The following is a 576,716-nucleotide window of genomic DNA, read 5'->3' on the forward strand; positions in this document are numbered from 1 at the left end:
GGAGCATAACTTAGTAACAGAATTAATCCCAACAATACATTACCAGCTTCTTCCTTTATATCTGTGTGATCAGAGTCATCTTCCAAAACAAGAAGGGCATAAAATAAAAACGAAGCATTTTACACTTACCCTTAAGGGTAGGATGAAATTTCCAATACAAAAATGTAGCACCACGCTACAGAACCCAGCGAGTTGCGCGTGATTTAAATATCAATTGTTGCTGTCACATTATCTTTATTAAAAACATGAGTATCAACAATGCTTCCAAATTGCCAGCCACACCTGTGCACCATTTTTGTTAAAAAAAAAAAGTACAGGTTTCATAATACTATAACGTATTCAACCACTTTACGATACATGGAGTAGCAATTAGTTCTAAACAGAAATAGAATGAGGGAATACAATTTGAGAACTAAAAGATCTCTATGTGCCCTTCTTTAAAAGTTTATTACAAGCAAATATTATTAAGATTCGTCCTGGAACATATAAATTGACAACCTCAGCATTGTAGGAGAGTACAATTCACAGATGAATCCAGATTCTCCCTGACTTCATGTAATAGACCAGACGTCTCAATAGGGTCTCCTCAGGGCACTTCCTCCTCTCTCTATTTTTTTATGTAAGAGTGAAACAAGATGCGGGAGCAATTCGTGTATCTCCGGATGACGTCATTGATCGCATCGTTTGAATAGACATCTGCAACCGCTATGATGTTGTTTCCATCTCCGAGGAAAGAATGTCCTTATTACCGCATATGTATGAAGAAATAAAAGCTTTCAGAGGGGAAAGTGGGAATCGCAAGTTTCAGTGGGCAACTGTTACCACTTCATTAATCTAAAATTGTTACCTAATTTGAATCAAGACCAGTATAACAAATATAATGAAGTACTGAAGGACTTGAGAAAAGAATTTGAGACCAGATTTAAGATTTGAATAATTCTAATTTAAAATAATTGTGAATTTCTAAGATGTTTTGGTTGTTGTTAATTATTAAAAACATTACGAAACATATTATTTAACTACTATTGTAATTAATATATTAATATCGACATATCGTAAGAATACGTACCTTAACAACAAACAAGTTTAATTGTAATTTTATTATTATTATTTAATTGAATTTTATTTTATTAAATATAGTATAAACTTAAAACAAAGAGAGATACCAAAACCCATTTACTAGACATGAATCAGCGATTGGTTATCTTCAGCTGACTACGCTATCTACATTTGCTCTCTGTAACAACTTTTTATGCATTGGCCTTGAGATGCCTGTAATAGACGATTACGTGTTTTCAGATGTCCTGGAGATTTACAGTTTGGTTGGGGACTCAATTATGATCTGGGAAGGCATCAGCTTCAAAACTGAAACTATTGTTACAGGTGGCTAAATGCAATTGACTATGTTGAAAACATATTGGAACAACATGTCATGCCTGATCCTTACTTTTTATTGATGCATGACAACACAAGATGCTATGTTGCTGCCATCTCCATTAATTTGGATTGAACTCCCATTGAACACTATGGGGTATGCTTCAAAGAGGCATCCATTGGGGTTCACGAGGTCCACAAGACCTCCAAGAGCTTGCAGTAACACTAAATGAAGAATGGAGAATTATACCACAGTGAACATTTGGAACGTCTGCGAAGCATGTCTCATAGATGCCAAACTGTAATTCGTGATGACCAATGTTGACCACAATTTGTCTGTAAATTAAATGACCATGGAAAGTAATTTGTTATTAAATATAGAATGAATTTAGAACCTTGTTCCGCCAATTTTTTGAGAAGTACAATATATTTTGTACGGTAATTTATATACAGCCATTTTCAGTTGGTTCTCTTTGTTTACTGTAACAATTTAGTTGTTAGTAAATAAACAGTAATTCATTCATGTCAATAACAAAATCTATTTACCAATACATACATATATACATAGTGTTCTGCTAAATGACAAGTCTCACTGCAAACCCAGCATTCTCTAATCTTTCTACCTTCATCATAATCTCTGCATACGATTCATATATCTTAATATCGTCTATCATCTGGTATCTTATGCACCGAACTCTTTTCCCATTCACCATTCCTTCCAATGCATCCTTCAGTAGGCAGTTTCTTCTCACCCAGTCATTCAACCAATTCCTTTTTCTCTTACTGATCAGTTTCAGCATCATTCTTTCTTCACCCACTCTTTCCAACACAGCTTCATTTCTTATTCTGTCTGTCCATTTCACACAGCTCCATTCTTCTCCATATTCATATTTCAAATGCTTCTAGTCGTTTCTCTTCACTTCGTCGTAATGTCCATGTTTCTGTTTCATAAAGTGCCACACAAAGCACTTCACTAGTCTCTTTCTTAGTTCTTTTTCAGAGGTCTGCAGAAGATGCTTCTTTATTTACCAAAAGCATCGTCAAAATAAATATTATCAAGTACTTTAAGATAATCTAAAAACAATGAGTTTCTAAATTAAACTCCCTTCTCTGTTGCTCGTTTCTGAATTTGCCTCAATTTAGCATAAATTTTGCTGCATATTCCCAATACAATAATGCATTTATCATTGTCTGGTTTTTTTTTAAGGTACCAGTAATCCTTTTTAAATGTAAGTATTATACTGCTTACTCTAGGCCCCTCTCCCTCTCTCCAGCAAATGTGTGCTTTGCCAGCACATAGTTATGAAATACAAGTCTTCATGTTAACTTCTAAGGTCTTTTATTATAACCTGCCGGTGTATGTGTTGGGTCTATGAGACCCATACACGAATGATTAATTCACATTTCAGACAGATGGCAGGAGTTCATCACTTAATCATACTATACTGTCTTACATGTTTACAACTACAGTAAAACTTGCCTAAAGCAAACCTGAACAAACGAGAACCTGCCTTAAACGTAATTTTTTCTCTGGTCCCTGAAGTTATAAAGTATTTTATATAGTTTAAAATGTAAACCTATTTAACAAGGAAATGGAAAAATATTGCCATCCTGCGGAAAAAAGTCAACAAATAAAATGGAATTTCTACCAATGTAATGGAATGAAATTAAAACACAATTCTGTAGAAATGGCAGACAAAAAATTGTACTGCTCACAAGATTTCTGAACAGGCTGTTGTATGTGATGTGCAAGTAACATACTGATAACCATGAGTCGCAGACCTAACCCATTACAACTTCAGCCCATTAGTATGGTTATGCTCTGAGTGTTATTCAGATTGCAGTGACAATGATAGGGGAGAAACATAAAGCATTTACCATAGATTAAAAAGAATTAAGCTTATAGAAGCAAGTAAAATTCAGAAGCAATCTATTCTGCAATTGGAGGAATCTGCATTAACTGCAAATAATTAAGAACTATATTATGTCTTTCATCAGCAAAAAGTATAATTGAGAAGCCATTAGTATGCGGAAAGGTTATGAAGCAAAAAATATTGCAAAACTTTTGAAAATAAAATAACACTGGACAGTTTTATAACACTGAAGTGTGTCACTTTTCAATAAATAGCTATTTTCATACTGCAATATGTTTACACTGTAATTACTGGTATATTTTCCATTTAAAATTTAAATTTTCAATGCGTGTTCTGAAATAGTAGCACAGAGGTTTAAAAAAAACCTTTCATAAAACAGAAATTGAGGGGCGTTTTCACAAAACTCGTTATCTACATTTTTTTCGATTTTGAGGTTTTAGCGTATCCTTATGTTTGTGGGTCAGGAGAATCCAATGGTTCTATCAGAATTAGCTAAAGCTGGTAAGTATATCAGTAAATCGATCTTGAAATAAAAGAGATTTTTCAAAACTCGGTATCTACAGTTGTGTATTTTAGAAAAAAGTTGTCTTGGAAAAAAGATTTTGTAGATAACGAGTTTTGTGAAAACGCCCTTCAATTATTTCTGGTTCCAAGCACTTCTAGTTTACACAGGTTTGACTATATCAGGATATTAATGTTATGGGATTAGAATTATGAAATATTAAATTTCGCTGCCAATTTTTTATGTACAATGTAATAATCTTCGTTTTCATGCAAACAATATATCCAATTTTTGGGAAACAAAAATGTCCATATTTTTGTATCTAGAATTATGTCTGAGAGACACCACCTATGTAGTCATGCAAGTTCCTGTTGAAACATGTTCAGTAGTCAGACACACATGTAACAAAGAAGATAATTCATGTATTGCGAATTTTTTCTAAATCCACTTCATGCAGAAAGGATGTTTATTTTGCATCTAATTTACTCCTTGCATACAGAGTGAGTCGTAATTGTGTAGTATAAATGATTAGTTATTAAAAAATGAGTAACTGTAGATTTAAATCAAGTGATGCGCAATGCAAAATCCAATCTAAAAGAAATAACTATTCGAAACAATGAATTAATCAGACAAATTCCAAAACTAGAATCATTTTTTAAGAAATCAGATTTGAAAAGCTCGGCCCAACAACCTAGTACTTTTGTGTCCACTACTTCTGACTTAAGTGATAATACTGTTGAATCAAATCATAGCGATACAGTAAATGGCACAGACAACAATTCTTGACCAGTAAATGATAGTGACATTTTATTTCCTCCCATAAGTACAACATAGTAAAAGGTACTTTAAATTAATTTATCAAAAATATTATTTTTAAATTATTTTTATAATCATTTAAATATTTTGAGAAACATTTTTAAGTTCTGCTGAAAGACTGTCATTTTTCCATCAATTCTTCCAAGAGCAGAACCCTTCTGTTTGAAACAGAGTACACATGATTTATGACTGCTAGATTTTTCGAAGTAATGACCCTGTTCACTGTTAGCATTGCAATGAATCGATTTTTTAAATTTTATTTTAGTTGGTTATTTAACGACGATGTATCAACTACTAGGTTATTTAGCATCGATGAGATTGGTGATAGCGAGATGATATTTGGCGAGATGAGGCCGAGAATTCGCCATAGATTACCTTGCATTCACATGATGGTTGGGGAAAACCTCGGAAAAAACCCAACCAGGTAATCAGCCCAAACGGGGATCAAACCCGTGCCCGAACGCAACTTCAGACCGGCAGGCAAGCGCCTTAACCGACTGAGCCACGCTGGTGGCCATGAATCGATTCAAGAATGGGGCGGCAAAATATAAACTGCCCCAGGCAGCAGAATGTCTAAATATGGCCTTGGTTACAATGATAATAGCTACTGCTTTGTACATTTTGGCTTTAAAGATCTAATCACTGATGGTTCCAATAGGTTCGACTTTAAGTTAGTCCTTGCACTTGCAAGCTTTTCATCCCAACAATTGCAATTAAATCAGATTGCTGGAATTTGATTTTTGTGGAGAAACTACGAAATCTTGTCACAATGTGTTATCAAAACTTTGTAAAATAATATGATAGACAAAATTGTTTCATACTGTGCACAAAATAAATTTATCAACCCAAATTTCGATGTTTGAAAAGAAAGACAAATGAAATGTGCTAACGAAACTGCAAGAACTAGAAAAGAAACTGCTAGGCATAGGTTGTGGTGTACACATTGCACACAATTGTGTGCAGAGCTCGATCAACTACCCATCAATGTTGAAAATGTTATCAAAATATATAAATTCTTCTACATCTACACCATGAATAAAAGTTCTTTCTCATAGCGGTACCAGATTTCTCAGCTGTCTATAGAATTATGTTATTTTTTCCTGTCCCAGTGCAGCAATTCTTGTCCAAAGAAATAAGGGACTTCTTCAAAATCTTGTTGTGAGGTAGCCTACACATGTAGTTCATTTATTCTTCTTCGCAATTATTCAATGAAATAAAATTGTGCTTGAGATGGAAAACCAGAGAAAGCTTCAAATTATCTAGAATTAAAAGGTTGCTATTACAATTCGAATAAAGACGACAAAAACTGCTGTGAAAATTATAAATACTGGTAAATAACCTGTTAAAACACAGGTTACGAATTATAATTATATGCAAATAATTTGGCATCAAACTCAGAAGATTTATTATTTTCTTACTGAAGAACAAAATATTTTTTGACAGAAAGATAGTCTATTGATTCAAAATTTCACTCAAAATCCTTACAGAAAAGAATCAACAATACAATGTTCAAACATATCACTCAAAAATTATTTAAAAAAAGCAGCCTACAAATTAACAAGAAACAAATTATTTCAAATAAACAAATGAAAAAACTAAATCAAATTTTTCTGGTACTCACAAATTACACTGAAAGTATACAAATAGGTAAAGCTCCCTGTGAAGCAGACTTGAATAATTTCAAGGAAAAAATTGTTCCAGGAGTGAGTATCGATGCTGGGACTTTTGGCTGAACACACCAACGCACTTACCAACTGAGTTACCCAGGAACTTCACCCAACACTGTCTCAACTTTTCCTTTCATATCCACATAACTCGAGTGGGCTGACAAACCCACACCGAGTGCACACAAACCCTGTGCAACTTGAAATTGTGGTTTTCTGTTAACATACCTACAATAACGTATATATTATACAAATCTAGCTTTCAGGTAAAGCTCCCTGTGAAGCAGACTTGAATAATTTCAAAGAAAAAATTGTTCCGAGGCTGGGTATCCATCCCAGGACCTTTGGCTGAACATACCAACACTCTTACCAACTAAGCTACCCCAACTTCACCCAACACCACCTCAACTTTTCCTTTTATATCCACATAACTCGAGCGGGCTGACAAGATGCCAGAAACCCACATCGAGTGCACACAAACTCTGTATGACTTGAAATTGTGGTTTTCTGTTAATGTACCTACAGTAACGTATACATTATACAATCTAGCTTTCAGGTAAAGCTCCCTGGGTAGCACAGTTGGTAAGAGTGTCAGTGCGTTCAGCCAAAGGTCCTGAGATCGATACCCGGCCCTAGAAGAATTTTTCCCTTGAAATTAATCACACCGAAAGTAATTTATAAACAAAATCCAACAATAATATAACGAAATGGAAACTAATTACTGGACATGTTCGTCAATGTTGTCTGTCTGTTCTGGTTTCTTCAGGTCAGCTCTGTTTTCTTTTGGCAGAAGAAAAATAAGGCCAACATTTCTTGTTCCAACTATAATGTACTTCAATATTTTCCTGAATAGCCTTGGTTAATGTTTCACAATCGTGAACATGCGGTTAATCCAGTCTATCCTGCCTATTGTTTAATGTATATAAACTTCTTTTATATGTTTCACACTTTTATTTCTGAGATCCAGGCAAAATTCCTATACTTTCCACGTTAATTCATTCGAATATACGTTTTTTTTTTTTTTACACTTATATGATCGTGTTTTAAACCCTGCAAGATATGAAATACCATTTATATGTTCTAAATAAAGTTTGCCGTGAAAATGTAAGAATGCCAGTAATAGTAATAAAAATCACATTATTTGTTAACAGTCTTTACAATCACTTACATGTCAGCGTGTGGTTTACAAGATGCATGCTCCAGTCCATGTGATTTATTTCTCATTGTTATACCGAGTGACTATAAAGACTCGATCCATTTTATAGAAATAATGGACATGCAGACATGAAATTAATATGGAGTTATCAGGATGGTAGGTACATAAGAAATTCATCGTAATTCAAAATGTCCGCCATCCATTTTATAGCACTGTCCCCCATCTTTCACTTGAAGCTCTGAAGACAATCGTCTGTAATTGCTACACATGCTTCCCAAATACGATTCCTCAGGTTCTTTAGATCTTGTACTTTCGTTTTGCACACTTTTAACACTGTCAACAATGCCATCCTGCTCTAGCTGTGGTTCCAGAAAATCTGTCAGCATGTCTAGGTAAGTGTTGCTTGTAATGGTACCTTCTGCGAACATGAAAGGACCGTAAACAGTGACTTTTGTAAGCCCAAGCCACACATTTACTTTTGGGGTGTCCCTTTGCCATTCACAGATGATGTGTGGTGGTTCATTATCCCATATGTGACAGTTGTCTTTATTCAGTTTACCACAAATGTGGACTGTGGCCTCGTCACTAAACAGGATATGTTGGAATAGTTTTTGTTGTTCACATCCTCCATTAAGTCATAACACATTGCCCTACGAGCTGCATATCTTCCACATCTAGTTTGTGTAACACCTGAATGTGATAAGCATGCTTCTTCAATGTAAACCTCAAAATCTTCAACACAGTTGCTCTGGACACATCTATCTCGTTACTTAAACGAAGAGTCGATGCTTGAGGACTTCTTTCGATGGCTTCTTGGATCTATGCTACAGTCTCCTCGGGCTCGGCAGGTCGACCGGATCGTGGAGCATCGGCGACATTACCTGTCCTCTGAAATTTATTGACCAGGAGTCTGATATTTGCTCGTGTTGGCGCTGTTTTGTGAAATTTTCGTCTAAACTCTTCTTGCACCTGTGCATAAGTTAAACGGCGCAATCGAGCACCAACAACAGCCACCCATTCTTCAATAGTCAACATACTAGTATATCAGCCTGAAATGAAAACCAAATTCCAACTTTAACTCGAAAATGGATCAAGACTTTATAATCACTCTGTATTTTGGAGACCTATGAATTAGGCCTACAAACCCTCCCCACGGACACCCCATACATTCTAGTTTACTCAAGGACATTCTTAGTTTTTAGTGCATATAGATCCAGTGTCTAATAATATAATTCGTTTGTACATATACCTATTATCAAGATTGTCACATTTACATGCATGATGGGTTCATCCATTTTAGAGGTTTAGTTCACTTTATTAATGCATAAAAGGATTGTACTCTTTTTTTTTTTTCATACTCCCCTTACCTAGGTGGACACGTCCAATAATTATTATAGATAGTGTGATATCAGATGTTGAAAGTCGAACTCATGAAATTCTGAACAATTTAGGTTCAGTTTGCTAGCTTGCATAGATGTAACATTTTTAAGACAGAACGAAATTTCACACCAGAAAGACCATGCAGAAGTACAACATCATTTACAGCAAAATGTTCATAGCAAATTTCTTCGAGGAGTTTAAAAAATAAACATGAAATATTTGTGAGAAAAGTGAAAACTAGAAATAATGTGTCAAAATCTGTATGACTCTCCTTAATCATCATTATACAAGTAAAAGTAAAATAATCCTGTAGATGAAAGGAACAATAAATGAATAAAAAAACCTATATTATGTTTTGTGATTAAATGCATGGTTAATTAGAAAATTAAGTTCGAAATTTCAGCAGTCTGCCAATATTGCTGCTAATCTCTCTCTCTTCTCGTAATACAGATGTCAACGAATTCAGGTCTGTCTCCCTACGTGAACTACCGCCCACTTCTCTCTCTGGCTACAATGTTGCAATCTGCTCGCATCATTCAATCGTTTGAAATTAGTCGTTTTAAAATTAAATTTGCACAAAAACCGTCCATGCTATTGTAATATGCCAGGTGGATAAATGATTCTTAATTAGATTCTCTACTAATATGGACGAAAATCATGATTCTACTCGCAATAGTCACCGAATAACAAGGTGTTAAACATTTGGGGGGGGGGGGGGACTTTTTTCTGAGAAAACTAGAACTTTCCAACAATATGGTATTACACGTTTTTGTTACATGCAACATGAGCTATTCACTCTTTCCCGTGCACAATTGTGCGTACATGTTTGTTGGTATCTAATGTTGAGCAGTTGACAATGATGTCATTTGCTCTCTTGCATTTTGGTATTTAGGAAGAAAGCTGGAAAATGAGTGAAAGTTGGACAGCAAAAAAGATGTTCAGCAATAACCTTCATTAAGGTTACAGAAAGAGCATGTATCATCACGAGCTGATGAAATGGCATGCAATGTATGAGGGGCAGAAAGTGTTACTGTTATCTTATCTGCTAAGGACGAACAGCTGTGACTTCTGCCACATACGTCTGTATCAACCCATGCACAATGATGCATTTTCATTCAGTAACGTGCTAATATTGTGAATGCGTAATAGCAATGTTATCTGAATAGGTTATCTGCCCTCACTGCCCACGCACCTCAACCTACAGGTCACTGATAAATGGAATTCCTGACACTGGCCATCTTCTCAGCTCGTAGCAGTAGGACATTCTGCAGTACCAATTCTAGGTAAATGTTTGCTGAGGCTATTATAATCTGTAAGTAATCTGAATATTGCCATCAGTCTTCTTCAGGCCGGTGGAGAGGAAGGACGTATTTTTCGCAGCGGAGAAAAGGTTTGAGGAATGGGCTGTGAGTTGGAGCTGTACCGGGCAAGGATAGGCGGCTGGGCGGCCAGGTCAAGGATGCAGCGGAGCGTGAAAGGGACAGCTTTGGCAGGTCTGGCTGAGTGTCTCTTCTTTCACATAGTGATCGCGATACTACTAATTATTGGTGGTATCGAACTGAATCCAGGACCTGCAAGCGACAACGGAGTGATCAGTGTCAAGTGTGGCAGCTGTAGAAAGAACCTACGAGTAGGCGTACTGTGCAACCAGTGCGAGAAGTGGTTCCATCTGACTTGTCAGAAGATCAAGAGGGAACAGATAGTAGAAGAAACGTGGTTGTGCAAGGACTGCGGGAACGAGGCAGGCAGCAGGGAGCTCATCGGTCTTCGGAACGAGGTGAAGAAGCTACGGGAGAATCTAGAGACGGCGGAGCAACGGATCAAGTTTCTGGAGGACGAAAATAAGTTGTTGCGACGGGAAAAGGAAAATGGCGAAGAGAGGGAGGAGAAGAAGAAGCATGGTGCGGCAAGTGTTATCATCGGAGACTCCATCATTCGACACGTAGGGAATCTACAATCGGAGCTGGCGACAGAGTGTTACCCTGGGATTAGAGTGAATGAAATGAAAAGCGTGATCGAAAATCAGGAACGAGGGGACCCGAAAAACATCGTCCTTCACGTAGGAACAAACGATTTGCGAAGAGGTGTTGATTATATCATGGCAGATGTATATGACTTGGTGATGGAAACGAAGAAGAAATATCCGGCAGCTGGGATTGTCATCAGTGGAATCGTCAGACGGAGGGATGTGAACTGGAGAAAAGTGGGTCGTGTGAATAAAGCTTTCGAGTGGGTAGCGGAGTGTCTTGGTGCGCGTTTCGTCGATCCAAATTCCTGGATAGACGACAGATGCTTCGGAAGAGACGGAATCCACCTAAATCGGAGGGGGGCTGCAGACATGGGATCCCTCTTTGCGCGGGTAGTTACTACAACATGGCGCGGCGGGATCGAGGATCCATCAGCTGGCAGCGGCACCGAAGGACCATCAGCCGACGGCGGGGGCGTGGGACTACCGGCGGTCAGCGGGGGTGTGAGTCTACCAGCGGGTGGAGGGGTCGAGAGACTACCAGCAGGCGGTGCGGTCGAAGACCTATCCGCGGGCAGCGTAGACCTGCAGTGACGGCGAGGTGCCACGGGGATTCAGAATGTTCAAGTAAGGACAGGCCTACTAAGACTACTGCAGGTTAATTGCCGAAGTATTAGAAATAAACTTATTCCGTTTTGGAACTTGGTCGATGTTTATAATCCAGATGTAATAATTGGGACGGAATCATGGCTTAGGGAAGACATAAATGACTCGGAAATTTTTAGGTCGGATTATAGAGTCTTCAGAAAGGATAGAAGTGAAAAGGGAGGGGGAGTTTTCGTTTGTACTAAGATAGAAATAAGTAGCAATCTTCTGTGGATACATGAGGAAGCTGAAATATTGAATGTTCAGATAAGAAATGGGCGGGAAACCTTAGATGTAATAGCATGTTACAGACCACCCAGTGAATTAAACAATTTAACTTTGCACAAACTAAATGAATATCTTAATACAGTATCAGAAGACCGAAACGTAGTAATTGCTGGGGATCTAAACCTCCCGAAAATTAACTGGAACGGGATTTCAGGTACAAATTCAGATGCACAGACCCTTGTTAATGAATTGATCTGGAGTAAAGATTTCAAGCAGGTAGTAAATGGTCCGACGCGTGACAATGCCCTCTTAGATGTTTACCTACTAAGACCTGTCTCTCTCTTTGTCAACTCTGAAAGTCTTCATAAAATAAGTGATCACAATAGCGTCTTATTAGAAATCTTCTGGAAAAACACAGTAAATCCGAGGTCAAGTCCACTGTCTGTCTGGAATTTTAACAAAACCGATGTCCATGAATTACAAACGTTTCTACGACAAAAGCATGATGACTTTCTAAGGACTGAAGGAAATATGGAAAATGTGTGGCATAAATTTAAGTGTATAATTTTCGAGGCATTAGTAAAATGTGTACCTTCTAAAATAATTAAGAAAAATCCGGACCCAGAATATTACACTAATTATATTCGCTACTTAAAGAAAAAGACAAGACGCGCATTTAGCAAACGTAAACGGAGCCATGAGCATTGGGAAAAATATATCGAATTAATTAAGAAACTTGAGTGTGAAAAAAGGTTAGCTCAGGAAAATTTTCTAAAAACTATTTTAAAAGAAGATGAAAGTAACAATTGGAGACAGTTTTATAATTATGTACGCAGGAGAAAAGGGAAAAATGAAGGAGTAGTGCTTTTACGAAATCAGAACGGAGAAAGTATAACTGATGACAAAGAAAAGGCCGACTTATTAAATTCCTATTTCATTTCGGTTTTCAATAATAATAATAATAATAATAATAATAATAATAATAATAATAATAATAATAATAATAACCCCGCTGATAGGAGTGGTTGTGTCACAGACCGTGAATGTGAACCAAATTCGACTTTCAAAATAACTTCCAAAGGGGTTAGAGAGAGAATAACGAAATTAAAAAATCGGAAGTCTCGAGGACCAGATAGTATTGCTACAGAGATTCTTAAATTAGGTTCCGAGGCCATAATTCCATACTTAATGCGTATATTTCATGTTTCCATAAACAATGCAGCTATTCCATGTGACTGGAAATCAGCTATAGTGGTACCCATACATAAAGGTGGAAATAAATTAGATGTCGGAAACTACAGACCGATTAGCCTTACATCTGTCGTATGTAAAGTCATGGAGCATTTGATATCGGATTATATTCGTCATGTTCTAAATGCGAAAGACTGGTTTTACAACCGCCAGCATGGTTTTAGGGAAGGCTTCTCATGTGATAGTCAAATTACGTCGCTGGTTCAGGATCTAGCTGAAGAGGTAGACAGAGGCGGAAGAATCGATGCAGTTGTGATTGACTTTTCGAAAGCATTTGATTTGGTGCCACATGACATATTACTAGATAAGTTAAGTAGGCTAGGAATAGATAAAAGAGTGGTGCTATGGATCCAAGAATTCTTAAAAGGTAGAACCCAGAGAGTTAGAGTAGGTCATGAAATATCGGAAATTGGAAATATAAGTTCAGGGGTGCCACAGGGCAGCGTTCTGGGTCCATTACTCTTTATAATATACGTAAATGACCTATGCCAGAATATTACATCAAATGTGAGGCTATTTGCAGATGACTGCATTATCTATAGAAAGATTAGAAATAATTCAGATGTAGAGTCTATTCAAACAGACTTGAATAACATTTACAACTGGGCGTTAAAGCATAGGATGAAAATAAATGGTTCTAAAAGTAAATCTATAACATTTTGTAAAACCCGAGAGGAGACTAGTCTTAATTACGAATTCAGTGGTGTTGTAATTCCGCAAGAACAATGTTGTAAATACCTAGGAGTGTATTTAAACTCCAAACTTTCTTGGGGAGAGCATGTTGATAATGTTACAGGCAAAGCATGGAGGGCACTTCACTTTATTATGAGAATCTTGAGAAAGGCTAGCCCCAAATCGAGGGAAATAGCATATCTAACATTAGTGCGACCGTTAATGGAATACGGAACTACGTGTTGGGATCCCTATAGAATATATCAGATAAATTCCTTAGAAAGAATCCAGTATAGGGCAGCTAAATTTGTTAAAGGTAAAAGAGAAGATGGGAACGATACGATAAAAGAACTTAAATGGGAAACTTTGGAAAACAGACGTAGGAAAACTAGAATAACATCATTGTATAGAGCACATCTAGGTCAGAAAGCATGGGTAGACATAACGGCTCGGTTAGAAAAGCCAACGTACTATGGTAGGAACGATCATGATTTTAAAATCAAATGTAGGAAACAGAAAACGGATGTAGGTAAATTCTCATTTTTAAATAGAACTATAAATGATTGGAATGACCTACCTGCAGCGGTCTTTGAGGGCTGTCCTTCCTTAAGGAGATTCAAGAATAATTTAAAGAGTTGTGTATAAAGTGAAAATTAAAATTAAGGCGACATTCAACATTTAATTTTTTAAGGTGACATGTATTTATCTAGCCTGACGAGTTTACTTCCTTGGTTTGAATTGTAAATTATTTAAAAATAGCGTGTAAGAGGGCCTTAGACTAGAAATATTTAGTTTAAATGTAGTTCTGTTTATAAGTATGCATAAGAATGCAATTATTTGACTTATTTGAACTGTTGTATCAGTGAAGCGAGGTGAGTCAGTGAAGTTATGGTTTTACAGTGCAGTGAACAGTTCCGATCAGTGATAATTTATAGCGTCAATGAAATGTATTCTATAGTGTCAGTGAAATGTGTTACAGAGTGTCAGTGAAATGTGTGCTAAAGTGTCAGTGAAATGCGTCATAGTGCCACTACAGGGAATGAGATGAGAGTAAAGTGAAAGACTATTGAAACTTATGTAGGACCTATACATAATTATGTAGGTTGTGTTGTAAAATTAGGTGTTTTATTTTATGTTTTATTATTATTGTGTTAAATTGTATTGTGTATTCTTATTGTATTGTGTATAAAATTGTATATGTGTTGTAAATTGTATTATGTATTGTAAATTTTATTGTGTATAGCTTATCATTTTAACTGTGTATTGTTAATATTGTATATACCACTGCCACCAGGTGCTTGCCCACTTGCAGTGTAAATAAATACACACACACACAGATTTTCGTGTAAGTTATTAAATTAGATGTACTACATACATCGTGTTCCATGAAGATTTGAGGGCTTACAAAACTTTAATGTAAATAAACTATTGAACTTATGTTAATGAAACCAGTTCAGAATGAACGAAAAAATTTAAACAGTTTTTTTTAGAAACCTACAACATGTTCAATGTATGTACCACAGATGACATGACACACATCCACACAATAGACTAGTTCATGACACACTCAAATCAACATGGACCTGGCAATATTGTCAACCACTGCGATGATACACTCCATTAAGTGTGCGATATTACGCGGCATTGATGTAACTCCACGAAAAGAAGTAAGATGGTATGAGGTCCGGTGATCTAGGGGCCGCAGAATTAAGTGCTAGTCATTTTCAGATGCACGTCTTATCCAACGCCTTGGCAACACTGTGTGAGTTCTCTTTGGATTTGCTACGAAATGCACATTGGACAGAATCACTGACATATTAATGTGAAATTCCAAAATACAGAACAATTTCTTCACAAGCGCATCAGCCTTTGCACAACAATAAGGAATACGATCAGCAGCTGAACATTACAATGTGAGTGATGGCCTAGAGGCAGCGGTAGTAGAGTACGAGCTTCATCTGCAGCTGAACAAAACAAAACAGCCTAGTGGCAGGAATGTAAACTCTCGGCTTAACAAAACATATGGGCACAAACTGATCGAGTTCCTGGTTCGTTCTGGACTGGTTTCATTAACTTAATTTCAATAGTTTACTTGCATCAAACTTTTGTAATCTCTCAAATCTTTATGAAACACAGTGTATAATATCCGTTTTTTATATGCTTAGAAGCATTATAATATTTTTTTTATTAAGTTGTTATAATCTGATCCTGTTATTCTGTTAACAGAATATTAAGACACAGATTTAGGTGGCTTCAGAGTAATTTTTCTAATTTTCTTAGCCAAGAAATCAGTAGCCTCATTACTTCCCACTCTGTAATATGCAAGGATCCAATGGAGTACCAATTGTTTATTTAATTAGAATAGTTGCCTTAAAATTGTACGACGTTCTGGAGTACTGAGTGCTATTACATCTCATACTATGGCAAAGATAGCTGCTTTTGAAAGTATCACAGCCTTCACAAATTTATCAATTCCATACAAGAGATTTTGTAAGCTTGAGAGAATAGTTAAATTTCACCATCAGAATTTGAATCTAATCGTATGCAAAAGGAAGAAACGGAACATACTGCACCAGCATCAGTACCTCCACGATTTGGTAACAGGATTCATCTGTAAAAATATGTAGCTACTCACTGATGGGATAATTTAATATCAGTGTACATGTATTTACAAGAAATTATATTTACACTTTGAGTTTCAAAACTGACAAAGTTATTAATTTTTTTAATTTTATCCCAATAATAAAATTGTTTCCAATCTTTAAAACATGTGATGTAAGTATGCTAATAGATTCAGGCTAAAAGTATTAATAGAGTAAATTGGATGCATCATGTTAACCACATGAGCTAAAATTCAAATCCTTACAAAAGATTTATGCCAACAAGATGAAGAGGTGCAGGCACCAACCAATGGGTCTAAAGACATAATTGTTGAAAAGAAGAAGCAGGATACCTATAACTTCTGATGTTTTCTCTTAACTTCAGCGACTTTTAGAATGCCTCTGCAGGTTCCATACTTTCACATACTAACAAGTGACCATCACAATCAGAATTAGCAAATTCATCTTTGAGACTGTAACAGGCCATGTGGCTCTAATACTTGTTCTGGAAGATGGTGATGGTGAACTAAAGATTTAAATTAAACATAAATAAAAAGGTAAAGGATCCCTTTCATATGCCATGGGGTAAAGACATGAGTTAGAGCTCCATGCTTTTGTAACCTTGGCACTAGAATGAGGCAATGTGGTTGGCACCACGCTACTCCGACTCTCTTTTACCCTTGAGAGAGATGTGGTACTTAATTTGACAAAAAGCTGTGTGGACCCTAGGGCCATTCTGGAAGCTTTGAAACAAGAAAAGTCCTACCACCACTTGGGATTGAACCCAGGACATTACAGTCCGTAGCCAATTGCGATAACATAACTTACTAACACAATACATATCACATCATGAAGTGTTTTGAACTGCATTTTCTCCACTTTTCTGTCTGTTCTGTTCATCTCATCACAAAGGTTCATTTTTATTTTTTATTTAAATTTGATTATATACGCAAAAGAGGATTCATACACACTACTTTACAGTTTATAGCAAGAAAATAAATATATGTAAATATACAGAATTGCACAATTTATGCACATAATTGTTCATCTATCTGTATTATAGATACTATACCTTAGAATATATACTGTATATATTATATACACAATAATAATTGCTTTTTCATATTCATACTATACAAGCTGTATATACAGTGTGAATAAGAGGCACATAAAATCAAAATATTAAAAATTGAATCTTAATTTACAATGTAAAGTACTGCTTTATACTCAAATAACCCACAAATAGGAATTGCAACCAAAGAAAAATATTATTAGAAAATATATTATGGACTTTACAATACTCTTCATAGGGGTGACTAATTCATTGCAGTTCAGTCAATTACATAGCATTCATCTTACATTCCGAGTTGCAAACGTTTTCTCTTATCACTTACCCCACTTTGAAAACAGACTTCTGAGGCGCCAGTCACAAAAATAACAGCTATAAAATATTATTTACAAAGAGAATTTAAAAAGTAAGGGCAACATACAAGTGAAATGTTACATAACAAGTGCTTTTTAACATGACGTCTCTCTTGCTGTTCAATCCGAGATCTACTCCAGTCTGTTAGTATATCATGCTTAATCTAATATACCTCCTCTGATTAAAGATGCCTCTGCAGCCTCCAAATACTGACCTGTAGAAACAGGTCTGCAAAACTTACACCATACAGTAATGACATGTTACAGAGTATGTACTAACAAACTATTTCTGTTTGTGGACAAAGGTTGGTTTCCAGTGCATCCAGATATAATTAAGATCTTTGTAGAGCTATGCTAGTCTGGTGGAGCCAAATTTCATTTTTAAGGTGAGAATACCTATTTTGAGGGAACTCAAATTATGGAGTGACAGGCGAGTAGCAGGAGAATCTTCACATTGTTCCTACTTTTAAATACTACAGGGCACCATTGTGAACAAAAATGATGCAAAACTTCTACAATTTACAATTACTATAAAGACAATAAGAAAAAAAGTGGCACAAAGGAAGGCTACTTTATATCAAAACAGATCTACGTAATAAAACATAAAGTTGTTCAGGTTGTCATAGAAATTTTAGATATAGATATGCTAGTTCTCCAGCATATACATTATATTTTCTCATGGAATCATTTTTTTGGCTTCTCATATAATCCAGCAACGTCCTTGTTCTTTTACTTATCATGTAAATTTTACAGATCATAAAATATAACAAACCATTCCTCAGAAATTGTATCAGAAGTTTATTTTTTATTGTACTTAAGCAGATAAACTAAGATAAACATTAAAACTCAGTTTTTCTGTTTCCTGCATAGAATTATAAATTGCCCTTATATTTTTTTATTTCCCTTTCATAAGAGGAAGACTGTCAAAGTCCTATTAATGGTTACTTCTGAATGCAAAATTATTTTCCTGAAGAACTCTATATATATATATATATATATATATATATATATATATATATATATATATATATATAGACACACACACACACACACACACACACACACACACACACACACACACACACACACACACACACACACACACACACACACACACACAGGGTGATTCAAGAAGATCGTGCAATACTCTAGGATGTGATTTCTGACATCATTCTAATGAAAAAAGTTCATATATACATGTGTCCGATTTTGAATAGTTTCGAATAAAATCATGTTTCTTTCTTCTGTAACACACATTCTTGTGAACTTTCTCTGTCTGGATGTCTGGAGCTGTACAGTATGTGTTACAGTACAGCTGATAGCAGCGACAGAAAATCTCGTGACATCAGGGTCATGGTTAGAGATAACTTAACACCTGTACAACGTATCTACCTAGCATCTGAACAATGGAAGTTAGGAAATGCAGCATGCGCAGTTCACACTTGGGCGGCTACATGTATTGCTGCAGAATATGGGGGTCTTTGAAAACCGGCTTTAATACAGATTTTTCAGGTGAGTAATAACGTGAATGTTCTCTAATGAATTTATAATACACCCAGTATCATTGTTGTAAATAGTTTAAATGCTTAAACCTTCATAATATCTATGATTACGTTTAACATTCAGGAGGGCGTAACTCACTCAATTGAAAAAATATGACATATGTTTATATGAACTTTTTCCATCAGAATGATGCCAGAAATCACATCCTAGAGTACTGCACAATCTTCGTGAATCACCATATATATATGTTAAAACCACAATTTCTATTAGAAAACAATACCAAGCCAAATATTGAATGATCACATATGTATTGAATATCTCTACGAGTATCCTCTCACCTTCATTTTTTGATTTGTAATGATACTCAGCTGTTATTCTCTAACATGTACAAATTCTAATAAATCGCAATTTAAAAAATGGAAGGAAAATACTGAAACAACCAAAGCAACACACCAATAATATTTGTTTCAAATGATATCACCTTGTCTTAAAACAGACTTTATCTAATAAATCTCTCCAAACTGCTGTAATTAGCAAGCTGTGCACTAAGAGGACAGGCAGTCAACACAAGTTGAGGTATTTTATGAATCCATTTGAGAGGTCAAAGAGAAAAATGTCAAGTTAATCTCAGCAATGGAGGTGGAAGGATGATTGCATCTGCCTGGAAGTGGTGATCAAGCAACATGTGAAATCACATTTACCTACGCCCTGATGAAACTCCACTGGTGAATAATTTACTGTATTTGTGTCTAAGAGAGCCTTTTGTTTCATTTGTTTATTCTTCTCTTATTTAATTGTTTTTATAAGAAATAAACACACTAAAAAACAATATAAAACTTACTTGAACTTTCAGAACACATAAACATTTTAAATTTATTTACCATAAGCTTGTTCAATACAAATAAAGTCTCTATGGTACTACAATTTCAAACTAACAAAATATCTTTTAGAAACAAGCATATACGGTTTTTATATACTAATTACAAAGTGTGATAGGACAGAAAAAAAAACATCTCGAAATTTTGATAAGTCGAAATATTTGTAGGCTTCCTGGCATTTCAGGACATCAAGGTTCGACGTTTATGCTCAGTGTAGTTTTCAGACATTACAGCCATATGCTGGCATATAGTCCTCGGTGTTTCCGAATTGCTTACTGGTTTCATTTTCAGAAACATGACATCTGCCACCTTGAAAGTTTTGCTATTTCATTACTTGCACCTACATTGCAACAATTATTTTACATAAATTACTAAATTAGGATACTGGGTCTAAACCTCTAGGATCATGAATGAATTTGGAAATGATTTGTCCCTGCCATTATCATCATCATCATCATCATCCCTTGCCACTTCCTCTTCTTTCTAGTAGTAACAACAAAATATCTACAAACAAATGTCCCAATAAAATATTTTTATTGTATGAACATTAGTAATTTAGGCTATTATTTACAATATTATGAAATGCATCAATTAAAAAATTTATCCTTATTATCACTTTGCATATATTGAGGTCAAAATTTTATACGACTCGGACTGTATCTACTTTTTCATTAGCTTCCCCTGTATTTTTTGTTATTTGCTTGCTTCATGGTACACATTTTCATTTTCAAGCACTGTAAGGATTTTATAATGTAGAGAAAGTGATGACGCTGGCAGTGAAAGACATCTACCTGAAAATAAAGCCATTAAGTAATTTTGAAAAACTAAAGAATTTAGATTTTCACGCATGGTTGAAACACTCAGAAACTACATCAAAATCCGAGCATAGTAAATTCCTCAAATTTAATATACGGTATATTAAAGTTTTCGGAATTTTATACATATTCAAGACATGTCACTAGTTTATTATAAATAACTTCAAGAAATAAAACATTTATTTCAACAACTTCTGAAAACAGTGGAAAAAAAAAAGTTATAATATTTACCTATTATTTACAGAAACAAGTTTATGGTGAACTAATTTAAAAACGAATTTAAATGTAATATGACTTGTTGACAAACATATACATATAATTCTTGAACACAATTTTTTATAAATACTACAAAATCCAGCATGATCTGGAACTGGAATTTACAGAGATTGTTTATAGATATAAGTGAGGAACAGAAGATCTCTATTCCAACACTAAACTTCAGTATAGCAAGCACTTCACATGGTGAAGGCACATTTCAAAATTGTTACAATTTTAGATTTATTAAGATATAAATTCAAGAAGCCTCCCCTGCCCTGAAGCTCGTGTTGGAATTGATGGAAAATTCTTTACAGCTCCGAACTAATACTGAACAATTCCATAAATATTAATATTGACGTGGTTACATTTATTCAATTTTAATTGCTTAAAGGAAAAAAAAAATGCTACATCAGAATTCATTCTCTGTACTCCTGCAAAACAATGTAATACAATACAAATTCTGAATGCCAACTCAATATCGACTTAAAAAAACACTAGTACCATTGCAAATATGGGCCCATAAATGGAGATATCCAATTCTTCTGTTGGACTGGATGACAGTAATAAACTGTACATCTCCTTACCTTCACCATACCGAGACTAGAAGAGTTTCATTAATATCTGTTTAGAAGTGAGTGTGTACCAAATACTGGTTGTGACTGTATTTGGGCTTGGGGTTGTAACAGTGTGAGGCTATACTGGACGATGCCCTCTGTTCCGAGCATGGTGCAGTGCAGTCTCCAGATCAGTTGGACAGGCAGGTGGGTGGTGAGCGCACAAGTGACCTAACAACGAATGACCATACCAGTCTGTGACTAGCGAATTGCGTGCTGTCATTCTCCTGTGTCTGCCCACTTGCTCTCCTCCAGTATCCTCTCAAAGCAGTCTGACATGAAGATGTACTGCAACCACAAATAATAACATCATTAGAATCTACATTCCCATTACAACGAGAGATCAAATGAAACTTGTTTGTTACACCTCGTACATAAACAGTAGTAGAAACTTGGTTTGAAGTAGCAGCTGTAAATTTCGTTAAGCATAAGCCATCTTGTTACTATCAGAATAACCCCAGGCGGCCAATAGGAAAGCCTGCTTGGGCGAAAGAGACTAGGAAAGCCATTATGTTGTTATATGGTAGCATGATTTCCGATATTGCACGAGATATATAGCTCTAGTAGCAAATTCACTTGGTAGGGTTACTAGTTCGATTAATTAAAATGTGTCTTAGTGAAACTTACAGCAGAGTCGATATAGGCTAGTTTCTATCTGATGCTTTTCAAATTCACTGTGGGCTAAAGCAAGGAGATGCACAATCACTTTTACTTTTTAACTACGCTCTAGAATATGCCATTAAGAACAATCAGGATAACACAGAGGGTTTGGAATTGAATGGGTTACATCAGCTTCTTGTCTATGCAGATGACTAGAATATGTTAGGAGAAAATCCACAAACTATTAAGGAAAACACGGGAATTTTACTTGAAGCAAATAAAGCGATAGGTTTGGAAGTAAATCCCGAACAGACAAAGTATATGATTATGTCTCATAACCAGAATACTGTACGAAATCGAAATATTATTATTTTTTTTTATCCAATGCCACCAGGTTGTCTTTTCGACATTTCTGGTCTTCTCTCCTGGCCGTGGGTTAATTGTAACCAATGGCGGGCTTATGTGAGGGTAGCAATGAACCTCGGGGTTCCTTAACCTTTGAGAGCTCGCGCACGGTCTTTTTGACCAGGTGTGATAAACATTTAGCTTCTGCTTCAAGGTCACTTGAGTTCTGCTGCTCACCCCTTCAGTACCTTTCATTCGACTCTTCCAGAATAAGATGTGATTGTTGTCATGCACTTTGCTATTGGTTAACTTGATTTGAAACTGTTGTTATACAGACCTGGTCGTTTCAACCGTGTGCGAGTCATTACGCAACTTCGTATTGTTTCACTTGGTGTGTAAGTATAATGTAGTTTTTTCTTGTATTTATAACTTTTCACATATACGTACGTTTTTGTCAGTGTAATACTTTATTTTCACTACTGATCCCCCTACATTGCGTGTAAAAATATGGATGAAGAGGGAGAAAGGATAAGGAACCTTACTGATAGTGTAGAAAAGGAAATGGCCCGGGAAGAAGAAACAAGAAGGGAAGCTGGTGCAGTCAGAAGACAATTGTTCCGTGAAGAAGAAATTATCAGACCAATTGATAGCATTGAATCGGATGTTGAAGAAGAAGAAGATACGGTTGAAGAAATCGATCATAACACAGATTCTGCTCAATCAGCAGATGAGGAAGTAGACTTTGTTCCAGGTCCAATTTATACAGGGAAAGATGGAGTAACAACATGGGAAATGCACTGTCCACTACGTAACAGACGTGTTGGCGAACGTAATATGGTAAGGTTTATACCTGGTGTAAAACAGGTAGCAAGGAGTGCATCGACTCCATTCCAGTGTTGGAAGTTATTTTTTACTGACACTATCATTGATGAAATTGTTAGACATACAAATGAAAAAATTGAAAAAGTGCGTCCAAATTACAGCCACCCAAGAGATGCACACAATACAACGAAAACTGAAATGGAAGCTTTTATAGGACTTCTTTATATGGCTGGAGTTTTGAGAGCATCTCATCTGAACCTGTTCGACCTTTGGTCTGCTGATGGGACAGGTGTTCCTTATTTCAGAACTTGTATGAACCGGATACGATTCAAGTTCCTGGTGACAGTTTTAAGATTTGATGATCCAAATACTCGACAAGAGCGCAGAAGTGTTGATAAGCTTGCTCCTATTCGATCTCTCTTTGAGCAAATTGTTCAAAAATGCTCCGAGAATTTTACTGTTAGCGAATACGTCACTATCGACGAGATGTTGGAATCTTTTAGGGGAAGGTGCAATTTCAAACAATTCATAAAAACAAAACTGGCAAGATATGGAATAAAGGTATTCTCTCTGGCATGTGCAAAAACCTTTTATACACTGAATATGGAAGTCTACGCTGGTAAGCAGCCTGAAGGGCCCTACCAAGTTGATAACTCTGCTAAATGTGTTGTGAACAGGATGGTGCAGCCAATCAGTGGATCCAGGAGAAACGTCACCACTGACAACTGGTTCACTTCAGTGCCGCTTGCTGATGAACTTCTAACAACTCACAAGTTAACATTAGTTGGAACGCTGAGAAAAATTAAGAGGGAGGTGCTCCCTTTATTTTTGCAAAGTCGTTCAATGGAAAATAGCAGTGTTTTCGGGTTCACCAAGGACAAGACCCTTCTGTCCTACTGTCCGAAAAAGAAGAAGGTGGTGTTGCTGTTATCCACCATGCATCATACCGATGAAATTGATCCAGACTCTGAAGAATCTAGAAAACATTACATGTTGACGTTTTATAATTCAACGAAAGGAGGGGTGGACATGGTGGACGAGTACAAGGCTAGGTATTCAGTTGCAAGAACCAGTAACCGCTGGCCTCTAACTCTGTTCTTTACACTACTGAACATAGCAGGCATTAATAGTTTCATTATACTGAAACACAATATTCGCCAATTTGACATGTTTCGAAGAAAATTCCTACAAACACTCAGCAAGGAGTTGTCTAGAAATTATCTACTTGAAAGACTGCAACTAGAAAATCTGCCACGTCAATTGAAGAGAAACATCAGAGAAATTGCTGGAACTGCCGAAGAAAGAAATCCACCTCCATCTGGAGAAGATGAGGGTCCAGGAAGGTGCCATCTCTGCGATTGGAAGAAAAATCGTAAGTCTAAGACGAGGTGTAATGTATGCCACCACTTCATCTGCAAAGAACATACACAGTCAACTTGCACTTTTTGTGCTAATCCTGAAGAAAGTGCCGATGGTGATAGTGATGAAGATATGTAATACGTGTGAGGTCATGTGACTAAGCGAGTTCATCTTCTAATATTATTTTCTTCCGTGTTTGTTGAATTTAGGCCTATTTCACACCGATAATGACTATAATGAATAGGACAAGTGGAAATACCGTCATATTTTTGTGTTACTCCTATACCAGGCCATGACGTTGATGAAAATATTTAACATATAATGTGATTTATATATTTTTCACAGTATAAAGAACACTCAAGGTTACTTGGATAGTGGCATGTTCATCTTCTTTTTAATACATAACAACAGAGATGTTAATGAATAAAATACAGTTAAATAATGTTTTTGTAATAATAATATTGATGTTAATGAATAAACTGCAGTTAAATAATGTTTTTGTAACTTTTGTGCTAACAGATATTAGCAAAAAATATAGATTCCGCTTCATTTCCACGCACGGTCGAATCGACCGTGCTCGAGCCATGACGTAAAGTTTACAGGCGCGAGCTCTCAAGGGTTAAAAGCCATTTGTAAGTAAGTAAACGGGATGCAAAAAGTCCCTCCTTTAGAAAATTAACATCACTTGTATAATTTTATCATTACCTAGTAACTATTTTCCAGGGCTAAATAATTATATTAAATTTAAAATACGTTTCTTAACAATGTAGGTTTGCATATAGGAAAAAAAAAACGTATATTTTGGCAAGTGCAAGGTTTGTGACAGCGAATTCAGTGGTGAAGATTATATTTATAAATATTTAAAAAGAGACGTTAATCAGAAATGCATTACACAGAGAATGGAAAAATCTTGTTGAAAATTCTAAAGTTCAGTGATAAATATGTATATAAGCTCTGAAAATGTATACTGTACGTTAAATGATGGGTTTGGAGCAGTAATAGTATGCTAAGTCACTAATATGACTTTAGGTATCAATAAGTTTGTGATTGTAATCAATTAATAAACACTGAAATTTAGTCTAAACATTTTGTGATGCCATCTTTTGGAATATGTACTTCACAATTAATAACAGACAGCTGAGTAAATCTGTGACAGTACTACAGTCATTGAGTTAATAATTTGGCATAATATATTTTTGCCACAAGCCCTTCAGAAAGACGCCAGAGAAACGTGATGTAGGCCTAAATTACACCCAGATAAATATTGTTTTGTACTTGGAAATCTGTAACTACAATATGTTCTTTTATTAAAATTGCAATTTTGAAATTCATTGTCTATTAGTTTTTTCAACTGCATGTAAAGGGATATATATTTTTTTGTATAGTCATGAAAATGTCAACTCTGCCCATAATCATATCACTCTTCCTTTAAGACAAAACGTAAGTACTGTAGGCTATGTGATGGAAAATGGATGTCCCTCCTTGGTAGATCTAAAATCTGGTAACCCTGGCCGGATTTAGGCCTAGGCAGATGCCTAGGGCAGCAATTTCCAGGGGAGCGGCATTTTCTCTCTTATTTGATCTTCCTTTTCTTTTTTTTTTTTTTTTTAACAGTGAAATTTGTTTTTAAACACTTGTTGATATAACTTTTCTGAAGTTTGTTCTTGAACACCTTGTGGAAGTTGGATATTGTTTTGTTATCACTTGTTATCACATTGTCGTGGTCGTGGCGAGAGTAAAAGGAAAGTGTGCAGCTGTATAGTTATTGCAATGCCGTTATCACGTTATTACGAGGGGGGACCTAAAAATAACTGGAATGTTTTTTTTTTTTTTATTGAATTCTACATTCACAGTACTTTAGTCCCCTTCAAAGTATTGTTCATGTGCATTAATGCACTTGTTCCAATGCTTTTGCCACTGCTAGAACTCTTGAGGCAGGATACTGTTCAAAGCCGTTAGTGTGTTTTCTTTGACGTCATCCACATCACTGAATCACTTTCCTTTCAGACATTTCTTCATCAATGGAAACAAAAAGAATTCCGACGGAGCCAGATTGGGTGAGTAGAATGGATGAGGCACAAGCACCATGTTGCTGTTTGTCAAAAACTGTCGGACCATCAGAGCTGTGTGGGCTGGAGCATTGTCGTGATGAAGCAACCAGTTCCCATTTCTCCACATTTCGGGCTCTCTCGTAATCTTTGTAACATATCCAAATAGAAATTTTAGTTCACTGTTTGTCCTGGCGGAACGAACTCTTTGTGGACAATGCCATTCACATCAGAAAAACAAATCAACATTGTTTTCACATTGGTTCGCACTGGACGTGCTTTCTTGGGTCGTAATGAATTTGGAGTTTTCCACTGGCTCGATGCTTGCTTTGATTCTGAATCATACCCATAGCACCAAGACTCATCCCTAGTCACAGTTCTTTTAAGAAAATTTGGATCGTTCTGCACTTCACTCTTCAAGTCGCAGCAAACAGTTTTCTCTTTGGTCATCTGTGAGCAAGCGAGGAACAAATTTTGCAGACACCCGTCTCATGTGCAAATCTTCGGTTAAAATTCGCTGGACCTTGCTCCGTGAAAGGTTCGTTTGCTCAGAAACTTCGTCAATGGTCTTTCGACCATCTTCATCAATTGCACATTTGATTTTGGCAATGTTTTCGTCATTTCTTCCTGTCAAAGGACGGCCGGTGTGTGGCATGTCTTCAGTTGACATGTTGCCAGATTAGAAACAGGAAAACCACTCGTAGAACTGTGATTTCCCCAAAGCATCATCATTAAAGGCTTGCCGAAGCATCCCAATGGTCTCGGCTGCAGTTTTCCCTAACAGAAAACAAAAAATTTCACACACACTCTTTGTTCCTTGTGGTCGGCCATCTCACTAATCGCCAAACGGCTGAAACAGGAACGCAAACAACACAGCACCACAAACAAACCACTTAACTCAGACTGATGCCAGCTCACTAACGGTCGCGGGAGACCCCAAACTAACACTACCTAACAGCACAACTCGTAACTAGAAAGCATGTGCGCGCAACAGTTTGGTTCTGGTTACTTTTGGGTCCACCCTCATATACTATGAAACTGCTTAAATTTAACTGCTTGTATAAACAAAAATGCATTATTGAAAATCAAATTGGATATGTGTTTATTATATTACCACTATGAATAGTAACCAGAATTCTCAGTTACATTTCCAACATGATATATCGTCAACAATACGATTTAATCACTTTCCAGCATGTGCACTATATAATTCGTTATGAGAGGTTTATTCCGCAAAGAGTTGGAGTTCATTTTTCAATTTACTTTAACTTCCTATCGAAGTACGAAATACTTGTAATAATTATACCACCAACAAAACCAATGCTTAAAAATAAACCACAGCTTGCCTTTCACAAATCAATTTTGTTTCAACATTGAATAAGTTTGAATATATTTCTTTGCATCGAGTCTGATGTGCTTTGTAAGATCGACTTTGATGACATCATCAGTGCATCTCTGTGAAGAAAATGCGAAGGAAATCTTTATAATTCAAAGTAAAGTGCATGTATTTTGATTCCAGTAATTTATTGTTTTCTGAATTGTAACATTTCATTTAAAACTAATTTAAACTAAACATGACCTGTATAGAGCAATTCCACTTGTAACTGACTGACATTTACAGTACACTTTGACAGCAAAATGTCTGCTTAAATTGTGTAATGGGTTGAAATTAGAATATGTCATCGCAGAATTTGATAGATGAAAGTGTACACTTAAGATGCATATAAAAATAAACGTTTTAATAGAAAAAGTATACTATTTATTTACGTCCAAAGTGTGTGTAACTGACTGACATAAATGTCAACTCTCTCTTCGGGTGAACATGGTTCTCCACAGATTTCTCTGAATTGTCATTCCTGATACAATTTTGAAAATATATAGTTCGGAAAGGAAATTGTAATCTTCAGTTTAAGTTGAAAACGACCTCCAAACCATGATTAGCAGGGAACGGATTTATATGGACTAAAAATATATGAAATATGTAAATATATATGTAGTTATTTTTACCAAAATATGGAATTAAATATGGATTTTTACCAAAATATGGAATTAAATATGGACTTAAAATTATAAAAAAATGACTATGTACGTTAAATATTGGTACATTTTAATCAAACTAAACAAAAAATATAATGGACGTACCTTATCTTCCAATGTAGTTTCAACAAAACACAATTTTTATTGTCTGTTACCATAACAATAGGTTACAAACATTTCTTTCAAGTGCTGAAAAGTGAATCTTCTTCTATTGTCTCTGAGGATAGATTTATACTGACTAAAAGAGCGTTCGACGTCACAAGAAGTAACTGGTACATAATTCAATTTCACAATGTCTGCTGGGGATAAGTCCAAGTTAATCTTCACTGTTGATTCACCACTCATCACAGCAACAACCTTTTGTAGTTCTTCATATCCAGGGTTTTTTGAAAGTACAGTGTCCACCTTAGCTCTTACTGCATCTGCAACTTTACCTCTACCACGATTCAGTTGTTCCACAGTACTATTTATAATTTCAAAACTTTCAAATAGTGAAAGATGCCTATTTTGGAGACTTTTGAGCGTTTTTATGATGCATGAAAATGTATGCTGAATGTGAGCTAAGTCATTCTTCACACTTATGTCACAGGTAACTGTTTTCGCAGTATCAATTGAGACTGCATCTTCAGAGTCCAATGCAAGGAGAACATTGTTAATAGAGTCTATATGTTCGGCATAATATTCAACTGCTTCTAGCCATGTACCCCATCTAGTTAAAATTGGCTTTGGTGGCAATGGAATTTCAGGGTACATTTCTTTCAACACGTTAACTCTACTGGGAGCTTTGAGAAATACTTTTTTCACTGATGAAATCAACAAATCTACTTTAGGGAAATTGTCTCTGACCACTTCTGCCACACGATGAAATGCATGCGCCACACAAGTAAAATGAGTCAATTTAGGATATACAACAGATAATGCTTGTCCAGCTTTGACCATATAAGGGGCAGCATCGCTAATAAAGAATAACACATTATCGTACATAATACCCTTTGGCCACAGGATACCCATAGCTTCGTTGAACAGTTTAACTATAGTTTTGTTATTGCACTTTTCTAGAACATCACAATGTAAAAGAATTCGTTCAGAATATTGTTCACTTAACAAACCGATAACTACATTACCAACAAGTCTACCTTCTTTGTCGGGAGTCTCATCAATGGAAACCCAAATTGAACTATCTTTAATTTCATTTCTTATCTTCTGTATTGTCTCATCGTAGATGGATGGAGCATACGTCTTCCTAAGTGTTGACTCATCCGGGATTGTATGTTGAGTATATTTTTCAAGGAATTCCCTGAAGACCTTATTCTTTAGTTTGTAGAGAGGAATATCAGCAGAGATGAGAGAACGGCACAGGTCGATGTTAAACTCAGATCTTACATTCGATGTTGTTGGTTGTGTTAAAAACAATTGTCTCTGCTTGGAATTTAGTTGTTTGTTGGCCTGATGTTTACTAGTTGTAATGTGTTGTTGCACCAGGAACTTTTGTGTAGATGATACTGCACACTGACACAAATTACAAAATAATATTTTATTGTCAGTTGATAAACCATCTTCTTTAAATTCTGAAATGTAACTTGTTAGTTTTGATTTTAAATTGACTGAATGACGTACTTTTGGCATATTTACCGTCTTTATAGTATGATTTACAAAACTGAACCTATGTGTACTCTGACTGGCATTTAACTGTTGAGCTGCACAACTGAAGTCTGTTAAAAATTTTAAATTAAATTAATACAGTTTTGTAACTTACTTTCCCATTGTTGATAGGACTGCTAATTTTCAAATAACTCTGATGTTAAAGGGATTACTGAACATGTGTTTAAATCTCTATTGTTGAAATGTATTTTTAAAAGTTAATGGAATTTTGTTTTGTTTTATTGTTAAACCTAATATAATATGGACTGTTTTATATGAAATATGGAAAATATATGGAAATTAACGAAAATATGTACTAAACTCTAAAATATGGAAAAATATGGAAAATAAAAGTAGGATTTTTCAACCCTACACATTGTGAAACATAAAGATAATGCAAAATATAAATTATATTAGCTTTATAAGTAAATATGTATTTACATATAAATCCTTTCCCTGATGATTAGTAATGGAGTTATGGCCGAAAAAGTGATGTGTAACTGACTGACCTCATTTTGTAACTGACTGACATCTCTGAATTTTAAAATAAAGTTGCATTTAAGGAACCGTAAATAGTACAAAATAATATGAAACTTGATAAGTAGTAAATTAACATAACGATTAATTTAAATGAATAATATGTTTTCCAGAATAAAAAATTAGTTTGTTTAACCATGCATCTTAAATAACACAAATTAATGCAGATACAAGTATTACATAGGCCTACTTAATAACATATATAGTTATTTCTCTGTGATTAAATACTGTATATACAAGCCATATACATTGGTGTTTAATTTTAGGACTATAAGAGTGTCACAGCAACCTTGACAGCGCTTATCACTCTATATGGCATCAACTCCCCAGCGTAAGACAGTATTTTACATTATTCAAGCGCGTTCCTAATAAACTGGCACTGACCTCCTTATCGATTACAATAAGGTGACGCAGATCACAGTTTATATTTCCCATCCCTATGGCTGTTATATATTATGTTCTTAATAAGAGATTAAAATGTTGAGTTCTACTTTTAGATTGAATTTGAACCATTGGAATTAAACACATAGAAGCATTCCATGGCACTCGTTGACTCACTTATTTAGTCTAACAAGTATGTACTGCAGGAACACTGTCAATATGTCACTTGTTACCTGAACAAACTTTAGTTTCTTTTCACACACAGAACATGTGGATCTTTCGCACTGATTGTTCACAAGACAGTTGTGCATATTCTATGACATAGGGATCTAACACTTTCACGTAATGAACTCCAAGAGTTACCGGAATATGTGCAATATGCTCAAATCGTTTTTCGAGATACTTCTTTCCTTCGTCTATCTCAATCTGTGCTACCTCCTGAACAACAATTTGGATGTTTTTATAGCTCACAATGTTACGAAATTCTGTAGTGCTTTGTATCTTCTTCCCCGATTTCGCAGCCATCCATGCCATCCTTTTTACTTGGCCTCCAATCATATCCACGGCCCTTTGCCATGATATGACTGAAAGACGTTCCATTCTATGTTAAATCCAAATATGCGAGCAAACAATGTCACACTGCTCAATGTATACTTCTATTTAAAATGACTCGCTGCTCCATCTGAAAATATTTTTACCACCTCACTGTTCGGAATAATCGCCAAAATTTCAGAAAACACTTTTCGTAGACAAACATCTACTGCATATTTGTCATGTGCTACATAATCTGACACTAATGCAGAGGATTTCTTCTGACCTTCCCTGTCACCTTCCTGTTTAAACCAGGCAACAGCAGTAAATATCGAGACCTGCTTATTGCTCCAATGAGCTGCCTGAATCTCATTTTGCTCTTTTCAGGTGTAATTACTGCACACTTAACATCAGTTCACGTGTAACTTCACAGAGGCCTTCCAAGTAACTAAGTACGCTGTGAGAATGAACAGTATAACAGCTGAGAGAGCGAAATGTCAGTCACTCACAATGCCTCACTTAATAATTAATTCTTTTTCATTCTTATTTTTATCATTTAGTACTGTAAATTTGTCACTTTAACTTTTACTATATAATAACTTTATTTATTAATTAATTATTTTTCTTCTTCATATTCTTTATCATTTAGTACTGTAATTTTAAGTTATTATTGCTAGAAAATAATTTAAAAATTTGAATTGCATATAAGTTGGTATCATTGAGAACAAAAAGCAGCATGTTCACCCGACAGTCTCTGAGGTCAGTGGACAGAGACCGGTTCTCTCTATTAACACGAACAATAGCAACCCTACCTGCCCACTGCCCTGTACCACAGACATACTCAAGGCTGCGCTTTCTTCCTCTCCTTTGTCACTTAATGTTGTTCATGTGAATGCTCAAAGTCTGTTGTGTCATTTTGACGAATTTTCTTCTATCTTCTCACCTTTAGACATTCACGTTATTCTTATCTCTGAATCTTGGTTACATCCTAATCTTCCTTCCACTCTCGTAAACCTTCCTGGCTATACGCTTTGCCGTAATGATAGAGAGGGCAAGAGAGGCGGAGGGGTGGCTGGTTATATTAGATCCGATTTGCGACCTAAAATTATTCATTCTCCAAGCCAGTACTCTGCCAAACCCGAATATATGTTCATTGAAATTTGTACCTTATTTACAAAATGTCTAGTGTGTGTCGTATATAAACCCCCACATATATATGACGTAGATGATTTCGAAACCTCCTTACTAAACGTAACGCCGCAATATGAGAACATTATAATAATGGGTGACTTCAATTCAAACTTACTTGACTTACATTCTAGTACGACTAAAAGACTTCAATCATTCTTTCAGTGCCTTGATATGGTAATCTTACCCCTAGCTCCCACACATCACACGGAAGGTACAGACACATTACTGGACTTGATAATTACTAACAATGCCGACAAAATACTGACGCATGGGCAGTTGCCTGCACCAGGAATATCAGGGCATGATATCATTTATCTATCGTTTAATCTGCAGTGTCCTAAATCGACTCCTAGAGTAATTACTTACAGGGATATTAAAAGAATAGATGATATTGCACTGAAAGAAGACGCTGCACAACTTCCATGGCACATGATCTGGACATTACGAACTGTAGACGAGAAAGTAGACTTATTCAATACGTTAATACTTCAACTTTATGATAAACACGCACCATTAAAGACCAAACGTACCAGAAAGACCCCAGCCCCTTGGATGACGACTGAAATACGTAGCCTTATGTCCGAACGCGACTTAGCCTATAGGAAATACACCCGCAATAAAAACAACGAATATTTTAACTTATATAAACACCTAAGAAACAGAACAACTCAACTAATAAGAAACGCTAAACTCAAATACTCCTACAAACTTATAGAGCCCAACACAACCCCTTCCGAGTTATGGAAAAATCTGAAGGTTATTGGACTTGGAAGGGCTAGTGAACAAGCAGACATACCCATCCCACTTGACCGATTGAACGAACACTTTGTAAAGGACCCGACCTTAAACAACACGACGAAACAAGACACAGTTTTGCCTGACTCAGCTCCCCCAACTCGAGACAAATTCTATTTTACTGACGTCACTCCTATTGATGTAATGAAACCCATCTGACGCATCAAGACGAAAGCTCAAGGGCTAGACAACATTAGCATATTACTCATACAGAAAATACAAGACATAGTAATACCTACAATTGCACACATATTCAATAGTTCCTTAATCACTTCAACTTTCCCTAAAATATGGAAGCAAGCTTTCGTTCTTCCTCTTCCAAAAGTCAAAGTTCCCACCGACCCGAACGACTATAGACCAATCAGTATCCTGCCAGCCATATCAAAAGCACTGGGAAGAATCGTACACAGACAAATTACTAACTACATGAACGAACACAAACTATTCGACAAGTATCAGTCAGGTTTCAGAGCTGGACACAACACAAGCACTGCTCTACTTAAAGTGACAGAAGACATTTGTGAAGCAATCGACTCCAATAAAGTAACAATACTAACACTTCTTGACCTTACCAAAGCTTTCAACTCTGTAAATTTTGACATGCTCACCCATAAATTGAGAAATCTGCATTTGTCAGAGACTGCTGTGAGTTGGTTCGAATCCTACTTACGGGAAAGCCAACAATGTGTTGTATCCGGGAATCGAAGCTCCTCCTGGCTTAACATAACATCAGGTATACCACAGGGTTTGGTACTCGGACCATTGTTGTTCACAATATATGTCAATGATATTACATCTCATGTAAGGCATTGTAACTATCACTTGTATGCTGACGACCTTCAATGCTACATCTCTTCCCGCTTAGATCGAATAAATGACGCTATAGATAAAGTGAACGAAGACACTGACTCGATTGTGACATGGACAAAGAAATTCCATCTTAATATCAATCCTGGAAAGACACAAGCAATAATATTAGGACACAAACGGCAAACCGACGCTGTAAAGCACCTCGACATTTCCCCCGTTAAAGTAAGTACAGTGCATATCCCTTTCAGTTCTTCGGTAAAAAATCTTGGCATTCACATGGATAATAATCTCAAATGGGACATGCAAATCACAGAAACCTGCAGAAAAGTATATTCTATTATCCATGTGCTAAAAAGGATAAATGTTCATCTTCCCTCTTGCTTAAAAAAGTCCCTTGTGCAGACCCTTGTATTTCCCTATTTTGACTACGCTGACATTTTACTGACTGACCTTTCCAGCGACAACAAAACGAAACTTCAACGTGCTCATAATTTGTGTGTACGTTTTGTAAGCAATGTTCGTAAATATGATCACATTACCCCATCCCTGGAAGCAATAGGTTGGCTTAAACTAGATAAGAAAAGAAATTTACATTCACTTCTCTTTCTCTTCGAAATCTTGAACTCTTCTATTCCTTCGTACCTGACTTCTCGCTTCACTTACCTTTCTTCCCACCACAATCTGAACACACGCTCTCACCATGAAACAATACTAACAATACCATCCCATCGCACCTCCTCATACTCATCCTCTTTCACAATAGCCCTGCCAAGACTCTGGAATTCATTACCTGCTAGCATCTGGGACTGTCAAAATAAAATTCAATTCAAACGCAAACTTACTAGGCACTTGATCAGTAATTGAGACTCGTTCAGACATGGTTTCTTGTAAATAGTTCTCTTAATCTATCACAAAATATTTCAATATCCGGTAATTTCATCACTATAGAATTTTGTTATTGTAGGTTTAATTTCTAATTTAGTAAATACAAAAATATTCTTTGTTCTTAACTTCTATGATAAAATGTCTAGCTTTCATTAATCAGGTATTCTTGTCGTACTTTAATTTTTATTGTAATTGTAATAGTAAATTTAATATTAATTGTAATCTTATTGTTCATGGTATAGTTTTAATCCCCTGGTAGAGGGGCAGAGAAGGCCTGATGGCCTTATCTCTACCAGGTTAAATAAATAAATACTACTAAATACTACTAATGCCGTAGCAGAAAACGAAATCACTTTAGAAGAAAATGTTCTAATACTTTTTTATTGGTCATGTAGTAATAACACAGAATACCAAAGGAAATTTTAATCTGTCAATTATTGTGTTGTGTGGAAGAGTTTTTGTATGTTTATTGTGATGGACTGACCGTAACTTACAGTACATATAATTATAATGATTTTAAGTTATTTAAGATCTTAGGATCCTTCAACTAATTTCATATTTACTTCAAGGAAAGACCAAAATATAGTATACTAAAAAGACGGCTCGAAATGAAAGAAATTTACATGTCCAAATTGTGACAAGAAACATAAGTATCTATACGTGTTTTTTAAGTGTTTGGAATATGACAAGATCTGCAGCAAGTTATAGACTAAAAGAAAGAGAATTTTAAACATTATCTTGCGAAATAAGGCAATTTAAAGTATAAAGAAACATATTTCTTCAACAAAAATAGTCCTACATCAATTTCTAGAAATTCACCTCGGTATGACATTTTCGTGGAATTGCTCTATAATAGCTACTTATAAATTGTTTGTAAGAGTTGGGGGGGGGGGGGGAGGTGATTGGCAAATTTTAGCACTGCCTAGGGGTGGCATTATATCTAAATCTGGCCAGCTGTTTATCAAGTATTTCAAGCATTCCAGTCTCTCTCTCAAAAATGCAAAAAAATAAAGTCTACTCTGTAGATGACACTTAAATAGGCCAAATTCGGAATTGTCACTTTAAAGAAATGCAATTTTGTTACAGACAACAAAGAGGATACGGTGAAGTGATACAGCTTAAAGAAATGCAATTTTGTTACAGACAACAAAGAGAATACGGTGAAGTGATACAGCTAACTGTCAAAGAATGACTTTGTGTACAACTAGTTAATAATAAACCTGGGCATGACAACTCATGGAGGGCCAAGATTGGCCTCACATCCACATGCCTAAGCAGAGGTGAATGATTATCATGTGGATAACATGATAATTCCTTCAGCCATTATAGCTGGTTCGCTGAACAGAATTTTGCTGTCTTTCGTGGCTTCCCAAATTCATTACAATGCTGGGTGGGCACCAGTCTCATACATTCGCCGATATCTCATGAGAAAATTACTTTCTCTAATTTAAACAAAGAAATTAAACTTACATAAGGTGTAAAAATCTTGACCCATCTAGGATTCTTCTCAGGACGCTGATATTGGAAGCAGAACGCCATTGCCTCATCATCCACTTCCCATTCTTTAACGCTTGTCCATGAAAATTCTACGACTTGAGACTGTAAAAAATGACACCATTGCTATTTATGAGAATCACATGAGGTACAACTATTCAATAACTATTATACATCTCAAGAAATACTTGTTACATTAAGTAAAATATAGGGCAGTTAAAAAAAGTATTTATTCATTCATTCATTCATTCATTCATTTTTTGCAAATGATAAAGATGTTTAGATTTCTACGGAAAGTCATTGCAAGATTTAATTAATTCCAATAATAAATAAAAATTACAATAACACAACATGTAACACATTCCTGAAGATATATACAATATGACATGACATTCATTCATTCACAGTGTTCTGTTCAAGGGCAGGTCTTTCACTGAAAATCCAGCATTCCTCAATCTTTCCTATTTTCCACCTGCCTCTTAGTCTTTGCCTTTTACCGTGGAAAGACTCATCATGCCATGTTTTCCTGGAGAATAATGAAATGTTTGAAATGGACAGAGTAAGAAACGAAATTGTGCTAGAAAGAGTGGGTGAAGAAAGAATGATACAGAATTATATAGGTCACTGAAAGAAAGAAATTTGAAAGTAGGAAAATTTATATATATAGTGAAAAAGAAATGGGAAGATAAAGTCAAGTCATAAGCATAAAATAAAATAACAAGCATATAACAAGAGTAAAATCAAATCTTAAAACATCAATAAAAATGTGACTAATTACAGTAGAATCCCTTTTTAACCAATCTCTGGAAGGTTACTTTTTCTTTCCTTAAATAGGGGTTTTTCTTAAAAGGGGGTTTACATAAAATGGAAAGGAAAGGCTAAAATACGTAGTAGTAACATGTGTGTTATATAATAAACTTTATTATAACCATTTAATCCTCGACACTCACAGAATTCTTAAAATTTACATACATTATCTCTACCTCTAGTATGAAGTAGGCCATGCCTGATGTTGGATCTTAATCGTGTTGTTCTGACATATTTATTGATTTTTGTATAGTATTATTGCAATGTCAGATACTTATATTTTGTTTTAATGTGTATTGGTGACTGATACATCTTTAGAAATGTTAGTAAGGCAAGATTATATATGCGACTTGCATAATCTTAATCTGAATAATTTTGTTCTGATCTGAAGAAGAGTTTGTTTACTTCACTGCATAGTTGCTAAGAGGAATAAAAGGGATTTCTTTTCCTGGGTAATGACTGATTCTGCTGATTCTCAGGTACTTCAAGACACGTCAAAACATCAGTGTACATTATGTGGTAAATATTACAAATCTGTTAATATTCACATAAGTATAGGGTAACCAGACATACTCTTTTGTCCGGACATGTCCTCCTTTTTAGATCTTTGTCCAGAATCCAGGCAGTTTTTTTTTTTTTTTAATCAAGAAATGTCCTCTTTTTCGTAAATTGTATGCCTGATGTTTTGAAATTATCTGATTTGACGAATTTTTCAAGTAACTTGCCTGTAGGCGGCAGCAGGATCGACGGAATATACTCTTTGCCAATGATCGGACTCCCATACATATGTAGCTAACTGTAAAATTATTATTTTTATCATAATTATTTTGTAATAAAATAGATATTAACATACTTTTAAGTATAAGTATAAATCTGTACTGTATATAATCTGTAATAAAACAGATACTGAGGTAATTTAAAGTATAATAGGCTATAGGCTTAAGCCTAAATCTAAGTACATACATATTTTCTGTCCTCTTTTTTTCGAACAGTGTTCTCCTTTTTTAAGCTTTGTGTCCTCTTTTTTATCACTGTGAATCTGATCACCCTACATAAGTAAGGCACACCCTTCTGAACACAGACAATCTGTAACTGCCAAATATTCAGATTCTAGTATTACTAATTTATTTTCTATTAGTATTCTAAATCCAGATGCGTGTTCTTCCAACAAGAATCACAATCAATCTACCACAACTACTAATAATAATAATATTACGCCTACAAACCCATTATCCTTATCTCCTTTGCAAGAATGGGAAGATAAATTACAGCACATTATAACTAATCTCGCAAGATCTTGATCGAGTTACTTCTGAAGCTTTCCAATTTATTGTTGAATCAGTTTCTTCCGTTCCTTGACCTCAACACCCAGCTGTCAAATATTTTAATCTTTGTTGTAATGGGAAACTTAACAAACGCTACACCTATACTGAAACTTCCAACCCACAAAAGTGAACTAAAAGATAAAAACAGAGAAAGATACTATTTTGATTTTGCGCAATATAATTTCTACAAGAACCGAAAGAAGGAAGTACGACTTAATAATGAAGACTGAAAAACAACGGTTTTGTTCCCTTTCTAAAGATATAGTTGAAAATCATTTTACTCATATATTTGGGTCATTCTAATAATGACTTCGATTAACTTTCTCCCTTCTTGTGATACATCCAAAGATTCTGATTCTATAATAATTACTGAAAAAGAAATGAATATCGCACTCACCAAAATGAAGATTGATACAGCTCCAGGATCTAATCGAATTACTGTCAGAGTTCTTAAACATCTCAAGTCAGCAAAATTTCTGTCACTGCTAGGATCAGCCATGCTTCACTTCGGAGTTGTACCTGCTCCCCTTCGGAAGGCAAGAACTATTCTGATCTACAAAGGAGGTGACCTAGTGATTTGAAAAACTGGCGACCTATTACAATCTTCTTGGTAGTGCGACACCTTATTGAGAAAGTGCTAGATTTTAAATTAAAACATATTTTCACTTTCATTCACCAAAGGGGTTTCGTTTCTACACCAGGGACTCATGTTAACATCTCATTAATTAGTGGTTGTCTAAAAGACGCGAAAAATAATAAGTCTGATTGTTTTGTTGCTTTTCTTGATGTAAACAAAGTGTTTGATTGCATAGGACATGAGCATGTTAAGAGATCAGTAGCTATGAATTCTATGCCCTATAATTTACGAAATTTAATAAATGAACCAGATTCAAATTGAAATTGCTAATGGAAAACTAAGTCCAGTGAGGTAAAAAGGGAGTTCCTCAGGGCAGTCTGCTTTCTCCTACTCTATTCAACTTAGCAATCAACGGTATCATTAAAGATCTTACTAATAATGAAGTATCGCACGCCATGGTTTTTCATTTGATCCTACTCTAGACAATCTTTCTGCCATTACTTTTGCTGATGACATTGCTTCAATTTCAAGTAGTGAAAATGGCATTACATCTCTGATTAGTCTAGCAGAAAATAACCTTTCTGCCCTTGGTTTGGCTATTATCCCTAGCAAATGCAATTTAATATCGATTGAAAGTGGTATTCTATCCCAGTTTAATGTCACTTCCGCTAATGGCTCGCTCAATCAATCCATGACTGCATTAATACCTTGATACCGGTATTAATTTTAATGATGCAATCTTTTTTGATAAATATGCAGTTTTTACCACATTCAGTAAAAATATTTCTAAACTCGATCTTTTCCCTTTATTAAAACCTGATCAAAGGGTAACGATTATGAATCAATATCTCTTGCCAACTCTTAATGATTTAGATAAAGTTACTAGAGGAGCATGCAAAGAGCTTAGAGGACTGTCCTGACAGAATGCTCTATGCCTCTAAAAAATACATGGTCTTTCGTTAATGAAATCATCTTGGGAAGCTTACGTCCAACACACAAATATTTGTAATTCTCTTCTTCGTGTTGATGACTGCCATCTCCATACTGTTAGGAATCTTGCAAGTGAAAAAGTTTCTGCTCTGTGAAAACTGAATATCACCACTATTGATGCTATCAACTGGTCAGGTCGTAAAATTCGTAAACAGTTAAGAAATGAAGCATTCCAAACTTGGACAAATCATATCTTGCGTGGTAAAGGGGTCATTGTTTATAGAGATCTCCCCAAGCAGGGGCGTATTTTGCGGGCTACCGGGGCTACCGGCGGTAGCCCAAGGAAATTACAAAAGAAAAAGTTTATAATATAACATAATGTAATAATTTTGTATTATTAGTTTTACCATAGTAATTAAAATTAAAGTAATTGTTAGATATATTTTGTGTAATAATAGGGTCAGCGGTAGCCCAAACCCTTTAACCAGTATACGCCACTGTCCCCAAGGCTAACTCATGGGTAAGCAATCGAAAGGGCCTATCTTCCTCAGAATGGACCAATGCTTTAAAAATGTCAAGCAATATTTCAGCGGTTCGAGCAATACCGGGCAGAACTCTAAGCACAACCTGCTGCCATCATCCAGACTGTAGTGAGCTTGAAACACTTGGACACGTGCTTGGACAATGCCCTAAAGGCGAGCTATTAATCAATGCTAGACATCATCGTGTACGACATTCTTTGGCGACATCATTAATAACTTTAAATTGAGTGATTCATCAGGAAGTACATTGTGTATCATCAGATGGTTCTTTTAGACGGGCAGACATTATTGCTATTAACGGATGCTTAAAATGGGCTCTTGTTCTTGACCCTACTATCCATTTTGAAAGGAACCTAAATCAGACCACCACTGAGAAGAAATCTATATATGAACCTTGTCTACCTTATCTTTCTCAAAAGTACAACATCCCTCTTAAACAATGGTCTGTCATTGGTTTGCTGTTTGGCAGTAGAGGTTCTATTATAAAATTCACATGGAATTATCTTAAGGAATTTCACATTCCTTTTGATTATGTAATGTCTGTTCTTATAAATATTATCAAGGTTTCTCTTCAAATATTACATCATCTTTATTTCAATTAGTTCACTTATATTTGCCTTCAACAATTAACTTTTTTTTTTCTTTAATGTTTCAAATATCACATTATATTGTACACGTTTATTGTATTCAGAACCCTTGTGGTCACTCAAATTCTTTGAGCTGTTGTCTTTAATGAATAAAAAAAATATATGTAGCCTTGAAAGAAATTTAGCCCAAGCAGATTCTGAGAATGGATAACTACGGGTTTACAAAAGTACTTTTAAGAAGGAACAAACATGTGATATTGAGAGAACAAAGACAAATGAAGAGGAGTTTCAAGTTGGAAGATATAGAAACAAATGAAAATGGGCAAGAATGTAGAAGGAAATGAAGGAGAAAGATAAAAAGGTATGGGGATAGAGATGGAAATGAGGTGTAATGAGATGGAAAAGATAAAGATGGAGATGAAGATAAAAAAGAAAGAGGCAATAGAAGAAAAAGAAGTAGAAGAAGAAAAAGAGGCGAATAAAATCAGGAAATGGAGAAAGGTAAGGGTAATGGCCAGTAAGAAAGTGAAGATGTGGAGGGAAGAGGAGATGGAAAAAGGAGAAGATGGAAAAACAGAGAGAAAGAAGAGGAGGCAGAGAAAAAAAGAGTAGATGAAGATGAAGTGTAAGAGATAGGATAAGTAGAAGACTGAGGAAAAGGATTATGAAGGAGTAGGAGGTGTGCGTGTGCCCACACACACATCCACATGCACATGCATACGCACAAATAATTACGAATAATAATTATACACTTATTCCCTCACTCTATCTCTATTACATCAGTGTTGGTGTCGGTGTTAGTGTGTGTCTATGATACTCGTATATGCCTATATTAAGGGAAAAATGAGAAAGTTTTCCTACCTCAAGAGCTCCATCCTCCCGACATGCTTGTAATTTAAAGCTTGCAGCTCCCACGGAAGCAATTACATGTCCTTCTTTACGGGAATCACAAGAGCAATGTGGAAAAACAACCTCTCCATACCCTGTGAGTTCACGAGCCAGCCTTAAATACTGTAATCAACATCAATTCCAACATATATCGCTCTGTAATTCAGTACTGTATTTCACAAACACTTTCATCAAATAAACACCTCAATTCTAACTGCTTTGGAAGACCTCCTTAATTAAAATCTAATTCCATGATAAACTGTTACAGAAAATTCGCAGTTCAGAGCAGACAGTTATTTTCTTGGGTGATATTTGGGTCTACACACTAAGTCAGTGAGAATAGCATCGAAAAAAAAGAAAGAAATTAACAAGAATAGACTACTTTGCTAAAAAAAAAAGCATATTTACCTCATTTTTCCTTGAAGCGTCTTGAAGAGCTTTCAACTGATATAACCTATCATCTGCTCTAATATGTCCCCGATTTACATCATCCACAGCCTGCCAAAAGATGAACGTAGTCGCTTGGTCATCTGAAGCCAAACTCAACTCACGTGACAGAGAGAACAGCCATTTCCGTACAGCCAAACATGTTGATGTCGCTGTGCTGTAGTTCTGAATGTATAGATTATGCGGATATTCTGTTGCTTGAAGTTTTCTCTCTGAAAACAACATCGAATGAATAATTTTAGCACTTTCATAGTAAAACACAAGCACAACAAAATAATAATTTCACAAACACTGAAGCACTTTTAACTAAATGAGTTATTCAGTTTTGAGACCTAGGTTCCAAGTCAGTATTACATTTCAGGCTTATAAATGCAGATACTTTTGTCAGGCCAACAATCCACTTACACCCTGATGAAACAAATGATGAAATAAGTAGAACGAATGATGATTTGAACTCTATCTTATGTCGGCTCATAAGTTTGGATTAAGGTTAAACCCAGATAGTCCAAAAGCCAATAGGCTATCAGATCAAAACTTTGAACAGAGACTGATTAATGAGCGAATTTGAACTATGAAAAAATGTTAGTTCCATATTTTGAAGTTTATTTGTAACTAGCTGAATGCATCCGGCATTGCCTGGGTTTTCCTTTTGCTTCTATTTTTAATTAAACTGGTAGTTAGACTTTTCGGAAATCTCGGAAACTCAACTATAGACAACCAAAACGAATTGTTGTTACTAAGCTTTCCTCGTCCATAAAGATAACTCTTTACATAGCATCACTTACATGAATTAATGAACTTAGCCTAATGTCCACCAGGGTTAACTCAATTTAAAATAGCTGTAGATCAGGTATTGAGAAGAAACATTTCATCATGTGCCTTACGTTCAACTGTTTTTTAACTTAATTATATATATATATATATATATATATATTAATTTTGTTTATTTATTTAATCTGGTGTAGTTAAGGCTATCAGGCCAATCCTCCACACCACTAGAAATACAAATAAAATAATAGAAAAAAATCAAACTATAAACAAAGTAAAACCAAACGAAAATGTATACAGGCTACAGTCACACAAATTTTAAATGAGTTAGCATTGTCTTGAAGTTCAGCAAAACAAAATCACACCCCTCAGTCCCTATACACCCATTTAGCACTGACTCAATGTTCTACAGATCATAGATAATAAATTGTACACATCAAAATCATAGTTCTGACCTGCTTATGTAAAACTTTGCGTGGTTTACTGGTACATAGTAGGCTTGGTAAATGGCTTTATGAAGCTGAACCTTTCAACAACTCGGAACATGTATTCACTGATACTTTCTACCATACTGATGTGAATTATGATTGAGAACTGAGAAATGTAGTTTCATCTGTTATATTTTGACAAAACGAGAGTCGCTGTGTTTATATGTACTAGCTTCAAGATTAGTGCTTATCTCACCAACTGTTAATCATACAGACATGGAGTTTGGACAGTCATCTTCAATAAAAATAACTCTATCTCATGGCATTATCAAAAGAGTCCTATATGTAATAAATTTTGTAAGTGTAAAGAAATAAATAAAAAGGCTTTGCCACAGCGAGCTAAAATGCAGTCATTAAGTAGGAAATGTTGCAGCAATCTGAGTGGCTACTGCAGAATAGCAGCCGTGTCTAGTCCCACCCCATGTTTATAATTTTGTGTTCACTTTACATACTTTTACAGTTCAGCTGCTTCCAGTGAGATATAGGTAAAATGACCTGCTCCAATGAAGTAATGCTTTATCTCTTAAACAAGTTTCAACGTGTTTTTGAATCTAGAGAAAACTGGAATGTGATGAAGTGATTATGGAGAGTAACAGGTGCAAGTCAAATGCCTGAGTGCACACAGATCATGAGAATGAGTCCCACACTGAACCTCATTACTACAAAATACAGTAATAAGTGCCTGCAATGAGGTTAAATAATAAATGTAGTTGCACCTTTAAAGCTAGTTTTGATTGTCTTATTTCCAAATGAATTTCAACTTCGTACAGTAAGTTCACAATTCACTGTGAAAGAATGATCAGTCTTATGAAAGTAACGTAACTGCAAATATTGTGAAATACTTTGTGCTTCTTTGGTTACTCTACACAATTCAGCAAATGAAGAAAGAGCTACACCTGACACATCATCAAGTCTTACCAAAGAAAGTGTTCGTGTTAAACATGAGTTTAAATACCCAACAAAGATGGGTGGGAGTATAAGACATAATTGGCTATACTTTGAACACAAATGATGCTGAGCTTTCTGCAAATTCTGTGAAATGCATTAAAAAAATTATACTGAAGCTATACAAAAAAAAAAAAAAAAAAAAAAAAACAAGTGGAGTACTCATATCTGTGTCTTTCACTAGTTTAAAATATTAAGATGTCACAAAAATAATTACCAAAATTGTACTCCACAATCTCAAAGAGATAGAAGTATTTTGCAGTGTTCTTGTTCATTCGAATTTTATCAATAACAGCTGCATACACCTCTTCAGTAGTAGAGCTCTTGCGGACGGTAACAGTGACAACTTCTCTATCAGGTAGCAGAATTTTCAGATCCACTGGCGATACATTACCCTGCAACAAATCATTCTTTTTTAATAAATCATCTCACATGTACAATGCTTGTAAAATTTCTTGACTGCTGAAAGGAGCCTAGTTATATAAAACCACTACATCACTGTAACATCCAGAACACGAAATTCAGCAAATTAAGTCAAACTTCGTACATGTAATCATGACTTCAATTTTATTCGAATGATTTTGTTTGTCTCTTAATAAACAGAATAAACAGTCATTGTCGTCCTTAATGTCATCAAAAACACTTTAGTTTGACCAGACCTGTTCTGCCTTTACATGGTCGACACATCCCATATTTGCCTGGTTTATGTCTGCTCTTATGTTGAGAGTATATAACATAAATCTGTTTCAGATTTTCTTGGCATTCTATTCATATGTTTTATTTAGTTTTCTGATCTGTTAGGCTTAGACACCCCCATCTATATAAGTTACCATCAAAACCTAAAATCTGTCAACATCCGAACTTACCAGACATAGCCACTTCCAACCAAGTCCCCTTCTTACTACTAGTTCACACCAGTGAAATCTAGAAATGACTGGGCATTGTACGGCAAATCTAGTAAGTACCGAGTAAAGCTTTGTTTCAGAAGAATTTTATAGCTTTTACGAGGCTAAACTAGTTCTTACAAAAAATGAGTGAGTTCCATATGTTTAGGGCATGACCTGTGCATCTCTTTACTGAACAGTACAGTATTACGTTCAACTGCTAGTGTTCATGTCAGAAATTTGTGTTCATTCACTTCTCAGATTACTGTATATTTAAATTGGTAGTGGATACTGTATGTAATGCATTTATTCAATATGACTGATGAAGTACAACATGAAGAAGGATCGAGAAGTGGAAAGAATGTTTCATGGAGAAATAACTTACAGTATAAAAATACAGAGAGAGCCACTATAATGTGGATTTCTATAAAGAACGGTACCAACTAGATGATATAGAAATCAGAGACTTCTCGTCGAAGCTCTGGGCACGATAACAAAACTGACAGCCCAGATTTTAAAAGATTTTGGCTTTGGCAATACATTGCTATAAGATATAAGCTTAAAAGGTTCTATAGCAATTTTTAAACATCATTTGTATATAGGATTGCCAACCCTCCCATATTTCCCAGGATATCCTGTATTTAGCCCTAACTGTTAATATTCCTTCCGACTTCCATATTTCCTCTCTCTTCGAGCCTTTTTCTCCCTTATTTTTGCATAATGTAAAAATTTATTTGAAACATTTAACTTTTACGTGATTGAAGTAATTTATATGATGGATTCTGTTGTTCCAGATATGCTTTGAAATGTGCAGTCTCTGTAGAAGATAATATTTACCAGAAATATTTTCAGCGTTCACTAATTTAAAATCAAACAATTTTAGAGAACTACAAATTAAAAAAAAGTGAGATGTGTTGTAAGCATACCAGGCAGCAAAGTTCATGCAAAGAGTGTTTTCTTTTATGAACAGTAAGTGAACAGATGTTCGAAACAGGAGCATGACACATCTAATCAAATCAGAACTGCAAATGACAGTCAATTTCAACTACTCATGTAGGGAATATTTACAATTTGTTTAGAACTATTACGCAAGGCAAAATGTCTCAAAATACTCTTAATTTAAGCCTAACTGCCAAAATGTAGAATAAAGTTGTTTTTAGTACCGCTAACTGAATTGAATGACTTGTCAATTTCCTATGTGAAATATTGCAAACCACTTATTCTCCCATATTTTCTTCAAAATAGTTGGCAACCCTATTTGTATAGTCAGGTAATGTTTTATTTCACTGGCTTTTAAATTTTTGTTATAGACTTCTGCATTATGCTTTATTGTTTCTTAAGTGTTAATTTTTTTCTTGCTCCTTTGCAATATTGAAGACTTAACACTTTTAAGCCCGGGGGTATTTAAATATCCAGCATTTACCTTAGTTCAGTGGTTCTCAAACTTATTACCACTGCGGACTCCCTTTCCACAGGTCAGTATTTTCCCTAATCCCTTCAAAATCGTCAGTAGATTATAGTTAGGTTAGATTTTGGGGTTAATATTAAGTAAATATAAGCAGTGACATTTTTCTTATATTTTCCAAAATTGAATCAATAATAAGTATATATCTGAATTAAACAAAACGTAAATAATGTGAAACTGTCCTGAACAAGTAGATGGCCTCCATTAATATGTCACATCAGAGTTAATATTTTAAAATAGTAAACCAAAAAAATACTATAGTTTCAGTACATTCTTCTGTAACATTCTTGTACTGAAAAGAAATCAAATATATATTTACAAGTTTCCCTATTTCTATGGAAATTATGGAACCGTTTGTGCTTAAAATGTCTTCATATTTAGGTTTAATGTTAGATATTTTTTACCTCCAGTCTGTCGCCACATTTACTCGATTTCTGTTACTGTTTACAGTTTTAATAATATTTGAATCAAATTAAGAAAGAGCTCAATGACAAAAAAGTAAAATTTTCAGTAGAGTGAAAAAACATTTTTGCTCTTACAATGTATTACTTTTAATTTATTATCTTAGTCTAAATTATTGTACTAGAAGGGTTTGATATTTTCGATGTGTGACCTTTTGTTGTCGTTAATAAAATACCGGTACTTTTAAGATGAAAGTCATGGAGTTAAGTCCTTTCAAAACTGACTGCACTGAAATTTAACACGATGGAAATGGTTAAGTTTATTATATAATTTCTTTTGTAGCAATTACAATGTTATTAAATAAAAAGACATCAAAATTGGTTCAAAACATTAAATAAAATAATTTGTATCACTGAATTAACTTCAGTCTCACACTTCCGAAGTAGACACACTTCAATGAGTTCACTCATAACATCAGCACTGCATGCAGGCCAAGCTAAAATTTCTTCATAGAAGCCTTTGTGCTCTTGTGGGATATAACACGTAAGTCTCTTCAAATCTGCAATCTTTTTAAAAATTGTATAGGCACGTTGCTGTCATAAGTTTTATGGGTTGGAAGTTGAACCATTTTTGATGGAGCCAAAGTCCCTGTTGCAAGCATTAAATGAGTGTCCTCTAAGAGGGAAGAAATGAGTTATTTTGTTAAACTTTTGAATTTCAACTAATGCAGCATACATTCTAACCATAGCATGGTTCTTATTTTGTCCAACACATCCATCCGAGTACAAATTAAGATCAGTAACACTTCTAGGCATGTGATTTTTAATATAGTCCAAAATAAATTAATACACACCATTTCCTCCTTCCTTCACTAATCCTTCGTGATAAACATACATGACACAGTGGCCATTTGCAATATTGTGAATGTTGAATACATTAACCCAAATTTACCTAAGGTAAAATACATCGTGCAGAGGGATGCGTGGAAGAGCCAAATTTTGCATGAAATCAAAGCACAGTGATAAGACACTGTTAACTTCCAGGCACCTTTCTTTTCTCCATTTCATGCATGTAAAGAACTTGTGGGCTCTACGTTTATGAATCATGAGTCTGCTGCTGCCACCTTTCTAGCACAATCATTTAAAGTATGGCTTCTAATTTTAACGAGAAGTTAAGTTATGCAGGTATCAATTTGTGGCCTGTTAAAATTGTCATGAAAATAATTTAGATAGTACTTGTATTTAACAATAGTATCGAGATATTTCTCTTTAAACATCTCATACATTTTCCTGGCACTGAGTCAAGGTTCGTTTTTTGCCTGAAGAAACACACTTCTGTAACTGTCTCCATGTTTCACTGCATTGCTTCAACATAATCTCTGTTTATTATATCCACTACTGTCAGATAAAATAAGTTCCTAAATGCTGACACAAAATGTCAGGTGAGTTTAGTTTAGAAAGGTCACCACTCCAGGAATTGAACCATTTCTAAAATGAAAGATATACGGGACAGCTTGATTCTCGAATACTATATTGCTGAATTGAGCCCATTTCATACTGAATAGATGGGTCTACCGTCTAGGAATGTATAGACATAGAAAACTCAACTGTGGAAAAAAGTGGAATTGAGCCCTTTCTTAAATGACTGATTCATTTATGGGATTTTTTTTCTTCTTTGGTCATTTTATATAATGATTATTATATGAAGAGGATTTAAATATTAATCGCTTTATTTCGTTATTATTAGAAAAAAGCAGAAAATGCATGCTCACACAAGTAAGTCATCAGAAACGGCATTATTACATATTCTTTATGTTCCACATGAACTTTCAGCCAACATTAAAAAATCTGACATTGACTGTAAACGTTTTTCCAATTAGTGTCACACAATAACTCAACAAACCGATCTTCCTCCTTTTCTGTGTGGTTGTGAGTCTCCATGCTGAGAAAGGGATTTTGAATACACATATTGTTAGAATTAAGAACTGGAAAATAATCCCTGAATGCCGCTGACAGTCCTTTCAAGTGGTACGCAAGTATGTCTTCCTTTGTCAAGAATATCTTGTTCAGAGGAGCATCAGTAACAAAGCATAGGACTTTTTCTCCATTCAGTTTGCCCACAACTGCATTTTATTTATAGAAGGTTCAATTCTGCTCTGCTCTCAGAAACCATCAACACTTCTACGTTGTATGTCCAAATTATGTCCATTAAGATAAGAGAAAATATCTGCCAAATATGCTACTTTGCACAATAAAAAAAAATCGTAGAGCTGTTCACTCATTTTGAGTTCCTCGTTTTTCTTGTCCAAATCCAAGAGAAAAGGGTTTATAAGTTGTCCCAACAATGGCCAATGCGCTTCTGGCATTATTGCTACATTAAAAAAAAAATAAAAGTCCTTCTGAAGGAAGAAAAATTTCTCTATACAGAATATTTGCAGGTCCCCAGAATGAGCTTTAGGAAGACCCGGGGGGTCTGTGGACTCCACATTGAGAACCACTGCCTTAGTTCACATCAGAGACACAGGACGAAATTTCGATATCAGAGGTTTTCATAACGGCACTCCCATTTTCTCCATTCCGAGAGCCAGTGGAGAAAACTAAAGAATTCAATAAACCAATATTTATTTAACAAGAGTCTTCCCTTTTTACATTGTCATATCATCCTCACTCCATTCCCAAAGTTTCGGCCCTCTTATCCATTCTCCATTCTCTCCATCTTGATGGTAGGGGGATGCACTGGAGACTGGTGCACGACAAATGATTCTGCAGGAGCTAATCCTTTCAAAGAACTGGCATATTTCGCAATGAACATTCATTCTCTTCCATCCAAATTCAAATGCCAAAGTAGAAAGGCTCTTCAGTCAACAAAGCTACTTCATGATAGGAATGCTGTGAAGATATGAGGTAAGAATTGTTTGTTATTCATGTACACTGCCTGAAAAGTATTGCATAACAAATTTGCAGCGGCGGATTTTCAGGGAAGGCAAGGGAGGCCGTGCCTCCCCTAATATTTTACCAGAACACAATATGGCAGTAATAATTCCATCTGAATTAAGATCACAGACAAGTTATAGCAAATGACGAACATTTTTCCTTTTATGTTAATTTACTATTCACGACTAAGATGTACAGTAAGTTACGTAAAGTCGACCACATCCAGTTGGTGATGCCCGCTCGCTATACTTGCCCGATAGTACAAATAATTCGTACTGAAAAATAACAGATAGCGCTGTAACCTGTACAGTCGACATCTAGCAGCCTGCAGTGTCTATGCGAGAGCGGGAGAGAGGAGACGGCTAAATGACGCTACTCCCCGGTAAGTATGACAACAGCAGTTCAACCAATAATACAGCTGGTTAAGAGAGTGTTTAAACTTGATAGAACGCGTGAGGGGAGCCGATTTGGAGACGTCCTACCCACCACTGACAGCTGTACCGCTTATAGTCACGGCTGGTTTCGGCTGTATTGGGAAGCTCTCTCTTTTTCTCTCTTCTTGGTTTTAGAAAATTGAGTTACGTGTTGTTAGTTTTCTCTCCCTGCGTAAAAGTTTTCATTTATGTTGTTAGATTTTCTCTTGTTTGCGGGTGTTCTTGTTACTTTATTCTTTTGTGTTACGAGATGTATTTACTTATACAGTATTTTAAATATATCGAGAGTTTAGAAACGAATGCAGATTTGTCTCCAGCTTCTTCTAGTAGCAGTTATTCAGTATGTTGTGATATATTTGATCGCTTTGCGAAGAAAGAGGTACATCGAGTTAATATGCTATAAAATTAGACTATGTAATAGTAATGAGCAAGCCCCGGATTCTTAGGTTCAAATCAATTTTGTTGCTATCTACTTACTCTCGAAATATTGCTTTTCTTATTTGTTTTATGTAGCAAAGCGTAACATTCTTAAATTCAATATGATCTAAAAAGACCTAATTCGTAAGTTAGGACTTGGAGTGTCCTAAAGAGAGGCAATCTTTACCAAGCCGTTGTAATATATTAATAGTATGTTGCTTATTTTTATTTTTTTCCCCAAAAATCATATAAATTCCTAAACATAAGATTTAAAATCCTAAAACATATATTGGAAAACCTGATTTTAATTTCTTAAAACCTATAACTTCTGTGCTTGGTAATGAGGTACATCACAGGCCTTATATTTTTATATTCTCATCATTCATGTCTTGGCCTCCCCAACTTTCAAACCCACCGTCTGTTACTGCAAATTTGAAGAACAATCAATTCACCACAGATATATCTCAGGCTTCAAGTCTTTGCACAATGGAAGTTTGAGGATGAAGGAGACGAGGAACTCTTCTTTTGTGGAATAGGTATGTTAATTTGAATCTCCTCTTTTGAATAAGTTAAGAAGTATAGTTTAAGTATCGCATGTGTCATTTTCATTGTAATAACGTGGTACAGATAAATTTGAACTAGTGACTTTGTAGCGACTTTAGACTTCAACTTTGGTGACTTAGGTAGCAGTAGTTGGCAACAGTGATGGCAAAGTGACTGACACAAGCTCCTAGAGAAAGTAAACAGAATGATTTTGGTTCAAGGTTATACATGTTAACAATATTTTATATCCTCCTATTTGTTCATTCAAAACAGCCGTGAGGGGCAGAGTTATAATGCCACTACAATAGCTAAATAAATTAGAATAAACTTCCACTACCACCTCAACCCTAATATCCACAAAAGATTTGACAGGACAACTGACAGAGCTGAAGAACCTTGTCTATTAACTAGCAAATAAACTTCTTCAGTAGCTCAGTCTAGAAGAATGTGGCCTAACATTCCATCAATTCAGGTTTGAACTTTAGCACTTAATTGGAAGAGTTACTTGTGGTGACTGACTCCAGAGAAGGAAGGTTTTCCTCAAGCACACAGATTTAATTTCACTGATATTCTGCACTTCATCTTACCTTTCCTTTCATTTCATAAAAAAAATTACTGTGGCATATTATCTTTCGCGGTAGCTAAAGAGAGATTGGCTAGTCAGACATATAGTGTTTACAACCCATAGAAGTTACTAAAGTTATCAAGACATTTCCATTGCATATTTTCCTTTTCAGTCAGGAAATGTACAAGGTCAACAAAACAACTTTCGAATTCTTGGATAACCTGTTGATCTATTATTCTAACCAGATTGAAAATTTCCTGGAGGGCAAGTCCGAATCTCCAAAGGAAAGAAATTCCACTGTCTCATGAAATTTCTATCAATGTTGTTTGTTGTTTTCTAATGCCAGGCGTTTGACAATAAAGTCATTTGACCTCTTGCACTCCAATGTACATAGCCGGCACCCACCCAGCATTGTGATTGTATTGTACTGTATTTATTTACATTCCGTGCTATTCGTACATCACTTCACAGCCAAAATGTGTGGAACATGTCAAAAAATCTTAATAGTACTACAAAGTCTTTTTAGTCACAGTCTGGTTAAAATATATACAGAAGAGTTTTATAATATACTAGTACAACACAAGGGGTTAGTATCAATACTTAATACAAGACAGAAATATTCATGCAGCATTGCTGAATGACATAAATTTACCTACAGAATAGAAGGACTGGGAAATTAGGTACTTCTTTAATTTGCCCCTAAATAATCTATTGCTACGAGTTTGACTGTTTATATCCATAGGGAGGCTATTAAAAACCTTTACTGCTATAATAGAACACACTTCTTTTTGATAGCAAGAGACTTGCCGACGGAGTATGAAAGTAATTTTTTACGAGTATTTATGCTATGAGCTGTTGGATTAGTTACAACATTTTCACGATTACATACGAGGAAGTTTAGTAATGAAAAAATATACTGACAAAACCATGGACATTATTGAATTTGTAGTTTTTTGAAAATGGTCCTACATGATTCCCTAGATTTGGCACTTACTATTATTTTAATTACTACTAATTACTCTTTTTTTGTAGTAGAAATATACTGTCACTCTCTGTAGAATTTCTCCAGAATATTATTCCAAAACTCATTACGAAGTGGAAATATGCAAAGTTATCGTTTTTAAGACAGTGATATTTACTATTTCTTGCTTAGAACTAATAGCAAAACATGCTGAATTTAGTTTGGGGGTAATTTCTTTAACATGACTTTTCCAATTTAACATATTACCGATTTGTAAGCCAAGAAATTTGGTTGTTATTGTTTCTATTAGGGACTTGTTAATTATTGCACTTGAAATTTGTGATGTTGAATTTGGGCAGAATTTAAATTGGATTATGTTAGTTTTGTTACAATTTAACACTAATTTATTGGTTGACAACCAATCACATATTTTGAAGATTGGAATGTAGTGGAGTTACTGGCTGTAATTACCATACTTGTATCATTTGCAAATAATATGGGATGATCTACATCTTTTATTGGGGGGGGGGGGGGCAAGATCACTTATGAACACTACAAAAAGTAGGGGGGCCTAATATTGATCATTGTGGAATTCCATTATTAATCTCCCATGAAGGTTGGATGATTGTTCATCTCTGTTAAGGCATGTTGACGTGAGGTCAGTAGCCAGCTAATCAGTCTTGAGCCTTCATGGGTTGTCATGTGCCATGGAATAATATTCCATAAAGCTGAAAAATTCAGTCTCATCTGCAATGGCTAAATTCTTTGAAGACTTTTGAATTGACTTGAATTTACTGCTAATATTAATGGCATTACTATTCATAATGTTCGAAGTAGGCTAATATGCAACATCAGCACTATATGTAAACTGCAAGTGACACAACATTACTAGAAATTATGTTTGTTTTGATCTAGTATGGTAGTATAATGTTATTAGAAGTAATTTGCTAGACTGCAAGAGAAATGAAGATGTTCTTCAAGAGCTTGAAATATCTTCTATTTTGGATTACATTTATAGTTACAGAACTAATTGGCAGCAACATGTTCACCAAATGGAAAGGACTCGCATTCCTCGTCATATTTCTACCTACTCTCCAAGAGGGAAGAGAATACTAGGAAGACCTTTAAAGAGATGGCTTGAGACTGTAATAGGCTATTAGGCCCAATACATCTTAGGATGATGATGATGATGATGATGATGATGATGATGATGATGATGATGATAAGTAATTTGCTTTTCTTCTTGAAAATGTCCGAGAAAACTTTGAAAACATTTTAAGAACATAAGTATGTTATTCCACGATTTAGTCTGAACTTTATACCTATAGATATGCAATTCTTTTTAATAATTCATAAAGATGTCAAACACTAAAATTTTTGTCCACGTTATGAACTGAATGCATTCTTCTGTAGATATTTTTTCTCCAAATATATTTCTTGCTTGTATTCGTAATGGTTAGAATATGTTTATTAATTGTGTAAAATTATTTGTCTATATTTTAAGTTCTAAAATTCCTTCTGGAGAAGTTTTGATTGCAAACATAATTACATAAATCTTCAGTTTCTCTGATAAAAATGTTTGTGCAAACATAGTGTCTACAGTATTTCAATTATCGTAAGAGCTTACATAACAAAAAAATGTTGTTTTCTAATGCCAGACGTTTGACAATAAAGTCATTTGACCTCTTGCATTCCAATATTTTTCAAAGATACTGTCATAGTCAGTCACTGAAGCACAGATTTTAAGGTGTTCCGAATTCATTTCTTGATTTGAATTCCACAATGGTCAGTTAGGGGACTGATATATTCCAATTTATACAGGTACTTGGCCAAACAGTCATGGCCTGTTGCCAATCTAAATGCAGCTGCAGACGATTTGCGTGGTAAATCGGGAATTAACTGTGGGTTATGATGCAGAGAGTTCCATTTTTCCCTTGAGATTGTGTTATCAAATTTTGTTTGTTGAAGTCTAAGTATGTAGATTTAACAAATCTATTCACAGAGTAATACGTAGATTTAATAACAGGTCTGTAAGTAGCAGTGCTGTCCTTCTTTGCTAAAGCATCCACATTCTCGTTTCCCAGGATTCCACAATGGGATGGTATCCATTGGAATACAATTCTTTTATTGAGTGTTATTAATTGAATCGGTCGGAGCTAAAAGGAACTAAGTCAAAATATGCAGTTTTGGGTTATGCAACAATTTGAACAACGGATGTCATGCGCATCGAACGGTGGAAGTAGGAACTAAGACTTTTAAATATTCTTTTGTCTTCTATAACATAAAAATATAATATTTGTGTTATTAGTGGAATGTTTTTTGCTTCTCCTGAAAGGTTGTGAAAAGTGACTTAGTCCCTTTTAGCTCCGACTGATTCAATTGAGAGAGCATTTTAGTTATTTCTGCTGTTTGAGATGAAGGTGTGTGTCTAGAGACTACTGATAGAATAGCTGCTTTGGAGTTTGACAATATAACTGCATTTTTAAATTTATTGATGTGGCATAGAAGATTCCTGAGACTTTCACTTATTGCAATGATTTCTCCATCAAAAAAATAATGGAGAGAATCGCATCAATCTATTTTTATTAAAGTACCATTTCACATTACTTTTATAATAATGACCCACACATTTTTACTTAAAAATACTTAAATTGTATCTTCTATATTCAACTAGAGTCGACAGAAATTCGGAAGGCGGTAGTCTGCTAGCATTTGTGTCGAGAGAGACAGATAGAGAGGGGCAAGGCAGCGTACAACATTGCCACATCGTACTTCACGCGCACGTGCAATGCAAATAGCGCAGGAGAGAATTTAAATTATCAAAAGACAATAATAACCTTAGACGTTGATTACTGCAAGCATGACACCAAACAAACCCTGTTTCCGTCACTAACAATATTCTTTGCACGGTTCTCAATCCCACACCACATGCTTCTGCAGTTGTTTCTTGCACATTGGCAACGTTGCAGCCAGCATCAAGATGGCCGGCAGTGTTGTGCTCGTCAACATTTTAAAAATAATTATACACCTTAAACAATATTTTCCGCACCTGCCTGTGCAATACTTGTTTTTTTATAGTCTCTTCCTCCATTTATTTATCTCACACACACATAGTAAATGTCAGTTTTATTTATTCAATGTACCGAAACACTCACACGTGAACAAACGAATTTGGGAAGTACTTGTTACAGACTGATTCCAATTGGTTCTGCTGTACAAGCTTGTGACGTCACATGCCAGAAATGCTTCGGCGCATATATCAGCCGACCACCTTCTGAACTGCCATCTAGTCTAGCTTGTAGATGAAGAATTTGAACAAAATCCGTCCAATTGTTCTATAAAGACAAACAACGTGCTGTGAACTACTTTTCTGGTATCATAAGGAAAGCTGAAAACTTGTATTTACGTGAAAAATTCGAGACCAGTTTTTCTGCTGCGTCACAATACAATTTGCTTTACATTTCACATAATTTGAAAGTAAACCTGATATGAAGGTGCTGTGAGGAAAATAGTTATTTTTGTCACTTCTTACTCTATCTCGCAAAATTGATTTCACATTAACCATTTTGTGCAAATAATAAATATATTTTTAGGAGCCGTGAAGATGGAATCAATAAATGGTTCTGGAGCATTGAGATATGCATATTTCAACACATTAGTTGAATTAAAAAAAATAAATAAATAAAAAAAAAACACTATACCACAGCTAGTGCCAGTATTCTATACTATACTAAAATAACTCAACTTCCTTTAGCTAATGATGGAAGATAAGCATTACCTGCTCATCATCAGCATCTGTGAGGAACTCTTGCATAACATCACTCTCAGCAATCACACGTACTGCACACACTTTTTCCAGGTACTGTTCTAAACCTCGCCGTCTTGCATCCAGCTGTTGTTCACTCAACCTGTAAACACAAACATACCAAGTACAATGACTGTGATCTTTCACAAAGAACCACGATTTCTAGTCTCATATTTTCTTACTGTGAGTGAGTAACTAATAATAACTCTACCAAATTACGGATCAATTGACTCACTTAGTAAGTGGCTCATCAACTTATTAAATAAATAAATCAACCACTGACTGATTGATTAGCTGACCATGTGATTAATTGATTTATTCATCAAAGAGACTGACATCTCCCAAGTAACGAAATGATCTCCCAGCTAACATACCCCTTGAGCAATTGACTGACAACCTTCCCAAGCAACCATTGACAGACCAACACTGTGACTGGTTCACAGACCAACTGAACAACTGCCTCCCAGGTCTCACGGACCAACTGACCAATTGACTAATAGACCAAATGATCACCTGACTGACAGACCAATTGAGTGACTGCCTGAGAGACCAACTGAGCAACTGGCTGATAGACGAATTGAGTGACTGGCTGACAGACCAATTAAGTGACCGGCTGATAGACGAATTGAGTGACTGCAAATCAAGCTTTCAGGTATAACTCCCTGTAAAGTTGATTTGAATAATTTCCAGGGAAAAACTGTTCCGGGGCCGGGCATCGAACCCGTGACCTTTGGTTTAACGTACCAACGCTCTAGCAACTGAGCTACCGGTACCCGGGAACTCTACTAGACACCGATCCAATTTTTCCCTCTATATCCACAGACCTCAAAGTGGGCTGACAACTGTAAGCAACCAACATTGAGTGCACACTAACTCAGTGTGACTTAAATTGTGGTTTTCTGTTAACGAACAGTGACGTGTCCCGGGTCCCAGGTTCGATGCCCGGCCCCGGAACAATTTTTCCCTCGAAATTATTCAAATCAACTTTACAGGGAGTTATACCTGGAAGCTTGATTTGCATAATACATGTCACTGTTCGTTAACAGAAAACCACAATTTAAGTCACACAGAGTTAGTGTGCACTCAATGTTGGTTGCTTGACGGTTGTCAGCCCACTTTGAGGTCTGTGGATATAGAGGTAAAAATTGGATCGGTGTCTGGTAGAGTTCCCAGGTAGCTCAGTTGGTAGAGCGTTGGTACGTTTAACCAAAGGTCCCGGGTTCGATGCCCGGCCCCGGAACAATTTTTCCCTCGAAATTTTTCGAATTGAGTGACTGGCTGATAGACTAATTGAGAAAATGGTCAATTGAGTGATTGGCTGACAGACCAATTGAGCAACTGGCTAATAGATCAATTGAGCAACTGATTAATAGATTAATTGAGTGACTGCTGATAGATCGATTGAGCAACTGATTAATAGATCAATTGAGCGACTGGCTGATAGACCAATTGAGTGCCTAATACATCAATTGAGCAACTGGTTGATAGACCAATTGAGCAATTGGCTAATAAATCAATTGAGCAACTGATTAGTAGATCAAGTGAGCAATTGGTTGATAGACCAATTGAATGATGGCTAATAAATCAATTGAGCAACTGGCTGACAGACCAATTGAGCGATGGCTAATAGATCAATTGAGAAACTGATTAATAGATAAATTGAGCGACTGGCTGATAGATCAATTGAGCAACTGATTAATAGATCAATTGAGCAACTGGCTGATAGACCAATTGAGCGATGGCTAATAGATCAATTGAACAACTGATTAATGGACCAATTGAACGATGGCTAATAGATCAATTGAGCGACTGGCTGATATATCAATTGAGCAACTGACTACTAGATCAATTGAGCAATTGATTAATATATCAATTGAGCGACTGTCAGATCAATTAAGCAACGGCTGATATACCAATTGAGCAACTAACTACCAGATCAATTGAGCAACTGATTAATAGATCAAATGAGCAACTGACTGATAGACCAATTGAGCAATGGCTAATAGATCAATTGAGCGACTGGCTGATAGATCAATTGAGCAACTGATTAATAGATCAATTGAGCGACTGGCTGATAGATCAATTGAGCGACTGACTGATAGACCAACTGAGCAACTGGCTAATAGATCAATTGAACGACTGGCTGATAGACCAATCAAGTGACTGCCTGATAGACCGATTGAGCAACTAGTTGACAGGCTAATTAAGCAATTGGCTGACAGACCAAATTAGCTACTTGCTGATAGACTAACTAACCGAGCAGCTGGCTGATAAACCAACCAAGCAGCTGGCTGATAACTTAGAAAGCATGATGGAAATATTCAGATTGTCAATTAATATAGATAAACACAATATAATATTTGTTACTCAGTCAAATGACAAATCAATGTAAAATAATGACTTATATGGTCATTTAAGTTTTATATACATGAGCTACAAAAACGTTTCCGCCCATTCAGGCATCTTCAGGCACAATTATACAATATCTCAATATCAAACTATGTAGCTATTACATTGGTAGTAGATAAACTGTTTAAGATTAATGGTGTACAAAACATCTCCATAATTAAAATGTAATATTACAAGTCATAAATTAAAATAATGTTAAAAACCACGTAATGTAATTAAACTTAATAATATTCTGTGGAACTCTTGTTCAGTAGAGTCCAATAAGTGATGAATTATGTCTGAAATATATAAATAAATACGAAATAGAAATAGGAAATTATCAAATGTAAAAGTGTAATCGGAAATGGATTGGATGAGTAAAAGTACTCACGTCGTTTGAACGTGGCAAATGTGTAGCTCACTATAAAACAATATGTTAAAAACCACGTAGTGTTGTAATTAAACTTCATAATATTCTGTGGAACTCTTGTTCAGTAGAGTCCAATGATTAATAGATTAACACAATTTCCACTAAGCAAAAACAATTATAAGAAAGAATATAATAAAATAATACAAATAGCCAACGAAAATGGTTACAGTACTAATTTGATGAAGAAATTAATAAATAAGAACAAAAGGAAAAAAGAACTAAGCAATATATCTACGTTAACAAAACAAAACAATACCAACAAAAAACATTTCAGTTTAACATATAATAAATATATATCTAGCAAATTAGCTAACTTTTTTAAAAAAGAAAATATTTACATAGCACATAAACCAACTAATAAACTTAATAACAATTTAAACAATAAACTTCAAAAAGTTAATAAACTCCACAATAATGGTATTTACAGATTGGAATGTTTTACATGTAAGGAAAAATATATGGGACAAACCAAAAGAAATTTCAAAATTAGATACAATGAGCACATTTCTGATTTCAAACATAACCGTAAGAAATCCACATACGCATCCCATCTAATAAATACTGGACATGAATTAGGTCCAACACATAAAACTTTGAAAATGTTAAAATCAGGAATAGATACTAAATTGATAAATTCTGCAGAGGAATATTATATTGCAAAACAGATTCAAATAGAGAACAGCATTCTTAATAAAAATTTGACTCAAATCCGGAATCCCCTGTACAACCTCAAACCCCATCACTACGCAATATCCTTCTGCGTTAGTTGCTCACACGAATACACACTTCCCCCGTGCCATACTAGCTACAGTTCCAACAGCAGCAGGTCGTCTCACGTCTACGTAAGTATGTCCATAATTTGTGTCTTCCAATTAATTTTTCAAATTCTTCAAAATTTTGATTTATTTATTATTTTATTACAGATAACAACTTCAAACATAGGATGTTTTATAGTGATCTATACAATTGCCATGTTCAAATGACGTGAGTACTTTTAATTATCCAATCCGATTACACTTTCACATTTGATAATTTCCTATTTCTATTTCGTATTTATTTATATATTTCAGACATAATTCATCACTCATTGGACTCTACTGAACAAGAGTTCCACAGAATATTATGAAGTTTAATTACAACACTACGTGGTTTTTAACATATTGTTTTATAGTGAGCTATACAGTTGCCACGTTCAAATGACGTGAGTACTTTTACTTATCCAATCCAATTCCGATTACACTTTTACATTTGATAATTTCCCATTTCTATTTCGTATTTATTATATATTTCAGACATAATTCATCACTTATTGGACTCTACTGAACAAGAGTTCCACAGAATATTATGAAGTTTAATTACAACACTACGTGGTTTTTAACATTATTTTAATTTATGACTTGCAATATTACATTTTAATTATGGAGATGTTTTGTACACCATTAATCTTAAACAGTTTATCTACTACCAATGTAATAGCTACATAGTTTGATATTGAGATATTGTATAATTGTGGCTGAAGATGCCTGAATGGGCGAAAACGTTTTTGTAGCTCATGTATATAAAACTTAATGACCATATAATATAAGTCATTATTTTACATTGATTTGTCATTTGACTGAGTAACAAATATTATATTGTGTTTATCTAGCTGGCTGATAGACTAACTCACTGCACAACTAGACAGACCAGCTAAATGACTCACTAACAAACAAGTGACTAAGAGATGAATGTGTTAATTGACTGAGAGATTAACTAAGTGACTGACCAATTGACAGAGCAACTGACAGACTGACCGACCAACCATTCACCCAACCATTCTGTCGACTCACTTCACTAGCATAACATTCCAATCAAAACCAACACAAATATAATCAAACCAAACCAACAAACTTAATTCAGATCCCAACCAACTAAATGATAAAACGTCGAACTAGTCTGACTATATGACACTGCGATTTTCTATTTTTTGTAGGAAATTTACATTTTTTTTTGTTGAACCCTATGTATCATTGCTACTTTCCTACAAGTGCTTAACTGGATTTTCTAAGCTGGAAAATTTAATCCAAAATCTTACAATGCAAGTTCCACAGATCCATCAAGATAATCCTGTCATCTCTGTTTTGTATTGGTAATGGCCATTTCTCTATTAAAGACAGATATTGCCTTTTATTCACGAAACATACTCTAGTGCAATTTCATTATTTAAGTATAGGATTTCTTTTGTAATACAGGGTCCGGCAGAGGAATGGGTGATTATAAATAGTTGGTTATTGACTCAAGAATTTATTTTTTTAAAAGTGACATACATGAGATCATAGAATACATAGTCTGTCTTTTATTTCTTGAAAAGGAAGTCCTTTAAGTGACTACCGATGAAATGAAAATGTGCTTTGTCAGACATCTAAAAGGTGTCAATAAAGTCTTCGTCTTCATCCATATGATTTAAAATCTCACAAAATGCCCCTCGTTCAGAATATCGTGTTGTTTTAATTGATGTATAGGCCATTCAGTATCTCGTGAAACCTACCTGTACGTGAGGGGAAAAAAAAGGTGGACTGGGAAGCTTCTCTCCCTCGCTACACTCCCACTTGCAGCTAGCTAGCTCACTTACCCTCATCATAAGGTTCTTACTACAAGTTAAGACGTATACATGCATTTGGTTTCACGAGATAACGAATTACCTACACCATCTGAATTTTGTATGGATGAAAATTTAAGTCCCAAGAGCAGATGGGAGGGATCATGGCACTGTAAATTAAAAGGACAAAATCAATGGCTACTAGCCTCAAAACTGTTGTTGCTCTTATAACAGCTTTGAATTGCAAAAGCACGTTGTGCACCACTCCACCTTTCCTTGATGACTAAATGGCAGTGTATTGGCAACAAAATGTGTGCGCAGTTCCTCTGCTGGACCTTGTATTAAGTTATTTTTTGGCTCATCACTCAATAGCTGTGGAATGAAGAATATCTGTCCACCTTACCATGAGAACCAATTTCATATATAAACTTCATATACATCGGAAAATTCTTTAATTCTCCTTCAGGTTGATTTTTAGTCACAGTCATTTTCATAGCCGTCATAGTATGGCAGAATCTAGTTAAACAGAAGACAATTATAATTAACTTCAAATTACAAGTCCATTCAATTGGCTGAATAATAAGTATACTTACGTAAAGGGCCATTTTCCAGGTAGTTTAGGGAAATTAAAACCAATAAATTCTTTCTTCAAATTGAGATGTAAATTTGAGAATTCCCTATACCGCCGTGAACAGAGATGGCGTCCAGCCATGTAAATATTGAAGACCTAAAAATAGAAGAGAGTTTGTCCGTAACTTCATGAAATATTAACTCAATTATTAAATATTTGTTCTTCATTAAGACAGGCTTTCAATCCAATGGATGTCAACAAAGCAACAATTATTAAAGTATATCATAAGACCAGCACAAATCAACATTTTTTAAAAATAATGCATAAAGATATCTACACTTTCCTACGCCATATACAATTAACTGTTTCATTCTTTTGCTATTAGTGACAGTTGTTTGTTTCTAATGACATGTTACTCCTTGGACAATAATGTGAACATTTTCTTTTTGCTGAACCACGCAGGTCTTTGGTTGCTCCAGACAGTCATAATAGTTACTATTGTACCTGTGTCCATCACATTCGTGTTTCGAGTCAAAACGACAGAATGTGTTGGGCAAAAAATAATTTGAATATAATATTCTCAAAAACTCAGTTACAAACAAGTGAAGAAAATAAACAGAACTTCAGTAATGAAGCTATGGGTGCCACGCAGATTAAATAGTGTTATAGACATTTCAATGATAGACAAACGACAGTTGAGAGTGACGGGAGTTCTTACAGGTCCTGAACCAGCAGAAATCTTTAAACAATTGAGAAAGTGCCACGATTAGTGAGCAAGATGATTGAATAACAATTAGAGAGGTTGAGAGTGAAGTAGGAATTTGGTTTGGTTCATGAGCAATACTGACAATTTTTTCGAACGAAATATAAAATAATTGACGATAGGGGGTCCGGCTCTATTAACTGCCCAGGGGTCCTGGGTAATACAAAGTATTCACGTCTGGTGCTGGCAAAACTAGGGCACCAATAATAATTTCAAATAAATCTATAAATGTAATCATCCTAAACCAGTTACCTCATGAAGACACAACAGTTCTAGAAATCAATTGAGGCATCCTAAGTCTTCTCGTGGCAAGCATGATATTAGATATTAAGAAAGACATCGAACTATTTACATAAAATAAATAAGATAATGGATCATGCAAAAGGAAAGATGTCCTAATAACTATGGACAGCAATTATTCGAGAGCACGACTCTGGCATGATGTTCTTCTAACCAACAAAAGATAATAAAATACTGGAAGAATTCGTATAGAGAATCAATTATATGTTATAAGCCAACACCAACATTTCAGTCCAGCAGAGAATCAGCAAAGTCGATCTAATATTAACCACACAGCATCTTGTAAAAGAAGTAAGGAAGTGGAGCTGTTTAAACGAGTGCTGCTCAGATCACAAGATTATAACCTTCACCATAGAAAAACAACAATATAACGGCGATTTCAACAACCACCAAGACATATGGTACAGAGTAAAGTAAGACGACTTTTTCAGAGCAAGGACTGACACTGTTGTGGCATGGTTAAAATTCCCTTGTTGTAGGATGCAGTTAAGAGTTTGTGGTGGCCAGTATTTTATTTACACAAGCTCTAGGTAAATAAGAAACTACATGCTAAATTATGTCTCGAAAGATTTATAAAAATAGTGGACTAAAGTTAATTGTAAGAAAATGGAGCTGGTTTACTGTTTAACACATACAATATGCATAAAGAGGTTTACCATTACGAAGAAAGTGTTTACTTAGGTTTACCATCACGAAGAAAGTGTTTTATTTAGGAGGTACAATTCAACTTATGACTGAGCCATTTAACAATCTATCTTCTGCATATGTTTAATTAAAACAGCGAGATAGCTAGGACAGTTCTTGTCTAATGAGAAGTGATTTGTATTTATTGGATTGTCTTTGTTACATTAAATATAACACAGTTTATGCAATTGTTTGTATGTATGTATGTATGTATGTATGTATGTATGTATGTATGTATGTATGTATGTATGTATGTATGTATGCGCATTGTGTGTATGACGTATGTACCTATAACCTCTCTGTAATGAACCTACAATAAATGGAAATCCAACCATTAGGCATATCTTATTCCTTGATCCCGTGAATTTAATGCTATAAAGTTACATAAAACTACCTATATATTATCAGAGCTTAAGGTCAAACCTATACTTGACAAAATACTTCAATATATGAAAAACTGGAGATTACATGTGAGAAGAATGAAGAGGGATAGACTACCAAATTTAATTTAAAAATATCAACCAACAGGAAAATAAACCCAAGGTCATCTGCTTAGAAGAATTCTAGATGACCGGCCATTGGGTCTAAATCCTTGATTTGTTTGATGATGATGATGATCAAAACTACCTTATTTATGAAAAACAGACTACAATGTGAAATCAATGTTGTATTTACTGGTATTACTTTCATGACTGTATCGGGCAGCATTCAACAGAAAAGAGTAAGGTTTTAAAAGGAATACAAATACATAGTTTTTACAGTCTATCAACTGACTTCCCCTTCCTAACACCCCAACCACAGCCAGGTACGTCCTAAACAACATCCATTCTCTAAACTGGGAAGACCCTCAATACCTTTTGAAACCAACAAAGGTTAGAAAGATAAAGGTCGAAGATTTTTGTTTCAGTGAAGGATAATTTGGTTTATGTACCTGTATCAACAGAAAAAACATTCTAACGTTTTGGTATGCCATTTACAACTTCCCTATTTTCTGCGACAAAATTGTATTGCCCCTGTACTATGTACTGTATCTGTTAATGGAGTTGTAGTGTAAGTGTCTAGTAAAGCTGAAACAATCTATCAACACAAGTGTAGTTCAATATCAAGGTATTAAAAACGAGGGCACAGCTGTCTTGGAGTCGAACACCTGAAAATAAAGTCACTGAAACTAGAGAAAAGGATAAATTAATGGTAAACTGTAACAAGGTTTGAGGCTAGAAAAATTCAAGTTTAAGAAATCCCTAAAATGAAAAGTTAGAAAAACTGACAATGAAGACATACATGAAATTGTTCGAGAATGGTTGGGAATGGTTTCTGAAGATAAAGTATGAGTGGCACACTGGAGTGAAAGTCCAGAAGATCACAGATACAAAGACATCGTAAATGGTGAGACAGGACTGCTTTTCGTGCAATATTCTTCACTTAAAAGATGAAAGGTTTATGAGCTGAAAATATTCCAAGCAGAGATTGACTTTTTTTCTTTTGTAGCTTTATGACTGGAGACATTGAAAAGCCATTAGTTATAAGCAAGACCATCAAATAGTGATATTTAAATAAGACTCATGAGCAGAACCTGTTTTGTGGAAATCAAAATAAGAAGGTGTGGAAGACATTGTACGTAACTACATTAGGGTAGAGTTGTTGACAGCATTCAATGCCAAAAAGAAGCAACAAAACAGAAACGATCTTTTGTTTTTAGACAACGCAATACACCATCCTGACTTAGAATTGGTCCACTTGGTTCACTAATTACAACACCAAGGTATCTTTTTCTTTTTTACTATGCCAGGTACTTGTCATTCACCTTATGAAGCCAGTTGTGTAGACCAATTTACCAACAGAGTCATTGTCTAGATGAGATGAAGTGTGAAGTGAGGTGAGATATGAGATGATGATGGAGATTTGTTGGGATGCCACAGGGGAACCAGAGCTCCCACAAAAAAACCTCGCGTTACCTGGACCAAGGGCTTATCCAATACAAGTAATAAATTAGGAGTACACCTGTATGTAACCTGATAACCAACTATCATCTGAAAGTGAATAATTGAAGATCAAAGGAAGGAGCAATACTGCTATGGAGAAGATAGTGAAAACTTTTGGACGTTGCAATATGTAAGTGCTCTTCATTTTCAACTTGCAGTTGCAACATAATCAGCAAAATTCATAACACAGAGAATTCTTAAGTGGCCAGAGAATTACCAGGAAAATGGCGATAGGCAGCAATGATAAGATTACCAACCGTAAAATCCAAGCAAGAGAAGAAAGGAAAAGTAAAAGACGTCATTTCAGTTGAAGAGAAAACCATACACGAGTAAGACAAAATCTTCGAACACAGTAGAAAGCAATATGAGTTCTTCTGAAACTTCTAGGACAGACACTGGCAATAACAGTGACACTGATTTCAAATTGGACTTCAGAACCAGAGGCTAAGAAATCAAGAACTCAAAGACAAATGAGAATTTCAATGCCACATCTTTCAAAAATGGAAGACAAGACGGATGTTTCAATACGCAAAATTGCTGCTGTCTCCAGAAGAACTTAATATGATGTCGGAAGAAAATCCTACTAAGGTTGTAGATAAGCAAAGAGTAGAAAGAAGTGTTAAAAAATGCATAGGAGTTTGTGAAGAAGTGTAAAAATGGTGTTAGAATAAAAGTGGATTTGTCTTTTGCATTTTGTAAAGTTGTCTTCGTGCCTTTACTGAGACCCCAGATCACATATAGATGCTTATTCCTATGTTAAAATCGGTTGCACTTTGAAGAGAACAACCACCAGGATCGCCACCCATCCACCGTAAACGAACACGAGATGGCAGTACAGTCACTAATGCAATTCAAATGGGAGTTATGACATGACTCCTTATGTAACAATTAGATGGCAGCATACTAAACCTGACAAAAGTTGTTACTGTCAAAACCTATAATGCTGAGCAATCTGGGTATATATGATCTAGGCTGAGACACATAGATGGTTGCACTACAGGCCTGTCATAAGATTCGATGGAATATATTTAGAACTGCCTGATTTAACTGTTAAAGATCTTAGCTCTGACTAAATATATCTATTGGAAATTATTCGAATGATAATTAGTGGAAAATGTGAATCAGATGTACAAAACAAGGAACCAGAATAGCTGACTTATGCGCACTGGCTTACAAAAGCATCAAGACTACTTTGTATATTTTAACAGAAAATTTACCTGAAGGTCTTAAAGCTTTGATAGAATTCGCTGTGAAAATTTATGTTTCACTGTGGAATAACATCAAGAGCAAGCCCCTTTGTAAGAATGTTTCCAGAAATCTCTTCTTAACTACTTACATTTCTAAGATTTTGAAGATATCAAGAAATGCCATTTATAGTCACTCTGAAAATATATTGTTGGCAGTGTTGGTGACAGAGAGGATGTGAGATTGTTATGAGTCAGAAGAAAATAGACTAGAACTCTCAAAATAATTGGAAATAATTCTATAGAAATTCGTACCTTCAGAAACTCGAAACTAAATTTCCCAGCGCAATACCACAGACATGACTGATTGGGAGTGGATTATTACAGAACCTCTACAGTAGCTGTAAGTCACATTAAAACATTTCAATTGCAAGAATTTATAAAGAAAGAGTATGTTACAGACATAGAAAATCCCTCGTTCCCATGGAAATTGAGACACTGCCTACAAAATATGAGAAGAAAGGTGAATACTTTGGTTTGAGAAAGAGAAAGTAATCAGAGAGTTGGTGATTCAACAAATAAATAAATTAAGTTTAATGGAGAGTGGGTAGGATGGAACTCAATAGCAGCCACCTCCTCATGGTGACTTCTAGCTTTATGTACCCTCTAACACAGCAGCCATCAAAACACTGCACGCTCAGGCTAGCATCTCTTACCCATAGACAAGACCTGCCCTAGCATGCAATCGTCGCTGCTGGTGGGTATGCTGTCTCTCTATCCCTTGTGCATAATGGAGCAGAGTTCCTTACCCTCCATGCACTCTACCCATTTCAGCTAGTGCTGACGACCACTGCTCTAACACATGTTGTCCACACCTGTGGAGTAATGGTCAGCGCATCTGGCTGCAAAACCAGGTGGCCCGGGTTCGATTCCCGGTCGGGGCAAGTTACCTGGTTGAGGTTTTTTCCGGGGTTTTCCCTCAACCCAACACGAGCAAATGCTGGGTAACTTTCGGTGCTGGACCCCGGACTCATTTCACCGGCATTATCACCTTCATATCCTTCATATCATTCAGACGCTAAATAACCTAGATGTTGATACAGCGTCGTAAAATAACCCAATTAAAAAAAAACACATGTTCTGCCAACTAATGTCAGTTAAATTATACAGATTAAACCCACAGAACAATTCAGAGTTACAGTCTGCAACATGCAAAGAGCTGCAAAATAATGGACATAAATACTCAAATTGTTAAAATTTCATGTGACTGAGCTTTGGTCAAACTTTCGTTTAGGACTTCCAAATTTGATATGTACAGTAACTAGGTCCTAATGCAACATTTTAACCCTATTACTGATTTGAATTTCAAAAAAAAAAAAAAAAAAAAAAAAATTAATGCTCCCATTTTCGATACAGCCTAATACCCAATCTACCATCTACAATAGTACCAGAGATCACTGGAGGAGAGCTTTACTCATAGCATCTGATTCCTCTGCCAGTGGTAGTTGCTTCATTGAGCAGAACTGCTCTAATCAATAGGAAAGTGGTACATCTTGTCTCTTGTTCTACACAGTCACAAGTAAGATATTTTTTTTCCAACAGGATATTGTTTTCATCCCTGCATTGTAGAGACATTAAAAATATTGTCTCTCACTTGTTTTTTATAGTTCAACCTTTCTTTGTACTTGATGTTTGTTGGTGAAAAGTATTACTGAAGTGAATATGTTATTGAGTAAATCATTCACAAGTGCAGAAGCTACTAAATAGCAAGGAGAAAACGTGTTCTGGCACTCATTTGCGAAAATAATATTTCTTGCATAAACCTTAAAAAAGTGTTTAAGTTAAGAACCACCAGAGTGCTCAAGGCCCCTGTGTTGAGGATAGGTTACGAGACAAAGTGTGAATCAGATGATACTCAAGCCTCCTTTATCACTCTGAAAATATATTATATGTGAATAGAAACAATGGTAGTAAATTTTTCAGAGCAAGGACTGACAGTGTTGTGGCATGGTTAAAATTCCCCTTGTTGTAGGATGAAGTGGAGTTTGTGGTGGCCAATATTTTATTTACACAAGTTCTCAGTATATAAGAAGTTATATGCTAAATTATGTCTCGAAAGATTTATACAAATAGTGGACTAAAGTTAATTGTAAGAAAATGGAGCTAGTTTACTGTTTAACACGGTTAAAAATAACTGATATCTAAAATAATAGGGTATCTAATCCTACTTTAAAACAAAAGATTTTATAGCCTCAAACACAATAAAGTCATAATAAATATTAAGATTTCATTCAAAAACAATAAAATAACCTCAACAAAACTTTTAATTACTTTAACCAAAAAGATTCACTTATATTCATTGTATAACTGCGGATGCTGGCACAAATTTTACCAATAATAAATCAAAATTACCAAATCAAACTCTCATAAATTTACAAAACTTATTACTGCGAATGAGTAACAAATTAAATAATCATTAAGACAAAAATAACTAAACCACGCAAAAACTTACATATAAAATAATTTAAAAGCAACCAAATAAGCAAGAATAAAACCCATAGAATAAATTACAAAACAAAAATTGGACTTAAATAAAAAACTATAGATAATATACAATAAAAAAAAAGTAAAAGCCGAATTTCTCCATACATTTTAACCAACTCACAACGTATTTTCAACACAACACTATATTTATCAACTCATCTCTTAAAATAAACATTTAAAATCACGGAGCAAAAAAAAAATAAATAAATAAATAAAAACTGAAGCATTGGCTACCAGTGTATAATAAAAATATCTTTTCCCCTTTTTGTTTATTTGAATTGATTAGGATGCCGATATTTAAAATCCAAGATTTGGATGGCTATCATTTCGATGATATTCTCTCAGTATAACTACAGATCTCATTTAAAAAAAAAAAAAAAAAAAAAAAAAAAAAAAAAAAAAAAAAAACTGAATGTGCATAAAGAGGTTTCCCATCACGAAGAAAGTGTGTATTTAGGAGGTACAATTTAACTTATGATTTTCAAGCTGCAAAGACAACAGTCTGTTTACATACGAGGGCACTTTTACAAAAATTCTTGAACAGTATTGTTATACAGAAGAAAGCAGTATAAAAGTCATGGATGTCACTCAAAAACTGTAAATAGAAACACACTTCAGAAAACAAGATAATTCAGGAACAAAGATAAATTCAACAGGTGTGATGAGCAATATGACAAGGAGGTCTTGGTCATTTTACTGGAATAAATACATGCAGGTATGTTTTCAGTTATTGTTATTGTTATATGCAGGGCCTTTGTAGTTAAAAAGGTGAAGGAAAGTGACAGTAATCGATCTAAAAAAAAATGTGTTTTCAGTGAGATGGCGGCTAGTGGATCGACTAGCTTGGGGTGTTTAGCGCTTCTGCACTGACTTGAGGCTCTAGACACTGGATATGACGTGCTTTACAGAACAATGTCAACCTGGAGCATCCAAAGTTATTATTGAGGCTATTTCGAATATCTAACAATGTATAATACGCAATAAAAAAGCAAAGAAGAACTTCTCGATAACTTTATTGCTTTATCACTTGGCAAAATGATTGACTCAGTAAATAGAAAACATATGTTTTACATGTCTAGAAGATTCTTTAGTTTGTTTCCATAAAAATATTCCATACTGCGTACAAGACATATTTTACAAGAATTATGAAGGCTGCTTGTACTGGTTTTTCTTGAACTTGGCCCCTTTTCTACAGACGCAAGTGTGCAATTTTCTCAATCTAGCTGGACAAAATTCATTTTTCGATTTGTTGATTTCACTATACATTTTTATGAATATATATCCCTGAATGTACTGTACAAGGCATCTTATGAAGACACTGCGCGATATTTCTCGCGGATATTTATTTGTTTTAGAGTAGCGTAAACATTGGTATCTGCAGAATGTTGAATAACACTCCTCAGTCGCAATAAAGAGCACTTTGTTGGAAGTCGCATTAAGAGCTAGTAAATTATGTTTTCTTTTCTTCTTTCACATGGAATTTGTAAATCCAGGTATGTGCTACATCATAATGTGTAATTTAGCTAAATTACTAAATTAGAGCCTCCAATACGTTTTTTATTTGATATGAAGGACATTTATATATTTTTTCCCAAAATCTCTGACTTGAACTTGAGTTATAAAATACGAACTGCTGTGTGCTGTCAAAGAATTTTATATTTATATTCCGACATCATTACCTGTATGAAATATTGTTTGCTTGGTTGTGTATATCTGCGAACCTAACCGATATTAATTATTTTCAGTCATGTGATGGTTATAGGCCGCTGGCAGCTTTTTGGAGTTTGGTGCCACAGTAGTGCTGAATCACGGAATTATGAACTTTTAAATAATATTATAGTACCATAAGGACTAAAAGATATTCCCAGTGATATTAAAAATAGAATTACGACAGTTATCAGAGATTTTTCATCGAAAATTCTGTCCCTCTGGTAAAATATAATGCCAACTGCCTAACTGATTCCTTCAATTTTCAGGAAGAAATACTATGCAATTTTTATGCTTCTGTGCCTGGGGATGTGATACCTCGATCGAGTAGGGTTCATCCAAGAAAACTGTTCAGTGAAACAGCAATTGCTACGAGGTTTTGCATATAGCCATTAAAATTCTCTTACAGAAAGAAACATAACAATTAATCAGAGAAGTGACAGATAAAGCTCAACAGCAAATTAATGTTCTGGAACCTACCAAGATGCTTACCCTAACAGAAAATAAAATGTTTAAGAAATATTATATTTGGGGTACACTGCCCAAAGATTTCAATAAGGACCCAGCAGCAAAGGACACAAACATTGCAAAGGAAACTTACAATTTCAGTCTATCCACACTTCACGCCTGGATTCGTTGTTTAAAATATTTTCTACATATCACCTACAGATTAGAGATTAAAAACTGTCAGATCAGGGGTGAAACCGACAAATCCAAGTGTGAATCCAGGAAGAAAATATTTAGAGAAAAATTCCAAAGTGAAATGAGTCTTCTGGTTCATAGAATGAAACTAAGATGTGAGACCACTAATTACAGCAATATGGCAAGAAGATTTTTTTTTTTAAATGCCAGCCAAAGCGCTAACATAACAGGAATAAATGGAGACCTTATCCAGCGATTCTGTGTGATTCTGCAAACATTATCGTGTATATGTGACATAAATGTGAAGATATTTCAACAATTCGCAATATATACAATGAATTCAACAGGATAAAGTACATATTTTATATAAAATTTTTAATACTTTCAATTCTATTCATAGTTACTAATTTTGCCTAATTGCACCCCTATAAAGAGGTAGTTTTTCTTATATAAACGTACTCAGAGTGTTTGTACACAAATCGAACATGCTAACTCTAAGTTCTGCATTAAGTTTCATAAAAATATTTTAGATAGAAATGTTATTAATTTTGCTTAAATTCACCTCCTATAAAGGGGTAGTTCCCCTTATACAAACGTAATCAAAGTTTGTACACAAATCAAATATGGTACCTTAAAGTTCTGCATAAAGTTTCATGAAAATATATTAGACAGAAAAGAAGTTATTAATTTTGTGTAAATTCATCCCCTATAAAAGGGTAGTTCCCTTTACACAAACGTAGCCAGAGTTTGTACTGAAATCAAATACGTTACTCTGAAGTTCTGCATAAAGTTTCATGAAAATCTGTTGAGTAGGAGACAAGTTGTTAATTTTGTCCACCTAGATTAAGAAAATTGCACACTGTGAGACAGCTGGAAATCTCTGGGTTCAGATTTTGGCGAACAAGTTAAATTTGTGATAGCCAAGAACAATGTTGGGGTGGGGGGGAGTTCCCCTTCCCTTTGTCGTTATGTTATTTTTCCATTCTCTCATTTGATCGGCAGTAGACACGACAATTACCCCTCCATAAGATAATCCGTGGATTTGGTCTAATGAATCTAGTGTTAAGACACACACAGATCCGTGACTTTAGATGCGAACTTATATGTTTTAAATATTATTAAAATATATTTCTCCTCAATTTGTTTGAAATATCATCAATTTATTTAATATCCATTTCCAATTACAAACAATAGTTATAGATGATGAGCTCAGGAAATAATGGCCATGGAACAACAGAAATAAGAATGGATCAATAACCAAAGTATGAGGAAAATAACCTAAAACCGTCATGTCCATCACAAATATTTCAATATCCACACAACAGTAGTCCAGTTTCCTTTCTCTGTTCCCTTTTAATTTTCATTTTTTAAGGAATGTTCATTACTCAGTCGCAGGTACAGTGCAGTCAATTGCCCAATGATGCTTTTCCAATATTTACTTTGTTCCCTTGTTTGTCCATTAAAGGTTTTTGTAGTCCCATGGAATGTTGTCCTGCAGGAACAGCTGCTGTTTCATTGCAGACATTGACTAGTGTTTGCGGAGGAGAATACTGGTGAGCAACAAATGTTGAATGTATTTTGTCCTAGGACAGAGTTCTTTTAAATGTTGTAAATCTACAGTGCACTTCTTGTGGTTATCACAAGTAGTGGCTCGTGACAAGCGGTAGTATAAAAGCTAAGACTATTCCATGTGCTCGCACATAGAAAAAACCTCCGACTATACAATGTGCATGCACAAAACGAAGGAACAGCTGTTATTAATGAATGAAATTTAAAAACGTTTATTTGACTTACCACATTACAGCAGATGCTTGAAAAGTTAATCAGAAAACAACACTAACTGAGAGTTTAAGACACTAGTTAAGTGCTCTTCAAAAACTACTAATATTGGGACCGATTTTATTCATAATTTATGTAAACGACATACCCTACATAACTGATGGCAAATACATAAAGTCATATTTATATGCGGATGATTTTGCTATAACAATTATACTGCATACGATAGATTAAAAATTATTAATGATCTTGAAGCAATCAACCGAAAAATGGAAGATTGGTGTTCAGCTAATTTGCTTAAATAATGAGAAGATACAGAACTTAAAGTTTTCCTTAAACAATAGAATCAATTACAAAGAATCTGTCAAATTTTTAGAGTACATATACAATCTACACTTAAATGGGACTGTCATATTGACATACTATCTAAGAAACTCAACAAAGGCATTTTTATGTTAAGTAAATTAAAAACAAGTGTTAGTGTTGAAGTGCTAAAATCCATATACTATGCTTACATTCATAGCCATCTGACATATGGTATAATAATTTTAGGTAATGATCCTAAAATAATAAAGTTATTAAAACTACAAAAGAGGGCAGTAAGAATAATTTGTAATGTTGATAATTGTACTCAATGCAAACCTTTATTTCGGAGACTTGAAATTTTAACTGTACCATCTTTGTACATTTTAAATTGTTTAATGTATATACAAACAAATATTAATAATCTTTTTACAAATAGCTCAGTGCATAACTATTGAACTAGGCATAAAAATTATTTAAGAAAAGGACAATGTAACTACACTACTATTAATAGAAGCTTTGTAGAGGATTGTAAAAAATTATATAATGTTTTACCAGATAACATTTAAGCTTGAGACTTTTTAAGAAAGAAATTAAAAATAAATTAATAGACTTGTCATTATATAAAATTGGAGAGTATTTTAACTCTATGTAGCTGTGTACCTTTTAAGGAGAATTGTCTATATAATATTATAAAATGTGATTATTTCCTTGCATGGAACTTATGAATCTTATGTAGCTTATTGCCTACTTGTAAATCTGTATTTTTAACACTAGTATTTAAATGTTTTTTTAACATGACATTTTCCTATGCTACAATGTACAGTCTTTGGAATTAAATAAATAATAATAAACATTACGCAGTGCATTACTTGAATTTCGTGCTTTAGTGACTCAAATCCTAGTGGATGTGGTTTTGGGTGTAACTCTCCCCCTGAATGTCTCATGTGCTAACAGCAGGCGACTGGTGGTTTATTATGAGCGAGTATTTATTATTTTGACATTTTAGCAGGATCAGTCTTCTCAAATCAAGCAGTCCCTGACTTTCATCTACATTAGTTTTTTGTAACACATACGTATATTCATGGTTTTTCGTCTAATTTCTCAACAGCATATTTTCGTGTGTTGCATGTTCATAAAGTACGAATCTGAAGAAAGAATTAGAAGATAGTACCATGAATAATTTCCAAGAGTGCGAGTTCCAATGCATTTCGGGATTCATGAACTAGTGGATAAATTCAAAGCAATAGCTTCAGTGCTGAAGAAAAATGAAAAAAAAAAAAATAAAAAATTCTATAGTGCTATAGCGTGAAATGTTTCAGGACATTTGTGAACATCTCTGGCAATCTCCTAGAAAATCCTTAAGAAAACTGCACAGGAAGCTGATATTTCTTACACTTCTGTCAGAAAGCAAGCCAAAACACTACAATTTAGACCCTACAAAACAACTGAAGAGCAAAGTTCAAGTCCTAAAGCTCCTCCTGCAAGATTCACGTACTGCAATTGATTTCTTCAATCAGTAGACAGTGGTGTCTTAAACCTTCAATTAGTGTTGTTTTCTGATGAACATTTCGAACACCAGCTGTAATGCAGTAAGTCAGATTATTTTTTAAATTGAATTTAGTATTGATGTAAAAATGAGAGTATAAGGGCACAGTACATCAGTTATTCGTAGATTTCAAAAAACGCATATGGCTCCATAAAGAGAGAAGTTATATTCTTACTGAATTTCGTATTCTAAAGAAACTAGTCAAACTGCTGAGCCATTTATACCCGAACCCACACTTTCAGAAGTCGAAATTGCGATAGAAGATCTGAAAACGTACAAGTCTCCAGGTATCGATCAAATTCCAGCAGAATTAATACAAGAGGGTGGAAGTGCATTATATAGCGAAATTTATAAACTTGTACTTGCTATTTGGGAAAAGGAAATTGTACCAGAACAATGGAAGGAGTCCATAATTGTACCTATTTTTAAAAAGGAGGACAAAACCAACTGTGGTAACTTTCGAGGAATATCACTTTTGTTGACGTCGTACAAAATTTTGTCCAGTATTCTTTTGAGAAGATTAACTCCGTACATAGATGAAATTATTGGGGATCATCAGTGCGGTTTTCGGCGTAATAGATCGACTATTGATCAGATTTTTTGTATTCAACAGATAATGGAGAAAAAATGGGAGTATAAGGGTACAGTATATCAGTTATTCATAGATTTCAAAAAGGCATATGACTCGATTAAGAGGGAAGTATTATATGATATTCTCATTGAATTTGGTATTCCCAAGAAACTAGTTCGATTAATTAAAATGTGTCTCAATGAAACATACAGCAGAGTCCGTATAGGTCAGTCTCTATCTGATGTTTTTCCAATACACAATACAGAACTGCACGCATTGTATTCTTTACCTGATAATTAGGAACTTGAAATCCAGACGTTTGAGATGGACAAGGCATGAAGCACGTATTGGCGTATCCAGATATGCATATAGAATGTTAGTTGGGAGGCCGGAGGGAAAAAGACCTTTGGGGAAGCCGAGCCGTAGATGGGAGGATAATATTAAAATGGATTTGAGGGAGGTGGGATATGATGATAGAGACTGGATTAATCTTGCACAGGATAGGGACCGATGGCGGGCTTATGTGAGGGCGGCAATGAACCTTCGGGTTCCTTAAAAGCCATTTGTAAGTAAGTAAAAGAAACTAGTTCAATTAATTAAAATTTGTGTCTCAGTAAAACTTACAGTAGAGCCCATATAGGCCAGATTCTGTTTGACGCTTTTCCAATTACTGTGGGCTAAAGCAAAGAGATGTACTATCACATTTATTTTTAGCTTCACTCTCGAATATGCCATTAGGAAAGTCTAGGAAAACAGGGAGGGTTTGGAATTGAATAGGTTAACATCAGCTGCTTGTTTATGTAGATGACATGAATAATGTTAGGAAAAAATTCACAAATGATTAGGGAAAACACTGGAATTTTTACTTGAAGCAAGTAAGGAGAGAGATTTGGAAGTAAATCCTGAAAAAACAAAGTATGTGATTGTCTCGTGACCAAAACATAGTACGAAATGGAAATATAAAAATTTGAAATTTATTCTTTGAAAAGTTAGAAAAATTCAAGTACCTTGGAGCAACAGTAACAAATATAAATGACACTTGAGAGGAAATTAAACACAGAATAAATATAGGAAATGCCTCTTATTATTCGGTTGAGAAACTTCTATCATCCAGTCTGCTCTCGAAAAAACTCAAAGTCAGAATTTATAAAACAGTTACAGTAGCCTGCAAATTAATCCGAACAACGTAATTACTTATGCAAAAACACACAAACGGGATAAAAAAAGGATCTAAGACATACCTCAGTAATCTATGTGGCCTCCCTTGTTCCTAATAACAGCTCTGAGACGATTTGGCATGGATTCCACTAATTTCCCACAAATATTCTTCATTTCTTCATCGCGAAACCATATACTAATGAGGGCAGAAATCATCTTCTCCTTTGTAGAACAATCCATTTTTTGCATCCTTCTTTTGCAAATTGACCACAAGTTCTCAATGGGGTTGATGTCGGATGAGTTGCCTGGCCAGGGGAGTACCTGAATATTCTTCTTGTTGAAGAATTCTGTAGTTTTTGGAGACGTATGGCATGGTGCCAGGTCTTGTTGGAACACACTCTGCCATCCAGAAATGATTTTTGCAGCTGGGGTACGATTCTGGTTTCCAATAAGTGAATATATTTGTCAGAATTCATCATTCCCTTGATAGGTATTAATGCTCCAGGCCCTTCATGTGTAAAACAACCCCAAAACATTACTTTAGGGGGATATTTGGATGCTTGTTGGAGATGAGCTGCTGTTACTTTTTCGGATCCTTTCTGTACGTAAGAAACTCGGTGGCCGTGGACCTCGAAATGAGACTCATCGGAAAAAAGTACATTCTTCCAGTCATTCACTGTCCAGTGTTGATGTAATTTTGCCCACATTAAGCGTTTTTTGCACATAACAGGGGTTAGCAGTTGCTTCGTAATAGGCTTACGAGCCCTTCATCCAGCTTCCAAAAGCCTATGCCGCACTGTTGTGACGTGAATATTCGCCCCAGTGGTAGCCATTAACTCGCGGGTTAAGTCGACAGCAGTTAGTCTAGGATTTAATTTACTTTTCCAGACAATTAAACGATCATCTGCAGGTGAAGTGTTCCTTTTCCAGCCACACTTTCCTTTTTTCTGGGGTGTGATGGATCCAGTCTCCCCATATCGTTTTATGATCGAATTAACAGTAGCCAAACCGATGTGAGATTCTGCAGGAATTTGCCTCTGTGTCATAGAAGAATGCTCTGCTAATGTTATAATTTTAGACTGTTTTCGTGGAGTTGTGAAGACGACAGAATGTACACAGGATTGCAGTATTAAGTCTTCAACACAACTGAAATGCTTATAAGTACAAAACGACAGGCAAAATGTCACATATTATAAAAAAAAAATAATAACGACAGACCTTCAACAATGGAATTACACGTACTACATGTGTCAATTAAAGTGGTATGAGCAGCTGTGAGGCCAACAATGACAGAAAATGTAAAAAATATGTTGTGTTCGGATTATTTGCACGCTACTGTATATTACCGGTTGTTCTGTATGGTTGTGAAACTTGGACTCTCACTTTGAGAGAGGAACAAAGGTTAAGAGTGCTCGAGCCCGGGTTCGATTCCCGGTCGGGGCAAGTTACCTGGTTGAGGTTTTTTCCGGGGTTTTCCCTCAACCCAATACGAGCAAATGCTGGGTAACTTTCGGTGCTGGACCCCGGACTCATTTCACCGGCATTATCACCTTCATTTCATTCAGATGCTAAATAACCTAGATGTTGATAAAGCGTCGTAAAATAACCCAATAAAATAAAAAAAAAGGAGTGCTCGAGAATAAGGTGTTCAGGAAAATATTTGGGGCTAAGAGGGATGAAGTTACAGGAGAATGGAGAAAGTTACACAATGCAGAACTGCATGCATTGTATTCTATGGTGGGCTTATTTGAGAGCGGCAATGAGTCATTTGTAAGTAAGTAATGATTTATGTTCTATTGTTCCATGCATTCGTATTGTATAGCAAGGGCTTTTTTTCTCCATGCGAGTGTAGTATACAAGGACAATCCAATTCTCTTCAGTTAGAAATTGTCGTGCTAACTAAGGTTATTATGGGCTACATATCGAGAGGTTCTCTAAAAATATCATTTGTTTTACTTATGGACAAAGACAATAATAAATAACAGTATCTTTTAACAGAAAACGCATTCATAAAAAATAATAATAAATACAACACACATTACCACATATCGCTCTCCTGCTTTCTCAAGATAGTGGTAATCAGGTATTGAGATTGGTAGAGATCGTTTTTCACTGTAGTCTATGTATGTGTAGCCTGTTGGATCTTCAGTTGGTTCCAGTCTCTCAGCTTCCTGCAAGCATCAAGAGCAAAATTAAGGTACTTAAAATTTACAGCATGATCTTACGAAGGCTGACTGAGAAGTAATGTGTGTGTGTGTGTGTGTGTGTGTGTATGTCTGTGTGTATGTATGTATGCATGTATACAGGGTGATTCACGAGGATTTACCATCACTTACGGAGCTTATTTCCGACGACATTCTGAGCAAAAAATGTCATATAATCCCAATCTCAATATTTTCAGAGATACACTAATATGAAGTGTTTGTAAAAAAACTGTTATTCTTTAGTTTTAAGAGTAAAAAAAGAAAAATTACACGAAAAGAATTAACTATTCAAGAGTATCATTTCTGTAATTAGTTATTATTCTCAAGCTAAAAATGTGTTGTGAATTCCATAGTTTCTTCGTACAGAATTTTTTTTTTTTTCAATTTCTAACTACAAAATTACATTTTTCTTACGCATTTATCACATGATTGTTACAAATCACGCCACCCTTGCAAATTCTTGAAGATTGTTCATTAGGATACATGATTAAACTAGAAAGAATCAAGTTAAGTCGTATGATTTGTAACATTTTTGTGATAAGTGCATAAGAATAATGTAATTTTTAGTTAAAAATTGGAAAACAAAATCTGTACAAAGCAATTAACAACACATTTTCAGCTTCAGAACAATAGCCAATTGAATTGTTCATTTTCTATTTTTAATATTCTTTTACCCTTAAAACTAAAGAAAAAAGGTATTTTACCAACAATTTCAAATTAGTGTAACTATGAAAATATTGAGATTAGGGCAAATGTTTATATGACACTTTCTGCTCATAATGTCTTCGGAAATAAGCTCCGTAAGTGGTAAATCCTCGTGAATCACCCTGTATGTATGTATGTATGTATGTATGTATGTATGTATGTATGTATGTATGTATGTATGTATGTATGTATGTATGTATGTATGTATAGAGTTATTCCTTTCTTATTTTTAGGCCTACATCAATCTTACAGTTTTAAAATAGTTGCCTTCTGGCATCCCAAAATAAAGCTGTGAGATCTGTCCCACCTCTGGTTAAAATTTCACAAAGTAGCAGATGGTTTTGTGCAGCATCCAAACACTTCACGTTTTATATTTCGTAAAATAATTGCCTCAAAATATAAAAGTTCCCATGCTGGTAACCTGAATGCATCATGAACTACAAATACTGTGTCACACAAAAGTCACTTGCCAAATAGAATGCATTATTCTATTTTAAAATGACTGCTATCTTCAGTTTATATAGTTATATTTTGTGATTTAATCGTAAAGTAAGTCATGGTAAACAATAATGCTACAGTCTGTGTTTTGTTTCGTTTATTGTTTGGAGTTACTGACAGCTGAAGTAGAATTCATTATTATTTTGAGCTGTAAATCATATTGAGAGTTGAAGAAGAGATCATGTTGACTCCTGAATAGTGATTAGAGCTATTACGGCTCTGTGGAGACTAATTACAGAACAAGAGAAGCTATAGACGAGTTTCATCGTCATCCAGACCTTTCAAGACCATCACATTAATGTATACGCAGTTTATTAGATAAATTTAAAACAGTGTTTAGTGTAAAGGTCGGCTACCAATGAACAACATTATATTTGCCAATATTTCAAATTTTAAAACAAAATTAACAAGTCTTTCTAAGCAAATCTGACTGTTAGATATAACGTGGGCTATGACTTGCGGCAGATAGGCCATTAGAACCAGCCTGTGGATGGGAGAGGTCCCACACCTCGGTAGATAAATAGTGGGAGATTATATTATTAGGGCCACTTGATAAAAGTAGGATTTTCAATGGAACTTCTAAAAATAGACTCGATTGTTTCAATTTTTTTAAACTATTTCAGACAAACCCATTCTCAAACTGTGTCTGAAACTATTACACGGTTAGAGAAGTCAGGGCAAGAGATGCCGGAAGCCCTCAAATTAGTTGAGGAAATGACACAGAGAATTAATGAGACACAAAATACACTGGTTACTGAACGTGTGAAACAGAAGTGGAAATCAATTTTATGTAAAAATAACGGAAATGGAACATTGTGTAGTATAAACAGTAAATTAGTGGACATAGAGTTACCGAGAATAAAGGACTGCCTCTTAGAGAGTGTAATGATATTAGGATTTCGTTTTGCTCCTATTACGTCATGCAATGTAGAGCATAGCTTTTCACAGTACAAACTGTGTTTGGCAGATAACCGAAAAAGATTTACGTTTGAGACACCGAAGATAAATGAAGAAATTAAAATAGCTGCATGTTTATTTTCCACCATTAAATGAGAAGTAAACACAAATGCTTATAACAGACAGGAGAATAAAATGCTTTTCACATTCTTTTGACACTGTCATTGTGTAATGTATATTTACTTTCAGAATGTATATATGTGTGTTTCCCCATACTACGTACTCTAAATAGCAACGTTGTTACCTCAACATATCTCTACCTGCAGCGAGTCAACAACCTATAGTACATGCAGAGTAAACTTATTGTATCGGGTTCAAAGTTTCGAAGCCTAATTAATGATATTGGTCCTCATTTCAAACTTCGCTTTTGCTCTACTGAAAACTTTCAATTTATGATTTATGCTTTTTTTATCGCGCACCACATACATACATTGTGTTCCAAAAGTAATGGTGGGTTTCAAAAGAGTTATCCGTTAAACGGGACCTAAGACATACATTGAACATGAATTCAATTAATCACAACTCAGATGTTTTTCTTCTCATGCTTATCGAAGTGCTATTTGGGCTTCTTTAAATGCCTAAATGGTGTTCCACTTCATGTCACACTCGATGAAGGACATTAAGAATGAGAGATTCAGAAGGTTCCTTGATTGTTGTGAATACAGACACCGCAGAATGAATGGTTTACTTCCCATACGCCCAAAAGTAAAAATCCAAAGGTGTCATGTCGGAAAGTGTGGAGTTCCCTCACAATTTGGGTACAGCAAATACTTCCAACATCTTTTTTTTCTGGTAACAGTGCATTGCGCAAAGAAAATTGGGTCAATCAGGCGATCTATGGTAAGAGTACACCACACATTAACTTCAGGACTATCACGCTCATGTTCAACGAAATCATGGGAGAAGGTTGTTCGTTAGCCCATGTTCTTACGCGTTGTGTCGATGGATATTTCCCGAAAAACGAAAGTCGCCTCATTACTGAAAATTATACGACTTAAAAACTGCTTGTTAATGTCAATTTCACAAAGGATATTCACAGCCAAATCGTATCTTTTGCGATTATCATCGGTGGATTTCGTGTAATAATTTACGTTTATAAGGAGTAAGACGAAGATATTTTTTCCAAACTCTACAGAGTTGGTTTTGGAAGAAAACAATTATTGTCGGACACAACGCATTTATTTCTTTGAACGGGGTCTGAAATGTGTGACAATTATGTGGAGGTATAAATCAGTGGCGGTTCTCCATTGATGAGTTTGAAGAGCCGAGTCACTATATATAGGCCTATATACAGAGTAGAAGTGAAATAGCCTTGGAGATTTTCAGAGCAAATAGCTCATACTGTATGTAACAAATACTATTATATTATATTGGTGAAAAGTTCATAGTTTTTCAGAAAAAAAGTTTTTTAACAGCCTCTTATTCGGTAACTATTGCGAGTAGAATCGTGATTTTTGTCCATATTTATAGGAAATCTAATAAAGAATAATTTACCACTCTGGCATATTACAATAGCGTGGACGGTTTTCGTATAAATTTAATTTTAAAAACCTCTAAATTCAAGCCACTACACGATTCGAACTGGTGGCAACGTCGAAGCAGAGAACAGCTCACCTAGTATCGAGACACACAGAGTTCATCGACCTCTTACATCTGTATCACGAATAGAGTGTATTAGCGGCTATGTTGCCGTACTGCTGAAACTTCAAACTTAATTTTCTAATTAATCGTGCATCTAATCACAAAACGTAATATAGGTTTTTTATTCATTTACGTGTACCCTATCGTCCCTTTCAATCTGCATCTGCAAGGTTTATTTCACTTCCACATTGTGTGTGTGTGTGTGTGTGTGTGTGTGTGTATATATATATATATATATATATTCAGAGTATAGTACTTTTTTCTTAAGTAACACCAATGGGACACATTACATTTTGTACCAACATCATATTACATTAGATGAGCTGTAAGGATGGATGGATCGATGCATGGACAGACAGACAGGATACGAACAGACAAAGACACAGAGACAGACGGACAGATAAATTTAATACCCATATACTGTACATTACGATGCTGTATAGAAATTAAGTAATACGAAGAAAAATATTGGATGGGTCAAATATTAAGAAGAAAGATCAGTTGCGAAATAGTATTAAAATCTAAGTTAATGATTCTGTGTTAAAGCTATAAGTTCTTCATTATTCAGATAACTGTCTTCTATGTTACTAAAAATAGATATTTGTACCTGTTGAGTAACGGATATAACTGTAAGTGTCAGGACATCTCCTCCCGATTTAATCAGGTCCACAACCTGTTTGTGTGTCGCTCCTTCTACTGTTACGCCATTCCTGCAACAAAAGAATATGTAACTTATTAACTTTTCAATTATAAAAACTTAAAATATATAATAGGATTTCAGTAACTCTTGCCATCTGTAAACAGGCATGCAGCGGCATGCATACACTCACTGAGAAATAAACGCATGCATGCAAAAAACGCAAACTTAAATAAACAGAGGTATTAATCGACCAAGGCCAGTGGAGTCCTGGGGCCCATTTCACAATCCTTACAAATTACAAATTAACCATTTACAAATAACAAGTAAAATATTACAAATGCTTGTAAATTGTGTTTCACAATGCTACTTTATTAGTTTGTAAAGTCTGACGAACTTCACAAAATCAGCTAAAGAAATTTACAAATACGCATTATTGGTTACACAATATCGCCAACGACAGTTTACTAAAATCGCTAAGGAGCAGAGCTAAAATCGCTGTATTTTTACTACTGTCGATACATATGTTTATATTTTGTACTAAAATAGATTATTCTAAGCTTGCTGATTCATATTTCACCAACAGAAAATATAAAGTATTGTTAAAAAAATTAAAAGTATTTAGATTTTTATATATTGGCGACAATGGAGTTTCATGTGATACGATTGGTCGAGTATATCAATAATTCTATTACTTAAATTACCAAAGTTAGCATAAAATTCAGTTAAATAAGTAAATAACAGATTTGGTCCACGTACAAATATGCAATTGATAAAATAATCACAAAATCAGGTTAATTGTTTGTGTTGATCCATGAGTTGAAGATGGCTGCAGAGATAGCAGTCGAAAGCTTGGAGCATTCCAAAATCTTAACTCGGCTGATATCCCGCGAAAACATATTAGCGAACCAACGCCGAGAAAGCCTCAAATCATACATTTATTAATGTTGCATTCCTAACCTCTCAAATATTAGTGATCCCATCAGCAGCATAAAAATTCTGTACTATAGTAAATAACATTTTGGTGATCAAAAACCTGCCCCGAATTTAACTCTTTTAACAACATCAACTACCCTGTGGGCACTTTTGCACACTGATATCTTAGAAATTCCGTGCTTATCTGCTAACCCACGGAACTGACAGCTAGTATGCATCCAATGCAAAACAATACAGTTCTCGCTTTGAGGTTAGGGCATCACTTTTCTCTTTTGGATGTTGGATATGATGTCCCATATCTTGTAGGTATGAGAGATTCCAGCGAAACGGGACTCGAAACGACTTCAGACTACCGCGTAAGTAGTGTCGCTACTGCATTATTGAATTATTTATTTTTGGTGCTGGGAACTTATTTATTAAGTTCGAGTATTTATTAAATACAATCTTCGTATATAAATACTTACGCGGTATTCTGAAGTATAGCGCGGGACTCATTCGAAACCGTTCATTAAATTTATACAATGATACTAACGTGTTATTAATTCTTGCCCGTAGAATTTTACGTATACGTCTTCGTTTGAGTAGGCCTAAATTCAATATCTTCGTCTGAGTCATTAGAACTCCTTAATAACATCAAAACTGCTTTAGTTTACGGTAATTCTTAATATTATCCACTTACTCAAAAATCAATTTAATAAGTATTTATTTATTGTATTTATTATCAAAAACCTGTCTCGAATTTAACTCTTTTAACATCATTTACCCTATGGGCACTTTTGCACACATCACTTAGAAATTTCGTGCTTATCTACTAACGCACGGAACTGACAGCTAGTATATTAAACCAATGCAAAACAATACAGTTCTCGCTTTGAGGTTAGGGCACCACTTTTCCATGTTGTATGCGATGTCCCATATCTTGGAGGAGAGATTCCAGCGAAACGGGACTCGAAACGACTTCAGTGTCGTTATTGTATTATTGAATTAATTTATTTTTGGTGCAGGGAACTTCTTTTTTAAGTGCGATTATTTATTAAATACAGTCTTCGTATATAAATACTCATGCGGTATTCTGAAGTATAGCGCAGGACCAGAGCCTTCTTTAGTTACAAGCCGGGGCCATACGTCGGCAACACTGTAATTATCTGTCACCCGGAGGCTGACCGTACAGTACACGTGTTTGTGCTAATGCCGATTTCCAATGTAAATTAATGTTACAATATAAGTGCGTGTCGATGGAATTATGTTTGCGGTCGTACCAAACGTTAATTGTTTATGTATTATAAACTAAATGCGTGTTGGTGATAAAAAAAAACAAGACAATAAATGAAAATAAAATGGTTGCAGTCTTTGGGAATTTTTACGGTTATGGATGACAAAGTAATTGACTATTCTATTAAATATTGTATAACCACATTTTTATATTCTTATTTGTGATTTGTGTGTATCAGAATTCTAGTCAAATTGTTGGGTCTCGCCTGCTATATCAATAAAGTTACGCCGTTGGTTTTCAAAGTCATTGTAAACAGCTGTTTTGTGATCCCATAAATGTTGCAGTTTTGTTGAAGATTCGGAATGCCTGCTATACGTCAGAACTATCTATAATTTGTACATGCATATAATCACTTTGTTGGTTTGGTCAATGTTACTTACGTCCCGCCCACTATACAGACATAGGCCAATTTTACACATATTTAGTATAACTTGTTGCTTCTTTGACAGGTTAGGTTTGGTTAGTTTAGGTTTTTGTTATAGCCTACCTTGCATATACGATTATAGCGCAACACTGGCAGTGATAAAAGTGAAATATTTGTTCAGTGGGCGTTGGATACTCTACATTCACCCACTTGGTATTTACAGGATTTAAAGTCCACTGAGTTTACGCTAATTGATACATACATGTACTTAATAGATAATGTTGCGTTTTGTTACGTATTATGTTGAAGGGATATGTTTTCATTTTTTCATAGATTGTTTTACTTGGCTTAACTGTATTTACATCCTCATACTTTTATTATAATGGGAATGTCAATAGTTTCTTCTGTTTACATTTTATTTTAGACCTATTTGCATAATTCACATTCTTAGCTTGTTTTCTGTAGTTATATTTATTTAAAATTATATTTTAAAAAGTTTATAACAAATAATTTAGGATAACAGTATTGTTATGGTGACTGGCCAGGTTCAAACTAAAACTGGCTTCCTGGACATCTGAAATATTTATAGAAAAGCACGACATAATCACATGAAATTAAAATGCATATGATATCCTACACCTTTCATGTCAGAGGTGAAACAACATTAAGCGACAAAACATTGTCAATTTACTAGCCACATAATGGTTAATTGATTGGAATAGGGTATTGCAAAAGTACGTCATTATTTTATTTATTTTTGGTACAAAGTAACATTTCTTTAAGTATTTATTTATTTTCCCTTGTACCATCAATAAAAAAACAAGTATGTTTTTATTTTTTTTTTAATTATAAGTGTAGTTGCTATGACACATAGGCACACAGAACTTTCTAGGCATCTGAAATATTTGTAGAAAAACACGATAGATAATCGCAGAAGATAATATTAAAATATATCCTAAACCTTTCACAGATGAAACACCATTAAGTCTCAAAACATTGTCAATTTGCTAGCCACAAATTTGTTAACTAAATGGAACTTAAGAATACTGCGTAGGAACTTACGTCTTTATTGCATTATTGATTTTATTATTTTCGGTGCAAGGAATATCTTTTTTATTTATTTATTTACCTTCGTACTATCAATAAAAACATGTTTTTTTGTAATTATTTTAAGTGGCAGCCTTTGTATGTAAGTAGCCTATTACGCCGGATTCTGAAGTATAGCTAATTGATTGCAATAAAACACTACTTTCGAACCCGTAATAATTTACATCACTACTCTGAATCTTGATCTTACCTTTGTGCATGAAGTAATATTGAAAAAATACGCGTTACGTATAACGAAAGCAATGAATGAGCAAACACAATATCACTCTAAAATCTCCCGCCTCCACTCTGCGTTGCCAAACCTACCCATGCCCCGGCTTGTAACTAAAGAAGGCTCTGGCAGGACTCATTCGAAACCTTTCATTAAATTCATACAATGATACGAACGTATTATTAATTCTTGGCCGGAAAATTTTACGTATACGTCTTTGTTTGATTAGGCCTAAATTCAATATCTTCGTCTGAGTCATTAGAACTACTTAATAACATCAAAACTGCTCTAGTTTAATTCTTAATATTACTCAGTTACTCAAAAACTAATTTAATAAATATATCTTTATTGTATTTATTCAGAATTTGTTGCAATATCAAACTTTACACATCTCAGAGCTATTGTAGAAAAATGTGCTAACTTTACAAGTAAAGTTTACACGTTTGTAAAATTACCCTTCATTGTGAAACAGAATGCTTGTAAAGTGAGCAAAATTTAATTTGTAAAGATATTATTTCCTTTGTAAAGTTCAACATTACAAACAAATATTGTGAAACAGAAGTTTACAATCTACAAGCAAAGTTTACAAATTACAAAGCTTGTAAACATTGTGAAACAGGCCCCTGCAGCCAGGACCTCCTATATTACCGGACCTGACACTGTGAGCGGAAGTAAACAAACATGGTGGACAATACAGTGGTTAACGCAACTGTGAAAGTATACGTACTTCATGTGAATGTTTATTGTGTTTCTTGTATCATTTGCCTCTAATATAATCGTTGAAGGCTTTATAAGTCAGTATATAATAATAGAATTGTGGCATTATAATTAATATACATTGTTTTCGTAGAGATCAAAGCTTGAAAGTGTTATGTTGTTAATCTTAAAACGCCTCACACGTGTAGTGTCCCAGGTTGCAAATCGAATTACAATAAAGAAAGTCCGTTTGTACATGTATTTTTGTTTCCAAAAGATATAGATTTAAGGGATAAGTGGACAAGAAGCATTCATCGTGAACATTTTACCCCAACCCAACAACTCAGTGGTAAGAAAACTAGCAGTGAAGTGCAGCAAGGTTTTGGCCAACTTATTTATTAATAATTACTGCAAGGTCCAAAATGAAAAGCAGGCATTGAAAGACAAAAATAAAACCCACCGAAAGTGTTCCAAGTTCAAAAAATAGGCTGCTGTGCTCTCCAAGCCGTGAATTCTTCATCGTTTTTAGTTTACAGCCTACCTAATTCCTTGTGTAGGCCTATATGTATAAGTGGATATTACAGTGATAAGCTATAGTGAATAGTGTCATTTCATTCTGAATCAACATTAGTGGATACAGTGAGAAATTACAGTGCTGTGCTCCAGTGGCGGTTCCTCGGGGGAGGGAAGGGAGGAACGTCCTCCTCACATTTTTGTTCTTTTGAAAGTAAATACCAAATAAAATATGTGCCTTGAAATTCGAGAAAGATTCGATAATTTTTAAGTTCACAGCTATAAGAAAAACTCGGTTGATCGAGTTTTAAAAGACGCGCGCTCATGTGTTGTAGAAAACTGTGAGAAAGATGCGAGATTGTCTGTGTGGAGGAAAGGCACTCCATTCCTCCTCTACTGCAGTTAACACACATAGACAACAGCGCACTAGCGGCCAGAGAAAGAAGCAGAGTTTTAAAGCAAGTAAATGAACGGAGAGGGAGGAGATCCTCCTCTGAATCAGCGCATGGGCGGGAAATAGAAACCGACTGGTCGTGCAGCAAGCTCGCTACCGCTGCCATCTAACGATGCTGCATACAACCAGACTACGGGTAAAAACAGTTCTAACGCAAAGCTATGAGACACCATGCAAACTTTTAAATTATAAATCAAAAATATTATTCATAGCACTTTATATAGGCTATTCTTCATGGTTTGAAACTTTCGTGGATATTTGAAAGTTAAAGTCGGGTTTATGTAAAACAAAGAGGAAGTAGTTCTACGTAGTTGGCCCCTGAAATTCACTTCTATTCATTGTTTACTAGACAGGGCAACAGCCAAGCTGTCAGTTTTGTACAAATATATTTGAAACTGAAAGTAGGTACTGCAAACTACATTATTTTTAACATAAACAATTAATCGGCCACCGGCAGCTTTGAACAATAATGGTAGTATGACTTTACAAGAACTGACATTCTTCAAAAGCATGTGATACTGAACTTGTAAAATGTACATGGGAACAAGACCACGTTGGAAGGTGCAGTGTTCTCGCTTTCCTAACAGATTATTTCCCATTCCCATTTCCGTAAAAAGTTCCGGTTATGTGTTAGTAGCTAATCTCTTCCAACACGTGTGATACTATAGTGTGCTCGAAAAATGCTACGAGGTTGTGAATTTCCTTGTAATTGTTAATTTGCGCAATTATTCAACAATGAATGGAAGTGAAAACATAATATATTTTGGACAATTTAGGAAACTCAGTTTACAAGAACAGAGTATTGCCATACAGAAGGGAAGGCCAACCCCAACACTACCTGGTCTTACATATATGCATTTAGGCTAATTTGTAGCATGTTTCATTTAAGAAGGTGTCATTTCGTGCTGTTAACTTCTTTCCTCCTCTCAAGAAATATGCAGGAGCCGCCACTGCTGTGCTCTCCAAGTTGTGAATTCTTCATCGTTTTTAGTTGTACAGGTACAGCCTATCTGATCCCTTGTGTATGTATAAGTAGATATTACAGTGATAAGCTATAGTGAATAGTGTCATTTCATTCTGAATCAACATTAGTGGATACAGTGAGAAATAAATTACAGTGCTGTGCTCTCCAAGCTGTGAATTCTTCATAGTTTTTAGTTTACAGCCTATCTAATCCCTTGTGTAGGCCTATGTATAAGTGGATATTACAGTGATAAGCTATAGTGAATAGTCTCATTTCACTCTCAATCAACATCAGTGGATACAGTGAGAAACTACAGTGAATAGTGTCATTTCACTCTCAATCAACATCAGTGAATATAGTGAGAAACTATAGTGAATAGTGTCATTTCATTCTGAATCAGCATCAGTGGATACAGTGAGAAACTACAGTGAATAGTGTCATTTCATTCTGAATCAGCATCAGTGGATACAGTGAGAAACTACAGTGAATAGTGTCATTTCATTCTGAATCAACATCAGTGGATATAGTGAGAAACTACAGTGAGTAGTGTCATTTCATTCTGAATCAACATCAGTGGATATAGTGAGAAACTACAGTGAATAGTGTCATTTCATTCTGAATCAACATCAGTGGATATAGTGAGAAATCACAGTGAATAGTGTCATTTCATACTGAATCAACATCAGTGGATATAGTGAGAAACTACAGTGAACAGTGTCATTTCATTCTGAATCAGCATCAGTGGATATAGTGGTTAGTGCCATTTCATTCTAAATTTAATAAACATCAGTGGGCACAGTGTTAAACTGTACGTAGTGAATATCTAGTTTTATTTTTAACCAATCTCAGTGAATACAGTGACAAAGTTTAGTGACTAGAAGACAGGACTCCATATTATATAATTTCCAGTTGCTGATGAAATCTATTTGTATAATCCAGGTAAGATTTCCTAAATCCTGCAGTAGCAGCTATTCAGTATTGTATTACTGTCTTCTACTTCCTCACAAATCTGAATTTTACAGGAGTTAATTAGGCAATTGCCAATATTCATATATAAAAACATATAGGCCTAGGCTTAATATAATAACGTACTGAAGCTTTTAATCAGTTGTTTTCTTTTATTACTGGTGTATATGTAGGGATATTTTTATGTTACTGAGTGTCCATTTATGTAGGTAAGGAACTTTATATAGTATAGTATACTTTATTTATTTTGTTTAGTTAATAAGTTAAAGATTATCCAAACTCTAATAGGCTTTATTATTAATTGTTTCATTGAGAATTTTGTTAAAATAATCTCATCGATGCCGTATTTATTTTAACTCATTGCAATCTACGAAAGCCCTCTTCCGGCCGCCATCTTGGATGCCAGTGTCAGGTCCGATAATATAGGAGGTCCTGCTGCAGTTCGGAGTCGTGGCGCTACTGCTCCTGCGTTCGTAATACCGCATCGCGATAGTTTACACTACGCCCGCAGCTACACTCGCCTTGGTCGAGTAGCAGCAGCAGCAATAATAATAATAATAATAATAATAATAATAATAATAATAATAATAATAATAATAATAATAATAATAATACTAATAATAATAATAATACTAATCATAAATCCGTAGCCGTAGTAGTAGTAGTAATAATAATAATAATAATAATAATAATAATAATAATAATAATAACAAATCTCTGACGCTACAGCCCTTTAAGGGCCCAGACCGACCAGCCGGCTTCTGGCCTCACGTACACATACCGAAGTAGAGGTGGACGATTATCCAACCAGAATGGAGGTATCATGTGGTTAACACGATAATCCCCCCAGCCGATATAGGCGGTTTTCGTAACTGGATTTCGCTACCAAATCGTAGCTTCCCAAGTGCATCATGATGCTGGGTGGGCACTGGTCTCATACATTGGCCGAAATATGAGAAAATTTCTTGTCCCATGATAAATCGAAACAGCGCGCATTCCGTGACGCGAGTTCTAGGTATGATGCTTTAGACGAGAGATAAGAGTATCGAATCAAATTTCTACACCAACAGACTAGTAGCAGTAAATGATTTCATAATCAGAGTGCACGGTGTATCACAGTAGCAATGCCCAAAAAAATCGAGCCTTTTTGAGAGAGGTACATAGGCTAACAACCCTTTCCGATGCCAAGTACAGTTACGTGAAAATCATAGGAGCTTAAAAAAAACGTAGTTTCGTTATTTCCAAGAAAGGCATCTTATTTGTAACTAATAAGACTGGCAAAGCTCGGATGGGATTAATTCCAGAGTGGAAAAAGCAAGCAAATCCATCCCCCGTCACAAGTTCCCGCACCACATGAGATGATACAAATTAATTCCATTCGAGCTTTACGAATCTTATTAAGTACACAGAAGATGCCTTTCTTGGAAATAACGAAACATCGTTTATTGCAGGCTTCTTTTATTTTCACTTACCTGTACTTGGCATCTGAAAGGGTTGTTATGTACCCCTCCAAATAGACTCGATTTTCTTGGAAATTTCTGCTGGGAGTCGCTGTACACTCTGACTATGAGATCATTCACTACTGGTCTGTCACCTCGCGTCACAGTTCAGCTGTCGTGTGACTCCTAATGTCATTCAAATTCGTTATCAGAGATCGGAAACAACCCTGTATATAGCCTAAATGTAAATGTAGGACTACCACTGACGATTACAAAAACATTTTAATTTTTTGCTCATTTGTTTGGTTTGAACCAATGATTAATATTCACTTTTTCATAACGCTATAGACTTGTTACTTTCTGTTGGAGGGTTATATTTGATCCGAGAGCATAAAAATTTCAAACCCTAATTATTTTTAAAATATAGTCTATTAGCTTACGGATGAACTCCTCAGTAACAGGGAGCTTCCTTATTGCTCCTTCACCACCGCTGTGGAGTATTGGTTAGCATTCCTGACCATGAAACGAACGGGCCCGGATTCAAATCCTGGTCGGAACAAGATACCTGGTTGAGATGCTTCCCGGGTTTTTCCTCAATTCATTAAGAGCAAACTTTCGGCGCTGGACACTGGACTCATTTCGCTAGCATTATCGCCTTCATTTCATTCAGATGCTAGATAATCATAGCATTGATAAAGCGTCGTAAAATAAATTAAAAATAATATTACTCCATGAAAGAATATTCTTGGTTGGCTGTACAGTCATCTCCGCATTTCTTTCACCACCACGTCATTCGTTGCAAATGAGCATATGATTTGCCTCAAACTTTTCTTCAGCGGTACTAACAGATGATAGTGGGATATGGCATGGAGATAAATTGTACCTGGGTACGGGAGCACGTCCCAGCCAAGTCGCGTAAAGATATCTTATGTGGCTTATTTGTAGTTTGAAAGAAGTTTTCATGAAGAAAGTTGATTTTTTAGACAATTTTCCACATCTTCCGAACCTTAGACCTATAGCTTGCTCAATTTCTGTTTCAAAATACTACAAGAGTATACCGCATTATTTGTTAATCTAAGAGAATATCGATTTTTTAATGTCCCAAAAATTCGTGGCAATTACCTTTCTCTCAGATGATTTCACCTTAACCATCTTTCGGTGGTGGCGAATCTGAAGATTACCACTTTTTCGTTAGCAATCTTAGACTCAGGAGTTTATTTACTGGCGTACGGTATCCAAGTCTCAGCGGCTGTCACAATTCTAACCTACAATGTCTTTGAATCTAATCAAAAACTTCTGATCCTCCTCGTAGCGTTGGAGATGTTGGAACAACGTTCAACTCTTCTTGCTTTTTTGTTTTTTTTTTTTAAGTCAGCAGTGTTGAAGATGTTGAAAGAGAGTTGAACTCGTCTTGCTTTGCCTTTCTTTAACGTGAAACGTTACGAAAATCTCAATATCTGACGTCAGTGCTTAGAAACAATAATGAGTTATGTCATACTATTCTGACGCCACTTGCTTAGCCACTCAGATGAAACACAGTAATTCCAACGTAAATATTTGTACTTACTTACAAATGGCTTTTAAGGAACCCGAAGGTTCATTGCCGCCCTCACATAAGCCCGCCATAAGTCCCTACCCTATGCAAGATTAATTCAGTCTCTACCATCATATCTCACCTCTCTCAAATCCATTTTAATATTATACTCCCATCTACGGGTCGGCTTCCCCAAAGGTCTTTTTCCCTCCGGCCTCCCAACTAACATTCTATATGCATATCTGGATACGTCAATATGTGCTTCATGCCTTGTCCATCTCAAACGTCTGGATTTCAAGTTCCTAATTATCAGGTAAAGAATACAATGCGTGCAGTTCTGTATTGTGTAACTTTCTCCATTCTCCTGTAACTTCATCCCTCCTAGCCCCAAATATTTTCCTAAGAACCTTATTCTCAAACACCCTTAATCTCTGTTCCTCTCTCAAAGTGAGAGTCCAAGTTTCACAACCATACGGGATAACCGGTAATATAACTGTTTTATAAATTCTAACTTTCAGATTTTTTGACAGCAGACTTGATGACAAAAGCTTCTCAACCGAATAATAACATGCATTTCCCATATTTATTCTGCGTTTAATTTCCTCCCGAGTGTCATTTATATTTGTTACTGTTGCTCCAAAATATTTGAATTTTTCCACCTCTTCAAAGGATAAATCTCCAATTTTTATATTTCCATTTCGTACAGTATTCTGATTACGAGACATAATCATACACTTTGTCTTTTCGGGATTTACGTCCAAACCTATCGCTTTACTTGCTACAAGTAAAATTTCCGTGTTTTTCCTAATCGTTTGTGGATTTTCTCTTAACGTATTCATGTCATTCGCATAGACAAGAAGCTGATGTAACCCGTTCAATTCCAAACCCTCTCTGTTATCCTGAACTTTTCTAATGACATACTCTAGACTCTAGAGCAAAGTTAAAAAGTAAAGGTGATAGTGCATCTCCTTGCTTTAGCCCGCCGTGAATTGGAAAAGCATCAGATAGAACCTGGGCTATACAGACTCTGTTGTAAGTTTCACTGAGACACATTTCAATTAATCGAACTAGTTTCTTGGGAATATCAAATTCATTAACAATATTATATAAAAATTTCTCTCTTAACCGAGACATATGCCTTTTTGAAATCTATGAATAACTGATGTACTGTACCCTTATACTCCCATTTTTTCTCCAATATCTATCGAATACAAAAATTCTGATCAGTAGTCCATCTGTTACGCCTAAAACCGCACTGATGATCCCCAATAATTTCATCTACGTACGGAGTTAATCGTCTCAAAAGAATACTGGACAAAATTTTGTACGACGTCAACAAAAGTGATATTCCTCGAATGTTACCACAGTTAGTCCTGTCCCCCTTCTTAAAAATAGGTACAATTATTGTACATATATTATACAGGGTGATTTCGTTCAAAGTGTACAAACTGCAGGAGATGATTCCTGAAAAGATTTTTTAATTGGGTTATTTTACGACGCTGTATCAACATCTAGGTTATTTAGCGTCTGAATGAAATGAAGGTGATAATGCCGGTGAAATGAGTCTGGGGTCCAGCACCGAAAGTTACCCAGCATTTGCTCTTATTGGGTTGAGGGAAAACCCCGGAAAAAACCTCAACCAGGTAACTTGCCCCGACCGGGATTCGAACCCGGGCCACCTGGTTTCACGGCCAGACGCTCTGACCGTTACTCCACAGGTGTGTACTCCTGAACGGATAAGGAACAAAAATTGTGTAATAAACATACGTCCGGAAATGCATAGGTTCTGTGCTATAAGCATTTATTTATTCATTCCTTCAGCAATACTACAATGCAATGCACGACGCAGTATCATGAGGTCACAGTTAGAGGAGGTATCCGAAGTGACTCCCACGGGCCTCAAGGCATGCGTGTACGCGCCGTAGTAGAGACTGACGCACACGTTTAAATATTCCAGGCTGCATTCGGATGGCGTCACAGGTAGCCCGAATGTGTTGTTCCAGTGTCTGCACGTCCCGGATGGGTTCAGCATACCCGACTGCTTTGAGATGCCCCCACAGGTAGAAATCTAACGGGTTGAGATCAGGTGACCGAGGAGGCCATGGAACTGGCCCTCCTCGTCCGATCCATCGACCGGAGAAGATGTTGAGATGACTCCGCACGGTAATACGGAAATGGGCTGGAGCATCATCATGCAACAGCCACATAACCAGTCGTACTGCACAAGGAACGTCATCCAGCAGAGGAGGGAGGGTCACCCGCAAGAAGTTGAGATATGCCTCACCTGTGAGGTATCCTGGAAGGACGACTGGTCCAACGAGACGGTCACCAATAATCCCTGCTCACACATTGAGGCTGAAACGGTGCTGATGGTTCACTTCCATCATACCACGGGGATTCTGCATATCCCATACATGATTGTTGTGGAGATTGATGATGCCGCCCCTCGTAAACGTGGCCTCATCTGTGAATAGGATGGATGACACTAAGTTCCGATTACGGGTGACCTGTTCAAGAACCAGCGACAAAACCGTTCCCGCACAGGAAAGTCCCATAAACGAGCCTGTCTCACACAAACGACGAAAAATTCCTGCAAACGTTGTATGTTTCGGGTGCTGTCGATGGGGGTACTTTTCCCGATACAGCCGTGCAGCCGTTCGCCCATTGCCATGTGCTTGTCCGTATGTAAATACCATGTCAGCCTGTTCGCGACTGGTGTATCTGACCATCGTAACTTAGCGCTGCACTACCTACACAAACACGTCCACTTTAGGTTTAGTCGGCACTACCACTGAAGCGGATGTCTACGTAATTTACCGATACAAATGCTCGTTACCGTCATGGAGAACAGTACCGCTCTCTAGTGACGAAAGCATGCATTCCCTGACCTACGTTCATTATACAATTTTTGTTCCTTATCCTTTCAGAAATCATCTCCTGCAGTTTGTATACTTTGAACGAAATCACCCTGTATATTCAATGAAGATATAGTTCATTTCATTTATTTAATGTTCTGCCCAAGGGCAGGCCTTTCACTACAAACCCATTTTTAACTAATACTCACTAATCGAATACTACCATGAAACCTAACACTCACGGTGGCTGATTCAAATGTGACAACGCTATCATATGCGGAGGATTCGTTCCGGGCTTTTGCGGTTAGTATTGCGTAATGATTATGCATGAGGGTGGATCGGGAAGTAACGCACAATTAAAAAAACGGTTAATAGGTAAACAAAAATAAAAAAATACACAAATAAACTCGCATCTTTTAGCTACTTTCCTACGTAAGCGCCAAGTTTCTCAACACATTTCTCCCATCGTGGTACCAGTTTCAATATATCCTGTTTAGAAGTCCGATCGAAGCCATCTGTGGACAGTTGATTGCACTTCTGCATCGGTCGCAAAGCGATGGCCGAGATTCATGCCATTCCCAATGAAATGATTCAACTTGTCATGAAAAACTTCCGAGAGTGCTTGCAGCAATGCATCAATGCCGATGGAGGCCATTTGCGGGACGTTATAGGCCTCTGCGAGACATGAAGTGGCAATTCATGTACATCCGACGTAATAATTAATTAATATCAGTATTAATATTAATACATAATAGTTATTTTATGTGCTACGCTGCGTTGCGGTTACAATTCGAGATTATAGTCAGATAAGTGTAAAGAAATATAACATACGGCGTGATACATGCACTTGGATGATCGATAGAAATGCCATTTCATATTTAATTAATTTCTTTTGCGTTTAGAATTTTATTACAATAATGCCAAAGAGAGGAAATAGCATGGTAGTAATTCCTCCAAGAAAGAAAGCGTGTGCCATCCACAGTACGCTTTAGGAATTTATAGTTCATATGTAGAACTGAAGAAAAAAGATGATGAAGGTTTATGCGCACGGAGACAATAACTAGAATAGCAAAATTATTAGGAATAACAACTATTCTTAAGCATACATTTCAAAGTGACATTCGGTTTTCAGAGCTTGTACTAATCATTTCACATGATCAAACAAAATACATTTTTAGGTTAGGTCTCGTGAATCGTAAACTGTTTACTCAAAGCAATGAATTTCATGTTGTCTGACAAAATACATTTAATATTAGATCATATTAAACTACTAATTACCAACATGTTGTGCGAGCGGTCCAAGAGGAAAATATAGCCCTACTCTTTAAAAAATTATTGAACCATTTAGAAAACACCTCTGAATATAAAGATAAGATGTGGTAAATAAGTAAATAAACAAGACAGCGTTATTGTTAATACTATATTATTATTATTATTATTATTATTATTATTATTATTATTATTATTATTATTATTATTATACTATATGGCATTCTATGAAGAAATGGAACACAGTTTTGATCAGTTATCTAGATATCACATGAACATTTTATTGGGGGATTTCAATGCTAAAGTAGGATGGGAGGATATTTTTAAACAGACTATTGGAAAAGGGAACCTACACGTGACTAGTAATGATAATGGCATTAGGTTAGTAACTTTGCCACATCATAAAATTTAATTGTCAAAAGTACAACATTTTTCCATAAGGATATAAGTACATAAATATACTTTGACTTCTCCAGATGGATTGACACACAACCAAATAAGAGTAGATCACATCTTGATAGATAAACGAAGACATACTATCATAGTAGACATTCGAAGGCAGACTGTAATTCTGACCATTATTTGGTAATTGGAGAATTAAGAGAAGGATTATCAGTAGCCAAGCGAGTATAATAATAATAATAATAATAATAATAATAATAATAATAATAATAATAATAGCCTAATGTGTCCCTTGAAGGGCAAAGGCCTCCTGCTAGAGAGTAGCTCTGTTTCACTAACGCGGTGAGCTACTCCGCGTTAGGTTGTGTCTAGTGTTTCTTTGTCTGGTTGGAGTTGATTTCGCTGTCACTTTGATTGATTTGATTTCACTAACACTTTTATTATATTGAATGCACTTTCACTGAATCAACTTGGGATGTTGTTTGTGGCTGGCTCTGTCTTCGTTTGTAGTCGACTTCCAATTGTTCTCCATGTTCCCCTGCTTCTTGCTATTCTGGACCATTGCTGGCCTGCTTGTGTTGTGTAGAAGTCTGCCCACCTCTTCCTTGGTCTGCCCCTGTGCCGGTCTCCTGTGCGCGGGTCCCACATGGTGGCTCTGTATGTCCATCTTTCGTCTTTCATCCGCGCGATGTGGCCTCCCCACTTCCACTTCAATTTGTTTGCTCTTTGTGTGACGTTTGTTGTTGATGCCATTTGGGACAGCGAATCATTGGAAATTCTGTCTCTCATAGATATTCCCAATATCTTTCGTTCCATTTTCCTTTGGCATATTTCTAGCGCATTCATCTGTCTGTTTGTTGTCGACCATGTTTGGCATCCATAAAGTAGTGTTGGGTAGACGCAGGTTTGTAGTACTTCGAATTTGAGTCTTCTGCTGATCGTCTTATCCAGAAGTATGAATTGGAGGGACCAGAAGGATTTCCAAGCTAAGGATATTCTTCTTCTTATTTCTTTTCCAGTCTTGTCTTTAAAGGAAATTAGTTGGCCTAGGTATGTGTATTCCGTTGCATATGGTAGCGTTGTTCCGTCAATTGAGATGGGGATTTCTTGTCTGTTTGTCATCAGCTGTGTTTTTGTCATGTTCATTGATAGACCTGCGGTTTTGCTTTGTGTACAGAGTTGTTGGAGCATTGACTGTAGTTCTTCTGGTGTTTTTGCGAACAGGACTACGTCGTCCGCGAATCTTAGGTCTGTTAGGTGTCTTCCGTTTATGTTTATTCCCTGTTGCTTGTTCCAGTTCATTTTTCTGAATACATTTTCCAAAACGCTTGTAAAGAGTTTGGGAGAGATTGGGTCACCTTGTCGTACTCCACGTTCTAGACGGAATGATTGACCTTTTTCTGTTCTTACCTTAGCAAAGTTTTGTCTATATATATTGCTCAATAGACGAATGTATTTGCCTTCCACTCCCTGTGTCGACAAGGCCTGCAGAATGCTTCTGTGTTCGATTGAGTCGAAAGCTTTGCTGTAGTCTACAAAGCCTAGGTACAAAGGTAAGTTAAATTCCTCTGACTTCTCTATCAGCTGGTTTATGGTTTGCAGATGATCTGTCGTGCTGAAACTTGTGCGGAATCCTGCTTGCTCGGGAGGTTGACTTTCGTCCAGGGTTTTTGTTATCCGTTTTGTTATTATCTTTGAAAACAGTTTGTATAAGTTTGACATCAAGCTTATAGGTCTATAGTTGCCTATGTCTTCCCTCGAGCCTTTTTTGTGTAGGAGGATAATTGTGTTTGTCTTCCATTGTTCCGGGATTGTCTCCGTTTCTATGATTCTGTTGAATATGGTACATATGATGGGTGTTAGTTGTTCTGTTTCTAGTTTAATGAGCTCGTTATAAATTCCGTCTTCGCCTGGGGTTTTTCCGTTTTTCATCTCGTTTATTGCGGCTCTGACCTCGCTTTGCAGGATTGGTGGGGTGATCTGTGTGTTTGATGACTTGTGTGTAGTTTGATACGGGTCATCATCTTGGAAGGAGGATTTGTATAAGTTTTTGTAGAAGTCGGTAGCTGTTTTATTTATGTCCCTCCTTGCTGTTATGCTTTTTCCTGTAGGACTCTTCGCTCCGAGTATCCATTGCTTCCCTCTTTGCATGCTTCTCCTTACTTTCTTAACTGAACCGGAAGTTTCCAGGATTTGTTTCGTTGTGAGTGAGAGGTAGGCTCTAATGTCTGTTCTGATTCTTCTCTTTGTCAGTTTGTCTAATTCCGCGTATTCGGTTCTTTTGCGTTCTGAGTGGTCTCTGGAAGCTTGTAGTTTTGCTCTTCTTTCGATTAGTTCGATGGTGTCTGCGCTTAACTTGTTCTTCTTTGTAGTTGTCGCTGTGTTTTTTATAGTCGTTTCGCTCGCCCGTTGTATGGCTTGTTCTAGTGCCTTGTATTGCTCTTGTACTGTTAGTTCCGATGTGACAATTGCTTTTGATATTTGTTCCTTTAGTGAGCCACAAGTTAATATTAGGAGATCCAATATTCCGAAATTAAAGGACAAAGAAACTAAGCAACATTATCAGGTCGAAATTTCAAATGGGTTGCTGCTTTAGGAAGTTCCGACGAAGTTGATGAAGAATTAGATTTTAATAGGTGTGGGAAAAGATCAGAGATACTATCAACATTGCAGCCAAGCAGAGCATAGGTTATTATGAAACTAAGAAAAAGAATCCGTGGGTTGATGAAGATTGATGCAAGGTAGTAGAAAGAAGGAAACAGGCAGAATTGAAATTCTTACAGGATACAGTTGAGGCGAAATGAAAGCCGGGAAGTACGTCGTACTCTTAGGAATAAAAAGAGAAATTACTTGAAGGAAACACTCAATGAGGTAGAAACAAGTAGTAAGAATAAAAACATTAGAGATTTATATACGACCGTAAAGGAATTTAAGAATGAATATCAGGCAAGGGTAAATGTGGTCAAGGATGAGAATGGTGACTTGCTTGCAGATTCTCATTCGATTCTGAACATATGGAAAAACTATTTTGGGCAACTACTAAATGTACATAGGCCAAATAGAAATGATCGGGCTGAAATTCAAATACAAACAGCTGACCATTTATACCCGAACCAACACTTCCTGAAGTCGAAATTGCGATAGAAAAGCTGAAAAATTACAAGTTCCCAGGTATCGATCAAATTTCAGCAGAATTAATACAATATGGTGGAAGTGCATTATCTAGCAAAAATTATGAGCTTATACTTACTATTTGGGAAAAGAAAATTGTACCAGAATGGAAGGAGTCCATAACTGTACCTATCTTTAAGAAGGGGGACAAGATTAGGCCTAACTTTAGTAATTTTAAAGAAATATCACTTTTGTTGACGTCGTACAAAATTCTGTCCAATATTCTGTTGAGAAGATTAACTCCATATGTAGATGAAATTACTGGAAATCATCAGTGTGGTTTTAGGCGTAATAGATCGACTATTGATCATTTTTTTGTTTCTGACAGATACTGGAAAAAATGGGAGTATAAGGGTACAGTACATAGTTAGGCATATAACTTGGTTAAGAGGGAAGTTTTATATAATATCCTTATTGAACTTCGTATTCCCAAGAAACTAGTTCGATTAATTAAAATGTCTCAATGAAACGTACAGCAGAGTCCGTATAGGCTAGTTTCTGTCAGATGCATTTCAAATTCACTGCGGGCTAAAAGGAAGGAGATACACTATCACTTTTACTTTTTACATTCGCTCTAGAATATGTCATTAGGAAAGTCTGGGATAACATAGAGGCCGGAGGGAAAAAAACCTTTCGGGAGGCTGAGATGTAGATGGGAGTATAATATTAAAATGGATCTGAGGGAGGTGGGATATGATGGTAGAGACTGCTCAGGATAGGGACCGATGGCGGGCTTATGGGAGGGCGGCAATGAACCTCCGGGTACCTTAAAAGCCGTAAGTACGTGACATTGTGGTTTTACCCTCTTTGGTGATATTTGGTGCTAGTTAGCAACACTGAAGAGACGGCCGAATTAGCCTTACTATAGATATATTCACATCAAAAAGGTGCCGGATCGCCATTCCTGCGCGTTTCGCCAGAAAAGAAGCAGTGTGTGTGTGTGTGTGTGTGTGTGTGTGTGTGTGTGTGTGTGTGTATATATATATATATATATTATATATATAATGAAGGTAATATAAGTACTTCTAATAGGCGACACAGGATTGCAGTATGTCTGTGAATATGTGTATTTGGGTCAACTAATTACCTTTTCACAAAGAAACCGCAAAGAGATCAATAGAAGAATTTCATCGGCATGGAAGGCGTTCTGGAGCCTGAAGTTCATATGGACGGACAAGACAATCACTGCAAGCTCAAGTTCGAGGCACTAGAGACATGTATAATCCCAGTTTTGCTATACGGCTGCCAAACTTTGACATTGTCCGAGAGACAACGCTCAAGTATACAAACATGCCAGAGGAAGATGCAAAGAAAAATACTGGGCACCACGTTACGAGACAGAATGACAAACGAAACACTACAAAGACTGACGAACACTACTGACGCAGCAGAACGAGCCACGGCAACGAAGTGGACCTGAGGGGACATGTGGCGAGACTACATCAGACAAGATGGACCCATGCAGTCACGATGTGGGACCCCTACGTCGCGTCGGAAAGAGAGGACAGGGAAGACCACGGCTCAGATGGTCTGACATGTTTACCAAAGAGGCGGGGAAACAATGGTCGAGGACAGCAAAGAAAAGAGTTTTGTGGAAAGAACTAGGGAAGATCATTGTAAATAGATAACCTAATCAGTGTTAAGATATTGTAAATAGTAAAGTCAGTATTAGTAAAAGTGTAAGATGAGTTTTGTAAATAGTAAAGTCAGTGTTGAGAAAGTATCAGGTAAATAGTGTAAATAGCAATCAGTGTTTGTCAAAGTGGCGGTGTCAGTATAATGTGTGTAGTGCAAGAAAAAAAATGAACAAAGAACAGAGTGCTGAGACCAGTTAAGTTGAACAGGGTTATTAACCATGTCACAAAAGTAGTATACACGACAAGCTCGCCTGGATTGGCTCACCAAGCGAGTACACTTGAGGCATTCCTGTCGAGGGGGTTCTAACCCCATCACAGGAGGCCTGTGCCCAACATGGGACTTCATGGCTAACATTCATTCATTCAAGTACTTCTTAATACGAACATTTGTGAACACGTACATTATTATTAACACATAAAATAAGCACATTTAGGTAGAAAGGCGTCAGTCTAGCAAATCAGCTAACAACTGTGTGAAAGCAGAGATGATCAACTTGTTAACAGACTCGTATGTTAAGCCCTATAATTAATTCTAATACGTTGCGAGACAAGCTGTTAGGCAGCAAACGTAATAGATTACAAGCGTAACATTTCACAGATTTTCCACCAAGCATTATTACAATTTATTGTCTTAATTATTTTTAATGATGCATAACATGCGGCCCGAGTGAAGCAAGTCTGAGAAAAGATATGAAATGACAAAAACATTGAAATAAAAATTATAAAAGTCTTTAAAAAAAGACAATAATTATTGTTCTGGTACTTCGATATGGATGTATGACATATACAAAAATATGTTATGAAAATGACATACTTTCTCATTTCGTAACAATTCAGTTATGTTATCAATCATAATAATTTATAGTTTATTTCTTTAACATTAAAAATATATACAGAGTGTAAAAAAGTATCCAATATTTTAGGTTCTAGTATGCACCAAAACAAGATAACGTCTAAGAAACATGAGTCCTACAACATATACTTTCTGAGATCTGAACACTTGTTCATAGGAGGTGCTCAATGTGACGTGTATTCACAGCAATGCATTCCTCTGCCCTTCGGCGTAAGGAATCACGCTCTCTTTGAAATTTGTTTTAATACGTTAATAAGAAAGTTCTGATAGCGATACCCAGTTAATCTCTGTGGTAACACGTATGACCCTATTAATCTGTCACCAAGAACGCCTGCCCATAAGTTGATTGAGAATCGGTGCTGAAGCCTTGTGTATTCAACTGCATGGGGATTTTCAACAGCCTACATATCGTCGCTTAAGAACCAATACCGCGTAACTGACAAAATGTAAATTTTACAGGAGAAGGAAAAACCGAATAAAAACCATAAAAATAACGCAATAGTCTTGAAAAGTGGTGTATGGCTATGTCACTTACGCGGTATTGGAACTCTGCCGCTGACTACATTTTGTTAGTTACGCGGTATTGTGAGACAACTTTAGCAGCTTCAGGACACATGCTGACAAGCGTTTTCTTTGCATGAAAACTGCCTTCTCGAAATATTATTCGTGCTCTTGTATATGTCAATGTGTTATCTGAATTGGTGTCCTACCATCTGACTTGAGGTCAAGGTCGGTAGGCTATAGCTTGAATCAGCACTAGATTACGTTCCAGACAATGATTGCTGCATTCTTAGTCAGTCAAATGATGAAAGTATGGGAGAGGAAAAAGAAGACACAGTTCAATGTTTATTGTTATTTTAATAATAATAATAATAATAATAATAATAATAATAATAATAATAATGACAATCTGATTGTTACTAAAACGTTGCTGACAAATATAATTTTATAATAAAATAATGAATAATAATAATATTATTATTACTATTATTATTATTATTATTATTATTATTATTATTATTATTATTATTATTATTATTGACAATGGACTTGACTGACTTGCGAATAATGAAAAGAAAATCATATAAAATATAATAATAATGATAATTTTTCAGGCACAATATTCGTTAAACACAATAAAGAAATAATTATAGGCCTATGCTGAAATCACAAAAAGTAATCCTTCAGTAACTCTAGTGTGGAATACCATCATAAAAACTATGGCACAATCGGTTCTATATACAATAATGTGACGGTAATTTAGGCAAGCTATTAATGCTTTTTTTTCTGTGCTTTTGCACGAGAACATGACTTTTTTTTACTGAAGGGACGCCAACAGTACTATTAGCTAACCAATATCGCACAGTTCATTCTTTAATTCCCAATGTACACAGAAACATCTTTTTGTAAACCTAAATTTTTTTCTCATCAACTTTTAGGTTGTAGACAAATGTTCTCTTTCTTCTCGATTCAGAATTTGTGCTGCCAGGTCTTTTCGTAGGAGTGAAATCCACAAGATTTGATATGTAAACGGTCCTCTGTTCCAGAATGCCTGAAAGATGTGTCTTCTCTCATTAGAAATTAAATTACAGCCACTTACTTTCGAATTTTGGCACATATTTTTATAACTATACTCTGGCCCCAAATTCCTTGCATCTCTTTCCGTCACTTTGCCATCTTTCGATCTCTTGTAGCTAAGATAAGCTTCCTCTAAGTTTTCTATTTTTCATTTTCTTCCACTTACCCTTTTGTGGCTTTGAACTTCTTTTTCTTTTCTGTCAAATTTCCATGAAACGCTTGTAGATTCTTCTCGTTACCTTTTTCTGACAAATGTAAAGATGTAGAATAAGTAGCACTCACGAATTCTTCGGGGTCGTCTATATCTGAAGACGCATCCGAAATTTGGTGTAGATCCATCATTGACAGGGTATTGTCTTCAGTTTCTGTCCTATCCTATTTCTAGCTGTATTATTTTAATAGTGTTGCTTTAAATCATACCAGACTGCATAATACGATCATAACCTTACCGGTAACACTGGACGGATAATCCCTGAACTGCAGCAGCCCATTTTCAGACGGACGGTTTTCTTTTGCATTTGAATTATCAGGCAGTACACCTACGAATGAGATGAGATTACTAGTGTTTATAAATGTGATATAAATGAATTAAAAACATGTGTAGTCAATATTATTATCAATTTAGATCTTCCTCCTACCGGAGGAAATGGAAGGAACCAAGCTCAGAACTACTGAATGTAGCGCAAATTATTTTAGCGGCCCATTCATGATTATTTATATTAAGTACTTAAGTTTGCTGTTATGATTCCGTAACTTAAGAAAAATAGACGTTTAATAACTGTGATACTTCTTATGCCATACCTTCGTTAATGTTCACAGAAGTTTCTTCCGTCTTGAATGCAGAACATAGCACAGACAGGATTTCGTTCTCGCTAAACTGACTTCGTCTGATTCATTATCCATTTATTTTCTTATATCTGTAGGCCTATATAATAATAAAATAATAAATGTACTCTATTTCAGTGAATGAACTTGCAGTAAGATTCTGCGGGAATTCAGCTCAACTAACATTCAACTGACATTAGTGAAATAATTCTATCATATTTACCTTTTAAATAATTGAAACTGAACACTTCTTTAATCCTCTCAGAATATCACACACTGTTGATACAATTTTACAAGACAGTAACGAGAACCAGCTTCCGTACTGACGGCGCGCAGGGAGTAGACATAACAGCCAATCTGTTGTCAGATACGCGGTATTTCCTACAGACTTCTCGTGACTTCAGATACCCGGTATTGTACCCCCCTCCTTCGCACGCAGGCCATTCATGCAATCAAATTCCCGCGCTTGTCAATGCATGCAGATGACAGTGGAGGTACCATCTGTGCAAAAAAAAACAGTTTTGACCAAAAATGTCAGTTGCGCGGTATTGTTTCTTAAGCGACGATATGCTGATTACCAAGATTCACAACACCATCTCTGCTGAACCTCGCTCATATCCGCAACCAGACTTTTGTTTTCAGTATTCCTTGCGACGTATCATTATTCCATGCCAGGGGTGTCAACAACGGTATGATTATCTGGTGGTCTGCTGTATTGTAGGATAGAAAAATGCATTGCTATGAATGGACGTCACATTGAGTTTGCCTTCAAACATTAGATGATTGCATAATACGGTAGAATGCTCTCGGCTCTAATGCATATTTCAGTTTTCTTTTAACTACAAAATTTTACGTCTGTATATTCGTATACGTATTTTAATGTAGTAACTCCCCCATGTATTAAAGTCTCCTCAGCATAGATATGTAATATTTAAACAGGAAAGAGACACGAATATCTCTTCATGGTATGAACCAGGCGTTTGCTCCGAAGTATGCGCAGTGTGACATTCTTTGACTTAGAAAATACTCGAGCCGCTCAACATTTCTGTCCCTCACCATATAGTCTTAAACACCAAAAATAACCGCTCTACTGCAGCGTGAATTTGTCCAAGTCCTCCTTCGAGCAGCACCTGGTTCACACGAAAGGATGTTTGTTTTGCACCTAACTTACTCTTTGAATATATCTTCGTTATAGATTATTCACAACACTTAACCTTTAAACAGACAGAAAAAGCAACAAACAAACAAACAAAACAAAGGAAAAACAGAGCGGAGTCGTGCATAAGAAATTCCTTCGCGTGTAAAACTAAGCTCTCACAGAATAAACCGAAGTCTTCCGAAGGAGACTCAGCGTATGGCAGTCGGTCATTTTTTTTGTCTAAGACAGCCGGTCATTTTTTTTGTCTAAGACAGCCGTCATTTTTTTGTTTAAGACAGCCGGTCATTTTTTTGTCTAAGACTGTACATCTATTGTCAGGCAGTACATTTCACTTGGCGATAGACACCGGCAAATCAGACAAGACTCACGCCCGTAACTGCTTCCCGTCAGACTTGGGTTCCGGTGACGCTACAAAGCAAATTAACTTTTAAGACTGAACCCATTCAGCCCGGGTTTTAAGGGTTCAGTCCAGGCGGGACCCAAGAAAGCCTGCCTGTTTGCTCGTATTATAAGGTAGAGTGACTTGCATTCACGGAAGCCAGTCTGCGCTGGTTAAGATGAAACAGTACTAGTTTGAAATCTAAGTTCGTTGGCTATGTAGTCACTTCAAAAAATCTTGATTTTATGGTCCACCACGGCAGAAAATTAATTCTTGATTAAAGAAATATAGTTTTACCATTTATTGCACTACAGGATTTCATAAAATAATAAGATAAATATTATACATTTCATTTTTCTGCAAAGTGTATCTCGCTCAAGAAATAACGGCAGATAATTCTTGATTAAAGAAACACAGTTTTACTATTTATTACGCTCCAGAATTACATAAAATAATCAGATAAATATTATACATTTCATTTTTCTACAAAGTGTATGTGACTCAGGAATAACTGGAGATAATTCTTGATTAAAGGAACACAGTTTTACGATTTATTGCGCTATAGAATTCATAAAGTAATAATACATTTCATATTCCTGCAAAGTGTATCTGACTAAACAAAATAGTATAATTTTGTAACTTGTGACTAGTTGAGGAGAGGAGAGGAGGGGAGGGGAGGGGAGGAGATGGGAGGAGAGGGGGAGAGGGGGAGGACAGAGGAGAGGGGAGGGGAAGGGAGGGTAGGATAGGATAGGAGAGAAGAGGAGAGGGGAGGAGAGGGGAGGGGGAGATTAGAGAAGAGGAGAGGGGAGGGGATAGGAGAGGGGAGGGGAGGAGGGAATGGGATGGGAGGGGAGAGGAGAGAAGGAAATATGTTGAAAAGATATTGGTAACAATTATTATGAATATCAACAACTATTATAGAAAAATATTTCATTTTAACTTTTTCCTTATCAACAATATTAAAAGCCTCATGAATACCTGTAAAATGTATAAAAGTTTTTCGTTCTTCAGAATATTCATTTGCTATTTAACTTCTGACGGACAGATTTCTTTTTATTTATGAAGCTGAAAGTTTGAATGATTTGCATTAAATTTATATTACTACGATGGAAAGGAAAGTGCAAGTAATTTATAATAACTTTTGGCATTTAATGGATATTATGTTGACGAGAAATAGTTTTCTTTGTCTTTATTAACGATACGGTTCAGGAGACAACAAATTAAGTTTTCAGTAGTTTGTCTATATCTGTAGGCTTGTCAGGTTTGAATGACTTGGTTGAAATTTATCATGCACCTGAAAGAAGCACAGTCTGGCGCAGGTCGGCGGAACCCAAAAGTCCTTTCGGGTCACTCTTAGGACTGTTTGGGAGTCACGTGCAACCACACTGCCTGCCTGCTTGTGAGGGAAGGTTGCAGGCGGGTGAACGATACTGAACGTAAGCCCGCTCACGGACGTAAACAGTCATGGGCAAGCCGGAAAGAGATTTTGCCTGTCTCTCCTTGGTGATATGTGTCAGAGAAAGAACAATTGTTTGTATGCATTTTAAGTCTGATTAGTGTAATACGTTACTAGTCAGCGATGTATGCAATGGAGAGAGAAAGGGACTGGCCACTCTACCCCATTAACTCCTGGCTTAGTTGCCTCATGAGTGATACCTTATTCTAATTCTTCTCGTATTCTATCTCTCTCATAATGTTTTCACATTATGTTGATTGCGGTTGGTAGTTTGGTAACACAAAAAATATACAAAAAATTCATCTGGATGCACAACACAAAGGCTCACTATGGCAATAAAGTTTATTACACTTTATTTATGACATGAAAATGTTCCAGGTTTTTTCCTAAGCTTTTTGCAAATACACTCTTTTTCATAAAGATACTATGGGCCACCGTACACACATCCATGCCATTGCCAGGATTCGAATACACTATAATGGTTTCCACGCAACGTTAAAGTCGCGGACCTGAGTCGTTGAGGACACTAAAACCAACAATAATAATATACCTTTAAACCATAAAAAAAGCTTGGTATTCAATGAATAGATTAGACAAGTGTAGAAAATCAGAATGAACATATGCACCGCAGTAACTTCAATCACAATAACAATTATTTCAAACATTAGCATTTCGGCACTGAATCTGTAGGATTTTTAAACACCTGCTGCCAACATTAGCAACGACCTGTCACACTGAGAGGAATTTAATTTTATATATTTGTAGAAGAAGACATCAGATGATATACAACATTAAGATACGTGGATCGTATGCGAAGACTAATAGAATACTGGTCTCCAGTGAAAGATCTGCCTTGGGCAGAAAACTATTAATGAATATAGTAATGTAGGCTTATCATTCCAAGGCTAAGTCTGTAGCTGACACAGTGGATACCATTTTGTATAATAATAATAATAATAATAATAATAATAATAATAATAATAATAATAATAATAATAATAATATCTTTACTTTTTAACTTCGCTCTAGAATATGCAATCAGGAAAGTTCAGGATACTACAGAGGTTTTGGAATTGAAGGGTTACATCAGCTACTTGTCTATGCGGATGACTTGAATATGTTAGGCGAAAATCCACAAACGATTAGGGAAAACACGAAAATATTACTTGAAGCAAGTAAAGCGATAGGTTTGGAAGTAAACCCCGAAAAGACGAAGTAGGGTAAACATTGGTAATTTCGTGGCAGTGGTTATTTCGTGATTTTCTTTGCTCGTTTGTGAACTAACCAATGGTGTTACGAGATGCAAATTTTCGCCAAGGGATTGCATATATTGTCCAGTTTCCAGAAACATACAGCTAAGCTTTGTGTGACTATTGTAGTTGCTTCAGTGAGGCTTTTATGTTTGGAGAGAGCAAGTTTGTGTCGACTTCTCAGGCACACAAATTTTGTGGATGTTTGTAATTACATTACAGGCTTATTACTAAAGGTAAGCATATGATATTTGGTACAAAGATTTATTGTATCTTCATGAAATTTTAGGAAATGTTTTTGGAATTTTAGATACATCTGTAGTCGCCATATAGGCTTAGCTTTACTGATAGAAATCTTAGCTGTTTGAGGCGAAATTTTGTTGAGCATTAAGTGTTACAATTTTTAAAATAGTATAAAATGTATTACAATAGGAATTTTAGAAATCTGAAGACAAGATGTGATAACAAGAAAGAAAACAGAAACGCAATGGGTTCAGTGTAGCTTCTGTTTGATTTGTTATCATGCTAAGTGTCAATGATAAGTGCTAGATGACTTACTTGCAAGAATTGTGACAGAAGATGGAACATGGCTCCACCATTTTGGACCGGAGACAGGGGCAGACAATGGAGTGGCATCATGCAAATTCACCAAAAAAATAGAAATTCAAAAGTATACCATCGGCAGGAAACGTTATGGCTACTGTGTTTTTCGATTCAGAAGGACTCTTGCTTGTGGACATCATGCCACACGGAACCACCATTAATTCTGACGGGTATATTGCAACTCTCAAGAAACTTCAAGTTCGACTTAGTCGTGTTCGACATTGGGAGAAGCAGGATGTTCTGCTATTGCACGACAACGCACAGCCATATGTTAGTCACAAAACCACAGACCAGATCAGAAAATTCGGATAGACAACACTGAAACATCCGCCTTACAGTCCTGAACTGGCACCGTGCGATTAATATCTCTTTGGTAAACTGAAGGATCCCTTCGCGGAACGAGGTTAGAAGATGACTCCCTTGTGCACGCTGTTCAAGAGTGGCTCAGACGTGTTGGTACAGACTTTTACCGTGCTGGTCTAAGGCCCTCGTTCCTAGGTTACGTAAGACAGTTGAAATGGTGAGGGATTATGTGGAAAAGTGACATTTTGTTCCTTAAGGATGCATCTACATTCTGTGAAAATAGCAAAGCTGTAGGATAAAAATATAATTTTTAAACAAACGTTATGCATTACTTTTGGAGTTACCCTAGTAATATAGGCTATAGTAAAGTCCGTAATAAAAGTGTTCACCCTTTCAAGGCAAAGAAGATCCCTTTTCAATTTCAATTTTTACTTTGATTTCATTCTTATTATGTGTTGATATGTATTTCTATGTTTTCTTGCTATGAATATTAGACGGAATTACTATGTTTGAAATCTTGTAACAATAAATGAGAACTTCATTTGACTTTAATGAATTTTTCCACAATTCTTCTACCTCTCACGAAATAATCAATGCAATATCACGAAATTACCAAGGTTATCACGAAATAACCAACCTTTCAGCTTAAGTTGTAAAAGTGGTTTTTGGCACATATTCAAAAACGTATCCAATCTTTTATGTCCCTAGATTTGTACAGCAAGTTATCGTCTTTTAGATGAAAAAGCGGAATAAGGATATATTTACACATTTGCATTTTAAATTAGTTTTCATGAAATTATCACGAAATTACCAATGTTTACCCTATATGATTATATCTCGTGACCAGAATATTCTACGAAATGGAAATATAAAAATTGGAGATTTATCTTTCGAAGAGGTGGAAAAATTCAAATATCTTGGAGCAACAGTAACAAATATAAATGACACTCGGGAGGAAATTAAACGCAGAATAAATATGGGAAATGCATGTTATTATTCGGTTGAAAAGGTTTTGTCATCAAGTCTGCTTGAAAGTTTGAATTTACAAAACAGTTATATTACCGGTTGTTCTACATCAGCGTTGCCAGACACAGCCTAAACGGAGCGGAGCGCTCCACTATAACTCGTTGCGAGCTCCGGTGCTTCCACAGACATAAGCAAGTTCACACGCTCCGACTGGACGTCTCTAGCACCACAACCGGTTTCGGAGCTTACAACTCTGACACTACTGTTCTACATGGTTGTGAAACTTGGCCTCTCACTTTGGGAGAGGAACAGAGATTATGGGAGTTTGAGAATAAGATTCTTAGAAAAATATTTGGGGCTAAAAGGGATGAAGTTACAAGAGACTGGAGAAAGTTACACAACGCAGAAGTGCATGCATTGTATTCTTCACCTGACATAATTAGGAACACTAAATCCAGACATTTGAGATGGGCAGGGCATGTAGCACGTATGGGCGAATCTAGAGATACATATAGAATGTTAGTTGAGAAGCCGGAGGGAAGAAGACCTTTGGGGAGGCCGAGACGTAGATGGGAGGATAATATTAAAATGGATTTGAGGGATGTGGGATATAATGATAGAGAGTGGATTAATCTTGCACAGGATAGGGACCGATGGCGGGCTTATGTAAGGGCGGCAATGAACCTGCGGGTTCCTTAAAAGCCATTTATAAATAATAATAATAATAATAATAATAATAATAATAATAATAATAATAATAATAATAATAATAATAATCTATGTGGAGACAGAACGGTCCAACGGACTCAACTTTTTAAACATGTTGCTGATACCATGATATATCAAGAAACAACACATTTCTTAAAGGTTGTTTATAATTATTGATCTATGATGCACTAAAGAGATGGGAATCATGAGTTCGTTCTGTAGTCCCGTATTAGAATTACGTCAGAAGTTTAGAGCATTTGGGTCAACAGTTAAAAGAGTAATCGGTTGCTAACACAGTAAAGAAGCTGTAAATGCTATAAAAGTCAAGAGAGTCAAACTCAAGATCAAGTTCATTGTTTCGTTCCAAAAGGAAATAATGTTGTATATCCATTCTAACGGCCAAAGTCCGTATTATTGCGAAGCTGTGCTCTGGACATGCGAAAGAGTTGATAAGTGGAGTCTGCGTGCGGACAGACTGATTATAACACTGCAAGTGACAGCTGACGTCAATCAACGCACTGCTGATAAAATTTTATTACAATGATAACTTGGCACAACAACATGAAACGAAACTCTCATGTATACTGGACGATACAAAGTTATCACATCACCCATAAAAACGCAATCAATCTAAATTTATGGACGTCTATCAGCCATATAGACATAAATCTAAATAATTTCATCTATAAAACGTGTATTCCTCACAGAGAAATCAAAGTTTCTCTCTTCCTTGCCTTCGGTTAACCACAATTTTTCTTTCATTTATTATTCAGCACGGTCGTCGCAGCCGTCGCCCAGTGTGCAATTTGCAGGGCAAAAATAAAAAGCCAACTGTACCAGTTATTTAGGTACCTTTTTCTAATTCGTTATCATTTGAGTTATATCCAAACATGGTTTAGCTAAACTTCAACACGTTTCTATGTTGTGTGTGGACCGTAATGGTTATGTTTAGAGTCCGGAATTTTATGTGATTACATATTTTTTCCTTAGTATGTGTCTGTCTCAAAATGAGATATGTTGGCGAATCAGGCTACTAAGATCATTATACTTAGTCTAATCGTAATACTATATGTTTTACATGATTCGCACAATACTACATATTTTTAAGATAATTATATATTTTACATAAAATTAACACCCATGTCAAATGTCGTTTAATTAATTGTCTTGAAAAGAAACTTATCAATATTTCAGCATAAACTAAAACGAAATTATAGAAATATTTATACAATTTTGAACCCAATGTTTTCTGTGCATTCAGGACAAGACAACCACTCCTGGAGTCGTGAAAATATTCGAAGCAGTCCCTAAAAGAAATAGGGGTTACGTTAGTTCATTTACTGTTATCCACGTCTTTATCGGAAAAACGCGGGACCCTTCTGAAGACACTGATGTCAGCCACATCCATTTGTTTAAATACGCTCTAGTAATTTCATGCGATGTCAAAAGATCATTTTCGATGTATAAAAACATACTATTCAGTCACCAACAGAAATTAAACTCCTGAAATTATAGAGAAATATCTTATAGCACAATGTGCTTCATGTCTTGATTAACTTTAAAATCGGACCAAAATTACATCATGACATATATACTGTAAATGTGTAATTTTTGTATGAAATTAACCTTTTTTTAATTAAAATTAAACTAATTTTTTTAATAAATAACAATTTATTTTGAACTCCCTGTGGAATTTTGATATTACATGTTTAGTACATATTTTGAGGTCTTTAGTTAGGCCTACATATTTATGTACATATTTTTAGAATCAATATTACATAAACATCCAGACTCTAGTTATGTTGCATGTCAGGTATGCCACCGCGAGAGAAGTCAAGTTCTATAGGCGGAAGTACATTTTTACAGCAAGGAGCTATAAAATAGTATAATTATTTATTACAGTAGCAGTCTTATAAACCGAACATTACTGAGCACTATTACAGTTACAGATCTAGTAATATATTATAAATAAATTATAAAAATAGGCATACATCATCAATGTCTGTGCTACTGGATCTAGATTCGGAGTTTTCCAGTCTTATAGAACTGCTTGGCATTGGACCGGGCAATAACAGGCTCAGCACTTACTTACTTACTTACTTACTTACTTACTGGCTTTTAAGGAACCCAGAGGTTCATTGCCGCCCTCACATAAGCCCGCCATTGGTCCCTATCCTGAGCAAGATTAATCCAGTCTCTACCATCATATCCCACCTCCCTCAAATCCATTTTAATATTATCTTCCCACTTACGTCTCTGCCTCCCCAAAGGTCTTTTTCCCTCCGGCCTCCCAACTAACACTCTATATGCATTTCTGGATCGCCCATACGTGCTACATGTCCTGCCCATCTCAAACGTCTGGATTTTATGTTCCTAATTATGTCAGGTGAAGAATACAATGCGTGCAGCTCTCCGTTGTGAAACTTTCTCCATTCTCCTGCAACTTCATCCCTCTTAGCCCCAAATATTTTCCTAAGAACCTTATTCTCAAACACCCTTAATCTCTGTTCCTATCTCAAAGTGAGAGTCCAACAGACTCAGCACTTGAAATAAAAAATGTACACTTTTTTACAGTTACTTTCCGTATGGAGGAAATTTTGGGATCGGACGATCCAATAGCATAGCTATTAAATCTTCATTTACTGCGGTTCTCGAAGTTTTTAAAGTGTGCCTTTCCCTGAATTTCCTTAAATCTTTATTCTGTGCTTCCTGTGCCTCCTCTGAAAACTGTTCAATCGGTAATATGCAATACCTAATAATGTCTGCATTATGGGGAAAAAATGTATGTACTGTAGGTAAAATGCCTTTGTTTCTTTTGTGAATTGATCGAATGTCCGTAAATCAGTCACAACTGGCCAACTTGTGGCGTCGAAGCGCGTTTGGCGTTTCTCTCTCGGAGCAGAGCTGTGGAGCACGTGAGAGAGGGTAATGTGTCCCGGAGATCCTATGTCTGTGAAACATGCAGCGTCAACAAAGGTCGTTGTCAAGGAGGGAGCAGGGGAGGTACTTTTTTAGTACTTATCAGAAGGCAGCTACTTTGCAAAATTCAATCAACTCATTTCGAAAGACAGAGTTCATTCAATGCAACAGAAACATTTTTTGCAATAAGTTGTTTAACAAACATTCAAAACCAAAGAAGGCTGAGAAATCATCATAATCATCATCATCATTTAAAACAAGATTTTCAAATTTAGGCGTAATATCAGACATAGCAATGGTTAGCTCTTCAACCAAATGTGTGTTTCAAATCTTCTTTGTTTGGTCTCAACAAGATTCATCTGAGAAATAAAAAATTGTTCACAAATGTAGGCTGAACCAAACATGCTTCTAATGTTTGATGCAAACCTGCGAAAATTCGAATATGACTCTTGAAAAATTTGTTTCTATATGTCCACACCTATCATTTCCTCACATTTACATTTTCCGAAAGTATAATTCTGTAGACGAATAACAACTGTAAATCTAATCTTACTTTTGAGATCTCAACACACCACGGATTGATACATAATAGAAAGTCCACTTCTAAATTCTTGAAGTCACAAAATCTCTTATTGGGATTTCCCAGTCTTTGATCAGGTCAAAAACCCTGATAGAACTGATATTTAACCCTTGTAATGAATTTCGGTAAGTCCGAAGGGCCTAATTTATCAAATCCACTTTCCTCACCTCCACGCTGGGGTCCCCTGGGATCTTTTAAGATGCGAAAGAGAGAGTGATGTGCGGAAAGCAACGGGAAGCTACCGCATTTATCTTTCCCAAGAAAAACTGAAAAAGAACTAAGAAAGATACTAATGAAGTGCTTTAAGTGGAGTTTGGCACTATATGGGGCAGAAACATGGACATCACGACGAAATGAAGAGAAACGAATAGAAGCATTTAAAATGTGGATATGGAGAAGAATGGAGTGTGTGAAGTGGACAGACAGAATAAGAAATGAAGTTGTGTTGGAAAGAGTGGGTGAAGAAAGAATGATGATGAAACTGATCAGAAAGAGAAAAAGGAGCTGCTTGAGTCACTGACTGAGAAGAAACTGTCTACTGAAGGAGGCACTGGAAGAAATGGTGAACGGGAGAAGAGTTTGGGGCAGAAGAAGATATCAAATGACAGACGACATTAAGATATGTAGATCATATGAGGAGACTAAGAGGAAGGCAGAAAATAGAAAAGATTGAAGAATGTTGTGTTTGCAGTGAAAGAATTGCCCATTGGCAGAACATGCATGCATGCATGTATGTATGTATGTATGTATGTATGTATGTATGTATGTATGTATGTATGTATGTATGTATGTATGTATGTATGTATGTATGTATGTATGTATGTATGTATGTATGTATGCATGCATGCATAGCAAGGGCTCCCGCAGGTGGTAGCCAGTGGTAGCAATTGCTACCATTAAGATTTTTATTTTTACGCTTTTTTTTATTTTTCTTTACGTGTTTGATACATGTTTTCTCAAACCCTAGGTGAATAATTCAACAAAAGCAAGTGCTTTAAACTATAAATGCGTGCGCAGGGTAATTCAGATTTCATAACTGGCTATATTTCATGTTCAATTTTCTCTCTTCTCGTCCATCCGTTTCCTCTAATTATTAATCATCTTGCTGCCACTGATATTGGATCCTGCGGGCGCCCTTTATGTATAGCCGTCGTCAAATCGTTCAGCGGTCCACTGTTGCTGCACCAATTATAGTCCGGGTCAGCTTACTTAATATCCTAAGGGTGAAACCTAACCATTTTCCCCCCCCATTACTGCATAAGCTAGTGGATTATGATGATTTTCTAGTTTGCAGGTTGAATTTTCTTTTGCCAACTTCGTTTCGAATTTCAGTACTGAGAAATACAACTGGTAGTGATTTTATAACTGTTATGTTGGTAGCAGTGACACAAGTTGTCAGTAGTTTAAATTCTGAAAATTCAAATTGTTCTAGATTTTTCTGAGCCATTACTGGAAGCTAGTGAAATTTAAACATACTAATAAATTAATTAATAGCAGTATTAATATTAATATATAATAGTTATTGTATGTGTTGCTTTGTGTTGTGGTTACAATTTCAAGATTAGAGTCAGGTAGGCTAAGTATAAATAAATACAACATATTTCGTGTGATACATGCCCTTGAGTAATCGATAGAAATACCATTTCACATTTTAATTAATTTCTTTCGTGTTTAGACTTTTATTACAATAATGGAGTAGGTTTTCTAAAGCATACATTTCAAAGTGGGATTCGTTTTCGGAATTCATACTAATCATTTCACGTGATCAAACAAAATATATTTTTAGATTAGGTCTCGTGAATCGTAAACTGTTTAACCAAAGCAATGAATTTCATGTTGTCAGACAAAATACATTTTAATATTACATCATACACTAATCTATTAACTACTAACATAATGTGCGAGAGGTCCAGAAGAAAAATATACTCTTTCACAAATTGTTTAACATTTTAGAAAACACCTCCCCAGCATAAAGATGAGATGTGGTAAATAAGCAAGACATTGTTATTGTTATTACTATATTATTATTATTATTATTATTATTATTATTATTATTATTATTATTATTATTATTATTATAGTACATGACATTGTGAGATTTTATCCTCTTTTGGTGATATCTAGTATTAGTTGCCATCACTGAAGAGACGGCCAAACTGTCATTTAGGAATTACTCTTACGTGATCCTCATTATAGTAGCTGCACATGGATATGGACTGTGGCCCTGCTCTACACCGATCCATTGACCGGGGAGGCCCGCATTTCTGGGATGTCTAATGTACGCTTAAAGGAGCCTCGCTCCCATACCCGCAGAATTGTGTAAGCCAGATAAAAGGGGAGGTAAAGCAGAGCAAAAACAGAACTAATGCCGGAGTACCTCTAATGAACTAGGTATGATTTGTCCAGGATGTAAAACTGGTCAGCTTTGCTGAAAAGTTTAGTTACTTTACTCAGCTACAATTCAGACTTCTATACCTGATATTTCAAGTCTATGAAATCGACAGGTGGATAGCTTTACTATGCTGCATGTTTTCTTGTGGAAGGATTGACGAACAGCGCGCGGAATAAGGAGAATAAGGGCGATTCAATGAGTGTAACTTATCCAGTAAGCATGGGTACAATATGGTAATAGCATACCTTATATGACAGCGGTCATCAGCACAGTGCATCCTCGGGCTAGCGTTTCTTACCCACGGATAAGGGACTGCACTGTCGTGCATCCGTGGCTGCTGGCGGGTATACTTTCACTATCTCACTTCTGCATGACGGTGCATATTGCGATACACTGCTTACTCTTACACATTTCAGCGAATACTGACGACCACTGTTATATGATAAAGCAACTGATTTCTTGCGAAAAGCGTGAAGTGAATACTTTTATTTCTTTCAGCTGAAATTATTTTGGCGCAACTGTGTGGATGATGGGGGGCTTGACAATAAATTTACGAAGAGAAAGATAGCGGTTGTGTATAATTCATTTGGTATAAGTTACATTAAATAACACTTTCATTAGTTATTATGAAAATATATGATGAATTATCTTGTGACGTTTATATGGCACAGATGTTTTTTCTACTCGACTTACAACGCATCATAAACCGGTTTTTTTTTTCAAGATAAACTAAGCAAAGTAACACTTATTTTCGTCTTTTCACGACTACAGCAGGTCTTGTATGCAAACGATTATTGTATTCGAGTAACTATAGTACTTACTGTGGTTCAATTGAATTAAATTTAGCCTTATTAAGGTCGACTTATTTTTAGGACCACAAAGATAAATATTTCAATTTTTAAATTACGGTTGATTTAACGACGCCCGCAACTGCTGAGGTTATATCAGTGTCGCTGGTGTGCCGGAATTTTGTTCCGCAGGAGTTCTTTTGCATGCCAGTAAATTTACTGAAATGAGCCTGTCGCATTTAAGCACACTTAAATGCCGTCGACCTGAGCCGAGATCGAACCCGCAATCTCGGGCACAGTACCGATTGCGCCATCCAGGCCAACAATATTTCCTTACTCATGGCCCACCAAGTAGGATGTCGGCTTGATTTTTAGACTGATAAACAATTACACAAAACCACTCCAAAGAAATGCGATTTTAGGCTTTCACGGTGAATGTGATCAGAAATATACTCCTTGGTATTCCACCGTGTCCTGAAACGTAACATTTCCAAAGTTTCGGAACTACATACAGATTGCATCATCAGGCCTTAGTTGTTTGGGGTAGTCAGATCACCGCCGTCTGGATCCCCTCGCCTATAGCATACTCAACAGTCTGGTCATACTTACCTACTCTGATGATAGAACTTGTATGTAGTTCCGAAACGTTGCAAATGTGAAGTTCCAGGACACCGTGGAATAACCAACAGTCTATTTCTTAAATCATTACAACTTCACTAGCAAGCTGCATGTAAGTTTTGACTTGAGTTTCACAACTTGCAAATTCAATAAGGTTTACTCTTTCAAGAGAAAAGACAGTTTCCACATAAGTAATGAGCTCTCACTTTCTCAGTCTTGACGTAGCAAGTTTGATGTTGAGTTGCACATTGTCAAGTTATATTACGCAAGTTCTGCACCGGTAAATCCCCACAAAGTTGTGCATTATGTGTTGTCCTAGTCTGCTTACGATCTTTACATTTATTGCAAAAAAAAATTTGACACATAACAGTTACTAATAAATCTCCAATATCAGTGACACATCCTCTACCAATTTATCTTTGAACAATCAATAAATCACGACATAAATGACTCTACTTGCTGGGAACAACGGTTAGCATGCCTGACCTTGAAACGAGCGAGCCGGATTCAAATCTTGATTGGGACAAGTTATCTGATTGAGGTTTTATCCGGGGTTTCCCTCAACCCGTTACGAGCGAATTCTGGGTAACTATTGAGCTTATGTAGGCCTACCAGCGAGTGAGAAAGAGATTATAGAGTGGCCAGTGCGCCGCCATGTTTGAAGAGAATTGAAAGAGCGACCGCTATTGACATAAGCGCCCCAAAACAAAGTGGGCGTGAAGATAAGTAAGGTTGGAGTCAAAAAACAGTCAAAATTTCGGTTACATAAATCAGTTAAACTTAAGTGGAAAAACCTAGTGTTTCGTCAAAAATTAGACTTACGTGCTAGTAACTTAATATAAAATAAAGAACTTATGTGCACTAAATTAAAAACACTTGAGTTATTCCTAGAAGGAAGCTTATAAGAATAACCTAACGGAGCAAAATTGTCATGTACGTACGGCAAGAGTTCCAACAAATATACTGAAGAAAATGTTAATATTCTTAAGCTCTCTTTTTTTTTTAATGCGATCTGCAAGACTGCCTACAAAATGAACGAGTATGATTCGGATGATTTTATTAAATTGTTTTTTCAGTCTCTACACGTTGCAAAACTATTTATTATACCATAAGATATAGAATTAATATAGGCCCTACCTGTAGTAAACAATCTTTATCTCTAAACTTGTAACTTGAGTAAAACATGTTTTTTTTTTTGTTACAGTATAGTGAATAATTATTGGAATGTGAACGTGAGATTATTATTATTATTATTATTATTATTATTATTATTATTATTATTATTATTATTATTATGTGTATATTCTTTCTCTCCAGTCAAAATACGAACAACAATACGGCCTACCAGAGAGTTTTATAGAATTTTGGATGCCAGTGTGAAAATACAATTTTAATATTTTATTTCTATTAGGTTTTAACTGGTTTAAAACGGAATTGTAGTGGTTTTATCCGTATTTAGTTTAAGTCCATTGCTAGTGAACCATTTATTTAATTTAACGTTTGTCTTCGAAATAGGCCTACTTTTTATAAGCTACAGGCTCATTGTTTTCTTCTATAAGCAGTAAGAACACAAGGAGCAGAAATAAAGGATGCCAGTGTCGAAAAACAATTTTAATATTTTATTGTTCTTAGGTTGTAAGTGGGTTTGAAACGGAAATGTAGTGGTTTTATCCATATTTAGTTTAAGTCCATTACTAGCGAACCACTTATTTGGTTTATAGTTTGTCTTCGAAATAGGCCTACTTTTTATAAGCTACTAGCTGAAAGCACCCGGCGTTGCCCGGGTTGCCCTTTTTGCTTCTTTTTTCAATTAAACTGGTTGTGAGACTTTTCGGAAATCACAGAAACTCAACTATACAGGGTGTTTCAAAAATACGGGGCATAATTTCAGGTATGTATTTCCCACATGTAGACAATCAAAATAGTTCATTACACATGTATGGTAAGGCGGACGGCAATGCTGCGCTGGCTAATCGTTTGTACCAGGAGAGGTACCCACAGCGACAATGTCCAGATGGGAAGACATTTGTACGTCTCCATTACCGTCTGTGCGAGTATGGAAAATTTAACTCTCCTGTTTTGGGAAGGGGACGACCAAGATCTACAACTCCAGAAGTACAGGAGGAGATTCTGGAGGCTGTGAACATGACTCCTTCTATCAGCACACGAAGGGTAGCGTTGCAAGTCAATGTTCCTCATACGACTGTCTGGAGACTGTTGAAAGAGTATCAATTGTATCCTTATCATATCTGAGGACATAAGCAATACTCCTGGAGTTTGGGATCGTGTTCGCAGGTCAATGAGACATCGATGTGAGGTCTGTATTCAAGCAGGAGGTGGACATTTTGAACATCTTCTGTAATGACAACGACCTGCGGAGAAAAAAAAAAAAAAACGTTCCGGTGAATTTCAGTGTTGTGAAGGCCGTAACTCGGAAATGAAGCATTTCCGGACACATGTTGTAATGAACTATTTTGATTGTCTACATGTGGGAAATACATACCTGAAATTATGCCCCGTATTTTTTAAACACTCTGTATATAATCAAAAAGAATTATCTTTAATAAGCTTTCCTCGTCCACAAAGATGAATCTTTATATAGCGTCACTTATATGAATTGATGAACTCCTTAACCAAATGCCTGAAAGAATTAATTCAATTTAAAACAACTGCAGATCAGGCAACGAAAGAAAACATTTCATCACGTGCCTTCACGTTTTTTAATTTGTATGTATGTATGTATGTATGTATGTATGTATGTATGTATGTATGTATGTATGTATGTATGTATGTATGTATGTATGTATGTATGTATGTATGTATGTATGTATGTATATGTATGCATGTGCGTACGTAAGTACAAATAAAATAAAAATACCAAACTGTAAATAAACTAAAACCAAACTAACATATAAGTTATATAGGCTACGGTCACACAAACTTTAAATGAATTAGCATTGTCTTGAAGTTCATCAAAACAAAAACAATCCCTCGGTCCCTATAAGCCCACTTAGCATTGTATCAATTTTCTACAGATCTTACATTTTATCTCTGCCGATCAGTGACTGTTAAGTTTCAAGTGACTTATCTTAGTCGTGGGAGTCAACGTATTAAAAAGCATTACAACCTTTCTCCCGTCTCCTTTCTTCCCCCGCAAATGTGACGTTGCACAGAGGCAGAGATAAAATAATTAGAAGATCTGTACATTGATCTGAAGTTGTGCATTTCACGTAATTTCATGTCTGTGTGCTTTCACTTGAATTTCAGAGACAGCTGACGATAAACAGGGAATTCCCTTGTTCCCAGTCTGAACCCGTTGAGGTGTAATTAAGAGCCAAAATTTATATCTCTATCTGTCGTACCAAAGAATGAATATAAACGTATATAATTTAATTTATGTTGGAAGACCGCTGTACGACTATTTTTTTTAATATGACTTGAAAAACTGTATCTCACAAATTGAGAACATATTGTATTATAATATTAATTCTTATTTTATACACCGAATACAGATAAAATATAAACTCGCAATGTCATTTTTTAAACATAAAGACTAATATTCTGAGAGACGTATACCTTTTTTTCCCCCAGAAATTAAGAGATTGTTATTTCCACAACGCATGACATACTAAATTGGTAACGTGATTATACAGTTAGAATTTCGCAGTAACACATTTTCGGACATGAACAACAATATTTTGAGAGACGTATACTTTAGAATTAATATAGTGTTATTTTCAGTCGCCTTACGTACATTCACATACATTAGCAATTTGACAAAAGTATCATTGAACTGCTTTTTGATGTGTGTAAAATTTGTTTTTTTCCTACTTCTTTGTATAAAATATAGTTGAGAATGTGAAAAACACGGAGTTTTTTAAGTTAATATCTGCAAATTTGAGCGACTGCCTTGAGCTTAATTTTAATATGGCCATTACAAATGCTAGTCGCAGTGAAATTGCTGTTACTTAAAATCGAAAGGCATGTTAGTATCATAGGAATGCGTGAGATAAAAACATCTTCTCCTTTCGTTTTGCCAGTTAATATTGCCACTTCTATTACTACGTTTTGAATGTGTTTTTTCACGCCAATTCTTGTTCCACTGCATAATTTTGGTGGGTCAATATTTCGCAATAGTACAAATTGGTGATTCAATATTAAGTATTAAATTATATGGTAGCAATCCTTGTGGTTTCAAAGTATTCAAGAATTCATTTGGATAAAACATAGTCTAGTCAGTATCTACAACTGCATCGAGAAATTCATAATATTATTATGGTCCTGGACTGCGTAAAGCTACTTATTGCATGAATTATCTAGATTTTGGCCTTCATGATGTGAATCAACAATGTGTTATTTAATTTCGTGTTATAATTTCTATGGCCTCGTGAAAGTCGATATTGAATGCAACAGACAATAATAAAAAAGAATTGACTATAGAAGATTGCATTTTAATATTATACATGAATGTTTAATCGTATTTATTTCTATTTTTTATATTTTAATTAATTTATGGTCCATTTGCACAATTTTAATGTAGCCTATGTTCTTCTCCTGGTTGCAAACGTTGGGACATATTGGTCAAAGCGTATAGATTTGTATAGAGAACATACATACATACATACATACATACATACATACATACATACATACATACATACATACATACATACATACCCATATTCAATTTTATATATTAAGATAGCTCATCGTCTCCATGGAGTTGTTCACTATATTATATTTATCTTCGAAGTATCGTGAACACAAAAAGCTATGCTCGGAGGGACACAATTTGTCTCGTTTCATATTTATTACCCACCGTTTCATCAGTTCCTTTTTTTCTGAAGGGAATCTGTACACCAGTATGGTATGCCGGGCTTTGTTACACATTTACGCAAAGAAAAATGCTGCTAATTAACAAAACTATGGACTGAACTTCATAAAATGTATATGATATATTATTTGTCTTTCTTCTGCTATTGCAGTTACATATATGCAGCACACACAAGAGACATGATTTATTTTTCGTAGCTCCTATCTCCGTATACACAACGTTGTAAGCAGACGAATTTATACAGAGTGCGTCAGAAAGAACGGATGGATTTCAAACTATCGATACGCAGCGAGGGGAGGGATAGAGTGAGAGGGACCACGACTGTTGGGTCAGCCAGAGAATGCAGTTTCAGTTGAGAACATGGTGTTGGTCTGGTGTACAACGTGCTTTCATCGCAGAGACATTTTTGAAAAATGAAGAGTCTGTGATCGCCACTCAGGACTCATTTCGACATCGGACGTCATGCTAGGATTCCAACTCGGAATACAATTTTGCGGTGGGTGGCTTCATTTCGTACCACAGGTTCAACATTAAAGAAGAAATCACCAGGACGAACACGGAGCGCGTGTACTCCTGCAAATGTGGAGACAGACAGTAGGTTGTCCGGCCACCTCAACGATCAGCCCGCAAACATGCTATTGCACTGAGATTGTCCGAGGTTACGGTAAGATCTCGCGCCCTGCGAGTTCTTTCTTTGGGACCATTTGAAGGCGTAAGTAACCACATACACTGGATGAACTGAAGACGGCGATTCGTGAAGAAATTGCGGCAATCCCACGAACTTTGACTGTGAAAGTTACGGCGAACTTCAGAAAACGCCTCGATGCCTGTATCGAAAGCCAAGGACATCATATGGATGGTGTTGTATACCATAAATAAACTGCATGTATTGGTGAATCTGTTGATAACAATAAATTTTTGATTTGATGAATCCTTACAATTTTCTTGCCCTGTGAAATCCATCCGTTCTTTCTGACGCACCCTTTACAACGGAAGGCGCTAATTTCATGACTGCCGTGTTTCGCGGCGGCACCGCTAAGAGCGCTGTACAAGGCAACTTGACCACTCTATAATCTCTCTTCTAACTCGTTGAGCACTACAATTTCGTGTATTGTACTGCAAGTTACTTTATTTCATAATACAGTACTATAACCTACTTATTTTGTAAATTGTGTACAATAGTGTAAATAATGTTTGATCAATATAAGCCTTTATTGTTTATGATAGTGTAAATAGTGAAAACAGCGTATTTTAGTGTACATAGTGTAAAGTGCTATCAGACATTAACTATTTTCAAAAGCCAATTGTCAGAAAGACTGCTTTTCGTCTCTACAATATGACCTTTCTTCAAATATTACTTTTGTACAATATTTATGTTTAATATACAAATTTTCCTTCATCATGTTAATCATTCCTTCGATTCAAGTATCTTATTTAACACTAAATTGTAATTGTTTAACTCTTAGTATTACATGTAACTAAACACATCTACATTTTCCTATTATTATTATTATTATTATTATTATTATTATTATTATTATTATTATTATTATTGTTGTTTAATTAATTACGGTTTATTTAACGACACTCGCAACTGCCGAGATTATATCAGCATCTCCGGTGTGCTGGAATTTTGTCCCGCAGGAGTTCTTTTACATGCCAGTATATCTACTGGCATGAGCCTATCGCATTTAAGCACAGAAGGCCAGCGCTATACCAACTGCGCTATCCAGACCGACTTATTATCATTGTTTTTGTTATTATTATTATTATATTATTATTATTATTATTATTATTATTATATTATTATTATTATTATTATTATTATTATTATTATTATTATTATCATCCTCTTGTTCTCTGTATTGATGTTATTTATATGTGCTATGTATCTTCATACTGGTTGAGTGGAAGAGAAGGCCTTATGGCCTTTTAACTCTGCCAGTACCAGTAAAAATAAATCAAATAAATAAATGAACAAATAATTTAAATTGTAGGAAAGGTCATCCATCGTATTATCAGTCTTTGTTACTAGAATGCATTTTCAACAGTCTTCGAGGTCTAGTTTTGAATCATGAATAGAACGTCAATCACATCACAAACAAGATGCTAGTTTTCCCTTACAGTATCTGTACCACGCGCCAAACATGATATCACGCCAATATATTCTATGACCAGGTAACCGTATCTCCGTACGCTCTGGGACAGAATTCGGTCTCTAATTAACACCTTCATTTCACTCAGACGCTAGATAACCATTGCAGTTAATAAAGCGCTGTCAAATCTATTACTATGACATGAACGACTATACTTGCATTGCTGTCCGGAGTATGGAGAACTGATAAGAAGCATCATATTAAATAGCACAATTTCTTCCTATTTTTATTCCCGACAACACTTATTTTACATTGATATTGTAGTAATTATTATATCAGGGCAATCCTGGTGGAGTCTGACCGGAAACTACACCACATCTCTAAGAACTTTTGAAGTTTTATTATATCCTTGTCTGTGTATGTACAGATTAGAGCTGTGCAATAGGGTGGAGTGAAAAAATTAATTTCAGAATATAAATTCGGCAGGGCTCTCAAACGTTGTCATTTAATGTCAAATGATCGTGTACGAAATTTTTTGTATTTATTTTAATATTTAGATGCGCCCCAAAGGCTTCGAAAATTTCCTTATAGTTAAAAATAAGAAAATGAGCTTTTGTTTCATTCTTATTACTTAATTGATTATATTATCTCATTTTCAGTTTGAGAGAGGATATGGATCACAGTCGTAGAGAGATACTGTAAAGGAGTAAACGTACCCCAAGTACAAGGAGCAAAACTGAATGCCCAATATCTGACACTCTACCAAAAATAACAGAAAATGTTCTTCCCAGCAGTGCTGATGTACTGAGGAACTGTCAACTGTGAGATGGAAGTTGAAACTTGATATTCATTCAAAAGAACCAAACATCAGAGATATTGCAGAGATAGTTTCCGTAAATGTTGAGAAGATGTGGAGGAAAGCACATTTTTCTCACAAAGGTGTAGTTGAAACATCATTCAATTCCACAGTAAATACAGAAACATATTGAAACCATTCAAATATACAGAAAGTGATACGAATTACAAAACTAATATTAAAAACTACTGCAAAACTACTAATTCACAATTATTCCATATTGCCTTTTGCAAATGTACAGACTTTTCAAAATGCAAGTGCCCAAAAGGCAAGACGATTCCAAGTGATGAGCGAGAGTTCATTGTTGACCAGAGAACCATGAGGAAAATGATAATTGGTGATATTGACCTTAAAATGACCCAGAATATTAAGAAAAAAGAGGAACGAAAGGTGAAGGAACAAAGGAGACTGGAGGTGTGTCAACAGAATATCCGATAAGTATTGCATCTGAAAGCAGTTCAGGATTAGAAGATGGGGAAGGACATGAAAGTAGAATTAAACCAATAACCAGAATAAAGAAAAATCAAATGAGACTGCATCTTCCAAAGATGGCAAGGCGTGGCCTTTCAGATCGAGCAGCTGCCTTTATTGCTAGCGGTCTTTTGCAAGACATTGGTGTTTGATATGATGGTGAAACAAGTAATGTCATCGATTGTAGTAGCCTAAAGTACGCAAAGAAAGGAAGATTTTTTTTATTTTAGTAGCTTATTTTACGACACTTTATCAACATCTCTAGTTACTTAACGCCTGAATGACATGAAGGTGATAATGCCAGTGAAATGAATCCGGGGTCCAACACCGAAAGTACCGAGCATTTGCTCGTACTGGGTTGAGGGAAAACTCAGGAAAAAACCTCAACTAGGTAACTTGCCCCTGTTTTCGCGGCCAGACGCGCTGACCGTTACTCCACAGGTGTGGACCGAAAGGAAGAAGTTTAGACAGGCAGCTATGGAAAGATTTGCTGAAAATTTCCGCCCTCTTAATGGATCGTACTTCGATAGAAGAAAATATCTGAAAACAGTTCCAATTAAGAAGGGTTACAAGTTCCATGCATTAATTAGTTGGAAGATCATTACACACTTGCTCAAGAACCAGATTCGAGATACATAGGTCACATTATAGTTCCAAGTGGTGAATCAGAAATTATCTTACAAGAGATGTTATCATTTTTCCATAAACAAAATATTTCCTTCTAAAACCTCAAAGCAACAGGATGTGATGGAACAAATGTGAACGCTGGAGTCAAAGGTGGAGTCATACGTGTATTGGAAGTGCAACTGAATCGGCCTTTGCAATGGCTTTTTTTGTCTTCTTCATACTAATGACCTGCCCTTAAGACAATTATTTCAGAGCATGGATGGTAACACAGTAAGCCCAACGTCTCTGCCTGGGCCAATTGGGAAAACAATAAAGAAATGTGAAGATCTTCTTGTAAAATATAATCCTATAAAGGTGAAGACTTTCCCACACATAGCTGAAGAAGTAATATCTGATCTAAGTACAGACCATAAATATCTGTATGATGTATGTTAAGTTGTATCAACTGGTGTCTGTGCCACAGATTTGTTACCACGGAAGCCAGGACCAGTCGTTCATTCCAGATGGTTGACTACAGCAAACGGGATATTGAGACTCTATATCAGTACAGAAAAACCTTGTGAGAAACGCATAATACTTGCAACATATGTTATTAAAGTATATGCAACAGTCTGGTTTTCCATTAAAATGGAACCAAAGTCAACAGAAGGTTCACGTCACCTCTAGAAATTGATAAATGTGTCTCGAAATTTACCTAAAGAAACAAAGACTATTATTAATCCAGTTATTCAGACAAATAGCTGAAAAGATTCTTTTATCGATGATAAATGATGAGAGAAGAGACATTCAGCAGCTAGCACTCAGAAAAATTATACCAGCAAGACATTCTCCGAATAATTTTTAAGGGTAAGAATGTTTCGTGTTCCAGAAGTGAATTTTTAAGTTAAGGATAACACTGAACTCATTCACTGGCAAGAAACATAGAGAAACGAACCACCAGTAACACAGAATGTAGAAGAAGAGATATTAGATGTAATTCATTCACGGCAGGAGATGAACATTGACATACTCAAATTTTCATGTCACACTCGAGCGACTGAGATTTATGTTCACCTTATAACAGAAACATCCAAAAGTGTCTGTGGGGAAAACAGTCGACATGGTTTTGTTCTTGCAGGAATACAATCAAGGTCACTAATGAAATCATTCAATACAAAGTCTGAATATATTCCTTGAAATTTGGAAAATAAGTTGAAAACCATTACACAAATTGTATTACTAACTAAATATGGTATAATATATTCATATACTCATTTATAATATGCGCGTTTGTCCAAGGGCTGTCATAAGTAAAAAATTATTTCATTAAAATTGAAGAATTCTTTATTTATTTTTTTTTTGAAAATTGAGTATTTTAGTAGTAATTACCTAAATTAGTATTTGTAAGTGAAGTGTATGTATCAGACGTTTAAAAGGACTTGAAATATGCTTTGAAATAGTAATTTGCAGATTATTACAAAAAAAGTTTTGCCGTTTGATGTTCCGATATTTGTTCTATACTTCACAGTGCTTGGGGCGCATCAAAGAATTGAGATATAAACTTGAGATTTTGAATGAATAATAGCTATATCAATACACAACTTTTGCACACCCTGCCGATTTCATATTCAACAAAAAAAATTTTCCCTATACTTTTCACTCCACCCTACTGTGCAACGAGCGAGTACGGGACACTGATTTAGCTCATTCTCCGCTATCGGCACGAAAGAGCTTAGTTTTTAAATGGATTGCGCTCAAACAAATGAAACATTGGTACCCAATCCAAACACAAGTCATTTGGCGTTGAAATGGACGGACAGTTTCGAGTCCCATTCACCCGTTCGCTCAAAGTGAGTGCTCTACATTCAGTTACTAAGTTACTACAGCAAAGACCACAACACATAGTGTTGCCTTCAAACGCAAAAATCTCTGTGTAGCTGTTTTGTGTAATTTCGTGAATTAATATGAATGAGAGTTGTGAACGTACAGAATAAAACCAGAAGAGTGTATACAACAAAAAGGTAGTAATGAGTTCTGAATTCTTACTTACAACAAACCAACATCGGCAATGATGACAATGATGAGCATGTAGATGACATACTCTTTATTCATAGTAATCACCATTTATGTTGTAGTGCTTATGTTATAAAAATCAATCACGCCGTTTGTAAAAAAGTGAGTGTAAAACATCTGTGACTGCTATCTATAAATTGTTATCAAGGTTTCCTGCCAATTTTCCTATAACACTATGTGCAGTATCAAAGCAACGTCCTGTAACTGCAATTAGAAAAGCAATGCCTCATTATTCAAGGTACAGCTATGTGCCATTATTACCCATATGGAAGGAGTTGCTTCAATACGTAATTTTTTTTAGAATTCTGAGAGAGTATGTCTGTGCATATTTCAATTTCGCTCTCCAGAATGCATATACGTATATCCCACCAGCTTGTAGGATCTTTGAATAGAAAAAGTTCATTTTGTAGGGGCTGCCACAAGTCCCCAAAAGAGATATAACTTAAGTTAGATTTTTGTATTAATTTTAAACATATTTCAAGAGAAGTATTATTTTTTAAAGTCCAACAATGTAATTATCAGTTCAATTAAAATATTCAATTTTAAAGGGACTTTTCAAAGGGAACGTTCACTCTAATCACATCTTATTGTTTTCTTCGGCTTAATATCGTCTTATTAATATTTAACAATTCGGAAATATAACGAAAATCTACTAGTTTTCTTCTAGTTCATTAAATTTCAATGCAACTTGCTCTTATAGTAAGAGCACATGTTATTACCAGAAAATATCTTTATTTTAAATATATTTGTTCTTTGGTTTCACTGTTTCTTCATAGAGACATTTAAGTTATAAAATAAAACAACGATGTGCATACAGAATAAAAAATACAGTTTCTTCTTCTTTATCAAATTATATACTTGTTACTATTGTAGTGTGGGCATAAGACGTTATTAAGACAATATATCCTCTTGTTTCATTTTTACTGTGTACGGGGATTTAAATAGTTTAAAGTAATTCATTTTGTTCATTTCGAACTTCATTTCTTTAAGTGCATTATTAACTTATCATTATTATTTTACTATTTATATTACAAAATTAATTAATTAATTAATATCAACAAAAAGTATGTTTTATTGTTTATAAATAAAACATACAGAAAACACGACATTTTATGTTAGTTTATTAAAGTTGGAGCGATTTGATAATCTTGTTCTTATTCTATAAGCGACAGATTTGACAACAATGCCATTAAATGGGACAAAATAAGCTTACAGGGGAGTGAGTTTCTGAGCTTGTTTGGGTTCCAAACTGTCCAAACGACTGAAACTCCCAATGGATCTTTCGAGCGAGTTAGTCCAAATGAACTGAGACTGATCCATTTATTGCCATACTAATGAGTAAAGCCCGGATTTCTAAGCACAATCAAACAGTAAAATAAGCACGAAAAATGGTGAAAATAAGCAAAAGCGAATACACGGAAATACAGTAAAATAAGCACGAAAAATGATGAAAATAAGCAAAAACGAATATACGGAAATATTATAAATTATTTGTTTCGTAGAACTCTTATCTCATTATTATTATTGTGACAGCGACGTGAGATTCGAACTCACGACCAGCGTCCCGCAAGAGAGAAGATCGCGCGGAGCACTTTGGGACGGCGCGCGGCGAGAGAGTGGAGAGGGAGTTTGCGTGCGCATCTTCTGCTTGCCTAGAGAGGCCGAGAAATCCGTCGAAGTGGATGACTCGCGAATTCGAACTTTCGAGGCTACGTCGCTGTGGTTATAAATTACGGTCGCGAAGGAACGACAGTAGTTTTCAGTTGATTAGTCAGCCAGTCAGTGAGAAAGCCAGAGCAAGCAAGCCAGTCTTGTGTACCGGAGTTCGACTCGAGTGTGCGTCCGCAACTCTATCAGCATCTGAAGGCCTGAGTTCGAGTGCAGTGGACCGCAGTTGGAGGGACCTGAGTTCGAGTGCAGTGGACCGCAGTTGGAGGGACCTGAGTTCGAGATACTGTGAACTCGAGTGACTGAGCTAGAAGAACTGTGAACTGAGAACTGATAGTTCTGATTTGTAAATAGTGCTTTGTAAATATTAGTTAAGATTAACAGTTCATTGTTGTTCGTACTAGTCCAAGTAAATTGTCATTGTCGTCGGTGGAGTGCTATAACGAATACTGTGTTGAGTGAAAATCCAATTGTTGACGAGAGCGTTTAAGGCGAATTGTAGAAAAGAATTATTGTTGTGACTAATAAATTACATTGTTGTTACTAATAAAATTCACATTATTATTATTATTAACTTATTGAATTATTATTATTATTGAAAAATGTATCACTAGAACTCGATTGTTCATCCACATTGGTTTTAATCAGTTACTGGTTTAACCAAATACTGTAGAGAGCTAATACCGGAAAGCAACGCGATTAACATGGTGTCGGGCGGCGACACGAGAACACTAGCGCTGTCTAGCGGCTTGGTTTGAACAATGCTTCCAATATGTATTGCTTCAAATACAATACGAAGCTCTCTACAGTATTTGATTGCATACATATCTAGGAGGGGTTGGGAGGAATTGTGGTAGGCCTATACAGTATTACATGAGAGCTAAAGAAATCATTACAGAACGGTCAGATTTACATTCTCGTTAATTTAATTGCCATAACTATTGAACTAACATTATGGTGCTAATAATAATATTATAAGATGTTTTAAAAGAGATATCTCATTGGTGAAAAACAACATTAAAACTACAGTGCATACTTAATTGTCCTATTAGCTCTCTATTCTCCAGGTTACTGATGCATTACTTTTTTAGCCTTTCTGTTCTTTTTTCCAATCACTGTTGTACAACTTATTCTGCCACATTCATATTTTACAAAACAATTGATCATTACGTTAAGGAACTTATTAACGAAAACATGTTTACAGTCTTTACATACCGAATTAGTTTGATCTATTTGTTCAAAAATAAGGGTCATTATCTTGGTTTTTACACCTTGTCTGCTTGATGAAATAATTTTTTGAAGTGCGTGTGAAATGTTGATCGAATAATTTTAGATAAAGAAACTGAATAACTTGTGGGAATTAGAAAATCAGCACTGTCATACTTTTTATTTGCAATGTGCTGATAAATACCTCTCAAGTTTTCAGATTTGAAACTAGCTAGTTCCAGTTTGCATGTCTCATGTGGTATTCTGCTACAAGCCCACCTTGTCACATATGTTAGTGCATTATCTGGAATCATACACTGATCATGATTGTCCTCTTCAAGTTCAGCAGTTCCTACAAAACTGTTTTCTGTTGCTGGATAATCACTGCAGATTCTAAATGAACTTTCTTCAATCTCCTTCTTCGTAACTAAAAAATCACTGACTTCAATTTCACAGTTGCCTTTCTCTGAAGGTGTTAAGAGCTGGCAGCTCATAATTCCTCTGACGGTAGACTTGAATTTACAGCTGTCAGGGGTAATGTTATTACCACTCTTAGAACGCACGACAGAGAAAATATTTTCAGTACAGTCTTGTGTTATACGTTTTACAAGCAGGAACCGAAAGTTAAAATTTTGTTCCAACACTTAAAGCATGGAGGGTTTGTCCTTTTTTCGCTCAGAATTTTCCTTTTTGAAAACAGACTTTCCAGTTTTTGTAGAGTCGTCCAATGACAAGAAGTAGTTTGTAAAGCCCTGCGTGAGGATTTATCATCGTTCATGGTCGATGAATTAAAATAGTCAAATCCACGCTCCACTAGCTCTATAAACTCAGCTGTTTGAAGAGCTTCTTCAGGTAGTGACTGAAACGACACATGAGTTTTTATGGCCTTGCTGACTGAATGACTTAGCACCTGTGCAGACAGACAAACCCTCATGGGCGAGAAAGGTGAAAGTTCTATATGTTTTTGTCTCAAATTTTGGCATAATAGAGGATTAATATCTTTATCCTTATTATACAGTTCAACAACATGTTATCACTTGTATACTTCATCTTTGTACGAAAGGTCGTGCCGCTTAAAGTTATTGCGTACTGACTTTAGGAGATGTGGTGTGTCATGGAAGAAGTACACAATTTCTCCATTTATTTCAATAAATGGTTTATCAACCTCGCATCCCAATAAATTCCTCATTCTAATATTACTGGCTGCCTGGTCACTAACGACTACTTTAGGAAAATAGCCACATTTCCTAAACTCGCGGATGGCTTCGGAAAGAAGATCCTTTAGAACATCACCGGGCGTGGAATTATTAGATAGGAAATATCCTATTATCTGCTTGTAGTTGGTTTGCAAGCCCCTAATCGTAAATACTAAAGCCTGATTTGAGGGTTTCAATTCTTCACTTTTTGTTTCATTTTGACTCTCGTACGGTTCAAATTCTACAAAGCCATCGAATAAATCTGATTTTGCATCATACGAGAAACTTTGTTTCAAAGATATCTCGTCAAGTACAATGGAAACAACTCTCTGAGCTGGTGTCAGACTTCTCGATTTTACGATGAAAGAGTAATGGAACGGAGAAAAATTCTCTCCGGCGCCGGCATTTGAACCCGGGTTTTCAGCTCTACGTGCTGATGCTTTATCCACTAAGCCACACCGGATACAACCCCGGCGCCGGACAGAATTGTCTCAGATTAAGCTCTAACTCTTGGATTCCCTCTAGTGGCCGCCCTCTGCACTACGTCATAGATGTCTATGAACGTAGGACCGAAGTCCACACATGTGCTGAGGTGCACTCGTTATGAGTGACTAGTTGGCCGGGATCCGACGGAATAAGCGCCGTCTTAAATCACGAAGTGATTTACGCATATCATATATACTATTTTAATGTACCGGAGTACATATGATATTTCCATGCAGATATTCTGCGTCATCATACGATGAAAGAGTAATGGAACGGAGAAAAATTCCGGTTGTATCCGGTGTGGCTTACTGGATAAAGCATCAGCACGTAGAGCTGAAAACCCGGGTTCAAATCCCGGCGCCGGAGAGAATTTTTCTCCGTTCCATTACTCTTTCATCGTATGATGACACAGAATATCTGCATGGAAATATCGTATGTACTCCGGTACATTAAAATAATATTCTCGATTTTATCTTAAGAAGTTGCATTATTGTCTCATTGAAACCTGGACCAACACTCAATTGTTGCAGCTAATTACATAAGGAGCGAATAGTCGGCAGACAGAAAGTCTTCCTCAAGTATCGATATGCATTCGGTGAAGCATAATGCAATGCCAGTGCGAAATTTTTGTCATACTAGGTATATCGCCTTCCCATTAAGTTTTCTTTTTCTTAGCTTCAACTGAGATTTAAGAAATGAATCTTCTACCAGCAATTGTACACATTCTAAAGATGAATGAGATTTTTTCAATTTTTGTACGTCAGCTCTTAGGGTTTGAATGAGTTTCCTTTGTTTTGACATAATTTTCTGCGCATTCCTTAAGTTTGTTAGTAAGAAAGGTATTTTTTTTTCTCAAACGAAATTTTTTCTCTTTTAGGAGTTCTAGTATTCTCCAAGTTATCTGTAACGAGATAAATTTTATTTATTTATTTTTTTATTTATTCTGGTGTAGTTAAGGCCATCAGGCCTTCTCTTTATAAAGCTTACAATATTATATTTCGAAACATTTTATATTGTAATCATATTTGCTAGCATCACAGCTTCTTAGACAGGCAACTATTCTTACTTCTAACTCGCTGCAGGCAACACAAGAAATGTTTCGATCTCCTCTCGCACGGCCGACCCTCTCGTCAACTTATTCAAACCTTTCCGCTTGGAGCGCTGTTAGTCGATGTCGCACATATGAGAGCCAGCTTTCCGGTATTAGTATCTACAGTATTTGGTTTAACTTAGATTTATTCTTAAATCTCTCCTTATGCCGCTTTGTATTAATATGCTGCACATTGTTATATTTTTTCTTCGCAGAAACACTCTTTTCACACACCAAACAAAATAAGACACTGCCGTCCTCACTGAAAATATTACTTCCAAACTCATTTACGCATTTGCGTAAGAATGCTGATTGAGAGGTTTTTGTGGGCGGCATTTCTTAACTACAATAGCGATCATACACACACCTTATTGAACCAACGCGTGTTGCACAACTTGCACACTGCAGCTTGGAACTATCCATGCACATTCCGATAACGCGATAAGTGCGATAACCGATTGACCTGCCTAATGGCAGAAGCTTGGCGGGGAATCCCAAGGTTCTCCCCTAATTAGAACTACGCAGTATTATTTCACAACATCCTGGGCATTGCTTTCTGACGCATTCGACTGAAAATAATTTTTTATTAGCAAAAAAAAAAAAAAAAAAAAAAAAAAAAAAAAAAAATATATATAAAAAAAAGGGAGTCAGTGATAAATGACGGCTAGGAGTGAAATATGCACTTTTAAAATTACAGTTTTGAGTAAAATAGGCCTATGCTGTTTTAATTAAAAATCGTAAAATAAGCAAGCAAAAACGTTTTCCTGCGAAGTAAACAATTATAAGCGCTAATAAGCATAGTTAAAACTGCTTATCTATGTGCGTCTTACGAAGTATAACGTTTCTGCTAACCTTTAAAAGTGTGGAAAAGAATATGCATCTTGCTTAGAAATCCGGGCTTTACTAATGAGCGAGCTACAAGACGGTCCTTGAATAATTCTAATATAGCCTAGATATGAAAATAAAATTTGGAGCTCCTTTATTGTATGTTTTGCTTACAACACACTGCACATGTGCAGTAAACAAGAGCCCCTGTGTATATGCTGCTTGTGAACAGTCGCGCAAAATTGATCCCTACTATAGTTGGACTCCCATCAAGACTCTCTCCAAATTTTAATTCCGTATCTGTACTGTTTCCAAAATAGCATCACTGATTGCCTATTTTTCTTTTTCTTTCTTTTTTTTAATTTTTATATCGAGTCTATATACATTTGGAATTATTTCGATGCGGTTACCAGACCACACATCATCATCATCATCATCATCATCATCATCATCATCATAATGTGCAGCTCAAGTATTAGACCCTAATGGATACGATACGGTCTCCTTCCAACGCTTCACAAGACGTCCCAAATTCCTATGACCTCGTGCAGTAAAAGACAGAATCTGTTTAGGTATTCTGCTTGGAAGCATCCGTTCGACGTGTGACTTCCAATGGGCACAGCCCGTCTCGTCCCAGAATCGACCGACTCGTCCCGACGTAATTTTCGGTGCGTTATTGCAATAGTCCAACTCGTCCCCACCTAATTCTCGGAGTGTTAATCCTATAGCCCAACTCGTCTCGGGTGTGTAAGAAGAGGCGAAACCAGGTAAAGACAAAATATTTCATCCCACCTTGTGCAGAGTTGGGACTGCGCAACCATTTTGCAGGTTGGTGTGATTAAAAAGTTTGTCTTTCATTAGTAAAATAATGTTCATTTTATAAAAATAAAGTAATCAAATAATAAAATTACTTAAAAATAAATTAAAGTCACATGCTTAAAAGTAAACAAGGTCTCATTTTACTGTAATATACAACATTATCCGTACAAATTGCAGGCGTGAGTATTCCCCATCCTTATAGGTGAGCAGGTACTTTTCTGATAAATCCAACTTTTTGTGGATATGAAGCGGATGTTTAAAAGGATCATTTATGTTGTTGCACTAAACATACGTATCTGATTGTAAGTCAAATAGAGCTTTTATAAACGTGGCTGTGGAATATGTGGAGAGTAGAAAGCATTGGCAAGGTGTGAATGAAAGGATTCACAAGCATTTCGTCGTTGTTCCTGCAATAACTCCTATGTAACATATTTATCGACTTTCAGATTTTTGCTCTATTAAATAACTTAAATAGTTATACAGCAAATAATAAAATCTCCTATCTGTAATAATATTTCTTTCTTTCGAAAATGTAAGAATTCACAATCTCCTATGTACCACTGCCATAGAATGAATAACTGTTTTTTCTTCCAACTGAAAAAAATTATATTTTGCACATAGGAGTTATTGCAGGAACAACGATTTGTAGTTTTGGTCAGTGCAGCAGAATAATCAGCCCATATTGTAGGTGGGAATAAAGAAAACGGAAACAAATAAGTGTTCGTCACTCTTCAAATTTCGCCAATCGTTGATCATTTGGCGCGAGTGGTAGCATATCGAAGGCGAAACATTCTTCAGCCTCAGATGGATCTATGTACACAAGGCCAAAGCACCACCTCTGTCATGCCCCAATTTCAATTCTTTTCTTTATAGTCATTTGACATACCAAGATTCTGAAGTGTTATGTTATGTTTTATTTAACGACGGTCGCAACTGCACATGTTATATCAGCGTCGCCGGATGTGCCGGAATTTTGTCCCGCAGGAGTTCTTTTACACGCCAGTAAATCTACTGCCATCGACCTGACCTGGGATCGAACCCGCAACCTTGGGCATAGAAGGCCAGCGCTATACCAATTCGCCAACCAGGTCGACTAAGATTCTGAATTTTCGTGTATACGAGTAATCGATGCATGAGAATTGGAATTGGAAATATATTTAAGCCGGGGACGAGACGGGTTCTTGAATTAACGAACCATATTTCAGCCGGGGACGAGACGGGTTCCTGGATTAACGAAACATATTTCAGCCGGGAACGAGACGGGTTCCTGGATTAACGAACCATATTTCAGCCGAGGACGAGACGGGTTCCTGGATTAACGAAACATATTTCAGCCGGGGACGAGACGGGTTCCTGGATTAACGAAACATATTTCAGCCGGGGACGAGACGGGTTCCTGGATTAACGAAACATATTTCAGCCGGGGACGAGACGGGTTGTTTATTTACAGACCGGGGACGGAAGGCGCTTCGCCGCTTCCAATAGCACAGACTCTGGATCCATAAATCTACGACATCTATGCTGAGCAATGAACAACACTTCACAGTTTCTTTTGTAGTAAGCCAGGGATGTCAAGGTCAGAGCACGTGAAAGACTCTACGTGCTTCAAGTGCTCACGGGTTCCAATGAATCTATTCTGCAGCCAGTAGCACTGAAAAAGAAAGGGGTGAGCAAAATGAACTCTACCACTACTTGGCCTACCACTGCAAGATGAATTAAACTGCTCTTCAGTAATAGATAATGTGTTACGCTCATAAAAGAAAACAAGAAATAAAAACATATTTTGCACAATGTACCTCTGTAATAAATACATTTAATTATAAAATAGCAGGATATAACAAATAATAAACCTAGCTTCTCATTAACTTAAGCAGTTTTACATGATGAGGCCTATAATTAACCTAATTATTGTTATTAAATAATCATGTACTACCTATATGAGCATCATCGCACTTCTAGAAACAAATTTTAATTCCAGATTTCTCGCGTAATTCAGAAGTGCTTTTCTGATTTTTGCCGACATCAGCCTTCTTATGTCCGGTGAAATGTTTCCTGCAGCAAAATAATTTCTAATGGAAGACCTGAAATGGCTAACATTCCAAGTCTATTGAAGTAAATTTTTCAGGACCGCAAAGAAAGTATATAGGCTTGCATTAGGAGTATTGAAATAAATATTTGTATAATCCAAAAACACAGGCTTAGAGTCGGACATAGGATATTCTTTTTCGCAGAATGATAGACTATGTAAAATACAACTTGTTAGGTAAAAAGTCGAATTCGGTAAATTTTGGACTTGGGATGTTTGTCAATTCAGGTATTCAATTGTAACTGTGTGGATATATTTTCTGGGTTTGATGAGTAAGGATCAGAAAACAAATCCAACTTGGGCTGGAGCAGGTCAATATCTTAAATCGTCTATGGAACTCTTCCCAGAGATTTTTTAAAACATTGCAGTATTTTACACTGCTGAACAGATGTTCAATGAATGAAGGCGTTGAAATTATAAATATTGTGTTGTGAGATCTGTGACATCCACAATGAAATCTTCATTTGAAAGCTTTTAATATCTGTCGACACAAATTAATTGATTCTTTTCTTGCGATCTAAATTCAAAACGTTCAGATGCTCGAATATATCCTTCAGAAAGTTAAGTTCCTCGATCCATGTAGAGTCAACTAGTTCTGGAAGGACTCTATTTTTCTATTACGAATTCTGATAAATATTTACGCAGTTCAAAATACCTGGACAGAACTTTTTCTTGGCTTAACCAAAGGATATCGTAATGGTAAGAGACATCGCCAAACTGAAAATTTATGTACGAAAATCTAGACAATTTATAGACACAACTCGTAACTGGCATGTAACTAGTCTACGCCATTAGCAGCACACACTTTTGTGTGTATTTTATTCTGTAAACATAAATACAATGCTGTGAGGAAGAAGCTCTACAATACATCTTCACATACATTTACTACTATTTAATTTCAATAAAAACAAACTAATTTGAATATATCATTCTGTAGATGAACTAATAATTTCAGGCGTTCGATACTGCTTGTCTTTGTAACTAAATAATTTCCACAAACCAACAAAGAGCATCACCTCATCTTTCACTTACATAAAAAGTCAAGAGTCCAGTCAGCCTGAAATTACTGAACGACTTCTTCGTCAATGTGTATGTACAACCCTTGTGTTCACTAGTGACTTGTACCTGCATGCCATACGTGCTCTGATCAGCACATACGGGCTTTGAGCACGTTTGCGCTCTCGTTGACATCACTGTAGTAAGCTAATAACTAATACCCATCGGAGATGAATATTAAAAGAAAACCATAACCTAGGTAAAATCACAGCATGGATTACTATCCACTTAAACATTCTGAACTTCCAATTTCGCAAAACGGTTAGACCGAAAAATATGTAACATGGGCATTGGGCCAAGTCTCTAATGCGGATTAAAAGAGGTAAAAGAGATTCAATGAAGAAACGCTGCCAAGGTCGAGTAACGAACCTGTTATCCTTCGTTTGTGCCTTGCCCTACAACAAGGTATTTAGTAACGGATATGCTACCTACCACCGTTGTACAACGTGGAGCAGCGGCAGTGTTCACGATTGTGCCCTATGAAGTTCAATGGACTGGGGATCTTATTTCACCCTCATATGTCAATAAAATTAAATTCATAATCCAATATGCAAACAATTACTTTAATACGAAGATACAAAGATGACTGGATGAGAAGATAAACTGTATGTAAGTTTCTATGTTGTATTGAATTTGAAGAACTTAAGCCTAAATTCCGTACTACGTGTCGTACGTAACAGCTAAGGCGCAACTTTCATGATGTCCATATTTCAAAGCAATGCTGAGTTTATAAACAAGTATCGAGTATTTTTACTATATCGATTAGCGTTCGCCGTAACTCATCAACTACTAGCCTATAGTGACAGGGGATGAGGTCAAAAACCGCGAAAAATATTATGTTTGGTATTAAAACTTTCCAATATCCAATCTCAAGCGATCTTGCATTCCCTGCACACGGGAACAGGAAAACAAATAGAACACGCTATTCTCTGACATTATTCGCCCACGTGTTTCGCATTAATTAACAATTATTCCTATTATAAATGAGAGTTCAACCACTTCAAATATACCCTACATTGAAGACCGAATTCATATTAATTTTATTTATTCATATTGACAAAGTTATAAACTAATGGGGAAATATTCTTCTCTCTCTACATCAGTATACGTGTTACTAGATATTTGGGACAATATGGACGCTGCTGGAAACTTTGGTCGTCGTAGATTGAAATTCTAATCTAGAAATGGCTGATGATCGTTGTCAATGGATTGTACTGCAATATTTCATGAAGACTTGCGTCGTGATTACCCCCCAACGCGTAAGTTCTACCATCTGTAGATTTAGTGTTTTCGAAAATGGTCTAATGTTAGTTTGGAGTATATCTGGACAGGAGACTGAATAACCAAAGAAAAAGTAATATGAAAATACCGGTAGTTTGTTGTATAACAACATTTATGATGATATGCGAGATGGAAATATTTGTCTAAGTAGACGTAATTTCTTCGCAGGCAACTTGAGATAACAACTAATCAGTGATGACATGAAAACACTGACCGCAGTATTCAGCTTGGTTTGCACAACTCCCTTTGGCCCATTGTGTGCCCTAATTTTTAATTTTTAACCTTCCTCAACTTGGTGAGGTTGCCAAAGACAAAGAATGTTAAACAGTAACATATAAGATGTGACATTAAAAAAATGTCTTAAAAGAAGTTTGTATACAAACTGAAATTTACAGTAGATAATGTATTACAATAATTAAAATTTGCAGTAAAATAAAAAACAGATAAAAATAGACTTAGAAAATTCAACTGTGTGTCGCCGTAAAATTTGCAGAGAACCCTTCAAAGCTATCATAGAAATTTCCTTAATTGTTGTTATTGGGACTCCAAATTTATGAAAGAATGAGACGAATTGTTTTGTTATGGTCCCTCTAGCGCCCACCATTAATCCGATGACTTCTATATCCCTGAGTATATATGATGATACAGTATGCGATGATTACCCAAATTCGACGGGTGTCCCGGGTGACATTCATGAATTCGATGCTGACAGCCAGGTTCCATCCACAGACGAATAGTTTCATAGAGACCCTTGGAGTCCCAACGTAATTTTTTTAATCACGGAACAAAAAAAAAAAAAAAAAAAAAGAAAGAAATTATTGAAGAAATTAAAACTTAGGCCTACATGTATAACAAAAATATTATTTTGGCTTGGCTTCTTTTGAATTGAGTTTATTATTTCTTAGCAAAGAAGTATTTTTCCAATAACACTTAGTGGTTTATAAATCTCATCAACATCTTCAATGTTGCGCTCCCTTCCCTTATCAGCATGGGAAACCCGTACTATCTCCAAAACTTCACACCAGTCAATTTTTACTATTGCAGATGATAAATGAAATGAGAGGATGGTGAAGAGTGTTGATGGAATAATAGAGGGAAAGGGAGCGCCCCGAGAAAAACCTCTGCAACGCCTGTTTTGCCCACCACAAATTCCACGATCCACCCGGGTCGCTTGGGTGGGACTGAGCCGTGCTCGACATGCTAGTTGTCCATCTAGTACGTCACTTCGCCCGACAGAGTGCTCTCAGACGATATGTCATAGATAGCGCTACTATTTCCTTCATTTTCTTATCCAAATTTTCCTATTGGCCGGTTGGTTACGTCAGACGAAGAGAGAGAGAGAAAGCGAGGTTACTTGGCTACGCGCAGTTATATCCTATACTACTCAGGACCCGGAGCCCGTATCGACAACATTACCTAGGAGTCGGAGCTTGTACCGATAACACTACTCAGGAGCCAGGCAGCGTAGCGACAAATTCATTCAGGCAATCGACGTGCACTCAGGAAGTAGAGCTCGAATTGTATTCTACACTTCTAACTTAAGTTCGTCGTGTTAGATTATTCGAGAATAGTGTATCATTATATTTCACTTGAGTATTTACGGATTATATGAAATCTTGTTTGAAATATATTTTGGGATTTAGTGCGGCAATAAGTTGTATCAGATTTGTTATTATTGGAGTAGGCAAATTTGGGTTGTGATATTGTCATTTTTGGTTGTATGTGTTAGAGATATCGTGGTGGATCGTGTATGGAAATCACTCGCTGATGATACGTCTTGGGTTAAGTGATTGGGATTACGTGAAGAGATTTAACTTTAATATGTGAGGTAGTATTGAAGTTCCAAGACGGTTTAGGTGATAGCGTAGTGATTACGATCTCTTGGCTTACATCGTAATAGACGGTGTAATGAACTAGGATAGTATGGGCCTCGTTATCTATTCTAGTACTTGCTACTCCATATTGGTTATTATTGGTTTCCACGCTGGTATTCAGGAATCGAGTGCATTGAGTTTCAGTTGCTATTCAAACGACTATTTGTATTTGAGATTATCGTCGGTTACTTATCATTTATCGTATCTCTCTCTCTCTCTCTGGTATTGTTTGATTGTAAGTTACGGAGATTATTGTTAATGCTATCTGCACAGTTTATGTGAAACATATGTGGAATTGGTAATTTATATAGTGATCAGTCGTGTGACAGTTTGTATTGGGTAAATTCTTTGTCAAATACTGAGTTGACGTGTTAATCTGATTTTATGTTATCTGTAATTGAATGGGGCATGTGTTATGAGTTGGCATACTGACTAGGCGTTCATGTTGAGGTTTATATATATATATATATATATATATATATATATATATATATTGAGAGAATGTTTCAACGACTAAATGCTTAATAGGTCAGCAACTGATTATTGAGAAATGGGTGTATCAGATTGTATTACGACTTGTAAGTATGTTCGCCCAGTGTAGTTAAAGTCTCCACGATTCAGTCCATGGTTTACTGGTTATCCAGATCAACTTGTAATATCTTCATTCACTTAATTTCATATCTACATGTTATTTCATTTATCATTCATGTAATATTGTTATCCATTGTTTGTTAATTATATCTGTTATACAAATTCACACTATTTATTTCTAAAAGTCTTCCACTGCGCACATCCTATCATCCAATGTACCATGACACCTGGCGAATAACAGCCGCTATAAGAAGAAGAGGAGGAGAGGATGATCGTACACCGTACACCACCTCCACAGAACACAAATGTATTATTAAAAATACAGAAACCTGCAACACAGATTTAACTCTCATCTGTATGTGTTACTTGAGGTCTGTGTAACGAATTGCAAAAGTTTCTCTAACTCACCTTAGTAAAGTGAAAATATTATAACTTTAATATTTACAGTCTTTACTAGGAAATACAACTTAACTGCGGGTACTATCCGGTGTCCTTAAATTGCCATTAGAATATAACAGCATTCCGTTATTATCTCAATTGAACTTCACATGTCAAAGCGGCAAAAACTTTAGAAACACACGGTGTTGAAATGGCACACATACTTATGTTTCAAGAAAGCGATGGGGACTTGTTACGTAATGGAGAATAACGGTACACGGATCTAACCATAACATGGAGGCGTGTGAGTGTGGTCCTTGAAAGTTCATATATGCTTACATAATTTGTTACCTTTTTTCTGACATACCAGCTGTCAAATATCTTAAACATTTTGTTTAAAAGTTCTTATACAAATCTCATTCCTGTAAGTTCCTTATAGTAGTAACTTCTACTACTTCGGCCGATTTTATACATAATTTGTATTATAGATCAAAACAATATTCAATTCTATATTTTAGCGAAAACGACGTTTCAATAGCAATAATATACAGGAAAATGTCGGACAAGATATATTTTATAAGAAAGCACTTCATTACTAGATGTTTTAAGTTAAAAAAAAGTCTAAAATATCAGTAGGCCTATTATGCAAATATGCACAGAAATTTATTTACGGTACGCTACAAAATACCAACACAATTAATATAACAAGACAAACATGATGACTATGCATCACATTCTCTTCTTTAACAATACGTAGGCTTAAAGAAAGCATACTGTGTGAAACTTCTACATCTATCGGTGAAGGTTTCGTACATTGAAAAGTATTTATATTTTATAAGACGCTGATACATACACACTGCAGAAACTAAATGGGCGCGGTTGCAGACTTTGTAAGATTACTACGTACTAATAACAATATTCCCCAGTACGCGTTACTGGCTTACTGGTTTTAAAAATGAAAAACGTCACTAAGATGCATTATGCTGTAGAAATATGAACTAATGCATTAAAATATTTCATTAAAATGTCATTTATATGTAGGGTGCGAATTAACGGGGGGGATTTTCCCCCTGTTGAAAGTTACCCCCTCCCATAAATTCATATTAGCCTAATACAAAATATAATTGTTTTAATACGAATATACTTTATAAAGTAGGTATGAAGTAAGCAAAGAAAATAATATTGATGTATTATCATTACCGGAAAGCTGGCAACAATCAATAACTTAGAAATTACACATTTTACCTTAAGCCTACTCATGGATATACTGTAATTACTCGTATTATTATCAAGATGCAAAACAAGCAACTCATCGCGACCAAGCGTTGCGCCGTAAAAGTGTAATCCAGTTTCATTCATTACTATATTATTCTAACTTTCAATGCTTACATTTCACCACAGTAATATCAACAGCAATAATAATAATAATAATAATAATAATAATAATAATAATAATAATAATAATAATAATAATAATAATAATTGAAGGATTCAGAACCATAGCGGGCCAAGCGCCATTTACTAAAACCGTAGAAAACAAGGCTTAAAATGAAGTTATTACCATATTTCAATGAAAACATATAGCAAGTAATATAAAGTATACACATTAAAACTAAGTGATATGCCAATCTTCATTAAACTATGATATTCACTTAACTTTAACCCTTGCTTTCTTCGTTTTTAATAAATGGCGCTTGGCCCACTATGACTCTGGACCCTTCAATAATAATAATAATAATAATAATAATAATAATAATAATAATAATAATAATAATAATAATTATTATTATTATTATTATTATTATTATTATTTTATGTATGGTATTCTCTATCTAGGATTCTATCCCCCCCTCTCATCAGAAATCTTAATTCGCACCATGTTTATATGTGCAAAAATGCAGTAACATTGTCGGCCAATGAATCATTCAAAAAGAATATTACTACTGTAGTCATTTAAAACGTGAATTTTGCATAGGCTATAAAACTTTGCTTTGGTTATTATTATTATTATTATTATTATTATTATTATTATTATTATTATTATTATTATAGTGTTTCTTTTTATTATACATCATGCCGTTACTTGTTTTAACTATAAAAATGTGTTCCTTCTGTAATCTTCGCTATTGTAATAACTGGTGAACAATTTCGAACTCTTTTCAACTAAAACATATAATGTACTTCTACAACAGTTTCTTTCAACAGATTAATATATTTCACTTTCAAATAAGCACATTCAAAAACATAATCGAGTAAAAACAAAAACTGCACATCGGATATTTATCTCTAGTATACAAGTCGAAACACGAAGCTCAAACTATTTTATTTTTCTTACAAATGAATTAAACGAAGTCCTTTGTTATCGTTCATGTGGTAACATTTGTAAACTTTAAAAATGTAGTTGTCATCCTAGGCGAAGAAGCGAAATTATCTCCACTCCCTTGGAACTGTAGGTGTATCCCTTTTGAGAGGCTTTCTTGTGTCATGCTAACCACATGTCCAGAGAGTATTGCTACTGTTGGTTCATAATTCTCATAAACAGTGAAAAACCAAACGGACAAATGGGTCTAATCCTTAATGACAGAGGACGACTATGAATACGATATTAACAATATGTAGGTCTATATTAACATGTAAGAACAACACTTCATTTATTGGATATCAAAATGGACGTGAACAATTCAATTAACCCAAAACAGAACGTTTTCAGTTGCTGTATGAGCCTGTTTATTTCGTAATTTTTAAACCTGTTAAATTATATATTTTAATGAACAACATTCAATATGGTGGTAATATGATGCTAAAAGTTCACATATGGACTGTCAGAAGTAACAAAAGAGTATATAACTGATTGTATATTTTATTATTCTATATGGAAGGAGGAGTAAAACACTAAGTTACATTTTAAGTGTCAAGGTCAATCCATAGGCGTAATTTTATTTTTATCGAAGTTCACACTGGCTTACCTCGTCCCAACTGGAGACCCAGCAAACAACCAATCATCTTTACGTTTTTTCTCAGAATTCAGAGCTGTCCATGTGTGTAAACCCACGTAGTAGCTTAGCATGATTCCAAACTATTATCACTGAGTTTTCATACGATGTGTGGAGCACTGCAGCACAACGAGTCTGGTGTAAATCCCCGCACAGACAAGAAAAAGTGACGCTGGAAAACAGTTACTTCACTTTCTCTATCGAAACAGAAACCGGCTCACATCTAGGTGAATGGTTTTATACTTAACCAGTCCTCCCGCCTTCGAGAAGGGAGGAGGGGAGATCAAATTACCACAAGCAGCTTTAAATAACCAAAAAAACCAGCTGATAAGAAGAAATCTTTATTTCATCACCAATCTGCCGATTCTTGCTTATCTATTAACTCGAATTGCACGATCAAAGGTCCGGTCACATGAATGTTCTAATCGTAAAGACATGATGAAAAGTCATCCACACTTCAGACACTCCACCATCGATGGATTCTTATATCTTATATTTTCTGCATAAAACATTTAATTCAAGAAGCAGACATATATTGGACCCAACTGTTAGATTTGAAATAAGCCAGACACAACCATCTAAGGTCAACAAAGAGAAACAACAAATTTATGAGCCTACTATTTCGTATTTTCCAGAAAAATATCACATGGAAGACACCTGGGAAGTGCATGGTTCAATGATCAGAGCGAGGGGCACCATTCCACAATTAACTGTTAAACACTCTTAAAAAATTTGGAATCCATGACATCATTTCTAAAATAATCACTTCAACGATTAAAGGGTCTGTGGCAATCCTGAAAAACCATTTAGACCGAATATTATAATTCCTCCACCTTTTTTTCGTTAGTGTGTGATTGTAATAAACATAATAATTTATATTATTTCTAAACTTCTTGTTCTATATTCACGTAACTTTGACTCATCTACTTACTGTAATCAGTTATTATTCTTGTATGCATAATATTAATCTGTGTTTTTGGCAATCCAGGATGCCTGGACACACGATTTTTTGGAAATGAATTACATACAGTACATTGTAATTTTCTCTATTAATCTAATTATATTATGTTGTTGTTCTTCAGTCAACTGTCCGAACACAGATTCAACCTCACAAGTGACACTAACAAGGTACCACTTATGAGGCAACTAGGCCAGGAGATAATGAGGTGGGATGGCCAGTTCCTTTCTCTCTACACGTATTATATATTATATTATATTATGTTGTTCTTCAGTCAACTGTCCGAACACAGGTTCAACCTCACAAGTGATACTAACAAGATACCACTTATGAGGCAACTAGGCCAGGAGATAATGAGGTGGGATGGCCAGTTCCTTTCTCTCTACACATATTATATTATATTATATTATATTATATTATATTATATATTATATTATATTATATTGTTGTTCTTCAGTCAACTATCCGAACACAGGTTCGACCTCACAAGTGATACTAACAAGATATCACTTATGAGGCAACTAGGCCAGGAGATAATGAGGTGGGATGGCCAGTTCCTTTCTCTCTACACATATTATATTATATTATATTATATTATATTATATTATATTATATTATATTATATTATATTATGTTGTTCTTCAGTCAACTGTCCGAACACAGGTTCAATCTCACAAGTGATACTAACAAGGTACCACTTATGAGGCAACTAGGCCAGGAGATAATGAGGTGGGATGGCCAGTTCCTTTCTCTCTACACATATTATATTATATTATATTATATTATATTATATTATATTATATTATATTATGTTGTTGTTCTTCAGTCAACTGTCCGAACACAGGTTCAACCTCACAAGTGATACTAACAAGTTACCACTTATGAGGCAACTAGGCCAGGAGATAATGAGGTGGGATGGCCAGTTCCTTTCTCTCTACACATATTATATTATATCATATTGTATTATATTATATTATATTATATTATATTATATTATATTATATTATATTATATTATATTATATTATATTATATTATATTATATTATATTATGTTGTTGTTCTTCAGTCAACTGTCCGAACACAGGTTCAACCTCACAAGTGATACTAACAAGGTACCACTTATGAGGCAACTAGGCCACGAGATAATGGGGTGGGATGGCCAGTTCCTTTCTCTCTACACATATTATATAATATAATATTATGTTGTTGTTCTTCAGTCAACTGTCCGAACACAGGTTCAACCTCACAAGTGATACTAACAAGTTACCACTTATGAGGCAAATAGGCCAGGAGATAATCAGGTGGGATGGCCAGTTCCTTTCTCTCTACACATATTATATTATATTATATTATATTATATTATATTATATTATATTATATTATATTATATTATATTATATTAGGTATATTATATTATATTATGTTGTTGTTCTTCAGTCAACTGTCCGAACACAGGTTCAACCTCACAAGTGATACTAACAAGGTACCACTTATGAGGCAACTGGCCCAGGAGATAATGAGGTGGGATGGCCAGTTCCCTTCTCTCTACACATATTATATTATATTATATTATATTATATTATATTATATTATATTATATTATATTATATTATATTATATTATATTATATTATATTATATTATATTATATTATATTATATTATATTGTATTATATTACTAGCTGTACCCGTGCGCTCCGCTGCACTTGTTAGAAATAAATATAAAGTAATTACATAATTAAAATAGGACATCTGGTCCAGGGAACATTCGTGTTTGATAGAAGGATAAATCGTTTAATATGTCACTTAATTTAAACTTTATTTAAATAATTAAAATGCGATCATTTTGGTCCAGAGACCACTCATTTAGTGCAATGATAATTCCTTTAACATATTTCTTAACTGTTATTACATGCAAATAATTAAAATATGATCATTTGGTTCAGAGAACATCCGTTTTTGGTGCAATTTGGTCCCATCAAAATTTTGCTTGGAATGAAACGTACCGGAAAACATTTTTAAAGAAACTTTTGTTATGCAACATTTTTCACAAAAATTAAAAATAAGGGAGATATTTCGGTTTATTTAATTTAAGCCCCCTTATAACTTCCCTTTTAAATAAAGTATTTTGAATGCCACATAGCCTAAAATCTAAGTTACAACGAACTTAATTTATATTTCAATTTTCATATAAATCGGTTCAGCCATTATCGCGTGAAAAGGTTACAAACATCCAGACAGACAGACAGACAGACAGACAAACAAAAATGTCAAAAAAGCGATTTTCGGTTTCAGGATGATTAATTATACATTTTAACACCAATTATTTTTGGAAAATCGAAAATTACCAGAAAAATTTTGGCTGCAGATTTATTATTAGTATAGATATTATATATTATATTTTGTCTTATTTCATGGTTTTTTTTGTATTGCTACATCTTTGATTTGCGTTTGTGCTCTAGATGTAAAATTGCAAGTGTCTTGTTTATATTCGTTAATGTTAATTAACTAGGATATAATTTTATAGCTAATTACTCATTTAAAGTTTGTATGACTAGTCTCTCTATATTTTCGTGTGGTTTTACTTTGTTTATAGTTTGATTTTCTTTTATTATTGCAGTTGTATTTCTGGTAGTGTGGAAAAGAAGGTCTCGTGGCCTTAATTACAACAGAATAAATAATATTATATTTACTTACTTACAATTGGCTTTTAAGGAATCCGAAGGTTCATTGCCGCCCTCACATAAGCACGCCATCGGTCCCTATCCTGTGCAAGATTAATCAAGTCTCTATCATCATATCCCACCTCCCTCAAATCCATTTTAATATTATCCTCCGATCTATGTCTCGGCTTCCCCAAAGGTCTCTTTCCCTCCGGTCTCCCAACTAACACTCTATATGCATTTCTGGATTCGCCCATACGTGCTACATGCCCTGCCCATCTCAAACGTCTGGATTTAATGTTCCTAATTATGTCAGGTGAAGAATAAATGCGTGCAGTTCTGCGTTGTGTAACTTTCTCCATTCTCCTGTAACTTCATCCCGCTTAGCCCCAAATATTTTCCTAAGCACCTTATTCTCAAACACTCTTAACCTATGTTCCTCTCTCAGAGTGAGAGTCCAAGTTTCACAACCATACGGAACAACCGGTAATATAACTGTTTTATAAATTCAAACTTTCAGATTTTTTGACAGCAGACTAGATGATAAAAGCTTCTCAACCGAATAATAACACGCATTTCCCATATTTATTCTGCGTTTAATTTCCTCCCAAGTGTCATTTATATTTGTTACTGTTGCTCCAAGATATTTGAATTTTTCCACCCTTTCGAAGGATAAATCTCCAATTTTTATATTTCCATTTCGTACAATATTCTGGTCACGAGACATAATCATATACATTGTCTTTTCGGGATTTACTTCCAAACCGATCGCTTTACTTGCTTCAAGTAAAATTTCCGTGTTTTCTCTAATCGTTTGTGAATTTTCTCCTAACATATTCACGTCATCCGCATAGACAAGAAGCTGATGTAACCCGTTCAATTCCAAACCCTCTCTGTTATCCTGAACTTTCCTAATGGCATATTCTAAAGCGAAGTTCAAAGTAAAGGTGATAGTGCATCTCCCTGCTTTAGCCCGCAGTGAATTGGAAAAGCATCAGATAGAAACTAACCTATACGGACTCTGCTGTATGTTTCACTGATACACATTTTAATTAATCGAACTAGTTTCTTGGGAATACCAAATTCAATAAGAATGTCATATAATACTTCCCTCTTAACCGAGTCATATGCCTTTTTGAAATCTATGAATAACTTATGTACTGTACCCTTATACTCCCATGTTTTCTCCATTATCTGTGGAATACAAAAAATCTGATCAATAGTCGATCTATTACGCCTAAAACCGCACTGACGATCCCCAATAATTTCATCTACGTACGGAGCTAATCTTCTCAAAAGAATATTAGACAAAATTTTGTACGACATCAACAAAAGTGATATTCCTCGAAAATTACCACAGTTGGTTTTGTCCCCCTTCTTAAAAATAGGTACAATTATTAACTAATATCATATTATATTATATTATATTATATTATATTATATTATATTATATTATATTATATTATATTATATTATATTATATTATGTATCATATATCATATTATCCTTTCACTTTGTTGTAAAGTGCATGTTTCTGTCCCGTGTGTCATTATGTCATAGTTTCTGTCCAACGGCAGGTGTTTCACTGCAAACCCAGCATTTTTCAATCTTCCCTATTTGCTCCCTTCCTCTATGTCTCCACATATGGATCATGTATCTTAATGTCGTCTATTATCTGATATCGTCTTCTGCCCGAATTCTTCTCCCGTTCACCATTGCTTCCAGTGTATCCTTCAGCAGACAGTTTCTTCTCAACCAGTGATTATATTATATTATATTATGTATCATATCATATTCTAAGGAAGAAACTAGTGAAATACTCTGTGTAGAGCGTGGCAATGAATGAGGAAGGAACATGGATATTACGACGAAGTGAAGAAAAAGAAGTAGAAGCATGTGAAATGTGGATACGGAGAAGAATGGAGCGTGTTAGAAAGAGTGGGTGCCGAAAACGATTAGGAAGAAAAAAAAAGTAACTGGCTGGGTAACTGGCTAAAAAGAACTGCTTCTGAAGGATGTATTGGAAGGAATGGTGAACGGAAGAAACGTTCGGGGCAGAAGAAGATATCACATGATAGACAGCATTAATAAATTAATTAATAATGAAATACATCTATTTACCTCCAACAGTTTTAAATTTAAAAATGTATGTAAGCAATTGTTATGAATAATTATTAATTTTTAGCTGTTACTGTATTGTAATTTATGCATGTAAATTTATTATGTATCGAATCCTCCCTCCCCTCCCCCTAAGCAAGAGAACTCTCTCTTTCAGGGGTGTGCTAGAATTTACAATTTCTTTGTATTGTATTTTTCTAACAATAAACAATATTAAGATATATTATATTGATCGTATGCGGAGAAGGGAAATCGGGAATATTGGAGAATGTTGGGTTTTCAGACCTAATCTTGGGCAGGAAACTATGAATGAAAATTGAATTGTAATACGAATATTATCAAATCTGAAGGAGGTTGACATTTTAAAGTCGGCAAATTAATTATGAAACCAAAATTAGATATGGAAATCCAGCTTTCAGGCAAAGCTCCCTGTAACGCAGACTTGAATGAATTCAAGAGAAAAATTCTTCCGAGACCGGGCATCGATACCAGTACTTTTGGGTTAGGGTACCAACGCTCCACTGACTGAGGTACCCAAAATCTTCACCCGACATTTCTCAATTTTTCCCTTTTTAACCACACAACTCGAGTGGGTTTCTGGAGTTTTTTCCTCTAATATCAATTGTTACCATAACAGATGTATTCTGGTAAGACCAAAAAATTTATCTTTACGTAGATTCTTCGAGCAACAGTGCATATTACTGTGGAATCCCGGCCACCAATTCACTCAACTGAGTGCGTTCCTTGTATAATTGCAGTTGACTTAATGTAAAATATGTGAACATACATGTTGAACTTGGAGTCAGGCCACATAGGGAAAAACACTGGAGAAGAGGGATTCGATCCGGTATTGTGGATTGAACTTCGGGGTAGCTCAATGGTTAGAGGGCTTGGTACGTAGAACCAAGGACCCGGGTTTGATCCCCGGCGCCGGAGCAAATTTTTCTCCTCCAATATCAAATGCTTTGATGTTTGTTCCGGTTGATTCTTTAATAGTGATCCGTCTACAATGCAGCAAAACTAACGAGATGCTGTAGTGTAGGGGTAAGGTTTCTGATTTCGGGGTCGGAGGTTGCAAGTTCGCTTCCCGGCAGGATTGATTTTTTTATTGTATTATTTTACATTTTTAATGACAAGTGTTAGTGGAATTTGTTAATAAACTTGGTTATGCAAGTGTTGCAAACATATTACAGCCCATCATTTGCACTAATATTAGGCACGACCTGGCCTGTATACAAAATTAATAGTTCATTTGCTTTCTCGAAAATCAGAAGCACATCAAATATAAGTAAACAAAATATATAGTCAGTTTCATATGTTTACCATAGCACTTTTATAATAATAATAATAATAATAATAATAATAATAATAATAATATCCCAGACCCTTATCCTTCTCACAAATTAATAATTGTATGCGGTATTATTTATATAAAGGTGCGTCCAGACTTGCAACAGAACATTATAGCGCAACCGCGGGGTCCAGCACCGAACGTTACCCAGCATTTGCTCCTATTGGGTTGAGGGAAAACCCCGGAAAAAACCTCAACCAGGTAACTTGGCCCGACCGGGATTCGAACCCGGGCCACCTGGTTTCGCAGCCAGACGCTCTGACCGTTACTCCACAGGTGTGGACAACACCCATTCGTATCGCATGTATGGCTACAGTGCTAGTGCACTGACCTTCCATGAAGACGGTCCGGGTTCGGTCTGCATGGAATGTATGGTGGAAAAATAGACGTTCTCGGGGTACTCTGTTTCCCTCTTTCATTCCAACACTTCACTTCTCTTTCATTTCATCTCTCGGAACAACTAGATAAAGCGGACCGCACAGCAGCGCCGACTATGCTCGCCACTAATTTAGTGACCTGTATAGGCTATACAAATAAATACTCGTACCAATATTCTGTATTCCTAAAAAAAGAAAAAATTACAAGGTTTTGTACTTTAAATAACAAAATCGTTCTAATAACTCGTTTCTGTAGATGACATTTTGGTAAAATTTTTATAATGTCCACCAACTGTTTTGAACTTCAAGTCAGCCAGCAAATTTGAATCACACATTTATTTCTACTTGTATATGATATGTAACTATGTTTCCTACTATTGCCTCTGTTTCCGTTTCTTTTTGCATGCAAAATGCAAATAAATACACGCTGCTGCAGCTACGTCCATGATTGAAAGTAGGAGTACCTGAACTGGCGGACACTGGTAGGTTAGGGCCCAGTTTCACCAAACTTCGTTAAAATAACGCTAACAGCATGTTAACGTGTTGTTAAAAATTAAACATCCTGTTAGTGTAATAGTGTTTCATCAACTATTTGAGGTACTTTGGTTAGGTAACATGATGTTAAGAGTAATTTAACAGGAATCAAAGAAGCAGTGATTGTATGAAAGTTTACTGAATGTGCCTTTAGTTGGTGTAGTCATTTGTTTTAGCGGAGAATTGTATTTTTTACATTATGGAAGTATTGGAGACTAACATAATTACAACGGAAATCGAGAAAAAGAAAGTGTAAGGAGCAGTAATTTTACCTCATATGAGAAATATAATTTTTAGTAGATCTAGCAATTATATGAATGTAATTGAACTCAAACGTAGTGATGGAACTTTCATTAGGAAAAAGGAAGAAACATGGGTCTCTTTAACCCAATATTTCCAATCGCCATTTGGATGTGAAAACGCAAACTATGAAACAAATCAATGTTATGAAAATATTAAAAGAAATACTAAGACGGGCCATGCACAAGATACAGTGGAACATTTGAAAACTGACGGTGGTACTTTCACTCTCAAAGTTGATATTTGTACGAAGATCCTTTCAATTATCCAGGATCAAATAGAACCAATAGAAAATGAAAATAATGTGATGCTGAATAAGCGTTAACATTATTTTCATATCTTATATAGCCTATCTAACATATCTTCACACGCCATTGGTCATAATTACATGTGAACTGTTAAATCAGTGAAATAAAGAAATATCGTTTTGAAAATCTGCAATTATATCTGATTATTAAAACGAAATAATAATCACAGAAATGCTTACGTTAATCAACACATTATCTTCTCTTTACTGTGGATGCAGTGCTAATATTAATATGAATCACTTTAGTATTTATGAACATATCTATTCTGAATAACTAAAAATGCTGAAGTAGTGATTCCATCTAATTGTTTTCACTGCAAATATATCTCGATATAATAATGCGACGTGTAACATATGTTCTCTGGCAGCCATGATTCACGCTGTAACGGTAAGGATTTAACTGAGGGAGTATGCTATGTTAATTTAACAGTGGGTTTAACATGATGTTAGCAGTAACAACAGTTGATGAAACATCACTTCAGTTAAGTATGCTGTTAAACTGCCTTAACGACATGTTAAATATTTAACAAGAGTTGGTGCAACCAGGCCGTCGTGTTGCGGACTCCGGCGCGGGTTCCAAAAGTTCATCGAGCAACCACCGAGGGTAATCTTGCCCTGGCGCGGGACGTGGTTGCGCTACGGGTTTCGGCGCTCATATCTGTACGAGGCTGAAGTATAGCCATGTTACCAAAGGGGGAAAAAAAAGGTAAAGGTATCCCCGTAACATGCCATGAAGGCACTTGGGGGGCATGGAGGTAGAGCCCCATGCTTTCCATGACCTCGGCACTAGAATGAGGTGGTGTGGTCGGCACCACGCTCTGACCGCCTTTTACCCTCGGGAAAGACCCGGTACTCAATTTTATAGGAGGCGTTACCAAAGGGAAATTACAATTAAATATCTTGATAACAGAAGACTACAATAATAAATGGAGATAACACGTAGAATGAATAGAACTACCTGTAATACCATAGAAATAGCTTCATTACAAGCCAGTTGAAAGGAAAAACATAGGTCGCCCAAGAAAACGCTAATCTGACAAATATCAAACCACTTTGAAACCGGAACAATCTTGACGTAATCAGTGTCGTAAAATATGTTGTTGGTGATGATGATGATGATGATGATGATGATGATGATGATAATGATGATGATGATGATGATATTATTTCTATTTGTTTTTTGACAAATGTTGCAAACCAAGCCACATACATAATCGCTGCCCTGAGTGACGACTATATCATTGTAATAGGATTCTCTTCCCTTGTCATAGCACATTCGTAAGACGTGAGTGATCCTATATAATGAGAGTTGTGAAGATTTCGTAGGTGTCACGGGTGTTTTTGGACGAAAATACAATTTATTTCTGGAGTTAATATTCAAAATATATATCAAGGTAAAATAATTTTAATATGTAGCGAAATAAAACGACGCGAAATTTTACCGGTTTAATTCGATATGTAGGCCCTAATTATTTTTTCCAATATCATGACTGGTCCAAAAAGGGGCTTCAAGAACCTAAACGCTTGCAAGTATCGGACATATGACTGGCAAAGAATATGAAATATCAATATAATATGTTATATACAGTAGAGCATCGATTATCCGAATATCGACCAACCGAAACATTGGTTAACCGAAAGCGTTCCAGTCGGCAAATTTGAATTTGTGCGCGCGCGCCTTGTAGAAGTTTCGCTAGCGGTGTTTGCGAGATTTAGCGGTAAAAAAACGAGTCTCAGCTTTGAAGTAAAAAAAAAAAAAAATAAATAAAAAATAAATAAATAAAAAACTTCTTTTCCTTTAATGGCCGTTTTTAACTTGTCAAACTAGGCTAGTCAGTTTTGTGTGTTATTTGTAAGACGTGCGATACAAAATATATACTGTATGTACAGTTTTGTGTTTAATATCAGTATTTCTTCGTTTCATACTGCTACTATGACACCGCACAGTGGGCCAGAATCGACTCAAAATGGGACAAAATTATTTTATGTCTCTCTTGTTTTCTTGGATGCATAAAATCAATAGTTTCAATAGTTTTCACTTTTTCTTTAAGTTTAAAGCACTTTCACAACATAATAGTTTTTTTATTCAATATCTGATGCCTCATCATTACATTTTCATTACTGGCATTTTCTTCATGAACGACACTTTCTTCTTCTTCCTCACTAGAGTCTTTCAATAGCTGTAATCCTTTCTTCCACAAGGGAGTTTTGTGTTTTTATGTGACATTGTGATATTTGAAATGAGAGGATCGGAAGATATGAGAAGGTTGTTGACTAAATCTGTCACTGTGTTTTTACGAGAACTTTTCCTTGTGTGGGGCTCTCGATATATTATTTTAATTTCTTTATTATGAGCCTCCTCAGATAACTGTGCAATTGGAAGCAGAGCTGAGTTAATAATCTGAGACCCATGGATGAGAATTTTGTGTACGCTAGTTGGGAGGTTAAACTAGGGATACTTCTGAATGAACAATTTTGCATTTTCTAGCGCATATTGATTGAACGAATCAATTTTAAAGTCTCTTCTACTAGAAATTACTCGAAGAACAACTGCAAAACTTATAACTAAGTCTTTATATATCCCGATTATGGATATGTTAATTCGGGATTTGAGAAGAATCTTCTAGCAGTATTCCCGTTCTTTGAGGTTCCACTCTCTCCTGGTTTAGGTTTGTCCACAAGAAGTCCCATCTCATTTGGAAACCGACTCTGAATTTCTTCCTTTCTCCTTTTCATAAATTCGTCTGGCTATATGATCTAACAGTCCTGTAACTTCACTTCTGCACTTATCTCTGTCAGAGTAATATCACATGGACAGCAATGCAGCTTTGCTTCTCGAACTTCATTGTACGCTGGATATAAATCTACATTTCTACATTTTGCTTGTAGTCTCAATAAAGTGTACTGGTACTTAGATAATGTCGTATCCATTATCAGGGCTAAAACGTCATCACCACTATATTTTGCAACATTTTTGCAGGAACTACTATGCTCGTTATATGCAGTTGGAATTTTTGTCGCACGGGTTAGTGTGCTTACAGAATTTTCCATTAGTTTAGCTGGTTCTTTTTACCAGAAGCCTTCAGACTTATCTGAGTAGCAAGAACAAGCGCAGCAGGATCAGCAGCTTCTCTGAGATGTTCAATTTTCCTCCTCTTGGTCTTCTGAGATGATTCAGAGAACAATTTTCTTGGATGACCAGAATGACTATACAACTAGGAACATCCAGCCAATGTTCAACATGAAATTTATTACTTGGGAGCAGCTTAAATTCTTAATCCAATGAACTGCCATATTTTTCTTCCTATTTATTTTTCATTCTGTAGCAATTCTGCTATCTTTCATTCAAATTACTGCAGAATGAACTTTTTTTTTCTTTAGTTCTGAAGAAAAATCTTGTTGACAATTTTCACGTAATCCTAATTATGAAATAACAAACTCATGAACAGCTGTCTTATCATTATTATTTTGTAGTAAGGCTTCCATGATTTCACAGTGTAAAAAAACAGCGGTCATCTGGAATAGTAATGAATAATACTGTACGTAGGTATCTGAATTTTTGCACATTAAACAGAAAAGTGCAAGTAGCTGCAGCTGAATACGACTTTTCTGCAATCTATAAGATCTGTTTAAACCATCGACACAAAAGTTTTCGTAACATCGAGTGACACGCACTTCGCACTTTATAACCCTCTTTAAATATTGAAAACTAAAATATATTAGCTTAAATTGCATCCCTCCGAGTTATCACAAATATTTACACTCTATATAAACCAATTCAAAATTACATGTATTCCTAATAAAACCTACCCTTTGTTCTAACATTCTCAGCCATTGTTATTTCTTTATTCACGAATATGACCACGTAGCACACACCACTGTCTCAAGCGCACGGCCTAGGACTGACTGGTGCGCTATCGCCTGATTACAATTGCTCTCTTTCAAGGCTGTAGCCACAGCTGTTAAAACATGTTATCGATGATGCATCATGAGTTTAGTGCTCATCAGCATCCCTACTATGAGTATACACTGTCAAAAGTATTGTAAAAAAAAGTTCATTTTTTCAATTTTGTCCCATTTTTTACTCAGTCTGGCCCACTGTGCACCGGTACAATTTGTTTTCGTAAATGATCGGTTATCCGAAAAATCAGTTATCCGAATACCACCCGTCCCCAATTGTTTCGGATAATCGATGCTCTACTGTATTATTATAACATATAGCTATACTTTTTATTATTTCTAATATTGTTTTGTTGTTTATGAAAATTGGCTTTCAAACGTTGTCAACGCTCCCTCTGAAGAATATAGGTAAACAAAGCATACAGAAAGTTAGAAACCAATATGAACTCAAGAATGGTAAACAGTATCACTTCAGTATTGTCATTATTAAAACAAATAGTATACTAAATTAATGTTTACAATGCATTTTATATGGAGTGTGGCATTGTATGGGGCAGATACATGGACATTACGACAAAGTGTGAAGTGGACAGACAGACTAAGAAATGAAGCTGTGTTGAAAAGAGTGGGTGAAGAAAGAATGATGCTGAAACTGATCAGGAAGAGAAAAAGGAATTGATAGGGTCACTGGCTGAGAAGAAACTGCCTACTGAAGGATGCACTGGAAGGAATGGTGAACGGTAGAAGAGTTCGAGGTAGAAGAAGATATCAGATGATGGACATTAAGATATACGGATCATATGAGGAGACAAAGCGAAAGGCAGAAAATAGGGAAGACTGGAGAAAGTTGAATTTGCAGTGAAAGACCTGCCCTTGGGCAGAACACTAAATGAATGAATGAAAACATGTTTTAATGTTGTAGTTAAACATATTTTTAAAAGCTATAAATCAGATATAAATGCAGACGGCTTTATTAACAGACAGTAGTGTTGTCCGGGGGTGGGGGTGTTCTATTTACTAAATACTCAATCCACTTTCAGGCGATGTCGCCACGTCTTGGTACTTGTGTGAATGGCGTATATAAAATCTTATAATGGTAAGTCTGTAATGTAAAAAATTAAATCAACGGAGATTCGAACCAACTACAACCAATGTTAGACCCATATTTAAGCCACCTACGTTACAATAGCTCATTCTTTAATCCGGCGTATTACGTTTTCGTTTCGATAAATGTTGTACCCCGTTTCGACGGATTTAGTATTTATCAATTTTATTGCTATTTCACTCTTCAGATGCTCTGATGCAGCTAGAATCATCCTTTCGTTTATTTTATAACATATTTTAGAACAAAATACAGCACATCCACAAGGTTTAATTGTGTCATCTTATGAACTGGAGTTTCAAGGAGACGGGCATGCGCACTATTCTCTTCCTGGAACTTAAGACTTTTGTCGTCGGCCCATTCTTTTTTAATCTTATTATGCATACAGTATACGTATAAGAATAGTGGCACGTTTCTAAACAATATAATTGAAGGGTGGAAATGTCATACGTTCTAAGTGACATTTTTGGTTAAATTTGTTTTCTGATGTCATGTTCTATGTGCCAATTGTTCCAAGTGTCAGTAGATTGCCGGAGTGGTTCTTAGTAATGATAATAAAAATGCTAGTTCTGTGTGTCATCTTTGCCTGCGACAAGTTCCAAGTGCGATGCTTTTGAGCGCACGGCATCTTATTTTTACATCGTTGCACTTCTCATCTACAAGCATGTAGAATGTATTTTGTGCATAAAACAGTAATAAAAATTAATGTATAATATGCATGATAAAGTTGTGGAAATAAGGAAGAAAGAAATATTAGATCTGAATTATTCTCATGGCAAGTTACTCAATATGTTCCAACAGTTGCATCCATACAATACAAATGGCTTTTAAGGAACCCAGAGGTTCATTGCTGCCCTCTCATAAGCCCGCCATCGGTCCCTATCTTGTGCAAGATTAATCCACTCTATATCATCATATCCCACCTCCCTCAAATCCATTTTAATATTATCCTCCCAAAGTCTTTTTCTCTTCGGTCTTCCAACTAACATTCTATATGCATTTCTGGATTCGCCCATACGTGCTACATGCCCTGCCAATCTCAAACGTCTGGATTTAATGTTCCTAATTATGTCAGGTGAAGACATAACCTATGTTCCTTTCTCAAAGTGAGAGTCCAAGTTTCACAACCATAAAGAATAACCGGTAATATAACTGTTTTATAAATTCTAACTTTCAGATTTTTTGACAGAAGACTGGATGATAAAAGCTTCTCAACGGAATAATAACAGGCATTTCCCATATTTATTCTGTGTTTAATTTCCTCCCGAGTGTCATTTATATTTGTTACTGTTGCTCCCAGGTAATTGAATTTTTCCACCTCTTCGAAGGATAAATCTCCAATTTTTATATTTCCATTTCGTACAATATTCTGGTCACGAGACACAATCATATATTTTGTCTTTCGGGATTTACTTCCAAACCTATCTCTTTACTTGCTTCCAGTAAAATTCCCGTATTTTCCCTAATCGTTTGTGGATTTTCTCCTAACATATTCACGTCTTCGCATAGACAAGCAGCTGATGTAACCCGTTCAATTCCAAACCCTCTCTGTTATCCTGGACTTTCCTAATAGCATATTCTAGAGCAAAGTTAAAAAGTAAAGGTGATAGTGCATCTCCTTGCTTTAGCCCACAGTGAATTGGAAACGCATCTGACAGAAACTGACCTATATGGACTCTGCTGTACGTTTCACTGATACACATTTTAATTAATCGAACTAGTTTCTTGGGAATACCAAATTCAATAAGAACATCATATAAAACTTCTCTCTTAACCGAGTCATATGCCTTTTTGAAATCTATGAATAACTTATGTACTATATACCCTTATACTCTCATTTTTTGTCCAATATCTGTCGGATACAAAAAATCTTATCAATAGTCGATCTATTACGCCTAAAATTGCACTGGTAATCCCCAATAATTTCATCTACGTACGGAGTTAATCTTCTCAAAAGAAAATATGCGACAAAATTTTGTACGACGTCAACAAAAGTGATATTCCTCGAAAGTTACCACAGTTAGTCTTGTCCCACTTCTTAAAAATAGGTATAATTATGGACTCCTTCCATTGTTCTGGTACAATTTCCTTTTTCCAAATAGCAAGTACAAGTTTATAAATTTCGCTAGCTAATGCGCTTCCATCTTCTTGTATTAATTCTGCTGGAATTTGATTGATACCCGGAGACTTGTACTTTTTCAAATTTTCTATCGCAATTTCGACTTCAGAAAGTGTAGGTTTGGGTATAAATGGCTCAGCAGTTTGTATTTGAATTTCGTCCCTAACATTTCTATTTGGCCTATGTATATATAGTAGCTGCCCAAAATAATTTTTCCACCTGTTCAGGATTGAATGAGAGTCTGCAAGCAAGTCATCGTTCTCATCCTTGTTCACGTGTACCCTTGCCTGATATTCATTCTTAAATTTCTTTATACCCTTATATAAATCTCGAATGTTTTTATTCTATTTGTTTCTACATCATTCAGTTTTTCCTTCAAGTAACCTGTCTTTTTATTCCTAGGTGTACGACTTACTTCTCGTCTTTCAATGAAATAATTATCTCTATTCTCCTCAACTGGATCCTGTAAGAATTTCAATTTTGCCTGTTTCCTTCTTTCTACTACCATGCAACAATATTCATCAAACCACGTTTCTTTACTGAAGTTTCATACAAATATTAAAAGTCTGTTCTCCAAAAGGATTTCGCTTACCTGTCTTTTCATTGGCCTAGAGTGAATACTTGCCGCAAGTGTGATGAATTCATTCTAAATGATGGATCTAGTGAAGCAGCACAAGTAGACCTAATCCATCATAAAAAATATCAACGCGCAATGAACATAATGGCTACAGATATGTCAAAGATTCTAAACTACCTACTAGTGATTTTTCTGCGACATCAAGAGGCCTGTACCAAACCTAACATATTCCAACCTGTTCCACTATAGGCAACTCAGTTGCTCAGTTGTTTCATGTGGGATGAAACTGTCGATCTTGGGGAAGTTCGAAATTACCTCATACATAATGTCTGTCTTATAAACCGCAAAAAGTTGATTATTATCTTTTCGGATAACTGTGTCGGTCAGAATTGAAACAAAAACAATGTTTTTTTTTTCTTGCCAACGTAGTGCATTTTAAAGAAATTGCGCAAAGAATCTTAGTAAGCAGTCGTTCTTTTCTATCATATGATAGGGGTTTTGAGATAATGAAAAAGAGGCGAGAAGTATAAAAAAATTGTCCCATTACATCTCCAGCAAACAGTAAAGGACGTAAAGCTTTAACCCCTTCCATGTGATTCCCAAAAGAAAGACATACACTCTTTGACTCCACATTACACTACACAAACACACCTCCACAGGAAACACAAACAAAAGGCGCCAAGACCAGCACCAACCAGTTCTGAAGATGGCTCATAACAGGCTGAAACATGTTAACCGGGTACGGTAAAATTTAACACGAGAAAGACACATAATAAATATTCCGTGTCATATAGTGTTAAAAGTTGTGTGATCAAGATGTATAGAAAGTACGAGTTTAAGTTTCTCTCTGTATACGACTGTTTGGTTTTACATTAAAATGTTTCCAAAAACATTTATAACGGATAGTAACCCATAAAGCACATAGAGCTCACGGAACGTATAAATGACACTTAGGAAGTGCTTGCTATTATATATTTTGGTGCAATAATTAATTATTTCGTCTTAACCATTAACTGTATGATATAAATAACACGTTTTTTCCAGGCAAAATACATAAAACTTTCAATCCAGGAAAGTTTTAACTCTCTCCTGCAAAATTTTGTTTTAGGCACTTAGAACGTTTGACCTTTCCATCCTTCATTTATATATGTGTGTATGCGAGCGCTTGAGCGTAAGCACACAGCAACCATTTGTAACAACATTTGCAGTAAAGTCTATAGTTGTGCTGCTGTCTCATTCATGCAACTCATTCTCTATTAAAATATTAATGGTATTAATGAACAATAATAAAACTAGGACACCAAGACTATCTCAATGGAGCTACAATATATACTATTATTGTTGTATATATTGAAGGGAAATTCCATTAACCAGTTTAATTCCTGGTAATGGAAATTGTTAAATTGTATAACAATTCAAACTATCTTCATCCGTTGATTTGTGTCACCACACAATACAGTAAGAAATCATTTAAGAACGCCTAGCTGATTTGGTTTCAATAATATTAAAATTATCTCCGATTGTACATTTATTATCAGACAGTAGGCCTACATCTCAATTGACAATGTGTCAGAGGAAGAACAATATTGTTTGTATACATCTGAAGTCTGATTAGTGGAATATCTAGCTTGTCGACGATGTAAGCAATGGAGGGGGAAAGGAACTGGTCACCCTACCCCATTATCTCATGGCTTAGTAGCATCATAAGTGGTGCCTTGTTAGTTTTATTTGTGAAGTTTAGACCTGTCTTCGGACAGTTGACTAAACAACAATATTAAAATATACGCAACCTAATTTTATTTGGTTATTACAACTTAAACACACTCGGATAAAGCTTCGTGTCTTGCCTAATAATGCTCACTTGAAAGTCTCCTATTCCTTAAAATTGTACGACTGTCAAGAGCTGCAGAATTATTGGAATAAGAAGACCACGATCTGTCCTTCGCTCTTCAACCGGCAACGAAATAAAATGCCACTTAGGACGGTATCCTTTGTGAATCTGTAGTGTTTGTAAAACTGTTCTTTATTGTACAATTTTATTCTAGTGAATTTTCATTGTCTCTAAAATATCACCTTGGCAACTGTGGTTCATGTTCAAGGCCATCTTAATCTATCCTAATAATAAAATTGTAACCTAAATTTTTCTGGAAATTTTCGCTTTTCCATAAATAATTGATGTAAACATGACGTATAATACGCTATTCTGAGACCGAAAATAGCATTTTTTTTTAATTTTTCTTTATATGTACCGGCCTCCGTGGAATGTAGTTCAGCGATGTTGGACGGCTTTTGCAATGACACCCGAGGCGGACCAACTCGGGGGAGGAGTTTCGCCTCGGATCGACAGGGGGGCATTGGGGGAATTTGCCGAAGCAGGAATGGTATATGGGTTCTGTCGGATGTTGGGATCGGTCGTTAAGGGAGTCATGCGGTTAGGGCGGTGCGCGTAGGGGATCTGTGGCATGCAACTCATTCCATATCGAGGTTCAGTGCAATAGATCTCAATAGGTCGCAGTGCTAGGCCATCCGTGCCCCCCTCAGTTAAATTCCATTCCAGGTTACCTTTTCACTAAAAAATGGCTGAATCGATTTATATGAAAATTTGTTCCCACTTAGATTTTAGGTTATGTGGCATTCAAAATACCATCTTTAAAAGAGGGGTTATAAGTAAGCCTGAAGTAAATAAATCGAAGTAGCCTAGCTCGCTAATTATTGATATCTTAGTAGAATACTGCATAATAAAAGTTGCTTTAAAAAGTGTTTCCGACAAGTTTTGTACTGAGGAAAATTTTGATAAGACTGATATTCAACGAGATACATAAGTTTTAAAATAACAATGCTTTTTATGTCAGTGCCGCCTCAGTCAGACTGATATGCTACAGGAGTGAGTAATAAAGATAAAACAAATGACTCTTAAATTTACTTAAGGCGACCTTGCATAACAATAAGAAAATATTTATTTAACAACCCTTTTTATCCAGATATTTTTGTTCATATTAAACATAATTATAAAGAGAAAGTGCTTGTGTGTTTATATGAGACAATCTCAGAAACTATTTAACCGAATGGGATAGTTCTTTCATCATTGGAAAGTGTAGTTCCTTTAGATGGACATCGGCGTTGTGTTATTACAGAATCTCCTGAGTGAATCGAGGACTGGGCACAAATGCATCATAAGGTATGACTAAAACATCGTTGCATACACACACACACACACACACACACACACACACACACACAAAATATATATACAGTGACGAAACTAAAGACGCATGAGCGATATGTGGTTAAATGTAATGCTATTTGGAGGTAATAAAATTTGATGTCTAATTTTCGTTGCATTTATTTATGAACGAATGAGTCAGAGTTATAATAATTTCACAAATATACACGCGGCACACATTAAATATTAATTATTCAGTAAGATACCGTATATAATTTCACTGCTTAATTACATATTTGGGTGAGGTACGGTAACGTGTACTTAAACTTTATTTGGTTCACATGAAATATAATTTTTACAATACTTTCTTTTCTTACCATGTAACATAATCGTATTTTTATTAATGTTGTCGGTAAAAGACGAATATTTCCCCTGGATCGAAAATAATCTACATATATCATTTGAACTGGTAATGGAAATTACAGGAAAACGGCCGAACGGATTTTAATGAATGACAAGTCATTTTGAAGCTTGGCATCCAAGGATTTGCAGAAAAATGGTAACTTTCAGTGAAGTGTTAGTTTTCCTACATAATTTTCCTATTTTCCAAAATCCATTTTCCGTCAGTTTGAGAACTAATTGCATTTCAGAAAAACACACCACAACAAACAATATTATACGAAGGCCATGACCTGCAGGATTTCTGACATATTTAGAGATTCTCTGACATCATAATGCCAATATGTCGATCTTCAATTGTAATTTTTGATAACGTATAAAAAATAATTTACAGGTCTGATTCTCTGGTCTGTAGTTTTCCGAGTAGAGCTGTGTATTGGATATTAAGAACTACAAAACTTAAGAAGGTTTCATGACATTGTTACCATTAAAAATGAAATAGTTAATGCAATTATGTGAGTATTTGTCACTAATTATACACATTAATGCTATATTGATGATATAAAAGTGAAACCTTTTGGAGTTTTATATAAGTAGACGGAGAGAAAGAATATTTTAAATTAGATCTTCATTTCTATAATTTACTTAGTAACGGCTATATTATACGGTATGTTAATTAAATATGGAATATTACTAATAACTAGTTTTATATTCACTTTATGAAAAAATTTTGAAAATATTCGCATGGGAAATGTTTGTAAGGAAATGAATTAACAAAGCAACTATTGTTACATTTTAAGCAAAAGATATACGTGCCCATGTGTTGTAAAAGTGTCAGCTCTATAACTTCATCAGGTTTCGAGAAAATAATTTAATATTCTGATGATAGGAAGTTGCTCACCAGTATCACCTTAAAAGCATAATGCGATAACAGTTTTGTTATGGAATATTAGTTACACTTAAAACATACACAGTACCTAGGTAACTTCGCTTTGTACTATAATATTGTTTTGATTGGTTCATTGATTACTTTTATAAGGCTAAAATACCATCAATATAAATTCCAACTTATCATGTCATACTCAATCTCTTTTTTTGGGATATCACTTTCTTTATGAATGATATGTTTCATCCATTTAGTACAGTATAGTTGTACTACTATGTAATTTAAGTGAATATTCCTTCTTAACTCTTTATCATGTTATTAACGTTTAAAACACAACTGCAATATTAAGAAATTGGTATTAGTACTTTTGTTTTACAGACAATATAGATAATATCAAACAGAAAGAAGCCATATAAAAATAACGACATAAAATTTCACGTTCCGTTTGAAGTTTGTGCACCACTGTTTTCTTAATCCAATAGGCTGCTTATTCATATACATAACCCTTCCTCTTTCCATATTTGGCGCTTGATGCCCGCGCACGACGTCAAGGTCAGAAAAATGCGCTTGCTTTGACATCACCGATGTAAGTGAACGCTCAGTAAGTGACACCGCGCGATTGTGCCTTGCTCTACCGAGAATCATAGCAGACAGCACCCAGGCTTTGCTGTTTGCTAGAGGAGCAGTAGTGCATGCGATGCTTTGAATTCGATTTATGTTTCGTTCATTTAATGAATAAGTATAAGTTGGCCATTAATAATTTCGGATAGTATTCTCTGAGAAAAATATATATACGTTAACGTTAGGCAAACAGGTCTAAAATTCGGGGACTTTATAAGAGTGAGGAAGAACGGGAGAATCGTTTACGAAATAACTAAGCAAACATTTCAGCGGTTCGAGCAAGAGAAACTAGTATCGAACGCTTTAAGCAACTTGCCAATAAGAGCGTTAGAACTTACCAGAATCGAGAAAGAGAAAACAGTGCTAAACGTTGCCAGAGAATTAACGAACGAGAGTGTATTACTAGAACTAGAGAGAGTAGTCGAGAGTTAGTACGCAGTAATAGTATGTTAGCATTCCATTGCTATCTAAATATCGATTATGCCAGTTTTAATCGTAGCTATTCATAAAGATAAAATGGATAAAATATCTAATAAATGCAATGAAAAAAATGGGGTAATAAATCAAACTGATTATGTGGTGCTGCTGGAAAAGATTTCTTCCTGAGATTCAAGAGCCCCCCACAACCAATTAAAAACTTACTTATAGTAGTAGATCCGTTATCAACACACGTTTTAAATAATATAAGACAATACAGCATCTTATTCCAAATGGTATCGTTTGGTGACAAAGTCTTCTTCCAGCTGAGAGTAACAACCCTCAGTTCTTACAAATACATTCTGTTCAGATGCTGTTAGGTCTAACATATTATTAAGCTTAAAAGTAGAATTAATTGAACAACTCCAGAAAATATTGCATGGTAGGAACAGTTATATATAGATGAGGAGGCGAGACCTGGCATGTGAGCTGTGCGAGAGGGGAAGAAATGAGCTATCATAAAGAGAGTTTGTTTCATGATGGTTAGTATTATACGCATCTACCGACATGAAAGTTCCAACTTGACTGCGCCTACGGTCTTTACTAATTTCTTCCAGTACATTCAATTCTACACTCAAGTCGGTCGGTCAGTCAGTGGACCAAAAATGTACCAAGAATTTAGGACAATGGTAAATACAAGTACTACTTACAATCCTGAAACTGTTTGGACATTATATTTTCGTTGATGTTCAATTCTATCAAAATTATCAGACATGCAAATTATCTATAACATTTGTTTTCACTCGCATTAAAGTGGAGCGATAAATTAACTGCTACTGATAAAACGTAAACCTTATGCAACGCGTGTGACACTGTGCAATACCGACAGTAGGTCTACTTACAATAAATACTTACTCAAGACGTAGTCATTACACTCACATCCAGATAAATATGTTTATCGAATATTTCAACTCAACCTACAATCACAGCTCTTGCTGCAAAGTAGGTCAATACGCTTATCACCTAAAAGTAAACGTTATGTCGTTGTGATAATTCTAAAAATAAACACGTCTTGTGATTTCGTCCTTAATAGTCACCATCGTCTAAGACATTTGCCTTCCGATCAGGAGTTGCGCTCGGGCGCGAGTTCGATTCCTGCTTGGGCTGATTGCCTGGTTGGGGTTTTTCCGAGATTTTCCCCAACCGTAAGACAAATGTCAGGTATTTTATGGCAAATCCTCGGCCTCATCTCGCCCCAAATACCATCTCGCTATCACCAACCTCATCGACGCTAAATAACCTCGCAGTTGATACAGCGTCGTTAAATAACAAAATAAAAATAGTCACCATAATAGATTTAATGTGAAATGCAAGTCGCTGAAGTTAGGGTCACATGATCATTAGGCTACAGTCGCTACTCTCTGAATGTCACGAGCATATACCGGGTGTCACATTCATCTTGACCACCCAAAGTAACTTTGTACGCAAGCACCAAATGAAAAATTCTTTATACAGAAGGTGTAAAACTGAAAGGGGGAAGAATAGTAGTGGGGAAACACCTTGTAGCTTAGTTAATAATAAGATCCGAGTACTACCATTGTTTTTTAAATCATATGTAAAGTCAATCTGAACTTAGCTGATAACTTGTTTAATTATATAACAAAGCAAAAGAAGACTGGATGAAAGATAAATGTGAAGAAATAGACGATCTACAGAGAAAAGGAAGATTTGATTTAATGTACCACGAAGTAAAATGTTTGAACTTAACAAATAAGAAAAGGTAATCCATGTGGTTAACAGAGGACGACAACGGAAATGAAATAACAGACAAACATGGAATACTAAACAGATGGACGAAATATGTAGAAGAGTTATATGAGACAAGGAATCGTTCAAATGACTTAGCTATAGAAGATGAAGAAACCGTATCAAAAGACGAAAAAGGATTTTCAATTTTAAACGAAGAAGATGAACTAGCGCTTAAGGAAATGAAGAATGGGAAAACAACAGGAGTTGATGGAATCCCCAATGAATTAGTGAAATGCTTGGGTGAAGACAACACGAAAATTCTATCATTATGCAACGAAATATATGAGAAAACGAATGGCCTGAAGATTTCACGGAGACAGTGTTGATTCCAATAAAGAAGAAAAATAATGCCAAGAAATGTAAGGAGTTCAAGACTGACCAATATCGCACTCGGCGAAGATTCTCTTGCGAATAATGAATCGACGTTTATATTGTAAGATGGAAGAACAGTTGAAAGAAGAGCAGTTTGGTTTCAGGAAGGGAAAAGTACGAGAGATGCAAGTGGATTGCTACGGACAATCGGTGAAAGATACCTAGAGAAGAATAAAGAATTCTATGTAGTATTTGTGGACCTAGAAAAGGCTTTTGACAGAGTGGATTGGAATAAACTGATGTGTATCCTAAAGAAAATTGGTGTGGATTGGAAAGAGAGATGACTGTTCAGTAATATTTATATGAAACAACAATGAAAGTTAGGATAGGAGAAGAAATGTCAGAAGGAAGTGAAATTGGGAGAGGAGTATGTCAAGGATGTCCTTTATCACCTACCCTGTTCAACATCTACTTGGAGGATTTAGTAAAGAACTGTTATCAGAACATGGGAGAAGTGATAGTAAGAGTTTGCTGATGATATGGCGTTGTTAGCAGAAGAGGAAATGATACTAAAAGATATCCTACTGGAACTAAATGACAGCTGTGAGCAGTGTGGGATGAAGATAAATGCAAATAAGACGAAGAGCATGGTCATAAGAAGAAAAATACAAAGATAAACTTGTGAATTCTAAATGAGGCAGTAGAGCAAGTGGACAGCTTCAAATACAGAGTGGTTATAATTAAACTGACGGTGTTCAGCGTGGTACAGCACGGACTCTAATTATCGTAGGAGTGTGAAACCTCGTAGATATGCTAATTAACCAATGCGCTCGTGCATTATGCCACAAAAAATAATTAGTTCCAAGTCTCGCCACCAAGTGTAAATGTGGCGCTGTAACCAGTCAAAACGTGCAATTGTCAGTATGTTCTTCCGATTGCATTGCATTGTGTCAGTTCCCTGTTGCTTGGTAACGCGTGGTGATTCCGTTAGTGAAAGTGAATGTTCGTTGAAAATTTTGAAGGTTGAACTTTTCCTTGTGAAACGCAATGGCTATTGAGAAGAGAGACCGTGCACTGCTAGTGAAGTTGACAGCAATAGCAACACTGCATCGCGGGAATATCGCCGACAGAAACAGTTGAGAAGTGATTCCATGTCAATTAATGGGCTGAAGAAAATAATGAAAAAATTCGAGGAAACAGGTGAATTAGATGTCGCACCAGGGAGAGGATGGCGGCCCATTCCCATCGAAGTCGTTGACGAAGTTTCTGAAGCTGTAGCTGACCGTGCAACACATGACTCAAATTCTGCAACCAGTGCTCGAACTGTTTCACGTGAATTGTCGCTCTCCTGGGCAACAGTTCGCAAAATTTTGCGGCGCATTTTACACTGGTATCCCTACAAAATTCATACTGTGCAGCAATTGAAACTCCGTCAGTTTAATATAACCACCTTGACGGTGTTCAGCGTGGCACAGCAGGGACTGTAACAATAGTAGGAGTGTGAAACATCGTAGATATGGTAATTAAGCAATGGGCTCGCGAATTATTCCAAAAAATTAATAGTTTCACATCTTGCCCCCAGGTGAAGATATGGCGCTACAACCAGTCAGAATGTGGTATAGACGCAGGAAAAAGGCAGGAAAGATCAAACACATGATAACGGAACGTTTATTAGGAACTAAGGTTACAAGCACTGTTCAACATGGCCTCCCACCTGAGCAACATGTTACATCTGTAACACGGCATGGTCGACAGTTGTTCGCGGCATATCTGGAGAAATCAGAGCGACATGTCTTTGTATGCTAGCCTTTAGGTCAGGCCGTCCTCACCCTGGTGCGACACTTAATTCACTGTTTCCTCGAATTTTTTCATCATGTTCTTCAGCCAATTAATTAACGTGGGACCTCTTCTCAACTGTTTCTGTCGGCGATATTCACGCATCGCAGCGTTGCTATACTAAAAGCCAGGTTATGAATCGACTAAACCGGAAGCAACGTTCTTTTGCTCTCTTTCTGAGCTCTGTTGCCACATAGTGGCGCGAGATTCAAAGCGTGTTCATCGTTTGTCACCGATATGTTTAAAATAACTAGTTCTCGATAACACTATCCACAATATTAGTAATTAAAATTACTGTTTTTAAGAAAGCACGAGCTAATGACGCTCGTACAAAATGCGACTCGTAATGCACGTGGTACTGCAAATGAACTGGCTACACTGTCTCCGTGATTCCGTTGCCAGATTTTCGTTAGCAGACGACATTTTCACGCGAGGTCCAATGAAAAGCTCCGTTCTCGTTCTCCCCCCCACCCCCACACTCAACGTGTCATCACTGCACAGGCTACCCCTCTAACCCGCACTTTCCTCTCGCCCTCACAACTATTTCCTGTTTAGTCGGTTCATAACCTGGCTTTTAGTATAGTGCTGCAATTCTGGTAAAACAACTTCACTAGCAGTGCACGGTCTCTCTTCTCAATAGCCATTGCGTTTCACAAGGAAAAGTCCAACCTTCTAAATTTTCAACAAACATTCACTTCACTAACGGAATCAACACGAGTCACCAAGCAACAGGGAACTGACACAATGCAATTCAACCGGAAGAACATACTGACGTCAGAGTTACAGACAATTGCACGTTTTGACTGGTTACAGCGCCATATTTACACCTCGTGGCGAGAGTTGGAACTAATTATTTTTTTTGGCATAATTCGCGAGTGCATTAGTTAATTAGCATATCTACGAGGTTTCATACTTCTACGATAATTAGAGTCCGTGCTGTGCCATGCTGAACACCATCAGTTTAATTATAACCACCTTGTACAGGGACAACATTTTATTTTTACTTCAATTTTTATTGTACCTGAGTTTTTGAATGTACTTCACTCCCACCCCTTCTACTAATGAAGTTCAACCGTCCTCCACACAGATCCAAGACCGCATATACAGTCATAGTAGCTTTACGTTCAGAGTAAACAGTACGTTCCAAAAATATGTTCGCGTTTTCCAGTGACGAAAGAGCTTTCAATATTGAATCATTTTCGCACAGGTACTGTCGTCCATTTGCCTACGTCGCATCCCGGTTTCCCCCACCTGCTTCTATTCGCCTTTCTGTAAAGACTAGTGGCTAGGCTGTCTTAGCTTTTTTTTGAGAACATTAATTTCTGTTAGGAATTGGACGTCTACGTAATATTATACGTACTTAAATAAAAGGGCCTCGCTAAGTAATTAACTGTCACGTGATTTCCTCCCTTTCTACGACCCTGCGATATAACCACTTGGACGGAAAGTAGATAGCATGTCTGAGTAATTTTATCTTTTCGGATCGGGCAGAAGTGAAGATTGAATTTACAGTACGGAACGTACGGTACTCTTTTATAGAGTAGGTACAGAATTATTTCAAAATGAGTTACTGATACGAAGTATGATACTGGTAATTGGAATTACGTACAATAGTCTATAGTGCGATAATATGTACATTAGAACTGAAGCCTGTATCGAAATGAACGGCCACCATTTTCAAAAATGTGTTTAAATATCCATATTATGATTATTTTTCAATTTAACTTCATTCTCCATAGTGTACGCTAATGTGCTGTAGACAGTATAATATAGGCCTACACTGCATAATGAATACGTCCGCATGGACAGCTCAGTTCGTGAGTAAAAACACTCACTGTTAATACTGTACTGTATTTTGATTAAACAAAAACCTAATGAAAATTATCAAAATCAAAAGCGTGATATTTCCTAGTTTACGTAAATGGATGAACTACTTTTCTTCCCTCCTATACCTAGTAAAGTAACATGTTTAAATTTTATGCCAGTATCATCGAACTTCAGTCGTGGAAGGGGGTAGCAAACGGTGTTTGCGGTTCTCAATCTTGATCCAAAGGTATAGTCAGGTTAATATTAAAAATGTTTGTAAAAATAAAATGATGTTCCTATACTTGGGGTGTACTATAAGCAGTAACATGAGCTGCTACCAGGAAGTAAAAAGGAGGATAGCAATGGGCAAGGAAGCTTTTAATATAAAAAGGAGAATTTTCTGCGGACCTCTGGAAAAATAACTAAGGAAGAGACTAGTGAAGTGCTTTGTATGGAATGTGGCATTGTATGGGGCAGAAACATGGATATTACAAAGAAGCGAAGAGAAACATTTGAAATGTGGATATGGAGAAGAATGGAACGTGTGACAGAATAAGAAATGAAGCTGTGTTGGAAAGAGTGGGTGAAGAAAGAGTGATGCTGAAACTGATCAGGAAGAAAAAAGGGAATTGATTGGATCACTGACGAGAAGAAACTGCCTACTGAAGAATGCACTGGAAGGAATGGTGAACGGAAGAAGAGTTCAGGGTAGAAGAAAATATCAGATCATAGACGACATTAAGATATATGGATCATATGAGGAAACGAAGAGGAAGGCAGAAAATAGGAAAGATTGGGTGTGCAGTGAAATATTTTTCCTTGGGCAGAACACTAAATCAATAAATACGCTTCGTTATTTTTATAAAAAAAAGGTGTTCATAATAACCACGTAATGTAAAATAATATCGGTTGTACGAACGTATTAGTATTTATTGCTTCATACAATACAAAACAAATACATATTATGGACGTAGCACACACCCGTTTGACCAAACTCGTGTTCAGGGACAGATCCTATAAGCAACTACTTTGTAGTAAATGAAACATGATGAAAATTCAATAAAATTACAAAATCCTATACAATTATTACAAAACGGGTATAATTACGAAGGTAATATTAGAGAATCAAAACAAGAACAGAATATAATTTCCAATTAATAAGAATGCTGAAATTATGAAAAAGTAAAAAAGGACATGAATACTAAACAATTTGCTAAAATTTTACAGTTTTAATTTTTAGATAATTTTAAATCTTTTATATGTTAATTGTATAAACAGCAATAATTTTTTGTAACCTGAAGATGTCTTAGGGTAAGGTGAAAACGTTCGTTACATGCACTTATAAAAACATAAGATAAGTCATTAAGCTGAAAATTTTACTATTAATAGACACTTGAGTGCAAAATATAGATTTATATTATGACAACGGAAATAAAACTAAATTGAAAATTAAAATTCGGAAGAGGAGTTAAATTATGTGTAAGAGGAATGTAGACTTCGTAAATTATTCTTAGGAGTTCCTTGCTTTACTCTTATTGTATTTTATTATTATGTGATACTTAAAAATATATAATTGCTTTTTCTTTTTTTAATTTTAACAAACTTATGTTTCAGGAAATGGGATAGAGTGGGAGGAGTGTTGCTATACGCATGCGTAGTGTCTTTCATACTACTCTCTCGCACAAAACCGGTTTCTGAACGCGCAAATAAATTGTCAGAACTCTAGGCCTATATAATCAGTTGTCCGGCTATTTTCTTTAATTAAAATCTGGCACGAGGGCGTGAGATTTCGGAAAAGTTCACAAAGGGAAGTTAACATAGTTTTCTATATAATAATGCATCTTAAACAGCTTTTCCGTCGATACTAACTCTGGCGTGCCAATTGTCAGTTTATTATACGCAATTAAAAAACACACGAAAATAATCTCGAGGCTCTTAAAGTGGATCGCTACTGTATTTTTTTCATTCCAAATAAGTTACTAAAGTTATATTTCAAATGCATCATCAGATAAATTGACTCCTGGATACTGCATATGGATAAAACAGATCCTTAGTTCAGGATAAATTTCTGTACACAGATATACCACTCTCTGTATCAGAGATGTTGCTGAAAACTTGTATTTCAGCGAAAATATCGAAATTAGTTTTTGCAGCGTCACACATCCTTATACTTCATATTACAGTCTGGGTTATGAAGGAATTCGTGGTGGACAAACCGGTGAAAGGAACTTTTTTCGCAGTTCTCCCTTTTCACCTCACCATTATCGTCATTCCACCAATACTTCACAATCACCCTTACTCTGCGAGGTCCCAAGCAAGGGCTCCGGAACAAATAAAAAAATGGCTGAAAGTTGTACGCATTCGTGTTTAATATAGACTGTTATTATTTATACTTCATATTATAATGAGGAAGTAAAAATCAGTTACAGCAAATGACTTGAAAGTTTTAAATCCAATGGCGGACACTGGAATGTTTACATTCATAATGGTGTGAATTTTAACATATGCATTGAACTATTTAATAATTTTTTACATAAAGTAAATATGCCAAATATTCACAAAATAGTTATTTATGATACGAATGTTAGAAATGTCATTTAAGTTTGTAAGTTGGAATGTTTCGGAGACGAGAGTAAGGTGCTATAACATGAACACTGCAGGAGACCACTCCTAATGTTTTCTCTCGGCAGATTTGATCAACTGTACGTGGAACTGTCGGTACAACACGCTCGCAACCTCAACGTTGCCGATGGCAATTTCATTCTGAGTTGTGTTTCATCTTTTTGCGTTTCACTGAAGCAGAAGTTTCGAAATATTATGAATTATTTATTTCACATCAAATATGTCTCTAATGTATTTCAGAAACCATATTATGTATTTACTACTGTATGAGTTGCACCGAATGGGGCAACACTGCGCTCGTATCTCTGTCTGAACTAATAACGTTAAGGTTGGTCCACAATAAACCGGAAACGAAAAGCAGAATGAGAACGAGAAGCAGAGGCCGTGAACGTGAAAATGTTTGATTCACAATAAACCGAGAACGAAAATGACTACGCATAATGATATACAGAGTCTTTCATAAGTAACGAGTCTATCGAAAAATCAACTATTTTGGAAAATTTTTTGAAATGATGTTCATCCTCACGAGAAGGAATCCTTCCCGGTGCCGTACAGTCGATTTGAAAACAAACACCCCCTCCCCCCGCCGCCAGAGGAAGCTACTTATCCATGTGTAATGTGCATTTGATGCCAACTTAAAATGACCTGGAGCATGGCCTTCTATACGCCAAGGATAATGGCACACAGCCATACCTATGTTGTGGTAGACTGGAATGATAACATGCCACGCAGCCACTTAACGTTATTGCAGAAGAGAAAAATTGCTGCCTGGTTTGAACTAGGAAACAGTGTCGCTCAAATTAAACTTTTATTCTGTAGACGAAGTGTTTCACTGGCAGGTGGATCGGTCGCACAGGTCCAATCCGTTGGCCTCCGCGTTCACCTGATTTGACTCCCCTGAACTTTTTTTCTGGGGATTTATCAAGGATCGTGTCTATGTAACTAAGCCACGCACCATTCCTGAATTAGTGGAACGAATTGAACACACGATACAAATTATTACGACTGACATGCTCACCACAGTCCATGAAGAGTTGATACGTCGCTTACATTTGTGCAGTCAGCAGAACGGAAGACATTTTGAAAATTGTACACCATAATTTATCAACAATTGAAACTGTTTTTACATTTAAGTGTTTTAATAAAGGTTTAAAACACTATTCTTTCGTTTAATAGCTCTGACGGCGAGGGTAGGGGGTGTTTGTTTCCAAATCGACTGTAGACACAGGCAAGGGTTCTTTCTCGAGAGTATGAACATCATTTCAAAAAATTATCCAGAATAGTTAATTTTTCGATAGACTTATGAAATATTCTGTATATGTCAATAACGATACTACGCATTCTGATGTTATTTGTTATAATTAACCAATGACATTCTCTCGTGAGTAGAAGCCAGCCAACATGAACACAAGTTAACCAAGTTAAAAATGTATGGCACGAAATAATTGAGAATTCTATTCACTTGGTCGTCTGCTCACATTTACATGTAGTAAGTATATATTGAAAGTGATTCTACTGAATTTCTGGGTTAGTTAGGCCTACAAGCAATGGATGAAGAAAAAATTATGTCATGGCCTCTCATCCTCTGATTAAGGTTCTGGCTGATATGTAAATATATTATCAAGCAGTACATCTCACTTGACGATGTGTCAGAGGAAGAACAATATTGTTTGTTTGCATCTGAAGTCTGACTAGTGTAATATGTAGCTGGTCGGCGATGTATGCAATGGAGGGAGAAAGGAACTGTCCACCCTATTCCGTTATCTCCGGCCTAGTTGCCTCATAAGTGATGCCTTCTTGATATCACTTGTGGGGTTCCGATCTATCTTCGGACAGTTGACCAACAACAACAATGCCCTCCTTGCTACAAAATATACGACGACCAAATAGATTTTTGATGACAACAGAATTAATCTAGCAGGCTGTGATCGGAAATGAGAACGGCAAAGTTAAAAGTTCGCCAACCTTCATGTTCCCGTTCTCGGGCTCCGGTAAGCTTCTCGTTAGTTGTGGATGAGCACGTTTAAATATATGTATTTTAACAATTTTCCGTTCTCATTGTCGTTTCCGTTCCCGGTTTATTGTGGACCAACTTTTATAATCTTTTCTACCACTTTTTTTTTTGTGGATTTTGAGTATTTTCTTTCAGTTGTTGCATTATTTAGTTTAGAATTTGTCTTGGTATTCTTTTTAATATTATATACTTATTTAAATAATTTTAATTAAGAAATATTTTTATAATAGGCCTAGATTTTTTAAAAATTTTCTGTTTGTGAAGATGCTTTGGGTTAATCTTCCCTTACCCCTTCACTTTCTTAAGAACTAGTGCTAGCGATTCACGCTAGGGTTTTACTTCAATTTATCATACAATACAGCTAGGCCGAATGTACCAAGTCTAAGAATAAAACTGAATTACTGTTAAGAAGTGAAAACTACATGGAAAAAAACCCAGTGTTAAGTCAAATTACAAGTTGGAACCTCAATGTGGAAAGTATAAACGCGTGAAATAAAACAATCTATATATATATATATATATATATATATATATATATATATATATATATATCAATGATTAAGCTTTCTTACTAGCGTTTAAATGAGAGACAGTATTCATAATCAGTTAAAATCTCATTTTCAAAAAAAAAAAAAAAAAAAAAGATTTAGTACGTTTTTCTACTATAGTCTTTAAGTAGGCTATAATATACACTATTTTTAGACAAACATTATTATAAGTGTTCGTACACAAGGAATTACCACTCTGTACCAACTAATTATTAGCATATTAATATTTCTTAAAATGTAGTGAATAATATTTGTATAAATTTAGAAATGAGTAATTTTAAATACAGCTGTTACCAAATGTTGGCATTACCGGTATATAGTTGGGGCGGGGGGGGGGGTCTGACCTAACTAATCGTGCATCATCAATATTATGTTTTATGCAACCTTCATAATAAGTTAAAAAATACTAAGCAAAAAAAAAAAAATTGCTACTTCAATATCAATTTAAAACTCAGTGGAAATAGGTCCTACAAGCGATTTAATATAAATATTGGTCACTGTCGGTCGGTACAAAGAGCCAAACAGATTTTTTTTTCTGTGTCGCACTGATAACGCCAATAAAATTGTGGATTGTTTCTTTATGCTTTAAATCTATGTAAAATTTAGAATGTTTCTTCAGCCTTCAGCCGAGTGAGCCCCTCCACCCTGCCTACTTGCTTTCAAATAATTGTCATGAAGTCCATCAATGGCTGTCACACATACAAACAACACATCTTAACAGAAGGAGCTGACATTTCTAAAGTTAAGTTATGAAAACTATTACAAACAGTACAACTTTCACTACATGTGAGAGGAATCAGTTTTGCATACACGTTCACTGCAGTTACGTGTCACACACAATGCGCAAGGGATAAAGCGTGGGCATTATTGCATGTTACGCGAAGGCAACTCTTTGTTACAATAATAATGTTACGAATATGCTTTTCGTGCATAGCAGAAACTGACTGCAGTTTTAAAAGAACACAATTAAAGTTCAGAATGACATTCGGTAGAAACATCGAGAATTTATTGTTATATCTTAGCGACTTTCAGCTAGTGTCCACGACAAGAATTTAATTTCATGGGTCCATCGGCAAATTAGTGATTTTCATGGCACAACTCTTACACATTTTTATTAATATTATGGTTGATTAAATACCATGAAATTAACTTGTTTTCTGCATTTCTTTGTCGCTTTCTTTTCTTTTTCCTACAATTTCTCCCCTTCTTTTATTTATCGTGCTATGCAATTTTCACAATAGAAAGAACGCAAGACCCATGAATCCAAAGGATAGGGCAGCGACTGTAGACTTCGACTTACGGCCGTCTGAACCTGACGGTATGTTTCGATATCATTGTACAGCAGGACACTTATGGTTACCATTAATATTTCGTTCTTTTAAGCATCAGCGACTATTGGGGTTAGTACACTGGTCCACACTAAAAGTATACAGAAATAACAGCTTATATCGTAACTTGGATAAGGTTTATTAAATAAATTTCTTCTGCATTGTATAGAGTAACTCAAAAAGGTTTATTTCCACTAGTCCACTTCAACATGAGCACCATTTATAGATCGACAGGTACCAAAACGATACTCAACCTCTCGCCAAGTGTTCACCAACATATCAGATGTTATAAGCTCAATTGCTTGAATGATACACTGTCTCAAATCAATAAAATTACGAACTTTTCTGCTGTATACAAAATTTTTAATAAATCCTCACCAAAAAAAAAAACCAAAGGAGTTAAATCCGGGGATCTAGGCGGCCAGGAAGTTGGCCCACCCCTACCAATCAAATTTCTTGGGAAGGTTACATCCAAAAACGTTTTAACATTTCCATGGAAGTGTGGTGGAGCACCAACCTGCTGAAATGTTAAACCTAGCGGAAATTGCAGAATAGCAAAGTTCTCCAGCATATCAATAAACGTGACTCCCGTCATTGTAGGCTCCATAAAAAAGAATGTGCCAATTACTCAATTTTTGTACATTCCCAACCAGACATTGACTTGTGGCGAGTCCTTTCATGTCCAATCACTCTGTAGGGATTCTGAGAACCCCATATGCGGCAATTATGACGATTAACCTTCCCGCAAACATGAAAGGTTACTTCATTATTGAATAGCGATAAATCGACATCTGGAATTTTCATGGATTCGCCGAATCATCTCGTCACAGAAATTAGCTCTCTCGCGACAATCATCTGGTTTGAGTTGCTGTACCGTCTATATCTCTATTGACAAGGAAATAGACTGATAAATGCAAATTTTCATTCATGCAACAATAAGTTTCAAACGAAACATTTCACACAACAATGGTCATGCAACAATAAGCTTGAAACAAAACACTGCATATAACAATGGTCATGGAAAAGGTATGAAACGAAATCTTGGAGAGTTTTTCTATTGATTGAGCTTTATCTTAAGGAATTATACGGTTTGAAATTATAAGCTATTATTTCTGTATGCTCTTAGTGTGGACACGGTGTATTAATACGAGTATTACGTTTTAAAGCAACATCTAGAGACTTCTGAGCTTCAATTTAGTCATTTCATTTCATTTCATTTCAAATAGCACACATTTAAAGAAATTTTGACCTTCATGATCCCGATTTCGTTGAAATCAAATTTACATATTCTATGAGTGGAAAAATGAAACACGTGTTTTTATTAGTCTCCCTTTATATTATTTTGGTAACAAGAAAACACTGAAGTTCCTGAAGTATTGCGTGCATCGTTATAGTTAATTCTGAATATTTCCGGTACTAGCTGTCAGAGATTAACGACCTTCGGCTCATTTTGAGGGCTAAAATAGGCCTACGTACTTCGTTCACACATAAAACAAAAAAGCAATTCTAACCTTTCTCCAACTCTAATCGACATCTATACAGCAGACTTCCCTCGCCAAGAAAACCCCCGTTTCGCACAATATGCTGACGTACCATCATCTACACTTCTGATTGAAATATAGAAAGTGCTTACATCAGAATTCTTACCTTAACAATGCAGTCACCTGGGGATTCAGGGAAACAAAATCCCCGGTTACTATATATTTAAATTGCAAAACTGATCAAATCCTTTTACATCATCAATTATGACCCCTTTACTTTGGAAAAATTCTATTGATGGTACAACATTTCTCCAAGAAGGAACTTCTCCCAACTTCATCCACTCAAAACAAGAAAATTCATCAAAAGGTTTCATCCAAGTCTCTAAGTATTCAATGCACGAAATATAGAATCTCTCTGATGCTTCATTACATTCAATACTTAACCCTTCATCTTCTATCTTTTGGAAGATTTCCTGGACTTTGAAGGGACGAATGAATTTATGTTCCAGATTCTGTTTCGAGTTTGAAGTTATCTCACTAAGAATATCAACTACTTCAATAACTGAAATTCCCTTTCGTTCTATTGCTTCAATTTTAGTATGAAAACTGACATGAGTGAAAACAAAAGCAGCAAATAGCATTCACTTACAGTAGTTTATTATGGAAAACACTTCACCAAGACTACTAGTGGCCATTCCTGCGACAAAACATAAGATTTCAGAGACTCAAATATCTTTAGCATGCACTCATTGGCAAGAAACAAAGACAACCATCAGGTTTTCGAGTGGTAGAGAAGTTGCTGGTATTCTACATAAACAAAAGAAAATTTCTTCAAAGTCTCCACTCTGACTATGTAGATACTAAAATAGTTTTATACTTTCACAATAATAGATTCAATGACATGGAAGTGTATCTGCTCCAAGATGCATAGCATTATTAAGTACATGTGCAGGACAGCTTACATCAACTATATTTGTATTAACAGTAGATTTAATTTGTTAAACACAATGTTACCAAGGAGATGCACTATGACCTTTACTTTTTAACTCTGCTCTAGAATATGTCATTAGGAAAGTTCAGGATAACACAGAGTTTGGAATTGAACGGGTTACATCAGCTTCTTGTCTATGCGGATGATGTGAATATGTTAGGAGAAAATCCACAAACGATTAGGGAAAACACGGAAACTTTACTTGAACCAAGTAAAGCGATAGGTTTGGAAATAAATCCCGAAAAGACAAAGTATATGATTATGTCTCGTGATCAGAATATTGTACGAAATGGAAAAATAAAAATTGAAGATTTATACTTTGATCTTATATCTTTGAGCAACAGCAACAAATATAAATGACATTCGGAAGGAAATTAAACGCAGAATAAATATGGGAAATGTCTGTTATTATTCGGATGAGGAGTTTTTGTCATCCTGTCTGCTGTTAAAAAATCTTAAAGTTAGAATTTATAAAACGTTTTATTACCGGCTGTTCTTTATGGTTGTGAAACTTGGACTCTATAACTTTGAGACAGGAACGGAGAATAAGGGTATTTGAGAATAAGGAGCTTAGGAAAATATTTGAGGCTAAGAGGGGTGAAGTTACAGGAGAATGGAGAAAGTTACACAACGCAGAACTGCACGCATTGTATTATTCACCTGACATAATTAGAAACATTAAATCCAGACGTTTAAGATGGGCAAGGCATGTAGCACGTAGGGGCGAATCCAGAAAGAGTGTTAGTTGGACCGGAGAGAAAAAGACATTTGGGGAGGCCGAGACATAGATTGGAGAATAATATTAAAATGGATTTGAGGGAGGTGGGATATGATGATAGAGACTGGATTAATCTTGCACAAGATGGAGACCGATGACGGGCTTACTGTATGTGAGGGTGGCAATGAACCTGCGAGTTCCTTAAAAGCCATTTGTAAGTAAGTAAGTATACTTGTTTTTTTGAAAGATGGGACATGCCAGTTAAGCGGCCGAGCTTGGAACTACATGTTGCCAATATGGACTACCACGCTGTCAGCTGATGGAAGCTAGCAATTGATGTTAAGATGGCTGCCATTAAAACATTCATTGACAATTAACGCGAAGGTAAGAAAACAATACAGAAATCGACAGAGAATCAAAAGACGAAACGTTCCAATGCTAACATTGTGAGCACAATAAATGTCGCCAAGAGAGCTATTAAGTACTCGCCACGTGGGAATGATAGTTTAGCAACTCAACCGTTGTTACCATAGCAGCAGCCTACCACGCTATGTGACATTCAGTTGTTTTTCCGATCGCAACGCTCCTGTCATGTCCCATCTTAAAAAAAACAGGTTGGAACACAGTGTTACATCCTTACCTATTTATCCCACCGAAATTTGTCTTGCTACTGTCCCCACAGAAGGGTACACATTTACGAAGAATTTTCTTTTCATTTCACACATTTGTTAGCAAACTTGATATCGTTTCTGATGTTTCATCTTGAATGGCCCGTATGTCGATTACTTTACTTTGAATACCACCATTTTTATAGTCAAAGTATTTCATCACAACAGGAAAGTTTCGTGACCTCGTGATTGCTTGCATCTATCGCAAATCCTATACAACTTACGTCTTGCAAATTATTTATTGTTACTTCTATGGAATGTGGTGCAAGTACGCTAGTTCAAATGGCCTCTATTTTAGTATGTCAGCACGAAACCTTTTTGCTGATACCCGAGTCTTCAAAAATCATACTTAACAATGGTGTAGTACAGTCCATGGAATTAAATGACTGGTGATGTTTAACTGCTTATGTCAAAGTAACTTCTGTACCTCGATGGTGACTTTTAATTGCATGATATGCCGAAGTATCCTCTGTATCTCGAACTAACTTATCACCACCACTTACAGTCACAAAATTTTCCAAGCTTCGACTACTACTAGCACTCTGGACACTTAACTTAAGCTCCGATGTCTTCAAATGGTCTTCTAAATCACAGGATTCTTTGTGTGCAATAGATAAATAAGAATTGCAAATTGCATATCTCACTTTCCACTTATCAGTTTCTCCAGTCTGTCTTTGGAATCAGCGATATTTACTGCGAAGTTCATCGATGAAAACACCCTTTTGCTTAGGCATCTTGCGTTCGAAAATAAATTCAACAGCACGTGTTCATACTACAACCAAATCAAACGAAAACGTGTACTGAGTGTATATCTGCTGGATCACATCCTATGGCTGTTTACTCTGCCTGCTCAATCAACGCTTATATGCGAATAGCCACTAGGTAGCACGTAGTGCCCACCATTATTAGGGATAATGTTAGTAGCGGTGGGCACTGCCTGCCATCTAGAGGCAAAATAACTTTGATTGAGCTGGCACTTTACGCAGCTATAAAATGCGACCCAGCAGGCAGTGACCGAGTGTTACAAATGAGAAATAGGAAGAAGAAACTTCCGAAACGGAAATAAATTGCACAGGAAATGAGCACAGCGCATTCTATAAATGTAATTCGATTCTGATATCTTTGGTTTCCGTTCGATTTTCGATATATATATATATATATATATATATATATATATATATATATATATATACATATATATATATACACAGGCTGATTCAAAAGTCGCGCGACATAGGACATCTCCGTTATTATTGTAAGTACAAAAAATAGTTTCAAATAAATGTTTTAGATATTGATAAGTGTAGTTCATGTGCAAAATTTAAAGAAAATCGTAATAGCCATTTTTGAGAAAATTGCAACAAACAGGTTCGCGTTTCAAGTAAAGTACCAGTTTGGTTAGGGAAAATGCATCCAAAAGTTAGGTGCCACATCTCTGGAGGGTACGAAACTTAAATTAGAAATGTGGTTTGGGTCGCGCGCCGTAATTAATAAATTGTGTTTTTTATGTTGACAGGTGAGTAAGTTGAGAGTCACAATGGCAAATTGAAACATTTTAGCACTTGAACTTTCACGACCTGTGAAACTGTTCCACATGCACACTAATGGAGTAAGTGTTCAAATTGGTGACCATTTTGTTGACGGCACATCCATACACGGTTGAGGTAACTGCTTCGCATATTACGTAACACTGCAGGTGTTATTTGTGCACATTCTCTTCTGATACTGTCCTGCAGTTCATCCAGTTTTTGGGGCCTGTTGCTATAAACTATAAACTTGAGATGTCCCCAGAGAAAAAAAGTCAAATGGCTTAAATCTGGCGACTTACTTCCACTGGACCCTTGCGACCGATCCAACGCCCAGAGATAACTTCATACAGCAATTCGCGGAATGTTAATCTGAAATGCGGTGGTGTTCCATCCTGCTGAAAGAAAAACCCACGTCTTCTTTCTAGGGGCAGATCATCCAAGTAGGGTAGCAGTGTAGCCTCAAGATGCTATGTGTACAGTGGAGCAGTAAGCTTGTTGTTCAGAAACACGGGACAGATGATAAATCCCCGTGTATGCCACACCACACATTTAATCTTAGGTCAAACTGATTATGAGCCTCTACAGCTATGTGGGGGTTCTCGGTTGCCCAGTACACAGCATTATGTCGATTCACTGTTCCGTTCAAATGGAAACAGATCTCATCGCTCCAACAAATATCAGCTTCAAGATTTGGCTGGTGCGTTCGTCGTTCAAGAAACCACTCACAGAACTGCACCCGCATATCTTTGCCATCCCCATGCAGTTCCTGCACAAAGTGCATACGATCGGGATGGAAATGATTGACGGATAGTATCCTGGACACGGACGCTTGACTGGTGCCACATTCTTGCGCCACTTCCCTGGTTGACCGTGATGGACTGACTACCAGCTTAACTAGTACACTAGCTGCGTTTGCATCCCCTGTTGCTGTACGAGGCCGTCCTGAACGTTTTTTGTCGTGGATACTGCCTGCTGTCTTGAACCGTTCCAGTAAACGATCAATGCTTCCGTGATGTGGGGTAGGTTGATCTGGATGCCGTCTGTGATATTCTTCTGCTGCTTCCCGTAGACTCAGGCCTCCCGCATGGATGAGAACCATTTCCACCCTCTCAGGAATTGTGTACATTGTCTGTTGCTACCCGGTTCACTGGTGAAACTAGCACTTACTCACCTGTCTACACAAAAAACACAATTTATTAATTACGGCGCTCGACCCAAACCACATTTCTAATTTAAGTTTCGTAAGCTCCAGAGATGTGACACCTAAGTGTTGGATGCGTTTTCCCTAACCAAACTGGTACTTTACTTGAAAAGCGAACATGTTTGTTGCAATTTTCTCAAAAATGGCTATTACGATTTTCTTTAAATTTTGCACATGAACTACACTTATCAATATCTAAAACATTTATTTGAAACTATTTTTTATACTTACAATAATAACGGAGATGGCCTATGTCGCGCGACTTTTGAATCACTCTGTATATACATGTATGTATGTATGTATATATATATATATATATATATATATATATATATATATATATATCGACCAGGAGGACATTTCGATTTTTCGCAATCACTCACTGTCGCCAACTTATATGATTTCACTGCAAAATATTTGGGAAAAGAAAGCCATTAGCTTGCAAGTCACACTTCCAGAAATAGACAATTAAAATTTAACTGGAAAATCCACCCGGGCGCCATAAAAACCAAGACATGTCCGGGAAAATCCCTATTCAGGGATAAGTCGCGATTCTGTCTACGTTCCCCAGTTGGTCGAGAAAAAGTACGGCGGAGGCCTAGGGAGAGGTATGCTCAGTGTCATCGCGCCAAGAACTCCTTTCAAGGATGAATCAGCCATGACATGAGCAGGCATCAGTATCGCCGTACGTACCGACCTTGCGATCATCGAACACGGATCAATGTCGGCAGACAGGTATGTTACAGACTATCTGCAAGATCATGTCATTTCATTTGCTCCATTTATAGGCGAAAACTTCCACCTAATGCATGACAACTCTCGTCCATATACCACAAAAGTCGTGACAGAATTTTTACAAGAGATCGAAATTAACACCCTGCAAATAGCCAGCCCGCAGTCCAGATCTCAACCCCACTCACTGAACATCTGTAGAACAAACTGGGAAAGAGAAGCACTTCTGGAAACAATGGACGATCTCCGAGAAGTTCTTTTAACAGAATGGGCTCATCGATCAAGAAGACATAGTTGACGTTATCCGGAGCATGTCTCGTCGTTTGAGAGATGTTATTATAGCTCGAGGTAATACAAGATACTGAAGATGAAATCAGATGAAACAGGACGTAAGTTTCAAAGAAAATAAGACATGCATTGTGCATTCAGGAACAAATAATTAAACAAAAACATGAAAACATGCCTTCTTATTTATTTGAAGAATACGAATCATTTTAGGGTAATTCAATTATGTATATGTGTATTCAGTGTCGTAACAGCTTTCATGTTAAGTAGGAACTTCAAAATTTTCGGTGTCCGGTTTTTTGTGCCAGCAGTGTATTACAAAATCAGTCATTAGCTAAAGTATAGCACCCAAAAATTATTTTATATTTACATGACTGGTCCATTTGTCCCATAGCGCAGTGGGTGAGATGGACAGATTAATATGATGCAGATGAGGCGAGTAAAAATTTTTAATACTTTATTAATCTTAATCATTTTTTTCTTTACCATATTTAATCATTTAACTTGAACACTAATATTGTATTTAATGTCGAATGATGAATTTAATATTAACTTAAGAAAATAGAGTATTTTATATCCGAGACATTAAAATCTGAGATTTTACTTATGTTTGCATTTCAGCTAGCTTTTAATTCCTGGATTTCTTACCACATGGCTGACACGTATTTTCGTAATTGTTTCGTAATTTTTCATGGAATCAACGAAAACAGGAAACACACTTTATCCAGTCATCTTTCTTAGTTGTTTCTCTATAATTCTCGCCACCAACAAATGCGTTCTCATCTCACTCCTTAAAATAGTCATTTTGCTCACACAACTTTACTGTATATAGTTATTGTCCTCTTGATCTTACAAGCAAACATTCTCGTGGGGGCAGATAAAAAAGTCCCCCCCCCCACCATGTTAATAATGTCAAAACAAGTGCTCATACACATTTTGGCCATTCGAGCGCAATTACGAGGGTCGGCCAGAAATTAAGTTTGCTTGGGGCCGTTTATAGAAAGAAAACAATTTCATGGAAAAATTCATTGAAACAAATACAGCAAAATTGTTGAGCTATTTTTCAACATATTCCCAACCGAAATTTAGACATTTGTCATACCGTGGAATCAACAGAGATGTGTAGGCGACTATCACACACTGGTTCCGATCCCAGGCTGCAGACTTCTAAGACACAGGGATACAAAATTTGATCGCACGGTATGACAAATGTCTAAATTCCGGTGGGGAATATGTTGAAAAAGAACTCAACAATTCCTGTATCTGTTCCAATAAATCTTTCCATGAAATTGTGCTTTCTTTCTGTACACGGTCCCAGTCAAACTTACTTTCTGAACGGCCCTCGTAATTGCGCTCGAGTGGCCAAAATTTGTATAAGCACTTGTTTTGACATTAATACCGTGGAAGAAATGAATTAACATTTTATCTGGTCCCATGAGAATGTTTGCTTGTTGTGCAAAGGTTGGAGCCTGGAGGCCAATCGACAGGCAGACTGTGGTTCTTGGAGCGGTAGAGCAGCTACTGAATGCGTAAAGAAGCATCCGATACGAACACTGGTTAAAAACTCGTATGTTATAATACAAAAAAGACATCATGTTAACTATAAGTGGAGTAATTTTTTTCTCGCCTGTTATAAATAACAGTGTATATATTCGCTGTAAACTTACTTCGCTTTATAATGCTATAAACTACTGCATGTGAATACAGAGTTCGCTTAAAACACAAGACTGCTAGTTCAATCATCTAGTGATACCGTAACTCTAAAAAATACACATGTCTGGCCGCGAAACCAGGTGGCCCGGGTTCGATTCCCGGTCGGGGCAAATTACCTGGTTGAGGTTTTTTCCGGGGTTTTCCCTCAACCCAATATGAGCAAATGCTGGGTAACTTTCGGTGTTGGACCCCGGACTCATTTCACCGGCATTATCACTTTCATCTCATTCAGACGCTAAATAACCTAAGATGTTGATAAAGCGTCGTAAAATGACCTACTAAAAATAAATAAAAAACACACCACTGGTCCGTCTCTACCGGAGTTACCCTACATTACTTAACTCAAAAACACCTTTTGCAGATATGACTTTTTGTTTCACAGAGCAGAATAATTAGGCCTATATAAAAATCTTCAAGTCCACAAACATACAATTTTCTAAAGGTACTTATGTTTTTACACTCTAGCTTATCGCTTAGCAGAGTTCTGTAACTGTGCATTAATTACTAATATACAACATTTTAGCTTATCAGATTTGTATTTCATTAGATTTTAGAAATACGAGTAATTTTGTATTATTATATTGACATTTGGCACTATATTAACTGCAAAATTATATTTCAGGGTCTATTATGTATCTTTCTTTCGTTTGTGTTGTTTGTTTTTTTCTTATTATGTATTTTTTATATGTAACAATGAAAGCCACCTAATTGGAAGCTTGCTTCTGTTGGTGGTAGTGGATTTAAATAAAATAAATAAATGAATGCTGGCCACACAGCCATATAAATATCCTCCTACTTACAATATTATTAGAATATTAGGCCTATATTAAAATTACGCACTTAAATTTCATTTTTCGCAGAACATAATTAAGGTATTATTTATTTCATGGCATTAGAATTCAATATTTCAGCAGTAAATGAATCTTGCGCATTAATTAGGTGCATATCCCAAGCATGCAGATTATACTCGTATTTTAAGATTCCAGCTCTTCCAGGAAAAAGAAACAGGTCTACACATTCCGATCTAAACCCTAAAGCAATTTCTCTATCCTTTAATTCAGAAACTGCTCATAATATGTTTTTAAATACCAGTATACTTTTATTAATAATATTGTCCTTCTTCATTTTTGTTTTCTTTGAGCTGAAATTTTCGCAGAAAATCTATAACACACTCTTTGAACACCTTCTGTAACCTCTTCGCAAGGGTACTTGTAGGAAAAAATCAATTATTCATTTCATATTTGCAAATGTCACTAAAACCTGCATTTTCTTCTATGTCTCGTAGCTCCTAAACGACTCGACAAAGAACATGGGCTGTTTCACGAAAAATGATCCTCACTGCGAGTCTATCGTTCCTCAGAATATGTTGCTGAGATCCTGGCTCGCCCTGTACTTGAAGATGAATTTAAAAAGGCTTCATTATATTGATGTCTGCTGCAGTGGCGTATACTGGTTTAAGGGTCTGGGCTACCACTCACCCTATTATTACACAAAATATATTTTAAAATCCCTATAATAAAATTCCTTACCTATTTATATGTGAATTCCAGACGTCTCGATTGGGACGAAAATATTTTGATGACTTCGTCATTGAAATTACAGTTGGGCCGCTTGCGAAGTTTCTGTAGAAATGACTTTTCAATGGACATCAGTGCCAAGCCGGATAAACGTTCTTGTGTATGAGTTGATCTACAGTAGGATTTTATTCTCTTCAACGCAGAAAATGTTCTTTCTACCGATGCTGACGTAGCTGGTATTGTCACAATTAATGTTGCCAATTTAAGGACTTCAGGAATAACTTGGTTCAGCTGGTTTTCATATATGGCAGATAATATTTCATGGATAGGTTTGTTCGAAAAATCAAAGACTTCTGCTGAATATATTACGCTTAATTTATTTTTCAAACGCACTTGATCAAAGTGACTGTTATAGGACTGAAATAATTTGTTTAGTGCCTCATTCGGGAAGTTTTCTCTATAATCAGACAATTTTTGAGAATCTAGAAGATGTGTGAACTGAAGCTTTCCATAATCAGAAAATCTGTCAGTAATTTCCATGTGCATACGATCTAGTATGCTGTAGTACAGCTGCCTGCATTTCAATTCATCATCTCCTTTTCTTCGCTTTAATGGTGGTTCCATTGTATTGGCTGAAGAATTTTCATTTTCCATATTACTCCATATGGACGGAAACCCACTACGTCTGAACTCGGATATAGTATTTTTTAACTTTGATACCTCTTGCAAGCAGTATGCTATGTCTAGACGTTTTGTCTGAAGAATATTGTAGAGCACATGTGTATGTGCGAACACTCTAGCATAGACTTCAAGAAGAAATATATTCTGAAACTGTGTGAAAAAATACAAATATCCTTGAGCCTGCACAATTACATCATCATCCCAGTTTTCTTCAGAGTCATTACAAATGATATTTTCAAAGAAAGCAGTCAGTTGTTCTCTGTATTCCTTTACTGTATTTACAAGCCGAGATGTAAAATTCCATCTAGTTGGTGCTATTTTTGGGACTTTCTTTTTCATAAATTCCTTGAGTTTTTCTGATCTTTCAGGAGATGATGAGAAAAATGCAGCTAAACCCGACAGTGTTTTGAAAAAAATGCGGCATTCTGGAATGGCAAGTAGTTTGTTGCAAAACTAAATTGAGAACATGGCTGTAACAATGGACAAATAGTGCTTGAGGATACTTTTCTTGAACTTTTGTTTTTAAGCCATTAATATTTCCCGCCATAACTGAAGCACCATCGTATGTCTGTGCAATTAACTTATTGCCGACATTGTATTCTGCTGTAACACCTTCCACATGCTGAAACAAAGCAGCAGCAGTTTTGTCCGAACTGACATTTGTGAATCCTATAAACCGTTCTTGAACATTGGCAGTACTGTCGACGTATCTTAAAACAGTGGACAATTGACTCTGATCACTTGTCATCAACAACAATGGCCACAAAAGATGCTTCTTATATTTCAGATTTTATGTTCTTTATCATAACCCCACTTATAGCAAATATTAAGTCATTATGAATTGCGGGAGAAGTACCACGAAATACTGTTGAACTCTCAAGATGATTGGCCAGTAAATGGTCAAATTCACTTAAGGAACTTAAATATTCAATATAATTTCGTCTATTGTCTGATTCCACACTCTCATTATGATCCCGAAAAGCCAATTCTTGTTTTCCTAGAAAGCAGACTGCGTTAATAAGACGCAGTAAAATCTCCCGATTTTTTTTCACAAGAGCATTGTGTTGGTTGATGTGTAGAGCTTTTTGCTTATCTAGCTGTAAATCAATTCTTGTCTTCCCAAAGTTTGCAAAGTTCATGCTACTACAAATATGAGCTTTTGATTTGTCGTTCTTTAGGACTGCCGTTCGAAGCGAGTTCATATTAGAAAACCCCTCTTTTGACCACACATTAGTTTCGCGGCTAAATAACAAACATGGCCAGCAAAATAGTTTAGACAGTTTAGAACTACCACACAACCAATTCCACTTACCATATGATGTTGAAGTGAAATGGCGTGTGTACTCACGCTGTTTTTCTTTTACGTTCATGGACAAATTTAACTCAGGAGTTGGTCTTTCCATTTTCACAATTTCAACTTTCTCGTTGTATGTACGACAGTTAAAAGGCACTTTTAATAAACCTTCTATTACACAGTCATTTTCAGCACAAACCTCTCCAGAAACTTGTTCTGTCATATTTTTCACAATATCACTTAATAGGGAAATTAAAAACTTAATAATTAACAATTACTATAACTCTTAGACACTCGAACAAAACACAAATTTAAAATACTGAACTGCAAGAACACAATCACATTCATGAGCTAGCGTGCTAAGCGTATTGTTGCTTCGCGCCTTCGAAGAAACCGATCACGAGAGCGGCAACTCACCCGGCCTACACTGCACGATAGAAACAGAAGGGAGTGGGGGACGGGCAGTTGTGCGACAGGACAGCGTGAGCGGAACGGTCACAGGCTACCCCTCGTAGCAGCGGTTCCTCCAGCGATGCCGCCTTGACAACTTGTTTCTTTTCGAGAGCAGAGAGCGCATATAAATCTAACAATTACTTTAATTTTAATTACTGTGGTAAAACTAATAATACAAAATTATTACATTGTTATATTATAACTTTTTCATTTGTAATTTCCTTGGGCTACCGCCGGTAGCCCCGGTAGTCCGCAAAATACGCCCCTGGTCTGCTGTATGGAGAATGTGAACGCAAATACCAAACAAAATATTTGTATAGGTCAAAACATTTAATTGATACCTACTAATTAATTCCTATATTTAATTACTTATAGGTTCACAAGCAACTAACGCTCCTTCCTGCTGAACATGTGTCAATGCATATTCACAAGTAGTGGGACACTTTTAACCAGGGTTTAACTCAAGTCGCATTTGTCGCATTTTGCTACTCGACTTCTAAAAATTCAACAAACTTTGAATGTAAATGTGCAAAAATGCAACAACCACATTGGACTTCAGAAACGAAGATGGTAATTGAGAAAATGAAATCAGAGATGTGTTTGAACTAATTTGAATTTAAATGAAATGCTAATCGCATGGGTAATGTTCAAATAGATATTGAGGAATAGATGTTCAGGAATTGATTTCAAAGAGTTGGTGCAATTCATGTAAGTTAAGTGAACAGTTTCTTCTAACTGATTTATATAATTCCATCGCATACTGTAAATTTAAATTGTGAGCGAGGATTTAGTTGCATGAATCTTATAAAAACTGGACTTAGAACCGCCTTTCAGTAATAATAGTAGTTGGCACTCTGCTATGTAACAATAAATCTTGAAAAAATTTCAATGTTTAGAGTGCCCATAAAATAATGAATTTTAATGTGATGTAATTCAGCAGTAATTGATTCTACATACTTACGTATAATGATTTACTTACATAAGTATATATAGAGTGTGATAAGATGAATTGAAAGTAATAAAACTCCAATAAACAAATTACATAGCTGCATACTTTATTAATTTTATACTTTATTAATTTTATCTTTCTGCACAACCATTTTGCAAATTGCACAAACAATTTTCATTTGTGCATTTTTGCGACAATTACGTATTTTCTAACTTAAACCCTGCTATTAACCCATTTCTGCCTAGCGTAACATAAATATTGTAACATATTGCACTTCTCCACTTTTCTTGCCTTAACAACAATGCGCGCGTTAAAATGTTTGTTGTTGCATCACATTCAGTTACCTACATTATTCTTCATAACCTACCAATATTGTCTCTCTTGCAAGCTGATAGATGTCGATGGCAACTGCTTGAATTAGTGACTGTGTTTTCTGTGACATATTTTGTCTCACGATAACAAGTAGCTATTTCTTCAATAATTAATTAATTATTGTATAATTATTTGTTTAGATATATTGTTAAATGTCTTGTGATTTATTGTATAGGTTACTCATAAAATAATGTAAAACAAACAACTGTTTTACGAAAGTCCAAATTTATTTGCGTGCTACATATTATGTGTTACGCTAGGCAGAACAGTCAATATATTTCCATCTCCTTCAGAGGTTTGTGTGCACGAAATTCTGTCGGGTACAAAACATGGTGCCTAAAACAAAGTAGGACTACCTCGTAGACTCTCAGATATAAAAAGGAGTAGATTCATAGAGGAATGACGGAATGAAAAATAATTTGAAGAATCTGAAGCACAATAAGTTCCAGAAAACTGTGAAAATCTACCTATCTTATAGGTTTTATTTTTACAATATGTTCACCTGTTCTAAATTATATTTTTAGTACCTACATCTAAAGTGACGAGGCTATGGTGCAACAGGAACTATTCGTGAGAATCACTTGGCTATAGAATGCCAGCTTATAACCTCAAAATCTATATATAAGAAAAATGAAAGGGGAGATTATGACTTTATAACTAGCAACGAAAGTGGGATTATCATCAACAGGTGGCTGGACAACTCCGCCTGACCTTTGCTTCCATCTGCCATAGAATAAATCCAATCAATTCTGCCGCCGATACTTTACCCAATATCAAGTCGCTTTTGAAGAAAAAAAAATGCTAATATGGATGCTTTTCCACAGTGATGATAGTTTTACACTGCACAAAATGTTCCGAAATGTTTCACATTAAACATCATTTTATTCGTAATAATAACGAAAATAAAAACTTTTATTAAGATAGCTCCATATTTAATAAGAACTTGTCAATAGCACAAGTACACATTTTAATACAGACTTGTTCACCTATCTCACCAGGGGAAGACTTCTTTTCTATTTGGTCCGATTCATCCCATTAAAGTCATTTTGGGGATAAAGACGTTCGAGAAGCCATACAAATGGAAGACGTGATTTTAATGCCATGTACTGTATGCAATAACGGTACACTTACAGCTTACACGACTGCCTGTCCTTGGAATGAGTAATACTTATGATACCAGTACTAAAATACCAAATACTATTGTACTATTACTATAATCACTTACAGCTTACACGACTGGCCATCCTTGGAATGAATAATACATATGATACCGGTACCAATATATCAAATACTATTATTAAACATTGTTCTACTGCTATAACCACGTACAGCAGTGGTCGTCAGCACTCGCTGAAATGGGTAAAGTGCAAGGAGTGTAAGGAAATATGCTCCGTCGTGCAGAAGGGATAGGGAGACAGCATACCCGCCAGCAGCTACGGATGCACTCTAGTGCAATGTCTTAACCGCGGAGAAGAGACGCTAGCACGAGGGTGCACTGAGCTGATGACCGCTGACTTACAGCTTACACAATTGGCCGTCCTTGGAATCGGTAATACTTATAATACCGGTACTAATATACTAAATATTACTATTAAAATTGTATTATTGCTATAATCACTTACAGCTTACGCGACTGGCCGTCCTTGGAATGGGTAGTACTTATGATACCGGTACTAATATACCAAAAAACTATTAAACATTGTACTACTGCTATAATCACTTATAGCTTACATGACTGGTTGTCCTTGAAATGTGTAATACTTATGACACCGGTACTAATATACCAAATGCTACTACTAAAAGTTGCACTAATGCTATAATAAACTGAAGCTAATGACAGTGATCGCAGAATGTATTCGTAAAATGCTGCTTTTCTTATACAAGACGTTCACAGAAAAATCGCGTGTAACAGTCGGCATGTTTATTTATTGGTATTTATTAGGATAATGAGCCAAAAAATTGTAAGATTAAACGTACCGTACTCGTTCTTCTTCAATGTTTTTCAAGTACCTGCAGTCAACGTCGCACTTTTCTGTAAAATGCTATTCAGTTCAATCAAAATCAATTTATCCATTTATGAGTGTCTCAAAGAAGCATATTTGGTCCTCTCTCGTATAATATATACTGCAGAATTTCCAGTTTCTTATCGGCTCAGAGTCGCTCATTTTGCAGATAACATTGCAATTTTGAGTAAGGATACTTGTGGAACAGTTACAACTCCAAAATATCTGAGAGGAAGATATCTGTAAAGCATTCTAATAAATCAAAACATTGTTAAGGTTTAAATAAAACACAAAATTCTTTATTATTCTGTACAGAGTCTCAGTGTCAACTCCTTGGTTTCAACTTCAAGATTTTTGCGAGGAAATAGATAAATGGTGCAACTACCAGAAAGTTGTAATAAATCCTAATAAATCGAACACTGTAAGGTTTACATAAAACACAATATTCTGTATAATCCTGTTACACTGAAAGGAGTGCCAATTTCATAGTCACAGTAAGTCTGTTGTTATTATTAGTTATACTGCGCTGTCATTATGCATACTTAGTACTAATCAATACTTACAAAATACAAATTTGATTAAGACGTGATTAAGACAATTTTATTATTGTTTTAAAAAGTGTGTGTGTGTATCTAATGCCTACTCACTTCACTTACGTGATTCAAGTTCCGCATACTGAAGATAGATGGCAGGACCGTGATCCATTTTCAAGTTCTACACACTTCGGCGAGTCACGTTATGCATGATGTGTATCTCTTAACAGTAACATATGCCTTCTCTTCATATGCACTGCGGAGAAATTTGAGATTTAACCCAGGTATATTGGTGTACAATTTAGTGATTAGAAGTTGTGCACCGTCATCTCTCCTAGTCCCGAGGTAGAAAGTTTACATCAGTGGTCGTCAGCACTCGCTGAAATGTGCAAAGGAAAAGCGAAGCCGTCCCGTGTGCCCGTCGTGCAGCAGAAAGAGGTAGAGAGCATACTCGCTAGCAGCTTCGAGTGCACCATGGTGCACTGTATTCTCCGCGGGTAAAAGACGCTAGGCCCAGCGTGCTCTGTTCTGACGACCGCTGGTTTACATGAATCGAACCCGGACTGGCTAGTCTGGAGGCAGACGCGCTACCACAGAGCTAAGTCGATGGACTTCTTTTAAAAAGTAAACATGAAGAAACAGGACGCCCCCAGGTTGCAGAAAAAAGTACTGGGGCGGCGCTCTGGCCCGTCTTGGCACGATTGCACCCCTGTCAATAAGCTAAAGTAGTACGAGGCACGTAACAACTGCACTCTTTTGTTCCAATATCAGTCAGTATCTATAAGAAAACAACTTTTCATTTCAAAGGGAAGGAAGAGTGGTGTACATTTAAAATTATTTGAGTGATAAGTGATTATAATTTTGAAAGCAGTGTGGCGTAAAAAGTAGTGGCTGCTTTTATTAAGAACTATATTTTAACGAATCATTATAACGTTAATTAAATATAAACTGGCATGTTGAGTGCGTGTAAAATAGGGTAATGAACGTGGTAGACTGTAAAGTGATCACTGTCACTGATAATTGGCTTATTCGTATCTATGCATGCAGAACTTCGACCTATTAAGAATACCATTTTGATCTTTTCTGGGATTGTATGAATATCTTCGAAGTAGTCATGGAATTTTTCCTAGAGTTTTAAAGGCAATTTCTGGCATTCAAAATAATCTTTATAACAGTGTTTTGTAAAAATAGCAGATATTAAAAGAATTACTTTTTGTTTTACGTGTAAACGAAGTAGACTACGCATTTCAATCTTCAAAATGAGCCGAAGATCATAAACCTCCGACAACTAATACCAGAAAATTTCAGAATTAACTACAGCGATGCATGCAACATTTCAGGAACTTCAGTGTTTTCTTGTTACCAAAATAATCAAAAGGGAGACTAATAAAAACACGTGTTTCATTTTTGCAGTCATAGAATATGTAAATTTGATTTCAACGAAATCGGGAAAGTAAAGGTCAAATTTTCTTTAAATTTGTACGATTTGACGTGAAATGACTATAGTTAAAAAAAAAAACAACAACCAGGCACTAAGCTTACTCAAGACCGTCTCCAATACTCGGACCTTAATACAGAAAAAAGATGGTCGCCGCTGCGGTCCAACCATTTCCATTTATATAGACGGTTCCGCCATATCTTTATGTCAAAATAATTAAAATTATTAAGTTGAATTACTAAATTTTGTCTTAAATAAACATCCAGCGTTAATTTATGAGCAATGTTAGGTTAAATTTCAAAAGCGAGACAACAAGATAAGTACGGTAGGAGTAGAAACACATTGCTATGAAGTTATGAACTTGACAATGCAAACGCAGCCTGAAAATATTTTCAGTAAGTTGAAAATCATATCCTGAACTCCGTATAAGTTACTGCAGTAAATGCAAACGTTCACTAATAGTTGTTGGGCATACAAAAGGATAACACATACCCAAAATCAATAACACAATTAAACAAGGTCAGCCAATATTAGGCCTACAAAGTCTACTAACACAACTACTATACTACTACTACTACTACTACTACTACTACTACTACTACTACTACTAATAATAATAATAATAATAATAATAATAATAATAGTCATCATCACAATAAATCAGCTTATATTTTATGTTTTTAATAGATGGATTGTGACAACTTAAGGTTCTTAGCCTAATTCGTCTTGAATTTCAATTCTTTATGTTTTGTCACTTTTAGACTTAGGCCTAACTCTTCATGACTTCTTTTCACTTTCCTCGATAATTGGTTTGAAATGTTTTTCCCTTATTCAACACCTTTGTATAGTTATTAATGATGAAATTTCTTCTACACTGTCATTTTTCATATTTAAGAAAATAACAGAGTCACCTTAAACAACAGTCATAAATGAAACCACACTCCTTTCCTACTTTGAAACTGATCAAAAGTGCTAATAATATCCCTTTCACACCATTCCCTGAAAAATTCTTCTTCTCTCTCCATCTGTTCCCCTTTCCGTTGATGTGGATTCCTTCTGGCGCTATAATGACTGACAGTATGGTATGAAAGTTGGTTAGGAAATATGGTTCTTTAGGCGTCATGGGTAAGATTCAAAATTTCCCGAGAAATACAAAAAGCATCACCATTTACGATAGGAAAAATATCTTTCTTAATAACTAATCTAGGTTCAAAATATATTGTATATAACACTGTCATTTTAGGAGGATAGGAACTGGCCAGCCTACCCAATTATTTATTGGCTTAGTTGCCTCATAAGTGGTGCCGTTGGTATCATTTGTTAAGTTCAGATCTATCTTCGGACAGTTGACTAAACAACAAACTGTAATGAATAATTTCGAGGGAAAACTTGTTCCGGGGCCGGGTATCGAACCCGGGACCTTTGGTTAAACATTCCCGGGTAGCTCAGTGGGAGAGCGTTGGTACGTTTAACCAAAGGTTCCGGGTTCGATACCCGGCCCCGGAACAATTTTTCCCTCGAAATTATTCAAATTAACTTTACAGGGAGTTATTCCTGAAAGCTTAATTTGCATAATACACGTCACTGTACGTAACAGAAAACTACAATTTAAAGTCACACAGAGTTAGTGTGCACTCAAACGTTGGTTGCTTGAATGTTGTCAGCCCACTTTGAGGTCTGTGGATATAGAGGGAAAAATTGGATCGGTGTCGGGTAGAGTTCCCGGGTAGCTCAGTGGGAGAGCGTTGGTACGTTTAACCAAAGGTCCCGGATTCGATACCCGGCCCCGGAACAATTTTTCCCTCGAAATTATTCAAATTAACTTTACAGGGAGTTATTCCTGAAAGCTTAATTTGCAACAAACTGTAATTTTCGTAACTTGGAAATTGTCACGATTATGCACCTAAACCATTTGTCGCTTAGTAAAGTTGTATTTTTCGGGAACTTAGCACTGAAATATGAGACACAGATCCACTATTAAATTATTACAACCCAGTACACAACACGAACGGCCCATTTCACGACGTAATTAACACAAGAAAACATCATAACAAAACCACATGGTAATTATGTTTGGACCGCTTTCGGCGCCATTTTGGCCACTATCGATACCTACATTAAGGTCTGAGTATTGGAGACGGTCTTGGCTCACTGCTACAAGTGTACAGAATAACGACAAATTTATGGTTACTAAATAGTCCTAATCTTTCGCTTTACTATTGGCGTGTACTTAACTGTTCGTCATTCATCCATATAAAGCTAAGTTGTGTAGGCCAATTTACCGACAGAGTCGTTTCCCAGGGTGCACCATAAAAGGCTAGTCTACGTTACACACGAGATGAGATGAAAGGATGATGGAGGTTTGTTGAGATGACACAGGGGAACGGGAACTTTCGGAGAAAATCCGTGTTACCTATATCACGCGTTTGCCCAACACAAGTTATAAATCGGGGATGCACCGGGTTTCGAACCAGGATTCACAGGATTATAAGTCCAGCGCTGTAACCATTAGAGCACCGTTGGTCCTAATCTTATAGAATTAATAAAACACAATGTGTACAACTTCGTGATCGTGCAGTATTGGTGAAATAACAATAATGGTGAGGAGAAACGGAAGAGCCCCGGGGAAAACCCCTCGCCGGACACCGTTTATAAATGAAGTCAGATATGTCACTTATTTATAATACAGAGTGATTTATGTAAAACTAACACATTTCTTTCTTTATATCAAAACGAATGATGCTAGCCACAATTTGTTATACCTCAAATGTAGAGTATCTTTGGGAGATTACTAACAAATGTTGAAAATGTACCCGGTCTCCTGCCATAAACATCTCAGGGTACGGCCACGCGAGCTACATTTGTCGCAGGTTTTCTGCTACAAATGTAGCTGCCGTAATTGTCGCAAAATGGGTGGCCGCACGAGCGCTACAATTACTGCTAGTTTCTGCGTTACGTGTGGCCACATGACATGCCACACGTAGCGACACTTATAGCTAGTTCTTTTGCGTTTTGCAGCACTCAGCCGTAGTGTAGCGGAAGCTTTCTTCCGAGATGGATTATGAAGCCAAAGTCACTTTGTGTGTGTTGTTAGTGTACATTATTACGGTCACACACAATTGTAATGCGCATGAGAAGAAAATTTATAGCAGTGCCATAAAGTTAACTTTTTTCCTGTGTCGATTTTACAACAGGCAATATTGTTCGTCAGTAACAATCGGAAGTACGGTGTGGGTGAACGGTTTGCTGAAAGGCTGTATGAAGACTTAATTTCTCGTGGTTATGCAGAAGGGTTCTTTGGGATTGTACGATAGGTTAGACATGGTCTTCCCTTTTCAATACATGAATTTCTGAAGCATCTCCAAGTAAAAAGGAGTTTTAAACATGGCCCAAAACACAACTCTAAGAGGCAATCTGTTTATAACATATTTGAGAGATCTGTCTTGTAAAAGAATTGTGTTTTTTTTTTTTCTTTTTTACCAAATGACGTCGCTGTGAAGGGTTTACTGGAACGCTATTGTGTAGATTTTATTATTGAAGGAAACCTTTGGTCGAAAATGAAAGAAAAAAAATGTGTACTCTCAAAGAACGGTATTTTAAAAAGAGTATAAGTAAACACAGCTATCATAAAAGTTCTCTTTTTCTTGGTTTTGCAGAATGCTTATTGGACGTTGCGGCAATTTAAACTTGACTTTTATATCCCAAAACACACCTCAAAGTGGAAATGTCTTTATAAACAATACTGATTTGTGAGGTCTGTCCCGCAAAAGAATTTTACGTTTTTTTTTTTTACCAAACAAAATTGCTGTGAAGGGTTTGCTAGGACGCTTTTGTGTACATTTTATTATTGAAGAATTCTTTAGGTCGAAATTGAAAGATGAAAAATATATGTACTTTTTAAAGAAAGATATTTTGAAGAGAGTTAAAAAATAGGGCAACTCAGCTGGACTATACATAAGCGAAGCAATATTTATTGGCACCGTATTGTTAGTAACAAAATATGTCATATATATTGGCATCGTATTGTTATAAATCTGTCATGATAATAATTTCCCACTCTAAAAGTCAATCTCCCTCTCTACTTCACTCCCTCATAAACACAAGTTAATTCTGTTGTTATGATTACATATACATACTGAGAATTTCAACCATTAAAAAAACGGGTTTTCCTTCAAATTTGAGAATGCCTTTCTCCCATTGTAGGCCTACATCTAATCCTATAGAAAACAGAGTTTACGTTCTCTTAAACATGATAGATCACGTTTCTCAGATTATTATTAAATTTCGGAGGAGGGGGAAACTGAAAGGTGAATCTTATGGTATGTTACAGTTTCATGTCTCACAAAGTTTTTACCAACAAAAGAAAATTTTAACGCTAAAAGATAAGCGGGTTGGTACAAATTGCGATATCTTACAGCTAATTCGAGAGACAAATTTGACTGTACTTATCAATGTCACTTGTTTTATTTTTAAATACATTAGGCGTGAATAAAATGCCAAGGTGTTATATGCCTGGCTGCAAATTTAATTACTAGAAAGGAACTTAGTGGCGATATTTACTTTTCCTTCTGGTGAAGTAAAAAAAAACAGGAGTAAGATTAAGAAAAAGTATTTAAAATTAGCTTACGCGTGTATCCATACGCATTTGTAAATTTACATTGCGCTAAATTATTGTAATTCTCTACTGTAAAATGAATAACTTTGATTTGTTATTTCACTCTTTTTAAAGTCTTAATATGTGTCCTTTACATGACATTTGATTTTCGCTTTCTATCTCATTCCTAAAAAATTAAAGTATAACCATTCATTTTACAGGGTTGTTTGTACTTTTATTACAATTTTTTTTTTCTTTTGCATGATATTTATTCTTTATTTATTGTCAGTTAGTGGATAAAAGTCTTTTGACATGTACGGTATATTCTTTGACTCGCTGAGTCTCCTCTGGGAATTAGTAAAGCGGAAATAAATATTAATATAAATTTAAAGTTTAAAAATATGGATTTCATAATAAATTCCCAGTAACTAACAACAATGTTAATTCGTTTAAGGTGGAAAATTATTGGTCACGAATAGACCTAACATGTCAGACGGTGCCAAACTTGCTACATTTATTGCTCCGTGTGGCCGCTTCCATTTAATCAATGCGGTCTATAATTCCAGCCATATTTGTCGCAGAAAACTTGCTACAAATGTAGCTGCACTTGTAGCCACCCGTGTCGCTACGTGTGGCCACCCAACATCAGTAAATGTCGCAGAAAAAATGGACCCGGACCCGTTCGAGTTGCGACACGACCTTGGGATGCGCCAAACTTGCTACATTTACTGCTCCGTGTGGCCGCTTTCATTTAACTCAAGGTAACTCGAATGGCTCCGGGTTCATTTTTTCTGCGACATTTACTGATGTTGGGTGGCCACACGTAGCGACATGGGTGGCTACACGTGCAGCTACATTTGTAGCAACTTTCTGCGACAAATGTAGCAGGAATTATAGACCGCATGGAGTTAAATGGAAGCGGCCACACGGAGCAGTAAGTGTAGCAAGTTTGGCGCCGTCTGACATGTAGGTCTATTCGTGACCAATAATTTTCTACTTAAAACGAATTAACATTGTTGTTAGTTACTGGGAATTTCTTATTATGAAATCTATATTTTTTAAACTTTAAATTTATATTAATATTTATTTCCGCTTTACTAATTCCCAGAGGAGACTCAGTGAGTTAAAGAATATACATGTCAAAAGACTTTTATTTACTGACAATAATAAAGAATAAATATCATGCAAAAGAAAACAAAAAAAAAATTGTAATAAAAGTACAAACAACCGTGTAAAATGAATGTTTATGCTTTAATTTTTTAGGAATGAGATAGAAAGCGAAAATCAAATGTCATGTAAAGGACACATATTAAGACTTTAAAAAGAGTGAAATAACAAATCAAAGTTATTCATTTTACAGTAGAGAATTACAATAATTTAGCGCAATGTAAATTTACAAATGCGTATGGATACACGCGTAAGCTAATTTTAAATACTTTTTCTTAATCTTACTCCTGTTTTTTTTACTTCACCAGAAGGAAAAGTAAATATCGCCACTAAGTTCCTTTCTAGTAATTAAATTTGCAGCCAGGCATATAACACCTTGGCATTTTATTCACGCCTAATGTATTTAAAAATAAAACAAGTGACATTGATGAGTACAGTCAAATTTGTCTCTCGAATTAGCTATAAGATATCGCAATTTGTACCACCCCGCTTATCTTTTAGCGTTAAAATTTTCTTTTGTTGGTAAAAACTTTGTGAGACATGAAACTGTAACATACCATAAGATTCACCTTTCAGTTTCTCCCTCCCCCGAAATTTAATAATAATCTGAGAAACGTGATCTATCATGTTTAAGAGAACGTAAACTCTGTGTTCTATTGGATTAGATGTAGGCCTACAATGGGAAAAAGGCATTCTCAAATTTGAAGGAAAACCCGTTTTTTTAATGGTTGAAATTCTCAGTATGTATATGTAATCATAACAACAGAATTAACTTGTGTTTATGAGGGATGAAGTAGAGAGGGAGATTGACTTTTAGAGAGGGAAATTATTATCATGACAGATTTATAACAATACGATGCCAATATATATGGCATATATTGTTACTAACAATACGGTGCCAATAAATATTGCTTCGCTTATGTATAGTCCAGCTGAGTTGCCCTATTTTTTTAACTCTCTTCAAGATATCTTTCTTTAAAAAGTACATATATTTTTCATCTTTCAATTTCGACCTAAAGAATTCTTCAATAATAAAATGTACACAAAAGCGTTCTAGCAAACCCTTCACAGCAATTTTGTTTGGTAAAAAAACGTAAAATTCTTTTGCAGGACTGAGCTCACAAATCAGTATTGTTTGTAAAGACATTTCCACTTTGAGTTGTATTTTGGGATATAAGGGTCAAGTTTAAATTGCCGCAACGTCCAATAAGCATTCTGCAAAACCAAGAAAAAGATAACTTTTATGATAGCTGTGTTTACTTATACTCTTTTTAAAATACCGTTCTTTGAGAGTACACATTTTTTTTTCTTTCATTTTCGACCAAAGGTTTCCTTCAATAATAAAATCTATACAATAGCGTTCCAGTAAACCCTTCACAGCGACTTCATTTGGTAAAAATGAAAAAAAAAAACACAATTCTTTTACAAGACAGATCTCTCAAATATGTTACAAACAGATTGCCTCTTTGAGTTGTGTTTTGGGTCATGTTTAAAATTCCTTTTTACTTGGAGATGTTTCAGAAATTCATGTATTGAATAGGGAAGAGCATGTCTAACCTGTCGTATACTTTATTTTTTTTTCATGGAGTGCAGTTTCATAGAAAGGACTTTGCCGACAGACCTTCTACTGCCCCCTACTAATTGATTGTCATAAATAAATGTCTTCCTTACTGTGACGGAAATATTGTCTTCTCTTGTTAGTAACAAATCACAACCCTCGTTCAGAAGAATTGACAGGTGCCCGTCAAATCCACGTGGAGGCAGAGTTGCCGCATCTTTTCCCAATTTCAAGAATCCCATAATTTCGAAGGTCACTAGGATTGTGGCAACTGTGCAATGTTGGGACGAAGGGACAGGATTGAACTGTCAGAGTTGTTTGTGTAGGAAGTCATAAATCTGTAAGTGGGTGTTCAAAGGAGCCACCGAACTGCACTCCTTGAAATAAAATAAGGTATACAATCCCAATGACCCTTCTACAGAACCACGAGAAATTAGGTCTTCATACAGCCTTTCAACAAACCCTTCACCCACACCGTATTTCCGATTGTACTGACGAACAATACTGCCTGTTGTAAAATCGACACAGGAATAAAAGTTAACTTTATGGCACTGCTACAAATTTTCTTCTCATGCGCATTGTAATTGTGTGTGACTGTAATAATGTACACTAACAACACACACAAAGCGACTTTGGCTTCATAATCCATCTCGGAAGAAAGCTTCCACTACACTACGGCTGAGTGCTGCAAAACGCAAAAGAACAAGCTACATATGTCGCTACGTGTGGCCACATGCCACACGTAGCGACATTTAACGCAGAAACTGGCAGTAATTGTAGCGCCCGTGTGGCCACCCATTTTGCGACAATTACGGTAGCTTCATTTGTAGCAGAAAATTTGCTACAAATGTAGCTCGTGTGGCCGTACCCTTAATGACTTAAGGGATGGCCGCTCCAGTCGTGCCCGGACGTCCACAACCACCGTGGGCAGCCTCGATGAATGATGTTTGCCTTTTTTTACTCACTAGAGATCCAGTTGTTCTCAATTTGTTTACCAGTCCCAGTATTGTGTTTCTTTGGGGGGGGGGGGGATTACGGACACCAAATTCTCTCTGGTATGCCCTTTGAGTAGCTGTAATTGAATTCGTAATGCAGCATTAACAGCTGCCAACAATAAGGAATACAGAATAAACATCTGCGCATCTCGTGACAGAGAATCAAAACTCCTTATTAATTTGACGTTAAAAACTGGTCATTAAGTGAATTTCCAGCCGAATAAATAAAGAATTTTCAGCATTGCTACAGAGGTTAGTAATCTTCCAGAGATACTCTCCATTTGAGCTATAACAAATTGTAGTTAGAATCATTCGTTTTGAAATAAAAAAGAAAGAAATGTGTTAGTTCTATATAAATCACTCTGTATAAATGTCGTTTTTTATTTCTGACAGTGTGTAAAATTTCATTATTGGCATTCACTTTATGCACTTCTAAAAAAATCAATACCTATAAATTTCATTAATTCGCAAAATCTAAGTGAAACACTAACGCTCCACAAATAAGTAAATAAAGTTATACAGGGACATCATTTTATTTTTACTAACATTTCTAACATTAACCTGGCTATAACTTTGGATTAACGGTTGAGAAGCAGAAACTCCGTTTGCTACCCCCTTCCACGACTGGAGTTCGATTATACTGCGTAAAATACAAAGAAACCAATTTACTAGATATAGGAGGAAAGAAAAGTAGTTCATCCATTTACGTAAACTAGGAAATATCGCGAATTTGAGTTTGATCATTTTCATTAGGTTTTTGTTTAATCAAAATACAGTACTGTATTAACAATAAGTGTTTTTACTCACGAACCGAGCTATCCACTCGGACGTATTCATTATGCAGTGTATGTTATACTGTCTACAGCACATTAGCATACAATATAGAGAATGAAGTTAAATTGAAAAGAAGCATAATACGGATATTTAAACACATTTTTGAAAATGGTGGCCGTTCATTTCGATACAGGCTTCAGTTCTTTTGTGCATATTATCGCACTATAGACTACTGTACCTAATTCCAATTAGCCTACCAGTTTCCTCCTTCGTACTAGTAACTCATGTTGAAATAATTCTGTACCTCCTCTATAAAAGAGTACCTTACGTACTGTAAATTTAATCTTCACTTCTGCCAGATCCGAAAAGATAAAATTACTCAGACATGCTATCTACTGTCCGTTCATGTGGTTTTGTCGCAGGGCCGTAGAAAGAGGGGAAATCACGTGACATTTAAGTTATTTTAAACAGTTCTATAATATTACGTAGACGTCCAATTCCTAATAGAAATTAAGGTTTTCAGAAAAGAGCTAAGACAGCCCAGCCACTAGCCGTTACAGAGGGGCGAGCAGAAGCGGGTGGGGGAAACCGAGATGCGACGTAGGCAAACGGACGACAGTACCTGTGCGAAAATACGATTCAATATTGAAAGCTCTTTCGTAATTGGAAAACGCGAACATATTTCCGGAACGTACTATACTCACTAACTCAGTACTATTTACTATGATCGTAAGGCGACTTTGACTGCATACGCGGCCTTGGTTCTGTGTGGAGGAAGGTTGGAAGTTTACTAGTAGAGGGGGTGGGAGTGAAGTGCATTCAAAAACTCAGGTACAATAAAAACTAAAGTAAAAATAAAATGATGTCTCTGTAGATTCAAAGTAATTATGCAATTATTGCAATAACATGACACTTATTCCAATGCCTTTAAGAACACTAAAAGGAGGAGATGGGGATGTGGACACTTTACTTTCTGGATTTATATCAACCTCTTTACCACTTACAGTTTTTGCTTCTCCTAGAACCCTCTAGCAATCCTCAATTTATTCTGAATGGAGTTTTCGATGTAGTTTTCGGCAACCCCCAAGGCGTTTCAGACTCGTTATATTATAGTACCTTGCGTTTCTTCTGATTTTCTGAGGCAATGGCCTGAGCATGCAGTTGTCTCTGCAGTTTGACAGGCTATTCTACAGACTTTCTTTTCCAGCCGGTTGCATTGTGCATTTTCTTGCAACATAATTCACAAACAAGCGCTTGTGAACATAAAATTACCCGTAATTATTATATTTTCTTGCAATCCGAGAAAATTCATATTATGTAAAAGCGTAAAAGTAGGACATTCCGCACATGTTACATTTATGGCTGGACCATCTTCTTGGATATTATCTAGAGTCGTTTTCATTAATTCGTCTCTTCGGCATCCTCCTGTAATGCTCAGTATTGCAATAATGACATCTGGTGCCTCATTAAAAAATTAATTCAGCTCTTCTTTCGTAAAACTGTTCGACTTTCTTTTAGACCAGGAATCTCTCCCCTCTTCCATCTCGCTCTCCCTCTCTCCCACCGCTCTCTCTCTCCCTCTCTCCCATCCTCTCTCTATCTCTCTCTCACATGATAAAGTTTGCAATCTTCGAGATGTTGACATTTTGTTTTATCAACAGCGGCAATTTCAACATCAATAATTTGACCACAAAGTTGAACTTTTCAGTTTCTTTGCCTCTTCATAAAAGTAAGCAAAGTAGAACAATTTCGTTGTATTGATTAGCACTGTTCCTGAAACATCAGTTCATACACTTCTCATATAGGCTATAGTTTGTTCGACTTTTCTGGCATCAATTCCGAAATATTATAAGCTTGACACTTCATTTCCTTCCAAATCACACATACAAAACAGAAGTTACATTGTTGTTCATGGCATAGCCTACTCGATCTTCTTTTTTATGGCCATGAAATTCATAAACCGAGTAACTTCAAAATCTATTTTGTTAAATTATTTTTCTTTTAAATCCGCGCCTGTTGAAAAAGACACTGTATGTTACATATTTCCAAAGAAAGAGTTTTTTTTTTTTTTTTTTTTTTTTGCTCTTGTGTGATTTGTGGAACTGGGCTACGCCTCGTTTCACACTTTGCGAACTTGTATCATAAGTAACTATTTTGTGCAATACGATAATCTTCTCAGTTTGGTGCACAGTAAATTTATTTTGGCATGTCTTTCGAACGAGCGTTCAAGAAAATAATCGACCAACATATCACATGATAAACATTATAAATTCCCAAACTGTGTGAAATTTGTGAGATAACGCATATCACTTCATTACACCGATATATTTGTCACTATTGTATCGCTGCCTGATGTCACAGCTGTATTCCAGCTCTCTACTAAGAAGACCTTGTGGTTAATAAGGTCGCATTTTCTTCTATAGCCTCAAAACGTTTACCTTGAAATGGTTACAATCTAGAAATATACTGGGTAAGCATATAATGCATACATCTATCTACAGAAATTAAAATTATTAATCCTGAAAAGCAATGTTATTGTAACACATAAACAGCCTAACAATAAACGTTAAGCTCTCAACCACAGCTCATGTTTACTTTTGTATGTCACTGTATAATATGTTGTTTAGTTAAAGTACAAGTAATGTAGCCTATATTGTCATAATTTGACCACTTCTGTAGCATACTTAAGCCGCGTATCCAATAAGCGAGGCTGCCTCATTACGCTTGCCTCGCTCATTATGAACCTAAAACCGCGTACCCACGAAGCGAGCCTGCCTCATTACACTTGCTTCGCTCATTATGAATCTAAAACTGCGTATCCACGAAGCGAGGCTGCCTCACGATCCTTGCTTCGCTCAGAGGACACCTTGCCTCGCAATAATGCTCGGCGGCCTCGTGCTGTCTCACAGGTGCGGCAATTCCACTCGGTTTTGGATGCGATCAAAGGTGCTGTCTCGCAGTGATTAATTCGCACCGTGTGAACTACTCGTTGGTTATGCAAGGTGCGAGGCCGGCGCTGCTGTCGATCTTTGTGGCGGCCCACAGTGGTCCAAAATCCATATTTGGGAGGACAAGAGTAGAAAAATGACATGTAAAAAATGAAATAAAACCCTTAAATTATTTTTCCTATATAACTAACACTGAACTGATAATCTAAATCAGCGGAGGTGGCTGCAGAGCGAGATAAGAAGCCGGTAGCCGGTAACATGCCACATTTCGCCACCCACCATTCTTACTCAGCAAGCGCCCCGAGTCTGCCGTTTTCTTTGTGCTGTAACTCTGTTCTAAGTGGCCGATTCCATTCATATTTGGTATCAACATGTCAAGTAGTTCTTTAGGTATGTAAACTGTTTGTTTTTGTTACATTTAAAGTTATTATAGCATGTCAAATTAGCATGAATGGACACGGGACAAAATATAAATGTAACCAGACTTGGCTACGATACAGAAAAAAAAAAAACCTTTGTTCCGTCCCAAAATGATTTTTTTTTTTTTCCACTTCCTCGAGTATTTAACTGTATTTTAAATGAAGTCTTAAGGTGCGCAGATTTGCGGAAATAATAAATTATGCGCACTATTCTTTCCAGGTGCAGTAGTGCGATTTTTCTCGATTACAGTTATTTAAATATCTGTGAACCGAATCTGCTTCCGAAGTACAATTCGTGGAATTCAAGGTGGCAGCTTGTTAAATTATGTATCAACTAAGCTTCCCGAGTGCCCAAAAGGTGCAATAGTACCTATAATGTTACATTTTACCCATAAGATAATTTATCGTTGGAGAGCAAGGGGATAAAGAATATGAGTTTTCTTTTTAACGAAATGAACATTGTCTTAGTGAACTACTTATTAAATTAGGTTCTCATCGTTATAATAATGACAATTTTGAGAAAACTTACCTTTGGAAAATGTCGTGGCTGCCCAAGAAAGCTTTTCCATTACAGCAAGTATGAGGTAGAAACAAAATCAATCCAGAGAATTAGAGCTTGTATACAAAACAAGTTCACTATCTGTAATTACTGTGTAAAGTTTCATGAAAATCTGTTAGACAGAAGAAAAATTAATAATTTTGTCTAAATGCATCCCCCTATAATGGTCAGTTCCTCTTATGCCAATGTAATGAGAGCTTGTATACAAAACATACATACTGCCTGTAACTACTGTGTAAAATTTCATAAAAATATGTTAGATAGGAGAAAAGTTACTAATTTTGTCCAATTGCGCCCCCCTATAAGGGGTAGTTCCCCTTATATCAACGTAATGAGAGCGTGTATACAAAACATATATGCTACCTGTAACTACTGTGTAAAATTTCATAAAAGACTCTTAGATAGGAGTAAAGTTACTAATTTTGTCCAATTGCGCCCACATATAAGGAGTAGTTCCCCTTATGCCAACGTAATGAGAGCTTGTATACGAAACATATATGCTACCCGTACCTACTGTGTGAAATTTCATAAAAATCTGTCAGATATGAGAAAAGTTACTAATTTTGTCTAATTGCGTCCCCTATAAGGGGTAGTTCCCTTCATACTAACGTAATCAGAGCTCGTATACAAAACATATATGCTACTTGTAACTGCTGTATAAAATTTCATAAAAATTGAGATAGGAGAAAAGTTACTAATTTTGTCTAATTGCACCCCGCTGTAAGGGGCAGGTCCCCTTGTACCAACGTAACGAGAGCTGGTATACAATACAAATTACAGTATATGCTCCCTGTAACTACTGTGCAAAATTTCATAAAATCTGTTAGGTAGCTGAAAAGTTATTAGTTTGTCCCGCTAAATTTGCATTCTGGACCACTGTGCGGCCCTATGAAATCGGAAAATGAAATGAAAAGTATAGAGCGAGTTACTCATCGCTCCTTCCTTCACTATTCATCTCAATGAAAGCTTCCTTGTTCCTCGTTCCATATATGCACGCCTCGCAGGCGTATACTGTGCAATCTGTTTCAGATCACAATTAACACTTAGAATATACGTGCACAAACGATATTAACCTTTGTCAATTTATTAATGATGTCAATAATTTACTACAATGCACACTTTAGTCTGGAATGTTCTCAATGCCGTCCTTCTCTTTAAATTTCTTGAGGGAACGGAATTATGATGGTCGTAGTTTTCGAACTTCTTGAGCTTCAATTAGAACTGCTCTGTTGCTTTTCTTTTTCTTCATTTTTTCCCCCCAGAAAAACCCATGCACTTTCTTGACTATAGTGGCAGCCTCGCTTCGTGGATACGCGGCCCTACAGTATCTCGTTGGTGAGAGCGTGAGTAGTATAGTAAGAGAACAATGATGTCTTGGACTAAAACTGGATGGAACTGTTGTAGGATCAATTCCTTGAAGGTTAAATCTCAGTGAATCTTCCGGGAACAGAATCCTTGTTCCTTGCTAGCATCGGTCTCGTCTACGCTCTTTAAGTGTAATTAATCTGCAATAGGTAAGCTATATTTACGTGAGCCGGAAGTATTAAGTAACGGGTCCAACGTGATGCAAACCCATCATACATAATTAATTGAACAAATTGTGAAATACATAAATTTGTAAAATATGCTGGCGAAAATATGTAAATTTGTGAAATATACTACCGTAAATGATGAACCTGAATAGCCTCACGCCATCTAGCGGCAAATGAGCGGACAGCTTACTCAGCAAAGCATACTGTAGTGACTACATGACTGATAATTACGTAATATTACTATATACGCAAGTACAAGTACCTGTAACAATTCCAGTTTCAGTGGCAACAGTGCAGTTAGAATACGATACGATACCCCATTATTGTGCCTGCTGAACAGTACAGTACTTTGCCCGACGTCACATCGACACTTAGATTCTTCGATAGATTGATCACATTATCTATTCCCATGGAACTAGCTATCGGCGGCTGTTTTTGTCCAAGATTCACGGATACATTCAACATAGACTAATAATGAAGTCGATTAAAAGGGATTGGATTGGATTTTTCACTATCGAATGCATATCGGTAGCTGAAATTTACTATTCATTTTCGGTAAATAAGGCATAGACTACATTTGCATCATTATAATATGCACTTCTCTTTTATTTCATCACAAAGTTAAAAATTTCAGTAACAGTAACACGTTACGTAATTTAGGTTAATTTACATAAATTTATGGGTTATAGGTTCTTCCTGATTCATAATTTCAATAATTGCTTCTACAGAAAGACTGAACTGTTTTCGTTTAAGTGTTGTCGTGTCGTATAGAAACTTGGTTACTTAAGGAAGCCATATAAACTACTGGGTTATGTAGTGTCGATGGAATTGATGAATTGGTGATAGCGAGATGGTATTTGGCAAGATGAGGCCTAGGATTGGTCATAGATTACCTGGCATTCCCTTACGGATGGTAAAAACCTCGGAGAAAACCAAAACAGGTAATCAGTCCAAGTGGGATCGAACCCACGACCGAGAGGAACTTCGAATCAGCAGGCAAAAGCGCTACCGCCTAAGCCAAGCCGGTGGCCTTGTAGGGTAAATTGCTTAATTCCGTGATACTCCTATTTCTGTGATAAGTTTTTTTCACTGAATGTAACGGGGTTGGGTATCTTGCTATGAAGTTTACCGATGTTTCAAAAGTAGGCGAAAGATGCAATCTTTCGAGAAAGATGTCTGGCGCTATGGTCGAACGGGAAAGCTTTGACTGACATTCAATTTTAAAAAAGTATCACGGGATTAGGAGTATCCGGAAATAGGCAACTTTACCCTACATGTTTTAAAGTCTCTTTTGCAAAGCAGACATAATGCTGAATTTTCTACCTTTTTCTCGAAATGTTGCCAAACGGGTTACTTATTTATCTTATTCATACTAATAACACGATCTGCAAGAAATAATTCCAGAGCTATTTACATGAAATCAGAACTGCCTAATCACTTTCATCTACAATGAAGATATGGACTCTACTAAGAAGAAATACGCTGGTATCCGAATTATTTCTTAAATTGTAGTCCATGAGTAAATTGCTTCATAAAACATGACTGATAAACTTTAGCGGGCCTAATACCTGACGGCCTTATCTCTACCAGGTTAAATAAATAAATACTAAATACCGTACCTTATTTCACAAAGGGCGGGTGTTCATGTTTGCTATTCTCGAATTCTTAATAAGATCACAAGAGCTGGTAGTCCAACTGCCAATAGTTTACGAGAATCTGTTTGTACAAGGTCGGAAATCAATATCATGAACTTTCAACTTCAGAATTCACAAAAATATTATTTTCATGAACAGTCGCCTAGAACAAATGGACAACCGCCTTTATGGTTAACAGTTTTCATGTCTATAAGGCGGTAGTTCACAATCAGTTTCATTTCGTTTTTTGCCTTTCCTGAAAACCTCATAATTGTGACTATCGCCCTTAGTAAAACAAGGTACCGGTACGGAGTTTAGTTATGCACTTAGATTATTTTGTCGCTTTTGCCTTGAGTAGGCCTAATACAGAAAATTCCGTTCATTGTTGTTGTTCTTTGGTCCAGGGCATAAAACCATGAATTACAGTTAAATAAAATGCCCTAGACCAAATACTTTAGGACAATGGTAAACTACCGGGAATTAAACGAAGGAAAAATACCATTGTGCCCTTGAAACGAAAATTGTTGAAAAGGTGAAGTCTCAGTTCATCCTCATTATGCGGATGTTCCGGTCACTGCCAACAAACTAGTCTCCATTCTCCCACAAAGAGTTTAATACCTGAACGGGTGAACGTGTCAGCGACGAAACGAGTATGAAAGAATCACAATTGTGGCGAGGGTGGCCTTGGTTACAGTATAAGACTATGTTTTTCTTTCTTTGCAATAACGGTTAACATACTGACAGGATGGCTGAGATACAGACGTCTATAACCCAAAATCTATGAAGGTCGAAAGAACATTGATCCTATTCCACTGTTTGTGCAGTAAAGGTTAGCGAAACAAACCTGACGCTTTCGATTATTCGCACAGTATTCCACAATTAGATTAAATAACTTAATAACGCTCATATTCACTTCACTGTTTTCCTGCAACTAAGAATTCAAATTCGTTTCTCTGTTGTGTGGAAAATTTAGCGGAAATTAGGAAACAATGACAATAACATTCCAAAAAGAAAAAAAAAATGAACCAGGTACAATTTTTCAAGAGATTAGTTCTGTTAAAGAGTTAGGTACAACTTACAGCAGCAAAATTTTTGGAAATATTCAACATTTTATCCTCCATTATTGTATCTTGCACAATAACGAAAATTGGTATATTAAAACACTGTTCTTCTATTATATGAAATATATATATATATATATATATATATATATATATATAATTATATATATATATATAAGTTTTTTTTTTTTTTTTCAGAATTCAAAATGATGGCAGTTCACTGTGCAGTGATGAAGCATTTCCCTCATAACTCATAAATTTAACTTTTTCATGTTCTATCTCTTTTATTTTATTGCTGAAACTCATGTTTACAATATCGTGCTCTTTCAACTACATTCCTTAATAAATAATTTTTTTTTTATTTTGTGTTAGAAGAAAATACTGATATTTGGTCATTTTTTAAAAACAATTTATTTTTAATCAGACAATCTATCAATGGTAGAGAAGTGATCTTGCATCATATTGTAGATATGACATGCATAAATACACACAAAAAATTTCATCGCAGAATGTTGGATAGTTTTTTTAGTTATGTGGGAAACGCTTCATCACTGCACAGTGAACTGAATTTAAAAAAAAAGAGGATTTTTTTAATAGTAAAAATATTTTTTTTCATATAGCAGAAGGACAGTGTTTTATATATACTAATTTTAATTATTGTACAAGATACAATAATTGAGGGGAAAAATGTTGAATATTTCCAAAATTTTACGCTGTAAGCTGTACCTAACCTCTTAAGCCTTGGTTTTTCTGAATTTACGCATGCGAGATGCGAGGACCGTCTCGAACAAATCCGGACTACACGTAAGATGTGAGTGGTTTCTATAGCTGCGAGGTGCACATCTATAAAACTTGCTAAAACTTATCAGTAATGATCAGAAACACTAACTTATTATGAACAAACTGAAACTGTAGATTTTCCCTCCTTCACGCAAAAGCAGCAACTGTAGATTACAACTGAATAAACTATTTGTAATACTCTCATAGTGGCCGAGATATAAGTTATCAGAACACCAGTGACCAACTACAGTTTGGGCTTGGACCATAGGTAGAGAAAATTATGCTAATGTTGGTAATGTTGCAGACTCTGAATTATGAATTAAATTAATTTTCTTTAAATTCGATTGTGGAAGCAAGTAACATTTATAAACATTGAACAGTGGCGATTCCTCCATGAAGGATATAAGGATGATCCTACAGTTTAATTTCGTGCCTCTGAGGATAGAAAACATTTTAATTACAGATTTCGATTTTCAATGCGTCCCGACGTAATAATTTCCTTTAATCTTCCACTTACTGTCGTGAGTTGTAGCCACTGCACAGCTCAGAAATAATTTCTGAGGAACCATCCAAATAAATTACAGCAAACGGTATTTCTTGCGGTGAAGTTAGTGGACAGGAGAACGGGGTGCGGCTTGAGTTTAACAGAGTTTGAGGATATGACCGCGTATCCTAATACTACGACTCTTCTTTCTGGGTGATAAAGACCCTGTCAGAGACTACAATAAGAATTTCCAAGTACCCTTATAGCCTTCTTAAATGCAGTTCATTGGTCATTTTAAAAGAACAGAATAAACGAAATAATGAATAATTTAAAATGATATAGGTAATATAAAAAACAAAATTACATAAAAATAAATAAAATAAGCTATAATAAATATAAGAATTAACAGGACTTCAGGACTTTCAGATGACAGGACAGCCAAAAGAATGTATGACTTGAGGCTTGGAAGCACATCTCCAACTCAATTGGCTGAGAACCCGAGAAGAGTTATTCTAGCCAAAAGAATATCTGAAGTTGCATTTGATCATTTAGAAGAATTTAACTGTAGCAATAAATTAATTGCGCAAACGTACGACAGAACATCGGTAAATATCGGGCAGTATAATGGCTTAGGAGCAATATTCGCAACTAAAAAGGGGGAGGAGAATCGAAATTCACTACTAATAAATTGTCAGTTCCAGAATGGTGAGTCAAAGACTAACACAGGCCTATTGTATTGATTTTGCATGTTTTATTATTATTATTATTATTATTATTATTATTACTGATATTATATTATTGATATTATTTTCTGTCTTGGTCATCAGTCAACCTCATATCCTACATACAAAAAATATCACAGTCGCCCTGCCATTGAGTAAGTTTCGCGCATCATTTACAAGTTACAAAAGGGAGTCGCCATTAATAACAGAACCCAAATGTTTAAGAACAGACCACGAGAAGACACAACCTTCAATCATTCGATCAAAGGGGCCATTATCTGGCTAGACGGAGAAACAAGCAAACAAAATCACGTTACGTAAAAAAGAAACACGAAAAAGAAATGAAGAATCGACGCAACAGCACATTTCAACAACCAACATACAACAGGTATGCTACGTTGCCAATATATAGACAGTATTTCAGAATATGGAAGGGATAGTTATAGAGGCGCAGGCAAACTTTTTCTTGTCAGACAACACAGAGTCGGCGATTCGTCTTCATCCCTCTCAACATGATTAAATTGTATTAGTAAAAACAGACAAGAAAAATAATAAGACCTTATTGTTTAAATTACAACAATAAAATTATTCAAAGTGCCCTCCATGTAAATTAAGTTCACAGAGACGCACCAGGGGTTGTCTCAATCTTTTCACATTCCCGGAGTTCCTACGGATTTTTCGTTCTGCTGCCATGATTCAAGAACGGAAACGGAGGGTCCCCTCCTCCTCCTCCTCCTTCTCGTTGACTGTTGTGGCGAAAACTAAATTACCCACGTGGCCTGCAAAAGGAATCGAAGCAGATAAGATCTGATGATCTTTGTGGCCAAGCATTGGTTGGGAAATGTGGCATATTAATGCGCTGCACAACCATCACTGCTGGTACCACATGCGTCCATTAAAGGTAAATGCTGAGTAACTTTCGGCGCTGGACCCTGGACTCATCTCGCCAGCATTATCACCTTCATCTCACTCAGACGCTAGATAACAATAGCAGTTGATAAAGCGTCAAATAACCGACTAAAATACCACATGCGTCGCGTCGTCTCATCGTCAAAGGCACTTCTCAAGCAAGAGCCAAGTGGTACATTAATTACTCTACACTAAAATTTTACTTCATTGTTTCTTTTCAGTCTCTAATAGGAAATAATGTTGGAATATCTACAGCAATCGTGAGTAGAATCATCCAAAAAGCTACTATACCGAGAATGAGACGAAGCTATGTAATTTTTCCATTAATTAACTGTAGAGGATCAAAATATTATGTTGCAGAGTTCTCGCGGTAACATCCCCACGGCAATTTAACTCATTAGTAATTTGTTCCATCGGGCCATCCTTGGTTTTGATTTTCACACCGTCTGTTTTTTTTCTTTTAATTCCATAATATCTTTATACACCGTGTTCCTTTCAAACCTCCCACATTTTAATTAATCATTGCTAACAAAGTATGCGGAATTATGAAATGAGACTGGTATTAAAAGAAAATTAAAGTAAAAGAATTCTTATTTCATTTGTTTGAAGTTAATTGATCTGTCACATGTTGGGTAACAATGGTATAAAACAAAATGCCGACTCCGCAGCAACGCAGAGACGAAATCAATAATCGAATCGACTTTTGCAAGGACATGTTACATTTTTGTCAAAATCGTTTTTTTTTTTTTTTTTTTTTTTTTTTTTTTTTTTTTTTTTCACGGAAACTGTAACTTAATGGATGGCCATATCGATTGCTGTAAGTTTCATTTTGTTCCAGGCCTCATTTCAGTATTATTATACATTCAATATCTTGTTATCTGCAAAAAGGTAAAACTTGTTCTGTACATGTGTCCTTTTTGTGGAAAATTAAATATTTATTTTTGTCATAGTTATCCGGTATTTCAAAGCAAATTTTAATCTCTCATTTGGAAGGTCGCAAATAGATGTGTGTAGTGTGTGTGAAATGTTGGGTGCCGAACTGAGATCTCCACATCTTAATGAAAATGCCGAACGAGCAGCAGCAGCAGAGCTCATCATTCATAAACGCCGAGCAAAAAATTTTTACACAGTCATACAAGAGAATGGAAAAAATGAAGATGATGACACTGCTATTCTTGTTTTCAACTACATGCAGAATGCACCTCTCCCGTTCATTCCAGTGCAGGAAGTTTTCTATTTACATTGGATGTGGTCAAATTTAATGACAATAAACTCATGAATATTATAAAACATATTATAAAATACTTAAAGTAGCTACAGAAGGCAATAATATGTCGATTAACTATGATAAAAATAATCAATATTGTTCTAAGATATATTCATTACAATCAAAGATAATTTTCAATATTTACTTTACAGCATAATTATCTGCAAAATGGACATATGCCACAATATATTTTGTATGTTGGGCCAATGGAATAATAATATGAGTAAATTATAACATATATCAGTCACATTTGTAGCTAACTTCCAGTAACAAGAATATCAAGTTTCAATTTTAAGTTTCCTACCTGCTATTATGTTTTTTTTTAATATCTCAAAACATTAAATTTGTAACATGTGTCCTTTTTGCAAAAGTCGATTCAATTACAGTGCAAAGAAATTTCCGGAGAGAATATGGAGGAAATGCACCTGATGGCAAAACTATTAAGGCATGGTGTGAGAAGTTTATGGTGACCCCAGATTCTCACATTGTGCCGATTGATAGATCTTGATACATGAAACGTTACCTCGTCGGAAAACAAGACGTTTCCAAGAAACTGAGGGTCCCTGTCAATAGGATCCAGCATTTCAATAGCGAATGTCTGTCGTCGTGGCTTGTCATCTGGTTTTAATTGTTGAATAATTTGCAAACAAACGAAATTACGGTACTTATGATTTATGAAGCGCTCAATGCACAGTTGCTCTCGGCACATTGACCTGCCGGGATGCCTGGCGAATTAATTTTTGAGGACTTCTCTGAAATCCTGCTTTAATTTATTCGATCTTCTCTTCTGAGACACGTCGACGAGAACCTCCGCTAGTCGCCAGAAACTTCTCACACCATGCCTTAATGGTTTTCCCATCAGATGCATTTCGTTCATATTCTCTCCGGTAATCTCATTGCACTGTAATTAATTATTGATTTCGTCTCTGCATACCAAAAAAGTTTGTGCGCGTTGCTGCGGAGTCGCCATTTTGTTTATGCCATTGTTGCCCAACAAGTGACAGATCAATTAACTTCAAACAAGTGAAATAACAATTCTTTGATTTTCTCTTTCTTTTAATACCAGTCTCATTTTATAATTCCGCATACTTTGTTGGCAATGATTAATTACAATGTGGGAGGTTTGAAAGGGACACGGAGCATATGGTTACCAATTCCGTTAACAAAGGCTATTATATAGTAGTAAAAATTGGTTTCTATTTTCTCACACCGCCAGTTTCGTGGTTCATTTTCAATAACAAATATTGTCAAAAATATTGTAATAACGCAATAGTTTTCTCTTTATGAAGCGGTTGAAAAGCTTCGGTTCTGACAAGGCCTTCCTGATTTACATAAACAAAAATGTTAGCCAACACTCATCTGAAAATTGTTGGTGTAATCCAAATGCACGAATGTTAACACAATTCTTAAGATTTTAGCATGTGTTAACAAACAACGTTAGTGCATTTTTAACACTTGGCGAAACCGGCTCCAAGTGATTTAAGCATTGTATTACTTCAAGTAACAAAATAGTTTATCGCCTTTTAAATAGGAGTATCTCTTTAAATAGGTTATTTAACAACGCCATATTAAATGCGAAATAATTCAGAGTAGAAATGGTGGCGCCGAGATGATATTTTGTATTCGCTGTAAAGTTGAGGAAAGCCTACCCAAAGCCTGAGGAAAGCCCACAAGCGGCATTCGAACCCACGCCCAAGTGTAGCCATTGATTACGGGCCAGTGGCCATTGCTGCTGTCACCGATTATGATGAAACTGTTCCTTGAACGTTTTCGTGTTTTGTCCCTCAGCTGACTCCGTTGTAATGACAGTGTTTTCTGCCATTCAATGTGAAATATTATCGGACAGATTCCTGGTCTCCATCGGAAAATCATTGATGGTTGGCCTATACGATGTTTGGTGATTATGGGTTATGTTTCTTTTTATAATTGGGGCTATTCCAGTTTTTCCTTTCAAAGACTTGGAAAACCACCGAATACAAAGAAGGCGTGCTTACCACGATACACCGTGCTCGGTTAATAATAATAATAATAATAATAATAATAATAATAATAATAATAATAATAATAATAATAATAATAGAGGGAGAGAGGAGTTTCTCAAAGCTTTGTGAAGATTTAAAACAAATTGCAAATAGGCCTCTTCTGCCGTAGGGTGTACAGAGCCTGGAAGAGAAACTATGACTGAATATCAAACTGGCGAACGTATTTGAACTTAACATTAAATGCTTTTACACAAATCCGCTTTTGTGTTTTATGAGAAATGTATTTTGAGTTGGGGCAAGCTGACGCGTACTTTACGGCATTGTGCTACCTCTATATTTCGTTATAACTGACAAATGATAGATAAAATTTTGTCTGGAGATCTCTATCAGAAACATACTATATTCAAATTCATACTGTATGTAAAATAAATTATGGTTTATTTAACGACGTTCGCAACTGCCGAGGTTATATCAACGTCGCAGGTGTGCACACTTAAATACCATCGACCTGGGCCGAGATCGAACCCGCAACCTCAGGCACAGAAGGTCAGCACTCTACCGACTGCACTAGCCAGGCCGACTATGTATGTATGTATGTATGTATGTCTACGGCAACCTCTCACTTAGGATGACCACCACCGTAGATGAAAAATGAGGGACAAGAGTGTCAAAAAAAGAGGGACATTTCAGGATTTAGAGGGACACAGCATAGCGTGAAATTGAGTCGTACAGTAATTCTGCCTTCCTTCTCTTATAATAATACAGAAATTGTTTTATTACACACATTACAATTCACATCTGAGTCATCAACGGAAAGCAGAACCAGAAGAAGTGAAGGAAGTGACAATTCGCGCCAACCAATGATGCCAACACTAGTTTTTCGACATAAATCCACATGGTAAATTGTATAACCTAATTGGCAGCACGGGCAACAAATTATTATAAATTAATTATCGAAACCATTGAGAACCTGACTTAAGAAATAGATACACGGAGATTAACGAAAAAAGAAATTTGCGGGACAAATACGTTTTTGTTCGTATTTCCCTCTATGTTTCACTAATTAGGACAGAGATCACAATGATACCGTGAGTAGTGCAGTACATCAGTTTTCTTCCAATATTATATTTATGAATCTTTAACTAGGTCTACTTATAAATTTATAAATGTATATTTGTAAATTTTTGTATCAAATTGTTAGGCCTATAACGTAAAGTACCCAAATAAGAGACAGAGCCCTAATAAGAGATACCTTGTTAACATCTCCGGTATAATTTGCCATCTCTCGACAACTATGGTAAATCAATGTTTGTGCTTCTAAGGCATCGTGTTCTTTGTCTAACCTCAGTTGAAAGTAAGCAACGAAGCTGAGAGCAAGAAAAGTAATTTTTCACACTTTGAACTTTTTACTGGTTTTTGTTGAGGAAGAGAACAGCACGTAACGTAAGCTATTAACAAATTTATTATTAATTTTATAAAATTGCTAGCAAAATGTTGCATATAATAAGGTAGATTGCTAATAAGGAAGATAATAACTTATGGCTTGGGTAGCTATTTCATTTTTATTTACTCCGTTCCCTAATAAGAGATACCTAGGCGTCGTATTACGAGATAGTATCTCTTATTTAGAACCCTTATTTGGTATTATTATGATGCTCACCTTTGAGAGTTTACGAAAAGCGTTAATGCTTCTAGTCGTGTCAGTTTGTCTGCCAGCAAACTACATAAGAACCAATGAAAGATTAATTGAACTATTAATTAAAATTAATTACGAATTAGGTCAATCATTAATTATCCATTGTCCTCAATTATTCATTACAAAAATTACTAATCGAAATGATTAAGTTATCATTATTAATGACTAAAATTAATTATTTATTGAGATGACAATAATATCAATAGCTAAAGTAAATTAAAATCAGCTAGTCCGACAATAATTACCTTACTTAAAGGTCAAAACATAAGTGCTTAATTCGTAAAATATTCTCTATACATTTCAAATAAAAATCTTGTGTAATTATTAAAACTATTAAATTTAATTGTGATTCCAGATTTCGAAAATTTCGTTGGACCTGTGTAAATATCGCCACTACAGCTAGTGCCAGCGTTTCTGGCTCGTGTTCTTGAGTAAAAAGCCAGTCAGTGAGCACTTGTTGCCATTGTAGCTGAGAACGGTAACTCCCACCATGTCACGTAAGCAATCTGCCAATCACAGTTATCGGTCTAGTTGCCCACTGACTGCGTCAAAGGCAAGACACTCGCACTTTGCGTTTCTGGGATGTGTCCTTGAGTACACTGACCAGTCCACTCAATAGTCACTGTACTCAAGGATTGTGGCATCTGTTGCCATTTCGGCTGAGAGTGGTATCACCTCCTAAACAGATGTGACGTAAGCAATTTGCGAATCACAGTTGTCAGCTTTAATGCCCACAGACTATGCCAAAGGTAAGTTACTCGCTCTTAACGTTCCCATTACTTATTTCAAGCGCCAGAAACGGTGACTTTGGTTATACCACAGTTATGCCTACAGAAGCAGCTGCAACAGCAGCAGCAACAACCACCACCTCAAGAGCCGTAAGCTTCAACCAGTGGGTAGTCGCATGTAAAGTCATCCAGGGCAGGAAAAGGAGCTATAATAATATCAGTTCTGATCAGAAAAAAAACGAGAGAGTGTTTAGATAAGGAAAATCAAAGAAGAGACGGAGCTCGAAAGAAGTGGTTCGAAAAACAACAAAAATCACAGAAAAACTCAGTCCAAGAAGCACTGCTTGAGTTCGTTCAGTGATGATGAATCCGATGTGGAAATGGAATTAATTAACTCTAGTGACTCGGAAAGAGGAGAAAATTATGATGAAGGAGAGTGCTTGTTTTGCACTGAATTTTTTTCAGAGGACACCAGGGCTCAGGAGGGAGAAATATATTCAGTGTTCAAAATGTCGTCGTTGGACACACAAAGACTGCAGCACTGATAATGAACCCTTTCGTTTGTCCAACTTGCTCAATACAGCGAAATAAGAATTGTGTCAATTAAAGGGGTGGCGAAATAAGTGCGATCAACTTAAAATTAAAATATGGAGATCGAAATTTAATATTCTATCATTGTTCTTTTTCTAGCAAAATATTAACGTTAGCAATAGTAGCCTATATAAGATTAGTACATTCATGTCCGATTTGACCGACTTTGTGTTCTTTTCGTAAACCATCTTAATTTCACTTGGAAAAATGCCAAATAAACAACAGAATATGTTGAGAGTAGTTAGGTCACTGTTGCACTGACCTCTTCAATTTTAAAATGTTCCTGAATTTATTAAAGTATCTACATGACTTCACAATGTTATATATTGCTTCAATTTTCAGCCAAATGATGATAATTTTTGTTCATGTTCAAAAATAAAATAAAATAACACACGTATCTCTTATTTGGAATATATATATATATATATATATATAATTTTAAAGTAAAATAAAAACTGACTAAAATTTGTATTGTCAATTCTAAAAATAGACTAAACGCTGTATGTATTCCACTCATTCAGATTAAAAATGTCTATTCGCACCCTCATTTATAAGCAGTTTAAAAAAAGTGCCTCTTATTTGGGTACTTTACCTTATACGTGAAGAGGCTTTGTTTGACTTCAGTAGATATGTGAATAATCGTTACTATGTACTAGAAGATCTAATACCGTTCATGATGTGCCCTTCTACAATGTGAAAATTGGCGTACTGTGCTCCATGAGCGATGAAAGAGTCATAGGAAGTTTTTTGAAACAACAGTGACGCCCACACGTGAATAGTATTTCCCTCTCCCTTTTCCTTAGGGAACTTAACCGACAGGACAGTGATATTGCCGTTTTTTCAACAGGGCAGTGCCACAGATCACATAGCTACGTTTTGATGATAGCAATTTAAGAATATGTTTAAGCATGGTAGAATTAAAGGCAAACCCACACAGCCTTAAAAAAGAGAACTTAATATCCGTCAGGAAATTGTTACTATTTCTCAACGAAAGCTACGATGGATGATGGATAGTTTCTTAAAGAGGTGCCATAAATGTGCAGACAACGAACGCGGCGAGTTTCACACTTCCTTTCATAAAATCATTACTTTAACTGTTTCTATCCCATACATTTTTAAGGAAACTGTATATTTATATAGGAAACTGTATAATTATATATATGGTTGCATCACAGTCACCCAACGATGCGCGCTGGTTCACACTTCATTGGTGCTCTTATGCCGTAGTTCCTATGAGCTGACGATTTCTGTATAAATTAAACAATGTGCCTGACTATAAATTTATAAAACGCAGATAACCGCGATTTATGGAACTGTGCTTTAATACATCATTAATAACGTTTGTGCGAGATCGTGCGTATTTGCTTGCTTTCCGCACAAAACCAATACGCGGTAAGTGTGAAATACCACATTCAGTATTCCCAACGTAACACACATCACAATTTTCCTCTTCTTACCTCTTAAGCGCCATATTCATTTTACTGCTTTAGGCTTTTAACATATTATTTTTAGAGACGTTTAACATAGTAATAATTATAAATTGGAAACTTACCACTGCAATTTCACCTAAATTGCATTGTTAATTATTGTTTTTAAATATTTGCAAAAATTAAGTAAACTCTACAACACCACAAAAGTTACTGCATTTGTAATGCAAGTAACATTAAGGAAGCCGTGAAAAAATCAACAAGATTCCAGATGCCGATGTTATTACTGCAATATGTTATATAAATAATATTGTTAAAATATTAAAATGAAAAATAAATCATTACATAACCTTACCGTTTGTTTTAAGTTTGCATTTATAGACTGGGGGAAAAAAAAAAGACAGACGTATATCACGGCCTGCTGGAATATAGTAAACATAGAAAACATTTTATAGCAACAATGTTGAAGATAGATATTTTAGTTTTTAGAAGTTGCCGTCATTGAACAGAAACCAAGATGGAGATTTCATTGCAACTAATTAGAAATTCCTCTTTCAGGTATGTAATAAACGATCTTCGCACAAAATAATGTACGATACACGAGCGGTATGTTTGTTTTCATGTTCGAGGAAAAGATCAACATACCGCTCTTGTAACGCATATTACTATTCTGCTTAACCGCGATTTATGGAACTGTGTTTTGATACATCATTAACAACGTTTCTACTTAACCGCGATTTATGGAACTGTGTTTTAATACATCATTAACAACGTTTCTGCTTATGATATGTCATCATCAGGGGTGTGATTTTATGGTGATTATTTCACTCGGTGATTAAAATGGTTTAATTTCGGCGAATATTTCGTAAAAAAAACAAACAATTTCGCGCATATTTCGCACTCTAAAGAAACTTAAAAAATAATAAAATAGCATTTTTACGATTATTGAAACAATCCCTTTGAAGGTAACAATTTTTTGCATCATTAAATTCATAATTCAACTTTCTACTGTGAAGGGGTGACGACATTGCCTTCTTGATCTTACGAAGGTATTTGTTGCGGGAAAGAGAAATGACCGTTGTGTGCTTGCACTGCTCTCTGGAAGTAATCCCTCAAACTATGCGAACATCGTTGCCGGATGTGACACATATATTTTATAACGAAGAAAATATTTACGGTTTATTTGGAAGACAGTCATTTTTCGTGCGAATGCTCCATAAATAGTTTATTTTTAATATCGTGATTATGAAGTAATTCTGTGAATTTTTTTATCAACAGTAATCTCACTAGAGGTTTCGATTTATCTAGAGAAAATCAAAACTCGAGTGGAATTTAATTGACTATTACACGATTAGAAGAAAATATATAATGATTATAAGAAATAAATTACTCTGATACAATAAAATATTGACTTATACTGAAATTCTATTTCACTAATGTTAGCTTCACCAAAACGTTTGACTGTCAGTTGACTATCTATATGGGAAACAAATGACGATCGCAAAGCATGTTTTATAGTATAAAGAACTTGCGGTTTGAAATGTTGACAAACAAAGAAACAAATGCTAGGGAAGCGATAGAATTGTAGCAATAAACAGCCATGATTGGTTGAAACACGTCCTTTCGTACTGTTTTATTGGTCAAAAGTAGTATAACATAGTAAAAGTGTAAGAGTCAAACTTAATCTTTTACTTTCATTAAGGAATTTGCATTTTCCAAGCATAAAATTAAGTTTTTAACAAATTTCCCTTATATCGTTAAAACCAAAAAATCACATCTCTAGTCATCATTCCAGATGCATTTCAAAGCACTGTCTGGCGGCAAACATTCGACAGTAAGTTAAAAAATATGTATGCTATTTTTAGGCTATCACTACATAGATGTCCGTGGTGGAAATCTCAACTAGTAGACTTATATTGTTCTCGCAATGAATGGAGTGTATTCTTTTCTCCCCTTCATCCAAGATGAAAAGACGTTATATGTCAATTTTACAGATAATTGGTGTGACACAGAGCCATTATGTTTTTGTTCTCCGAACAACTGCAACACAATTTAACAAGATATTTCCTGTATGTTAGGTAACGGTAGAACTGAGTCTAACCAGGAAAGCAGTAGAACATAACACGTCAAATATTGCTCATGATTTCAGCATATCGTGTCTGATTCAAAGGTAATCTTTAATACTACACAAGCTTACAACATTATGAACTTGAATTCTGATTCCAGCAGGTTACGTGTGGATGGTACGTTTGAAAACAGTCTTCGCCCTTTCAACAGCTGTAACTCAATAGTGGGAGACAAACTTCTATAGAAAAGTGCACAAAAGAATGATTTGACGAAAAAAGAAGTTCTGCAATAATTCAATTGAATTTCTTTTTGTCTATAAACATTCGGTAAATTAAAAATGTTTTATCATCTTGAATTATCAATAACTAAAGATAAGGTACCTATTAAAAAATACAAATTTCGAAGAAATGTGTAATTTCAAAAAATATTATATAAAAATATCAATATACTGACAATGCAGAGAGGGGTATTTAAAATTTGAAGTTCAACTTCAAAATGGGTCATTGTTCTGCCATATATCCGCAATATGTGGAAACCAAATCACGCAAGTGAAGTGGGTAGACATTGGATACACACATAATATAACGAGCAGCTATGCTATTTCCGATAAATCGCTGATTTTCACAGATGTAATATATAGAGTGATCCGTTTGGGTATGGATAAAATAAAAACAACGTAAAACATTTACTACGGAACTTTATTTCTTGAAACTTTGTGCATATAACACTGAAAGATGTAAGATTCCTCTGAGCTCAAAATGACCCCCATTGCGCACCCTGCACAACTCATAACGGTGATGCAATTCAGCCCATGTCCGTTGTAACATAAAGGGATGATTTGTTGAAAAGCTTGAGTAATTTTTACTCTCAGATCATCAATATTCCTGGGTTTCTACACGAAACAGTCAGGAGCGGTTAGATCTGGGGAGTTTGGAGACCAAGCCAAGAGATAGCTGCTTCTCGTACTGGGTTTCGCCTGCGAGCTCCTGCAAGTTTTTTTAACACAAAACCTTTCTACAAAATTTGTAGAACATTTAATGTTCTATACCACAACATTATGGAATCGTATTTAGGTACATTACGCACACCATACTCACGTCGAAATTCCCTCTGAATTCTTTTAACACTCTCAAATTTAGCATACTAAAGAACACATTGTGCCCGCTGTTGATTTGTAGTAGCCATTTTAATCATCTACGATTTTCATTTGTCCTTTCAGATTATGCATTGTTGATTGTCTTATATGGAAACTCCCATCTTTTAATCACAATATAACCAGCAAGAAATTTTTCCTAACATCATAATAGCTTTATAATAATAAATTAATATTATTCATACCCAAATGGATCAAACTGCATGTATGAGTATAATATATAGGCTATATATAGGGTAAACATTGGTAATTTCGTGATAATTTCATGAAAACTAATTTAAAATGCAAATGTGTAAATATATCCTTATTCCGATTTTTTCATCTAAAAGACGATAACTTGCTGTACAAATCTGGAGACATAAAAGATTGGATACGTTCTTGATTATGTGCCAAAAACCACTTTTACAACTTAAGCTGAAAGGTTGGTTATTTCGTGATAACCTTGGTAATTTCGTGATATTGCATTGATAATTTCGTGAGAGGTAGAAGAATTGTGGAAAAATTCATTAAAGTCAAATGAAATTCTCATTTATTGTTACAAGACTTCAAACATGGTAATTTCGTCTAATATTCATAGCAAGAAAACATAGAAATACATATCAACACATAATAAGAATGAAATCAAAGTAAAAATTGAAATTGAAATTGAAAAGGGATCTTCTTTGCCTTGAAGTCCACACCTGTGGAGTAACGGTCAGCGCGTCTGGCCGCGAAACTAGGTGGCCCGGGTTCGATTCCCGGTCGGGACAAGTTACCTGGTTGAGGTTTTTTCCGGGGTTTTCCCTCAACCCAATTTGAGCAAATGCTGGGTAACTTTCGGTGCTGGACCCCGGACTCATTTCACCGGCATTATCACCTTCATCTCATTCAGACGCTAAATAACCAAAGATGTTGATAAAGCGTCGTAAAATAACCTACTACTACTATTCTTTGCCCCGAAAGGGTGAACACTTTTATTACGGACTTTACTATAGCCTATATTACTAGGGTAACTCCAAAAGTAATGCATAACGTTTGTTTAAAAATTATATTTTTATCCTACAGCTTTGCTATTTTCACAGAATGTAGATGCATCCTTAAGAAACAAAATGTCACTTTTCCACATAATCCCTGTCCCTTTCAACTGCCTTACGTAACCTAGGAACGAGGGCCTGTAGACCAGCACGGTAAAAGTCTGGACCAACACGTCTGAGCCACTCTTGAGCAGCGTGCACAAGGGAGTCATCTTCTAACCTCGTTCCGCGAAGGGATCCTTCAGTTTACCAAAGAGATGGTAATCGCACGGTACCAGTTCAGGACTGTAAGGCGGATGTTTCAGTGTTGTCTATCCGAATTTTCTGATCTGGTCTGTGGTCTTGTGACTGACATATGGCTGTGCGTTGTCGTGCAATAGCAGAACATACTGCTTCTCCCGATGTCGTCGAACACGACTCAGTCGAACTTGAAGTTTCTTGAGAGTTGCAACATACCCGTCAGAATTAATGGTGGTTCCGTGTGGCATGATGTCCACAAGCAAGAGTCCTTCTGAATCGAAAAACACAGTAGCCATAACGTTTCCTGCCGAAGGTGCACTTTTGAATTTCTATTTCTTTTGTGAATTTGCATGATGCCACTCCATTGTCTGCCCCTGTCTCCGGTCCAAAATGGTGGAGCCATGTTCCATCTTCTGTCACAATTCTTGCAAATAAGTCATCTAGCACTTATCATTGACACTTAGCATGATAACAATTCAAACAGAAGCTACACTGAACCCATTGCGTTTCTGTTTTCTTTCTTGTTATCACATCTTGTCTTCAGATTTCTAAAATTCCTATTGTAATACATTTTATACTATTTTAAAAATTGTAACACTTAATGCTCAACAAAATTTCGCCTCAAACAGCTAAGATTTCTATCAGTAAAGTAAGCCTATATGGCGACTACAGATGTATCTAAAATTCCAAAAACATTTCCTAAAATTTCATGAAAATACAATAAATCTTTGTACCAAATATCATATGCTTACCTTCAGTAATAAGCCTGTAATGTAATTACAAACATCCACAAAATTTGTGTGCCTGAGAAGTCGACGCAAACTTGCTCTCTCCAAACATAAAAGCCTCACTGAAGCAACTACAATAGTCACACAAAGCTTAGCTGTATGTTTCTGGAAACTGGACAACATATGCAATCCCTTGGCGGAAATTTGGATCTCGTAACACCATTGGTTAGTTCACAAAAGAGCAAAGAAAAAGTATCACGAAATAACCACTGCCACGAAATTACCAATGTTTAGCCTATATATATAGAGCAACTGGTCTCAAATTAAGATGATAATTTAGTGTAATGGTATTAAGACAGAACCCTCAAAACCATAGGAATATTAATGTTTCAAATCCTTCAACAATAAGAGTATTAATAAGTTTCTGGTATAAAAGTTGCTAACTGGATGAAAAAATTCAGCAGCAGTAGTAGTAGTAACAGCAGCAATTGGAATAGCAGTAGCGGTAAGTGCTAGCACTAGTTGTGTTAGTACTATATTTACAACACTAATTTATTGAAATTAATTTTATGTGTACATCATGAAATGAGAATACGGATGCATACTTCAAAATTCAACTTAGGCACCTGTGGTGTCGACCAATTTCCTCAAGCGGCCGGGAATGCAATCCACAGTCTTCTGAAGGAAGTTGCGTGGAACATTGGTGATGACTACCCGAATCCGTGCTTCCAATTCTATGTGTGCGAGGTTTCGTCCGATGCACCTCATCTTTTGCCCAGTTCCATAATAAAAAGTCACAGGGTGTCAGGTCAGGACTTCTTGCAGGCCACTCGTGAGGTCCGCGTCGCCCCAGCCAACGTCTCATCCAACCACGTACCACATTTTGCAAAGTGAAGTGGTGCACTGTCCTGCATGAAGATAATGTTATTGATGTTTTCTCATTCAGATACCGTGAGCCAAACGTAATCTTCAAGCATCTCATGGTAGCGTTCCGCGTTCATGGTGTCCGCAGGAGATATGGTCCGATGATATTTTTGGCCGTCATACACACCACACGGTCACTTTTGGACGAGGCTTCTCCACCGTCATACCGAGATCTAGTGCCGCCCAATAATGGCAATCGTGTCGATTGACGAAACCTCCCACAAGAAATATGGCCTCGTCACTTCAGAGGATGTTTTAAACAGCTGAGGCCAATACTCGTGCCATAATTTAAATGTGTGTCACTAAATTGTATTAACTAAGGCTGGTTGAGTGGAAGAGAATGCCTTAACTCTGCTGGCGAAAATAAAACATTCTATTCTATTCCATTCTAACTCAGCATCAACTTCCCATACTCCATTCTGCGATTGCAGTCTTCTGGTGTCAGCTGCAGCACGTAATGGGGTTTTCATGGGCGATAATTCAATTCTTTCAGCAACACCTGACGTAGCGCTATCGCGAGCTGCCTAACGTGTTGATTTAGCCGGGTTACGATTGAACATTTCCAGCACAGTCGCCACATTCTCCTCAGACCGAGACGTGGATGGACGGACTGTTCTTCCTGCATGCTTAACCGAAACTGTGGTCATTAGCTTTCTAGACAATTATTTATTGTCTCTGGACGTATTGTGGCATTCCTTCTCTTCACCGTATGCCACCATATCTGTACAAGAACAACGGATTCTACACTTCATAGCGTGTAGCAATCTGCGTTCTCTCGCGAACAGATAGGCGATCGGCCATCTTTGCAATTGTTCCGCGTACTTCCTCTCACGGCCACCGTCTGTACTACCGACGAACGAAAGTTTAAATTATATTTAATTACCTATATGTACACACTATTTTCATTATGATTCCATCAATATTAAAAATTCTACAGCCATTTAATAATACCTAGTTACTTCCCGCCCACACTGTAGAGCAGAAATAGTGGTAATACAAGCAGGCTCCTGATAACAGCAGTAATAATGACAAGACTACGTAGAAGCAATACTAGCAGTAGTGGTAGTATTAGCGGAGTAATATTAGTATTAGCATTAGTAATGGTAATACTATTACCACTAATAATGGTGCTACTGGCAATAAGAGTAGCGATAGCACTAGCAAAAATTATAATGCCTGAGTAGGAGTAGTGGTAGTACTAGCAATAGTAGTGGTAATAGTACTAGCACTAGTGGTGGTACTACTACCAATAAAAGTAGCGGTAATACTAGCAATTAGTAGTGGAAGTATTACAGTACAACTTGTAGTACTAGCAGTTACAGTGCTAATAGTAGGCCTAAATGTAATTATAGTAGGTTTTCTATATGTGCTCCTTATAGTGTGAAGAGTGTCTGCTTGTAATGGAATGGCATTTACGAGAGGGGAGCACTATGGCCCAGCACTACGACCTATTACGATCTATTGCGTTAATCCCCAAGCAAGGCGCATTCCCAAACCCACACCGGCTGACTACACTAATGATCGCTGTTTACCCGGTTTCGAGCAGGCCGGCGATCGGGAAATACTATGAAATAATGACGAAATGCAGAAATTGTGACGGAATTATGTAGATGCCTAATATGGGGAGAAACGGGAAAACCCCGAGAAAGATCACAAGTGTGATCTTGTCCGCCACAAGTGTCACTATGGATTTTTTTAATTAAAAATCCCAGACCTGACCGGGACTGAATCCGGGCCGCCTGCGTGACAGACCGGAGGTCTGACCACTCAGCCGTCACAGGGGAGCGACTGCTTTATTGTAACAGCCAGCTTTGGTTGTAGTGTCGGTTTACTGAAGCTAAAAGTTAGGATTTCCTTGAAAGAAAGAAAGACAAGTTGAGTTGTATCAGATTCCTGTAAAATAGGGGTCGCATTTTGTTTCAGTTAAAAAATTTATTATTAAACGGTATCGTTGAAGTTCTGCAAAGTTTAAAAATAAACTCAGATCAAAAACGCATGAAAGAAAAGAATGAATCGTATCTTTCTAACGGTGTTTGACTGTATGAAACAATTGAAGGGTTCAGAGCCATAGTGGGCAAGCGCCATTTACTAAACCGTAGAAAACAAGGGTTAAAATGAAGTTATCGCCATGATTCAATGGAAACATATAGCAAGTAATATAAAGTATATACATTCAAACTAAATGATATGTCAATCTTCATTAAACCATGGTATTCACTTAACTTCAACCCTTGATTTCTCCGTTTTTAATAAATGGCGCATGGCCCACTATGGCTCTGAATCCTTCAATTATGTCTACAACATTTTCAAGAATAAAATGTAGACACGAAAACAAAACATTCTATTCAAAAATGCTTCACCACTAACGAGAATTCGAACTCACCAATTTGTGCGGAGGTCCTGAAAACTCGAGACAATGTGACAATGCTGAAGGACTACAAATCAGTGTGATTTAATTCGCGGTCTTTAGTAAAGTTTGTTTACAGCTGGCAGCTGAAAGAAGAGAATCGTCGGACCCCTACGATTCCAGAAATGTTGGATGTTATGATATGTCCACGTGCAAATTGCGGTGATACCCTCATTCATTTCACGATGTAGTATGTTCCCTTTCAACTTCACCTTCAGTATTTCTTAACTTTCCATTTTACTTGATGTGGAATGAAATGGTATTCACTATATTCTCTCACTTTTTAAGAAAATAATGCGGTGGATTTGTATAGTTCAAGAATCCATCATGCTCGGATTTAAAGGAAAGGATAGCATACTACAGAGCCGTGCTGACATCATTACAGAGGAGTCAGTGTGGTCATGACTTCCCTGACTAGTTAGGCCTACAGGTTAAAGAGAGGCGTCGGCAAACAACTTGATGCCAAGTTACTTCAACATCCTGTCACCACTTGCGTAATTCGCAACGCACAGCGTGTAGTTCCTGTCATGAAGCAGCGACGACTATCATGTGTGTATCCCTTTCAATTGCTCTGTGACAAATGGCATGGGTATCAATTTTGTTTGTTTATTGGTTTATATAACAGCACTGTGAGTTGCTGACGTTGCACGTCGAATGGCCATTGACCAGGGTGACAATGTATAAATACGAAATGATAGTAGTGACCTTTTACATACGCAATTTTACAGACGTTGCCTGATCAGAAAGATTGAGAAAACCGTGGGGCTAGCAATCGGCTGGTCTGTCTTCGGAATACAGTCTACACGCCTGGATGTGATTTTTTGGGCACTTGATTCACATTAGTTATAGGCTACGCTTCATTTGAAAAAAGTGGCAGATTACAGGAATTGAACAGAAACAAATTTTTGAAAGAGAATATTCAGTTCTATTTGCGAAAGAATGGTCTAATCGTAGATCAACAAAAGTCAGAACATGTATCTACGAACGATATTACTGCGAGGTGATTTTTTTCAAGACATAGAAAAGAATGCGCAAATTAGACCTACTAATGTACAATAGATTAAAATGTAATGCACAGGTTTTACATCAGTCTGCAGATAATACCATGTGTGTATGAAATTGGTATACAGTTATTCAAACAATATTTATGTCGAACAAGAGAGGTGTACATTAGTTTATACCTGTGGTATTATATTATGCCAGCATCTGTTCATAAGATTCTGGCCCAGAAATTGTAAGTAATTTCGTGCTGTCAATTGAGAAATTATCGGAAGATGCCCCAAGAGGCTCGAAACTAGACTCTAGAAGATAGGTTGTAGATAGAATCACACTCGAAAAATGTCAAAAAGTTGCTTAAGGTTCCTAATATTTCCGTTATTGCTGGAGACAGTGAGAGTGATGATTTTTAGTATTTGTTGATATGTAAACATTCTCTTTTTCATGTATTACATTATTTTAATTTAAAGGTTAGTCATTGCATCATTTCACTAGTATATTGTGTTCAAATTTCAGTATTCATTTCATTCTGAGTTAGTACTATTGCCTTTTTGTCTTCATTGGATTTTGTGTATAATTCGTATTATGTTTTGTTTGTGTGATGCTGGGAATGTGTATTTATTTCCCTTTAATTACACTGGGGTATTTATTTTCTGGCTAACCTATTAGTTTGTTTATTGTGCTATTATTATTATTATTATTATTATTATTATTATTTTTTTTTTTTTATTAAAATTCATTAATGTTATTTTCCCATGTATTGTGGGTCCTTATCACCACGGCATGGCGCATCCTCAGGTTGCGGATGATAGAGGGGACGGTCTTCAGATATGGAGGGTAGCTGCGAATATACTGAATAAGCAGTCGTGGACAGCCGATAAGGGGTGGTTGGGCGAAAGGCTAACAATCCATCATCGTAAAAAACAGTTGTTACGAAATCTTACAATAAGCACCTGACATAATTAGGAACATCAAATCCAGACGTTTGAGATGAGTAGGGCATGTAGCACGTATGAGCGAATCCAGAAATGCATATAGAGTGTTAGTTGGGAGGCCGGAGGGAAAAAGATCTTGGGGAGCCGAGACGTAGGTGGGAGGATATTAAAATGGATTTGAGGGAGGTAGGATATGATTATACAGACTCGATTAATCTTGCACAGGATAGGGACCGATGGCGGGCTTATGTGAGGGCGGCAATGAACCTGCAGGTTCCTTAAAAGCCATTTGTAAAAGTAAGTAATGTTATTTTCAAGTGTAATTTCATTGAATTATGTTACCCGTCCAAGGCGAGTGAGGGCCTGGGAGATGACCACGCCACTTATGTTTACGAACGACACCGTCCTGCAGGCGGTACACTCAAATTCTATAGAGGCAACTGAAGCACCCGATACTAACGCAACGTCATATGATACGACCAAGCGACGTATTTGTCTGGATTTCGTGGCATCAGTTTTGCATGGACATAAGAAAAAAATATTGCATCATTATATAAATAAATAAAATAAAAAGTTAATTATCAGTGATATACTTAGTTACACATAATTTTAGTTACTTGTTAAAGAGTATAACTATCATTATCAATATTACAGGCAACAGTGATTTTCTTAAATGTACAATTTCTGCTGTTTTTTATGTAGGCTAATTTTATCTGCTGATTCCAAAAATTAAGTCAGAATTTTTCTACCACCCACCATTTTTTCGTAATTTTTGAAAAAATTATTTATTCTTATTGCTATATACAGTCCTTAATTTGCTAATGGAAAAAAAATATTTCAAATATGTCATTTTATTGCTCTAACAATTGTCCTATAACTTCAGATGATTGTTGCCAGTAAAGTCAGAATTCATAAAAATAAATGTTATTCCTCATTAGCAGGGAAAGGGATTTGGAGTATTATAAAGAATGGTGAAACGTAGTATAGATATTCGTAGCTCAGTGACTGTCAAGCGAGCTGCATGGACGAGTAGGCTACAGTCCACTTCATACAAACTTACACGCAACGTCAGTAAATATGTTTCAGAATAAACAAATGGAATAGTTTAATGACATATAGTGACCTACATACATAATCTGCATTTCTTTTTGAACTACATGTGCTTTTCTTCGCAACGCACAAGACACCAATAAACAACATTACAAATATACATAATTAAATATGAACCTCTGCATCTTCGCATGTCAGTGGACATATTGATTTTGATTGACAGTTGTCTTCTGTATGGAACTCGCCTCTGAATAAGTAGATCCAAACGAAATGGCATTTTCAATTAATGCTATGCCTTGTTATAATAAATTGTAAATATTATTTTCAAAATACAACTTTGCTCTGTTGCAAGGAAGGAAATTTTGTAACATGGAAAAACTCCGCTCTCCATCTGCAGAGACAATTATAGAGTACTTGAAACAAGATACGTCAATTAAATTCACATGTTGAATGACGTCATTGGGACACGTCTTTGTTAGTACATCTGAAATCCGACTAAGAATATCGTATCCATCATTTTTAATCAAAACTTTGTTCATTTTTTCACCAACACGTTTTCCTATTTCACCTTCTACTGCACTCAGTTTATTTACAATAGTCCTCATAATATTTATTTGCTCAACTAGTTCTACTCCTGACTTTCCTAATTGAATAATGGCATCCGGTAAATATCCAAAATTTGACTTAATATCCGTGACTTCTTTCTCGATTGTTTCATCATTTAGCAGTTCCTGGCGTATTTGAATCGCAGCCGTGTCATCGGTATCGAAAGACTGGACCACTTTCTTCACAGATTGGAGATGACGTGCATAATAATTGCAAGCTTCTAACCATGACCCCCATCTCGTAGGAACTGGACATGGGGAAGCGACAATTTAGGGAATTGTTTCCTGAATTTTGATACTTGATCTGGAGGTTTTACAAATATAGTCTTTCAATACTGTATTGTTAGTTGGTTTCACTTTCGGCATTGTACCTGCACTTCACTACTCTGAACTGCAAACCTGCACGTTGAAGTTCTTATGCGACAACTGTCCCGTTCACCTGTTGTTGACGTGCAGAGATCTGCGAGTATGTCATGGAGGGGAGGACTTGGTATAAAGGGTTGTAAACAAATGACTGTGTAGATGCCAATACTAGCTTTTACTACTCCAAATTCCGTTCCCTACTCATTAGACTGTGAAAGTTAGGTAGTATTATTCTCAGTTGAGTTGGAACTTCCATTCATGGAACAAGTTTCATAACCTGTGTTTCCTTTGTCCTAATTTTAAGTGCGGTAAAAGTATCTTATAAAGTGAAACATATCCCATAAACCATTTTTGTTACGTTTGTGATTAGTTAACTTTGAATTTTTCTACACTAGTTAAAAGGGCTTACGAGTGTTCTTTTAATTGCAAAATAGATGAGGACATGAATTGAGGCCCTGAAATCTGGTGTGCTCCATGTATTCTATTAACTGGTTAGCTAAAAAATCCCGTCATATGGTTTTTCCAGTTCCAGTGATATGCCGGGAACCTAAGGATCATTCAACAGACTTTACTTTCTAGGAACCACAGATCAGAAGATTACAGAGAACTTGTCAGCGAGCTGATTCATAACTATAACGTGATGGGGTGTCATGTATCTCTCAAAATAACTTCTTGGATTCTCATCGATTTTTTCTTTCCTCAAAACCTTCGGGCAATGAGCGATGAACATAGGGAGCGTTTTCATCAGGATTTTTCTGAAATGTAAAGACAATACCAGGAAAAATGGAGCCCAAATATTCTGTCAGACTAATGCTGGACACTCAAAAGAAATGTTTCTCAAGCGAAGTATAGCCTAAAATCTATTGCACACATTTTAGGTAAATAAATATGATTTTAGGTAATAATGTTACAAGGAATCAGTACTAGAAAAGTTTGACTTACATTTCATATAATTACTCAAAAATCCTGGATGATAGAAAAATTTTGAAAACAGATTTGAAATCAGCACGAAAAATGCTATAAGAATCACTCATTCCTAATCTTTTAACAAAAAAATGTTTAATTTTGTTGACCAGTTTTTATGTAGGCATGTTAGTTTCTGTCACACCCAAAACGAAGAGAAATTGAAGAACATTTTATTGCAGTAGACAAAAAATATGCCATATGGAATCAGTTGTGTGTAGTAAATAATGATATCAGTCACTAAAATCATGATTTTAATTTTATTCTAATCTATAAAGCCAGTCAATTTGCCTATTTTATATTAAAAATAGAAACACTTACAGAAAACACTCCTATTAAAAACATTCACGTACCTTCATTGCTTTTGTACAAGAAGAATCATTTTCTTTGTCCTATAGAACATCTTAACAACACTTTCAGTAACTCGTTATTGCTATTCTTTCATATCATACAATGTAACGACAGTGGAAACATTCCTTACAAGCTTCCTTATTAAAACAGTGTTGGCACCTGTTAGTTTAAGTATAGACGCATAAAACCGTAAGTGGTCAATATACTCTCCAGTACATCATACAGTTATATTAAGGGCTCGAAAGCTTGAATAGCCTATTTTCATGCTATGATTGAATAACAGCTGCTGCTAAATCTAGAACTAAAACTAATGCGATTTGAGTGCCGGTCCAGAAAAACCAATGAGAGATTATAGGATGAAAATGACTGATGATTAAAAAAAAACATTTTAAACTATTAGTCCAAAATTTTACTAAAATACTGAAAATCTAGCTAGAAATTATAACGCTGTGTTTTTTTTAACAATTTTCAAAGTTTTACTGTGGTTATTATTTATTTATTTAAATTCCATTCCGCTCATAAGTTTGCAGAAGAAATCCTAGTAATGTCAATATTTGGAAGTAGGCCTACTTATAGTTACGGAGTTTTTTCACAAATGAATCTCAACAAAACTAGGTGAAAACTACGCTTGACAGGTTCTCACATAGATTCCATTATGAGGATAGTTTCCAGCAAGACGGGCATTGGAATATATGAAGAGAAAATTGAGAATGTGGACAGAACATTTTGTAACATTTCCGGGCTAACTTTAGCACAGGCTTCAATGATACGGTTCTTTAAATTTATTTATTTAAATTCAAATATACAGAATAAAGAAATATAATTACAAAACAAACAAAGAGAAATACAAATAAAATAATACAAGCAATATAAAAAGAAGACACAGTAGTATTAACAAAATTCTCAATTCTCTCTTCATCCTACCAAGCTCTTTATATAACCACAAAAGAAAAAATCAAGGTGTGTTAAATCTGGAGATCTGGCCAGCCATTCTATTGGTCCACGTCGATCAATCCATTGTCCAGGGAACTGTTCGTCCAGTCTGCTGCAACATTTCTGTGGCTTAACATACCAGAATGAAGAATATCAATTCTTTCCTTTTTCGATAATGTCATCATGAAAATCAAGAAATGTGTTATAGGAAAGCTTCAAATAATCACAACAATGCATTGAAACTGTCACCGGTTAACCAAACAATAAAGCAGGAAAAGTTAATTACCAGAATTTCATACAAATACCTTTTCCAAAGCCTCCTTAGTACCGTACAATGTTACAAACTATCTGTAGATGCAGTAACTAATGTTTGTGTCATTATGACAGTTATCTTTAAATAACTTAAAAACAATTAGAGATATCTCAAAACGGATTGCACCATCGTTTTTCTCAGAAAATTTCACATGATTCTGAGTACCTATATGACCCCCTTTCCATTTAAAATTTCAAAGTTGCATTCAAAATGGCGGCTTTTGAAATAGCTGAGGGCTAGAATAGAATGTGTCACTGGTAGAGCATTTGGTCTTACAAATACTGGTAACACCTATAGTAATCGAAAAATCAAGCATATTCAAGATATTTATATGGTTCCAGACTTTTGATTCACTCTGTAGAACATACAAAATATCCCTCTTCTGCTACAAGCTTGGATTCACTTGTATGTATATCTGCAGCGGTTCTAAGTATGTGTAAAAAAATACATGTGCAATTCATAATCCTCTAAATTTATAACTTGTGTTGGGCAAGCTCGTGGTCCAAGCAACAGAGGTTTTCTCGGGGCACTCCTGTTCCCCTGTGACATCCCAACACTTCTCCATAAGTAACGTCATTCATTACGAGTGTATTATGGGCCGGACCCACTCCTGTGGTGCACTCTGGATAGACTCTGACGAAATAAGTGGTTTACGATTCTCGACCCTAGTGACATCTATGAACCCCATCGTACAGTCCGGTCAAATAACAAGTTAAGGACCCTGCCATTGGGGAAAAGAATAATTCCCACTCTGCGATCCGGTGCTGTGGACTGAATTCGGCGTAGCTCAGTGGTCTGAGCACTTGGTACGTAGAAACAAAGACCCGGATTCGATCCCCGGCTCCGGAACGAATTTATCTCCTCAAATATTAATTGTCACTATAACAGATATTATTCTGTTGGACAAATAACAATACCTTTAGTAAATTCGCCTAGCTAGCAGTGCATGATTCTGTACAGATTGTGTGCACTTTACTGCGGTATCCCGGCCATTAGTTACTCAACTGAGTGCGCTCCTTGTATAATGGCAGTTGACTTGAAATATAAACGTCAACGTATATGCCAACTTGGAGTCAGGCCACAAAAGGGAAACACTGTAGGAGGAGAGTTCGATCCGGTGCTGTGGACTGAATTCGGCGTAGCTCAGTGGTCAGAACACTTGGTACGTAGAACCAAGGACTCGGGTTCGATCCCCGGCGCCGGAACGAATTTTTCTCCTCCAATATTAACCTTTCTTCTTTGTTCATGTGTTTCTACATTTAATTTTACTTATCGCACAAACATACCATGAGGAGAGGAGACAGTATTAAGCAATTAAACTGGTGTAACAAGCGATTTTGAAGAATGTCCACAATAGAACAATCAGTTCGTGATCTTTCTAAGTTTCTGTTTTTATATTATAAGCTATTCTGTTTTTACAAACAAATAATTTTAGAGTGTCTCTGATCAGTTTTGCACTGTCTGCATGTCGACTTCCATGTTTTGCGACCGCATATCTTTATCAGCTGGGAAGTAATTTACAGCTTTTAAATGACGTTCTATTCCTACTTTATCAATTATCATGTTGTGTAAAATGCAAGCAGCTTTGATAATTTTATCAGCTGCATTTCCATTTGTTTCTATAACTTTAGAAAAAATGAACCATTTTGAATAAAGAATATCAAACGCACACTGTATTGTTTTTCTAGCTCTATAAAGTCTTTTACTGAAGTATTCACAGTCCAGTTCACGATTATCACCACCATATAGTTTCATTACTTTATCAAGCAATGGAAATGCTTCATCTCCGATAAATATATACAGCGATTAACACTGCTGTTCGGTAAGCAGGTGGCAGGTGGCACATATAGTTTTCCTTCTTCTATTAATTCATACAAAGCTGATGAACGAAATGTATCTCCGTCACTCTGTTTACCGTAGCCACCGACGTCTATTATTGTGAACTTATAGCTGGTACTTGCGACAGTTTGAAGCACAATTGAATAAAAATGTTTGTAATTATAATACATCGTGCCAGAGTGTGCTGGATACACGATGCGAATATGTTTCCCATCAATAGTTCCAAGGCATTGTGGAAAATTCCAGATTTCGTAAAATTCTTCTACTATTTTCTTGAACATTTCTGTGTTTGGAACTGGGATATGTAAAGGTTGCAATGCTTCCCACAATAACTCCATAGTTTCTTTAAATATTAGTCCAACGGTGGAATACCCCATAGGAAATTCGAGACAAAGGTGTCTAAATGAAGCACCACTTGCCAGATACCTACATATGTAAATAAACATATTAATATAATAATTAATATTAATCTATAGAAAAAATAATGCTATTAACAGTCAGGATGTAAATAAAAGTAGAATTCAGCCTACTTTAACGTAACTACAAGCGTTTCTTCTTAGGCTGTTGGTTAGCCATGACAGTTTTTCCATGATTTTTGCATGTGGGGTTTAAGCAGGTCTAGAAGACAGTCAAAAGTTTTTATTTCCATTCTAAGATAATCACAAAATATTTCAGGAAAATTTCTTAAAGCTTTGTATAGATGGTGACATTCGTCACAAACATTTCATTCCGTATTAACTGGATGGACCGAATATTCTCTTGAGGAAACTGACTGTAATGCAACAAATTTAGATACACAACTGTCTAATAAAAACATTTCATCATCACTGCTACTGCTGGAATCCATTACTGTGCAGAGCGCTCACTTTTGCTACACTGACTGGCCGATGCAAACATGTTTCGTTTTGTTCACTCCGACTTTCTGTCCAGCGACCAGCTTGGTAATCAGCCAGGCTCCGTCTTGTACACCCCGACTTTCTGTCCATCGACCAGCTAGGTTACGAGCGACCAGCTCGGTAATCAACCAGGCTCCGTCTTGTACTATCCTTTGCCTGCCGTTTCGGAGTTGTGCTCGGGCGCGAGTTCGATCCCCCTATGGCGAATTCTCGGCCTCATCCCGCCAAATATCATCTCGCTATCACCAAGCCCATCGCCGCTAAATAACCTAATAGCTGATAAAGTGTAGTTAAATAACCAAGTAAAAAAAAAAACTTAATTGTAACTGTTCCTCATTTTAAAAGAAACAAAACAGCAAATACACAAACCTACAAATTATTAAATTAAGAAGAAAAAAAAAAACAAAATCCGACGATGTTCTGAAAATGTTCTTCACTAAATCCTCCAAGCAGATGTTGAACAGGGTAGGTGATAAAGGACATCCTTGTCATACTCCTCCGCTATTTCACAGTTTCTAATATTCCAACAAGATGAAATTCCAAATATTACATGCTACAACTAAAGGAACTCGAAAAGCTAGTAAATGCCACAACAGTACTCACAGCTGTTAGACCTTTCGGAAAAAGAATGGTAAGTATTTTAGAAAGCCACAAAAGAACTCACTAATAAGAAGTATGTAACAGGAAGTCAAGTATGCTAGCGTCAGTACTGAATGTTGTCCAATTGTATTCAACAAGAGGATCGTTGTGCGTAATAGCTAACCGTCTTTAGTCAACAAAAAGCGTTCATCAGCATGAAAACGGTCCAACACATCGATAACATTTGGACAAGATTCAAGAACTGGAAGGCATTAAGGCATTAGTGATTCCAGCTTGCAACTCAACATTACATCTTCCGATTACGGTTTCTTCCGGTCGATGGTTCGCTATTGCTTGAACGGCAGTTCAATCATTTTTATACAAAAATTACAAGTTTTTTGTCTCCAATAATATCGTCGCCAAATTGTACCTTTTTTCAGAAAGATGAAAGATTGTAACTGAAAACACTTAAAGATCCATGTTAATTATTTCTCATCATTTAATTCGCTGTTATAAATGTTAAGCTCATGTCTAAGAGTTGTTTAATCAAACTCGTACTGGAGTGCTATAAGAATTATAACGAGAAAGTGAAAGGAAAAGGATATAAAATAATGAAAAGGAAAGAAAAGAATAAAAAGAAACAAAATATTCAAGGAAATCTTACATCACAAACTACCAGGCTACCGATCTGTTAATAGCCAAAGGCGCTGAGAACATACGTACAAGAGAAACAAGCTCAAATTCAATTAAACTACGATTGCAGTAAAAGAAAGACGTTGCTAAAAATTTCCAAGTTAAAGGATTATTATATAAACTACTTGATGGCACTCTTAACAAAAAAACGAAACCTAGCATCTTCTTTCCTTTATCCAATAAATAAATTGAAACAGCCTTGAAAGTAAGAAAACAAGGTTACAATGTCTTTGGCCGTACACTGATGTGTAATGTTATTTAATGCAAGGTAAATCCCCTGAATACAATTCTTGAAGGTGTTTCGGGAGCGTAAAGGTACAGCTTCCAAGCTCTAAAAAAAGGAAGCTGAGTATAAGGTTGAGGCCAACTTCATCTCAAAATATCCCTAAGAGGGTTTCAGGTCCGTTGCAATAAAAAGAAAACCTTCGTATACATGAAATCGAATCCTCATGTTCCACCGATTAATCTAATGTGAAGCCATGATATCTGTTACACGTACCAATAATTCTACTCTGCAGTGATTTTGTCATCATTTTCAACAGTAATGAACAATGACTTGCAGATTCGGAATGACATTTCAGGTTAAATTATGTTTCAAATGAAATAATGTACACTACAATATGTTATAAAGAAGTTTCTATCCAACTAGCTATCGGAATAATCTATAAATTCGACACATTTACACATTATAACATTAAAGAATGAGAACTTACTGTTTTACATCCAATTTTCTTTCTTCTTGCCGCAACTATTGTGTCTCATACAAAAATATATTTATAATTTATTTATTTAAGAATACGAGTATGTCTACAAATCGAAAGGATCCGGATATATTCCGGGCAATTAAAATGGAGATTTACACCCTTCTATAAGAATTGGTGCGTGTCCCTTGGCTTCTCTTTAACCTCTGTTCTCTTCCTTAGTGGTACTGAACAATGCTGACCACACGGTCACTTTGTCAAAACTCTTCAATGAACCGAGGGATCTAATCCAGTCATCGAACGATGATAAAAATAATAAAATACTATGACAAAATTTCATGCACAGGATAAGTCCAGTTTGTAGAAAAATGACAGGCTTAATCACGGCTTGAAATAATGTGATTATCGTCTATCATACCAGTAAGTGAGAATTCAAGGCCAACAAATACGTCTGTCATTGGCTAATGCGTGACATGATAGTTTCAATCGCAATTATTTCGCGTTCAGATAAAATTGAATTTAATTAACCAAGCCAAACGATACTATTCAGACTGCATGACCTACTAATTGGCCTATAGATATATTAACAATTCTAAAGTCAATTTATCGGTAAAAAATAAACGGTACTCTTGGTTTCAAAAGTAAAGAGCCTTTTGGGGAGGGCTGGGTTCAGGAAGCCATATATCTGACTAATACGCTCCCCCAATTACTGAATGTATGAACACATACCGCAAGGGAACCCCTCAGAATGCTGTGCTGAGAATTTTTCATCTTTGAGAGAATATTCCTTCTACTCCATCACTTACAGCTATCTGTTGTTATTTTGATAGTATATGCAACCTCATATTTATGAAAATAAGTCCCTTGTCTAAGACTGCAATCATAACAAAATCAAGAAATCTCTCTGAAACTGAAAATATCAGTATCGACTACAGAGTTCATATTTTAGTAGCTGCTTTCTGAAAACAGGCACATTATTCGCATCTATTATTGTTTATTTTATTTCTTGTGGAACACTTTTTTTTCATATTTTTATGTTCAATGCTGTTTAAGTTATGTTACTAAATATAACATAAATGTATGTTTTATTCTGTAAATCATTTCGCGTCCCCCTCAACTCTTTACACGACTCCCCAGGGAACTTTAGGAACCACTGCACTCTAACGTATGCTTTACTTCGAACGACTCCAAATGTCCTGCCTTACAATCCCACGAGTTTTTTTTTTTTTTTTTTTACATTTTTTAAAAATACTCTGTATATTAATATGTGCCAGTGACAGTTGACACCCCTGTTTCACTCCATTTATCACAACTGATTTTTTATTGATCTCCTATCCATTTTTATACTTATTTTTGCTTTTATGTACCTACAGACTTTTGAATTATCGGTACCGGAAGTATATATTCTGGGTTCCTTTATTTTGCATTATTTTCCATAATTTGCTTCTTGTACGCTGTCGAATGTCTTTTTGTAGTCAATAAATGACAAAGTTCGGAAGGTTAAATTTCCTCCTTTTTTGTATTAATTGCTCCAGTCTCTCTTGATCAGTAATTAAAAATTGGTTTCGACTATGTGGACTGCTAGAAAAGGAAGTCCTGAGACGCAGCCTACAGTCAGTCGAATAATTTTAAGACCGAAGACAACGTAGAGGAGCACAAAGACGAGGAAATGGGATTGGGGGTTATAATTAACCAACGTGGCCCAAAACAGAATCCGGTGGCAAGACTTATTCCAGTGGGAGAAGTGGGACATTGTGCTCTGAATTATGGCATTCTCTCAACATAATTTTTCTATTTGTGTAAATACGAATGCTTTAAGGGGAATTGGTGACTAGTTTCACCTGAAATTCTTTTCGAATTTCTTCACGTTTCGAAGAAATGACCAGCTGATTTATCCAAGAATTTAATCAGAAATTACTAACTGCTTATCTTAGTTCCTAATTGTTCAGGGTTCATTTCCAAATAAAGTTTTTATAAGACAGGCCTACATACTTTTAGTCTCGTAAGCCTTTGTACTATTCCTTTTACTTTTTTCTACGAAAGTGCGGAATGATAGGTTTCCTGGCAACAGAACTAGCATTGGAAGTACGATTTCCTACATTCAGTTTTTCCGCACTCACTTTCCGCACACTACAGTCTTCTCTCGTAAATGATGAAACGCTTCACATTTATATGAAGGTCTGAGAATTAGAACAGATTATCCACCAACCACGTATCGTGGTGTGCCCATGAACTCGTTTTTCTTCTCGTCTTCAAAATTCATAATTCAGAACGACTTATATATTGAAACGTTAAGCACAAAAAATGTCGTCCAAACTGAATAGCTGTTTATATAAACAATGGATAGTGTCTTGGCAACAAACCTGATAACGCAGATGAAAACGATTTTAACGTTTTTTTTTTTTATATTTTCAATTGTAATTAATTATACAGTCTGATCCGTTTGGGTATGGATATTATTAATTTATTATTATAAACCTATTATGATAACAGGAAAAAATTCTTGCTGGTTATATTATAATTAAAAGATGGGAGCTTTCATATATGACAATCAACAATGCATAATCTGAAAGGACAAATGAAAATCGTAGATGTTTCAAATGGCTATTCCAAATCAACAACGGGCACAATGTGTTCTTTGGTATGCTAAATTTGACAAGAGTTAAAAGAGTTTAAAGGGAATTTCGATGTGAGTATGGTGTGCATAATGTACCTAAATACGATTCCTTAATGTTGTGGTATCGAACATTTGTAGAAACAGGTTGTGTAAAAAATAAATGCAGGAGGTCGCAGGCGAAACCCAGTACGAGAAGTAGCTATCTCTTGGCTTGGTCCCCAAACTCCCTAGATCTAACCCCTCCTGACTTCTTCGTGTAGGGTTTTGTTAAAGACATTGTCTATTCACAGAAACCCAGGAATATTGATGATCTGAGAGTAAAAATTACTCAAGCTTTTCAACAAATTACCCCTTTATGTTACAATGGACATGGGCTGAATTGCATCACCGTTATGAGTTGAGCAGGGTGTGCTGTTGAGCTGTTGAGCTCTGAGGAATCAGTGTTGTATGCACAAAGTTTCAACAAATAAAGTTCAGTAGTAAATGGTTTAAGGTGTTTTTATTTTATCCATACCCAAACGGATCACCTTGTAATATTTCCGTAGAAAAAACAGAGTTTAACACGCTTGCGGGAAGAGCCACTGCACAACTCGTATGACTGGAGCACATACTCGTTTTGCAATGAAGCCCTTTCGGCACTAGTATTACAATATACTTGAGGGCTATTTTTTTCTTTTAGCGGTTACCCTCTGTACTACTTGAGGTTTGAAAACCGAATTATAATAAAATTTTTAATTTTACCGTTCCCTTCTTACGTCCATAGGAAATATCCTAAATGTAAGAATGTGTTACTGTAGTGAATACTGAAAACATTAGTTGAAGTGGAACCATTTCCTTTCCCTAAATAACTTAAGACATTTGTAGAAAGTTAGCTATTAGTGCTGATAACGAGAATAATGCCAATGTGAATACAGAGAATGGGAAAAATGTTGATAGTAAGATTGCAAAAAAATTAGGAAAATGCTGACAGTGAAAATTTAGAGAATGAGGAGAATGCTGATAGTGAGAATGGAAATAATGCTGATAGTGAAAATGTAGAGAAAGGGGAGAATGCTGATAGTGAAAATGTAAAGAAATGGGAACAATGCTGATAGTGAGATTGCAGAGAATGGAGAGAATGCTGATAGTAAAAATGAAGAGATTGGAGAATGCTGATAGTAAATAATCAATTATTGATAAATAAATTTAACATATATATATATATATATATATATTTATATTTATATTTATATAAGTAAGATTGCAGAGAATGGGGGAAATGCTGACAGTGAAAATTTAGAGAATGGGTAAAATGTTGATAGTAAGATTGCAAAGAATGGGGAGAATGCTAACAGTGAAAATTTAGAGAATGGGGAGAATGCTGATAGACTGCAGAGAATGGAGATAATGCTGATAGTGAAAATTGAGAGAATGGGGAGAATGCTGATAGTGAAAATGTAAAGAAAGGGGAACAATGCTGAGAACGCTGATAGTAAAAATGAAGAGATTGGAGAATGCTGATAGTGACATTGCAGAGAATTGTGGAAATGCTGACAGTGAAAATTTAGAGAATTGGAAAAATGCTGATATTGAAAATGTAAAGAAAGGGGAACAATGCTGAAAGTGAGATTGCAGAGAATGGAGAGAATGCTGATAGTGAAAATGAAGAGATTGGAGAATGCTGATAGTGAGATTGCAGAGAAAGGGGGAAATGCTGATACTGAAAAAGCAGAGCGTGGTGAATGCTGAGAGTGAGAATGCAGAGAATTTGCAAAATACTAATAGTGAGATTGCAGAGAATGGGGAGAATTCTGACAGATAAAATGCAGAGTGAAGAATGTTGAGAATGGAAATGCAGAGAATGGAGAGAATGCTGAGAGTGAAAACGCAGAGAATGGATATGATGCTAATAGTGAAAATGCAGAGAATGGGAGGAAAGCTGATAGTGAGAATGCTCAGAATGGGAAAAATTCTGATAGTGAAAATACAGAGAACATAGTGAGATTACAGAGAAAAAGGAGAATGTTGATAGACTGTAGAGAAAAAGGAGAATGCTGATAGGCAGCAGAGAAACAGGAGAATGCTGATAGTGAGGCCCCAGAGAATCTGGAGAATGCTGATAGTGAGGTTGCAGAGACTGGAGAGAATGCTAATAATGCTAATGATGAGAATGCAGAGAATGAGGAGAGCACTAAGAGTGAAAATCCAGAAAATGGGAAGAATGCTGATAGAGAGAATGCATAGAATGGCGAAAATGCTGGAAGAGAAAATACAGAGAATAAGGAGAATACTGAAAGTAGGAACGCTGAGAATGCTGATGGTGAGATAGCAAAGAAGGAAAATGCTGAAAGTGAGAACGCAGAGAATGCTGATAATGAGGCAGCAGTGAATAAGGAGAATGCTGATAGTAAGGTTGCAGAGAATCGGGAGAATGCTGATAGTGAGGCTGCAGGGAATGAGAAGAACGTTCAGAATAAGAACGCAGAGGAGGAAAGGAATGCTGAGAATGAGGATCTCATAAGTGAATAATGAGGATGAGATAATACAGAATGAGGATGAGGATGAGCAGAGAACTACTGCAAAGAATAAATAGAATGCGTCGAGAAGAATAGATATGCAGAGTTGAAGACTAACGCATTAAAAGTAACAGTTAAAAGTCAGAAACCTTGTTTTATTTTGTATGTTAATATTTATAAAAACCACGTTAATAAAATTCTAAGTTGAAATAAGGAGAACAATCGTGTTAAAAACGGATGCCTCTAAAGTGCCTGCGAGCTGCGGCTGCCATTGCTACCTGTATGAAGCAATTCATTCCAAAATAAAATTGTAGACCAGGATTGCCTTTAGGTAACATGTACGAGTAGTATACATTCTAATTTCTATTAGTGTTAATTACTGTTATGTTTGCGAAAGCAACAGGCTACAGACGCTCAACTCTTTTCGAAACCTCAAATTTTAGAAAACAAAATATGTTTATAAATTGTAGGCCTAAGCATTAATATTATGTAATACGGCGCAATTATTAATTATTAATTTTATTTAAACGTTGTCAATATATTTAACTCCCTTTTTATTCAACACAACTTGAGTCCTCTATTCCCTTTAAAAACATATAAATTATAGGGATGGGGTGGGTGACGTAAAGCAATTATATGGTTAAATGTAACTGTAAAAGTAATACATTTTAAGTTACTTCATTATCAATGCACTATAATTCAGTTACTTTTGGGGGTAACCCAGTGTTTTTAGAAAGTGTGTTACATTCTCTAGAGATATAGTCTACATAATAATGAGAAATTGTGATAAGGATAATAATGAGAATGAGGATGAAGAGGAAAGAGTAGGAAGCTGTAGGAAGCTCTTAATGAGCTTAAACATATTTAAACACTCGACATTTTAACCATAACATCTTACAATATTTCGCTGAAATTGACTATTCCCGCGCTGAAGGAATGTAGTTTCTAAGAAATAGTTAATTGCCACACAATACGGCAAAGGCGTATCTCATACTTTACACCACTTGACTTTATGGCCCTTTCCATGCATTTACACACCGCAGGAATTTCCCCTGAGAACCAACTATGCGAAGGATGTTCGGGAGATGTTCCAATGCAATTGAAAATGAAACAAATGTCTACCAGTGCACAGGTCAATTTAAGGAAAAGAGTTCACTCAGCAAACAGCTACGGAAAAAATAATTAAATGACCTGAAAATAGGATTTGCTTTCAAAACAAATTCTCCAATCGATCAATTCCTAGCTACACCAACATTTTTATGAACTATAATTAGATTATGATGTGTAATACAGAAGAAAATTTACGATTTACAACTGTTTATATTTTTCGCTATCGAAGCGGCATCTATTGCAGATTTATTACGCATACCAAGCCGTGTTCTTAGAGTTGTGAAAATCAAGAGACAGAGAGATTACAGATAAATCTCTTACGCCATACATAGGCCCTACCAAATGGAAGACTAGATGTAGTAGGCTGGTCGACAAAGACATGGAACAACGAATGAGTGTGGATTAGAATGAAATCCGAGCGACTTAAACCATGATCATGATGCTTTAATACCGTATTTAAGCACATAATTATGACTCCTTTCTCCGATTTTCAGTAAGTCTTACCGAAAAAAATTGAGGAGGGTCATAATATAAGTGCATATCTAAAAAAATATTAGTTGAGAATCAAAACATAGAATAACCTGATAAATATACGTACAACATATACAACATCCTATGGCCTTAACTCTGCCAGTATAAATTATTATTATTATTATTATTATTATTATTATTATTATTATTATTATTATTATTATTATTATTATTTAAAAACATCCTTGAAAATATATCGAAGGCAATTAATTCATTATCATAGTAGAAAAATATATAGACCATAACATACACCAGCAGTGAAGGGAGAGTAAAAATTCACTGGTTGGAATGGGAGACTTAGGAACAGGGGAAGGTGAGTTACTTCTATAGGCCAGCATTCAATCTTCTAGCAGATACAAAATATGCAGCTTTTTATATCACAAAATTATTTTACTGCCCATGAAATTACGGTAATATTTCCCCCAATAAGACAAGGCAAAATAGTTCTTTCGCGCTTCAAAAAATTAGGGGTGAATGTTATATGTGATGGGGTTTTATTTGCGAGTAAATACGGTACTGTCAATTTGCAGCTTGTCGAACTAAATTAAATGTTCAAATGCCGACCTCCTCTTAGATCTTTCAAGTGCTACAGACTATGGTCAATTGCATCACATATTGCTTAAAGCTTCATTAAGCTTCCGAACATGTATTTCCTTCAAAATGCTAATCACGAATATGTGTAGAAATCTCCTAGTTCAGTTCCTGGAAGGCCTAAAATTTGCATTTTTCTGCACAGTCAAATGTAACTAGTGGTTGTTTCTCTTCCCATATGGGCTCTTCATTATAAACTTCAATACTGTGAGGAAATTTCATGATATGATAGCGATTTATAACTAAAATACTATATTAAGTCTGAACTAAATACGACAAGTTCACAGCGTGAGCTTCTCCAAAACGGTGACATATGAAGGGTACACGGGAATAACGATCAAGGTCCATTTTAGAAAGTTTCGAGAAAAACGAATTTTAAAGTTTAAGCACTTAATACTTTGTTATGTGTGTATTTAATAGAAATTGACGTAGTGGAATGTCAAGAACGATGATTTCTTATTACTAGCTAGACCACATGATAGTACTTCCTTTCCACTATAAGATAGCATTATTAACTCACTTTCGATTTTTGATGGACCTTGATCGTTTTTCCCGTGTACCCTTCATATATATTTTTAGAAAAAGTTTCTCCTAGATAACGTTCAGATTTTCGTTTTCTTTTCCAGGCTCATAGAGTTTTTTGAACGTCCTGTTAAGTTACGCCAAATACAGGCTTTGGCAGAACGTACTTTCTAATTTTGGTTTTGTTAAGTTGTGGTCTAAAGTGTTATACCACTACTCCGTATTTACAGTATAGTTAGCCTTGTCAATGCAACTTCAACTTTTCAAACTACTGTTGACAATTTCTATTTTCATGATAAACAGTTCTCCACGTACTCAATCTGCTAGCTTTAACAACAATGACTACTCCCGTCCGAAATTTACTCCGACTGGCTTCACTCAAATTATAATATAGTATGTGAGCAAGTGAAAAGACTTTGAGCCAGTTACTGTATCTTGGTTAAATCACCATTAATCCTTTCATATTAATTCTCTTGTATGAATTTTTCTAAGAAGGAAAAGAAGAAAGAAAGAGAAAAAGAGGCAAAAGAAGCATTAAAAAAAGAAGAGGACAAGGAATAGATGAAAAGAAAAGGAAAGACGAAGAAGAGGAAGACACAGATGATAAAAATAACAAGAAATTAAGATCAGGAAGATGATTAAACAGAAAATAAACAGAAGCCTATGAAAATTGCATGTTGAATGAAAGGCATAACAGTTCTCTGACAAAAACGACGTTCGATAATTCACGACGCACAGTGGTCCTTTTTCGCTATCTGGCTGCGCAAAATACAAAAATTTAATATCACATATTTTCATATTTCAAGGAGTTTTTAATTACTATAATATCCAAGGATACCAGATTTGTTATAGTTACGCTTATTTCTACACTGCAAAATAAGTCAGAAGTACGCTGTTTCTTATCGCATCCCCGGCCTGAAGCCGAACTCATAATTTATGTTCGATAACTGTGCTTGAAAGGACGTGTTTTTTCGACGATATTCATCGGTTACTGATGGATATAGGAGACCAAGGTATGTGCTATGTTTGTGATATTTTTAAAATCTCACAGAACTTACTACATTAAAGTGAAATTTGCTTGAGAATTGAGAAATTATTGTTATTTTAACTTCTAGTTTTGAGTATTTTTAGACCCGGAAATTTAAAATTGTCAACCATTGGTCATTTTTTTTCAGAAGATTAAAGCCAATACCTTATTCTTTCTCCTATATAAAAACTAACTGCAACTTTTTGCAACTTTGTCTTTATTTTCAGGTTTTAGTACTATCAGAAGAGGAATCATGTTCGGCGCCATACAGATGACAAATCGGAAAGAAGTGATGAACTGTTTAGCTGTTCACTGAAAAATAATGATTTGAAGGCTTACAGATAATCCGTTTTAAATATATTAAGAAGAAACTCGTTAATGTTGCTTGCTTGTCTCCGAATTCTGAGTAAATTCCAGTAAAAAAATGGCTAGAAAGAAGTTTATTTTATATAAATAAAATTTAGAAAAAACTTTCATAAGCGCCTTGTCATTCAATGCTGAATATGCTTCTGGTGTGGTCAGATCGTGTAATAAGCAGTCCCATAAAGAAAACGCGAAAGGGAAGTGGACCTATGTATTCTTGAAAATACTTTTAACGCTGCAATACATTAAAGGAAACATGAGTAGGGATAAATGTGCATTATTAGTGTACATCATGTCATCAACGCCATTATTTTATACAATTTATAATAAAGAAACTATTCATAATAGAAAACACTGAAGTGATAAATGTGTGGTACACTCCTTAAAATGAATGTTTGAATACAATACCTCCTTCCTTGGAAGAACGACATTATTTTATCTCTTCAATGTTTATGAAAGCTGCGGTAAGTAGCACATAGCTGGAGGAATGACACGCGTCTCACTCACTGCGACTGTGAAGCTAAAATCATTAAAATGTTAAATGTTGTGTTCTATTTAACGACGCTCACAACTGCCGAGGTTATATCAGCGTCGCCGGTGTGCCGGAATTTTGTCTCTCAGGAGTTCTTTTACATACCCGTAAATCTACTGACATGGGCCTGTCGTATTTAAACACACTTAAATGCTATCGACTTGCACTGGGATAGAACCCGCAACCTCGGACACAGAAGACCAGCGCTATACCAATTGCGCCACCCAGGCCGACATAAAATCATTAAAAATTGTGAATATATAAACATAGAGAATATATAGAAATGCACACACGTGTATCTAGTTTTAATGTGTTATGTATTTTGTTATGATACAATTGTTAAATTTGAGGCACACACTACTTTCTATGTGGAAATAAAATGTACTGGTTGTAATAAATCTATATACTAGACTAACATAAAGGAAACCATGTAGTGCTTTTATTGAAATATTAGTGTCATGTGTGAAGTTAAGAGTGCAATTAAAATGAAAATTATAATGTAACTGATTTCGTCCACGTATTTAACTTATACAGGGTTAGTTAAAAGTCCTGCATCACCTAAGTAACTTTTGAAGCATGTGGTTCTATGACATGAAACTTGGTGTGTGGGGATAACCTTATGCAGTACTAAGAACTCAATAATGATATTACCGAGTTTTTTCTACTTCCGGATTAACTGGAAGTAACTCCAACTCTCTTATTTTAAATGGAACACCCAATACATACTTTTATTTTTTAATAATGCTCATTAAGAGCTTTTCAAAAAGTACCCACACTTGATACTTCTGTACAAATTCAGTGTTGCTAAATCAAGAAAACAGAAAAGTGTACCGAATACTAAAATAATAATAAAATACTCCTTCCTTAACAAAACAAAGCTAACTCACCTTCTAAATTCTGTGTTCAAACTGGTAACCCTCAGCTGCTTGATAATGAGCCAGTCGATCATAGAAACTATTTAAGGAATGATTTAACCATGCTTTAAGAATATCTTGCACCATTTCCATTATTCGATGCTCCAGATCTTCTAAGTTGTTGGGTCTTTCTCGATATACTACTGACTTCAAATGGCCTCACAAAAAGAAATCCAAAGGCGACAAATCTGGGGATCTACCTGGCCACTCTATGTGACATCTCCTATCAATCCATCGTTGTGGAAAAACCTGGTCTAAATGCTCACGAACATTCTGTCCATAGTGAACTGGAGCTCCATCTTGTTGGAAATAGATATCTCTGGGTAGAGGATGGTTGACTGGATGTGGAAACAAGTTTGCGATGGCCGATATTATTTGATTTTGGAGCAAATCCAAGTATCCATTAGAATTTATCGTTTCTCTAAATAAGAAAGGACCAATAATATGGTCACCAATAATACCAGCCCAAACGTTAAGTTTCTGTAGATACTGTGTGCGGTTCTCCTCCATCCATTGTGGATTTACGTCTAACCAGTATCGGTAATTGTGTCTGTTGACAAATCCATTCAGGCAGAATATGACTTCATTTAAGAAAACAATTTGCCTAAGAAAAGCCGGATTGTTGTTCACCATTTAGACCAGGTTTTTCCACAACGATGGATTGGTAGGAGAGGTCACATAGAGTGGCCAGCTAGATCCCCAGATTTGTCGTCTTTGGACTTCTTTTTGTGGGGCCATATTTGAAGTCAGTAGTATATCGAGAAAGACCCAACAACTTAGAAGATCTGGAGCATCGAATAATGAAAGTGGTGCAGATATTCCTAAAGCCTAGTTAAATTATTCCTTAAATGGTTTCTATGATCGACTGGCACATTGTCAAGCAGCTGAGGGCTACCAGTTTGAACACAGAATTTAGAAGGTGAACTAGCTTTGTGTTGTTTTTGTTAAGGAAGGAGTATTTCAGTATTTTAATATTCGATACACTTTTCCGTTTTCTTGATTTAGCAACACTGAATTTTTACAGAAATATCAAGTGTGGGTACGTTATGAAAAGTTTTAATGAGCGTCATTCAAAAATAAAAATATATATTGCGTATTCCATTTAAAATAAGAGAGAATTACTACCGATTATACCGGAAGTAGAAAAAGCTCGGTAATACTTATTGAGTTCTTAGTATATGGTTATCTCCACTCACGAAGTTTCATGTCACTGAACCACATGCTTCAAAAGTCACATCTAGGTGGTGCGGGACTTTTAACTAATCCTGTATATTTGATACATGCAGTGATGAAGACTTGACGTTTCACAATGTCGTAGCCTATAGAATACCTAATCTGTGATTGAAAATTAATTTAATTCGAATCATGTTATGGCTACGGAAAATTCTTAACATAAGTGCAAATTGTTATTTTAATGTTTCTACGAGGCGCATCCAGAAAGTAAGTTTCCCTATTTAAAAAAAAAAAGAACAAACACTTTCAGGAAAATATTTATTGGCAACAGGTACAGCAATGTTTCAGCTATTTTTCAACATAGCCACCATCAGAATTGAGACATTTGTATCGTGGGATCAACTTTTGTATCCCTCTGTCGTAGAACTCTGCCGCCTGTGAATGGAATCAACGTGTGACAGATGTCTTCAGCTCTTCGTTGTTGCCAAAACGCTCACCGGAGGACAGGAATTTCTTGAGGTGCAAGAAAACGTGAAAATCGCTGGGAGCAAGATCAGGACTGTAGGGTGGACGATCAAACAACTCCCAGCCAAATTCCGTCAAAACAGCTGCTGTGCGCCGAGCCGTATGTGGACGAGCATTGTCATGGAGGAGCACAACACCTGCAGTAAGCATTCCACGCCTCTTGTTTTGAATGGCACGTCGCAATTTTCGCAGTGTTTCACAGTAACGGTCAGCGTTCACTGTTTTCACCTCTTGGAAGGCAGTTAATGAGCAGAATGCCCTTCCTGTCCCAGAACACCGTGCACATCACTTTCCGTACCGACAGCGTCTGTTTGAATTTCGTCCTGACCGGAGATCCACTATGCCGCCAATGTATTGACTGTTGCTTGGTTTCCGGGATGAAGTGCGAAATCCAAGTCTCATCGCCCGTGACGATCCTGTCGAGGAACTCGTCGCCGTCATCGTGATACTGTTGCAGAAATGTCAGTGCTGCTCCTAAACGTTGCATTTTGTGTTCGGGTGTCAGGTTTTTCGGCACCCACCTGGCACACACTTTTTTGAACAGCAGGTGCTTAGTGACAATCTCATGCAACAAGGATCGCGATATCTGCGGAAAATGGCTGCTCAGCTCCGTAATCGTGAAGCGACGGTTCTCCATGATGCACTGCCGCACCAGCTCAACACGATCATCATTGATGAGGGACGGTCGCCCACTACGCTCTTCATCATGAACACTTTGACACCATCTGCTTACTCATGATGTCGGCCCATAGACCTGACAGAGCTGCCGATGAATTTCAATTGGCGCAATGCTTTGTGCATTAAAGAACTTTATCACCGACCGAACCTCGCAGGCGGCGGGAGAAGGAATAAGAGCTTCCATTTCGGACCACTACTGCCACGCTACTGGCACCAGGCGGGACCTGTCCGGTTGGCATATGATTGATACGTCATATATCTGTTACGCATGCGCAACTGACACGGCTAATTACGTTTACTTTCAAGGAGAAAAGATCGGGAAACTTACTTTCTGGATGCGCCTCTACATCATTTTAACATTCCTACTACCGTGGGGTCAATGGTGACCCCAGGCATTAAACAAATCGTTCGTATCTCCTTCAAAAAAAGTTATAATTTCCCCCCCCCCTTTTTGGCTTTTATTTATTTTAGGTTCATGACACTCCTGTAAAATATTTCTCGTCTACCATTTTCAGTTTCTGAAATATTGATTTAATTACATCTAGTACCGCGGGGCCAACATTGACCTCAAAATGACATTTTGTGTGGTTTATAATTTATTGCGGACAAACCACTCGTAATTAACTCTTATGCTACATAGTGACAGATTATGACACTCTTTAGTCTAATTCTCAATTTTTTCGGCAAGATTTTACTAATACTTCAGCAATTAACTGCCTTTCTTTTGCAGTCTGAGCGGCTACACTACGGCTGCTGTAGGTATAATCTACCCGATCATGAAGTATGAAAATTTTGTTAGAACAAAATGATGCGATTGTGATGCTATGTTGTTGACGAACGATGATCAGAACATTTCTGATGACGATGGGGAGGTTGACGCCATCGAATGTCTTGAAGACGGTGATCCTTCGAGTAGTTATTGTGCAACAAGTATCGAGTCCTCACTTGACGGTGAGGATGAACATTTTGACTGCTGCTGTCCAAAGCATTTTCAAGTCATGGTCACTGGCGTAGCTCAGAAGGTAGCGCGTTTGCCTGCTGGTCCGGAGTTGCGCTCGGGCGTCGGTTCAATTCCCGCTTGCGCTGATAACCCAGTTGGGTTCTTTCCGAGGTTTTCCCCAACCCTACGGCGAATGTCAGGTAATCTATGGCGAATCCTCTGTCTCATCTCGCCAAATATTTCGCTATCACCAGTTCCATCGACGCTAGATAACCCAGTAGTTGACTAATTTCAAGAGAAAAATTGTTCCGGGGGTGTGTATCGAACCCGGGACCTTCGGCTAAACGCACCAACGTTCTACCAACTGAACTACCCAGGAACTCTATTGAGTCGGTGTCTGGTAGAGTTCCTGGGTAGCTCAGTTGGTAGAGCGTTGCTGCGTTTAGCGAAAGGTCCCGGAACAATTTTTCCCTTGAAGTTATTCAAATCATCTTCACAGAGATCTTTACCTGAAAGCTAGGTTTGCATAATACACGTTACTGTTCGTTAACAGAAAACCACAATAAATCACACAGAGTTTGCCTGTACTTAATGTTGGTTGCTTGATGTTTGTCAGCCCATTTGGGATCTGTGGATATAAAGGGAGAAATTGGGTCGGTACGTTGGTGCATTTAGTCAAAGGTCTCGGGTTCGATACCCGGCCCCGGAAGAATTTTTCCCTTGAAATTATTCATATCAGCTTCACAGGTAACTATACCTGAAAGCTAGATTTGCAACCCAGTAGTTGATACAGCATCGTTAAATAATCTAGTACAAAAGTAAGTCACATCCTTACTGTATAATACCCTAAAATAGAATAAAGCCTTCCAGTTTATCAACGCTAGCGCGTGTCCTTATCACTAGGTGCTCTCGGGTTCAATTCCCAGTGTTTACGGAAATAATAATTGTGATGGATAAAATCGGAAGATTAGGACTTTTATCGGGGCACGTCTGTTGACCGAAAACATTCAAGCAGGTGTTCAAGTTATGCAAAGATTACATGTAAAGACCATTTGATATGCAAACAATATAGTAACTGATTGGAGAAGTTTTTCGAAGGACATATGAAAAATGTTTGAAAAAATGTATGACCTCTCTACACATCAGTATTAATAACTGCATAAAAATGTTAATATTGTAGTTAAATAATTATTTTATGGATAAATTATGACGAAAACAATGGCTGAAGACTAATTTTGTGCATAAATGTCAGTATTAAAAACGTGTTTTTTTCCCCCGATTTTTTTAATACTGGGGTCAGCATTGACCCCATGGTATTCAGTGTCACAAAAATGTCTGGTAATACAAGGGTTAATATAGAAACGAATTCTGCACGGCCAGATAGCGCAAAAGGACCACTGTGCGACGTAGCTAGTAGTCTAATACTAATATTTTTGGCACTATCTGAGATTCGCCTTGACTTAACTTACGAGGGCTTGACCCGGGACGGATCCATGTACTAGGCTCACTTCGACTCTATATAGGATGTGAAAATTTTTTAAGTCCATCGAATGGCCACTGGGTGACATTCGAGAGTCCGACACAGGCGAACCACCCTGTTTCAGGCCTGCGCGGCTACATTCTCAGACGAGACTTTAATAAAAAAAACCGCAGGATCCGAAGACCCCCAGTGTATTTTAACTACTGTAGATGATACATGAAATTAGGGCGAAGTGGAATGTTGGTAGAATGAAAAAGAAAAAACAGGATTAGCCATACGCCGAAAAAAAAAACAAGCAAAAAATGACTATCTCGTAAACTGTTAATTTGCGTATCCACGTTTACTGCAACTATTTTTGCTTCTTTTCGTTTTTACTTCTCATCCCTAAATTTTTTACCATCACTTTGAAACTTTGCTTGTCTTGCGGGGTCAACATAATGGGACACCCATCTGAGAGAATACAGGACAAACGTTCATGCCTTAACCAATATTTCAACACAACCGTGACGTCCAAGCAAAGTTAATCTTGCTCTACTTTGCCACTGCGTACACCACGACAAGTGACAAGAGTTTGGAAAGCGTTCGAACTTTAACAAAGCGAATACGGTTGGCCTTATCTAATGAAATTACCTCTTAAACCTGCTAAATTGGGAACAGAACACCAACGATTCATGTTTATATTCTGTTATGAAAAAAACTTCAACGCGAGTTGTAATTCTTAATATTACAGCAACCCTGAACATTGATACTACACAAAGCTTTACAACAGTGTTAATTGTAGACACCCGCGCAAGCAGAGCTCTTCTGCAATCTTAACTCTTTCTAATATTATAGTCATAGAAGAGAATTGGTATAACAGTAAAAAAAAAGCTAACAGAATAAGTAAAATAATTGATTTCATTAATCACTTTATTAATAAAGAAGAGATATAACAATAAGAAAAGGGGAGAGAAAAACCAGTACATAGGAAAGAAAAAAGACATGACAGAGAAGAACATAGAAAAAAAGGAAATTATTACAACAATTGATGTGACAAGTAGAAAATAATTCGAAAGGAACACAGGGCGAGGGCTAAGAAAGAGACATAAAGGGAGGGATATGAAAAGAACAGAGCTAGGGATACGAAAGAGACAAAGAGGGGGATATGAAAAAAACACAGGGCGAGAGATACGAAAGAAACATAGAGGGAGGGAAATGAAAAGAACACAGGGCGAGGAATACGAAAGAGACATAGGGGGAGGAATATGAAAAGAACAAGCGAGAGATACGGAAGAGGCATAGAGGGAGGGATATGAAAGGAAGAGAAAGCGAGGATATGAAATCCACAGAGAAAGACAACATACGTATAAAAAGAAATAGAACAAAAGAATGGTCTGAGGGAAAGAAAGGAAGATATGAACAAACAGGAAATAAGAAATCACGAGGAAGAGAAAGTGAGACGAAGCAAATGTAGATGACGAAGAAATAAATAAAGAGAACAAATAAACCTGACGATAATATAGAGCCTAATGTACGAATTATTCTGCCCATGAATTTACCAAGGTACGGTAATTATTTAAAGGCTACAAGCACAATAACCTCTTTTCTAGACAAAAGCTATGTTTTAAGAATTTTGTGAATGCTTATTATTACATACTATAAGTAACGTCGGTTTTAGATCAAACTTTTTGTTGTACACTAGTGTGTTGTGACAGAAAGTTAATCTTATCTTCAAGCAGAAGCCATTAGATTCTATGGTCTTAAGCCACTTTTCATCGAGATTTGTTATTTCTGATTTTTAATGCGAAGAATTCGGTGATCCCCATTTCATCGGCTTCCTAGTTTTGGAAATTTCTTTCACGCAGGAAGTGGACCATGGATCAGATGGTAATATGAAAGCGCAAGATCAAGGTTGTATGCCGGGTGTGGTAGCACTTCGATTCCTCTCAATTCCTGGATTACTTTCACGGTTGATCGAGCCGTTTGGAACAAACGCCCAATAAATCAAATCTTCAAAATACCACTAGACACACAACATTACTTTGGAGCCGAACCGATTTCGTTTAACGACTTCGGTAGGTGGACGGATATCGAGACACTGTTTTGAGGTGTCAGGGTTGCGGTAATATATCCACTTTTCATCACATGTGACAATTCTAATAAACCTACCATCCATGGGATTAGCGATAAGTTGGGCACAGGTATCAACTCTGCGTTGAACCTATTCAAGTGCCAATTCATAAGGCACAGATCTGCAACTTCTGTACCATTCTCTCAGCATCTTAATATCGCGGTGTATTGTAGACTTCACATATCCTTCGAGTCGCGACAGCAACTTTATAATTTTATTTTCAGTACCTAGTGCTTAAGAAAGATTCTATCTCACACTTATCACCTCCATTTTAGGTTCTTTGTATTAACAATTGAAGACTGTCAGATGCTCACAATACGTAATAATAACCAAAAGCGTCATGTAAATCGCATTGCCCAACTAAAGAAAATCATTAAAATCTTATATAACACTAAACTCACAAAATCGACATTTTATTACTAATGAGATGATTTAATAATTGTGGAGTGTTCGAAGATAACTTATTATTTCCAGGCACTCATTCCCTATGGAGATGCTGGTTTAAACACGCCATTACTATACATATGAAGACAAAGCGGGAAGAACGCTTCATGTTACATGTCCGTGGTGTTGTGATAATTCAAGTATTAGATGGATATGAAGTATTCATTTCCTTGTGACGACCAACTTTCAAAGCGGCTTTTCGTACGACTAGAATCGTTTTTCCGTTTCGTGCTTTAAGGCAAGTGATAGTGTCCATGCTAAGCCACTAGATTGCAGCATCAGCTCCTTTTGCATCAAAGGTGAACATGAAACGTTTTTCCCGCTTAGCCTCCATATGCTATAGAGATGCATCCATGTCTGGCCAGGCATGCATATTTTTCACTCAACTCCCTACCCAAAAGTGCAAAACGTTATTAATTGTCTGTTAGTATACTGCAGGGATGAGACGATATTAGCTCCCAATCACGGTAGAAGAGCTCGACCTTGATCACGAGCGCATAGCACATCTACTACGTAGCGTCCTAACGTAGACAACAGGGATGTACAGTACATGCACTTGCAGCGAATAAAGGCAGCAATTATTACAATAACTTGCGTTACTAATAGGGCTAATTACTAAGTTATTTAATATACATGTACATATATAAACAAATCGCAAATGGAAGTGTTTTTAGGAACAAAAAGAGAAATAGGAAAAGTTAATTGTATGTAAACCATTTTATTGTTAAAAGCAATTATTTATTATGTAAATACTTCACTTTATTGGCCAGGAGAAACTAATAGGGTCTACCCACTCGACGTGTGTGATCTCTAAGTACTTTTGAGTATTTGTTGAAAAAATAATAATGACAATATTGATTGAAATAGAGTATATTGATTGTGTGATTGTGAAAATGTAGTCCTTACTCTCCAGTCGTGATTATGTAATGAGTTTTCTTAGAGTGATTTGTGAGATGCACGTAACACGAAAAAACAAATTAATTAAATTAAGATATTGAGAGCCATCGTAATTTTTGGGGTCAATCATTTAAGGGGATATGTATGACTTTTAAAACTTCCACAATTTCGGCCAAAATTTGTGAAATTTAAACTATATAAACAGATCTATAATAGTATCATCTGTACAAAATGTGGTGCAATTAGGTCTAATAGTTTTGAAATTATATTTTTAAGTATATTTTATATTGACGTTACTAAAAAACTCCTTGCATCAAAGTTTTCAAAATGTTTAGTTCATATTTGCTCAAAATCCTGAAAATAGTTATTGGAATAAAAGTGAATTAGCATTTTGAGCTTAGTAATAGTATAAGTTAAAGTGTAATCAAAGATAAAATATTATTTCTAAATTAAAGAAACATGTAAAAAGGTAAAAGGTATCCCCGTAACATGCCATGAAGGCACTTGGGGGGCATGGAGGTAGAGCCCCATGCTTCCCATGACCTCGGCACTAGAATGAGGTGGTGTGGTCGGCACCACGCTCTGACCGCCTTTTACCCCCGGGAAAGACCCGGTACTCAATTTTATAGGAGGCTGAGTGAACCTCGGGGCCGTTCTGAAAGTTTGGCAACGAGAAAAAAATCCTGTCACCACCTGGGATCGAACCCCGGACCTTCCAGTCCGTAGCCAGCTGCTCTACCAACTGTGCTACCAAGCCGCCTAAAAACCTCAACCAGGTAATTTGCCCCGACCGGGAATCGAACCCGGGCCACCTGGTTTCGCGGCCAGACAGTGTCTAATAAAAGTAATATCCAGAAACAAGCAACAAATAAAACATCAACAATACATTTAAAATAAGGAAATAAAAGGAATCTAGATACAATCTACTGACCCAAATGTAAATTAATTTACCTTCGACATCAATTCCGAAATGAATTTATTTCTCTCTTCTCCTGAATAATGCCTATATTTTGTTTTATGTTGCGTCTCATAATGCCGTTTTATGTTACTTTTTTTTTTTTTTTTTTTTTTGCAAATGATATTTTTTTTACACAACAAACATAAATACTGTATCTTCCACTTTTACTTGAAAGCTTTAAGCGCTTCCGTTTTGTCATGATGCAATGTTTACAGGTAAAAGAGCTCCGCGCGCGCAGCGGGCATAAAAGAGCTCTCGCTCGCAATTATTAGTCAACATCGCAAGACTGGTATACTGTATATCTCGGTTTACGTGCTTGCTCTTATCTTCCATGAAAGTACCGTGTGACACATAAGTCACTTGTCAAATGGGGATAACAATATTATTTTCAAATGCCATTTGTAGGACCATGACAAAGAACGATGATAAAAACGACGAAGACAAGGACCACTATAAGAAACACGATAAGGGCAAAGACAATGACAAGGGACACGATAAGGATTACGACATGGACCACAAGGATCACGATAAGGACGATGGCATGGCCCCAGAAGGACCACGACCACAATAAGGACCATGACAAAGACAATAAGGACTACGATAAAGACCAAGGCAAGATCAATTACAACGATCACGATATATTTTTTTTTAATTGAGTTATTTTACGACGCTGTATCAACATCTCTGGTTAACGATCACGATATGGACCACGACATGGACCATAGTGATTGTTGTGGTCCATGCCGTGATCCTTATTGTCTTTATCATGGTCCTAGATTTGTCATTCAAGATAATACTGTTTACCCAATTTGGCAAGTGACTTTGTATCATACGGTAGTAAATCCAGTCTTCATCGCAAGGTCTGAAAAGCAGTAGGTACGGCAGTGTGACCGATCACAGAGTTAGTTACTCAGGCTCTCGTGCATCGAGCGCTATGAAATATATGAGGTGACCTGTAAGCAGTGGCGGTGCGTCCTAAGCATTCAATGTTTCACAGAAAAACCTCAAGAAAAACAATTTAATTGTTTAAATAAATTTATTTATAATTTACACTATCATTCTTTGTTTCTTCCTCATCTTTAATAAGTTCACTTGCGGCTCTAATGTATTTTTGTCGTATGAAAACCTTTGAACTGCAGAGATCGAATACCTACATGCCTGTAAGCTTCCGAGGTTCAATTTCTCCTCTGAACCTCGCCAAGTGAGCTTCTGGTCTAGCGTGCGGAGCGAGAGGCAAGAGGAAATGCTGCATGGCAAACGTGTGGTTGCGCTGGTGTTTGGACCAGCGCAGCTGTAGTCACGTGATCGTGAAATAGCCGACACGCGAAAGACTTCGTGATGCAAACCGGAAGTTAGCTCCAATCTGTACTAGCTGAGATCACGCTTTTAGCACGTGTACGTGTGCGATACTGATTGTTGTATTTATTAGTGGTTTCTTACAATCCTTTAAAATTCCATTTAGACTTTCTTGGTGCTTTAATCTTAATATATTCATCTGTGAGTGTCACCAGTATTGGTTTCCAAAGAAAATGAATAGTGTTCAATATATTTTACAAACAAATTTTTCAGTTTTAACCAAAGTTAGTTGATCATCATCATCATCATCATCATCATCATCATCATCATCAGGCTCATTTTAACGGAAGTATCTACTTTAAAGAACTGTAGTAATTTTTTAATTTTTAAGAAATGAGATATTGTTTAAATTGTTCGAAAACTATGTAATATCATAAAAGTAGTGAACCCGTTGTCATTTTAGGCACGAATCGCCACTGTCTGTACGTGTTTCAAAGTTTTCTCGAGGAGGAGAAGTCAGCGCTCTGACTCGAACGTTTCCTCTCTTGGAACATAATCTTAATTTTCCGGACTAATAGTAAACTACCTGGAAAAATAATTTTTAAATCCCGCGTGTTATAACCATACGCAGTGCGCAACATGATACGAATATTTCTTTCCACTTACTGTTACATACGCAGCTACAATTGATGATAGGTCAAATTTATGTGTATGTTTATTAAGGTCTTATTTTAAATTCTATTTTTAATTTCGTATTATCGGCCTTGCTATAAATAATGGCTGGTTTATCATTTTCACGTTGGGTGAAGAGTATTCGAAACTTGTTTGCGGCCTCTAAGTTTATCCTTTGTTAGTGTGTTCAGCATCAGTTCGGAAAAAATTACCTAGCGTAAATCGAAATCCCGCACAATTTATGACACATTATCTTCCTGAAACACGGAGTTGTGGATAGCAAGGCTTCCTTTTTGAATGTATTCCAGGGCTTGAGTCGCATGCATATCTGTGAGAGTGCATCATCCCCAGACATCTCGTGCTCAACTCGAATTGAGTTTGATAAAACGAAACAATCAATCAAGCTTTGTTTAAATTGGATGGAAGAAGTCGTAATCTTGTGACCATACGAGAAAGTACAAATCAATAGTGATCAAATGAAACAGCAGTTCGGCATGAAATGTACACTGTCACTAGGAACGAAACATAGTATTAACTGCATTTTCCAACATTCACTACAGAAACTTTTACGAAACTATTTCACTACAATTTATCCGAAAGGAAGAACTTGACTATCGCGTTTCGGTGAATAATTTCAGAACTCTTTCATACAAGGGAGTATTCTCCAGGCTAGCTAGGCTAACTGCGAAGCCCGAACATTTTGGTATTATTTTAGTTGTAGTATTATTTCATCACTTCGATTCTTTTCGTTTTACGTCACTCAGTTATATTTTAGCAATATTTACATCTGGTAGATTACATGCTCTCTAATTACAGTGTATCTTTGAGAGCGTGCACTTAATTGTTTCGCTGTTCGAATAATATTTTTTCGTGGCATCTTCCAGGTGTACGGTTGTAAGAGGAAGTAATGATGCGCGGGCTTCTTTCTTTAATTTCTCTCAAGGGACTGCGACCCTGTCTTTATGTGCAATTTATGCGATTTCGCGACAGCTGTTTTAATTTTCATGTGTTAATGTGTGTATTAGTGTATTTAATTATTTATGTTAGTGTTTAAAAGCGAAGTTATTTCACGTACTATCTGTTGTACGTTAATATTTTTATTTTGATGCAACACCCAGGCGTGAAAGAGTTGAATTAACCAATATCAAGCATGCCGGGTGTAATAAAAAGTATTACAGAAAGGTCCATTTTCGAGACTTACGTCTGAAGATAAATAGATTAGAAATGTTACGTGGAAGTGAATTGAAGTGTCATTACAAAGCAGAAATCGTTCATATATCAGAACATTTAAAGTGACAGATAATGAAAAACACTTTAGGCTAGCAGGAAAATATGAATTTAAAAAATTGTTATTGATAGTCCTGCATTTTCATTTTTCATTAATACTAGTAGGCCTACTCCGTGCAATAGAAATTGTTTTCTTGATTTACACTGTTCAGTAACAGCTTGTGATTAACATCAGAAATCTGCTACCCACCTGTAAGCTTTCGCTATATTGCAGACTTTCGGAATACAAAGAATAGATAACGAATTGAATTAACAAAAAAAAAAAATGCAGATTCACTGCACAATCGAGGACCTAACATTCTAAATATGCTAAGTGCCAAAAACAACTTCCTGAGATATCAATGAAAAATACACTGCGCAATGCATGTTGAGATACCTACAACACGGTCTTTTGGCGCACGAGTCACTTACAGTTGAGCTACGACAAAGACAACTTAGTATGGTATTCTCATATGGATGTTTCTCCCTTAGATTGAATAAAATGAAATTTGAAAAATTGGCACTGGCACTTCGCACATTTAAAATGTTAGATCTTCAATTATAAACTTATACAGGATGAATCAGTAGGAAAGGTACATGTTGTGAGGGGTGATAATATTGGTGATTCTGAACAAAAAAAGTTTATATGAACAGTATCTGACATACAGCTGTTTTAAAATCACGGGCCTCAGTTTCATGTCCTTCATCAGCACTCACATGAGAACGTAACCAAAACGACATTATGTTGTATACCTTATTTTATTTCAAGGAGTGCAGTTCGGTGGCTCCTTTGAACATCCGCTTACAGATTTATGACTTCCTACACAAACAACTCTGATAATTCCATCCTGTCCCTCGTCCCAAGATTGCACAGTTGCCACAATCCTGGTGACTATCGAAGTCAGACTGACAGGATTCTTGGAATTCGGAAAAGATGCGACAACTGTGCCTCCACGTGGATTTGAGGGGAACCTGTCAATTCTTCTGAACGAAGGTTGTGATTGGTTAATAAGAAGAGAAGACAAGATTTCCGTCACAGTAAGGAAGACATTTATGACAACCAATTAGTAGTGGGCAGTAGAAGGTCTTTCGGCAAAGTCCTTTCTATGAAACTGCACTCCATGAAATAAAATAAGGTATAATAGGATCAAGGAAACGTATCCTGGGCGTTGGCTCGGTCGCAGTGAAGTCATTTCTTGGCCACCGAGGTCACCCGACCTTACTCCATTGGATTATAGTGTGTGGGGTTGCCTTAAGAGCGAAGTCTACAAGCGCTAAGTGAAAACAAGGGAGGAATTTCTCGCTCGCATTTTACAAGCTTGTGTTCAAGTAAAGGAATGTCCGAATCAGCTCAGATTAGCAACACAATAGCTGTCTATAAGAGCTGCAAATTGCATTGAAGTTGACGGTGAACTTTTTGAACATGTTCTGTAAATAAAAGTACACAATTAAACAGAACATAAGGAACAATGTTTTAATTTACCATCACCTGCACTTTTCCCGTTCCAGCTATTGCACGTAAGTTACTAGCACAATCAATGCATTTGACCATCAGCACATTAAAAAACGTAACAGCAATACTTTTATGTTCGCAGTAAACAAGGCTTGGCTGATAATCGGACGGTGACAACTATGAATCTGTAATATTTAAACAACGGAAAACCGAAGGAAAAATAGTAACCAGGTATCACTGTAACTTACATTACGTACCACGTTCCATCTAGGTAAAGTGCTTCATCATGTGAAAGTGATCAAATAAGGAACCTTGGTGCAATAACAATGAATAAAACAGGTCAACATTAAGTATTTTAACATTTTATATCACAGTGCAATTTAACAATTTTAATGGACAACATAGCAGAAGAACAAATTAGTTGATAGGTTTTAATTGTTAGTAATAATTGAGTGTTTTAATTATACATATATGTTTTACATGTCATGTTCAAATCATCAAGGGTACACATTATATGTCTCACTTACACAGTTCATGTGCATCTATTTGAAAGTGTAATTAGGCATACATTTGAAAATGGCACATTAGTGCCGAAAACGTTCATGTTATAATCAATTTATATAAAATTAGATAAGCATAGACGGTTCATGTTAATTTAATATAGTATTACAACTTGCTTATCGGAAAAACCATATAAAATGAAATCTTTCATAGTTGTTAACTTATTTATTCATTTGAATCACTAACGTTCACTGATCACTTATTCCCATTAATCTACTCTGTATATTTTCAGACGAAGTAGTTTCTACAGTTTCATCACATTTCCATTCCTACTTTTTTATTACATTTGTATCACTATTTACTTATTATCACTCTCTGGTTATTACTTGTATCTTATCCTTTTTTACTATTATTCCTTTGCCTTACCGTCCTTTCTGTCACTATCACTCTTTTCACTTTATCACTTTCCTAAGTTTTGTCACTCTTGCATCCATTTTCACTTTATCACTTCCTATGTTTTAATACTGTATGTGAAAAACACTAACTTCATAGAACAGCACATTAAAAGTAAACTAAATAATGTATTTGTCTTGACAGCAATTCAGGATTAAACTAAAACTCGTACTGGACACTTAAAGGAAATAAATATGGTACACACAATGTTAATCCCTCATTCGTACTCAAGTTTTGCTCCCGTGTAGACATTCTTCACTCCGAGAGAGTGGACTGCTTGTTTACGACTACCATGGGTTGTCAAAAAGGGCAACTGTATAGCTCCGTGATGTCAAAGCAAGCGCATTTTTCTGATCTTGACGTCGTGCGCTGGCATCAAGCGCTAGATATGGAAGGAGGAAGAATTATGTATATGAATAAGCAGCCTGTTGGATTAAGAAAACAGTGGTGTACAAACTTCAAACGGAATGTGAAATTTTATGTCGATATTTTTATATGGCTTCTTTCTGTTTGATATTTAATTTACTGGCTGTAAAACAAAAGTAATAACACCAATTTATTAATATTGCACTTGTGTTTTAAATGTTAATAACATAATAAAAAGTTAAGAAGGAATATTCACATAAATTCCATAGTAGTACAACTATACTTTACTAAGTGAAAGAAACATATCATTCATAAAGAAAGTGATAGTCCAAAGAAAGTGATTGAATAGCCTATGACTTGGTAAGTTGGAATTGATATTGATGGTATTTTAGCCTTATAAAAGTAATCAATAAACTAATCAAAACAATATTATAGTACAAAGCAAAGTTACCTAGGTATATATTTTAACTGTAACTAATATTACATAACAAAACTCTTATCGCATTATGCTTTTAAGGTGATATTGGTGCGCAACTTCCTATCATCAGAATATTAAATTATTTTCTCGAAATCTGCTGAAGCTATAGAGCTGACGTTTTTACAGCACATAGGCACATATCTTTTGTGTATGATGTAACATTAGTTGCTTTGTTAATTCATTTCCTTACAAACATTTTCCATCGGAATATTTTCAAAATTTTCAATACACTATCTTCAATATTACATATTTACGACACAAAAACATTGTTTCAGTACCTGTAAGGCCACTAAATAAACATATCTGAAAATTTCACTTTTCTATATAAAAAAAAAGTTGAGAAAATATTCATTTTGAAAAAAAAACGGATACAGTTTTAATAAGTCCTCTTCCCATTAACCACTGAATCAGTGTTGGCCATCCCTGTATATAACTCGACCAAGCGGCATATACTACCTCTTTCGTTTGTCTCTTTCCTTTCCGTTGTAAAGCGCTCAGGCTCTTCTGAGCTCTAAAGCGCGCGCTTGCGCCTATGGGCATCAGTTGACATGACTGGTACAGCTGAACGTGAGATGATCATACATAATCATCAAGAGGGCAAATCTTTAAGAGAAATCGCCAGGTTAGTGGAAAGATGGAATTTTACTGTGCAGGATGTTGCGAAACATTTTCAAGGACGAAAAACAATAGTAAACAAGCAGACAGAGCTCCAGAAAAAATCTTTAGTAATAGGGATAAGCATTGAGGACTAATCCAAAGTTATCTGCACATAAGTTGGCTTTAGAGACTGTATTTATAATTTGAGTAATGTTTCTCATTTGTCAACTAACTTCTGTGTCACACGGTATGTGACACCTCTTTAATCCACGTAGACAAAAGCAGCTGCGTAGACCTATATGTTTTTACTTTGTTGAATGCATTAAGATTGCTGTCAACGATTCTGGTTCCATGCGGATATGCAACTCTCGGTTCGTTTTCAGTTGGCTAACCCTGCTTCTAAGCTTCAAGGATCCATCTCGTTACAAGAAATTGAAGCACATGCAATAATTTTGAAAATAAAAATAAGAACTGCATGGTGGATCTTATGCATGGCAGCATAACAAACTATGCATATAATGTATCATTTCACCAAACGTAATTCATTTTTATACAGAATCCTCCGTATATGACGCCAAGAGACGTAAAAAAACTTTGCCTCCTACGTGCGTCTGTCGTATTCCCCGAAGTTCAAGGGTCTTTGTCGAACGCTACATGCGTGCAGTTCACCTTAGTCTGTTGTATCCTACGAAGGGATTACTCATTCGTGCATAATGTAGTGCAAGTTATGTTTTTTTTCTCTCTGAATATAACAAAGAAACTACTCATTAGTCCGTAGTGTAGTAAAAGCTATTGCTTTTTTTTCTAGTTGTTTGAGAATGGCATATAGCATATTGAAGATATTTTTAGTTTTAAATTACAGCATGTAAAAAGGAGATAAATATTTGACAAATATTCGACAAGTCATTTCGAACATTTCGCACGAGGAGATTAGTCGCGTATTTCAGAACTGTCTTCGGAGATATCAAAATTGTACAATTTTCTTAAACACTTAAACCAACCATGGGGAAAAATGGCTCCGAAGGGCCACTGCACTCAAAGCCGCCTTACCTCACTCCACCGGCCCTCTCCGCCGCCTGGTGCTTCTCTAGACATGCTTCATTCAGTGGCGGGTATGGCTTCGATCTCGGGACGTCAGTTTCAGGAAGAGTGGCAGAAAGAATGTTTTGTTACTTACAAAAAGAAGGAAGTCTGTTACTTAATATGTGGGTTTAAAATTGCGCATATAAAACGCTTCAATATTAAACGCCACTTTGGTCGGAAGCATAAAGCTGACTTCGGTGATCTTACAAGTATTTATTTACAATTTTAAAAGCTATTTTCGTAATATTTGTGAAAAGATACAAAACAAGATATGTTTATGGTATTTTCAGGATTTAGATACTTGTTATTTTATTAAGTATGTGGAACTGAACTTATTTAAAACTTTGAGTGCATATTAGGCTCACTTGATGCGTTCTCTTTTCAAGAAAGATTTTTCAGAAGTAACTGCAAAGGACATGGAGATGTGTCTGTTCAATAATCCATTTGTATTTGATGTTACCCAAGCATCAGAGCCACTATAGAGATGCAAAAGAGCACGCCACTAAAGTGTTTAGGAAAAAATGGATTACCTACCAGAGGAGCAATTCCCTAATCTGCGCACATTTGCAATACATATGGTATCTATGTTTGGCTCAACTTACTGTTGTGAGCTGTTTTTCTTTTCAAAATGAATATGACCAAAAGTATCTCCAGGTCTAGGATCACAGACATGCATTTAGTTTCAGTATTACGGTTGAGTTGTTCTATTTTAGAGCCAAATATATGCTCTTTAGTTAATAACAAGAAATTTCGAGGGTAATAAAAAAAAAAAAACGAAAACCAGCAGTATAGGTCTACAGTAGTATTTCGTTTCATTCATATCTCATATATTTTGTTTAATATGTTTTAAAGTTAAATGACAGTGGAGATTAGTTTTACTTTCTTTAGTATTTATAAAAAGAAACAAATGATTTTGTTGATCATTATATTGTGTTTAATATGTTTTCAAGTTAAATGACAATGGAGCTTAGTTACTTTATTAGTTTTAAAAAGAAACAATTTATTATGTTGAGCATTGGTTTTTTCTTTATTGTTTTTAAAAAAGGAATACTTTATTATGTCGACCACAAGGCAGTTCAAGAATTTCTTGTGCACATGATAAAGGAATAGTTATACAATTGAAAAATATATAATTTGCCTAATGACAGTAGGTGGCCGTCATAATTATTGTATGATACGTGTACTTCCTATAAACAAAATATTGTAAAGATTTTGAAACAAGAAATAAGAGCGGAGAAATTACTGATGCGCAAGGTGTGTCGAATCCACCACTGCACTTAGCAAAACAACTGCTTTACCCCTCGCCTGTCAATTAAACGAATCTGGGGTGAGTAGGAACGTTCCCTCCCTACTTTGCTTATAGTCCCCATAGATGACTTAAACCGTTAAGAGTATTAGAAAGCTAATATTCTCTGTATGACGGACGACACCGTTTGGACACTGGCTTTGTCTCTTCGTCAGCGTCTCTTGAACTACTGACTTCAGCTCGTCTTGCTTCTAGTTTCGGTGTTGGCTGTCTTCTGTGGTGGGGTATGTTGTATTTGTGGTGTTGGGAGGGTTGTTTGTATGTTTTATACTATTAGGTCAAAGAATGTGTGTGCTGACTTATAACTGCGTATTAGTATATGTTATGGAATGCTACTGTGTGCTTTTAGATTTGAAATTGTTCTAATTGTGGACTTTTTCGTGTGATGTGTAGTATCTCCATACTGTTTCTATTTTATTGTAATTATTGTGGTTGTTATTAGTAGTGTTCTGCGCAATTTGATGTAATGCATGGTTTACTTATTGCTTTAATGTGCTCGTTATACTTTATTTGGAATGATCTTCCAGTTTGTCCTATGTAAAATGAACATCAAAGACAAATAAAAAAAACATCTGAAGCTGAAGGACGCTTTGAACATCTCTTATGCTACAGGTAAGATGCGCTCGTATTCATTTTTAAGTTGCTTATAAACATTTTCTCTGCCAACATGTTTTAGGAACTAAATTTACTAGTAACGAAATGGCGGCCGATTGTGCAAGGCGTAAAACAGAAAATGTTGGTGAGCTTGCGGTAAGAGGGAAACGTCAAATAATATGGAAGACCCTGTAGCTTATGCACAAAATGGCTCACTTAACTTTATGATCAGTTACATTGGTGTGATGATGCGGGTATTTTGTAATATGCTGTTATATACCCTTTAAAGGCCTATAGAAGCATGTCAGATGACACCATAAGAACCCTTTTAAATAATGTATTAATGATTAAAACAGAAAGTTCTATTTTTTTTAACGGAGCATAAATCTAGAGGCGAAGGCTGTATTACAAATTCTGCACCAGTTGGTTCCGATACGTATCTCTATACTACAAATGAGAAAGAATAAAAATAAAAAAAAACTCGAATTGAGCGAATTTGATCTCAAGGAGGAGTACTAAAACAAACAACAGCGGAGCCTCACTAGACTTCGGTGTTGTGATTTTAGCTGGCTCTGTTCTGAGACGACCGATAAACATGTTGGTCTTTCGACATAATAAGGTAGGTAAAGAATGTGAAAGGGTGAAGAATATACATTATAACACCCTTCCTTTGAGACAGGCATGATAGGAGTACCGGTACCCAAAGGGATGGCGACCAACACTTCTGCAATAAGAGTTAGCGGCACTGTGTCTATGCAAAGTGCAAAGGCATCCTCCCTCTCTCCTCGTAGCTCACGGATCGATACCATGCAGAATACATGCGGTACTAGCCCCTACTTTATGAGAGCTCGAAGAAAGCGGATAGGAAAATAAACTCTTAAATTACAACACTGCCAGCCTATCAATTTGTAGTTATCTGCAACTTTTTACTACCTATATTAGCACATTCGTTTATATTACATGTGATAACTTGAGAGCCACTTTAATATACAGCACTTAATGCAGCACTACAGCAGTTATGTCTGTCTGCCTGTTCAGTCTTTACGATTGTTGATTGATCACATCTTTTCACATAATTATCTTCTTACAACTCTTTCGTCTAATAGTTTTAACTTCGGAGTTCCTGTTTCCTGCATTCTTGGAATGTGCTTAAGTTTGTGTAATCTGACTTCACTATTAGCCTATTAGTCCTACATACATCACTTTATTTTTTTTATAATGTATTTTTCCTTGCTTAACATTATAACGTAGCTTCGATAGGACTGATGTTATCATGTTTGTCATTGGATCCGAGGTCTGTGGGTTCAAACCCGTCCAAGGACGATGTACTTCCTTAACCCCTTCAGTCCTGAATTTATATTAACAAAAAAAAAAAACTGGTCACATAATCATTCTGGGGATCCAAAATTCCCAAATCAAGTATTCACAGAAAATCAAAATTTGAGGACAATTTTGACCCCTGGGGCCCCAAAATTGTAAATTTTCTTTTTTATTCAGGTATAGAAATGTCTCAAAAATAATATTCTCCATTTCTATCGCATTGAATTTTTCAAAATATTTAAAAGTATCGAAGACATTTCCAAAAAAGAAACAATGTATACTGTAATGTATATCAGGCCTGAAGGGGTTAATATAGTTCCTTCGGAATGCAACTGAAGCTGAAAGGCCAGTATCGCAGAGTTAAGGCACCGGTATATAAAGAAGCCCTCATCTGAATGAAACAATTCCATACAAAATTATCAGTAATTTCTCGTCCACGTCTAGAAATTCATATCTGCTGGACATCATTCTAGCTTTTAATCCTAAAATCGTGAGTAATGAAATATAATTCTCCACATTGTCAGCACTGTCCAGAAAGGTCTTCGTCAATTATTATCTGGAGATGTTGAAAATGTTTTTAAAATGTTATGTTTTATATAACGACGTTCGCAACTGCCGAGGATATACAGGAACATCATTTTATTTTTACTTCAATTTTTATCGTACCTAGTTGTTTAATGTACTTCACTCCCATCTCGTCTACTAGTAAACTTCCAACCAAATGTATTATAATTATGATATTAACTACAAGAATACTCTTTACACAAATAAGACCCCATTAGCAATAGGACTTATATTATTAATTCAAACAATTATCGTATGTATAATAAGAGGATTATTATCACAAAGATTTTGATTTCCATACATCTTATTTTCAATTTTTTAGGAGGAATACTAGTACTATTTATCTACGTCACAAGACTAGCATCAAATGAAATATTCTCTATATCAATAAAAATAATAATAATTACAATTTGTAATCATATTCACGCAGAACCAAGACAGCGTATGCAGTCAGAGTCGCCTTACGGTCATAGTAAACAGTACTGAGTTAGTGAGTACAGTACGTTCCAGAAATATGTTCGCGTTTTCCAGTGACGAAAGAGCTTTCAATATTGAATCATATTTTCCACAGGTACTGTCGTCCGTTTGCCTACGTCGCATTCCGGTTTCCCCCAACCGCTTCTGCTCGCCCCTCTGTAAAGGCTAGTGGCTGCGCTGTGTTAGCTCTTTTCTGAAAACATTAATTTCTGTTAGGTATTGGACGTCTACGTAATATTATACAACTGTTTAAAATGACTTGGGTCTCGTTAAGTAATTAACTGTCACGTGATATTCCCCCTTTCTACGACTCTGCAACAAAACCACTTGGACGAACAGTAGATAGCATGTCTGAGTAATTTTATCTTTTCGGATCGGGCAGAAGTGAAGATTAAATTTACAGTACGGAAGGTACGGTACTCTTTTATAGAGTAGGTACAGAATTATTTCAACATGAGCCTACTAGTACGAAGGACGAAACTGGTAATTGGAATTAGGTAGCCTACAATAGTCTATAGTGCGATAATATGCAGAAAAGAACTGAAGCCTGTATCGAAATGGACGGCCACCATTTTCAAAAATGTGTTTAAATATCCATAGCATGATTATTTTTCAACTTAACTTCATCCTCTATATCGCACGCTAATGTACTGTAGACAGTATAATATACACTGCATAATGAATACGTCCGAATGGATAGCTCAGTTCGTGAGTAAAAACACTAAACTTATTGTTAATACAGAACTGTATTTTGATTAAAGAAAAACCTAATGAAAATTATCAAACTCAAAATCGCGATATTTCCTAGTTTACGTAAATGGATGAACTACTTTTCTTCCCGCCTATACCTAGTAAAGTGATTTGTTTGTACTTTACGCCAGTATAATCGAACTCCAGTTGTGGAAGGGAGTAGCAAATGGTGTTTCCGGTTCTTAACCGTTAATCCAGAGATACAGCCAGGTTAATACTAGAAATGTTAGTAAAAATAAAATGATGTCCCTGTATAAGCGTCGCCGGTCTGCCGGAATTTTGTCCGCAGGAGTTCTTTTGCATGCCAGTAAATCTACTGATGTGAGCCTGTCGCATTTAAGCACACTTAAATGCCATCGACCTGGTCCGGGGTCGAACCCGCAACCTCGGGCAAAGAAGGCCAGCGCTATACCAACTGCGCCAACAAGGCCGATCTGGAGATGCTAGGAATAGTGTACACTAATCACCAAATTAAAAATCATTATAGTCTGAGACGACTAACTTCCACTTTCATTTGGTAACATGTCATGCAATACTTCAATTCTTTTGTAGTTATGATCAGGGTTGGCGGTTTCGGAACCCAAGCCAAAAAAAACAAGCTATGTGCACATAAGTTAGGGTTGTGACTACTGGTGCAGGTCCTGTTTACACTCAGAAAAAGACAACCACCGATTACAGTGATCTTAAGGAGACGGTCTTATATTATGAAGGTACCGGGGGTTCAGTTGTTCAGTACATACAATAGAAACAATATGATGCAGCGAATAAATATTAAGTTGAATATTGTGAAGGAACTGGACAGTAAGTAATTCATGCAAAGCTTGTCGTTCAGTTACAAGAGGACGAAAACGCAAATAAATAGGCCTATTGTAATACTAATACTGTATAATATAAGAAAAATATTGCATTAATGGAAAATAAGGATGCTACAGACGTGCATTGCACGTCACAAACAAAACCGGACGGCAAAATTGACTTTTCCAGAGAGTTGTATAAAATTCAAGAAAATAAAAAAAAAAATCCTATCGTAAGACATTTTCAAATGTTCAACGTTTGAAGTTCTATAAGTACACAAACACCAGTCTTCTTCATGGTTCAATCACGTAAGACTTAGCCTAGCCGTCCACTGGCACCGTGAACTGCCGAATATTTGTTAGGCCGTACACGGCCGAATGCCGGACAACCGGCAGAAGAGCCGATCGATCGTCCACTGGAGCCGACGCTTCGGCCGTCAATTATCAGTTGTATGTCCTCGTGCTACATGCTTATACTTAATACATAAATACATACATACATACACACATACATACCATACATACGTACACACATACATACATACACACATACATACATACATGGAATAGCGAAAATATAGGGTATATCCGATGCTTAGATAAAGGTGTCGCCTGCGTAATTTTTATCATCTGCACCTACACAATAAACTTCTAGAGGATAGTGCTAAGTTTTTCGATTACTATCGGATGAATGTTGATACATTTCAATAGCTATATTTTAAATGTAATTCGTCCATCAATCTCAAAATGATCAAATTTCAGAGAAGTTATACCATCTGAGAAACTTTTGTCAGTGCTCTTAAGGTAAGTATTTAGTATTAGTATTTATTTATTTAACCTGGTAGAGATAAGGCCGTCAGGCCTTCTCTGCCCCTCTACCAGGAGATTCCAACTACAATATGAATAATAAAATTACAATTAGTATTAAATTTATAATTACAATTACAAATAACATTACAATCAGTATTAAATTTATAATTACAATTACAAATAACATTACAATTACAATAAAATCAAAGTACGAAAAGATTACCTTAATAATTAAAGCTAGATAATTTATCATATGTGATTTTCATGGAGCCCAAAAGTATGCATATAAAGTCCTAAAAATGATAAATTCTGAGGAAAAAGATAAAATACAATTGAATCCAATTATAGAAAGTGAATGGCTGGAATTTTACAAAGAATTATGGACTCAACCCGATCAAGAAGATGTCTACATAAATACTGAGGAAGCACATATAGACTATATAACAATGGATGAGATGATAGAAGTAATAAAGAGTAGTAAAAATAAAAAATGTCCTGGTATTGATAATATTAATATTGAACTGATAAAACATGCGACACCAGCTGTATTATATCGCCTTCTTAATTTAATAAATATATGTTGGAGTCATGGATACATTCCAGAAGAATGGAAAACTGCTGTCATTGTACCAATCTTCAAAAGAGGTGGAAGAAGCAATTGCAATAACTATAGAGGTATTAGTTTACTGGGTACTTGTTATAAGATATATGCAAAATTAATAACAAGAAGATTGAATAAAATTACAGAAGTATTGTTAAAAAACGAACAGCATGGATTCCGGAAAGGACGATCAACAACAGATTGTATCTTCACCACAAACCAGATAATTGAAAAAAGAAGAGAATATAACTTAGAAACACACTTATTATTCATCGATTATGAGAAGGCTTTTGATAGAGTGAATAGATCAAAATTATGGAAAATAATGGAGAAAAGAGGATACCCACAACATCTGATAAGAATATTACGTAGCATGTATCTTAATACCAATATTTGCATTGACAAAGGGAAAGGTCCAGGTAAATTAACAACAGAAGTTAATGGAGGTGTTAGACAAGGGTGCCCACTATCACCCACTTTATTTAATATATATCTTAACGAAGCCATTGATGACTGGCTGAATATTTTAAACTGTGATTTTATCTTAGATGAAACACCTGTAAATTGCCTACTTTTTGCAGACGACCAAGTGGTGATTGCTGATACAGAATACAACCTCCAAAGTGCAGCTTATAAACTGAGTCAAATAACCAAAGGCTATAATTTAAAAATATCACACACTAAAACAAAAACAATGGCTTTCATAGGGACCAAGCATAAAAGGTCGAAAATAGTTATTGACTCCAAAATTTTTGAACAAGTTAGTCATTTTAAATATTTAGGATGCAACATTTCTTATATGGAAAAAAGAGATATGGAAGAAAAGATGCATAGATTTCAAGGTATATGTGGAACAATTAGACGGAGCTTAGTAAAAAGAACAACGAAAGAAACACAGTTAAAACTCTACAAAACAGTAGCCCTTCCAGTACTACTTTACGGAGCAGAGACTTGGACCTTAACAGAAAGAGACAAAAGACGACTAGAAGCCTCAGAAATGAAATTCCTAAGATCAGTGGCGGGATATTCTTTATTACAACACAAGAGGAATGAAGATATCAGAAAAGAATTAGGGATAGAGGGAATAACACAAAAGTTAACAAATCACCGAAATAGGTGGATGGAACATCTAGAAAGGATGGAGGATCACCGAATTCCCAAGAAAGCTTTCCAGTATGCTCCAAGAGGAAGGAGAAATGTTGGTCGTCCTAGGTTTCGTTGGAGAGAACAATTCTAATGGGGACGGAACGGGCTTACCGGCTCAACCCGTGATGTTGATGATGATGATAATTTATCATAGAGAAACAAAGAATATTTTATATTTACTGAATTACAAATTAAATGTACCTAGAATAACAAAATTGTATAGTGATGAAATTACTGAATATTAAAATATTTTGTGATAGATTAAGGAAACTATTTACAAGAAATCAATTACTGACCAAGTGCTTAGTAAGTTTTCGTTTTAATTCAAGTTTATTTCGACAATCCCTGATGTTAGCAGGTAGCGAATTCCAGAGTCTTGGCAGGGCTATTGTGAAAGAAGATGAGTAGTACACGAATAATAATTTGTTAAGCCTTAAAAACTTTATTTCACTTGTTTAACGAAAAAAAAAAACACAAAAACTAATTAATTTTTCGGCGTTCATGGCGAAATTTATGGAAACAGTCATCACGTGTTGCCCTGTTCGGCCGAATGAGACCGGAAAATCCCATCTGAATTGGATCGAATCGGCATTCGGCCGTCTTCGGCCGCAAACGGCCGAATAGGACGAGTGTAATGGACGCGCGCCAATGCATTCTCTTGTTGTGGGATCATTCGGCCGTGTACGACCGTAAACGGCCGAGTTGTTATTCGGCCGAATTCGGTTCCAGTGGATGGCCAGCCTTACAGAATATAGGGATAGGGAAAAACGTAGAATTTCAATCGTAATCATCATCATCATCAACAACAAGATAGGCCATTTGGCCTGTTTCGTCTCAGAAGTTGTCTTCCCAACGACGCCTAGGTCTGCCGATATCACGCACCCCTGTTGGGCGATATTGCAGAATCTGTTTTACTAATCTTTCATCCGGCATCCGGGATATATGATTTCAATCGTAATCCAGTTCGAAAATGTGTGTAGAGTAGTGGCAAAAAAAAAAAAAAAAAACCGGACCGACCCTTGTAGCTGATTTCAGAGCCTTGTTCACTCCAGAACACGATAGACTGGTAACTAAGACTTTCGTGGTTCGAATCCTGCCTGGGAAGGAAACTCTTTTTTGTTCCTGATTCAAATTTATTCCCAATACTTTTCGATTGCAGCGATATTTTACTAGGTACTTAATTAACTTATTATTCCCAGAACATGAATTTTTACCAGCAATCGAAAAGTATTGGGAATAAATTTGAGTAAGAAACAAAAAAAAAGTTCCCTTCCCAGGTAGGATTCGAATCACGAAAGTCTTAGTTACCAGTCTATCGTGCTCTGGAGTGAACAAGACTCTGAAATCAGCTACAAGGGTCGGTCCGGTTTTTTTTGCCACTAATGTACATTGGCTTTTCACAAAGTCGACTTGATAAGTCGTATACATAACTTATTTAAATTATTCATATGTTGTTCTCTAAATATGTATGTAAGTAAGATATGTAAAGATTTAATGCTATTTCAAGTTATGTATTCTAACAGGGATGTGCAACTCAGTCTTCACTACCTATTTTAGGAACAATTTGTAGTCTATTAATACTGTTCGAGCAAACAGCAGATAGTGCACCCCACCGGTGCATACACACCTTTGTTTATAAATGACCGTCTGCTCATGCCACGCGTCCAACATCTAGTATGCTGTAGTAAATGGACCATTAACCTTACGTCCACGGGACCGAAACCGCCAGGCCTGGTTATGATATATGATGAGGCATAATATTAATACTTTCTTATGACTCCAATTTTTACATTACCTCTTTTTGTATAACAACTTAATCTTGAAAAATAATTTCCGTCCCTTATACAATCTTCTTCAAAATAAATGCTTATGATTCGGTACCACACATAAGTAATGGTGCGGCCATACAGAATATCAACGAAGTATTTTCCTATTGTGTAAGGTCAGTCAAAAGCCACTTCAAACTTTACGGCGTTATAAATACAGAGTGAACAGCCAGGGCTAGATTCCAAACCACACTCACGGCGGCTGATTCATACGTAACGACGCTACCATATGCGGATGATTCGTTCCGCGCTTTTGCGGTTAGTATTGCATAATGATGTACTTACCGAATTCACAATTCATGTTCGGAATGATGACCATACCCCTATTTTTATGTCATGTAGCGGTTGTTCGTGAAAACGGTATGGATTTTTCAGTGTCCCAGTAACGACTGATTTGAGTGTTCACGTAACCACTGAGGTGGAACCATGCCTCGTCACTATAAAAAATTAAGGTGGGTCAAGTAGTTCATCATACACTAACTGTGGAACCACATACAGAATCTAAGTCTGCTCTATAATCGGATTCCGTTAACCTCTAAACTACACGAATTTTGTAAGGTTTTGATTTTAATTGTATCGTACCTCTTATCACTGAAGACTGTGACAACCCTACCTGCTGAACTACACGGCGGGATGATGTCGTAGAACTTCTCTCTAGTCGGTGTCCAATTTCATCTAACATCTCCTCAACGAGAACACGCTTTATACATGTTTGTTTCTTATCCTATACTGATTCAATTGTACGAAATTTCTTCACTAAATTGTAAATCATTGCTTTAGAAGGCTCCGGCGAATCAGGTAATAACTGACAGAAGTTTGTTACAACTGTTCTCCAAGATTCGTATTTCACAAAGTTATCGTAAACACTCGTTGTTCAAGGCTATATTTAATAATGGATACACTACTGCACTCTAAATGTACGGTATACAGCTGCATCCTCACTGTGTGAACGTGTTTACGTAACTAAACACGAAACGGACGAGAGCAAGAGATCTGATCACTGCGATGGCGCAGCAGTTACTACGCATACGACTTTCCCCTGACGCTGGTCTAGATCTGGCTGACTCACTCTGTATTATAATATCCGAGGTAGAAAAAAAAACAAACAAAACCATCACTACGATGGGCAAAGAATGGGTTTTTCATTTGTTACCTTTTGCATTCCTATACTTACCAATTTGTTGATTAAAACATTCATGATTTTATCAACACACCTACAAGAATTTTGAAGTTTGGAGATGTCGTAGTCTTCCTATTGCAAGAATTCTGTAGCTCTTGATTGCTCCAAGATTTTATGCAAGTGTATATTAACTTAAAACTTATCATAGTAATTAGGCACGACACGAAACCTTTTTCCTGTGTGTTTGTTAGGTTTTAACAGCCGAAGTAGCTTGTTACAAGTTGGGTGCATTGTAATATTATTCCCTAAATGTCACAATAGAACTGGTCCAATGCTATTATGAAAGCAATAAGAGTCTTTCTTAAGGTGTGAGAAAATTTAGAACACTAAACAATTTAAAAGAATGCACATGTTTCATTTGTAATCAGGTTTGATGAAACTGGTTTTGTCGCTGATAAAAAGAAATTTGGAAGACAAAAGGTAACCAAATGTCACTGCTTCAGACAAGTAATGAAATAAGTATAAATAATTTATTATAGAATTAGTAGTGTTAGTCAAGTGTCCACGATCTTCAAATAAGTTTCAGCACAGTTTGGGGAACTCTAAGGAAACATCTCTGTCTGTAAGGTACCCATATAAACTAAAACCAGTGTTCGTAACCTAAGAAAATGACAAGCAGAAAATATATTATTTTGCTTTATTTGTATTAGTAATCTGGAGAGACGAAGCACACTTATTTCTTAATGGTGGAGTTAGCGCACGTAATTACAGAAGTTAGTCTCGTAATAACCCTCAGAACAAGGTATTTGTGATCTGAAAGTCACTGTATGGTGTGGCATCATTTCGCAATTCATCACTGATCCTTAAATCTTCGAAAACAAAGCCTGAATAACAGAGACTCTTGCAGTAAAAAAAAAAAGAGCGCTACTACAGTATGTTGCAGAACTTCATCACCTCTAGACTGAGGAATTACGACCTGGAAAACATAATATTTATGCAAAATGACGTATTGCCCCATATCTACACAATTCATTACACTTAACTTTGGAGAACATGTCATCAGTAGGCACTTTCCGATATGGACACCACGATCTCCAGATCCCAATCTTGATTATGGAATTATTTTAGAGAACGAGTTTTCGTGGCACATCCACCAAATTTATTGTAATTGAAAGGTGCTATCTCACAACAAATTGGGAATATTCCAAGACACTGTCTATCCCAGAGGACACTAGATCTTCGCTGTTCCTGATGCTCTGTAACACTGTGTTGGGTACTAGGACATACGGGAATCAGATGTAATGAAATTGCCGATAGATAGGCTAGGTTGGCGATGGAGGGCTCGGCAAATACCTTTATGGGGCCGGAACCTGTCGTTGGTATCATTGCACGGAGGGTCAGATGGGAAATCACGCAATGGGTGCTTCACCAGGATGGCACATTATGGAGAAATCTCACTAACGATAGGCAAGCTTGAACATTGGTAGAGGGTTCTAGCAGAAAGATCAGTAGGATACTTTTATCCTTTAACCGTGCACAGCTTAAAGGTGTAGTGGATCTATTGACAGGACACCAACTCTAAGGAAATACCTGCACATGACGAGACTGACTAAGGACCCCACGTGCAAGAAGTGTGGAAGAGAAGTGGAATATTCTCTCCATATATTATGTGATTGTCCACAATCAGACATATTCTCTTGGGCTCGGATAGACTGGAACCAGAGAATATAAGGAAAGCAGACTCGAGAACAATCCTAGCCTTCAAGAAGGCTTCAGGACTTGGATAAACTTTCCAGTTATCTGGGGCACAATGCGCCCACTTAAGTGGCCTACGTGTAAGGGACCAAAATGGCTCGACCCATTTCAATTCATTCATTCATTCAAGACACTGTCTGTAAAATGGTGTGCATGGTATCACAAAAGGAATTGTTTGTTGACTGAGGAAATGGCGGACATACCAGTATTCCCTGTGTTTTGCAAAAACCAAACCCCATCGCTTGCCCATGACAGTGATATTTTTATTTTTGTTTTCTTTCCTACCTCAAATATTAACATATTTATAATGCTTTAGAGATTGAAGTGAATTCTTAATGGCCTTATAGTTTATGGTTATTGTAGTTCACACCATAAACGAATGATATAGAAAGACTTCCAACTCAATGTCTACTTTCGTGAGACTAGTGACATTTATAAGCGAATGTTGCAGCAAATGGTGGCAAAAATCGGAACTACATCATGTTACACAGTCCGGTCGGTATTACAGGTATGCATTATTCCAGCAATCGTTGATACAGCGTCATTAAATAACAAAGTAAAAAATATTAGCACTAGTAGTATTTTTCGTATTATTCCCCAAAGGAGTGCTTAATAAATTATCAGTTTAAATAAGATGTTTAACCACAATATGAATATCACATAGCTCTATGATCTTTCCAAGAGTACACTTTAAGGAGCCTACGAGTATATATACTCCATGGAGCTCCACTAGGCATTTTAGGTCTAGCCTTGATTTCAGGATGAATGAACAGCACTATTTTCCACAAGGTATTGCAGAATTTCATTAAAGAATCATCATCGAAACAGAACCCAAGCATTCTTATCATGGGTAAGTAATCACGAAAGTCACATTTCGTTAGATGTCATCAACTTGGCAAGAGAAAATGAAGCTGTCACAGTCACACTGCCTTCCCATTGCAGCTGCAAGTTGTAACCTTCGGATGTTGCTGTCTACGGACCATTCAAAGTCCATTACAACTCTGCTGCTGATTCTTGGTTAAAGAAAAATCCAAGAAAAGTAATGTCAATCTATTATGTAGCAAGTTGTGTTGGCATAGCTCACAAAAGAGCTATGACTCCAGCAAACATTCTATCAGGATATTTTCTCTCAAACTATGTGACGGATCATTGAGTTCCTGATATTCAGAGTCAAAATGCCAATGAGTCATCTGAAGTCAGAGACAGCAATGCTGCAGGGTCAAGTCACCAGAAACAGTAGCCTACATAGGCAGGACCAATACATACTCAGAGACTTCACGCATTTTACTGAGAAAATAAAAGACACTGAGTATTCTGCCTGTAGATTTGCTGGTCAATTTCGATGTGGTGTCTCTTTTCACTAGATTACCGGTCAACAATACCATAAAGTTACTAAATAACATCTTTCCAAGGAACATTGTAGCTCTGTACCACCATGTACTGACTACTACATATTTCCAGTGGAACCTATGAACAAACAGATGGAGTACCAACAATGCAGAGCCCCCTCAGTCCGGTGATTGCCAACTTCTACATGGAGTCCTATGATGGTGCAATTCATAAGTCTTAAGTACTTTTTCTAGGTGTGCTAGTATGAGAAAAGAGGATGGCACTTTAGGTCATAATATAGTCTGTGAAAACATTTTTGTCAAACAGAAAGATCTCTGTACAGCACAATATAGTCTTCTGGAAGCCCACCCACATGGATATCTGCATAAAGATTCGAAATATCATGCTGGCCAGAAATGGACCATGATGAAGATCCAATTTAATTGGGCCAAATGGATCTCAGAACAGCATCACCTCCGACAGGAAATTGGCCACCTGACTTTTACACTGGGAGCTAAAAGGTACTTGCTGCTTCAAGAGATCAAGAGAGCACTACACCCCAGAAGAAAAACACCATCCAGTCTGATTCAAGGAGAGACAAGTAAGAAAAGCATGGTCATCTAACTGTACCTCAGAAATGTGATAGACCACATTAGTAAGATTCTGAAACGACTATATTCATGCCAACTAAACAGATGCACAGTCTGTTACAAATGGATGCAGACATGAGATTGACTGTTATCTACAGGAGTATACAGAATCCCATGCTCATGTGATGCTGTATATAATGGAACTACACAACAGAGCATCAAGATTTGGCTTGTGGAACACAGAAGACTCTGTACCTACGTTGGGACACAGATAAATATGCAGTAGCAGAACATGTGTTCCAAGAAGATGAATATGACATCTGTTTCGAGGACACAGACATCCTGAGTAATACTACACACTTCTATCCCCATCTACACCATGCAGCCATTGCAATATACAAACAGCAAAGTAACTTCAGCCACAATAAAATAAAGGCCTGAAACTCAATAAAACTTGATACCCAGCTCTAAGACGTTCACACACGAAACCTATTTAGGCACAGTCCAACGAGAATATTGGACCTCCTGATGTGGACTGCGCTTAAAATAGTAAATCATACCCAACTTATATAAATTCTGACGCACAACCATTCACAGTATCAGTTGTCTCTGGTATACTGAGGAGATCACTTTGCTCTCGTGTGCTTGCCACTGAAGATGTCTACTGTAGCGTAAGGGAAAGAGGTCCACCTTGAAACAGGAAAATTTATTGAATTTTTTTACAGTAATGTTTTCAGTAGAAATTAACTTTTGTGAACAATGTTTCAGCATTATTACATTTTATAATTAATCACCTTTCCACAATCAGGATTCAACGAGGAATGAGGAATGCTTCTGGGAACTATTGTCTCGAGTTGAAAATAGTACACAGAAGAGTAGTGAATTTCTCTTCAATACTCTAAAACAATGTTTCCCAAACTTTCTGAAGGCAAAATCCTCTTTTGGATCACTTCTGTTTGCAGCCCTCCACTACCGTACCAGTTCTTTTCCCATTCGAAAAACAAAACAAAAAAAAAAAAAAAAAAAAAAAAAAATACAAATCCCTGTAAAATTGTAAACAACTATAATGATACTCAAAACCAGTGGATACCACCCAAAGTACGATTTATGCAACAGCTTTTTGAGTATTTTCCAGAAGAAACCCAAAACAATTACGTCACACATGGGTACTGAATCCATTTTAGGCATTTGCATTTGACTGACTGAAATAACAAAAAAAATATGAGGAAAAAACTCATTGAAATATGTACTACCTACTAATGGAATGTTAAAATTAGATCTTTCTTCACAGAGCAAAGACCACTCCTGATGAATACCGACAGCTGATTCATTCCATGCAGTCAAAAAGCGAATAACACTTTGCACTTCACAACTGCAGTGGGACAGGAGAGGTAGCTCCATATTAAGGGTCCAGAAGCTAGCAAACAACTAATCGGCAGGCTTAGAGGAAAATTCAGAGCAGCCACTACAGCCATGCGAAAGTTTTCCTGCAGCTGCAGGTTTACCACTTGTTCCTAATCAGAGGGATAAAATAGGGAAACTTACTTTTTGGACGACCCTCGTATTTCTCATTTTCATATTACATAAAATCCAGGCTCTACTCATGTTACCATAACACAAATTACAAATGTTCAATGTGACACAGCACACATCTCACTGGTAGTACATTTCTTCCCAAACTGATGTAATCGATTCTACTGTTGTAACAATCCTACATCTCAACTCGGTTGACTTGCAGATAGTGGTGGCATGTACACACAATCTTTTACATTTTACATACCTCCACAAAAAGAAGTCACGGGGGTGAGGTTGGAGGACCTTGGAAGCCATAACAGAAAAGTGAAGTCATTCAGACTATGATGACCCAACAATGGGAAAAATTTTAATTCAGCCATTCCCGCACTTTGTTTAGGAAGTGAGGGGGTGCGCCATCTTGTTGCAAAATGATGTTCTGTTGTTCTTCTTGCAAGTGAGGAAAGAGCATATTTAGGTATATGCAAATCCAGTAACATTTTTTTTCTATGAAAAAAAAAAAGGGCCTATAGACTTGTTGATGTAATATCACACAGAAAACGTTCACTTTTGGTGAATTCTGCACATGCAGGATTGTTTCATGTGGATTCTCCAAACCCCAGATACGAACATTATGATTTCACTTTTCCACTAAGATGAAATGTAGATTCATCACTGAAAATTACACGACTAAGGAAATCATCACCTTTCTGCTTCAACATTTTCATGCAGAAGTTTCTACAGACAGCATAAGCTTCAGGTTTTAGGGCAGTACAGTCTCAATTGAAGTTGTTTTCTTAACACTTCTATAATGTCATTGTAGGAAGTACTATTCTTGACTTGCCTGTCGCAGATTTTTTAGGGCTACACACAAAAGCCACTCTGATGCTTTCCAATTTCTTGTCTAACATACACAGTCATCCAGTACGCTTCCCTTTATAGAAACAGCTCATCTGGAGCTGAATGTACTACCTATGAATGTTGTCAGAAGGGATGTCACCTCCAAATCTCCACCAATATGCCCATTCAACTATAACAACTGAATTACACCTTGCGAATTCAAAGACACAGAAAGCTTTTTGCATGGGATTGCCATCTTTATGTATGGCCACAAAACAAAATCTGCATGAGTGCACACATTTCACTTTTCCACTAAGATGAAATATAGATTCATCACTGAAAATTACGCGACTGAGAAAATCATCATCAACATTTCTATGCAGAAGTTTCCATTTCAAGTATGGTTCTTCATTATTGTATTGTATACTGCTGAGAAAATATACAAATCCGATATTCATTTGAGTACACCTGGTATATATCCCATGTTACTATTGGTGTGATTGTAGTTTTGCACAGCATCGTTCCTGTGTCCATTTAAAATCTTGTAATGTGGATTGCTTTCATAGCCATTGCTGATTTCTGCTGTATGTGCCAACTGAAAGATCTAGCCGTTTGTTGAAGGGTTATCTCGAGGTACATGACTCTGTTTACTATTTTTAGAAGTTCATCATAAAGGTCAGGGTACCTTCTGTTTTAGGTCTCCTTCCTCTTCTGAACGTCACTTCATATGTCTTCTCTATGTTTAATGTGAAATTGTTCTCCTTTACCCATTTTTCTAGTTCTTTTAGAGTCGTTTGCAGCTCATTTTCTCAGAGTATTCCAGTACCATATCGTCCATGTAAATGACAAGCATCAACTTTGGGGAGTTCACAAGTATGCTGACAATATCAGCTGTGGCTATGTTAAATATTACTTGTATATAGGCTTGTTGGATCACCTTGTAATACCACATTTGTCTGATGTGGTGACATGGTCATCTATTCTGATGTCATTATAAGCCAAAATGCTTTCTATTGGTTTACTTATCACTAATTATATCTCTACTTTTTTTGGACAGTGTCTGCCCATCAATCAGACTGAAAGCCTTTGTATAGTCAATATTTTCCTTTAGGTGGTATTAAGGCTTCTTCTATTTCTCACAGCAAGCACTCGATCACATGAATTGCTTCTTCATTGGATGAATCGAAATTGCCACTCCAGAATCCTGGTTTCCTTTTCTTGTCTGTCAGGATTTTCATATATAATTTGAAGAGGTTATTCACGAATGCCACTTCTCTATACAAGCTTGGTTTCTCTGTTTCTAATTTGCCTTTATATATTATTCTCATAATTGCTATTCTACAGCTACAGTAGAACCTCTATTATCCATTGTTATGAATGGGGTGGACTGGATGGTTAATCAGAAAAGTCGGATAATCCATGCCATAAAATATTTTCATAAAGTAAGTGTATAATTCTTACAGTTTCAGAATTTCTTCCATGGTTGGTTTATTCAACATGCTCAGAAGTTCATTATTTTGAGTCCACTTGTCAAGGATGGATTTATAAGAACAAACGAAACTCCTTGTGATGGCTCTCTGTGGAAAGATAGGAATAGTAGAGGTCTCGTATTGTAGATTTATATATTTTCTACACTTTATCCTTGTTTTTATTAAATCGCGCACAGTATGTCAGTCTCGTATTCAGATGCAAGATGAGCCACAATTTTTTTCCTCCCAAACCACTCCATTATTTGCATTTTTATTTTGATACTTAGCGAAACACTTTTCACACCTGTGGAAGATATTTTGCATAAAAGTTATAAAGTACAGCTATTCAAACAGCAGGACAAGGAATGGGTTTGCTATAAATAATTGTGCAGAAGTCCTTGGAGTCATTTTTTTTAAAGCAGGTAGTGATTATTTTACAAATTGGGAAAAATACCCACAAGCAACTGTTCTCGTTGCTGACAGCAGTATTGTGTAAAGATAAAGGCTTGTAATAACACACTCTAGAAAAAAATAGGTACTATTGTAAGGTATAAAACTATTTTTTTTCTGCAGCACAGAAAGAAAGAAAAGTACAGGAGAAAGACAGGCGGATAATCCACCAATCATTTAATAGGGTGATGGATAATCAGAGTTCTACTGCATCTGGTGTGGTTCCCGAGTACAGGCATCTGTTAAATAAGTCTGTTCAAAAAGTATGCAGAATCGTTGATAATCTCTTTGCATACTTTATTAGTCCCTGACACTTTGCTTTTAGATTTCCTTATCACTTCTTTTATTTTCTCCTTGATTATCTCGACTAAATTCTCTGTTGTTACAGGAGTTATATTGAATATTTTCAATTTACTCTTCTTCTGGTTTAGTACCGAATTTCCTGAAGTGATATTCCAAGGTTTGCATTGTGATTTCACTTGTTTGTCTTCCGTCCTGTTTCATTACTGCCATAATGGGTCAGTCTTCACTTCTGCTGTTCTTTTTGCTTCTTCTCCTAGGTAGGTAGTTAGTGCACTTATATATTCTCCTTATCTGTGCATAGCTTCTCAGTACTTCTCCTCCAACAGTTCTGGCATTGTGGAGGGCATTTAGTGTTTCCTTTCTCTTTTCGTTAACACTACTTGTCAAGCCAAGGTTGCTATTGTTCTGTCCTGGATAGGATAATGACATGTTAAGTTAGGCTGTAAACTACTTTTAATACATAATTTATTTTGTCTGTTACTATCAATTTTCTTACCATGTTAACTTCTTCCTTGCATTTTCTTAATTGGGTTATGTCTATCTTGCTGAATGCTCTGTTCGATTCTTTTTTAGTTATATTTTCAGACTGCATGCTTTCTACAGAAATGGTCATTTTTTTTACGATATGTACTTACAACTTTGTAAGCTTACTGCTGCTGATGATCATAAAACTTCTTGTCCTTCTATTCTCAACCCTCTGCTTCAGTTAAATATTAGGTATATGGCACTGAAGCCATTATATATGAAATATGTTCCAGTTCTTTTTTGTTCACCCTTGTCTCTGATGGTTTCTAGTACCAGTTCTGTTTTGTTATTGGGTTTGGCTAGACTGCAGTTCAGATCATCAACTACAATTATGTTTTCGTCTTCTGACACTCGAGATGTTGTCTTCAACATTATAAATTTGATAGCATCTCCTGTGGTCTAGTGTGGTGTGATGTACATTGTTAGTATGGTGATATGTGCAGTTTTGGTTATATAATCATATTGTCTTCTTTGTAAACTTCTCGGAGTCTACCCATTCTCAGTCTGTTCTTTTTCTCTTTCCTTTTATCATCTTTACGCAACTTCTGCATTCTATCAGCTGATGTCATTTTAACCACATGTGGAAAAGATCGAAAGTCCAGATTTAAATTACAAGGAAAGAGATGTCCCCATAAAATCTGTCATGGGTGGGACACAAAATAATATAATAAATCTCGAAAAACTCTTTGTATACTAATCTGAAACACTGGATTCTTAATGTTCATGGGAATACGTTTACTTATACATAATCTCAACTTTAATCTCCAGCTTAGTTTTTTCTAGAAACAAACTTTTTTAAGTTATTTTGTCACAGCCAGGACATTGAGACAATCACTAAAATATGAACTAATTTTAGGAAATATGCCTACCATTCAGAACAAAATATTATTGCAGCTGCAATGGTGAACTGTCTTCTTTCATTAACCACAATAAAATGGCAAACAAATGGAATGGGGAGCTTTATACAATAATACTACAGTGCCATTGAGAAGTCGCCCCCACCACGTGTGCAGCTGGGATTCCGCTAGGGAAGGGAAATTCAGTTGGTAACGATGGCCGCTAGAGTATGGTTTGCAGTTGATATTCCGCTAGCATAGGGAAATCAGATGATAGCTACTGTATGGATACGAGTATAATGTGCTGCGACAATAATGTACGAGGTAAAAAATGAAAACAAAATAATAATAAATAAACAATAAACAAATAATATGCAACTCACCTATTACCAAAGATGTTGAAAATGTTTACCATTTTCTTGAAGACACAAATTCACTCGCTTTAATTTATTCACAGATGATGTTGAAAATGTTTACCATTTTCTTGAAGACACAAATTCTCTCGCTTTAATTTATTTACAGAAGATGCAGAAAATGTTTACCATTTTCTTGAAGACACAAATTCACTCACTTTAATTTATTTCCAAAAACTTTAATTAAAGTTTCTCTCATCACAGAGTTTACGTAATTACTGATTGCTGTTTTCAATTCATCAATCTTTTGGGATTGTCCCAATAGATTGATGATTTAGTGGCACCCCCAGAGAAAATAATCGGGAGGGATTAGATCAGGGGATCGTGGTGGCCATAGTCCTTCAGAAATTATTCTCTCTCCAAAAATTTCATTTAATAGTCGCATTGATTGATGTGACGTATGAGCCATGGCATTATCTTGTTGAAAAAATGCAGTGTTCAACTTAATTTCGTTTAGCTGCCCAATGAAAGGAAATAAAATATCTGAATTAACTGTTGTGTTGAAAAAAATTGGTCCAATAATTCGTAAACGAGAGATCACACATCATACTCCAATTTTCTCCTTATGTAACAGAGATTCATAAATTGCACTGTGATTTTCAGAGAACCATATTCGGGTATTTTGTGTATTGACATAACCTGACAGATGCAACCAGGCTTCATCAGTAAAAAAAAAATGTCCTATCTAACACATCAGTTCCGTGGCGCATAATAAACCTCTGGAATCATTCACAATAATTTAGCCTTTTCTCTTAGTTTGTAGGTGTAATTCGTACACTAAGTTACAGACAGTTTATATGGATATATTTTGAGTTAGTTTTCCCACAGCTTTACAGTATATGCGAAACCATACGAAATCAGTTTGTTGGGCCAATTTGCTTATTGATTTCGTGGGGCTTTTTAGTATCGTATCCGAAATATCTGTGCTGTTTTTCTTCTGTTAAGATGGTCGGTCTACCATTCCTTGCAGCATATGTCTCTCGAAATTTCTTTATTAAATCACGCACAGTATTACGATGTGGTAGTCTTGAATTGGGAAAGTTCTCGGCGAACTTTTGTTGCACTTTTACTGTGTAAATGCCACAATCTGTAAAATCATTTTCCACTAAAAACACAAGTTCCTCAATAAAAAACATTTTGATTCACTGAACCACCACCAACTGCAAGGCTACAAACACAACTATACACTCCAAACTTTAGCAGGACTAGCTGCAGCCTGTTGCCAGTCTCAAAGGAATGCGAAAGGAAGGAAGGAATATCAATCTTCTCATGGGCAGCGAGCAGCACCAGGGCTGCGAAGTGACTTCTCGATGGCACTGTAACTTACAGTACAAAATCTAAGTAATTCAGGCCTGCAAATTTTCACTACTCTCTTTAAACCGTAATTTCTTTATAAATGATGAACTGATAACCGATAACTATATTTCTTCTTTCAGAGATGTGATAAAATAAAGCAGGCCTACTTAGCAACATATGTAGTCACTTGTTTTGTTACTTAGTTACTTGGATAATGTGAGAAAAATTTGTATATGCAGTACAACTCCAATTAACCAGACCCCAATCATCCGGATCCCCAATTATCTGGATCGATTTAGGAGAAAATACAAAATTAATACTGTACAGTAAATCATGAGAAGAAAAGTGAGAGTGTGGGTCATTGAACTTCTCATGTCCTAGTTGGGTATTTTTAGCCACTATGTTGAAGGCACTATACAAAATTAGGTACTGTACTAAAATAAATTTGTATACAATACTGTACCGGTATCTTAATTTTTTGTTTTTATTTACTTTAACCTCATCAACCACAAATAAACAGATATTAGAATGCACTCAAAACCAAGCTTTACGTCTCATCACTGGTGCAATCAAAACTACTCCAATTGAAGCCATGCAAATAATCACATCTAATAAACCAGTTGTAACAGATCTTGAAACACAAGCCCTTTTAACTTATGAAAAATTAAGAAGGCTTCCAAATTGGGATAAATGGAGTAAATACAAAGATTCTAAATTTACATTGAGGACTCAAAATGGATACATACATGAGGTAGAAAAGCTTAAGAAAATTCTAGAAATACCAAGTGAAAAGGAAAACTTGATGTCTCGATATAATCCACTTCATAACTTCAAAGTAGATTGCTGCCTTGATCTTGATGAAGTCTTCAACAAAAAAGATATAAATCCAGAAATAGCAAAAGCCATTGCCCTACAAACAATTAATAGAAAATATCCACAAAAGGACTGGTTGTACATTTACACTAATGGATCTCTCATGGATCAAAATGAAGGAGCTGGAGCAGGAGCTACTTGCCAATACTTTTCTCTTTATAAAAATGTTGGCAAGTACACAACAAATTTTGATGGCGAAGTTGAAGCCATTTATACATCACTTCAAAATGTATTTGTTTGGCTATAACAGTGCAAAAACATAGTCATCCTGTCTGACTCCAAAGCTGCAATCCAGTCCATCAGCTCAACTACAACCCCTAAAATGGAAAAAGTAAAAGAAATTCATTGCATGGTAAAACAAATTCAAATGCTAAATAAAAAAGTGGTCTTCCAATGGATCCCGGACCACTGCGGACTGAACGGTAACGAGAAAGCAGATATGTTAGCAAAGAAAGGAACTTATATCAACTTAAAAACAAATTTCAAGTTCCCATATGAATCAATAAAGCGAGTCATAAAAAGAATAAGTTACAGCGAACAGGCAAAACATCAAAATTCAAAATGGAAAGAATCACTGAATTTAAATACTATTATAGTCACAATCATGCCATGGTATGAAAGAAAAATTTCACAACCTCGAGCGGGAATCGAACCTGTGACTTCCTGTTCTCCGGTCAGGCGCTCTACTACTGAGCTATCGAGTTCGTCTCACACCAAAGGCTTGGAATTATCCTTTCATACTGGCGACTCTGTTATCCGCTCGAGGTTGTGAAATTTTTCTTTCATACCATGGCATGATTGTGACTATAATAGTATTTAAATTCATTAATATGTCATATCAAGGGACGTGTATACGTCATCAAACATCGTAAGATGAAGATTACATATGGAAAGAATCATTCAAAGATCCAAAACTAATTCCTGATCTACCTCGAAAATCTGCCGTGGCCATGTTTAGATTGATTACTGGTCAGGATTGCCTCAGTAAACACCTCCATCGTATTGGAGTACTGAATTCACCTAAATGCTTACTGTGCAGCAGAGAAGAGGACATGGAGATGGAGCACCTGGCTAATTGTGAAACTCTTAGGACATTTGTGGACCTTCCATCAAAATATTGGGAAGCAAGAAGGATGATGACTTCATTGTTAAATCCAGAGCATGAGAGAGAGAGAGAGAGGGAGGGAGGGAGGGGGAGGGGGGGAGAGAGACACACGCACGCACACACACACACACACTCTCACTCTCTCTCTCTCTTTAACATAGTAGTACAGTACATAAGTATCCATGTTAGCTTAGTTTTTATCAATAAAAATACTTTGTCAGACATCGTTTTTTTCTTAATTACTCCTGAGCTGTATCCAATTATCTAGATTTCTGCATATCTGGATTGGCCCGATCTTCAATTAGTCCGGATAATTGGAGTTCTACTGTAAATTACTACATAAAAAGTTGATTCAAATCTGAAACAAATGTACCTATTAGGTATTTTCATAACAATTTAATCAACTTGGTTGATGTTAACAGATATAGTACTTATAAAGAAACATTTATGTCAGAGCAAATATGATCCACTAGCCTAGTAGAAATTGAACTGATAGAAGTGATTTTCAGACAGTCTGATAGGAAGGAGGTTACTGTCTCTACAAAGCATTTAGTTCCCACAGGCAATTCTCTAGATATTTGTGTTGAAACTTCACCGCCAAATAACACTGAACCTCTAAATCCCTTCATCCAAGGATCATCGATAGAACCACCTCATCTTTTGGATAATTCTGAAGAAGCAACTTCTATGCCTGAAAGAGTCTGCCCAGAGCTCTTCATCACACAAATAGAGAGAGAAAAAACCTCCTAGTACTTACAGGACTACGTTACATAAAATAATATTAATAATAAACAGTGGGGGGCAGGGGGGGGCAAATGTTGAAAAATAAAATAGGCCTAGCAATCTGTAGTATATAGACACTTGTTCTGTTACTTAGTTACTTGGATACTGTGAGAAAAGTTTGTATATACTACATAAAATGTACGCAGAGCTTTTAGTCGATTAAAGCCTTGAACAAACGTACCAGTATTAGGTATTTTCATAACTACAGATAACTTCACTGTTTTCTCTTGCCAAATCTTCAAAATTCGATGTAATATAACTTAAGATGATTGAAAATTTTGTCATGAATGGCCCTTCTTTAAGGAAATGGGGATAGGACTATTTATATCATATCAGAAAACTTTTTGCACAAAAAATTATTTAGCTTTACTATTAATTTCACTACTCCAAATAATTAATTAATCATTCTTGTCTAACTACTATTAACTGCTCTATATTCATCCCACTATGCTCAAAACTTTTGGAAAGAACAACATAATTACCACAGTGATTGCAAAGAGTAGTGAAGTGCATCACATAACATCTCCTACTCAAATCCCATCCTCACCTTCTCGTGGTGCAACCTGTTTTTACCAAACAAGGTTCTGGGGACCAAATAACAGTACGCAGTAGCAGGGATGTAGTGGAGGTGGAGCGGAGTGGAGCGACGCTCCAGTACTGTATTCGAAGATGGAGCAGAGCTCCTGCACTGATTTGGAATTTTAAAAACTGTTTTGACACCACAATACTTTCCCAGTTAAAAATAGCTTAGTTAATGTCGGAATATTTAGTGATTATATTTTCTGTGCTTCCTTTAGAAAATCTAAACAAGTTCGGAAGTAGAGGGTCGCAAGACTAGTAGGAGCGTATGTGGGGTGTGTGGTGAGAAATGGGGGAAGAATCATGACAGGACAACAACCAAACTAAACTTTAATGCGTCCTAGTTTACTTTCGTTTCATATCGTGTTTCGTTAGTTTTAGCGTCTTTGTATGATAAAGGAGATTGTTTATGGTGTTACTTACCGAAATGAGTTGTGTTTGTTTTCCAATTATTTTACGAAGTGAATTTTAAACAGTTAATTTACTGCCTATAACGTAACTAAAAGACCACTTGAAACTTTTGTTTCTATCTATTGCCATTCAGTAAATATGGAACACAATAAACATAGACAAAAAAAACTTCTTTCTTTTCTCATGCCACTGCTGTTACTAGTGGAGTTACAAAAGCTTCCTCTCCTGATATTTGTGACATCTCAAGTCCATTGCTTCTATTTGATGAACCTAGTAATTCAACCAGAGATACTGTTATAAAAGATACAGACAGTTCCAGTGTGACTGCGAAGAATATTCAACATCATAATGTTCAAAATAGTGAAAGCCAAAAAGCCGTCCTGCAAAGTGAGTGGCCAAATGTATTGAATGAAGAAAATTTCGTCAAGAAAAAAAAGAAGCTTATCCGTATATTGATTGTAAGCAATGTAAGCTTGACTGTAAAGTGTGCTATGACGTAACTACATTAGGTGCATTAAAAAAATAGTAGGCCTATATTTCTGTATCTAATAAATGGCACTCATATTCAGTAAATTAGTACAGATCAAACAGATCAGATCAGCTTAAGTCACTACGAAAAAATTCATAGAATACAAAAAATCCAGTACTCGTAATATAGCACAAAAATTATTGATGTGTCTGAAAAGCAATCAATTGAAATGTTCGCAAATAAACGAGTACAGCCCACCGTGAAACAACAAAAGCCAAATTTATATCAGCTTATTACATTGCGTAGAATGACCACCCTTACATTGACCATTTCAGTTTACTTGAGCTTCAGAAGCTAAATGGAGTAGATATTGGTGTTGCCTTGCATTCTTCTTACAGTGCTGTTGACATTTCTCTAAAGAAATGAAGGCTAGAATTATTAGAAAAATAGAGGATATAGCTGGGAAAATATCCATTGTAATTGATGAGTCTACCAGCCTAAGTTCAAAATCAGTATTGATAGTCTATTTGAAATGTGACATATGCAAAGAATAACCACCTAAATATTTATTTTTAGATCTAGTCGAACTTTCTGATCAAAAGTCTGAGATAATATTTCAGAGTTTGTTATGCTGTCTTAACAAACATGGGATTGATAATGAATATCTCTAACAACATTTAATAGGATCTACAAGCGATGGTGCCAGCGTTATGCTGGATAAACAATCTACAGTAGCCCAGAAATTTTCATCCATGTATTCAAATATAATAATTTGGCATTGTATGAATCATCAACTAGAATTAGCTTTAGTCAGTGCCGTTGATGAAGTAATCAGGTGGTGTCAATTATTTTCAAATAGTCTTGGATAAGCTATACACTTTATACAGCAGGTCACCAATGAATCAACGTCAGTAAGCTGAACGTGCTGCACAGCTCGACCAAGCAATGAATAAAATCGGCCGTATTCTAACAAGTAGGTAGGTGGCCAGTTCATTACGAACAGTTTCAACTCTTTAGTTTGGCTACAGTTCTTTATTTAGCCATTTTTTAAGACCCAAAGAAGATATGAATAGGCCATCCATTGAAAGAAGCATATATAACGGTTTATTGCAGCAATTTTCATCTGTACAGTTCTTACTGGATTTGGCCAATAATGTATGACATTTTAGCAGAGGTACCTATTCTTTTTGAAAACGTACAGAATATAAATGCCTCTATATTCTATGCAGACAAACTAATTAAGTGATGCATTGAATCTCTCAATGAGAAGCCTGGCACGAGAGATCTAAGGGTCTAAATAGCGATCATGAATGGACAGTTTTGTTCCATACTATTAACCGATAACCTGAAGATGATTTCCATTAACCAATGACTTTTGTATAGTGTTGCAAACAACCTGAAGAAGAGACTACTTACAACAATATCTAGCCATGAATCTAGGGTGTACGTCAACAGCACTTAATTTTAAAACTGTTGAATATGAAGAGCTCTTGAATCAAATCAAAGTTCTTGAATGTGACCGGTGGTCCTTCGATTTACCTGTGAGGTATGGCAAAGAAGAGATAGAACGGCTCTGCAATATGTTTAAACTAAACACATTCAAAGTCAAAAATGCTTATCAAGATTACCTTGACAACAGCCACCATGTCTTCGAAGAATGAATTGCACAAAACTCATACCGTGGAGTTTAGCTGAGTGCAAACGGGGATTTAGCATGAAGAACATAATCATATCTCCTACGAGGAACAGGCTTTTAATATCACATGTATCTTTACTGATGTTCATTAAACTGCATGGGTCTGCCCTGAGATATTGGAACCCAGAACCTTATATTTCAACATGGTTGATATCGCATCATTCAGCTGATGATACCAGAACTTGTGTAGCAAAATAATCACATCAATATGTTGAGAAAAATGTATATGCTGGAATTTTGTAGTGTAGATGTATTGTACAATGTGATGTAGGCCCTAGTATGATTAGGCCTATACTGTACTTTAGTAATACAGTGAAACCTGTTCAAGACGGAAGTGACATGGTCCTAATTTTTTTTCCGTTGTGGACAGGTTTCCGTATTATTCAGGTGTGGCATTAAAATGGAATATTTTGTCATTCATATACATGGAAAACAAAATGGCATGCCGCAAACTGCAAGAAATACAAAATATTCCATTTAACACTCATCACATTAAATCAGCTTTCTGTCGCTTATTATGTTGGTGAATCATCTTGATTAAAATCTCATTTTCTGTATAAATATTATCATAACTCACTCATTAGTCTTTAAACATTACTAAAGTTTACTAATCTCATTCTATTTAATATCTAACATTATACTCTAATACTGTACTGCATATCACTGCGTCAACCTGGTTGGTGAGTTGGTATAGCGCTGGCCTTCTATGCCCAAGGTTGCGGGTTCGACCCCGGGCCAGGTCGATGGCATTTAAGTATGCTTAAATGCGACAGGCTCATGTCAGTAGATTTACTGGCATGTAAAAGAACTCCTGCAGGACAAAATTCCGGCACATCTGACGATGCTGATATAACCTCTGCAGTTGCGAGCGTCGTTAAATAAACCATAACATTTTAACATATCACTGCACATTATTAACTAATTGGACTAGGAGCCATCTATTAGACGCCTTGAATTCTGATTTATTTAATTTCTTTCCCAGTTCAATAGCTTGCTTTGCAGAACAGATCCAGAAATTGGCTTGTTCTTTGAAAGGTCATGAAGAACCCACTCCCACAACAGTTAATTTATTTCCACATAAACAGTTGCTTTCTGGTTCCTTTTGTGTCACCAATATCGGTCGCACGCTACTAACTCCTTATGATCTTTATTTTTTAAAGTGTCACACCTGAGTTTTCCACAACTGTACTTCAACATTAATTCACATAGACTTTGTTTCTAATTTTCCTTTATCTCGATAACTTTTACTTCATCACTTAATATTAATGCCACATTTTATGCAACTTTTTTCTACCAGGAAATCACTATGCTTGCGCTCTGTTTAGCTACGACAGTATACGGGTGTGAAGCATTGAAAATCTTTGAAGGGACTCGTTTGCCTAGTCAACAGGGTAATAAAATTTATGACCGACAGACCAACACACCCTTGTACCCTCTAGAATTTTGCAAAGAAATTTGTTTTTATCTTAGTGACCTACATATTTCGTATATTCCTTGAAATTACACGCTGTTTCAAAATATAGTTACAAAATATAGTGTGTCCAAAATATTGTTTCCGTTTTGAACAGTAGCAGACAGTTTCCGTTTCCGCGTTGGACAGTTTCCATCTTATTAGAAAAAATTGCACATAATACATACAAATTTCGCCAGGACCAATAAATTGTTCCGAAATAGACAGCATTCCGGATTATTCAGGTTCCGGTTTGAACAGGTTTCACTGTACAATGTGTCTTACTTCATGGTATTTCTTTCTTTGTCTTATTTATTTTTTTTTTTGCATCCAAACTTTCTCCCTTCCCCAAAGGTTAAAAAGCATAAAGAGCTCCGGCACTGTAAAGTTTGGGGCTACAACCCTGCGCAGTAGCCTATAACTGTTCCATCAAAAATGGAGGAAATGCCATTTCAGTGTCAGCTGACCTGCCATGACATGTATAAACATCCCCTACGTGAGAAGGAGGGGATAGTCAGTGGAGTTGTCTAATAATCATCCTGGTTAGGTAATATGGATTTATTTTATTGGGTTATTTTACGACGCTGTATCAACATCTAGGTTATTTAGCATCTGAATGATATGAAGGTGATAATGCCAGTGAAATGAGTCCGGGGTCCAGCACCGAAAGTTACCCAGCATTTGCTCGCATTGGGTTGAGGGAAAACCCCGGAAAAAACCTCAACCAGGTAACTTGTCCTGACTGGGATTCGAACCCGGGCCACCTGGTTTCGCAGCCAGACGCGCTGACTGTTACTCCACAGGTGTGGACGGTAATATGGATCTGCTAACCAACAGCAAGTGTTGTCCTTCTAACAGTTTGGGGGTTGTGTGTAGCTCATGTAACTGCCATAACATTAAAACATGGTGCCTACATTAAAATAATTAGGTATAACACTTTTTGCTAAATCCTTTTCTACGTTGGACTGGAAAAGAGTTAATGGCTTTATTGCCAAGAACTCAGTCATTAGCAAACAACATAATTACCACACATTAGGGGCATATTATATTGAAATCAATGTCAGATTAAAAGGTTACTACCTACCAGTATACAAACATCCTATTTTAAAACAATTTTGTATTTCTTTACATAAAAATGCCAATATAAATGTCTAAATGAAAAGATGAAGAATGATGCTGAAACTGATCAGAAAGAAGAAAAGGAATTGGCTGAAGAAACTGCCTACTGAAGGATGCAACAGAAGGAATGGTGAACGGGAGAGGAGTTCGGGACAGAAGAAGATAGGCCTATCAGATGATAGACGACATTAAGATATAAGGATCATATGCGGAAACAAAGAGGAAGACAGAGAAGAGGAAAGACTGGAGAATGCTGGGTTTTGCAGTGAAAGACCTGCCTTGGGCAGGACATCATGAATGAATGAATGAATGAATAAAATAACCTCGGCAGTTGCGAGAGTCGTTAAATAAAATATAATTAAATTAAAAATAATAACAATAATAATACATAATTACCTTTTCCAAACCTTCACACGGTCAAAAGTTCTATGCATAATTATCTCTATGCACTTCATTTTGTGAAGAGAACAATGAACATGAGTAGACATTAATTATTTATATAGGCTAATGATAAAAGAAACTGAAAGTGCATTCGTTATCTAAATTTACAAGGACATTAAATAGTAAGCCTAATCAATGTTCAGCATTTTGAATAGGTTTATTTGCATTTCAGATAAAGAACCTACTGCCATTTAGTCTATAAGTAGCATAGATTATCAAACAAATTTTGTTTCGCTACCATGTTATTTTCCTTTTGCAAGATGCTGATATATCAAACAATAAATGGGTACCGGTATTTAATAGCAATATAGCCTAACCTATCTTACTTTTATTTTTTCAGCACAACTTTACATTACGAGGCACTGTCTTGAGGAACTAACTATGTTAGGCCTATAAGACTTATTAAATTACTGCTATGTTGCTACCGAATGAGATTATTTTCTTTTGTAATAAATCGCTAGTTGATTTTCTTTATTGCCCTACTATAAACCGAACCAAAGTAAATTACAAACAACGAATTCCAATCAGCGGCGGTATGTGCTAATGCTGTATTATTCATTAATTAACCAAAAATTTCATTTACAATGCCATAACTTCGCTTTCGCAAAAAAGAACTGAAAATCATGCAAATTGTTGGGCTTACGACCTGTCAACAATTTAAACGTTACTTTCAACTTAAATCAATGATCTGTAGCACTATGCGTCTATCTCATAGTCGACAAAGTTCATATATACGAAACACAATGTATTAAATACATAACTTTATACCATAATATGCAACTTACACTTCGAGAATCCTATCCCCTTTCCGTATTCCAGCCTTCTCAGCCGCTCCTCCATCCAGCACTGCGCTAACATGTTGAAGAGGTGCATATAATTCACCATTAATGCTCCGCAATTGCCCACCTTCACTTACTTGTCCTCTGACATTAAAACCAAAGCCCGTCTCTGTTTTGTAAATTGTCACTACTCGCGGGCCTGTCGGCAAAGCCTTAATTTGTTCATTTTGAGGGCTAGTATCCGATTCACTGTCAGCCATGTTTACAGGCTTCGGACTATTTTCCATTAGGAATGGCCAATACGTAAAACTCTGTACTTGACACATGTTCCAGAACAAACCACTGAACACAAGCAAAAGAGGAACGCTGGTATAGTACGAAGCTATAACCAATCCAGGTTATTCGCTATGTCCACTTGCTATCGACAAAACAAACCAATACCGCAACATGCAGTATTTATTAATTAACATAATATTATAAGTTATATTAAAAACAAGTACAGTATTTCAAATACATGCACATCAATTTTGCACAACCATAAAACATTTATTTATTCGTTCATTTATTTATTTATTTACTTATTTTATAGGCTGTTACTCCCATTTTTTGTAATTTCCATATGAGTAGCCCAGATGCAAAACCAGCTAACTGCCAAAAAAATGAAAAGTGAGATAATGGTAACCATGGTTTCAGTTCGTCATTAGCTACGTAATAAGCCATACATTCGGTTACAAATCCAACTCTAAACCCTTTAAATCTAGTAAATAAAATTGCATACGGTTGCAAAACCTACTAAGTGTAGAGAGCATAAGGATGCAATACCTGCTAATTGCACAATGTCATGTTTACTTTTGCAAAACCTGCTAAATGTCACTGAGACAACATGGCCATATTAAGAGTTACGGATGCAAAAGCTGCTATTTCGATCTCCATAAGGATTACATTGAGCATACTAAAATAACGAATAAGATATTATTAGACGCTGATAATAAAGCTACTTTTTGCTCGTATAGTTAAATTGACTATACTGCTGCATTTAAGACATCAGTTGAGAGTTTCTGCCCGTGCTTTATCGGGGACTTCTAAACTTTTATGTTAAGTGTGTTGAAGTCTTGAAGTGGTTACTGTGATTAGGCCTATCTTGCAGTTTTTTCGACTTTTGCCGAAATGAGTGTGGATGGATATGGTGTATCCTGTTTCAATAACTCTGTTAGTGTTGAGGGAGAAGATACAGATGATGAAGAGAATGGTACCAGTGAAAAGGCGAATCCAAAAGTTTAAACAATAAAGGTAAACATTTCCAAAAGGACTACATTCCAATGGGTGTCATCCTTAAAGAAGCAAACATCAGGGACATTGAAAGACTTCTGGAATTGCACTTCGGGTAGGACTGGTTTCGGAATGCAAACCGAAACCTCTACACCGAAATGTTCAACCAGCAGCAAGACCTTGCTGTTGCAGACCTGAGTGAAGATGAGGATGAACATACGGATGTAGTGGACTTCGAACTCATGGATGAGGAAGAACCGAACATTTTGTATATATTACATTGATGTTTGTGGAAATTGCAACACCAAGAAGGATACATGTGACTGAAATGAAATTGATATCACAGTTTAGATACATGACAATACACAAGGATTAGAATTACAGAACTGTACCTGATCTGTGACCGTGAGATTTCAGTATGGAATGAAGCCTCCATGCGCTGCAATCAGAGCTTGTAAGCGTCGTGGTATGGAATCAAAGAGTTCCTGGATATGTTCCAGGGGAATCTCCCTCCACGCAGTTTGTATGCGAGTCCACAAAGCGTCAAGAGTGTGTGCTGGAGGACCATGACGAACAAGTTGCCGACCAACCATATCCCAGACATGTTCGATGGGCGAAATGTCTGGCGAACGTGCAGGCCAGGAAAGCAGTGATACCCGTCGTTCTTCGAAGAAGACTTGCACAATTCTCGCCACATGTGACCGGACATTGTCCTGCTGAAATATGGCATGTGGAGTTGCCTGAGGGAGGAGCAGTACCTCGGACTCTAAGACGTCTCTAATGTAGCGGTTGAAGTTCAGATTGTCCTGAATACGTAGGAAGCGAGATCGCATATTGTGTCACACTAGGAACTTGTCCGCAATGCCGCTCAACAATGCAGGCTCTCAGATTGCATTCACCACGGTAGCGCTTAACACGTATTGACCATCACTGTAGGACAAGTTGAAGCGGGACTCGTTTGAACACACTACATTTGGTACTCTGTTTTACACATCTCCCGAGTTTGGGATGGTTCAGGCCATTTTTTCTGGGTGTTGCATTTTTCACAAACAGTAGTACATAAGGAAACCTTCAAACTATAACATTAGTATTCTGTTCTCCTTTTTTACTTTTTTATAGTACAATATTTGTGTGTTTAATAATATTTAGGTATGTAACGAAAATAAGAATGTTCTCTTCTACCGTCAGTTTGTTTCTAAGTTAGTCTTGTCAGATAAACTGTTAACATTGATCAAATACCAGGTTTTGCAAACTAATGTATCATTAATAAGGCTACCTATAGAGTTGCAAATCCTGCTAACTGCTCTGTTCGGCTGCAAAACCTGCTATTTGCAAATTAATATACAATATAACTAATTACCTATTAATCATATATTTCTGAGCTGTAGGAAGACAAACTAAATATTTTTTTCCCCATTTATTAAACTAGAAATCATGCCTCTAGCATCTGTGGTTAAGTTTTTACACAATTTTCCTCATTTGCCAAAATTCGTCTAACTTGCAAATAGCTGGTTTTGCAAATTGGCTACTCATATGAGATTTATGCGCCACACAGTGGCATAGGCTCCTTGGAAGTCTACAAACACTACTAGAACACTTTCTTTTCTGTTGAAAGCATCCTTAATTAGTTGGTGGCTTGTTGAGAGTTTTGTTCTGAATCTTGCCTGTTCCAGAGTGAGTTCTGTATAGGTTATTTTACGACGCTTTATCAACATCTTAGGTTATTTAGCGTCTGAATGAGATGAAGATTATGAAGGTGCCGTCAAATGAGTCCGGGGTCCAGCACCGAAAGTTACCCAGCATTTGCTCTTATTGAGTTGAGGAAAAACTCTGGAAAAAAACTTCAACCAAGTAACTTGCTCTGACCGGGAATCGAACCCGGGCAACTTGGTTTCGCAGCCAGACGCGCTAACCGTTACTCCACAGGTGTAGACTCCAGGGGGAGTAGCTGTTGTATTTTCAAATACAGTACCAATTTAGTCTGGCCATGACCATTCTTTCCATGATTTTAGCTAACACTGATGTTAGTGTTATTAATTGATAACTATTGATTTCTTCGGCTGGTTTATTAGATTTCAAAATGGATATTACTATAGCTCTCCTCCATTCTGCTGATATGCTGTACTTTTGTTGCCAGACATTGTTGTAAAAGTCAAGTAGTCTCCTCTTCATTATGGGACCCAGATGTATGATAAATTCTGGAAATATTTTATCTGGTCCAGCTTGCTTTTTAGTTTTGGTTTTTTCGACTGCTTCTTCTAGTTCTGGTACTGGTATTGAGAAGTTCTCATTAAGTTAAATATGTTAAATGTTTTGGTCTTATTGGATAGGTACTTTTTGTTGATTTTGGTTTTAAGTGCTTTTTGATTGTCCTTAGAGTATTTGTTGAGTTTATATTCATTGACATAGAAGAGATTAAAACTCCTTGCATTTATTTTGTTATCAGTGACTGGCTTATTTTCTATTATTATTGGTTGTTTGTTTTGGTTGACGTTTTTGTTCTTATTTTTTTTTATGAAATTGCATATCGTCCTTTCTTTTGGGGCATATCCTATGCTGGTTATGAAAAGTAGTTTTCTTTTGCTTAATTACTTCCCTATCAAGGATGGCACTTTGTTTTCTCCAGTTCTCTACATCTTGAAGGATTTTTTGTTCTCTCAGCTACTTTCCTTAATCTGTTTCTTTCTGTTTTTATTGTATCAAGTTCTGTGTTCCAAAAAAGGCTTGTAGTTTTTACATTTTCCCCTAGGTATATTAACCTTTGCCGTCTCATTATTATATTGGTGAGATTTCTTAGTTTGTCTCTTGGTTTGCCTTCAATTTTTAGTTGTTTAATGTCTGCCTCTGTTTCCGTTTTATATTTCTCCCAGTTTGCTTTTTTGAAGTTGCATGTGGTTTTGTTTTCTTTAGCTGCATTGTTGGTCCTTGTGATCTTCCTAATGACTGCTCTGTGTTCCTCTGTGTTCTGTTCCCATGTCTTCTACAGTGCAGGTTGAGATATTTACCATATTAGGTTTGTTGAAACAATGGCCAGGTCAGGATTTGTTCCATGCCCATTATAATGAAGATTATGTTGTTGCATCTTGTTCGTTGAATAGTATTTCTACAATGTTGGATGCTAAAAATTCTTCTACTACTTTACCTGGGTTATTTTTATATGCATAACCCCAATCTGGAAAAGCTGCATTAAAATCTCCTATTATTACTGTGTTTTTCAGAACATGGGAGGAATGATAGTAGGAGGAAGAAGAATAAACTGTGTAAGATTTGCTAATATGGCATTGTTAGCAGAGGAGGAGATGATACTAAGGGATATGCTACTAGAGCTAAACGACATCTATGAGCAGTATGGAATGAAGATAAATGCCAACAAGACGAAGACCATGGTCGTAGGAAGAGAAGTAAAGAAGTTAAACTTGCGCATTCTAAATGAGGCAGTAGAGCAAGTGGACAACTTCAAATACTTGGGGTGTAGGTACTATAAGCAGTAACATGAGCTGCTGCCAAGAAGTCAAAAGGAGAATAGCAATGGCAAAGGAAGCTTTTAATAGAAAAAGGAGCATCTTCTGTGGACCTCTGGAGAAAGAACTAAGGAAGAGACTAATGAAGTGCTTTGTGCGGAGTTTAGCATTGTATGGGACAGAAACATGGACATTACGACGAAGTGAAGAGAAGCAATAAAATATATAGCACAAGACAAGATATAACCCTAACATAATAGACACACTAATAAAAAAGGCAAAACAAAAACAGAACAAACCAACACAAACACCACGTGAGAATAAATACTGGTACATAACATTAATATATCACAATACCAATACTCACAAAATTTCAACTTAATTCAGAAAACTAAAATACAAGATAGCATACAAAACAAATAACACAACACAGAAAATATCTAAATAATCACATTAAACATTCAAATAAATATAATTCAACTGGAGTTTACAAACTAATATGCAATAGTTGCCCACATTTTTACATAGGACAGACAGGAAGATCCTTTCATACAAGCTATAATGAACATATTAAAGCTATAACCAAACCCTACATCACATCAAATTACGCAGAACACATTAACAACAATAACCATGACTACAATAATATAGAAACAGATCTGGAAATTTTATACATCACACCAAAAAGTTCACAGTTAAACATCTTAGAACAATACGAAATATATAAACACACAATAACATACCCACAACATATACTTAATACACAATTACAATTCAATACCCACACATTATTCGATGTCATGATACGTCATAACACACAAACAACCAGCCCCCACCATAAGAACAACACACCCCTCACCCTTACAACTGACAAATGCACATCGCAGAATTCAAGATCACTAGTAGTTCAGGAGACACTGATGAAGATGCAACATCGCCTCAAAACGGGCCATCTGTCCAAGGTATATAACCTTTTTTAAAAATTGTAACACTTTTTAACGTGTGACTAAACAATTTTATGTTTTTAACAAATAGAATCATTTGAAATGTGGATATGGAGAAGGATGAAGCATGTGAAATGGACTGAATAAGAAACGAAGCTGTGTTGGAAAGAGTGGATGAAGAAAGAATGTTACTGAAACTGATCAGAAAGAGGAAAAGAAATTGGATGGGTCAATGATTGAGAAGAAACTGCCTACTGAAGGATGCATTGGAAGGAATGGTGAATGGGAGAAGAGTTCGGGGCAGAATAAGATATCAGATGATAGACGACATTAAGATGTATGGATTATGAAGAGACAAAGAGGAAGGCAGAAAATAGGAAAGACTGGAGAATGTTGGGTTTGCAGTGAAAGACCTGCCTTGGGCAGAACACTATGAATGAATGAACTATTACTGTATCATTATGGGTAAAATCTAGGAGATCTAAATTCAAATGTTTATTATTTGGAGGACTATATATGCCATAGATTTTTGTATGATAGTTTCCTTTCCAAACATTAATTTCTACCATTTCAGATGTATCATGCTCATTCATTCTCTTGATAACTGAGAAAGTTGTGGTAAGGTTTGTTTTGCTTCCAACAAGAATTCCACTGGCTATTTGTCTATAATATATTATGTTGGTTGTATCCAGGTGTGTTGATAAATTGTTTGTTCTGTGGGCTAATATTCGCTTCATTAATTATAAAAAACGTCTGTGTTATGGTTTACAACTTTGTTCGTAAATTCTGTTACTTTAGCTGTTGATAATCCTCCAGCATTCCACTGCAAGATGTTGGTTGTTCTCCCTTTTTTTGCTCTAAGAAAAGCAGTTTCCTTCTTGTACTGATGCTTTTTATGCCTATAGTTGTTACTCAATTTGCAGCAAATTTGCTCTCAGGGGACACTATGGGGAGGCGACTAACTTTGTAATATTTATTTTCTGGTAGAATGTTGTTCACTCTCGAAGTATGAATGCTGTGGGCAAGTGTTTTGTTCATGTTGGTTGCCATGACAACTGAACCTGTTGATCCAACAATTCTCCGAAATTTTCTTCATTGACACGTCTTGTTCAAGCCTTGCATCACCCACAACTCAAAGCTACAGGCTAGCACAATGGATTAGGGACTAGGTTGCTTGAAATATAGGTATCCATTTCAAGAATGTTATATAAATTAAACAAATAATAATTCAGGCTAAAATGTAGATGAAGTGCCTCTTCACCATCTGCACCTGAAAAGCTGTCACTGATTTTTAGGTAAAGTTTGCTTCAGTTGTATGTCAATGAATGTAAACGGGAATACTTTGTCTTACCCTTGGAATGAATTATCAAGACTTATGGCTTGAATTCAAGAACATCAGCTGTACTACAGTTACTGTGTTCCCCAAATTGTATAGCCTATTTATAACTCACAAGAGAGGGTTTTCAGCAGGGCATAATGAATTTGTTTGAAAGTGTTAATGTAGACTGATTTAAAGTTCCTGAAAACGATGGAAAAAGGTCTCGTTTCGGAATTGCATATTTATGAAAATACAGCAATTTTAAAAATATGGATTAGATGTCATTCTCGTGCGCAGCTTGCTCATAACCTACTTGCAGAGAGCACTAGAGGCGAGGAAACTACTTTCTTCCATCTCTGTTAGAAATCCAGAAGTGGAATAGGCTATGTTCACATTTGCATTTAAGACGAAATGAATAAAAATTTAGGGTAAACTTACCTGTTATATTCACACATGATAATGCAGGTTCACCAAGAAATGTTCAGGCATTTTACAATGGCCTTGTTCTTCACACTTATGGACACAACGGACACTATTTCCTACATGCAACAGTGTTTGAAGTAAATTTTTTAAGGAGTTTATTTTTCTTTCTGTATTGTATCCACATTTTTGCCAAGCTTATATTAACATTTCTTGTAGAAGAGGAGAGCAGAAATGATGGTAAACAAATGAATATAACTTTAAAATTAAAAACTCTGTCGTAAAGGTTGGTATCCGAATATTTCATAATACATTTATACCTGAAACAGTCCTCCAATCGTCAAACGACTAGCTTGTACTGTCGGAAGAAATAGACGTCCAAAGGTTGAACAAATCGTGTGGTTTTTGGTGGGATAATTTCAATCTGAAGTGACTTACCATGAAGAGCATTTTGGACTTCCTCATTAGAAAATATGTCACAAGAAAAACTAAAATAAATCTAAAATGTACTTCAAATACTGTTGTATGCGGGGAACAGTCTCTGTTGTGTCAATGAGTATGAAGAAGCAGCCATTATAAGATATCTGTATTGTGAAAAGATTCTGTGTCCTGAACATTCCTTGGTGAACATAACGCATTATCATTTTGTGAACATAACAGGCGAGTTCACCCTAAATATTATCCATTTCGTCTTAAATGCAAATGTGAACATATTCCACTTCTAGATTTCTAACAGGGATAGAAGAAAGTAGTTTCTCACTTCTAGTGCTCTCTGCAAGTAGGTTATGAACAAGCTGCGCGCAAGAATGACATGCAGTCCAGATTTTTAAAATTGCTGTATTTTCACAAATATGCAATTCCGAAACGAGAGACCTTCGCCATCGTTTTCAGGAACCTTAAATCAATCTACATAAACACTTTCAGCCGAATCCATCATGCCCTACTGAAAACCCTCTCTTGTCAGAAGCACTCTTTTGATGTTAACATCTGGGCAAAATTTCTAACAAAGATGAGAGTGCTGATGAATTTTTAAAATTAGTTTTCCTTGTTTTATCAGTTCTTGTAAGCAACATAATACTGATTGTGGAAAAACTTTCAGCAGAATGGATAGTATCTGATCAAAAGAAAGATATTTCATATTTCTGAAACTTGTCAAGAATGAATTTCAGATCTTCCTAAATCTAGACAAGGTATTTCCATATCTCAAAGTATGCGTGGAAATTTCTTGCCTATGAAGGGTAGCTGTGGAAGGAAGCATTTACAAACACTCCTACATACCTGACTCTAACACCCCCTACCCAACTCTCTTTGTTTCTCTTATTCTCAGTTGGCCTAGTGTCAAGTGCAAAATTACTGAAAGTGATTAGTAGGGAGCGGATTTTTATGTGCTAAAAAATTTAAATATATTTATTTTTTATGTGTTAAAAAGTACGAAAATATTTGCTAAAAATAAAAATAAAAAATATTTTTTTTTAAATATGACAAAAATACCTTACTTAGCTTGAAAAAAAAAATGTTACTAGGTACTCACCGATCACACTTGAGTATCAGTTGCTACTAGTTGTCCGAGAATTGCAGTGAACAACGAAGGTCATTTCCAAATTCTCCATCACAAATGCATGCCCATTATCTCTGAACAACGACTTATACTGTGAAAACGATCTTTCCTCATCACAGGACGTCAGACGTGCATATTTAAAGAGAGGAATGTCACAAACACCTACACTGTCAATTTCACCTACAGGCACATCCTCCAATACTTGAGCAACTTTACACCTTTTTTTTTATATCCACTGTTTTGCCGTGAATGCACACGTGAAACAGTGGCAATGTGCTTGTTTCCAGACAAATGTTGGGTTACCTGAGAGCTCTGATCTGCACTTACTGATTTACCACATGGTTGGCAAAATAACACTTTTCTGTCGGTAGTAAAATGTTTTTAAATTCATCTACATATTGCTGTAGACGCGATCTTAAACTCGATTTGATTTTGGGCATCTTAAGAGGCTAATATACATACGTCTTAACATAAAAAAATGTTTCTAGCTACTGGCTGACGATGTCGGAGAAAAGCTTCCTATAGCAACGCCACCACGTCTACACTACACATCTTAAGCTTATGGTCCAATAACCGGGAATCACAACAAAATGTATTTCCTCACTTCATAGGCATGAGCGAGAGGTGAGAGATTTGTTTAAATTAAATCATGTTTATACCCGAGCTCTTATCCATTGTGTTTCACAAAGCACGGAATGAAATCATCTTCAGCAACAATAAACATTCCTAATTGCAAAATCTCTCCTTCTTGTCTATGTTAATTTATTCTCATATAATAACACTGATATGCTACCTAGCAGTTCTCAGAACTTGAGGCGATACTATTACAAAAATGGATCACGGATACACCACATAGCCCATAGAAACACGAAGCAACCAAGAATTCTTAAAAAGATAAGTGATTCTGAGTGATATAATTGATTTAGTTTTAAAATATTTAAAAGTTCTTGTAAAAAAATTATTTAAGTAAAAAAACTCCAAGATTTATGTGTTTATAATAGATTTCCTGAAAATATGTATTTACATAATTTTTTTGTGAAAATATGTGTTTTTATGTGAAATAAAATTCGGGTTTTAAACTTGAAACTTGACATTCGAAATTTTTTACTTTGTTAGTTGTGTTTTATCACATGCAAGAAAAATATTTAATTACATAGGAATCCGCTCCATAGTGATTAGTAGAATCTCTAACAGAATTCATTTCCTATCCATAAGAGCCCACTGGTGAGTATGTCGAGGTAAGACCAGAAAAGGTCAGTGGCGTATACTGGTTTAAGGGTCTGGGCTACCACTGACCCTATTATTACACAAAATATATTTTAAAATCCCTATAATAAAATTCCTTACCTATTTATATGTGAATTCCAGACGTCTTGATTGGGACGAAAATACTTTGATGACTTCGTCATTGAAATTACAGTTGGGCCGCTTGCGAAGTTTCTGTAGAAATGACTTTTCAATGGACATCAGTGCCAAGCCGGATAAACGTTCTTGTGTATGAGTTGATCTACAGTAGGATTTTATTCTCTTCAACGCAGAAAATGTTCTTTCTACCGATGCTGACGTAGCTGGTATTGTCACAATTAATGTTGCCAATTTAAGGACTTCAGGAATAACTTGGTTCAGCTGGTTTTCATATATGGCAGATAATATTTCATGGATAGGTTTGTTCGAAAAATCAAAGACTTCTGCTGAATATATTACACTTAATTCATTTTTCAAACGTACTTGATCAAAGTGACTGTTATAGGACTGAAATAATTTGTTTAGTGCCTCATTCGGGAAGTTTTCTCTATAATCAGAAAATTTTTGAGAATCTAGAAGATGTGTGAACTGAAGCTTTCCATAATCAGAAAATCTGTCAGTAATTTCCATGTGCACACGATCTAGTATGCTGTAGTACAGCTGCTTGTATTTCAATTCATCATCTCCTTTTCTTCGCTTTAATGGTGGTTCCATTGTATTGTCTGAAGAATTTTCATTTTCCATATTACTCCATATGGACGGAAACCCACTACGTCTGAACTCGGATATAGTATTTTTTAACTTTGATACCTCTTGCAAGCAGTATGCTATGTCTAGACTTTTTGTCTGAAGAATATTGTAGAGCACATCTGTACGTGCGAACACTCTAGCATAGACTTCAAGAAGAAATATATTCCGAAACTGTGTGAAAAAATACAAATATCCTTGAGCCTGCACAATTACATCATCATCCCAGTTTTCTTCAGAGTCATTACAAATGATATTTTCAAAGAAAGCAGTCAGTTGTTCTCTGTATTTCTTTACTGTATTTACAAGCCGAGATGTAAAATTCCATGTAGTTGGTGATACTTTTGGGAGTTTCTTTTTCATAAATTCCTTGAGTTTTTCTGATCTTTTAGGAGATGATGAGAAAAATGCAGCTAAACCCGACAGTGTTTTGAAAAAAATGCGGCATTCTGGAATGGCTGAAGTAGTTTGTTGCAAAACTAAATTGAGAACATGGCTGTAACAATGGACAAATAGTGCTTGAGGATACTTTTCTTGAACTTTTGTTTTTAAGCCATTAATATTTCCCGCCATAACTGAAGCACCATCGTATGTCTGTGCAATTAACTTATTGCCGACAATGTATTCTGCTATAACACCTTCCACATGCTGAAACAAAGCAGCAGCAGTTTTGCCCTAACTGACATTTGTGAATCCCATAAACCGTTCTTGAACATTGGCAGTACTGTCGACGTATCTTAAAACAGTGGACAGTTGACTCTGATTAGAGCAGTCACTTGTTTCATCAACAACAATGGCCACAAAAGGTGCTTCTTCTATTTCAGATTTTATGTTCTTTATCATAACCCCACTTATAGCAAATGTTAAGTCATTCTGAATTCCGGGAGAAGTACCACGAAATACTGTTGAACTCTCAAGATGATTGGCCAGTAAATGGTCAAATTCACTTAAGGAACTTAAATATTCAATATAATTTCCTCTATTGTCTGATTCCACACTCTCATTATGACCCCGAAAATCCAATTCTTGTTTTCCTAGAAAGCAGACTGCGTTAATAAGACGCAGTAAAATCTCCCGATTTTTTTTCACAAGAGCATTGTGTTGGTTGATGTGTAGAGCTTTTTGCTTATCTAGCTGTAAATCAATTCTTGTCTTCCCAAAGTTTGCAAACTTCATGCTACTATAAATATGAGCTTTTGATTTGTCGTGTTTTAGGACTGCCGTTCGAAGGGAGTTCATATTAGAAAACCCCTCTTTTGACCACACATTAGTTTCGCGGCTAAATAACAAACATGACCAGCAAAATAGTTTAGACAGTTTAGAACTACCACACAACCAATTCCACTTACCATATAATGTTGAAGTGAAATGGCGTGTGTACTCACGCTGTTTTTCTTTTACGTCCATGGACAAATTTAACTCAGGAGTTGGTCTTTCCATTTTCATAATTTCAACTTTCTCGTTGTATGTACGATGGTTAAAAGGCACTTTTAATAAACCTTCTATTACACAGTCATTTTCAACATAAACCTCTCCAGAAACTTGTTCTGCCATATTTTTCACAATATCACTTAATTGGGAAATTAAAAACTTAATAATTCACAATTAATATAACTCTTAGACACTTGAACAAATCACATATTTAAAATACTGCACTGCAAGAACACAATCACATTCATGAGCTAGCGTGCTAAGCGTACTGTTGCTTCGCGCCTGCGAAGAAACCGATCACGAGAGTGGCAACTCACCCGGCCTACACTAGTACACTGCACGATGGAAACAGAGGGGAGCGGGGGATGGGCAGTTGTGCGACAGAACAGCATTAGCGGAACAGTCACAGGCTATCCCTCGTAGCAGCGGTTTCTCCAGTGACAACTTGTTTCTTTTCGAGAGCAGAGAGCGCATATAAATCTAACAATTACTTTAATTTTAATTACTGTGGTAAAACTAAGACGGTAATACAAAATTATTACATTATGTTATATTATAAACTTTTTCTTTTGTAATTTCCTTGGGCTACCGCCGGTAGCCCCGGTAGTCCGCAAAATACGCCCCTGGACAAGGTGATATCAAAGAACCCTGGTTAGGGTACTGTACTCGAAGTAAGGAAGGTCTTGTGCCAAGAAAGTGTAGCTTGCTTGAATCTGGATCTTACAGATTGTGCAGTACCCTTATGTGATGTTGAACGATTATTTTCAACATTTAAAAATATTTTTGTAGGTAACAAAGTATTTCAATGGAGAACTTTGGAAAAGTTGTGTTTTGTAATGATAAAAGCAAGGTAAACAAAGAAATAAAGTACTGTATTGATATTGAACCTTAATTTTAAATTAAAAAAACAGACCTATACACCTACCTGACATACCATTCACATTCTGTTTTTCAGAAAGGTACCATAAAATGGTGATACTTCAAACACTTTTACCAGTAATCATTTAAAGTAGTGTGGCAACACTGCTTTTAAATTCCTTCCAATTATTTTGTGGCCAACTTGTAGACAAAGCCAGGAAGATCATTGCTCATCATCATTAGATAGAACATCATAATGTAAGTGATTTTAAATGGGTATTACAAAGGTAATACCGTATATAACTAAAAAATCATAGCTTCTACTACAGAGCATAAGCTATATGGGTGAAATTATAAAACTTATAATCAAACTTCTTCTCACTTATTGTAATACTTACTCTAAAGGCCACATCTAATTCCCTGTAACATTCATTCTGCAATTATGAGAATAATTTATAGTGAATTAATATGGGGTAACTTGAAACGGTAACTTGAAACATTTCAAGTTACCTGATAGGTTTCCAATTAACCCACAGTGAAAAACTTACCTCTTTTGCAGTTCTGTTTGATTAATGGATAGTCAATTAATGAGCCACCACCACCACAACCACCATCATCACCACTGCTACTACCTACTACTTACTACTACTACCACCACTACTACATGTACCCATGTAAATACATGGTGCTCATAAAAGAATGGTGGGGTTTTAAAGTAATCTATTTTCTCTTATAAATTGATGACAAGTCTCAATCAGAAGTGTAACTGTCCAAGTTTGGTATACATCACTCATACTCCCTCAATGTGCGCATCTCTGGTCACCTAACACACACCTAACCAGTAGACAAATTCCTGCCATACCTGATCGAGCATGTCTGGTGTTTGATACAATAATCTCTACAGAACGACTGATCCATTCCAGAAGGTTGCAGTGGGAATGGGGCATTGGGGGTCCGTAAACTTTTTCACATACCGGTACTACCACAGAAAAGAAATGACATGGTCTGGAAGATGTGGTAGGCAATTGAGGTGGAGTCTTGCATTATGATGGAAATGGGGGGAGCCTCATCCCGTTGGAAAATATAGTTGTTACAATCACTATTGAATTATTGTGATAATAATCATTACTCTAACATATCCACGTAGGTGGTATGGTACAAATCAATGTTACTTCAACAAAGAAGAAAGGCCCAGTGAGAGAGAGCACAAAAGATGTTGATCTTCGAGGAGTCACATTTGCTCTCGATTAGTTCCTATGAAAACTATGTCTCCCATATAAGAACATGCAGCAATCACAACTTGGATAGTTTCATTATTAACCGATTATGAGAATATACATTCCACAATCTTCTTTATTGTATTGAGGATAAAAGAATATCAGTTTGGTACAGTTTTGAATTTTTTCTCCATCACAGAAGGTAATATTGTCATTAGAGAACAAAATTCTTCATTCAAGTCATCTTCATAAATATTGCAACTTTTAATGGCTGCACAGAGATCTTCAAATGAAAACACCTTGCAAAGATTAAGTACCTTAGTTTACTATGGCAGTTCTCTAAAATGTCATATCACTTCCGTAGTTAAGTTAGAGTGCTTTCATAGACACCAAGAAAATTTTCGTTCGGTTTCTTCTTGTTGTATTATTCTAACTTGAAAGCCTAGAATTGGTATTTGCACTGAAATACTTATCCTGAATCTCTGATTCAAATCTTGTTTTCAAGTCTTGAAACAGGTCAAATATCTCTGTTACAGTAAAATTAGTTCCTCAAATCTCAAAATCATATAATTTGAGATACTGAATGAAAAAGCTGACATACAAAAAAAGGCATTAGCTATCCTCTTGTTCTGTCCCTCACCATGGCGTCATGGCCTAGGACTCGCGTTACGGAATGTGCGCTGGTTCGAGTCCTCATGTGGGAAGAAATTTTCTCATGAAATTTCGGCCAGTGTATGGGACTCGTGCCCACTCAGCATCGTGATGCACTTGAGGAGCTATGATAGGTAGCAAAATCCGGTTGCAAATGCCAGCTATAATGGCTGGGGGGATAATCGTGCTAACCACACGATACCTTCATTCTGGTTGGATGATCGTCCACCTCTGCTTCGGCATGTGGGCGTGAGGACAGCAGCCGGCTGGTCGGTCTAGGCCCTTCACGGGCTGTAACACCATGGATTATTATTATTATTATTATTATTATTATTATTATTATTATTATTATTATTATTATTATTATTATTATTATTATTATTATTATCCTCTTGTTCTATGAAGCATGTCATTTTAGTTTTGTCTGGTGTACTTTCTTCCTGAGACTGAAAATAAATTTTAAGGGATTCCAGATTTTTTGCCAAAGTTTCTGCCACTAGTAACAAAGATGGCCATCTGGTTTTAACCCCTTTTCGCATTCTGGGACAGATATGGCACATACCGGTTTTATATTCATATAATTTATAATATAAGCATATAATATTTCAAACTGCATACTGGGACAGATATGGCACACGGTCAAGAATTGGATTTGACCATATGTGACATCAGTTGAGAAAGAAAGAACTACTTAAGTTATTTGAATATTAAACCGGTGTGTGCAAGATTGTCCCATGCGATAAGGGGTTAACATGCCTCAAATTGGGAAAACATTCGGTTTCTATAAGTTAAAAAAAATCTTTTAGAGTTGCAATTCTTGCAGCTGAGTGACAAAAATAATAATGGACCATTAGAATAAAATTTTCAATATCAAATATTAAGTTTCATACACCCATATCTGTAACAGTTATGCAAATCATGGGCCAAATACTATTAGTATTTGGCTAGTTTTCACTAGCTCAAGTTTCTTCTTCAGCTTTTCAAAGACACTGCAGTGTTTGCCATAATTAACTGAGGCATGGTCTGCTGAGTACGAACACATTTTTGCAACATTCAACTTACTGTCTTCAATTTTCTTCAATAAATCATGAGTTATTGCTTCAGAAGAATCGTCATTGTTTTCATAAAAATCTATAAAAAATGTTTTCACCCTATCTCCCAAGCTGAAAAACTTAAGTAAAAAAGGGAAACATTTAATGTTATCTTTGTTGCTTACATCAGTTCCCACTGAGTAATAATATGCATTAACAATTTCAGTTGTTAGGTTCAAAACTGAAACTGGGGCTAAGACATTATGACAAACTGCTGCAGTCTTGTTTCTTCCTACAGTCATTTCTGTAGCTATCTTAGAACCAAGAAAAACCTTCTTACCGTCAATTGGGCAAACTTAAAACTGTGTTTAAATTGGAACATTATTATAGGGTATTTTCGTTTTGTCACAGTAACATCAAACTGTAATAGAACCAAAGAGTTTGTAATATATAACTAGAGACACCAATGGCGCTAGTGTAGCGTACAAATTTGAACCGATGTTCAGCCGCCATTAACCCTTCTCCGGGCAACCAGGGTCCGTCGGGCCCTGGCACTACTATTTTTGTGAATAAAATTAAAACTGTAATTTCTACCTACTTGAAATTTCATGACTTTGTTAATTTTTGTGTTTTTTATAGTTAGGGAGAAGGAAAATATTGTAGTATTTTGCACAAATGTTCTAGAACACTTTTACTTCTTTAAAGTGTTAACCGGGCATGCAGGGTCTATTGGACCATAGTATATTTTATTTGTTTTTCTCACTTCGTAACGAGGTTTAACTCTTTCAAACCATTCAGTGATAATCTGACGGCAATGGAATGTTGGTAAAATTATTTCTGAAGCTCAACAACAATGACATTTTAAAAAATGGACCAATTATGCATTATAATAAATATAAATAAGTCATTGTGAAGTTATGCTAGCCATAATACGGTGTAGTTTATAATAGAGTGACAATCTCTCACCTTTACTTTATTTTTATATAGGACTAATTATTATGGAAAAGCCGAAGAAAGTGAAAGAAACAAAGGTACGGTCTTTAGATGTTACAGTATATTTGAATGCATCTTAGTTATGCTGTTATACTGAAGAGTTGTAATTAGGTCAGATATTCTGACAGATTCAGCATAAGTACTTGTGTGAAGAATCCATTCAGGATTTGCTTAGAGAACCTGACCTAAGAAAAGATGATTCTAGCTACGATCCAGACGATAACGCCGATAATAGCAAATCTGATCATCAGAGTGAAGCATCAGAAGTTAGTAATCATCATTTAGAGCCACCGTATGACCCTGAAACCCCTCATGATGAGGATCTATCTATCAATGAGAAAAGCAGTTATCACCAATGTGATCCACAAGAGGTTAGTGTCGACCGTCTAGAACTAGGATATGGGGGGAAGCATTCGTTCAAACTGCTAATTTCTTTGGTAAAGATGGCACCACGTGGAACTCTCAGCCTTTTCCGACAGACCGAGCTAGGGCTCACAATATTATCAAAGGGTCAATAAATAAAGTCACTCTTTCACCTGGGAAATCTATTGATGCCTACAATCTTTATACTGATTCAGTTATAAGTGACATAGGTAATCGAAAGGCTGAGGGGCTGTATTTAGAAAGAAATATTGCACACTCATGGAAGTGTTGTAACGACACTGAATTGCGGCCATTTTTCGGTCTACTAGTAACTGCAGGACACCTCAAAGCATTTTTATGAATCTTTTAGACGTATATGGAATTACTGCATTTGTTGTGTGGATGAGCCTTCATCCTTCGTGGAATCTTGGAAAACAGAAGAATAGGAGGTTGTTCCTTGTAGCTGTTGCTGATAGTCTCATCCAACCTCAAATTGAAAGAAGACCTAGAGTAGGACTTCAGAAAAAACTGTAATCACCATTGGTCCTTTCATGCCAAGAGCTAGTAGGCCTCTACATCAACTGCGCCCCAACTACAGGAGAGCACTAAAAGTTGTCATATGTATCAGTATGAAAAAAGTCGCAAACAAAAACAAAGCTGTGACAATTGTGGCCAATCTGTGTGTAATGAGCATAGTGAAGTGACACATGTGTGTAAAAACTGTAAGAATGATGATGAGTGATGACGTGTGAGTGTGTGAGAGTAATGACGTGTAAGTGTGAGAATGATTATGTGAGAGTGTGAGTGATAAAATGTGAGCACGTGAGAGTGATGACGTGTGAGTGTGTGAGAGTAATGACGTGTAAGTGTGAGAATGATTATGTGAGAGTGTGAGTGATAAAATGTGAGCAAGTGAGAGTGATGACGTGTGAGTGTGTGAGAGTAATGACGTGTGGGAGTGTGTGTGTGTGTGTGCGCTAGAAATGAGAAAATCTAAAATTTGTGTAAATGTGTGTGAGTTTTACGACGAAAGTAAAAAAAAATTGTAGATCATACACAAAACATGTTCCTTTTATCGCATGAAAAACCTATTAAAATTATATCATTTATGTATATTATCATGGCTGCATTGGTCACTATAATAATATCATTATTAAATAAGATTAATATTGTGTACAATAACATGATTTTCTTTTGTCAATGTATTAAAATGGCATGTGGGTCCGACGGACCCTCCTTGCCCATCAACGTTACAAAAGTAGGTTGCCCGGAGAAGGGTTAAAGGGAGTTGATGCTTCGCCGGGAGTGCGAGCAGTTCATGCTTATTTGAGGAGTACGAATAAATATAAGTACACCTGAAGGGAAATAATAAGAAAATGGTGAAATACTGCGCCGCAAATAATTGTTCTAACATAGCTTACTATTGTAGGATGCCCAGGAAAACATACATATCTTAATATTTGGAAAAATGTTCTAAATGCAGTTCCTTCTTTCAATGTGTTTACAGAATGTCGGAACATTTCTTGGATAAGATTTTTTTCCAGAAGCATATTAATCTGATTTATACGGTTGATTTCAACATTGTATGTAAGGGTTAGGTGACATCATATTACAGTAGATTATAATAGCAAAGTGCATAATAAAATCCTCAGACAGTATCTCTATAAAACTGTTTTATTTCAGAATAAATTACGGTAAATCATGTAATTTCCGTTTGGTACTTCTAGCTTATTCGTGAAAATATAGCTGATGGCCACAAATTTATTACCACCACCACAAGTTGCCTTGCCATCACTACTACTAGGCCTACTAATACCAAATACAAGGCCTATTAATACCAAATATTAGACCTACTAATACCACTACTACTAGGGCTACTAATACTACTACTACTAGGCCTACTATTACCACTACTAGGCCTACTATTACAATCTCCACCACCACCAGGCCTACTAATACCACCAATTCTAGGCATACTATTACCACTACTATTAGGCCGACTATTATCACCAATACTAGGCCTACTCTTATCACTGCTACTAGACATTTTAATACCACAAATACCAGGCCTACTAATTCCACCAATATTAGGCCTACTAATATCACCAATACTAGACCTACTCTTACCACTACTAATAGGCCTACTAATATCACTAATACTAGGGCTCCTAATACCATCAATACTAAGCCTACTCTTACCACTACTAATAGGCCTACTAATATCACTAATACTAGGCCTCCTAATACTATCAATACTAGGCCTACTCTTACCACTACTAATAGGCCTACTAATATCACTAATACTAGCCCTACTGTTACCACTACTAATAGGCCTACTAATATCACTAATACTAGGCCTCCTAATACCAACAATACTAGGCCTACTCTTACCACTACTAATAGGCCTACTAATATCACTAATACTAGGCCTACTGTTACCACTACTAATAGGCCTACTAATATCACTAATACTAGGCCTCCTAATACCATCAATACTAGGCCTACTCTTACCACTACTAATAGGCCTACTAATATCACTAATACTAGGCCTCCTAATACCATCAATATTAGGCCTACTAATATCACTAATACTAGGCCTCCTGATACCATAAATACTAGACCTACTCTTACCACTACTAATAGGCCTACTAATATCACTAATACTAGGGCTCCTAATACCATCAATACTAAGCCTACTCTTACCACTACTAATAGGCCTACTAATATCACTAATACTAGGCCTCCTAATACCATCAATTCTAGGCCTACTCTTACCACTATTAATAGGCCTACTAATATCACCAATACTAGGCCTACTGTTACCACTACTACTAGGCCTACTAATATCACTAATACTAGGCCTCCTAATACCAATCCATACTAGGCTTACTCTTACCACTACTAATAGGCCTACTAATATCACCAATACTAGGCCTACTATTACCACTACTACTAGGCCTATTAATATCACCAATACTAGGCCTGCAAATACCACCAATACTAGGCCTACTCTTACCACTACTAATAGGCCTATAATATCACCAATACTAGGCCTACTATTACCACTACTACTAGACCTCTATTATGTCACTACTACTAGGCCTATTCCTACTACTGCATTAAAAAGCCTGTACTGACAGCTATACAATTAATAAATTGTTTAATGATAAAAATTTATTCTTGTTATGTATGACTTGAGGCTTTCCCGGCGTTTGATGTAGAATAACTCTTCTCGGGTTCTCAGCCAGGTGAGTTGGAGATTAGCTTCCAAGCTTTCGACGGCTAGCTCTGCCATCTTCTTCAGGGACGAAGTGATGTGGGACGAAAATCGAAAATCGAAAAATCGAAGGAAAATTGGGAGGAAAATTTAAAAGGTACGCAAAACGCGTCCTTGCAAGGGGTTGGGGGCTGTACAAAACTAAATATGTGAGCTCCAAGCCTGTTGGCCACTAGTCTCACTCCGGGTTACGCTGCTCCCCTGAAGGAGCTCTAGAAAATTTTGAAGGGGAAGCCGAAATTGGACGTAACCTCTTAGGTACCACATACGCGAGGGGGGCTGAGATTGATCATTTGATCACGGAACGGGGCGAGGAGGAGTTGGCTGGTGTTTGCCGTTAGGATGGCAAGACGCCGTCATCTGTTGTTCGATGACAAAGCATGTGAGGGCCGTCGGAAGAAGCGCCGTGAAATCTAATCTGCAATTTGAGAGGTCCCTGTCCTTTCAATTTGTGACTTATTGAGTGACCTCGTATATTTAATAGACTATTAATATTATCTGAACTAGGGCATACATCATTTATAAAAAAGGTGGAATATATATGGGGAAGGGCATATAGGTCCGTGGCCCATTTCTTACAGGGCTCATCCCGACATTTGTCTTACGCCTGAGGAAAACCACGGAATACCTTAGGCAGGATGAGTTGTCTCATGTATAGGAGACTAGCCAATTTGGCTATTATGTAGGAAGTGGTAGTTATGAGCCTTGTTGAATCGTCTCAATTTTGAGACAAGCCATTTGGCTATATGATGGCTCAATTACGAAGAGGGGGGAGAGATGTAATTAGTTAATTATTTTAAGTAATAGGGAGATTAATGGGGATATGAGTGCAGGTCCGTGGCCCATTTCTTTTAGGGCTCATCCCGACATTTGTCTTAGCGCCTTAGGAAAACCACGGAAAAACCTTAGGCAGGATGAGTTGTCTCATTATCAGAGACTAGCCAGTTGGCTCTTAGGTTGAATGACTCTATGAATCGATGGATATATACTAGCCAATTGGCTCTATAATAGTTCCATCGATCAACAAAAGTAGATATTGTTAGGGAGGGATTTTGTTTAGCCCAGTTAAGACAAGGTCATTTTACAGCGGTTGCACTATCCAAGGAGTCTCATGGAGTTGAGTCGTGGCTACCAAAACCTGGGAGTAACGCCAGCTTCCCTGTCCTCCTGTCTCAATAGTATAGCTAATGGACCTGTCTGGTGTCTACGCCGTAACCTAGGATCGTACTGGCCGAGGCCAGATATGAGCGGGTTGGGGTTAGCACGAGCTTCCGCATACAGGTTCCCAGCCAGTCGAGCAATGAACTCGTCTATGGTTGGCAACTCTAGTTCATCATGGAACTTTCTTCTCGAGGCGACTCGGGGGAGATGGGTAATAAGTCGAATCACCTGGTTTTGGACAACTTGGAGTTTACGGAGATGGGACACTGCCGCAAACCCCCATGTGGGTGCGGCATAGGTAATGACAGAGCGAATGAGGGCCTTATACATGGTAAGTCCTACCCTCAGGTTGTCAGGAGTTAAGGCCGCCAGAATGGGATAGTGTCTAACTATCAGCCCGTTGGCCTTACGAAGAAGAGATTGGATGTGATCTCGGAAGTTGAGATGAGAGTCCATAATGATCCCTAAATATTTAATTTGGTTCATCCACGGCATTTCTCGTCCGAAAAGTGTGGGTGGTGGTGGTATGTCTTCGAGCCTCACTCTTAGTGAAAAGAGTATGGCCTGACATTTCTCTACATTGACATTGATTCTGCAGTCGTGGAACCACGGCTGGAGGTGATCTAAAATCGACTGCGATCTACGGGACGCTAATCTATAGGTTTTGCCCATCGCCAAGAGGGCAGTGTCGTCTGCATAGATATACAGATGACTACTTCTGCCGTGGATATAGCGAAACGGGAGGTCATTAATGAATATATTGAAAAGTATGGGCCCGATAATGGAACCCTGTGGGACTCCTGCGTGAATTTCACGGGGGGTGGAGAAACTAGTGCCTACACGGGTTTTGAATGTACGGCCTCGGAGGTAGTTAGAAATGAGGCGTATCATTCCATCTGGGACTCCCATGCCCAGTAACTTAACGAGGAGTCCCTCATGCCAAACCTTGTCGAATGCTCGCTCGATGTCCAGGTAAGCTGCAGCTACTACACGCTTCGTGCTCATAGCCCAGGTAATGTCCTCCGTCATGCGGAGTGCCTGGAGTGTAGTGGAACGACCAGGGTGAAAACCGAATTGCTCGTTCCTGATTTGGGGCAATACTACTTCAGTGAGGCGTCTATGTATGACCCGCTCCGCCAGTTTGCTGAGACAACTGAGGAGACTAATAGGCCTATAGTTGCTTGGATTCGTCTTATCCTTTCCGGGCTTTGGAAAGAGAACTACGTGAGCTTCTTTCCAGGGAATGGGATAGTGACCGGAAGCCAAGATGTTATTAATTATCTCTGCTATGCGCTTCATAGCTGACCTTGGGAGATGCTGCAATATAATTCCTTGGATACCGTCGGCTCCTGCGGCCTTATGAGGGCCGAGGCGACGAATGAAATGGGCGACCTCGTGGGTGTTCGTAGGTCGTATCCCATTTTCCGGCTCCCTGCTAAGGAGGTCTCGAACCGATTCCTCAACAGCTCTGATATGGGGCAAGTTTAAATTTTGTTCCACGGGTTGAAAAGTGGTCTCTAGAACGTCTGCCAGTGCGGTAGCCTTCTCCTCAGGAGTAAAGGCCGTGACATCTGGACCGACTACTAATGGGTGAATAGATTGAGACGGATTGGACAGAGCTCGAGATACACGCCAGACATCTGACCTGTTTCTGCTGTCCATCGTTTCAACCTTGGATTTCCAAGCATCCACGACCGTTTCGTGGACCGCCTCACTGATCCGCCTGCGCAAGCGGTTCATTTCTATTCTATGTTGATCTAACCTAGTACGCTTCCACAATGTTCTTGCTCTATTGCGGGCGATCTTTAGGTCTCTAATATAGGCTGGGAGCTGCATCCGTCCCGGTTGTGAAGACCGTTTCGGTATTGCAGCAACCATTGCCTTCTTTATGCACTCCGTCAGGTCGCTAACTGATCTATCTATCCCTGCCGGAGTGACTTCAGGGGGGAGTGGTGGAAGCGTAGCGGCTACCTGGTCTTGGAAGAACACCCAATCTGCCGCCTTGTAGTTGAATTTCTCAGCGGTTGGGGAGAGTTCGACTGGGTGCATGATCTCCATTATCACCGGAAGGTGGTCGGACGGAAGATCATCCAGGGTTGTTAGTCTCGCTCTAGTTGTGAGACCTTTCACCAGAGCGATGTCTAATATGTCAGGCAGTTGATTTTCAGCATCCGGTACGTGTGTGGGTTCCCTAGGGGCCATCACGACGTATCCGTTTCCTGTAGAATTAAGAAAAAGCCTATCGCCCTGCCGATTGTGGCGTTGACAGTTCCAGATAGCGTGCTTCGCATTGAGGTCGCCGGCGACTACGAATCTATCGGATAGACTTGTCACTATATCTAAATCGCGTTCATTTAGTATGCCCGGAGGACTGTAGGCAGCCATAAGCAGAGAGGGGAGTCTGCCTATGTAGGCTCTAATAGCCACTGCTTCTAATGCCGCTAGCTGGGGAATGATGTGGGACGAAATCGAAAAATCGAAGGAGAATTGGGAGGAAAATTTAAAAGGTAAGCAAAACGCGTCCTTGCAAGGGGTTGGGGGCTGTACAAAACTAAATATGTGAGCTCCAAGCCTGTTGGCCACTAGTCTCACTCCGGGTTACGCTGCTCCCCTGAAGGAGCTCTAGAAAATTTTGAAGGGGAAGCCGAAATTGGACGTAACCTCTTAGGTACCACATACGCGAGGGGGGCTGAGATTGATCAATTGATCACGGAACGGGGCGAGGAGGAGTTGGCTGGTGTTTGCCGTTAGGATGGCAAGACGCCGTCATCTGTTGTTCGATGACAAAGCAGGTGAAGGCCGTCGGAAGAAGCGCCGTGAAATCTAAGCTGCAATTTGAGAGGTCCCTGTCCTTTCAATTTGCGACTTATTGAGTGACCTCGTATGTTTAATAGACTATTAATATTATCTGAACTAGGGCATATATAATTTATAATAAAGGTGAGTATATATGGGGAAGGGCATATAGGTCCGTGGCCCATTTCTTACAGGGCTCATCCCGACATTTGTCTTACGCCTGAGGAAAACCACGGAATACCTTAGGCAGGATGAGTTGTCTCATATAAGAGACTAGCCAATTTGGCTATTATGTAGGAGGTCATGAGCCTTGTTGATTTGTCTCAATTTCGAGACCAGCCATTTGGCTATAAGATGGCTCAATTGCGAAGAGGGGGGAGAGATATAATTGTTAATTAGGGAGATTCACGGGGATATGAGTGCAGGTCCGTGGCCCATTTCTTTTAGGGCTCATCCCGACATTTGTCTTAGCGCCTTAGGAAAACCACGGAAAACCCTTAGGCAGGATGAGTTGTCTCAATATCAGAGACTAGCCAGTTGGCTCTTAGGTTGAATGACTCTATGAATCGATGGATATATACTAGCCAATTGGCTCTATAATAGTTCCATCGATCAACAAAAGTAGATAATGTCATGGTGGGATTTTGATTAGCCCAGTTAAGACAAATTCATTTTACAGCGGTTGCACTATCCAAGGAGTCTCATGGAGTTGAGTCGTGGCTACCAAAACCTGGGAGTAACGCCAGCCTCCCTGTCCTCCTGTCTCAATAATATAGCTAATGGACCTGTCTGGTGTCTACGCCGTAACCTAGGATCATACTGGCCGAGGCCAGATATGAGCGGGTTGGGGTTAACACGAGCTTCCGCATACAGGTTCCTAGCCAGTCGAGCAATGAACTCGTCTATGGTTGGCAACTCTAGTTCATCATGGAACTTTCTTCTCGAGGCGACTCGGGGGAGATGGGTAATGAGTCGAATCACCTGGTTTTGGACAACTTGGAGTCTACGGAGATTGGACACTGCCGCAAACCCCCATGCGGGTGCGGCATAGTTAATGACAGAGCGAATGAGGGCCTTATACATGGTAAGTCCTACCCTCAGGTTGTCAGGAGTTAAGGCCGCCAGAATGGGATAGTGTCTAACTATCAGCCCGTTGGCCTTACGAAGAAGGGATTGGATGTGATCTCGGAAGTTGAGATGAGAGTCCATAATGATCCCTAAATATTTAATTTGGTTCATCCACGGCATTTCTCGTCCGAAAAGTGTGGGTGGTGGTGGTATGTCTTCGAGCCTCGCTCTTAGTGAAAAGAGTATGGCCTGACATTTCTCCACATTGACCTTGATTCTCCAGTCGTGGAACCACGGCTGGAGGTGATCTAAGATCGACTGTAATCTACGGGACGCTAATCTATAGGTTTTGCCCATCGCCAAGAGGGCAGTGTCGTCTGCATAGATATACAGATGACTACTTCTGCCGTGGATATAGCGAAACGGGAGGTCATTAATGAATATATTGAAAAGTATGGGCCCGATAATGGAACCCTGTGGGACTCCTGCGTGAATTTCACGGGGGGTGGAGAAACTAGTGCCTACACGGGTTTTGAATGTACGGCCTCGGAGGTAGTTAGAAATGAGACGTATCATTCCATCTGGGACTCCCATGCCCAGTAACTTAACGAGGAGTCCCTCATGCCAAACCTTGTCGAATGCTCGCTCGATGTCCAGGTAAGCTGCAGCTACTACACGCTTCGTGCTCATAGCCCAGGTAATGTCCTCCGTCATGCGGAGTGCCTGGAGTGTAGTGGAACGACCAGGGTGAAAACCGAATTGCTCGTTCCTGATTTGGGGCAATACTACTTCAGTGAGGCGTCTATGTATGACCCGCTCCGCCAGTTTGCTGAGACAACTGAGGAGACTAATAGGCCTATAGTTGCTTGGATTCGTCTTATCCTTTCCGGGCTTTGGAAAGAGAACTACGTGAGCTTCTTTCCAGGGAATGGGATAGTGACCGGAAGCCAAGATGTTATTAATTATCTCTGCTATGCGCTTCATAGCTGACCTTGGGAGATGCTGCAATATAATTCCTTGGATACCGTCGGCTCCTGCGGCCTTATGAGGGCCGAGGCGACGAATGAAATAGGCGACCTCGTGGGTGTTCGTAGGTCGTATCCCATTTTCCGGCTCCCTGCTAAGGAGGTCTCGAACCGATTCCTCAACAGCTCTGATATGGGGCAAGTTTAAATTTTGTTCCACGGGTTGAAAAGTGGTCTCTAGAACGTCTGCCAGTGCGGTAGCCTTCTCCTCAGGAGTAAAGGCCGTGACATCTGGACCGACTACTAATGGGTGAATAGATTGAGACGGATTGGACAGAGCTCGAGATACACGCCAGACATCTGACCTGTTTCTGCTGTCCATCGTTTCAACCTTGGATTTCCAAGCATCCACGACCGTTTCGTGGACCGCCTCACTGATCCGCCTGCGCAAGCGGTTCATTTCTATTCTATGTTGATCTAACCTAGTACGCTTCCACAATGTTCTTGCTCTATTGCGGGCGATCTTTAGGTCTCTAATATAGGCTGGGAGCTGCATCCGTCCCGGTTGTGAAGACCGTTTCGGTATTGCAGCAACCATTGCCTTCTTTATGCACTCCGTCAGGTCGCTAACTGATCTATCTATCCCTGCCGGAGTGACTTCAGGGGGGAGTGGTGGAAGCGTAGCGGCTACCTGGTCTTGGAAGAACACCCAATCTGCCGCCTTGTAGTTGAATTTCTCAGCGGTTGGGGAGAGTTCGACTGGGTGCATGATCTCCATTATCACCGGAAGGTGGTCGGACGGAAGATCATCCAGGGTTGTTAGTCTCGCTCTAGTTGTGAGACCTTTCACCAGAGCGATGTCTAATATGTCAGGCAGTTGATTTTCAGCATCCGGTACGTGTGTGGGTTCCCTAGGGGCCATCACGACGTATCCGTTTCCTGTAGAATTAAGAAAAAGCCTATCGCCCTGCCGATTGGGGCGCTGACAGTTCCAGATAGCGTGCTTCGCATTGAGGTCGCCGGCGACTACGAATCTATCGGATAGACTTGTCACTATATCTAAATCGCGTTCATTTAGTATGCCCGGAGGACTGTAGGCAGCCATAAGCAGAGAGGGGAGTCTGCCTATGTAGGCTCTAATAGCCACTGCTTCTAATGCCGCTAGCTGGGGAATGATGTGGGACGAAATCGAAAAATCGAAGGAGAATTGGGAGGAAAATTTAAAAGGTACGCAAAACGCGTCCTTGAAAGGGGTTGGGGGCTGTACAAAACTAAATATGTGAGCTCCAAGCCTGTTGGCCACTAGTCTCACTCCGGGTTACGCTGCTCCCCTGAAGGAGCTCTAGAAAATTTTGAAGGGGAAGCCGAAATTGGACGTAACCTCTTAGGTACCACATACGCGAGGGGGGCTGAGATTGATCAATTGATCACGGAACGGGGCGAGGAGGAGTTGGCTGGTGTTTGCCGTTAGGATGGCAAGACGCCGTCATCTGTTGTTCGATGACAAAGCAGGTGAAGGCCGTCGGAAGAAGCGCCGTGAAATCTAAGCTGCAATTTGAGAGGTCCCTGTCCTTTCAATTTGCGACTTATTGAGTGACCTCGTATGTTTAATAGACTATTAATATTATCTGAACTAGGGCATACATAATTTATAATAAAGGTGAGTATATATGGGGAAGGGCATATAGGTCCGTGGCCCATTTCTTATAGGGCTCATCCCGACATTTGTCTTACGCCTGAGGAAAACCACGGAATACCTTAGGCAGGATGAGTTGTCTCATATAAGAGACTAGCCAATTTGGCTATTATGTAGGAGGTCATGAGCCTTGTTGATTTGTCTCAATTTCGAGACCAGCCATTTGGCTATATGATGGCTCAATTGCGAAGAGGGGGGAGAGATGTAATTGTTAATTAGGGAGATTCACGGGGATATGAGTGCAGGTCCGTGGCCCATTTCTTTTAGGGCTCATCCCGACATTTGTCTTAGCGCCTTAGGAAAACCACGGAAAACCCTTAGGCAGGATGAGTTGTCTCAATATCAGAGACTAGCCAGTTGGCTCTTAGGTTGAATGACTCTATGAATCGATGGATATATACTAGCCAATTGGCTCTATAATAGTTCCATCGATCAACAAAAGTAGATAATGTCATGGTGGGATTTTGATTAGCCCAGTTAAGACAAATTCATTTTACAGCGGTTGCACTATCCAAGGAGTCTCATGGAGTTGAGTCGTGGCTACCAAAACCTGGGAGTAACGCCAGCCTCCCTGTCCTCCTGTCTCAATAGTATAGCTAATGGACCTGTCTGGTGTCTACGCCGTAACCTAGGATCATACTGGCCGAGGCCAGATATGAGCGGGTTGGGGTTAGCACGAGCTTCCGCATACAGGTTCCTAGCCAGTCGAGCAATGAACTCGTCTATGGTTGGCAACTCTAGTTCATCATGGAACTTTCTTCTCGAGGCGACTCGGGGGAGATGGGTAATGAGTCGAATCACCTGGTTTTGGACAACTTGGAGTTTACGGAGATTGGACACTGCCGCAAACCCCCATGCGGGTGCGGCATAGGTAATGACAGAGCGAATGAGGGCCTTATACATGGTAAGTCCTACCCTCAGGTTGTCAGGAGTTAAGGCCGCCAGAATGGGATAGTGTCTAACTATCAGCCCGTTGGCCTTACGAAGAAGGGATTGGATGTGATCTCGGAAGTTGAGATGAGAGTCCATAATGATCCTAAATATTTAATTTGGTTCATCTACGGCATTTCTCGTCCGAAAAGTGTGGGTGGTGGTGGTATGTCTTATACATGGTAAGTCCAACCTATGGGACCACGTCTAGCCAGTATATATGCAAAAATAGGGCTTCCCGCTGCGTGCCAATCAGGAGCTAGTTCCTAGTCCCGCCCGCCAGGCGCATTCTGGTTGGTGGACACGTCAGCCAATCAGGAGCCACATGCTGGTGCCGACTGTCTGCCGTGTGCTGGTGGTCTAAGCGAGCTTCTAGACATCCACCTCCAGTTGACTTCCGCGCTTCATCCGCAGGATTGGGAGTGGATTGACAGTTCCACCACGGCAGAAGAGCAACTTTACAGGAGAAAGGCGAGTACTAGGCAAAGTGACAAATTTAATAGACTGTCTGTTGCCAACCAAGTCACACAACCTTTGGATTCTGACCGCGTGGTGGTCAACCTGACTGGCAAGACATTGGACCCGAACAAGGTATCGGTTCTAGCAAAAGGACTTAACTTTGCCCTAGCACCCAAGAAACCTCCTGTAAAGGAAATCATAAGCGGGGTGGAACAAGCTATCCACAAACTCCCGACCGACACTGCGGAAGAGATTCGCAGGGACGTCTGCGGGGCCCTCATAAGGGCCGGTAGAGCCACACCCAACATCACAAAGGTAGAACACCAGGCACTCCGCTCGTTACTAGAGGATGAAAGTATTGTGGTGCTACCGGCAGATAATGGAAATGCTTCGGTCTTCATGGAGTCCAGTACATACCATGAGAAGACCCTGGAACTACTAGCGGATCCATCATACAAGATACTCAACCGCGATCCCACGAGCTCCATAGAAAGGCGCACAACAGCCTTACTAAAGAAGGCCAATCTGGCAGCCGAAGTGACGAAGTCCTTGACTCCACATTCCACGAGACCACCTAGACTCTACGGGTTGCCGAAAATTCACAAGAAGGAGATTCCCCTGAGAATTATTGTCAGCGCCATAGGTTCTCCCACCTACCGGCTGGCCATATACCTCACCAGTCTCCTGAATCCTCTTGTGGGAAAATGCAGCCACCATGTGAAGAATTCAGCAGAGTTCATCAAGACTCTACAGAGCATCACAACAAATCCATCTGATATTCTGGTGAGTTTTGATGTTGTATCCCTCTTCACTAGAGTCCCACTCAAGGAAACGTTGGAGTTATTGAGACCTCACTTCCCGCCTGAGGTAATTGGACTCTTTAACCATACGCTCAGCTCCACCTACTTCATGTACAAAGGGCAGTACTATGAGCAATCCGACGGTGTAGCCATGGGCTCACCTCTGTCACCTGCCATAGCCAATTGGTACATGGAAGATTTCGAGCACAGAGCCCTGGAGAACGCGCCCCTGAAACCAGCTCACTTCTACCGCTATGTAGATGACACTTTGGTCGTTTGGCCTCATGGAGAAGAAAAACTTCAGGAGTTCCAAGAATACCTGAACAATATCCACCCGAACATCCAGTTCACGAAAGAGGTGGAAAAAGACGGATGTCTCCCCTTCTTAGACATTCTCATCTCGAGGAAGTCAGATGGCACACTGGGTCACAGAGTATACAGGAAACCGACTCATACCGATCTATATCTCAATGGACACAGCCACCACCATCCGGCACAGAAACGAACGGTCCTGTCGACTCTTCTACACAGGGCGAGAGGGATTTCGGACAAAGAGAGTCCCCCTTCTGAGATCTGTCACCTACGTAAGACGTTCCTACAGAACAACTTCGGCAACAGGGAAATCGGCTTGACCCTCAGAAGGGCCTTTTCGGACAAACCACCTGCCGAGGAACAAGAGGAGACAAAGGGCATGGCATATATCCCGTTCTACGGCCCCATCTCGGGCAAAATTAGCAGAATGCTAAGAAAACACGCGATTAAAACCATCCATAAGGCGCCCACAAAGATCCAGAACTTGCTGAGACCAGTTAAGGACGACCTTGGTCTCAGAACAACTGGTGTCTACAGAATACCTTGTGAGTGTGGGAAATGCTACATCGGGCAGACGGGACGAACTATTATGGAACGCTGCAAGGAACACGAACGCAGCATAAAACTATATTATCCCGATAAGTCTGCAGTAGCCCAACACAGCCTAGAAACTGGCCACAAGATAGATTTCAGCGCCACCACCATCTTGGACAAGACATCAGGTTACTGGGACTTAGTTATCAAGGAAGCCATCGAAATCCAGCTAGATGGCAATAATTTCAACAGAGACGGGGGTCTACAGCTGAGTACAGCATGGAAACCTGCCATCAATACGCTTAGACCACCAGCACACGGCAGACAGTCGGGACCAGCAAGTGGCTCCTGATTGGCTGACGTGTCCACCAACCAGAATGCGCCTGGCGGGCGGGACTAGGAACTAGCTCCTGATTGGCTCGCAGCGGGAAGCCCTATTTTTGCATATATACTGGCTAGACGTGGTCCCACATCAGAAGACCGGAATGATTTCTTTCTTGGACGTGAAAGGAGCAAGACGTGTCCTGAGGCCTTCTGATTGGCGCACCGACGAAAGCAGCTACAGCGGAGAACCAACCAGCTTCCTCAGTGCTACAGCAGCAAGCGAGCGCAGCAACTCAGCAGCTCTCGGCCAGGGAGGCTCGAGGCGCCGAGCATCGTACTTCTGTCGGCCAGGCGGCGGACACCTACGTAATCGGCACTTCTTAAAGAACAGCCTATTGGTTCAATTGCCGCACCGGCGCTCAGCGCGAAGAAAGCCTACGGAGGGCTGTGCGCACTAACTTCCCTAGGCCAGGCGGATCCCGGTCGGGGATTGGGTCCTCTCTCGAGGAGACCCCTAGCCGTCCTCGGCCCCTAGGCAGGCTTCCTGCTAGGGAGAGACTCTGTGCCTTCGTGCCGGAGTGACTGCCCAAAGGCAGGGCCTTCGGGCTAATTTGCTTTCCGCCCTCCACTCTTCTACTATTGCCCGGCCCTTCTGAGGGCTACGCAAATTTTCGTCCCGCCCTTATCAGGGCCAACGAAATTAGCGAACCAAACCGTCGGTCCCCGGCGGGCTCCGCAACGCTTGTTGCGATCGGCTAACCGGGCTAGGCTTCGGCGACCGGTCGGGCGTAACTGCTGGGCTTCCACCCTTAGTGGGAAAGGGGCCTAGCAGGTTCTTGCACTGCGGACAGAGTGCCGCTTAGGTCTCCCCCCCTGACAGGATCGAATCTCTAATTCGAATGGCTCCAGTTAAGAGCAACAAGGCCACGAGCCAACCTACTGCAGGTGGCGTAAAGCGGTTGCTAGTTTGCATTAGCCAGACAGGGCCCACCACCTCCTACTTCCGCGTGTCGCGTCCCGCGCAGATTACTCCTCCGCCCAGGCGTCGGAACCTGCGATCGGCTGGGCCTATACGAACGCCGCCTGTCCCGGTCCCCGTTGCGGAGAGCCTTGAGCTTCGTCCCCTACCACTATCCCAGTCCCTTCAGGACACCCGAGAAAGCCCACCGCTCCCAAGGTAGCTCCCAAGGTCACTGAGGTGACACGTATTGACTTGCCCGGTCCTAGCGGACTGAATAGCCGTGGTGTTACGGTCTTGGCTAATGAAGTGCCGCCGATTCCATCTGGGTCCGGCGCACTTCAGGTCATTAAGGCCAAAAAGAAGAAGAAGGGCTCAGCTAAGACTGAGCAGGGCGGCATTCCTTCCGCTAGTGAGCTCACCAAGGAAGACAGATCGGCTCTCTCTACCTTGGAGCAATTAGAGGCGGCGACTCATCAAGTCGTGACCGAGGAGGCAGCACCCCCCGCCGGACCTGAGGCCCCACAGGAGACGGCTGCTGCCCCTGAGGTAGATCAGGCAGTTCCCCGCCCCCCTTCCCCAGCTCGTACTCACGTGTCGGAGAGTGAGGACGAGGAAGATGATGTTCAGACTGCCCTCACTAGGCGACGTGGTGATATCCCACCTGTTATTATTACGCCAGCCTTCACTGGCTCGGTGGGCCGACTGAACTTAGAGTTCAAGGCCGAATACGAACCGTTGGGCTTATGCTCGTACAGGGCGCGCGGCGGGACAGCCGTGAAAACTGTTTGCGAAAGGGACTACGCAAATCTTTGCAGGTTCCTGACCGAACGGGGAGTAGCGTACAACTTGCTGCGCCCCAAGAACGACAAGCCTTTGCGATTCGTTCTAAGAGGAATAGATATTCACACAGATGAGGAGGATATCCAGGGCGACCTGGAATTCCAGAGCATAATCGTCCGGCGAGTGACGAGGATGCACTCATCAAGGACAAAGGCCAAACTCCCAATGGTCATTGTCGATGTGGAGAATTCCCCCGAAACCCGGGATAGAATGAGAGCCTTGCGTCAGTGCTGCCTGATGAGGGTAACAGTTGTGGACTACGTCCCCAGCAAACGCCCGCCTCAGTGCAGCAACTGCCAGTGGTACTACCACACGCAAGCTAGCTGCAAAGCGCAGCCTATGTGTCGAGCTTGTGCACGCCCCCATAAGACTAAAGATTGTCGCAAGCCGCACGATGTCCCCGCTACATGCGCAATCTGTACTGGCGCTCACACTGCCAATTACGGAGGGTGTCCCGTAGCACTACAGGTTAGAGATGCCACGGAAGGAACGAGCAGAGCTGCCCGACGGAGGAGGGATAGCTCGATGAACAGCGGACGCTCCAATACGAGTGGCTCCGGCTGCAGCGGGTGGAGCGAGCTGCGAGGCAGCAGCAGCAGCTATTCCGAGAACAGCAGCCACAGCCACGGGCTCGCGCCCCTGTGCAGGGACCCCTTGCGGAGCGACGCACGGACCTCGGGCCGGTCCGCCAACAGCAGCAGCAGCAGGAGGACATCCCTTCGCTTTTGGAGGTGCCCGTTGCCGCGCCTCTGTGGTCCACCGTGGCAGCGACAGCCCCCCAAACTGCTGCCAATAATGTAGGACCCCTTTCTCAGCGCCCTAAGCGCAACAGGGGCAGCAGAAAAACTACCAAGGCTATCACGGTAGAGTCCATCTCCGCCCCTGTCCCACGGGCCCAGCAGGAAGCTATTGCAAGCACCTCGAAAGGCCCGACCGGTCAAGGCGCGACCTTGGACCAAGTTCAGCACTTTGCCGAGGCGTTGCAATTAGCAAACCCTAACCTCCCGCTCGCCCCAATCCTAGAAGGATTAACCAGAGTGATAGTTCTCCTTATGGAGAATCTTTTGTCTGCCCTCCCGGAGATATTTAAGCTCCTAACCTCCCTCGTTTCTCTCAATGGCCAGACGAAGTGACGGAGTTGCTAGGATGTGTATATGGAACGCCAGGGGCCTTAGACATGATAGACATGAGTTCAGGGCTTTCCTAGACGCTAATAATATAGACGTAGCATTTATCACAGAAACGTTCCTGACACCCCAAGTAAATTTAAGATGCGCGGGGTTTAAAGTCTATAGACAAGATAGAGCGGGTAGAAGAGGCGGAGGTGTAGCGGTGTTCGTTCGTTCCACGATCGCGCACTGTATCTCCTTCCCCAGCTAGCGGCATTAGAGGCAGTGGCTATTAGAGCCTACATATGCAGACTCCCCTTTCTGCTTATGGCTGCCTACAGTCCTCCGGGCATACTAAATGACCGCGATTTAGATATAGTGACAAGTCTATCCGATAGATTCGTAGTCGCCGGCGACCTCAATGAGAAGCACGCTAGCTAGCTGGAACTGTCAACGCCCTCAGTGAGGCGGTCCACGAAACGGTCGTGGATGCTTGGAAATCCAAGGTTGAGACGATGGACAGCAGAAACATGTCAGATGTCTGGCGTGTATCTCGGGCTCTGTCCAATCCGTCTCAATCTATTCACCCATTAGTAGTCGGTCCAGATGTCACGGCCTTTACTCCTGAGGAGAAGGCCACCGCACTGGCAGGCGTTCTAGAGACCACTTTTCAACCCGTGGAACAAAATTTAAACTTGCCCCATATCAGAGCTGTTGAGGAATCGGTTCGAGACCTCCTTAGCAGGGTGCCGGAAAATGGGATACGACCTACGAACACCCACGAGGTCGCCCATTTCATTCGTCGCCTCGGCCCTCATAAGGCCGCAGGAGCCGACGGTATCCAAGGAATTATATTGCAGCATCTCCCAAGGTCAGCTATGAAGCGCATAGCAGAGATAATTAATAACATCTTGGCTTCCGGTCACTATCCCATTCCCTGGAAAGAAGCTCACGTAGTTCTCTTTCCAAAGCCCGGAAAGGATAAGACGAATCCAAGCAACTATAGGCCTATTAGTCTCCTCAGTTGTCTCAGCAAACTGGCGGAGCGGGTCATACATAGACGCCTCACTGAAGTAGTATTGCCCCAAATCAGGAACGAGCAATTCGGTTTTCACCCTGGTCGTTCCACTACACTCCAGGCACTCCGCATGACGGAGGACATTACCTGGGCTATGAGCACGAAGCGTGTAGTAGCTGCAGCTTACCTGGACATCGAACGAGCATTCGACAAGGTTTGGCATGAGGGACTCCTCGTTAAGTTACTGGGCATGGGAGTCCCAGATGGAATGATACGCCTCATTTCTAACTACCTCCGAGGCCGTACATTCAAAACCCGTGTAGGCACTAGTTTCTCCACCCTCCGTGAAATTCACGCAGGATTCCCACAGGGTTCCATTATCGGGCCCATACTTTTCAATAGATTCATTAATGACCTCCCGTTTCGCTATATCCACGGCAGAAGTAGTCATCTGTATATCTATGCAGACGACACTGCCCTCTTGGCGATGGGCAAAACCTATAGATTAGCGTCCCGTAGATTGCAGTCGATTTTAGATCACCTCCAGCCGTGGTTCCACGACTGGAGAATCAAGGTCAATGTAGAGAAATGTCAGGCCATACTCTTTTCATTAAGAGCGAGGCTCGAAGACATACCACCACCACCCACATTTTTCGGACGAGAAATGCCGTGGATGAACCAAATTAAATATTTAGGGATCATTATGGACTCTCATCTCAACTTCCGAGATCACATCCAATCTCTTCTTCGTAAGGCCAACGGGCTGATAGTTAGACACTATCCCATTCTGGCGGCCTTAACTCCTGACAACCTGAGGGTAGGACTTACCATGTATAAGGCCCTCATTCGCTCTGTCATTACCTATGCCGCACCCGCATGGGGGTTTGCGGCAGTGTCCCATCTCCGTAAACTCCAAGTTGTCCAAAACCAGGTGATTCGACTCATTACCCATCTCCCCCGAGTCGCCTCGAGAAGAAAGTTCCATGAACTAGAGTTGCCAACCATAGACGAGTTCATTGCTCGACTGGCTAGGAACCTGTATGCGGAAGCTCGTGCTAAACCCAACCCGCTCATATCTGGCCTCGGCCAGTATGATCCTAGGTTACGGCGTAGACACCAGACAGGTCCATTAGCTATACTATTGAGACAGGAGGACAGGGAAGCTGGCGTTACTCCCAGGTTTTGGTAGCCACGACTCAACTCCATGAGACTCCTTGGATAGTGCAACCGCTGTAAAATGACCTTGTCTTAACTGGGCTAAACAAAATCCCTCCCTAACAATATCTACTTTTGTTGATCGATGGAACTATCATAGATCCAATTGGCTAGTATATATCCATCGATTCATAGAGTCATTCAACCTAAGAGCCAACTGGCTAGTCTCTGATATTGAGACAACTCATCCTGCCTAAGGTTTTTCCGTGGTTTTCCTAAGGCGCTAAGACAAATGTCGGGATGAGCCCTAAAAGAAATGGGCCACGGACCTGCACTCATATCCCCATTAATCTCCCTATTACTTAAAATAATTAACTAATTACATCTCTCTCCCCTCTTCGTAATTGAGCCATCCTATAGCCAAATGGCTTGTCTCAAAATTGAGACGATTCAACAAGGCTCAGGACAACAATCACCTCCTACTTAACAGCCAAATTGGCTACTCTCTTATATGAGAAAACTCATCCTGCCTAAGGTATTCCGTAGTTTTCCTCAGGCGTAAGACAAATGTCGGGATGAGCCCTATAAGAAATGGGCCACGGACCTATATGCCCTTCCCCATATATATTCCACCTTTTTTATAAATGATGTATGCCCTAGTTCAGATAATATTAATAGTCTATTAAATATACGAGGTCACTCAATAAGTCACAAATTGAAAGGACAGGGACCTCTCAAATTGCAGATTAGATTTCACGGCGCTTCTTCCGACGGCCTTCACATGCTTTGTCATCGAACAACAGATGACGGCGTCTTGCCATCCTAACGGCAAACACCAGCCAACTCCTCCTCGCCCCGTTCCGTGATCAATTGATCAATCTCAGCCCCCCTCGCGTATGTGGTACCTAAGAGGTTACGTCCAATTTCGGCTTCCCCTTCAAAATTTTCTAGAGCTCCTTCAGGGGAGCAGCGTAACCCGGAGTGAGACTAGTGGCCAACAGACTTGGAGCTCACATATTTAGTTTTGTACAGCCCCCAACCCCTTGCAAGGACGCGTTTTGCGTACCTTTTAAATTTTCCTCCCAATTCTCCTTCGATTTTCGTCCCACATCACTTCGTCCCTGAAGAAGATGGCAGAGCTAGCCGTCGAAAGCTTGGAAGCTAATCTACAACTCACCTGGCTGAGAACCCGAGAAGAGTTATTCTTGTTATGTTTTAAATCAGGTTTCCAGAATTTTGATGATCTCATATTTCACCACAACATTTTCTAAGCACCATATATCTTTCTCTTCCCTTGCATGAAAGGACTAAAATATAGATTTTAAATATTACAGTAGTTATCTATTATTGTGGCCTTAAGCAATAATGGTAATACTGAAAATTCATGTTGGCATTGCCATTATTCAATATTTCATTTACTTATCCCGAGTATAAACTTATATGGGTGATTGAATTCATTTTATAATATCGCCAAAGATGAATCATATAATACTTCAATAAATACAGAGCTCCTCCTCCATTCATCTTTATTTCTTCACGACCCATCCTTGGTAAAAGATGTTTAAAACAGTGTCTATCACCAGGCTACATCAATGTATTGTGGTACTGTTTCCGAATTTCGCGCCGCAAACACTCCCTTTAATGGCGGATTCTAGCCGATTCAATTTGTGACATTTTCCTTGCCTGCCTGCCACTCACGGGTATGTGTCTCTAGTAAGTATTACAACCAATGTGCTGGACAACAAAGTAACAAGTGAAGATTATGTTGTCACTGTAACAAAACGAAAATACCCTATGATAATCTTTCAAGTTAAACACTGTTCCAAGTTTGCCCATTTGACAGTATTTAGTTTGACTGTGCAATCCAAACTTGGAAAAGAATGGTGACGCTTAACAGAGTGACTCTAATGCTACTGTTTCATCAGCAGGGGTTGAAGTAGTTAGCTTCAAAAACAAATCAATATATGAGCTAGAAACCACAGAACGTCTGTTCCGTTGATGTTTTTGTGTCTGTAAGTGATGGGTTATGTCACCTTTACCTTTGCTTGAACAATCAACATCACATTTGCAAAATGTACAAAACACGAGCTTTCATTAATAAGACTTTTTTTAAATTTCATCTCCTCAAACCACTCATCCTGGACTTCACACTTTACTTTTGGTAAAAATACTGTAAATTCACCAAAATAACACAAAACACAGGAAAAATGAGAAAAATTTAAACTGTAAACAATGTGGCAATAATGCTATAGAAGCATTGAATGGTGGAACCGGATTAACGTTAGTTAACGTTTATTCTAATAACTAGCAATACTGCAACTATAAAGAAATACACAGTGATTCTAAATAAGTGCTCTGATTTGACGACTTTTTCATAGGCGTACCATGAATGATACAACAATGGTACAAATATTATATCACAGAATATCTCTCAAAGATTCATTTGCAATTTCACGCATGGCAGAGTTCCACCTTTTACCAGTTGAGGACTTGAATTTATAGAAAGGCGACCAGCACTGAACATGCATTTGCAGTGTTGGAATTTCATTCCACTAAATCCATCATAATTGTTGAGCATCATTTTTGAACGAAGCTTAACAAAGATCCACCAGATGTTAAGACTATTCGACGATAGTACAATCAATTTGTGACCAATGGATGCATGTGTAAAGAAAAATCTCCTGGTCGGCTGTCTCACAAGAAACAGTTGATCATGCATTGGCGAGCTTCCAATGAAGTCTACAGAAATCCAACAATATGGTGCTCCGCCTCACTTTCACAATGATGTCCGGACATATCTGAATGTCCAATTGCTAAACAGATGGAATGATCACGTGAGGAGAGACTACATGCAGCTCTTGTTCTGACCGCCACGTTCTCCTGACTTAACACCGTACAACTTCTACTTGTGGAAGTATGTTAATGATTCTGTTTTTGTATCCCCATTACCAGAAAATATGGCAGTGCTACATGCCCATATCATCACCCCCATCACTGCAAATCGATATGGACTCACTTTACTGTGTATAGGATAAATTGGGCTACCGACTTAATTATCTGCAAGAATACAAGAGGAACCCATATCGGGCACTTGTATGTATTTAAAAACACTGCATATGTAAAGTTTTACTATGTTCAATACACTGAAAATTTTTCAGAATCAGGGCAATACTTTAGAATCACACTGTATATCTAAGAGCAAGACTCTGCTCAAATTATGGCTATGTGGACTATAATTCCAGCACAGTAGACAACACTGCTGACTGGACGCACTTAATAGAATATCCAAGTTGCACGAAAGAAAAATCCTAAACTGTTACTATGTTCACCACAGAGCCGCAGATGATTATTTTTGCTACCACATTTTGAAGGAAGCGATTTTCACATGATGTTATCTTTTTAAAAAGCAGTTTCGTGTTATAAATAACAATGTCAAGCAATTAATTTCTCATTAAAGTACAGTTTCTTTGAAATCTGGACAAAGCTAATAAAAAGTAACCTGTCTGGGATAAATCCGGACATCTGGTCACCCTACTCCAATTAATACGGACCTTTTTTTTTAAGTTGTACTTGCAAAACGTATATTTATGCAAACAAATTTATTTAAGACTTTTCTCTATTGTGTAGTGAGATTAGGGCATGCATACTTCAGCTGCAAGTAGATTAATGGCAAATGGGAGCAAGTTAAATGTTCTAGATTTTATCACAATGAAAATTTGTATATTTTCACCACATTTCCTTTTGTTATGGAATACTTATTAAAGGTGGAAGAGGAGAAAAAGATCTTACTTAAACCAATCAAGTCAATGTAATTTATTTATTTGAAGGTGAGTTTTAATATATTTGTCAACAGTAACAGCAATAGAAAAATTAAGGGCAGCAGCATAGGGAGGTTTGTCCTTTCAAATGTTGCTAATAGGTGAAATGTTTACAATAAATCAATTCATACAGAAATGTATTTCTATGACATTCCACTATACAATAACATTCTAGTCCAGTGTCTGGTATTTTCGGAACTTGTTCCCCAAAATCATACTTATATTATTGTCAATTATCAGTTTAAAATACCATAAAATTTAATTTTACTTGAATAGCCAAAATGTACGCAATAAAAAATAATTTCAGAAATTTCACCATCTTAAAAAACAACATTCGTGTCCTAGCCTATGTGACAACTGATATAGTAACAAAAACATCGGTAAAAAAGTCACATCTCCACAAATACTTATCAAAATCTCGTCAATGGTGCATTACTCTCCATTATTACAATATGTGCTTTCACTACTCCAAGATTCACATCTTGCCAGCATTTTCTAATGAGCAAACTACCACACACAAGGTATTCCAATTACATTTGTGCAACTATCCTCACTCCATTGTGCCCATATCTTAAATTAATAAAAGTTTTAAAAGTCTGATATTTAACCCTCTTAATTTCAATCTTTTCATCCAATAAGTCTTTTGTTACCTTCTGAACATTCAAGGCCACAATTGGTCACTATTTCTTTTTCGGGGTTTGTGTATGCCTGTTTGTATCGAAGTCACTATTGGCGACAACTTAGATACCCTCATTGACTATTTTTACCATGAACTTTATTACAGGAATAATATGATACCGGTACTCTGGTGGCGTGGAAGAGAAGATCTGATGGCCTTAACACTACCATAATAAATAAATAAATTTATTATTATTATTATTATGCAGTTACTTTGTTGAAGATATGATACAGTGCACTAGTTTTCCACTGATAAGGATTTAAGAGAAATGGCGTAATGATGGCAGAGGAAACAGAATATACAAAGAAAACCTGCCTCTACAGTGTCCACGACAAATTTCATTTGGATTTACTAGGATTTGATTACAGTCGTACTAGCCACTTGTTATGGTATACATCTCTATCAGCAATGAAAATAACACTGGAACAGGAAGGAGTTACAGCATAATCCAAAGTTTACTCAACACTAGTTCTGAACACTGAAATGCCTTTGCAACATGTTGAATAAGCTAACGTCCTTTTAGAAATAGGTATATTGTTGCTGGAACACAAAAACAAGTACCGGTAGTTAACTTATTTCAGGCATAACTTTAAACGATGTTCATTTCACTGATATAATAACTTTATTGTGTTAATATTTAAATTAAGATCTTATTTTACTTCACTGACTAGTTTCGTTGTAATATCCATCATTCTCTCAATACTACTGTAGTGTGTTAAAAGAGTGTAATCAAGAATTAATATATTTATTTTTTATCCATCTCTGAAGAGGATCTCACATGTTAAGAAACATTTTGTATATATTAACTGTAAAATAATTTAGCTCTTAAGTGGTACAATACAGTAGGAGGAAGTCCACGATTAAGAAGATCATTAATAACGTAACTATAATTTTAGGAAGTATTTCACTTTTGGTATACATTGACAATAGAAATTAAAGGTTATCTTTTTCCAACAAGAAAACCATAAGTTAATACAGAAACAAATAATTTTTTTACAAAGGTTAATCTACTTTTCTACTATATCCCAAAAAAAAAAAACACAATGTTTCTTTAAAATGTGATCTTGATTTCTTAATTTTTAATTTCTTTTTCTTTTAATATGATGAAATATTAAAAGTTTTTAAACTAACAACATTTATTAGTATGTAGTGTATTAATTATTAAAAGTTAAGGAGGTACTATATCTACTAGACTATCTTTTGTTGCTTGGTTTCATTGTGGGGGGAGGTGTGCGCGGATAGTAGTGGAGTTTTAGTCATAAAGGTATAATACTTTCTTAAGTTTCAACAAATAACGTAACGGTACCATACTACATAATTAAAAGTTGTTAGTTTAATAAGTGTTAACATTTCATCATATTTGAAATGTGTTAAAAGTGCTGTGCATCAAGAATGAATATTGTTTTTCTTTCCTTTTTCATAGTAAATAGTCAGAATTATTTATGGGGCCGAACCAAATTTAACTTCGTAACTGCTTTCTATAGTAGTATTACAAGTCAATTTTTTTTTTCACTATGATAGAAGAAAATAATAAAATAATAAACTTTAATTCCTAAAATAATTATAATAATGGTGATGATGTTGATGATGATGATGATATTATTATTAATAATAATAATAATAATAATAATAATAATAATAGTAATAATAATACCACTTCCTTTATTATAATTACTTAAAAAATTGCAGAAATATTCAGGACTTCTACTAAAATAATTTAGTATATATATAAAACAGTGTAACGAAAGTTTCTGCTACAGTAGCTCATTAAAACACTCTACTCTTTTTCTATTTTCCTCATGCAGCCCTCTTTGAATTTTAGTGGTTCATGCTATCACATTATTGACTGGGGTGTGCTGCTTTCTACTGTGAGAAATTTCGAGGGAAATACTGCTTCTGGAAAACAATAAGCTATCATTTGCCATTCGAGCTCATTTCTTCTTACCAGAAACAAGAGTCAGTTACAAGGTCAAACCATTGTTGTATGCTGGGGTCTTGGAACTGGTACGTAGCTTCTCTACCCACAAAAATGAGTGAATTCTTTTACTCAACTTACAAAAATAATTTTCAAGGACCAGTTATTCAGCTTATTGATGAAAAATGTGAAATAAAAATTTCTGAGTATGTAACAGAAACTTTTGTTACATAGGTGTTCGATATGGATACGCACAAAAAATTGTGCTTCAAACTAACTTCTAATACCCATAACATTGTGCGTTGCTTATTATCGAAGTTAATTGGTGTTTAATTGGTTTAGATTGCCATGTTTCCAACGAAAAGAGAATATACACAATAAAAAAATTCAAATTTTGTTCAGGATTGGAAAAGCAGTACATGACATTACTTAAATATTGAAACTGTCTCCAATAACCATCATGAAATTGAAAAACCAGAAGGCTGGACTCGTTTCTGATGCAGAGAGGGCAGCACGACCAAGTAAGGTGATATCGCAAAAAAAAAGGAAAAATTCGAGAGTGAGTTAAGGACAAAATAATTTGGTATAGGCACATGAACTGTGGCTAAGATACTTAACTTTTACGAAAATTACGAATTGCAGAACAAAACCATTTCGCATATGACGATTAGTAGATTTTGCAGACAGCAAGAGTGCGGCCAAAAAGCTTCACACTTCAAAATTCTCACTAAATGAATCAAGAAAAAGTGCAGTGGTGTGTGGGTTGACTGATCTGGAAATTCACCTGACTTGAATCCTGTGGAGCATATATGGAGCAGGTTACAGGACAGCATGTTTCGAGCCCCCAGACTGAGAAGCTGTGTTCAGTTAGTGACCTATGTGCAGGGAGAGTGGAACTCCGTAAATCAGGAGGACACATTCAAACTCATCGAGAGTTTTGCGAGGCATGTGAAACAATGTCTTGAGCGAAACAGAAAACACACTGATAATTAGGAACAGTCAACCTATGTACAATTTAAATATAGAGTTGTTTCAAATTCCTGTACATGTATGTAAAGAAAATACGTGGGCGAGACCTCATACAAAATGAATATGTGATGAAATAAAAATTTGCCTGTAACAGAAACTTTTGTTACACTGTATATATAAATATATGTAAGTTTTCCAAATTCTCTACTGTATGAAGTCCCTTAAAATTCAGGTTTACTGAATATAATATTACAATAACTTTGATAAGAAATGTTTCTTGTAGGTACTATAAAGCTTTTGATATCAGCTTTAAAAACTCTGTTCGAAGTGCCAGATTATTTTTTATAAAAAAATTAAATTAATCAATGTTTTACTTTCTTTTTTTTTTTTGCTCCTTTTACCCTTAATCAATAAGAATAAATATATATTAGAACCTCAATTATCCGTGGTAATGAAGGAAGTGGACTGAACAGTTAATGAAAAAAATTGGATAATCCATACCATAGTTCATAAAAGATCTTAAACTGAGTGCATAAAACTTAAACCTTCATAATTTCCTCCGTGGTCTTGTATTTAACATGCTAGGTAGTGGATCAGAAATTCACTAATTTTAATCTGGTTGTCAGCAACGGATTTTTAAGGGCCAAGGAAACTCTTTGTGATGGTTCTGTGTAGAAAGAAAGAAGTAGCAGAGGTTTACAGAATTTATAAATTTTAACCTTGTATTGAATAATTTCAAGGAAAAATTGTTCCAGAGCCGGGTATCGAATCCGGGACCCTTTGCTTAGCGCGCGAACACTCTACCGACTGAGCTACCCCAGGAACTATACACGACACCGTCACAATTTTTCCTTTTATATCCACACAACTCAAATGAGCTGACAATGAGCCAGAACTCAATATGAGTGCACAGGGGTCCCGGGATCGACACCCAGCTCCAGAACAATTTTTCCTTGAAATTATTGAAACCTGCTTTACAGGGAGCTACTACCTGAAAAGGGTCCCGGGATCGATACCTGGCTCCGGAACAATTTTTTCTTGAAATTATTCAAACCTGCTTTACAGGGAGTACTACCTGAAAGCCAGATTTGTTTAACCTTGTATTTTTAAAGAATGGCACATGTTTTCTTCTGATGTCTGTGAAAGATATTGTGGCAGCAGGCCAGAACATTCTGGCCGCGAGCTTCGGCGGGCGCTGGGCCGCAGCCAGAGAGAGGGGGAAGGAAACCGACTGCAGTAGAAGTAAAGAAACGTCTCAACACCGATTGTTGTAGAAACTTCGGGACACAGTACATTCGAGAACGTGTGATTTAATAAAATGAAAAAGGGCGAGAAAGCCGTGAGTCAGTCAGGTTTGTGAATCAGCAGTGAGCGAGCAAGGAAGCCAGCCTTCGAGACCGGGGTTCGATGTGCAGTGAACTTGAGTAACTGTGGCAGCGTCCAGGTGGAAGCAATGCGTCCGGAAGTCTTGGGTTCGACGTGCAGTGAACTTAAGTGAGTGTGGCAGCATCCAGGCGGAAGCAACGCATCCGGAAGTCTTGGGTTCGACATGCAGTGAACTTGAGTAAATGTGGCAGCGTCCAGGCGGAAGCAACGCGTCCGGAAGTCTTGGGTTCGACGTACCGTGAACTTGAGTGAGTGAGCTAGAAGAACTAACCAGGGCGAACGAACTGTGAATTGAGAACTGACAGTTTTGCTTTGTAAATAGTGCTTTGTGAACATTAGTTGAGATTAGGAGTACATTGTTGTTCTCCTCAATAATTCACGTGAGTTGTCATTGTCGTTCTGTGGAGTGCAATAACAACTACTGTATTGAGTGGAATACCTATTGTTGACGGGTATGTGATTCAAGTTAGAAGTAAAATTCACATTGTTGTTGAAAATAAAATTTACAATATTTTGTATGTAAGTTATACAGTACAGTCATTCGAACAGTAGGACATGGACTGAATGATGCAAGAATTTGCATTTGTGTGGAAGTTCTTGGGGTAATTTTTTGAAAGAAGGTAGTGACTATTTTATAAGTTGGAGAAAACATACCCTCCCACAAGAAATTGTTTCTGTTGCTGGCAGCAGCAGCATTTCTACTACATACTGTGTAAGGGTAAAAGCTTGTAATAACACACTCTATAAAAAAATATGTACTAATGTAATGTACAGTACTTCATATTTTTTCTGCAGAAAAAAGAGCGAGAGAAAGACAATTGGATAATCCACCAATTGGTTAATAGGGTGATGAATAAACTCGTGAAACGTGAAACTCATAGTGTTTTAATGATTACAATCTCTGTTGAAATTAAATAAATTAAGAAATAACATACTTATTTCATAATTGATAACCTGGAGAATATAGTGATTGATCTGAGTAACTGTTCCCGCATCTTCCAATATCATTTAACTCTAGTATCATTACGTACTTTTCTGCACTTCTGCAGATGATTATTGAATGGAAATGGTGTCTGGATCGTTCAATTGTTTGTCTGAGATCCCATTATCTTGCATAGGTGGTTAATAAAGAAATTGTGACCTGTTTCTATTCAATACAGTTTTCATTTTTATCTAGTGTATGATTTATTTTGAAGCAGTTGGAAACAACTTCGTACTGAAAGGAACATTGCGCAAGAAAATATCTTACCTAATATTATACATGTATTAAATAAACAAAAGAGTATTTAAAAAGTTGATCTGACATCTTGAAAATGTATTTATAAAAATATATTATAATATTTTTTAAAAATTTATCGAGATATTTCACTGTTAAAAATATTTCAGTGAACAATGTGGTCTTGTATATATCATTAGGTATTTTCATGATAGTGATATCTTAAAAATTATACGTGCAATTTATCTTAAGAAAACATTACACATTCATTTCGAAATGATATGAAATTAAGAGAGTTAAATATTAATGGAAGTGAAATAGAATATTTTTAGTCTATAAATAATGACAAGATGTAAATTAAAATGAAAATTTTTAGGGGAATTGAGCTGAAGGGAAGAGATGGATGAATGTTTTCATAAATTTTCAACAGAGGAAGAGCAGCTGGCCGGAGACTTCTACTACTTGGAGTATGTATACACAGATTCACAGCTAAAACATTCACAATTTTATTTGAAAAATGTTAGTTTTGTCACTTCCTTTTTAATTCCTATTCTAGACATTTCTCAATAACGAGAAGCTAAATTGATGCTTATGTTGGACTAGCAAACAACTCTTACCTCTTACGGCATCATTCATTAACCATGCTTTAATTCTCTTTAAAACCGTTTATATTAAAATCATAAGCAAACATCTGATTCATGACTATTATGCTTTGACATTTCCCTTGTCTCAGAATAGCACTTATTGATATGTTCCCATTTTTATGTAAAATTACATATTTTCTGGAAGTATTCGTAATAAAGACGAGAAAAGGTTAAAAAAAGTCACAAATATTTAGCAGCTTCAATTACTCACATATCACATATTGTTATATATATTAAATATGAATATTATGTACAGAAATAATGTACAGTTAAACTATACTGACGGTTAGAAACACTGAATACAACAGTTCATATTATGCTGCAAATGTAACACAATGCCCTCCGTTATGTGTCTGTTCATCCTATTGTTTCATTTACCCACTGAAAAGAGTTTTCAGTTCACTCATCCACACATTAAAATCATGCAAATAAAGAGTCCAAAAACAACCTGAAGAGATGTCCAAAACTCGCTTTGCACAATTCTTCAAGAACGACGCATTCATCCCTCATAAGCAACATCAATTAACTTGTCACATAATATTTTCATCTTCAAATACATCGAATATCACACCATGAATATATATGGTGACTCATAATGTTCCTATATATCCATTCAGAGCTCAGGAAATATAATTGCCATAATTTTTTCATACAACTCCATTTGGAAAACAACATGTTTTAGTTTTGATATGACACCACTAGATGTAATAGACATCCTGCATTAGGTACTGTGAAACATAATTCTGTAGAACATCTCCAGTCCAGCAGATAAAATTATGGCTGTGTCGCTTATAAAATCCACACAGCTTTGTTTTAATATATATGAAGAAGGTATTCAACTTAACTTATAACAGATCTCCGAATTCATTTAGATAGATCCTGCACCAAATATGCTTCCTAATCGTTGTTCAGTCTAATCTATTCCATAAAATTATTTTAACACTCATTCCTGAACACACTGTAATGACATCAAATGTTGCGTATAATGCTTTTGTTTTGGAAGCAGTTCGACTTGGATTTATCACTCATCTGTTCACCGTTGTGTGATGTCTCACTTAGGCACAGAATTAGACGTTTATTCTGATTCGTCATCAGCCAGGTTGTCAAAGCCGGCGAGGTCCACATGAGGTATAAGCTGCTTTGCAAGAGCGTATTCGATGAGTGCCAGGTGGCAGAACACATACTGATCAGGCATTTGGATTGAATATGCTCGCTGAGAACGGATTCGTTCAACTGTGCCTCGAACATCTACAGTCCCCACATCCTCTAAACGACTGATGCAAATGTCCAGTGTGCAGAAGGTACCTGAAAACAGAAAGAAAATGAATAAGTTACGGGTTTTCTTAACATACGACAGTTAAAGTTTGATATTAACAAGAGAGAGGAAACAACTGAATCAAGAGAAACGAAATTTTTACAGCACTTGGAAAATTACACATTAATGGGCAAGAAGAAAAAACAAGCACTCAGAAGCAAAACGTAATTGAAACACTACAACAGTATCCAATGAGATGGAAAAACTATACTCTGTATATGCTTCACAAGTAGCTGTGAGAAGTACCCATGAACAATTAGTGCTCGTGAGACATAAAATATTTCTAAGTTTATTCAGCTGAGAACTTGGTTAAGAAAATTATGAATTTCAAGTTATTCTGATGCTTCAATAATACTATTTTCACTGATTAACTTCATACCTTCTTTACTGTGTTAGCACGAGGAAATTACCTGGCTGACTAGTTTCGAAGTGATATTCTTCATTGTCTGAAGCCTAGTGAAGTTTCCCATGCTATCTTCTGGTTTCGTATTGTGGTGGGGTGTGTTCATAATTATGTTGAAAAGGATGTGTGTTTTGAAATTGACTTGAGTGTTCTGGTCGTGCTGAGGGTGTGTTTTTGTATGATTGTTAATTTTCATTTCCTATTGTTCTAGAGTGTCAAGTTTCTGGTTTTTTGGCTGGATTTGTAGTATTTTCATATCAGTATCTATGTTGCTGTAATTGTGACTGAAGTTTGTGATGTGTTCTGTGTAGGTTGAAACCAGAAGATAGCACGGGACTTCACTAGGCTTTGGACAATGAAGAATATCACGTCGAAACTAGTCAGCCAGGTAATTTCCTCATATTAACACAGTAAAGAATAAATAAAGTTAATCAGTTATTATATAAGTGTTAAAAGTGTATACAGAACACTGAAGGAAAAAAACTATTTTGCAGAAGTTAGCTGAACCCTTTTGACAGAGCTGTCTTGCGCAGAGGGGTAATATGCTTTACTAATACGCTGGAGACTCGAGCAGTGTAGCATATTGGCAATGATTTCACGACATTTTTTCTCACTCTGCGTTCGTAGATGTTACAGATCACGAATCTTTACTACATATACATTTTCCTTAAGATAATCCTAGAAAACAAAGTTGTGTAGATTTAGGTCAGGCAAGCTGGGAGTCCATTCCCTCGGTCCTCTGGCGGCCTATCTACCAATCGAGGAAGTTGTTGCGGCATAATGGAGTGGAGCACCATCCTGAATGAACCATTCTGGTCTCGCTTAGCAGAGGCAACTCCTGCATCATCTTAAACTAAATTTTTAATTAAGTAATTGTTTCAGGGTCTGGGAAGGAGTCCCATCAATCTCGTGTATTTCTTTATACATTCCTTAATGTCCTTAACCATTAATAGATGTATCAATAGTAAATAGTACGTTATTTGCTAAGTGACTAGTGCACTATACCTATATTCTAAGTATTGGTAACTAGTGTCCTACTTAATAGGCAAGTGACATATTACCGGTACCTTTGATTAAGATGATTGTAAAATACACCGTGTCCCGCTTAGAGGTATTGAGAAATAAATGCTAACCATTTAAAATTAGATGAAGATATTGTTTCGATTTATATCTGACAAGATACAGAAGCTGTCCAAGTTTATGCACCAATGGTTTAAAAACAGTTGCATGTTCATGCACATGCACACTAACATTTATTGTGGAAACAAGGCTGTCGCCATTCAGTAGAACATTCTGTCATTGGACCATTCTTCTTCATCCAGGAGACAGTCACAGGGAATGTGTATCTGGACATGTTGCAGAACTTTTGTTGTTGATCAACTCCCAGAATCGGTTTTTCAGAAACATGGGGTTCCCCCATTACTATGGAGTAGTGCATGGCTTCTTGAATGCAAACTTTCCCAATAGGTTGCTAGGAAGAGGAGAACCCCTCCTGGCCACCTAGGTCAACCGACTTGATGCCCATTGACCTTCCTCTGGGCTTTGTGACAAGTGTTGTGTACCAACGTGATATAGTTGCTGCTTTGGAAAAACTGAGACAACGCATTATAAATGCAGCTGCGCTAATCACTTCACAAATGTTATGGAACACTTGGCAGAAGGTTGAGTACCTTTAAGATGTCTTCAGGGTAGCTCGAGGTGCACACATCGAGTTGCACTGACCATTCTCCGAAACTCGGAGAGTTTTTACATCAAGTTACACAAAAAGTTATGTTATAAAACCATTATTTATACTTTAAATTAGCAATTATTTATCGATCTCTCTAAACGGGATATGGTGTACTGTACCATCTGTTATCCATTGTATCATTGTTTGTCTAATGCACACTGACGACGCCACAAATAATTTTATTTCGACTAATAAAATATCTAATCTAATCTAATCTAATTCAGTCAAGGTGGTCCAAATCTCCTGACGTTTGGAGCTTGTTTACTTGTATGGCGATAGCCAGTAGCAACAGCGCTACATACGGATATTCGTTGTCACCGCTTGTAAAAATAATACATGCGCTTGGACAAGTTGTTCGTGACAGGGTGTCTACATGTGATTAGGTTGAATGACATTATTTTTCTGAATATACCCGAAACAAGAATCTTATTTCTACGCCAAGTAATTCGCATTTTATGTGTCTTAACTGCGTCCAGCTGATTCATGGTTTTTATGATCTTCCACAAGTACAGCAGCATGCCAATAAAAAAGCCTTTCGAAGCACCAAGACTATTAACTATAAATAGTATTCATTAAGAGACATAAACATTAGATAAAAATAATTATGAAGCCAGAACCGAAAATGCCAGCTCGATTTCTGCTTGTGTTGTGTGTAAGTATTCGATATGCTTTGTGTCTGTCAGTAAAATCAATAATTCGCTTGTAATAATAATTTTCTGCGTGTTCTTATTAGTTTATTACTTTATTTGTTTATTAGTAGTATGAAATTTAAGTATGCCATTCAGCAAGAGGCCAGTACTAGTGAAGGTAATAGATCCAGTGAATTAATAGCAAAGTTCGGAAAATTATATTTAATGTCTACAATTTCTTCAGAAAATATTCGTATGAAGAAAACAGTAAAAATCTTAACTTTTCTAAGTATCAAGAACTAACTGCCGAGGAATGTTCAATAAATGTATCAATCATGCCACGTGTATGCAGAGAAGTGCAAAAAGCCGAAACACAGGGTGCTAAGAAATTATTCGTCTTGCCTAGAAAACATATTAATATACCTTAAAGAGTGACAAATTTAAATGACTTCGAAAACATACCATTGCCTTTTCCCTTGGAATTGCAAACATCAATTTAAAGGTATGATTTCTTAATACATTATTTATTATTGCATGAATAAATAATTTATTATTGTATTGCACTGTTTTTTTTATTGAGAACGGATTCTGTTTTCAATACTGGCCGCCCATCCCTCCTGCTCTGTAGGTTTAACAATTTCGCACTTGCACGTTATTGGCTCTCGCGAAACATCAGGAGATTTGCACTCCACTGTAGTTTCTTGCACCTTGAAATAGATTCTTCACATGACAGTTGATTCTTCTATTTAAAAGCAGCTGAGTACCTTTTGAATTACAGTAGACTATTGTAATAATTATAAACCTTAGCTCAATAACATAACATCAGAGAAAACATCTTTTCTCTAAAGTTTTAAAAGCTATTTCTTATTTATAGTTTTGAAGGATATTAGTTTGAAATTAATTTAAACATTTTAAAGTTTAAAAAATATAATTATAGGAAAACCTGTGAAACCAGAATATCAATCTGATTGCCAACGCTTTTTATTTAGATCCAGACGTGTTTTGCATCAGTAAGTCTGAGAAATGAATTAATTTGTAATAGATATATTTTTTAATTTATGTTATCAGTTTAGTACAGAATTCAATTACGTTGCTCAGAAAGGCCTGTAACAATTACTATGGATATAATAGCAGAGTTCAGGAAATAGTGTTTTAGTGTTTACAATTTCTTAGGAAAATGTGTTTATGAAAAAAACATAAATCTAAATTTTTCTAGGTACCAAAACCTAACCTCCAAGACATGTTCAGTTAAGGTGTCACCTGTTTAGACGGAGAGTTGATAAATAGACATAAAAGAAGACTTCCATATAAACATTCTACAATCAACTTATTTTTCACAGCCAAGAAATTGACATTTTCGTGCAGAGAGAAATAATTAGCTTACAATTGATCAGTTTCTTTCATTTTACACTAAAAGGCTACCGAAATGGTTGCGATTTCGGCAGAGAAAAATCCATGATGGACGAAAATTCCTCATGGAATAAAATGATGTACTGTACTGCAGTGGAGTGTGGTGTAATTTTATGTGAGGAAAGCAATAATACAAATTTTTATACACGTACCTTATTTTAACACGTGAAAGAAATACAGTACAGTATATATTCCGAAACAAATTTTTATATGTATAGTTCAAAACTGATAACAGCCAACTCATCTAAATATATTTGAAGATCAAAGCAATTCTTCTCTCTTCAGTAGCAAAATCATCAAATTGAAATAAACGGATCCTTATCGGCCAGTATAGGCGCCTCAAGCTAAGAATATGATTAATGAATCTGCCTCAGCCAGGACAGGTGCTCGGTGAAAGAATTTGTGACTTTTAAGACTAGAGAATTCATAGTTCTCACGATTAATATATAATTTCTGCAATAAATTTCTTCTTTTTCGCTTTATGAACGAACAATGCTTCCCTTGCCTTCCATGTACAACATGCCACTGGTACTCTCTGATGACCTCTGAGTATGCATGTGTACAGTGGGTAGTTGAGCTCACTGTGCTGTAAGAGTGTGTTTTAGGATTGTATGGGTGTGTTACAGTTTGGACATGGCGGAGTTAACTACGGAGGAAGTGTATGTTACATGCAAGCTATAAACATAGTGCTCAGTTATGTCTCCAGTTTAGAGTAAGGTGAAAAATCCTAATTATTTTGAGATTGGAGGCGAAAAAATAACATCTCCTGTTTCGGGGGAATTTGTCTCCTTCATCTCCTCCCTAGTTACGGCTATGTATATAAGTAGATACGTTTAGTTTATTTATTTTGACTGTTTAGTATTTATTTGTTAATCAATGACTAGAGGTCATATAATGATGAAAAATTATGAAATAATATTTGTGATATAGGCCAGTCAAGTTCTGATTACCGATGGGAGGAGTCCGAACTACTGAGCTCGTTGCATGTTTCCTGTTGTAGCAATAACAGCGACCTCATCTCCAATCAGTAAAAAGAAGTTGGTGGGTCTATAACTAATGTTAATTTCGGAATATAAAGTAAAGTGTTAAAAGTTGTGTAATCAAGATGTATAATGTTAATTATTTACAACAGTTCCTTAAATAATAATAATAATAATAATAATAATAATAATAATAATAATAATAATAATAATAATAATAATAATGGCTCAAATAATTATGTCCTTAAAATTCCATAAATATGTACTTTTTGTGCTTAAAAATTGCAAAATATTTACTTAAAATTTGCGCTTATAATAGACCAGCCTCATGGGCTAGTGGTCGGAGCTTCTTACTACAGTTCATGAGGTACCGAGTTCGATTCCCGGTTAGAACACAGGAAATTAGGTTAGCTGAGGTAGACCTCTCCTGGCACTTCATAATCATCCTATCATAATATCATCAGGGCAGCGTAACTCTGCCTTCCAGGTGACTCAACCTCAGAAGTGGGTTAAAAATAAGCCACTGCCAGGAGAGACCAGAAATGTCAAATGACAACCTGGTGGCATTGGAGGAAAATATGTGCTTATAAAATTTCCTGAAGTGGAAATATACATTCCCTTATGAGTTATGTGCTTAAAATTGACGAAACATGTAACTTACTTACAACTTACATAATGTAGGCTTAAATTTAAAAAATACTTATTTCTGTAATCGCCAATTTAAAAATAAACAAAATTAACAATGAATATTGATGAAAACCTTTGCACTGTTACTTACACTTAAGCTTATATAAATCAGTTTTGTAGTACATACATACCGGAGTAGAATTCTTTTCATTGTTAAGTTTGAATTATATTGTGGTGTAGTGTGAGGTTTTAGTTCCTCACCACTATATGGCACCTCGTATTAGTTATTACGTGTTTACGTTAGATGGTGCTGTATATTTTATTTTCCCTCTATGCCCACTAGGCGGCATAATTGAGCTTTGCTTACGATTGGGTCCGAGATTAACCAGCCTTATTAGTGTTAAGACGAGCTATCTGATTGGCCGGTTTAAAGTCTAACGGATTTTCTTGTTTGGCTTGCCGAGCTCGTTCTTGGAGAAGGAGTTCACGATCAGACTTCATCGAGGAGAGTTCATCACGACAGTTCATTACGAGAGTTCATCACGACAGTTCATCACGAGGAGAGGTCGAGGACAGTACCTCTGAGAGAGGGGTTGGTTGCAGGACGCCGCAGAAGAGAGTTGGTTGGGGTTCCTCTGGGAGAGGACCTAAGTCCAGGATACGTCTCAGAGAGTCTGACTACAACACGGGTGTTGGGGAACAGTCGACTGGACGTTTCCGCAGACTGGTATTCCTGCAGTGGACTTGGAGTCCGGAGATATCTATGCGTGGGGAACGGGCCATGAGCATGCCCGCTCACATTGGAGTTCGTGTCTTGCTGAGTACATGAAAGCACCGCTTGGTGTATCCGTTCAGAGTGGAATCTGCTCGGAATGAATTGCTACGTTGGAAGGAACGCAGCAAATTGTGATTGGGAATCACAATGTCTGCAGATGGTGTACAGACTACGTGGTATCAGCATGGCAAGGTCGAGTTATCCACGGAACATATACCTGTGTCACGAGTCATTTATGGATTGTCAGCGGTAAGTATGTTGGAAATATGCTGCCAGGTAGTGGACTTCTACTCAAGCCGCAGTGGAACATTTCGGGTTTGTTATGGTGCGAGTGATACCGAGGTATGTACTCAGTTTGATGCTAGAGGTCAAAGTACGGTTGCTCCCTTTTGCGGGAAAAGACATGTCCGTCAGCGAGACAAGTTTGTGCTTATTGGAACTATGTGTTCGTCTCGCGTGGCGCAGTTATCAGCAAGAATGGACCTCTTTTCTAATTGTAGTGTTCGCGGGATTTTCCCCAGGACTCATTGATCATCCTCTCACTCATTCTAGTATAGTTAGATGTAGCTCTCATTTTAGTATAGTAACGTGTATCACATTTTTATTCATTGTTAATTTTTAGTTTCTCATTTAGCTTAATAAATCATCATTTGTTAATTGTTTATGATTTAATTATTATTTGTAATCTATTTGCTCTCCGTGTAACAATGAGGCAACTCACTACATCACAACAATATAATAAGGCACATGAAACATGACAAAACGATGTTTAAAAAAAATAAAAAAATAAAAAAAAATTGGGAGAACTACAGTCAAAGATTATCCATGTTAATTTGCAGGGGCGGCCAGTCCTTATGTGCTACAGTACAATGATAATTTTGGTTCAAATAATGTACAGTATTTGTAATACCACCATAGTATTTGATCTGTCATTTGACAATTTCCCGTGGTTATGTTCATGACGCGTTATAAAGTGTTTAGTCTTCGTGCCTTCTTTGGTGCCTCAGGGGGTTCGTTGTGCTACTCGAAGCTCCACATGAAAAATGTAGACAGTTATGCGCATGTGCGAAGCTGAAAACACTGCTCTGATTGGCTATTTTTACGCGGGAAAGTGCTGTAGTGAGCTTCAGCACAACACAGCTTGGAGATTGCAAAAGTAAAGCATAACGAAAGAATGGTTGTTTGTGGAAGAATTCGGAACTATGTACAATGTATTCGGTAATTCAAGTGTCCGACTGCTGCTGCCATCTACCAGTTAAAGTTGCTGTCAACAGCTATACTATACTGAAAAAAAGAGTGTTCCAGATACAAGTTGGATTTCCATACAGAAGGCCTGACTTCCGAAATATAGATGGCTGTTCAATTGTCACAATACATTGTATCCAACAATTTACAGGATCCATTCTGTGAAGTATCGAAGTTGTTAAATATTTTGGTTACAATACCAATTACCACTGCTGAGCCAGAAATATGTCTTTCTTCCTTGAAACGTATAAAAACGTTTTTAAGGAACACTATGTCCCAGGATCGTCTCACTGCTCTTGCAATACTGTCAATAGAAAAGTGTATGATGTCCAAGATGGAGGGGTTTAACACCAAATGACAAGTTCTGTAGTACGAAAGAACGTTGTATGGACTTCATATTTCATCACTAGACGAGACTCCAAATTAACATAAATACATAAGTGTAGGCCTCTACAGTAGGCCGATATAGAGATTGTAGCACACTCATTATTTTGACCACCAGCCACTACTGTTAATTTGCATACTAAATTATTTCCGAATCAGCCAATACAAGTTCTTTTATAAGCTGTAATAAAATAATTAGGGATGGGAAGGAGACAGCAGACTTGCTCTGAAACCATTTAGTTCAGGAAGTGAAAAGGGGAGAAGGGTGAGTAGTGAAGGAGGATTTGTTTACAACCATCTTAAAATTACTTTGTAACTAGAAGAAATTTGATTGTATAGGAAAAAAATATTTGTATATGAGCGTAGGAATTCTGGAGTTTCTTCAAAAATAAAGAAAATAAGTATTTTTGTAACAAATAAACATGTTAAAATATGTATTTAAGTATTCTGAATGCCGAAATAATTATGTAAAAATATGTGCTTGAAATACGAATATATAAGGGTGCTCAAAATTACCTAATTCGCAAATAGTTTTAGATGGGCATATGTTTCACTAGTAAATTTAAAAAAAATGTATATACATAATTATCTCAATAACAACAATAATGATATTAATAGTAACTTTATGTTGTGAAGACACAAACAATTCTCACAGTATCTAGTTCATACAGTAAATTAGGCGCAAGAACGACATGCAATCCAGATTTTTTAAATTGTTGTATTTTCACAAATATGCAATTCTGAAACGAGAGACCTTCACCATAGTTTTCAGAACCCTTAAATCAGTCTATATTAATACTTTTAGCCAAATCCATCGTGCCCTACTGAAAACCCTCGTCAGATTGCAGCATATATTTTTGGTGGAGGTAGTAACGTATCTCTCTGCTCCAAGCTGGTGCTCCGACATTTCGTAATAGTTACCCCCATTGCTCACTCTACATCCTTCCCTACCACCACCTCAGCAACCACCAGAAGGTATCAGTACTATACTGTAGTTGTGGCAAGGTAGAAATTCTTGTGCACAAAAGTCAGAGAATCGTGTGACACTTAGCCTATATATAACAATAACCCATCGAATGACATGCATGTAGAGCCAAGGTCAACCAGCCAGCTGCTGGCCTTACATCCACATGCCCCAGCAAAGGTGAACAACTAACAAACCAGAATGGAGGTATCATGTGGTTAGCACAATGATCTCCACAGCTGTTATAGTTGGTTTTCGTAACCGAATTTTGCTACATATTACAGCTTCCCAAATTCATCACGATGCTGGGTGGGTACTGGTCCCATACACTGGCTAAAATTTCCCAAGAAAATTCCTTCCCCATGAGGACTCGAACCAGTGCACATTCTGTAATGTAAGTCCTGGGCATGATGCCTTAGAATCAGTGTTTCTCAACCTTTTTGATGATGAGGCCTTTTCGTCATTTTACTTTAATATGGCCACCTAGTACAAGATATAGAGTAGAGCAGCGATTTTTAACCAAAGGGACTGCGGCCCTTGCCCTTTTGGGGGGCAAGAAATGAGTGAAATTTCTATTTTCTACATTTTTCAAGCTAGATACTTAATTTTTTCTGTGCAGCAACCTCTTGTTGTAAGTATTAATGTCCCCAAACTTCAAATATCAATTTAATACTTTTTGAGTTACTACATATATTTTTTACTTTTTCAAAATGTATCTACTCCCACAAAACGTAAGTTACAGATCGCAGAAAAAAAATTGTACATCATCTTTGACATGCATGTAATTTAACAGCAGAGCCACAACTTGAATTTTTAATGTATAAGTGACCTGAAAGTCACCAGACTTAGGCTTTTGGGTATACTGTCACGTCCTGGAACTTGCTATTTCCAACAGTTCGGAACTACATACAGGTTTCCATCACCAGGGCAAAAGGTAAGCCCAGAGAAGCCACTACTCTGTTGGGCTCTTTACACCAGGTTAATAAGACGAGTTGTCCGGGACGACTGAACAAAAGTTCTGGAATGAATGAATGACAGGAAGGGAAATGGGAAGAGAGGCATTAAAAGGTACGTAAAAACGCGTCCTACGAGGGAGTTTAGGGCTGAGAAAAATCGAATATGTGAGCTCCAAGCTTGTTCGTCACTTAAAAGAGGTTCTAATTGGCTATTGTTTATATAGGAAACTAATTGTTAAAGTCAAATGAGGTACCGGTACTCAGAAAAAACATCCCTATAAGAGATGTTGATTCATGGCCATTTCTTTTAGGAATGAGCCTTAAAGAAATTTATTTATTTATTTTCGTCCTGTAGATCAAGTACGGTTGATATAGGACATGTAAATGGTGAAACACAATATTACATTATGCAGTAAATGTAAATTAATTACTTAAAGTGGGCACCGAAGTTTATATTGTTAGAAAAGTCATACAGCCTAGAGATTAAGAGACACATCATAAATACGTGCATATTACCAGCACTAGTTTACGGTTCACAAACATGGAGCACCACGAAGAGAGACAGAACCATGTTACAAGTATGCCAAAGCAGAATGGAGAGAAAAATACTAGGCTTCACATGGAGGGACAGAATGTGAAATGAGACTGTAAGAATATAAACAAAAATCAATGATGCAGTAACTACCAGCAGAAACCTGAAATGGAGTTGGGCGGGCCACATCATGAGGCTAAACCCCAGCAGATGGAATCACAAGGCGACAGTCTGGGACCCCAGGTGCGAGCAAAGGAGTGTGGGGCGTCAAAGGGCATGTTGAGTTGACAATCTCAGGAAAACCTTTGGGAACTGACAATGGCCACCAGAGAGAAGACAGTGTGGAAGCAGCATATCAGCACAGCATCGCAGACCATCCCTCAATGGGACATCACACAGAAGAGTGCATCGCAGAGGACAGGAGGAAATTCTTAGCCAAGGCTCGTGAAGCAAGAAGACTTAAAAATGCCAAGTATGTATGGTCAAGAAACGGAAATATATTTCTCCGTCTTCATGATCATTCTCCTGTTTTCCAAATTAGAAATTAAATCGATATTACTAAATTTATTGAATCTCATTGAGTGCAGTAACTAATTTTACTATTTATTATCAAATGTTAGAGGTCTTAAGACAAAAAGTAATGTTTTTTTAGTAATGTGCTTTGTAATAATTTTACTGTAATAGCATTAACTGAAACTTGGTTAAATAATTAATTTTATAATTCTGAAGTAATTGATGACAGGTATATTGTTTTTAGGAATGACAGATCTCCTAATACTTCAAAGAAAAAAAACATGGAGGGGGAGTACTATTAGCTATAAAATCCTCATTCGAAGTTGAACGTATTTTCGAAACAGAAAATACTTTAGAATGTATTTGGGTTAAATTATTTTATAATCATACGAAATATTTAATTTGTGTAGTATATTTCCCACCCAATTCAACAACTGAAATTTATAATAACTTTTTTGAAATCGCTTATAAAAATTATAAAATTTTTTCAGACAGTAAAATTTTGATTTTGGGAGACTTTAATATATCTGAAATTATTATTGATACGTATGATCTGTCGAGAGGATCGCTTAAAGCAAGAGAGTTAATGAAATTTATGAATTTATTCAATTTAAAATCGCGCAATAAAATATCTAATATAAACAATAGAACTCTTGATCTCATAATAAGTAATATAGAATATTTAGAGGTTGAAGAAGAAATTCCGTCTTTAGTACAGATAGATATTAACCACCCTGCATTGTCTGTAACATTTAAATTAGTTAAATTAGTAACTCAGTCAATCTGTGTGTGTGTGTGTGTGTGTATCTAATGCTCTGGATTTAACAATGAAGTCATCATCCTTCTTGCTTCCCAATATTTTGATGGAAGGTCCACAAATGTCCTAAGAGTTTCACAATTATCCAGGTGCTCCATCTCCATGTCCTCTTCTCTGGTGCACAGTAAGCATTTAGGCGAATTCAGTACTCCAATACGATGGAGATGTTTACTGAGGCAATCATGACCAGTAATCAATCTAAACATGGCCACGGCAGATTTTCGAGGTAGATCAGGAATTAGTTTTGGATCTTTGAATGATTCTTTCCATTTTGAATTTTGATGTTTTGCCTGTTCGCTGTAACTTATTATTTTTATGACTCGCTATATTGATTCATATGAGAACTTGAAATTTGTTTTTAAGTTGATATAAGTTCCTTTCTTTGCTAACATATATGCTTTCTCGTTATCGTTCAGTCCGCAGTGGGCCGGGATCCTTGGAAGACCACTTTTTTATTTAGCATTTGAATTTGTTTTACCATGCAATGAATTTCTTTTACTTTTTCCATTTTAGGGGATGTAGTTGAGCTGATGGACTGGATTGCAGCTTTGGAGTCAGACAGGATGACTATGTTTTTGCACTGGTTTAGCCAAACAAATACATTTTGAAGTGATGTATAAATGGCTTCAACTTCGCCATCAAAATTTGTTGTGTACTTGCCAACATTTTTATAAAGAGAAAAGTATTGGCAAGTAGCTCCTGCTCCAGCTCCTTCATTTTGATCCATGAGAGATCCATCAGTGTAAATGTACAACCAGTCCTTCTGTGGATATTTTCTATTAATTGTTTGTAGGGCAATGGCTTTTGCTATTTCTGGATTTATATATTTTTTTTTTAAGATTTCATCTAGATCAAGGCAGCAATCTACTTTGAAGTTATTAAGTGGATTATATCGAGACAGCAAGTTTTCCTTTTCACTTGGTATTTCTAGATTTTGTTTAAGCTTTTCTACCTCTTGTATGTATCTGCTTTGGGTCCTCAATGTAAATTTAGAATCTTTGTATTTACTCCATTTATCCAAATTTGGAAGTCTTCTTAATTTTTCATAAGTTAAAAGGGCTTGTGTTTCAAGATCTGTTACAACTGGTTTATTAGATGTGATTATTTGCATGGCTTCAATTGGAGTAGTTTTGATTGCACCAGTGATGAGACGTAAAGCTTGGTTTTGAGTGCGTTCTAATATCTGTTTATTTGTGGTTGATGAGGTTATTAGTGCTTCACCACAGTACGTTAAGATAGGCTTTATGTATGTGTTGTAGGTTGTGTTGAGTGTACTCCTTGAGCTACCCCATTTCGTTCCTGCCAGTCTTTTTAGTAATTTAAAACGATTTGTTGCCTTTGTGCTGATCTGTTCATTGTGATTTCTCCATGTGAGCTTATTGTCGAAATGTATACCCAGGTATTTTGCATTTTCAGTTCTTTGTAACTTATCATCTCTATAGTTTAGATTTATTTTCACTGGTTTCTTTCTTAATGAGACGAGTTGAAAGTTTGTTTTTTCTGTGTTCACTGACATCATATTATTTGAACACCAGGTTTCAAGTGCCACTAACGATGACTGGATGGAATTTTGAAGTTTCTCTGCTGCGTTGGTTTTATGTGACGTCCAAATAACCAAATCATCAGCAAAGAGTGCTGTTTTAGTGTCATGCTTTTCCAGCTCTTGTGGTAGGTCGTTAATATATATGTTGAATAGTGTTGTGCTTAATACTGCACCTTGAGGTAAGCCCAAGTGAGTTTGTTTATATTTAGAACTTGCTGATCCATAAGTTGTAGAACAAAATCTTTGGGTGATGAACTCAGATATCTATCTTAACATATTGGATTTTATGCCTAATTTTTGGAGCTTTGTTATCAGATTGTATCTCCACACATTATCATATGCTGATTTCAAATCGACGAATACAGCTAATGTATCTTTCTTTTTATTAAATCCATCCTTAATAGCTTGACTTGGTAAGATTATTTGTTCTCTTGTTGAGTGGTCTCTCCTAAATCCAGCTTGCTGTGTTGACAGAAGATTGTTTGTTTCTAAAAACCAGTTTAATCGCTCTGATATCATCCTTTCCATGATTTTAGCTAAGTGGCTCGTTAGTGATATAGGTCTATAGCTTTCAATTTTGTCTGCTGGCTTTCCTGGTTTCAATATTGAAATAATATTGCTTTTTTTCCAATTTGCAGGTACGGAGATGTTCCAAACATAGTTATAGAAGTCAAGTAATGCATTTCTTGCTTTAGTGCCTAAGTGTTTGATGAATTCTGGGTGGCTATTGTCTGGGCCTGGGGCTTTTTTGTTACTAAGTTTGTTAATGGCAGTTTCTAGCTCTAATAGGTTAAAGTTGTGGTAGAAAATTTCATCAGTAGAGGTAACATTTTGATTCTGAACCTGCATTTTCTTCTTAATTTCTAATTTCATCGACTTCTGTAGCTTTCTATGTTGTCTTGAGAGTTTAGGAGCAGAATAATATGTATTAAAAGCTGATGCAATTTTATAATCATCTGTATATTTTTGTGTCCATATCTTATTGGTTGTTTATGTGTAGATTCTTTCCATACAGTAGATATATATTTATAAACTTTGTTACTATCTTGTTTATAATCTAAGTTTTCTACAAACTTATCAAGTGCATTTCTTTTGGCATTTAATATACCTTTCCTAAATCTTGCAGCTTTATTTTTCCAATCAAGAGAGCTTTCCTTATCCTTGTTGGTTTCTGCTGCCTGCCTGGCCTGTTCTCGTTCAACTTTTAGTTTTTGTAACTCTTTTGACCAAAATGGTTTGTACATTCTAACTTTCCCTCGTGGGACATATTTCTTTGCTGTTGTAATCAAAATTTTGCATATTTCGTTATTAATGGTATCTGGTGAGCTAGATTTGATTTTGATCTCGTTTGGTAATCTGTTTTCCAATTCACTTTTGTATCCCTTCCAGTCAGCTTTTTTAAAATTCCAGGATTTCTTGCAGTGGACTTTGGGTGGTTTTGCCTTGACTTTAATACTGGCAATTACGACTCAATGGTCAGATCCGAGACTTTCATATATTTCACGGTGTGTTCTTTCAGCTATATTTGATGCCACTAGCAGTAAATCAGGGTTGGATGTGGAGCCTGTATGATGCCTCTTGATCCCTATTGAATACAAGTTCCAATTCATTTGTATTTAACCAATTTTCCATTGCTTTGCCAGCTGTATTTTGGTCTCTATATCCCCATAATTTGGAATGGGCATTAAAATCTCCCATTATTATAGTTTTATGTGATATATAAAAAATATTCAAATCAGGACTGTTATTTGGAGGATTGTAAACAAAATATATTGAAAAGTGTTCTTTGGATCTCCATAAATCCAGATATGCTATTTCTATCTTATCTGTTTCATTCATTTCTTATCTGGACAATATAATTTTCATAAAGCTGACTTTGAGAAATTATATCGACTTATACAACAATGTGACTGGACAAGTATTTATCTTTGTGAGGATGTTGATCTTGCTGTTCATATATTCTATACTAAAATGTATTTTATTATAGATCAATGTGTTCCCAGAACTAAACCATACAAAAATAAGTATCCTTTATGGTTAATAATAATGTAATAAAAAACTTAAAACTTAAAGAAAAGTTTAGAAAGAAAAAACATATTTCAGAATATTATTTACTGATGTATCAATTTTATCGGAGTCTCACGAAAAATGAAATGAAAAAAGCTTATGATCAATATGTCAATAAAATAGACAGTACAATTTTATTTGATTCTAATAGTTTCTGGAATTTTGTTAAAAATAAAAGAAAAAAAAAAACAAATTATTTGCGTTGCATGGAATATAATGGGAAAAAATTGTCATTGTTGAATGACATATGTGAAGGTTTTGTCAACTATTTTCAATCTGTTTATTCTTCAACTGAACCCACTTATAATGTGGACCCTGTGTGTGATGTATCAACTGATATAGTCAATGATTGTAATCTCTTAAACATAATGTATTTTACACATGAAGATGTAAAATGTGCTATAAGACAATTACGTCCCAAAAAATCTGCAGGACCAGACTGTATACCACCTTATGTATTTAAAGCTTGTGCAGATAATTTAGTATCACCACTAACTAGTATATTCAATCTCATTATAAAACGCAACTGTTTCCCTAAAGAATGGAAATGTACAAAAATTACTCCAATATTCAAGTCTGGTAAAATTAACGAAATTCAAAATTATAGACCTATTGCAGTTTTATCAACACCAGCTAAAATATTTGAATCATTAATATATAAACAAATTTATACTTACGTAGCAAAATCAATTTCACATGATCAACATGGGTTTAGTCCACACCTGTGGAGTAACGGTCAGCGCGTCTGGCTGCAAAACCAGGTGGCCCGGGTCCGAATCCCGGTCGGGGCAAGTTACCTGGTTGAGGTTTTTTCCGGGGTTTTCCCTCAACCCAATACGAGCAAATGCTGGGTGACTTCCGGTGTTGGACCCCGGACTCATTTCACCGGCATTATCACCTTCATATCATTCAGACGCTAAATAACCGAGATGTTGATACAGCGTCGTAAAATAACCCAATAAAATAAAATAAATAAAAACATGGGTTTATGATTGGAAGATCAACTGTTACAAATTTACTACATTTCACTCAATTTGTTTCCACCCAACTAGATAATAAATTACAAGTTGATGTTATTTATACAGATTTTCAGAAAGCATTTGATAAGGTTGACCAGGATATTCTTTTATTAGAATTGAAACAATATGGATTTTTTTTCTCATTGCTATCGTTAATTAAATCATACTTGACAGGAAGAGTACAAGTTGTGAACTTTCATGGACATACTTCCAAGCCTTTTACAGTAAATTCTGGTGTGCCTCAAGGTTCCAATCTTGGTCCATTATTGTTTTTATTGTTTATTAATGATATTGTGAATTGTGTACAACATTCTAAAATTTTATTATTTGCGGATGATATTAAATTGTATAAAGAAATCAAAACTATATCAGATTGTAAGCTACTTCAAACAGATATTACAAACTTACATATTTGGAGTATTAATAATAAATTGTTATTTAATATAAATAAGTGTATACATATGACCTTTTCTAGATTGAAAAATACAATTAAATTTTCATATAAAATAGAGGCAAAAGTTTTACCAGCAGAAAATGAACATAAAGATTTAGGTACAGTATATTATTTAGCAGCAATTTTACATTTCATAGTCATATTAATAATATTATAAATTTGTCCTATAAAAGTTTAGGTTTTGTTATGAGAGATTCTTGTAAATTCAAAGTCAAAACTATAATAATTTTGTATAATTCCATTGTTCGATCTAAATTAGAGTATGCTGCTGTTATCTGGAACCCAGTTACTAACAAATATATTCTGTTACTAGAAAAAAATTCAAAATAAATTTCTAAAATGGTTATATTACAGACTTTATAATGATTATCCTACCTATGAGAGTTATGCTACAATGCTTCAACATTTCCATTTTACTAGTTTGCAAATTCGACGAAATTGTCAATCTTTAAACTTTCTTTATAAAATTACTAACAATAAGTTGGACTGTGTTGGTTTATTTTATTATATAACATTATATGCACCTAAGCTTAAAACGAAATTTCGAAATTTGTTTTACATACCAAGGACAAATACTGAATCCCACAAAAATTCCCCAGTTTTCCAAATGTTACAGTTATACAATAAATTACATCCTCATCCGAATGTTGATATTTTCAATATGAATTACAATATGATACAGAATTATTTGTTATCATATTTTACAGAATATTGTTGTTAGTTAATTTGAAGCTACTTTCACACCTTATTTCAATTTCTCTTTTTATCTTTCCCTTTTTTCTATTTTGTTACAGTTTTTAATAAGTGTATGTTTCCTTTTCCTTGTTTATGTTTTATATATTAATTTGTTAGTCGTGAACATTGTAATTGGGCTTTGCCTGTTATGTTCATCAACAAATGAATAAATAAAAATAAAATAAAAAAAAATAAATAAAAAGAACACGTGCAAAAGTGTTGCGACTTAAAGAAGGATGACTATGAGTATGTGTGTATATTAGGCCGTCTATTTGCTTATCAAATTGTAATATAGTGTTAATTACTATACAACATTTTATTATGATTAACATTTTCAGCATTAAAATACTATCTTCAGATAATTCATTTCACTCAATGGAACATGCTATATACATAGAACAACATATAGTATGTAGAAGTATACAGTGTGGATACAATCAGGATTAAATTATTCAATATTATAAAACATATACTGCGTAATAACATTTATTGATTAGATATTCTTTTATCCCCCTCCCAACACAAATTTTAGCTTTTTTCCAAAATTAAATCCTCGATATACTGTAGATGCCTTGATTTAGCTTTTTCACATTACCCCTATTACACGAGCGAGGTTACTCGACTCCACTCACTGTGAAAGGACACGGTGGTTTTCAATGTGCAGACTTACAATTTCTGGCGGTTTTTCTTCCAATTCTGCAGTGATGCTTCCCCTCCACCTTCTCCCCTTTATGTAGTAGCTATTACGTTATGTCCATTTTCTGCATTTCCCCTTCAAAATTTTCTAGAGCTCCTTCAGGGGAACAGCGAAACTCGGAGCGAGACAAGTGGCTAACAGGCTTGGAGCTCACATATTCACTTTTTTCAGCCCTGAACTCCCTTGCAAGGACGCGTTTTTGTGTACCTTTTAAAGTTTCTCCTCCCATTTCCCTTCTCATTCATTCATTCATTCAGTGGCCGTGGCTGCAGGCTGCTGCTGGACTCTCGTCTTGAATGTAAAAAAGAAGGTGAGACGTGTGTGAAGACTTCTAGTAGTAGAGACTTCCATTGACAAGGGATGCAGAGGAGAACCTTTGCTCAGTCATCTGGATTAGCCTGGTGTAATGAGCCCAACAGAGTACGTGACCTCTCTGGCTTTACCTTTTGCTCTGATGATTGAACCTGTACGTAGTTCCAAAACATTGGAAATGCCAAGTTCCAGGACACAGTGGAATCCCTAAAAGCCCAATTCTGTTCACGGTCTAAAAACTCATATCACCTCTTTAGTATCTGGATAATATATTTTATTTTTTCTTTTTAAAATATTTACTTTATCAAAATAAAAGCGACTCTGTAGTTTCCTTAATCACATTTTTTAGAACATGCAGTAAAAACTTCAACTTATTATCCAGACTTACATGCATTAACAATATTCTAATGACCTAATCCTAATTCATTTAGAGTTTAGTCCCATGTAATGTTTTTAAAATAAAATCAAATTTCACATTACTACGTTCTCCGATCTACATCTTAGGCCAGGGAGTCGCACTGAAGTACTGGTAATGTGAGGAAAATAAGAGAGGTTGAGAAACACTGGAGCTGAATGTAGAACAGAGTAATATGTTGTTGTTTTCTAATGCCAGGCATTTGACAATAAAGTCATTTGATCTCTTGCACTCCAATATTTTTCAAAGATATTGTCATGGTCAGCCACTGAAGCACAGATTTTGAGGTATTCCGAATTCATTTCTTGGTTTGAGTTGCACAATGGGCAGTTAGGTGACTGATATATTCCAATTCTATGCAGGTGTTTGGCCAAACAGTCATGGCCTGTTGCCAATCTAAATGCAGCTACAGACGATTTGCGTGGTAAATCGGGCATTAAATGTGGATTATGATGCAGAGAGTTTCATTTTTTCCCTTGAGATTGCGTTATCAAATTTTGTTTGTTGAAGTCTAAGTATGTAGATTTAATAAATCTTTTCACAGAGTAATACGTAAATTTAGTAATAGGTCTGTAAGTAGCAGTGTTGCCCTTCTTTGCTAAAGCATCCACATTCTCGTTTCCCAGGATTCCACAATGGGATGGTATCCCTTGGAATACAAGTCTTTTATTGAGTGTTATTAATTGAGAGAGCATTTTAGTTATTTCTGCTGTTTGAGATGAAGATGTGTGTATAGGGACTATTGATAGAATAGCTGCTTTGGAATCTGACAATATAACTGTATTTTTCAATTTATTGATGTTGCATAGAAGATTCCTGAGACTTTCACTTATTGCAATGATTTCTCCATCAAAACTTATCCAAGAGACCTATAAAGTGAGAAGAGACAACACGTAACACCTGCACCTGCACCTTGTTCCCTGGAGATCAAGGATCCGTCGGTGTATTAATGTGGAGTGTATGTCTCTAAAGACAACTGTTTCATTATTTCAGTGTTTACTTCTGATTTCAGTATTTCTTCTGTTAAAATTTAGATTATACTCTCTACATTTAATAGAGTTAAAGGGTTTGGTTTAATTTGTAAGTAATATGACATTCTGTATCAATTTAAAAAGAAAGCAATTAAATTATGTCTTTATTTAATGTAAATAGTCATATGTTTAAATTTTCATAGAACAACTTTAAAAAATTATTATTATTATTATTATTATTATTATTATTATTATTATTATTATTAACCAAATTTCTACATACTCATACCTTCTACACAATTGATGAATTGTTTATGCTTGTGAATTGAATTATTCTACTTAAATGACATGTACAATTTTATATAGCTCAACTAAAATATGTTTTTATATTGACTTAATCTGTTTACTATGTATTGTATTATTTTGTTTAGCATAACTGATGAATTGTATGTACTGTAAATTGAATAGTATACTGTATAGGTCAACTGATGAATTGTTTAAGCTTATAAATTGAATTAATCTACTTCATATGAATTGTATAGCTTAACGAAAATAAGTTTGTAAATTGAACTAATTTGATTGTATATGTTTGTATAGTTTGGCTGATGAATTGTATATGTTCTTAAAATGATTACTAGTCTGTGTAGCTCTACTGATGAATTGTATATAGACCTACTGTAAATTGAATGGTAATATGTATAGCTCAACTGATGAATTGTTTATGATTATAAATTGAATTAATCTACTTGATATTAATTGCACAAATTTGTATAGCTTAATGAAAGTATGCTACTTTGTATTGTATATATTTGTATAGTTTTGGCCGATGAATTGTATATGCTTTAAATTGAATAGTAATCTATATAGCTCTACTGATAAATTGTTTGTGTTTGTAATTTGAAGTAGTTTGCATGATATGTATTATCAATTTCTGTATATCACAACTGGTTGAATTGTTTATGCCTTAAATTTAATTAAATTGTTTTGTATTATAATATAGCTCAACTTATGAATGATCGTTTGCATTTGTAAATTTAATAATCTGATTGGCTATGTATTGTATACTTTTAGTAGAGCCATTGATGTAGCTCAGTCGGCAGACTCGCTGGGCTGCTGATCCGGAGCTGCGTTCGGGCTTGGGTTGGATCCCCCTTTGGACTTTGGTTTCTTCCGAGGTTTTCAACAGCCGTGGGACTGAAGCCGGATGGTCTATGGCGAGTCCTTGGCATCAACACCTTTGATTTGATTACCCCCTTTGATTTGATTACCTGGTTGGGTTTTTCCGAGGTTTCCCCCACCGAAAAGGCAAATGCCGGGTAATATTTTGGCGAATCCTCGGACCTCATTTCATCTCACTACATCTCGCCAAAATGTAAAAAAAATTGTACAACATTGTAAAAATTGTAGAAAATTACTAAATTGTAAAACTATAAAAATTTGTAAAAATTGTAATTGTAATATTGTAAAATGTTGACATGTTCCACATCTTAAAGCTTCATTGCTCATGTAAGATCTATGGAATAAAATAAATGAATGAATGAATGAATGAATGAATTATTATTATTGAATAGGCTCTATGATGGTGTGAAGGAAGCACCCAAACAGCTGTAAGCCACACGTGGTTATATAATTTAACACTAGTAAGTTTACCATTTAATCAATAATTTATATTATTATTAGTTTGTTTATAACCCCCTTTCAACTGTTATGCGGACCCCCAGTTGACAATCAGTGCTTAGACCATAACACTACAGCACAGGACTAGTCTATATTTTATATTGATAAAAAATAAATGGGTCCAATATGGATTCTTCTTGAAATGGGGATCTCAGTATGCTTATAGGGAAGGAACGTAGACTAATAACTATTTGTCGCATAGGATTGGCTAAAATTAATGTATGCATTTATTCACACTGCAAATGGGTAAATACCCGGTGGCAGTGGTAACTAATTACACTCAATAATGACAATTAATAAATAATAATAATAATAATAATAATAATAATAATAATAATAATAATAATAGTATAATAATATTAAAAAGAAGCATCCTAAATTAAATGAAGCACGATCACTTAAAATAATATTTAAAGTAAATCTAATTTGTATCTTAACTCTAAGTCGTGGAGTGCAACAATGTTTTGCCGTCACAGTTCCGAATTGTAATAGTTCCGGAAAATCACTGTGACAGATAATGACTATTTTGTTACAGTGTGATTTTTGTGTTCGCCTAATTTTTAGGTATTGCAAATGTTTCCAGATTATCCTGAATATAATTGAATAATTATATGACGACACAAATGGTTTGCCATCACGAGAAGACATGTTCATGTTCATCTCTCTTCTGCGAATTGGAATATCAGTGCCATGAATATTACAGAAACAAAAACATAATAATAATAATAATAATAATAATAATAATAATAATAATAATAATAATAATAATAATAATATACTTTATTATATCCAACTTTTAATACTTCTGTGTTTATAATGTTTACTTAAGTTTCACGAAAACGTTTATTTGTAGTTGCTATTAATACTTCAATAATCTTAAAATAGCTTTCTCCCACTTGAAGGACAATTAAAAGAGAGAAGAGATTAGCGGAAACATAAAAAAAAAAGTTTCTCCTATGCATCGATCACTTCCCCTGCTCCTGAACTATGATAAGCTCGTCAGATGGTGAATCGAAGTTGTCACACATGGTCACATGTAGTTCTATAATTACAGTCGCCATCATTGCTATGAGTCAATATTGGGCGGAGATGGCAATTTCTGTTGCCGTGACAGATAATGGCTATTATATCTGATTATAATTCAACTAATATTACCACTGGAAGCTTGGGCAAACTTGGAACAGTGTTTTTTTAACTTTGTTATTTAACGACGCTGTATCAACTACTAGGTTATTTAGCGTCGATGGGCTTAGTGATAGCGAGATGGTATTTGGCGAAATGACGCCGAGGATTCGCCATACATTACCTGAAATTTGCCTTACAGTTGGGGAAAACCTCGGAAAAAACCCAACCAGGTAATCAGCCCAAGCGGAAATTGAACCCGCACCCGAACGCAACTCCAGATCGGCAGGCAAGTGCCTTAGCCGACAGAGCTATGCAGAACAGTGTTTAACTTGGAACATTATCATAGGATATTTTCGTTTTTTCACAGTGGCAACATAATCTTCACTTGTTACTTTGTTGTGCAGCACATTGATTCTATTACAGTTTGGTGTTACTGTGGCAAAACGAAAATACCCTATGATAATGTTCCAAGTTAAACACTGTTCCAAGATTGCCCATTTGACGGTACTGGCATTCTATGAATTCACTATGAAAGTTGCTGCAATCTCTCCCTTCCCCAATGACAAGTACTTTCTCACCAATTGATCTGAATCTATCTAATATATGAGTAGAGCTCGGAAGGTGATGAAATATCATCTTTTTTCTGAGACATCACAGACAATGCAGGATGCAATATAAGCTCGTTTCACTTCAACACGAACCAATATAGCCCACTTTTATTTTGCATTTTTCTGCATTTTTCGAACTTGTATTGTATATTGGTCATTGTTAAGGAAATATATTACCTTTTGTTGCATTTTTTACCCTTTTTCTGCTTTTAACGGACTTTTCTTTATGTTGAGGTCGTAATTCATATTCGGGAACCTACTGCAGATTGCTTATACAATTTGAGTGTGTCATACAGGAATTTTCCTTATGATTACATCAGCCTTAACTTCTGATCACGTGTGTTAAGTGTTTCACAAATGAAGACTTACAAATGCCAAAAGTGAAGTAAAATAGACAAAGTTTTTTAATACAGTTATTGACTGAGTTTGGTAACAATACATTTTTCACAGATGGAAGTAGGCTATACTATTTTATAAGTTGTATGAAATTAAAGAAAGTGAAGATGCAGTCAAATATATGGTGAAAGCAGGCACGGCAATTAAAATCATTTTACACAAAAAAGGTTCACATAACATGCATGGTTTTTGTTCTTCATAGAGTGTATGAACTTGCGAGTTAATAATTTGCAAAAAGTGTACGAAAAATTGGACAAGAAGTTAGACAGAAAATGAAAAAGGTATTGGAAAACAACATTGGGTACCAGTCAATGTGTAAAATCGAGAAAGTTCAAGTGAAAATTTTGACTTCGATGCTTTTGATTTAAGATTTTTCACCAGGAACTTGATTGTGTCAAGTATGCACCCATGACGTCAGTTGAAGTAAAAAGGAGTTATTATTATTAATTAAAATTTGTCTCAATGAAACTTACAGCAGAGTCCGTATAGGCCAGTTTCTATCCAATGCTTTTCCAATTCACTGTGGGCTAAAGCAAGGAGATGCACTATCACCTTTACTTTTTAACTTCATTCTAGAATATTCCATTAGGAAAGTTCAGGATAACAGACAGGGTTTTGAATTGAATGGGTTACATCAGCTTCTTGCCTATGTGGTTGACGTGAATATGTTAGGAAAAAATCCACAAAAGATTAGGGAAAACACCGAAATTTTACTTTAAGCAAGTGAAGCGATAGGTTTGGAAGTAAATCCTGAAAAGACAATGGATATGATTATGTCTCCTGACCAGAATATTGTACGAAATGGAAACATAAAAATAGGAGATTTGTCCTTCGAAGTGGTGGAAAAATTCAAATATCTTGGAGCAACAATAACAAATATAAATGACACTCGGGAGGAAATTAAATGCAGAATAAATATGGGGAATGCCTGTTATTATTCGATTGAGAACCTTTTGTCAGCTAGTCTGGTGTCAAAAAATCTGAAAGAATTTATAAAACAGTTATATTACCGGTTGTTCTCTATGGTTGAGAAACTTGGACTCTCACTTTGAGAGAGGAACAGAGATTAAGGGTGTTTGAGAATAAGGTTCTTAGGAAAATATTTGGGGCTAAGAGGGATGAAGTTACAGGAGAATGGAGAAAGTTACACAACGCAGAACTGCAGACATTGTATTCTTCACCTGACATAATTAGGAACATTAAATCCAGACGCTTGAGATGGGCAGGGCATGTAGCACATATGGGCAAATCCAGAAATGCATATAAAGTGTTAGTTGGGAGACTGGAGGGAATATGACCTTTGGGGAGGCCGAGACGTAGATGGGAGGATAAAAGGTAATATATTTCCTTAACAATGACCAATTAAAATGAATTTGAGGGAGGTAGGATATGATGATAGAGACTGGATTGGTCTTGCACAAGATAGGGACCGATGGCGGGCTTATGTGAGGGCTGCAATGAACCTGCGGGTTCCTTACAAGCCATTTGTAAGGATTATTATTATTATTATTATTATTATTATTATTATTATTATTATTATTATTATTATTATTATTATTATTATTATTAAAATCTTAGTCATTTTTTTTATTTTAATGTCATATTTTCAGAAATTTAAGGTCATTTTATAGGTCATTTTTTTGTGATTTTTATGTCATCAACTTCCGAGCCCTACACATGAGCATTGTGCTAAAACATTTATATTACATAGCCGTACTCAACGTTTTTGTCATGGTGCAATGTTTTTAGTCAACTCTCCTAAGACAGGTTTGAACCTCTCAAGTCACAAGTGACACCAATAAGGCTTCACTCATGAGGCAACTAAGCCAGGAGATAACGGGATAGGATGGCCAGTTCCTTTCCTCCTCCAATACGTACATCGCTGACTAGTAACATATTACACAATCAGACTTAGATGTATACAAACAATTGTCCTTCCTCTGACACATATCGTTAAGTGAGATGTAGTGCCTGAATAGATATAAGATGTACAGATACAGAAATAAAATTTGGAGCTCCCTTATTGTATATGTTTCGCTTACAACACACTGCGAATATGCAGTAAACAAGAGCTACTTGTGGCTTGTGGACAGTCATGCGAAATTGTTGCCTACATACAGGTGGTCTCGATGGGAGTCTCGCTCCAAATTTTAATTCCGTATATGTACATATCAGCCAAAACCTCAATCAGAGGTAATGGTGCATTATGGGAGATTAATTTACATTATACGTGAATGTTAAAGATAATGAATGATTATTGCAGAAGTGATGGAGCAGTGACAGGAAAATGGATGTACTTTATGAAAACCTGCCACAAACGCTTTCTTTGTCGAACATAAATTATATTTGAACTCATTGCGATTTGAACCTAGATTATGGTGATTCCATTATCATGTCAACACAATGTTTCGGATTGACTTCATTGTAGTTTATAAATCTAGGGAGTTTACTGGTGCTATGAATTAGTGAAAGAATGCTGATAATAGTTCATAGTGATCTATTTTCATTGTGTGAAAAGTTAGATCTATGTAATTTTTTTAATGTTTGTTAAAAAATGCTTATAGATATTTTATTTTACTTTACTGTCTTTTAGTTGAGATAAAAAAGCTCTCTAATTAAGCTTTCATATTATATATAACAGAACAGAGTTTGTACGAATATTTTTTTAATCAACTGGAAAATTTAAATAGACTTTCTCAAAGACGTACATATTTAAATATTTTCGAAGAAAATCTCAAAATTCGCTTACACTTATCAGTAGCTATCAACAGAACTTTTTCTTCTTGTGTATGTGTACAGTCGCACACACGTGCAAGTGCATACACACGCACATGCAACCCCCCCCTCCTCTCATGTTCTCTCTCCTACCCCAGCTTAATGATACACAGTGCTCTACTCTATAACTCCAAATCACAACAGTGCATCACACTAACTTCCTTCAAGCAACCTTAATATATCTTGCTAAGGTAAAGTGTTACATCTATTGAAGTCATTAGTCTTGAAATCTGTGCAATTAATTTTGCTTGCAGTGTGGGATTCCTGTGAAAGCTGAACTGATGGTATTATTAGTTCAATAACTCTATTAGCAGCTGTGGTGGCAGTACCAGTAGAAATATTTGTTCAGAACTTGAAGAATGTGATTGTTCAATTGACACACTATTTTATTGTTGACTGTGGTCACCTCTCTTATCTTTATAACCCCAAACATTTTTTTAGCGCTTTGTTCATAGTCTTATTTTTATCATGAATTCTGTTACGCGAAATTCCACAATACTGTACCTACTGTTAATATTTAGGAACACTACGTTATACTTACCAGTCCTCCCTATGCCTGCACTACAATGAACAACAATAGGTGGACCCCGCGGATGACCAGCCCATGTGTCTCCTAATGTGGCTACCATCTTGCTCTGCTGTTGTCGCACACGTTCTAGGAAGTCCAGCATAGCAAGGGCACTGTGTGGCACACCATAATCAGGCCATGATGTGAATTGATAGTGGCTCACCTCTCTCCACTCATCCGTCTGAAAGAATTACAATACAATGAGAATGAAGACTTAATCTGTATGTTTAGAGACAAGTTAAATAAACAACTATATTCACAATCAATCAAATTCTGATTATAATTCATCGATTATTATGTTATATATTGAAAGATAATTACGATTAATCATCATCATCATCATCATCATCATTATCATCATCAGCACTACAGCCCAGATCGAGCCTCGGCATCTTTCAGGATCCTTTGCCATGAGTTCCTATCCTTGGCCACTGTTCATCAGTTCTTAACTCCAAGCTTTCTGATGTCCTTCGTGATACAGTCCTCCCACCGAAGTCTAGGTCGTCCAACTCTCCTCTTCCCTTCAACCTTGTACTCCATAACTCTTTTCGGTATCTCATATCTCATTCTCTTCCATCCTCTTGACATGCCCTGCCCATCTTAGTCTGGACACCCTAATTGAACGTATGTCAGAAGATTTGTGTAGGCCTTATAACTCTGTTATTCCTCATCAACCATGTACATCCATCGTTAATGGATCCGAAGATTCTACCTCTCAAAATTGTTTAAATGTTCAATATCAAAAATCTGTTATGGTGTACGTAAGTACTGGTTTAACTAGGTTTTATAAATTCTACATTTAGTCCACACAGCAGCACAGCATATCCCCTGCAGTACACATAGTTCTTCTTCTCCCTGGAGGCCTTTCCTTCAGGGCCAAACTACTTTCCCCGAAGATGGTAATCCATGTTCTAATCGCATGAACAGATGGGATGGGCTCATGGCTCCATAAATTAAAATCACGAAATTCACGTCAAGTAGCCTCAAAACTGTAGTTGTTTTTGTAAAGATTTTAATTGCAAAAGCACGTTATGCACCACTCCACCTTTCCATGATGACTAAATGGCATTATATTTGCAACAGAATATGCGAGCAGTTTATACCCTTCAACTGAGCTGTGCAAGATATACGGTCTTTAAAACTGCCCATTCGTCTGCCGGACCCTGTATATTCTGTTTTACCAGTTGTGTGACCAGTGCATTTTCTACATACAGTCAGGGATTTTGGCCCCTGCAAAAAGTAAGTAGGTGCACTAAGAGCAAGTTACTCATCACTACTGGCGGGCTGGGTCACACAGGTCAGGCCGCAACGCAGGGGCGTATTTTGCGGGCTACCGGCGGTAGCCCAAGGAAATTACAAAAGAAAAAGTTTATAATATAACATAATGTAATAATTTTGTATTATTAGTTTTACCATAGTAATTAAAATTAAAGTAATTGTTAGATATATTTTGTGTAATAATAGGGTCAGCGGTAGCCCAAACCCTTTAACCAGTATACGCCACTGCCGCACAGTCATAACACCTAACACTTCCTTCTTATCATGTCGTGGTACATCCCGTCTTGAAACACAATATTCTTCCACACGTCCGGTACATCTGTTGACTAAACAGTATCATAATGACTTATATTTTCTTGACATGAGTGTCCTTCAGCTTCGATCATAGATATTTTCATTCCTCCTCTTTCCTCTTCCCCTCCTATGCACATTTGTGATTAAATTTTTTTCTTATGACGCAACACACAGCTCGCTCACTAGCCAAACAATCAAGGACAGGGGCCATTAACGCTTAATCAAGTTGTAAGAGGAAGTATTTGTTTATTTCTTTCTTTATTTCTCAATTTCTTTCCGTCTACCTATCTATTTATCTATTTATTTATTTATTTTCATTTACAAGAAGCTAGGAATATATAACTGCAGCAAGATTAATATACCTTGAGGTTTGTGAGCTGAAGTGAAGTGACTGTATAGTCTGCATGTTGCTCCACTGAAGTTGTTGTAACTCGGAAGCCCCCATGAGTAGCCACACCACCTTCTTCTGCCTCCCAGTACTGACCACATTTTGTTCGTCCTCTTTCCACTACTCTTGTTGTCATCACCACTACTAATACTTGTTGTTCCCAGATCATGCGCCAAAAATCACATGATGTTTTCGGTAATGGACCTGTTAAAAAAAAAATACAATGTTCATATTAAATATGCACACACAAAAAAACGTACGTGTGTGAGTACAGGTATGCTTACACACATGGACTACCATAAGCATTAAGAAAAGAACCGGAGTTATCAAGAGAAACAGGAGATGAAAGAGAATTTAGTAAGAGTCAAGAATAGTTAACATACCAATGAGGACGAGGAACAGGGGGGGAGGGGTCAGCTACTGACCCCAAAGGATATTTTTAATAATATCCCTTTTATTACAAGAAAAATTTGTTTTATGTTTTTATGACTTATATTTTTGTTAGTTGGCCGGAGGGAAAAAGACCTTCAAGGAGGTCGAGACGTAGATTGGAGGATAATATATATATTTTTTTATTGGGTTATTTTACGACGCTGTATCAACATCTAGGTTATTTAGCGTCTGAATGAGATGAAGGTGATAATGCCAGTGAAATGAGTCCGAGGTCCAGCACCGAAAGTTACCCAGCATTTGCTCGTATTGGGTTGAGGGAAAACCCCGGAAAAAACCTCAACCAGATAACTTGCCCCGACCGGGATTCGAACCCGGGCCACCTGGTTTCGCGGCCAGACGCGCTGACCGTTACTCCACAGGTGTGGACAGGATAATATAAAATTGGATTTGAGGGAAGTGGGATATGATGGTAGAGAATGGATTAATCTTGCTCAGGATAGCGACCGATGGCGGGTAATGAACCTCCAGGTTCCTTAAAAGCCATTTGTAAGTAAGTAGAACTATTGTTGTTACATTGTAACAAAATATCCAGTTTCGGCAGCAGTTAATTGTCGAGTAAAATTAATTTTTGTCGGTACATACATGCACACATTGGATTCTTATTTTCATATTTATTATATTAGACTTAGTAACAATAATTGCAGTTAGAAGTTGTATTTCTTTCTTTCACTGTAAATGTGTCTAAGAAGTACCTATTTGACGGACGCACTTATTGAAATGAGATTTCAGAAACATAATTTATTTGATAGTGCTTGTACTGAAAATGAAGATGTTATTCAGCAGCCTACAGAGCAAGATGTAATAGAAAGAAAGTAGCAGGTCAGAAGAAGAACAAGATAATTTCTATTTTACTCCTTTGAATAATTACATCACTGTTTATTCTTTTTAAAAATATTTATCCTTTTTATAAATTATATAATTTTGAGCTGTAACACCATATGAGAAAATGACAGATTTCTGGTTACCTATTGGCATATAAATAGTACCAGTACTTATTGTTTTAGAAGTTTAGCCTGTATAAAGGCATCCACGTCTAGAGGCAAAATTCGAAATGATTGTTTCTGTTTACATAATTACTGTTTCCGTCTACATAATTATTTATGTATGGTACATAACTATGCATTACCATATTAAATAACATTGTAGTAAATAAAATTGTATATCATGGAAGACTTATTTCTTTTGTATCTGTTGAAAAATGCTTTATAAAGTCAACACAAATGTAATAAAGTTGAGATAAAAGATCCTTAAGTCATAACAATTACAAAAATACATAATTTACCCAGTTTTACTGCAGAAACAGTATAAACTCTGTGGGGTCAGTCACTAACCCCAGCCATTGGTATTAGTTGATGTAACAATGGGCACTAGTATGCGACTCTTAACAACAATGTTGTTGTTTAATCAACTGTCCGAAGAAAGGTCTGAACTTCACAAGTGATACCAAAAAGGCGCCACTTATGAGGCCAGGAAATAATGGGGTAAGGTGGCCAGTTCCTTTCCCCCCCTCCATTGCATACATCGCCGACTAGCTACATATTACACTAGTCAAGACTTCAGATGTACAAAAACAATTGTTCTTCCTCTGACACATATCGTCAAATGAGATATACTGCCTCATAATAGATGTAGGGTAAAGCTGCCTAGTTCTGTGATATCCCTAATTCCGTGATATTTTTTTTAAATTTAATGTCAGTCAAAGCTTTGCCATTCGACCATAGCGCCAGACATCTTTCTCGAAAGAGTGCATCTTTCGCCTACTTTTGAGACATCGGTGAACTTGAGAGCAAGATGCCCAACCCCGTAACATTCAGTGGAAAACGTATCACGGAATTAGGCAACTTTACCCTACATATCAGCCAGAACCTCAATTAAAGGACAACAATATTAAACAAATTCAACTGGGCAAAGGTGGGCTGATTAGTGAGATTCTGGAAAGAGTTTAGAAGAGTATACACTACACAGTGTTCACAAAAGAATGGTGGGATTTCATTGTCATGTTGCTCCATTATGTTTGGGCGACAAAATTTAATGCATCCATAGATTCATTACTCATCTATCCAAGTTAATTTTTACATCCAATTGGCTGCACTGTCATAGTTACTTCTCATTATTTGACGTGGAATTAGAAAATGGCAACTAAGCAGGAAAAATAATTTTGTGTTCTAAGATTTGAGTTTTCTAAATTCGACACAATAGTGCAACGTGAATTCCGTTGAAGTTTTCAGGACACACCACATGACGACATCATCTGAAGGTGGTGTAGACTAGCATTGTCAAAACACGACACATTGTGCATCTTGGCACTCCATGCATTGTGCGAGCTTGGAGGGGTATGTACCATGCCACAGCATGGCAGTACATACAGTAATAGAGCAGCATTTGTGTTAGCAATGTTTTTCAATAAAAAATCATACTGCTGATTTAATCCTGAATAAAGCAATATGTTCCTCAGTAGGAAATACAGTGGAGATGCACAGTGCTTCGTGTGCAAGAAACATATTGTGTGTAAAAAATACAATGTGAAAACGACATTATATCAATTACTTCATTCAAATTACTTGTAGCTTTTAAAATATATTATTACGTAATATTAATGTAATTAAAATATATATCACGAAGGATTCCTCCAAAAAAAGGAGAGAGAACATAAAATAGGACGTCTCTTTAAGACTACAAACTCTTAATACTAATTTACTGGTTTCTTTTAGCTAAAGTTTAATTTAATTTCAATCCATTATTCAAACTGTGTTAAGCATTAATATGTATTATTTATTTATATTATAAAGAACTGATTACAATAAGAAAATACTTTTCTGGTACTTTTGTTATTTGTTATTACTAGAGCCTGGATGTTTGGCAAAATGCCTTTTTTTTTTACTGGATGCACGTAAATCATTATTTTCATAGATATAAATGTGACTTGGGGTAAATCGAAGTGATAAGGCCAATTTTTATTTTGCCTATTTTGCCTTTTTCTTATTAATTCAATAATAAATGCCTTTTTTTTTTGTCAATTTAAAACAATATTTCTTGTTTATTTGCAATTTTCTAATTAATTGTAATGTAATGTGTATGAAATGTATGTGAAACAATGACTCACTTTACCAACAATAGTAAATATAAAGTAATTTATTTCGGTGCTTAATCTGCTAATAATCGTGCTAAAATAATATCTTCCTCAACTTGGTGAGGTTGCCAAAGACAAAGAATGTTAAACAGTAACATTTAAGGTGTGACATTAAAAATGTTTTACAAAAAGTTTTTTGTTTACAATAAACTTAAATTTACAGTAGATAATGTTTAACAATAATGAAAATTTGCAGTAAAATAAAAGAAAATACATATAAAAAATAAAACAGAACGAGAAAATTCAACTGTAATTTGAATTGAAGTACAAGTGTCGCCGTAAAAACTTCAGAGAACCCTTCAAAGCTATCATAGAAATTTTCTTAATTGTTGTTGTTGAGACTCAAAATTTATGACAGATGACAAAAATTGTTTTGTTGTTGGTGTAATATGAATAATGATCGACAATCCACAGTTATTATATTAATACAAATATAATGTCATGTCTTCACGATGCCAATAATCGGCTTCATAATTTTAAATATTAAGCCCATTCTCATAGAAGTTGTCACATAGCATTTTCAATTGTTTGCTTTCATATTTTCAAATCTTACTGTTACAATTTTGTGCTACATGTGTTTATTATTGTAGGAGAAAGAAATTTGAGTGAGTAACAGCCAGTTATTGTCTGGTGTCAGAAGGTATAGTCCCAGAACAATTTGGATTTAGGAAAAATAAAGGCACAGAAAATGCAACATTTAGTTTAACTGACAAAATTCTAGAGGCAGTTAATAAAAAATTACAAGTTGGAGGGATTTTCTGTGATTTATCCAAACCATTTGACTGTATAAATCATAAAATGCTGCTAGATAAATTAGATTATTATGGAATGTAAAGGTGTTGCACACCAATGGTTTCACTCATATCTCATAGATAGGAATCAGAAAGTTGAAATCAATACAACTATGAAATCTGCATCGACATGGGGAACTATTAATAATGGAATTCCTCAAGGATCAATATTAAGTCCCCTAATTTTTCTAGTGTTTATAAATGATCTTGCCCCCCTAATAAAAGATGTAGGTCATCCCATATTATTTGCAGATGACACAAGTATAGTAATTACAGCCAATAATGCCAACACATTCCAATCTTCAACAGAGGAAATTCTCTTCAAAATATGTGACTGGTTCTCAGTCAATAAATTGGTATTAATTTGTAACAAAACTAACATAATTCAATTTAAATCCTGACCAAATTGAACCTCGCAAATTTCTAGCGCAATAATTAACAATAGATCCCTATTAGAAACAACAACCAAATTTCTTGGCTTAAAAATAGATAATGTGTTAAATTGGAAAATCATATTAAAGAAATTACCCCAAACTAAATTCAGCTTGTTTTGCTATTAGAACTATGCAAAAGATAGTAAATATCAATACCTTAAAAACAATATACTTTGCATACTTCCACTCGATAATGAGTTTTGGAATAATATTCTGGGGAAATTCCACAGATAGTAACAGTATATTTCTATTACAAAAAAGAGTAATTAGAATAATGGTAGGTGCCAAATCTAGGGAATCATGTAGAACTATTTTCAAAAAACTACAAATAATGCCCATGGCTTGTCAGTATATCTTTTCATTAATAATCTTCCTCGTATGTAATCGTGAAAACTTTGTAACTAATTCAACAGTTCATAGCATAAATACACGTCAAAAAAATGACTTTCATACTCCATCGGCAAGTCTATCGTACTATCAAAAAGGAATGCGTTATATGGCAGTAAAAATTTTTAATAGCCCCCCTATCGATATAAAAAATTAAACTCAAAACATAAGATTATTTAGGGCCAAATTGAAGAAGTACCTAATTTCTCACACCTTCTATTCTGTAGGTGAATTCATGACATTCAATAACACTTCATGCAATTGATACTAAAACTTTGTGTTGTACTAGTGGACTATATTGTAAATCTCGTCTGTATATATTTCATCTACTGTGACTATAAATTAAGACTTTATAACAGTATTAAGTTTTTTGACTTGTTCCATATTCTAGCTGTAAAGCAATGTATGAATACCATGGAATGTTAATAAATACAATACAATACAATACAATACAATACAATACAAGATAGGTTAGCTAGAATGCTTAAATTCAGTAAACCATTGAAAAGTAAACTTCATGCTAACATTAGTGAACTTGGTGCCCATGTGTTTTCAACCGATGGAACAGTTTTGTTATGTAAGGTTTGTGAAAAGACAGTTAACACTAATCTGCCTGGTTTTCTGACATGTGGCGAATTTTTGTAATTTCTTCAACAATTGTTCAAAGCCAAATAACTTCAAAATATTATTTTCCTAACAAGGACTGGAATGTCAGTGAGTAAACTAAACAGTGAGAAATTGTAAAAATAATCATTGTTGCCAACACAGGGACTGGAAAGTACTATATGTACCTGTGTTACCATACGGTACCGCTAGGCAGATTCGGGTTAATCACGAAGATAAAGTATTTTATAAGTAAATATGTGTCAACTTGAAAGTAAAATTATAATTTATGTTGATATAATTTAAATTTATTGCTAAACTATACTATGCCTTTTAAAAATGTACTGGGTGTTCAGTTCAAAGTGTGTCATGGTTCGCTGTATGCCATCATGTGGCTAGTTGATGAGCCTAGAGAATTCAATCTTCCTACACTTCTGCAGAGGTGTATCACTTATGTGCCAGAGAAGTTGCCTAGTAAGTACGGCATTCAGAAGAATACTTACCGATACATACGGTAACGCCGGTAGTGGCAGGAATGTGAACTGTTTCGAAACATGTACTGAGATGAGTTTTTTCTTACTGTCGGGATATGTGGAGAGGGTTAAGACGATTACTTACGTATTTGTTGACATTAACTTCGACGGTCAACATGGACACGGAGCATCTGATTTGTATTATGGAATGTTGCCGTACGCAACCGATGATAACAAATACCCTGCGTATGACTTGCCCGCGCAAAACACAGTTCGAAAGAGGTTATGGTAGCACACAGACTTTACAGACCGCCATCTGTTGTTACGACGTTCAAGTTATACCGTACACGTTCTCAAGTTCAGATTGAACGCCTTGATTAATAGGCAACTTCTCTGACACAAAAGCTGAAACTCGCTTAAAATCGCTGACTCATCAACAATGACGTCATGACACACTTTGAAATGAACACCCAGTATAATGCCTTTTTAAAAATTTATTGTGCCTTTTTTTTACGTTTTATTGCCTTGCCTTTTTTGCCTGCCTATTTTAGCTGTTATAAATGCCTAAAATCCGGGCTCTAGTTATTGCAATGTTATTTAGGGCTAATATAATGTAATGTTACATCATGGGCAACGTTTCATGCCACTGTATAGATAGTAACATTAGTTACATTCTTCAAATTTGTGAAATAAATATATAAATAATGCATTCATTCTTTTTCTCCCTGGAATATGAGAGGTTTTAAAACGTGCTGTTTAATGACTCCACTTGAGTAACAGTCACTCTTTGCCCTCCCTCTAGTTGTGAACTGTGATCATGTTGGTGAACATATGACGTAACAAGCACAAGCTGTGGTCCCACAGACAAGAGTGGCACATCGTCCTTCAGATTTCTGACATCCCTGGTACAGACAGTTTCTGGAAACGAGGTGCCTGTGTAAGGGCAAAAGTATGGATCATCCAAGCTTGTCGAATGCAGATGTTGATACTGTGAGGGTGACTTTCCAGCAGAGTCCGGAGAAGTCTCTGGCCATAGGGAGTGAGTTGGAAATACCAAAAACACATAGTGGAAAGTGTTGCATAAGTGATTAGTAATGAAACTATTAAGGTTTCGATTGCTGCAAGTGCTGAAAGCAGAAGACAAGACAAAGAGAACTATGTATACTCAGAACATGCAGGATAAGATGGAGGAAGTTTGGTTTTCTCTAACATATCATTTTCAGTGATGAAATCACTTCCATTTGGATGGGAAAGTCAATGGTCATAATGTCCTTATATAGGGGACACAGTTTCCACATGAAGTGATCGAGTACCAGTACAAATGTCACTCCTGGAAGATTAATGTCTTTTAACCAGTAAGACAGAACACTCATGATATTTCAAAATTAACTTTGAAACAATTCAATGCGGTTTATAGCACAAACCTAAAAATATTATTGCTCATATTTGATGGTGAATCAGTAATGAGTGGTATAGTTAATGGTGTGCAGGCCAAGATTAAACAGCTCTTCTCCAACGCTCAATATGTACATGGCAATGACCATCAATTAAATCTAAATATGGAAAAAATTGCCTCTCAGAATTAATCTGCAAGAGTATTTTCCTACAATGTTTCTGCACTCTAAGTGCTTTTTGCCTGATCGCCACAAAGCTTTTTGGCATTACAAGGTGTGTGTGGAAGACATACCTGGGTGAAATTTTAAATCAAGGTGTGTAAATTCCGTTCATGACAATCGAGAAGCTCTTATATTAAAATGTTGCAAGGATCTAGAAATGTATGTTATATATGAAGGGTACACGGGAAAAACGATCAAGGTCCATCAAAAATCGAAACTGAGTTAATAATGCTATCTTATAGTGGAAAAGAAGTACTATCATGTGGTCTAGCTAGTCATAAGAAATCATCGTTCTTGACATTCCACTACGCCAATTTCTATTAAATACACACATAACAAAGTATTAAGTGCTTAAACTTTAAAATTCGTTTTTCTCGAAACTTTCTAAAATGGACCTTGATCGTTATTCCTGTGTACCCTTCATATCTAATGCTCTTGATTTAACAGTGAAGTCATTCTCCTTCGTGCTTCCCAATATTTCAAGGAAATAGGTTCTAGAAATGTAAAATTCTCGTAATACTGTGTAGGAAGCTAGAGGACTTCCTCTGCTTCAATGTATAAGCATGTCAGCAATAGATGTGCTCAGACAGGGTGACCAAGAATCTACAGGCGAGGAAAATGTTCTCTTACCTCTTCAACAGTCATGACTTTACAGGGGTGATTGGAGGGCAAAGAAAATAGCATGAAGTTCTTTGACGGCAGAAGGAATTTCTAGCAACCCTCCCCTCCATGACGCTATGAGGCATGTCTCAAGCCAACCACAGCGACCAACAAGAAATATTCAAACTTTGCAGTGCTTTAAACCAGTGTTACCAATTTAGCGTAGCAATTTTTCAGCAATAAAATTAATGAAACTTTTGCACTGTACATTGTTTAAATACAATTTAGCGCCTTTAAAGTCGCTTACAAAGGAATAAACTTTTATCTACTGATAACATAGTAATGTATTATTTTCTGCCTATCCACTCTTTAAATACAGTAACGTGCAAATTAATCCGAACACGACATATCTTTACATTTTCTGTCATTGCTGGCCTCACAGCTGCTCATACCGCTTTAATTGACATCTTCAGTACGTGTAATTCCATTGTTGAAGGTCTGTCGTTATTTTTTTTATAATATGTGACATTTTGCCTGTCGTTTTGTACTTATAAGCATTTCGGTTGTGTTGAAGACTTAATACTGCAATCCTGTGTACATTCTGTCGTCTTCACAAATGGATACAACTCCACAAAAACGGTCTAAAATTATAACATTAGCAGAGCATTCTTCTATGACACAGAGGCAAATTGCTGCAGAATGTCACATCGGTTTGGCTACTGTTAATTCGATCATAAAACGATACGGGGAGATGGATCCATCACACCCCAGAAAAAAGGAAACTGTGGCCGGAAAAGGAAGACTTCACCCGCAGATGATCGTTTAATTGTCAGGAAAAGTAAATTAAATCCTAGACTAACTGCTGTCGACTTAACCCGCGAGTTAATGGCTACCACTGGGGCGAATATTCACGTCACAACAGTGCGGCATAGGCTTTTGGAAGCTGAACGAAGGGCTCGTAAGCCTATTAAGAAGCAACTGCTAATCCCTGTTATGTGCAAAAAATGCTTAATGTGGGCAAAATTACATCAATACTGGACAGTGAATGACTGGAAGAATGTACTTTTTTCCGATGAGTCTCATTTCGAGGTCCACGGCCACCATGTTTCTTACGTACGGAAAGGATTCGAAAAAGTAACAGCAGCTCATCTCCAACAAGCACCCAAATACCCCCCTAAAGTAATGTTTTGGGGTTGTTTTACACATGAAGGGCCTAGAGCATTAATACCTATCAAGGGAATGATGAATTCTGACAAATATATTCACTTATTGGAAACCAGAATCGTACTCCAGCTGCAAAAATCATTTCCGGATGGCAGAGGTATGTTCTAACAAGACCTGGCACCATGCCATACATCTCGAAAAACTACAGAATTCTTCAACAAGAAGAATATTCAGGTACTCCCCTGGCCAGGCAACTCACCCGACATCAACCCCATTGAGAACTTGTGGTCAATTTGCAAAAGAAGAATGCAAAAAATGGAGAAGATGATTTCTGCCCTCATTGGTGTATGGTTTTGTGATGAAGAAATGAAGAATATTTGTGGGAAATTAGTGGAATCCATGCCAAATCGTCTCAGAGCTGTTATTAGGAACAAGGGAGGCCACATAGATTACTGAGGTATGTCTTAGATCCTTTTTTTTATCCCGTTTGAGTGTTTTTGCCTAAGTAATTACGTTGTTCAGATTAATTTGCATGCTACTGTACTAGCTTCGCCACTGACAAACCGACATCATCAAATTGAACAATGCTATTCATATGTTTGTCAATGAAATGAGGAGGATTAGAGGCGACATGGATCTGGTGGCAATAGAACAGAAGATGGAGAGTTTTCGGAAAATGAATGCAGAAAAATGAAATTCCACACAATGATACATACAAAAGAAATATGCGATCAGATTCTTATAGAAATACAAAGTTCCTTCCAAACGTCTAGCCATCTAGATGCTATCAAATTGCTGTATTTTTCCAATTTCCAGGGTTATTGCATACATTTTCAAGAAAAGACATTGTGCCTGACTGTTGAGAAGTTTCTAGTGCTGAACAAGAACAGACACAAAATCAAGACTGCAAAATCGCTGGTGCAGTGTCACTGCTCAAGCTATTCAATAAAAGTAATTTGGAAGGGGCATTTCATGAAGTAGAAATGCTTCTTCAAATAATAATAACAATTCTAATGACGACTTCAGAAATCAATGGTGTTTCTCGTCGTTAAAATGTATCAAAATGTGTTGAGAAATACTATGATCCAGGATATATTGACTGCACTCATCATGCTTTCTACTGAAAAAAGTTTCATTAAAACACCAGTGAGAGTGATAGACAAATTTCACAACAAGAAAAACAGGAATATGAAATTTAACTTGAGATGTTAGCAGGTAAGTTCAAGTAGTACTGATACACTGCATTCAGTTCATTACATATTTATTAATTAATTAACAGTACTGTAGAGTAAATACATTTTCTACAGTTTGAGGAAAAATTGTAAAAGTCTGTTCTGTTAGGGTATTCACGTGACAAGTTCATAGCCTTTACAACCTTTTTCAATAAATATCTTAAACATATCAATTGTGAAAGAAAGTTTTTATAATAAAATAAACCCTATATACGCTTGGGTAGGGGGGTGGGGTTTATGGAGGTATGGCTCCATGCTTTCGTCACATCTCCACAATCCAACTGATTTTTACCTATGGAAGGACCCAGTACTCAATTAAATAGAAATCTGAGTGAACCACAGGGCCATTCTGGAAGTTTTGACAACAATAAAAATCCCATCAGGACCTTCCAGTCAGTTGATCTATAAACTGAGCTACCTGGCTGCCAGAGTTATGTTATTTTCACAAAGTAGTTCACGCAAATATCTTCAAGCACTACATTTTATATGAAGAAGTTAACCAATTGTAATTCTGTAGATAGGAATTCATTTCTATAAAACAATTTTGGAAAACGTAAGTTCTATATATTTTCATTTACCATTTCACCTTATGTAAGAAACAATTTCAAGAAGAACATTGATTTTTGAGCAAATCGTCATTTCGCATCATTTTTGCATAATATATAAAGCCTTTTTTCAAATAACATTATTTATTTTTATATGAAATATTCTCGGACGAATGAATAAATCCATCTAACAGTTCAGAACAAATCTCTGAGCATGGAGACAACACAGCATGCCAAAAAACTAGTTTCCTGTTATTATGATATTGAAAACATATATTCCCGCGAAAATTTCGAAATTGGCTTTTTATGAAGTATGACAATACTTTATATTGATGTGCCATATAATGAGAAAGTAAAAATTTAATTAAATTCAATTAAAATAGATTAACTTCTTTCCTTGAGTTTCAGCTTTCTTGTGAAATTAACAGATATAATAATGAAAGAGAGAAATAATTATAAAGAAGTTTAAAGAATGTTTACCGATTTTATTTCAAAATTAATAATCAGCTTTAGACTATGTAAAGAAGTGGTGAAAGGGCAAGAAAAGGATGACTTGAATGATTTCAACTACCTGTACCGTATTTCAATTTCACAATCAAACATTCTGAAAGGGTGTGGTTGGTAAGATGATTATTGTGACAACAAAGATGATTGAAATGATGATGATGATGATAATGATGATGATGGATGACGACGATGACGATAGGATGAGGATGACAGGGACAAATTTATTAAAGAAAAAGTAATGTACCAGTATGGTGTATTTCAGTCTACATATGAGTTCACAGAAACAATCACCACCACCACAACCACTGACTTACTAAAATTCTATTTAACTCATGTTAGCTTCACCAATACGTTTGAATGGAGCCACCATTTTCAGTTGACTGTCTATGCGGGAAACAATTGCAAAGCATATCATGTAGTACTGTAAAGAATTTGCATTTTGAAATGTTGACAAACAAAAAAACAAATGCTAGGGAAGGGATAAAATTGTGGCGATAAACAGCCATGATTGGTTGAAACACGTCCTTTCGTACCGTTTTATTGGTCAAAGGTAGTATGAGTAGTAAAAGTGTAATAGTCAATATAGAAATAGTTTTGAAATGTCAAAAGAAATTTTGTAAAATTTATTTTCTTTCTCTACATAAGCATCTCAGGTTAATACTCTTACTTAAACTAAGTTATCGGTTAGCATAAAATCAGTTATTTGTAAGATGTATACAAATAAAATACTTTACCTTGCGTGGAAATGAAGGCATTCTTTTGTTTATAGCCATCTACAAAATTAGCATTTATGTAATCACTGCAGGGGTCTCCATCAATTTGTGACAAGAGAACTCTGCTATGGTCATAACAAAGAACGTCTGTGTAACGGTTCTTTGGCAAATTAGCCCGTAATCTAGAAAAAGAAATGAAAAAAAAAATATATATATATATAAATACATAATTAATTCATTCATTTTAAACATCCACATGAATTATACTAAATCCATAAAAAGGAAGGAAAACTTTCCTCTTACAACACAAATAACATTTAGCAAAATGTCAATATATGGTATATTGTATATTTAATGTCAGCAATTACATTCTTGTAACGTGGACTTCACAATTTTGAATGGTGCCATAATTACATTTATTACATACACACTTCCTTGTGGAACACTCTATTACACCTAAATTTCATACTTACTACTTTATTCCCTCTCATTACCCTAACGTCACATTTAAGCCTACCCTCCTGCCCTTGACATATAGTTTTTTACCTAATCACTGCTTTATACCAATCATGAACTCGCTATTTCTTTCTGTCTTACTGTAACATATAAAATGATATTCATCAATCCCCCTTCCCTATTCATTATAATCTCCTATTTCTCTCCTAAGTAATATTTATTTTCCAGTTCTGTATTTCATTATCATCTAATAACATTAATCCATTTATTCATAGGCGGAGAGAGAACAGTTTCCTTGGGGGGCAAAGCGAAACCATAGTTTTGGTGTCATCATTTACATCCTCCCATCCACACCTGTGGAGTAACGGTTAGCGCATCTGGCCACGAAACCAGATGGCCCGGGTTCGATTCCCGGTCAGGGCAAATTACCTGGTTGAGGCTTTTTCTGAGGGTTTCGTTGCAGCTTGATCGTGGTACAGTACAGTATATCAGAATATGATCATTTATTAGCATAGGGCTTGAACTGTAGATCTACTATAAATTATAACAGGGCATAATTTAAAACAATCTCCCTCTTTTTCTCTCTCGTACAGAAACACATATACATCAATAAAACTACGTATCACTGCTAACAGAATTTTTTTTATACTAAGCTTTCCTCAAGATATCTAACTTTGTGTTGTTTGGGTAAAGGGAGAAAAGTCATAAAAATGAGTTTGGAGACAAATTAAAATTAAACTTGTAGCCCTTATTGCAAGCAACTTTCTACACAAATAAAACACATCAACTGCTAGTATTCTTTTGATTTTTGCACACTCACTTGTATAATTTAACTTGAGTGTTCATCTGGGGAACAAAATTCCATCTGCACAAAAAAATAACTTATCCCCCTTTACCTGAATACCACAGAATTATTTTTTTTAATCTTGTCTTTAAGTTTACACATTATACTGGGATCACTTATTTTTTCTGCATTTTTGTGCAGTATGTTATTCATATTTCTCCAAGTGGCGGTCTGAACACCTGCAGACTTTTAACATATGAGTACAGGCTGTTACAAAAGAAACATTACAATGCTTCCATTCCTCAAATGAGGTATAGAAATTCTTATACATTCAAAAATTTAAAATAAATATTATAGTCCAGACAATGATCTGAAGACATTAATTCGTCAATTTAAGCACAAAACCTTAATCATAAACAAAAGCAAATTCAATATTTTGTAACGTTAATAAAAGAAAGAGTTCAGACAAGTGTGTGGGAGGCAGTGCCCTCCACATGCCTCCCCATAACTCCACCTACGCATTTATTTTACTATACTGCGTATTCATTACTCTACTTTTTTTTTTCCATTTTCAACTAGTATTATATCGGTACTATCTTTCCCTATAATCCTCATCACTAGTCATTACTTTGCACTGTAACAATTTCGTTTTTCCTCTTCACTATTTTCTGAAACCTCTTATATCCACCCCTAACTAATTTCTTCTACTCACGTCATCATTACAAATCTAATGACTTAATTTAACCTCTCCAAAATTTTTACTTTAACTTCTCCTTTCTTGATCTTTTCTTACCAGTTTATTTATCTCGATCTCATTTTACTTATTACTAATCATTGCTTTATCCTTGTAAAAACATGTTCGTTGTTAGATATATTTCTTACATTAATCTACTGTTCCCTAATTTTACTCACTTCTTCACTTCATTATCTCAATTGTTTTCTTTATTCTGCATTTTGCTATTCTAGTTTGTCACTCCCTTCATACTACTATTGCATCTGTCTCTCTTTGCTTACTAATAATACTAACATGGAGTCAGGCTATAAAGGGAAACATTGAAGGAGGAGAATTCGATCTGGTGCTGTGGATTGAATTCGGCGTAGCTCAGTGGTCAGAGCGCTTGGTACATAGAACCAAGGACCCAGGTTCGATCAAGCGAATTTTTCTCCTCAAACATTAATTGTCACTAGTCATTGTTTTACCATTAAAAAAAAACAAAAGGACAATTATTAGATATGATACTTCCACTTGTTCACTGATCACAAATTTTCATTCTTCATTGACTGCACTTCACTCACTCGCTTCCTTGTACTATGTACTCTGATTTGCTATCCTAACTTGTCTCCCTATACTTTCCGTCTCCTATACTCATCCTATCGACTCACTAAACATTTTACATAACTCCTAGGATCTTTTTTTTTTCATTTTACTTATAATAATCCGTGGCGCTACAGCCCGTGAAGGGCCTAGACCGACCAGCTGGCTGCTGGCCTCACGCACACATGCTGAAGCAGGAGTGGACGATCATTCAACCAGAATGGAGGTATCATGTGGCTAGCACGATGATCCCTCACTAGCCTGCGAATTTCAACTTTGTGTTTGTTGCCTAAAGTAAATGATGTGATTTTATATAATGTCGATGTGCTGAATTCGAATTTTCAATCCGTTTACTTCTATCACGTCAGGTTTGTTTGCAAAATCACTTTAAATGTATTGTATAATTACGTGAATTTCATCACAAACTTTTTCATTTCATTTTTTTATTTCAAATGCAAAAGCAATATTTAAAAGACACAACTTGCTGAAATTATGTGCATGGTTGTTCATACATGTCACTAGAGTGTTTTTGCTTTGTTTTGTCTTGTTTACTTCACTATTGGATGGATAAATTAGCACAATGTATCACACAAAAAATTACACCACTTGCTTCTTAGTTGAGAAAGTCCTCCTGCTCCTCTTTCTTTTATTTTTGTCTTCAGGTATTTTACGCTTTAACATCCAACAATAATGAGGATGTATACTGATGTTCCAGCGTCCCTGGTATCTCCTTTCGAACTCCTGCAGATCCTTGTGAAATCGTTCACCTTGCTCTTCGCTCAAAAATCCTAGATTTTCGGGGAAATAATCTAGGTGAGAAAACAGAAAATGAATTTTGATACTCATGTTACAACCAAGTTCTTTGTTTGCTACAAGCATGTTAGCCACAATGTTTCTGTAATTAGGACCCTTGTTGTTACCAAGAAATTTTAAAACAAATTCACAGAAAGATATCCATGCTGCTTTCCCCTTTTCATCCACAGTATTTTTAAATGCTGCATCAGACATCTGTTTTATTTAGTCAGGACCATTAAATATATTTTCTTTTAATTTGCTTCAGATAGTAATGGAAATTTCTCACATATGTATTTGAAACAGTCTCTTTCCTTATTTAAAGCCACATTCTGCAGCATCCGACTCTGGTAGATAGTCCCTGTCACTCGTCACAATTTCCCTCACCTCTACATCAGACTCAGATGAAAACTATTCAAGATTTTCTAGTCGCACAGTGATTGGTACATCAGGCCCATGGGGTACAGGTAAAATGGCTGACCGAATAACTGGATACACGATATGCTTTTTATTTTTAGAATCGTACCTCTTCACATCACACGAACAGAAGTAGCAGTCATTACTATGGTTCGACTGCTCTCTCCAAACCATAGGTACTCCAAAAGATAGCAAAAGTCTTCTGCCGTTGATCCAATGATGAAGTTCTTCAATGCATACTCTACATACTTTATGTGGTGTCCAAGCTTTACTTTGGTCTCCAAGTTTGATTCCAAAATAGGCATGGTATGACTTTTTCACAAAATATGTAAAATTACGCCTCTGCTTAGGCAATGTGTATATCCTACATAAGTTATATAACAAAAGTGGTCTGGATTATTTAGACATCCTCGATGCAACATGGTAAATACTTTCTTACTGAACTAAAAACTCTCTACTTTCTACTCCACAATAAAGCTTCAAAAACTGATTTCATTTCGTTTCCAGGCGAAACACAGACTATTGAAATGTGAGAGAAACTAGACGAGTTGAGTCTCTCACCAAGGTATGGCTGACATTTCTATCTCCCACAAATAAAGATAATGGCAAGGCTGCACGTTATTTCACCCTAACGTTCTTATAAGCTTGCACCCTCTATCTGCTAAGAAACATCTATTATCCTTGATTTTCAATATAAACATCTTAAAAATATGTTGAATATATTTGTTTTCATATCTTAAAATACTAAAACTACAGTTGTTAAAGTGTTATAGTTTAAATAATTTCGCTATAAATTGTCGTAATATATTATAAGAAAATTAAAATAACAAAAAAATGGTAGGTGATAGGAACTTTCTGGCTTCGAATTTTACTTCAGCATGCTAACAATACCCTAAAAACATTCAAACTTTGGAGGCAGTAATTTCATCGCAGACTAGTGCCCCCCAGCCGTTATAGCTGGCATTCGCAACCGGATTTCGCTACCTATCGTAGCTCCCCAAGTGCATCACGATACTGGGTGGGCACCAGTCCCATACACTGGCCGAAATTTCATGAGAAAATTTCTTCCCCCATGAGGACTCGAACCAGCACGCATTCCGTAACGCGAGTCCTAGGCAGGATGCCTTAGACCACGACGCCACGGCGCGGGACTCATTTCACTTATAAAATCCTCAAAATCTATAACAAACCCTGGATTTGAATCTTCTACATTCTCCGTCCCTGCTATATCTTCACATTCTTTTTTCTTCCCTTCATCTAACCCCTTTTCACTCCTCGGATTACTTTCACTTTCACTCCTAGCCCTTACCATATTTTCATGTGTGCTACTTGATCTTAAGTTATAGCTTTTCGGATCATCATCTGTTCTCTTTGAACATATGTTGCTGTGTAGTTGGGGTAGGTCAACGATCCCACTTGATTCTTCAGTTATCTGTTGTTTAAAAGCTGCTCTCTGCATTATTCTCGACTATGCATTCGGTTGCTGACAATTTGCCGAGGTTCGTATTTTCTTTGCCTTAGTGTCCTCTGTCGTCAACTGTTTGTTTTGTCCTCCTAAGCAATATTTCGTTCGTTCTCGCTTCCTGCTTTTCGTTATTGACTGATGCCAGTTTTTCACTGCTTCCTGCTCTGTCTTGAGTGATGAACTCTCGTCTCCTATCCCTTTCTACTCTTCCTATCATCGTTTGTTAATCTATCTTACTTGCTTTCTTAAGTAAGTCTTCACTCCTCTTTTCGTTGTCATTTAACCCAAACTCTGTGTGATTTATATTATCTCGACAGAAATCCAGATCGTAAAATTTCCCATTCACTTCCAGCTTATCTTTATACATCCTAACAAAATGTCCTCCTTCCTTGCTGCCTTCAAGAATGGAAGCAGCAATCTTCTAATGTTTCTTGTTTTGCAGTTAAAATCATGTTCCAGTTTAATTTTTGTTTTTTTTTTTTTCATATTTCTCTACTTCACCATAATTAATTATTTCGTTCTTATATTTGTAAATCTAACGAAACATATACGGTAGGTGTAGACAATAGATTGAGAGAACTGAACCTCAAATTTTTACAAAAACAAATTATGGAAAAAATGCCATATCACCCCCATTGAAATAAATGTATTCATTCCCCTCACTATTCAGTATTTACGAGACAGGAAAGTCATCAAAATATATGTTGGGAATTCCTTCAAGAACACTTTAGGACTGACTAGCAGCACTACGATTTCAACTTCCTGTAGAAAATATTCAATTCTGCCTGATGCTGACATAAGGATCCCCTTCAATAAGTATGAAATCTTTCCCTTTTATTACTGTATACAAAAATAATTAGTGGTACAACATTAATGTAAGTTTTAATACATTATGCATTTACCGTAATTAAAAAAATAACAGTAACTGTATATTCTTGATGTTTCTATTATAGTTGGAAACAAACTAGTTAATATGCCAGAAAGAGGGTGGCGTGAATTGTGCAAAATTATAATAAGCGTGACAAACTGGTCCAAAAATACATACTGTTCGTATCAAAACAACAAAAACGAATGAATTGAAATGAATCTGATTTTAATGTGTATACTTAATATAAGAATAACCAAACAACAAACTATACATTAAAAGGATCCGAATTAATACAATGTAAACTGGCAGCTTTCAGGCATCTCACAACTGGAGAGAGAGATTTTGGCATATAGATATAAAAATTTTTTTGAAATCTTAAACTATTTTTTTTTTTTTTTTTTTTTTAACCTGGTAGAGATAAGGCCGTCAGGGCCCCGAAGGTAGATATTGCTTATGAAGGAGTCACAATCAATATCACCCTTAGTCAAGTTCAAGATATCTAGCATAAAGGATAGAAAAGTTAAAATATTTACAAGTATGCTCATAACTGAAAATAGATGAATTTGGTAAAAACCTAAAAGCGCATAGGGACATAAATTTTCTTTGATGGATTTCCAATTTAACCCAATCAGTAAAAGTAAATGAATTCCAGACAACAGATGCATATTCAAGTTTAGATCTGATTAATATAGGCTATAGTATAGAATTACAAGCGTAGCTGGTGTAGAAAAAGAATAAGTTATAGACCTTATAAGTCCGAACATTCTAATAGAATGATTATAAATAAATTGGACATGATTATGAAAATATAATTTGGTATCGAGTAGAACTCTCAGGTCTCTAATATAGTCTTTCCTTATTATGCTGATATTATTAAGAGTACAATTAAATTTGAGAGAAGTGGTTTTTCTAGAGAAGGAAATGACAAAAATTTTCAATTAATTAATTTTCATTGCATTATCAGCAGACCATAGCTCAATAGCTTTTATATCATTTTGCAAAGTTATACAGTCAGGCAGACTATTAATTTTGAGAAAAATTTTCAGGTCATCGGCAAATAAAAGGCAGTTAGAACTTCTTACTTTACAGATATCATCTATAAATAATAAAAATAATAGAGTCCCCAAAGTGGAACCCTGTGGAACTCCGCATAAACTAATATATGGATCAGAGTAAGAATTTCCAAGTCTAACACAGGACTGTCTATCTTTGAAATAATTTTCAAACCAGCCCAAGTAGTTAGTGGTAAGACAAAAATAATTTAATTTACTCAGTAACATATTATGGGGAACAACATAAAACGCTTTGCTAAAATAAAAATAAATGGAATCAATTTGACCCTGAGTTTCAACTATATGAGATACGATATTAAATTAGTAGTTTTAGATTTCCCTTTTGTAAAACCATGTTGGGCCAAATTGATTTTGTTTTTCACGTAAAAAAAAATAGGTTTATGAATTATTTTTTCAAACATTTTTGAGAAGATATTTAGTATAGAAATAGGTCTGTAATTACTTATAATAGCTTTATTGCCACTCTTGAATATGGGAATAATTGATGTTTCTTTCTAAAGAGAAGGATCTATTCCTGTTTTCAAACTCAAATTGAAAATGTAGGTTAAAACAAGTATAAGAATTTCAGAGCATCCTTTAATAATAAAATTAGGGATGCCATCTGGTTTTACATTTTTTATGGCATTCCTGACATCCTCACAAGATATTACAGATAGAGGTAAAAAGTCATTAATATTAGAATAACAAATGAGAAAATTAGAGATGATTGATCTGAATTGATATAAACTGACAACCAAATGTATTTGCAATGACTGTTTGATCAGCGATGTAAACCTTATTAATAATAAATTCATTAGCAATGTTTTGCGATTTCTGAAAAGATTCTACATATTTCCAAAATTTATTAGGCTCCTTTTTAAATTGTCATCAATGGATTGTAACCTTTTAAATTTATCAGATTTAATCAAAGCCTTAACTTGTTTTCTATAGTAAGAGAAAATTTGATAGTGGTAATCAGATTTATATTTTTTTAAATTTCTATGTGCTTTGTTTCATTTTCTTGAAAACCATTTAGGATAGTGCGACTTTTTTACAAAGGTGACAGGAACACTTTAGATATAGCATCATTTACAATTTTAGTAGCAACTAGGGTTGCCAACATCCCGTATTTGCCCCTGATTTTTAACAGACCCCCCAGCTCCCTTATTATTCTTCTCTTCGAGCATTTCCCCCCCATACTTTTGCATAATATAAACATTTTTATTCTAAATATTTGATTTTGCTGTGAATGATGATTTATATGATGAATTTAGTCGTTCAAGACAGGCATTACAATGTGCAGTCTTTATAGAATGTAATGCTTGCCAGAAATAGGTTTTAGCGCTCAGTTGTTTAAAATCAAACCATTGTCTAGTTTTGTTCTAAGCACCAGGTATTAATGCTCATAAAAGAGGGTGTTTTATTTCATGAACAATAATTGGACAGATATTCGAAACAGGATCACGATACATCTAATGAAATCAGAGCTGCAAACTCCAGTCGATTTCAACTATTACATGAGACAACATCTGTCTCAAAATACTCTTAATTTAAGCCAGTTGGCGAAGTGTAGAATAAAGTTGTTTTTTAATAACTGAACCGAATAATTAGTCTATTTTCTATGTGAAACTTGATCGATTCCTTAGTCTCCTGTATTTTCTTCAGAAAAAGTTGGCAACCCTATTAGCAACATTGACATCAGTAGTAGGATATATACAATTCCAATCAAAATTGTGAAGAGTGGAATAAAGACAATGATAATCACCTTGAGAATAATTTAAACAAGATTGATTTTGTCTCTGTAATGGTGATGGTGAATTAACTCCCAGATCAATACAAATAGATGGGTGATGAACATCTTCCAAAACTAGTGAATGATTAGCAAGATTAACTGAACAGTTACAGACATTTGTAAAAACAAGATCGAGAAGAGTTTTACTATTTCTTGTAAGATTAATTTGGTTTAGTCCTAGAAGACAAGAAGAGGAATATAAATCCTGATACTTAATTTTAGCGTAATAATGAATATCATTAAGAATGTAACCAGATGACCAATCCATTCCAGGAGCATTGAAATCCCCGAGGATAACAATTGTGAGTATCAAGATTGTAATCAATAAGATTTAGATAAAACTTTAAATGTTTATTATCTGTATTAGGTAGGAAATAATGATTTTCAATTAGCAGATTATAACCATCACCCACTTTAATTTCAATCCAAACACATTCATTAATGAATTCTAAAACATATCTCCGACCTGTAAAAGGTATCTGGTTATTAATATCCGTTAAGACATCTGCACATTTTACTTTGTTGGTATCTTCAAACAATCTATCAGCACGAAACACAATATAATTATTAGCAACAAATCTGTATTAACAACAGATTCTGATACCGGTAACCATGTTTCAGTGACACAGATAATATCATTATTACTCACTATATTTTGGAAAATTTCATCACATTTCGTATTAAGTTCACGAACATTTTGATAAAAAATCTCAAGATGACGATTGGAATTACATATTAATAGTAATAGCAGGAAGACTAAGAGGAATTTCCCTGAGAATCAACTGAATCTGAATTCGTAGAATGCGAGAAATGCTGTTCAGGTTTGAGTTTCCCAAAAAATGGTGCATTAGGCAACCAGCAGGCCAAACTTCAACATTCTTCATCAATAATTTCAAGGGAAAAATTGTTCCGGGGCTGGGTATCGATCCCGGGACCTCTGGTTGAATGTACCAGCGCTCTACCACTGAGCTACCCGGGAACTCCACCCGACACCGTCTCAACTTTTCCCTTTATATCCACACAACTCGCGTGGGCTGACGAAACGCCAGAGACCCACGAGTGCACACAATCTCTGTGTGACTTGGATTGTGTGCACTCGTTGTGGGTCTCTGGCGTTTCGTCAGCCCACGCGAGTTGTGTGGATATAAAGGGAAAAGTTGAGACGGTGTCGGGTGGAGTTCCCGGGTAGCTCAGTGGTAGAGCGCTGGTACGTTCAACCAGAGGTCCCGGGATCGATACCCGGCCCCAGAACAATTTTTTCCTTGAAATTATTCAAATCTGCTTTACAGGGAACTTCACCTGAAAGACTAGATTTGCATTCTTTATCAAATCAAAATTCCTTTAATTCACAGCTACATGAAAGGAAGAATAGGTTTGAAATTTGGTTCCGAGTTTAGTTACTAAGAGAGACCTAAATACTAATTGATTTTTAAGAGAATCCACTGAACTGCTAAGAGTTAACTTTGGAACCGAATTTCGAAACAAACAGAGATTTAGTTCTGATTCGCTCAGGGGCAATTTCAATATTGCTAGTAGAAGAGGTTCCAACTTTGGGATCTCTCTTTTTAAATTTCTTACGAGAAAGTAATTGAAAGCCTTCATTGTCAATGGGAAGATTAGTAGCATTGACTTCACTCATTTCCTGATTTGCATTATGTCTAACTGTAATAAGAGTCACACGTACTGGTTTACCAGTGGCTGATACACCAGAATGCAAGGTATTTGCATTGTCAGCAGCTAAGTTTCCCGAAACAATCTTGCTGTAAAACTTCTTGGGGTCATTAGCTTGTAAAAACTGTTGACCATTAGAAGAAATATTTCGATAGGATTTAGGAGGGCAGCAGCCCTTGATAACAATTCTGACATCTGTTCTTTTAGGGCAAAATTTTCATTTTTCAGTTCGTTAAAGTCTTTCTATAAATTCTTGACATAGATCAAAATGTCACTAACCATGTCCATTAGAGAAACACTATTTAGTCTGACTGTTTCAATTTGAACCGGAAGAGCATCTTTCGATAAAGGAATTAAATTATTATATACCAGCTCACGTGTAGGTGAGATCACCTTCTTCTCTCCTGGATGAATAGGACGCACTGGTGCGTTGTCTCCCTGAGTTGAGTTAAGAGCACTGACACACTTCTGGCACTTATAGGTTGAACTACCACTTTGCATGAAGATGTCATACTAAGCTTCTCCAATATCCAAGCAATTGAGATGACTGCACGTCACATTTCAGAAATTTTTGTCTCCCAAAGAAAGGCAAATTGCACAAAAGACAGATGTTTTTACTAGGTGCCATATCCACTTACACTTCGATAAACTGTTGTATGCTGTAAGTTCTGGGAGCTACACGTGCACATACAACTGAACAGCATGACGACTGATGACTTAATGATAATGATAATGATAATGATAATGATGATGATAACAACAATAATAATAATAATAATAATAATAATAATAATAATAATAAAACTTCGTAGTATTTTATTGCAGTAATATTTAATCCTATATTAAATTTTGTGAGTAGTAATTAAAAAGTTATCCCGCCTCTGCAGACAATCGGTATTTGGAAACAGCAGAGATGCCAGTGCCACGTGCTTGTTGTCTCTATCCCAAGGAAATACCCTAGTACTCATTTCTGTTAGAGACTGAGTAAATCCCAAAGCTAATAGTGTGATTGAAGAAAATCCTTGACCTATCAGAATTGAACCCATAACCACTTGGCTTCCAGAGTGACGACTTAACCACAACAATCTGCACTCCCAGACTAAGCAGACTCTCACTATAGTATTACTGTATCATCAAGCAGAAACTGTAAAATACGAAACTCTACATAGGTAGTATAGAGAAACTGTTTATAATTTCCCAGAATATTTCGAAGAAGAATGAAAATATGAGGGTGGATCGGAAAGTAACGCACACTAATTTTCTTCCGTGTTGGTATTGTGGCTGCGAAGTTGACATTTCACCGATATATAGTTTGAAGTTTTCACTACAGAGACAATTTGTTTTGCATGTGGAGCTCTAGCGAGAGAAGCAGGACTATGCAACAAAGATGGCGCGCATATTACTGTCATCAACTTGTGAAGAGCAGCAAAGTGTTGTACGATTTTTGTGTGCTTAAGGTCCTAAACCGAGTGAAATTCACAGGGACATGTGTGGCGTGTTCAGGGAAGACTGTATGGACAGTAGCAACATCTCCGTAGCAACATTCTCCACAGATGGCCATGAGAACCTTTGTGATTTGCCATGTTCTGGGTGGCTGGTAACAGCTGCAACCCAGCAGAATGTCACAGACATTGAGGCAGCAATTTTGAACAACTGGTGGATCCAACTGCGAACCTTATCTCAGCAGTTCAACATTTCATACAGTGCAATGTACGATATCGTACATGACACATTGAAATTTCATAAAGTTGGTGCTCACTGGGTGGCTAAGAACCTGACAGACGACAAGGGCCAGCGAATGATGACATGCCTGGACCACTTAAGGTGTTACGCTGCAGAAGGACATGACTTTCTTTAAGGAATTGTCATTGGTGATGAGTCCTGAGCGTATCACTACACGCCCGAAACAAAGCAGGTCTCTGCTTCCCCAGCAAAGAAAAAATTCAAAGTGACGCAATCTGCTAAGAAAGTGCTTGTGACAATGTTCTGGGATATGCGTGGCATTTTGTTGGTGCACTTTGCTAAACATGGGATCACTGTGAATGCTGCAGCCTACATTCAAACGTTGGTAAAGTCGCGTGGTGCCCTTTGTAACAAACACTGTAACATTAATGCTGACGATGTCAAACTTCTTCATGACAATGCTCATCTCCATGTTGCAGCTTCTGTTCGTGAGAAAATCAACACATTTGGTTGAGAGGTGCTCCAGCATCCACCACACAGTCCAGATCTTGCACCATCGGATTTTTATCTGTTTGGTCCCATGAAAGAAATTTCTGTCTGGCTATTGCTTTGTGACCGATACAGAAGTGCAATCAACTGTCCGCAAATGGCTATACTCCAACCGAATGGACTTCCATGAATAGGGTATACTGAAACTGGTACCATAATGGGAGAAATGTGTTTGAGACACTTGGCACCTATGTAGAAAAGTAGCTAAAAGATATTAGTTCATTTGTGTATCTTTTATTTTTGTTTACCTATTAAACGTTTTTCTTAAATTACTGTGCGTTACTTTCTAATCCACCCTCGTATGATGGTCTGTAATACATGGCAAGATTAACTTTCTTCATCACAGGTTAACTGGCTAGTTCCATCTTAGAAAAATTCCACGAAGGTTTTAGTTGCCTGTATCTAGAAGCATTTATATCAATCACACTCCCAATCAACTTTTCATTACCATATATGAGAACGTTACCTTGCATGATTAAATGACCCATCAGGTGGACGAGCCCTAATCTCTGCATAATCTTGCACTAGTCCGACTCTGCCTCTACTTCGGACACCCTCCACAAACTGCTCCAGTGACATTCCATGACCAAGGTCACAATGAAGACTGTCGTCATCTGAGAAGCCACTGCTGGCAGAAGAGGCAGGAGGAGCCGGAGATGATGCACCTGCAAGGCAAAACAAATAAGATTATGTCTGCTGTGCAATCAGTGAGGTATTGAAAAAAAGCTCAGAGATTAATAAATTATATGGAGACAAAAAGTAATGGTAGAAGAACAAAGAAAAATCGAAGCACTTTGGAAAGAAAACTGTCCAAAATAACTTTGTCCAAACAATTCCTTTCTCATTTATTGAGGATCAAATTCTGTTTACTTTAAAGAAAATCTGTAACTAGCTTGGCTAAGTCTAAGCTATTCCAAGCGTTCAGCTCAGCCTGTACATACATACGAGTAATAGAGGTATTCTCTGCTTAATGTCAGTAATCCATTCCTGAATTGTAAGAAATATTCAAAGCAGAAGTTTATTACCATTACTTAAAATAAGAAAAATATGGCACACAGTTATATCAACTGCTAAAGAATCGCATTTCATACTCTAGCAAGTAGTACCGAAATAAAACAACAAGCATTAACTACAGTACAGTTCTTAAGTAAAAATCCTTTACCAGATACAAAGTGGGTAAACGTGTACCAGACAGACATAATCTAAAAAGTCATAGACAGCTAATAAAATTTGTACAGCCATTTTGAAAGAACTAAGGATTACAACGCAAATAGAATACTTTTGCATGCTAATTAATTCAATAGATTACCAGTTCTATAATACAAACATAGGAGTATAAATAAATAGAAAAACAAGAACTGCACTCTACAGAATTAAGACAACATGAGTCAATATACATGGAAAATATCCTATAAACGAATGGCTGAGACTATTTACAGATGAGCCTATGATGGAGACAGGCAGAGAAGTGCAGAAGCATAAAATTTAAATTATGGTTTATTTAACGACGCTCGCAACTACAGAGGTTATATCAGTATTGCTGGTGTGCCGGAATTCTGTCCTGCAGGAATTCTTCTACATGCCAGTAAATCTATTGACATGAGTCTGTCGCATTTAAACACTCTTAAATGCCATCGAACTTGCAACCTCGAGCATAGAAGGCCAGCACTATATTAACAATGCTACTCAGGCCGACTACTGCATAAGTATATTCAACACTTTTTGCACATTATGTAGCCTGTCTATTGGTGAAAAAACAAACTCCGACAGTGAAATCGAAGTCATATCAGCAGCTTCACAACTCCTATTCAGACTAAAATAATTTATTAGCTTAATGCAGTAATCTTGGTTGACTCAACATCAGCAAAGGGGACTAAACTTATCCAGAGCAAAATACCCATTAACACTGAATCAGCCAATAAGACGGTACAAGCTAGAACAACGAAAAAGTTTCTTAAAGAACCCCTATTTATATCCCATAATAAAATATGGAACAGCATACAGACAGTATGGATACTAATAAGAAAAAAACAAGAAAAGAATCTACAGTCATGTTTCATTTGAACACTGGCCATGACTGCCTTGCAACCCATCTCCACAAAATAAAAAAATATGACTCCGAATGATGCACCGTCTATAATGTAGAGAACTCAGTCATGAGTATGGACCACCTTATGGAATGTAGAAGTCTCAACTAGCTGCAAGCACCGACTTTGGCCACATTGTACAGGGAAACCAAAAGATTTATTATTTTAAACAAAAGTCTGCCATTGGACAAGAACAACAACAGAATCAGCTTCCCATGCTTGGATTCAAATCCTGGCAAGTCCAAATAGAATGTGTGGTGGACGAAGGCTGTACTTGGAACAGGTTTTCTTGCAATATTCTTGTTTCTTCTCTATCATTCCATAATTCCTCCACCAGCACCATCCATAAACATGAAATGGATGGACATAAACGTTCTGCCTTTTAGCTCTGCGACCTCCAAAAATTAATACTTCAGAAACTCCCTGAAAAATAATAATAAGGAACCCGCAGGTTCATTGCCACCCTCACATAAGCCCACCATCGGTCCCTATTCTGTGCAAGATTAATCCAGTCTCTATCATCATATCCCACCTCCCTCAAATCCATTTTTATATTATCCTCCCATCTACGTCACGAACTCTCCAGAGATCTTTTTCCCTCCGTTAAATTTCCATTTTTATTATATTCTGGTCACGAAACATAATTATATACTATGTCTTTTCGGGATTTACTTCCAAACCTATCCCTTTACTTGCTTCAAATAAAATTCCCGTGTTTTCCATAATCATTTGTGGATTTTCTCCTAACATATTCACGTCATCTGCAGACAAGAAACTGATGTAACCCATTCAATTCCAAACCCTCTTTGTTATCCTGAACTTTCCTAATGGCACATTCTAGAACGAAGTTAAAAAGTAAAGGTGATAGTGCATCTCCTTCCTTTAGCCCACAGTGAATTAGAAAAGTATCAGATATAAACTGGCCTATACGGACTCTGCTGTACGTTTCACTGAGACGCATTTTAATTAATCAAACTAGTTTCTTGGGAATACCAAATTTAATAAGAATGTTATATAAAACTTCTCTCTTAACCAAGTCATATGCCTTTTTGAAATCTATGAATAACTGATGTACTGTACCTATATACTCCCATTTTTTCTCCAATATTTGTCAAATACAAAAAATCTGATCAGTAGTCGATCTATTATGCCTAAAACCGCACTGATGATCCCCAATAATTTCATCTACATATGGAGTTCATCTTTTCAAAAGAATATTGGACAAAATTTTGTATAATGTCAATAAAAGTGATATTTCTCGAAAGTTACTACAGTTAGTCTTGTCCCCATTCTTAAAAATTGGTACAGTAGTGGCAAAAAAAACCGAACCAACGGAATAATCAAAGTCCCCAAAATGAGCCACTGTGCATGCCATGCCTGCATTCACAAGATAGCAAGTAATCTATTGAAATTGTTGTAGTTTCGACTGCTGACGTAGCCCATTTCGAAAGCCATTAGAAAATAAGCTGGTAAAATTCATGTTCTGGGAATAATAAGTTAATTAAGTAGTAAAATATCACTGCAATCGAAAAGTATTGGGAATAAATTTAAATAAGGAACAAAAAAAGTTTCTTTCCCAGGTAGAATTCGAACCTGGAAAGTCTTAATTACCAGTCTATCGTGCTCTGGAGTGAACAAGGCTCTGAAATCAGCTACAAGGGTCGGTCCAGTTTTTTTTTTTTTGCCACTACTGTACAAGTAAGGACTCCTTCCATTGTTCTGGTACAATTTTCATTTCCCAAACAGCAAGTACAAGCTTATAAATAATACAGTAATATAAAAATTATATCAATGAGTAGTTCAAACTATTTAGCTGCATTATAGCAATGTGGAGGGTAAAGGCTAATTGGGAGTTCCTGGTCTCTGATCGAGTCAAAAACCCTGATAGAACTGATATTTAACTCCTGCAGTGAATTTTGGTAAAGCCTGTAGGGCCTAATTAGTCAAATCCACTCTCCTCACCTCCACACTGGGGTCCCTTGGGATGTTTTGAAATGTGAAAGAGAGAGTGGTGTGCAGAAAGCAATGGGAAACTACCGAATTTATCTTTCCCAAGAAAAACTGCGAAATGGCATGACGAGTCTTTCCACAATAAAAAATGCCAGACGTAAACTATCCTCCATTCAGATGTTCGGAAGAGGGATACTAGGGAAGTACACATAATGAAGCAACAACAGAGAGAAGAAAAGAAGATTGAGTATTGGAACGTGGGATGTGGGGACTCTTCTGCAAGCAGGTAAGTTGGAAAACTTGAAAGAAGAAATGAGAAGAAACAGAGTGGATGTAATGAGAATACAGTGAACGCCATTTATTATGATCACTTTAGAACGCTGCTAATCTGACAACATTAACTGATTGATAATAATGACCAAAAAAACTTGTTTTCAGTTTTCAAAGTTACTTACTGATACAAACAAGCTTATTCACTAAATAAAGTATAGTGTAACACAATATATAAAACTACAAGACAATATGCCTACCATATTATCACCACTTAAATAAATCGCTTATTGTTGTTAATTTTTCTCTAAAATCAAGTAGACTTCCATTGCAATATAATTTGAAATTGCAAATCAAAATTATATTATAAATACCTAAATAAATCGTCTGCTCAACATGCATTCGTTTGTACACAACATTTTCCTGTTTCTTCCATTGGTGAAATCATCTTTATTTTCTTAGCCAGTTCATCTGCTTTTGTCGTATGGGAGACTCATTAACACGAGTATCTTGTTCACCAACATTGGTAAACCATAGCTTTAAAACTGATTCCACCTAACTGTCTTTCCCACCACGATTCTGTTTCAGTTTTCCTTTTCCTTTAGGATACTGTCTCGGTTTTTTTAACAGCCTGCACCAAAGGGGCTGTGAAATTTGTAACTGCACAGCTCCATTGCATTGAATCATTTTCGGTAATTTGTTACAGCGTTCAATAATTAAAACTTTATCTTTAATGTTCAAGTCTTTCCACACTTGCTATATTTTCACTGCATATACTGCTATACTGTTGGTATGTTTGGTTTTACGGCTGTTAGTACACAATTAGAAAAGAAGAAAGGTACCATAGATCCTGTCAAGTTTTTTTGGTTGCTAGCTCTATTCCACTCCTTTCTTGAGTTTTTGCTACCCAGAAAATGTACAGGTGTAAAAAAAAAGTGACTGCTCTCTAGATATACGGATCATATTTGGAACTAAGAGAAAGGCAGAAAATAGGAAAGATTGGAGAATGCTGGGTTTGCAGTGAAAGACTTGCCCGTGGACAGAAAACTATGAATGAAATGAATGAATAGAAATGTGTTTGAATCGACATATTGATGTGTGCAAGCTTCGACTTGCCACAAACCCACACCCACACAAGACTTAACATGTTCAAACGTGAACACTCCCCCATTTACCAGTACTTGTTATGAAGGAAGTGGAACAGGAGACAGAATGGTTTGCGAGGTTGTGGTTGTTGCTTCATTATATTTTTCAGAAGTGCAATTTCATTAAGGTTTTGGCTTCCAGTGTACACTCAGTAAAATAATTCGTGAAATGCTGTATTTTTCTTCAATTGGCATGTCAAATGGACAAATTTGTGACAAAACGAAGTGAGCTACCGGTATTTATATCTAGTGAATTGTTAAATAAAAGGAAGAGATTGTAAAACGGCAGATATTTAAAATATGAGCCAAATTAAAGACGTAGGCCTAACTAATTTCTCACGCCTTCTTTTGTGTAGGTGAATTTATGATATTCAACAATGCTGCATGAATATTTTTGTCTTGTATTAAGTATCGATAATAACTCCTTATGTCGTAGGTACTAGTAAACTGTAAAACTCTTCTGTATATATTTCGATTGTGATTATAATTAAGACTTTGTAGTACTATTAATTTTTTTTTTGACATGTTCAATATTCTAGCTGTGATGTGATGTACGAATACCATGGAATGTACATAAATACAATACAATACAATGAATTTATTTAATCAGATATTAAACCACAGTGTGTTGCATGTTATCAAATCCTATCCACTGAAAGTAAGACGCCATCAGCAGTTCAGCATTTGGAAATCAAACACCTACCTCTTTACAACAAACACTTGGAAATCAAACACCCGCCTCTTAACAACAAACACTTGGAAATCAAACACCCTCCTATTAATAACAAACACTTGAAATTTTTCGAAATAAAATAGTATGCTTTGAAAAATCAACAAGCTTCTATTTGTAAAGCAAGCTAGAGTGATAATGCAACACTTAAAGCACTCTATCACATAGCATTAAGAACAGGTAAGATGTGTAAGCCCCATATGATTGCAAAAAATTTCATGCAGCCTTCTGCTATTGATATGGTAAATGTTTTAATAGGCTCAGATAAAGGAAAAGAATTTAAAACTATTCCATTTTCTAACGACACTGTATCATATCAAGACAAATCAATGAGATGGCTGCTGATGTTAGCAATTAGGTAATTCAGAAGGTAAAGCCAAGTGAATTTTTGTTATTTAACATTTCTAAGTTTGTATGTTTTGTTAGGTATGAATGTGAGTGGTCATCTGTCTATAATTAATTTTATGTTTTCAATTCAGCACATATATAATTCCGTATCTGAGTAGTTACAGCAAAAGATGAAAATTTATAAAATGTTTGAACTTATAAAATATTAAACTCATAATAATGTCACGAGTTGATTTATATTCACTTAACAGTTAACAACGAAAACACTCATTAATACCATAGTAAGTTATCTTCATACTCACAATTACCCACTGTTATAAAATCAATAAAATGTATTATAGTTACAAATATATCCCAACTTAGCAAGTTATTTTTATTTAGTTGGAAAGAATGGTTAAAAACTGGACTGCATTAAAAAATTGAAAATTTTCTCTTCCCTTTTGTTTTCTTTAGCATAATTTTTATTTGTGTGGCTGTTGAAGATGTTTTGATACACATGCGAGAATAATAATATTGCTTAGTTATCTTTTAAACTGAAAAATTTACATTCCATTTTCTAAACTGTGTCATGGTAATAAAACAATAACATATTGTTAAAATTAAAATAGAAGTATACTGGGATTATAAAATTTTATTGTCGAGAATGGTACAAGTTTTCATAAGTTTTCCGGCTTTATTTTTGTTTATATTCAGAGAGAGTAGTGACAGTATTTTTTAGAGCTGTGAAGTAAAACTGTAAAAACTGAATTTATATCATTCACATAAAATTCAATGGAGAATATACGAAATCTGCAGGCATTGATGAACTGAGTAATTCCAAAAATGTATAAACATTTTCAAAACGTCATATTTGAATTACTGTAGTCTACATTAGTCTACGTATTTCATTTTATTGTATCACATTGCTTTCAATTTCGATTGAACCTAACCATATGAATTTTACATTTTTACTTTGATCATACAAATTAGTAAGCAGAAAATATGATTTAACATCGTAGTGTCTTTAGTAATTTATGAAACTGTTATATTACCAGTTGTTCTGTATGATTGTGAAACTTGGACTCTCACTTTGAGAGAGCAACAGAGGCTAAGGGTGTTCGAGAATAAGGTGGTTAGGAAAATATTTGGGGCTAAGAGGGATGAAGTTACAGGAGAATGGAGAAAGTTACACAACGTAGAATTGCATGCATTGTATTCTTCATCTGACATAATTAGGAATATTAAATCCAGACGTTTGAGATGAACAGGGCATGTAGCACATATGGGCGAATCCAGAAATGCATATAGAGTGTTAGTTGAAGGCTGGACGGAAAAAACTTTTGGGGAGGCCGAGACATAGATGGAAGGATAATATAAAAATGAAAGTGGATAATATAAAACTGGAGGTGGGATATGATGGTAGGGACTGGATTAATCTTGCTCAGGATAGAAACTGATGGCGGGCTTATGTGAGGGCGACAATGAACCTCCGGGTTCCTTAAAAGCTATTTGTAAGTAAGTGTCTTTAGTAATCAAATTGTTTCTCATTAGATCAGAAATATCACCTCCACTGCCAGAGCTGTGTTGCCAGATGTCTCCATTGTCCAGGTCACGGGAAGATGTTATCTCCAGTTCTTCCTCCTCTTCCTCAGGTCCTGACACAGGAGAATGGCAAGATCTTCGATCCCCACCCTCACTAGCTCCATGACTGCACATATGCTCACCCTGTCAAGCAATTAGAGCATGTATCAATTTATCTCATCTGTTACCTAGTTCACCAAAAAGATAAACCTGAAAGAAACATTGACTCTTGAACGTACACTTTCAAACCAACCAAGTCACTATCATAAAATTTTTTAATTAATGAGCTGTGAACACATTTTGAAACATTTTACAGCTATAATTCAGAACACAGCGCAAGTACTTCTATACAAGTTCTGTGCCACTTAAAAGTAATGTAGAAAATATGTTTTTATTGAGGATGCAAAGGTAAATAAATATTTTTGCACGATAGTGTGTTCTCTCGTCATTACAGCAAACGGCCGCCATGACTGAAAGTTGATTTTACTGAATTCAGAGTTGTCAATCTAGATAATTATGTTGAAATATTACAAATAACTGCTCTAGAGTTGTAATGAAAACCACTGACTTTTATGTATGCTACAATGCACGCAAAAGGCAGTGTTAATTAATATACATTATATGAAACAAATCACTGCATTTGAATTGTACTGAACTTCATTTAAACAATTCAAGCTTCACTTAACAAAAAGTAATAAAAACTATTCCAGTTGAACACGAAATATTACAAGTACTTGAATCATTTTTACTCCTTCACATTGAAGTTGATGGTTATATCTGTACGTTGGTCAGACTGCTAACCTTCAGTCAGCCGTTCATAGTGTAACATATAGGGTATTTCAAAAGTCAGTTCAAACATTAAACTGCTATAAATATAATATTTGAGATAGGGAAAAAACAAAAACATCACAGTGTTGGGCAAACAAGGGGTTTACAAAACATTGGGAAGATGTCTGCCGTTCTCTTGTTCAACGTACAGCATTCTGTCTGTGACACCATGCACAGCATTTTGCAGATAACGTCTTGGAATATTGACAATTTCTTGCGAGATGACATCTTTCAGTTGCAGTAGAATTGTTGGATGTGTCAGGAAAACTCGTTCTTTAAGGTAACCCCACAACCAAAAGACGGCCAGATTGAAATCTGGAGATCGCGGAGGCCACATTGTTGGAAAGTTCCTACTGATGACTTTGATCTGAAAACGAACCCCAATTACGCGTGTTAACTCCACCATTAATTGTTTTTATAGTAGGTTATTTTACGACGCTTTATCAATATTTATTTAGCATCTGAATGAGATGAAGGTGATAATGCTGGTGAAATGAGTCCGGGGTCCAGCACCGAAAGTTACCCAGCATTTTCTCATATTGGGTTGAAGAAAAAAACCGGAAAAAACCTCAACCAGCTAACTTGCCCCGACCGGGAATCGAACCTTGGTCACCTGGTTTCCTGGCCAGACGCACTAACCGTTACTCCAGCATGTTACAGAATTTCGTCATTCATAGACTGAGGAATCACGATATGGAAAACATAATCTTCATGCAAGATGGCGCTTCACTCCACATCTTTATCCCTGCAAAACAATTAATTACGCAGATGTTTGGCGATCGTGTCATCAGTAGGCACTTTCTAACAATGTGGCCTCCGCGATCTCCAGATTTCAATCCAGCCGTCTTTTGGTTGTGGGGTTACCTTAGAACGAGTTTTCCTGACACATCCAACAACCCTACTGCAACTGAAAGATGTCATCTCGCAAGAAATTGCCAATATTCCAAGACATTATCTGCAAAATTCTGTGCATGGTGTCGCAGATAGAATGCTGTACATTGAACAAGAGAACGGCGGACATCTTCCCAATGTTTTGTAAACCCCGTTGTTCTCCAACACTGTGATGTTTTTGTTTTTTCTCTATCTCAAATATTATAATATTTATAGTGCTTTAATGTTTGAACTGACTTTTGAAATACCCTATATATTAAGATTTTAAAAAATATTATTTTCAAAATATACTATCGTGCAAAAAATACTGTACAATACACGTTTGTGTATCTCGGAAATTGAAAAACTCTCTCTGATCGTTTTTCAAACTTTTCCTCGACTTTGTAAAAGCACTTCCCAACCTTGTATCGTAATATACTATTAAAAATATGTTCCTTGCACCAAAAATAAATTATTCAATAATTCAATAACGACGTAAGTACTTACGCAGCATTCTGAACTTGATCCCATTTCCATTGAAATCTGGATATACAATATATGGGCTCAGAATATATTTTGCAATGACTTATTTCAGATCAAGTACCGGTAATTTTTATCAAACTCTCTGGATCAAAAACTCTGTCTCTACATTTGAATGTACTGTTTCACATTTAATCTTTTCATAGAAATCTCGGAATCAATTAATTCTCAACGAAATTTGATGTTATTTCAAACAATTTCATTTTCAATACGGTACAGTTTTGTTTCAGATGAATTCGTTGTCAGTAAAATATCGGAATCAATAAAAAATGGGGGAGTGAGGGAGAGAATGTTTCGTTTTAGATGTTTTATTCACTTTCAATTGCAATAAATTATGGGAATCAAAGAGTTATGATTAGACTTTGAAATTTTTTTTCAGTTATTATTTTTTTGAATTAATACCTAAGGATCAATTAGCCGTGAACATACTATGAAATATTTTCAATCCATTTTTTTGCATTTAAATTTCGGAATCCATGAGCTCTGAACATATATTTTAATATGTTGTTTCAAAATGTTTAATTTGCAAATTGTTGAATCAATTATCTCTAAAGGCACTTCTTGACTGAAAACAATACTATTTACGTTAACATTGTGGAATCCTGATCTCTAAACATACCTTCGAAGAGTCAGTAACTTAGAAAAAAAAGAGCTCTGAATGACAGCTGTATGCAAATCAAAAATACTACATTCTGTATTCTCCTAGAACTATTGAACAATGATAGATTAAGTTAAAATTAATGATGACAAAATGAATGAGATCCAACGCCAAAAGTTACCCAGTAATTCTGCTTCAATTGGTTGAGGAAAAACCTTGGGGGGGGGGGGGGAGGAACCCAACCAGGCAACTTGTATAACCAGGATTTGAACCTGGATCACATATGCTAACAGTTACTCAACAGTGGTAAACTTTCCATTTGGTAAGAATGTATAAAACATTTATATCTTTGAATTTCTGTTGTATTCCTACATGTTTTAAAAATGTGTTTGTACCTGGTCTAGGTTTCCAGCAGAGCCATTTGGCATCGTAGCTGTAGTACCACTGGTGGCAATGAGGGCAGAATCCATCGCTGCACCTGAGCCAAGAGGAGATGCCACGTCACAAAGGTCGCCATGGCGGTTCGTCACGGACTTGAGGCAATGTAACAACCACGCTGCATGGTCCACAGCCAGCTCACCACCAAGGCGCGATGGCAAAGACCCACGTGGTATATGAACTGCCAACTGTAAATAATTAAACAAATTTATAAGTAAAGAGCTGTCACCTATTACCAGAAGTATTTTTCAGACAGATTTCAATGCAATTAGTTATTTTCTGTTGTCAAATGTCTGCTGTAGATCCGAGAGTAGTGGTTTCAAACCCAATAGAGATACTGTAATAAAGAAGTTGGAAATTTTTAGCAGGACTTCATTTTGAAAGTAAGTAGAACAGGGAGTTTCCTGTGGTAGACTTATGGTACAATACATAAAGGAAAACTGTCCTTAAATGTGAACATTCCCAGCAAATAATAGGTATCTAAATGCTGACTACATACAGTCTTGATTATTCAATGAGGACGGTGAGGCCTCATATATGTATATACAGGGTGATTCACGAGGATTTACCGCCACTTAAGGAGCTTATTTCCGAAGACATTCTGAGCAAAAAATGTCACATAAACATGTGTCCTAATCTCAATATTTCCAGTGTTACACTAATTTGAAGTTGTTAGTAAAATATCGTGTATGTCGTCCTTCAGTAGTTAGAACAAGTGCCAGGGAAAATAATGTAGCATAAATAAGTAGTACGGTAAAGACTGTTAATAAATAAAGGAAATTAATTTAACAAAATAATATAGAAAAAAAAAAAAAAAAAAAGGAATGCCTTGACAGCTGGTTTGAACACGTGACCGACTGAATGGGAAGCAGGCGCTCGCTCCACTAGACTTAAGCTGTCCATGACAGAAACGTTCTGCATGAACCAATGCAATACTCCAGGATATTACTATATCACGAAACTGGACATTAACTTGATTTGCTTCAAATTAATTAGACGTCACATTGAGCACCACCTATGAACAAGAGTTCAGATCTCAGAAAGTATGTGTTGTAGGAACCATGTTTATTAGACTTTTTTTCCTTGTTTTGATGTATACTATCACCTCCTAAAATATTTGATACTTTATTTTAACACCCTGTATCCAACGATGGCAGAGATCGGGAAGATTTAGCGCAGGGATGAGACGATATTAGCTCCCAATCACGGTAGAAGAGCTCGACCTTGATCACGAGCGCATAGCGCATTCACTGTAACGTAGACAACAGGGATGTACATGCACATGCACATGCAGCGAATAAAGGCAGCAATTATTACAATAACTTGCGTTACTAAATTTCTGGCTATGTAATAGGGCTAATTACTCAGCTATTTAATATACATGTATATATATATAAACAAATCGCAAAGGGAGGGATTTTTAGGAACAAAAAGAGAAATAGGAAAAGTTAATTGTATGTAAACCAGTTTATTGTTAAAAGCAATTATTTATTATGTAAATACCTCACTTCATTGGTTAGGAGAAACTAATAGGGTCTACCTGCTCCACGTGTATGATCTCTAAGTACTTTAGAGTATTTGTTGAAAAAATAATAATGACAATATTGATTGAAATAGAGTATATTGATTGTGTGATTGTGAAAATGTAGTCCTTACTCTCCAGTCGTGATTATGTAATGAGTTTTCTTAGAGTGATTTGTGAGATGCAAGTAACACGAAAAAAACAAATTGATTAAATTAAGATATTGAGAGCCATCATAATTTTTGGGGTCAATCATTTAAGGGGATATGTATGACTTTTAAAACTTCCACAATTTCGGCCAAAATTTGTGAAATTTAAACTATATAAACAGATCTATAATAATATCATCTGTACAAAATTTTGTGCAATTAGATCTAATAGTTTCGAAATTATATTTTTAAGTATATTTTATATTGACGTTAGTAAAAAAGCTCCTTGCATCAAAGTTTTCAAAATGTTTAGTATTTTGCTAAAAATCCTGAAAATAGTTATTGGAATAAAAGTGAATTAGCATTTTGGGTTTCGTAATAGTATAAGTTAAAGTGCAATCAAAGGTAAAATATTATTTCTAAATTAAATAAACACGTAGTCTAATAAAAGTAAATATCCAGAAACAAGCAACAAATAAAACATCAATAATACATTTAAAATAAAGAAATAAAAGGAATCTAGATACTATCTGCTGACCCAAATGTAAATTAATTTACCTTCGATGTCAATTCCGAAATGAATTTATTTCTCTCTTCTCCTGAATAATGCCTATTTTTTTTTCATGTTGCGTCTGATAATGCCGTTTTATGTTGCTTTTTTTGCAAATGATATTTTTTTTACACAACAAACACTGGACTTCATCACCATGTTCGAAGCATAAATATTGTATCTTCCACTCTTCCTTGAAAGCTTTAAGCGCTTCCGTTCCGTCATGATGCGCTGTGTTCTAAGATCTGTACATCCTTTAACAATGTTTACAGGTAAAAGAGTTCCGCGCGCGCGCAGCGGGCATAAAATAGCTCTCGCCCATTAGTCACCATCGCAAGACTGATTTAGCGTGTCATGCTGGGGCTGGATGTCTCGCGATGGTGCTGGCGTGCTACAGCGCATCGATGGTCGATTTGGGGCACCGAATTATCTGCATATTTTGGAAAATGTACTTCTTCCTTCAGCCCGAGTTAGTTATCCCGAAGGAAATTTAATTTTCCAGCAGAAAAATCACCCCGCGCACAACGCCATAAACGTTCAAAGATGGTTCACGGAAAGGATCGAGATCGAACTCATACCTTGGCCTCCCAAGACACGTGATATGAACGTTTAGTACACGTATGAGCTGAGTTGAAAAAGAGGAGGATCGACAAATATCGAGACCACCCACCTCAAAATCCAGATCACTTGTGAGATCAAGTTCTGGCTACCTGGGGAGATCTCGCTGAGGACCAGAACTATCTCCGCGATCTGGTGGATTCAGTACTCCGAAGATGACAGGCGGTGATACACGCCGGTGACATGTGGACAAAGTATTAGGTTCACAAGTGTATTTTTTTTTTATTTTGCTTTAATTTGTTTATCTTTGTTTTATGTCGGGAAGAAAATTGATTTCTCAAATTGATCTCCCAAGAGTATTTTTATTCCCCAAGTCGAGCCAGAGTTGGGAAATAATTCGTGCCAGTACAAAAAAAAATAAAAAATGAAGAGAGGTAGTATGTATAAACATTATGAGTAATTACGTTAATAAACAAAAAGACTTAGAAATCGAACGTGGACCCCGGGGACAGTAAGCCAGCACGCTACTGACTGCTCCATAGGAGAGGACGTTACAAAGCCAGCACAAAGACAGGCTTACAGCCACTCGGCTTGAAGCTAATGGAGACAGCGCACATACAAACGCACTCTTGTACGAGTAAATCGCGCGCCAATTATCCAACATTTCCACCAGCAAGAGACACGACAAAACTTTTTTCTAAGACTGTATAACAGGGATCGCCAGAAATGTCATCGTGATCACTAGTAATAGTGACGTCGCAGGGGCAGCTCTGTAAATCAGCGTTGTCAGACAGAGACTAAATGGAGCGGAGCGCTCCACAAATTACTCGTTGCGTGCTCCGGTGTTTCCACAGACATAAGCAAGTTCACGCTCCGACTGCACTCTCTAGCTCCACAACCGGTTTTGGAGCTTACAACTCTGACACTACTGCAGTGTAAACTGTTTTTGCTTCACCCTCTCCCTTCCGTCCAACTCCCCTACAACTTCAGTTCACAGGCATCTATCAGTGGCGGGTTACCTGATTAGATTTAAATTGCTTCAACGTCTGTTCGGAAACGTATGTTTAAGGAAGTACAGGGAGGTACAGTATCTGTTGTGCACATGGTGACAATGTAGACGCCTCTTGTGTTCTATTCTAATAGGCACTTACAGTAAAAATCAAACATCTAGTGACATTACGACACGTCATAAGATTATCACGAAATCATAGGTAAGCATGAACATATCTAAAGTAATTGTAAACGGAAATATATACAGTTGAAAATAAGTATAAACATTATTTTCTTTTCGTGGGGCTGGGCGAGGCGAAGCAATTTAAACATTAAAAATAACTAAAAGAAGAACGTTGAAAAATAAAACACTAAAATCCACACAGTTAAAATTTTATAAAACAATGGCAGTACCAATGCTGATATACGCCTGCGAAAATTGGACACTTAACAGATCAAATAAAAGAAGAATAGAGGTAGCTGAAATGAAGTTCTTACGTCCAGTAGCAGGCTATACATTATTAGACAAGAAATATAACGAAGAGATCTGAACAGAATTAAATATTTTTAACCTGACAGAAAGAATTCAAAGTCTAAGATCTAACTGGCTACAGCACATAGAAAGAATGCCACCCAACAGACTTCCACTGATTTTACTCCACTACCAACCTAAAGGTAGAAGGAATGTTGAACGTCCGATGATAAGGTGGAGAGACTCGATCCCTTGATGTGGAAACAGGCCTAAAGTCTAATTCCATGATGTAGAAGAAGAAGAAGAAGAAGAAGAAGAAGAAGAAGAAGAAGAAGAAGAAAATAACTAAACTGAAATAGCCTAATTGTTCCGGTACTAAAATATGATGTACAAGCTATACCTATATAAGTCAAAGGAAAATCCATGCAAGTTATGTTATTGCTTTGGAAATCGCAAAATTATCGACGTCCTATAATGAAAGACAGTTCATTAAAACATGTCTGAATGAAGTTGCTAACATTATTTGTCCCGAATAATCTGATGTTTGTACCAGTATGAAATTATCCACACGAACAATACAAAGGAGGATAAGGGATATTGAAACACTAGCTGAACGATAAATAAAATCAAAGATGTATAAACAGTGGTCTAATCTCACGTTTTTGGTGGAAACACATATTGATACAATGGAATTGGTAATGTTCACCTGCGGAGTTACGAAGAATCTCTCTGTATAAGAATGTTACTGTTATGTTTTATTTAACGACGCTCGCAACTGCAGAGGTTATATCAGCGTCGCCGGATGTGCCGGAATTTTGTCCCGCAGGAGTTCTTTTACATGCCAGTAAATCTACTGACATGAGCCTGTCGCATTTAAGCACACTTAAATGCCATCGACCTGGCCCGGGATCGAACCCGCAACCTTGGGCATAGAAGGCCAGCGCTATACCAACTCGCCAACCAGGTCGACCTGTATAAGAATAGTTGTTCGATGTCACTGCACTTAAAGAAAATACAACAGGAGAAGAGTTTTCCAAGCATGAAAAAAATAGATAGAAGAAATGAATCTGAACATAAAGCAACTTGTATCTGTAGTAACATACGGGATTCGAAATACGACTTTAAAAAAAGTCTACTAGATGGACTAACGTATTATTAAGACAGCTGGAAATAAGTGAGGACATAAAACGTTGTCACTGTATAACACATCAGACTAGCTTAGATTTATTTAAAATGCTCTCCATAGAAAATATGTGTAGTCCTATCATAGGTCGCCTGCCGCTACCCTACATATAGTAGTTGCTATGTTTGGCTCTATATCCAATATGTTTCGAATCACTAACTTGTTTTCTCAACGAAAACTTGTAATATCTAAACAAAGATCGTGACTAGCGGACGAAAATTTACGAGCTGTATTAAAAGTGGAAATATGTGACGTATTTTCCTAGGTTGTTATAGCACAGTAAAAATAAAGGTGAAATAAAATATAATCTGTCCATCTATAAATCAATATTGTGTAGTCTACGTCAGATGATTGGGTTGAGAGTCCGCCTCTGGGATCCGAACGGAGTGCTCTGTACTCCTCGATTGATATTACATCTTATGTATTGCGGCTTGCGTCCAGTGATGTCACAGGGGGTACAAATTTTCCGACGGCTGCTATACAAGGTTGTTTCCATTACAACCAGCATTGACACATTGGGGCATATGGTTAAATGCTATGCTGTGCTACGCTAAGAACATCTCTGCAATCAGAGTTCTAAAATGTTTTTGCAATTTCTACTTCACATGTTTGTGTGCAATTTAGGGATTCAGGATATTTAAACTTCCTTCAGTAAGATTCTTCCTACAACTTACAACTTATTCTTAAATATTTGTAACAGATCTTGTCATATTTTAATTAAGTAAAATTATGTATTAAGGGAAGACTCCACTGAAAATCATGAAAATTTTTCCAATTTTTTTTTTTTTTTTTTTTTTTTTTTAGCTATTTCACGTATTCAGAATTTATATTTTCATACCCGAAATGGATTCAGCTCAATTCTGATTACAAATACTCGTATGTTTACACTTTTTTAATTAAGGCTGGAAGGGGGCGTGGAATTTAAAGACCTGTCAAAATTGTTTTTCATCGAAGAATTCTTTTTTAAATTTTCTGATTACAAATCTAGTAACTTTTTGTTGGCTCCCTGAAGTTACTAGATGAATGTAGCGGAGGAGAATATTAATTTACATAAATATTCATTTTATTTTCAAATCTATTTTTCTGTGTTCATTTTTGTTGATTCAACACCAACTTTCTTATACCAAATATTAATCAATCTGGATGAAATTTTTACTGCAAGTATTTATGAGGTAGCTGCATGTTTCTATGCATTTATTTTGTGAGAAATGCTGCTACTTTATTTTATTAATATTTTCCTTAATGTTGCTAGTTTATTTTATTAATATTTTTCTTAAGAAAACATGCAGCTACCTCATAAATACTTGCGGTAAAAATTTCATCCAGATTGATTAATATTTGGCATAAGAAAGTTGGTGCTGAATCAACAAAAATGAACACAGAAAAATAGATTTGAAAATAAAATGAATATTTATGTAAATTAAGATTCTCCTCCGCTACATTCATCTAGTAACTTCAGGGAGGCAACAAAAAGTTACTAGATTTGTAATCAGAAATTTTAAAAAAGAATTCTTCGATGAAAAACAATTTTGACAGCTCTTTAAATTCCACGCCCCCTTCCAGCCTTAATTTAAAAAGTGTAAACATACGAGTATTTGTAATCAGAATTGAGCTGAATCCATTTCGGGTATGAAAATCTAAATTCTGAATAAGTGAAATAGCTAAAAAAAATTTGGAAAAATTTTCATGATTTTCAGTGGAGCCTTGCCTTAAGAGAAGTACAGCAGTGAAATAGCAAGCAGATATTTTCTTTTTTATTTCAGTTGGTTATTTAACGACACTGTATCAACTATTAGGGTATTTGGTGTCGATGAAACTGGTGATAGCAAGATGGTATTTAGCGAGATGAGGCCGAGAATTCGAGACAAACAGACAGAAATTTTTTTCACTGTCTTCTAATCCAAATTTCTCCGCTACCAGCCACCTTGTAAGCAAAGCAGGGAACGCATTAAATCACTACATTTCTCCAGGCAGTCTTAACAATGACATGAAGGATTCCCAAACTAGACTGCACAACACACGTAGAATGAGAAAAATCCTGCTAATGAATGAAGTGGATACATGGGCTAAGCTTCCACAGAAGGGCCTCGGAGTAGATTTATATCGTGAGTACACCTCCACGAACTAATGAATTCATTATTGTGGCGGTCTCACATTCAGTGAATGACGGGAATGTATTAAAATGACACGAATGTATGAGGGTTGATCCCTATGCCGTAGACTGACCTATTTCTAGTTCAACTAAAATTTACATTCTGTGGAACACAAATGACAAATGTTTTATGACTACATGTCAATTTGCAAGTCTGTACATGTCCGTGTTGGCTCGTAGCAGGTGTTCGAGTGGCCGGTGTTAGTACAGAAATGGACCTTGTCGAGCAAAGAGTTGTGATTAAATACCTGCAAAAGAAGGGAATGTCTCTATCTCAACTTTCACCAAGATATGATAGGCACCTTGAGAGAACCTAAGTTATTATTATCAAACACTTTCCCTAAGCAGGGATTGTCTAAAAGATAAAGTATACCATTTACAAAACAAAATTTTGAATAGTTCATGGTATAGTAAAAGGGTGGTGTCGAATGTTTAAATGTGTGAGAACATCGTGTGAAGATGAATATGGTAGCTGCTCTTCGAGAACTGTCACAACACCAAAAAGCAACAATAAAGTGCATAATTTAGTGTTGAAAGATGGACGAGTCACCATCAGGGATATAGTGGAGGAAACAGGCTTCTCATACCATAGTGTGTACAATATTTTGGTAAAGGAATTGGACATGAAAAAAACTGCAAGGTGTGTTTCTGGAATGTTGACGCCGATGCAAAAACGACAAAGAGCAGCATTTAACTAATTTTGAAACAAAAAAAAAACATTCTTGAACGATATGTAACTATGGACAAGACATGGGTTCACCACTATGACCCCAAAACTAAAATTCAAAGTATGGAGTGGAAACACAAGGGTTCACCGACCCCTAAAAATTCAAGGTGCAGCCATCAGTAGGCAAGGTTTTGCCCTCTGTTTCTTTGGATGCCCAAGGTGTCATTTTGACAAACTATTTTCAGAAAGGAACCACAATAACAGGTCTGCAAGTATATATCTGTAGTCGCCAGCGTAGCTCGAGTGATAGGCGTGTTTGCCTGCTGATCCGGAGCTGCGCTCGAGCAGGGGTTCGATTTCCGCTTGGGCTGATTAACTGGTTGAATTTTTCCTAAGTTTACCTAACTGTGAGGTGAAAGTCAGGTGATCTATGTGATTATCGAAATTGCCATAGGGAGAAGGAAATGGGACCCTACCCTCATGAAGTCTTCTTAGAAATTCTCATCATAAAAGTCCTTCGTTTATTGCGTAAGAAGTTCACTCTGCAAACTACCAAGTTCTTTAGAAAGTTCACGGCCTGGCTGTGAATGGTAGTACACGGAGAATAGACTTGTTAGCCATTACCGGTAGTCCAAAAATTTCCAATTTTTTATGAAGCCCTGGGCACCCTCCATTTTGTTACATATCATGAGAGTAGCACACTGAACAAATTTCAAATTCCTAGTGCAAATGGAAGGCAGTGCTAAACGACTACAGTTTATAAAATTAATTACTCTTTTTCAGAATAATTGTACTTTTTCTTCATTGTTTGATACAATCTATTAACGCTTGCATAATCACTTATTAACGTTATAACTTCTTTACTGTGTTAATGTTATAAAAACTACCTGGCTGACTAGTTTCGACGTGGTGTCCGTCATTGTCTGAAGCCTAGTGAGGTTCAGCGCTATCCTCTAGTTTTCTGTTGTGGTGGGGTATGTTCATGATTGTGTCGAAAAGGGTAAGTTTTGAAATTCAATTGAATGTTCAGGATGTGCTGTGGGTGTGTTTTTGTATGTCTGTAAATTTCATATTGTTCTAGAATGTCAAGTTTCTGTGAGTGTGTTTTTTTTGGCTGGATGTGTTGTATTTTCATGTCAGTGTCTATCTATGTTGTAGTTGTGATTGGAGTTTGTGATGTGTTCTGCGTAGGTTGAATTGTTGTGTGGTTTGTGATATGTTTCTTGTAACGTGTTGAAATGATCTTCCAGTCTGTCCAATGTAGAAGTCGTTGCTACCATTGCATCTGTTAAGTTGTATTTGTGTCTCTTGTCGTGTGACACTCTTCTTCAACACGCCGCAGAAGAATTTCAATGTTCTCAATAGACCTCAGAAACACAATTACTTTTGAATGTCCCCACAAGTAAAAATCTACATTGTTTTTAATTGCCATATGGCTATAATGAATAGATCATCCTATTTTTATGAGATCTATTGATTTAAGGAAAAACTACAGTGAAATAATGCTGAAAAATAAAAAAAAATCACTTTTTTTGTTTTTATGATCGTAATTAGGTATATTTGAGAATGTAAAATGATCTAACCATATGATCAAATCTGACCAAACATACGGTGCGTGAGCGATTGAGAGAAATGCTTTTCTAATGCTGTTTTCTAGCCTTAAAATTTTAAGCACTTTATTAAATAAAAAGAGCTCCTTGCAGAACGGTGACTGTCAGATTGGTCTGAAACTTCTCACAATGATTAATTAAATGTTTATAAACATAATTTAATTAGAATTTGTATGAAATATTAAGTTCCTTGGGAGCTTTTTTTTTTCGTATTTAGTGATTACGTTATCTTCATATTGCGCTTAGAATAAAATATGCTATAATTAAATCCACGAAATTAAAAAAAAATATATATATTGTGACTATGTATACCGAGCTCAAAAAGAATTAATTTTTTTTATTGCAATGACTATTTTCAAGTTTTTGAGCAAATATAAACTAAACATTTTGAAAACTTTGTCGCAAGGAGCCTTTTTAGTGACGTCAATATAATAAAAAAAATATAATTTCAAAACTATTAGCCCTAATGGCACTAAATTCTGTACATATGGTAGTATTGTAGGCCTCTTTATGCAGTTTAAATTTCACAAATTTTGGATGAAAATTGTAGAAGTTTTAAAAATCATATAAGCGTTCATTTAATTAACAAGACCCACTAATGTAAGAACTAACAACATGAAATAACAGTACCTGTAATTAAAACAAAAAATGAAATTTATTATATATTTACATTAACTTTTTTGCATGTATTTAGGTCACATATCCATTTCTCAAAGCTTTCCGACATATTAGTTAACACACTAGTTAAAGCAGTTCTGTAACAATGTGGCCCCCTAAAGTTTTAGGCTCAGTGTATAATAATTGCACAATTAGAAACAGATAACGGCAGTACAGGGTTTGTTCGTTCTAAAGGCGTGGGAGGGAAAACGAACTAACCCTGTGCTGCCGTTATGTTTCTAATTTAATTTAGATAATGATATACTGTAACTCACGAAACTTTTATACACTGGTACACGAATTTAACAACAAATAAGTTTTCAGGTGCTCGGGATTTTCATCGTGCATACATGTGGAAAACACATTTTCAAAGTGTTATTCCAAAAGTATGCGGTAGTTCATTGGTAAAATGCTTCACTACCTACTGGAACACAAACTACTCTGTCCTAAGATACAAAAGTTAGTATGATGGAAAAGTCAGATTTGTTTAAAAGTTAGTGTATTCCATCCTCGCTTATTGCTTGATTTTCTTGTAAGTTTATATTTTCACGTGATACTAGTTTTATTCCATTATCGCTGTCGTAGCATTTTGCTCAAGTCCACAGCTATAGAACTACAAAATACACTCAAATGATAATATTATCAAATAAAGACAATAAATTACTTCGAAGTGACAATGCCAATTTTACTTTAACTAATAGCTTTGGGACGGCTTTCCTTATCGAATGATTACGTTTGCACCTCGTGTTGTATTGGCTATGAGACGCGCGTTTTTTATGTTAAAACTCCAGAAAGACCTAACATGTTAATGAGCTATATTGTCTTTCGTTCATGAAGTTACAAAATTATTTTAAAACTTGGTAATTAAATTTAGCGGTACGTAATCCTTTTATATGCTATATTTCATTCTTATTTCTTTTATTTAATATTTCGTCAACATTTTTATAACAATAACATTATGCAATAATTCCAGTTGTGAAAAGTATGGAAAAGTTTATGAGTTTCATTAATGTTAATTAGACGATGTAAATTATTAATGAATTTAAGACTATTTCACTTAACTCGAATGTTCTAAATATTTTGTCTATATTCCCGTCACTCATTCTTTAAAGAGTGGAATACGTAGTATATTACAGCTATTATGGCTGGAAATGATAAATTATTGTTCTGGCCTATACATAGAACTGTTTCACTATTATAATATGCTTCTACGAGTATCAGAATTATTTTATCCCTTCCCACTAGACTACAAGAAGTCGGTAACAATAGATGTTATTGATACGTATATTGAACGGACACCCAAAAACAGCCCTTTTCAGGGCTACGTAATTATCCCAAAATGTACTCAAGAAACATACAATGATTCCGAGTAACAAACAAAGATGTAATAATAGGCAGACCCTAATAAAAAGAAATCCCAACAGGGGACAATCACAGAACATTTTCCTAGCAGGCTAACGTTCTAACTATTCAACTACGCTGGAGATACGAGATGCATGCGTATAATGTTAAAGATGAAATAATATATGAATATATATTTTTTAATTAGGTAACATTGTACTAAGGGATAATACGTCGATCTTAAAAAGATGTATTATATTTCTAGATAAAGTTTATCTAAAATCGAACTAGTTAAAAGAATTACAATCAGAAGTAAGTATATCAGGTTTAAATTGGTTATGGAAAGAAATAGGGGGTGCTATCCATACACATTTCGCTAGCGTGCTAAACTAGCCCCGGTTATAGAGTGATTACTTGTACAGGATTCATATCATATCATATCATATCATATCATATCATATCATATCATATCATATCATATCATATCATATCATATCATATCATATCATATCATATCGCTAACACTGGTTTATGAATACGAAAAACGTTAGTTCGCTGATCATCCACCGGAAGCCCGCGCTAAGAATGTCCATGACTCTAAATGTCAATTTCAAAGGCATATTGGTTCCGTTAAGTTCAATGTTAACTGAAAAATGAGTTCTATTCAGTCAATACTTAACATAAGCACAATAAAACATGTTATAATAACATTTACACAGATTTTAAAAACAAACGTTTTCGCCAATTTTGATTGGCATCTTCAGGTCGTGTAGGCCGAATGGAACATGTTATAAAAAGTGAACACTTGGTATATGACGTTAAAAACCAAAGTTACAACCGTAATATCACTTAAAAACAGAGAATAGAATATAGCAAAAAGCCTCCACGATGTGCGTGGAATCACTGTGTTGAAAGAGGCGTGTGTGAACCAAGGAAACAGCAAAACTCTTCTGTCATTGCAGATACAGTTTTCAAGATAGATTTGAAGATGCTACGAACAGGTCGGTCGTGTGGCCGTTATGGAGAGCAGGAAAAATCCTGTAAATTGTAAGGATAGAATGAAGGAATATTTAGAAGCATTTAAGTATTATTTAAATCTTCTAAAACAATACTTACAAAAAATGGAAGAACGTCTTGAAATCCATGAGGACGGCGACACGACTGATCTTTACATTAAGTGGTAGCGTATGACGAAAACTGTATACGTTGCACGGCTAGTGGATGAATGACCGTTACTTGCGTGTGATTTTAAACAGCGGGTTATTTGAATTTGAGCATTGTTCGTTAAGGAACGTGCTATGATTATTATTAGAAAAGGTGGTAATATATATAGTTCCTCCGCAGCATTCATGTAATTATGATTGTTAATAGTCTTTAAGACCTGAAGGGCTTCTTCTATGCCAGTAAGTTCGTGATTAAGGGAAATGAGATGCGTGGCAAACTTTGATTTATTCCTATTGAATTTGAAGTCAGAGACGTGCTCTTTGTAACGCGTGCGAAAATTCCTTTTTGTTTGGCCAACGTATTTACTGGGACAGTTTTTACATTGTAATAGATAGATACCGCTATTGGCAAATTTATTGTAATTTTGAATGTTATTGGGAATTATATTATTAAGTTTGTTGTTGGTACGGAATGCTACGTTAATTTGTTCTTTTCTAAAAAGGTTACCTAATTTGTATGACACATTACCGAAAAATGTCATGGGTTTCCAGTGGGTGGTTTTAGTCTTTTTGACAGAACTTATTAAAGTGCTATTAATTTTGGTTTCTGCTTTAAATTTATTTAAGCGTTTTCTTATCAAATTGTTAATTAAATTCTTATTAAAGTCATTGACTTGTGCTACATTTACAATGTATCTATATTCAGCCTGATAATTGTCTCTGTTTAGGGGGACTTTGAGCAACCGGTCAACTAGAAAACGGAAATTACTAATCTTATGTGTGTAGGGGTGATTGGAATCAAATTGGATGGAATGACTGGTGGTTGTAGGTTTCCTATAAATATTATAACAAACAGTGGAGCCTCGAATGGCTATGTTCAAATCCAAAAAGTTTATAGATCTATTATGTTCTGTCTCACAAGTAAATTTTTAATTAGGTTGCAGGTTATTAAAACTTTTGAGAACATCTTCGTGGATTGCACTATTACTATTGTAAAGTATGAGGGTATCATCTACGTAACGGGCATAGAAGAGTATGTTATACTGAGTAGTTAACACTTCCGAAAGGAGACCAGATAGGGGATCGCCCATGGCTAAGCCTTTAGTTTGTTGAAAAATTTTGTCATTGAAAGAAAAATAATTCTGTTTTAAGGAAACGGAAAGTAAGTTGGCAATGTGTTCTATGATGTTGTGATCTATGTTCATCGATCTTAATTTATCTTTAAACATTAACAAGCTTAATAACTTAGGTAAATTTCTGTTCAGAGTCAATATTAGATGGTAAAAAAATATAAAAGAACTAGATGAAGAGGGATAATAATGCGAGAGAATCCTTCCTCTACAAAAGCTATTAGTTAAGGAGTAACCAGATTAGTAACTTGTTAACAGTTTAGTAAACAAGTGAAAATATGAAATAGAATAATAATAGTAAAACATTTAGGAATGATAAATATAGTGAAGTTTATTATGATACCGGTATATTATTATTTTTATATGATTATTATATTGCATTCGTGTTGTGTTGTATAGGCTAGTATATTATGGTAGATATTAAATATAAAATAATACTATACTGTTTTTAGCAGAGCTGTAAAATTAAGAAATAGTTCATAGGCCAGTACTGGTGAAACTATTATGTTATATTCACTTTGTATTTGATATGGGAATGACAGATTTGAACTGGAATGCATCAAATCCGCCATGTCCAGACAAGATTGATGAGAAATAGAAATGTTAAATGTTGTTTTATTTAACGACGCTCGCAACTGCAGAGGTTATATCAGCGTCGCCGGATGTGCCGGAATTTTGTCCCGCAGGAGTTCTTTTACATGCCAGTAAATCTACTGACATGAGCCTGTCGCATTTAAGCACACTTAAATGCCATCGACCTGGCCCGGGATGGAACCCGCAACCTTGGAGGGAGAGAAATAGAATAAATATTCATATTCATAATACATATTTTTCGATCAACAAGCATTTACACACATAAATGTAGCTTCTCAACATTCTAAATCTTGATTTTCGGTATTATGCATATTCTTGTATATCACAACATCAGGATTAGTTTTAATTGTATTAATGTAACTTCTATTCAGGTTAAATTTATGTGGATAACTGTACCATTTGACGGTCAATTAAAAAAAAAAACATGGCTCGTCATTTTTTGTTTCCGTGAGTGTGCAAGATTCTAAGAATTTCGTTAAAAATATTTCTGGCTTAGGTTTACAAAACTTGGGAAGGACAAACTATTGTACCAGTATTTATAGATTAAAGCACTTACGTGTGTTAAAGGCTGGTCAAGATGTCTTCCACAGCCTCATACCCTTTCTACTTATAGGATATTCCAATAAATGTGTCCTACTTATAACCAGTGGCGACTCGTGATATTTTTTGTTTGTAGGATTGACGACTGATGACTAAGACAGAAACTAATAATAATAATAATAATAATAATAATAATAATAATAATAATAATAATAATAATAATAACAGAGCATGCGTAATTAATTTCTTGCTACAGTTAAATTCTTCTAAATGATCAAATACAACTTCAGATATTCTTTCAGCAAACCTGTCATCTGAAAGTCTTGTTAATTCTTGTGTTTTATTATAGCTTATTTTATTTATTTTTATGTAATTTTGGTTTTTATTCATTTTATTTTTTATATTAGGTATATCAGTTTAAATTATTTATTATTTCGTTTATTTTATTCTTTTAAAATGACCAACGAACTGCTTTTAAGGAGGTTACAAGGGTACTTGAGAATTCGTATTGTAGTCTCCGACAGGGTTTCCACACCACTACCCAGAAAGAAGAGTCGTAGTATCAGGATATACGGTCATATCCTCAAACGCGGTTTAAGTCAAGCCATACCCCGCCCTCCGCACTCACCCCTGTTCGAAACTTCACTGCTAGAAAAAAAGTTTGCTGTAAGATATTTGGATGGTTCCTCGGAAAGTATTCCTAAGGTTTGAGATGTGCAGTGGCGACAACTCACGACAGAAAGTGGAAGTTTGAAGAAAATTATTACATCTGTAATTAAAATGTTTTCTATCCTCAGAGGCACGAAATTAAACTGTAGGATCATCCTCATATCCTTCATGGAGGAATCGCCACTGCTTTTAACGTAACACTTGTCATGTTTATGAAGCTATAGCAGTCATATTTTTCCATGGTTACAGTTGCTGACAACGATACACCATTCCACAACGCGTAGAAATAATTGAAAGTTATTATTAAAAAAAAGTCATCCGTTCGCCAAGTATTCCGTGCATTACGTTAAGTGTACGGGCTATGATAAGAGATTATTTTTGGCCTCAATTGGAAGGTATGGAACTCAGAAATGTCTCGTTTCAGCTAGATGGCGACACGTGTCATACTGCTCACGAAACAGTCGACCTTTTGAGGGAGAAGTTCAGAGACTTCATCATTTTGCGTGGTGGTGATGTTAACTGGCACCCGAGATCATGTGATTTAACCCCGCTGGATTACTTCTTATGGGGTTATGTTAAATAACGGGTTTATGCCAACAAGCCAGAAACAGTTAATGACCTAAGGAACAATATCACGTGCGTTATTCGTGAAATTGAGCCTGGTTCATGTTTGTTATTGAAAATTGGAAGACCCGTATACGCGCAACCCAACGAAGCCACGGCGGCCATTTAACTGACGTTTTCTTCCATACCTACGTATTGGCATTAAATCTGCTTCAAAATAGAGGTAATTAAATAAATAAACCTCTTTCGTTTATACAATTTATTTCATTTTAAAAGTGTGACACTCTTATTGGAAGACACTTTACAACTATTTCCGTTATATGACCCGTCATAACTTGCTCCCAGACTATTCAATTCAATCAGTGATATTTTAAGATTCTTTGCGGATGTGTAGTTACAAGGATAACAGTAAAACTAGGCTGGTATTCATAGTCGACACTTTCGATTAAAGTGTCCTTTGGAAGACGCAAAGTATCACTTTTCGTTGCACAGTCGACACTTTGATGCAAAGGAACACTTTGGATGAAAGTGTACTTCCGACCACACTTTGAGCCGAAAGTGTCACTTTGTAGAAAAATGGCGGACGTCTTGGAGGTTGCCGAATTATTTATTAGAACGTGCGGAAGAGTTGGCACAATTAGTGAACAATGTACGAAAGCGCTACATTAGGGATAGGCCTAAAAACAATCCCGTGGAATTTTATAATGGTTAGAATTAAAAAAAAAACGGTTCCGATTTGATAAAGAAACTTATTGAGATTGCTCATCTTTTCGATGACTGGTTGACAAAAACGAATAATAGAGGTTTGCCAATACCTCCAATAATAGTTATTGACTGCATCAAAATTCTATGCTACAGATATGTATCATACATTAATATCTATAATATAGTTCAGGTATTTCTGTAGTAACATTCGTATATTTATAACCCCTCAATTCGATGAAGTGATATGTAGGTATTTCTTATTACTGAAACGAATTTTTTTAACTTAATATTAAACTAACTTCAATCTAATGTAGGCATAACTATCTTAAATTAGCATTGAGAGACCTCACGTGCCTGCCTTCTAAGCAGATTTCATAATTATATTGGGTTTAAAATGATTTTGATTTTTGTTGACTACCTGTATTTTGAGATAAGATTTATCTTGATGTTGATATAATCATTAATGTTTCGATAATATATATTTCCACGCCGGTAAGCAATACATCAGATATGGCTGCTTCTGCTGAGATACTGTCTCTAGTTCAGGTGCAGTCATAACCTCACCATGAAAAGAGATCTCGTACTATTAGGCCTATTTTGTTTTGCATTATAGAAAAATTTGGCATTCAAAATATTCCTGAAGAGCAGGCAATAATGGAAACGAGAGAGAGAGAGAATACGTATAAAACCTAACATAACGATATAAATTAAAAAAAAAAAAACACAAAAAAAAAACACACACACACACACACACACACACACACACACACACACACACACACACACACACACACACACACACACACACACACACACACACACACACACACACACACACACACACACACACACACACACACACACACACACACACACACACACACACACACACACACACACACACACACACACACACACACACACACACACACACACACACACACACACACACACACACACACACACACACACACACACACACACACACACACACACACACACACACACACACACACACACACACACACACACACACACACACACACACACACACACACACACACACACACACACACACACACACACACACACACACACACACACACACACACACACACACACACACACACACACACACACACACACACACACACACACACACACACACACACACACACACACACACACACACACACACACACACACACACACACACACACACACACACACACACACACACACACACACACACACACACACACACACACACACACACACACACACACACACACACACACACACACACACACACACACACACACACACACACACACACACACACACACACACACACACACACACACACACACACACACACACACACACACACACACACACACACACACACACACACACACACACACACACACACACACACACACACACACACACACACACACACACACACACACACACACACACACACACACACACACACACACACACACACACACACACACACACACACACACACACACACACACACACACACACACACACACACACACACACACACACACACACACACACACACACACACACACACACACACACACACACACACACACACACACACACACACACACACACACACACACACACACACACACACACACACACACACACACACACACACACACACACACACACACACACACACACACACACACACACACACACACACACACACACACACACACACACACACACACACACACACACACACACACACACACACACACACACACACACACACACACACACACACACACACACACACACACACACACACACACACACACACACACACACACACACACACACACACACACACACACACACACACACACACACACACACACACACACACACACACACACACACACACACACACACACACACACACACACACACACACACACACACACACACACACACACACACACACACACACACACACACACACACACACACACACACACACACACACACACACACACACACACACACACACACACACACACACACACACACACACACACACACCCCCCCCCCTTGTTTTGAAAGGCATTGTGGGACTTCTGTTACCAACCAAAATGTAACTCTACACTTTGCTGGCGTATGCAAAGTGCAGTTCTTCAATCGTCTATGAATATCACTAATATGAAAGAGCCACTTTCGTCAAAAGTGTCACTTTGCAAAGTGGTGATATAAAGTGTCGACTATGAATACCAGGTTAAATATATGTTGTTGTTTAGTCAACTGTCCGACAACAGGTCTGGACCTCAGAAGTTACACCAACAACTCATGAGGCAATTAGGCCAGGAGATAATGGGATAGGGTGGCCATATATATATATATATATATATATATATATATATATATATATATAGAGAGAGAGAGAGAGAGAGAGAGAGAGGGAGGGAGGGAGGGAGGGAGTGAACCGTAAGTAATGTCAATTTCAGGGGATTATTCCTTAACATATTTCAAACAAAAAAGTTCAATACAACTTTGCTCGTCTTTGCTTCCTTTTGGAGATAAAAATTGTCTTATATTTTATTGGGTTATTTTACGACGCTGTATCAAAATCTAGGTTATTTAGCGTCTGAATGATATGAAGGTGATAATGCCGGTGAAATAAGTCCGGAGTCCAGCACCGAAAGTTACCCAGCATTTGTTCGTATTGGGTTGAGGGAAAACCCGGAAAAAACTTCAACCAGGTAACTTGCCCCGACCGGGATTCGAACCCGGCCATCTGGTTTCGCAGCCAGACGCGCTGACCGTTACTCCACAGGTGTGGACTTGTCTTATATTAAACATTTCATAGCGTGTTTTATGAGTGCTATTGTTTTAATTCCCAATACGCTCAGTTAATTTAAGAGAGCAGTGTATTATGATAATAAATGATAGAAGGAATTTTAGTTTTGCCCTTTAAATGTGCAGAAATTTGATTCGAACAAATGTAGCATTTAAAATTCTTTTTCAGAACGAAAAGTTACATTTGTTCAGATCAAATTTCTGCATATTATAAATATAAAACTAAACTATTGCAGTAATTTATTATCACAATACACTGCTCTCTTAAATTGACTGAGCATATTGGGAATTAATTCATGGCTTTCCGAAAATACGATATGAAATATTTCATATAAACATTTTTTTTCTCGGAAAGAAAGAAAAAACGAGCAAAATTGTATTAAACTTTTTGTTTCAAATATGTCAAAGAATAACTCCTTAAAATTAACGACATTACTTACGGTTCGCTCTGTATATGAGCCATTCCACGTCAAATCGGGCAGTTTAAAAGAGAAAGATGAGCTTCATGTCACTAATTTTTATGAAATTTTTAGGCATTCTATGAGTAAAAATATACACACAGTTGTTTTTATTTTCGCCTAACTCCTTTAATTTAATAGTTACAAAATATTTAAATTTCCATAAAAGTCTGCACAGTGTTTCACATTAACTTTAATATCTCATATTATAATTGTCGTAGGAACACCGTTCTAGGCTCGTTTTAAACCCAATTAAACACGCTTTGGACACGTATGGCGTTGGAATAGACTATATTTTAAATTTTTAAATTCAAGGAATTTCGCTACTCTAGAACAATATGAAAAACTATAGTTGCATTCCTTTATTTAATTTTCAGTATGTGTGCGAAATTTCAAGATGGAACTCGAAGTAGTTCATATAAAATGAAATAGACTTAGCCAAGAAGACGTTACACAGCCGCTGCATCATGCGCGTAGCAGAACATTAGCACACGTCTCTTGCATTAAACTAATGTTATTTACAAGGAAAATAAACTGTACAGAATCAGTCCAAAGTACCACTATTTTCTCTTCATATGAGACAAGAGTATTGTTTTATTACTGCATTGTTAGCTGAAATGGAGATGGAAGAATGTATTGTTAGTGTTCCACAGAGTGTTTACTTTTCTCATACCGTTCTTTTTTTTCATAAGTTAACGCTCTATTTGACAACCCTCGTTGCTGAAGAATTTGAAAAATTCCACTAATATATTTCACAGCCAATTCGAGCAATTTCTTGAGTGTTATGATAGGATTTGAAGTGGCTGAAGATTCGCTTTCATAGCAAGCCTTTTAGTGCTGTCGTCAATGCCATCACACGGGCCTTTACCGTGCGATGTTGCAAAAAAAAGTGTCACTCTGCGGATTTTCCAAAATCCCTTTCATGCTAGCATGTGTTAACAAAATTCTTTCTATTCTTATATTATGCACTCGCGCCGTCAGAAAAATTAAATAATTTTATTAATAATCCCCACTTCCTCCTTTAGAAACGTTATTAAATAAAGTTAAAAAAGGTGAACTGCATTGATTTCATATTTAAGGCACTCAGGTATTACAACTAGATTCCTGTGTTTCACTTCACAATCTTGTGTGAAATAGATACAAATGGATGCACCGTGGTCTGTGGCCTGATCGTTATTCCAGTGAATACCCTGCACAGAATCTTGAATGACGAAGGCATAATTTTCCGAAAAATCACATATGACTAAACATTCTCCTTTCTGTATGTTTCCGTTCTCTGAGAAATTTAGCTTGCAGCTGTCAAATAAATGCATAGGGTGCAAGGGTTTCTAATTTTGTGGAGAACTTTTCTAAAAAAAAAATCCTCATCTTGTGACTCTCTAACTTCTAAATTTTGTTCTATCACCACTCATTGCGTGTAAGTAATTTTCTCAATAATGTTTTCTTCATAAAATCTTGCAAGTTGTTATACAGTGCGATCGAAAAGTTCCTCTGCAGTTCTAGTAACTCAGAATACAACCCTGTAGAAAGTTGGCACTCCCCCATTCATTCCGGTTTGACAACCTCACATCCCCAGTCCATCATATGCTTAGCGGCCAGTGCTGCCACTTGAATTCTCTACCAAATATACTTGAATTCTCCGCCTAGTGGATTCTCGGCTACACAAGCACTGCGGAGAGACTTCTCGATCGCACTGTATAAGACCCTTTTCTGGAAGAACATCTGCTTTACATTTTCGAAGTTCTAATGGAAGAGTTGCTGTTTTTCTAAACACGGGGAGGCAATATAATATTTGAAGTAGCTGGAAAACTAATTAAGGTCCACATCTAACCTTTGCAATGAGGCGTGATAACCAAACTAGGTTCGTCGTGTAATGGTGCGTCACTACTCAAAACACTAACCCAAAGAGATGTGGAAACGATCATCGGTCAGTCGGTTTCTATTAATTATTATTTGTTGTTTGTTCTGTATTATAATAAGCGTACTTTTTTTCGTGCTGTACAGTATTAAATTGCGTCTTGTTAACGATCCCCTCTTACATATCATCGTCGTTTTTATAAAACCTATGTGACAGCAGAGAAAATAATTTTTCAGAAGGAAGAAAAAGTAATTAAAAATCAATGGGCGTACATAAGAATATGAAATAATTAGGCAGAAAATGTTAGTGGATATGATGAACATAAATTACATCATCGAGGAGCAATGTAGGCCTATTGATTTTTATTTTTTTTCTTTCTCCTGAAAAATTATTTTCTGTACTGTCACATACAGTCTTACCAAAAGTTTAACGACACCCCTCCATAAGTGATGTTTCACTCCTGAACTTATACTCATGTGAAACCCTCTGATGTTTCTACAGGGATCAAATGTCTGTAAAAAGTGTAGTTTTTACTGCAAACCAAATATGTTCAACTTTAAAACTGTGGATTATGTAACAATTTGCCTGTCGTGAAACTTATTGAATAATTACATATTTAGTAACAAAAATTAATTACTCCACAATGGGTTGACTTAGATCAATGAATTTTGGAATAGAGTTAGATTATTTTCAGTCATTCTTTCAGATACCAATAATCTGCGACTTTACACTCATACTCACTGAATTTTCACCTATTTTTATTTTTTTCAAGGAAGAAATCTAACCTTTCCACATTTGTAGCAAACTCCACAGTTGGTTACTAAAATGGAAGGAATAAGCTGATTGACCAGTGTTACCAACTCATAATGTTATGATGTAAATGCCAATGGCAGATCCGGGTCCATTTACAGAGAATTTCAAGCTCAAGAGAATTTAAAAAAATGATAATTTTTCCTAAAGGAAAAACAAAACAATCTGGAATACAATGCCTGCACGAACTGTCACAAATTTTTTAAAACAAAAAGCAGTGATTGCACAAGAAGTCTTTCAGATATGTCTAACTCAATCCCAAAATTCACAGATCTAAGTCAACCCATTCTGGATTAATTAATTTTTTCCTATATATATATATATATATATATATATATATATATATATATATATATATATATATATATATATAGTTTTTCAATAAGTTTCATAACAGACAAATTGTTACATAATCCACAGTTTGGAAGATAGACAGATTGGATTTGCAGTAAAAACTTCACTTTTTACAGGCATTTGGTCCCTGTATAAACATCAGGAGGAAGTAGGCTATAAGGAGGTATAAGTATAAGTAGGCCTATACATAAGTATAAAGATAGGAGTGAAACATCACTTATGAAGGGGTATCATTAAACTTTTGGTAAAAGCAGAAAAAGGTTTTATAAAAATAACGACGATATGTACAGTAATAGAGCAAGCTATAATGGCTAGCCAGTTACCAGTAATTCAGGCCTAAAACATCACGGGATCATATGGAGAAACCCTTTAGGTATAGTCAGCTACTTGACGTAGAGACTTCGTAATGTAAGTACATTCTTGTAAAAAAAGTCTTGCATGCATTCGATGTTTTATGTTAGGTTGTTAGTTTAAAATAATTGTCTGTTATATCACGTCCTGTCACTGCTCCATACGTATTGATGCATGCCTCATTTTCCGGCGCGAACACAGAACCAATAATCGGTTAGGGCGCGGAAGGATTTTGCGGTATGTTTGTTGACATGCGGAATCTTTATGCACCTACAGAATGATTAGTGTAATTTTCCGCAAGTGTTTAGATTGATGAATTCTTATATGACGGTAAAATATAACTCCCGTCAGATCAGTGGCGGAGGAAAGAAGTTAACAGCACGAAATGACACCTTCTTGAATGAAACATGCTACAAATTAGCCTACATGCATACATGTAAGACCAGGTAGTGTAGGGGTTGGCCTTCCCTTCTGTATAGCAATAATCTGTTTTTGTAAACTGATTTTCCTAAATTGTCCAAAATATATTATGTTTTCATTTCCATTCATTGTTGAATAATTGCGCAAATTAACAATTACAAGGAAATTCCCAACCTCGTAGCATTTTTCGAGCACACTACAGCATCACACGTGTTGGAAGGGACCAGCTACTAACTCGTAACCGGAACCGTTTTACGGAAATGGGAATGGGAAATGATCTGAGGAAAACGAGAACACCGCACCCACCCACGTGGTCTGTGTTGTCACATGTACATTTTACAAGTTCAGTATCACATGCTTTTGAAGAATGTCAGTTCTTGTAAAGTCATACTATAATTATTGTTCAAAGCTCCCAGTGGACGATTAATTATTTATGTTAAAAATGATGTAGTTTGGAGTACCTACTTTCAGTTTCAAATATATTTGTATAAAACTGACAACTTGGTTGTTGCCCTGTCTAGTAAACAATGAATAGAAGTGAATTTCAGGGGCCAACTACGTAGAACTACTTCCTCTTTGTTTTACATAAACCCGACTTTAACTTTCAAATATCCACGAAAGTTTCAAACCATGAATAGTAGCCTATATATGAATAATATTTTTGATTTATAATTTAAAAAAATTTACATGGTGTCTTTCATAGCGTTGCGTTAAAACTGTTTTTGTTATTTCTCCTCCTAGATGTGTTATTGTCTGGTTGAATGCAGCATCGTTAGGTGGCAGCGGTAGCGAGCTTGCTGCACGACCAGTCGGTACCTGCCCATGCGCTGATTCAGAGGAGGATCTCCTCCCTCTCCGTTCATTTACGTGCTTTAAAACTCTACTTCTTTCTCTGGCCGCTAGTGCGCTGTTGTCTATGTGTGTTAACTGCAGTAGAGGAGGAATGGAGTGCCTTTCCTCTACACAGACAATCTCGCATCTTTCGCACAATTTTCTACAGCACATGAGCGCGCGTCGTTTAAAACTCGATCAACCGAGCTTTTCTTATAGCTGTGAACTTAAAAATTATCGAATCTTCCTCGAATTTCAAGGCACATATTTTATTTGGTATTTACTTTCAAAAGAATAAAAATGTGAGGAGGACGTTCCTCCCTTCCCTCCCCCGAGGAACCGCCACTGCGGCAGATCCTTATCGCTGAGAGGAGCTATGCATCCCACGAGCAGTACAGGCAGCGTACGCACTACTAAAATATTTCTATACAATTCAGTTCCACAGTTCCATCTTAAAATTACACATACATCGAGAAAATTAAACAGGGAATAAATTTATTATTTTATTATTTTTTAAATTCTCGCGGACATGTTGAAAATTCAAATTTAAAATAATATTAGTGTTGTATTTACAATAAATTATTCCAAAAAAACTATATTAATTATGTGAAATAAAACTACAATTCTTAAACTTTCAACTGAGGCCAAGAAAGCTCTGTGCAATACAAAGAACTGAAGTTATAAGTATTTACAAAGAACTGAAGTTATAAGTATTTATGTCTATCAATGCGCGCCCATTTTTACTTTTTTTCAATTCTGATTTATAACACAGGCCAACACAGATTTTCCTTTTTTGATTCTGACACTTGTTTCATGTTCACTTTGTTCACCTGACTCCAGAAATGTCAACGATTTTGTCCTATCACATACCAATTTTTAATAATTTCAGTAGTTGTGGTTATTAAGACATAAAAAATACACAATATCTCTAATTAAATAGGAACACAACTATTTATTTGAGAGTAAACAATCACTCTAATTTCGTTAATTTTTCATCACTGTGTTACTGGAGATGACAATATTACATGATCAAATGGCAGCATTTTCTACTGTTGTAATAGCGGACATTGGAGAAAAGTTACATCAACCATTTCTGAGAAGTGTATTCTAATGCAGATTGTTTCTGTAAACTATTTAGTGCGTTTTAGTTTATTTGTTGTGCTATAACCATGAACAGAAGGCAGTGTTTGAATGATCCAAATATATTTTGTTATACTCGTATTTGTGGACGTTTCAGGATTGTAAAACAGAGATACAATATAACTTCATTTGTTAAAACTGTTTACTTTGCTTATTTTGGAATGAAGCGGTGAGATTAGGATAAACTGTGGGTCCCTCATAAAGCGTGCAGTGTTTTATTGCGGAGTTAAGAAACTGGTTAAAGGGAAAGCAGAAGGCCCTTAGTTGTGGAATTCCGACGGTGTGGCATGAGCCAAAAACTACACTGACGACTACTATTTTTGTATTTGCAAAGTAAAAGGCTTCAATACAAAAAACGAAAAAAGGAATTACTTATCCTGATTTGGAATATGCTATAAGACCTGTACCACATGGTTCTGATATTCCTGTACCAAACCCCCCAAATGACCTTCATATACAGAATCTTGAAACAAATTCTACACCTTCGAGTCATCTGGAGATTCTGATTGGGCAGACACACAAGGCATACTCCAACCTTTCACACAAAATGAGCTGAATGATTTGATGAGAGATTTAAATCTCCCAAAGGACGCTTCATAACTTATAGCTTCAAGGCTGGAAGAAAGAATCTGCTAGCTCCAGGAACCTATGCAACCTTTTATAGAAATCTAGAGAAAAATCTACAACAGTATTTTAACCTAGAATACTTTTTAGTATATTGCACTGATATTTCAAACCCCATAAATAAGTTAGGAGCTGAGTACAAAACAAATGAATGAAGTCTTTTCAAGCAAGAGAAGTTTAAAAGGTGTGTTACTATATAATGGTACGCTTCTAGCATCCGTTTCAGTCGCTCATTCTGTCCATCTCAAGAAAATGTATGAAAATCTTGAGCGGCCACTCGAAAAAGTCAATTACAAGGAACATCAGTGCAGTGATTTGAAGATTTTGTGCATGTTATTAGGACAACAGGGTTACACCAAGTACTCATGTTTCATATGTGAATGGGACAGTCGAAAGACAGACAATCACTGGCCAAAACGAAAATGGTCTATAAGGCACACACTGATACCAGGTTCCAAGAACATAATGAAGAGCTTAGTAAATCCTGAAAAAATTCTGTTACCAAATTGGGCTTAATGAAGCAATTTACTTAAGCATTGAATAAAAATGGCAATTGGTTTGAGTATGTAATTAAGTTCCCTGCACTCTCAGAGGTAAAAGTCAAAGAAGGTATCTTCATAGGGCCGCAGATTAGAGAATTAACTAGAGATAAAACCTTTGAAGAATGTATGACTCCTTCTGAAGAAGAGGCTTGGATTAGCTTCAGAGAGTAGTTAAGTGCTTAGGAAATAATAAAGATTCAAACTATGTGCATTTTGCAAATAACACGCTAGAAAAGTACGAAGTTTTAGGCTGCAACATGAGTCTGAAACTACACTTCCTTCACTCACATTTAGACCATTTTCCAGAAAACCTTGGGAGAAGTGAGCGAAGAACAAGATGAGAGGTTTCACTAGGACATTAAAGAAAAAGAGAGGTGGTACCAGGGGTGATGGAATACATCCATGATATATAACTACTGTTGCTTGCTGAAACGGGATGATACTGCTAGAGTGCACAAGAGAACAAGTGGTACAAGAAGTTTTTCATCCAAGTGACAACGGTTCTATTGACAGTATTAAATATAAATGAACATTGTAGTGGTTTGTAGTACTTTTATTTTCCATGAAAATTTATGTTACAAGTCTTAAGTTAATGTGTTAATGTGTTTCCATACAAGTTTTTCCCTTGAATATTTATATATTACAATAAGTAATAAGTGTTAACAATTTTGATGTTCTAAGCTGTATTTATATTAAGGAAACAATTGAATTCAATGTGTATTTAATTAGTGTATTATTATTATAACATGTTGGTCATATGGTTCCCATGTATTTAATATTATAAATTTAAAACATGTTATACAGTTTTGTATTACATATAATTTTTTAGAAACCTGATATGATAGAGGAAAATGGAGGTCATTTCTGTAATCCATACTCTTTGAATATACAAAATCAGTTATTGGATTTCAAAAAGCTCTCATTTTTTTTTCTTTGTAGACCCGTATAATTAAAGAAATGGCTGAAATAAAAATATACGGCTTTCTTTTTTAACCCCCTAAATATAAACAAAACATTTCGAAACTTCAAGGTCACAAGCCTGTTCGATTTCATGAGAAATACCGCATTTATGTGTCTGTATGTGTGTGTGCGAGTGACAGTTACCTAGCAAGAAAAGAACAATCGGAAGTGCGCGCCATCTTTTACAATAAAAATGGGAACCTCCTTATTTCTGCGGTGAAATCAGAGGTTAAATTACGCGTTTCATTTGTTGGCAAAATATAAGTGTTCTGAAGGAATATAGTATAAAGCGCCATTATGTCTTATGTTCAGGAAAGTTTCGAAACTCATAGCACAAAATACGATCAATACCAAGAAAGACTGCACAACTTATACGAGGGTTGGATAAAAGTAATGGCAACAGCGCTATAATTTTGAAATTGCTTTATTGCAGAGAAAACACCACTTATATTCCTTAAGTTTAACCCCCCACACGTTTACCACCTGCTGCCACACTTGTGGAAGGCGTTGTACAGCTGTCAAAAAAAAAAAAAAAAGTGGCCGCACTCGTGAACAGCGAATATTTTCAAAGTCCACTTCGGGTCGCGGCGATGTTACACGATGCATGTGCTTGTACAAGCAGTTCCGGAACTATGAAAGTGTTCCATATCTGCGCCTCGTAGACCAGCGGTAGAGTGCTTGTTTAATGATTCAAAGGTCGTGGGTTCGGGCCTTCTTCAAGTTTTCATTTTATTTTTTAATCGTTCTTTAGCGATGTAAATGATATTCAAATTATCATTTATATTCAGTTATCGTTCTTTATGGATATCACGTTATTTATATTTTGTTATCGTTCTTTAGAGATATGAATAAAATTGAGGTCATCATTTGTATTCTGTTATCGTATTATAACGATATGAATAATAATTATTATTGTATCTCCAATGGGGGTTAGCCCTATTTTACATATGTATGTTAGGGCTATAGTTTTATACACAAAAAAGATAAGCATAAAGAGAAATGGAAAAGAAAATTAAATTAGCTTACGCGATGTAAACAAAACATAAACAATCCGTAAATTAGGCATTGCGATTGCAAAACAAATATCAGGTATCAATTTGAAACATACAAAAACATTAACAACACACATACGTAACACTTCTATAACACAAATATGCAGCTTTCCGTACCATACATAATAAATTAATACACAATAGTCACACAAACACAATCAAACTATAATTACGACATTGCGACGACATCAAGCATCCCATAACTGACTCATATGCATAACAAATCAAGTATCCGTTACAACACACACACTTCAACATAGTAACCACACTTTTAAAAGTTACAAATTTGGCTCCAAGAAGAATAAATAGGACACTGTTACTAATTACTATTCTTCTACAATTTCTTAAATACATCTGTAATAAATCTGTGAAATTCCGATATGAATAATATTCACGTTTTTTATATTGTTATCGTTCTTTAGCAATTTAAATAATATTCAAGTTATCATTTATATTCTGTTTTCCTTCATTAGCATTATAAAACAATATTCAAGTTATTTATATTGTTATTGTTCTTTCGCAATATATTAATTAAACAAACCGATATTTATCATTTATATTCTGTTATCGTTCTCTAGTGATACTGTATAAATAATATTCAAGTTATTTATATTGTAATCGTTCTTTAGCGATATAAATAACATAAATTTAATATTAGGTTTGGAAAAATCCAGTTGCATAATACTGGCATTAGTTTTTCTTTTTGTATTATTACATTATATTATCTTGAACCACAATAAATGAAAAGGAGTAACGAGGAATTGAACCTGAGACGTTGACATCTAAATTCCGACGTTAGTCCGCTGAGTTACGAGAGCATAAGTGTGGAAACATTTTCGGAAAAATTGGCCCAATCACACTCTAAGATTTTCTGATGATTCGTAGAAGCTAGTCCAGGATGCGGGGGGCAAAGGCTAATTGAGATTTCCCGGTCTCTGACCGGGTCAGACATCCTGATAGAATTAATATTTAACCCTTGCCGTGACTTTCGGTGAAGTCCGGAGGGCCCAATTAGTCAAATCCACTCTCATCATCTCCACGCTTGGGCCCCCTGGAATTTAATAAGATGCGAAAGAGATAGTGGTGTGCGGAAAGCAACGGGATGTTACCGCATTTAGGCCTATCCTTCCCAAGAAAACTGCAAACATGAACAAAGGAAGCTTTTAATAGAAGAAGAAGAAGAAGAAGAAGAAGAAGAAGAAGAAGAAGAAGAGGGATCTTCTGCGGACCTCTGGAAAAAGAACTAAGGAAGAGACTAGTGAAGTGCTTTGTGTGGAGTGTGGCATTGTATGGGGAAAGAACATGGACATTACGACGAAATGAAGAGAAACGAATTGAAGCATTTGAAATGTGGATGTGGAGAAGAACGGTGCGTGTAAAGTGGACAGACAGAATAAGAAATAAAATTGTGTTTGAAAAAGTGAGTGAAGAAAGAATGATGCTGAAACTGATTAGAAAGAGAAAAAGGAATTGGTTAGGTCTCTTGTTGAAAAGAATTAGACGACATTAGGATATGTGGATCATATGCGGAGACTAAGAGGAAGGCAGAAAATAGGAAAGATTGGAGATTGCTGGGTTTGCAATGAAAGACCTGCCCATGGACAGAACATTTATGTGTGTATGTTCAGAATGCCTGGAATATCGTGTCTAAGAACAGTCGCTATTTGCAAAGACTAGTCAATTCCATGCCCATTCGACTGCAAGATGATCGAGATAAGAGGAAGATAGACTAAATATTGAATTGTGGCTTTTTGTTTTGTTTTTTGAACGCGTAATTGTTTGAATGTTTTAAGGCCGACGCCAGTAAATTTGTTTTGTTTATGTCACGAAAGATATTTTATTGAGAATAAAATCTTTTTTCTTTCCATTTGCAGCCACAATATCATAATGATAATGATAAAGTCATGGCATAATATATTAATGAACCTGATGTTAATTACTAAAATAATCATAAAAGTGAAAGGAGCCATTATGTCTAGTTTGTCTCTCTCAAAAACAGAACAAAAAAGGACATAAAAAGCACGAGGTTGTAGTCGAACGCAGGACCTCATGAATAAGAGGCCTGAACGCTACCATTATGCTATCGAATAACACACAGTATACTTCAATTATACTGTAACTGTAGATATCAAGCAACGTGGTCCAACAACACGTAACATCGCCTGTCTCCGAATTGTAGCGAAGATACCCGAAGGGAACTTTGTTTCAGGAGAGCGGCCACTTTTTCTTTTGACAGCTGTACATCATCAGAACGTCCATCTCTGTTGATGTCCTGAAGTGACTATGGCATGAATAATGTCGTCTCTTGTACGGTATTTAAATGCGTCTCTCTCAGGCTGATCTCAGACGGACTGCAGCACAACCACACCACAAGACGGTGGTTCAATTCCTGACCGGAATTAGTATGGAAACATATGTTATTAACTTACATGGACCACTAACTAAAGCCAGTGTTGACGTCTGTTGCAATGAGTGGTCGGTATCATCCACAGAATTGTCGCTGTCGGTGGCTGAGCTCAACTCACACAGTGCGACACGCCGACCACTCGCCGCCGACACCGCATCTTTGGCTTGGCTTTGCGAGGCACGTTTCGGCCCAATGTGCGCCTGTTATAGGTATGCAATGACTATCCAAGTCCGACAGATGGCATTCATGATCCCGACGCTAAGGTGGGCCATCCTGCCATAGCCCCTGAAAGGACCAGGTCCCATTTCGCGGACTAGTAACTGATAAGGCCCGGAGCCCCAAGCCCTTCTTGAAACCCGTACTAACACCACCCCAGTCTATTGCAGATGACAGATGAAACAAGGGAAGGTGAGAGTATTGGTGGAATTATAGAGGAAACGGGAGTATCCCGAGAAAATCCTCTGCACCGCTTCGTCTATCATAATTTCCATTACGACCTGACCAGGGGTCGAACCCAGGCCGAGCGGGCAAAAATGAAAATGAATGCTCTTTTGACATGGAGTTGTATACAGAAGAGATCCACACTTTATCGTCTATTTCGATAACAATGAAACGAGACATTTACACTCATACAGTTACATCTTCAAGTGGTTATAACAACGGAATCGGAAAAAAAGGCTTAAAAAGACACGAAAGGATGTGGTAAATATAGTTCATTAAGATTCGTATATGTTATTAGCCTATATAAAATAAAATATTTAAGAGTATTATATGTCATAATATACACATACAATATATGGTCATACAGGGTATATTCAGACGTGTGTATTAATATTTCACCAAATAAACCCTACTACGAATATAATGAACAGTAGAGTCTACGATGAAGGATGGGTGGATCGGAGAAAAATTCTCTCCGACACCGGGATTCGAACCCGGGTTTCCAGCTCTACGTGCTGACGCTCTATCCAGTAAGCCACACCGGATTCCAATACCAATGCCGGATTGAATCCTCTCAGTTTAAGTTCCACCTTAGGTTTCCTCTAGTGACCAACCCTCATGCACTGTGTCATAGATGTGTGACAGTGGCACAATGTCCAACACTAATGTGCAGAGGTGCACTCATTACGAGTAACTAAGTGGCCGGGATCCGAAGGAATGTGCGCCGTCTTAAATCACCAAGTTATAAATTCTTTCCGGCACCGGGATTCGAGCCCGGGTTGGCCACTATAGGAAACCTAAGGTGGAACTTAAACTGAGAGGATTCAATCCGGCATCGGGATTGGAATCCGGTGTTGCTTAGTGGATAGAGCGTCAGCATGTAGAGCTGAAAACCCGGGTTCGAATCCCGGTGCAGGAGAGAATTTCTCCCCGTTCCACCCATCCTTCATCATATGATAACGCAGAATTTCTGCACGGAAATATATGTACTTCGTACATCGTAGGTAATAGTAGAGTCTACGCCTAGAAATGACGGCAGTCGCTTACTAAACTGCCGACAATAGCTGCGAAACGTGCATGGATAAAATAGAAAAAGGAAAGAAAGAAGAGGCGAAAGAAAGCATCTATGCTGATCCTGAACTCAATAAATGCAGAGTTAATAATAATAGAGGACTATGTTGATTTCTGAATGAACAATATTGAAGCTCTTTGAAAATCTGTAAGGCTGTATAAGGCTACACGAAAACTTAAAAATTTTCCATATTGTTATTTGTGTGTTTAAATTAATTTTCAATACTAAAATAAAAGTTTAATTTTCTTTCATCCAGAATATTTTTATGGCTGATATAAATATGTGGAAAAAAAGCACATAACATATTTTTAATTTTTATTTTTCTTGAAGTTGTTTATGAACCAGACAGTTTCATTTCTAATAAATGCACAAAAAATATAACATAAAATATAGATTTTAAAAACACCATTTGGACTCTGTAACCTTTTCCATATTCCGACTTAATTATTTTACTTCTTATAGTGAGTACGATACGTCCGTCAGGTAAAATACTTTTCCTTATTGTTACGTAATTTCCCATTATGGGCCTATTCTTCGTTAACTCAAATAAACAAATAAAATTCTGTTCTGACGACGACGCCGCGCGCCGCCTTCTTCGACGTAATAAAAGATATAACCCGTTTTGGTATTAAGTTTGCGGTGTGGTTGTCTGTGGACGATATGCACTTTAAGCGACCACAAAAAAGTGGTCCACTTGTGGTCGGTTCCGCCGGTAGCACAATCACACAAAACTACAAAATAATCGCAAAGATGTAGTCCGTGAGAGTTCAGCCCAAGACCCGTTACATAGTCAAGCGGACGATCCACGCTACACTCTCCGCACGCGGATAGTCGAGTGTATAGGGAAGACCAGGTAACTTGATACCCTAAGGGTGAAACCTAACCATTTTTCCCCCATTACTACGTATGCTAGTGGATTATGGTGATTTTCTAGTTTGAAGGTTGAATTTTCTGTTGCAAACTTCGTTTCGAATTTCGGTACTGACAAATACTACAACTGGTAGTGTTTTTGTAACTGTTATGTTGGTGTTACTGTCGTACTCTATTTAAGCGGCGTCAGTACTGCCGTTATTGAAAATGTAATAGCACTAGGTTTCTGAGTCGGTTACTGGAAGATAGTGAAATTCGAACTTATTAATAATTAATTAATATTAGTATTAATATTAATACATAATAGTTATTTTATGTGTTGCGTTGCGGTTATAAATTCAAGAATAGATAAGTACGAATAAATATAATATACTTGGGCGTGATAATGCACGTGGGTAATCGATAGAAATATTATTTCACATTTTAATTAATTTCTTTCGTGTTAAGATTTTTATTACAATGTAAAAAAAAATTAAATAGTGTGGCAGTGACTCCTCCAAGGAAGAAAATGTGTGGCATTCAGAGTACGCTTCAGAAATCTGTAGTTCACATGTATAATGAGTTGAAGAAAGAAGATGATGAAGAAGGAATTATGCTAATGGAGACACCAATTACAACCAGAATAGCAAAATTATTAGGAGTAAGTATTCTTAAGCATACATTTCAAAGTGGTATTCAGTTTTAGGAGTTTGTACTAATAATTTCATGACTGTGGTCAAACAAAACAAATTTTTAGGTTAGGCCTAGATGTTTAATCAAGTCAGTGATTTTCATATTGCCAAACTAAATACATTTAAGATACTGTAATACTGCAGTAGGTGACAGCTTAAATACATTTACAAATTAGACGAACAAATAATCAAACAGCACGAAAGTAAATTTCCAGTTTTCTCTTTTGGTATTAAATTAACCGTTCAGATCACAATTTACATGCCACATCGGCCGAAGAAAATAAAGTCATATTGTAATTATTAACTTGATATTCCAGCAAATATTACATGAATGTTGGCCTGTTATGGTGCTTAAAAATAATTCAGTTTTATATAATAACTATATACCATACTCTATAAAGCATAGGAACGTTGACTCTGGCTGAATAATTTATTCATGAGTGGTCTAAGTAATATTAAATATGGTGTTTCTTCAGAAAAGCTACCCCATCCAAAGTACTTGTTAAGATATAACACTCGAGAGGACGAGGACGCACTACTGGGAAACTAACCATTTCTTTTCGTCCTGGACCTCTCGCATGTTATATTGGTAATTAGTAACAAGTTTGAGGGAGGGACTACTACAGTGCATTAGAATATACAGGTAAGTGTCAAAGGATTTTTGTGCTGAAAGTATTTGTGGCTGTGAACTAAAACCACGTGTTCATCGCTATGTAAATATCACAGAAATCAATTAAACAAAATAAAATTATACCTTCTTTGATGTAGCTTTTCTGGAGAATTGCCTAAACATTAGCCTACTTAAACCTATCATAGACCCAACCTAACATGTTGATCATTTTCTATTCATATAGCTGGTATCATGCATGAATTTTATGATATAACAATTTTTAGAAGTGTTATGTTATAGTCTGTTATTGCAGCTTGGCTTTACTACTGCTAGAAAAGTGATAAATTCACAGAAGGGGACCCCACTTGTGACACCAGGAAAACATAGACTATGTAAACATCCAGTGACTGATGCTGATGATTTTACGAAATATGCAATTGCGAGATTTATTTATGACAAGTTACATAAAGGTAGGGAAGTTACAGGAATTATTGTGTTGATTTATGGAATGTAATTCTGATATTAGTCATATGTATAAAATTATGGCATAATTTTCATTTATTATTACAGGGGAAGTACTAACAGCAGCAAAAGTTCTGGAACATATGAATGATAATTATGAAACATATTTATTTAGAGGATCCTTATCATCAGTGAAAAAAGTTTTGAAAGAGATGACATTTCTAAGGAGCAAAGGGGATCCTTATACACATGTACGAGAAAGTGATGTTATTCGTTTTTGAGAGAGTATATAAGAAATGTGGAGCGTGAGAACCCTAAACCCGTAGTATTCTTGGATGAGACTTGGATTTTTATGAATGGTAAATTTCAATGTATTGTGAGACATTGAGTGATTGAATTTTTTACTAACAAATAGGTTAACACTTATGTGGAATATGAAATTGCAATTAGAATAGGCTACTAGTAATGAATTCAGGTGGGAACAACATGTTTTGCAATTAATAGTTTCATATTATAACTAGAGGTTAGTTATAAAATTCTGGAACGGTTTTCCTGTGTTTAAAATTTTAGTGTCTCTTAGAGTTTCAATGTGAATTGCTTTTCTCTCTCTGTTTTTTTAAGTAGGATCACCCACTTAGTCATGGAATAAACCAGGTGACGTTTCCAGTGACATGAATGGTGTTATTCGTAGACCAACAAATGAGGGTGGAAGATTAGATGCCGGAACGAAAGGTGGATTTATACTCGGTAAGTTATATTGATTTATATTTTACATAAATTTGGCAAGAGTAATTTTTTTAATCAGGGTACAAAAATATAAAAATTGGTGACTAAGTAAAAACATGGGAAAGCCTTTCACCAAAGAGGATCTCATGTCATGTTATGTTCTGTTATGTGCTATAATTGCAATAAAAGAATAAATTTGTTTTATTTTCTTTATTTAAATGCTGGGAATTCATGTGACGTAATTATATGCCCAGGTATAATTTTTATTGCAGGTGCTGATTTAATTTTTTCATGCAATTGAAAGAAAAGTCAGGACTACCATAGTGCTATGAATGGCCCTGTAGTTGAGAAGTGGGTGCAAACACAGTTGTTGATCTGAGAACATTAGGGCAATGTGTTATTGTCATGGATAGTGCTGCATATCATAGCAGACTTGTGGAAAATCAGCCAACAACAAAATGGAGGAAAGAACAGCTACTGGTGATTGCAACTGAATATAATAGATTTGTTGTACTAAATGATAAGAGTTGATGGTGTGATATCACCTTTTGATATTACATTGCAATATTAATTTCCATACTTTACAGTCATTATTATTATTATTATTATTATTATTATTATTATTATTATTATTATTATTACTACTACTACTATTACTACTACTACTACTACTACTACTACTACTACTACTACTACTACTACTACTGCAACTGTTTCTCTTATTTCTCATGATTAGGCATACTTATAGATGCTACTTTTTTCTTTCAGGTGAAATTGAATCTACATAACAATCCTAAGACAACAGAGCCTTGCCAATTACTGTCCCGAAGCGGCCTTGTCTTATGTGTTGAGTCTATATACAATTAATTCTTTCAGCTTTTTTCCCCCTTAATGTAATGAAGTTGTTGGTTGATTGATATCCAGTGTTCAGCAGTTGATGTCATTTGTTATCTTGCACTCCAATATTTAACCAGATGATTGAAAGTTGTGTAAAGTTGGACAGTCAAGACAATGATCCATATCTTCATTGAGATTTGAGAAATGGCACATGGGAGATTCTGAAATATCAGTTCTTTGTAAATATTTGAGACAATCATGGCCTGTGATAATATGAGTACAGTGGCGCGGAGGTTTATCAGCTTGTCGCTGGAAATGGATGCAGACTGAATAATTAGCTCTGGATTACTCTATAGAATCAAAAAACAACGGAAGAATATGAGATATGTTGTAGTACAACCAGTGGCTGTGCGTCCTATCCGTTCAATGGTTCAGAGAACCCCCAGGAAAAACGAGAAAAAACAATTTAATTGTTTAAATACATTTATTTATAATTTACACTATCATTCTTTGTTTTTGGCTCATCTATACTAATAATAAATCTGTAAGCGAAATTTTTCTGGTAATTTTCGCTTTTCCAAAAATAATTGGTGTTAACATGTATAATTAATCATCCTGAAACCGAAAATCTCTTTTTTGACATTTTTGTTTGTATGTCTGTCTGTCTGTCTGTCTGGATGTTTGTTACCTTTTCACGCGATAATGGCTGAACGGATTTCAATGAAATTTGGGATATAAATTAAGTTCGTTGTAACTTAGATTTTAGGCTACATGGCATTCAAAATACTTTATTTAAAAGGGGGGTTATAAGGGAGCCTGAATTAAATAAACCGAAATATCTCTCTTATTATTGATTTTTGTGAAAAATGTTACATAACAAAAGTTTTTTTAAAAATGATTTCCTATAAGTTTTATTCCAGACAAAATTTTGATAGGACTGACGACGATGGCTACAATGAAATCAAAACAAATGACTCCATCTATTTAAGGCGGCCTTGACGTTTATCAACAGTAATCTCACTAGACGTTTTGATTTATCTAGAGAAAATCAAAACTCGAGTGGGATTTAATTGACTATTACACGATTAGAAGAAAGTATATAAAGATTAGAAGTAACGAAGTACTCCAATACAATAAAATATTAATTGACTTACGAAAATACAACTGTCTTCAAATGTATTATTGTACCATCTCAACATTACAAACATTACGCTAGATGCATGCTAGATGGCAGTAGTGAGCAATGCCTTCTCGTCGAGAAGTTCTCGATCTATACATGATGGCAATCTTACTAGTCAAGAAGGCTTTGTTGATTCAGTTTCATTTTTATTAAGACAGTTGCAATCCACTTCAATTATCCGAATCCCAGTAATCAACGTCACTTGATAGATGATTTTCAATAAATCTTAATATTAAACAATATCTGATACGTGACTATCCATAATATCATATGGCAGAAGCTATAACATAACCTAACTAATATACACAAGTGTTACAAAAGTTTTAATTAACGACGATGACATAAAAAATAAACATGAATCCTTTTAAAAGGAATAATTATTGAATGTACAATTTTCAAATTTGAATGTGGTTGGTGGTTCAATTGATGTTATATTGGACGTGTGCGTAATAGAAGTGGAACTCGTTGATTTAGGCCTACATGGTGTAGTCAACTTATTCAGGATTTCCGAATGGTGCTCTTCATTTATTTGTAAATCGGATTTCAGAAGATGCATAGATAGGAGCAGTGATTTTTATTAATTCTTGTTCTTGAATGCCAATGCGAGTCATATTTGAAACTGCTGTGCATCGACTGGAGTGGTTTGTAATTATATATATATATATATATATATATATATATATATATATTTTTGACGTCCAGACCAGCGCAGTTTCAAATGTTGGCAAACAAAGAAACAAATGCTAGGGACGCGTTAAAATTAAACAAATGCTAGGGACGCGATAAAATTAAACAAATGCTAGAGACGCGATAAAATTGTGCGATAAGCAGCCATGATTGGTTGAAATACGTCCTTTCGTACCGTTTTATTGGTCAAAAGTAATATGACGGAGTAAGAGTGTAATAGTCAATATTAATATACAGAGAATATTTTATGTGTTTGTATGAAGTAATCTCAGAAGTTAATTAACCTTCACTATTTGAAATTTGTAGTTTCTCTAGATGGATATAATGCTACAAATGAGGACTGAGGTAAGATGAAAAGAAATCTGTACGCACAGAAAACTTTATATTCTGTCGAAATATTGTATAACTTGATTATTGCAACTTTATTTGGTCCACATAAAATACTCTAATTTTATACACTCATTTTACTATAGAGATCACTGGAGCTGAATTATTTTAAAAAGATGTCACGAAATGACATTCCTGCGCTCATAATTTACCCATATTCGTTTCCTGTGTTTCTTAAAATAATATTTATGTAGGGTACCTCATTTTTTTTATTTGCATAAACAATGATATACAACCGAGCGAGTTGGCTCAGGCGGTAGCATTTGAGACACGCATTCGGGGGTCCCGGGTTCAAACACCGTGGCCGACCAATCTGACTGGGGTTTTCATGATTTTCCTTAGTCATAAAGGCAAATGCAGGATTGGAAAGATACGTGCCATTATTCATCACAATCCTCAATTACCAATACCAAAGCATTAATCAAAGTCTATAACATAAAAATGATCTTCGTACACAATCAACTCTATTAATTTGGAGTGATTTATTAAAGGATGCATTCAAGACTAATTTAGAAAAATGTTAAACGAAGTATCTTTGCACCAAATGAGTGGTCTCTGGACCAAAAATGATAGCATTTTAATTATTTAAATAGAATTTAAATTAAGTAGCATATCAAACGATTTATTCTTCTATCAAACACGAATGTTCCCTGGACCCAATGTTCCATTTTAATTATTTAAATAGAATTTAAATTAAGTAGCATATCAAACGATTTATTCTTCTATCAAACACGAATGTTCCCTGGACCCAATGTTCTATTTTAATTATGTAATTACTTTATATTTATTTGTAATAAGTGCAGCGGAGAGCACGGGTACAGCTAGTATTTGATAAGTTTACTTGCTGCTCTGATGTACTTTTGTCTTATGAAAACCTATGAATCGCAGAGATCGAATACATTCTTATGAGGTTCAATTTCTCCTCTGAACCTCGCCGAGCCAGCTTCTGGACTTGCGTGCAAGGTGAAAGGTAAAGGGGAATGCCGCAGGGGAAACGTGTTCAGGCGCTGGTAAAAAGACCAGCGCACTGCGCACTGGTGTTTTAATCTTAATACATTAGTCTTGTGAGTGTGACCAGTGTTCGTTTCCAAAGAAAATGAATAGTGTTCAATATCTTTTACAAACAAATTTTTCAGTTTTAATCTCGGAAGATTAAAATAAAGAAGCTTGAAAGGCCGTTACCTCAACTCGATTTAAAGCAAGCACACAATCAAGCCGATGTAAGACATTTTGCAGACCTTTTAATGTAAACATATATGAAAGAAATAGCTGGATTTGCGGTTGTGAATCTACAAATAAATTGTTTTGTTTCTCGTGCCTGCTATTTGCTAAGGGTAAAGATACGAGCTGGACATGCACTGGTGTGTCATATTTAAGCCATTTGACACAGAAAATTAAGAAGCAGCGGAATGTATTGCTCATAAGAATGCTTGCCTAGATTTATCAGTCCTTGGAAGAACAGAAATTAGGCTACAGCTTAGCTCAGCTTTCAGGCAGAATATTGAAAGACAGAATGATAATGCAAAGAAATATCGCTATGTTCTTTCAAAGATAAATGACCACCACCACCACCATTATCATCAGGTTCATTTTAAGGTAATTATCTACTTTAAAGAACTGTAGCATTTTTTTTTTTTATTTTCAGAAATGAGATATTGTTTTAAATTGTTGGAAAACTATGTAATATCATAAAAGTAGTGAACCCCTCGCCATTTTAGGCACGAACCGACACTGAGTACAACCTATTGTGGCTGAAAGAAGTTAAACGATAACTGTAGTTGAGGAGAAATTTTTGGGAATTATTGATTAAAAGATGACTGTGGTTGAGGAGAAATATGTGACGGTTGCTCATTAAAAGTTGACTGTGGTTGAGGAAAAATGTTTGAGGGTTGCTGATTAAAGTATGACTGTAGTTGAGGAGAAATTTTTGGGAATTATTGATTAAAAGATGATTGTGGTTGAGGAGAAATTTGTGAGAGTTGCTCATTAAAAGATAACTTTAGTTGAGGAGAAATTTTTGGGAATTATTGATTGAAAGATGATTGTGGTTAAGGAGAAATTTGTGAGAGTTGCTGATTAAAATACAACTGTAGTTGAGATATTTTTGGGGATTACTGATTAAAAGATGATTGTGGTTAAGGAGAAATTTGTGACAGTTGCTGATTAAAATATGACTGTAGTTGAGGAAATATTTTTGGGAATTACTGATTAAAAGATGACTGTGATTGAGGGGAAATTTGTGACGGTTGCTGATTAAAAGATGACTGCAATTGACGAGATATTTTTGGGGATTACTGAATAAAAGATGATTATGGTTGAAGAGAAATTTCTGATGGTTGCTGATTAAAAGATGACTGTAGTTACAAGATAGTTTTGGGCATTAATGATTAAAATATAACTGTGGTTGAGGATAAATTTGTGAGGGTTGCTGATTAAAAGATGACTGCAGTTGACGAGATATTTTTTGGGAATTACTGATTAAAAGATGACTGTGGTTGAGGAGAAATTTGTGAGGATGATTAAAAGATGACTGCAGTTGATATATTTTAGGGAATTACTGATTAAAAGATGACTGCGATTGAGCAGACATTTGTGAGTGTTGCTGATTAAAAGATGACTGTAGTTGACGAGATATTTTTGGGGATTACTGATTAAGAGATGATTGTGGTTGAGGAGAAATTTATGAAGGTTGCTGATTAAAAGATGACTGTAGTTTACGAGATATTTTTGGGGATTACTGATTAAAAGATGACTGTGGTTGAAAAGAAATTAGTGTTGCTGATCAAACTGTGAACTTACTGGAAGGAAAGTTGGTTTTTATTATGGACTAGTCGTACCCGTGCGCTCCGCTGCACTCATTAGAAATAAATATAAAGTAATTACATAATTAAAATACACCACCTTATTCTAGTGCCGAGGTCATGGAAAGCATGGGGCTCTACCTCCATGCCCCCCAAGTGCCTTCAGGGCATGTTACGGGGATACCTTTATCTTTTACCTTTTTATATAATTAAAATAGGTCATTAGATCCAGGGAACATTCGTGTTTGATAGAAGGATAAATCGTTTATTATGTTACTTAATTTAAATTGTATTTAAAAATTAAAATGCGATCATTTTGATCCAGAGATCACTCATTTGGTCATAAAAATTATTTTAGGAAATACAGGAAACGAATGTACAGAATAACCTATCAAGTGTTTTGTGCATAAGAAGCTATTTTAATCTTACCTGTCCTCGATTGACTCAGGAGTTACTGTAATAACATTATAGCATTATGTCCATCTAGAGAAACTACACTTTCTAATGGTGAATTAATAATTAATTATACAAATCTGTTAATTTAGCTTCCGATATTACTTCATACAAACACAGAAACATTCTCTGTAGGCTATGTTTCATAGCTCTCGATTGTTGTTGACCAAGGCCCCTTATAGACGAAGTCATTTGTTTTTTATTTCATTACACCACCTTAGAGGGCGTTGTTCCTGTAATTTTGAAATTCGTTTATCTCATTAAATATCAGTCTTATCAAACTTTTGCATAGAATAAAACTTATCGGAAATTATTTTTAAAAAAACTTTTGTTATGTAGGCCTAATATTTTTCATGAAAATTAATAATAAGGGAGATATTTCGATTTATTTAATTCAAGCCACCTTATAATCCCCTTTTTAAATAAAATATTTTGAATACCATATAGCCTAAATTCTAAGTTACAACGAACTTAATTTATATTCCAATTTTCATATAAATCGGTTCAGCCATTATCGCGTGAAAAGGTAACAAACATCCAGACAGACAGACAGACATACAAACAAAAATTTCAAAAAAGCGATTTTCGGTTTCAGGGTTGTTAATTATATATGTTAGGACCAATTATTTTTGGAAAATCGAAAATTATCAGAAAAATTTCGGCTACAGATTTATTATTAGTATAGATATACTCGTACATTTTTCTGGGTTATGGGTAAGTGTTATAGGATTGGTTGTTATAAGGCATGGTTCCCAAACCGCGAGTCATGTACACAGCTGAGGGAGAGTGTGTGATTATTTACAAAATAAAACAAAAAGCTCTTTATTAATATATACGTACTGTGTGTTCAGAAACATAAACAATATCCATTATAAAAAAGGTTTCAGTAATTCTACACTAAAGTAAAAAATAATTTTTTTAATGTGATAAACGTGTCTTTTTTCAGAAAGTATCTCTCAAATCTGGACTCTGTATTCGATATACACATAGTGGTAACACTTTCAAGTTCAATGAGATTTCTCGTCTTTCTTTTGATGGCAATGATGCACGAGAAGCTTCTTTTGCATAAAAAGTATGGAGCTGCAGATGTTATAAAAATTAAGACTTTTTTTGCAAGCTCAAGGTATTCATGCATTCTCTTGATATACATACCTACATACATACATACATACCACATTGTTTAGAGCAGCGGTTCCCAAAGTGTGCTCCTCAGGGGCTCCGTCCGCGGAAGTTATAAAGATGACAAAAATTGCTAATTCCATCTAGTCTCTAGCGAGGAAAACGGAAACTACTTCCATTAAGCGAAAAATACTTTCTGAGAAAGTAGTCTGCGTTCTTCTCGCTGCATGGAAGCATTAATATTAGATCTACCACTGCTCTGAGATCTACTAGTCACTGGAACTATCTCGATCTTTCTTGCTTGCCAAGCACTCAATGATTCTCGAAATTTATTTTATTTTTTACATACTGGGCAGGCAGCGTTTGTTATTCGTGATACGTGGAATCTACAATCTATTGACTGTTACGTTACCTCAAAAAGTATATATACTGTTTACCTGCATGTTAATTTGATAGCAGATGTGTTAGCTAAACTTTCTTGAACCGGAACTGTGGCTTAAGACGGGCTCCCTAAGACTAAGAGTCATTAGCCATCAACCAGTGCTCAGTCAAAGGGAGATAACAGCTATAACCTTACTTTCAAAGGAGATAGTGCGAATTCCTGGGAATTGAGTTCGGAATATGTAGAACATGATCCTAACTCAGAGTCTACGATGCCTAGTGTAGAGGTATTGAAAGTAACAAACGAAAATATTGTGATTTATATTTAATGATAAAACACACATGTTAGGTCAATAATACAGTATTCATTGATTTTATGAAATACATTAAAGGTGATTTATATTTGGACATGGGATTCACTGAGTTTGCTGATGAACGTCCACAGTGTGTGGTTTGTAACAAAGTTTTTCCCAATAGTTCTATGTTCCCTGCCAAGCTTAGACGGCATTTCTCAATTTAAAAATTCACAAATAAAACTTCACACTACTTCGAAAGAAAAAGTGACGAACTCCATGCAGTTCAGACAAAATTTTACCTCATGTAAAAAAAACAACGAGAAAGAACTGAAAACGACGTACTTGGTTAGTCATGACCAGACTCTTGCTGAAACTCTTATGAAACCACTATTAGTGAAGGTAGTGAAGTGCATGGTGGACAAGAAAACTGCAAACTTGATTTCCAGTGTGCCCTTATCAAATAACACTGCATAATCGAATCCAGAATCTATGAAAAGACGTAAAAAATATAATATTTTCCCGTATCAGTTAAACGAAATTTTCGTTACAACTTGACAAATCCACGGTCTGTGCCGGATTAGCTATGTTAATAATGTTTATGCGGTATGAATTTTGAGGTTCTTTCATGAAATATTTTGTTCTGCAGCCATTGCCATCTTCTACAAGCGGTACTGAAATTTTTTCTTCTTCATTGAAAACTCGATACCGTGGGACAATTGCATTGACGTGTGCACAGATAGTACAAAGGCCATGTTAGGTCCTGTTGCTGGCGCTGTTACAAGGATCAAGAAAGTTTTAAAAACTGATCAAGTAGTCACTGTGTACTACACGACACGCTCTCGCAATGAAAAAAATGCCAGCGTTATTAAAGCAGGTACTAGACAACGCCGTCAAAATTATCAACTTTGTTAAGGCACGACCTTCGCAGTGTAGGCTACTTAAAATCCTGTGTGAAGATATGGGTAGTATACATAAGTCATTGTTAGTAATATTACACACAGAAGTGCGATGGTTGTCGCGCGGTAAAGCGTTGTCCCGATTACATGAACTTCGAACAGAAGATTCTTCACTTTTGAATTACCAGAACAGTTTGCTAGCAGATTATTTGAATGATCAGGAATGGTTGTACAAATGATGTTACTTGGCAGACATTTTTCAAAAATGAATTCAGCACATACATACAAGGTAAACGAAAGACTATATTCGATGCTGATGACGAAATTGTCGCACTGAAGAAAAAGATAGCGTTTTACATAGAAAGCGTCGACAATAAGGATCTTACGTTTCTCATTGACTTCAAACTTTATAGAAGAAAATAACATAACAATGAATGTCTCATTCATAGCAATAATGAAAGAACACCGTGACAATTTGCTTCAAAATATAAATTCATACATTCCAAGAGACACTCAGGAATCGATTCTAAAGAAATATGAGTGGATTGTAGATCCATTTCCAGTGATGTCAAAACCAGCAGCCCTCACTGCTTCAGATATGAGGTCCTCATAGACATGGTTTCGAACGGCCACTGTCAGGCATAATTTAAAAGCAAACCATTTCCCAAATTTTGGGCTAAGTTAGGGGAGGAGCTTTTGATATTAAGTTCAAAAGCTAAATTTCTCTCACTGCCTTTTGGTACTGTGTACCTCAGTGAAACAACCTTTTCGAGCTACACGGCTACAAAAACAAAATATCGAACTTGTTTGGACACAGAAGACGATATACGTCTTCAACTAACTTCTATGACACCGGACACTGACAAACTCTGTCGCAAGAAACAGGCACATTCTTCACATTAACTTCGGGTGTACATGTAACATTGTAACAGTTTTTAAATATCTTAACTCTTGTTAATATCATTTTGTAGATTTAAATAAATTATATCCAGTACTTTTTTACTATTTTTTTTTTATTTAAGTAAGTTATTTTACAACGCTGTATCAACATCTTAGGTTATTTAGCGTCTGAATGATAGGTGATAATGCCGGTGAAATGAGTCCGGGGTCCAGCACCGAAAGTTATCCAGCATTTTTTTTTTTTACTATTATTTTCTTGATTTATATATATATATATATATATATATACTTTCGTTCATGTATCGTGTGAAAAATAATGCGTCATAGAACGTAGACAGATAAAACTAAAAAGTAAACATTTCTTGGGGCTCCACGAGAAACTTTTGTTTCAAAAAGGGCTCCGTGGCTGGAAAAGTTTGGGAACCGCTGGTTTAGAGAATAGGAAGGGATCTGGAAAAATATGTTCTAATTTTTAATGCGCTTGTGTATTCAACACTTCAGAGCGAAACTGGAATTTCTTTATAATTGCTGAATGCTTTTAAAGTTGGCACTATGCATATTAGGAAGGCGTGGTTTTCATCATCCTCATTTTCTTTATACTCCTACCATCTTCTGTAAAACTTTCTCGGATTTGTTACGTTTGTAGAAGTGTTTTTGGTAGGTGAATATTTTTCTCTTTTTCCTTTATCTGTAGGTATTTGTTTATCATCTACCTCTTGTGTATTATCTTGAGTGGCAGATGTAAGTTACATTGTACCGAATTCCCTTGAATTCATTGGAAAAATTGGTTTCACACATGAGTCATGATAGGTGTACTTCAAAACTTTATTGGCACCTGATCCAGATTTTAGTCATTTTGTTTTATTTTTACTCTTCATATAGACATATTTAGCAGTTTGTGTCTCCTACGTTGAAATGTAAATAAACCAAATGTGCACACTAATACGAATCTTGCACTTTTAATGACACTGTTATTACTAACTAAACACGATCTTCTATTTGCAAATCCATTCTCGGATGAAGACAAAATCGGTGTACTCTTATTGACGCGGGATTAAAACTTAAGTGCTACCTATTGTCCACACAGTAGGGGTGGGATCTGCCACTGTCTGCCGACAGAAACACCGGGAACGTTCCGTGTAGAAAAACAATACTAAATTTATTGGAATGATTTAATGAAACCAGTGATGTGAACTATAGCCTATTATTACACAAGATGGTCAACCTTCCAGCAGCAACTGTTAAGTGGTACAATAAGATTACTACGATGTACCGAAGTACATACGGAGTTTCAGTGTAGTAATTCTGCGTTTCCATTGATAGAACGGAGAAAAATTCTCTCCGGCACCGGGACTCGAATCCGGGTTTCCAGCTTTACGTACTGGCGCTTTATCCACTAAGCCAAACCGGATTCAAGCACCGATGCCGGATTGAATCTCTCCCATTTTAAGTTCTATCTACTTTATTTCCCACCTAGTCACTCGTAATGCGTGCACCTCTGTACTTGTGGTTGGACATTGTGTCTACTGCCACCCATACTGTGACACGGTACATGAGGGTAGGCCAACAAAGGGGAACATAGTAGGTAGAACCCTAGATAATGTATACCCAGATTGCTCGGCCTTATAGGCTTTGACGGTATCAACTTTTGTCAGATTTACTATGCTGCCATCTAGTTGTTACATAAGAAGTCACGCCATAACTCCCATTTTAATTGAATTAGCGACTGTACTGCCCTCTCGTGTTCGTTTACGGCGGACGGGTGGCGATCCTGGCGGTTGTTCTCTTCAAAGTGCTACCGATTCTAAAATAGGGATGAACAATCTGTTATATATGTGATCTGGGGTGGAACTTAAAATGAGAGGGATTCAATCCGGCATCGGAGCTTCAATCCAGTGTGGCTTAATGGATAAAGCGCCAGCATGTAAAGCTGGAAACCCGGGTTCGAGTCCCGGTGCCGGAGAGAGTTGTTCTACCGATTCACCATAGGTACAATAAAAGTTAAATTTGCTAATGACACATAGTATTTTTTGTTAATTGATTTATGTATTACTGTAGTGCTTTCATTGTATGTTGTGTTAAAAATTAAATTTTATAAGGACAAAATATAATTAACATTTTGAAGTGCGGCCCTCGAATTTTTAATTACGAGTCGAGTTGGCCCTATGCAAGTCGAGTTCGAAATGGCTGCTGTAAAGTGGCAAATTAAAAAACATATTAATCTAAAATTATACCAACCTGAGGTATACTAACAGTGAACACCCTATCTCGCAGTTTTTCTCGTACAAAGAGTCGCAATATCTTGAAAGGGGCTTTGAACCACAGTGGTGCAGTCACAATTAGTACCTTCTTCAGTTTAGCCGGATAACCACCCTGCAACATGACACACAATTCATATTATAAATATAACTAAGCTAGTTCTTGTGAAATTAGTAATAGAATGTTCATAAATGCGTACAAATTACAAACAAATATTTAAAAACAGTGAGAATATTATCTAAAAATCATAATTAATTCGCTGTTTTGACTAGAAAGATTACAATAAAATGTTCACCGTATACAGAGCGTTCATTTCAAAAACTTCTCAGCCTAAATGACTATATAATTTAAATTACATTTAATTAAACAAAAAAAAAACACATCAATTTAGATATTGAGGGGGAAGTTTAAAACCAGCCTTAATTGCATATTAGTTTTAGTTAGTATTCAATCGATTATACACCTCATTAATTTGTTTTCGTATCTTTTGTTTTCTGTCGTCACCTGGAAGTCCACAAAATAAACTGTTTTTTCATCCTACAATCATCACAGTTTTTTGTTACGTAATTTCCTAAATTTAATCAATAAGGATGATTTATGTTCTCTCTTAAAGGATATACAACATTTTTAAATAATAATTTAATACACAAACACAACTATTACATGAAATGCTCAATAGTATTTGTAGCTTTATTCTCTTCAGCTCTAATCAACAATAACAACAATCTGGGTTGCCAGGCGACAACAGAAAACAAAAAATGCGAAGACAAATGAATGAGGTGTATAACAATTTAATACTCTTTCAAATTTAGATATCACAAGATAGAGGTGCCATTTGAAATTTTAAAGTGAGGAGGCTGGGGATAAGAGGGCGAAAACTAATATGCAATTAAGATTGGTTTTAAACTTACCCCTCAATATCTAAATTGACGTGTTTTTTGTTTAATTAAATTAAATTTAAATTATATAGTTACTTAAACTGGGATGTTTTGAAATGAACGCTCTGTATATTTATCAATATTAAAACAAATAAAAATAAAATACAATGAAGATTAAATGTGTCAGGTATTACATTTTTATTATACAGACTTGTTTTAAAGGATTCATTGTTATATTAGTAGATTAAAAGTTATTACTAATTTTCATTAGATTAAATTTCTGGAAAGTATGTTTGCAGCTAATTTGAAAAGTTGTATATACAATTAAGATCGAACCAACAAATTTCTGAAAATCAAAATCATGCACTAAGTATAATCTTGAAAGTATTTTCTAGTAGCGAGTACATAAACACAACCTCAAAACAGGAAGGTAATTATAATTCATGCGTCATGCTCCAGTAACTAAGAAAAGTAAAACTTGGGGTAGTGCATTATGATGCAGTCGAACAGATGAGTTTTCTTTCTGGATTGTAGACAATGTAGCTAACAGGCAGTCAGAGGAAGGCCATCTCAGGATTACGAGAGGAAACTTGTCTTAATTCCACATCCTCTTCCTCTTTACTCATTCAATGATACCCCCCTCCTTGACTGTTCTCTCAAACTTTGCCTCTTCAACAACTGAACTCAAACTTAATCCCGTCAACTACTTCTCCCTTTCTCCACCATTATTTTCATTTCCCATCATCCTTTGAACTGCTTCTCATGTCATCTGCACTCTCTTTGGTTATCAAGCTTTTATATTATTTGTTTGTTATCACTGAGAAGTACTCATCAAAGTAAAGAATTAGTGAAATGATCCCTTTATTAGATTGAGCCTTGTAGATGTATCATGCTAACTCTAATGATACTCATGCTTCGTTAGCTGAATAACTAAGAATTCGACTTTCCATCCAAGAGGGTGAGATTCAAAACCACACGACTCCAAGTGAAATTTGTTGTAGGCAAAGACGGTCTTGCGACTGGTTTTCTCAAAGCACTCCCGTCTACACTAATATCATGTTTACATTATTGATAATCATCCATATCACTCATACAGAAAGAGGGGAAACTACTACACTATGCTGTATTCCTTAGGAGCAAGGTTGCAAGATTACATTTTTTTGCATTGTTACGTGTCTTCAAATGTGATAATTTTTTACTCATGTCTGTAATACATTTTTATACGTTTCCCTGACAGTGTAATATTGTTGTTGTTTAGCCAACTGTTCGAAGACAGGTCTGAACCTCATAAGTGAAGAGACCACTTATGAGGCAACTAGGCCAGGAGATAATGGGGTAGAGTGGCCAGTTCCTTTCCCCCTCCATTGCAGACATCGCCGACTAGCTACATATTACACTAGTCAGACTTCAGATGCATACAAACAATTTTGTTCTTCCTCTGACACATACCGTCAAGTGAGGTGCACTGCCTGATAATAGATGTACGTATCAGCCAGAACCTCAATAAGAGGGAACGTAACATATTATAGTTTAGTTAATTTCAAATTCGAGTTCAAACTATACTAAAGAAGACAAACAGTAAAAAATTTACACTTAAACATAATTAAGTGATAAAAGTTGTTGGATTGTGTTGCAGCAATTTGTTAAAGATTTTTTTAATCTTGTGAACAGTGCCAAGATTTTTCAAGATGTGTAAACATCATCAAATGATTGGCATTTTCGCTTAATATGTGTGAAATCCTATTAAAAATATGACAATGAAGTTTAATTTGCAGTAGCCAGGTTTAGAAAATGTTGACTACAATATGTACCAATTTTTTTAACTTAAGGGATCTCGTACAAGGAAGCAAAGACAAGAGTTAAGAAGGTTTTTTCTTGTAGCAATTCCACAGTTTCTCAATAATTAATAATCATTCTCATTAGTAGCAGAGAAATTAACCTAAAATTGTTGCACGATAAGACATTCCCACGGGATCAACTTAACATACGGTTAACGTTTCAAGAAAGAAGTGATCGTAGGGTGACGCCCGAATTTGACTGATCTGTCTCTTAGCTCATTTCACAATCAAAGAGAATTTCTAATGTAAACTAAAATATAAGCCTACAAGAAACATCACAAGATATCCAAATTAATGCATCAATAAATCACCAGTCAGAAGGACGAACTTTGACAACTGAATACTACTATAGATACTGTATATAAAAGAAGTGAAATTTATTAAGAAATGAAGGTCTTACATAACAGTAAGGATCCAAGACATAACATCAGCATTTGTGAATAAATGTAAAATATATTTGAATACAATGAAGCAGAAATTTAATTTCATTTTACCAGTGAATGACCATTTGTTCCGGTTTAAATCTGACTTTACGGGATCATCACAAGCTCCGGTTTTGTTTCACGTGGCTTTGAATTCTATCCTGTGTATTTATTGTAATGTTTTAATCGTTAATAGTCATCATAAATTAGGAAAAAAAAGGATTATGGAAGACAAAACACGTTGTCTGCTTGAATAATATCGGAATTCACGAAGAAATCATACGGAATATCAGACAATAACGAAGTTCTAATCATCTGAATACGATGCCGCCATTGAAGGACGAGTAGATTAATGTTAAGTTTTTTTTATTACCGAAATGATCATTCACTAGCACAGCAACTATTCACAGTGATAAGACAGAAGAGTTTACAACATTACGTCTTGTAGAACAATAGCAACTTAGTATAGTGAAGGAAAGTAACAAACACAGATAATCCGAGTTAATGCAGGAGAGGCACTAAATGCAGGCCTGTCAAGTGTCAGCTTTTACGGCTGACATCAGGATTTTTTTATTATACTTGTCACTGTGTAAGCGCGACATACACATGCCAGCTTTTTTTTTTTAAACAAGATATATGTCAATCTTTTTTTAGATTAACGCAAGCCAAGTCCTTGTTTTGAACAATAGAGGACACTACTGTCTCCAAATGTTCAGTTGACATTGGTTGAAGTGTTGATTGTTTGGAACGATCCATACAATGAAACTGACTAAAATGGTGTAAAAATATATGAAAAACTGTGCAGGGTTGTGCAAATTGTTTTAACTTTTCCCCCACAGCAATGCAACAGATGAAAGAATATTCAGTCGTATCCGACAAAATAAAACACAGTTCCGTTCCAGCATGAAAATAGACAGAACATTCTCTTCTCTTATATGTTGCAAGATGAATAATTATGAGGAAAAATGTTATGAACAGGAATTTGATGAACAATTCTTACAGAAAATATGTCGCTGACAACTACAATAAAAGCAAATCTAACAAATGAACTGACCTCTTCTTTGAAGTCACTACTTTAAGTAACAATTAAGTTCAATGTCAGCCTTTTTTATCCTTCGTCAGCTTCTGTAGATACAGATATCAGCTTTTCCTACATTTGAAACTTGGCAGGCCTGTAAATGGTCTAGCAGATAAACTGGTATGAATAATCAAGTACTTTCATTATTAGAGATGTAACTAACAAGATGGTTAGGCAGAACTTCGTCACATACAGACTGTCTTAAATTTCTACGAAAAAATTCGCAAAGTTATAACATCACCTCGAGCCATCATGATGCGTGATTTAAGACTCAACAGAAGCTTCTAGGTCGAAAAAATCGTAGAAATAATGTTACGGTCTGGCATTTCTCTGGCGTGAATAGTTCCACTTGCTTGCATTGCACTTTCCGACGTCACTGTGAATCTGAAGTCGCACATCATGATTGGAAATGACGACACACTTGGTGCATTTTCTTATACCTTGATGTCTCGGGGGAAAAAAGTGGCCTGGAATGTTGCATTCCTTAACATTTTCAGCATATCCTAGAAGTTTGTCGGTCAAATTTTGTGACAGCCTGTGTGTACAGATCTTGTATTGAGAGAGGCTGAGAGAGGGAGAGATGGGGAGAGGGTTAGAGTGTGAAAGGAAGGGAGGAAGAGAGGGAGGGAGATAGATAAATAGAGAGACAGAGAAGATCGCAATGTGTTTTAATGCTCTGATACCACGACTAGGATAAGCCGTTTGCAATTTACTGGTCACTTACCGACGAAGATAAAATAAAAAAACTGTAAGAGATTACTCGAAGAAATATCTTATTGTAGTAAGGAGAAAAGATTAAGAAATTATTTTAAGGCTTATTATTTTGTCGGTTACTTCAAAACAAATAAAAAATAGTTAACATACAAAATATGTAAAACAAACAGAACTAGCCAATAAATAAAAACACTTTTTTCACAAACAAGTTGTAATACATCATTTTAACGTAAGAAATTTCATATTATAATTATTCTAAGTATCGCAGTTGTTTTTCATTGTAGTACCAATCAGTTTCCCTATTAGTTGACAATAATGAACTAGATCTAAACTTATATTAAATATACAGGTTGAACACACAACATCCATCCTTTTTCTCGCTCTGAAATGACATTAACCGACATTTTTACAAGAGTTGTACCCCAAAATTCTGGATTGTTATAAAATACGGAGATAAGAAATTACAAACGATAAAAATTAAAAGTTTGAGACTTCTGTAGGCAAAAAATAACGAAATCATCAGCAATTAAATAAATAAAGTTAAATTAAGAGGAGATAAAACATGAATAAGAGTACAGGGTTGTTTCCGATCTCTGATAACGAATTTGAATGACATCATGTGCGTCAGGAGTCACACGACAGCTGAATTGCGGCGAGAGCTGACAGACCAATAGTGAGTGATTTCATAATCAGATTGCACGATGTCTCACAGCAGAAATTCCCAAATAAATCGAGCCTTTTTGGGAGGGGTACATTACGACCCTTTCCAATGTCAAGTACAGTTAAGTGAAAATAAAAGAAGCCTGCAATGAACGAGGTTTCGTTATTTCCAAGAAAGGCATCTTCTGTATACTTAATAAGACTGGTAAAGCTCGAAAGGAATTAATCTGCATCAGCTCATGGGGTGCGGTGACTTGTGACGGAGGGTGGATTTACTTGCTTTTTCGACTCTGGAATTAATCCCATCCGAGCATTGCCAGTCTTATTCGGTACACACAAGATGCCTTTCTTGGAAATAACGAAACCACGTTTTTTTTTTTGCAAGCTCCTATGATTTTCTCGTAACTGTACTTGGCATCGGAAAGGATTGTTATGTACCCCTCCCAAGAAAGGCTCGATTTTCTTGGGCATTGCTACTGTGATACACCGTGCACTCTGATTATGAAATCACTCACTATTGGTCTGTCACCTCTCGCCGCAATTCAGCTGTCGGTATGATTCCTGACGCACATGTCATTCAAATTCGTTATCAGAGATCGCAAACAACACTGTATATACATAACCAGGAAAGTATATAAGTAAAGAACATCTTAAGTTCTAGACATGCACTTCAAAAATTATGACGACAATGATATGATAAAAGCAATAATGATTATGATAACAATAATAATAATGTGTTCCAAATCACGGATAAGATCTGTTGACTCTCGGTAACAGGCAGCTTCCGTTTCTTATGCAGTTTTAACTTAGAAATTAAAATTAAAAATATAAACACAGCAGTTACAAAATCGTAAACTTTGAAATTAATTATGAAATAATAATTTAAATTGTATAAGTTTTGTTATAATTGAAGAGCTTTCTCTCAAAACAAGTCAAATCTATTTTCAGTAATTTGACAGGAAGGACAATCTTACTACCTACTGTCCTAAAGCGAACATCTGACAATAACAGAGCGAAACTTCCAGCAGTACGCGAAACCTTGTAAAGATGACACTTTGACTCTCCACGTACTCGCTTGCTGTCTCCTGCATATCTTCTGGCCGATAATTCGAATCTCCAGTGTCTGTTTCACTAGGGCTCAGAAGTTGGTGAAATATATATATTTTTTTCTGAGACATCACAGACAATGCAGGATGCAATACAAACTAGTTTCACTTCCACACGAACTAATTTAGCCTATTTTTATTTTTATTTTTACATTTGTCGGTCTTTTATTGTCTACTGGTCATATGTCAGGTAATGTTCTACTTTTTGTTGCATTTTTGTCCCTTGCTGCTTATGAACGGATTTTTTTAAAGATGTACTCGTAGTATATATTCGAGAGCCTACTGCAGATTGCTTACGCAATTCGATTTCGTCTTACAAGAATTTTCCTTTGTATCTGCCTTGACTCCTTACCACATGCTCCATTCAACGCAACAGAAAAATACGGTAACTGCAGTGCCCACAGTCAGCATATTTTATCACACAAGTGAAGACGTAAAATGCCGAAAGAAAAACAAATGAGAGAAAGTTTTTTGCGACAGTTAGTGACTGAGTTTGATGAGAATGTATTTTCCACAAATGGAATTATACTATTTTGTCTGTATTTTAAATTTTAAATGTGATATTTTCAGAAATTTAAAGTAATTTTATAGGTCATATTTGTGATTTTTTGGTCATAAACTTCCGAGCCCTATTCATAATCTCCGACTTGTCACTATGAAAACCTCTTCTTCTCCATGTCTTGGCTGGCAGCAGCTACCTTCGTACTCAGCTGTTTCCTAAACAAATGCGCATGCACGAAGAGCTTCTGTTTCCTGAACAAATGTGAAGGTTCAAAAGACTTCTGTTTCCTTCACAAATGCGAGAAGGACGTAATGTGTTTCGATGGAAATCGAGCTATGGACTTGATTTGTTTCCTGCCTCAATTTTACTTCATGGAATTGAATTCCGAGGGAAAAATAGAGCAGATCTCTGACGAATGCAAAGAATACTAGGAATACAGCAAAAAGTCTTCTTCATTTTTGTGGACTTAACTCGTTTTGGGAGAAAGCTCTTCAACTGTTCTCTTCAGCTTTTGAGTCATTGTTCTTGAGTTCTATCTCGTGTAGTTCGTTGTAAGTAAGGGAAATTTGTGGTATTCTATAATTGGATATTCAGAGTATATTCCACAGTAGCCGTATTTTAGTTTTGTTTAATAAACATAGATAGGTCCACATGAAAAAAAAGTAAATGACGTATTTTAAGTCTTTCTAGAAATTACAAAATTAATGTAAACTATTGTCTAGTATTGTCTAGTATAGCCATAACGTGCTATGCGCTATGATTGGGCCCTAGGTGTTAAGTAAAACGAATTTACTTGCAGTGGGATCTGCATTTCAGAATGTGAGAATCAGCAGGAGAATTCCCCTGTTTATTAGCGGTTCCTCAACCCGCAACAAGAAAGTGTCCGAGAAGTTGCATAGCACATTAGGCGTCGGATTATGTTGCGGTCTCCAATACGTTGTGCCTTTAACAAACCTGCTCAAACTAGGTTGTCCAAGAACAGAACTACGTACATACTTGCAGGTTTCGTAACTACAGTGATAAACTCTGAAAATGAAACCCAATAGACGAGAACAGTGTAATCAGCTTGAATATCTCAGGCGGAAACTCGTAAGTCTTGACTTGTTACCGCTTTGTTAGTTACACTGAAACCTTAACAAGATAAATGTTGCTATAGGATAGCCCCTACATGGATGATCAAAAGCAATTGTATAATTTCAAGAACGAATAGAAGACATACGTAGGTTTAATGCTGATAATAATAATAATAATAATAATAATAATAATAATAATAATAATAATAACAACAATAAAATAATAATATTAAAATAAGAAAATAATAATATAATAATAACAATAATAATGATAAAATAACAATAAAGTAATAACTAAAATAATAACACTAAAACAGTAAAATAATAATAAAATAATACAACAATAACAATACCAATAGTAACAATAATAACACGATTACAACAATAATAGTAATAATATCAAGAGCAGTAGACGACGACGACGGCGATGACGTCCTCCCTCATCTGAACAGGATTTCGGAAAAGTATCGACGGGTCAGTTCAATAGGAAAACAACTCAAAATTTAAAGTTTGAGAAAACTGCATTTTGAAGTTTCATATTTCTGTGAAAAATCCAATTAACATTATTATAATTTGAAACTTCAAGTATATGTATATATACAGTCTGTATATATATATATATATATATATATATATATATATATATATATATATATACACATATACAAACCATCATTAAAAGAATTTGGAGTAATTTCAATTATCCTTGGATTTCTTCTCAGTAAAATGAAACTTTAAAATGAAGTTTTCTCAAAACTTTAAATTTTGAGTTGTTTGCGCGCGGCGCGCATACGCACACGCACTCTCTCTCTCTCTCTCTCTCTCTCTCTCTCTCTCTCTCTCTCTCTCGTAAGTAATAGAACCTCCTGATCATACAGTTAGCATGACCTAAGGATGTCTCTTAAGAAGGGACAAACCTAAGAAAATGGACACAAAGCCAATTCAAATATGTAAATAGGGGATAAAGGTCTATTTCCTTGTGGATAACTGAACCTTCATCCTTCAAATTTAAAATGAAAATACTGCCATTTTAATCATAAAAATAATACAATCACCATCTATAATGCTTATTCAAGGATTGAATTCTTCGGCCAGTCTCTTCTCATTTTTGTGAACAGCCTTGTTATATTGTCATTAACACTATTTAACACAATACAGGACACAGAAAAGACATGGGCATTCATACTATCCCTGTGGACTAGGGCGGAAACCGACACATGAATCAATAATGAATGTCAAGGAAAAATGTGAAATACGAGAATTCGACGAACTGTATTCCTCATAGCGCTGAGGTCGTACAGACTCAGAAACAAAATTTGGGCAACCTGAATTTTCAAAGTTACAGTGGCTGAAATTTTGTTTCTGGGCCTGTATGACCTTAGCGCCATGAGGACTACAGTTAGTCGAATTCTCGTGCTTACTGAGCATGCGCAGTATGTTATAACTGGACCAGGCTGTGGAAAGATATTTGTTTGTTTAGATGCGGAGTTACCCAAGAAGGAATGAAGATAAGGTATTTCATTGTAATGAGGTATAGCTTATTTCATGCACGACTTTTGTAACAAGAGGTCAACACACAAAATTGTCAATTTTGTTCTTACAACTTCGACATATGCTGTATTTTCATGTTATTTTTAAAATGTCCGGTATCTTAGCGTATAACTCAGTGACAAATTCGCATTACTGCGCCGACAAAGATTTTACTTCCCTTGCCGCATGCCACTCAGCTGTACTGACATCCATCCCAAACATTTTATGAAGTACATAATTATATACTGTAGATAATACATTTCCATCAGTTTTGCTGTGGTCTAAAGGCAGCCTGGGCACCAATACCTCAATCGAGTCACTGCAGACTACCCCTTAACTCCCCACTCCACCTTTCCCGGCTAAGATACCAATGTTTTGGCCCCATACGAGTAGACAGGAATGTAAGCACTGCTCAGTGACGCACGTATCACAGCTTTTACGAACTTTTGGTTGGCGTTGGTCGTCTGAAATCCACCACTGGTGCACAGTGCCTTACTGTGCGTTTGTTTGTATGGCGGTGCAAGCGAGAAGGGCATGAGCGAGGTCTTCTCCATTCCCTTTCACTTCTCCGTTGTGCCCAGATCTGGTCTAAAGCATCATGTCAATACTTGCGTTATGGACTGAGCGCTGTTTAGATTCTTCAGTATTAGTAGGTTATTTTACGACGCTTTATCAACATCTCAGTTTATTTAGCGTCTGAATGAGATGAAGGTGATAGTGCCCGTGAAATGAGTTCGGGGTCCAGCACCTAAAGTTACCCAGCATTTGCTCATATTGGGTTGAGGGAACACCTCGGAAAAAACCTCAACCAGGTAACTTGCCCGACCGGGAATCGAACCCGGGCCACTTGTTTTCGCGGCCAGACACGCTAGCCGTTACTCCACAGGTGTGGACTAGTCTTCATGGGGTAAACAATTTTCTCAAAGTTTCTGGCAGTATATATGGGACCAGCATCGTGATGAATTTGGGGAGCTGGAGTGGATAGCGAAATTCGGTTTCGCGAACCAGCTACAACGACTGCAGGTATCATCGTGCTAACCACATGATATCCCCGTACTGGCTGGATGATCATTCACCTCTGCTGAGGCCAGCAGTCGGCTGGTCAGTCCTGGCCCTCAATGAGCTGTCGCGTCCAGGATCATCATCAAGTATTATACCATGTGGTCTGTTAAGGCCCATTCACAATGAAAATTAAACATAACAGTAACATAACCACAGAATTTGCGGCCAGATTACCAAATGAGATCATTCACAAAGATTCACATGAACACTGACATGAACATTGCCGTTAGACGTTAACAAGAAAGTTTGCAGACTCCAAACTTTCATGCTTATCTATGCTTACGTGATTTGCAAACAGTAGGCCTACACAATCGTGAAGCGTTGAAGTATACGACAGAATATGAGGAAATGACGTCGTTGTTGTTTCCATGGTTACCAAGTATCTTTGCGGTTATGTTTATGTTCCCATCGTGAATGATGGTATGACTTCTTGATTTTACCGTGACGTTTACATTTTTAAGTTAACGCTCACGTTATGTTTAAATTTCAATGTGAATGAGCCTTTACTGTCTCATGACATATTTTAGCCAATGCCCAATAGATCTCTTCCCTCTGGGACGGTACCGCATGACCTCCTTGGGGATTCTTCCTCTATTCCAGGGATGTCAAAGCGTCTGTATTACGTGCTCATACCACAGTCTAGTATATACAGTCACGAAGTTGAGAGTACTAGGAACAATAGACTGCGCCGGTACTATTTCGTATCAGCTGTGATGAGGTAATAGTAGCGATCCTAGTGGTTAGCAACTATCTATGGATGCATATTCCCTACGTTTTGAGCTTCGTGACTGTATATACTAGACTGTGCTCATACTACAAGAATTACAAATCCAACACGGTTCCTTTTTTAGCAAGATAAGGTACGTACAATCATCGTTCTTAATGTTTTGCGGGTTCTTGAGAGCACGCAATGCAGGCGCTTTGACATCCTTGCTGTATTCTTTTAATATGGTAGTTCCAATTTTCTCTCAGCTTTCTAACATTGCCTATGTCTCTAGTTCTTCAAAGATGTCTGTATTCTTTTCAAAGTCCCATTTTGAGTAACAAGCAGTCCGTCTCATGAACCTCATTCTCATTCTTGACTTAATCCTTTAAAAACAGATTTTTTAAAATATTCTGATGTCAGGATTGAGAAAGGGTGCTTCAAGACGAAAAAAATGCAGTGTCTATATTTTGCTTGCTTAGTGTCTCATATTAGTGTCTTAGAGAATGACGTTCCTTTATTATTATTATTATTATTATTATTATTATTATTATTATTATTATTATTAGTATTATTACAAATATTCATAAGTAATATTATTACCTCGCCATGTGGTAAGCATCGCACAAGATCATCGCAAAAGTCAAAACAGGGTCGGTATAAAACGAACACAAGTGGCGTACAGATGATACTTGTTAGTCCCTATGGAAGAAGATAATCTCATCTTTTCTATCGTGAATCGAATCCAGGCTTGCTTGATTTGTAGTAACTATAGAGTTTTGCCGCACTGGAATATTAAAGACAATAATAAGAGGATACAAGCAGGTATAAATTAATGTATTTAATCATTTGAAGCAGGGGAAGAAAGGAAAGGAGATTTTTTTATTCTGATGTCAGGATGGGGTAAGGTTACTTCTAGACGAAATACATTACATTGTCTGTCTGTATTTTGCTTGCTTAATGTTCCATGTTAGTGCATTACAGAATTACGCTCCTTAATATTCAGCGCACCCTATGCAATTACGCTATACAGATATTAATCTTTTATCTACTGTAGCTTCATTCTGTTACAGCAATTTACGCTCAGACCGCATCGTCCCACTTATGCCACGATTATGTTGTTCCACCGACATGAGTGTAGGCCTGATGAACAATTTCATGCTCTACTTGCGTGCGCACTCACACCACAAAGCCTGTCTGTAATTGCCTTGCAGTCTTGTCATGCCAAACACTTCAGTCTATATCATTTTTTGTCGCCCTCAATGACCTAATAGTTATTAGTATTATTGAATCCTAAGTTCCGGGTTCAAACTCGAAGACATATTTTTAAGAACGATAGAAGTCCTTAAAGAAAACAAAGCCATATCTTCTTCTTGAGTTTAAAATTTGCAACCAAGTTCACGATTTAAAATTAGGCCCTTAGAATACGTTGAACCTACATCTTTTCCATCTTTATTTGCTGTAAGCGAGTATTCCGTATACTTTCTTCCTATCTGCCCATTAATTTACGGACTGAATTTATACCAGTCCCTGACACATTATCGCCCTACATGATCTCTCTTGTGTGGAAGTTACTTTGGTTTATCAGGCCCTCAATAACAGTCTATTGTAATACATTGCAAACAAAATGAATATGTAAATATTGTAAATTGTCACATATTTGTTCCTTTCTTTAGTTCGTTATTTAAGACGCTGTATCAACTACTAGGCCATTTTTAACGTCGATAGTAATAGTGAGATGGTAGTTGCCAAGGCGACTTAGTGGATCTGTCTTCGCCCACCAACCAGTCCTTGGCGTTCGTTTTTCGTAACTCACCCTGTACCGGTACTTGTATTATTTATGTGATCAATGGCTTTCGGTTCAAACTACTCAACAGCGTATTTCGTGTGTTGCAAGTTCATTAAGTACGAATCGACAGAAAGAGTTAGAAGAGAGTTTCGTGAACAATTTCTCCTAGCGCGAGTTTCAATGTGTTCCTGGATTTATAAATTAGTGAATAAATTCAAAACAACAGATCCATGCCTACTAAAACGATCGAAAAAAATCCTAGTGTTAATGCGATAAAAGCTTCAGGACATTAGCGAACGTCTCGAGCAAATTCCTAGAAAATCCCTAAGAAAATTTTTATAGCAAGCCGACATTTAAAAAAATTTAGATTTTGCCGAGTGAGTGAAGTACAAAGTTTAAGTCATGGAGATTCCGCTGCAAGAATCTCTTATTGCAACTAGTTTCTTCAATCAGTAGACAATGTGTCATGAATTTCTGTATTACAGTACGGTACACAACTTTGCCTTGTATAGTTTGTTAAGGGTTGTTAGTATGACAGAAGGAAGAGTTTGGTCTACCCCACACTCTATTTGCTTAGAATTTCAGTTCTTGGCCCGTAAAATGCTTGTGTCACAATAACTGAAAACGGTACTAATCACTATGGCATTACCGGCTACATGAGAATTCTCTCGACAGTCTCTATTGTAGTTTATGTACGTACATAGATTTTACACTGTTACTAAATGTCGCTATAAACGAATTGCTTAGACCTATTAAAAATGTATCGTTATAAAATAATAAATCATATTTGTTTAATACAGATAAAACCGTACTTCTTAATAACTGTTCCTTACCAGAGGTGTAGCACTAGTCGCGGTTGCTATAATCAAGTTAAACTGTATTTGTGGCAAGAAAATATTCCCAAAAGCACATTTGTGAATTCATCTACAAAAACAGTAACGTTTTTAGAGAAAATAAAGTCTAATATATTTTGTACTATCCATAATGGATAGAGTTACGTCCACGTCACAAAATAATTCATCTACGTATCTCGAGACCCCAAAACTTTTGTCTCGAAGCATTTTCAAATAGAGACATAATTCATATAAGCTTAATTTCTTTATAGACACAACGATTTTTATTTATATTTCCGTTACGGTCAAGGATATGTTAGTTTTGGAATGTAATTTGTATACAGAATGTTTCAAAATTTAATAGTCAAACTTAGAGGCGTAGCAGATGGGTTCAAGGGAGGTAAATGTGATCCATGAACCACTGCGCAAAACAACGACGCGTCACTGACTGCCTGATACGTTCGACCACTCCTAGCATTTTGCGTACAGAATGAGATTGCATACACATGGATGATTAGCTCCTCTTGCGATACAACTAGTGTCGCGTACACCACGCTCTTAAAATGCCCCCACAGAAATAAAGTGCGATATCTGGGGAACGCGCAGGCTATGTACTGAGTCGCACATGAATGGAGAACTGAGCGGGTGCGCCGTCCTGTTGACTGCGCATACAGCGTCGAATATCAAGTGGAATGTCCTCGAGCAGCTCAAACGACAGACCGCAGGTAAACGCGGGCGATGACAAGTGACGGAAGCATGTAAGGCCAAATAGAACTAGGCTATCCCTAATAACACCTGCCCACATATTGTCACAACATTTTGTTGGTAACCTTGGTTAGAGCTTAAGTGAGGGTTTTCCTCTGTCCACAGGCGTTGGTGGTGGTAACTGAACATTCCTTCTCGTATGACGATACTTGCATCTTCTGCAGATGAAATGGGTGCAGTTGATCATGCCATATGCATCAATCTACCTTGTGGCCAAAATGCAATTGCTTCGCAACAAGTCACGTGTTTGTTGACGGCTCGTTCTCCACCCGTTTCTAAACGTTCACAAACAGATGTGTGCACTGTGCGCTTACCTCCGCATTTAAAAAGAAACGCCGTAAAGTGGCAGGGCGGATGAAAATGACGCGCGGCCACGAGCGCCCACCCCACAGACTTACCTGCAATCAGCCGGCGATCGATTGCAACAAACGTGCAGGGATCTGGCACGTGCTTCCCACGATAGAAGACGCTGCGCAGCTGTTAAATTCTCATTGTTTGCACCGCAAACCTAAAGCATGCCTGTGTAGCCATGTGTAGCGCTTCGTCACACACAGTCAGATCTACAAATAGTGTTGGGTAGGCTTAGCTTTTCGAGGGCTGTGGTCCGTACACTTAGGCATTCTTCGGCCCACTGTGTGCCCTGTATACGATATGATTGGTGGCATGGGTAACATTCATTAATCCGATGCTGATAGATGGGCCTCCTGTGTAGCTCCTGATAGAGCCTGGCTCCATCCGCTGAGGAGAAAGTTGATACCCTGGGCCCAGAGCGGAAAGTTCTTCCAATATAAGGCTTGGAAACCCGTAATATCCTTCAGACTTCACCCCAGTCAATTTTTACTACTGCAGATGATAAATTTCTTCATGACTTGGCCAGGGATCGAAATCCGCCCTGTCTGGATGGAAGACCTGAGACGCGGCTGCACATATTGTTATACAAACAGCTGACTGGCTGCATGACGTACCACAGGTGTCGCCCTGGTGGCGTGTTAGGCAGTGAGATGCTATTGCCTGTTGCATACCACAGTAAGCCTGTAAGGGTTGTGACTCTCGCAGCTGGGGTGGCTGGTAGTACACGTTGCACGTTTGGACATGGGTAATGAATGAAATTTACTGCTCTCGACTATAACCCTCTAAACTACGTAAAGATTAATTAATTTTTTGGTCCTACAGAATACATCTGTTATGGTAGCAATTAATATTAGAGGAGAAAAATTCGCTCCGGCGCAGGGGATCGAACCGGGGTCCTTGTTTCTACGTACCAAGCGCTCTAACCATTGAGCTACGCCGAAGCTCAATCCACAGCACCGGATCGAATCCCCCTCCTCCAGTGTTTTTCCCTTTGTGGCCTAACTCCGAGTTCGACATATGTTGACATTTATATTAAGTCAACTGCCATTATACAAGGAGCGCATTCAATTGAGTGACTTGGTGGCCGGGATTCCACAGTAATATGTAGACTAATTAACTATGCACTGTTGCTCAAGAATCTACGTAAAGATTAATTATTTTTTTGGTCCTACAGAATACATCTGTTATGGTAACAATTAATATTAGAGGAGCAAATTCGCTCCGGCGACGGGGATCGAACCCGAGTCCTCGGTTGTACGCACCAAGCGCTCTAACCTTTGAGCTACGCCGAAGCTCAATCCATAGCACCGGATCGAATCCTCCTCCTCCAGCGTTTTTCACGTTGTGGCCTATTAATTATTACCATAACAGATGTATTCTGTAGGACCGAACAATTAATTAATCTTTACGTAGATTCTTCGAGCAACAGTGCATATTACTGTACAGATTACTGTGCATATTACTGTGGAATCCCAGACACCAAGTCACTCAACTGAGTGCGCTCCTTGTATAATGGCAGTTGACTTAATATAAATGTCAACATACATGTCGAACTTGGAGTTAGGTCACAAAGTGAAAAACATTGGAGGAGGGGGATTCGATCCGGTGCTGTGGATTGAGCTTCGGCGTAGCTCAATGGTTAGTGCGCTTGGTACGTAGAACCAAGGACCCGGGTTTGATTCCCGGCGCCGGAGCGAATTTTTCTTCTCTAATATTAATAATTAAATAAGCTTCTAAGTTTGAGTACGAATTTTATAACACATTTTAGTTATCAGACTTTAAGGTATTTCACCGTGTTCTGGAACTTGGCATTTCCAACGTTTCGGAACTACATACAGGTACCATCGTCAGGGCAGACAGAAGAGCAGAAAGGTCGCCTACTCTGTTGAGCTCGTTACGCCAGGCTAATCCAGACGACGGTAATTAAAATATGATTTTCCGTTCTAAATACCACAGCGTATGATTATGTAATTAATAAAATAACTTTGAAATGCTGTCAAAACTGTTTTACTACCAAGGGTTGAAAATTAAACCGTAATGTTCACCCCTATTTTTTGCGTTCGTTGTTGCCGATAGAATAGATTACTAGCCAGGTAATACGCTGAAAGGCCATTCATATGCTATTTTATCGACAGTATAATATAGGCCTACTGTATTAGTTTCTAAAATGTAATGTTGCGAAAATCTACGAGGCACGTGACCAAACTGACATTCCCTCGATACAAACTGACAAAACACTGAAGTCATTCCGCATTGTTTGTCTTCAATTAACGCATGCGTAAACTGACTCACTTTAGGTAAACATGTGACGGCTGTGAACCTAGCAAGGAAGTGTTTACATTAATTAAATTTGTACACATTCCAGCAGGGATATTGTGGCTTTCTAAGACAATGCTTAAATAATTTCTCGCAAATTCTATTTTATGCACAAGTCTTCATATGTCTTCCGAGAAAGAGCCCGGAAGCAGCTCCTACAAGTAAGCTACCGGTATACGTTCCCGTTATGTTGTGACGGTGCAAAAAGTCGATTTCGAGATGTCCACGGAAATACGCCTAATCTCAACACAGTGCTTTACGACAAGTCCTCTGTCTAAGACAGCGGTGACCAAACTGGGTATCGTGATTACATCGTGTAATCGAAGGCAGTCATAGAGTTTCCTGTACATTGCTCTCTGTCCCGCTCACGTACTGAAGGTACCAAGTCGCTGTACAAACCCTCTGTCTCTACCAGCAGGAACAGAAGGTTTCGTACAGAATGGGAAGAGGAATTTATTCGCTGTTCTGTCGGAGAAAATGTAATCTGCTCAACGATTCAATTAGTAGTAGTATACAGAAGTAACATTACAGGGCATTACGCTGAATACACAGGCAGAACAGGTATTATTATTATTATTAATATTATTAATATTATTATTATTATTATTATTATTATTATATTATTATTATTATGTATCAGCAAGTATTACCATAATTCTTATATACGTGCCTCAATATATAAGCCTACATCATCTTCCCTTGAATGATAAAATAATTACTACCCTATATCTCCATTTTAATTTTTTTTAATATCAGGTATTTACTGAAATAATAATAATAATAATAATAATAATAATAATAATAATAATAGTAATAACAATAATATAGAGAAACTTATTGAATATTACGTGCTAGAGTAGTAATGAAACGAGCTATTAAACTCCAAGAACTGAAATCAGCCTTAAATCATCGTCATGAAGAGAAAGATGAATAAATAAATGTAAGGAAGCCAGCTATCTAGTGGCGACGAAATAACTCGTTCTCTTAAGCCTTCCAACGAAGGAGAGTTTTATAAAAGCGTAATGATCAACGTGGTTGAAATAATTTGTCCAATGGAAGTTGTTAATTAATTTTTGAAAAACTGCGCATTTCTCGACTAAGTATCCAGAAGAAAATTCAGGAAATTTCGGATTGTGTTCATGAGGAATATTAAAAAAAAGCAAGAAAATTTGTATGTATTTTTAATTGGTTCTTGATGACAGTAATAACATTAATGATACAGCAAAGCTTGCTATTTTTATTCTCGGGGTTGATGAAGATCTCAATGTTAGTGCACAAACCACCACTAGTTGTAGTTTTCATGCCAAGTACCTCACCCCCGTCTTCTTACTTCTTAGACTGCCTCTCGCGTGTAATCACTGCCGTTCGAGTTTTGGTCACCGCTGGCCTAAGATTTTAAGATGAAAATTCGGAGTCAAATAATTCCACTAATCAAGAAATTGCAAAAATAGATGAAATCTGCTATTTATATAAATTACAAGTTATGTTAATCTAAATTATACCAATAAAACTGAGAAGTATAGATAATATGTGGCGATAATACTACAGTGAGTAAAAAACTTCCTTACCACGAAACGCCAACTTAACTCTCGAGAGCACCGCTACTAAGCACAAGAGAGCATGTTATCGGTGGTTCGAAAATCCTCAAGCTATTAATGTCAAATATTAAAAACTGTACACAATTAAAACGTTAATTGCTCACCCAAATTAAGCAATGAGCTGCTGAAACTTCAGCCTCCTTGTCCCAAATATGTGTGTGTATTTACATATTTGTGGAAAAGAAACAAAGCCTCGACCGAAAACGTACAAGATTAACTTAATTACCCTGCTATTCACTCAATTTATAATCCACTCACAAATTCTTACAGAATCCTGGGGACGTAACTCTTCCAACACTCTAAATTTATAAGAATACAACATCAATCAATCAATCGATCGATCTTTATTAAATCGAGAACCTCAAATAAGAGGCCATGGACTGCGTCAAAATATAGTAGTACATGATAGTACAATAAACCATTTCAAACCTATTAAAAGGTTAAACTGACACTGGATACTAAAAAATTCATCGATACTATAAAAAGGATTCATAATTAACCATCTGTAACTTTGTAGCATTTCGCACAGTAGTGTAAGGCACTCGTTTCCTGCCAAAGACGACGAAACAATTTTTTCGATGAGATTTTCCAAACAGTACCCAATGTCATCCAAATTTTCCTCATTGAAGACGAATCAATAACACTTCTTTTGCGTTTATCTGTGACACTTCCTGTCTCCAAGAATTCATTCACAAGATCATGGATCATCTGACGATTTGGAAAGCTAACAGCTACTAATCTTTCCTGATATCTTCGAACTTCACAACCCGAATTTGCGAACACATAGTTACCTTACGCAAACACTTGCTGCTCAATACCAAAGAGCAGCAACATTTTTTATTCACCGCTCTGTAATTGGTGTGTGTGAGCGTGGCGCCCAAAAGGCAACTTTCCATTTCGTAGTAAGGAAGTAATTTTTTGACTCGGTACATGAAAGAAAACTCAAGCTAGTCGTGAAAGAAAAGTTTCCACGGAAAAGATGAATGAAACGCACAATTCGAATAGTAATATAGTGTATATCAGGTCTAATTATGTTTTTTTAGTTGGTTATTTAACGACGCTGTATCAACTACTAGGTTATTTAGCGTCGATGAGATTGGTGATAGCGAGATGGTGTTTGGCGAGATGAGGCCGAGGATTCGCCATAGATTACCTGGCATTCACCTTACGGTTGGGAAAAACCTCGGAAAAAATCCAACCAGGTAATCAGCCCAAGCGGGGATCGAACCCGCGCCCGAGCGCAACTCCAGACCGGCAGGTAAGCGCCTTAACCGACTGAGCCACGCCGGTGGCCTAATTATGTTGAATGAGATCTAAAATTCTCGGAAAGGATGAAATAAAATAAACTAATAGGCCTACAGTTATTCTCTTTTTAGTCGGTTATTTAACGGCGCTGTATCAAATATTATATAATTTAGCGTCGATGGAATTGGTAATAGCCAGATGGTATTTGGAGAGATGAGGCCGAGGATTCGTCATGATATTACCTGAAATCTGTCTTACAGTTGGGGAAAAGCTCCGAATAAAACCCAACCAGGTAATCAGCCCAGCCGGGAATCGAGCTCGGATCAGCAAGCAAATGCGCTATCGCCTGAGCGATGCTGATAGCCAGTTATTCGTACTGATCTTATCGAGCAGGTCACATGTTACGATCCTCCTCACGAACAGAAGAACACGAGTTCGATTAAACGTATAGAGGTGAGTCTGCCTGGAGAGAAATTAAATACACTAGTAGGTTGCAGCCGCCTAATTACTCTTCAAGGAATGCCCATTCACATAGACTGAGGGAAAGAAATCAGAATACGGGCATTGGAAAGTTTTCTTTTCTCGACCGTACCATCAGGTACTCAAATGCTGTACTTGCAGACTTACTAAAGGTTTCACTAGTAACTAAAAATGATTTAAAAATAGGCTTAAGGACTTCACTAATAGATGTTATTATAATATGCTCGTTATTTATTTGATTTATGGTGAAAGTGAGTGAGGTATTACTCGACCGAGGCCAGCGGAGTTCTGCAGCCCGGAGCGCCACTTCTACTGCTTCTGCGTTCGTAATACGTCATCGCGATAGTTCACATTACGCCCGCGGCTCCACTCGCCTAGGTCGAATAATACATACAGTATAAGGTTTGTTCCTGCAGCAGTTTTAAACCGTCATGCGCACATCTATTTTATTTTCGTGCAGCGAGAACTTCAAATTCTACTTGCTGATTAGTCAGGCGTTCTTGCAACGTACCAAACCGTCACGAAACCATGACGGTCAGAAAATTTGCGGATCAAGCACAAACCGATCTGAAACCAGAGTGCCGCATGCACATTAAGATAGTTGTGTTTTACTTTTACCCACTGGACTGCTACACACGTACTTTTCGCATTAAGTATGTTTCCATGCTTATCTATATTGGTTACTAAAATATATTATGAAAGTTAATTATAATCTTCAATGTATGAGATTAGTAAATTATTTTACAATACATGAGCGTTCAAACCGATCATCGCTGATCATCGCTGATCACGCGCGACAGTTGAGGATGGAACAGTTTTTAAACAGTTATCAAACAATTATTACAAACTCGCTGAAGAAACAAATCAATAGTGATTGCGCAGTGCGTAATAGTGGAAGTGCAATGAGTTATAGCGTGTGTGCGCAGTGTGTTGTAGTGAGAATGCAGTGAGTTACAGAGCCAGTTCAGCAACTTACAGTATCCGAGTAATGAGTTAGATTTACAGTGAAAGTGAATAATTAATTCTAGAGAGTAAGCAGTACGTAATAGCTAAAGAGAAGTGAGATATAGAGCCAGTTCAGTTAGTTTTAGTGACCGAGTAATGACACCAGTTAATGTGTAGTGGTTAGTGTGTTTAAAATGTTTGTAGTGAAGAGTGTGTATAATAGTATGAAGTATGTATTTACAGGCTTCAGATTGCATATCTCCTGAACGGTCTCTTTATTCGCTGCCGTTGATTTGTTTTGTTTATATTTCCACTCTGCATTCCTTCAGTTTGTCTTCTCTTCCTACTCGTATATCGTTATTTTCCTGTAACTACCACCAGGTGAAATCCGATTTGCAATTAATAATAATTATTCATTAATTCATGGTATTCAGATTCGGTACATTAGGCGTTAAAACTTTTGAGTACCTAAAGCGTCGTATGAATCGTGGTACTGTAATAGGCCTATATTAGATACAGTTTTAAAGATCCAAATTGCAATTTATGCCTTAGATGTGGAATGGTTAAGAATTTATAGAAAATGGTTTTCCTTGTTATTCCACAAGTACAGGGACATCATTTTATTTTTACTAAGATTTTTAATATTAACCTGGCTATACCTTTGGATTAACGGTTGAGACCCGGAAACACCGTTTGCTACCTCCTTCCACGACTGGAGTTCGATGATACTGGCGTAAAATACAAACAAATCACTTTACTAGGTACAGGAGGGAAGAAAAGTAGTTCATCCATTTATGTAAACTAGGAAATATCGCGATTTTGAGTGTGATAATTTTTATTAGGTTTTGTTTAATCAAAATAGAGTACAGTATTAACAATAAGTGTTTTACTCACGAACTGAGTTATCCATGCGAACATATTCACTATGCAGTGTATATTATACTGTTTACAGCAAATTAGAGTACGATATAGAGAATGAAGTTAAAATGAATCATAATGTGGATATTTAAACACATTTTTTAAAATGGTGGCCGTTCATTTCGATACAGGCTTCAGTTATTTTGTGCCTATTATCGCACTATAGACTATTGCATCTAATTCCAATTACCAGTTTCGTCCTTCATACTTAGTAACTCATGTTGAAATAATTCTGTACCTACTCTATAAAAGAGTACCTTACGTACCGTAAATTCAGTCTTCACTTCTACCCGACCCTCAAAGATAAAATTACTCAGACATGCTATCTACTGTCCGCCCAAGTGGTTATGTCGCAGGATCATAGAAAGGGGGGGAATCACGTGACAGTTAATTACTTAACGAGGCCCTTTTATTTAAGTTATTTTAAACATTTGTATAATATTACGTAGACGTCCAATTAATTCCTAACAGAAATTAATGTTTTCAGAAAAGAGCTAAGAAAGCCCAGCCACTAGTCTTTACAGTGGAGCGAGCAGAAGCAGGTGGGGGAAATCGGGATGCGACGTAGGCAAACGGACGACAGTACCTGTGCGAAAATATGATTCAATATTGGAAGTTTTTGTCACTGGAAAACGCGAACATATTTTTTAAACGTACTATAATCACTAACTCAGTACTGCGGCCTTGGCTCTGTGTGGAGGACAGTTGGAACTTCGTTAGTGGAAGGGGTGGGAGTGAAGTACATTCAAAAACTCAGGTACAATAAAAGTTGAAGTAAAAATAAAATGATGTCCCTGTACAAATAAAGCCGCTTCATGCACTCTTCCAAATCTTGAACTCCAACTTATTTTCGTCCCACGCTATCTGCTATCACTCTTAACAACCTGGCTCTGTTACGATGGCGTGCGGAAGCACTTAACATTTACAAGATAATGAACAGAAAACATTGATCCTTACACAGCGATGCGTTTACTGCAGTTTCCATAACATAGTATAACATGGCCACAGGATTCATTCATTCATAGTGTTCTGCCCAAGAACAGGATCTTCACTGCAAACTCAGCTTTCTCCAATCTTTCCTATTTTCTGCCTTCCTCTTTATCTCCACATACGAGCTATATCTTAATGTCGTCCATCATCTGACAGCTCCTTCGGCTCCGAACTCGTCTCCCGTTCACTATTCCTTCCAGTGCATCCTTAAATAGGCAATTTCTTCCCCAACCAATTCCTTTTCGTCTTCCTAATCAGTTTCAGCATCATTCTTTCTTCATCCACTCTTTCCAACACAGCTTCATTTATTATTCTCTCTGTTCACTTCACACGTTCCATTCTTTTCCATATCCACATTTCAAATGCTTCTATTCGCTTCTCTTCACTTACTCGTAATATCCATGTTTATGCACCTATACAATGCCACACTTCACACAAAGCACTTAACCAATCTCTTCCTCAGTTCTTTTTCCAGAGGTCCGCAGAAGATGCTCCTTTTTCTACTAAAAGCTTTCTTGGTCATTGCTATCCTCCTTTTTACTTCCTGGCAGCAGCTCATGTTACTGCTTGTAGATTCTTTAATGTCAGCACAACAATAATTGAAAGGCTTCCTGCAAAAAGGGGGTGGCTCCACTTTTTGGTGAAATGAAATTTAAAAAAATAAATAAATTATGGTTTATTTAACGACACTCGCAACTGCCGAGGGTATATCAGCGTCGCCGGTGTGCCGGAATTTTGTCCCGCAAGAGTTCTTTTACATGCCATTAAATCTACTGATATGAGCCTGTCGCATTTAAGCACACTTAAATGCCATCAACCTGGAACCCGCAACCTCGAGCACAGAAGGCCAGCGCTATACCGACTACGCTACACAAACAGTTTTTGGGAAATTAATGTTTTGCTTATTTCATACGTTAAAAAATATTCCCGATCTTTTAGTGCAAGAACGATGTGATTCCGAGCACTTGGTAGTAAGCTACAGTGGAATAAGGAGCGAGCTCCCAATCGTTTCGTTGCAAACAGGAGGCAGCTCCTGCAGCTACGTAGGCCTATATACAGTACAGAGTGAACCATAAGTAGTGTTATCCATTTCAGGGGGTTATTCTTTGAGATATTGCAAACAAAAATGTTTAATACGATTTTGCTCTTTTTTTTTTTTTTAGATAAAATGTTTTTGTATTAAACATACAGTATCATAAGTGTATTTTGGGAAAGTCTTGATTTAATTTCCAATAAGCTCAGTCATTTTAAGAGAGCAGTGTATTTTGATAATAAATTATTGAAATAATTTTAAAGCTGGTTCACAATAAACCGAAAACGGAAACGAGAACGGAAATGCATACATTTTAACATTTCTGTTCTCGTTCTCGTAGTCGTTTCCGTTCCCGGTTTATTGTCAATCAGCCTTTAGATTTAGCTATGCATGTGCCGAAGGCTACGACCTCGGACTTTACTTTTCTTATTAAAAAATCTATACCAAGGATTTTAACGCTCCTTAAGAAACCACGACAGTATTCATTCCAAACATTTTATTTATTTAATACAGCATTGATAGAGTGAGTGAAAAATTCTCACACGCTATAAGAATGTAACGATAAAATATTAATATTTAAATATTCGACATCACGAGATGACAAATTAGTCATGCTGACACTGCTATAATACCAGATGACAGCAACACACTCTAGGAAGAGGTCGTGATTTCAATACTGTGCTGCACTTTATCATAAGATACAGTATGATTTTTTAAGTCGGAAAACTAGAAAGCAGTTTATAGCCCAATGGCGCATTTCTACATCACATGGTTCACAGATGAAGCATGGTTCCATTTATCCGGTTATGTGACGACCGAATAATTTCCAGGAACCTGTGGCCACCGAGATCTCCGGATTTGACAACGCCGGACAACATTTGCTAAAGAGGTAAATAATCTCCCAAAATTCCTCTACATTTTAGGTATAGTAAGTTGTCGCTAGCACAATTCGTTTTGAAACAATTAATGAAAGAAATGTGTCAGTTCTATATAAATCACTCTGTAGTATGTTTGATTGAATTCTTGTCTGCACTGAACAAATGATAAGCTTTGACTATTCGAACCACAGTAATGCAAAAACAAGTGCTTACATAGGTATACATTAGCTGTAGCTGCTCTATCTATTTGGACCGGTCACAACTCTTAACATAAACTGCTTATACTACGAGACCGGGCCGTCGCTCACCTCCTCTATACTACCGTACATCGGCAACCTGATTGCATGCTGCGTGTGGCAGCGGTAAGGAGAAATACTCGTAAAGATAAATAGCGTAGTACCGGTATTAAGTTATTGGAATGATTTCAACTAATTTGATAGCAGCAACAAAATGGTTATATGCTACACTGAAACAATACTTTTGTAATAAGCATTAAAACGAAATACTTCAACAATCAGGGCCAGTGGTAAGGATGGCTCAAACAAAATTACTAGAGATCAGTGTTTCCCAAACTGTGGTTCGCGAACATTTTGAGGATTCGCAAAATCTTCCAAGGTGTCCGTCAAAATATTTCCATTACGGCGGATTATGAGATTAGTATAATAATAATAATAATAATAATAATAATAATAATAATAATAATATTACACATACGCAATAATGCGGCATCTGTTAATATTATTTATTAAATGAGCTGAGACACGTAGAAGGATATGAAAATTGTATAAGACTGCAAGTCCTCCATCTTTATCAGAGAAGATAATTTAAATTCAGCCAAGCACTATACTCGACACTTAATTTGCTTTTTTATTCTTCTTAATATTTCTTTAGGACAGTTTTCAAGGACATATTTTTGCATCATTCATTCATAGTGCTCTGCCCAAGTACAGGTCTTTCACTGCAAATTCAGCATTCTCCAGTCTTTCCTATTTTCTGCCTTCCTCTTTGTCTCTTCATATGATCCTTTTGCACTATATAGTGAAATAATGATTCACTAGATGGTTTAGCATACGCAATACCACTTTGAAAAGTTATTATCTTTGCACAACTATAAGCAGAGTCTGCGCAGTTACGTCTGTGGATTTTTTCTCAAAAAAAAAAAGCTCATCACTTATGCGCAAAATCTGAAGAACGAAAATTGAAGAATATACTTCTGACTACATAATAGGGCCAGAAAGAAGACACAGAACTTGAAAGTTTTTAAACTCGAATATGATTAAATTTAATGTGACGGTTACGTTTATATGGGTCGCAATAAACTTCATATAATAGAAAGAACCGTAAGTTAAGTAAGCACGCATTTATTATAAATATGAAATACAATAGTAGTTACTTATTACTATAATATAATACTAAGATGAAAATACATGGTTTCTTCTTGACAGAGAAAATACAAGGAGAATCTCTTGTAAAATGACGCATCAAGAACAGGGATGTCAAAATATCTGCACTGTGTGCTCTCAAGAACCCGCACAACATTTCCTTAAGAGTGATGATTGTACTTTATCTTGCTGGTAAGTGAACCTTATTGGATTTGTATTGCTTGTAGTATGAGCACGTAATACAGGCGTTTTGACATCCTGGCCAAGAAGCAGGGCAGTGGAAACGATAACATAGACATAACTTTGTACGCTCTGTTATCTTCCCACATGACAGAGGACGTAATTATGGATACAGATTCGCGAACCTCGAAGAGTGCCAGATATAAAAATAAAGTTTAAAATGGTTTCTGTCAACTGTGAAAAGAGACTTCCCCCCCCCCCGACCAGATTTGATTTCTGGTCCATATTGATCGACGTTATTAAACTTACTTGCTATGACGCATACTCTGGCAACAATGCCGGTCCTGTCTAGGATTTGTATTGGTACTTGAGGAGTTTAAGTTGTCATTCCGGCAACCTCGCAAGCGATGGGCATGCTGGGTGTGGAACTCTTTCTACAGCGCTACTCGTTAAGTACAGGTTGGAACGTCTTTTCGAACTACTTCGCCTCCCATTCCGGCGCCTTTTCACGACATGAATTTCACGAGTATGGGCAACGTAATATCCAACTCGAAGCTTAAGGCTTTGCAAACGAAGTGGAGTTCTTTTAAGGTCGCTGTCTTGAACAGATATTGAATGTTATTGACTTCTCAGGTTTTCACTTCGTGTTCTAAATCCGGTGCGATGAGATAGGAATGCATGCGGAAAAATCAATCTGGCCTACCCTTCTGAAAGTGAGGACGTGCTTCGTTTCTTCAACACAGTTGTTGATCTCATCAACACATAGGCAGTTACTATAGTCGTCCACAAGCATTTATGGTTGTCAAGGTCACACACTTTCCCTTCTTCTTACTACAAACTTACTCACCCTCCTGCCACCCTAATGGGCTGGGGACCGGTTCTACTGTAAAAATCTGAACTTCCTACACTGCAAAGACAAAACCGAAATTCAGTATCCTGTCTAAGCTTGTGCTGTGCTCTTCTGTGTTATATGTATAGCTGAGAGTTGTCTAAACTTAAGCTGTGTTATTCTGTTTTATATATGTAGACACTTTTTCAAGCATTCAATAACTTGTGGCCGAGTGATTAGTCTCTCTGCCTTGCACCGTGGTAACCCGAGTTCGATCCCCGTCTGGATAGTGAACAAAGTGGGCGCGAGGGTTTTTTTTATCGGAATTCTCCCATTTCCCCTCATCATTGTCATTCCACCAATGTTCCATAATCACCGTCACTCTGCGAGATCCTAAGCCAGGAGTCCAGAACAAATAAAAAGAAGTCTGAAAGTTGTATAACTTGTGCTTAATAAATACTATTATGCTTCGAGTATGCTTCACAGTCTAAATTTGAGAGCCAGAAAAAAGAGATCATTTTCTATGTTTACAAATATTTTTAATATCTTTCTAGCAGTGAGTCATCCGCTATTTCTTCCATGTACAATAAAACTCAGAGTTATTGGAACAGCTTTTGGTGTTAGTTTAAACATTTTAAGAAATGTATTGACGCGATTGAGTCCCTACAAAATGATCCACGCCCACCTTTCCGTTCTCCTAACCGTCTCATGATTCATTTTCCGTTTCATAGTCTCGTCCATCATCTAATTTTCCTCTTGATCGTCCCTCCAAACAGTTTACTAGGCCTATTATTAATCTCGTCAATCTTTTTTTTTCTTCCCTTCATTTCACCTACACTTGTTTCTTCATTAATTTTTCTCTGATCAAATTATTTCAGTTCTGATTGTCCTTCCAGCTATTTCCCTATTAAAATGTTCTCAGCAATCTGTTATTTCACGCCGTCTCGTCTGCCATTCTACCCAATAGTCCCGGATATTATTTTCCTTCCCATTGCCTTAAATCTTTTTTTATCATCTCTTGTCACTTTCGTCCCAATCATTTAATCACTCCTGATCGTCTTCTCAGTTACTTTCTCCTGATTATCTCGAGTTACTACAACACTATTTCATAAGCCTTCTTTCACAAATGACGACACGCTCACTAGTAAACTATAAACAACCTATAGTCCTTAATGGAACTGAGACGATCAAGAAAGAATTGACGAGGTGAGCACAAGGAGACTGACGAGATTATTTTTTGCAGTGTAACTTGCAAAGGGAAAAGTCCGTGAGGAGGGTGGGTAAGCGGCCGAAACTACGTACGACCTTGAACACTTCAGAAGTCTGTGTTCCACTATAGAATGTTGAAGTGACTCTCGTGTTATGAGATGTAAGGTTCACGTGTTCAAATTGGGACAGTAGGGTGGATTTTTAATGGTGATAAAATTGTCAGCACGCTTTGTTCAGAAGCGATGAAAAGGCGAGGGTCACGCATTGTAACAGAAACCTCTCCTAGAAGGAAACAACTTCAGGTAACTTTACAAGTCGTTGGTACTTCACTTCAATATTCAACTCTGCTTGTTAACATTTTTACTTATTATAATCATATGTCAGGAGTTAAGAAAATCAGCCAGTCACAGTCTCTTAGATCAGGAGTGGCTAGGGCCAAATGGAAATCCGAATTTTATTCGTTGCTATTTCTTCAATATTATTTTTTTAAGTCTAAAACGTATGTAATAGATTGTCATGAACTCATAAGTTAAACAACATTTTCTGAATAATGCAAAAGAATCATACTCAGCATAATATATCTCACTGTTCGTTAACAGAAACCACAATATTTAAGTCACACAGAGTTAGTGTGCACTCAGTGTTGGTTGCTTGACGGTTGTCAGTCCACTTTGAGGTCTGTGGATATAGAGGGAGAAATTGGATCGGTGTTTGGTAGAGTTCCAGGGTAGCTCAGTTGGTAGAGCGTTGGTACGTTTAACCAAAGGTCCCAGGTTCGATGAGCGGCCCCGGAAAATTTTCCCTCGAAATTATTCAAATTATTAAGATTCATATTCATCTAATAATCAATACCGCTACTCATTTTTAAAACTCTGGAAAAAACACACACATACACACAAAACAAACGGACTCATTACTGCGCGATGTGAAAAGAAAAATAATTCCACAACCACTGAACTTTGAACACTCGATATTCCACGTCGAATTTCCCTTTTTTTAGAAGCACTAGGCATTCTTTGCAAATCAGATAATGTAATAGAAATACAACACGAACACAAGACATGTTTACATGCAAGCAAATGAACTAGATGTGTATTTATTATTATTTTTGCATTGATTTCCACTAAATATGTTAATTTTGAATAGTGATGTTGTTGCATTTTGACGCAAAGTTGGAAAGTTACACGTAAAAACTGATTTGTATACGACGCGTAAAATACTTGTAAAAATGCGTAATTTATGTCATAAATGTAAAAAATGTAATACATTCAAAACTCGCTGTAATACTTTAACCAAACAAAGTGTTAAGTTGATACAGATGAGGAGGCGAGACCTGGCATGTAAGGTTTGCGAGAGGGGAAATAATGAGCAATCACAAAGAGAGTTTACTTCATGATGGTTAATATTATACGAATTAACTGAAATGGAAGTTCATCTCAGACTAAAACCAATCTTCCCCCTCCATACCCATTCGTGATATAGCCACGGCACACAGGACAGGTCTTGCCTCTTCTACTGTACCCGAGTTCCCAGGCTTCCAGGGTGCATTAGCTGCGATATTTCATTTGAGCTCCTCATATTAAGTCTCAGTGTCTTATTCTGTCTGTCCATTTTATACGCTCCATTCTTCTCCATATCCACATTTCAAATGATAATAATAATAATAATAATAATAATAATAATAACAATATCATCAACATCATCATCATCATCATCATCATCATCAATGACAACTATTAAGCCGAGTGCCCTGTTACGGTCTTGTTTTCTATCCATCTCTATTGAGATCTGCCAATGGTAATAATAATAATAATAATTATAATAATAATAATCACCATCCGTGGCACTACACTCTTTAAGTGCCCAGACCGACCAGCCGACCGCTGGTCTCACGGCCAAATGCCGAAGCAGAGGTGGACGATCATCCAATAAGACTAGAGGTATCGTAGGTTAGCATGAAGATCCCCCAGTCGTTATAACTGGCTTTCGTAACAGGATTTCGCTACCTATCTTAGCTCCCCAAGTGCATCACGATGCTTGATGAAAATGGTCCTATGAATTTCTTCCACCATGAGGACACGAACTAGCACGCATTCCATAACGCAATTCCTAGGCGGGATGCCTTAGACCACGACGCCATGGCACGGGACATAACTTATAATACACCCCAGGTGTTTGAAGCTGTCCATTTGTTCTACTATCCTTGGCGTACTCCTCCTCTATCCAACTTTTCTCTCACATTTCTTCTCCTATCTTGACTGACTCGTTGCTTCATACGAGGGTGGATCAAATTTAAACCGGAATTTGTATCTGGAGGCTCTGGTAGCGAACTGCAAAGGTTACGGTTTGGAGGGGAAGTTGGTGTGGGTGTGTGGAGTGGGGATCTTGATGTGTCGCACTCCCCAGAGCGGCCGCGTGCTTCAGAACGCAATGAGCGGGCAAGAGGTACACCCGTCTGTTGCGCAACGCATTATTATTAAGTTTTTTTTTTTGGCGAAAGAAGGCACTAAACCTTCTGAAATTGTGAGAAGGCTCCATGCGCAGTTCGAGGAAGCAACCCTTTCGAAGACGCAGGTGTATGATTGGCACAAAAAAATTTTAGCGGGCCGGAATTCAGTGAAAAATGAGCTCCACCAAAGACGGCAACGAACGTGGAACAAGCATCACTGCAGACAACATTCGTGCTGTACGGGACCTTATTGAGGAGGATCAGCGCGTAACAATTTCTGACATTGCTTCACACGTTGGAATAAGCTTCGGAAGTGTTCAAGCCATCATCAGTGATGAACTCAAATTCCGAAAATTATCTGCCAGGTAGGTTCCTCGGCTCCTCAGACAGGAACAAACAAATTTGCGCCAGGAAGTGTCGCAGAGGCATCTGAGTCGCTACGAGGAGGAAGGAGATGATTTTCTGAATCGCATTGTTACCAACTCGATGGCAAAAGGGTCCCAACTCGATGGCAAAAGTGTGTTGGCAATGCAGGCAACTTTTTGATGCCGTCCTTGAAGAATGAGGGATGACGTGTAATTAGCCAGTTGCGCACGAACTCCTCTACCGCTGCATTGTCACCAAACCGCCTTCCTCCCAGGTCTTCTTTCAGTGGCCCAAACAAATGGTAGTCACAGGGTGACAAATCTGGACTGTAAGGAGGATGTTCCAGAGGTGTCCAATGCATTTGCGTCAGTTTTTCTTGTGTCGACCGAGCAGTGTGTGGCCTTGCATTGTCATGCAGCATAATCACATTTCGGATCGGTTTCCGGCGGAAATCCACTAGCAAAACTCCTTCAGAGTCCCAAAAAACAGTCGCAAGGACCTTTCCAGCAGAAAGGCGTGTTTTGGCCTTAACTGGTCCAGCCACACCTCGCTTTCGCCACTCCATGCTGGAACGTTTCGACTCTGGGGTGTAATGATGAACCCAAGTTTCATCAGAGGTCACTTCCACCCTCGTATAAAGATTAATGAACAGCATCTTCACATCGCATTCCACACCAATTTTTTCTTTATTCTTCTCTAGGTATCTTTCGCTGATCGTTTGCAGTAGTTCAATTGCGTTTCTCGTACCTTCCTGAAGCCAAATTGTTCTTCTCCCAAGTCTCTTTCCACTTTAGACTATAAACGTCGATTCAGTATTCGCAGAATCTTCACCAAGTGCGATATCAGGTTGATAGTCCTGACTGAACTCAATACATTCCTTCATATTATTTTTCTTCGGTATTGGCAGCAACATCGTATCCGTAAAATCTTCAGGCCATTCGCCTCTCTCATTATTATTTCGTTGCATAATGATAGAATTTCCCTCTTATCTTCACCCAAGCATTCCTTTAATTCAATGGGATTTCATTAACTTCTATTGCTTTCCCATTCTTCGTTATCTTAAGCGCTACTTCAAATTCTTCGCTTAGAATAGAAAATGCTTTTTCGTCTTCCCATACGACTGCTTCATCTTCATCTTCTACAGGGTTGTTCCCGATCTCTGATAACGAATTTGAGTGACATCATGTGCGTCAGGAGACACACGGCAATTCAACTGTGGCGTGAGGTGACAGACCAGTAGCGAGTGATCTCATAGAGTGCACGGCGACTCACAGCAGAAATTCCCAAGAAAATCGAGCCTTTTTGGGAGAGGTACATTACGAACGACCCTTTCCAATGCCAAGTACAGTTGTGTGAAAATAAAAGAAGCCTGCAATAAACGAGGTTTCCTCATTTCCAAGAAAGGCATCTTTTGTGTACTTAATAAGATTGGTAAAGGTCGAATGGAATTAATTTGTATCATCTCGTGGGGTTCGGCGACTTGTGACGGGGGGGGGGGTGGATTTGCTTGCTTTTTCCACTCTGGAATTAATCCCATCCGAGCTTTGCCAGTCTTATTCGGTACACACAAGATACCTTTCTTGGAAATAACGAAACCACATTTTTTGCAGGCTCCTATGACTTTCACGTAACTGTACTTGGAATTGGAAAGGGTTATTATGTACCCTTCCCAAAAAGGCTCGATTTTCTTGGTAATTGCTATTGTGATACACCGTGCACTCTGATTATGAAATCACTCACTATTGGTCTGTCACCTCTCGCCGCAATTCAGCTGTCGGTGTGATTGCTGACGCCCATGATGTCATTTAAATTCGTTATCAGAGATCGGAAATAACCCTGTATAGCTAAGTTATCTGGACGATTTCCTGTCCCATATAGCTCGTCTACATATTTCGTCCATCTGTTCAGTATTCCTTGTTTGTATGTTATTTCATTGCAGATTTCGTCTTCTATGAACCATATGGATTTCCTGTTCTTATTTGTGAGGTCCAACTTTAACTTTGCGGTATTTTAAACCACATCATCATATCTTCCCTTTCTTTATAGATCCTCTATTTATTTACATTTGTTACATCAAGTCTTCCTTCGCCTTATCAGTTTCTCTTCTTAGTTCACTGTTTATTTTCCTATAGTTTCTTCTGCCTTCTTTTGTATTGATTGTCCCATATTCTCCTTTCCTGCATCTTCTTCAACATTATCCCTGTGACCCAAGGTTTCTCGTCGTCTTGCAGGCTAATAATAAAATTATTGGTTCTACTATTCCTCGACGTCCTATTTCGATCGTGAAATCCTCTTCTTGCAATTTCTCTGCAATCCATTTTTTTTTCCTAATCACGTTATGAAACTCATCTTAACAAGCTTTTCCAGGTCTCACAGTTTGAAGGTGGTGTTTTCTTTAAGACTTCCACTTTCACCTGGTCTCAGAAAATTATCTTGCGTTATACTGACAGTGATAAGGACGGAGCCTTACAAATTGAGAACCGTTTGCTTTGGTCAATGATCGAGTTCGTGTATTTTCTAATTACTTTTGAGACATTGCATTTTTCGCAAAAATTTAGATTTTGTTTCTGTGTTTCAGCTACTCATTTTATCGTCCTTCCTGGTTGACGTATTCGTATTGAGTGTTTTGTTTACTGTCAACCAGTCTGGAGTCGAACACTTTCGGCTGTATTTTGTGTAAAATATACCTTCATTATGCATTTAGGATGAGCTACTCGACATCATCATATTAAACGCGCTTTCTTTTATATGCTGACAATCTGTCAATTCACTAAAATGCATGGCAACACCTGAAAAAAATATATATATTTGTAGGTGCTCGACAACCCATGAAACGGTCTGGAGTCGGACACTCATATTTATTATAGAAACGACGAAACCATGCGTTACAGTCTGGTTTCGGACACACCATTGAATAGAGGAAGTATTTTTTTCATAAGAAAAATGACTTTGAATTTGGATGGGAGGTGATCAGTACTATTTATAAAATTAAAGGAAAATATTAGTAAGAATTAATTTGTATTAATATAACACTTTGAAACTTTTAAAAAAATTAATTTATGAAATAAAGATGAGAACACAACTAGTATGAAAAAGGATGTAAAAATTACAAATCTGAATCCTGAAACTCGCAAACAAATGACAGGTTGTACCCTTAGAATCCTATTCTGAAACTAAAGCCTATCACCTGGTTATTGCTATACTTAGAGGCTGCAAAAATGAAAAATATTGGCGGATCGAGTTTTCTTTCAATTTGGTCATAATTAATGATTCGTTTGTCCTCAAAATCCGGCCATCTGTACCTATTGCTCTTCTGAAGATACTTAGCATAACTTATTTCCAGCCCCTCAACTGATAACACCTTGTCTACACGAATACCATAATATCTACCGGTAATGCCATTGTCAATGGAGCATTTTATCAGAACCCGGTCTCCCGCTTTTGGAATGTTAAAAAAGTGTTATGGTTTATTTAACGACACTCGCAACTGCAGAGGTTATATCAGCGTCGCCGGAATTTTGTCCCGCAGGAGTTCTTTTACATGTCAGTAAATCTACTGACATGAGCCTGTCGCATTTAAGCACACTTAAATACCATCGACCTGGCCCGGGATCGAACCCACAACCTTGGGCATAGAAGGCCAGCGCTATATCAACTCGCCAACCAGATCGGCCCTCTTTTGGATCCTCAAAGCTCGAATACTTATTTGGGTCCTCCAATGATACTACCAACTTCTAATATGAGTCTACCGACTCCATATGGAGTATTTCAACTGTGTCCGACTCCAGAATGGATTTTAAAAACCTCATTATTTCGAACTTGCTTTCATAATCTACATAGTAACTCCATGTTCACGATAAAATTCTAAACATTTTGATATATAATTTTCAACAAAGTTATCTTATTATGAGAGATTTTTTGACAAAATTTAGACAAACATTTTCCCTCCGAAAATTGTTTACTACATTGTTTCAACGTTTTCTATCAATTCCGACAGGAATCGTTAAAAAAAATTCAATCGTGTGTAAATCATATAACAGTCGTACTATTTAATGATTATTTATTTTTATTATATTACTGATAACAACAATTGTTATGCCATAAAATCTTCTTTCCATAATGCATGAATAGCGTTCGACTCCACCACCTCTGTCCGACTCCAGACTGGTTGACGGTATGTAAGTATAGTCCGGATCAGCTTACTTAATACCTTAAGGGTGAAACCTAAACCATTTTTCCACTATTACTAAATATTCTAGTGGATTATAGAGATTTTTTTAGCTCTCAGGTTGAATTTTCTTTTACCAACTTCGTTTCGAATTTCAGGTACTGACAAATACTAACATATGGCAGTTATTTTCTAACTTATGTTGGCAGCAATGATTTCGGTTTACAGTAAAGCAAACTGATGAAAATGCAAGTAAGTAAATACATTTTTAGGTTAAGTCTCGTGAACTCTTTAGTCAAAGCAATAAATTTCATGTTGCCTGATAAAATAAATTATAATATTAGATCATACTAATCCTAATTACCAACATAATATGCGAGAATTCCAGGAGGAAAATATACTATTTAATTAATAAATTATTTAACTATTCAGGAAACCTCGCAACATAAGGATGAGATGTGGTAAATAAACAAGGCATTGTTATTGTTAACACCATATTATTATTGTTATTATTGTTATTATTATTATTATTATTATTATTATTATTATTATTATTATTATTATTATTATTATTATTTCAGTATGTAGCATTGTGATTTCACCCTCTTTCGTGATCTCTAGTACTAGCTGGCAACACTGAAAAGACGGCCAAATTAGACTTACAGAGCCTTATTCATAGACATTCTTAGCGCGGGCTCCCGGTGGATGATCAGGGAACTAACGTTTTTCGTATTCATAAACCAGTGTTAGCGATGTGATATATGAATCCTGTACAAGTAACCAGTCGATAGCCGGGGCTAGTTAGCACTACTCTTACGTGATCCTCACTATATATGGCAACAAAAGACAAATAACAAACATTGATGTCGTAAGTCATAATTCGAACGCAAGACCACAGGTTCGACGCAGTGTAAAAGCTGCTCCTTAGCCACTGTGCTCACGAAAAACTATTGCAATCCCGTAACATTACGCACATTTTAACATTTTCTCTTCGTGTAGATTCTTTACTTTTCCTTGTCGCTCGTTTTTTGTTCTATGAAATATGATCCCATGTTTGTGCGTGATCCATAAATTCACAAACAGAGCATTTTCATGGCGCGTTATTGTTTCCAACCATATATATCTATGTGCTACAACATATTGTTACAAATGTAGATAAAACATGTTGGACTTCATTACTTCAATTCAACAACAAAGAAAACAATTGAAACACCCACTGCACTGCTACAAATCGATACATTTCTGTGGTAGAGTAATGCAGGACATAAAAATCTATCTTCACTGCATATGGAGGACATACAGTTTTTATACTCATCACCCCGTATTTTTGGCATGAAACGAACAAGTCGGTCTCAATGCAGGGGTCGGGACTGGGAGAGAAAAAACTGCTGCTGTTAACTTATAATCCACAGCCTATCAAGATTCAGAGGCTCCGCGCCGACTGCATCGGAAGTTCGTATCTATCGCGCTTACGCTCCAGTAATGACGCAGAGACATAAAATGTAATGGAATACACAATACAAAGAAAGTTCCGTCGCCCCGCCGCTGTTACAAATTACTTAAAATCCTGGACAAAACACAACACAGCGTATAAAGCATACAGAAGTTTAAATAAGTTTGTTTATCCCTCCATCCATGAAGATTGCATTCCCGGGTGTTAATATATTGCGACAATGGCCGAAATCTGTATAACAGGAAATAAAATAAGTCGGGGAACTAGGGAAATTTAATTTCTTGCATGCGAGTTTACCGGTTAGTACTTTAAAAATTAAACTGGGAGGGAACTATTTCCAATTGACTGAAGAAAATGCTTGAAGTATGAAAACTGAGTTCTTTTTTAAATGATTAAGTTGAATCGTATAACATAAAATAAGTTTTTCTTATTCCTGTTGGATATTTAATTAAAATTAAATCAAAGAGTTTTAAAATAACATGTTTTTTTTTTTCCTTTAACGTAAAATAAGCATACCGTATCGTATTTTTATTTTTCCTGTAGAGTTTTTAAATGTTGTAACATTTTGTTTTTATAACGTAAAATAAGCATCATTGTTGTTTACATTCTCTAGAACATTCATCTGAAATGGGAGTGTGGAAATATTTCGTAATCTTTTAATTTAGTTTGAAATGTATCTTATTGGCTGTTCTCTGAACATTTAATTAAAATTAAGTATACATCTTGATTACACAACTTTAACACTATATCACACGGTGTATGTATTATATGAGCCGTCCGTTGATAGCAGAAGTGGTGTAAGTCAAAATGGGTAATGAGGATTAAAGTAAACATTCTGTAAAATACAGCGCAAAATAGCAATTAATATTCAATTTATTTAAACTATTAGTAGTCAGTGGATAGCACTAAGGACATATTAATTGCTACTTTGCGCTGTATTTTATAGAATTTTTACTTTAAACCTCATTACTCAATTTTGACTTACACCACTTCTGCTCTGAACGGCTCATATGTCTTTCTCGTGTTAAATTTTAATGTACCTGGTCAGGCTGACACATGTTAACCAGGTACGGTAAAATTTAACACAAGAAAGACATACAATACATATTCCGTAAAATTAAGTTGTGGGCTTATTTTAAATGTTTCTAGATAATATGTTTAACGTGAAATGAGCATTGTTCATTCTCCTTTCTCCAAATCAATTTGAACACAAAAATTAAACGGTATATCACCTGTATTTTTCTTAAGATTTTAAAAACAATGTACATGTCAATGACCTCCCACTTCCCCTATTCAAAACAAGGCAGTTGAAGGGATTGTTCAGAGCTACACAACATCCTAATGTGCATTCCGTACTGATTGCAGAGTTGCACGTTCGCACAATTAATGTATTTTAAAATGCAAGTTTTTCTGGAAAATTATTAAAAACACAGCAAAATGGTATTTGACTTTTTTGGTGCTCTTTACTAAAGGAAACACCCACCATGATAAATGACATTACTTACAGTTCACTCTGTATAGTGTGCGACACGTTTACGTATTTTTTATAAGACTGCAGTACAGGAATGACGTCGATAGTTGAGCCACACAGATGTGAGTGTACAGGCTGTACACTCATTCAATTATGTATTATGTGTTTACTATTGCTTTTTTTGTTTTAATCGAACGGCAGTAATCTTGTTACTACACCTGCATCCATCAAACGCGGGATGCTGGAATACTTTCGCCCCGACTCCCTCCTAGAGTTTTACGATCGTAGCCATCGTTCAGAGCCTCTGGGTTGAACCAGTCGCTCGGCTACGATTTAGAATCGCGTTAAAACGTGCACTCCAATTACCATTAAAGCGCCTACAGGATTTCACCATAAAATGAAAAGTTTCAGACGGAATTTCGCTCTAAATGCAGCAAAATGGACATCCGCCGCTCTCAGACACATTTTAATCTGATCTTGTAACTGGCAATTCTTTACTTTAACCTCTCTTTCAAACTATACAAAGTGACTATTCGGACAGGGTAAGGAAAGAAGTTGAAATGGAGTAATGGTGAAATGAAAGAAGGGAGGGAACCGAAGTACAGTCCGGGTCAGCTTACTTAATACCGTAAGGGTGAAATGTAACTATTTTTTCCTTATTACTTAATGTACTAGTAGATTATAGTGATTTTCTAGTCTCAGGTTGAATTTTCTTTTACCAACTTAGTTTCGAATTTCGGGTACTAACAAATACTACAACTAGTAGTTATTTTCTAACTGTTATGTTGCCAGCAATAACTTCGTAAAGTAAAGTAAACTGATGAAAATGCAAGTACCTAGGCTTGTGAATTAATAATAATTAATTAGTAATACCGGTATTAATATTGATATCAACACACAATTCAGTTCTGTTGCGTTGTGATTCCAATTCAACTCTATATTCAGGTAAGTGTAATTAAATAAGAAATAGCTTATAGACCTACTTCGTATGAAACATGCACGTAAATATATTTGACATTGTAATGAAATTATTTCGTGTTTAGATTTTTATTAAAATGTTCAAGATATGAAATAGCATGGTAGCGACTTCTCCAAGAAAGAGAGTGCTTGTAAGTTTTTAAGTAAGCTGTACATTTTAGAGTGGTGTTCTGTTTTCAGAATTCGTACTAGTCGTTTCACGTGATCAAACTACATTTTTAGGTTAGGTCTCGTGAATCGTAAACCGTTTAGTTAAAGCAATGAATGTTGCGAGACAAAATAAATTTTAATATTAGATCATATTATTTCCAGGAGGAAAATATACTATTTCATAATTTATTGAACCATTTAGGAAACTCCTCGCAACATAAAGATGAGATGTGGTAAATAAGACATTGTTATTGTTAATTACTATATTATTATTATTATTATTATTATTATTATTATTATTATTATTATTATTATTTCAGTAAGTAGCATTGTGATTTTTCTCTCTTTGGTGATAACTGGGTTTAGTTGGCAACACTGAAGAGACGGCCAAATTAGACTTTTAGGAACTACACTTACGTGATCCTCACTATACAGTATATGGAGAAGTCATTCTATCCATCGTACATCTCAAATTATCTCTGTAGAATTTACTCCTGCGATTTCATTTTCGGTTTATTGAAAAGGTTTTCTGAAGCATGGTCCGGTCTCATATTAATGTTAATGTGGAATGCTGGTTCATGTTCCTGACAAAAGTGATAACCAAAGAAACAATTGTCTAAGGTATTATTATTATTATTATTATTATTATTATTATTATTATTATTATATTAGTATTATTATGCCTTAATAGGCAATACTTTTCTTCTGATCCAGTGATGCACCACAGTAATGTTAAGTTCTGACAACAGCACTTTCCTCCTTATGTGTGATGTTCCCAATACGGCTATTATTGTAAGAGAATGCAACAAATATTTTCCTGGCATTTATTTCGGGTAGATATTCAGTATCACAGTTACAATCTCTGCAATCCTAATGTTTTACTGACATCACAAAAGATTTCATGCTGCACATTTAATTTTAATGTACTGCATTGTTATTTGAATTTTTTTTATAAATTGAAGTTGTTCTTATAAGCTAAGTACCGCCTTGACAATACTGATGTAACTTCATCGTTACATGTTATTTATTTTACAAAAAGTTTCTGTTTGAATCAAATGACCTCATTGAACCATAATAACGTTTACGTTCATTTGTAGGTCCAGGTCAATGACATTATACTAGTTACTTACCTAGACGCACAGGGAGCGCTGTTGTACTGTGCAAAATTGAATCTGTTCGGGCATCACCATCTTTGTGGCAAGTTGTGGCATTTAACAGTTGGTTGTGATAGTGATTGCGAGGGTATCCAGTGTGTATTTAATGAATCTATCATAATGATACTTTCTTGTAAGGCTTACAACTGCACAAATCGCTTCAGAAAAGGCTCCAGCACCACTTTTCATGTATCTAACAGTTTAACGTTCAATTAATGCAGGCAATAAATAGCACTTCCATGTAGATTGAATTATTCTATCAGCGTGTGGCAAGACAATTTAACTCAAGCTAGGCTATATGGACGGAAATATTGGTGGTATATTTTTAATATGATAGAGACATTATAATAATAAAATACGTGTTATTTCCAGATTTTTCACTACAAAAAAAAAACAGAACTACTGTCACAATGACTGTCTACAATTAAAAGAAATAATTTTATTCTAACAAATTATCACAAACTGTGTTCGAACATTTCCATATTTCTTTCATTTTTCAAAACATCTTACGCGGATAGGTCCACTGTTGAAACAAATTAAAGTCACACAGCTCTAATAATTTCAATCGACTTGAACTTTCATCATTTGAAAGTATATTTGTAGCATTTCTTTTTTTTTTCTTGGTATAATATTATTTTCTAGGTAGAAAACCTCCCCCTATGAGGATTCCGAATAGAAGTACAGGAGTCTCAGAACCAGAGAATGCGACTGTTCACACGTCCCTGATACTATTAATTCGGAACACTATTACACGCTCAGTCCCAAGAAAAGATTGAGATTAATGGAAGATTAGTTACAGAAAAAGAATGAACAGATTAGGAGTTTGAAAAAATCTGGCTTGTAAAAAGAAATGTAACAGATATGCAGTTACAATATCTAATTTAAAAAGCTTGGCTAAATAACTGAAGAAAAATATCTGATTAACGAAAATTTAATGACATTGTAAACAGTAATCTTTCAGACCTGATACTTGATTTAATAAAGTGAACTACAATATCTAATAATAATAATAATAATAATAATAATAATAATAATAATAATAATAATAATAATAATAATAATAATAATATATTATTTTAATGTACCGAAGTACATATGATATTTCCATGCAGATATTCTGCGTCATCATACGATGAAAGAGTAATGGAACGGAGAAAAATTCTCTCCGGCGCCGGGATTTGAACCCGGGTTTTCAGCTCTACGTGCTGATGCTTTATCCACTAAGCCACACCGGATACCCATCCCGATGTCGTACAGAATCGCCTCAGTTTAAGTTCCAACTCTTGGGTTCCCTCTAGTGGCCGCCCTCTGCACTACGTCATAGATGTCTATGAACGTAGGACTGAAGTCCACACATGTGCTGAGGTGCACTCGTTATGAGTGACTAGTTGGCCGGGATCCGACGGAATAAGCGCCGTCTTAAATCACGAAGTGATTTACGCATACCATATATATTATTTTAATGTACCGAAGTACATATGATATTTCCATGCAGATATTCTGCGTCATTCATTACTCTTTCATCGAATAATAATAACAATAACAATAATAATAATAAATGTTCCGATGATTTCGGTGCGAATTGTGCAGTAATAAAAATTTCTTAAAAAAACTATGGTTGAAACTGAGTGCATAGGTCACAGAAATATGTGGTATTCACAGGAAGTTTGAGTGGACATTCTCAAATGTGTGAGAGATTAGTAAATGGTAAGGGTTTTTACTTTACAAATGTTAGTAAAAACATACATCAGTCCTGAAATTAGGAGAGTGTGCGGACAAGAAAGAGACAAACAGTTGTAAATTATGGGAAAGTACAAGAGTCTGGATAGCTGGTGATGGACAATATGACAACCCTCGTTTTAGGGGCAAATATGTAACACTTACGGCAATGGATATAATGACGGACATTTTAGATTTTGCTCTGTAGCAGAAGCCAGCTATAACGGCTAGGAGGATCATCGTGCTAATCACACGATACCTCCATTCTGATTGTTTCGGCATGTGGACGTGAGGCCAGCAGCCGGCTGGTCGGTCATGGCCCTTTATGGGCTGTCGTGCCTCGGATTATTATTTATTATTTATTCTGTTGCAGAATGGTACCAATAAAGGCGAACTGGAAAACTTGGCGTAAGTATGGAACACTTATTACTCGTCTCTTATGTAAAAGCCTCTGCCATAATCATCATTAAACGGCTACCTGTATTTAGTGCATCTATATTTAAAACATTTCGAAAGAATCGTGAAAAGTTCTACACTATGCACTGCCTTTAACATTATTTATGCCAACAATTAAGCAGCAACACCACTCTGTGTTGCTATTTCTGGTTCCAAATAAACTGACCTTTAATACCGACCATTGCCTAAGAAATACTGATTAAAATGAAGGATATGACAAGCACAACTATTTAATACGCCTTGTAGTGTTGCTTTGTTTACACGCGTCAACATCAGTCCGGGCTGCTGTTACTACCTCGAAAAGCGAACTTACGACGCGGAAAATATGTGCAACAACTCTGTAACGTCATCGTATCGCAACATAAACGAACACCTGGTCGACCACAGCGCCCTGGCCTACAAGGTCAAGTCGCAAATTCGCCTTGCGGGGTAGTAAGCCAACGCCTGCAACATACAATATTTCAACAGCAAGGTAATAGTGAACCAAACATACAGTAGGCCTATTAGAAAAGTGCGTTTTTTTTTTTTTTCATTCTTCTCTCAGTGTCACTTTCTGAATAATTAATAAAATAACAGGTGTATTTTTTAACCGGACAGGACCTTTCAAATAACCACAAGGAGTGAGATTCTATCACTGTAGAACAACGGCGAAAGACCACTCCTAACGAAAAGACAGGAACACATATTCATCCAGTCCCAATACCCGATAAAAGATTTCCTTGCAAATCAAGTCCAAACAGTAGCACTCGAAAAAGGTGAAAACATTCTGGGAGAGAGAGAAACCGTGTAGTAACTCATTTTGTGATTTTCTACAATAATTTTCGGACCACCAATAATAAAAAATAAAAAAATCAAGGAATAACATTTTAACCAAATTGTCTTAATGTTAATGAATCTTGACAAGCGGAGGAACTTGTGCCGAAATTAAATACATCTTCTCTCTCCAACTTTTACCGCAGGAAATCTTTCCTTTTTGTCTTCTCCATTTTTCTACCCTCGGCCTTCCTCTCATTACACACCCTCCCACATCCCGCCTGTCATTCCCTCTCCTAAATCATCCATCTTCCCTACAGACTTCCCTTTTTTAAGCAACCTTATCTCGACTACGAGACCAACTGGCTCGTAAGTAAGTGGCTTCTTTGAGAAGACAAATCGACACTCATTCATCTGCTGACGATGGCTGGAGGTCAACGATCCAGTCGAGGGGCTGGAGGTCAACGATCCAGTCGAGGTTTTAAAGTTCAATAAGAAACTGGGAAATGAATTCAAACTACTAACAATTGAAATGTATTACTATACGGTTTTCACTGATATTATCGCTGAGGAAAGTACGCACAAAATATTACGATGCTTTAAAAAATCCATTTCAAGTCAAGTTGGTTCGCTTCTGCTTCAACGTAGCTGCTAGCAGAATGCTCCAAGTCCATTACACTGCGACTAAGAATATCTTTCACCAATAGGCAATGTAATCCTTCTGAAAGTTCTTTGTAGTTGTCAGTTTTCACATTCTCAAGAAAATTTGTTCGTAATTCTCTGAAAGCTAATCATAAGAATTTCTCAGTTACTGATAGCAGGTTCACGAAAATGTTTTCAGAGACGATCTTACAAATTTGGGTTCCAATAAAACTACCTTCTTTTAGCTTACTATCAGAAATGTAGGAAATGTTGTTCTCTAAATACCAAAGTCCTAACCATGTTTGTTCAAAGTTTTTAACAAAATTTCTTATCAACTTTAACTTAATTTGTAGTGGCGGTAACAATGTTTCACCTAGAGGATCTTTTTTCACACTCTTCTCAACTGGAATTCAATTTTCTTGCATGAACCAGACCTTGATATTATAATATGTTTATCTGTTTTTCGCTCACAAAGAAAGCAGTATAATTTTGCAAAACCGGACTGCATTCTTAAATTTTCGTTAGATTGAGTCTGTCACTAGATCATTTAGTTCAGAGTTTAGTACATGAATTGCAATTGGTTACTGAAAATCTGGATCTTGGTTTGAAAATGAAGTACAGAACAGCTCCAAACTGATGGCACTCGCATCCGTAAAACAAGTGAACCGGCAGGAAAGGAGGATGGGGATAGTCCTCCTTTGCTAGCAGAAGACTGTCAGAAGAATTGGGGTAGGGTGAGAGTTTTGTGAACTTATGACAGAAAATATACTTCCCTAAACCTGACATACAGTTTCAAATTGTAAGATTTATTTTCTTTCACGTGCGTAGAATTAATTAAGTGAAATAAATAATAAAAGCGCAATAATTGAGAATTAAAAAAATCATATTAATATAATGCCATGTGCAGCAAAAGAGTTGGACTGTTTTAGAAGGTCGTTTACTGAGCAACATGGGGGGAGGGATTATGTATATCGATCGGCCGTCGTTTGTTAGCATTTTTGACGCCATTTTGTGTAATCATGGAGACGTGGAGTGCAGAGCATAGTTCTTTAATCGTCGATATATTTTTCAAGATTAGTGATTCAGTTGTGAAAAAATCAGTGTGTCTTTCGTCTTCATTTTAATGTTGGCCGCCACGGAGCCGTTTTTAGTCTCAATACCATATTGAGATGGGTAAACAAATTTTCGATTAACATCATCTGCTTCCAATAAGAACCACCAGGCCATGTTCGAAGTGTACGGACGCCAGAAAACATTGAGCGAGTAAGAGAGACATTTATGAGAAGTCCACGTCGATCAGCTAGACGGCAGGCTACAGCGCTGCGACTTGCAGATCGTTCTGTGCGGCGAATCTTAAGATGCAGTTTCGTTTATGCGACGGTCGCAAGCGATGATCGCGAGCAACTGCTGCACGCGTCACTACATTGACACGTAAAATGGAAACCAGTAGAACCGGTTTGGTTTGTGCAACGAGCGCAGGCCATCGCATGCTTCCGCTGCAATGACTCGTCGGAAATCAGTGAGGTTGCAGAATTGACGACTCAAAACTCTTGTTACATTAATGGAGGGAAGGTAGCTGTAATGCGAGTCCGCCACTGCGTGAGCGTTCTGCTCTGGCTTGGAATTGAAGTGCCTTTCGGAGCGAGAGCAGCTCTGGCCGACTAGACTGAGCCGCTCTCATGCCCGGCCCTGGCATAAACGAAACTGCACCTTTATATTTAAATCTCGTCCTTATAAACTCATGATTGTTCAGCAATTAAATGAGAGACTATGCCCAACGTAAGACATTTGCAGAGCTAATGCTCAACATTTTGGCAGATGAAATGGTTGTATTCATGAGTGACGAGGCGCATTTTTATTTGAATGGTTATGTAAATAAGCAAAACTTTAGATATTGGCCGCCGGAAAATCCTAAAGAACTACACGAGCAGCCGCTTCACTGTGCAAAGGTTACAGTTTGGTGTGCCGTGTCTGGATTCTGTATCATAGTGAATAGCGAAATCCTGACGAGAATTCTTCAATCACAACTGCGTAAGCGTCTTCGTGGGATTAATAGTCAGATGGTATGGTTTCAGCAAGATGACGCCACGGCTCATACGGAAGAAAATTCCATGACAGTTCTGCGCCGCATGTTTCCAGGGTACATAACTTCTCTGAGGGGCGACATTTTCTGGCCTCCCCGTTCACCTGACCTTACCATCTGCTACTATTTTCTGTGCGGTTACCTGAAGTCAAAAGCATAAACACGCTCCGAACAATCGATGATCTGAAGATTGCCATTGCCCAGGAAACTATCAACACTGGTGGCGAAATGTTGAAAAGAGCGACACGTAACTTCAGGGAGTCCACACCTGTGGAGTAACGGTCAGCGCGTCTGGCCGCGAAACCAGGTGGCCCGGGTTCGAATCCCGGTCGGAGCAAGTTACCCGGTTGAGGTTTTTTTCCGGGGTGTTCCCTCAACCCAATATGAGCAAATGCTGGGTAACTTTCGGTGCTGGACCTCGGACTCATTTCACCGGCATTATCACCTTCATTTCATTCAGACGCTAAATAACCTAGATGTTGATACAGCGTCGTAAAATAACCCAATAAAAAACTTCAGGGAAAGACTTGAAGAGTGCATGGAGAGGAACAGGCAACATATTTTGAGGGATGTAATTTTCAAGACAGCCTAAATGTATGTACAAATATTCAAATGGCACACATAGCCACATTAGTTGGCATTAATAAATTGTTCTGATATACATAACCACTGCATTATTTCCATTTGAAAACCGTCCAAATCCTTTGTCGCATTTTGTATACCACTAGAAAGCTAAGTAACTGATATACTGCGGTCGGGTAATAACAAAGCTCGAGAGAGAAACGCACAGCACAACCAATTTCGTATTGACCCATACACCCCCATTCTACCCCAACTTTCATTCGTCCTGCTGTGCACACTAATCCTACCACATCACCTTATCACCAGAGAAATGAATTCCATCATACAGATGACTCTAGTTCAGAAATGGAAAAATTTCATACTATCATACTAAATTAGTTTAAAAAATTCGACTATGTGAAGAAGTGTTAGCAAGTTAACCAACGAAAGTCAATTCTACCGGAGTGAAGAAAGAATAATGTTGAAACTAATCAGGAAGAGAAAAAGGAATGGGCTGGGTCATTAGCTGAGAAGAAACTGCCTACTGAATGATGCACTGGAAGGAATGGTGAACGGGAGAAGAGTTCGGGACAGAAGAAAATATCAGATGATAGACAACATTAAGATATATGGATCATATGCGAAGACTAAGAAGAAGGCAGAAAACAGAAAAGATTAGGAAATTTTGGGTTTGCAGTGAAATACCTGCCTCTGGACAGAAAACTATAAATAAATGAATGAAAACCAGTAACAGAAAACTATTCGAACCTTGAACTCTTGATGAGCTACGGCTGTGCCGGAAACGCAGGTATGAGAGGTTTATACAGCTCCAGTTACAACGGAGAACAAAAGAAAACTGTAGTAGAAAAGGCATATGTTTACAATGTAAAATGTATGTACAGGAATGAGAAATATCTAAATACAGTAGTAATTCAGTTGTACAAGAATATTAATTTAAACACAGACTGTAAACATAAATAATATCTTGAATGCTCTATCGCTACATACAGCGGTCGGTCTTCCATCAGTAGTGAGATAGGATATTGCAGTAATTGCAGAAGCGCACAGAGAGCGCTTCCCATCTCCAGTTCATATATGCGATACAAATCAGAAGCGACAGGAACAGTGGAAAACGAAAAGGGAACACCAATAAAACAGAAGTCATACGGGTATTGATTCGTAACAGACGCGGAACACGTGTTTACTTCACCTCCCACACCATACCGGCATTATGTATCGGTTATTTAACGACGGTGTATTCGCGAGACTATTTAGCGTCTATTAAATTTATGGACATGTAGCACGTATGGGAAAATCCAGAAATGCATATAGAGTGTTAGTTGGGAGGCCGGAGGGAAAAAGACCTTTGTGGAGGCCGAGACGTAGATGGGAGGATAATATTGAAATAGATTTGAGAGAGGTGGGATATGATGATAGAGACTGAATTAATCTTGCTCAGGACAGGGACCTATGGCGGGCTTATGTGAGGGCGGCAATGAACCTGCGAGTTCCTTAAAAACCATATTTTGTAAGTAAGTTAGGATGACTATGTGGCAAGATAAGGTCAATGATTCGTCATTTAATTACCTGACATTGGCCTTACAGTTGGGGAAAACCTGGAAAGCTCAGCCAGGTAATCAGCCCAAGCGGAAATAAAACCCACGCCCGAGCGCAGCTCCGGATCAACAGGCAAACTTGCTACCTACGTGAAGATTAATTTTTTTTGGTCCTAACGAATACGTCTGTTACGGCAACAATTAATATTAAAGGAGAAAAATTCGCTCCGGTGCCGGGGATCGAACCCGGGTCCTTGGTTCTACGTCCCTAGCGCTCTAAATATTGAGCTACGCCGAAGTTCAATCCACAGCACCGGATCGAATCCGTCTCCTCCTGTGTTTTTCCCTCTGTGGCCTGACTTTACGTTCGACATGTATGCTGACATTTTTTTTATATTAAGTCAACTGCCATTATACAGGAATGGGCAGATAAAACCGGCCCGTCTTATCTCATTTGATTTGAAAGAACTGTTCTTATTCACAAAACAACTCTTCACATTACAACAACAAACAGAACAGTTTATAAATCATTTGTAAGTTATAGCATGTAACAAGCAACAATGTAACTAAACATGGAAAGGATAGCCAACATAATTTCTAATTAAAAGAAATGAAACGGGCCGGTTTTATCTGCCCAACCCTGCACAAGGAGCGCTGAAAAAAATATTTTTACCAATTCTTGTAAAAATGGAATGGAATATATGATTTATTTAGCTAAATGGTACAAAAAGAATCTGTGAAAAATAAAATAGGATTTTTTCAGATAAGTGGAGGACTCAGCTGAGTGACTTGGTGGATGGAATTCCACAGTAATATGCTCTGTTGCTCGAAGAATCTACGTAAAATTAATTTTTTTTTTTTTGGTCCTACAGAATACGTCTGTTACGGTAACAATTAATATTAGGGGAGAAAAATTCGCTCGTCGCCGGGGATTGAACTTCGGCGTAGCTCAATGGTTAGATCGCCTGGTACGTAGAACCAAGGACCCTGGTTCGATCCCCGGCGCCGGAGCGAATTTTTCTCCTCTATCATTAATTAAAACTTGCTACCACCTGAGCTACCCGGTGGCGAATTTTATATTCCAGTCCAGCAAACTTCACATTATCTACATACATTGCGCCAAATCTGCATATAAAGGTAAGTTTTTAATTGGTTATTTAACAACGTTTTATCAACTGTTGTGGTTATCTAGCGTCTGAATGAGATGAAGGTGATAGTGCCAGCGAAATGTGTCTGGGGTCCAACGCTGAAAGTTACTCAGCATTTTCTCTCAATGGTTGGAAGAAAAAAACCGGAAAAACCTCAACCAGGTAACTTGTCCCAACCAGGATTATGAATCCGGGTCCGCTAGCTTTAACAGTTACTCCACAGCGGTGGACTATAAAGGTAATGAATGGACTGCAAATTCATTGAGATAAGAAGTTTTCATACATGTTTTAAGTCAATATTTAACAACGCTGTATCAACTAAATACCAGGTTGTTTAGCGTCGATAAAATTTGTGATAGCGAGTAGGGCCAAGGTTTCGCCATGTGGGGAAATACTCGGGGGGGGGGGGGGACCTAAACAGGTAATCAGCCCAAACGGGAATCGAACTCACACCCAAGTAGCTTCGAATAAACAGGAAAACGCGCCTACCGCCTGAGCTACGTCGGTGGCAGCTTCCATACGTTCATAATTTTGTTTTACACCATTAGTAGGGTTTTCAGTCAGACGGATGTGGGCTTCTCATTAAAGTGTACTTAGGTTCGATTCCATGCAGATAATCTCATATTTACAGTCGACAAAGTGACTGTTTACGTAGTTTGTTTGGTGTAGGCTACAAAACCAAACTCCCCATTGCTGGATTAGTATAGTCTACCACCTACATACCCACCAACGTAATACATATCCACCCATCCATCCATCCATCCACAGCGTTGGTGACAATTCACTCCCTATTAGAAATTGCTTGTAACATTTATAAATAATAATATATTTGTATTAAATGAAACGTATTATGATTTTTAACAGTGACAGAATGTAAATTCTGATATCTGATATCACTTTTTTTTTTCGATGACGAGAGCAGAAACCCCACAAGTCAAAATTTTGGTCAAATTCAGTTTTTCATATCGTTGTAATATTAATTCATGTGTAGGTCTTCCAAGTGGTGCAGAAATTTCACACGTCCAGTGCTCAGTGTACATTTCACAGCGCCAGTATGTTACAGTGCACTGCAAGAAATTGTAGGAACACCATAAATCCAGGGCATGTGGCATTTTTTTTAGAAACTGAAACAAAAATTCAGTTTGCTTTTCTTTGCTTTTTATAAGTTTGAATAAATTTTAAGAATTAAGTATGCTATTTCACATAATTTTGCATTTTTTGTATGTTTGTGTACTTCTGTCACTTTCTTGGCTTAAAAAATATACATCTAAAGGTGGTTATAAGATAAAAAAAAGTTGTCCTTTTCCGTCTTATTCGCCTAAAAATTGTTTTAAAGAAACAAAATGATAGTAGTCGTGAATTGCACAAACCACACATGTCCAGGCAATTCAGATTTTCTTTCTACAGAATACAAGAGAAAAAAATTAAAATACATGCATGACAAACACTTGAAATTATCATGATTCAATAAAAAAACAAATACTCACTTCAAAATACCAAACGCTTTTGAAGGTAACAGATTTTTTGTGCTTCCTGAAAATGTAATTGAAATGGACATGTGGTGCTTCTGCAATTCACGATTCAAATGGCGCAACACCCGACATTGAGTGAGGGAGCTCAGCTGGACATCCCGATCCGTGATACCGGAGGAGAGATGGGGCAGACCGTGCTACAGCAGATCCCTCGAACATTAAGGACTTGCCGTGGCGGATACTGGCATATGTGGTGGTCCCTCGACATGCAGGTAGGAGGAAAATGTGCAGATGGTGCAGGATATGGTCCCAACGTCCCAAAAATCAACACGCCAGGCTATCACGTGACTCGAAGCCTCATTATTGTCAGCAACTATGGGCGGAAGTCTGTGATCATCGCACATAGCATAGGAGATGATACTCTGTTAGTACACAGATTGACCCCAGTTGGTTAACAATATTTGGAGCCACGAAGCCATGTTTGATGTGCGGGGGATTTGTGAACCGCCACAATTATTGTCACTATTTGGCACGAGAAGATCTAAAGGCAAATTCTCACTAAGGTTACGGTGTGGTGCGGCATGATATTCAAGCAGGTAGTGAGTGGCCCGTTCCTTATTCGGGACATAATTAACGTAGAACGGTACCTATCCATGATGTTTGGCCCTACTGTGACCACTTGGAAAAAGTTAGCTATCTCATCTTCATGCAAGATGACGCCCCGCCATATTTTGCACTTAATGTCCGTGAGTGACTCGAGAACTTTACTTCCGAGGCGTTAGCTGGGTTGTCGTGGTCCAGCGCGGAACCCTAAACTGAAGTCATGCGACTTGTGGGGATGGAAAAGGAACAGGTTTATTACACCACACCACAAACTCTGGATCAACTCTAGGATCGTATTCAGCAAATTCTGATTAAAATACAACCGGAGTTTCTGCTGAAATCAGCCCAGGTCATTTCCCAGCGCTGGTGCCTATCTGCAATAACATAAACACCGCACAAAATTTGTATCATTCTACAGACCAAAGTAAACACAATTTCACTGTAATCGACCAATAAGAATTTGTGAAGTTATTATAAAATACCAAGAGGGATTATTTCTCACCATCCTACTTTCTATATAGTCGACTACTTTCATAGCCCTTGTATGGTTTCTGGTACATGCGCTTTCTTCGGGATAGAACTGAAAACATGGGTCTCAATAATTTACAAATGGCTTTTAAGGAACCCGGAGGCTCATTGCCGCCCTCACGTAAGTCCGCCTTCGGTACCTATCCTGTGCAAGATTAATCCAGTCTCTACCGTCATATCCCACCTCCCTCAAATCCATTTTAATATTATCGCCTCATCTACGTCTCGGATTCCCCAAAGGTCTCATTTCCTCCGGCCTCCCAACTAACACTCTATATGCATTTCTGGATTCGTCCATACTACGTGCTACATGGCCTGCCCATCTCAAACGTCTAGATTTAATGTTCCTAATTGTCAGGCGCAGAATAAAATGCATGCAGTTCTGCGTTATTTAACTTTTTGCACTCTCCTGTAACTTCATCCCTCTTATCCCCAAATATTTTTTAAACGCCCTTAACCTCTGCTCCTCTCTCAAAGTGCAAGTCCAAGTTTCACAACCATACAGAACAACCGGTAATATAATTGTTTTATAAATTCTGACTTTCAGTTTTACTGAGAGCAGACTGGATGATAAAACTTCTCAACCGAATAACACGCATTTCCCATATTTATTCTGCGTTTAATTTCCTCCCGAGTGTCATTGATATTTGTTACTTAATGGGTCTCAATAGCTGCGAATATATTGTAGCAAATATTTACAAAAGCTTTAGCTATACCTATATTACTCTTGAAGGCATTAGGAGCTACCATTTTAGAAAACATAATTCATTTCTAATTAGTTTTCAGTTTGGTCCTTACTATTAATTGATTAAGAACTCCTTAATGAAGAGAACAAACTTATTTTGAAAGACTTAGTCGTCCCATCTGGTAGGAATAGTACAAGTCTATTATCAGATTCGGACGGAAGAAATTAATTTGAGAGTTCACATAATATATGTATCTCGCGCTTCTAACTATTCTTACACAAAATGAAGATTAATTAAGCTGTAGAATCACACGGCAGAGCGTAGTCAATTTGGTACATTAATAAGATAATAACCACCGCGCCGGTGACGTATCTGCACGGGATTACAAAGTTCGGCAAATTCCGTGCTAGCTCGCAACTGCACATGGTGGGAAGGAGGAGGTTGATATTGTTTAAAGTGGATGTAGTGGACGAATATGTATAGGTTTATCGATTCGCAGATCGCGCTCCTTGTGTCAAAGCTATAGTAAAGATGGGCAACTGTATGCCCGGATAGAACGCTTCATTTCCATCTTTTGTTGAGGTCAGTAATGCCTATTCATATCTCGCTGGTCACAGTCACATCCACGACTATTTTTGGTTTATTACAGTACCTTAAAGCTTGAGATATGCAAGAGTTTCAGCTTTGTACCAAGGTTGAATTGAAATCTGAGAGAATGTCAACACTTCACAGAAGAAGATCATTTTTTTTAACTGAAAGACAACCAGGAGGGGTGAGAACGTATAAATTGGGATTCGAAGTATGATAGACTATCAATCCCTGTGTTTCTATGATACAGTCCCTGAAATCAAAATTAAATTAGATAACAAATATCATATCATCATCATCATCATCATCATCATCATCATCATCATCATCATCATCATCATCATCATCATCATCATCATCATCAATAAGGGTTCAATTGCCTCTTCAGACTCCAAAATTTGTCACTTCACATTTTCTGTGCTGTACAATAGTTCTTCGTGGCTATTTTTGTGACAATCGTTTTTACATAGGCTATTTTGTATTTTTCACTCGGATATGTAGTGCGTGATTTGAGTATTAGAATAATTAAGACTTTCAATTCACTTATTTCATTTACGAATTTCTTGCGTAGTAATGTATACTCACTACCGGAATGGGTCCTAAAACCACGTAATCTGTTTTGAGGCTTTTATGATTCAGTTTTAAATAAATTAATTGCCCATTTGTAAAAAATTGAAAATTAGTGGGAGGGAAATAATAATAATAATAATAATAATAATAATAATAATAATAATAATAATAATAATAATAATAATAATAATAATAATGTATAACTGATAGGCTAAAATACACCTTTTGGCTTCGAGAAATTTCATTTGCCCACATTCTAATGTCCCACAATTCATCTTCGCTCCTGTTTGTTTTTAGTACGTAGCGAAGATGCTTATAGTTTCTCTACATCAAGTTGTTGTAGTTACTCATGTGAGTTTCGCTGTCTTGCTGGTTGCTATTTCCCACTGATCTCTAAATATCCTCAGTCAGGTTCGTAGAAATATCAGTTTTACATTTGTCACTTCTATTCATCGATTAATTTTCACAGCCATGGGTTAACATTAAAATTACCATAACTTTGTAGAACTTCTGTATGTCAGGATACGACATACAAAAGAACAAAATTAACTGTCTTCTATAATACGAAACATTATAGTCTTCCGGCAATATTTAATTGAGCTTAACGAATGTTATTTGTCATGAGCCCTCCAGCCTCGAAATAATTATCTAATGACAACAAAGAATTTATAAAGCGAAATTAAATTACCTGAGGATACCTATTATCATGAATTGTATTCGGCAAGACAAGAACATGTTTAATTTTATTATTATGTATTTTTACTTTTAATAATAAATTGAAGATCTAACATTCTAAATGTGTTAAGTGCCAATTTTTCAAATTTAATTTCATTCAATTTAAGGGAGAAACATCCATATGAGAATAACATCCTAAAGTGTCTTTGTCGTAGCTAAACTGTAAGTGACTCATTCGTGCGAAAAAAAAATACAGTGTTGTAGGTATCTCAACTTGCATTACGCAGTGTTTTTTTTTTTTCATAAATATCTCAGGAAGTAATTTTCGGCATTTAGCACATTTAGAATGTTAGGTCCTCAATTAATTGTGAAATTATTGTAATATTGTAATTAATTATTATTGCATGTTGAAAATGCCAGTCTGAAGTAATCGTTTGATTGCTAAACCATCGAAGCAGAGACGATACAAATAAAATAAATGAATGTAGGAGGAAAAAAAAACTCACTTACTAATTTTGACCAGCATGCTTTAAACTATCCGTGTAATTCGGTTATCATTGGTCAATCTAGCGTCAACGAGCTCGTTCATTGCCTGAGAATTGTTCGCGTGGGATTATCGTTTCAGACCAGCAGCAGCCCATTTAGCTGAAGTTCCTGAGTGAAAGAAATATTCGATTACCGGAAAATACTGTAAGGTTCATAATGGACTTATTTCTTGGATAGGTTTTATCTGAATATTTGTTTGCCCTACTATTTTCATTATATTAATGTTCCAACCCCACTGCCACAACCATCACCATCACATTCGAACAGCGTGAGCCGTGCCCACCATCATGGCCGTTCACCTAGTACGTCACTTCGTCCGTCAGAGCGCTCTCAGACGTTACATTATAGATAGCGCCATGAATCCTTTCATATTTCTTTCCAAATTATCCTATTGGCCGGTTGATTACGTCTCACGAAGGGAGAGGGAAAGTGAGTTTACCTGGTCACGGGCAGTTAGAGAGAAGATCACTCAGGTCTCGTACGCCGTATAGTTAACATCACTTAGGATTCGCTCGCCGTAGATATAAGATCACTCAAGACTCGCACGCCGGATAGATAACATCACGTGTACTCGACAAGTGGAGCTCGAACTGTTTTCAATTCTCGTAACTTAAGTTTATCGTGATAGATAGTTCGAGAACAGTGCGTCACTATATTTCTTTGCATCTTTACGCATTATATGGAAGTTTCTTTCAGACGTATATCTTGTGATTTAGCGTGCTTACTACTTGTGTCAGATTTGTATCAGTGGAGTAGGTAAATTTGCGTCGTGATATTTTTATCTTCGATTGTATGTGTTTGAGAGATTGTAGTGGATCGTATTTTGAAATATCGCTTGCTAGTGATACGTCTTGGGGGCAAGTAATTGTGATTGCGTCGAGTAATATATTATGTGATTATATATATTTGAGGTAAATTGTATTGGGGGTCACGTTATGAAGAATAAGTTGATATGTGAGGTTTGATGATTCGGATTACGTGATGATATATGATTTGAAATGTGAGGTTTTGATGTTCCAAGACGGTTTGTGTATAGAGCAGCGATTACGATCTTTGGGTTACGTTTTATTTGACGTTGTAACAAACTAGAATAGTATGGGCCTCATATTATTGTTCTAGTATTTTCCCTACTCCATTTGGTTTATTGGTTCCCATTGCCGCTATTTCAGGAATCGAGTACATTGAGTTTCCGTTGCTATTTGAACAATCCTTGAGATTTGAAATTGTTGTCGGTTACTTAAGTTACGTCTCTCTCTCTCTCTCTCTCTCTCTCTCTCTTGGGCATCGTTATTGTAAAGTACAGAGATTTTGTGTCAGTGCAATCTGCACAGTTCATGCGAGCTCTATGTGGAATTGGTAATGTATAGTGATCAGTTATGTGATGCCTTATACTGGGTAAAGTTTTGTGTTATTGAGTTTATTTATATATGATTACTTTGGTTAGTCAGATTGTATGGTATCTGTGATTGAATGGGCCATATATGGAGTTAGTGTACTGACTGGGCGTTGTCTTGAGATTCATATCTAGATGGGTAAAGTATATATTCAGAGAGTGTTTTCATGACTAGATGGTTAATAGGTCAGTTATTAATTATTGAGAGATGGCCATATTAGAGTGTATTATGACCTATAAGTATGTTTGCCCAGTCTAGTAATACTTTCACGATTCAGATATCGTTGTGTATTAGTTCAGATTAACTTATGTTATTTTCATTCACTTGCTTCATATTTCTTTGTTATTTCATTTACCATTCATGTATATTGTTATTCATTATTGTTAATTATATTTGTTATACAAATTCACACTATTTATTTCCAAAAGTCTTCCACTGCGCACATCCAATCTTTCCAATGTACCGTCCACCTGGGGACAACAGCCACTATAAGAAATATAGAGGAGGAGTGGATGATCATACACCTCGTCCTCCTCAAGCGTCTGTTTTTAATTAAAAAAATCGGCCTTAAAAAATCAAGTTATTAAATATAGACTATTTCACTTGTGTTAAATCATCAAACTTTCTACCAATAAAGATAAAGAATGCCTCAGATATGAACCAATCATCACAACTGTGATTCTTCAGAAAATTATCGCAACCATATGTTCACATTTATCATTTTGGGCTTTATCAGCTCCAACTTTCCCTAGTCATTGAACAGCCATAACTAAGATTCAGTATGCACTGCAACATGGCGGCAATGGCGGGCATTACAAATCGTTTTCGCCAAGCGTCAAATGATGAAACTGATTCATTAATTCAGAATGCAAAGCCACAAAACACAGAAAACAAACATAAAATATATGTGGTCAGTTACAACAGTTTTGTGAAATGCTAGTGTAAGTTATGAATTGAAAATAAAAACATTAATTCAATGGATTGCGAACACATCTTATCATAGGCCTACTCATGGTTATAATAATAATAATAATAATAATAATAATAATAATAATAATAATAATAATAATTATTATTATTATTATTATTATTATTATTATCAAGGTGGAAGACAAGTATAAAACATGAGCAAATCCAATGATGATGTGAATGTGAAGAATATACCGTGGAATGTGACAACAAAAGTGATACAATAGTAATATACGTTACAAGAGCGGTAAATTGACGTTTTCATGGTCGAGGAAAATATTGAAAAAGCGAAACGTAGTTGAGCTTTTTTAATTTCCGAGAACATGAAAACAAACATACCGCTCGTATATCGTACATTATTTTGTGCGAAGATCGTTTATTACATACCTGAAAGACGAATTTCTAATTAGTTGCAATGAAATCTCCATGTTGGGTTCTGTTTAATGACGGCAACTTCGGAAAACCAAAATATCTTTCTTCAACATTGTTGCTATAAAATGTTTTCTGTGTTTACTATACTCCAGCAGGCCGTGATATACGTCTGTCTTTTTTTTTTTCCCCCAGTCTATAAATGCGAACTTAAAACAAAAGGTAAGGTTATGTAATGATTTATTTTTCATTTTAGTATTTTAACAATATTATTTATATAACATATTGCAGTAATAATAACATCCGCATCTGGAATATTGTTGATTTTTTCACGGCTTCCTTAATGTTACTTGTATCAGGAATGCAATAAGTTTCGTGGAGTAGTAGACTTTACTTAATGTTTGCAAATATTTAAAAACAATAATTAACATTGCAATTTAGGTGCAATTGCAGTGGTAAGTTTCCAATTTATAATTATTACTATGTTAAACGTCTCTAAAAATAATATGTTAAAAGCCTAAAGCAGTAAAATGAATGTCGCGCTTAAGCGGTAAGAAGAGGGAAACGTAACACACATAACAATTTCCCTATTCTTACCGCTTAAGCGTCATATTCATTTTACTGCTTTAGGCTTTTAACATATTATTTTTAAAGAGTTTCAATATAGTAATAATTATAAATTGGAAACTTACCACTGCAATTTCACCTAAATTGCACTGTTAATTATTGTTTTTAAATATTTGCAAAAATTAAGTAAACTCTACAACACCACAAAAGTTACTGCATTTGTAATGCAAGTAACATTAAGGAAGCCGTGAAAAAAATCAACAAGATTCCAGACTCAACATAGACTGGGGGGAAAAAAAGACAGACGTATATCACGGCCTGCTGCAGTATAGTAAACACAGAAAACATTTTATGGGAACAATGTTGACGATAGATATATTTGTTTTCCAAAGTTGCCGTCATTGAACAGAAACCAAGATGGAGATTTCATTGGAACTAATTAGAAATTCCTCTTTCAGGTATGTAATAAACGATCTTCGCACAAAATAATGTACGATACACGAGCGGTATGTTTGTTTTCATATTCTCGGAAATTAAAAAAGCTCAACTACGTTTCGCTTTTTCAATCATTTCCTCCAACATGAAAACGTCAACATACCGCTCATGTAACGCATATTACTATTACGGAACAACAATATAAATTGCTATTATGCAAGAAACGCCACAAGGAAATAATAATTACAATATGCCAGAGAAAATAAAAAAAACTCAGAACTATAGTAAAGAAATCAAATGAATATCAGTTGGTGATTCAAATATGTGATGAAAACACTCCTGCGCATTTGTAAAACAGTTATTTTGAATAAATGTGAGTTTAATTAATACAATGTTTGGTACTGGACAGTTGTGGCGGAGAAGGTCGCAGTTGGGATTTCTCTCATATTAGCCCCATTCAGACCTGAATTTATATTAAAAAATTGAAAAAAAAAAAAAACTGGCCACATAATCATTCTGGGGATCCAAAATTCCCAAATCAAGTCTTCACAGAAAATCAAAATTTGGGAACAATTTTGACCCCTGAGGTCCCAAAATTTTAAATTTTATTTTTAATTCAGTTATAGAAATGTTTCAAAAATAATATTCTCAATTTCTATCACAATGAATTTTTCAAAATATTTAAAAGTATCGAAGACATTCCATAATGTACAGCTGTCAAAAGAAAAAGTGGCCGCTCTCCTGTATCAAAGTTCCCTTCGGGTATCTTCGCTACAATTCGGAGACAGGCGATGTTACATGTTGTTGGACCACGTTGCCTGATATCTACAGTTATAATTGAAGTATACTGTGTGTTATTCGATAGCATAATGGTAGCGTTCAGGCCTCTTATTCATGAGGTCCTGCGTTCGACTACAACCTCGTGCTTTTTATGTCCTTTTTTGTTCTGTTTTTGAGAGAGACAAACTAGACATAATGGCTCCTTTCTCTTTTACGATTATTTTAGTAATTAACATCAGGTTCGTTAATATATTATGCCATGACTTTATCATTATCATTATGATATTGTGGCTGCAAATGGAAAGAAAAAAGATTTTATTCTCAATAAAATATCTTTCGTGGCATAAACATAACAAATTTACTGGCGTCCGCCTTAAAACATTCGAACAATTAAGCGTTCAAAAAACAAAACAAAAAGCCACAATTCAATATTTAGTCTATCTTCCTCTTATCTCGATCATCTTGCAGTCGAGTGGGCATGGAATTGACTAGTCTTTGCAAATAGCGACTGTTCTTAGACACGATATTCCAGGCATTCTGAACATACACACATAAATGTTCTGTCCATGGGCAGGTCTTACATTGCAAACCCAGCAATCTCCAATCTTTCCTATTTTCTGCCTTCCTCTTAGTCTCCGCATATGATCTACATATCCTAATGTCGTCTATTATTCTTTTCAACCAGAGACCCAACCAATTCCTTTTTCTCTTTCTAATCAGTTTCAGCATCATTCTTTCTTCACTCACTTTTTCAAACACAATTTTATTTCTTATTCTGCCTGTCCACTTTACACGCACCGTTCTTCTCCACATCCACATTTCAAATGCTTCAATTCGTTTCTCTTCATTTCGTCGTAATGTCCATGTTCTTTCCCCATACAATGCCACACTCCACACAAAACACTTCACTAGTCTCTTCCTTAGTTCTTTGTCCAGAGGTCCGCAGAAGATCCTTCTTCTTCTATTAAAAGCTTCCTTTGTTCATGTTTGCAGTTTTCTTGGGAAGGATAGGCCTAAATGCGGTAACATCCCGTTGCTTTCCGCACACCACTATCTCTTTCGCATCTTATTAAATTCCAAGGGGCCCAAGCGTGGAGATAGGAGAGTGGATTTGACTAATTGGGCCCTCCGGACTTCACCGAAAGTCACGGCAAGGGTTAAATATTAATTCTATCAGGATGTTTGACCCGGTCAGAGACCGGGAAATCTCAATTAGCCTTTGCCCCCCGCATCCTGGACTAGCTTCTACGAATCATCAGAAGATCTTAGAGTGTGATTGGGCCAATTTTTCCAAAAATGTTTCCACACTTTTGCTCTCGTAGCTCAGCGGACGAACGTCGGAATTTAGATGTCAACATCTCAGGTTCAATTCCTCGTTACTCCTTTTCATTTTATTGTGGTTCAAGATAGTATAATGTAATAATACAAAAAGAAAAACTAATAGCAGTATTATGCAACTGGATTTTTCCAAACCTAATATTAAATTTATGTTATTTATATCGCTAAAGAACGATTACAATATAAATAACTTGAATATTATTTATACAATATCACTAAAGAACGATAACAGAATATAAATTATAAATATCGGTTTGTTTAATTAATATATTGCAAAAGAACAATAACAATATAAATAACTTGAATACTGTTTTATAATGCTAATGAAGGAAAACAGAATATAAATGATAACTCGAATATTATTTAAATAGCTAAAGAACGATAACAATATAAATTATTCATATCGGAATTTCACAGATTTATTACAGATGTATTTAAGAAATTGTAGAAGAATAGTAATTAGTAACAGTGTCCTATTTATTCTTCTTGGAGCCAAATTTGTAACTTTTAAAAGTGTGGTTACTATGTTGAAGTGTATGTGTTGTAACGGATGCTTGATTTGTTATGTATGTGAGTCAGTTATGTGATGCTTGATGTCGTCGCAATGTCGTAATTATAGTTTGATTGTGTTTGTGTGACTATTGTGTATTAATTTATGATGTATGGTACGGAAAGCTGCATATTTGTGTTATAGAAGTGTTACGTATGTGTGTTGTTAATGTTTTTGTATGTTACAAATTGATACCTGATATTTGTTTTGCAATCGCAATGCCTAATTTACGGATTGTTTATGTTTTGTTTACATCGCGTAAACAAAACATTTCCATTTCTCTTTATGTTTATCTTTTTTGTGTATAAAACTATAGCCCTAACATACATATGTAAAATACGGCTAACCCCCATTGGAAATACAATAATAATTATTATTCATATCGTTATAATACGATAACAGAATACAAATGATGACCTGAATTTTATTCATATATCTAAAGAACGATAACAAAATATAAATAACGTGATATCCATAAAGAACGATAACTGGATATAAATGATAATTTGAATATCATTTACATTGCTAAAGAAAGATTAAAAAATAAAATGAAAACTTGAAGAAGGCCCGAACCCACGACCTTTGAATCATTAAACAAGCACTCTACCGCTGGTCTACGAGGCGTAGATATGGAACACTTTCATAGTTCCGGAACTGCTTGTACAAGCACATGGATCGTGTAACATCGCCGCGACCCGAAGTGGACTTTGAAAATATTCGCTGTTCACGAGTGCGGCCACTTTTTTTTTTGACAGCTGTACATCAGGCCTGAAGGGGTTAGGAATCTACATCATTCTGTCAATATTTCTAAATTTTGCCATCATTCCAAACATGTCCCAACGCCGGCTGGTGACTAAAGGAGGCGACTGGCATGTTCTTCGAAACCTGTGTACGCAGCGAACCTTAGTGTAGTCAGTCAGTGTGGATTTGGATATGCGCCTAGCTTGAGGGTTAGCGCGATAGATCGTGAAAGATAGCAGTGCTGGGTCAATGTGCCCCTCGCGAAAATTCCATTCCATTCTTAATTTTTCTGAGTAATTCATGTAGATCTGTCAAAATATTACAGTTTTTGTTGAGAAGTTTTAGGTTTCAGGCCTTAATTTGTAAGTAAAAGTTTCTTTCTCTAAAACAATTACTTTGAAGCCATGTGATATACGTAGTTTCATTTAGAATTTAGGCCTAAATACATTTAAGACAGTCGTTAGAACTGTCTTTAATATAGCATCAATTGAGTTCTTCAAAGACTTTTGAAATTATTTTTGAGTAAAAATTTCATATTTCATACCAGTCATATCATGATGTAAGACAAAAATACAAATATCCTAGGACAGACAAACGACAGATAAAAAACAAATACTTACTCGACACGAGAAGCAAATATATTATTTATACTCATACACAGATGTGCGAAAATCTCGAATCGATTTCATTGTAGCACCTATCATAGTACTTTCTTATTATACATTAAATAAATAAAAAATATAAATAATCTCATGATGTTGGTTCTTACATCTTATACGCACTCTAAGAAATAAATTTAGTCTTACTATACTTAAAGAAAAGAAAACATAAGGTAAAACTGCGTAGCCATGATGGGATGACCTCTTAGCTACCTGCTTCATCACTATATGCCAGATATCACAATTTTTTTTTTCCAACAACGAATGGCTCCCTTTTAAAAATCTATTCATTTACCGGGAAGCGGTGGAATTCTAAACACAGTTTAGGGTGTAGCAGACCTTTAAATACGACTGGGGATGAACTATAGAGGACTGCAGTATTGCAAGCTTTGGCATCTTGCCAGCCACACACCTCTGAAGAATAATCTGGTCTCCCGTTAGTAAATCAAGTCTACGATCACTTGAATTCGGGTACATAGTACTGAATTTTAAGCATAGGTACAGTACTTAAGTACACATGAATAAAACAATAAAATTACTACAATGCATGTAAGTCTGCAAAAGATCCAAGTATGCCTGCAGCATTTCGGCAGACTGACGTTTACTTTTCGATATTCTTTCAAAATCGTAATAAATTTGAAGCTATTTAATTGTCCAAATCAAGCAGAGTTCTCAGCTACAAATCTAGCAGGTCTGGGTTCGATTCATCTCCTGGGAAAGAATAGTAAAATCCGCTTAAGTGCGGATTTCTGGTTACAGATAGGCTTAATCAAGAGACTAACACCCGAAAATAACTCGATATTTTGCTAAAAGTTAAATTTTATAAAAGAGTCATATTACCGGTTGTTCTGTATGGTTGTGATAGTTGGACTCTCACTTTGAGAGAGGAACAGCGGTTAAGGGTGTTCGAGAATAAGGTGCTTAGGAAAATATTTGGGGCTACGAGGGATGAAGTTACAGGAGAATGGAGGAAGTTATACAATGCAGAACTGGACGCATTGTATTCTTCACGTGACCAGGGTGCGAATTAAGATTTCTGAGGGGGGGATAGAATCCTATAGCTAGAGAGTACCACACATAAAATTATTATCCTCATTCGGTACGGCTCAACGCTTGGTCGCACTGAGTTGCTTGTCTTCCACCTTGATAATAATAATATTATTATTATTATTATTATTATTATTATTATTATTATTATTATTATTATTATAACCATGAGTAGGCTTATGATAAGATGTGTAATTCCTAAGTTATTGATTGTTGTCTGATTGTCGGTGATAATAATACGTCAATATTATTTTTTTGCTTACTTTATACTTTATAAAGTAAATATACAGGGATAGAAGTTATCCCTGGCAGGGATGTTAATACGAATTTACGAGAGGGGGATAACTTTCCAACAGGGGGGGATCCCCCCATCCCTCCCCGTTAACTCGCACCCTGCACCTGACATAATTAGGAAGATTAAATCCAGACGTTTGAGATGGGCAGGACATGTAGCACGTATTAGCGAATCCAGAAATACATACAGTGTTAGTTGGGAGGCCTGAGGGGAAAAAGTCCTTTGGGGAGGCCGATGGGAAGATAATATTAAAATGGATTTGAGGGAGATGGGATATGATTGTAGAGGCTGGATTAATCTTCTCAGGATAGGGACCGATGGTGGGTTTATGTGAAGGTGGCAAGGAAACCTCCGGGTTCGTAAGTATGTACTTAGGTAAGTATTTACTAGGTGATGCAATTACTTTTTTCTGTTTATACTACCCTCAAATCGATCAGTGTTTTCTCACAAATCGAAACTTGATTCGTAGTGAATAGCTTAGCGATTGTCCCTTATTCGTTTCCCAGTCTGTAGAATCTTTCTTAGTCTACTTCTACTATCATTGCGCAAATCATCTCGGCATATTTCATTACTGGGGATTTGAATTCTGCGTCCCAACTTAGCTGGACTAAATTTGGAGTTAGACAAGTACTTCATCTCCTTTGACTGATTTCCTAAACTTTCCTCAGCTTTGCGTCCATCTATTAACTTTGATCTTCTTTCTTACCGCACACTTCATAAATTACCTTTTCCCCGCACGGTTCAGTACAGACACTGCATATATCCTCTGTACCGGACTCAAATTTTATTTCCCTCTGGACTACCGCCGGAGTGCCCCCACTATTCGACTCCCGATTGTTTTCAACGCTTACTCTCTGATTACCCATAGTAGTAAGCTCCTCTTTTTCGCCTCGGACCGACAGGGGGACCTTGGGGGAATCTGCCGAAGCAGGAATGGTATATGGATTCTGTCGGCTGTAGGGACCGGTCGTTAAGGGAGTCATGTGGTTAGGGCAGTGCGCGTAGGGGATCTGTGGCATGCAACTAATTCCATATCGAGGGATAGCGCAATAGATATCAATAGGTCGCAGTGCTGGGCCATCCGTGCCCGCCTCAGTTAAATTCCATTCTATTCCAAGCTCCTCTTAGTTTCCGTCTTCACTGTCTGGCTCGTTTTGATTATTTGCATATTCACTAATAATAATGCCTCCATTACGGCTTTCACTTACCACCTTCTTCCTATTCAAAAAAGGTTTGTATGGCATTATATACTCGTACGTTCCACTCAAAAGAAGTAGACTTTGTGTGAACAATGCATGAACCATTTCGAATTGTGTGCATTTTCTCCGGCATTTTGTATGACCTGATAGTGTAAATTGTACATGATTCTACAAACTCTTCTGTATGTTCAATTTCTTTTTCTAGTTACTGAAAGAGTCCATTGTTTGAGATCCATTTTCCACACGTTTAAAGGAAGTCATTACGTAACATTATATTTCGAAACAAAAGAAACCTTTGTTTAAATACACCACTGTATTACCTAATTGTTAGAAATGTCTAATCACACTAGGAAACAAAAATGATTTTGTCATACCCAGGGAGTGAAAATAACTGATTCTTATGAAAATCCATGTGCTGATTCCGAAAAGGCCTTTGGATTTTTCCTATCGGGCTTAGTTCATAGGCCTAAGATATTCAAGGAAACTGAAACAAAAATAATATTATGCAACTTTTAATTGTCAATTTAAATGTCAACTGCAACTGAGGTATTTTTAACGACAATGAAAGATACTTTTTAGTCAACATAGCAATAAAATGAATTTATACAGGGACATCATTTTATTTTTATTTCAATTTGTATTGTACCTGAGTTTTTGAATGTACTTCACTCCTACCCCTTCTACTAATGAAGTTCCAACTGTCCTCCACGCAGAATCAAGGCCGCATATAGTAAACAGCACTGAGTTAGTGAGTATAGTACGTTCCAGAAATATGTTCGCGTTTTCCAGTGACGAAAGAACTTTCAATATTGAATCATATTTTCGCACAAGTACTGTCCGTTTGCCTACGTCGCATCCCGATTTCCCCCCTGTGTAAAAGCTGGGCTGTCTTACCTCTTTTCTGAAAACATTAATTTCTGTTAGGAATTGGACGTTTACGTAATATTATACAACTGTTTAAAATAACTTAAATAAAAGGGTCTCGTTAAGTAATGAACTGTCACGTGATTTCCCCCCTTTCTACGATCCTGCGGCATAACCACTTGGACGGACAGTAGATAGCATGTCTGAGTAATTTTATCTGTGCGGGTCGGATAGAAGTGAAGATTGAATTTACAGTACGTAAGGTACTCTTTTATAGAGTAGGTACAGAATTAATTTCAACATAAGCTACTAGTACGAAGGACGAAACAGGCAATTGGAATTACATGTAGATGCAATAGTCAATAGTGCGATAATATGCATAAAAGAACTGAAGGCTGTATCGAAATGAACGGCCACCATTTTCAAAAATGTGTTGAATATCCATATTATGATTATTTTTCAATTTAACTTCATTCTCTATATTGTATGCTAATGTGCTATAGACAGTATAATATACACTGCATAATGAATACGTTCGCATGGATAACTCAGTTCGTGAGTAAAAACACTTATTCTTAATACAGTACTGCATTTTGATTAGCCTAAACAAAAACCTAATGAAAATTATTTAACTCAAAATCGCGATATTTCCTAGTTTACGTAAATTGATGAACTACTTTATTCCCTCCTATACCTAGTAAAGTGATTTGTTTTAGGCCAGTATCATCAAAGTACAGTCGTGGAAGGGGGTAACAAACGGTGTTTCCGGTTCTCTAAAGGTATAGCCAGGTTAATATTAAAAATGTTAGTAAAAATAAAATGATGTCCCTGTATAAACCGTTTGCTATCTGGTGGCTTTCTCTTGTAGTCGGAATTATTGTTCCTTTTCAGAAACCAGCAATAACCTCCCAACAGTGCAGGATCCCACCGATCTTGATAGATAAAGTTTTTTCCATTATGGCTAGGCCTATATCCTGATAAAAACGCTCTCCCTGTTTATGACTAAGTGGGAATGGAGGAAATACAGTTTCAGTGACATCCTACAACCCATTTCTTTATAACATTGTAGTAATGTGATAGAGGAGGGTATTTTCATTGGCCACAAAATAAGGAAGCTTTTCAAAAATGAGGTTTTTGAAAGTAAGTTAAACTAAATGTGGAACTGGCGGCCTGGCGTGCTTTTAATGCAGGAGTGGAAGATTTCTAGGCAATAGGAAGGATGAACAATACGACTTTTTAGTGTCACTGGTCTTACACTGTGGATCAACAGCGAGATGGAGATATATCTCCTAGAGTTGAACTACTATCGAGAAGGCAAGAGTAACAGCGCCCGCAAAGACGACAGTATTGCCTATGTCGCGGTCGTCGTTGACTGCTTAAGCGAATACTGAAGTCATCGGGAGTGGTCAACTCTCGAACGTCAAGCAGCCTTGAATCGTCACAGTTGTTTATACCAGACTGAACTTTTATCTGTTTTGGCAACTGTTACATATGTATAAACAATCAAGTAGCCTATTTGAAACATCATCTCTACCATCCAATGTATAATAATCCGTTCTCCAACCTTTATGATTACTAGGCTAGCATTTCTTTTTTCGTATGTTTGAGGTCAAGTGTAAAATCTCCAGTAAAAACAAATATTAACGCTTTACTTAACGTTATGTTTTATGTTTCTTAAAATACAAATTTATTTGAGAATTTTGTACCTATTTATGACAACATAGGTAATATCATATAATAGAACAGAACATTTTGATAAATGAGGCACTCAGAAGCAAAGTGATACAAGTGACATTAAAAAAAATTGAGATAAGTGTATATTCTAAATCTTTAACGTCACTTCTCTTCAGAGAAAAAGTAATATAAGTGCAGTTCCAGTCAGTGCTGCTCCATATTGGCCTTACTCTTGTATTACAATGCATACAGAGTTTTGACTGAGAGGAAAACTAATATAAGTGCGTTGTTTACATATTGTTGTTGCGTTTCTTCTGTTTATGACTAATTCATTTGCCACAATGGAGAGAGGTAACATATTACATATTCGAAACATCTTCGTGGAAGTCTCCACACATTGAGCTGGACCAACTATGCAATAACGACGATTTTGCTAAGTGGAGGAATTTGCAATAGCTAAAGAAATTCATCCCACCCATACACTACTCTTTATTTGATGACCTGAAGCATGAAGGATGGTCCTATAATAAGGACTGCAGGACGTGGAAGAGAAAGTTCGTCCACACCTGTGGAGTAACGGTCAGCGCGTCTAGCCGCGAAACCAAGTGGCCCGGGTTCGATTCCCGGTCGGGGCAGGTTACTTGGTTGAGGTCTTTTCCGGGGTTTTCCCTCAACCCAATATGAGCAAATGCTGGGTAACTTTCGGTGCTGGACCCCGGACTTATTTCACCGGAATTATCACATTCAGACGCTAAATAACCTTAGATGTTGATAAAGCGTCGTAAAATAACCTACTAAAAAAAAAAAAGAGAAAGTTCAAGGAATAAGTTACTCGCCGTAGGATTCCTACAGATGCACTTCATGACAGAAACATAGATGTTGCAGCAGAGAGAAATGCGACTACTTCAGATGAGGCTGGTGACATAATGAACGCGACTAAGTCTGAATTACAATTAAAATTAAACATTTTCTTAACCCTCTTCTTTCGGAGAACTAAAAACGACATCAACTGTTGCCCTAGAAATTGAATGTAATATTCAACCTATCAGACATTATGTATTAAAAAAGGATCTAAAAATACATTTCAAATTGCAAGCCTCATCCAGATCTCGGATGTTATTCAAACTGTCAGATAATATGTCTAATTTCTACAAAATAAACAAAGAAGAAATACCAGTCTATATCACAGACACACTCATTGTTAAAACTTCAGTTGTGAAATTCCTCCATGGAAATGGGTAATTCCAGAACATAGCATACAAATTCCAGGAAATCATTCCAAAAATTATCCTCCATACATTCTTAAGTTAGATGCCATGGAACTACTCTGCAGGACATATAAGGATAAGTCCACACCTGTGGAGTAACGGTTAGCGTGTCTGGCCGCGAAACCAGGTAGCCCGGGTTCGATTCCCGGTCGGGGCAAGTTACCTGGTTGAGGTTTTTTCCGGGGTTTTCCCTCGACCCAATATGAGTATATGCTGGGTAACTTTCGGTGTTGGACCCCGGACTCATTTCACCGGCATTATCACCTTCATCTCATTCAGACGCTAAATAACCTAAGCTGTTGATAAAGCGTCGTAAAATAACCCACTAAAATTAAAAATATATATATAAGGATAATCTTCAAATTTATACAGATGAATCTCTAAACCCTGATGATGGGACATCAGGAGCAGGGTATTATATTCCAAAATATCAAGACAGTTACTTCTTACCATGTTCATCCTCCTCCGTCTTGACACTGAATTGCTAGCTATTGATGCTGCTCTTCAGTGTGTTACTCAAATTTCTGAAAAATCTATATGCATACTTACCGACTACAAGCATGCTATATTTAATATAGTTAAATATATACCAAATCTATACGCACATAGAATTTTTCCAATGCAGAAACAATTAATTAAACTAAAAAAAAAAAACTCCAAAAGGAAACAACATTTCAATGGATACCTAGTTATTGTGGTACACCTGGAAACGAGAAAGTCTATAACGTTGCGAAATAGATAACATATTTGCTACCAAGACCTCTTCAAGTGATATCTCTATCCATGGCCTTTGCTTCAGTAAAGTCTCATTTTTATAAACGTATGGATCAACAATTGGTTCTCTTCTGAAAAAGGAAAAATTTTACAGTCCGTTCAAAACACACCAAATGACCTGAAAATGTACAAAAAATTGCCCAGACATGTTCAAACATTTTTAACAAGAGCCAGAACAGGTCACATTTTCACACGATTGTACCTACACCGATTTCACCTTTCTGATAATACTACTTGTCTGTGGTGTAATAATCACGATGAAGATCTGCAACACATTCTTCCATACTGTCCATTCATAAACCACAAAAGAAGTAAATTAAAATCATCAATACCAATTGCAGAAGACACAGCCCTGCAGTATACAGGGTGTTTCAAAAATACGGGGCATAATTTCAGGTATGTATTTCCCACATGTAGACAATCAAAATAGTTCATTACAACATGTGTCCGGAAATGCTTCATTTCCGAGTTATGGCCTTCACAACATTGAAATTCACCGGAACGTTTTTCTTTCCGCAGGTCGTTGTCATCTCGTGTGAACTGTGCTTCATCTGTAAATAATACTAAGGCAGGAAAGTTCGGATTTACACCACACTGCTGCAAGAACCACTGACAGAACCTAACTCGTGCAGGGTAATCTGCTGGTGACAGGGCCTGTACACGTTGCAAATGATAAGGATACAATTGATACTCTTTCAACAGTCTCCAGACAGTCGTATGAGGAACATTGACTTGCAACGCTACCCTTCGTGTGCTGATAGAAGGAGTCATGTTCACAGCCTCCAGAATCTCCTCCTGTACTTCTGGAGTTGTAGATCTTGGTCGTCCCCTTCCCAAACTAGGAGAGTTAAATTTTCCATACTCGCACAGACGGTAATGGAGACGTACAAATGTCTTCCGATCTGGACATTGTCGCTGTGGGTACCTCTCCTGGTACAAACGACGAGCCAGCGCAGCATTGCCGTCCGCCTTACCGTACATGAAGTGTATCTCTGCCAGCTCTTGATTTGAATACATGTCGCGCAGTCTAACGCCTACACAACAGTGAATGTAACCTTCGCCTCGGAATGAACTGTCAGAGTGCCCTCTTAACGTATCCTTTGACGGCAACGACCTGCGGAAAGAAAAACGTTCCGGTGAATTTCATTGTTGTGAAGGCCATAACTCGGAAATAAAGCATTTCCGGACACATGTTGTAATGAACTATTTTGATTGTCTACATGTGGGAAATACATACATGAAATTATGCCCCGTATTTTTTAAACACCCTGTATATTGACTACTTTGGCTACTAGCCACAGGCATCTATAATGAACACCGTTCAAAATACCTCTCACTTCTCATGAAGAACAAAAACTGAATAGGCTATAGTGGACTTCATGTTGTCAGCAAACAGCTGGATACGTTAAGAAGATTGACTGAGGGATTCTTTCGGTTACACAGACACATTTTGTGTTATAATATGATAATCAGAAAGCTCAAATGCTGTTAAGACAAGAATGTTTGAATGTTGTATGCAATGTTCTTGTTCTTGTTTTAAATAATATACAAATACTGAAAACTGTTCCATTTATATTACTTCTCCACAAAAATATTTTCGTGACTTTAGGACCCTATTTTACCTAAAATGTTTTAGAATAGATAATTTCTATTTAGACGTGAAAAAATATAGGTACCAACATACACAATTGTAAATTTACAGCAACATAGTCCTGTAACAGATTTTTTAATTTCCTTTTCAACTTCAAAGTCATTTATCTCAAAACTTACTAAATATCACTTGTATCACTTTACTTCTGAGTGCCTCAAATGTGATACTATTTTGTTTTGTCTTTTTGTATCAAACATCTCTAATGCTATTTATTTCAATGATGTATGTTATTCAATATTACAAAATCTTTCCACGCCGACCAAATGCTATTTCGAGAATGATGAGCAAGACTCGAAGCGCACGAGAGTTACGAGACGAGACTCGAAAGACAAGTGCAACGAACACAGCGAGCGAGAGCGGCAGTTAGATTTGTTAATCTCTAATATCTCCCCTATATAAGGACTGGTGTGGTATCAAGCTAACCTCATGATGAAAGAGTCCTGCGTGCTGCTTTTAAATGTCTAGTATTCATAACAAGTCCCAGCTCATTCAGGAACAGAAATCTCAATATTTTGTTAAGCTTAATAATAATAATAATAATAATAATAATAATAATAATAATAATAATAATAATAATAATATTGTTATTATCAGGGAAAGGATTTATATGTAAATACATATTTACTTATAAAGCTAATATAATTTATATTTTGCATTATCTTTATGTTTCACAATGTGTAGGGTTGAAAAATCCTACTTTTATTTTCCATATTTTTCCATATTTTAGAGTTTAGTACATATTTTCGTTAATTTCCATATATTTTCCATATTTCATATAAAACAGTCCATATTATATTAGGTTTAACAATAAAACAAAACAAAATTCCATTAACTTTTAAAAATACATTTCAACAATAGAGATTTAAACACATGTTCAGTAATCCCTTTAACATCAGAGTTATTTGAAAATTAGCAGTCCTATCAACAATGGGAAAGTAAGTTACAAAACTGTATTAATTTAATTTAAAATTTTTAACAGACTTCAGTTGTGCAGCTCAACAGTTAAATGCCAGTCAGAGTACACATAGGTTCAGTTTTGTAAATCATACTATAAAGACGGTAAATATGCCAAAAGTACGTCATTCAGTCAATTTAAAATCAAAACTAACAAGTTACATTTCAGAATTTAAAGAAGATGGTTTATCAACTGACAATAAAATATTATTTTGTAATTTGTGTCAGTGTGCAGTATCATCTACACAAAAGTTCCTGGTGCAACAACACATTACAACTAGTAAACATCAGGCCAACAAACAACTAAATTCCAAGCAGAGACAATTGTTTTTAACACAACCAACAACATCGAATGTAAGATCTGAGTTTAACATCGACCTGTGCCGTTCTCTCATCTCTGCTGATATTCCTCTCTACAAACTAAAGAATAAGGTCTTCAGGGAATTCCTTGAAAAATATACTCAACATACAATCCCGGATGAGTCAACACTTAGGAAGACGTATGCTCCATCCATCTACGATGAGACAATACAGAAGATAAGAGATGAAATTAAAGATAGTTCAATTTGGGTTTCCATTGATGAGACTCCCGACAAAGAAGGTAGACTTGTTGGTAATGTAGTTATCGGTTTGTTAAGTGAACAATATTCTGAACGAATTCTTTTACATTGTGATGTTCTAGAAAAGTGCAATAACAAAACTATAGTTAAACTGTTCAACGAAGCTATGGGTATCCTGTGGCCAAAGGGTATTATGTACGATAATGTGTTATTCTTTATTAGCGATGCTGCCCCTTATATGGTCAAAGCTGGACAAGCATTATCTGTTGTATATCCTAAATTGACTCATTTTACTTGTGTGGCGCATGCATTTCATCGTGTGGCAGAAGTGGTCAGAGACAATTTCCCTAAAGTAGATTTGTTGATTTCATCAGTGAAAAAAGTATTTCTCAAAGCTCCCAGTAGAGTTAACGTGTTGAAAGAAATGTACCCTGAAATTCCATTGGCACCAAAGCCAATTTTAACTAGATGGGGTACATGGCTAGAAGCAGTTGAATATTATGCCGAACATATAGACTCTATTAACAATGTTCTCCTTGCATTGGACTCTGAAGATGCAGTCTCAATTGATACTGCGAAAACAGTTACCTGTGACATAAGTGTGAAGAATGACTTAGCTCACATTCAGCATACATTTTCATGCATCATAAAAACGCTCAAAAGTCTCCAAAATAGGCACCTTTCACTATCTGAAAGTTTTGAAATTATAAATAGTACTGTGGAACAACTGAATCGTGGTAGAGGTAAAGTTGCAGATGCAGTAAGAGCTAAGGTGGACACTGTACTTTCAAAAAACCCTGGATATGAAGAACTACAAAAGGTTGTTGCTGTGATGAGTGGTGAATCAACAGTGAAGATTAACTTGGACTTATCCCCAGCAGACATTGTGAAATTGAATTATGTACCAGTTACTTCTTGTGACGTCGAACGCTCTTTTAGTCAGTATAAATCTATCCTCAGAGACAATAGAAGAAGATTCACTTTTCAGCACTTGAAAGAAATGTTTGTAACCTATTGTTATGGTAACAGACAATAAAAATTGTGTTTTGTTGAAACTACATTGGAAGATAAGGTACGTCCATTATATTTTTTGTTTAGTTTGATTAAAATGTACCAATATTTAACGTACATAGTCATTTTTTTATAATTTTAAGTCCATATTTAATTCCATATTTTGGTAAAAATCCATATTTAATTCCATATTTTGGTAAAAATAACTACATATATATTTACATATTTCATATATTTTTAGTCCATATAAATCCGTTCCCTGGTTATTATTATTATTATGTAGATGAATCGTCAAAGATTAACATTTTGCCGTTCAGGAAATTCAGGTAACTGCGACAAAACAACTACTAGGCAAAGTTACCTAAGGCGCGTGAAAAGGGGTATAAATGGTAAGGAGCAAATAGTAATATACGTTACAAGAGCGGTATGTTGACGTTTTCATGGTCGAGGAAAAACTGAAAAAGCGAAACGTAGCTGAGCTTTTTTAATTTCCGAGAACATGAAAACAAACATACCGCTCGTGTATTACATACCTGAAAGATGAATTTCTAATTAGTTGCAATGAAATCTCCATGTTGGTCTCTGTTTAATAACGGCAACTTCGGAAGACCAAAATATCTTTCTTCAACATTGTTGCTATAAAATGTTTTCTGTGTTTACTATACTCCAGCAGGCCGTGATATACGTCTGTCTTTTTTTTTTCCCCCAGTCTATAAATGCGAACTTAAAACAAACGGTAAGGTTATGTAATGATTTATTTTTCATTTTAATATTTTAACAATATTATTTATATAACATATTGCAGTAATAACATCCGCATCTGGAATTTTGTTGATTTTTTCACGGCTTCCTTAATGTTACTTGTATCAGGAATGCAATAAGTTTCGTGGAGTAGTAGACTTTACTTGATTTTTGCAAATATTTAAAAACAATAATTAACATTGCAATTTAGGTGCAATTGCAGTGGTAAGTTTCCAATTTATAATTATTACTAGGGCCTATGTTAAACGTCTCTAAAAATAATATGTTAAAAGCCTAAAGCAGTAAAATGAATGTCGCGCTTAAGCGGTAAGAAGAGGGAAATTGTTATGTGTGTTAGGTTGGGAATACTGAATGTGGTATTTCACAGTTACCGCGTATTGGTTCTGTGCGGAAAACAAGCAAATACGCACGATCTCGCACAAAATAAATTTGTAAGTATCGCTCCATATAAAGCACGTTGATACTGTACGGAGAGTGAAAAAAAAACTTGATTGAAGGTTTACTTAGTAGTTAAAATTACGATATTGGTACCTTTGTTAATGAAACTGTCCGTTTTATTTTTTTTTTTATTAAAATTTGTGTTGTACACTTTCAACTGGTATTTTTGGGAATAGCGTAAGGATACTCGGCGTTTCCCGCACACAGTTCTGTGCGTGTTTACTTTATCCTCGTATGAAATATTTTATAATGATTTCAACTCCCATCTTACAATATTACTTGGACTTTCAAACAATAATTGATTAGCTTTGCGTTTGCACAGATTTCTATAAGGAACCTGTTCTATAAGCTTCGGTCATTGTAGGATCATTGTGTAGGTTATTGCTCAATATAATTGAAGACTAGAAGTGAGAAATGCTGAAAGTGCCTTACTTAATTTTAGATTTTCCATGGAAACCTATGAATGTGCCAAGGCGAATAACTTGGGAAAGGTTGGAAGTACCAGAAAGATTTCCTCGCAGCTGAAAAGGCATCTGCTAGATGAGCAGCATGGAGAACGCTGAATGTGCCAAGTTGTAACCTGTTTCTCGCTCGTACTCACTTAACTAGTAATTGAGTATTGTTTGTCACGTGTTTCTTCAGAGTTTAGTGCATTGCGATGGATTTGTGACTCAAAAACTCCCAACTAACAATTCACGGAAAGCCATATTTAATACACAAATGGTGGAGTAACGGTTAGCTTGCCTGGCCGTGAAACGAGCGAGCACGAGTTCAAATTCTGGTTGAGACAAGATATCTGGTTGAGATTTTTTCCGGGGTTTTTCCCTCAACCCATTATGAGCAAATGCTGGGTAACTTTCGGCGCTGGACCCTGGACTCAGTTCGCCGGCATTGTCACCTTCATATCATTCAGAAGGTAGATAACCACAGCAGTATATAAAACATCGTAAAATAACCCACCAAAAATATAAAAAACATACAAAGGGACAGATATTGCTCAGAAGCAACCACTGACAAACTTTGAATAATTGGTATTGCACTGTGTAGTAGAGTATAATGAAATAAAATACAATATTATAATAATTTTATTTTATTACGGATGGATGTTTTAATAGCATCTCTTTGTTATTATTATTATTATTATTATTATTATTATTATATCATCATCGTCATTGTTATTGTTATCATCATCATCATCATCGTCATGTTTCTTTTGGTAAACTGAGGCTTGACATGTCAATTATGCGATGAGTTGAATATGAAGACGAAAATTGCTTCAGATGAAGGATCTACTGTATTTACCGAATTTCTTGATGTGAAATACAGGGAATTTTATACCTTTTTGTGTCAGTGTTATTATCCTGTAAGAATTTAGAGTGTGTTGACGTAAGCACATTCAGCGTTTTCTTGGCAATGCAGCATAGTTCATACATCTTTACCAAAATAATCATTTTTATATGAGAATACAATTAATGTGATTTTGAGACACTGATCAAGTTAGGTGTTATAAGTGATGTGAAACTGTAAGAATTTCCATTTTAATTACATAGGACTTAAAAATTAGTATTACAAATAATGTGTATGTCTTTTTCGTGTTTCCCGATAATTTAATGTTTTGCACTTTTAGCGTTTCCCCATTTTCAGTCTTCAATTTCATGTCCGTGCATAGCGTAGTGGTCTAACTCTAAGTCATCATCATGCCTGGACTGGCGATACGACTGGAATGAGGGCTGGTTGCTGTCCTCATGGGGAAGGAATTTTCTCATGAAATTTCTGCCAGTGTATAGGTTCCATATCCACAAAGCATCATGATGAATTTGGAGAGCTCCACTTGGTAGCGAAATTCGGCTTAAAAAACCAGCAAACTTATAACGGCTGTCTGGGGTATCATTTTTAATTCGTTATTTTACGACTTGTGTCAACTACGATGGTTATCTAGCTTCCGAGTGAAATGAAGGTAATAATGCCTAGGGTCTAGCGTATAAAGTTACCCAGCATTTGCTCTTAATGGGTTGAGAGAATACCTCAACCAGGTAACTTATCCCAATCAGAATTTGAACCCGGTGCCGTTTTCATGGTCAGACATGCTAACCGTTATTCCACAGCGATGGACCTGGAGGGATCATCGTGTGGTTAGTACGATACCTCCCGTTGTGGTTGGGATGATCGTTCACCTCTGCTGAGACATGTGAACGTGAGGCCAGTGGCCGTCTGGTCGGCTCTGGCACTTCATGGCCTGTCGCGCTACAATAATTTCAGAAATAGCTCCATTCGCATAAAAAATGGACCCATTTATGTCTATCAACTCTCTATATTATTTTTGTGTACAGCTTCATGGAAAATTTCCAATTTTAATCATACATAGGCATTTTAAAATCTATTGAAATTAAATAAACCTACCCTCATTTACGAGTGTAATTGAAAAGGTAAGGTAACAAGAGCTTTCAAGGATGACATATTCCATCTCTTCTCGTAATTTTCCTCCAAGGCCGCAGCACCAGACCATAACTCTATCATGTAGCCATTAGATAGCGATGTTATGTTGCGTCAGACCCTCGTAACATCAGTTGTAAGATGGCTTCGCGCAAGAAAAAAATGGCCAAACGTGTAAGGTGTACGGTGCGAATGTCATATCACGGAAACAGCGGTTCTGGTTGGAGGTACTGGACCGTCTCCCTACACCCCCGACCTGGGACTCAGTGCCGGACCGTTGAAGAAGCACCTGGGTGGTAAGCCATTCAACATTGATACGGCCGTTCAGCAAGCGGGCATGACGTGCTTCAGGAACTTCACGCAGATTTGCTCTATACCGGCATCGATGCCTTGGTCTACCGTTAGAACAAGTGTTTGGGCAAGCATGGTGACTATGTTGAAAAGTAATGCGTAGCAGTGTCCTATTACTGTGTCAGTAGGCTATATCTGCCTGTGAAATAAAGTTTGTGCATGAGAGTTCTTGTTACCTTACTTTTCTGAAGCACCCTCGTATTTTACACGCCGTAACATCTATATTTGAAGAATAAAAACATTAAAGCTAAAGCAGGTCATTAGTAGCTGCGCATTGGTAGGGAAGCACATCCTGTTAAGATCATAAAACTAAAACTATGAACTCTATTGAAATTATTTAACAACCTATAATCACAAATTTCGTAGTCCATCTCAGTCCACAAGCCTGAATAATAATAATAATAATAATAATAATAATAATAATAATAATAATAATAATAATAATAATAATAATAACAACAATAACAATAATAATAATAATAATAATAATAATAATAACTACTACTATTATGAGAATCATTTCATAAGTCATGACAACAATATTATATTCCCGGGTAGCTCAGTTGGGAGAGCGTTGATACGTTTAACCAAAGGTCCCGGATTCGATACCCGGCCCCGGAACAATTTTTCCCTCGAAATTATTCAAATTAACTTTACAGGGAGTTATACCTGAAAGCTTGATTTGCATAATACACGTCACTGTACGTAACAGAAAACCACAATTTAAGTCACAGAGTTAGTGTGCTCTCAATGTTGGTTGCTTGACGGTTGTCAGCCCACTTTGAGGTCTGTGGATATAGAGGGAAAAATTGGATCGGTGTCGGGTAGAGTTCCCGGGCAGCTCAGTTGGGAGAGCGTTGGTACGTTTAACCAAAGGTCCCGGGTTCGATACCCGGCCCCGGAACAATTTTTCCCTCGAAATTATTCAATATTATATCAGTCAATAAAGCTTCAGTAACAGAAATTCACTATATGCGACTGAAGGCCACTAGAATGTGCTTCGCGATGCTAGTACAAAATTGGATCCGGGTACAGAAGGCAATAGATAAGAGAAATTGAAAGATGCGTAAATAGAAATCATTGTTTTATTATGCACAAAAGAAAACAAAGTACATTACTCACAGCTAACACCCTTCAAAATAATCCCTCAAAGCTTTCAAGTATCTTTGTCAACGCCTTTCATCTGTTCGATAACAGCCACGTGCACTACTGTGTGAGCTGACTCTGGAAGTCTACTGCGCGGCAGGTCAACAGCTGCTACGCGTCCACGTTTGAAGGCCTCCACCCAAAGTGCAACAGTTCGATAAGGCAACGCACTATCACCCAATGTAGAGATGGGAAAAGTTGTTATTTTCTCGTACCGGTAACAACTGTTCCAGTTCCTTGAAAATACTAGGTTCCAAATAACAGTTTCGAAATAACAGTACCATATGTAACTTGTGTGTAATTACAAGGTGCACAGTGGATCTTGGAACCGCACTGTTGACTAGTGTCTAATGGAACAGTACTGTAGTATTTTAGAACAGGTACGTGCTACTAGTATGTAATGTAACAGTGGTATTTTGGAACATGCACGTACGACTAGTATGTAATATAACAGTGGTATTTAGGACGCTAAACCAGCGGTCCCGGGTTCTATTCCCGTTAAGAACGAGTTACCTGGGTGAGGTTTTTTCGGAGTTTTCCTCTCACTCCTATTGATGAATATTAGGTAACTTTATCAGGCGACTGGAACTCCACTCATCTTCCCCACTTCTTTTCCTCCCCCCCCCCCATCATCTTTTCTTCATCATCCCGTTTATAGTTTTCAGATCACTCTACAGGCGGCTTCCCGGAACTACTGGCTCTCTCGACCGGCCTCCGTGGAATGTAACTAAGCCACGTTGGACGACTTCTGCAACGAGCAGCCGAGGCGGACCTACTCGGGGGAGGAGTTTCGCCTCGGACCGACAGGGGGGCCTTGGGCGAAGTTGCCGAAACAGGAATGGTATATGGATTTCTGTTGGCTGTAGGGACTGGTCGTTAGGGAATCATGTGGTTGGGTTGGTGCGCGAAGGGAATCTATGGCACGCAACTCATTCCACATCGAAGGTTAGCGCAATAGATCTCAACAGGTCGCAGTGCTGGGCAATCCGTGCCCCCCTCACTTAAATTCCATTCCATTCCATTCCATTCCATAGGACGCTAAATGATCACATACTTCCCTAAATGCCATATAATGCAGTATGATGTCATAGTGAGCCGAGATGTGAATTCGTGGAAAATAAATGTTTTCTAATGCCAAATTTAATTCGTAGATCAGGTTTGTTCGAAGCAGAAAATGTAATGCAGTTTTAAATTATTTGTACAATTTATTGGTCACAAAATCGAAGTGGATCCCAATTGTAAATGAAACTTATTCTTTCTCTTCTGCTCAGCTCAAGTTTACAATAGTGTTCAATTTCTCAAAAAATGAGTAAATAAAAGCTATAATCATTTCGGCCGTGCTAAAATTCATATTAATATTGTCATGAAGAGTAATAATCGCATTGTAATGAAATGTGAAAATTTACCTTTGTATTTTTGTAAATAAAAAACTTCGACAATTGTCATGTTTCAACGGAATTTACTTTAATTTCAAGAATTAGTAATGAAACTAAAATTTTAAAATATTTGTAAATGAAACAAAACATATAGGTTATATTTTCATCTCCCTTGATAAAATTCACAATGTTGTTACTGTACTCTAATACAGGCATTATGCTAATATTTGTTTGATAGAATCCTGTACTCAGTAACATTAGTTTCAAGATAATGTGTACATTTTTTAAATAGGCTCTTCATATCTTTACTATTTACCTTTCACTTTAGATTGCAACATTTCTTTCAGTGCGACGAAAGGATTCCCAATTCTGCTTTCAAACAGTGTCGCCAACTTATATGGGCTCATGGGATCCGAGCCAACCCAATAATTTATCGTATTATCATTAGCCTATACTTACGACATTTAGGCCTATTTGACTTACACCTCAAATGTTTGAGCCCACCCAGTGTTTTCTAAAAGTTGGCGCCACTGCTTTCAATAGTGCCAAACATGTTTCGTTCTGTGGAATAGGCGTTTTTATAATGTAGTTCCAAAGTGAAACGAGTATTTTGTAACAGCAAGTATCTCGTACTAGCGTATTTTGGAACGTAGTATTCCAAGGTGCTGTTACGTTTTGGAACAGTTCCAAGCAAGGAACTGTTCCAAAATAACCGTTACGTTATTTTTTCCCCACCTCTAACCCAATGCTTCCCGTAGCTCAGAATGACACTGACGAGCATTTCCGCCACGAAGAACTGCCATTTTCACGTATGATCGCTGTTCAACTTTACTTACATCCATTTTGGTGCACAGCCTCTAGCATACTAACTTTTGCGTGTGCTGTCAACTAGCCACTAATGCACACAGACGCAATTTGGTGGCGGCATCCCGTACAGTGTACAACAGGTTTTCAAACGTATATACTGAACTAACCACATTTTCGGTCAGTCGAAAGATATAACATAGTTGCCGTGACTTATTAAATGACCCTATAATTATTATTATTATTATTATTATTATTATTATTATTATTATTATTATTATTAATATTATATGTTGCTCTTCTATTCGATCACCGTTTGATATTTGGCTCAGCAGAAAAAACTGGATTCGAATCCGCACGAACAAGAGTCCCTCCCGGTCGCTACTGCCAGACCACAACCAAACACAGATAAAAATTTAACTGACTATCGTAACAAAATTACAACGCAGAATAAATTTTAAGATTTTGACTATACTCCTAGCTAGATATTAAATATACGCAACAATTTATTTAAGAGAGGAGCTTCGATATATTTATTTTCTTGTTTATTTTTTCGGAAACATTGGAAGTTAGACCCCTATTGTTCCCAGACTACTTCCATTAAATACTTAAACACAATTGATGGGCAGTAGCTGTGTTTGTAGGCATATAATGAAAACAGCTGATGATAACCTAGGTATAGGGTACAAGAGTTTACGAATTCTGTTTCAACTGTTAATCTAGATTATCATGTCGTGTTTTGTTTCATGAAGCAGCACGAGAAGGCTTTCAGTCAAATCGATTAGTGAATCACATTTTCCAACACACGATATCACAAATGGGGTCACAACGCCGATCTGTAATCTTTCTAAATCGCCTGATATAACTAAACAGAAATAGAGGCTTACCATTAGCTGAATGCTGTTGCCACGTAAATTCCGGGGTCAATACTAGTATTGGCTGGGACAGGTCTTTCGTCTCATCTCCTAACATTCTAACCTCTCCCGCTCACCAACTTCCGTTAGTGTATTTGGTAGAAATAGCGTAATTATTTAATTTTTATACTTTGTAATTATGAGGAGGTTCAAATGAAAGCCGATCATCGCCAACAGAAATAAATAAATAAATAAACAAATAAATAAATAAATAAATAAATAAATAAATAAATAAATAAATTCAATTTACTGCGCGCCACATTTGTTATCACTTCTCTCATTGTGACACCAAGTGAGGGAGACGGATACCGGCTTTAGGGAATGCTTGTGGCTTGGAGATGAACCAGCGTTTAAGAGCAACTTGTACCGTCTCGTCCACGCTCTTCTTCAAATCTTAAAAAATACGAAAATCTAAGTTGTAAGAGGAGTGTGGTAGTGTTTCCCAGCCAAACCTTTCCAACTCGTCCCTTGTTGATCTGGCAGTGTGAACTAGAGCATTTTCATGGAGTGAAATCATTCTTCTTGTCAAAAGCCCCGGGGGTTTATCCAAGATACCTGAAAGGTAGAGCTGGGCGGGTAATGATCATTTCTCCACGCCCCGAAATTCCACAAGCAAGGGACCTAAGGGACCTCGATAATCGAAAAAAAAAAATATATATATATATATATATATATATATATATATAATGGCATAACTTTCTCTGCAACTTCAGCTTTTTAGGACGAGGGGATTCGGTATGTTTCCACCAACGAGTTAGAAAAGAGATTATAGACAGAGTGGCATTGCGTCGCATATTTGAAGAAAATTGAAAGCGCGTCCGCCATTAAAATAAGCGCCAAAACAACGTGGGCGTGACGATAAATAAGGCTGGAGTCGAGCAGTTTTCAAAATTTCGTTTGCATAAATGAGATAAACTGAAGTGGAAAAATGGTGATTTACATGCTAGTAACTTAATCTAAAATAGGCTACAGGACATAATGTACGCTAAATTTGTAACACTTGAGCTATTCCTAGGAGGAAAGCTTAAAAGAATAACCTAACGGAGCAAAATTGCCATGTACAACGACAAGAGTTGCGGCAAATATACTGAAGGAAATGTTAATATTCTTAAGTTTTTCTTTTAATGTGACCTGCAATACTGCCTATAAAATGAACGAGTATGATTCGGACGATTTTATTAAATTGTTTTCCCAGTCTCTACACGTTGCAAAACTTGATTATACCGTAAGTTATAGAATGAAAGTAGGCCTTAACTGCAGTAAACAATCTCTATCTCTAAGCTTGTAACTTGAGTAAAATATGACACAACACGCTTTTATTTTCCTTAAGTGAAAACCAATGAGCGATTCCATGAAAATATCATATCGATGTGAATTTTTTTTTTAATTAACGTGGGAATATTTCTGTTGAAGAAATATGTTTCTTTATGGTTTACGTTAACTTATTCCATTAACTAATGTTTCAAATATTCTTTGTTTTAGTCAATAACTTGCTGCAGATCTTGGCATATTGCAAACACTTAAAAATGACGGAAGGGAAATGTATATTTAATATCACAATTTGGACACGTAAATTAGTTTTATTTCAATTCCTCTTTTTTGTATACCATATTTTGATATTTCCTTCAACTAAATATGAAAATAATTGGAGTATAGTAAGGTTTCAAGTAACTTAAAAAAATTATAATTCTTTTTACTGTAAGTTATGGTCAGTCAGTCACGATAAACATACAAAAACTCTTCCATACAGCACAATAACTGACATTTTGAATTTCCTTTGAGATTCTACGTCAGCCGTGGCGAAAATGTGATCGTGGGCCGAGCCACTGTGTCTGCAACGTGCATAGCACCTATGGAGGGAGGCGAACACCCGAAAGGGAAGTGAAGCAACTGTCTGACTTATTAACGGATTTTCATTTTTATCACGTCAAGCACTTAAATATAATTTTGTACAGTACTAGGATACAAGCTAATGTTTAGTAGTGTAACGAAGAAAGAAATGAATAAGAAAACATACGACACATTATCACAACCTAAAATTAACTGTCTTCAGAATGTCTGTGCGACAGAGTATCAAAATCAGGAATTATGTCACTCACTGCCAGTCGTAGTTGATCACGAAGGTATTGTCTATCAGTCGTGATCTAAATTTGGTTTTTACTATTTTCATTGTTAAAAATAATTTTTCACAAACGTAAGTTGTAGCGAACATGGCTTCAACAGAGCAAGCGAAAGAACGAAGTTTCGGATATTTATTTTTTGACAAAGATTTGAAAAGTTCAACATTTGTCTAGTCCTTACATCTAGCTTCCATTTAACATCACATAGTAAATCTGTGAGTTTCAATTGAAGAGCTAACCGCATTATTCGTACATCTGCTGAAAAAGGGTCGACGTACAGAGATGATGATGATGATGATGATGATGATGATGATGATGATAATAATAATAATAATAACAACACTTAACCTTTTAATGTTTCATGAGTGACATGTAGTATAATGCTGTTTTATGTTACACAACAGTTTTCCTCGTAATACTTGTGAACAAATAATACATTTAATATTCTCATCATATTGGCAGCAAAAAATGCGTCCTCCCATCCTACTTGAAACTTTCGTTTTTGTAGAGGTACATGGTTTCGAGAGAGATATTGCGACGATACGCCACTCGCAGTTCAGAGACAAATACAAATGAAACGGAGTTTGACTCCAGTGAATGAGAGGGTGGGGGTTGGGGAAGTAGGAAGCAAGAGAAATGCACAGCTATCATTGCGAGCCACAATGTGCTCGTGAGTCACATTTTCGCCACGGCTGTTCTACGTTATCACTACATCATTAACAAAAAAGTATTATAAAACTTTCTTCTAAAAATTATTTCATTTTCCGCTGCAGCACCGTGACTGACTGACATGTTGCGCTCTCGGTTATGTTGTTTTTTCTCACCGCGTATAGAGTTGCTTGGAAAACCTTGGTAAACTTACACCATGAACGGTGATAAGTGGAGCAATATAATTTAGGGAAATCCGCGATAGAAAGGCGACGTGAATATAAACTTCGTCTGAAGAAGCAAGGATGGTATAAATAGCAAGAAAAAAGACACTTTGAAAAGAGTTCACGGAGAAGAACAGGCAGCTATTGTTAACATACATAACAGCCATGGGTATTATGGAAAATATAAACTGTGACCAGCGCCACCATATCGTAATAGCTAAGACGATTATTGGAGGATTGTTAGGAACGCGCCTGAATAATGTAATACTCTCGAAGTTTTTTATTTCACTTGACATTAATTTGCAGCGTTTTAATCATGCACCTTTTTTATTGTTTCTCCGTCACTGAACTGTTTTAGACTACGAGCGAGTTCAGAAGAATTTGAACAATAGCTAATAATATTCGATCATGTTGTCTACATTTTTGTTCTCTTGAATATTATTTATTATTGCGTTTCTTAATGCCATAATAGATTTGCACATTCAGGGAACAAAAATAATCATATTTAGTATTCCGCACAAATTTCATGCTGGTAAATTTCCTTCGGAAGTAGTAGACCGAGTACAAACAACATTTTAATTTATCGTACTTATCACATAAGTAATAATGTTGTATATTAAATTTTTTAGTGTCCATTAGGCATTTTGAACATAACAAAATGTACAGTGTGTTCTCCTCTTCTAAACAGCAAAAGAACTCTTCTTCCCATTACAATAATATCATAGTCGTTTTTTTACTTGGTTATTTAACGACGCTATATCAACTACGAGGTTATTCAGCATCGATGGGATTGGTGATAGCGAGGTGATATTTGGCGAGATGAGGCCGAGGATTCGCCATAGATTACCTGACATTTGTCTTATGGTTGGGGAAAACCTCGGAAAAATTCCAACCAGGTAATCAACCTAAGCGGGAATCGAACCCGCGCCCGAACGCAACTCCGGATCGGCAGGCAAGCGCCTTAGCCAACTGAGCTACGCCGGTGGCTTAGTCGTTTTTGGAGTTGGGTTTGAAATTCCCATTGATTGGTAATCATGACTAGCCGCGCCTGAAACGAACCACAGTTGAGATGGGAGGTACTACAGTCTAGTATATAGGCCTACAGCCACGAAGCTTGAGTTGTGAGGGTGCTAGGAACAATAGACTGTGCCGGTACTATTTCGCATTGTCTGTAATGAGGCGATATTAGAGATCATAGTGGTTAGCAACTATCTATGGATGCATATTTACTACGTATTGAGTTTCGTGACTGTATATACTAGACTGTGGGAGGTACCTTGAAACGGTGAAGGCTCTTAATTAGGACGGGACTCGTCTGTATAGCCACAGGGAGCATTTTGCAATATTTTGCAATTTCTTTTTTCTCTATTAGAAGATATAAAAGTCACGTGACGTAGTCTAAAATGTTGTTAAGGAAAAAATGAAACCATATTATGAAACTAAAAGGTTTAAATGTAAATACAAACATGAAAACAAAATAACGTACTTTTCTTAATTGTTCATCCTTATTTCACCGATACATTGCCTTAAAGTTAATATTAAGAAACAAGTTGCCGTGCTATAATATTTAATACGTCATTGTTGTCATAGCAATCCCTTTCTTCATAGAGCATGGTATAAAACTACTCATCATTACAAATCTGACGTTATTTCTTTATTAATTGTTTTATAATGCTCTCATACAAAAACGTATGAAACAAGTTTACAAAGTTATTGCACTCGTCAAAATGAGGAAATTTGCTTCCCTCTTTCCCTAACATTGAGTCGTGTCATAAACTATAACATTATATAACTTATAATTAGACTTCGTGGAATTGCCACGAGATACGCAAGGTTTACTGTGCACGCGGTATAGACTATGAGAAGGGGGCGTGCAACGGATGGAGTATGCCTCTATGTAAACACTGAGCAGTATACTACGGTTACAATAAAACCTGTAATCTGCATTCAAGAAATATAATGATCATTGAAGTAGGAAATATCTAAACATGTAAATACACAATTATTTTATAGTGAGATATAACTCTTAAAATTTAATCAGGAAGCAACGATTTTACAGCTGCAACAGCGGAACTGTCTGTACTATCCAATGCATGAATTACCTTCATTATTTTTCCGTAATGTTCTGCATAATAATTAACAGAATCCAACCACGTTCCCCAACGGGTCAAGACTGGCTGCGGGGGTAAGGGTATTCCAGGAGCAATTGTTTGGAACAGCAACACCCTCATTGTAGTATGTTTGATTGAATTCTTGTCTGCACTGAACAAATGTTAAACTTTGACTATTCCAACCATAGTAATGCAAAAACAAGTGCTTACATAGGTATACATTAGCTGTAGCTGCTTTATCTATTTGGACAGGTCACAACTCTTAACATTAACTGCTGCTACTACAAGACCGGGAGGTCGCTCACCTCTGTACTACCGTACATCGGCAACCTGATTGCACGCTGCGTGTGGCAATTCAACGAAGTCTACTTATAATATATTAATACTATTTTCTTAAGTCAGCTTACCAGTTAAATTAAAACAAAAATTGAAGCTGGAGGCAACTATTTATAATTCATTGAAACAAAATACTGCTTGCAGCTTCTCTCTAAACCATACGTCGGCATTCTGTGACTCGCGAGCCAGCCCCTGGAAAACGAATAAAGTGAAGGAGAGTAGTAGAGGCCACAACGGACTTGTAGTTGCACACAACGTAACTAATGTCACTGGTGGCTTGGCTTCACAGCATCATGTCATTATTAGGACCATTGAAAATCTCACGGAAACGTCAATTTCGACCAGAATATCAATCCTTGTAAAAGATATACCAATTATTGTTATAATTATGCTAAAATATATAATTTACTTTCCTGTAATTTCAAAATTAAACAATGATAATAATATAACTTTAATCCATTTCATAATTCACCAAGAGGCACTATGGAGCTAAGCAACAAATTATGAAATATGTTATATTATTATTATATTGGCCCAAATAAAATCTAAGTCAAAATTAAAACATCAGAAACTCCAAAAACTTCTACAGGATACGGTTAAGAATACCAGATTTTCCATATCATACAGCTGTAAAGTGACTGAGCCTTGGGAAAATGCTTGGTCGGTTTTTGGCAAGCGTAAAATAACTTCTGCTTTTATGAAGGAAATGGTGCGGTAATGTTCTTTAAGTACCGGTAATTGTCGTCTATATTTGAAATATATTACACTGCCTGAGGATTTCAATATGTTAATAAACAATTACTGTTATAGGACACAGAAATTCCCGAATTGGAGAAAAATTGGCTGCTAGATTCTGAAATTTCAGAACACTTCAACAATTTAAATCGATAACTTCAAGTGAATAATAAAAATATATAGTTCATATGTACGACAACATTGATTCTTTCCTTTTGCTCACAGATTTATGGAATCAAAATTTATTAGAAAAGAAGATATTTAATTTTCCTTACTTAGACTCATTTGGCAATAATGTATATGAGATATCAAATTACAATATTACATTGATCTCTTGAATTAACTACAAATAGATTTTCGTAACAAAAGATTCGTTCACTTTAAAAAATTTAAACTGATTTTCAATTGCATGGAAATCGTTTTGGTTTAGAAATAATGATAGTAAGACCTGAATTATAACAGGAAGTTGTGTATCTCTTGAACGACATGTTTTTTTTTTGGAAACACAGTATTATAATAATAATAATAATAATAATAATAATAATAATAATAATAATAATGATTTATTTTAGCTGGCAGAGTTAAGGCCGTAAGGCCTTCTCTTCCACTCAACCAGCAGAAAGTGTATATACATATGCATGAACTTACAAAGAATTCAACAATTTGATTTAGATGAGAGTTACATGTATACAAGAGTTATTTACGAATTAAACAACAAAATACTATGAACTATTAATTAAACACTGAAATAAACTGTGTAGCAGAATTAAACTAAAATACATAGAATGTTAATATATTTCAAATGATATTAGATAATAGAAAGAGATTATTATGAGACAATTTTGAAAATGCAGCACAATCAGGATGATGTCTAAAGAAAAAAGCAACAGTGTAGTCAGTAATATTTTAAATCAGTATGATTGGAGTGAAATGCTAATAAGGTTATCTTTTAAGCTGTTCTTAAAGGTGTTTGTTGTCTTGCAGCCCCTAATACTTTGTGACAAGGAATTCCAATGACGCGAGGTGGATATTGTAAAAAATGAGGAATAACAAGATGTTCTATGAAGAGGTATATTTAGCGTGCCACAGATAAGTGATCTGGTATTTACGTCGTGGTTAGAATATAGATAAGAGAAACGAGACGAAAGGTAATTTGGTGTTGAGGTGTGCAGAATTCGAAAGAGTAAAGACAAAGAGTGTAAAGTTCTGCGTTCTTTAAGTCGGAGCCACGAGAGACTTGCGAAGGACGGTGATATATGATCATATCGTCGGATGTTGCACACGTATCTGACGCACATATTCTGAGCTCGCTGTAACTTGACTGACAGTTCAGAACTTAGATCACTTAACAAAACGTCACAATAATCGAAGTGCGGCATTATTAGGGTTTGTACTAGGGTAAGTTTTAGTTGCTGGGGCAAGAAGTTTCTCAAGCGACTCAAACAGTGAATGGAGGAACAGATTTTTTTATCGTTTCTTTAACTTGAACATTCCAACTTAGATTATTATCGAAAAAGAAGCCAAGATTTTTTACGACAGATGAATAAGGGATTAGCGTGTTGTTAAGGGTAACAACTGAAAGATTACTGTTATTAAGGGAGTTAACTAAACGCTTATGTCCAATAATTATGGCTTGAGTCTTACTTGGATTAAGTGCGAGTCCGAAATTGGCCGCCCAAGTGGAGACAGTGGCTAGGTCACAATTTAACTTGTCAATCGATTCATTGATCGTATTGGGTCTGGAATGTATGTAAAGTTGTAGGTCGTCGGCATAGAGGTGATATCGGCAATACTGTAAGTTCTTTGATACGTCATTAATGTAGATAGAGAAAAGTAGTGGTCCTAATACGGAGCCCTGCGGCACTCCCGCCTTTGTGTATCGCCATTGGGAGAATTGATTATCAAGTGAAACACACTGTTGGCGGTCCCGTAGGTAGGAGTCCATCCAGCTCAAGGTATTGTCTGACAGGTGCAAAGCCTTCATCTTTGCAAGAAGCAAGTCGATATCAACAGAACCAAAGGCATTGCTGAAATCGAGAAGAGTTAGTGCCGTTACTTCACCCCTATCCATAGCTTCACGGATGTCCTCAGTCACTTTAAGTAGGGCTGTAGTAGTGCTGTGTCCATGCCTAAAACCCGATTGGTAGTCATCGAGGAGTTTGTGTTCGTCGAGATAGTTCGTAAGTTGTCCGTGTACAATATGTTCTAATGCTTTTGAAAGAGTGGGAAGAATTGATATCGGTCTGTATTGGTTTACTGTAGAAGGTGTGTTAGATTTAGGTAAAGGTTTTACTAATGCCATTTTCCAGAGTGAGGGGTAGGACCCAGTCATAATAGATGCATTGAATATATGGGTGACGGTCGGCAGGATCGCATCTATTATTTTATACAGGAGAGTGATATTTATATTGTCTACACCTTGGGCTTTAGATTTCATACGTCGCAGCGTCTTCATTACGTCAGTCGGGTTAATGTATTTAAAGAAGAATTTATCCCATACAGGTTGGGGGTAAGATCTGAGAAATTCAAGAGTCTCTTGCTTATGTAATGGTTCAGGTGGAGCAGTGACGAAATGTTCATTTAGACTATTGAGTGACAAGTTGATATTATCTACCGGAGGCTTTGCTTTTGTTAGACCCAGGTTAATAAGGTTACGCCACAAAGGATTCCGAAGGTGTTAATATTTTCAAATTGCTAAACAAATTAAAATACGCTAATCTGAGGTCTTACGCAGCCAAAATCACAGTCTAGTATGGCTCCACATTATATTATACTCGTATGTGAACATTTTTTACAAAAAATTAACATTGCAAAATCAAACAGAAGAACCCGTATTACAGATGAGCATCTAAATTTACAGTTAAAATTAGCCATATGTAATTTTACTCCTAACTGATCAGTTACTCAAATACCATTTCTCTTTGAATTACTGCCCCGGTTTTGTTCTGTTATACTTCATCAGTCATTGGTCAACGATATTTCTGAAAAATTATGAAGAAAATAAATGAAAACATATCAATAATAATCACGGTGATTAACGTTGCACATCTAAGATTACAGTCCGGCACTGTACATTGAATACTGTGGTAAGGGGAAGCGTACCCACCCCTTTTCATTCCTTCCATTTGAATGAAGAGCTTGTTGTGTTCTGTTTATATATTCGGAAAATAAGTTCTGCCGATGTAGGCTATGCTCTAAACGTTAAAGAATAAAAATTAAACAGTACACAGTCTGTATATTTTTCTTACGGCATTAAAAACAATCTAGTCTACAAGACAATTATTGTCGGACCATCGGATCTGTGCCCCTTCAGCGCTGTCGTCGTTCTTTGGAAAAGTTAACGCCTCTACTCACTCCATTCCACCAGCTTTCCTCCCACTTTCCTCCCACCACGTCAAACTCTAGGCCACGAATCTTGCCGAATAGGGGTGTTGCCAAACGTCCGCCAAACAATGTCATGTCTCTTGAATACTGCTTATTAATAACACTGTTCTTAAAAAAAAAAAAAAAAAAAAAAAAAAAAAAAAAAAAAAAAAAAAATTAAATTCATTTTTCTGGGTATAACATTCTTGATTAACATGGAAATTTACCTGCTGGATTCAAATTTGTAATTAGTTTCTCTGTCACGCATAGTTTTCAAGTTATAAGCAATTTCATTTTTTAAATAATTTTCGTTTCCACGCTATATAGCCTATTTATGTAGGCAAAACATGCAACTATTAATATTTTAGTCACTTACAAAATTATTTACAAACATTTTATGCACTAGAACACAAAAAAATATATACAAGTTTTAATATAATAATTATATTATATGGAAAAACGTATTTAAGGTTAGAAAATATGAACAAAATACACTTTTCCATAAGAATTTAAAAATCTTATCTTTTTCTCTTGTGTTCAATTTTGCAGTCTCTAACAATGTTCCAGCAGTAGTCAGCAAGCATCGCAGGCATCCATTTTTCCCTTCATACCGCTTTTCCATGGACATTATATATTTATGGAACCTTCCACCATGTTCGTCGGAGACATCACTGCAGCTCTCAGGAAAATAATGTATATGTGAATCTAGGAAATGCACTTTTAAAGACATATGACATTCTAGATCTCTATATGCATTTATAATTTGTGAACCAATTGTTCGAAATCGTTAGCTCTTTTTCTTCCCAGAAAATTTTGCGTTACATTCTTGAAACAGGACCACGCTCTTCTTTCTTTTGGTGCAAGGCATTGTTCAAAATCTGAGTCGTTCAGAAGTTCTCTAATTTGGGAACCCACAAACACGCCCTCTTTTATTTTTGCTGCAGAAAGACGAGGAAAAATTTTTGAAAGGTACATAAATCCTCTTCCAGATGTGTCCATGGCCTTAACAAATTGTTTAATAAGGCCTAGCTTAATGTGAAGAGGGGGTAGCAGAACATCTTCACTGGCTACCAATTTCTCATTCAGTATATTTTTTCTCCAACTTTCCACTTAAGTTCAGGCCAAATCTTTCTTTTATAATGGGAATTCCTATCTCTACTATCCCACTCACACAGAAAACATTCATATTTGGTGTAGCCTTGTTGCATACCTACTGTAATATCATGGCAACTATTTTCAAATTACCAAATATTTTCCACTTGTGCTCATTATATTTGATTAATCTCAGCGTATTTTTCAAAATATCCTATGACTCTTTAGTCATACTTACATAGGCAACTGGGGCAGAAGGCATTATGTTCCCATTGTGGAGAACTCCCTTTAGACTGTATTTTGAGGCATCTATAAAAAGTCTCCACTCCTGTGGCTCGTATTTGAAGTTCAAAGTATTCATTAGGTCACAAACATCATTGCAGAATGTCATCATGAGTTGAACTGTATATGCAGAAACAATAGTTCATGTAAACAAACAATACTCACTTTCTCTAACAAGAATTTCAGATTAAACTCAAGATTTCTCTCTCTCTCTGTTAGAATCTGTCTATTTTACTTCTGTAATTTAAGAGGTTTCTATAAAAGAGAAATATGTAAAGTTTTACATATTTTATATACCGGTACCACAGATGTCGGAATATTATGGTTAAAAATGAATATCTACTCACATGATAAGGAATGTCTCCACTATCCAAATAATGCCACTTTAACTCAATTTTAAATCCTGTAACAATGACTTGCTTATTAACATAAAATTTTACTAGCAACAGGAATGCCACAATATAAAAATGAAAACAAATGAAGAACAAAATTAACTGTAGGCAACTGTTGTTAAGCAAAGTTCACCATTTTTATCATCACAAACTTAAAATCTTAGTTAAATGAGACGTATATTCTCGTATAACTAAAAACTGTGCCTGATAGCGAATTTCTGTTTTCAGATTTGAATTTGCCATATGAAAATCCTTTAGAATCACATATTTTCATATAAGAAAAATGACCCTTGTAGAACAGTGTAATGTGAGGTTAATTATTACTTATTCATAATTTAATTTAAGTAGGTCTAATGACACTGATTGACTTCTACGATTAATTGGAGATAATTATATGATTACAGTGAATATTTGTTGGTTAAATGGAATTTACGTGAAGGGAATCTATTTCGTTTCTAAAAAGAAATGTTTTCGTCATAAATACTTTTTCTTCACCTTATTATCTTATTTTGTTAGGTTTGGAACATGATCTTGAAGGCCTAATAAAATTATAAAATTGTAGGAATGAATGAACACATAGTCATGTACCCTCTTTCTTTCTCATCCGGGCTAAGGACCAACTATGGCGAAGTTAATACATACTACGATCTTATTTAAATACTATATAACATAACATACTGATAATGTGCAGGACTTCTAATTTATTCTTATGAAAATAATTTACATATTTACAAAAGACCAAGACTTGCATTATGCATGAAATTACAGAGGGCATATCCCGGACATATCCGAATCTGAGTCACTACTATTGCTGCTGCTGCTGTCTTCACCCAAGTTGATAACAAATCTAACTACTTCCTCTTCTGTTAATCCGTAACGTTTCTTTCCCACCTTAGAAATTTATTGCTTTCCTCGCAACCTTCAAAAATTTCTTCAAAGTCGAAACTTCTTTCTGCATGGTATAAAATTCTTGTATTTTTCTTCTTAAAATACATCGCTCCATATCATCTACAAGAATTAAAGATTCCCTTGATCTTTTCCTTCCTGGTGATTCTAGCTTTTCATCTCCTGCACAGACTCCCTCTCGTCTGATTTTCTTTATTAGGCGCTCTGACCCGCCTTTATAAATTACATAAAAATGTTGTATTAAATCAGTATTAGTTAAGTAAGTAATTTTAATACGTAATCAAGTGAAATAAAATAAGCCTCATCTGTGATCGCAGCTGCTCTTTTCGTTGCCTGATTTAGAGGAAACAGGTATTGACCTGTTTGTTTCTCTTCATCGAAAAATGCTATTACTTGCTTAACAATATTTTTTTTCACCACTCCGTGCTACAGTATTGATGTTGAGTTGACAACACTGGACTACAAGTGCAAATAAACTGAAGAAGGTTCAAAATTGTGAGTAGTGGGGGAGAGAAAGGGAGAGAGATAGAAAAGAGAGAGTTAGGAATGCAAGGAGGGAAATGAATTACCGAGACTGAGAAGGAATTAGGGTTCAGTTAGCATATCTTACGGGGGCACAGATCCGATGGTCCGACTATACCTCCCACTCCCCTACTCAAAACATGTCCGCTGAATGTCTTGTTCACACGAACATAACATACCACTGCGCATTCGGCCACTAATTACGATGTTGAACGGTGGCACAATTCACTTGTTTGAAATTGCACGTTTTTATGTAAAACTATCCAAAAATATAGCAAAATGGTACTTCACTTTTTTGTTGCTCTTTACTAAAGGAGGTATCCACCAGAATTAATGACATAACTAACGGTTTCTGATGTCACACTCGGTGAAGATTCTCCTGCGAATACTGAATCGACGTTCATATTCTAAGATGGAAGAACAGTTGGAAGAGCAGTTTGGTTTCAGGAAGGGATGCAATTGGACTGTTCCGAACAATCGGCGAAAGATACCTAGAGAAGAATAAAGAAATGTATGTAGTATTTGTGCACTTAGAAAAGGCATTTGACAGAGTGGATAGGAATAAACTAATGGGGATCGTAAAGAAAATTGCCGTGGACTGGAAAGAATGAGACTGTTCAGTAACCTTCACATGGAACAACGCGTTAAAGTCAGGATAGGAGAAGAAATGTCAGAAGAAAGAGAAATAAAGAGAGCAGTACTTCAAGGATGCCCTTTTATTACCTATCCTGTTAAACGTCTACATGTAGGATTTAGTGAAGAACTGTTTTCAGAACGTGGGAGGAGTGATAGTATGAGAAAGAAGAATAAAGTGTAGTCTATAAGATTTGCTGTTGATATGACGTTGTTAACAGAAGAGGAGATGACACTAAGGGATATGCTACTGGAGGTAAATGACCCTGTGAGCAGTATGAAATGAAGATAAATGTCAACAAGACGAAGACCACTGCCATAGGAAGAAAGTAAACAAGCTAAACTTGCGAATTCTAAATTACGCAGTAGAGCAAGTGGATAGCTTCAAATACTTCGGGTGTACTACAAGCATTAACATGAACTAATGCCAGGAAGTTAAAAGGAGGATAGCAATGGCAAAGGAAGCTTTAACAGAAAAAGGAGCATCTTCTGCGGACCTCTGGGAAAAGAACTAAGGAAGAGACTAGTGAAGTGCTTTGTGTGGAATGAGGCATTGTGGGGCAGAAACATGGACATTACGAAGAAGTGAAGAGAAACGGCTAGAAGCATTTGAAATGTGGATATGGAGAAGGATGGAGCATGTGAAATGGACAGATAAAATAAGAAACTAAACTGTGTTGAAAAGAGTGGGTGAAGAAAGAATGATGTTGAAGCTGATTAGGAAGAGGAAAAGACATTGGCTGGGTTACTGATTGAGAAGAAACTGCCGACTGAAGGATGCAATGGAAGGAATGGTAAACAACAGAAGAGTTCGGGGCATAAGAAGATATCAGATGATAGGCGACATCAAGGTATGTGAATCATATACGGAGACTAAGAGGAAGGCAGAAAATAGGTAAGATTGGAGAAAGGTTTGCAGAGAAAGACCTGCCCTTGGGCAGAACACAATGAACTAGCGGTTGACGTGATATACTGTCACGAGAAATGGACTGAACATGTGCCGGGAATGAAAAGTAGCAATTACCTAAAACTCCTCAATATTAAATCCCAAGGAATCAGAGCAAATTAGGGCACGATGAGAAGATTTACCAAGGCGAAACAGGGAAACAACTCCACTCCTTCAGAAAGAACAAGATGAAGAATATATTATGTTACTTATTACTCTAAACGCGCCTAAAACGAGAATAGTTCACTAAACAGGCAATAGAATCTGCTTAATCTGTGGAGTGAACGTCTGAGGACGGGGGTAGAGTGGTACTGTGAAGAAATAGCCAAGACTTGTGAGGCCAGCAGCAGCTCTGCCAGCAGAGAGGGAGCGGGCGGGTCCGGTATTGATTTCCACGGTGTTTGCTCGTTCTTCGTTCGTTAGTTCGGCCACACAGAGCGAGTTCACCCCTGCGATACGATAACAAAACAGGTCGAACGTTTAGACTGTGCCTAAACCTATTCGTACTGCCGGGTATTCAAATGTTTACCAAATGCATGATGTAATAGAGCTTAAAGATGCGTACGAGTCGAGATTTATTATTGTTTATTATTATTATTATTATTATTATTATTATTATTATTATTATTATTAATATTATTATTATTATTACCATCATTATTATTATTATCATCGTCTTCTTCTTCACCATATCATCTACAGCAGTGTCCCTCAATCTTATACAGATGTACCCTTTTCAATATTGTTAAGTATAGCCATAATAAATAACATAATAATTATAACAAGGTAATTTTGATGCGTAACATGGTCATTATGAAAGTTACTGTTATACAGTCCTCCGGCTATTTCTTTAGTAAGCCAGGGATCAAAGCAGTTATTAATAAAATGTGAAATGTGAAAGTGACAAAGTTACTTTATGTATTCAAAAAGGCAGGAAAATAACTTCGGTAATAATAATTATTCAAGCCTGCTTCACAGGGAGCTTCTACCTGAAAGCCCGATTGGCATAATTATTATTATCGAGCTTTCAGGTATAACTCCCTGTAAAGTTGATTTGAATAATTTTCAAGGAAAAATTGTTCCCGGGCAGGGTATCGAACCCGGGACCTTTAGTTAAACGTACCAACGCTCTACCAACTGAGCTACCCAGGAACTCTACCAGGCACCGATCCTAAAAGCTTGATTTCCATAATACACGTCACTGTTCGTTAACAGTAAACCACAATTCCAGTCACTCAGAGTATGTGTGCACTCAATGTTGGTTGCTAGATGGTTGTCAGCCCACTTTCAGATCTGTGAATATAGAGGGAAAAATTGGAGTGGTGTCTGGTACATTCCTGACTAGCTCAGTTGTTACAGCGTTGGTACGTTTAACCAAATGTCCTGGGTTCGATACCCGGTCCCGGAACAATTTTTCTCTCAAAATTATTCAAGATTGAGGTTATGATTATACAGGAATAACTTGAGAATAAAGAAGTAAATGATGTAACACAGAGAGCATTATCCACGAATTCTCGCAAATTCCCATCTTATAAATTCATTTCGACCCTTAAACTTAACTTTATCGTAATATGATTAGTTGTTGGTCAGGCGAATTATAGCGTTAAGTGAGGTGTATGGTTGGTCTTCACGTATCTTTAATCTTACTAGCTTTCGGCTAAGTTACGACTAAAGGTGTAAGTTAAGTTGTAACTTTGAATACAAATTCTGCGTTTTCTACCTACTAAAGTCGGATGTAAGTGAAAGAAAAGTTGGAGTGACGTTTCTAAATACGGTCCTTAGTCTGCCTCAAGATCGCTATTGTAACCAAGAAGGCCCAATAGAAAATAAATTGTCGGCAATGGTCACTGACAGTCGGGCTAGCAACCGCTAGAGGTGTTCATTTAATGAAGGATTGAGCCAGCCAGATAAAACTTTGACAACCTCAGCAAGAAATCGGATTAACTTATGGAAAAACAACTATTTGAAGATAGGTTGCTAGAATGTACGCGCATGGAACTCCAAGGATCAAGAAGTGTTAGTAGAATTGAAAGAGAAATCAATTGACATATGCGCTATCAGTGAAGAAGAAGAAGAAGAAGAAGAAGAAGATGAAGAAGAAGAAGAAGAAGAAGAAGAAGAAGGAGGAGGAGGAGGAGGAGGAGGAAGGGAATCTTGTAATACAAGCACTACAGTTCACTTTTTAGCGGGATAAAAAAGAATAGCGTGCATGTTGTACTCCAATTTTCACAGCAAGTATGAAAGTGCGATTAAATATTTTAATTATATTACAAAATGAATTTTGTTAGTAACTATTCAGGCAGAAAAGAGACAGAGACCTAAACATTGAAGTGTTTACGCTCTAGAGGATAAGAAATCTGAAAAAGAAAAAGAATAGTTTCACAAAACAAGTGAAACACGTTTAAAATGATTTATCGACAAATCAATATTAATTACAGGGGACATGAAAGCAAGAATTAGAAATGGTGCCATATAAAGCATGTATTTAATTAAAGTGTGATGAATAGTAATGGACAGGTTATTTGTAGAGCTTTGAATGAGCAAATAGCTTTTTATACCACAAAAATATGCAATGTAAGTAGGCCTATGCCTTTCAAATGCACGAGGAGGACGATCAACTACAGTATAGATTATTTTGCGCCTAATTGGTATTTCATCCATCACAGATGTTACAAATAGGAATCTCGAATAATTCTGCGGATATAGGCAGTTGCCATAGTTTGTTACTTTTGAAATTTATGCTGCAATTAGGCCTACTAAAAGCAAGAAAAGACAACCAGTATAGAGTCGTGCACAACCGGTTACGAAAAATATAAATTATATATTACTACAACCAGCGTGGCTCAGTCTATTAAGGCGCTTGCTTGCCGGTCTGAAGTTGCGCTCGGGCGCGGGTTCGATCCCCGCTTGGGCTGATTACCTGGCTGGGTTTTTTCCGAGGTTTTCCCCAAAGCGTAAGGTGAATGCCAAGTAATCTATGGCGAATCCCCGGCCTTATCTCGCCAAATACCATCTCACTATCACCAATCTCATCTACGCTAAATAACCTAGTAGTTGATACAGCGTCGTTAAATAACCAACTTACAAAAATATATATTACTACAGAACGCCTGGCGCTATAGACAATATGCAAAGCTCTTCCGTCTTTCGGTGTGATCCAGTGTTCGGTTTAACGAATGTTCGAGTCTTTCTAGAGTGGACGGCTCTGGGTCATGA

General features: G+C 36.5%; 2 protein-coding genes and 1 long non-coding RNA gene across 7 annotated transcripts in view; 1 reads left to right on the forward strand and 2 right to left on the reverse strand.

Moving 5' to 3' along the window:
- Positions 1–302: 302 nt before the first annotated feature.
- Snx27 (sorting nexin 27) lies at positions 303–312,121 on the reverse strand. 2 transcript variants are annotated; one of them, XM_069826412.1, is made up of 10 exons: positions 311,849–312,121; positions 85,553–85,655; positions 80,983–81,111; positions 63,797–63,930; positions 57,781–57,910; positions 45,616–45,793; positions 43,159–43,409; positions 42,724–42,873; positions 37,071–37,199; positions 303–21,906 (listed from the first exon to the last, which is right to left on the reverse strand). In XM_069826412.1, the coding sequence occupies exons 1-10, from the start codon at positions 312,100–312,102 to the stop codon at positions 21,838–21,840; spliced, it is 1,527 nt and encodes a 508-aa protein (XP_069682513.1). In that variant the 5' UTR covers positions 312,103–312,121; the 3' UTR covers positions 303–21,837. The 2 variants fall into 2 exon arrangements, with proteins under 2 accessions (XP_069682513.1, XP_069682514.1); XM_069826413.1 differs by lacking the exon at positions 311,849–312,121 and adding an exon at positions 151,212–151,468.
- A 40,430-nt stretch (positions 312,122–352,551) lies between these two features.
- Ptpmeg2 (Protein tyrosine phosphatase Meg2) overlaps positions 352,552–576,716 on the reverse strand; it is a 787,512-nt gene continuing 563,347 nt past the window's right edge. For all 3 annotated transcript variants that reach the window (XM_069826415.1, XM_069826414.1, XM_069826417.1), the window contains 8 exons: positions 475,765–475,899; positions 426,795–427,025; positions 423,548–423,707; positions 415,940–416,138; positions 402,651–402,811; positions 389,956–390,185; positions 387,995–388,202; positions 352,552–360,685 (listed from right to left, as the gene is read on the reverse strand). In XM_069826415.1, the coding sequence (XP_069682516.1) occupies positions 360,456–360,685; positions 387,995–388,202; positions 389,956–390,185; positions 402,651–402,811; positions 415,940–416,138; positions 423,548–423,707; positions 426,795–427,025; positions 475,765–475,899 (1,554 nt within the window). In that variant the 3' untranslated portion in view covers positions 352,552–360,455. The remainder of the gene's footprint in view (positions 360,686–387,994; positions 388,203–389,955; positions 390,186–402,650; positions 402,812–415,939; positions 416,139–423,547; positions 423,708–426,794; positions 427,026–475,764; positions 475,900–576,716) is intronic.
- On the forward strand, positions 462,977–464,795 carry LOC138700093 (uncharacterized). 2 transcript variants are annotated; one of them, XR_011332192.1, is made up of 4 exons: positions 462,977–463,222; positions 463,485–463,610; positions 463,862–464,069; positions 464,358–464,795. It is a non-coding gene; the product is annotated as an uncharacterized lncRNA (long non-coding RNA). The 2 variants fall into 2 exon arrangements; XR_011332193.1 differs by having other exon boundaries at positions 463,488–463,610.

Source organism: Periplaneta americana, chromosome 5 (assembly GCF_040183065.1).
Source record: "Periplaneta americana isolate PAMFEO1 chromosome 5, P.americana_PAMFEO1_priV1, whole genome shotgun sequence".
NCBI classification, from domain to species: Eukaryota; Metazoa; Arthropoda; class Insecta; order Blattodea; family Blattidae; genus Periplaneta; species Periplaneta americana.

Coding starts and splice junctions, on each gene's coding strand:
- Snx27 (XM_069826412.1), bottom strand. CDS start 312,102: ATGGCTGACAGTGAATCGGATACTAGCCCTCAAAATGAACAAATTAAG. Junction 57,911..63,796: donor CCTGGAAAATGGCCCTTTAC/GTAAGTATACTT, acceptor TTGTGTTTACAG/GTTGAGTGAACAACAGCTGG. Junction 21,907..37,070: donor TCAAGATTTTTACACCTTAT/GTAAGTTTAATT, acceptor TTGTGGTTGCAG/TACATCTTCATGTCAGACTG.